General features: G+C 37.9%; 9 protein-coding genes and 5 long non-coding RNA genes across 42 annotated transcripts; 9 read left to right on the top strand and 5 right to left on the bottom strand.

Annotated features, from left to right (window-relative positions):
* Positions 1-1,416: 1,416 nt before the first annotated feature.
* plekha6 (pleckstrin homology domain containing, family A member 6) lies at positions 1,417-104,653 on the top strand. Of its 18 annotated transcripts, none has more exons than XM_073876032.1 (28): positions 1,417-1,436; positions 25,388-25,513; positions 60,617-60,700; positions 62,553-62,685; positions 62,884-62,994; positions 63,175-63,247; positions 70,831-70,931; positions 84,634-84,830; positions 84,975-85,421; positions 85,498-86,002; positions 86,168-86,254; positions 86,577-86,630; positions 88,769-88,849; positions 89,693-89,761; positions 89,860-89,944; positions 90,024-90,169; positions 90,297-90,392; positions 91,294-91,405; positions 91,612-91,751; positions 94,371-94,553; positions 95,580-95,655; positions 95,775-95,878; positions 97,388-97,543; positions 97,667-97,816; positions 99,141-99,274; positions 99,474-99,616; positions 100,358-100,454; positions 102,365-104,653. In XM_073876032.1, the coding sequence occupies exons 4-27, from the start codon at positions 62,569-62,571 to the stop codon at positions 100,450-100,452; spliced, it is 3,462 nt and encodes a 1,153-aa protein (XP_073732133.1). In that variant the 5' UTR covers positions 1,417-1,436; positions 25,388-25,513; positions 60,617-60,700; positions 62,553-62,568; the 3' UTR covers positions 100,453-100,454; positions 102,365-104,653. The 18 variants fall into 18 exon arrangements, 17 of the variants coding, with proteins under 17 accessions (XP_073732133.1, XP_073732134.1, XP_073732131.1 ...); XM_073876033.1 differs by lacking the exon at positions 1,417-1,436 and adding an exon at positions 1,749-1,938; XM_073876030.1 differs by lacking the exon at positions 1,417-1,436 and adding an exon at positions 1,749-1,941.
* A 2,218-nt stretch (positions 104,654-106,871) lies between these two features.
* On the top strand, positions 106,872-109,711 carry golt1a (golgi transport 1A). The gene is made up of 5 exons (XM_055184927.2): positions 106,872-107,014; positions 107,162-107,253; positions 107,947-108,125; positions 108,298-108,361; positions 108,569-109,711. Exons 1-5 carry the CDS (start codon positions 106,990-106,992, stop codon positions 108,608-108,610), a joined length of 402 nt encoding a protein of 133 aa, XP_055040902.1. The 5' UTR covers positions 106,872-106,989; the 3' UTR covers positions 108,611-109,711.
* A 127-nt stretch (positions 109,712-109,838) lies between these two features.
* On the bottom strand, positions 109,839-114,311 carry LOC129428054 (uncharacterized). The gene is made up of 7 exons (XM_055184926.2): positions 113,587-114,311; positions 112,925-112,969; positions 112,206-112,236; positions 111,494-111,591; positions 111,314-111,415; positions 110,359-110,405; positions 109,839-110,210 (listed from the first exon to the last, which is right to left on the bottom strand). Exons 1-7 carry the CDS (start codon positions 113,654-113,656, stop codon positions 109,929-109,931), a joined length of 675 nt encoding a protein of 224 aa, XP_055040901.2. The 5' UTR covers positions 113,657-114,311; the 3' UTR covers positions 109,839-109,928.
* Positions 114,312-120,003: 5,692 nt separating this feature from the next.
* Positions 120,004-194,316, bottom strand: csf1a (colony stimulating factor 1a (macrophage)). The gene is made up of 7 exons (XM_055184614.2): positions 194,157-194,316; positions 181,811-181,924; positions 181,575-181,637; positions 181,102-181,272; positions 180,839-181,019; positions 120,921-121,748; positions 120,004-120,828 (listed from the first exon to the last, which is right to left on the bottom strand). Exons 1-7 carry the CDS (start codon positions 194,187-194,189, stop codon positions 120,668-120,670), a joined length of 1,551 nt encoding a protein of 516 aa, XP_055040589.2. The 5' UTR covers positions 194,190-194,316; the 3' UTR covers positions 120,004-120,667.
* LOC129427844 (interleukin-10-like) lies at positions 191,166-193,259 on the top strand. Its single transcript, XM_073876460.1, has 5 exons — positions 191,166-191,615; positions 191,739-191,795; positions 191,959-192,111; positions 192,619-192,777; positions 193,242-193,259. The coding sequence occupies exons 1-5, from the start codon at positions 191,445-191,447 to the stop codon at positions 193,257-193,259; spliced, it is 558 nt and encodes a 185-aa protein (XP_073732561.1). The 5' UTR covers positions 191,166-191,444.
* Positions 194,317-205,795: 11,479 nt separating the features above from the next.
* Positions 205,796-214,171, top strand: optc (opticin). Its single transcript, XM_055184615.2, has 7 exons — positions 205,796-206,048; positions 207,263-207,433; positions 209,063-209,222; positions 209,325-209,483; positions 212,624-212,826; positions 213,112-213,207; positions 213,290-214,171. The coding sequence occupies exons 1-7, from the start codon at positions 206,022-206,024 to the stop codon at positions 213,458-213,460; spliced, it is 987 nt and encodes a 328-aa protein (XP_055040590.2). The 5' UTR covers positions 205,796-206,021; the 3' UTR covers positions 213,461-214,171.
* LOC129427846 (uncharacterized) lies at positions 212,164-220,608 on the bottom strand. Its single transcript, XR_008638757.2, has 2 exons — positions 220,476-220,608; positions 212,164-212,760 (listed from the first exon to the last, which is right to left on the bottom strand). It is a non-coding gene; the product is annotated as an uncharacterized lncRNA (long non-coding RNA).
* A 39,374-nt stretch (positions 220,609-259,982) lies between these two features.
* Positions 259,983-293,851, bottom strand: LOC141369473 (uncharacterized). Its single transcript, XR_012373209.1, has 3 exons — positions 293,669-293,851; positions 267,979-268,191; positions 259,983-260,350 (listed from the first exon to the last, which is right to left on the bottom strand). It is a non-coding gene; the product is annotated as an uncharacterized lncRNA (long non-coding RNA).
* Positions 292,622-396,535, top strand: atp2b4 (ATPase plasma membrane Ca2+ transporting 4). Of its 5 annotated transcripts, XM_073876020.1 has the most exons (22): positions 292,622-293,328; positions 331,469-331,734; positions 348,586-348,783; positions 349,366-349,623; positions 350,144-350,270; positions 355,322-355,446; positions 357,076-357,111; positions 360,313-360,492; positions 361,584-361,798; positions 362,201-362,443; positions 362,800-363,044; positions 364,262-364,490; positions 367,738-367,917; positions 368,001-368,088; positions 369,401-369,511; positions 370,412-370,599; positions 373,536-373,749; positions 374,499-374,710; positions 375,119-375,226; positions 378,699-378,881; positions 385,191-385,389; positions 391,400-391,540. In XM_073876020.1, exons 2-22 carry the CDS (start codon positions 331,539-331,541, stop codon positions 391,402-391,404), a joined length of 3,540 nt encoding a protein of 1,179 aa, XP_073732121.1. In that variant the 5' UTR covers positions 292,622-293,328; positions 331,469-331,538; the 3' UTR covers positions 391,405-391,540. The 5 variants fall into 5 exon arrangements, with proteins under 5 accessions (XP_073732121.1, XP_073732123.1, XP_073732119.1 ...); XM_073876022.1 differs by lacking the exon at positions 357,076-357,111; XM_073876018.1 differs by lacking the exon at positions 385,191-385,389 and having other exon boundaries at positions 292,623-293,328; positions 391,400-396,535.
* A 1,219-nt stretch (positions 396,536-397,754) lies between these two features.
* Positions 397,755-406,870, top strand: mdm4 (MDM4 regulator of p53). Of its 4 annotated transcripts, none has more exons than XM_055183870.2 (12): positions 397,757-397,914; positions 398,189-398,240; positions 398,602-398,693; positions 398,798-398,872; positions 399,081-399,214; positions 399,824-399,873; positions 400,930-400,994; positions 402,294-402,399; positions 403,899-404,059; positions 404,230-404,418; positions 404,512-404,580; positions 404,709-406,870. In XM_055183870.2, exons 3-12 carry the CDS (start codon positions 398,616-398,618, stop codon positions 405,270-405,272), a joined length of 1,491 nt encoding a protein of 496 aa, XP_055039845.2. In that variant the 5' UTR covers positions 397,757-397,914; positions 398,189-398,240; positions 398,602-398,615; the 3' UTR covers positions 405,273-406,870. The 4 variants fall into 4 exon arrangements, with proteins under 4 accessions (XP_055039846.2, XP_055039843.2, XP_055039845.2 ...); XM_055183869.2 differs by having other exon boundaries at positions 397,758-397,914; positions 398,101-398,240; XM_055183871.2 differs by lacking the exon at positions 398,189-398,240 and having other exon boundaries at positions 397,755-397,914; positions 404,245-404,418.
* A 2,720-nt stretch (positions 406,871-409,590) lies between these two features.
* LOC129415493 (uncharacterized) lies at positions 409,591-411,309 on the top strand. The gene is made up of 3 exons (XR_008634857.2): positions 409,591-409,749; positions 410,193-410,336; positions 410,656-411,309. It is a non-coding gene; the product is annotated as an uncharacterized lncRNA (long non-coding RNA).
* A 6,144-nt stretch (positions 411,310-417,453) lies between these two features.
* On the bottom strand, positions 417,454-487,225 carry lrrn2 (leucine rich repeat neuronal 2). 2 transcript variants are annotated; one of them, XM_055185171.2, is made up of 2 exons: positions 486,891-487,225; positions 417,454-421,527 (listed from the first exon to the last, which is right to left on the bottom strand). In XM_055185171.2, exon 2 carries the CDS (start codon positions 421,210-421,212, stop codon positions 419,047-419,049), a length of 2,166 nt encoding a protein of 721 aa, XP_055041146.1. In that variant the 5' UTR covers positions 421,213-421,527; positions 486,891-487,225; the 3' UTR covers positions 417,454-419,046. The 2 variants fall into 2 exon arrangements, with proteins under 2 accessions (XP_055041146.1, XP_055041147.1); XM_055185172.2 differs by lacking the exon at positions 486,891-487,225 and adding an exon at positions 444,916-445,050.
* On the top strand, positions 422,220-478,531 carry LOC129428216 (uncharacterized). Of its 4 annotated transcripts, none has more exons than XR_008638874.2 (8): positions 422,220-422,826; positions 425,174-425,350; positions 427,631-427,784; positions 431,857-431,941; positions 439,411-439,519; positions 460,563-460,711; positions 477,807-477,956; positions 478,037-478,531. It is a non-coding gene; the product is annotated as an uncharacterized lncRNA (long non-coding RNA). The 4 variants fall into 4 exon arrangements; XR_008638871.2 differs by having other exon boundaries at positions 425,167-425,350; XR_008638876.2 differs by lacking the exon at positions 460,563-460,711 and having other exon boundaries at positions 425,167-425,350.
* Positions 480,181-500,141, top strand: LOC141369472 (uncharacterized). Its single transcript, XR_012373208.1, has 2 exons — positions 480,181-481,278; positions 499,544-500,141. It is a non-coding gene; the product is annotated as an uncharacterized lncRNA (long non-coding RNA).
* The last annotated feature ends 3,069 nt before the right edge of the window (positions 500,142-503,210 follow it).

Here is a 503,210-nt window from a genome sequence, read left to right as displayed (position 1 = left end):
TTTATTAAACATGACGTTATGGCGCTACTGCAGACTTCCTGTAGTCAGACCATTACATTTTAATAGCCGGTCAGTGGTTTTGTCGAGGCCAGCGCTGTTGAAAGATGGAGACCAATTAGGTGTGGTAAGTCGTCGCTATTCATTTGCACCGATATCAGGTTTACAGTACAGCAGAGAAATGAACACTAAATATAACATCCAGCCTTTCAAACTTTAAGACCCGCGTTGTCCACAAAAATATTCGAAGACCCCCTATCTATTCACAATTTCTACTCAATAAAATATTGTAGAGCTTGATGTATTTTCATTATAAATATAACCAAACACATATCTTTATTTTGTTGGTTTTTTTTTACATAATTTTAAATTATCTTGACCCCTCTGAACAGCTTCTTGAAGCCCCACGTTGAGAAACATTGATGCTGTACATTCTTGTTCAGTCACTAGAGGTCGCTGTATACCATTTGATAATTTTGGATCCACGTGTCTTCCCAAATTTGGCTTGAACCTTTCTTGTTTAGTGTTGTAGACTCTGTAATTCAGATTAATTGGTAAGTTTATGAGACACAAAATGTTTAAACTTTCTTACTAACTTCCTAAAATCCTAACTCCCAGTCATTATACCATAGTCAATACAGCCTACTATTTAATAATATTCCTATGTTCTATGGTTTATTTTATTATTTTTATTTATTATTTTGAACAATGCTATATTGTAAAATGTAAAATTGTATTTATGTGCTATATAAATACATTGAAATTGAAAATGAAAATTATTTTAACCTGAATTCCAGTTGGAATTCCAGCCGCACAGTCGCTCTCTGTCTCATAATTTAGGAGCTGTTACGCGTCGTGGCTTGCTGGAAGTAGAATAGAATGTAATTGCTGTAAACGGTTAAATGACAAGCATGTCGACACTGTGAACATAAAGTGATGTGTGTTTATTTGTGCCTCGGCTCTGTCTGCAGTTGTGGAATGTGAGGTATTACAGTAGATGAAATCCAGCTGCTGAAATATGAGCATCATCACCTGCCATTGACTCCACGTTTACTGTACTGGAAACAATCGGTCCCTTTCTCTTAGTTAAATATTTTGGACTACATTACATATTCTCAAAATTAAATGTATTGCATTTTAATGTGATTGTGAGCACAGCACCTAAAACATCATATTTGTGTGCTTCTTAAATGTAATGTAATTTAATTTATTCACATTTTTAAATCTTTTTGTATTTCAACATTTATCATACATAATAAATATTGTTCTTCACATCAGAGCTGTAACACTGCTTATTTTGAAATGATTATAGTCTTTTTTATTACAATATTATCTCTCTCTTATCAGGTGATGTCCGGGGTTAATCCATGGATATAAACTGGAAAAATGAGCGCTATTGGTGGGCTGCTTGCCTGAGGGTGGGCTGTAAAAGATTGCAGGTTTGTTTCTCCCTCTTTCTTTAATTACTCGGAAAAAATAGCAGATGTGATGCCGCCACCCGCCGTTCCGCACTGTATACCCATCAACATAATGGTCCTCCATCCATCTCTGGATCTTTCTCTCTCCCTTCTTTTATTCTCTACGCAGTAATGATTGACAGCTCAGAGAGAGTCATGTGATATTTAAATGCCCAGGGATTTTCAGTGAGCATGCTCGGTAGTGTCCCTCCTCCCCTCATGTGTCTGTTTCTCTAGTACGTTGTCACTCCCTCCTTTATCCATCCTTTAGAGAAAGGAGGGTGTTGTTATTGTACAGCATCTTACTGTGGTTGCCTGCACCAGCTAGTCTTGTTGATGTTGTCAAGAGGGTCGTTTCCAAAAGGAAGACTATTGCTTATCTTTATTTGAAGCCATCGATTGATTCATTATATTGTATATGCAATATTATTATTTTATCATTGTTATTGTGGACATATCCGAGAAGAAAAAGGAGCTTGTAGTGGTGGTAAGTGTTATTTTTCTGTTTACGTTGGATTTGGTTAATTTTGTGCGATTTTTGTAACGCTTGTTTATCAAACAATGCTAATTTTTGAGCATGTTCACACAGTTATGTTTAATTCACAGCTGGCTAAGTTCTAAATTAATATTTTATAACGGAAACAGTGCTTTTGGCGGGCAACGAAATGGTACATCACGTCCGGATCACATCGAGCGTGCTGAATGTTTTGATCCGGTCTGTCCTCATTGGACATGCATCATTTCTTGGGTGTTGCCCGTGGTTACAGATGCTGGGGTTTCACCAGATGGGCTTCGGTCCTCTCTGTCCCCCCAGTGTGCCGCCACCTGTCTGTCTTTTATCCCTCTGTCTGTCTCTATTTCTCTCTGAATGCTGGGTTTGTTTGAATCAAGCAGAGCTGTGTTGTGCTCTCCGGCATGCAGAGTAACCCAAAGCGGCAAATCCAAGAGTGTGAGCTTTGCCAAACCAGAGTTATTTGGATGAACCACACTTAGATTTAAAGGATAAACTCAATTGACTGCAGTCGTCCTGGTTAGCATCAGGTTGCGTAATAGATTTATGTTGATGCGCGTGTGTGGTCTTGATTCCAGATGTTTCATAAAGCATCAAATATAAAGCTGTGAAGTTTTGTTATAGTACAAATCATTCTGGTTGAATTAGATTGCGTAGCTTTTAAATAGATTTAGATTTGTGTCACAAGCAAGTGTATGGGTTATGATGTGTGCAAAAGCCATTAATGCAGTCCTTCCCCCCAAAAAGACGCATTTGTTCTGGAAGCACACAAGCTCTCTGTGCTTGAAACCACATGCTGCAGAGATATCCGTTTGTATTGATACTCTCTCTCCTTCTTTTCTGTTTATCTGACACGTGATTGGTTCGCGTGGAGAAAATACACTTTCGATCTGTTTCTCATTGGTCGCAGCATAAAGAGTCCACACTACGCGATGGCTGTTATGTGATAACACTAGTTGTAGTTTGTGCAAAGCTTACACAGTAAAAAGAGGGACGTTGTGTGTGTATGCATGTTAAACAGGGAAAACCGTTTCTCTCGGTCTCTTAATCTTAATCTGATTCTCTTAAACGTCATCTTGAGTGCAACAGCCCGGTTATCTGACGCAGTGCTGATACTGTGAGTGTTCAAGGTGAATACTGAGTAGTGATGGGATGCAGTGTTTTTAAAGCAGTTCCACTACTGCATACGGTCTTATTAAAGGGATATTTTACCTAAAAAAATTTACATAATTTACTCACATGTCAATAATCCAAAATGATGTTCTTGGAATATTGAAAAAATGTTATGTCCCTGTAAGCAATTTTGTATTTTAAAGACGTCTAATGTCCATCTTAACACAGCCCAGATGTCTACGCAAAAAAAAAACAGGCAAAATTTGGGCTTTCAGTGTAAATTTATTAGTCGTCTGATGGAATATCACATATATCACAAGTTATTCAAGTGAAACCAATATTTATAGGGGTCATATTATGAGATTTCTTAAAAATGTCAAATAAGTCGCTGGTGTCCCCAGAGTGTGTATATGAAGTTTTAGCTCAAAATAGCCCACTGATAATTTATTATAACATGTTAAAATTGCCACTTTGTAGGTGCGACAAAAATGTGCCGTTTTTGGGTGTGTCCTTTACATGCAAATGAGCTGATGAAATGCAAACACTGATCGCCATGATGTGCTGTCAATTACTGCACTAAATGGCAGTGCCGTGGTTGGATAGTGCAGATTAAGGGGCGGTACTGTTGTAATAAGGCTACCTTTGTCACAAAACAGGCGAAATCTAAACGACCAAATTTTTTATCAGAACGACCTCATTTTTTATCAAAACAAAGTTACTGTGTTGTTCTTTTTCACGTTTTCTAGGTTGATAGAAGCAACGGGGACCCAATTATAGCACTTAAACAAGGAAAAAGTCACAATATGACCCCTTTGATGAAATGTAAGGTATTATTTTGGCTAAAGGTGGGTTACTCATAGCTGGACTATATCGGGTCTATAGTTAACCTAGACAGTGAAATTATGACTATGACGTAATGCATGTTTTCTAAGTAAGTACTGGCTGCACTATTCCATACAATGAAGCTAAATGTGGATTTGAGATTCAAGATGATAAAAAAAAATAATATTGTCAGCAAATACAATTTTTAGTCATGACTCATGAGTGTGTGTAAATATGACAGAATCTTCATTTTTGGGTTAAATAAACCCTTATAATACTCAGAAATGGAGATTTTTGTCAAATTAATTTAACTATGTTTTAAACAGAGCATGAGCACACTTACTATTATCAAATCAGCAAAAGAATTTAATATATATAAAAGAGGTTGTAAATGTGTAAAACTGTGAATGACTTTCAGTTGGCGCAGAAGTCTCTTGTGTTCTGCGGGCACAGAATTCATGTGGGCCGGTCCATGAGTCATTGTAATGATCAGAATCAATCTTATGAATTGCAAAAGCAAGACTGTTGGAGGAGTTTCCATGGCACATATTCATCCCGTTCTTTAAATATGTCCGCTGGTTACTACTTTTTCAACACAGTATAAACAATGGGTACATCAGATAGATCTTACAGAGAAGAGCTTGTCCGGATTTGTAACATAGTGGAAATTTCCCAAACATCAAAGCATTAAACTACTACGTACAAATATAGCATATTGTTAAAACATCAAGTATTACTGCAGGCTTGGATGCATTTATGTTGAATCAGTCTTTCAAGAAGTGTTACCTTTCAGCACACGCTTAAGAGAATGTAATTAGACATGGAAAAGTGCACAGCACTCAGCCTCCATCAGTGTCCTTCAGAGAGGATTAATGAGAGACAGACAGTGAAAGAGGGGGTGTATGGGGGTTAGCCAGTGTCCTGAAAACAGCCAGAGATTAAAGAGTTAATCTGCTCGCTCATCACCTTTATTCGGGGGTCATCCTCTCCCAAAGGGTTCGGTAGGTAAGCCATTAAATACACAGTGACTGCAAAAATATTTGTACATATAACCACACTTAAAAATATATGCATATTATTGCATTAGATAACCAAATTACAGCAAATTACAACTATGTTTATGTAAGGACCCACGACCCTGCTTAGTATTTTTTTTTAAAGCTTAGTAGTTTTGTATACTTTTCATTTTTAAATCTTTTTTATTAGTATTTAACAAGACTGTATTGTTATACATTCAATGAAAAATAAGAGATCGCAAATTGTCTCATTATAAACCCCTTTTAGAACCCTCCCACCCTGAATTATGCCTGCAATATGAAAGCAAAAAAGTAAATAAAATAAAATAAAATAGATAAAATAAATAATAATAAACAAATAGCTAGACATAAATGTTTTGTATACTTTTAAGGAAAAATTCCAAAGATTCTCAAAATTTACTGGAGAAGTGGGATAAAACCTAAACATTTCAAAGTGGAAACAATTTGATTTGTTTTTAACACACTGGAAAATATTATTTATTTCTGGTTTAAGCGTAAAACTATTTACAATATTAAAAAATATATATATTTTTAGATATCATCTTATCAAGAGTTAACATTTAAGTAATTTTTAGGGAGGCACCCAAAACTATTCAGGTGAAAATAGCAAAGAGATTATTTTTGTGTTTTGTCAAATAATTGAAAAGACTGAATCAATTTTATTCGAATGTTCAAATTCGATTTTTGAGGAACACTTTGGAAAAAGGAGTCGGGCCGAGTACCAAAACACACTTGTAGCCGATCAGCAGTAAGGAGCGTGTCTACTAACGACATCGCTGCCTGGGTTGCGTATGTGTGGGGCGGGTCTATCAAAAGAAGGTCCAGATTCTATTGGGGTAGGGGCGTGTTTGTTTAGGTGATTTCAAATATCAATATTGGCTTTCAGAGATCGTGCACCCCATCTTTAACGTTAAACATTGATCATCGTGAATTCACATGATCATCTGAATTCACATTTCGGTTGTCGAACATTCTGTACATCCCTTAACATTGCTTAACTGTTAACTGTTGGTTTATTGAAGTCTAAACAATTTTCAGGGAGTAATTTTGTTTCACAAGTAAATGTTTAAGCAAGACAAAAACATCTATAGGATGAAAATGATTAAATTAGTTTTGTAGTGCATGCAGATGCCAATTGGGTTTGATATTTTATTCTCTATGCACTGATATTATATGTTAAACTGTGCCATTTTTTGAGCCCATTGTGTGACACCCGTGGCCTTAGCCAGGGGAAGGAAAGACAAAGAGCAACAGAAAAGGAAGCAGAAGGAGAGGGTGCATGTTTAAACGAGTGGGTGCAGAAAGGAGGGATGAAGTGAAAGAGTGAGAGATGACAGATGGATAATGTTCAATTTCCGGTGCATTGTTTTCTTTGGCGCTCCGTGATGTTGCACCCAAGACCTTTAACTTGAAACCAACCCATTTACTTGTTTATGGGTTTCTTGCACAGAAATAGGTACTTATACATATTTTATAAATAAAGTGGATATCTAAGAATGGCTGCACACAGACAAGACAGATTGCCTCTCTCTTTGGCCCGTTTGGCAGGGGGGAGCAGGTGGCCTGTCAAAAGACGTGCTAAACCCGCGGCAGACCGCACTCAACTGGATCTACTCCACACCAAAAAGATGTGAATGCCCCCTTTGGTTTGGACTATGTTGAGGTTGTTTCCCCTGCCATGTGCTGTTTTAGTAGCAGTCAGTCTTGGTGTGGGTATAAAGCTTTGAAAGCATCTCTGGTTGACCTGCGATGGTAGCAGTGATGTTCACAGTGGTCACTGACAATGATAGCACATTGATACAAGAGCCCTGATGTTCACCTGCTGTGACAAGCTATTCAACTGGAATGATTGAATTGGTCAACTGGAACTAAGCTGTTCAGCTGAAATGGTTTGGGACAAGCAGATAAATATCTCTTATCTTAACCTGGTAGATTTTATTTGTGCCATTTGGATCCCAGTGTATGGACAGTTTAGAAATTGTTTCTTATTGACCTCGTAGTGATGTCTATAAACAAAAATTTTTATAGACATATTTTGCTCTTTTTTTAAATAATTGATGTGCCTTTACCAACACTACAGTAATAAATGCATATCTTCTGCATACTGTATAGTGCACTAAGTGGCATTAACTATGTTATAAATGAGTGAGCTATTTTAGACACAACATGAGCATTAAGAAAAGCATTAATGGACTTACAAGAGCTGGTAGTTTGATGGACAGTTATTGTATACACAATATTCAGATGCTTTATGGATCTGTTTGAACATGTGCTGTTTGATTTATTATACATATACACTTAAAGGTACAGTTCAGTATAATATATCGAAATCATATGAATTTAGCTGTTTGACTTCAACATATTTTCTTTGTATGTTCATTTATTAATTACTTGTTTGTTACTCAAACTATAAAACAATAGGGTGATTCTCACAAAATCCAGATTTAGAAGGTGTCCAGAATCCAGAATTTCTAAAAAGCCAATTTTTTTGCACATATAAGATTAAGGCCTGAACTTACTATAACCATTATTTTTTAGAGGATTTAAAAAAATATTTCATATAGAATTATTTACATTTTTTAGATTATCAATATTAAAAATTATCATTACCGCAACATGATATTAAATTAAAAAAATATATGCATTTACAAACTCATGTTTCGGTAGTGAGAACTAAAAGTTGTCTAGGTACTATGACAAACAAAACTTCAACTTTTATCTGGGGAGAAAAAATAAAAACTGCTTACCTGGTAGCCATCTTGAGTGTCAATTATGTCCCTTCCAACAATTTTTTTTTAATGTTAGTTCCTTGAGGGCTTAAATAATGATTGAAAATTGTTGCGGAGGATGAGAAAATTGGTCTTGGGCACATTTATATTCTTTATTATTGTCTCTAAATTTACCAATGATCACCAAATACCACATGTTTCTGTACTGTAAATGTTTATAGTATAACATGCACTGAAGCTTTTTATTTTTTTGATTTTTTAATTATAAATATTTCCATGTCAAAGAACCCAAATCCAGTCATGGACACGTTGCGGTAATGAAAATTTTCCCTTAAATGTGAAAAAAATGACAAAATTGGTTTGTATGATGTCATTTGGAATCATGTGCAAAAATATAGATACAGCTTACTATCTTGATATTTCGATCTCTGCTATCGATATTTTAAAACCCATCAAATCCCTCTGTGTGCGTATGCCATATACGGCCATTCGGCCAATGTCTCAGAAGTTAGAGGGAGTGAGAAAATTGCAGAAAATGTAAAAACACATTCAGCTCTATTCTTTACATTTTTTGATAAAAAAATAAGTATTGCAATGTATCGCAACATGCAACGCATTTTATTGTATCGTGATACGTATCGTATCGGGAGGCCCTTGCCAAAACCCAGCCCTATTTGTAACTGTATGCTTCTTATTTTGATAGCATTCATTTTTTTATTAAAATGTTTCATGACACCTCATAAGTCTAATTTCGCGAGAATCACCCAATAGAATAGATTAACATTGAATCAAATCAAAATCTAAACCATATAAATCAAAATCAAATTAAATTTAATCATCATGATTTGTTTAATTTGCTATCATGTACTTGTGACATCACATCAGGAATAGCTTTTAATAAAACTATAAACTTTATTATTTTTCACCAACCACACAACAGAGGCATGAATTTGTTTTTGACAAACATTAAGGTGAAAGCCATATCCTTTTATTTAACAGCAATGCTTGTGTTGAAATGCTCCGTTCTGGATCCGCCCCGGAGCCAATTGCTATCTTACATAAAATCAGAAGTTTTCATTAAATCTCAGCTTTAATATGATGAAATTAAAGTCAGAAATATTAAATTAACATGGATATAAATGTGTAAGAGTTATATAACAAAGAACATGGGACATCTCTAATATAATTAAGCCTGATATCTCAGCACTGAAATAATGCACATCTTTTGAGAAACCTTGGTTACTTTCTGTGAGTCACTGAGCTACATTATCTATTGGATGTGAATCCAAGCCCTGCAGACGGTTTTATCTGCCCCATTGTTCCACACAGGAAATTGACCCATTAGGATCTGAATGGCTTTACAAATCCTTCTTCCTATGGGCAGCGTGGGACTAAATCAGACTTTAAGACCCCCCCCCCCTTTTCCCTTTGGACCAATTAAAAAGCTTTTAAGTCTTGATTCCTTCCTAGGCGATGACACAGTACAGTATTTACCCACAATGCAGTTCACTGGCTATTGTGCAATAGTCCCAGCATAGCTACCATAGCTTTACATGTGTGGATGTGCGAGACTGTGTCTTCATAATCAGCTGAATGAAGGTATGCTGATGTATATCTCTGGAGCTCTAGGGGACGTCACAACTCACTATCTGTCATCACATGATTGGTGAGTCTCTGCTTTGGTGACGCCTCTGGAGCAGCATATTCTGTCCTGTGCTGTGACCCCAAAACATTAACACAAACTTAATGAGACAGACTGACATTTGCAAGTACAGCGATGTGAAAATCAGGTCACCTTTGAAGAGACTCAACAACCTCTGGAGCTTTCAGAAGATATAAAGATGAGATGTTTTCAATTGAGAAAAAAATAATAAAGTTTGTATGCTTCACTTAAAATGAAAATAATGTCATAAATGACTCACCCTCATGTCGTTCCAAACTCGTAAGACCTCCGTTCATCTTCGGAACACAGTTTAACATGTTTTAGATTTAGTCTAAGAGCTTGTTGACCCTTCATTGAAAATCTACGTATGGTATACGGTCCATGTCCAGAAAGGCAAGAAAAACATAATCAAAGTAGTGACATCAGTGGGTCAGTTAGAATGTGTTGAAGCATCAAAAATACATTTTGGTCCAAAAATAACATAAATGATGACTTAATTCAGCATTGTCTTCTCTCTCGGGTCTGTTGTGAAGCGCATGCGCAAGACTAAATTGACATGACTGCAGTGACGCGGCTGACGTGTTATCTGGTGCGCCCCAGCTGTTTTGTTTTGTGTGCCCGGGCTTCGTTTACAGTCTGAGGGCGACGCACGCATTAAGTTTAAAAAAAAAAAAACTTTGCAAACATGTCTGAGGATAACACGTCATCCGCGTCACTGCAGTCATGTGACTTTAGTCTCGCGCATGCGCTTCACAACAGACGCGGAAGAGAAGACAATGCTGAATAAAGTCTTAATTTTTGGTATTTTTGGACCAACATGTATTTTCGATGCTTCACACATTCTAACTGACCCACTGATGTCACATGGACTACTTTGATGATGTTTTTATTACCTTTCTGGACATGGACAGTATACCGTACGCAGATTTTCAATGACGGGTCAACAATCTCTCATACTAAATAGCTATAAATCTTAAACTGTGTTCTGAAGATGAACGGAGGTCTTACGAGTTTGGAACGACATGAGGGTGAGTTATGTTAATGACATTATTTTCATTTTTGGGTGAACTATCCCTTTAAACATCACTTTTTTAAAATACTTTATTTTCAATGTTTCAGTTTATAAACATCACATTTAAAGGTGACATTTCACAAGACTTTTTTAAAATGTAAAATAAATCTTTGGTGCCTCCAGAGTACGTATGTGAAGTTTTAGCTCAAAATACCCCATAATTTTTATAGCATGTTAAAATTGCCACTTTGTAGGTGTGAGCAAAAATGTGCCATTTTGGGTGTGTCCTTTAAAATGCAAATGAGCTGATCTCTGCACTAAATGGCAGTGCCGTGGTTGGATAGTGCAGATTATTCACATTTTCTAGGTAGATAGAAGCCCCACTTATAGCACTTAAACATGAAAAAGTCAGATTTTTATGATATGGCCTTTAATAGGGAATGCATAAGCATGGAAGTACATTTAGTAATGCCATAGGGTCTTGACATACTGCTTTGTTTGAACACACGACCGATTGCAGGTTTACACTTAAATAAATAAATCAGGTTCATTGACTGCACAACAGGACTACATATATTTTGCCAAACATACTTGTAGTGCATTTTCACCAATAGAGCACAAAGCCTCCCCAATCCTTTTCATATTTAATCCTAATCCCTGTGATCTACACAAACACAAATCAAGTCACGAAACAAGTCTGAGAGAATTAGGACACCAAGAAAAGACTTTAAATGGCCTCCACAGCGCCCCCCAATGTTCCCTGAGATGACTCTATGTTGTTTACAGCCATAAAACCTGATCAGCTGGTTTTACCGAGTGAACATTACACCTGTTGCTGTCAACACCCATCATGTCATTTTTGTGATCATCTAAATGTAGGCTGCAGTGAACCAAATTTTTCTCTGTCCTTTTTTGAGCAAGTGTTGTTTTTCATCCAACTGGTCAACCCACACTAATGGATAAAGGGATTTCCATCGAATAAGAGACAGATTCACATTATCTCTGAGTCATCGGGCTCTGCTAATACTCAGATGTCTAGTTAATTGAGAAATTCATGCAAATTGGTGCATTATGGGAAACTGAAAACCTGCATTAGATACTACTTAGTTGGAAAAATGTAACAATATTGTAATGTAATATATCGTAAAGTACCTTATCTGAATAATATGGCGCTATTATTTGCTTGTGTCTATTAAACTATATCGATTCACCAAAAGTCGTTCCTTAAATATGGCTTCAACTTGTTTGTTGAGTCCCAAAAAACAATATAAGTCAAAGGTTGTTATATGATCATGACATAACAGCACCCTTTTATTTGTAAAACAATTCAAGCATGTAAAGGCGTGGCCTCCTGTGCAATTACTCAAGCCATGCCTTAAGACACAATCCAAATCTTGCTCTCCAGATCTCTTCTATTCTTTCGCAAACATGCCTTATGGGTGTGTGAGTGTTCAGCACATTAAAGAGAAAAGACAGATTTCTAAAATCGCGTAATAAACCTTGAGATTCACCTTTGCGTTCATACGTTATCTTTAGTCTGCCAGGACATCCGTTAACTGATTAAGTATTGACTCGGCATACTGGCTAATGCTGATAACTAGAGCTGCATACAAGGTATGTAACGTCCTGTAACTACTGTAGAGTTGCATTTAATTGTTTAGTTTTTTGCCAACACTGTGTATTTATTAGTAAAAATAGTGTTCATTCTTAAAGCTGAAGTGCGTTTTTATGGTCAAAAAAATGATATTATAACTACATAGGTAGAACATACAGCTGTAAGTCATTGGTATGTTGATTTTGAGGGTAAACACTTTGACCCTAGAAATGTGAAGATACCTCTCCATTCAACCACTTACTGTAAAAAAACTGTAGAAATTACAGTATTAATGCTGGTTGTTTGCCAGTAACTTACTGTAGATTTAAAATTATGTTATATATTCAAAGTTAAATAAAAATAATACATTAAGAAGTCTATTCATGCAAAGCATTCTGGGAACCAAAATCTGAAGGAAACAACAGAAAAAGGTTGATGAGGATTTCTGGTTCCCAGAATGCTTTGCTTGAGGCTGTTATGTTATAGTTTTAATCTGTAAAGACAACGATTTGTTAATGTTTAATGTTCATTTAACTTTGAACAGTTGCCAGTAAATAACATAAATTTACATCTACAGTAAGTTACTGGCAAACAGCTGGATAACTACAGCTAATTTTTTACAGTGATATATGTACAATACACATGACCACCATTTTGGTTCGGTCCAGATGCAGACGTCACTCAGAGTTTTTTCAGGATACATTGCGCAGATATATTCCCTATATATGTGCTGTATGTATTAACTCAATATTACAGGGTTTTAAAATACAGTAACTTTTTAATATGTTAGATAACGCTTTAGTCTTGGTGAATTGTGTTAGCAGTTATAATTTTTGGGTCACAACAGCACATAATATTTGATAATTAAACATCCACTATGTTTTTGGGCACACATTCCAACCCTGTATCACATATGTACCATTAGTCACGTAAATTTTTGATTATTTTCCGTGATACTGTCACGTTTTTTCCGCGTTTTTCCGTGACCGTATCACGCATTTCTGTTTACGTGTCATTGTCACGTATTGATTACTCAACTGCTTTTTACTATTTTCAAACCATTGTCGCTTCGGTTTAGGGTTAGATTTGGTGTTTACGTTAGGATGTCAATTTAAGTTTTGGTTAATCCTTTTTTTATATATATTTTATGATTTTTAAACTTTTTATTGTTGCCTGGCGTTAGGATTAGAGTTGGGTTTGGGTAAGGATGTCATTTTATGTAAATCTAACCTTAAACTGAAGCAACAATGGTTTGAAAATAGGACAAAACAGTTGAGTAACCAATACATGACAATGACACGTAAACAGAAATGCTTGATACGGTCACGTAAAAACAAGGAAAAACGTGACCGTGTCACGGAAAAGAATCAAAAATTGACGTGACTATACGCAATTTCGTGATACTGGGTTGCACATTCAGCTTGCTCTCGAGAGTTAATGTGCCAATTTTGCAGGGTTGCCAGATTGGCGTGACAATAAGATCTATCCCAGTGACCCTTTCCCAAATACCAAAACCTTACTTTTATAAATAAACTAATTTGACTTAATATTAACAGTCCACGTCAACATTTGAAGTTATCCGATTTCACGGTAACACAGCAAACTTGGCAACACTAGTTTATTTACCACCTTTTAATATGGCGGACGATTTGCGTATAGCGGTCCACAGAAACATATGCTAATGAGGCATCTATGCCTCTAACATACTATGCTCGGTTTGTTTTACCATCCTGATATAGCACTATTAGCTCAACCTACATTTATTTAGTACTTCAGTTTTCATCATTAACATGGATTTTATAATCAAATGATTAACCGGAAAAACATCAGCAACATAGTTGATTCCAAAGCAATTTCAGTCTGAAAGCTGTAACATTGGTTTATCGTGCATGTGTCTCATTTACATCCCTTGCAAATTATTGGCATGTCTCAAAGCCGTCACATTTGAAAAGCAGTGCTGCTTTCCTAACAGACAGCCAGTGTAATATCCTCCTAGGGGTGTGATGCACTGTGAAAAATGAGTGGCAGAATGATGGGATCAGGGTTTATGGTATCCAGCTAGCTGAGTTGGATCCACCCTCCACAATAAATGATGACGACAGGCTTTGATGTGACTCGATGATCTTTCTTAATGTTGACTGAAAGGGAAGAGTTTATGAATTTTAGGATGTTGCAGCCTGTCAGGTGCACAAAGTGTACTGTGCAGTCTGGTAGCTGTAGTACAGGTTGAACAGCATCACTGATTGTGAGATCATATTTGATTTGTAGCTTGGGTCTTGGGATTGCAATAATGGCTTATTGATAGATAAAATATGGAATAGTCAGAAAGAAAAGGAGGGAATGTAAAAATGATTTGAGGCTTGACAACCACAGGTAATTGTGATGAAGCTTGCATCCCAACTGCTATAGGTGTCTGATCAAAATATTTGATTATATTTGTATTTAAACAAATCTTTATTTGTGAAATGAAGGCTTTTTGTAATTCACAGTTGCCTGAATTGACATTAATACAATTATTAGGTTGTTATACTGGAGTATTACAGAGTCATTGGAAACAAGGCACTCTTTTCTTTGTCCACCATGTTCATGTGCTCAAATGATGAAAATAGGCGGGTCAGAGGGACGGACCATTATTAGCCGGCACCAATAGCAGATACTTAATTGACTTGAATAGGAGCGCCCACCCTTCCTCCACCTCTACACAAAAGCCCCACGCCGTAATTGCCTCCTTTTGTTAAGCTTTCTTTTCTCGGGGACCACGTCCTTGCCACGTGCCAAGTGTTTTCATCACGGCAGATGTCTGACACAACCTGCTGTAATCTCTGCTGTGACTTGCATATAATGACTTTGTAATAGCCTGCATTGAGTTTAATGTGATCTGGATTAAAGTGCACCTATTTCATTGGTAAAAACCAATGTTATTTTGTGTTTGCGTGGTTAAAAAAAAACATTTTCCACATACCATACATTTTTGTAGCTCCAGATATCTTTGTCTTCCTCAAATCCATTGATTTTGTACAAAACTCATAGATTTGAAAAGCGTTGCGTCCCTGATTGGCTAATCTGTATGTTGTGATTGAATAGTTCAGCAGGAAATGTGACGCTCCTTACTATGTTTGAAAGATTTGCGCACAATGCAATGCTAACAGGAGTTAACTTACAGGCTGTGAGACCGAAGCGGGAGGAATTATGATAATGTCGGTCTTGTCTACATCACCAATCCTAGAAGGTAAACTGTTGCCTACAATCTGTGTGTTTGTTGTAGTCCAAGAAAAGAGATTTACATTGGAGACGATAACTTGCATCATCGTTTACTTTTGTTTGTACCTTTTGCATATCATGAACATGAACTAATACACACTTACACACCAAAGGAAATGTAAAAATGTAAATCGGATGATAGTTGCTCTTTAATAAAGCACACTCAGATTATGTATTTGCTTAATTTAATTTAAAACTAAAGACTATTGATTGAGCTAATAACTACTAATAATAAAGAAATAAAGAGTCCTTTCAATTTAAAGTGACAGGCAGAGGACAACTCTTCAACTTGATCTTTATGGAAAGTTAAAAACAGAGGGTCTTATTCACTAAGCATGCGTACTTTTGTACATAAAAATTTTGTATGATTTTTTTTTTGAAAGTTTTTGTTGAATCATGATTTAAGTTAAAACGTCCGTACGTACATAATACGAACAAATTTGTGCGTACACATCCTTAGTGAATGAGACCCAGTGCTTGCCGCAATGACGTATAGTCAATTTAGAGGGTGTACATTTGTTATGGTCTTGACTAACGAATTCAGATATACACTTTGATAGGGGTCAGTATGGAGTCTTATTTTCAAACCCCAAACATAAAGAAAGGAGATGAGATTAAATCCCCAATATATTTGTATAATATTTTTGCTTTCTTCATCCACTGTGCAAAATTTTCCTGTGAACACCAATGAAAAAAAGAAAAGGCAAGGGTTTCTTTTCCAAAGCCCCGTTTTGAAAACGAATACTTTCTGAATGTTTCTTTTCCACCTTGAGGGTTTAGGTTTGGTCTTGCATGCTGAGACACCTGCTGAGTTAATAGAGTAAGACGTACCATTTGTTGGTATCAGATTTGTGTGCTTAAAGGGATAGTTCACCCAAAAATAGAAATTCTGTCATCATTTACTCACTCTCATGTTGTTACAAACCTGTATACATTTCTTTGTTGTGATGAATACGACGGAAGATATTGTGTAACCAAATCGATCAGAGGCCCCGTTGACTTCCACAGGATTCTTTTTCCTACTATTGAAGTCAATGGTGCTTCTGGTCGGTTCACAATATCTTCCTTTCAGAACAAAGACATTTATACAAGTTTGTAACAACATGAAAGTAAATGATGACAGAATTTATATTTTTGGGTGAACTATTCCTTTAAGTTTGTGAAGCCATGTACTCTTGTTCCCAGCCTCCTATCTGTGCTGTTTGACACTGTTCTTCTTGGCTGTTCATCCTCACTGTGGGACTGTTATATAATAGCTGCCTGACTAATGTCTCTGTGTGGATGTGATCTGTAGTAATGAGCATATTTTGCAGATTGCCCATTGGTTATCTTTGCCAGAGGGCTTTTGCTAGTTTCTCTCTGTTGATATCTAGGGAATTGAGTCTGGCTTTGTTCTTAAAAGCATTATAACATATTCTTTGTATTGTGCTATTTTAATAGTATGTGTATATGGGCACAGTGTACAGAAGCAAGAATGGGGCGGCACAGCGGCTCAGTGGGCAGCTTTTGTATGGGTCCCCGTATCGAGCCCGGCTAGATCAGGTGGTCTTTCAGTGTGGAGTCTGCATGTTCTCCTTGTGTCAGCGTGGGTTTTCTCCGGTTACTGGTTTCCTCCCACAGGACAAAAACATGCAAGTTAGGTGAACTGGAGATACCAAATTGCCCCTCCCATAACCTTTGTGTGGATCAACTGGTTCTTGCCATGAATATAGCCATAGATGCCCTATGACCTCACACACCAGTATATACAATCACCTAAAGAATTATTGGGAACACCATACTAATATGTGTGTTTGACTCCCTTTCGCTTTCACAACAGCAATAATTCTACATGGCATTGATTCAACAAGGTGCTGAAAGCATTCTTTAGAAATGTTGGCCCATATTGATAGGATAGCATCTTGCAGTTGATGGAGATTTGTGGGATGCACATCCAGGGCACGAAGCTCCCGTTCCACCACATCCCAAAGATGCTCTATTAGGTTGAGATCTGGTGACTGTGGGGGCCATTTTAGTACAGTGAACTCGTTGTCATGTTCAAGAAACCAGTTTGAAATGATTTGAGCTTTGTGACATGGTGAATTATCTTGCTGGAGATAGCCATCAGAGGATGGTCATAAAGGGATGGACATGGACAGAAACAATGCTCAGGTAGGCCGTGGTATTTAAACGTTGCCCAATTGGGACTAAGGGGTCTAAAGTGTGCCAAGAAAACATCCCCCACACCATTACACCACCACCACCAGCCTGCACATTGGTAACAAGGCATGATGGATCCATGTTCTCATTCTGTTTACACCAAATTCTGATTCTACCATCTGAATGTTTCAACAGAAAACAAAACTCATCAGACCAGGCAACATTTTTCCAGTCTTCAACTGTCCAATTTTGGTGAGCTCGTGCAAATTGTAGCCTCTTTTTCCTATTTGTAGTGGAGATGAGTGGTACCCGGTGGGGTCTTCTGCTGTTGTAGCCCATCCCCCTCAAGGTTGTGCGTGTTGTGGCTTCACAAATGCTTTGCTGCATACCTCGGTTGTAACAAGTGGTTATTTCTGTCAAAGTTGCTCTTCTGTCAGCTTGAATCAGTCGGCCCATTTTCCTCTGACCTCTAGCATTTAAAAAGGCATTTTCGCCCACAGGATTGCCGCATACTGGATGTTTTTCCCTTTTCACACCATTTTTTGTAAACCCTAGAAATGGTTGTGCGTGAAAATCCCAGTAACTGAGCAGATTATGAAATACTCAGACCGGCCCGTCTGGCACCAACAAAACTGCCATGTGATTGGTTGATTAGATAATTGCATTAATGAGAAATTGAACAGGTGTTCCTAATAATCCTTTAGGTGAGTGTATGTATCTCATAATGCTCCTTAATGTGGCTTGAGCTCCTTATAGTGTGATAAATCTTTGTTTTTAAATTGCATTTTGAATTATCCAATACATTTTATCAGTATGTGTGTTTCCTGGGCCTCGAACCCATGACCTTTTAAGCTTTTTAAGATATATTCAGTGAAAAAGAGACTAATGATTTAATTTGCAGAATAGAATTGAAATCCTTATTGACAGTGCAGTAGAAAGTTATATGTTTGATAAAATGCATAGCTTGTTCAACTGTTTGGGTTAAAGCAAAATGCATCAAATGTAAATTAAATGATGACATAACTTTCTCTATCATGAGTCAGGCTTAGAGATTAAGTCATATTCAATCAACAGTTTGACTTTCAGCAGTCAGTGAAAGACTAAAGAGGATTTAAGATATTAGATTGACTTTAACTGATAAGAGGACAAGTGTATTTTATGCATTACTTATGCTGTACTTAGTGCATATGTTTAGCTGTTTATTGGAAAAAGGAAAATTTATCATCACGGTCCATTTTTATTTATTATATTTTTTCAGTGTTTTGCACACCTGATATATATATATTGAGAGGAAGATTCTGGGAAATTGAGTTAATTCTTGTAGGAGGAAAGACGGCACACAGTGTGGTAGAGGATGCTTAACAAGAGTCATCCTCTTGTTTTCCTCTCTTGGCTGCGAGGGAAACAGCAAGTCGTTACTAATTATAGAACTGGAAGCACATGAGCTTCATCCCAGTGGGTGCAAACATGATGCATGCAGGCCTTTGAGGGACAGAATGGGTCATGGCTTCAGTCAAACTTGTCTCTATAACTAGATCCAACCAAACTATTTTAATATCTGAGTTGGCTAAGAGCAGAAGAACTATTTCAAGAGCTAATTTGCTTAATGCATGAATCATTAGATGTACTTTGCTCTGCCCTCCAGATGCTACTGTCCCTATTTATACAAATGTTTACTTTTCCTTGGTATATATGACTCAGCTGAGATAGCTATTAGCATGACAATGAAAAATAAAAAATGAAAATCACATTAACAGTCCTAAATGTATTAATTATATGTAATAACAAATATATAAAGAAGATAATAAGTCTACTTGTTTATAAAAATAACTTGTTTTCAAGAGATATTTGTTTCAGAGATATCCATACTCTTATTTCCAGAAAAAAACAACACTTTATTGACCAACACAATCCTTTGTGACAATTTGTACGTACAATACCGGTCAATGTTGTTTTTTATTTATGTATTTTTCCACATTAGAATAATAAACTCATACAAACTATGGCATAACACAAATATAGCAGTGGGAATTATGTTGTGATTAAGAGCATCCAAAATAAATCAAAACACTATTATATTTTATCATTTGAAGTAGAGGCGTCAAGCGTTGACGCACGTCTGGAGGTCTCGGCTTCCACGGGAAACGCACGAGTTGAAAAATGAGAACTATTGAGGCGTCAAATTCGCGTCTACCACGTCTAGTTTGCCGCTTGAACATTTTGAGTTTACTCGCTTTTTCGCGCGTTTAAGCTGTGCGTGAAATTCTAGTCATCGAGACATTCATGTGAAAATTTGCGTCATGGGAAGGGCACCTGCGACTCTACTCGCTTTCTGTAATCAGGTCACTACTAGAGCAAGCTCCTGATTGGTTAACGTGGCGCGTTTTTCTGCCAAAGTGCAAATTTTACAACTCGTTTGTTTCCCGCGGAAGCTGCGAGACCTCCAGACGCGGCGTCAACGCGTCTTCACATTGACTTAACATTGAAATCACTCGCGCTTGATGCCTCTACCGTGGCTGGTGTGAAGACGCGTTGAGGCGCGTCTGAAGGTCTCACGGCGTGAAGGAGGCATTTAGCGCAGCGCGGTAGACGTGATTTTGCCTCAATCTCGCGTCTAGTTTGCGCCAATGGCGCGAATTGAGCGTTGCTGCAGCAAATACGCGAGTTCAATAATTTGAACTTTGGCGGAAAAACGTGCCGCATTAGCCAATCATGAGCTTGCTATAGTAGTGATGTGATTACAGGAAGCGAGCGGAGTCGCAGAAGCCCCTCCCATGATGCCAATTTCTGCGTGAATGTCTTGATGACTAAAATTGCACACGCGGCTTTCACGCGCAAATGAAGCGAGTAAACTCAAAATGATTAAGCGGCAAACTAAACGCGGTAGACGCAAATGTGACGCCTCAAACGGGCTTGTGTGAACCCACGGTTAGGAGGTTAAGATCATTGTTAACATTTCAGTCAATTGTTTCAAAATCTTTGATTAGTATTGTATGTTATGAGGTGGCTAATTCGCATAAATTTATATGATTAGATTCGTACGTTTGTATGATCTTTTACCCCATGTGACGTTGGGTTTTGGAGTTGGGTTTCATTGTTTTTGTTTTTGTTTTTTAATAATTGTAAGATTTTTTTGTACAGTTCACTTCATACAAATTAAACCAACTCATAAAATACGTACAACTCACCATAAGTGCTGACTCTGTTGCAGCCAAAATGTATTTTTTATTCTTTTAATATTCCTTTAATGTCTGTATTTGCTTTGTCCTTGTCCTGGACTTGGCCCTTGTTGCTGCTCGCAGAAGAAGGCATGTCACTGCGGTCTAGTAACAGTCGCTGGGATATTCAGTGGTCAACATTATTAGCATGCAATTAGCACACAACCCAGAGCCCATGTCCTTTTTCCTTATAAAATCATGTTTGTCAGACCCTGAATGGTTTCTGCTCATCTGTCCTTATATATCAGAGCTTTACTCTGAGGGCATGGGAAAAGAGCCTGATCTCATGTATTCAGAGCCATTAAAGTCAATGGATCACCTCCCTTGGACAGATTTCCATGGCATCACTTCCATATTTCCATTTCGACAAAACCACTGCCTATGACATTTAAATTTTGAAGATGATTAATGGTTTAATTTTTTTCTTTGTGTTAAGAGGGCAACCAAAAGTGCTGTGCACTAATACATTTTTTGTTTGATACTACATGCGTTGAGCATTTGAACAATAGCTAGTAGCACTTATTCACCATGGATCAGTTTGGTGTTACTTGTGTCTATGGTGTTGAATGTTACAGTGGAGCCCTGTTTTTTGATGATGCAATGTTATTGTTCTCATGGATATGTCACACAGGGACATTGTGTTGATATATTTTGAGTAGAGAAGATAATAGATCTCTGTGTTTTAGCAGATGTAGTGGAACTTTAGACTCTTCGAAGGAGAGAGAGCGAGAGAGATCTCAGTCTTCATTGTTCTCCGTGTGAGCTTTATGAGCTATGTGTCCTTCCTGGGTCTAGACTAAGAGAGACACAGAACATTGTTAAAGGGATAGTTCACCCAAAAATAAAAATAATGTCATTAATGACTCATTACTTATTAATGACCTCATGTCGTTCCAAACTCGTAAGACCTCCGTTCATCTTCAGAACACAGTTTACGATGTTTTATATTTAGTCAGAGAGCTTGAATGACCCTTCATTGGAAATGTACGTATGGGCGATCCTCACGAAAACTTGGTTTTAAAAATGTCAAGCATGAAAATGTAAAAATTGCTTAAATTGACTTTTTTCCCACCAGGCATTGAAAAACAAAGTCTGGAGTAAATGGGAACATTAGTTTAAAAACTTTTACTTATCATTTAACACTTTTTGTAACATAATAAAAAAAATTAGTCCTAAAAAATCTCATTACCACAACAGTCAGAAAACATCAACACTGACATATTTTCAAAATGACATGACAAACCTGAAAGAACATAATTTGGAGATTCTGCACATGCATTTAAGATCAAAGTATTATGCTTCTATTAATTAAATTAACATTTAATAAGCATCTGTTGCGGTAATGATAATCAAAATGTCGTGTAAGCATTCTGACAAGACAATATTTTAAATTAACTGTAAAAAAATTATCTTACCTGGTAGCCATCTTGAAGTTACTGGTCCATGTGCTTGGTCACTCAAAATCAAACTTTATTAAAATTCTGTATGTGTGCTTAAACTGTTCTCAAAAAGTGTTGCGGAGGATGAGAACATCAGGCATGGACACATCATTTTCCTAATTTTTCTTCATTATTATTATACATGAATATTCAGTAAATATTTTTTCTGTCATCTAAAGTAGTCTAGCAAAACATCCATTTATTTTTTTTCTTAATATTTTTGTGTTAATTTGATTAAATTACAACATAACGCATGTTCAAACACAGCCGGACACATTGCGGTAATGAGAATTACAGCAGAAAATGAGATAAAATTTACAATTATAAATTCTTATGTTGAAATCACACATTGTGCAAGGTAGAACACAGTATTGTGTTAATTCTGATGCTTTTTAATGTTACTATATTACACATTTTAAAGCTAAAATCATTAGTGCCGTGGTGTTTCAATGGTTTCGTGAGAATCACCCGTATGGTATACTGTCCATGTCCAGAAAGGTAATAAAAACATCATCAAAGTAGTCCATATGACATCAGTGGGTCAGTTAGAATGTCTTGAAGCATCAAAAACACATTTTGGTGCAAAAAATAACAAAAATTGCGACTTTGTTCAGCATTGTCTTCTCTTTCGCATCTGTTGTGAAGCGCATGCGCGAGACTAAAGTCACGTGACTGCAGTGATGCGGATGACGTATGATGCGGTCGACGTGTTATCTGGTGCACCCCAGCTGTTTTTTTGTTTTGTTTTGTTTTGTTTTTTGTTTACAGTCTGAGGGAGACGCAGGCTGTAAGTTTAAAAAAAAAAACTTCGCAAACATGTCTGAAGATAACATATCATCTGTGTCACTGCAGTCACGTGACTTTAGTATCGCACATGTGCCTCACAACAGACGCGGAAGAGAAGACAATGCTGAATAAAGTTGGTATTCTTGGACCAAAATGTATGTCTGATGCTTCAACACATTCTAACTGACCCACTAATGTCACATGGACTACTTTGTCATAGTGCTGTAAAACTCACTTGCTTTTTTTCTGTTTGAAGACATGTGGTTTTGCCTGTTATGTTCTACACCCTTGTAAGTGTGCTTTACGTCAACACTTGGTGGTGTGGTTGACCTGGTCACCTTTTGTTGGAGAAAATAGTATTTTTTTGTTCTGGTAAATCCAGGTAAGACCAGTTAAAAAGAGCGAAAGAATGAACTACAAAAGAAGGGAGTCGGGGAACGCACTGCCTCCGCAGAGCTGTTAAGATCCAGTAACAATAGACTTGTTTCACTTGAACAAAGATGTTGTCATGGTATTTTCCCCTCTTTCTCTCCGGAGCAGAACACAGTGATTTGGTTACAAAGCCGAGCGATACCATACACAGATGTGCTGCTGTGTAGGTGAAACTTGATTTGTTTCAAATAATAACCAATACATCTCAGCCATTTTTAGACTTTAACTGAAAAAAGTGCATTATATATTAAAAGTATAATCGTCCCAACAGCATAGCTATGGTTATGCATGGATGTTGGCCATCAGAGTTGCTGTCATCTGCATCCTCTTGCAAACACAGTGATTTTATGGTAGTGGGTCTGTCAACACTTAACCTCTGACCTCGACCAAAAAAATAACACAACTCTAAGCACGAGTAAATGTGGAAAGGAGCCTATAGGGCGATGTAGCCTACGGGTGTTTGTGATTAGAGGAATATAAAGCTACAAAGGTTTTATAAAGCTTCAATAATTACAAAAAAGGGTAAAAAAAACGCCCTAGGTGTCACTGTGGTAGTACCTTTCAAAAATACACCTAGAGAGTTCATATTAGTACCATTACATACCAAATGTTTGCATGTATGGTAAATATTAGGATATTTTAAAGGACAAGTTCGGTATTTTACACTTAAAGCCCTGTTTTCAGATTGTTTATGATGAAATAGAACGGTTTTGACTGAAATTTGGACATATGCGGCTGCCCCGAGAATTTTCGAGAGTTTGTTGTTTCACCTCCCACCTCTACAATGAGTGTATACAGCAGATGCACTGGAACAATTCTTCCTAAAATGCATTAAACTTTCGTTTACAAAGACGTGAAACTCACCGAGTGGTCAGGGGTGTTCACTGATATGCTCACACAAAAATCGCTGCAAAAGATGCTTTCCAACATGTGTTTTAGCATTCGTTTGAAACTTGTGGACCTATTTTTCCAAACGCCTCACACCCGTATATTCTTCCGCTGAGAGCTTAAATAATAGACACTCCAGCCCAGGTGGTGGCGATAATCCACCTTTGCCAATTGCAAGAATACAAACAAGGTTTCCGGCGCTGAGTAATACCGTACCTCACAGCACATCTAATACAAGTCAATGGAGTTGACAAAAACTACGATAAAACCTGTTGGAACCTGACCACTCGCTGAGTTTCACGTCTTTGTAAATGAAAGTTTAATGCATTTTAGGAAGGATTGTTCCTGTGCACCTATACAGCCATTATAGAGGTGGAAGGTGATACAAGAAACACCCGAAAATTCTCGGGCCAGCATCATATGTCCAAATTTCAGTCAAAACCGTTCTATTTCAACATAAACAATCCGAAAACAGGGCTTTAAGTGTAAAACACCGAACTTGTCCTTTAAATGGTACTGCCCCAGTGACAGATAGGGCCCTTATTTTCTAAAAGTGTACGTGCTGTTTTTTGGAGGATAACAAATATGAATGCTAATCTAATCTAAGAACCTTCAGTTGCCCATTGATTCAGAAAAGCCGACCACATAAAGGTTCTGTTGTGATATAGTAATCATGTGTATATTGCAAACAATGAGATCTGATTGGATGTTTATGTATGTATGTGTTTGTATAATGATGATCAAAGAAAGAAAGGAGAGCAGCGTAATCACCACTCATATCTCACAGCAATTCATGGCTCTCTGGAGGCCGCCGTCTTTACGGCTGTTAGCCCTCCCCGAATCCCCTCATGCACCTGACCTCAGTCCTTTCCCTTTATTAGAAATCTTTCCATGGCTTTCTCTCTCTAAAAGAGAAATGCTGCAGAAACCGAAGTGAGGGGAAAATGAACAACGCTGAGTTTGTGTGTACACGTGTTGGTATGTTTAAAAAAGCAAGATGATATTTTTACTTACTTGGCCCTTGTACAATTTTCCTATTTATTTTCTATATCGAATTTTGGATTGGAGTGGGAAAAATGCTTTTATTACATCCCACCCTCCTTCAAAACCAGGAAGGGATTTACTCGGAGGTTGATGAGTGGAGGAACGAGGGGGAAATGATTGTCTGAGGGCCACTGTTGGTCTCAGGTTTCACCTTCTTTTACCCTGAGGCTTTTGAATCTTTGCTTTCTCACTCACTCTCTCTCTTTCTTTCTTCCTCTCTCTCTCTCTCTCTCTCTCCCTCCCAGCCACCCCCCTTCAAACCACACCACTCTTCAGGAGCTCAGTTAGGAGAAGAGGAGAGGGAGGCAGAAAAGGGAACGCATCGCGACGACCGAACAGTGGAGATTCTCAGCCACCAAAACTCCCTGAAGGTAGGAGATCCTCTTTCTTGTCGGGGAACTCCGGTCGGATAAAAAAACAAAGAGAGGATGGAAAGTCTATTTTCTTGCTAATTTGAACACTCAATAGTTCCTCGTACATCTGATCCATTGATTTCTGTTCTGGTCTTTCTCCGTTGTTAGCTCCAGCACAGATGTGAGGTAATCAATGGTGCATGCGCGTTTGCTCTCATGCGTGTGTGTGTGTTCGATAGAGGAAATGCGATATGTAGTGCTGTCTTACGAGACAGAGGTTGTCTTTATGCATTGTTTGTAGATCAAAAGTTGTATTAAATATATTGTATCTATGGTAAATCTGAAAGGTATGGGCTTATTAGGCATCAATAGTATGCTCATCTTGCTGGTTAAGATATGTATAATATGGATGGACATCTTTTGGCAGTTATGCTTTTCTACCCATGATCTAAAGGAATGAAGAAACGTAGATTTACTGACTCATAAATAGTGATTCATATGCAGGTGAGCTTAAAGACTGCAACAACAGATCATGAATCGGAAAAATATACAGTAGGCTCATCTAAAAAACAGGCTGAGACAGATGTTGTGAGGTCATAGCATTGCCCAGGTGTACAATACTTGACAGGAATGTCTTCATCTCCTTAAACTGAGCAAAAACTATAATTAGAGACACATATATACTGCATGTCATTTTTTTAGTGGGTGCTTCAAAGTCCTCTACTATTGGATTTACACCTTTCCAATGATCACAGAGCACCTGGTTTGCAAGCCGAAATCTACAAAACGTACATTTTTAAAGACTAATGCTGCTGTAGGCTGTTGATGTACATCCTCTCCTGGCTTTAAACCTCTGATTAGCATAAGCCACTAGGCTGCTTAAAATTTTAAATGGGTGGCCATAAACTCCTGGGCTTAATTTTAGTGAGCTTAAACACAGGAGCTTAGTTGCAAGTGGTAGAGCTGCGGTCTTGGTGAGAGTTTGGTGCGATGGGCAAGAAGGTCATAGATTAAACTTTGCAAACACTTCGGAAACATCCCATTTAAAATACCCACAATGCATTAGGGTATAATGACCAATCAACAAAAGTATAATTTTAGCAAACATTGCAGATTAATATATGATTCTTTTGTCGTTGCTACTTTGGCATGAAAGGGTAAAGTCAGTTGGCGTTAAGTCGATTTGGCAGGCATCAGATTGGCTGATCTCTGGAGTGGGCTGCTGTCCCTTGACGTGACTAGCACAGGGTGAATAGTTGCCTTGGTGTCGGGATGGACAGACTTGGCACTGCCTGACGGATTCAGGGAGGTGAACAGAAAGCTGGAGGATGACAGACGGGAGAGGAGAAGAACACCCACAATGCCTCACTTGTGTCCCGTGTCTGAGGAGCTCTTTAGCGCCTCAAGCTTGATGTTTATCTGAGTTTTGTATAGATACAGGTTCAATTAGGCACATGTCACTCTACCCTTGCAAAAAGCAAAACCACAAGGACAGATTCCACTTGTAATGAAGGTCATTAAAGGAAAACACCACCGTTTTTCAATATTTTACTATGTTCTTATCTCAACTGACACGAATTAATACATCCCTATTATTTTTCAATGCGTGCACTTAATCTTTGTATAGCGCTTCGTGAATGTGTTAGCATTTAGCCTAGCCCCATTCATTCCTTAGGATCCAAACAGGGATGAATTAAGATGCCACCAAACACTTCCATGTTTTCCCTATTTAAAGACTATTACATGAGTAAGTATGGTGGCACAAAATAAAAACGAGATCTGTATTGTATGGCGGAAGAGCACTTAAGTTTGCAGCACTTCGACCTCTGCGCAGTAGTAGTCAGGAGTGATGATGCTACTGCGCACCGAGGTCGAAGTGCTGCAAAATAAGCGCTCTGTATGCACTGTATGTTTTTATAAAAAAAAGCTTTGCAAAATTTACTTAAAAGTAGAAGGTATTAGGTCTAAAAACTAAAAACTACCTTGTTAAAAATGTAAAGGCAGGTAGTACCCAGGTATATATCAAAGTACAATGGCATTACCATCACAAACCATGACTGTACCATGGTAGCGCTCCAGTTCTTGTTTTCCAAAGACTGTAGGAAAAAACTCTAAAATCATTAAGATTCTAGACAGAGATGCCCAAAATGAAGCCAGAGCTCAATAAAAAGCCAAAAGACTGTTGTTTAGAAGAGAATTCAGCCTCACATAAAGAGCTGACGCAGTGAGATGAAACTGCAACTTGTATTGTCTGCTCTCGATTTACTGTGCAGGGCCATCTGGGGTCCTAATTAGACCCAGCATTATTAGCTATAGTTGGTTTTCACAGGCGTGTCCCTCTACACACACACACACACACACACACACACACACACACACACACACACAGAGTGTAAATTAGAGTCTTCAGTTCGTCTGTAAGCTGTCTCCACAAGTCTCTGACTCCCACATCTCAGTCCCTGGAGCATCATTTGGATAGGTAATATATGAAAGAGCAAAGTAAATGAGGTGGGGCACAGGAAGTCATATCAGACAGGGATTCGGGAGAGCGTTTGACTTATGGCAGTTCAGTGATATGGTTTCTTTGTTCCATGAAGCGCTTTATCCGTTTTAATAGCTCTTTTTTAAAGGTTCTGCTGGGCTGCTTTCTTGGCATGGAGGGATCTTGGCAGATGTCCAGTCAGGGAAATGTTATGACTACACATAACTTTACTGCAAATGAGTGCTTCATACTATTTAAAATGTCAGCAATGTTGGGGAGTAGCTAAGTAGCGGCAATCCTAACATCATTTTGAGTAGTGTGACAGTGACTTTAGTAGTGTAACTAACTACATTAAAAATAAGTCCTCTTTCCGAGTATTTCCATGAGATGTGTTTTTTTTGGTCTTAGGCCACCATGCCAGAATTATATTTGTTGTTTTTGCAATTTTATTGTGATCATATATAATTGTTTCTCAGTCTCTTTACATCAAGAAAATACAGGAAATGTGTATATAGAATTAAAAACTGTATAAAAATGTAAACTGATGTGTCAAGGTTTTAGGGTAAACTCCCCTTCCTCTTTAGCCTGACTACGTCAGACTTCGTACTTCCGCTAAATTTCATTACGCTTCTGTACTCAGTCTGAGATACCTCCCATTCAAACCGTTTTCCTCCGGTCTCAAAACGACCGTCCAATCAACGAACAGAGGGCGGGCTGAGAGCCGTGACGTGGACGCTAAACGCCGAATCACGGTTGAAGTTTGTTGTGGACATGGAGACACAGAAAGCTATTTGCTCTGTTGTGGAGAACCGGCACTTGCCAACTTAAACCCGAACAAGAAAAGTGTTTGTTAAACATTTGAACGGAGATTATGCTGTTGCCCTACTCCCGACAAGTTTTTGGAAAAGTTTAATTTATCAACTTTACCGATCGTCAGCGAGAAACTGTGTGCAGCACAGCTTGACGTGCACAACGATCGAGAAATCATGGAAGGGAATTATATTGTTCACAGTTAATGGTGGAGGACGCGTGGGCAAGCATTATTTGGTGACATTCCTGATTAACCAGAAAATAAGGTAGGAAGATTTAATTTACATATGGTTATGGTTGTCTGGTGGAAGAGTTTGAGAGGAGAGAGGGGCGTTCCTCCCGTTAGACGTGAGTGGAAAGCCACCGTAAGGATAGTGTTCAACTAGCTCTGGCCCGATTTACTTTACATAATCGGCAAAAGTCGTTCATAGCCATGTTAACTCTGGTATTTCGCTCGATGGGTTTGTTTTCACATCATACGTGTATTTTACAGCAGAGATTCGATGGGCTGATCCGGCGCATAAAGCACATCATATCCAAATGTTATGTGTGATTGGCTTACGTTTAGACCAATGATTTTAAACTTCAGACAAGCCCCTCCCACGTGAAGGAAAACGATTGTCAATTATGCCCAGCCAGACTCTGTCTATGAAGCGAAGCAAAATAGCAGAGGATGGTATTACCAGGCTACTTCCTCTTGTGCAATAGCAGGAAACTTCAGGATCTCTTAAACCTAAATAAAATGTAATCCTAATTTCTAATTTTAAAGAAATTAGTCTTTTTACCTCATTCTGCTTCAAATCGCTTAAGATGTGTTTAGAGCCAAGAGAGGTCACACTTAACACCGACAATGCCTAAAGAAAGCAATTAAGTACTGAGAATGTAATTTTTTTGTGCAAATTTCCTGTATTTTCAAAATAGATTGAAAAATAAATATGGATGGACATTAAAACTTTTAAAACATCAAATCTGGTGGCGGTGGCCTAAGACTTTTGCACAGTACTGTACTTATTTATTGTAATTTTGTAACCTTAAAAGCAAAATACATAATTTTTCATTGCTAGAGATTGCTAAACAACAACAACAACAATGTAGCTAAGTTGGGGGATAATGGGATTTGTAGACTTCATCTTCACTGTTGATAGGGATCATTCTGATAGGACTTACAAATCATCTTAATGGATGATGTAATGAAATAAAGTTAATAACAGGATGTCTCTGCGCACACACACTGGCGACTCATTTTCTGATAGAAACCCATTTAAAAGTGCATTTTTAGGTTAGGGGGGCTTTAAATCACTCTTGCAATACTGTGATGTCACATGCCAAATGATCTGCGCAGTGCCACATGAAGTCAAACACACCTATGGTGTCTATGGCAGGGATAAGCGAACATAAGACCAATGATGATCCTATGAACGATGGTGTAACACTGTTTAAAACAGCAAATTCTCTATATTCAAATGTTGGATTAATGTAAGTGAACAATATATACTGTATAATGGCGCTTTTCCATTGCATAGTACCCCACGATTTAGTTTGGGTCAGCTTACTTTTGGGGGCTTTTCCACTGGGTGCAATACTTAGTCCCTGATACTTTTTTTCAAACCAGCTCGGCTGGGGTTTAAAGCGACTCAAGCTGATACCAAAACGTGATGCAAAAACACTGTAGATCACTGATTGGTCTGAGAGAATCGTCACTACCAGTGTCATCGCTATCATGTAAAAGATTAGCTTTACCTTCATGCTAGCTTGCGCTGTCTCGAGTAAACCTGTTGTCATCTGTGCTATGCTGTTAGTTTCCAAACTCCCTTTTAGCGATCAAAACATCCACAGGTTGAGAATCAGGAACACCGTAACAGTTTTTTTCCAGACTTGCAGTTTGTGGCGGCACATTCGCGACATGCACGTTCGCATATATGCTTAAATGCAACTTAAATGAGGCTCAACGTAGGGCGTCGATTGACGGCATGGGTGTTTGTACAGAAACTGTCAGGTAAGACAGAGGTAGTGATAAACGCGATGTGAAAACATCTATTTGTGGTGGTCAATTATAATTTTGTGGCGGACTGAGAAATAAATGAATGTATGGGAATGTAAAACGACGCTCTCACTTGTATGATGTCACAGCAGTAGGCAGCGCCAATATAACGGCACGCCTATAATCCCTCCCACTGCGAAGTGATACTAATCTCGATGGAAAAGCTAACCAAGCCAAAGTGAGGTGAGCTGACTCGACCTGACCCAAACCAAACCGCGGGGTACTATGCAATGGAAAAGCGCCATAACACTGTGCTAGTGGTTTCTAAATGTTTCAATGCAAATTCGTACAGATTGTGCATTTAAATGAGATTAGACTGAGTAGCCAGCTACAACTCTACTGTTTTCTTTTTCTGGAAGATATCGTGCCTAAACCCATGACTGGAAGTCAGGCTCTCTGGGTTCGCATGACAACCCTGTGATCCTGTGAGGCAATCATTTCCGCAGATCTGAAATCAGCTTGTTTATTAATCCTAAAGAGGGTACAGTATGGTTGAGTGTGGCAACCTGGTCCTAAATCAGAAAAATAAAACATCTTTCTGGAGGGATATACTTATATGCTTGTAGAAACCTGCTAATCACACCCCCAGAATATTGCCACAGGCAAAGGGGAGGAACAGGAGCAGAGTTAAATACCTGTCTGATGAGACATCAGTAAGATAGAATTCACCTTTGTCTGAACACGGCCGGATGTCATTGGATGGGGTGTTGACATCTTTTTAAATTGAGCACGGGACTCATGCATGCCACAGATATACACAGACATACAGTCCAAGACAAATCTACACCCAGCGATGCTCTTACAGGACCCAATCCATCTGGATGTTTCTGTTTGTAAATATTTTTTAGTCCAAGCTTTTAATCATTTTCTCTGAACTGCTACTAACCTGACCCGGTCACTGTAAGGAATTCTTGATAAAACAATCTAATGAGCTCTTGGTGTTTTTTTTATTGCTGTGCATGTTGATAGTGATTCTTGCCAAGAAATATCTGCTCCAATACAAACATAGTGTCATTATTGTGGTGTCTATTCTGTCAAGAGAGCTGGATTATATGTGCAATTTGGCCACATGGTGTCAATGTTACGCATATTCAGGTGTGTTTATCACACTGGTTTCTTAATTAAAAATATAGTTCTTTATACCTTGCCTAATTCTATTGTATAAATATTAACCGAGTTGGCTCACACAATTTTAATATTTCCTGTATATTTTTAAAATAATTTATGCCTTATTTTATGAATTGGTGCATAAGCAATTATAAGTATCTAAAAGTATGCAATATCACAGGCTACATTTATGCATTTTGAAAACACTTTCATCCAAAGCAATACATTGTATAGTGCATTAAATCTGTGCATTTATTTTATCAGTATGCGCTTTTCCTTGGAATCGAACCCAAGACTTTTGTGTTGCTAAAGCAATATTGGTAACACTTTACAATATAGTTCATTAGTTAAAGTGAACTAATAATGAACTGCACTTATACAGCATTTATTAATCTTTGTTAATGTTAATTTCAACAAATACTAATTATTAAAATCTTGTTAACGTTAGTTAATGCACTGTGAACTAACTACCTAGTCTCACGAAATTTCGTGATAGTCACGTAACTTTTTGATTATTTTTTCGTGATATTGTCACGTATTGGTTACTCAACTGCTTTTTCCTATTTTCAAACCATTGTCGATTCAGTTTAGGGTTAGATTTGGTGTTTGCATTAGGATATCATTTTAAGTATTGGTTTATGTAACACGGTCTCACACCCATGACGTCAATATTTGACGACACTTGACCATGCGTCAATATGTTGACGCGGAGGGTATACCTTTCGCGTCATTTTTTGACGAACTGGGGACTTCAATACTATTAGGTACGCGAAATTAAACAGTTGTCGCCTGGCATTGGGGTTAGGGTTAGGTTTGGGTAGGGATGTCATTATGTAAATCTAACCCTAAACCGACGCGAAAATGGTAGAAAATGGTAAGAAAATAGGAAAGAGAATGCAACGGACTTAGTAGTATTGAAGTCCCCGGTTCGTCAAAAAATGACGCGAAAGGTATACCCTCCGCGTCAGCATGTTGACGCATGGTCAGGTGTCGTCGAGTATTGACGCCATGGGGTGAGACTGGGTTGGTTTATACAATTTTTTCTGATTTATTTTTTTATATTTTTTGATTTTTAAACCATTGTCGCCTGCCGTTATTGTTTGAGTTGGGTTTGGGTAAGGATGTCATTTTATGTAAATCTAACCTTAAACCGAAGCGACAATGGTAAGAAAATAAGACAGTAACCAATATTTGACAATTACACGTAAACAGAAATTTGTGATACGATCACAAAAAACGCGGAAATTCGTGACAATATTACGTAAAAAGAATCAAAAAGTTACGTGACTATATCACGAAATTTAATGAGACTGGGATGGAACTAACATGAACAAACAATTAAAAGCTTTAACAACCATTAAAAAGTTTAATAAATACTGTAACAAATGTATTGCTCATGGTTTGTTTATGTTAGTTAATACAATAACTAATGTTAACTAATGAATCGTATTTTAAAGTGTTACCGCAATACCAGTTGAGCTACAGGATGGAACACAAACAATTGTGTAGTGACCAGTGTTGGGCGGTAAGTAATTACTAGTAATAATATTACCATAATAATATTACTTTCCCTGGTAACTAGTTTAACTAATTACTAAAATTTAAAAAAAAAATTATTACAGTTACGATCCCAAAAAATTCCAGTTACTAGTTACTTTGTCACAACGCAATAATGCTGTGTTTACACCAACCGCGTTTGAGGCGGCAAAATCGCATCTATCTGCATTTGGTGCACCACAGCAGCAAACAGGCTCCTGCTTGGTTAACGCGGCGCGAAAATCCAGTAAAGTTAAAAATTTTCAACTCGGGCGTCAGATACAAATTCGTGGCAAACACAAAATGCACAAAAAGCACCAGACGCTCAATTAGCGCCATTCGCGCGAACTAGACGAGTGAATGAGGCGGAATCACGTCTACCACGCCACGGTAAACGCCTCATTTGCTACGTGAGACCTCCAGACACACGTCAACGCGTCTTCACATTGACTTAACATTGAAATCACTTGCGCTTGACGCCCCTACAATGTTTTTGGGTGTAATGGAAAAATAATAACTGTTGGTTGGGAGTTATGATATTATTTAAATAATAATATTACTTTTGAAAGTAGTAACTAGTAATGAGTAATATATTACATAGCCACTCTTTGTCTACACTGGGGATTATCTTAGCATTAGGAGTCATGATGCTTTTTACACAGTATTAAGTTTCCACGTACTTGGACATTTGTAGGGTGCTATCTCTAGGGCAGTCGGGCCTAGTGTAACTCAAAAGTTGCTTGTTTGATTCCTAAGCAACAAATGAGACGCTCTTGAGCAAGGCATCCAGGGTGCTGCAGTAATATTTGCCCAATGCTCCAGGGTGTATATGTGTGTTCACTACTTTCTAGATGGGTTAAATGCAGAGGTTACATTTGAAGTATGGGTTACCATACAGTACATTAGCCATCACTTTCACCTCATTTATTAATAACAATCCTAATTTTAAATTTGGACAAAAGATGAGAAACACGAATTCTGTATGGCTTGTTAGAATATTTCTGAGATTAAATGTAATTTTGGTGTGGGTAGGAGCAATAGTTTGAACTCTGCTGCTGTTTTTGTAGTCACTTGCACCTCTCTATGGATTCCAGAATTAGCCGAAATGTGGATAAGGTTAAAGGTTAAGTGCTCTCTGCCCAGTGGGTTTGTCCACTCTGAGTAAGTGTCATACAGATACAAATAGCCTAAATTCTTTTTGTTCACAGAACCTGCCAGTACCTGTTCTGTTTTAGTCTTTTTTTGACCTATGGTGTGTCATACTGTTCAAAGTATCTACTTTTACAAATTTGGGGATATTTGTTGCATACAAAAAGCGTTCGACTGTTCTTGCTTGCTGTTTGTCTGGGAAAGCGCAGGTGCCCTTCATGCCTGATACTAGCATACGGTTTGAGAAGAGATGATTGTGGTCATGCTGGTTTCCAGATTAGTGGTAAATTACAAGTTAATGGCCTTGAATAAAAACAAAGGACCGCGGTGCAGGAATGTTTTAATTGGCCCAAACAGGGGGAGATGTTTGGGTCTACGAGACGTTGGACCTCAGGCAATGAATCAAGCGGCTGTGTGGTCAAACAAGTAGGGCTAAATAGCATTCCCCAGTGGATCTCGCCCGAGCATGCGCGTGCCTCGGATTATCTCGGTGTGTCGAAAGAAGTCATCGTATGTGTGTGATTGTTTGTGTGACGGTGAGTGGATCCAGAACAGCTGGCCATCTGTGTTGACTCATTCTTGATAAAGCCACTGAATTTTAAGGTTATGGCATGTCATGTGCTCACTGCAACATCAAAGGTAAAATCACTTGAGTTCGAAACAAATTCCTTATTTTGAGAGACATTACAGATATAACCGGAGCACATGAATTCAGAGAAAGCCCTCCTATCTCTAGTGTACTGCTGTACTCAAATATTTGCTTCTGGTTGTACTGTAGATATGATGTTCTTTGGGGTTGGATTGGTACACTACTGTAGATTACCAATGTTTCAGAATTACACACGTGCCATTCAGAAGCACACAGTGGCCATTCACAGCACTTTTTTTCTCTTATATGACAAAATAAGCAATTTTAGGGGTTTTGTTCTTTCTATTTGAAGATAAAATACAGGAATATGTGTGTATTAAATATTTATCCATATGTAAAACATTATTTGGGTGATTCTCACGAAAACTTGGTTTTAAAAATGTCAAGCATGAAAATGTAAAAATTGCTTAAATTTACTTTTTTCCCACCAGACATTGAAAAACAAAGTCTGGAGTAAATGGGAACATTAATTTAAAAACTTTAACTTATCATTTAACACTTTTTATAACATAATTTAAAAAATTAGTCCTAAAAAATCTCATTACCGCAACAGTCAGAAAACATCAACACTGACATATTTTAAAAATGACATGACAAACCTGAAAGAACATAATTTGGAGATTCTGCACATGCATTTAAAATCAAAGTATTATGCTTCTATTAATTAAATTAACATTTAATAAGCATCTGTTGCGGTAATGATAATCAAAATTTCGTGTAAGCATTCTGACAAGACAATATTTCAAATTAACTGTAAAAAAATGATCTTACCTGGTAGCCATCTTGAAGTAACTGGTCCATGTGCTTGGTCACTCAAAATCAAACTTTATTTAAATTCTGTATGTGTGCTTAAACTGTTTTTAAAAAGTGTTGCGGAGGATGAGAACATCAGGCATGACACATCATTTTCCTAATTTTTCTTCATTATTATTATACATGAATATTCACTAAATATTTTTTCTGTCATCTAAAGTAGTCTAGCAAAACATCCATTTTTTTTTCTTAATATTTTTGTGTTAATTTGATTAAATTACAACATAACGCATGTTCAAACACAGCCGGACACATTGCGGTCATGAGAATTTCAGCAGAAATGAGATAAAATTTACAATTATAAAATCTTATGTTGAAATCACACATTGTGCAAGGTAGAACACAGTATTGTGTTAATTCTGATGCTTTTTAATGTTACTATATTACACATTTTAAAGCTAAAATCATTAGTGCCGTGGTGTTTCAATGGTTTCGTGAGAATCACCCATTTATACATGTGTTCCTGTAGCTTTGTTGGTAGAGCATTGTTTTCTTAACAGGGCAAAGATTGTGGGTTTGATTCCCAGGAGCAGACAGTGATTATTATTATGATTTAATTTATGATTTAATGATTTAATGATTACTGCGCCCGAGGTCGAAGTGCAGCAAACTAAGTGCTCTTCCACCATACAATATAGTTATCGTTTTTTACCCGACACATTTTATTTTGTGCCACCACCATACTTACTCATGTAACAGTCTTTAAATAGGGAAAACTTGGAAGTGTTTGGTGGCTTCAAAATTCATTCCTGTTTGGATCCTAAGGAATGAATCGGGCTAGGATAAATGGACGTGCAGTACCTGTACAACGATTAAGTGTATGCATTGAGAAAAGAGAGGTATGTATTCATTCATATTAAAAGTTGAGGGAAGAACATAGTAAAATATAAAAAAATTGTGGTGTTTTCATTCAGGTAAAACGTAAATTAGACATTGTGTCACATATGTTTATTCTGCTCATGTGGCAGAAGGCCAACACAGTAGAAATACATTTTGCAAGAACAAAAATTATAAGCGACATTTCATGTCACGTCTTTTGTATTTGTTCCTGTTCAGCTTGTTTTATCCCTAATGAACAGATTGCGTGCTGACTTTGTGCGAGTGTGTGTTTGTTCTGGTTACATAAGTATAATAGCATGCAAATGACCACGCACGCAAGTGTGTCTTCACACAGTTTCTGTGTCTCTGCTAGTACACACACATACACCATCCCATTTCCCATATGTGTGTTTATGCGAGACTAGAGAGCTGGCACTAACACCATGGTGACCAGGGAAGCATAAATAAGCCACCTGTCTAAAAGCTGTGCAGGGCTGGTGACAGAGCACACGTTTTAAAGCCAGTCTGTACGGATAGATTTTCAACTACTGTTTTCATTAGGATTGTGTCACTGTGGTCCTGTTTGGACATCCATTGTTGCCATTGTGCACATTTAAACTATGTTGCATTATTAAAGCTACTAGGGGTGCTCAGATAAATGCCGATTTATCACCTAAAGGATTATTAGGAACACCATACTAATAATGTGTTTGACCCCCTTTCGGCTTCAGAACTGCCATAGAAATGTTGATAGGATAGCATCTTGCAGTTGATGGAGATTTGTGGGATGCACATCCAGGGCACGAAGCTCCCGTTCCACCACATCCCAAAGTTGCTCTATTGGGTTGAGATCTGGTGACTGTGGGGGACATTTTAGTACAGTGAACTCATTGTCATGTTCAAGAAACTAATTTAAAATGATTCGAGCTTTGTGACATGGTACATTATCTTGCTGGAAGTAGCCATCAGAGGAGGGGTACATGGTGGTCATAAAGGGATAGACATGGTCAGAAACAATGCTCAGGTAAGCCGTGGCATTTAAACGATGCCCAATTGGCACTTAAGGGCCTAAAGTGTGCCTAGAAAACATTCCCCACACACCATTACACCATTGCATTAATGAGAAATTGAACAGGTGTTCATAATAATCCTTTAGGTGAGTTTATACACTAATAATACGTGGGCGATAACTATTCTGAACCGCACAGCCGATATTATTCACAGCTATTTCATGTACTACAGCTTTTGATCAGTAAGTCCTTATCGATCTGAAATCACTGTTAGTTTGAGTCGTTTATAACATGCATTTTGAAAAAGCAACACTCATCAAACATAATCTTTATACATATTCTTTATTATCATGAAAATACCTGAAAAGGTTTGAAGAAGATCAATATTAATATGTGTAAGCCATTTCCTGGAATAGAGGGTATGCATTGACTTCACTTTTCCACGTGACCACGCCGGAACTCGTCCCGTCGAGTGGCAAACATTCAACAAAATGTCTGGTTTTCATAGCGGCTGCTGCGAAAATGCCATTAAAACTGACTATTAATCTCATACCATCCCATTCCTATGTGTGCTTATCGTCATACATTCTGCATGTTTGTGCCAGAACTCTGATGTGTTGTTTACCCATGAGGCCATTTGTATACAACAGTTCGAGGTGTGAATGAGGTGGTAATTGAACAGGAAATGGACACCTTGTTTGGTAATGGCATGTTACCACTTGACATAAACTGAGATTTCAAAGCAATTTGGATTGAATGATCTTACTAAGTCGCTTTCAGACTGACATCACAAATATTTGGTTAATAGTTTTTATACATATTGTTAGACTGCATAGGAATTGCATATAGATGCTGAAAACACAATGTATAGACATCATGATAAAGGATTTTCATTTAATATAATACATAAACTGTCAATAATCAATGCTCCTCCAAATAATGCATGTGTTTACATGTACAAAAAAAAATGCTGATTTATCAAATTAAATAAATTTGTATAGTTTTATAATTACTGTTTTATTTCAATGTTAAAAAATTAAAACTTACGTTAAGAAAAATGTCCATATAAAGGCAAATTCAGTAGTTATACTCATTCTGTTAACCCTGCCTGTTTTGGGATGTCCTGATTTGCTTTGCCTGACTCCCTTTGCCTTGACTTTCTAATGTTTGTAGAAAGCAGCCAGAGTGTCTGATAAGATGGACAGAGAGTCACTGAGGAATGTGCAGTGATACGGAGGCCCTATGAGGGCCCTTGTTCTGGTACCTAAATGAGTAAAAAAGGATTTTGGAAAACAAGACGCCACAATATCAGTCCTGATGGGACATGCAAGGCTTATGAGTACATTCTTTATTATGAGTTTTTTGGCAATGAAGAGCTGGGATGTTGTACTGTATGTACAATTTGTATCCATTTGTAAGAATTAGTGTGGTATAAAGAGGAATAAAGAGAAACATCTTAAGATGGTAACATCAAGTAATGTAGCAATCTCTTGTGGCAGTGAACAAACTAAACAAGTGATTTGACCTTGGAGCTGTACAAATTTTTTGGCAAGCGTCTGCAGACTCATTAACTTGTTTACGTCTCCAATAAGCTGTTTCTGGCAATGCGTTGTGTTGTTGTACAGTAGTTATGGGGCAATTCTCAAGAACATTATATCCTGTAACAAGTCACTCATATAATAAACAAACCCTGCGGTATCCGTTTATGAATCTGTGTTTTATGATTAAGATGCCTTCTACTGTATAATAAGCCAAATATGCGCTAATAACCAGTGGTGCTAATTCAAAATAAGTGTTCGGAGTGTCATGTGCGTGGTTCCTTTTGTCAAAATATGTGTTTTGCGCGTACGATGATATCCTGTGTGCATCAAGTGTTTTGTCAAAATAAGTGCCTGCTGCACACGCGTCAAAACCGTTTATGATAAAAAAGACGCTCACGTTCACAAAATACACGCAAGACACTCCCTTAAAAGTAAACTCTTTTTACACATGAGATTATGCGAGTATCTGGCAAACGCGAGCATCTCTTTTATCATAAACCCTATAGACGTGTCTGCAGCAGGCACTTATTTTGACAAGACACATGATGCACACAGGATCTCTCGACGTGCAGACACATATTTTGAAAAAAGGAACCACACACATCACGGGCTACATACATATTGTGACGAACTTCGCATCGAGCGCCCTCGAAAAAAGAAGTCACCGACTGCAACTGATAGTAACTAAGTATGTTTGTGCATATTTGACTGCAAAAGTAGCTCAACTATTCACTGAATCCCCCTCTTGATGTTTTAACTGTAACATCAAATCTGACAAAAACTACAAAACGCTACCATGTGTAATCATCACCAGATCCCACAATGGAAAATCAGGATATTTTTCAGCTCCCACAAATCCATGACAACAGATAGCTGGGATGCCATAGCTCAACGTACTTCATCCAAACCTCAGATGAATTGCTCTACTTTACCATGTTATGTAATGTTCTGCAGCCCATTAGCACTGAATCGGTGGTCCCCGTGTTCACGTCCGCCACCCTTGTTGATAGTACGATGTGCTCTTTGTTTTGTTAACCCATGAGAAATGAGTGGCAGAAGGCCACTGAAAGGTCTGAAAGGTATAAAGGATGGTCTGCCGACCCAAACCGAGTTAATGATTAGAGTAGAAACAGAGCTGGAGAAGTGAGGCAGCGGGTTGCGATGTGGGTGTGCGTGGGGGATTCGTAGAGAGAGAGAGAGAGAGAGCAAGAGAGAGAGAGAGAGAGAAAAGCCACTGTGCTTAAATCCAGCTGGCTGCCTCCCTGAGAATGTAATCCATATGTGTGCGCGGCTTTAACTGCAAGAGAAAGAAAACGATATTACCCGCAAAGAAGCGATTGTTTCTGCTTTTTTTGTTTGAATTCCACTCATACTGGCCTCTGGACCCTGGCCCCATTTCAACAACCGACACAGAAAGAGAGGTGAAGCAGAAAGTACGACAAAGTGAAAGTGTAGAGGAAGCTGAAGATCATAAAAGTGAATTCGAAAGAAACAAGAAACAGTAAGAATGGAGGAGACGGAAGACATAGCAAGGTGGGTCATCTTTGTTTTATAGTTAATGCCGGCTTGGATGCCGAGGTGGAACTTTTGTGCTGATCTGTTTGGATTATGTCTGGATAGGAAGCTAGAGGAGACTTTGTGTGTGTGTATAAGACGAATGGATGGGGGCGTGGGGCTTCTGCTGGATCTGGAATATAGTATAAAGATATTACAGCATTATTTGGTGAGGCACATGGCAATTCTTTAGTTAAATGCTTAGAGCATTGCCTTGTAATAAGTTTAAACTGTTTGGTGCTCTTGTAAACATTAAGCATGTGTGTGCTTTGCTGCAGAGACCTTTCATTGCATTGGTCTCTTTTGATGTTAATAGGTAACCATTTGAATTGCTAGGGTGGCCCTTATCATAATGCTTTGTTTGCATATATTGCCCTTCTATGCTTGCTCAAGCCATTTATTGCCTAAATAGCTTTCTATGCATGTAAAAGATGGTAAAATACACTGTCTTGAAATGAATTTCCCTATATGATTATTTTGGATGCATGAGGAGAAGTTCACACTCACAATGAGTTACTTGTATAGCAACGTGAGAAGAGTATCGGGTTTAAGATCCACCTTTCGATCCCTGGCCCTTCCCATGCTTGTAAAACCTTATCAACGATGGCTCAGACTCTTTGTTTACTAAAAATACAATGTTAATAAAAATCTGACACATTTGGAAAGATTAATGAACAAAGTGGGAATCGTATTTTATTTTCGTTTTCAGCTATGAGGAATAATGCTGTGAAGGGGGTATTTGCTTGAGGGGGCGAGGGAGCTCTTGAGAAATGAATAGCAGGATGGAGTATTTTGACTGGAGGAATTTTAACTTAACACATAAACACAGTCCACTTACAGTAAAGTTCATAGCTTGAAAACGCTGTCAGGCAAGAACAATAGTGTGCGGTGTAAAACAACAATGCTTGCAGTCCAAAAATTTTACCAAGTGGGAAACAATAGCATCTTTTTAAACCCAAAGGTAACCAGAAAATGCAGGGTTCCCACAGGTTCTTGAAATCCTTAAAAGTTTGTGAATCTGGGGGAAAAAATTCAAGGCCCTGGGAAGTTTTTTGAAAATACATACATAGATACAGGTCATTGAAAGTGCTTTAATCTATTTTATGCAAGAATTTTCTGGAAAAAAATCCATATTATTCCCTGTGTAGTGTAGGATAATATCATAAAAATTCTAGACTTATTAAGCACACGTGCTAAACTGTTCACTTAACAATGCTTATATCTTCTGTATGCGAATGTTGATTCATACCGAAATGCTTTTTTGCATAGTTGTGTTTGACAAATGAAAATGTCACGGGTTACGTATGTAACTGTTCTTCCCTGAGAAGGGAACGAGACGCTGGTCTCCCTTTGCCATACTTCCTGCGTCCCTGTAACGCCGTCTTTGTCAATATTTCAGATGGCGATATACTTCCTGGCTCCTGCTTCACCCTGTCTTTGTCATTAAGCCTCACCATTGGTTGAATTTGATATACACATTCAGACGCACTTACCCTTGGAAGCGTCCAAAAGTGTCACCGCAGTGACGCAGCGCAAGTTCCCTCGAAAGGGAACTGTAACAATATATCTTTAAAGGTAACACATTGTGCTCTCACTTGAAAAGTGTCCCTACATTTAATTCTTGAATTTGAGGGTATTGGACCTGGAAAGTCCTTGAAAGGTCCTTGAATGTGAAGTTAACTAAGGTGTGGGAACCCTGAAAATGTCTCCCAGCTCTTATCCAAGCTGGTGCCCAAAACTCTCCTAAACCCGTCAAACCAAGACTGGAAACTTGTCCTTTCTTTTGTTGTCTTGTCATGTCATAAAAGGAACCTGTCCATTACCACCTGTGCAGGTGTCCACAGTCATCTTACACCTATATAAGAGTGTGCTGACAATACGTTCAAGGGTTGAGATGCTGACAGAACCAACATTCCCTGAGGCTCAGTGCTCAGCGCCAACCACAACGATCTCTGTGTGGTGAAATCTGTTGTCGAGAATTTGCACCGATTCTCACATGTGAGTATTAAACGTCTCATTTGTTGAAGGCTGGCACCTTGCCCGGCAGTTTCCTGTCTTCAGCCCTCACCGAAGGATAAGCATGTGAGAAAGAAACGTGTGTTGCCTATTGGAGATGGTATTGTGCTCAGGAATGTTTTGGGAACGCCCTCTCCAGCTGGTGCGAGTGTGCCTGTGTGTTGTTGACCGCGACTCATCCTTCAATAAGGATTAGGTGCTCATACTATATGGACAGTTTCAAGTGCTGCTTGAAGTTTCAGGTGTGTGGAGGTTTAAAGGGATAGTTCACCCGAATATGTAAATGCTGTCATCGGTTACTCACCCTCATGTTGTTTATCCATCATCTGTGTGATTATCATCATTTATCACAGTATCTTCTTTTGTGTGCATCAGAATAAATAAACTCATACAGGTTCGGACCAACATGATGGTGAGTAAATGATGACAGAATTTTCATTTTCAAGGGTGAGTTATCCCTTTAATGAAAGTGTGCCGAAAGTGAGGCCACTTTTATAAATGCATCAGCATTTTCCTCTAATCTGGGCTTTGTAGCTCTTTTTAAGCACAAGAACGGCTCTTATCCAACCACACCTTATGAATACCAAATGAACAGATGATAATTACACTGAAACTTATTAGTTAACTATTTGCATCTCTTATGTTATGTGGAGATGCATGTTCTAACTCGGTCAACCACATGTGTTAAGGTCTCCAAAAGTCGTTTGCCATCATCTTTCATATTCCTTTGAGATCTGACCGATGTGGCATCTGTTGTCTCTGCCTCAGCTTGGCCTAGTTCTTCTCTGACCTCACACACAATGCACAAATAGGACTTCTGCTATATGGCCAATCTGATTGGCTCGTGAAAGATCTGGGCTGCTGTGCCACATAGCTGTGTCTTTTTCCAGCTTTTCTCATTTTGTTTATGGTCATTCTGCTGGTTGGTAAATGAAAGTACTGATCTCTGATCAACAAAAGCGATAAATCCCACATCAAGCTGATTGAGTTTTGATTGCCAGACAATTGTGTTCTCCTTAGAGAAGCATTTATAATTAGTCATCTCGCACTATAAGCACATCAGGCCTCTATTGATGGCCGATTTGTTGTGTGCGAATTGCTTAGCATAATACTGCCCAGAATGTGCTTGATTTCATTGCTGCAATTAATTGAATGAGAAAGGGATAGATCTTTATGTATTATTTATTCAGGCTCAGAGGATTGTAAACAAGCACTTGAATTAGATTTATTTAATACTTAATGGCCAGTCTGGGAGGCCAGCTAGACCAGCTTAAACCAGGCAAAACCAGCAAACCAGACTTAGGTGGGTGGTGGGTCATTCTACAAAAAAAGGTAGAAATGCTTGTCCCTTGCTTTTGCAGACCCCTTAATCATTGAATTTGAACCAATAATCCCATAATGATATATATTTAATAAATATAGACTGTTCTTAACATGATGAGAGAGTTTATTTATGTAATTTTCTTTTTTTCCTTTTTTAAACTTTTTTAAAAATGTCTGGTCCTGAAAATTGCCCTGTCCCTTTGATTATACATCGAAGTTGAACTGTGTACTTATTATTTAAAACCATGTTTTTTATAAAACAAATCTAATTTACCTTTAACCCTGTATGAATTTACTACAACACTGAAATGGTAAAAAAGACACTATTAATATGAATAATATCAAATAAATATTTGTCCCCCAAATTTATGTCATTGGTGTTAACCTACCCAAAGCACCTTTATTTTGAAACAGTGCATCAGCTCTTTGAAGTTTTTCTTGGGTCAAGAGGTCAGTGAAAGAAGTGCAGTGGAGGAAGGCAAAAGGTTTGTGAGATGTCTTACCTTATTTGTCTAAAATATCATAATATATCTAAGAATTTTGATATAAGATTTTTTGGATGTCATTAGTGTTACTCTTTTTTATAGCTGGGAGTGCTAAGATCTTTACATAAAAATACATTATACTGAATAAGAATGTGATTGTTACATCTGATGAAATAGCACATGGCTAATGGCAGCCATTTTGTTAAAATGTTTGTTTTTTCTGTAAATTGTCATTAGTGTTACCGTCATTGGTGTTACCGTCATTGGTGTTACCGTCTTCTGGTGTTACTTACTTCCTAACTACTATTCCTTTAACTGACCAACATAAAAGCATACAAACAAAACAAGATGGAAAAAATTTTAAGTTTACAAGTTTTATCATATTCATTATCTATTATTATATTCTCATTTTGTCAGGTATTGAAGATACAACATCATGGATTCTTTATTAAAATGTATTAAAAATTAAACATAGTTTAAGCTTCTCGTTTTGCGGATTCATAGATTTGACAAGTTAATTAATGCTATTATAGAAGTTTTGGGTGTTTTGAAAGAAGTTAATTTAAGCAGATTTCCATCACCCAAATTCCACCTTTTCTGTAGAATGACCCTGGTGGTGGAATATGATTTAGTATCTATGAGATTTTGGCAGAGATTATGAAATTATTAGTCTTAAATATTTCTAGGGGTGTCTAGTATGCTTGTTTTGAAATTATTTATTGAGTTTATTTGCCTAAAAAAAATAAAAAATAAAAATTCAATTAGATTTATTTTCCACGTTATCAGTAGATTCTACTTGGCCTTGACTTTACCGTGAGAATGGTTTGTGTTAAAGCAAGGAGGAAATTACATGAAATAATTATCGAGGCTGTGGGTGTATTTCAATCGCTTTTAGCTAAAGACCATGTCAGATTTCTTGCCCTTATCTGTGAGTTATTATAAATGTGTTTACATAAAACCCACTGTAGCTTAAAGAGCTCTTAAACCTGTATGAATGTGTGTGCATTTTCAAAACTGAATAGATGAAGCATAGCTTTTATTTCCTTAGTTCATTAGCAGTAAAGCTGATTTTATTGTTAAACGGTTATGTGCTGCTCAGACACACAACATGTATAATTTGATATTGCTAAATCTATATGAATTTTAATGAAATAATAAGAATAAACTCTCAAACATTTCATATAAACTATATATAAACAGATTCCTTTGGGCTTCTACATTCTCAAAGTCAGAGAAAGGGTACACAAGCTGTCACTGGGGCAGTACCCTTTAAAAGGTCATACTGTACCATTTAGGTACAGATATGTATACATTTAGTATGATTATTTACCTTTGATGTACCTGTACTAATATGCACTCTTTAGGTACAAAGGTGTACTTTGTGTAGGGTTGATTTCAAATTCATAGCATTTCTTAAATTAAATATACACAAATAATAAATAAGAAGTTTTTTTTGTTTGTGCCTTACAGTTTATAACAATCTATCAGTTGGTTTTGATTTAAGCCTTCATAACTAAAATAAATACAGCTAAGTAGCACAATAAAACAGAATAAAAAATAATAACATAATAATAAACATGTTTTGAAATAAAACTCTTCATATATTTTCACTCTCCATATTTTGACCATTTTAATGCTTGATTATAGATAATGTACAGATAAGCTGGACTTTTCTTCATCACGCCTCTTTCTAGGAGGTCCAGCGGATAGCAAGTTGCTATCAGAAAAGGTACCTTTTATAAACCCAATAAACTATTGCTTTACAGCATTCTCTCCCCAATAGTATTTTGCACTGACGTGTCACAGTGAGAAGCGTAAACCATGGAGCCACAAATATTGCTTTATCAATCTGAACTGTTTTTATTCATTTTTTGCCTTTTATGGCAAATTGTTCCAGGTTTACAAATCTTATATAAGCCCAAAACCAGCTTGTTGAGTTCATAAAATTGGGCACTTGTTTATAGACAGCCCATCCAGTGTCACTATTTGCAGCACCTAGACGTGTGATGAAATCAGGATTTCATTGTAGTGTTTGTCAAGCTGAAAGGCAGGTCATAGGTCACATTCTTCATATGATGTCCCAGTGATTGTGTGTACATTCTTTTGCTTTAACGCCAGACTCGGTCTTAGGCCATGTCTTCTTGCTGGGGATTTGTTAACTCCCTTGTGTTCCTAAAAGGATATTGCTTAATCTCTTGTCTTAAGCTTATTGGCGTACTTGATGGGCCCAGGTTAAGTTAAAGGATCCAGAAATTCAGCCACAAGTGGTTACAAGGAGACCTAGGAAAGCAAATCTGTTCCCTGTCTTTGCTTTCATGACCATAATTAATCATTTCTTTTAAACTTATACTGTTTTTGCAAAATCCCTTCAGTAGTGTATTTACAGTACTGTGCAAGTCTTAGGCCACCATCACCAGCTATGTTGTTTTAGCAAAGTTTTAATGTCCATCCATATTCATTTTTCACTCTTTTTTATTAAGATACAAACAGAAAATACAGAAAGTATGTACACAAAATTAAAATCAAAACAATTTTCAGAACTAAATGTCTTCTTCAGGCATCAGTCAGTATTTTGTTTGAGCTCTCTTGACACGAAACACATCTTGAGCTTTTTTGAGGAGACTGAAGTCCTGAAGTCATTCGATTAGAATTAGAAATTAGGATTTAATTTCATTTAGATTTAAGAGATCCTGCAGCTGCCTGTTATTGCTCAAGTGGAAGGGGAGTTTCCCCTTAATACTTGACACTTCAGCTTATACTTTTATACATTATTTTCCTGTATTTTCTGGTTGTATTCTAATAAAGAGACTGAGAAATAATGATATATGATCACTATACAATTGCAAAAACAACAAATCTAATGGTAACATGGTGGCCTAAGACCTAACACAGTACTGTATATAGATATATTGGACTATTTATCACAGTAGGTTCCAGTACAGCTCATGATGGCACTACAGGTACGTAGCAATGCCAAGATCATGATTCCCAGTGAAATCATAAATGCCTTAGATGCTCTTTAACTTGCTTTAAATAAAAGCACCTGCATTAATGTGTATGTAAAATAATTCATTTTATCCATACCTATGCCATTAAATGTTAAAAACTAAAGATTTGTGGAGTAGATGAACACACAAGTCTGGACAGTTATAAGGCATATTTAATATTACAACACTTTTGCTTGCCAAGGTAAAGTTGAATTTTAGCCAGCTATATGGATTAGATTACCCATATCTATCCTGATCTGATTTTACTGTAGCACCTGCACTTTCGTCATTTCTGTTTTAAGCTTTATTCATCATGATAATTGTAACTGTAATCATAGGCCTGTTTGATGTGTATGTGTCCATTGTCTGTGAGTCACTTTTTGTCCAGGCTGCATTTGTTTGTTTTGTTGAAGTGCCCAGTTATGATGTACTTATCTTGCTAAATCATAGATGATACAATGATGAGTGTTTTAATGCCATCAGATGTTTGATAAGAAGTGCACATTTATAAGCATGTGTAATCTGAAGAAATCTGGACAATTTACAAGTCTTTCCTTAGGTAAACATACACAGTTGCACCTTAAATTACTCAAATACTGTAAGGCAGGGCTGTCGAGCAATAGGAAAAAAGTATTGCTCAGCAATGTTCTGGAAAGTGTATTATTTGACTTGGGAAGGGAATGTGCAGAGGCCATCTGTGTAGACATCTTCAATAGAGAGAGAGAGAGAGAGAGAGAGAGAGAGAATTGAGAGAATGGGGTTTGGGGGAATTCAAGCTTCAGCAGCACAACTTGACAGTGGGCACTAATCATTCTGCATAGCTGTGATGTCATCAGGACGTGTCTGACAGATTTACCACCTGCGGGATGGCAGACATGTTCTTGTCCTACACTAATGCATTTTTCTTAATTATAAAGGCCCTGGGTCCATTTTGACCATTTTGCTATTTATTTTATGAATATGTGTATGTTTATTATTTCATTATTTACTGTACTGTACTGTACTGTTGCGGATTAGTTGTACTGTACTGTAAAAACAATGTTAAAAACAAATATACACAAAGGGGGCGTGTACACCAAGGTGTCTACGCCGGCAGCTGGCGTATGTTTTCAATTCTTTTAAATGGAAGTGCCACACTTGGCATTGTTTTTCTGCACTGAACGTCCTCGCTTGATGTTATTTACTCACTGAGTGCCCAGAGTGAGCCCACTTCTCACTCGGCCTTCCAATCACAGTGGTGGAGGGGTGGGACAAATATCACAACTAACTGGTGCAACTTTCAACAACTGATAAACAAAGCTGATGTATATTAGCTTATTTGAAAAAACCCTGGCAAGCGCCCACAGTCTGTGTCCGCCTGGCGCTTTCAGCTGCGTTTAAAGGGGCCATGGCATGAAAATCTTTTTAATGTTTAAGTGCTATGATTGGGTCCACAGTGCTTCTATCAACCTAGAAAATGGGAAAAAGAACAACCCAGTAACTTAGTTTTGGTAAACCATTCTCTACAAGCACATAAAAAAATAGGTTGTTGATGTCATAAGGAGCTCTTATTATAATAATACTGCCCCTTAGTCTGCACTATCCAATAATAGCACTGCCATTTAGTGCAGAGAAAAAGAGAGAGAAAATAATTCACAGCACAATTGAGTTTCAATTGCAACAAACCACCATCACTGTGATCAGTGTTTGCACTTCATCCGCTCATTTGCATGTTAAAGGACACACCCCAAAATGGCACATTTTTGCTCACACCTACAAAGTGGCAATTTTATAATAAATTATTTATATTGTATTTAGAGCTAAAACTTCACATATGTGCTCTGGGGACACCAAAGATTTATTTGATGTCTTAAAAAAGTCTTGTGTCATGGCCCCTTTAAATGCTTTGGTGTACACGCCCCTTAATAAACAAAACAGTCAGTGGTGAAGTATGTGACAAACTTATTTAGAGTTATATGGCTTTAGAATTGATTTTCTTTTTCAGTGCAACTGGACTATCTGAACTTTAAATCAAAAGTGAAAAAAATGAATGAAACAATAAAAATGAAACTAATTACTCACCCTCATGTCATTCTAAACCAGCATGCTGTTTTTCTATAGCACACAAAAGTAGAAAGTCTTCCTCACATAGACATGTGTCAACAAGTATGTACAAAGTATTCTACAGACTATTAAAAAAGCAAAAATGAACCAAAAATAAAATGAACCAAAAATTATTCTTCTATGGCATCACTTTGAACATCCCTTTAAGCATCTTTATTTTAGGAATGTAGTTGTGGTCATTATGCACTGCCATTGTATATAAATAGTTTGTTTTAAGACACTACTGCGTGTACTGCTTAGTAATGACTTGTGGATTAGTAAATGATCATAGTGTTTTAATTTGTGTGGGAACTGTTCCTTCAAAATCATGTAGTAAATGTTGTTTAGTTGTGTTGAGTGAAAGCAGTCAAATGTACTTCATGCCACACTGAGCACAATACTCAATGGGATAGTCCTGAGACAAGCCGTGTCAGCACTCCTCTTCCACCAGAGTGCATTGATCCATTTGGGTGAGCCTTAACAATCAATACACACCGCAGCTCCCCTCATTAATTAGACACAGGTGAAATCCCACCTCTGCTCTTTTATTTTATTGCTGCTGATTTTTACTCTCCATCCATCCATCCATCCATCTCTCTCTCTCTCACTCTCTCTCTCTCTCGCTCTCTCTCTGCTGTGAGATTATAGTATTTGAAGGCAGAGAGCCCTGGGCTGCTCTTGGCAGTTCATATTGTGACCGTAGCTTTGAAGACACTAGTGGAGGAAATGGTGGAAAATCCCTGTATCAGTTCCCATAAAGATGCCTTCCCCAGAGGACAGCCAACCAAAAGCAAAACTAAAAGTCACTCTAGCACTTTTTTACAGCATTGTCATATTTTTGTTTTGCTTTCTAGTAAAAATACAAATATGCAATGAAACCATGTGTAAAACCAAATAGAATTTAGAAAATGACTTGAGGTACCTTTTTTCCCACTTATATAGGCTTGTTTTCAGAAAGTACAGTATCTTGAATATATTTTTTAATCCATATGCAAATGCACTCCATCCCGATAGATTTATGCCTAAAAAATCTATTTGTTATGTATACCTAAAGAAAAATACTATCTCAATATTAATATTAATTCAAGCTATATTCTCTGAATATCTGCCCTTATTTCTTATTAAAAAAAAAAAAATATATATATATATAGTAAATATCGATTTTATTAAGATACAAACAGAAAATACAGGAAATATGTAAATTTTAAGGACTAAATGTCGTCTTTAGTCATCATCTGTGTTAAGTGTGGCCTCTCTTGGCACTAAACACATCTTGAGCGTTTTTGAGCAGTATGAAGTAAAAAAGGAATTTCTTTAAAATTAAAAATTAGGATTTAATTTTATTTAGGTTTAAGACATCCTGCTATTGCTCAAGTGGAAGGGGAGTTTACCCTTAAAAACTTGACACATCAGTTTACATTTTTATACAGTTTTTAACACTACATATACGTTTCCTGTATTTTCTGGATGTATTCTATTAAATAGACTGAGAAACAATTATATATGATCACTATAACATTGCAAAAACAACAAATCTAATTGTGGCATGGTGGCCTAAGACTTTTGCACAGTATGTGTGGATTCTCATGACTGCAGTTGTTGGAAAACATAAGACAAGTACAATAAAGTTTAAAAATGACCATTACTTGTTAAAAGCATGGGATGATTATAATATAATTATTTGTGAATTACCTTGTCTACAGTGTTTACGAAGCCATCTTGCATGCATTACATAAAAACTAATTTTTATTACATTAAACATATTTCATATGTTTGGACAAACATCAGCTAGGCACCTGCTCCTTCTTCCCAGACTCAGTGAAAAGATTTACAAAACGGTGAATGTTCACGTTTTAGCAGATCGCTTTGTGGTTTGCTGAGAGATGCTGGTTCTGCAAGCTCATTGGATGCAGTGCTTGAATCTAATTATTCATCCCCCACCCCCTTCCTCTTTTCATCATCCCTCCACCCGCTCTTTCCTCTCTCATCCCACTCATCGTTCGGCAGGCGGGTGGATGGCGGTGAGGATGTGGCCGTTGTGATGTGGCAACTGTGATGCTGCACGCCGCCACCATCTTGGTGATGCCAAGGTCAGGGGAGGGGCTTGTGATTTCATCATCTCAGCCACGAGAGGAATGAAAGCACTCACACACATTTATATGCTCAGGCACGTACACACACACACGTCCCATTCATCATGTCTTACTAGCATCATTTTAATAGAGTGGCGGAGAATGACATCACATCACATACATTTTTCAGTGTAATTGCTCCCCCTCTTGAATATTTATCTAGGATCTGTGGAGATTATAAAGGAGATTCCCTACATGTGAATATCTATTATGTGAGCTGCCTGATGCTATGACAGGGATCAGAAGCTTAGGACCGTCAAGCCAAACATCACATTCCTCTGTGTGTGACGTGCGTGCATGAGGCTGTCAGGTCTAATGTTGGATTTGCAATTGAAACCTGAGTGCTGAACACTCACAGCTACAACATGATGGTTCCTGCTGCAGAAGCACGTCATGGGTATCACCTGTGATATTCAGGGTTCACTTGACAAGTATGCTGTCGAGTGGGTGTTACGTGTCTGAAGAACATGCAGAAATATAAAAAATACTTAAGGGATTAGTCTATTTTCGTAAAAAAAAAATCCAGATAATTTACTCACCGCCATGTCATCAAAAATGTTGATGTCTTTCTTTGTTCAGTCGAGAAGAAATAATATTTTTTGAGGAAAACATTCCAGAATTTTTCTCATTTTAATGGACTTTAATGGACCCCAACACAGTTGCAAGGACTCTAAACAATCTCAAACGAGCCATAAGGGTCTTATATAGCGAAACAATTGTCATTTTTGACAAGAAAAATAAAAATATGCACTTTGAAACCACAACTTCTCTTCTTTCTCCAGCTGTGTGACGAGCCAGTGCGACCTCACGTAATTGCGTAATGACGTTGAAAGGTCACGTGTTACATATATGAAACGCACATTTGCGGATCATTTTAAACCATAAACTGACACAAAGACATTAATTGGTATCATTCCACATACAACAACATCTGAACGGTCCTCTTTCTACACATTTGTAAACACCGGGGCGTAGTTTTGATACGTCATCCGTTACCTCTTGACGTGATGACATATAACGTGAGGTCGAGTGGCGCGTCACAGGACCGGAGGAAGACGAGAAGTATGGGATTGTTTATGCCTTATGCCTCGTTTGGGATTGTTTGGAGTCCTTTGAAACTGCAGTTTTGAGCTGCATTGGAGCTGTTGAGTGTTGGGGTCCGTTGGGGTCCATTGAAATGAGAGAAATCCTGGAGCGTTTCCTCAAGAAACATAATTTCTTCTCGACTGAACAAAGAAAGACATCAACATTTTGGATGACATGGTGGTGAGTAAATTATCTGGATTTTTTAAAGAAAATGGACTAATCGTTTAAACCTGACCCACAGCTTCTGACGTAAAGTTGCATGCAGCTTCATTCTAATGCATTTAACATTATTATTTAATGTTTATGTTTATATAAATTCGGGGTTAAACCCTAAATTATTAATGTGATCATAAATCTTTTCAGTTTTGTAATTCGAAAACCGACACTCGGAGATTAAGGGCCCTATTTTAACGATCTAAGCGCATTGTCCAAAGCGCACAGCGCAACGTCTAAATGGGCATGTCCGAATCCACTTTTGCTAATTTAATGACGGGAAAAATGGTTTCTGCGCCGAGCGCATGGTCGAAAAGGGTTGGTACAATTTTTTTAATGAGAAATGGGAGTATTTCGGGCGTAACGTGCAATAAACCAACGAGAATCTCAGCTTTCATCCCCTTTAAAAGTCTGTTGCGCTGGCGCTATGTCTAATCCCTATTTAGATGACGGACTTTGTAAACTGAAAAACTAAGCGGAGGAAGAAGATCCCCAGTTTAAGATTAATGTTAAATAATTGTGTTGTTTTCACTTGTATTGAAATTTTTATTTTTTGGATTAAAACCTTTAAAACCCGTTTTCTTTTAGTCATGGAAGTAAAAAAGCTGGCTTTTAGTTGCTTTAAATGTATGGCTATCCAATATCATCAAAAAATAATTTACAAGTATGTAAGATAAGGTTTGTACTCTAAAAATACTTTATTTGTAACAAACAGGAGATAAAGAAATTACAAACGGCTCTCCTTTCAGGACTTGGACAGGATCAGTCACAAGATTTTTTAAGCATTACTTAAAAATGTTTATCATCTCACAATATCCACAGGTACAGAGTCATCATATACAATAAATCCGTGAGGTAGCATTTAAAAATAGATGCATGCATTTGTTTAAAGCAAAATATTTAATTACTTACCAGGCTGCAGGTGAAGCAGCTCTTTGTGCCTTCTAACGTCTCATAATTAGTCCTCATTTATGTCCAAGAGACTCAATAATAATCTTTTACATTCAATCCTTTAATCTTTCATATTTAAAAGCGTTTTTATGTATGTAATAAGCAAACCGGCGTTGTTGTCCCGTTTAGGCCCATATTACTAATGCGCTCTTTAAATAACATAAAAACATATTGCGCCATTGACTTTAGACTTTAGACCAGGTTTTTGTTGGTCAATGGCGTAGTCTATTTTAGTTGCCTCAAAATAGCAACGCGCCAACAATGCACCTGAACATACCTCGTTTTCAGACCAAAACACCCATGGGCGCAAAAGGGGGCTATTTAAACAACGCGGCGCTAAACGTGAAAATTATAATTGCGCAGGGTGGAAACTAGCAAATGACACTTGCTTCGCGCATTGCGCTGCATTGCGCCGGGTGTAAGATAGAGCCCTGTGTTGTGACTCGCTATTTACAAAAATAACCCACTGTTAGATTTCCACCTTTGCAGTCTATGAGTAGACATCATAATAAATAACCATAATTCCGCCTCCGCACAAACGCACACATTGCAAATTATTTGCAGCGTTCCCAGATGATCTTTGAGTGGGCGCAGTTGTTGGAAATGCTGCTGAAATGAATTGTTTTGGTCCTGTAAGCACATATGACAAAGTGACTCTCTGGCTGACCTCCGTTCTGTCAATGCAAGGACGATTTTAATTCAAGTGTGCTGCTCTCCATACTAAATGCTTTGCTGAAGGATGGTATTAACAGCACAAACACAGCAGGTAAATTGTTTGCAAATGGATATGCTTTTATGACTCGCCAGCTAACAGCATGCCACGTGCTGCCTTGTGTTGCAAAAACCAGACACATTATAGGCGGTACAGTACATTCCATACCAGCTCTGTAAATTAGCACTGAATGAATGCTTGCTCTTTATATCCAAGGTTTAAGGATCAGGGATAATAAATAAGTCGATGAGCCCTTGTAACACCATATGGATTAGCACAATCTGTACAAATGCAAACATTGACGTGTTTACCTTAACATTGATGAATTTGGCACATCGAAAGCATAGTTTTATTAGTTTATATATTCCGTTTTTGACATTGCTATTGCTGATCTGTACCACGCTGAGCTACATGACAGCAGGTCTATAGGGTTGGTTTAAATATTCAGAGGCTCATTTAAAATATTCATAACTTGTGATTGTGAGATGTATTTGTAGGATAAAATACAGTCACGCAAGGTGGTGGTGGAGGTAGGGTTGTAATCTCCTTAGATGGGCAGGCTGGTGTCTTGTGTTTGTATGTGTACCTGTCATTTCCGGCCACAGGAATGAGACCATCTGGTTGGATTGCTATTATAATGAAATCCCAGGAATAGCAGGATGACCGCTGTGTGTTTTCAGTGTTTTTAACAGCTCTGGCACATCTCAGAGAGGTGAAGCTTGAAGTGACCTCAGCAGATGCCACAGGAGTGTGTGTGTGAAAGCAATCTATTAGGGATTGAGAAGTGCTTTACGTTTCATCTACAATGTGGGGTGAGTTATTGCCAGTCAGCTTCGTTTAAAGGGGACATATCATAAAAATCGGACTTTTTCCATGTTTAAGTGCTATAAATAGCGTCCCCAGTGCTTCTATCAACAAGAAAATGTGAAAAAGATCAACCCAGTAACTTAGTTTTGGTACATCATTCTCTGCAAGCATGTGAAAAAATAGTTCATTGAAATTTGGCTCCCCTTGTGATGTCAGAAAGGGATTATACCACCCCTTTATCTGCACTATCCAACCACGGCACTGCCATTTAGTATTTAGTGCAGAGATCAGCTCATTTGCATTTAAAAGGCACATTTTTGCTCACACCTACAAAGTGGCAATTTTAACATATATATATGATGAAAATGATGAAAGTCAGCTTTATAGATGTGGTTTATACTTTATCATCTTGCTTTCCATCCATTACCCGAAGCTGCCTTTTCTATGCAGGGTCGCTGACCTTGCATCTTTGGTACACCTTGGATAGTTGGCCAGTCTTTCCTTTTTTATAAATGAAAAGCTTATTAACTATTTAAGCAAGTGATACAGACAGGTTTCATTGACTTGTAAATCATCTTTTATTGGCTACATCCTGCTGCACCCACTTTACAGTAGGATAGACACATCCAGATGTACGCTAAATAAATGATACATTTTGTATATCTGCAGACATGATTAAAGTCGATCTGACATAAATATACAGCATATGACATTTTAATATGCTTGTCCGTGGCATTCCCTGGCTTAGATGTTTTAATGCTAAGCTTGTCTCCAAATGAGATACAGATCCATATGCTAGCATATATAGCATATAACATTTGATATTGGGCGGGCACAGACGTGAAGCTGTCCACCTGAATGACTAACGTCTTTTGTTTTGGCCTTCAGTCGGCCACTCCCCTTCTGCTTTACCATAGCCTGGTCTGTCATGGCCATCCCGGGGGAGTTCTGGTCATGACTCCTCCTCGGTTAGGCGAATGGGTAGCATCTACATCTCAATCTGATCTCTGATAGGAGGCCTCACGTGTGCGAGCAAAAGAGAGAGAGACGGGCCAATCCAGTAGCCAAATAAGCTGAGCCGAGCAGATCTGGAAGGCAAGAGAGCCAGAATGAGATATAGAGGTTGAGCAAGGGACACTAAAACAGAGAGAGAGAGAGAGAGAGAGCGTGTGAAGCTGGCTGGCAACAGCACACATGCTCAAGGAGAAAAAGAAGGACAGCAATTATTGTATCCAACACCCTATAGCTTAAGTCACACAGGCTCTCCGGTCTCCGGCATCACATACCTGCTGTTATCTGCCTCTCGTCCACACCGTTTCTCTATCCGGCCTCATCTCACAGGCTTATATGATTGATCCAGGGGAAAATGCTGAAGTTTCGAGCGGACCGGCGAGTGAGGTAGGTGAGGCGGGACGTTGGGAGAGAGGGATAGGGCTAAGTTTAGTTTATAGCATCAGGCAGGGAGTGAACCTGCAGCGGTGTGAAAAGAAATTCAGTGCTGGAGGTCAGAAAGGACTGCAATGCAGTGCTACCATTGTGGACCAGATTTACGAGGAATTGTGTCTCTTAGGTACCTAAGCGAACCGTTTTGCTTCTTGCTGGCTGACTGTTACTCGGCGCCTGCTTTGAATGTCATTCCTGAGACATCTAGAGTGGCGGTCTAGTGAATCCCACATGCTCAGATCTGTTTGGGTTGTTAGAAATCATTTGCATGTTTGTTAATGACTCACTCATTGATTTAGTCATAGGTGGTGGTTATTAGAACACAGACATCTTCTTCCTCTATATAGGTTTATAGGTTACGCACGAGTGAGCGTGCTCAGCCGCAGGACTCTTTGGGCCATGTTAAAGCGTGCACATGTGGATACACGCATCTCAACCCAATTTCAGTGGTTTAACTTGTTCTAGATGTGTTGTTTTATAAAGCAGTGAGGTTTGGTGTGTGTACCTTTGGTGTCAAGAGATAGATGCCTTCAGCGTAAGTGTGTTCTTGGCCCAACGTTGTTTGTCCCCAGTTTATCAGACTCTGTGTGTGTTGTGTGTCTGTTTAGAAACTGCACAGACTCAAAGTTCTGCTCGTGTTAAGTGGGCGATGCCAAGAATTTGGCAAGTTGCTTGGTTGAACTTCTGTGCTCCTCTTGAAGAGCAAGGGAAAGGACAAAAAAGAGTAACGGTCCTTTGCTGTGAAACCCAAAATGTGTACTTTTTGCATTTGTAATGTGAAATGTATTTATGGTTAATCTTGTGTCACACAGTTGCTTTACGCAGTTAATAATTATAGGTCAACTTTCATGTTAAACATTAACTGAACATTAAATATTAATCATTTATTCTTCTTTATCATTCCAGTATGTGTTTATTTTTGCTGTTTGACATGTTTACCTCAGAGACTAAAGCTACAAAGTGAATGAAAGTTTTTGTGACTGTGCAGAGCATATGAATATTTAATATTGTTTGGTTATAGTTGCTAAGATATATTTTCAATAAGGTTTCTAAACACTCTCCTCATCTACCATTTCTGGACAAACATACACTGACTCACTGTAAAGAATGATATCAAATCTACATACTGAATATTTTTATGTTACCTTATCTTAAAGGTCCCGTTCTTTCTGTGTTTTTGAAAACTTTTATTGTGTTTACAGTGCGCAATATAACATGTGTTCATGTTTCACGTGTAAAAAACACCGTATTTTTCAAACAATATACTTATCTGTATAGCGCTGTCAGTGTCCTTAAAACAAGCTGATGTCTTCCTTGTTCTAAAAAGTTCCTCCTTCAGAAATACATATAGAGTTCTGATTGTGTAGCTTGTTTAGTGTGTTGTGATTCGATATCAGCTTAGCTTGCCGTTAGCTTAGCTGGCGACTGAAGTATTCCTGTGGGTGGAGTTTAGTCAAAAACTGTTCTATTGACGTCATTAAAGCAGGAAGTAGAGGGATGTAGTCCAAACCGGTCGTTCTTTGTAGGCTTTGAAATGCGAATTCTGTTAAAGAAAATATACCGCCTGGCAGTGAACTTTGAGCTTTATCATTTTACAGGTATTATTTATGCTATTATAGCAACATAACACACTAACTACGGTTTAAAAGTTAAAGTTAAAAGTTTTTAACTTTTGGGGCAAACTGTTGGGTTATATATAAACCTATGCTATGCTATTAATGGCTTAATTCTCAGAGAAAATTTACAGAGATTTTCATACAAACGCGTTTCAAAGGCATAAAGGGACACTCCACTTTAAAAAAAAATATGCTCATTTTCTAGCTCCCCTAGAGTTAAACATTTGATTTTTACAGTTTTGGAATCCATTCAGCCGATCTCCGGGTCTGGCAGTACCACATTTTTAGCATAGCTTAGCATAATCCATTGAATCTGATTAGACCGTTAGCATCGCGCTCAAAAATAACCAAAGAGTTTGGATATTTTTCCTATTTAAAACTTGACTCTTCTGTAGTTACATTGTGTACTAAGACTGACAGAAATGTAAAAGTTGTGATTTTCTAGGCCGATATGGTTATGAGCTATACTCTCATTCTGGCGTAATAATCAAGTACTTTGCTGCCGTAACATGACTGCAGGAGGTGCAACGATATTACGCAGTGCCCGAAAAATAGTCCCCTACTATTGAAAGTTACCAAGGGCCATGTTACAACAGCAAAGTCGGTCTTAGTACACTATGTAACTACATAAGAGTCAAGTTTTAAATAGGAAAAATATCTACACTATTTGGCTATTTTTGAGCGCAATGTTAATGGTCTAATCAGATTCAATGGATTATGGTAAGCTATGCTAAAAGACATTGCTAAGATATTGCTCTGGTGGTTATTTTAAACATTTGACAGGTAAGGTGTGCCTTTATCGAAAAATAATGCATACCCGTGGAACATTTCTCAAGCAATCAGAATAAAGCATTCAACAGCCCTGTGATATAAATATTATATAGACCAGTTCAAATGATGTAAACAACACTGGTCCAGAAACACCCCCTGCTACAGTTTGTGACAGTTATTTTTTTATTTTACATATATTATTATCTTTAAGATGTTTGTTTAACTTCAGTTAATTCAGGTTTATATGTTCGGTTGGTTTATTTTATCCCAACGTTTATCTAGTGTTAAAACAGGAAGTGCTTCTGGACCAGTGTTGTTTACATCTTTTGAACTGGTCTATATATATGACACATTTTGTGATGACCTCAAAGTTGCTATTTTCAAAACTTCCTCCCTCTTCAGCGGTTCTAAAACTGGTAGTCCGAAAAGTGTCACAAGTTTGCACAAAAACACTTGTAGGATTTTACACACAAGCCATCTACAGGGAATACACACGAGCTGAGAGCAGAGGGCGTGTGACAGAAAGTTCACCTCAGGCTGCTGTCATACGGTACACATTGCTTTTCATATGAACAAAAGATATGTCACCTCTCAACACAGACTGATCATAATGATGGTGTATAAACCCAGACACGATATTTATCTCAAAGCATTCTTCTTTAACTCAAATATTGTGATAGTGACGTCTTTCTCACTTAACACATCTCCCACAAATGCTGACAGCCATTCATCTCCACAGTACTTGTCTCACATGGGCTAACAAAGAAAGTGGCCATGTATTGATCAGAGGTGATATTGTAACATTGAATTATTAATAGAGGAGGGCTGTGGCTTATGTTGCTCTGCTTTGATGCCGCTCGAAAAAGTCGTATTAAACAAACGGAAAGTCTGTTTTACCACATATTGTTTTAAAGGATTCAAAGTTTTGAAACGTGTTTGTTAATAAGCCTGAAATCTTAATTAGTGGGTTTTTTTTGTCTTTTCAGTCAAAATGACGCAAATGGACCGGCTGGACACCAAGTGATCCAGAACCATCTGGAGGAGAACGGACATATCCAGAAAATTTTGTTGTAAGTGTTCTTTACTTTATTCATTTGTTTAAACCCATTTTAAAGCCTGTGCTGAATGTTGAATACAAGCTAATAAACTATTGCGACACGCATAACAGAAATTTTATGCGGCGTATAATCTAAATGGGTTTACATACTTATAAAATGTTATTTCTGAGTATGCGATTTTTGGGGTGGATGTGGGTGAATGTATCAGGTAAATTTTTTTTATTGTTTATTACACTAATAAGATAAGTAAGATCAGTGCTGCTTTAAAGCCTTAAAAACAAAGGTTTTTAAATTGGTTTAAAGCTGCAGTGTGTAACTTTTAGCGGCAGCCAGTGGTGAGGTTGCGAATTGCAACCAACAGCTCAGCCCACTGCGCACCCCTCGTTTTGAAATGCATAGAGACGCTATGGTAGACGCCACTGGAAAAACATGTCATTGACGGAGACAACTTAGTAAAAAAAGTTTGTCTATTAAGGGCTTCTGTAGAAACATGGCAGCACAAAATGACGACTTCTCGTTGCATGTAGATAAAAACGTCTCATTCTAAGGTAATAAAAACCTAACAGTTCATTATAAAAAGGTCTTTATACACCCCTGATAATATAGTTATGTATATTATTTTGCATTTTTGTCAAGAGATCCTTCTAAAAATTACACACTGCACCTTTAACTAATTTAAATGGGTGATGGGTTTGTGGGCAATGAAAATGCACAATTTAGCGTACTCTATACTATAAAGTAAACATAGTACACAATTTGCATACCCTGGGCTAAAAAAACACGGGCACAGAATAAACATACAGTATCTATTTCTCAGACGAGCCCTGATTTTTTGCACGGTAGATATTATTATTGCACACTTTAAAACATGAATAAACATCTGTCAGGTAAAATTACACTGAGAGTGTTTCATCAAATAGACTTGGATGGAATCAGATATCTTAGGTGGAAGATTTACATTTACTAAAGCCTTCCTTGTGGACAAAAAGAGTGCACTTACCTCTCCAACGATTCTGCTTTTCATCAGATCAATGCAGTATTGAGTAGCAGCCAATAGCACATTAAATAAAGGGCCGATGTCTGTATAGCAAAGAGCCTTGCGGTGGTTAACTTTATTAATTTGCTGCTACAATGCAGAAAGCCACTGGAACATAGCTGCTGCTATTAGACAATAAGTCCCAAAATTTTATTTGTGTATTAGTTCAAATAGTCTTTGAGTCTGTGTTTTTGTTGTATGGTGTCCTCGTCTGATCTGCGCATGCATACACCATTCCATATGTGTTTATGTGATTCATTTTGGGATTTTTTTGCTGATAATAACTTGCATATGGCTATAAACCAGGACCGCAGAGGGTAGCGTGCATCTTTCTTAGATGGAAGCGTTAGTCACTAAATGCTCCAGGGAGTTGGTTGTAAATTCGTTTGTCTTCCTAGTCACTGGATCGAAGGCTGTTGGAGAGGCCACTAAGAAGATCAATATGATTGGCCTACGTCTGCAGGCCTGCATCCACACAACTCTCTCTCTCTTTCTCTCTCTTTTTTTCTTATTCTCTCCTCGGCCTTCTACTCCGATCGCATTCTTTGTGAACCGTCGACTGTTTTTAAAGTGCAACCTCAGGGGTGCGGCCTTGCGCCTGTGCCAGTTGGAAATAAAAATAGCTGGTTCCTGTGTGTCTGTGTGCTTCCATCCCATAATTCCTTCAGTTTTTCCCCAGTGCAGTTGCTCGATTTATTTATTTGACTGTGATTTTTATGCATCGGTGCAGCGGGGAAGTTGATGATGAGAAGCGTGTGCTGCATTATTCTTCTGTACGGTGATGTCAGAAGCAGGGATGGCTCATTGGCTGTGTGCTTGTGCTTGCAGGAGCTCCAATTCGGAAATGAACGGCAAGGCGGGTGGTAGAGGGCCCTTGAACAAAGCCAACGAAACCAACAGCAACGGCAACAATCTCAGCATGGTTTCAGAAACCCCCTCGGATACCCCGAGCCATGCACGGGTTAGTACAGTAGCTGCATTGGACGAAAGAATAAAAGACATTATTGTAATATTAGTTTTATAGGTACAATTACTATTTGTTGCAATACAGACATCAGTAACATTGCCTTATCGTTTAGCTCTCTGTAAATCTTTTCCACCATCGTGCATGTGCATATGTGCATACTGTTGATGTTATCATAATCACTTCTCTAACCAGCAGGCCGGCACGCGTACGCCCAAACGTGCCGCCACATTCGGGAAGCGCTCCAACTCTATGCGCCGCAACCCTAACGCTCAGGTGACCCGGCAGGGCTGGCTGCACAAACAGGTACTGTTACTCACACTTAAACCGCAGACATCATCCTCACAAAAACAAATCGATACACTCACACAGCCCGAAGACATATCTCCGTAATATGCACTTAAGACATTTGTTTGACTGTTTTAATGATGTCTAGGCATATTAATGTAGCAACGTAACTTTTTTTGTGTGTTTACTCTGTTGTAGGCGAGCAGTGGAGTGAAACAGTGGAATAAGCGCTGGTTTGTGCTAACGGATCGATGTCTCTTCTACTATAAAGGTAAGATGAGACTGACGGTTATGTAAATGCTGATTTTATAGATAAATGCAGGGTTTGTGGTTTTTCTTAAACACTTTATTGAGTTACCCAAAAGTCAGAAGTTGTATGCATTTTTCAAAAGCCAGAAACAGCATTTGTATTTAACCCTTGGCATTGTTTCACCAAAAATACTGTGGTGGACAGACAGGCTGTGTGCTGCCAATAGCAAAGAAGAATAAACTAAGTTATAAACTAAGGACTGTTTATATGAAGTTATTTAGAAATGCACATGCCCTTTTGATTTTCTACTTATCATCCAACAACCAAAATGATATAACATTTTAAAGTTGACATAGAATGGTTGAACAGAGTATTTATCCTTGTTCTGTGATGTGACATGTAGACAAACATTTTTTTGTTTGGGTCTGTAATGCCTTAGAAGCTTCCTAAAAACGTCTCTCAGATAGCTCTATTAGGGTGGAGGATTTCAAACAAGTGGTTTTGCACCTATTTGGCTCCCCCTACTGGCTTAACTTGCAATCTCATTACTGATTGGCTGACTTTGCTGCCACTCAAAAAATGTAGCCAATTATTTTAAAGTGGATGTGCAGTTAGATGCCTGTGATGTCATAAGCATCAGATTTTCAGTTTGGGCTGTTTTCTGACTGACATTTCTAAAAGAGGAATTTCTATGATATGTTTAGCATGTTTAGCACTTTTTGTATGTTTGTGAATGTGGGTAGACTACCATTATTCAACAAAGACAAGGTAAAAATGTTTTTTTTATTCTCTGTCCCCTTTAAGTCTTGTCCGAAGAAAAAGGCTATTTGCCAATGGGTTCCCTATAAATTCCTTGGTACATGAATATGGTAATAATGCCAAAGCGACTTTTATCAATGAACTAACAATAAAATTAGTATACAAAGCCATGTTTACAAGTATGACTAAAGCTTAGAAAAGATGAACAATGTGAAAGACACCAAGTAGGCTACCACAGTACTTTGTTGTCTATCAGCAGTGTTATAAAAGACTGTCGTAGTTTATTAAGTGCCAGAAACAGAGGATGTCATGTTTAGACATGTATTTGTTATGTCTATTCTTCTATCTCTCTTGATCTCAATGGTGATGTCTTGACAGCCACACAAGCTCAAGTTGTCATGGTAGCGTTCAGAGTTTGACATGAACCTAAAGCATCCAACTTGCGGTCTGCCTTCCAACTGAGGCATACATGAGAGATTAGTAATTATGTTTGGTTTGGTTTGGGGAAATTATAGGTTATAACATGACATTTCAATATATGCATATATATTCAGCTGGTTGCCTACTGTTGCCTGGTTGTCTTTTTTGGTGCTGGTGTTGCGTTTGGTGCTGTAAGTGTGAAGTGAATTAGTAAGTGAATTGTTCACATTGTCCTCACACATCCATCACACTCTGTCAGAAAGTGACATCTTTGATTTTGATTGAACTGTGAAGGTCAGTCATTGCTCAAGCATGCAGAATCAACATCATTAATATGCATTGTAGGATTGAGACTGTGTGTGAATTATATAATGACTGTCGCAGGTTGGGGTAAGGATGCTCCAGGCACCACAAATATACAATATGTTCCATCGTTATTGTGAAATAACACTCCAGTAATGAAAGATGTTTTGCTTGACATGAATGTCAACCACGGGATGCAGAGATACTGAAAGACTTTGAACTTCTTTGAACACTAGCCCCTCCCACATTCTCTTACATGTAGTTTTCACATTATCAGATAGGCTGATTTCTGGGTGGGCAGATAAGAGGTTGGCCCGCAGGTGCTGTGGATGCGCATCAGCTGGCTGCATGTCCAGCATACTGTACGTCTGCAGCTGCAGTCAGCATTATGCCAACAGCAATACAGTTTTGATCATACGCAGGTTTTCCACATCTATTGCAGAATCTGTTTTAGGATTACATTTATGCATTTGGCAGACAGTTTCATCCAATGCGACTTATCAAAATGCGTGTTCCCTGGGTTCAAATCCATGATTTTTTGTGCTGCTAACGCAATGCTCTACCACTGAGCTATACAGGAGCACAGGATGTTCTGCAAAAAAATTAAATAAATCATAAACAAAAGTGGAACTTTTTGCTTTCATTAAGTATTGACATGATGAATAGCGGGTATTTAAAGGAAAACACCACAGTTTTTCAATATTTTACTATGTTCTTACCTCACCTTAGATTAATTAATACATCTTTTTTCAATGCGTGCACTTAATCTTTGTACAGCGCGTCGTGAATGTGTTAGCATTTAGCCTAGCCCCATTCATTCCTTAGGATCCAAACAGGGATGAATTTAGAATTTATACACTTATGGAGGAAGAGCACTTAATTTGCAGCACTTTGACCTTGGTGTGCAGTAACATCATTACTCCTGACTACTCCCCCTCTCACTCAAACTTCTTTCAATATTATTGCGCCCAGGTCGAAGTGCTGCAAACTAAGTGCTCTTCCGCCATATATAGTTCTAATTTTTTATCCACTTAGGAAAACGCCACTTTTTTGTTCCACCATACTTACTCGTGTAACTACTCATGTTACAGTCTTTAAATAGGGAAAACATGGAAGTGTTTGGTGGCTTCTAAATTCATCCTTGTTTGGATCCTAAGGAATGAATGGGGCTAGGCTAAATGCTAACACATTCACGACACGCTGTACAAAGATTAAGTGCACGCATTGAGAAAAGAGAGGTATGTATAAATTCGTCTTAGTTGAGGTAAGAACATAGTAAAATATTGAAAAACGGTGCTGTTTTCCTTTAAGTAAAAATCTATAGATAAGTTTCCTGGGTGAAATAGGCGGGCCGCCATTAGCCTTTCACTCTGCCAAGCACTTCCGGTTAGCGAGTTTGTTTTCGCCATGAGTTGTTGCAACCGCGAACAGCCCAATATGTCCCTGAGCCGCGTCGGTGTGTAACACCATCCATAGTTTACTTTTTCTGCACGCTAAAATAAACTTCAGACAGGATGACCAGGATCTCAATGATAATTTATTGCATAACTATACTTGCAATGTAAGTAAATAATTGGACACAAAATATTTATTTGAAATATTAGTTCATCAGTAATGAATTCAAAAGTGCCTGAGAAGTGAAAGCGGAGTGATACATTAAACATATAAGTAGTACCGGTTAAAGGGATAGTTCAACAGTTTCATTCCAAAAATGAAAATTCTGTCATCATTTATCCACCATCATGTTGTTACAAACCTATTCTGGTTAACACAAAGGAAGATATTTTGGGGAATGTTTGTAACCAAACTGATTAGAAGCCCCATTGACATCCGTCCAAAAGAAGAAAACTATGGAAGTCAATGGGGCTTCTGATCAGTTTGGTTACAAACATTCCTCAAAATCAGAACAATCAGAACATAGGAATGTGTTTAGGTTTGTATTAATACAGTATATGAGTGAGTAAATGATGACAGAATTTTCATTTTTGGGTAAACTGTCCCTTTAAGATGACTCGCAGTGCACAGATAAGCAGTGTGTTAACAATTTTAGTGATTGTTATTGAGATGTACCTATTGACCAATCAGAACCAAGTATTTCAGAAAGCAGTGTAATAATAACAGTGATAAAAAGTAGTCTGTTAAAGTGTAAACATCCTTTGTTCTTAAAATCATGTGTTACATAATGTTACATACGTTCTTTTGACCGCTTATAGTCTGTTACCGTGGGTTTACAGCAGCCCCGTTTGAGGTGTCAAAATCGCGTTTACCGCGCCTACGTTGCCGCTTGAACAGTTTGAGTTTACTCGCTTCATTCGCTTCATTCACCTCAAATTCTAGTCATTGAGACATTCACGCAGAAATTCATGTCATGGGAGGGGCTTCTGTGACTCTGCTCACTTCCTGTAATCACGTCACTACTAGAGCAAGCTCCTGATTGGTTAACGGCGCATTAAAATTTTTCAACTCGCGCATTTACCGCAACACTGCTCAATTCGCACCATTTGTGCGAACTAGATGCGCAAATGAGGCGGAATCGCGTCTTCATATTAACTTAACATTGAAATCACTCGCGCTTGACGCCTCTACCCCGGCTGGTGTGAACGCAGCATTATAGTTGTGTGTGACCAAATAATACTGGAGTAAAAGTATAACAACTAGCCATGGTCTCTCCTAGACCAAAAACTAAATAATATAATAACATTGCTTTCTTGTCAAAGTTCACTTCCTTTGTGCACTGCTTCAAAAATCAAACAACATGTATGATGTCACTATGTGTTCATAGTTGTGGTTTTGGTTTCATTGACTGTGTATTGATGTGTGTGTACACAGCCATAGATAAGATTGTTACTGTGTGATGTAATGTGAATATGAAAAACAGTTTTCTCCCAACGTCTCTAAACATGTCGGACTTACTGTGAGATTTACACTTCACTTACCCTTAAAGACATTTTTTGCATGTTTTTAAACATGCATGTTTTTTGTTTTTGTATTCTGGAATATCATATCAGAAACAAACGTGTTTTGTGAGGCTATGAAAAACCTCATGGCTGAGTTTAAGAAAAATCTGCAGTTGTAGAAAAGAGGAATAAAAATTCCCTAAAGTCCACTCCTGTCCCATAAAGATTTCTTTATCTTCTCGGGTTTCTATCTGAGGGAATAGTGTTTTGTCTACCTAGTCTGTGCTTGGAGCACCTGCTCTTTTGAACTTTTACCTTGCTACCGTGCTTGTCTTTATGAGTGCTTCTCCCTAGGGCAGGAATCCCATTTGATTTGATGCTAAAGGGAGAGGAGGTGACTTCCTAGGGCTTTTTAAAAAATGCATGCCGTGGGGTTTGTGTGAGATAGAATAATGAATTTAAGTACAAGTACTACTGTACAAGTCTACTTATTTGTGCCCAGAAAGTGAAATAGAGACCGTTGCTAAAAACAGGCCTGTAGACATAAGAGGGAACCCCCCACCCAATAATCTTAAACATTTGGTTACGCCATTTAATGTAAACACAACAGCTTGCAACAACCTAAGCTTTACACGTGGCTCACATGTGTATGAGTGACATGTGTTGTGCATCCCGTTTAGAAATACAGCATAAACTTTTGGCCTCATAAAGGTCTAATCGCACATCTTTTTTGGCCATTTAACGCTTACTTCTTGGCTTACACTCATAATTTAGAGTAGCCAGTAAATGTAAGACATATTTGAGCTCCATTATCACATTAGATCATAAAATCTTACCAACTAGGGCTGCAATTTAATAATAAACTCGAGGAACATCTGTGTTTACATCTACCCTGAGGAAGAGGGTAACAGTAATGGTTTTTGGCTTCTGCAGAAGCTTGCCACGTGCAGCAAAGCAGGTTTAATTATATTGGTGAGTACAGCAAAGCCTGTAGGGCCACATGATTCAACCCTGTTGACTTAGGCCACGTTTCTCCGGCTAATTACTTCACACTGCCTTCTCTTTTCACACCTATACAAAAAAGCAGCATATGCGCTCTTCATAAATCTGAGATCATAGGCATGATCTGAATGTGAGGGCTAGTTCTCCAAACGCAAGCGTGTTTATCTTTGGTGAAAACAAAGTCTAAAACATTTAGCAAACACACAGCCTAAAATCCCACTGTGGCGAAAGTCAGGTTTGTTGTTTATATGTCTTTTTGTGGTGTTTTTAATATGCTTTAAGACAAGCCATGTCAAAATTATCATTCAGCACCACTGCTGAGTATTTTCTCCATAAAATTAATTGGAGACAGTCTCACTCCCGTGGTTTAAAAACGCCTTGGTTTCATATCAGTCATATCAACCCAGTTGAACGCATGGATCAGTAGTTTGAGTCATAGATATTATGTATGGATGCCGCATAGACTTGGTGCTGAAACGATTGCAGCACTGCTGCTCACACATGCAGGGTGAGTGCTGTCACCTGTTAAAATCAGCGCTTAAAGATTCAGGTATGCATTGTGTGAAACCAAACTAAGCAGTTATATGTCTAATACTGCCGAATGTAACATCTATTTACATATACTGTATATTTATGGTCCGAGGTAGTGCGAAAGAGTGGAGAAGGGGAACAATTTGCATATCTATGGTCCGAGCTGTGCTATTGAGTAGAGGCGGGGACTAATCGCATATTCATCCACATATGCTAAATGAGGCAAGGGTGTATTCAAGCTGTTTTAAAGCATGAAGAGATTACTGTGACAGTTAAAACTTTTATATATGCTATTATGATGCTCAAAGATGCATGATAAAACCAACGCTATATTACGAGAATTCATGCATGTTTTACAAGTTGGCTAATTCGTATTAATTCATACAACCCCATTCGTAAGTTTTTGTACGATTTGCCTTGACCCCTGTGACTTTGGGGTTAAATGCGCGGTTAAGGTTTTGGTTTCGTTGTTGTGGGGGTTTTTTTCATGAGAATTGTATGTGTTTGCACGATTAACTTCGTATGAATTCATAAGAATTAGACGACTCGTAAAATATGTACAAATTCTTGCGCCGAACACATATTTTGAAATGACGAACCACAGACATGGCTACAGGGCTACATACACATTGTGACGAACTTCGAATTACGCGCCCTCGAAAAAGAAATCACCGGCCGCCACTGCTTCACCCTATGGTTTTATTCATCAAGAATAGCAAATTAAATAGTTGGGAGTTAAAAAATACTCGTAGGCATTACCTCTGTTTTATACTGGCATGTATTTTCCATCATAGATATGATGTGAGTGATTGTGTATGTCTGTCTATGTTTGTGTAATAGTAAATATTGCTTCACGAAGCAAAGGCGGAGCTCTCAAAACTGATATGATCTTTGACTGACGTAATACTTTTAGGGGTATTATAAAGTTGATTTTGTGTACACAGACAGCTGTAATTCAATGCAATGTTTATGTGTTAGTTTGCCTTTTTAAGTATCTGGTATTTTTGGTATGCTGTGGTAATAACAGAAATCTTTCTGTATCAATATGCGGTTTTTATTCAGGATCGTTTTTGTTGAACAGTGGTTTTGTTTACAAAATAACCGATTCTGATTGGCTCAGTGCAGGTACAGCTGGCGGAAAGCCAGAGTCTTTGCAGCACTGAGTCACTGCTGATAGATATCTCTCTCTCTCTCTCCCTCTCTCTCTCTCTCCCACTCTCTCTCCCTATCTGCCCACTTCTAACATAACCTGCTTTACCCCTCCCATTTCTCTCTCTCTCTCTCATTCACACGCACGCACACACACAGAGCTGTCAAAGCCCGAGTTCAGTGCATTTTCCGGCAGCAGGGATTCGATAGGAACACTGGATCACCGTTACCCTGCTTGCTTTGCGCTAAAAAAATTAAGGAGGTGCTTTATTATACAATCAGCCTTGAGCGCTTTCTCTCGATGAGAACGCATAAAATGGATATCTATTATAGGATTTACCTGCTGTTTGCTGTTTTACTTCTTCAGCCCATCATCACCAACGTAGAGGAGCTCAGGGAAACCATTTTTTGAGAACTGAAGAACAGATGATCACATTAAATAATCACATTTTATAATTTAGGTTGGACTGCTGTTTTTTACGTTGTTGCGACAATTAGCTTTTTTATACTTGTCAGTAATTTTAATGTGTTTGTTTTATCCAGACGAGAAAGAAGAAGGGGTCTTGGGCAGCCTTCCCCTACTCAGCTTCAAGATTGGACCAGTCCAGCTATCGGACAACATCAGTCGCAAGTTTGCCTTTAAGGTTGGTGATCTTAAACTTGTTCGGTACGGCGTGTTTTTTTGTGACAATAGAGGGAGGGGGTAACGGATAAACATGGTATTTAGTGTCAGGGATCTTGGCCAACTTGGATTCCTGTGAAGTGAAGACAGTTGTGTAAATTAAAGTGGATTAACGAATATCGTATCTGTCAAAACCGCAAAACTTAAGCATTGCATAAACACACGCAGTGGACTTTGCATCTTTGCATGAGTTCCTGAGTATGTTTGTTTATACACTATGTGCCAGAAAGGCAAACATAATGCCTGATTATATTTTAAATCATGATTCGTGGGTTTGAGCACACAGATCTTTAATCCGTGAATCTACAGGCTACAAAGGTCAAAAGTCACTAGTCTTGCATTATTGTCTAATGCATACTTCATACCAATTTCTACATTACAAATATATTGCCAGGATAACAATTTGAGGTTAATTCATATTTAATTGAAAAAGAGAGTTCCCTTGATCTGGCATGGGCTCTACAAACCTGATAATTCATATGCATTCTCATTTGAAATCATGGATATCTAACCCTTTGTTAAAAAAATTAAACCATGTGAAGAAACTAAATTACATCAGATGAGTCATCATGTAATATTGCAGAATTTTAAATGTGTCCTTTTCATTTAACATCATAACATTGGCTTTTGATTGATTCTAAACCTTTCAAAAATTGAATATTTTCAATGTGGCCCCAGGCTTTCAGACTCCACTAAATACATTATATACAGGTATAGTTTATTTTCACATCTTTGTCATGACTTTATAAAGACCCATAGTGCGCCACAATGCTGTTTCCCTCTGAAAGGCTGCTGTTTTGATGACTTCATTATGACTTTGAAAATAAGATTATGTTTTTGCTTGGCCCACATGTGAGGCTGTATTAGATTAGACAGGGTGCATTCTGGGATATATCAGAATTACACACCGTAGATGTGTTTTGAAGTGTGTTTATAACATAACAAACTGTAGGCGCGCTTTTTTCCATGTGTGGGAATGTGAGACCCGTTACATGTTTACATCTTTTGCCTCTGGCCCCGTGAAGCCCTTAAGGGCTGGGCTGGAGATACTCTGAAGAATCTGTGTCGTGTCTATGCAGGTCTTGTTAGGTTTCTAGTAAAACAGCTTTTTTAACACCTGGAATTTTAAAATACTAATAAGAAAGAAGCATGCGATGGATGAGGCAAAGATGAGACGTTGATGACCTTTGACCTAAGTTCAAAAGATAAGGCAGATGTTTTGCAGTTGTTAGAGCCATACTAATAATATTAATTTATGATCATTTAGATTTTTAATATATATTATGTTGCATGAGAAATATTTATTCATTTGTAATACATGTATTCATTTAATATTTTATTTTTAGTGTATGACTTTTTTACTTTGTAAGGGATAGTTCATCCAAAAATGAAGATTCTGTCATCATTTACTCATCCTCGTGTTGTTCTGGACTTGTGTGAATTTCTTTTTTCTGATTAACACAAACGAAGAAATTTAGAGAAATGATGGTAAACACACAGTTGACGGTACCCATTAAATTCCATATTTTTTATTCCTACTATTAAAGTCAATGGACACTATATGCTGTGTGTTTACCATCATTTCTCAAAAATGTTTTGTGTTCATCAGAAAAAAGACATTCATATAGGTTTAAAACAACATGAGGATGGGTGAATGATGACAGAATTTTCATTTAAAGTGAACTATCCCTTTAATGTATGATTTTTAATAGAGGTTGTATATATTGAATCTCGATTTTTGAATCAAACGATTGTTTGTTCCGCATCTAATGTTCATCCCCTGAGGAAATAGCAGAGTTAGGAGAAGAATTTTAGACCTCCAATACAGCTTCACTAAAACTCATGAATGCCCATCCACGTGTTTTTGAAAACATATCCGGAGCTGTTCAATGGTCTCTCCTACAATACTAAGGCTATCATATACTCTGATATACTTGCAGAACAAAAAAAGACTATCAGTCACAGTAAAACCTGTAGTCTCTTGGGATCTTTACCCAGAGGCAAAGGGTGTACAATGTGCTCTCCACATATCACAGACCCCTAGTTTCGGTGTGAAGCCACGTCAACCCGCTGAAGTTTTTATGACAAGCATGATAAAACTCATGAAACCGTCATGTGTGTCATAGTATATCTCTAAAAATAACTCATTTTGACACGTATTTATTACCTGACTCCGTGTTAATAATTGAGCGGGAAAGGCTGAGGTGTGTGTGTTGTGCATTAGAGCGAGTGAGTGAGCGAGCGAGAGAAACACAGAGAGAGAGAGAGAGAGTATCTACATTATAACTAGATACTTAAAGGGATAGTTCACCTTAAAATGGAAATTATGTCATCATTTGCTCATCCTCATGTTGTTTTAAACCTGTATGAATTTCTTTTTTCTGATGAACACAAAAGAAGATATTTTGAGAAATGTAAAGCAGATAGTGACCATTGACTTCCATAGTAGGAATAAAAAAATGATTGAATTTAATGGGTACCATCAACTGTGTGCTTTTCATCATTTATCAAAATATTTTCTTCATCATTTATCACAATACTTTCAAAATATTTTTTCCTACTATGGAAAGTCAATGAACACTATCTGCTGTGTGTTTACCATCATTTCTCCAAATAACTTATTTTGTGTTCGTCAGAGGGAGAAGTTCATACAGGTTTAAAACAGCATGAGTGAATGATGACAGAATTTTCATTTTAAGTTGAACTATGCCTTTAAAGTATATTATGTAACATTGTGTTTAGCTTTTTATTGCTTTTTGTTCTTATTTTATTTCTATAACTTACTATTCACTTTTAATTTTGCACTATATACTATTGTCCATTATTTATACGCAGCCCATCTGCAAATGTGTTGGCGATAAAGCACACTTGAATTGAAAATTCAATTGAAATTGAGAAAGAGATGGGGGGTGTTAGTCAGCCATTCTCTAAGCTGCTCTGTGACAGTGAACGGTTACATGTATCATGTTGCCTTCACAAAAGAAGCAGACACATCTCTGACGCAGTGCATCTTGCCCAGGGTGTCTATATTCAGGTGCTTCACCTTGATCTACTGCCACGTCTTTTATGAAATCTTTTTCAGGTGTGCCAACATCACAACTGATGTTTGGCTTCAGGGTGCGAGATGTTCTTCTGTTTCATGTACAGGAGTCTTATATTTTCTCGCTCTGTATTGTTGCAGGTTTTACATTGTGCCTGTATGTTACAGTAGCTAAATCTGTCAGTACCTGTGGTAGTTTTTAATTCTAAAATTGAGAAACATATTCTTTGTTTATTCGTACGTTCCTTTTTAGTGCCGCTGAAATATTAATGAACGCCGGTTGTGTAACGTTTCCCTCTTTTCTCTGAGGGCTGAATTGCAGAAACATGAAATACCACAGAGGTGAGTCTGCCGGCATCAAGCTCGCAGCAGAGAAATTGTCAGTTCTCAGCTGATCCAGAAACAAAACCAGGCCTGTTTTCAAAGCTTGTGGGATGTGCAGATAAGGCTACGCGGCTTTCAGATGTGTTCGTAATGAATTCACTGTAGAGTCATGTCCCTGTGGTAGGGTGGACCATAAAGCACGGCTTTGCAGCCTATCAGAAAGAGCTGTTGATGGATTCTTGGAGCAAACCTCTCTCTACAGACTCTACAGTCACTGCTGCCTGTCCCAAGTTCACCTTTTTTACCTAAATGCCGCTGGTGCTTAGCCATGAGCCTATTTTATTACCAGTTAGCATTTTATTATCTAAATAAAAGTATAGTTTTTCTCTTTAGGAGCTATTGTTGTGTTTAAATTCCACCCCGTTACTAAGACAAGACTCCCTATTAGTGTCCAAGTGTGAAGGAGTGAAGCATCTCTCTTATCAGACATATAGACCCTCAAATCAGACAGACGCCATACAGAAAGAGAGCATGTATGTGTTTGTGAAAAATACAGGGGTGGACGGAGTTGGTCTCTGTGATGCCTAGTCATTAAAAGTTACTGAAATCAGTCATTTTGTCCTTACTCCGTCATATTTTTACTGTTGTTTGGCTCGTGCTGTTAACTGCTTGTCAACATCAGATTACAGCTGCGGCTGCAACCGTACTGTTATGTTGTGTGTATGTTTTCCCAGCTGTTTGCTATTGGCCAGCTGGGCTGCAGACTTTAGTATATGTCTGTCAGCTGGAATAGGAATTTTGTGGAATTTGGGACATTTAACTGATAGGTGAAGTGAACATTGTGAGGCATCATACTTTTCCATGAGGTCAAGGATGGACTGGTTAGCATAGCATAAAAATGTCAAGGCCCTGGGAAGTTTTTGAAAATATACATACATAAATACAGGTCATTGAAAGAGCTTGAATCTATTTTATGCAAGAAGTTTTCTGGTGGAAAAAATCCATATAATTCCCTGTGTAGTGTAGAATAATATCATAAACTTCTACACTTTTAAGCACACATGCTAAACTGTTCGCTTTAAATGCTAATATCTTCTTTATGCGAATGTTGATTCATACAAAAATGCTTTTTTGCATAGTTGTGTTTGACACATTAAAAAACATTTCTAGGGTTACGTATGTAACTGTTGTTCCCTGAGACACCGCGTCTCCCTTGCCATACTTCCTGCATCCCTGTAACGCCGTTTTTGGCAATATTACAAATAGCGATATACTTATCTCGCGTCACCTCATGTTTGTCAAAAAGCCTCACCATTGGTTGAATTTGATATACACATTCAGACGCACTTACCCATGGAGGCGTCCCCAAAGTGTCACCGCAGTGACGCAGCTTGAGTTCCCTTGAAAGGGAACTGTAACAATGTGACTTAAAAGGTAACATAATGTAACCTTGCTCTCACTTGAAATGTGTCCCCACATTTAGTCCTTGAATTTGAGGGTATTGGACCTGGAAAGTCCTTGAAAGTCCTACCCCATCTGACACCCATTTGTCTGTATATTTCCTTGTAATAAAGTGTCAAATGGATTTGTTTTTCTCTGCCTGCTATCAGCTCAAGATAACTGCTACTGGGACTGTGTACATTCTTGCTGTGCCATCGGCCAATCACCGTTGTCATCTTCAGTAACCACACTATAAATAGTCACATGATATTTACAGCTCAGATAATTGGCTTAAAAACAAAAATGAACAAATATGGCAATATTCAGTGTGTATTTAGTGTACTCCAGGGCGACCTTGCGGCATCTGACAAACATCGTAAAAATCATTTATGCTCCTCCAGATATTATAGACCTCTTATGTACACAAGCACACCCTCCCTGCATAACTAATAAGGATAAAAACATAATTTAAGGATTAAAAAATTAGCTACACATGGCATATAGCTCACAGGTATACGTGTCGTATACTCCAAATGAGAAAGAGACAGAATGACAGAGACAGGATGACAGGAACGCAGAGGACTGTCATTTTCATACCTGCTGAAGCCTAAATGTCTGCTTCCTAGTTACGAAATAAAGGGAGGTAATCGCCCTGTTCCTCTCTGTTTACATTGAGCTGCTGTGGGCGGTGGCACCTGCTGTCCAGACTAACAATGCCTCTATCTCAGATGGGCTACTGTTTGATTTAACAGGTGTAGACAGCTGGACTGCTCACCCGCGGAGCTTTACAACCCAGATAAAATTCACTGTGATTATTTTTTCCTTAAACTGGAGCATTATAAGAGAAATAATACACAACTCAATCTGCTATAATGCACCTTTTTCCCTCAAACTGTGTGCTTTTGTACTGTGCCACACTTTGTATATTTTTGTCAGATTTATTACATTGGATTAAGTACCAGTACACCAAAACAAATGACTTGTAGTACATGTAAACTCATAGTACTTGGCAATGAAGGTAATTCTAATCCTGATATAATTATCTATTTAATTAAGTAGTATTTTTTTCTTGCCTTTAACATCCTTTAAAGGTGTAATGTGTAATTTTTAGAATGTTTTTTTTTATAGAAATGCAATATAATATATATACAACTATATTATTAGTGGTGTTGTATAAAGACCTTACATAATGAACTGTATTGTTTTTATTACTTTACAATGAGCCGTTTTTACAGTAGCCCTAAACGGAAAAGCGGTTCTTTAAAGCGCGTTTTGTCACTATGTTATCTCAGACAATGACTTGTTTGTCCTGTGGCGGACCAACTCTATACATTTCGAAAAAGGAGGAGTAAAGGGCTTGTTATAGTTGTGCGTAGGTCCACGTAAAACTGACGTGCTGTTAAAAATTTTGCGAGGTACACATCAGGCTACGCAGAGCTACGCACAGGCTACGAATAACCTACGCCATAGCTACAGCGTAGAGCTTACGCACAACTATAAATCGGGCTTAAGCTGTGGACTGAGCCGTTGGTTGCAATTCATAGTTTCACCTCCAGATGCCGCTAAAAATCTACACACTAAACAAGTGGTTTTAAATAACAGTCCTTCCAGAATAACAAGATTATGCGATCGCATGATTCAATGCATAATCAGCCAAAGTCTGCATATTTATGCGGGCGCTGCATTTTTTTTAAATAAGCCTTACTTTTGCCGCATAAATAGCAGATTTCTGCTCGCAAAATATGCAGGGCTTGCATGATTTTATAATCCCTGCATTTTTGTAGCAAAAAGTCATATATGTCTTAGCAGAAAGTTGAAAAATGTTGCATTTACTTCACACATGCGCAGCCATGTCCCCTGTTGTCATGGAAATGTTAGGAAGTGACGTAATTACGCAACGTGAACATCAATCAAAAGCTGCAAGTTCCCGCAGTTTTGGCAAGTTCCTGCAATTTCATCGCATAAAATTGCAAAAATTATCCCGCATATTCCATCGCATTTTTTAAGAAAATGCCCGCAAGATCAAGGATTTTTATGGAGCCTCTAAGCGGACATGGAGCAAAAATGAAATAACGTTTAGTTTCGCGTGCCCACATGAAAATATTGCGTGCGCACATGAAACTATCGCGTGAGCACGTGAAACTATCGCGTGCGCACGCGATAGTTTCACGTGTGTGCATGAAAGTTTCACGTGAGCACACAAAACTAAACTTTTGATTTTTTTTGCTCCAATGTCACCTTATGGGCTCAGTAGATTTTTTCCCGCAACAATAAAAAAACTTTATCTTGACTTGGGTTTACTTTTCTTTTACTTTGATTAAATGTTTTTACTGGATCCATCCATCCATCCAATTCCATCGCATTTTTTCATCGCGATAGCTTCACGTACGTGATAGTTTCACGTGTGCGCACGAAACTAAACTTGTGATTAAACCAAATTGTCACCTTAGGGGCTTGGTAGATTTTTGCCAGCAACAATAAAAAAACTTTATCTTAACTTGGGTTTACTTTTCTTAACCCACTGGAAAATTGAATTAGTTAGTTTAAAGCATACTGTATGTTTTTTTTTTTATTATAAAAGGTTTGTTTTCTGAAAACATATTTTCGTGGATGATTAAATGTTTTTTACTGGATCAAAGACAATGATTGGTTTTTGCCATGTGCAGTATCTCCACAATGCTGTCAATAAGGCCACTGGAGCTTTGCCAGAACCAGATACTATAAACGTAGCTGTAGATTGTGTTGTGCTGTGTAAATGGGTCAGTGTGGAGAGCGAGACAGTAAATGGATATTACACTCCAAGGAAATAACCAGCTGTAGTTTTCATTTTGACCTGTTGAAATATGCTACCCTAACTGAAACAGGACCCAACAAGCACATCGATAACAAATGGGACAATCTTACAGATTTGGTCCAGACTATATCATACACATGGCTATCTTCACCCATTATTTGACAAATGATTGTAGCTAATGGTGCCTGCCTGGGCCACACCTCAGTGCCAGTGTCATGGGAGACAGAGGGCTCTTGGCACCGCGAGAGACAACAATATCACATTTCACTGAGGCCTGTGCAGCTGACCCTGTTTCATGTGCAATAAAATTAAAAGGCCGATTGAACGTCACTTATCAAATCTTATCGACTGCTTGTCTGGTGCATTGCCATCACTTGTACCAAACCAGGACATCATCCTAGTATGCTTTTGTTTTCTTCTACTCTTAAGATTGTTCCCTTAGGCTAGTTTTATGCTTTGCTGTGAAGCACTTCATCTTCTGGAGGTTGATGGAGGTTGATGGTCGTTCTTCGCTTAGGAGAAAATTGAGCTCTGTGTGAAAAATTCTTTACAGTACGCGAAATTTCTCTTCACAGACCAATGATGACAATTAGGTCATAATTAAGCCTTGTATAAATATAGACCAGAACTGACATACAGTACTGCGTGATGGGAAGTCCCTATAGCTCTTGCTTCATTTGACATTCTGGTGAAGTACAGTATAGAAGGAGGTACCTGTGTTTGTTTGGATAGAGGAGGACATGGTAGTTAGAGGAGGTTGCGTAAAGACAGATCAGACAAGAGCTTGACATGTGAGGCCATTGTAAACACAAGTGTCTGATCTAGACCACAACGGTGTCTCCAAGATACACTTGAATTCAGGCTACTATTTTAACCCACCTTTGTGGAGGTGATTTACTGTACAACGCATTACTCGGTCGCAAAAACCTGTTTTGTTTACTAACACTACTGGCTGATTTAAGAGAAGCTTTCCTGGCACAAACTACTAGTGTAGTTTCCAGATCTAGACTGTGAATTTTGATCTTGTAGAAAGTAAAGTTTGCATAAGATTACTAGTGACAAATTGACAATTTAACAAATTGGCCCTGCTTCAGTTAAATAAATGCATCATTTGTCACACCTCGGTACAAAAAAATGTCAAATACTTCTCACGTACCTACGAACTTGCAAATGGAGGTGTTACAACTGATCATGATTTCCACACTGGTGGGGTTAGTTACACAATAATGCATCAGCTACTTTTAAGTAAAACAAACATTTAAAGTGCCAACCAAGATCCATTTAATAATCCCCAGAGAAACAAAGCCTTCTCTGTAAAATGCAGACAGAACCCTCAAATAAATCAATAGTAAGGGAGTGCTTGACAGTTTCCTAGGGGAGAGGTTTTATCAAAGCAAGAACGCTTTTCTATTGGCAGGTACAACGGTAAGGCTTGTGATAGCAGGGCATGTTTTTTATGCCAGACATCTGTAAGTTGAGAAACCTTCACGATGTGAACAGCAGAATGTTTTATTTGATTTCCTGTGACATCAAATGCCTGTTTGGTTTGCAGGGATTTTTAGGCGTGCACACAACATGCAGTATTTTTAGTGAAAGAACAGAAAACAGACACTTTTTGTCATTTCAACCACAGCAGTGCAGTACATAGTGAAATAAAACAATGTTTCCCCAGGACATTGGTGCTACATACACACACAGAACTATATAAACACAGAGGACTACAAAATATATTAAAGCAATGGGCCCCAAAAAGCGGTGGGTTACCAGTGCATTTTATAACGCATCGTGCCTAACAACGCCCCTTAGCTGTTATAAAATGCACTGTAACCCCACTGCTTTGCGGGGCTTATTGCTTTTATAAAATGGTTACTTCACATGCATAACGTTAGCAGGATTGCATAAAATAAAACACAAATAAGTTGTAATTATATTAGTACAAATATTACTCTTATGCCAAACAAAGTAGTTTCTCAGAATCAAGTGTGGCTGCAACAGAGCACAGTTCACAAACAACAGAGACGCAGCAAAGGCACAATGAAAATATGAGACTGCTGTGTTTATTTTATAAATCAAAATTCATCTAAAATATACATTAACATTTATATTGTGCAACTGTTGAAGTGATAATCAAATATGCGTGGAAGCATGCTTAACTTTAACTCTTTCCCCGTCAGTGTTTGTTTTTTAAGTTGCCACCCAGTTTTAGTTAAATGGATTCTAGAAAAATTATCTTCTTTAAAGAAACATAAAATATATCAAATGAAAGAACAGACGCTCCACTTAAAAAAAAAAAAGTTTCATCCTACCTTCATTAGTTCTCTTACCACCTGTCAAATTTTCTGCTAAAAGCGGAGATAATTCCATTTTTGTGAATAACTTTTGTAAGAGATCAGATTCAGAGCCGAACAGTACTACACTGTGTTTTTTTAGTGTTGAGTGAATGCGTCAGTGTTTAAGTTTGGTAAGATCGCCATCTAGTGGATAATAGCGGACCTATGAATTTAAGGTAGAAACTCCTCAGAGAACGTTTTCTCTTTATTGACGAGATGACTCAGCTATATTTATTGACATTTATCTGGATATCGCTATTAATTATGCAATTGTAGAAACATGTAAAAATATGATTAAAGACTGTGGTGTTTATTTTCATAAATAAGTACGTACAGTTGCGCAGTGATACTTATGTAATGCGGTCTGAACCGTGGGGTTACATGGGGTATTTTATCACGGCTTAGAATGCGTTTCAACCAATCAGAATGAAGAACCAGAATGGGCTGTTTTATAAATATATTTTTTTTTACTTAGCAACCTGGCAATTCAGTCTGTGAATAAAGACAAACAATGCTATGATCTAGAACGAGGTTATGTCAGTCTATGTGGTCTTGTTATTCTGGTACATTGGAGTCATGTTGATTCATTCTCATTAAATGTGTTTGCATGATGAAACTCAGAGGACAGGTCTTTGTTCTTCCTAGACACTTTACATAGCAAGCCTCTTTATCTGCATATGACTGTAAATTTGGTCTATTTAAAACCAATCCGGTTTATCGGGTTACCTTTTTGTTTCTATTCAAAAATATAATTTGTTTCTTATAATCTGTCTGTGAGGTCAATTAGCTAACAGATCTTTAGTCGGTTTATTATTTGGTTGTATGAAGCTAATGTTGGCACACCCAGGTGACCAAGTTGTTGCCTCATTCAAGGTCTTTTGAGAAGATTAGCAAAAGTAAAACTGCTGAATTGCAAACAGCATCATTTTTATAGTATTACTATAGGTTTCAGGGATTGTCAGATAATGGATAATGACACACCTTATCCATTCAGGAGAACTTGCTGTGCATGGGACGATGTGAAACTGTGTCTGTGTATTTGTTTGGGCTTTTTGCATTGTTGGACTGGTTTGGGGTCAACAGTCAAGTCAATTTTGGAAACATTAAACAGATAGTTCACTTAAAAACAAAATTCTGTCATTAAACTCACCCTCGTGTTGTTTTAAATCTGTATTAATGAGTTCCTTTATTCTGTTTATTCTGTTGAAGAGGATATTTTGATGGATGATGGTAAGCACACCGTTAACAGTATTGACTTCCATAGTATTTGTTTTTCCTACTATGGAAGTCAGTGGGTAGAGTCAACTGTGTTCTCACCATCATTTATCAAAATATCTTCTTTTAGGGGAACTATTCCTAGAGGTTCACATTAATGTAGAGACCTGCTGGATTAGCTAAGATTTTTCAGATGTCATTAAGCAGAAGAAGTATTTTCTAGTATTGCGTATATATAGCAATCCTGTGATTGTTTTTGATTGAGTTTGAGTTTAGGATTTTGTAATGTATTCAATTCTGTTTGCTTCTTTTGCACTTGGCAACCTACATCATTTAATACATTTTCATACAGTATTTCTTGTCTGTTGGGTGTTACACTATTATGCACAGTCCCCATGTAAAAAAATACTGTAGTATACTATAGTAATACTTTGCTAATGTTTACTCTGGTATTCCTTTGTATCATTTACATTAAATTGATAAACTGTAGAAAATACTGTAGTATACTTTAACATTTATTATGGTAAGGTTAAAAAACAAGTACTATAGTATCTTTGAATCTACAGTTTATTATAGTAAATACTACAGTAAACTATTTTTATATGGGTCTAAATCATTGATTCTCATCCTGGAGGTCCACTAGAGGGCCTCAACAAACTTCCAATGAGGCCTCAAGATTACTTAAATTATTTAAAGGGGACAGACATTTCACAAGACTTTTTAAAGATGTCAAATAAAACTTTGGTGTCCCCAGAGTACATATGTGAAATTTTAGCTCAAAATATCATATAGATAATTTATCATAGCATGCTAAAATTGCCACTTTGTAGGTGTGAGCAAAGTGTGCGTTTTGGGTGTGTCCTGTTAAATGCAAATGAGTTGAACTCTGCACTAAATCGCAGTGTCGTGATTGGATAGGGCAGATAAAAGGGATGTTTAATCCCCTTCTGACATCACAAGAGGAGCCAAATTTCAATGACATATTGTTTTACATGCTTGCAGAGAATGGTTTACCATAACTAAGTTACAGGTGTTTTTCTTTTAACATTTTCTAGGTTGATAGAAGCACTGGGGACCCAATTATAGCACTTGCCACTTAAACATGGAAAAAGTCAGATTTTCATAATATGTCCCCTTTAAAAAGACAAAACAAACATTAGAATAAGCTTAAAACAACTAAAACCAAGATATGTGTTGTAAGTTATACGAATTTTTCTATTTATGTCAAGCTCTTGTATTTTTTTTTTCAAAAATTGTGAGCGGGGTCTTCAAATATTGTTGTGGCAATAGGGAGTCTTGAAGTGAAAAAGGTTAAAAACCCCTTGTCTAAATAATTCTGTGTTGCCCCCATGTGGACATGTTTGGAAGCGCAGTGTTTTGGACAAGAGTTCTTTACTGTCCCACCGGTATATTTTGGGTGTCTGTGCATCACACAATAGCTGTTATGTATGTGAAATGTCTCATAACATAGCACAGTCACATTTCTACTCACTGCTATCTTTTCAGGATATTAATGCACAATATTGACCTCTCAGATAACTCATTAAATCTGATGTTAACCACATCACATCTAACCGATCAGATTGTCCAAAAATTCACCTTCACATCTGACCCAGTCATCTTCATGTAGTCTCTTCTCCTCTTTTTCCAAAACCTCCACCACCCCCCACCCTATCTCTGAGGGTTCTTGAGTATTCTTCAACCTCCAATGCAGACGATACTTTTTAGTAGGTAATTCATAGCACCTTTTTTTGCTTGTACTGTATAACTGCATGTTTCCAGTTAACTCCAGACTACTAGATACATTATACAGTAACTTTGTCTGGTTTTGCATGTTCTGTCCAACCCTTCCTTTTTACCAATTTTCTCCAGTTCAGGATGATAAGTCCTTTGACAATATACTGTATAAACGGTCTCTTATGCTATGTACACACCAAACGCGGTGCATCGCTACTCACTCTAGATTAGTCGCGGGATTTGACTTCATGTCAGGCGAATTTTTATAAATAGCTCAAGTTGAGTATTGTTAACTTGGGCGAAGACGCGTTTGAGACGAATAGCGCGTGTTTTCGCGCCAAACGCGCCGCCCATATTGCATCATTCGCTTCGCCCCACGTGAGGACACGTCTGATCGTGTCTTTGCGTTGACTTTGTATGTAATCTATGCAAAATCGTTGAACTCGCTTTTGGTGTGTATGCCCCATTAGACTGGAGACATCTAAAGTAAAGATTATGTCATTGCATGTTAAATCAGTTTGCTTGCACTTAACATGTCCCAGAAAAGCCTCAAGTGATAATACATTTGTATTCACGCTTGTATGCATGTCTGTCAAGCTTGTTTTTCATGCACAGGCTGAAATTCTCATTTTTTACTTTTACAACTTGAGTGTATTTTTGCATGTGCTGTATTTGGTCTGTTTTGCATGTTCTGGTTTTCCTGTGGTTTACAGTTACAGTGCATTCTGAAGTGAGACTGTAGGGCACATCACTAATATTCGTTTTCTCTGTTTTTCTGTTGCAGGTGTGGTCTGAAAAGGAAGAAGAGGAAGAGGAGGAAGAAGAGAGTGAGGATTTAAAAGGCGGTATTGCTTTCTGTTTGCAGGTAGAGCACGCAGGAACGCGAACGTATTACTTCAGTGCAGACAGCCAGATGGAGCAGGAAGAGTGGATCCAGGCCATGAATGAAGCTGCCAGTGTCCAATATCAGACTACGCCCAGGTACTGGATACTGTACAAACAAATTAAAGGGGTTGCATGCCCTCTAATAAACACCCATATTATTATTATACACGTTAGTCAATATGGTAACATTCTCTGAAGTAAATGGCCCCAAATCTCTTTATTTTTCTTGCTATCCTGCAGAAATCAATCTGAACCCATTTCTGCAGCCGACCAAAACGACACGGTAGCCAAAAGACTCGAACCCAATTCTCATTCTGAGAACAACGGTCAGAGGCCACACCCCCATGAGCCTGTCAACCATGAGCACAATGGGGTGGAGACCAGAAATTCCATGCCCACCACCCCGGTGATCCCAAATGTAGAAGGCAGGATAGGGGAGAAAGGACGCTTGGCACCACATCAACCCAACGGATGGGGTAACTACGGTCCTTCTAACGGTTCTAGATACCAGTCCCAAGAGAACATGAGGGATGTACGGGACCCGCACGAGGAAAACGTAGTGTTGCGGAGAGGCTTTGTGCCAAGGACGGCACCGGAGAGACTCGCCCAGAGAAAAAGCTCTATGACCCAGCTGCAACAGTGGGTCAACCAGCGCAGATCCGTGGTGCCACCAGATGATGGGCGCAGGTGAGAAAAACATTTTGAGGTTGATTTTACCGGTAAAATGATTGCCACCTAATGCTTTTACTTTTCGTCTGCTCAGTCCATCTAGGTATTACACAGTAAACCGTGGTATGTCACCGGATTACTACAGTACGTACGGCGGGCCTCCATTTGTGGAGGAATATCCCCTGTACCCACCAGGAGTACGCCCTGAAAGCATCTGTTCCATGTCAGCTGCGTACGATCGTCCGCCCCCTCGCTGGTCTGCAGAGGAGAGAAGGCGATCATTACGAGACGGACCCTTATATGGGCAACCTCGAGACCCTCAGTGGATAATGGGACCCCAGGGCCCTCATCCAGGCTATTACACCCAAGTAGATGCAGCACAGAACTCCATGCGACGACTTTCCATTCAGCCGCGATCACGGTCCGTTCCTCGTTCACCTTCTTCCTCTTCAGGAGGACCATACTCTCCGCACAACTTTGCTTCGCCTGCCCGGTCGCCCAGTACCAGGTTTGATCGAGTGCCTGGTCGCATAAGAGAAGATGGTATTTACGCTAACCCTGCGGTTTACGGCCTGCGCAGGTCCCTCAGTTCACCTAAGGTTAAACCCTTCTACCCTTTATAAAGATGCTAATATGTACCATTTAGGTACAGATATGTATATATTTGGACCAATATGGGCCTCTGAGGTACTCTTTTAGTGCAACTTTTGAAAGGGCCCTGCCCCATACTTTGCAATACTTACAATAATCAATTCTTCTTTCAGTATGATTTCCCTGGAGATCGCCGCTCTTACAGCCAAGGCATGTACCACTATAATTACCCAGCATCCCCCTCTCTCCATAGTAAAATGGTAGGTTACATTTTTTTTGCATTTGTGCATGTGTTAAGCTTAGCATAAACCAAAAACTGCCACTGCTAATTTGTGTTTAGCACAAATCAAGTGTAACATGCGTGTGAGCTCCTAATCTGCCTGTGCTTGTACACGTGTATGGGCATAACATAATATGCTTCACTATGTGATAATTAATGTGATGATCAGCGCGTGTGTGTCCTCACCTTGTTTTGGTCTCTGTCTCGCCGTCTGGTGCTTTGCGGGTGTTTCTGTCTGTGTGTGCTGTATGCTGCTGCGTTTGACACACTGGGCTTTGCTGACGCGTCACTGCATACATCAGGAGGACATTTTAGACCTGCAACTTCAGAGGAACCTGGAGTACCTAGATCAGCAGGTAGGAAGCTTCAACTAACTACTAATGGGTTTCTATGCCGACAGCTTATATAAACTACAAAACCGAGTTACTAATATGTGGAGCTCCATTTGCAGAGCATGGTATTAGTTCAAAGTAGGGGTGTGACGGATCACAAAACCCATGGTTCGGATCACATTACGGTGTTTGAGGCATGGATTGGATCATTTTTCATATCAGCAAAAAAAGGGGTGGAAAAAATCTAATAACAAATAAAGAAATTACAAACATTTATTAAAAAAGAACAAAGTTGCGCATTGTTTGATCAACATTAATGACACAGACTTAAGTAGGTTAATTGAGGTTACTGTCTCTTTAAGACCAAATACTGGTTTCTGACAATAATCTATACATACACTTAAGACATAAACAAATGTTTTTTATTAGAAAAAGAATATTGTGGAGATCATTTTGTTTGTATGTGCCCGGTCAAGAACAGAACGATTTTAAGTTCGCTTGCTTTTTGAAACGCGTCTCTCCGTGTGTGCACTACTGAGTGCACTTAACTCTTTCACCGCCAGCGTTTTTTAAAAAAGTTGCCAGCCAGCGCCAGCGTTTTTCATGATTTTCACAAAAGTTTAATGCCTTCCAGAAAATGTTCTTCTTCAAATATATAAACATACAATATACCAAATGGAAGAACAGACCCTCTGCTTTCAAACAAAAAAACCCTGTTTCATCCTACCTTCAGTAGTTCTTTTGTAATCAGCTTTTGAATATGGGTAGGTTTCTGCAAAAACACCACATTTTGAGCAAAAAGCTGAGATAATTCCATTTTTGTGACGGACTTTTCATAGAGATCCCATTCAGAGCGATCTTTAAAACAGACACGGACATGCAGCAGCTTGCCATAGGGCAATACTTCCAGTTTTAAAAAGTTGCGGAAGGGCACCTAGTGGGCACCTAGTGGATAATAGCGGTATTGCGGAAAGACGGAAATACTCATCATTGGCGGGGAAGCGTTTTCTCTTGATTGACGAGATATCTCGTCAATGGCGGGGAAAGGGTTAAACGTACGCACGCACACGGACAGAGGGCAAATTCCAAACGGCTCATAAATAGTCGCCCCACATGAAAACGTTACTTTGTTTTTCATTGCTTTATTCGCCAAATTGTATTTTAATCGACTACAGCATGAGACACAGTAGCGCAACTCTCTCTAAAGTTTACACATCAAGAGTTCTGATCTTTGAAGGGTGTAGGGATGATCACGTCTGACTGAAGCTAGACCAGACACATTCAACTGGATGTGCGTCTGTGCATACAGAAAGCTGCTTACTTTAGCACCTTTTTGTGATTAAATTGTTTAAAACTACTTTAATGTTAACATTTGCAAGCCTTTGAAACACGTGCAAATGATAAACATTCCCTATTTAAATTTGCATATTAATCTGTGAATAGCATGCGATCCGAACCATGGGTCGTGATCCGTACGGCACTATTTCAAAGGTTTAAACCCCACACACATTATGATAAAAATGTACCTTAAATGCACAGAATGTATGTCATTATAAATGCAGGGTAGCTCATTGGGTTTTCAAACGTCTGTATTGTTAAAATAACAGTAAGGATTGTGCCTAATGCAGAACAGACTGACTGGTGTTTGGATGGCCACATCAAGTAAACAGCCACATCCTAAATGTACTCATGGTCCTCTCACACATTTTTAAAAGCACCTCCTCTCACAATCACTGTCCTCTCGTCACTGTCTCTCCTCTATGTTCTTGTTTTTGTAGCAGGGTAAGTAAAGTAGATAAATTAAGGCTACTAAAATTATATTTACGTCAGTCACTCCCCAGCAAGCAATTTTTGGCTTAAACAAGGCTCTTAGTTGTGAAAGTCTAATAGATGTTTAACTATAGCCTAAAAATAGACTATTCGTATATACGCAAACACCTTAAACACCTGTTGACTTTGCTTACATAATTGATATACAGTACATTTCTAAGTTATTTAGTCAAAAACAGCATGTAACTAATTTTAAAGTTATTTAGGGTAGAATTGGGTTACTCATAGCCAGATTATATTGGGTTTATAGTTAGCCGTCTTGGTTTTTGCTTGCTGGGTCATATTTAGAGTCAGATGTATAGCCAGGTGAATGATGGTGTGTTTTGCCATAGATGACAGAGAGTGGTCACCTAATCGGCATGGTAACCAGAATGGTTGAACGTTCTTCTCCTCGTGCAAAGCTATTTTCACAAGTAAGAAAGGTGCAAGTCTTCTGGAGAGGCAGAATGCTGTCGCTTAACCACTGACCTCAGTTCAGCCTCACAGTTTGAGGCTTTCTGATGTTATAACAGTGCCTGTCTCTCTCCGTGCTTATTTAGTGAATGTGGCATGTTCAATGTTTCGATAGAACTTTAGTTATAGTTTTAGTTTGATCTATTAGATGCACAATCTTCAGTTTTGGTTTTTTTATTACATTTTGTGTATGAGAATCTCTTTATTTTCAAGTGCTTGTTTGCCCAGTATCCCATCTTTTGTATTTTGTTCATTGTATATTTTGTACAGTCTTGCTGTTGTTGTCTGTGTACTGTATTTGTCTTATTCATTCATTCACATACAATAAAGCAAAACGGCCATTTTTCTGTGTATAGCAGTGACACAGTGGGGCACAAAATTTGGCAATGTTTTTTTGTTGTTGTTGCTGAATAACGCAAACAGCACACTTTCATGCAATGACTAATGATTTCTATTATTGCTGTTTTAAGACTCAATTAAATCAAAATGTATGTTTTTTGTCTGTGTTTTATGTACTAGTGTGCAGTATTATATTCACATATAGACGATATGTGGTTATTTTACTCAGCTCCCCATCAAAAACGTACTTTTTGAATAGGAAGTGCATCAACACAAGAAAAAACTCTTTCAAGTGATTTCATTGGGTCTTTGAAAAAGTTTATTTATTTATTATTATTAATTATTATTTACTAACCAATGTTCATGAATTGGTTAATTCATATTCATGAACTGGTGACTTGTAAACCAAAATACTTCTTTTCACTAATATTTTAACTCTTATGTCTCTTTCACTGCGGTCGTAGGTGCCTCCATTCCATGAAGTGTATGGCGACTTACATCCCACGTTAAAACTTAACGAGATCGAAACAAGTGTAAGTCATTTTTCTGCTTAAAAGCAAATGCATAACTTGTGAAATACGCCTACATCCACAGATTGAAGATTTTGCTCTTTACTTTTGTCTCTGAACAGAAATTACTCAACCGTCTTTGTGAACAGAATCGACTAGTGAAAGAGCAGGAGACTGTAGTTCATCGTCTACGAATGGAAAAGGACATTCATTTCTTTTATTTACCGAAAGCCTAAAAGGCCTACAGTAATCTCACAGCACACTGTTTTCTGTCATTTCCAGGACAGCCTAGAGGGGGTGCTGGTGGCCACACATCAGGAGATGGAGCTGTACAGGAACCAGCCACTGGCCATGGAGAAACTTCAGCTGAAAAAGGAGAGTCTTCAAAACAAACTGATTAACATCAGAGGAGAACTATCTCAGGCTTCAAGCGTAAGACAACTTGGTTCATGAATGATAAATTCTGAAGATAAACCATATCCTGTTTTATATAAAATATGATGTAATTGCATGTGAATTGGTTATAGATCTAAATGTAGATGTTTCCACATCTTCACAGGCTTTGACCACCACTCGAGTGGAGTTTGAGGCTCTGGAGGACGAGGTGAACGCTATCCACGGTGACTTATGGGAGCAGCTGAATGCTGGAGGGCAGGTACATTAAGTTCTGCCTATTCGTGCAATCATCATCACGATGTTCATGTTGTCATCATCATAGTCATCATTAGTTACCAGAAAACTCTATCTTAATGGCTTCTGCTATTTCTTCATTTCCACCCATCATTTATTCATAAACATGCGGTTATGACCTCCAAAAAAATGATCTGCATTCAGCACTGACGTGTTAACGTTTACATGAGTGGCTATTAATCTAAGACAGCTACGTTTGGGAGTCTGGTGTGAGGGTTACTACCTATAGCCTACTAAAAGATTAACATTATAATGGAAATAAAATATTCAATCAGAAACATTATAGCAATTATGTATTCATTTGTTAGTAATGTAATGAGGATGCTGCATATTCATTTGAATGGAATATGCAATCAATTAAATCGGATCATACATATAGATTGACCAATATTCATTTTTCTAATGATTCTGACAGGATTCCTTAAAGGTGCAGTGTGTAAATTTTAGCGGCATCTAGTGGTGAGGTGCTGGTGAATTGCAAACAATGGCTCAGTCCACTGCTTACCCCTCGTTTTTTAATCACAGAGAGAAGCTACGGTAGCCGCCACCGAACAAACATGTCATCGGAGAAAAAGTTTGTCTATTAAGGGTTTCTGTAGAAACATGGCGGCACAAAATGGCGACTTGCATGTAAGGGACCCTCATTATATGTAGATAAAAACGTCTCATTTTTAGGTAATAAACACATAACGGTTCATTATGAAAGGTCTTTATACACCACTTATAATATAGTTTTGTATATTATTTTGGATTTCTGTCAAGAGATCCTTCTAAAAATTACACACTGCACCTTTAATAATGCATGACTTTCATGTTTCAATAAACTGCTTTCCTTACAAACTCCTCCCTTTTTCTCATCTCCTCAGAGTGAGCTGGTACACATGCACATTCAGAAAGAGTTTTGGAGGGTTCAGGATATCTTGGAGGGGCTGCACAAAAACAACCCATCCCGTGGCACAGACACGGCCAAGCACAGAGGTCAGATGAGTGACTTTACTCTCCCCCCATATAGTGCATTGCCCCAAACAACCCTCAAAGTATTAATAGTGATATGAAGCGAGAACATGCTTTACTGTATGTGTTATAAGGATTTGACTACTAGCAAATAGGGAAATATTACAGTAAAAAACATTTAGTTTTGAATATTAGTCCTAATATCTCTCTCACACTCTCTGTCTCTCCAGGAACCAGTGGAGCATCGGGCTCCTTCAGCACAAACAGTCCAGCGAGCCCCTTGAGTTCAGTGAGTCTAACAAGTCCTCTCAGTCCCTTCTCACCTGTACCTGGATCCCAGTCCTCACCCACTAAACAGCTGGCCACAGAGGTATTACACAAAGCACAATCATTTCCAATGTGATTTACATATAAAAGTGTGAATGCAATACAGTACACTCTCAGAAATAAAGATACCAGATGGTACATAAGTTGTAACGTGCAAAAAGTACACTTTGGTACCTAAAAGTTGCATATTGGTACCTATACCTTCTTAAAGAGCACCTATTGTCCGATTCACGTTTTTACATTTCTTTTGGTGTGTAAGTGTGTATTAGTACATGTTAACGATATGCAATGATGCAAACGATGACGCAAGTTATCGTCTCCAGTGTAAATCTCTTTTCTTGGACTACAACAAACCAACGGATTGTAGGCAAAAGTTTACTTCCTGGGATTGGTGACATAGACAAGACCGACATTATCATAATTCCTCCAGCTCTGCCTGTAAGTTAACTCCTGTTAGCATTGCATTGTGAGCGAATATTTCAAACATGGTAAGGAGCGTCACATTTTCGGCTGACGTCAGAGGTATTCAGGCCAATCACTACGTACAGATTAGCTGGCCAGTCAGGGACACAGAGCTTTTGAAATCTGTGCGTTTCATGAAGAGAGTGAAATTTGTACGTTATGTGGTAAATAATAAAGCAATAAGCCCCGCAAAGCAGTGGGTTACCAGTGCATTTTATAACAGCTAAGGGGCGTTGTTTGCGGAGTGCCTTAAACCCCCTTAGCTGTTATAAAATGCACTGCTTTGCGGGGTTTATTGCTTTTATAAAACGGTTACTTCATATGCATAGCAGGATTTCATAAATTAAAACACAAATAAGTTGTAATTATATTAGTACAAATATTACTCTTCCGCCAAACAAAGTAGTTCCTCAGAATCAAGTGTGGCTGAAACAGAGCATAGTTCTCAACCAACACAGACACAGCAAAGAAACAATGAAAATATGATTTAAGACTGTGGTGTTTATTTTTAAAAATCAACATTCATCTAATTTATACATTAACATTTATATTGTGCAACTGTTGAAGTGATGATCAAATATGCTTGGAAGCATGCTTAACTCTTTCCCCATCAGCGGTTTTTTTTTTTTTTTTAGTTGCCACTCAGTTTTAGCTTAATGCCTTTCTGAAAAAATGATCTTTTTTAAATAAACACAAAATATCAAATTAAAGAACCGACCTTCCGCTTTCAAACAACAACAACAAAACATTTTTTTCATCCTACCTTTGTTTGTTTTGTTATCATATCTCAAATTTTCAGCTAAAAGCAGAGATAATTTAATTTTTTTGAAAAACTTTTGTAAGAGATCAGATTCAGAGCCTGATCAAAACTTCTGTGTTTTTAGTGTTGAGTGAATGCGTCAGTGTTTACGCTGGATAAGATCGCCACCCAGTGGATAGCGGAAATATGAATTTAAGGTAGAAACTTCTCAGGGAACGTTTTCTCTTTATTGACAAGATGACTCAACAATATTTATTGACATTTATCGGGATATCGCCATTAATTGTGCAATTGTAGAAAAAATAAAAATATGATTAAAGACTGTGTGTTTATTTTCATAAATCTGTACGCAGCAACAGTGGCGCAGTGATACTTATGTAATGCGGCCTGAACCGTGGGTTTACTGGGGTATTTTATCATGGCTTAGAACGTGTTTCATCCAATCAGAATGAAGAACCAGAACTGCACGTTTTATAATGTGTTTTTTTAACCATAAACCACGCCAACACATTGTATTATACCAAATACACAAAATAACGTTTTTTAGCAATGAAATAGGTGCTCTTTAAAGGTACGTTCTCGGTGACAACTTGTGCACCTTTTTTTCTGTAATACTTCCTGGGCTATCAAACTGGGTTTTATTGTGTTCCAATTCAATGTGTTAATCCTAAGGCTTAGTATTTGGGTTTGGAGGACTTGCCAGGTGTAGCCCTAATTTACTATACTAAAGACGGCATCCTGTTTAATGAAACCTCATAAGTGACACATAAGCAGCAATTCTGCACAATACACAATTAGGTCTTGTATAAAATGCACAGGGTGGTCTGCTAAGCTAGGCAGTATGCCTATGTAGGGAGTTCACTAGATTTTGCAACAGAGGACTGCACTCTTTCTCTCTCTAATACCTTTTTCTCAATGGCTGTGTGATCCTGTTTTTTTACGTAGCTCTAGTCGCTCTTAAGCCTTGTGTGTAATTGGTAGTTGTCATAGGTGACCCATTCCTGCAGTGCTACACTACCAAAGTTACACTCTTGATAAAAGTGTGTACTGTGTGGTCAAAAGAAACTTGCACTGAACTGCACATTTTTAGATTTATAATTTTTTTAATTCTTTTTTTAAGATTACAAATATTGTTAAAGTGAATTGGTTAAAACATGGTCTTTTTGTCCTTTATTAGCAAATATGGTAAAAGTACATTTATAGTTCCATAGCCGTGTGCAGGTCAGAGTTTATTAGTCATTGTGATGAGGGTTTCATGCCTTTATGCTTCCCATGATATGCTTTCTATTCGCCCTCCACCTGGCTTAGTCACTCCTGATGCACAGCTCTCTCTCCACTTCTCCATCCCTTCCTTTCTCTCCCTCTTTTCCTTCTGTGTGATTCTATCCCTCTCTCTTCTTTCTCCCTGCTCCTCTGTTTCTTTAATTCTTCCTACCACAGGAGGTTGGCCCTCCGCGACCTCCACTTCCTAAATCTTACCAGCCCCTGGAGACCTCCCAGTCCTTTCCCCCCTCCATACCGCCCCTGCCTTTAGACAGCAATGCCTGGCTGCGCAGCATGGGCCCTCATGCAGGCATCCACCAGGAAAGCTACAAGGACGGTGAAGATTCCCACAGCAGAAAGGTACCTGAGAGAGGAGACAGCACAGAACGTGGAAAACCTTTCATTCCCATTATGATTTCACCATGTCCTGTGTCCATAATCATTACAGATAACAATCATAATGCACATCTTTCAAGAAATGCCCCACAATCTCTTTTTATTCTCACTTATTAACATGTCTTCATTTCCTAACCGCTTCACTTTTAATCTTAATCTATATCTTGCTCTGCTTGAAATTTTTTCCTGGATCTGTTCATTTTGTAATTTATTACTTATCGTCTTTATCTCAAACCAAACACCATTGAATTTTGGCACTGTTGTAAGATACTGAAATTTGATCATCATTGTAGGTCCTTTTCCATTAAAGCTATTATTTTTTCTACATTCTGTATGTGTGGTGGTTGGCAACTCAAATTCCCCCATAAACAGATTTGTCTACACTACTTTAGTAGTTGCATCATTTCCGTAGTCGTTTTGTTTATGTCTGCTGTGTTTGTGTTGTGTATATGCAGTTTAGTGTCGGTGCGTACATCGCTTTGACACATCCCCCCATTCGGCCTAGAAGCTTCATGCACTTGTAGGACATGTGACTGTTTATCATTCAGTATATAAACTACATGAAACTTCTGTCATGCCAGTTTTGTTTTCGTATGCTAAAAACAATTGTTGGACTGTTTAACTGTGGTAAATAAGTGTGTTTGGGCTTAGCCCCGAATATCCCCTGACACTAGAATTGTCCCTGAATATTTGTTGAAAGTAATTCCCTAGTGGAAAAATCATTGTACAGGATTATTAATAAAATTCCATTGGAGGAGGAAACCAAAATGGAATTGAATACTAAACTGCAAACATTTAATACAATTCTACTGGACAAATCTGACAAAAAATAACCTAGTGTTTATCCAATCAGATCTGACCTGATTTTATTCTTATTTGATCTCATTAGCATCCTTATGGACTGTTGTTCTTTTATTTTTATTATTAGTTTATTATGAAATTGTATTTGTTCAGGATATTAGGGTTTACATTTGTTATGCTCTGTTCCAGCACAACTACAACTTACAGGGAGAAAAATCTAGCGAGTTTGATTCAGAGCAAGAAAGGCTGTCTAACCAAAATAAAGGTACATTTCTCACAAGATAAAAATGTTTACTCCAAACTTTTTCTTACAATATTGGGAATAAGTCATCTAGCTTGTATTGCTTTACAATAATGCCAATGCTCAATTGCTTACACACACAGTTGGAGTTGTTCCACCGAGGACCAAGTCACCTTCAGATGATAAGAGTAATTCTGGTGGCATTCAGCGGAGAAATGGAAAGATTCCCAATGGTCACATTTCCAGGGTAGGTTTAAATTTTTGCTAGTAAACTGTTAATGTTCAGTAAAATATACTGCAGCAGGAGTACATCTTATAAGGAATAAATGAAGAGTTTGGTTCCAAAACACAATAAATTCATTTTGACTAATTTGGGTAAAAAAGTGACAACATGAAAACCACTATTTTCTGTTACAAACTTTCTTATAGCATCTTTAGGTTATAATAACATTAAAAATTTAAATCCATAATTTGATTTTCAAAGATTTATACTAAAAACGGATTATTTTTTCCGCAAAATGCAATAAATCTATGACAAGTTTTTTTTCAAAATGCTATAAATCTATTGAATCAATATATAATGTGCATTCATCTTTGCCATGATATATTTATTTAGTTGACTAGAGGTATACACTGATAAAAAACATTAATGGCATTAATCAAAACACTTACTTTGTCATATTAAGAACACTGTCATTGCTGCTGTCATCCTGAACATTTTTGACAGTGATGATCAGCTGTAAAATGTTTTGGTCCTGCTCGATTTTCGTTGACTTCGAGTAAGATAATGGAAAGTTTTTTATAAGATCCTTAAGGAGGACTGGCGTTTGTCGCGGTTTGGAAAAAAGGTAGAAAAGATGACACAATAGCATGGCGGATATCGGATTTCACGTAAAAAATTAAAAATTGAGTTTTTAATACTGACCAGATACAATACTGATTTTGGCAGTAACTAATTTTTTTTATTGCCGGTTATTGCGCTTTGGAACCAAACTCTTCAAGTGTTCATATTTAGCGTGACTGTAGCCCTTTTCAGACGGTAATTGTTTCTCATGAGGATATCGGTAAAAATATATTTGCATGCCTCCTCTGCGATAAAACTCATGCATTGGATGAAGATAAATTTGCAGTGGAAATACCGGGATATGCACTGTTTATTCATGTGGTATAACATGATCATTCAAATGACCCAGAAACTTGGTTTATATGTATATGGAATATGTATAGACATTTTAAACGTTCGTGATTTTCTTCTCTTTATTTATATCAGCCCGCACTTGCTGTAGTAGCGATGATGAAACTTTGTTCCCATATATACTTCATTTCAGTTATGAAGGAGTCAATGTTTAAAATGCACGCAAAGAAAGACGCTTCATTGATGCAGACTAAACACGAAGCGCGCAACCCTACAGTGTTTTTCAGTGAATGTGCAGAAGGACTTTTGCATTAGTGCCCTTTTATAAACTCTGAGATGTGGATTCGGATGACAATTAAATTACTTGTTGTTAAAAAACAGTAGGTAATTCCGCCAGGAATTTTTACACCGGTGGTCGGAGAAAAACACAGACATTTTGGATTTGGAAAGCAAAAAAAAAATCACTGACTACCCCCCGTAAATGATGAAAATACCATACGTTCCTACCAGAAACAGATAGCGTCCAAATAGGGCTTATGACTACAGTAAATAGTGTAGCAATGTGAGGATATTCTTGTATAAATGCAGGCTGTAATAGTGAAGTGTCCATGTGTGTCACAGGAAAGGCCAAAGAGTGCAGTGTTCCCTGCAGAGGTAAAGTCGAAAATGAGTGTGGAGGAACAGAATGAAAGAATACGAAGACACCAGAGCAGTTCTGTCAGAGACAAGAGACGAAGCCTCAACCTTTCCAACAACCTCTCCACAAACTACAGAGTGGTGAGCATCATACTCTTCATCCTCATTCAAATAGATATTTGTACCCCTATATATATATATATATATATATATATATATATATATATATATATATACTAAGCCTTCAGTCTTCCTGTCATCCAGGTGAGGAGGAAAGTGACACCCGATGAGGTGGATATTAAGGGTTTGGAGGCAGCTGTGAGGGGGGAAAATTTTGAGTCTCCCAGGCAGGAAATTGCTCGCCTGCGACGACAGGTGGAGCCTGAACACTACGACCTGGATATCAGCAGAGAGGTTAGAGTCACACTGTACATTTCACTATGAACAACAATGGCATTGTTAAAGGAATATTCCATTTTCTTAAAAGAAGAATCCAAATTATTTACTCACCGCCATGTCATCCAGGATGTTGGTGTCTTTCTTTGTTCAGTTGAGGGGAGGTTGTGTTTTTTGGGGAGAGCATTGCAGGATTTTTCTCGTTTTGATGGAGTTTGGTGGAGCCCAACATTTAATGCTTGGCTCAACACTTGACAGTTTTTTTCAAAGGAGTTTCAAAGGACTATAAACCTATATCCCAAATGAGGCATAAGGGTCTTGTCTAGCGAGGCGATTGTCATTTTTGACAAGAGAAAAAAGATCCTCTTTTGAAGCACAACTTCTCGTCTAGATCCGGTCCAGCGCGACCTAACGTAAATGCGTAGTGACGTAGGGAGGTCACGTGTTACATATATAAAACGCACATTTGCGGACCATTGTAAACAATAAACTGACACAAAGACATTAATTAGTATCATTCCACATACAACAACGTAGGAACTGTCCTCTTTCTCAACACTTGTAATCACTGGGGCGGAGTTTCGCGTTCGTCCTCTGTGACCTCTTGACATCATGACGTATTGCGTGGGGTCACGCTGGGGCATCACGACCAGATTTAGATGAGAAGTTGTGGTTTAAAAGTGGATATTTTTTATTTTTCTTGTCAAAAATGACAATCGTTTCGCTAGATAAGACCCTTATGCCTCGTTTGGGATCGTTTATAGTCCTTTGAAACTCCGTTGAAAAAAACTGTTAAGTGTTGAGCTAAGTATTAAATGTTGGGCTCTATTAAAGTCCATTAAAATGAGAAAAAAACATAATTTCTTCTCGACTGAACAAAGAAAGACATCAACATTTTGGATGGCATGGTGGTGATTAGGTTGTCTGGATTTTTCTTTTAAGAAAATGGAATATTCCTTTAACTGCTAGTATTCACATTCATCTTATGTGTCCCTGCCTCTGAAAACCCAGCTCGATGTCAATATTTGTTTTCTACAGTATATCAAATCATCCTACATAATATTACATTTTGTAAAAATATAACCTTGATAACTTTAATGTCGACTGAGTCAGTGTGAAACCAGTGCTGGAAATCAAGATTTAATGCTCCTAATCTCAAAATTTAAATTCTGAGACTTTAGCCTGGATTTTACAGACAGGGTCACATTTTTTTCTGGTTTGTGGAACTAAAATAACAATGAGTGGATGTTTGAAATATCAGGTTTTTCTTTATTAACAAACTTAAATAAGCACAGATTTACATACAGATTATAGAAAAAAAATAGTTTTTTCTTGTTTATAGTTGTCTGCTCCAGAAAAAGTCCTGATTCCCGAGCGATATGTAGACCTGGAGCCCAGTACACCACTTAGTCCTGAGGAGGTGCAGGAGAAGCAAAAGAAAGTGGAGAGAATCAAGTCGCTCATTGCCAAATCAAAGTATGACACCACATCACAACCTTTAACTGCGAATGAAGTTATTACTAAAACGTATTGCTTTCCCTGTAAAGCGCAGATATTAACATAAATGTATAGCTTGAATGTAAGTTGCTTTGGATTAAAGCGTCTGCCAAATACATATATGTAATTATAAATATTTTTTGTTAACGGCTCTCCGTGTCCTATTCTTCTGCTCCAGCATGCAGAACGTGGTGCCGGTGTTGGACGGGCCCGTGGAGGGACCCAGTAACTCAGAGCAACAGCTTCATGAACAAGAGAAGCGTATCGAGATCTCGTGTGCCCTGGCCGCAGAGGCTTCCCGTCGCAGCCGGCTGCTCTCCGGTGAGGAAGCCTGCCGCCCCGAAGAGCCTGGGCGTGCTGTGACCCCCACCGTCTGACCTTTGACCCCACTGTCACATGCCCCCACATGTTCCTCAATGTCCTAAACTTCAGAGCTGAGGTTGCACTATGATACAAAAGTTATTATTTAATGTATTTTTATATCTCAGATAATTACTGTAATTCGTTTGATCATTCAAAATATACTTTAAAAGCTAGTTGATAATCTCGAATGTGCAGCCTCTGCATTGAAGAACATTGTCTAGATCCATCTAGATTCACTGAGGAAAATGTATTTAGACACAGCAATGACTATGAATATATTACGTTTTTTTTTTCAGTATAGCATTACATTAATACACACAGCAATGGCATGTACAATACATTTGATAAAGATGATAAAGAGAGTAAAACAAGTGTTGAGAGACATCTTCATCATTTTGCCTTACTTTAAATTTTAATTTGACATGCCTTTGCTATACGTCCTTTATAAATAAAAGGTCCAGCCCTTATATTTTATAGAACAAATAAAAAAATAATATTTTTAGGGCTATAGTGTCTTCATGGTTTTTTTTCATGTCATTCCATAATTTTTATGTCAGAAATGCAATGAGCATAAATCCTACCTCTTCATTTTACCTTTTGGCTTGTGGCTCTGTGAGAAGTGTGTATATTCACCTCTCTGATCCACAACCCTTTTTCCTTTGCTTCATTTTTTTTTCTCATGATATCATTGCATTGCAGCCCAGTGCCCCTCCAGTCCCCCTGCTTCCCCAACCAGTCTGGTCCCTCCCCCTTCTGCTGACTACTCTGACTCCTCCCACATCATGAAGGTGTGAAGGTGAGTCCCACCCACCACACGACAATCCCCACCCCTTCCCTGAACTGTCCTGCTCATTACTGCCCTTGCTTTCTATTAATTAAGTAAAGCTATGTAAATATACGTAATCTAGATTAATCGCATGAGTTAACCGTGCCATTAATCGCACATTTTTATCTGTTCTAAATTTAGAAATTCAGGCAGTTTGCCCCTGCTGGTAGATGATGTAAATACTGTAAATCATTATGTGAGATAAAAATACACATTTCCGAGGTATACACTGCAAAAAATGATTTTTTTAAGAAAAAAATTCTTAGTATTTTTGTCTTGTTTTCAGTAAAATGGATTCTTGCAGCGGTTATGGAACATCAAAAGTCAGTTTTATGCTGTTAAAGGATTAGTGCATTTTCTTTTAAAAAAATCCAGATAATTTTCTCACCACCATGTCATCCAAAGTGTTGATGTCTTTCTTTGTTCAGTCGAGAAGAAATTATGTTTTTTGAGGAAAACATTCCAGGATTTTTCTCATTTTAATGTACTTTAATGGACACCAACACGTAACAGTTTTAATGCAGTTTAAAATTGCAGTTTCAAAGGACTCTAAATGATCTCAAATGAGGCATAAGGGTCTTATCTAGTGAAACGATTTTTGGCAAGAAAAATAAAAAATATTCACTTTTAAACCACAACTTCTCTTCTTTCTCCGGCTGTGTGACACGCCAGTGCGACCTCACGTAATACATCATCACGTCAAGAGGTCACGGATGACGTATGCGAAACTACGCCCCAGTGTTTACAAGTGTGGAGAAAGAGGACCGTTCCGATGTTGTTGTATGTCGAATGATACTAATTAACTCTTTCGCCGCCATTGACGAGATATCTCGTCAATCAAGAGAAAACGCTTCCCTGCCAATGACGAGTATTTTCCGGCTTTCCGCAATACTGCTATTCACCTTATCTGCCCTTCCGCAACTTTTTAAACCCGGAAGTATTGCCCTATGGCAAGCGGCTGCTTGTCTGTGTCTGTTTTAAAGATCGCTCTGAATGCGATCTCTATGAAAAGTCCGTCACAAAAATGGAATTATCTCCGCTTTTTGCTCAAAATGTGTCGTTTTTTTGTTTGAAAGCAGAGGGTCTGTTTTTTGATTTATATATTTGAAGAAGAACATTTTCTGGAAGGCATTAAACTTTTGTGAAAATCATGAAAAATGCTGGCGCTGGCTGGCAACTTTTTTTTAAAAACGGTGGTGGCAAAAGAGTTAATGTCTTTGTGTCAGTTTATTGTTTAAAATGGTCCGCAAATGTGCGTTTCATATATGTAAAACGTGACCGTTTCGCTAGATAAGACCTTTATGCCTCGTTTGGGATCGTTTGGAGTCCTTTGAAGATGCAATTTTGAACTGCATTAAAACTGTTGAGTGTTGGGGTCCATTGGGGTCCATTGAAATGAGAAAGGTCCTGAAATGTTTTCCTCAAAGAACATAATTTGAGCGGAGAGGGACATCAACATTTTGGATGACATGGTGGTGAGTAGATTATCTGGATTTTTTTTAGGGAAAGGCACTGGTCCTTTAACGGCATGGAAATGACACTTGGTTTTCCATAACCGCTGCAAGAATCCAATACAGAACAATTTATTACATTGCTGAGATAATTTGCTGAAAACAAATGTTTCCCGATAGCAAACAGCATCCAGGTCATGTACAGTACTGCCAGGTCAGAATGACCCAGATGAAGAACTGCCAGTGAGATAAAACGAAATGCTAATGAAAACCCTCTCATGTTATTAACATGGCGTTGATCTTGCGTAGATGTGTATGCATTTGCATACTTAAGTGCATTTCAAACTTTAGTGTGCAAAAGAAATACATCACTCCCTGACAATGTTTTTTTCCCTTCTCTTTGTTTTCCCTCTTCTCAAATGTTCCCAGCTCAAGCACTTGCAGCTGTCAAATTTGATGGTGAACCCTTCTGAGTGTCCAGCGGATGATGATTGAAAACCAACGAAATATGTTTCGTCGCATCTTTTGATTCCTTACATCATGCAGAGAAATATTTCAGTGTTTGGATGTTAGCGGAGGTCTGTTCATAGAACGAGGTTCATCTTCCTGCATGTCTTGTTTGTCAAACCCACGGCAGAACTACACAAATTAATTAATCAGATGTTTGACTTGATTCAGAGGATGGGGGTCATATTACAAAAGCTACAAAACTAGCCAGAAAGTGGAATATGTTTACAGGTTCATGTTTGCTCAAATGACATTGACTGAAGGATATACAGAAATTCATGCTGGGTACAGTAAAGCCGCTCAGGGTGGATTTTCTTCAGGCACGGGTACGTCGACAAGAAAGAGTGTCATGAGAAAGAGATGTAAAGTCTGAGATTCGACTGGAGGAAAATAGCCATGGTAAAGGAAGTTCCAGATCAAGGACTACGGCAAAGTTGTCAAGTCAGATATGTTAGAGACATGTGGACCTCCTGGAATGAATATGATCATTTCGAAACACTAGCAACAATATCCACTGTGGATACAGGTTGGAATGATGAAAGCTGACCAATGGGATTGTCTGGAACGATCCGTCGTCTGAGCAGCCAGAGTAGACATCAGTGAACGGACAGGCTTAGATGAAGGGCCACTTGTCATTGGACACTTTCTCTCCATCACCTTCATATAGAGGAGTTCAAGGCCAGATTCACTGTGACTTCTCCTGGCCTCCTTTCCGTTCTCCTCTTCCTTTCTAAACATAGGGCTCACAAACCCTCTTCCTCACCGAGTACAACCTATTGCAGTCTTTGAAACCATTGTCAGGCCTTTTATTACAGTGTATGTCTATAAAGAAAGCTTATATATATATATTGATATGACTTTTATTCTAATCTTTGCATCAAAGCCATGTGGACTCATCATAGTGCTTTAACTGCTAGGACAGTAGTTACCAAAAACCGGTACTTAAATACTTGTGTGTGACAGAATTTTGAATAGTAGAGTTGAATATTTGAAAGTGTCCTTAGAGGTGTAAGTCTGCTTGTTTAAACACAACGTGTGTTGACGTCGGGCCAGCAACTTGCATTATAGCCTGTATATAATATCAGTAAATTATATAACCTGTCACCCCAACAGAATATAAATAGCCCTTATTTGTGGATCATTGTGCCACTGGGTGATTCATTTGGCTGGGTGGCACATTTTTTTGTGTAAATATAGATGGTACTTTACATGCAATTAAATATTTTGGATTATTTTTCTATTACCTTTTACCTCTGTAATCAAGCTTCTTGATTATAATGTATTAAAAAGTTTGCCAAATAAATCTCCTGTTTTGTACTTTGGCTAAAGTCCCCATCGTTCCCCATACATGCCATGCAAGTTGTTCGCCCATACTGTGCTTGTTTTTTAAGGAACTTAAATCGTCTGACTTTGGTTTAACTTAACTAATAACTTGCCTCCGTTTATGTATAATATTCTGTTTTGTGAGAATTTGTTTAACAGAGCTGTGTATCTTTTACTTTCTTGCATTGACATCACGTCACACCATGACTGATAAATTGTGATTGTGTTGTTCGTATTTAAAAAAAACCTAAATCGAGCTAAAACACAGTACATTATGTGGAAGAAATAAGTGAGTTTATTCATCACTGAGCAAAAACAGCCCTGAAAGACAAGACAGATATCTATTTTTATTGTTTTTGAGAAAGATAAAAAGATTGTCAATACGGATCACATATTTTTCTATAAGCATGGACATTTGATGTATAAAATGAGATTTGATTGGATACATTTGTAAGATGATTAAGAGGTTTTGAATTTTCATGGTATGGGGTAATACAGATCGAGGCTGATATATTTATAATTTATTGATCCAAACTATAAAGCATCTTTGTGAAGGCCTTGTTTGGACATTATTTTAAGTGTTATTTTTTACGTACAGTGATTGGATAAAAGGGCAAAAGTTGCAGTTGGATAGCAAACATGTCTATTATTTGATCAAATATGTAGCATATAAAGTGAGATTAACAGATACACAAGCACATTGGTCTGTGTAAATATTTTTAAATCAAATACTGTATGTCTTCATATTGACAGTAACTAATGCTATTTTGAGGAAAAAGAAACACACTGCTTGAGCTATGCAAATCAATTGAAATAAACAATACTTAATGTGCTTGCTTTAGAAGTACCCTCATGCAATAAAGTGAATGTATAAAAAAATCTGTATTTTGCTTCGTATTCTTTTTCCAGCCATTAGATCACAATCCACACCCAAAGGACGGGAAAGGAAAATTTTCTTATCAACAATTAAAAAACTAATTTACATACAGATTTAATTTATAATACTGTAATTATGGTATTGATTAATGTATTGTAGCACAAAGAACCTACAGTAAAGGCTGAACAAATACAGTAGTTACTGTTAACCAGTTTATTGTTGTTGAAAGAGATTAAAGTCCTGTTTCATATGGTAAATTGGAATAAACCTGTAATGAAACCGATTGTGGGATTGACGTCAAGGTCCAACGCTTGATTGACATCAAAACCCGACGTTTCACTGACGTCAAGGTCTGAAGTTGGATAGATGTCAAAACCCAAGTGTGATTGACATCAAAACCCGACATCAGATTGACGTCAAGGTCCGACGTCACATTGACGTGAAGGTCCGACGTTGAATTTACATCAAAACCCGACATTGCACTGACGTCGGGTTTTGAAGTTGGATAGATGTTGAATTGACCTTAAAACTCAACGTTTAAATGACATTAAGGTCTGATGTTGGATTGACGTCAAAACTTAACATTAAATTGACGCCAAAAAATCTGGTGACATCAAAACCCGACGTCGGATTAACGTCAAGGTCTGACTTTGCATTGACTTCAAGATCCAACGTTGGATTTACGTCAAAACCCAAGTGAGATTGACATCAAAACCCGACGTCGGATTGACGTCAAGGTCCGACGTCAAATTGACATCAAGGTCCGACGTTGAATTTATGTCAAAACCCGACGTAGCACTGACGTCAAGGTCTGACGTTGGATAGATGTCAAAACCCAAGTGTGATTGACATCAAAACCCGACATCGGATTGACGTGAAGGTCCGACGTCAAAATGACGTGAAGGTCCGACGTTGAATTTACGTCAAAACCCGACGTTGCACTGACGTCGGGTTTTGACGTTGGATAGACGTCAAGACTCAATGTTGAATTGACCTTAAAACTCAACGTTTGAATGACATCAAGGTCTGATGTTGGATTGACGTCAAAGCTTAACATTAAATTGACGCCAAAAAATCTGGTGACATCAAAACTCGACGTCGGATTAACGTCAAGGTCCGACTTTGCATTGACTTAAAGATCCAACTTTGGATTTACATCAAAACCCGACGTCGGATTGACGTCAAGGTCTGACTTCGCATTGACGTAAAGATCCGACGTTGGATTTACGTCAAAACCCAAGTTAGATTGACATCAAAACCCGACATCGGATTGACGTCAAGGTCCGACGTTGCATTGAAGTCAAGGCCGGACGTTGAATTTACATCAAAACCCAACGGTTGATTGACGTCAAGGTCTGATGTTGGATAGACGTCGAGACTCAATGTTGAATCAACCTTAAAACTCAACATTTGAATGACAATGGTCTGACGTTGGATTGATGTCAAAACTTAACATTAAATTGACGCCAAAAAATCTGGTGACATCAAAAACCTGACGTTTGGTCAACTTCCAACTTTAGCCAAATGTCATATTTTTACTAGGTTTGGTTACTTAAGTCCACCACTTAAAGCCAACCACATATCATTATAATTTGATGTTGGTTTGACATCAGTCCTATGACGTTTAGAAATTATTGAGTTTGGGTTACATAACATGAAAAAGCAAATTAAATATCAACGTCTAATGATGTTAGAATTTGACATTTTGTGGATATTGGTCTTATGACGTTTAGAAAACGCTGGTTTGGCAGACATATTGGTTGCTTACAAATATTCTCAAACTGACATAAATATTAGACAGTGCCCTTACATAGAACATATTTTGAACCAAATTTAAAGTTTTGTGACATTGTGTGCCTGCTGGGTTAAGATGTTTTGTTTTGTTTATTTGTATGTTTTTTTAACACAGCTACTCTATGAAATTTTTGGTGCTATTAATGAACATTTATTAATTACAAAATAATTGGTTAATAAAAAATGAAGGTTAAAGGTCATGGATTTTGGATGTGCAATATCAGCTGTCAAACCTGTAGTAAGTAAGTTCAGGGATTGTGGGCCAAGAGAATGTGAGACACACTATGTTATTAGACCTCTCTCTCTCTCTCTCTCTCTCTCTCTCTCTCTCTCTCTCTCTCTCTCTCTCTCTCTCTCTCTCTCTCTCTCTCTCTCTCTCTCTCTCTCTCTCTCTCTCTCTTTCTCTCTCTCTCTCACTATTCTAATAAGCTTGGTTAATGTTCACCATACAGCTGAGTTCAAAAGTCAAGTATTTACATGACAGAGACAAAGTGGCATGAACAGATGAGCTACAACAGATGATCTGAGCCAAGAAAGGAACCAGAGGAGAAATATGATCACAATCACTGAGTTTCAAAGTGAGTGTCTTTATTCAGCTCATTATTTACTAATAACAGTGTCAGATTCAGTTTTTCATTTATTTAAGCAAAAATCAATAAATCAAGGGTATTATTTCAGTAATACATCTAAATTAGAGTATGATATTTGTCTGAACTGGGTTCTAGAAATTGGTGTGGGTCTGTCTGGATTTGGTGTGTTCTTTGTGCTGTTTGGAGTGCTTCTGTACTTTGACTCTGTCTTGCTGGCATTTGGTAATGTAAGTATCTAATGTTACCACTGAGTACTTGTCACTCCTTCAAATTGTCTAAACATGACACGAGAAAGTAACTTGACCTTTAGTCGTATTTAGCGGGAAACTGTTTTTAAAGAGACAGTGCACCCAAAATGTATTCAAAATTTATACATGTTCTATATCTCAGTCTCATAATATACATATACAGAACATAACATATATAAAAATACAGGATAGGGAACGGTTTAATAGTTTTAGCGTTCTTTCAGATCACATTTTCATGCATTTTTAGGGGTTTATAAAATTCAGGTTATGTTGTCTGTGTTGACAATCCCTCCATTGATTTGTTCCAAGTGTTTATCGTTTATTTATTAGTCTTATTCAAACTCTAAGTTGTCTGGTGCATGTAAATGCATCAGGTTAGAAAGTGCAGAAGTTATGCAAGCACAAATAAATCCTTTTAGTTTTTAAAAGAATAGATAGAGAGAAATCCATATTTTTATGTGGGAAATAAAGTTTGCTTTAAAATTAAACTTTAAATTAAAGTTTGGTTTAAACACTTCACCGACTTGTTTTAATGTCAGTGTTTGGGGTTCTATGGCTTTTATAAACATGCAACTCTTACAGAAAGTGACTGAAGGGTGTGAATGGGTTAAATCTGCATATCTCTAACAGGTACCCCTAATGATCTTTAATATTAATCTAACTCATTTTTAGATTTTGTTCCTGTCAGGCCTGGCCTTTATCATAGGCTTAAAGAGGACGACCCACTTCTTCTTCCAGAGACAGAAGCTCAGAGGCTCCACCTTTTTTCTAGGGGGTGTGGCTTTAGTGCTACTAAAATGGCCTCGAATTGGCATGCTGGTAGAGAGCTATGGCTTTGTGCTTCTTTTTAAGTAAGTTAAACAGTTAAATTGGATTGACACAGAAGTCTTTGTTTGCTAAATATTTAGCAATAGTTAATTTCTATTTTTGATTAAATGCATACATAATATTGCCATGCTTTGAATTTCTGTTGTGATGGAACTTCTCTTACAAATAAAAAATCACAATCAATTTGTATTACAGGTCATTCTTCCCAATGGCCTGTGGGTTTTTTGGATCCGTCTTGAACATACCCTTTTTAACAACGGTATGGAACACAAACTGTTTAACAATGCTCAGATTTAATAATTTTTAAAGGAATTTTCTCTAATCAAATACAACCAAAATCAAATAAGTTATATTTACAATTATATAATAAAACACTTAGAAGCAGACATATCACTTCACAAACAAATGACAAACTCCATCTTCTAATTTCTGCTTAGTTTAAACATTTCCTGATGTTTCCCTTCAGATGTTTAACAAGTTATCTGGAAGCAGTTCTTCAATGGTGTAAACTCGGCCATCAAGAAATGCTAGAGATGTGTGAGGAAAACAAAAAGGTTTACTAAAGGACTGCTTATGTCACTGTAATGCACTGTTAAACATATCGTTTTCTTTTTTATTGTTTGGAGTTTTTTTTATAAGGTGTATTTTATTTTAAATGTCTCTACAGTGTGTTGTTTTAGTTGTCGTTGTCTTAAAGTACACTAAATATAAATGTTTATTCATAGTATACCGTTTACTGCATCACCAACTCAAATGCATTTGCATGGCGTGACATTTCGGTAAACGTGATTTCAGATGTGATCCTGGATCAGCACCATTGTTGGTCCTGGATCAACATTTTCATTAACCAATTAGATTGCAGGATTAAGATTAGTGTGCGTGTTAGATTTAGGTTTAGCATTGGTTAGGGGCTTTTAAGAAATACTCCTCAAACTATTATTTCACACTAATTTGAGGGTTTAAAATGGTTACGGTTTGAGTTAAGGGTAGGTTGGGGTATCTTTGATTAAAACGTTGATCCAGGATAAACAAAAAATGTGAAATCATTTCCTAATCTGAAATGCCACTCACTCCAACACATGGAGATATACTGACGCCACCCTGTGGCAGGTCATTGCCAGCGCAAGATAATTTGATCCATTTTAATATTTATTTTAGTGTGCGCAAAATAAACATTACATTTAATTTAAAGTGGTGCTAAAACATAGGTAAGGGAAAATAGCAATAATCATACTTTTAGTAAATTGTCATTTATCTGGAGAAACACAGTCCTTGTTTCGCACGATTTGTATGATCGGACTGTCATCCTACATTTCTAAATAACAAATGATGCTTGGTAGCATAAACATAGCCTGCACACGTTAAGAGATTAAGGGGAATGGATGTTTTTATACTACAGTAATTGAACCCTGCACATGTACTATATTAAAGCTGTTATTTATTACTTTTAGCCTCAGAGATGCATGGTACTTCCTGACAGGATGTGGTGTTTTATGATCGAAATATTTTTGAAACGTGCACCTGAAAATGCACTGGAATAGAGGTCTCCCATGCATCTGATTAGCATAACAAGGTTTTGGCCAAAAGAAAAAATAAACTTTCAAATTAATTTAGTCGTCTTAATTTTTTTCTCAAGCAAAAAACATGTACATTTAATTTTAAACAAAATATTTTTAATGGGAATTCTTCTGAATTTTATGTTTGAAAACAAAACAAAAATAGATTGAGTAGGCCAATACTTTTAAAAATGTGTAGCCATGCACAGATTTATAAATGTGACACAGAAAGAAACTATGACACGTTTTTCAGAAACATTACATTCTCTATTAATTAACTTTAGTAAATACAACCGTTGAGTAGTTAACCGCTGATTCAACGCTTGTTTCGCTGCTTACACTTGCATTAATGTCATCATCACACTTCTCTTTTTTGGTAGTCTTCCTCGGTTCATTAACGTTGACATAATCAATATGCTGGCGTGTTTTTGCATTCTTCTTAAAGTCCACTTGTCCGGAGGACACACCCTCTGAAATATTTATGTAATCGGAATCCTTACGACGTTCCTGGGCACTTGCATTCCGTTGACAGCCACTGGAAATGTCTGACAGCTGACATCCAAACAAAAACAAAACCCAAACATAAATCCAACATGCAGAAGGCTTAGGCTAAAACAAAACACGTGAAAAACACAAACACTTTGTCCTTGCCATGTAATGGGTTGCTTTGAGAAGCATGAGGGTTAAGTGTAGGACTTACCGAGCCATCAGGACTTTCAGAACTGGTTGAGGAGGAATCATCTGCACCTAATTTTTGACAAGGCCAAAGTTAGTACCAGAAATATCGATGCATGTAAGTGTTGCGATTTCTCCGTGGCAATTCTGTTGCAAATTTTTATCCAATATCATTTTTTTATACACGATTCTTGGCAGATGCTTCGTTTGGAGTTTACATCCCACTAGATTTCTTCTTATCTCTGAACTTAAACAGTGAAGAACTAAGTAGTAACTTGCTAAGGTTTGCATATATGGTGGTGGTGTGTTCTCAATGGCAGCTTTCCTAAAATTATATCCAATTATATTCCCAAAACAGGAAATATTCCAATATAGCTCACTTTTCAGCACCGCAATGTATCACAGCTTATTGCATCTCAACACACGTAGTGTGATATGTATCGTATAACAAGATTTGGCTACTGCCGATAAACAAGCCTAGTTAGTACACTGTAAAAAATACTTTGCTGCCTTAAAATTTTTTGTTGAATCGGCTCAGATTTACAAGTCATTTCAACAGAGATAAGTTGTCTAACTTTTAAAATATAGCTTAGAAAGGAAAAAACTCCCGCACACTATCATATACTTGCAATTAAAAAAAAAAAAATTATTCATAACAACGTTTCGGTCTCACGACCTTCATCAGGTGCGGGAGTTTTTTCCTATCTGATACGACCTAATTGTTGGTCTTTTTTCCTATGCACCTATTCACTACAGGTGTGCGATGGAGTTTGTTCATTAAAATATCGTTTAGAAAAGTCAACTTAATTTTGTAAGTTATAGCAACTCATCTCTAGTCAAGATAAATAATAGTAGTTGAAATGACTTGTAGATCCGAGTTGATTCGGCGGGAATTTTTGGGGCAGCAAAGTATTTTTTACAGTGTACAAAAGCCCCAATAGGTAGACGACCGGTGTATTGTTGTAAAACATGTATTTTACCGTTGACTGGAGGAGTGTGAATGTTTATAATCGCATCATTCTGACACACTGGGGTTGGTTCTCTCTTCTCGTGGGTATCGACTCTCATACCTGAATTAAAAACTGTAGAGATATAACAATTTATATTCTAGTCTTATGTTTAAGAACAAATGGACAATTAAACATAAAATATGCACTTACAATGCCTTAAAGTCACTGTAAACAGAATTATCAGAAGTATGAAAACAACTGCAGCCAGGAAACAAATGAATCCATACACCAAAGGATTAAGAACAGTACTGCAAACAATACAGAACAAAGATAGATTACGTAAGGATTAGTTGACGACGGGCCATTGAGTTGTAAGAAAATGGTGCACACCCAAGGTGCAATGATGCACGATGCAAAGCGGAGTGCCGTTGCACCGCGGGTGTGCATTGTTTTCAAATAGTTCAGGGGACCGGAGTCAATTATTTCTCTTATACCACGGTTACCACAAACATTGCTCTGGTGCCTATTTTTAAGACATTTGACAAGTTAGGTGTGCGGTTATCAGAAATTAATGCATACCCACGGAACATTTCTCAGCCAATCAGAATACAGCATTCAACAGACCCATGGTATAATAAAATGATAACAGAAATAAATTATGTAGTGGAGACAAACAGTTTGCTACTTATTTATTTTACAAAGGTAGAGATTCAATGATAGAAATATTCATTATGGAAACTTTTTTAAATATTGACATAATTGCTCTTTCTTCTGCATATTGAAACTTTTCAAGTATCTTCACTTAGTGTAGTTCATTTCTCATGCACATTATTTCATGAATATAGACATGAATATAATTAACAGTAATTGCAATGTTAATGCATTTCTCTGTTTTGTAAAGCATTGGCAGAATTATTAGTACCAAATTTCCTTGTGTGAAGTCTTTGTTGAATCTGCAAAAAGTCAAAAAGTCGATTTGCATTAAAACAAATTGATGCAGTTTAATCGTCTATTTAATATACACTCTAAAAAACAAACGGTGCTATATAGCACCAAAACAGTTGCTTTGGATCGTAACGATAGAAGAACCATTTTAGTGCCATATAGCACCGGTGAAGAACCAGTGAAGCACCAGTGAAGCACCAGTGAAGCACCTGTGTAGAACCATATAGTGCTATGTAGAACCATATGTGGTGCTATATGGCCCCTGTATGGTTCTACACTGGTGCTTCGCTGGTGCTTCACTGGTGCTTCACTGGTTCTTCACCGGTGCTGTGTGGCACTAAAATGGTTCTTCTATCGTTACGATCCAAAGCGGCTGTTTTGGTGCTGTATAGCACCGTTTGTTTTTTTAGAGTGTATTATTTTTCAAACAATGTATTAAAAGGATTTAAATTTGCATGTAAGCTCCTTATAACAAAGCAGACTGTACAGTATATCAACACTCAAAATCCTTTTTCATTTAAAGCATCAATATTGTGATATATCTCATAACATCTGTTGATTTTGACATCATACAAAAACATCTGAGTTATTATTTTCTGTTCCACTTACTGATGTTATATTACCAGACCTGTCGATGATGACATTAACACTGGCTTTCTAAAGTTAGATAGGCACTTTGATCTGCCCATGTCTCACCGTTTTTATTGGAGCTCCTTGCCGTGCAGTTATTTTCGGATGTTACTAGAAAAATAATATAACAGTTTTACAGCAGTTTTCCTTTTCTTTAAATTACATTTGTAAACAAATTGATATTTATTTGAACATATTTATTTTTTGTACAACTGTACTAAGATCATGCACTGTAAAAAATATGTTTCATGTGCAAACATTAAATTTACTTGTTGAGTAGGGTTTAAGAAATATCATTTAATATGTTTGAGTAGATGTGACCACATTACCAGATTAGTAATATTTTTTTATAAAATACTCTTCAAAAATAAAGCTTTCTAATAGGTTTGTCTGCATGAAAAATCTTCAAAATCCACAGAAACTGTCGTTTCTCTTGGTTCTTTGTGGTAGATAAAGGTTCAACAAAATGAAAAGTTTGTAAAGAAATGGTTCTTTTGAGAATCTTTGATTTAAAGGTACTTTATGTAGCCAAAAATTATTATTTTCGGCATCGTTTTATAGCACTTTCATTTTGAGGAGTTTAGAAATATACCTTTCAAGTAACAATTTGTATAGAAATAGTACTTTATACATTTAATAAATTATCTTAACAATATGATATTATATTACTCATAAATATATACATTGTGAATATTTGTTAACAAAAAAAGGTGTGTAATGTGTCTTACCTTCCAGCATGTGTAAAACGATAATAATGAGGACAGGTTGTATAATCCACATGATTTTGCAAGCACACATATTTTTTTGACACTTTTTAAATCTCTTGTTACACTGATCTTAAATATATTTTTCTTATCAAGTGCAAATCAAACCTCCCTTAAAGCACGACCACGGAAGTGCTCAGTGATTACCATCAGTTGAAAGTTGTGGGGTTTCGTCACTTTTCAAAGATGCAAAAACATCTAAAGCACCATCTATAGCAATGCAAACCTGCTGATTGGCAAGAATATTTTCAGTGTTTTCTTTTATAAAATATTTAAGCTATATCATATATATTCTCCCTCGCTAACAGTATAAGATATTGAACATATTATAAGTTATCATCTGTAGTGATGACTTGCTTAATTTATCTGCGGTTGTGCAACATTTGACAAAACATATGTAAAACCGAAACGAATCAGAAAGCACGTGCTATGGCATAAAAGTCTTAAACAAAACAAGTCCTAAATGCTTCCAAATTTTATACATGAAATATTACAATAGGTCAGCTTGTTTATTTTTTTTATAATCTGCAAGACGTGTCCATTACATTTTTATTATTATAATTACAGTTTACAAAAAATGTAAAATCCTACTGTATACAATATGTCAATTAAATAAATGGTACCTAAAGTACAATACATAAAAGAAATGTCTATATTATGTAAATCCTTAAAGAATCAACACTATACATTGCTAAACAGACACATGTATCACTTTACAGGCATCTTCTGATTAAATTCTGCAAGCATGTTCTGTTCCCTCTTTCCATAGCGAAGGCCGAATGAGTTGAGATTGTAGTAGGCCAGATTTTGCCTCCTCTTAGTGTAAGGTCTTTCTGGAGACCACCACCATTTGCTCTGGTGAGGACCTGTGCCTAACACTGGATTGGTTACACCCATGTACATGTGTGCTGAGAGTTTGGGAGGCCGATGTCCGGCAGTGGATCGAACATCGGTTTCCCTGAGACCTCGCAATGCTGCAGTAGGTTCATCTGGAGATAAAAAACAAGCTGTATGAGACTTGATTTGAAAGCGACATTAATCCATTATAGTTATATAATACACTATAATTCATTTTATAATACAAAAAATGATTATTATAAATCAATACCAACATATCTTATACACTGTAAAACCTAAAAGTTAACTCAACTTAAACCATTTAAATAAACCGGTTGCTTAGTTTTAAAAGGCATACATTTAAGTACTGTGAACTCAAACAAATTGAGTAATATGCAGCTATGCACTTATATTTAAGTTCACACTACTTACATATAAGTGCATAATTGCACATGACTCAAGTTCACAGTATTCAAATTTATATGTTTTAAAACTTAAATGGCCTAATGCAACCGGTTTACTTAAATGGTTTGATTTAAGTTAACTGTTAGGTTTTACAGTACTGTACTGTATGTCTTATCATTTCAAATAACAACACAAATAACCTTAAAAAATACCTTTCAAGTAGTACTGAAAAGGGCCTGATAGGTATGTTTCTCCAATCCCGACTGACAACATTAAAATGATGAACAGCTTCATTTCTGATATGTTTTAAACCTAAATCAGTTTCTGCGGAAATTAAAAATAACACGTATAATCAGAAGACAGTAACTGGTGCAATGTGATTATTTTCATACAGGATCCATGATGAGATAACACATTTCTGTATCTAGCGTTTCCTGTTCACAAGCTCAGGCACACACACACATACGCAAATCCTAACAAATAAAATATTTACACACAGACACACACACACTAGACTTCAAAGAGACCATCAAAAGAATCACATGTAAGCTTTTCACCCAACACCTACTGTACGTGTGCTGTAGTCTGTTCATCAGTAACCAACTTATAAAATAATGCATTTTCTAACTGAAAATAAGGCCGTTTTAGGCCAACCAGCACACAATGTACAGTTATCAATTCATTACAAAATAAGACAAACTATAATGTATTCCTTTCTTGGATTACCCGATTTTCCACCATGCAAAAAAAAAAAAGGAAAAAATATGCACTCTTAAAATAAATGTGCACCAATAACACAAAAGAAATAAATTCCAGAGAGGAAACCTAAGAGTCATTTTACTTCCACTAGAACATTTATAAAGAATCTTGAAAAGACAGAGTTGTTACCTGACATCTTTGTAGAAGTTATAATCAGGATACAAAGAGCATGCCATGGTAAGAGTACAAAACTAAATCCTTACCTTTATTAACAAACACAGGTATGGATGCAGAAGAGGAAACTGTGGTTCATCCAACCTTCAGGCACAGTTCACGTTACTTATACAATAACATTATCTGCGTCATAGGTCCCTCAGCGGGCCGTAGACCTCCATCACCCTCCCTTCATTCCCTCTGATCTTGTCTTTATGCCCCTTTGTGGATCAAGCACACAAGAACATTCCACAACCACAAAGCCTTTATTTGTTTGAACTCAATACAATTTATTCATTTACTATTTTCGGACAGGCCATTGAGGTTTTAAGGGAGCAGACTGATGAGAAAGAAATTAGATGATTTTAAATCGTAAATGTCTATTTATAAATGGGCTAAGAGCAGGTCAACAGGGTGCACACGATCACAGGACTTTAACTTGCATTGATCTTGAGAAGAAAATATTCTCAAAAGAACCAGGCAGGAAGTACAGATTTGCGCATGCCTCACACATACAGTACACAGACGTGTGAAAACAATATCCTGATACAGTACTGAGGAACATATTTATTATTTAAATAGACAAGAATGTTTTGTGTTATTTGTAATGTAAAATATTGAATATGATAAATAAAAATGTGCAGTATTGAACATGATGTTGTTTATTCAACATAAGATATTAGCAAAAATATATAATCTACAAAGGATGCACACTATAAAGGATGCATACTTCATATAATGCAAAATTGAAAGATTTTAATGTTGCATAAACAAACTATGAGGTTATTTTTGGAGGACAGTCTCACTGCCACATACAACAATGCAAGTCAGAATTTCTCTGATTTAACATCTATATTCTCTTTTGAAAGGCCATCACTTGAACTCGATTACCATGTGTCAAGCATGTCAAGTCAGTTATGGATGTCCAAGGGTTAGATTTAGAGTGATTGTTAGTGAAGAAGTCCTCCTTAAAAGAATAACGATAACTGATCCAACAGATTTACTGATCTGGAGAGTCTACCCCTGGGTGAGAACATTTTTTGATTTATTTCCCCATGGGTCCTCACAATTGACATCAAACAGGTCCATAAAAGAGGAAAAATTATGTATACTAAAAACGCTTAGGATGCACACTACAAATGATGCATACTTTATAGGATGCATATTTCAAAGGGTGCACACTATAAAGGATACACACTACATAGGCTGCACACTACAAAGGATTTTGAGGCTTCATAAAGCAGTGTTTTGAAATCGCCCATCACAAGCCATTGCGGAGAAAGTATGGGAAAATGAAGCCTTGAATGAAGCACAGAGCTTCCCCTGACTGTTTTGAACTAAAACCCCATTCACACAGACCTTTGGCCCCAGAAAATACCCTTAAAATTGCCAGACAAGCTTCTATGTGAACGCAAACACGTCCCGTAAATTTTCTGGGATCATTGCTGGAAAGATGATCTGAGATAAATGGAAAACCCTCTGTGTGAACAAGAAGCCAAAACAATGCCGTAATGGGCCTGTCGTAGTAACAAAAGTTATGGTTCAGCTCCTTAAAATGAGAGATTTGCATGAATATCAACATTCGCGATGAATAAATGGCGCAAACTAGGCTGAAGCAGTTATCAGGAAATGATAAATGAGACACATAAACAATGACGCGCGTGCCGTAAAGAGAAATAATGAATGATATGCAAACTTTAGACGCTGCATGCATAGGAGATAGTGCAGGACTTTAAACAGGTCACGTGTCTTTCCGGGACCTTGCAGATGCCGGCAAATCATTGGCAGTGTAAATGAACCAAAAATCAAACAATCCCGAAAAAATACAGGATGCATTTTCCGTGTATTTTCTGGAATGTCTGTGTGAAAAGGGCTTAGGATTTAAAGCTTTGAGATAGTAGAAAGCAGCGCCATCTGTTGATTAATAAAACATGTAGCAGTTGTTTCTGGAAGACGCACCATCGACTCGAACGAAGCAATCAAATGAAATTCAGATTAATTTTAAGGTTGTGTCTACAAATAAAGCTTAAACAGCGTGTGAATGGTTAATATAAGACATTAATTTACCCATTCAAGTGTGGCAATAAGTTCCAGTATGAGTTAATATTCATACGATTTGATACTGTATTGTACACAATCATGTTCACACGCACATAATAACACATGGCACACAAGTAAAAAATATTCAATACTATATATACATTATTATGTGCCACTAATTTTTTTTTAGGCAAAGAACTCATAAGGTTTGAACATGACACGCAAACTGTGAAGCTTCGTTTGTCATTGTCATGTAATTTTAACGTTAACAACACAAGCTTTGAATCGAGGAGTCATGACATGCCCATTTCTGCTCGAAAACAAGCTCCGAAGCCTCGGTTCAAATGTAACCTCACTAGGAAGAGGCTTATATGTCACGCTATACCACTTCTTGCTTAATAGAGTATTTAACTGTTAATGCTTCACTGTTTTAAAATTAACTGATTCACACTGGTTGTGAATACAAAGGTTACACACTACAAAGTGTGCATGTTTGTAGTATTCATCCTTTGTAGTATGCATCCTTTATTGTGTGCATCCATTGTAGTGTGCATTTTGGCTTAATACGTCAAAAACCTTCAATTCTGCATCCTTTATAGTGTGCATCCTTTGTAGTATTCATCCTCTTAAGTATGCATCCTCCAAAGTACGCATCCATTTTAAGCAGTTTGTCCACTTCCATTGATAATAATCAGTAAATCAGTAATAAACTGTTATCAAATAAGAATTTTTCTTTGTACAGTAGTTCACATGAATATAAATAGGATTTTTTATAACAATGTTTTTCTTTTAACTTTTTGAATGAAATAATTGTAGTGGAATGTAATAAATCCACGTGCGGTAAACATTCATTGACATAAAAGCTTTTCACAAGCTATTTATTGTCATGCTTGATTTATACACACACTGCTAGCATGTGGTTTGATTTAGAAGTTGAAATGCCTTTTTTTCCTAACAGACGCTAAAGTTAATTTTCACACGGGTAAGTCTTATTTAGTGGCACAGCAACAGAAGATTATTTTTGTATTGCTCACATTCAGCTTATAATTGATTTTTACCTTTGATGTTTCTCTGCTTTGTGGAGCACAGGACATGACAGTGCAAGAAAGATTGTTTTTAATCAATTGTAACTTTTTCATTATTAAAAAATATTTTCATTATATAATCAAATATTCAAGTATTCTGTCACAGCCTTGTTAAGTCAATACTTATGGTTTTCAGGAATAGCTTTTTTGGCACACTTAAAGAGGTTTGGTGTGTGAAATGTGGTGGTCTGGTTAAAGACCAGCGCTCTCGTAATCTCAACAGATGCAAGATCACATTCTCTGTGACAGTCAAAACAACAAAAATCCTTTTTGAATTGGTGTGGCCAGTACATTACAGTTCTTTTTACACTATAAAGCTCATTTGTTTTAAGCATAATTGCTGTTATTATTGACGTTATTGCAGCCATGTAATGCTAATAAGCCAATACCATCTAATTAAGTAAGACAACTGTATGCAATGTTAACAATGCAGTGTGATATACTGTTGTTGGAAATGTTGTGAACCGTTTTACTGTCATCAGTAACATTTCATCATTTCAAATAATTTATCGATGAATATTTTCAGTGAAACTTTACAGGTTGTTTATAATCCATTAGTTAATATGAACTAACAATGGACAATACTTCTACAGCATTGAATATACTTTTACTAATAATGCATTTTTTTAAGTTATCACTGTTAACATTATAATGCACAATGAACTAAGAAGAACAATTGTACTGGCACTAACACTGACATTAACAAAGATAAATCAACACTGAAAAGCTATTGGTCATTGTTAGTTCATGTAATGCATTTACTAATGTTAACAAATATATTGTTGTAATGAGTATGTTTTCTTTAACAACATGAACAATGAATGTGAAAAGGGTTAGTCGAACATTTGGTTTCATAAAAACTTCTAAATAACTTGATAACTTCAGTGTGTCATTCCTTTGCCATTTCCTTTCCCAGCACAAACAGATGACACATCTTTGAAATGTCATTCTTGATGCCAAAAGGTTTTGTAAGGTACAACCGCTTCTCATGCTTCTAGTCTATAAATATTATTTTTATTATAATCATATGTTAGCGTGGAGAAGCAATATGACTCCAAGGAACTTGAGACAGGAATGACATTAAAACAAGCAAACAAACAGATATTGGATGATTTTTATTGTAAATGTGTAATGGCAAACATATTGTTTATGTCGATTCTTGTTAAGCACAGACCATTTTACCATTCAGATTGTTTGGACTGCACAAAATGCATTTATACTTAAGACTTATTTTATTCATATTTGCCGAGCAAAATATTTTATATTATTCATTTGCCAGATTCTTTTATCCAAAGCAATTTACAAATGAGACATATTCATACATATTTGTATTCAACATATTGTCTTATTTCTTTTAAGCTTTTTTTACAAAATAAACTTTCACTCTTGTCTGTCTTTTTTTTAAAGGTTATTAATATTTCCAATATTTTCATTTTAGCTGTGCAAAGGAAACAAGAATAAGACAAGGGTTTGTGCAAGGATGCATAAAAATATGTTCATATTACAAATATGACAAGGCCTGCTTACCAAATCCTGATTTTTGGAAATATTTTAAGCAATGAAAGGTTTCTCCAATACAACTTCATGCAAACTGAAACTTTGCATGTCAATGTATGTCTTGAATAAATAGTCAAATCCATAGCTTCTGGTTTTATGTTTCTAGTCCTTTTCCGTCTGAGCTGTTTAAATGACAACACCTTGTTTTGATTTATTTCAAAGAGCCATCTTGGGACATTTACTTTCAGTTGTCTGTTAAACAGCACAGTTCAAAGCAGAAGTCCACCACACACCAATGTAATTATGAGTACACAGCTGAAAGAGATGAATGTACCGCTGCTTTTTGTCATGGCAGAGTTCATCTGTGCTCCTCTATCTTGATCATCTTTAGCAGTGTGGATCTCCTGGTAGTCTTCCTGGGATCTGCTGTCTGTGAAAAGCAAAACTGGGCTTTGAAATAATGTGCGCCATGCAAATAGCCAATAATAATTGTATATTTTGATTAGAGACTTATAAAATTACCTTGGCTGAGTTTTGTCTCACGGATGGTTTTTATGATGTTTTTGTGCTCTTTTATTGGTGTTTGGGTTTGTATTTGAACATTTTCATGAGGACTGTTTGGATGACCAAGTTGTTCAACCAGCTCGGTCAAATGTTCTGACAAATGCACGTCTGTTTTCAAAGAAGGCAGACCTGTGCTTGTTACTGGTACCATGTGTTTGCTCATTCGAAGCATTTGAAAGGGTTTATCTTTTGCAACAGGAGGGATTCCTGTCTCCACGGTCTTTAAAACATCTGTGGGGTCAGATGTTGTAGAGAGCCATGTCTGGAGCAATTTGTTATGGGAATTAGATGATCCTTCTTGGCTTTTGGAATGTAAAGACCTCTTGGCAAGTAAAAGAGCAGTACTTCTCTGAATGCTGTCTCCTGTGTCTTGTTGATATGGGCCATGTGGGGTTGATTGCATTATAAAATCAGTTGTACCAGGAAGGAAATCAGGTAATTCCTTTATAGTTAATAAAGAAGGGGAAACACTTGGTGACGGCGTATACTCCATCTCTGAATCTGAGCTTTTATCCATTAAAACTGAAGAGCTACCGATGGGGAAGTTGTTTAAAGCTTCTTTTATTGGTGTCATTGTAGTAGATATCCATTGAGATGGGTTTGATTTTGATCCTTGTTGTTTAATATCAGACTTCGGTTGTTCAGATCTCCCGTCCACATGTGAAAAGGACAGTCTTTGTGGAATTGGAGTAGATTTTAGGTAAATATTCCACTGGTTTGTGGGCAGTGATGTCTTAGTTGTTCCAGTACTTGATGCTGGGCAAGTGCATGGACATTGTGAGACACCTGTAGGAATAACAGATAAAATTCAAATATATTCTGATAAAACACAGGGAAAGATTAGCTTAGGGGGAAATAGTCTATTGCTATTTATTACACGGCTCGTAGGAATGCTTGATGATTGGCCAGTTGTGACCTTTGCTGGTTGGTTATTCCCAGATAACAACCACTCAAAACTAATAACACACCGTAACCCAGATGCTGCAGTTACAGTTTAATATTACACAATATTTAAATGTAAATGTGTTTTTTTAAATAACATATAAGACAATATATTTACAAAAGATTAAAGCAAATAGTGTGTTTGTGACATTTAATCATCTTGTCTTATCTTAAAACTGAAAATGAATGGGTTTTCCCAACCCAATCTCAAAGTAATTCATGTTATAGTCACGATATATTTGATTTATGTATTCGTGCTATTGACACAATCAACTGGAGCACGAATGTCTTTTTTGTGTCACCCAGCACGAATTTCTATAAACAGTTTTTCATGTCTGTGGGACGACTTTCCTTATCGTGTCATTTTATCAGTGGCAGCTCTTGACTGCGCTAATTCAAAATAAGTGTTCGGAGTGTCATGTGTGTTGCTTGCGTTTTCAAAATATGTGTTTGTTGCGTAATGTAAACCATGTGCATCCAGCCCAGTCTCACGAAATTTCGTTATATAGTCACGTAACTTTTTGATTATTTTTTCGTGATATTATCACGAATTTCCGTGTTTTTCCGTGATCGTATAACGAATTCCTGTTTTCGTGTGATTATCACGTATTGGTTACTCAACTGTTTTGTCCTATTTTCTTAACATTGTCACTTCGGTTTAGGATTAGATTTGGTGCTTGCATTAGAATGTCACTTTATATATTGGTTTATACAATTTGTCCTATTTTCTTAACATTGTCGCTTCGGTTTAGGGTTAGATTTACATAAAATGACATACCCAAACCCAACTCTAACCCTAACGGCAGGCGACATATAAAAAAATAAATCAGAAAAATAGTATAAACCAATATATAAAGTGACATTCTAATGCAAGCACCAAATCTAACCCTAAACCGAAGTGACAAAGCAGTTGAGTAACCAATACGTGATAATCACACGAAAACAGTCACACGAAAACAGGAATTCGTTATACAATCACAAAAAAACAAGGAGATTTGTAATAATATCACGAAAAAAAAATCAAAAATTTACGAAAACTCGTGAGACTGGGTAGGTGCATCACATGTTTTGTCCAGGTGGGTGCCTACTGCACACGCGTCAAAACCGTTTATGATAAAAGAGACGCTCACGTTCACAAAATACAGGCAAAACACTCCCTTAACAGTAAACACTAATTGTGCATGAGATTATGCGAGTATCTGGCAAACACGAGTGTTTCTTTTGTCATAAACCCATAGACGCGTCTGCGGCGGGCACTTGTTTTGACAAGACACGAGATGCACATAGGATCACGAGATGCACATAGGATCACGAGATGCGCAGAACACATATTTTGAAAAATGGAACCACACACATGACGGTCTACATACATGTTGTGACGAACTTCGCATCGAGCGCCCTCGAAAAAAGAAGTCACCGGCCCTCACTGCATTTTCTATTTTTAGGGTTTCGAGCACGAAGTGCTGAAAACCTATTGTATTTGTCTGTTTTATTAGGGGTTCAAGCCCGAAGGGCTGAAACCCTATTGTATTTGTATGGATTTTTATTCTTCTATTTATTATTTTTCTTCTGCCGTAAAACGGATCGTGCAGACCAAACCGTAAGGCCTAGAGACTTGAGACTTGGCCAAATGGTAGGTCTCATTCGTGCGCGAAGTTGACAGAGTGTCACCCCAATCGGCCTATGGGGGGCGCTATAGCGATGGCAAACGCGTTGATGCTCATAACTTCCACAATTCTTGTCCTAATGTCAAGTGTCTTATATCCCTGGATTCCTTGCGTCAAGACGAACAAAATGTATATCTCCGATTTCATTTCCGTCATTAAAAATTTTCCGCTATTTTCGATTTTGTCGAAAAAAATAAAAACAAACTAGTCCTAGGTTTTTTGTCCGATCGGAACCGTTCCAGTGCTGTAATATTCCTTGGAGTGTGAATATAAAAAGTTATCAAAAAAAGTTGAACTTTATACTTGTCGTCGTCAAGCCACGCCCAAACGCCCCCAATGGGCGGAGCTTCTTGGACTTAAATGACTATAACTTGGGACTGGAAAGAGGTATCGAAACCAAATTTGGTACACATATACAGCGGACTATTCTGGGGTCACGTGAAAAAAATTGCATCGCTTGACCACTAGTTGGCGCTATAACACCACCTCAACTTTGAAGGGCTGTAACCAGAGAAATATGGAACCGATCAACTTAAGATTTGGCACCGGTGCTCCTGGTCTAGGGTACTATCTATGTCTAAAAGGAATTTCGCGTAGCTAAAAGAACATGGCCGCCATCGGCCAATCAAGAAAAATCAGCTATTAGACAGGGTTAACAGAGGCCGATCAAAACGAAACGCGTTGGGCCTGTTTGTCTCTTGGCCATGAAGGTCTGTGCAGAGTATGAAAAAATTCGGCCTCCGGCAGGCGCTATCGCGTTTTTTCAGTGTTTAAGTGATTGTGTATTATGCAGTGTTTCAGATATCAACAAGATCTTCATATCATTTAATAGAGGTACTTATAATGAACAACTTTCCCTCAAGAAGCATTTGTCTCAGTTGAATCGTTTGTTAGATATTCATCATTTTCTTTTAAACCTACTTTTGCGAACTAGTCCTAGGTTTTTTGACCAATCTGAACCAATCCAGTGCTGGAATATTCCTTAGACACTGAATATCAATAATTTTAAAAAAAAAGTTGAACTTTGCACTTTTCGTCGCAACACCACGGTTAAAAGTACGAACAGGCGGTGCAACAAATACTTAAATGGCTATCATTTATGATAAGAATCAGATATCAACACGAAACTTGGTACACATATGTATAGACCTAGGCCGAGGTCACATGCAAAAAATTGCAGAGATTGTCCACTAGGTGGCGCTATAACCTAAGAACAAAAACGATGACTATAGCATATGTATACCACACATAAATATTTGTCTGACCTACTTGTTATTTTGCACTTAACATCTGCTTTCAGATTCTTATAAAGGTCTATTAGGATAATTACATATCTTAGAAAACATGAGACTAACAGCCAGCCAGCATTAACCATGTACGAGTCCAGTGTAATGGTGTGTGATTACAACTAAACTGATGGGCCTGTTTGTCTTATGTTCTCAAGTGTCTGTGAGGATTTTGGCTCATCATTCCGGAAATATTTACATCTAGAACAACGGGTGTTACGTTAACTGTCCCCTAGATCAGTGGTTCTCAATGTTATTCCTTTGTATATTGTTGTATGTGAGTATTAAGTCTTATTGTCCAACATTGCGATTTCTGCTTGCTTTTATAAATGTGTGTGTGTGTGTGTGTGTGTGTGTGTGTGTGTGTGTGTGTGTGTGTGTGTGTGTGTGTGTGTGTGTGTGTGTGTGTGTGTGTGTGTGTGTGTGTTTTAGGCCATATACACATGCTGGTTGTATCAGGGCTACAACAACTTAGGATGCCCAAAAAGAGGGCTAAACAATTAGCAACGTACTGTGCCTTGTCTGCCACCATATATGGTAAAGTCGATGCCATTTATATTCATAGCAACTGCAAAAAATGGCAGAGATTGTCCACTAGGTGGTGCTATAACATGAGAACAATGAACAATGTCTATAGCATATGTATATGATATATAAGTATTGGTCTGACGTAATTGTTATTTGCATATAAAATCTACTTTCAGGTTCATCTTTCTGACAAATGTGTGTGAAGTAAAAGTTCTCTAGATCAGTGGTTCTCAACACACCTGCTTCAAATAATTAGCACAATAGTAAAGATCTCTATGAACTAAACTGATTATGTCAGATGAGAGAAACATTCAAAATGTGCAGAGCAGTGGTCCACTAGAAATGGAGTAGAGAAACACTGCTCTAGATGTTTATGTTTATATGAAAAAAACTATTTTGTTAACTAATACTTGGTTTTTCACTCAACAACAGTAAAGACAATGCAGTACAATTTCCTGTAGTCTGTGAGACAATATAAATGCCAAATTGTGATCACCAATTGTAAGTCTTATTCCTTTAGTTGTTTAAGTTTGAATTACAAAAACAACTTTTCAAAATTACTCCTAGGGTTTTCAGTCAACAACAATAAAATCAGTATAGTACATTTTTTCTGTCCTTTGTGTGTAAAGATATATCAAATACAAAATGTAATGAATTTTAATACCTGCTGTTGTATGCAAAGATTTCATGTGATGTCACACAGTGGTGTAGGTGTCATTTGTACGACTGAATTGCAGCACGCATGTTTATAGGAAATCATAAAGATATGGATTAAAGTTTTCCATTTTACCCAAAACTCTGAGCATCATCAGAAATGAATTGCTGCTATCAAGAGGATATATGTCAGTAGCATTAGTATTCTATTCTACCTTCCATGACATAAACGTGTCCTGACATGATGTATAATATAGTTACATTTTTATACGTTCTTTTTAAAATATTGCACCCAAAACTTCATGTAATAATGCAATTGGTTATTATTCACATACATGACCTGCTAGAACCCAACTAAATAGTTGCACTTTATGAAAGTGAACACAGTCAAATGCTCACCAGCAAATATGCTGCAAATCTTCTAAATGACATGACATTTGTTATTGACACAATTTGATATTGAAAACATATCTGGATAAGTTATTTATTGGCCCACCCTAAAATCACATGCCAATGATTGCAGAGCTATACCACTATTTGACAATTTAACATGACAGCCTAAAAATGTTTCTATTAAAATATGTAACATTGCTTTATTGTTTCCAAATCCAAAAATCAGTATTCTCTTATATACTCTCTGTGTGAAACACAGACCCTCATTAATATACTTAAGAGCATGCTTATTAGGATTTGAATTAAAAATGTGTCTATCTTTTTTCCTTTACAATATTCACTACTAATTTTATGTTAAATTAATTGTAAAATTATTATTTATTATTCAAAAATGTATACCCAATAAAATTGTGTTCACGTTTCATCAATGGATACATGATTTAACTTTATGAAGTCATTTATTATTATGTTAAATAAACATTTCATCAATCATTCTTACGGTATCTGTTTTTACAGTCAAGCGACATTCTGACAAAGGCGAAACATTTAAATAGGTTGATGAACTCTTGAAGGACATCAAGTATATGGAGATTGTTCATTTATTTCAAAGTCTTATTTCCTAACTCTGCCATTTCTGCTTCTGTGTGTAAATGCATGTATGTGTGTTAGCTTATTCTAAATCATTGCTGTGTTATAGGTTAGCCCTGTGAGACTTATATCTCTATATTAGAACATCATAGAGAAATTGTGGTGGGCTGTTTTGTCTCATGTTAACAATTTTTGAAACATTTTGTGTGGCAAATCTTGCAACGGCATGCACCACATCATTTTCTCTTTTACCTAATTTACCTAATTGGTAACATGTTAGTATTTCATATTCTAAGTATATTTGATAACAATGCAGCAAATCTAAACAGGCATTCCCTTAAAGGTCTTAAAGGGTCATATTATGAGTTTTTTAAAGATGTAAAATGAATCGTTGGTGTCCCCAGAGTGTGTATGTGAAGTGTTAGCTGAAAATACTCCACAGCTAATTTATTATAGCATGTTAAAATTGACACTTTGTAGGCCTGAGCAAAAGTGTGCCGTTTTTGGGTGTTTCATTTAAAATGCAAATGAGCGGATGAAATGCAAACACTGATCACAATGATGGTGGTTTGTTGTAATTGAAACTCAATTGTGCTCTCGATTATTTTATTTTTTATCTTTTTCATGTTTTCTAGGTTGATATAAGCACTGGGGATGCAATTATAGCACTTACACATGGAAAAAGTCAGATTTTCACGCTATGACCCCTTTAAGGTCCCAGATCGCTTGAACCCCGCTAATCGCTGCTTGCAGCTATATTTAGGGTTTCGAGCACGAAGTGCTTAAAACCTATTGTATTTGTCTGTTTTATTAGGGTTTCGAGCACGAAGTGCTGAAAACCTATTGTTTTTGTCTGTTTTATTATTATTATTTTTCCGCCTTAAAACTCATCGCCCAGCCCAAACCGTAAGTCGTAGAAACTTGCCACTTGGTCAACTGGTTGTATATTAGCAGGCTACTCAGATACAGTGAATCAGCCAAATCGGCCCATAGGTGGCGCTATAGCAATGCCCGACGCGTTGGGCATCATAACTCCTAAACCGGACATCAGACACTCAAGTGTTTGGTATCATTGTAATCCCTGGCTCAAAACTTAAAAAATGTATATCTCCGATTTCATTTCTGGTATGCAAATTTTTTCGCTAATTTGCATAATATGCATTTCAAGCCAAAATGAACTAGTCCTAGGTTTTTCGCCCGATCGGAATCGTTCCAATGCAGGAGAAATCTGTGGAGTGAGTAGGTAAATAATTATCGAACAGAATTTGAAATTCCGCTTCAGGGTCACTAGGGGGCGCCAAAACCTAATACAGGAAGTAGCCTATCGTCACTGAAATGGCTATAACTCGTGAACGGTTTGAGATATCTTAACGAGGTTTGGTACACATATGTACCAGCTCACTCCGTGATCACAGTAAAAAAGATGCGGATTTTGGCCACTATGTGGCGCTGTAACAGGCTTGAGACCAGGAATGGCTATAACTACACAACCGTTAGCCCGATACACCTAATATTTTGTATGGTATGTCTTTGTGCAATGTACCATGAGGGTCTAGAAGGACATTGGTGTATCTTCAAAAACATGGCCGTCGTCGGCTACTGAAGGTTGAGGACTGATTTGACAGGGTTAACAAAGGTCGATCGGAACGAAACGAACTGTGCTTCTTCGTGTACTGCTCCTGAAGGCCTGTAAGAATTTTGGTGTCATTTGGCCACTAGGGGGCGTAATACCGTATTTCGGTGCCTGTATAACATGACGTTTGACGTACACAAACAAACATGACATCATATGATAGATCGGCTCATGACGAAAAACTTTTCCTCTGGAAGCGTTGCTGTCTATCAAATGGTTTGTGAGTTATTGGCGATAACGTTCAAACCTACTTTTGCGAACTAGTCCCTGGTTTTTCGCCCGATCTTAACCTAACCAAGGTTGATTGATTCTGTGGAGTGTGACTATAAATAATTATCAAAAAAAAATTGAAATTTACATTCAATCACGCAAGGAGTGGCCAAAAACCGAACTGGGCGGAGCTTAAAACATTTAAACGGCCATAACTCGAGAGTCGTTTGAGATATCATCACGGGGCTTGAATCATATTTGTAGGCCATCGGTCTTAGGCCGTGATATAAAAAGCTCGCCGATCGGACACTAGATGGCGCTATAACGGGGAAAATGGCACTAAATACTGTGCTTACGCAATGGTTACAACTTTCACGCCTATAATTTTATCTGTGGTCAAGAGATTTTCATGGGAGTTGTTTTTTTTATCATCCTGAATTGTTTCCAAGTCCTACGATACCAAACATACCAGGTTTTGCCTTACGGTTAGTTCTGCACTGCAAAAACTGTGCTTACAAAACATGCGTGAATAACTCCGCGAGGGTTATTCCGATCGACTCGAAAACACCATAGGAAGAAATTTACTTTACCTTCTGAACAAAAAACTCTATTGGCGTTATGTTAAAATTTCCATCAGAAATGGCCGAAAATTGCAAAAAACGAAAAATTACATTCATTTTTTGTGTTTTCTAAACATAAATGGTTATAACTCCGCTATGAAATGACATTTTTTTTACCAGATTTGTTATGCTGATGTCTGAGCAGAGTCTGAGGCAATACAAAAAATTTTTTTTGCCTACACCACTAGTTGGCCTCATAATTGAACAAAACCTTTGACATTGAGTAAGCCAAATGGTCATACAATTGTTTCTTCACTAAACTAAAGTGAATAGCCGTGATACTAGCTACATGTAACACAGTCATGACCCGAGGTTGCATGCACGAGTTTGACATAGCGCCACCTAGTGGTTATTTGTTATTTTTACTTAAAAATACTGCAACCTTACATCTAAAATCATGAGTCATCATAGATTGTGCCTTTCATGGCTTTGAGTATAATCATTGGTGGATTGCAGTTCACTCCCTAGCAACCAATGAGAATACCCTAGCAACCATTTAGCAAGAGCTGTATCTCTGTATCAGAACATCTTAGAGACATGGGGTTCGGCTATTTTGACTCATTAACACTATTTTAACATTTTGTGACCCAAGTTTTGCCATTGCAAGCACCACAAACATTTCCTTCAGTGTTCTGTTTGTCAATGTTCCGTGAGAAGAGAGGGAGACATTTCACTGAATGATAGCACTTTTTTTGCTGACAACTATGAACAAGTGTGTCTGGTAGCTTACTTTTCATCATTTATTTTGAACAATGCAGCAAATCTACTCAGGCATGCCCTTAAAGGTCATAAGGTCCCAAATCGCTTGACCCCAAGCAAATGACTTCACATTAAGCAAGTGACATGTTTGTCCTATAGGTGCACGGGTGTTTAAGCATACATAGTCTGTATGAACTGTTTCAGACCATCTCTTTCGTTTTTGTGGATGCTGGATCAGCCTTGTCAACGACGTCTGACATCTTTAATGTGCTGTCCACTGTAGGTCTTTGCGGTCTCCTGCGCTGCTGTTTGTGTCGTATATGCACGCCCACAGCCTGTTTGAACCATTGATAACCATACTACGACTCAATGGCCTTTTAGTTAGCCATTTCTGAATTGTATGTTTCCGTATAAATCTGAATAACTAATTCTCGTTAACAAATTATCCTAATAACGTCACATTAAGGACATTACGTGTTTGTCTTATATGTGCACATGTGTGTAAGCATAAATAGTCTGTATGATCCGTTTTTGACCATCTCGTTCGTTTTTCTGGAGCGAGGTGGTCTATCATTCATTGTGTCTGTATTCGGGTGCAACTCCTCAGCCTGGTAATCGACGTCTGACGTTTTTGACGTGCTTTAATGCTCGAAACCCGGCAATTGCTGCTTGCAGCTATATTTATTATTATTATTATTATTTTTCCGCCATAAAACACGTCGCCCAGCACAAACCGTAAGTCGTAGAAACTTGCCACTTGGTCAACTGGTTGTATATCAGCTCGCTACTCAGATACAGTGAATCAGCCAAATCGGCCCATAGGTGGCGCTATAGCAATGCCCGACGCGTTGGGGCTCATTACTCTTAAACCGGACATCAGACACTCAAGTGTTTGGTATCATTGTAATCCCTGGCTCCAAACTTAAAAAATGTATATCTCCGATTTCATTTCTGGTATGCAAATTTTTCGCTAATTTGCATATTATACATTTCAAGCCAAAATGAACTAGTCCTAGGTTTTTCACCCGATCGGAACCATTCTAATGCAGGAGCAATCTGTGGAGTGAGTAGGTAAATAATTATCGAACAGATTTTGAAATTTCGCTTCAGGGTCACTAAGGGGCGCAAAAACTCCATACAGGAAGTAGCCTATCGTCAGTGAAATGGCTATAACTCGTGAACGGTTTGAGATATCTAAACGAGGTTCGGTACACATATGAACTAGCTCACTCCGGGGTCACAGTAAAAAAGATGCGGATTTTGGCCACTAGGTGGCGCTAAAACAGGCTTGAGCTCGGGAATGGCTATTACTACACAACCGTTAGCCTGATACACTTAATATTTGGTATGGTGTGTCTTTGTGCAATGTACCATGAGGTTCTGGAAGGACATTGGCGTATCTCCAAAAACATGGGCGTCATCGGCCAATGAAGGTTGAGGACCGATTTGACAGGGTTAACAAAGGTCGATCGGAACGAAACGCACTGTGCTTCTTTGTGTATTGCTCCTAAAGGTCTGTAAGAATTACGGTGTCATTTGGCCACTAGGGGGCGTAATACCATATTTCGGTGCGTGTATCACGTGACGTTTGAAATACACACACAAACATGACATCATATGATAGATCTGCCCCTGGTGAACAACTTTGCCTATTGAAGCGTTGCTGTCAATCAAACGGTTCGTGAGTTATTGGCGATAACCTTCAAAACCTACTTTTCCGAACTAGTCCTAGGTTTTTCGCCCGATCCGAACCTAACCAAGGCTGATTGATTCTGTGGAGTGTGAATATGAATAATTATCAAAAAAAAGTTGACATTTGTATTCAAACACGCAAGGAGTGGCCAAGAACCGAACTGGGCGGAGCTTAAAACATTTAAACGGCCATAACTCGAGAGGCGTTTGAAATATCATCACGGGGCTTGAATCATATGTGTAGGCCATCGGTCAAAGGTCGTGATATAAAAAGCTCGCCGATCAGACACTAGATGGCGCTATAACTGGGAAAATGGCACTAAATACTGTGATTATGCAATGGTTACAACTTTCATGCCTATAACTTTATCTGTGGTGAAGAGATTTTCATGGGAGTTGTTTTTTTAGCATCCTGAATTGTTTCCGAGTCCTACGATACCAATCATGCCAGATTTTGCCTTACCGTTAGTTCTGCACAGCAAATATAGCGCTTACAAAACACGCGCGAATAACTCTGCGAGGGTTATTCCGATCGACTCGAAACGACCATAGGAAGAAATTAACTTTACCTTCTGAACAAAAAACTCTATTGGTGTTATGTTAAAATTTCCATCAGAAATGGCCAAAAATTGCAAAAAACGAAAAATTATCTCCAAATTATATGTTTTTTACACATAAATGGTTATAACTCCGCAACGAAATGACATTTTTTACCAGATTTGATACGCTGATGTCTGAGCAGAGTCTGAGGCAATACAAAAAAAATGGTATGCCTGCACCACTAGTTGGCCTCATAATTGAACAAAACCTTTGACATTGAGTAAGCTCAATGGTCATACAACTGTTTCTTTACTAAACTAAAGTGAATAGCCGTGATACTAGCTAGATGTAACACATTCATGACCTGAGGTTGCATGCACAAGTCTGTCATAGCGCCACCTAGTGGTTATTTGTTTTTTCACTTAAAAATTCTGCAACCGTACATCTAAAATCATGAGTCATCATGGATTATGTCTTTCATGGCTTTGAGTATAATCATTGGTGGATTGCAATTCACTCCCTAGCAACCAATGAGAATACCCTAGCAACCATTTAACAAGAGCTGTATCTCTGTATCAGAACATTGTAGAGACATGGGGTTCGGCTCTTTTGACTTATTAACACTATTTTAACATTTTGTGACCCAAGTTTTGCCACTGCAAGCATCACAAACATTTCCTTCAGTGTTCTGTTTGTCAATGTTCCGTGAGAAGAGAGGGAGACATTTCACTGAATGATAACACCTTTTTTGCTGACAACTTTGAACACGTGTGTCTGGTAGCTGCGAATGACTTCACATTAAGGACGTGACATGTTTGTCTTATAGGCGCACGTGTGTTTAAGCATACATAGTCTGTGTGAACCGTTTCTGACCACCTCTTTTGTTTTTGTGGATGCTGGATCAGCCTGGTCGGCGATGTCTGACGTCTTTGACGTGCTTTAATGCTCGAAACCCGGTAAATGCTGCTTGCAGCTTTAATTAGGGTTTCGAGCACGAAGTGCTGAAAACCTATTGTATTTGTCTGTTTTATTATTATTATTTTTCCGCCTTAAAACGCATCGCCCAGCCCAAACCGTAAGTCGTAGAAACTTGCCACTTGGTCAACTGGTTGTATATTAGCAGGCTACTCAGATACAGTGAATCAGCCAAATCGGCCCATAGGTGGCGCTATAGCAATGCCCGACGCGTTGGGCATCATAACTCCTAAACCGGACATCAGACACTCAAGTGTTTGGTATCATTGTAATCCCTGGCTCAAAACTTAAAAAATGTATATCTCCGATTTCATTTCCGGTATGCAAATTTTTTCGCTAATTTGCATAATATGCATTTCAAGCCAAAATGAACTAGTCCTAGGTTTTTCGCCCGATCGGAATCGTTCCAATGCAGGAGAAATCTGTGGAGTGAGTAGGTAAATAATTATCGAACAGAATTTGAAATTCCGCTTCAGGGTCACTAGGGGGCACCAAAACTCCATACAGGAAGTAGCCTATCGTCACTGAAATGGCTATAACTCGTGAACGGTTTGAGATATCTTAACGAGGTTTGGTACACATATGTACCAGCTCACTCCGGGATCACAGTAAAAAAGATGCGGATTTTGGCCACTAGGTGGCGCTGTAACAGGCTTGAGATCGAGAATGGCTATTACTACACAACCGTTAGCCCGATACACTTAATATTTTGTATTGTATGTCTTTGTGCAATGTACCATGAGGGTCTAGAAGGACATTGGCGTATCTTCAACAACATGGCCGTCGTCGGCCAATGAAGGTTGAAGACTGATTTGACAGGGTTAACAAAGGTCGATCGGAACGAAACGCACTGTGCTTCTTCGTGTACTGCTCCTGAAGGCCTGTAAGAATTTTGGTGTCATTTGGCCACTAGGGGGCGTAATACCGTATTTCGGTGCCTGTATCACGTGACGTTTGACGTACACAAACAAACATGACATCATATGATAGATCGGCTCATGACAAAAAACTTTGCCTCTGGAAGCGTTGCTGTCAATCAAACGGTTTGTGAGTTATTGGCGATAACGTTCAAACATACTTTTGCGAACTAGTCCTTGGTTTTTCGCCCGATCTGAACCTAACCTAGGCTGATTGATTCTGTGGAGTGTGACTATAAATAATTATCGAAAAAAATTTGAAATTTACATTCAATCACGCAAGGAGTGGCCAAAAACCAAACTGGGCGGAGCTTAAAACATTAAAACGGCCATAACTCGAGAGTCGTTTGAGATATCATCACGGGGCTTGAATCATATTTGTAGGCCATCGGTCTAAGGCCGTGATATAAAAAGCTCGCCGATCGGACACTAGATGGCGCTATAACGGGGAAAATGGCACTAAATACTGTGATTATGCAATGGTTACAACTTTCACGCCTATAATTTTATCTGTGGTCAAGAGATTTTCATGGGAGTTGTTTTTTTATCATCCTGAATTGTTTCCAAGTCCTACCATACCAAACATACCAGGTTTTGCCTTACGGTTAGTTCTGCACTGCAAAAACTGTGCTTACAAAACATGCGTGAATAACTCCGCGAGGGTTATTCCGATCGACTCGAAAACACCATAGGAAGAAATTAACTTTACCTTCTGAACAAAAAACTCTATTGGCGTTATGTTAAAATTTCCATCAGAAATGGCCGAAAATTGCAAAAAACGAAAAAATTACATTCATTTTTTGTGTTTTCTACACATAAATGGTTATAACTCCGCTATGAAATGACATTTTTCTACCAGATTTGATATGCTGATGTCTGAGCAGAGTCTGAGGCAATACAAAGAAAATTGTTTGCCTACACCAGTAGTTGGCCTCATAATTGAACAAAACCTTTGACATTGAGTAAGCCTAATGGTCATACAATTGTCTCTTCACTAAACTAAAGTGAATAGCCGTGATACTAGCTACATGTAACACAGTCATGACCCGAGGTTACATGCACGAGTTGGACATAGCGCCACCTAGTGGTTATTTGTTATTTTCACTTAAAAATACTGCAACCTTACATCTAAAATCATGAGTCATCATAGATTGTGCCTTTCATGGCTTTGAGTATAATCATTGTTGGATTGCAGTTCACTCCCTAGCAACCAATGAGAATACCCTAGCGACCATTTAGCAAGAGCTGTATCTCAGTATCAGAACATCTTAGAGACATGGGGTTCGGCTATGACGACAACTATGAACAAGTGTGTCTGGTAGCTTACTTTTCATCATTTATTTTGTACAATGCAGCAAATCTACTCAGGCATGCCCTTAAAGGTCATAAGATCCCAAATCGCTTGAACCCAAGCGAATGACTTCACATTAAGCTTGTGACATGTTTGTCCTATAGGTGCACGTGTGTTTAAGCATACATAGTCTGTATGAACTGTTTCTGACCATCTCTTTCGTTTTTGTGGATGCTGGATCAGCCTGGTCGACGACGTCTGACATCTTTGATGTGCTGTCCACTGTAAGTCTTTGCGGTCTGCTGCGCTGCTGTTTGTGTCGTATATGCACGTCCGCAGTCTGTTTGAACCATTGATGACCATACCACGACTCAATGGCCTTTTAGTTAAATAAACACAGCAATTTCTGAATTGTATGTTTCCGTATAAATCTAAATAACTTATTCTCGTTAACAAATTATCCTTATAACTTCACATTAAGGACATTACATGTTTGTCTTATAGGTGCACATGTGTGTAAGCATAAATAGTCTGTATGATCCGTTTTTGACCATCTCTTTCGTTTTTCTGGAGCGAGGTGGTCTATCATTCATTGTGTCTGTATTCGGGTGCAACTCCTCAGCCTGGTAATCGACGTCTGACGTTTTTGACGTGCTTTAATGCTCGAAACCCGGCAATTGCTGCTTGCAGCTATATTTAGGGTTTCGAGCACGAAGTGCTGAAAACCTATTGTATTTGTCTGTTTTATTATTATTATTTTTCCGCCTTAAAACGCATCGCCCAGCCCAAACCGTAAGTCGTAGAAACTTGCCACTTGGTCAACTGGTTGTATATTAGCAGGCTACTCAGATACAGTGAATCAGCCAAATCGGCCCATAGGTGGCGCTATAGCAATGCCCGACGCGTTGGGCATCATAACTCCTAAACCGGACATCAGACACTCAAGTGTCTGGTATCATTGTAATCCCTGGCTCAAAACTTAAAAAATGTATATCTCCGATTTCATTTCCGGTATGCAAATTTTTTCGCTAATTTGCATAATATGCATTTCAAGCCAAAATGAACTAGTCCTAGGTTTTTCGCCCGATCGGAATCGTTCCAATGCAGGAGAAATCTGTGGAGTGAGTAGGTAAATAATTATCGAACAGAATTTGAAATTCCGCTTCAGGGTCACTAGGGGGCGCCAAAACCTAATACAGGAAGTAGCCTATCGTCACTGAAATGGCTATAACTCGTGAACGGTTTGAGATATCTTAACGAGGTTTGGTACACATATGTACCAGCTCACTCCGTGATCACAGTAAAAAAGATGCGGATTTTGGCCACTAGGTGGCGCTGTAACAGGCTTGAGACCAGGAATGGCTATAACTACACAACCGTTAACCCGATACACCTAATATTTTGTATGGTATGTCTTTGTGCAATGTACCATGAGGGTCTAGAAGGACATTGGTGTATCTTCAAAAACATGGCCGTCGTCGGCTACTGAAGGTTGAGGACTGATTTGACAGGGTTAACAAAGGTCGATCGGAACGAAACGAACTGTGCTTCTTCGTGTACTGCTCCTGAAGGCCTGTAAGAATTTTGGTGTCATTTGGCCACTAGGGGGCGTAATACCGTATTTCGGTGCCTGTATAACATGACGTTTGACGTACACAAACAAACATGACATCATATGATAGATCGGCTCATGACGAAAAACTTTTCCTCTGGAAGCGTTGCTGTCTATCAAATGGTTTGTGAGTTATTGGCGATAACGTTCAAACCTACTTTTGCGAACTAGTCCCTGGTTTTTCGCCCGATCTTAACCTAACCAAGGTTGATTGATTCTGTGGAGTGTGACTTTAAATAATTATCAAAAAAAAATTGAAATTTACATTCATTCACGCAAGGAGTGGCCAAAAACCAAACTGGGTGGAGCTTAAAACATTAAAACGGCCATAACTCGAGAGTCGTTTAAGATATCATCACGGGGCATGAATCATATTTGTAGGCCATCGGTCTAAGGCCGTGATATAAAAAGCTCGCCGATCGGACACTAGATGGCGCTATAACGGGGAAAATGGCACTAAATACTGTGCTTACGCAATGGTTACAACTTTCACGCCTATAATTTTATCTGTGGTCAAGAGATTTTCATGGGAGTTGTTTTTTTATCATCCTGAATTGTTTCCAAGTCCTACGATACCAAACATACCAGGTTTTGCCTTACGGTTAGTTCTGCACTGCAAAAACTGTGCTTACAAAACATGCGTGAATAACTCCGCGAGGGTTATTCCGATCGACTCGAAAACACCATAGGAAGAAATTTACTTTACCTTCTGAACAAAAAACTCTATTGGCGTTATGTTAAAATTTCCATCAGAAATGGCCGAAAATTGCAAAAAACGAAAAATTACATTCATTTTTTGTGTTTTCTAAACATAAATGGTTATAACTCCGCTATGAAATGACATTTTTTTACCAGATTTGTTATGCTGATGTCTGAGCAGAGTCTGAGGCAATACAAAAAAAATTTTTTGCCTACACCACTAGTTGGCCTCATAATTGAACAAAACCTTTGACATTGAGTAAGCCAAATGGTCATACAATTGTTTCTTCACTAAACTAAAGTGAATAGCCGTGATACTAGCTACATGTAACACAGTCATGACCTGAGGTTGCATGCACGAGTTTGACATAGCGCCACCTAGTGGTTATTTGTTATTTTTACTTAAAAATACTGCAACCTTACATCTAAAATCATGAGTCATCATAGATTGTGCCTTTCATGGCTTTGAGTATAATCATTGGTGGATTGCAGTTCACTCCCTAGCAACCAATGAGAATACCCTAGCAACCATTTAGCAAGAGCTGTATCTCTGTATCAGAACATCTTAGAGACATGGGGTTCGGCTATTTTGACTCATTAACACTATTTTAACATTTTGTGACCCAAGTTTTGCCATTGCAAGCACCACAAACATTTCCTTCAGTGTTCTGTTTGTCAATGTTCCGTGAGAAGAGAGGGAGACATTTCACTGAATGATAGCACTTTTTTTGCTGACAACTATGAACAAGTGTGTCTGGTAGCTTACTTTTCATCATTTATTTTGAACAATGCAGCAAATCTACTCAGGCATGCCCTTAAAGGTCATAAGGTCCCAAATCGCTTGACCCCAAGCAAATGACTTCACATTAAGCAAGTGACATGTTTGTCCTATAGGTGCACGGGTGTTTAAGCATACATAGTCTGTATGAACTGTTTCAGACCATCTCTTTCGTTTTTGTGGATGCTGGATCAGCCTTGTCAACGACATCTGACATCTTTAATGTGCTGTCCACTGTAGGTCTTTGCGGTCTCCTGCGCTGCTGTTTGTGTCGTATATGCACGCCCACAGCCTGTTTGAACCATTGATAACCATACTACGACTCAATGGCCTTTTAGTTAGCCATTTCTGAATTGTATGTTTCCGTATAAATCTGAATAACTAATTCTCGTTAACAAATTATCCTAATAACGTCACATTAAGGACATTACGTGTTTGTCTTATATGTGCACATGTGTGTAAGCATAAATAGTCTGTATGATCCGTTTTTGACCATCTCGTTCGTTTTTCTGGAGCGAGGTGGTCTATCATTCATTGTGTCTGTATTCGGGTGCAACTCCTCAGCCTGGTAATCGACGTCTGACTTTTTGACGTGCTTTAATGCTCGAAACCCGGCAATTGCTGCTTGCAGCTATATTTATTATTATTATTATTTATTATTTTTCCGCCATAAAACGCGTCGCCCAGCACAAACCGTAAGCCGTAGAAACTTGCCACTTGGTCAACTGGTTGTATATCAGCTCGCTACTCAGATACAGTGAATCAGCCAAATCGGCCCATAGGTGGCGCTATAGCAATGCCCGACGCGTTTGGGCTCATAACTCCTAAACCGGACATCATACACTCAAGTGTTTGGTATCATTGTAATCTCTGGCTCCAAACTTAAAAAATGTATATCTCCGATTTCATTTCCGGTATGCAAATTTTTTCGCTAAATTGCATAATATGCATTTCAAGCCAAAATGAACTAGTCCTAGGTTTTTCGCCCGATCGGAATCGTTCCAACGCAGGAGAAATCTGTGGAGTGAGTAGGTAAATAATTATCGAACAGAATTTGAAATTCCGCTTCAGGGTCACTAAGGGGCGCCAAAACTCCATATAGGAAGTAGCCTATCGTCACTGAAATGGCTATAACTCGTGAACGGTTTGAGATATCTTAACGAGGTTTGGTACACATATGTACCAGCTCAGTCCGGAGTCACAGTAAAAAAGATGCGGATTTTGGGAACTAGGTGGCGCTATAACAGGCTTGAGCTCGGGAATGGCTATTACTACACAACCGTTAGCCCGATACACTTAATATTTGGTATGGTGTGTCTTTGTGCAATGTACCATGAGGGTCTAGAAGGACATTGGCGTATCTTCAAAAACATGGCCGTCGTCGGCCAATGAAGGTTGAGGACTGATTTGACAGGGTTAACAGAGGTCGATCGGAACGAAACGCATTGTGCTTCTTCGTGTACTGCTCCTGAAGGCCTGTAAGAATTATGGTGTCATTTGGCCACTAGGGGGCGTAATACCGTATTTCGGTGCCTGTATCACGTGACGTTTGACGTACACAAACAAACATGACATCATATGATAGATCGGCTCATGACGAAAAACTTTGCCTCTGGAAGCGTTGCTGTCAATCAAACGGTTCGTGAGTTATTGGGGATAACGTTCAAACCTACTTTTGCGAACTAGTCCTTGGTTTTTCGCCCGATCTGAACCTAACCAAGGCTGATAGATTCTGTGGAGTGTGACTATAAATAATTATCAAATAAAAATTGAAATTTACATTCAATCACGCAAGGAGTGGCCAAAAACCGAACTGGGCGGAGCTTAAAACATTAAAACGGCCATAACTCGAGAGTCGTTTGAGATATCATCACGGGGCTTGAATCATATTTGTAGGCCATCGGTCTAAGGCCGTGATATAAAAAGCTCGCCGATCGGACACTAGATGGCGCTATAACGGGGAAAATGGCACTAAATACTGTGATTATGCAATGGTTACAAATTTCACGCCTATAATTTTATCTGTGGTCAAGAGATTTTCATGGGAGTTGTTTTTTTTATCATCCTGAATTGTTTCCAAGACCTACGATACCAAACATACCAGGTTTTGCCTTATGGTTAGTCCTGCACTGCAAAAACTGTGCTTACAAAACATGCGTGAATAACTCCGCGAGGGTTATTCCGATCGACTCGAAAACACCATAGGAAGAAATTAACTTTACCTTCTGAACAAAAAACTCTATTGGCGTTATGTTAAAATTTCCGTCAGAAATGGCCGAAAATTGCAAAAAACTAAAAATTACATTCATTTTTTGTGTTTTCTACACATAAATGGTTATAACTCCGCTATGAAATGACATTTTTCTACCAGATTTGATATGCTGATGTCTGAGCAGAGTCTGAGGCAATACAAAAAAATTGTTTGCCTACACCAGTAGTTGGCCTCATAATTGAACAAAACCTTTGACATTGAGTAAGCCCAATGGTCATACAACTGTTGACTGGTGACAACTGTACTAAACTAAAGTGAATAGCTGTGATTCTAGCTACAAGTAACACAGTCATGACCTGAGGTTGCATGCACGAGTCTGTCATAGCGCCACCTAGTGGTTATTTGTTTTTTTCACTTAAAAATACTGCAAAATTAAAGCTGCAAGCAGCATTTACCGGGTTTCGAGCATTAAAGCACGTCAAAGACGTCAGACATCATCGACCAGGCTGATCCAGCATCCACAAAAACAAAAGAGGTGGTCAGAAACGGTTCATACAGACTATGTATGCTTAAACACGCGTGCACCTATAGGACAAACATGTCACGTCCTTAATGTGAAGTCATTCGCAGCTACCAGACACACGTGTTCAAAGTTGTCAGCAAAAAAGGTGTTATCATTCAGTGAAATGTCTCCCTCTCTTCTCACGAAACATTGACAAACAGAACACTGAAGGAAATGTTTGTGGTGCTTGCAGTGGTAAAACTTGGGTCACAAAATGTTAAAATAGTGTTAATGAGTCAAAAGAGCCGAACCCCATGTCTCTACGATGTTCTGATACAGAGATACAGCTCTTGTTAAATGGTTGCTAGGGTATTCTCATTGGTTGCTAGTGACTGAATTGCAATCCACCAATGATTATACTCAAAGCCATGAAAGACATTATCCATGATGACTCATGATTTTAGATGTAAGGTTGCAGTATTTTTAAGTGAAAAAAACAAATAACCACTAGGTGGCGCTAAGACAGACTCGTGCATGCAACCTCAGGTCATGACTGTGTTACTTGTAGCTAGAATCACGGCTATTCACTTTAGTTTAGTAAAGAAACAGTTGTATGACCATTGGGCTTACTCAATGTCAAAGGTTTTGTTCAATTATGAGGCCAACTAGTGGTGCAGGCATACCATTTTTTTTTGTATTGCCTCAGACTCTGCTCAGACATCAGCGTATCAAATTTGGTGAAAAAATGTCATTTCGTTGCAGAGTTATAAGCATTTATATCTAAAAAACACAAAAAATGAATGTAATTTTTCGTTTTTTGCAATTTTCGGCCATTTCTGATGGAAATTTTAACATAACACTAATAGAACTTTTTGTTCAGAAGTTCAAGTTAATTTCTTCCTATGGTTATTTCGAGTCGATCGGAATAACCCTCGCGGAGTTATTCACGCATGTTTTTTAAGCGCTATTTTGCTGTGCAGGGCTAACCGTAAGGCGAAACCTGGCATGTTTGGTATCGTTGGACTCGGCAACAATTCAAAACTCTTAGTAAAAAAGTCCCATGAAAATACGTCAAACTCAGCCTAAGTTATAAGCATTTACATGATTTGTCTGGCCACTAGGTGGCGCTGTGACGAAACGAGGCACGCAACCTCAAGCCATGACTGTCATCACAAATACCAAGTGTCGTGTTGATACTTCATTTCTGTCCCCAGTTATAGCCAAAAAAGTCCAATTGGCTGCGCACACTTCAGACGTTTGGGCTTGGCATATCGACCGTGAGTCGAAAGTTCAACTTTTTTTTAATAATTATTGATATTCGAACTCCAAGGAACATTTTAGCACTGGAACGATTCTGATCGAGCGAAAAACCTAGGACTAGTTCGTTTTTATTTTTTTCGACAAAATCGAAAATACAGAAAAATTTTTATGACGGAAATAAAATCGGAGATATACATTTTTTAAGTTTGGAACCAGGGATTACAATGATACCAAACACTTGACTGTCTGATGTCCGGTTTAGGAGTTATGAGCACCAACGCGTCGGGCATTGCTATAGCGCCACCTATGGGCCGATTTGGCTGATTCACTGTATCTGAGTAGCCTGCTAATATACAACCAGTTGACCAAGTGGCAAGTTTCTACGACTTACGGTTTGGGCTGGGCAACGCGTTTTACCGTGGAAAAATAATAATAATAAAACAGACAAATACAATAGGTTTTCAGCACTTCGTGCTCGAAACCCTAATTACATCTAAAATCATGAGTCATCATGGATTATGTCTTTCATGGCTTTGAGTATAATCATTGGTGGATTACAATTCACTCCCTAGCAACCGATGAGAATACCCTAGCAACCATTTACAAGAGCTGTATCTCTGTATCAGAACATCGTAGAGACATGGGGTTCGGCTCTTTTGACTCATTAACACTATTTTAACATTTTGTGACCCAAGTTTTGCCACTGCAAGCACCACTTTCACTGAATGATAACACCTTTCTTGCTGACAACTTAGAACACGTGTGTCTGGTAGCTGCGAATGACTTCACATTAAGGACGTGACAGGTTTTTCCTATAGGTGCACGTGTGTTTAAGCATACATAGTCTGTATGAACCGTTTCTGACCACCTCTTTTGTTTTTGTGGATGCTGGATCAGCCTGGTCGACGACGTGTGACGTATTTGACGTGCTTTAATGCTCGAAACCCGGCAAATGCTGCTTGCAGCTTTAATTATTAGGGGTTCAAGCCCGTAGGGCTGAAACCCTATTGTATTTGTATGGATTTTTATTATTATTAACTATTTTTATTATTTTTCTTCTGCCGTAAAACGGATCGTGCAGACCAAACTGTAAGGCCTAGAGACTTGAGACTTGGCCAAATGGTAGGTCTCATTCGTGCGCGAAGTTGACAGAGTGTCATCCCAATCGGCCTATGGGGGGCGCTACAGCAAAGGCAAACGCGTTGATGCTCATAACTTCCACAATTCTTGTCTAAATGTCAAGTGTCTTATATCACTGGAATCCTTGCGTCAAGACGAACAAAATGTATATCTCCGATTTCATTTCCGTCATGAAAAATTTTCCGCTATTTTCAATTTTGTCGAAAAAAATAAAAACGAACTAGTCCTAGGTTTTTTGTCCGATCGGAACCGTTCCAGTGCTGTAATATTCCTTGGAGTGTGAATATCAAAAGTTATCAAAAAAAAATTGAACTTTCGACTCACCATCGTAAAGCCACGCCCAAACGCCCCCAATGGGCGGAGCCTCTTGGACTTAAATGGCTATAACTTGGGATTGGAAAGAGGTATTGACACCAAATTTGGTACACATATACAGGGGACTATTCTGGGGTCACGTGTAAAAAATTGCGCCGCTTGACCACTAGTTGGCGCTATAACACCACCTCAACTTTAAAGGTCTGTAACTTCAGAAATATGGGACCGATCAATTTTACATTTGGCATCGGTGCTCCTGGTCGAGGGTACTATCAGTGTCTAAAATGAATTTCGCGTACATGGCCGCCATCGGCCAATCCAGAAAAAGCAGCTATTAGACAGGGTTAACGAAGCCCGATCGAAACAAAACGCGGTGGGCCTGTTTGTCTCTTGGCCATGAAGGTCTGTGCAGAGTAAGAAAAAATTCGGCCTCCGGGAGGCGCTATAACGTTTTTGCGGTGTTTAAGTGATTGTGTATTATGCAGTGTTTCAGATATCAACAAGATCTTTATATCATTTAATAGAGGTACTTACAATGAATAACTTTTCCTCAAGAAGCATTTGTCTCAGTCGAATCGTTTATTAGATATTCATCATTTTCTTTGAAACCTACTTTTGCGAACTAGTCCTAGGTTTTTTGAGCAATCTGAACCAATCAAGTGCTAGAACATTCCTTAGACACTGAATATCAATAATTATCAAAAAAAAGTTGAACTTTGCACTCGTGGTCGCAACACCACGGTCAAAAGTACGAAGAGGCGGGGCCACAAATACTTAAATGGCTATCATTTATGATAGGAATGAGATATCAACACGAAACTTGGTACACCTATGTATAGACCTAGGCCGAGGTCACATGCAAAAAATTGCAGAGATTGTCCACTAGGTGGCGCTATAACCTAAGAACAAAGAACAATGACTATGGCATATGTATACGACACATAAATATTTGTCTGACCTACTTGTTTTTTAAGCACATAACATCTGATTTCAGATTCTTATAAGGGTCTATTATGATAATTACATATCTTAGAAAACATGCCGACCAACAGTCAGCTAGCATTAACCATGTACGAGTCCAGCGTAATGGTGTGCGATTACAACTAAACTGAGGGGCCTGTTTGTCTTATGTTCTCAAGTGTCTGTGAGGATTTTTGGCTCATTATTCCGGAAATATTTGTATCTAGAACAACGGGTGTTACGTTAACTGTCCCCTAGATCAGTGATTCTCAAAATTATTCCTGGAGGCCCACTGCTCTGCACATATACAAAAGTCTCCTATTTTAAACAAATCTACTTTAATCATTAGTAGAGATTTGTATGAACTGAACTGATTGTGTCAGATGAGATAATCATACAAAATGTGCCGAGCATTGGGTCTCGAGAAACCACTGCGGTTCGCTGAGTTGAAAGTACTGCTCTAGATGTTTATGTTTATATGAAAAACAATTTTGTGAATTTGCTGTACTATCTGGGCAAATATCAATATGAAACATAAAATAAACTTTTGCCGTTGTATTCCTAGATTTGATGTGATGTCACATAGTGATGTGGGCACCATTTGTAACCTGTATTCGTTATTTCATTTGTAGCTGCTGTTATGTTCCTTTTGTCCATGGGTTTGCATCTGCATGAAATTTATTATAAGATTCAATGATTTGCAGTCATTTACCTCAAAGACTTGAGGTAATAAATTCAAGCATTTTGAAATTTGACATTTTCAAAATGGACCAGACTAAGTATATCTAACTAATTAACTAGTAATGTGAAGCTTATGACAAAATATTAATAGTTTTATTAAGATCAGACAATATATGTCTTTCCAAGACTAGGGCTGGTTGAATAAACATAAAGTAGCCATTCAGTTAAGACTGTGTTTTAAGGACTAGTCTGAATCTCCACTTCTGTTATCAAATTAAAATATGAATAATTTTAATATGAATAATATTAAAATGAAATAGTTTAAATTAAAACTTGTTTAAAGGTTGAACTGTAGATTAGAGTTAGACCAACATTAAAATCCAAACTTTGACATTTTATCCACTAGATAGCAGTAGAGGATTAATAATTGGGTAGTTGTTAAAAGCTTTTTTTATTATTCATTTCGAGATCAAAAACATTGCATACATACAAGAGGTTTACAATGTGCTTATTTAACATTCAACATAACAATGGATCAAATAAAATAAAACAAATAATAAATAAATTAACAACAACATGGGGATATTCTACAATAATTCAATAAAAGAAAAGGTTTAAAAAATGTTATATATTTGCTTTGCTTTTTTATTTTTTAGACTTTTAATAGTTTCAAAATAATTTCTTAATTCCGTTCTAAATAAAATGCTATTGGGTTTATTATTTGCCCATTTTTGTTTATGGATGTGAAATTTTCCATATATAATCATTAAGTTGATTAACAAGTCTTTCTCCACACAGTTACTTTTATAATACAAAAATATATCCTTACCAGATAACTGAATTTATATTTTGTGAGTTTAAATATCAAGTATTCCACATCAATCCAAAAAGATTAAGTAATTATACATGGATAAAATAAATATTTTATGGATTCTACTTCCAAATTGCAAAAAATACAAGTAAATTCTTTATCTCTTTAGAATCTGAAGACTACTTGTTTCACTGGATAAATTAAATGAATCAATTTATAAGTTATTTCTTTAACCTTATTCATGAGACAGTATTTATGTGATAAACTACAAACCTCTTTCCATACACGTTGACTATATAAGGAGTTCCAGTATGGTTTACATCTAGGCAAATATTAATTTCTACATAGTGTTCTTATAAAAAAGTTATACTTTTTTTCTAGAATATTTACTCCATTGATACATAACTGAGTATTATGTAAGGAGTTACAATCATAAGATGTATAACCTTGAAATAGTTGAATAAGTCCACTAGGTATGGCATCAAATACAACTGCAAATTCCTTAGCAGTTACTGGAATCTTATAGTGATTGAGGAATTCACAATAATTAAAGAGGTTACCATCATCTTTAAATAACTGCCTCACTAATATTATTTTATTATTATACCAATTTCTATAAAATAAGGATTTGTTTTTGTATATAATATTCTTGTTATTCCAAATAACAGATCTATGTGGAGAAAAGTTTATATCAAAATTGTATTGTATAAAAATTCCAAACCACCCAATTTCTGAAAAATAATTTCTGGTTTGATGTTCCATATACTACCTTTGCAACTTCATTAACTTTTTATCCACTTATTTAAAAAAAAACACAGTTAGCAGTATTAAAATCTAGTACATTTTAAACTCCTTCCTCAACTGGATTGCATAGAATTGACTTTTTAATGTAGTGCGGTCTGTTCTTCCATATGAAATTAAACAAAATAATATCCACCTCTTTTATAACTGATTGTGGGACTTCTAAAGCAAGAGCTGTATACACTATAGTTGTTAAAAGCTTTCACTGCTGGGTCCGTTGTTCATACGTAGATTACTCGGTTAGCTGGATTTCATTGTTGACAATTTAGCTTCATGTTGAATTATTTGGTTCTTCGAAGGTCATCCTAGAGTTGTTGTTATAGTAACATGTCCGTAAGGTTAAAACTGCTCAGGATTCAAATTCAACTCGTAATAAAAAATGATACATAATATATTTTAGTAATGTTATTTAAAAAACGATATAATATAAAAAATATAACTAAGACTTTAAGGACTAGTCTGAATAACTAGTAGTTAGTTAGGGCTAATCAGTCTTACTATTTGGATTTAAATATAATTTAAATAATTTAAATATTTTTTCACATGATAATTAAAACAGTGATTTTCAATCAAAAAGGTAAAAATGTATTACTAACTTTGAATACTAGTCTTAGAGATTAATGTTAAGGACCATTGGTTTAAGTGTAGTTCCAGACTAAAATTTAGTCTTCAGTTTTAGTTGTCTTACTTGAAAATAGCTTACACTGGCCTACCTTTAAATATATCAGGGCCATAGTTTTGTCTTAAGATGTACACCAGTAATGTTTTTATAAGGTTTGTTTGTAAAAAGTACCTAAATGTTTTTACATAACTAATGGCTAGTCATGCATCAATTTAAACCTGTGGGAAACAACCCAATAAAGTTATAAAGCTTCAAATGTTGTCTTAGAATTCTTAAAATCCTGACGGTATGAAAAAGATTGCTGTAAATATGTGGATCCTTAAAGAACAATAATAGGCCAACATTAGAAATAATAACTAATAATCATACATAAAGAGAATATATATTTGGTTATCAGTAGCTTTAGTATTCTGATACAATTGGTTGTTTTAAATGTAAATGATTGACTGAAAACTTACTCTAGCACAGCACATGTGTGAACACAAATAAGTGCTTAATAGCCAATCTTACTGACATTTCCTTAATGACACCATATTTGTTATTAACTCAATTTGATATAAACAACACATTTTGATCAGTTATGTATGGGAATAGCCAGTTGTTAAATATTAAAAAAAATGTAGAGCTTTAGTACTACTTTTAGGCCTACTATAATATGACAGAGGCTGTCATATGAAATACTTATATGTTTGCACATAATATGTATGTCAAAGAATATATATGTTCTATAAGAACATATACTTTTGTTAAAAAAAATAGTCTAAAAGATTTTAACAAGCAACCATTTAGTAAGACCTACAGAATAGATCTTTATGAACTAAAATGACTGTTTCAGATGAGAGAAACATACAAAATGTGTAGAGCATGTTTGTGTATATGCTCCTTTTGTCCATAAAAATATATACGGTTTAATTACCTGCATACCTTACTTTATTTACCTAATTAAAACAGAAAGCCTTCATGGTACTCGATTAAAGGACATGAACATGACTATACTCAAATTCCTTATTGTGGTTTTTAGGTGCAATTTTCCGTTATGTCCACTAGATGGCAGAAGAGGATCAATCACTGGCTGACATTTGCACTCACAGAAAACACAGAAGATGATTACTCTTTAACTAAGTCTACTATTAATAGAACTCTGTTTACATTTAAATCTGTTCAAATTTTAGAAGGATCTCTTGACAGAAATGCAAAATGATATACAAAACTATATATTTCAGGGGTGTATAAAGACCTTTCATAATGAACCGGTATGTGTTTATTACCTTAGAACGAGACCTTTTTATCTACATACACCTAGGGTCCCCTTACATGGAAGTCACCATTTTGTTCTGCCATTTTTCTACAGAAGCCCTTAACGGACATTTTTTTTACTAAGTTGTCTCCGAAGATGAAATGTTTGTCTGGTGGCGGCTCCGTAGCTTCTCTATGTGTTTCAAAAGCGAGGGGTGAGCAGTGTAATAAGGCATTGGTTGCATTTCGTGACATCACCACTAGATGCCGCTAAAATTTACACACTGCACCTTTAACTTCATGATTTTACTGTTATAATATTAAAATCACATTTAGTGAAAGACTACCACTTCAATTGTTCTGAGTTATCAGTTTTAACACTCATGTCACTTTATGATAGCTGTGAAACGTGAACATAATTTTGGAGGCACTTACACGACATTTGCAGTAAGACTTTTTTTATTTTAAAAAACTACATACCAAATGAGTGTGTAACCATGTCAATTTTAAGTCTTGTTCTTTAACAGTCTTGTTTCTCCTTTCTTAGGTAAATGTGTGTGTGTACAATATACAATGCAGAATATCTATATGGCCATGTCCTTAAACGTCTTGTGATCCCAAATAGCTTGAACCCCGGTAATCGCTGCTTGCAGCTATATTTATTATTATTTTTCCACGGTAAAACGCGTTGCCCAGCCCAAACCGTAAGTCGTAGAAACTTGCCACTTGGTCAACTGGTTGTATATTAGCAGGCTACTCAGATACAGTGAATCAGCCAAATCGGCCCATAGGTGGCGCTATAGCAATGCCCGACGCGTTGGTGCTCATAACTCCTAAACCGGACATCAGACAGTCAAGTGTTTGGTATCATTGTAATCCCTGGTTCCAAACTTAAAAAATGTATATCTCCGATTTTATTTCCGTCATAAAAAAATTCTGTATTTTCGATTTTGTTGAAAAAAATAAAAACGAACTAGTCCTAGGTTTTTCGCTCGATCAGAATCGTTCCAGTGCTAAAATGTTCCTTGGAGTTCGAATATCAATAATTATTAAAAAAAAAGTTGAACTTTCGACTCACGGTTGATATGCCAAGCCCAAACGTCTGAAGTGTGCGCAGCCAATTGGACTTTTTTGGCTATAACTGGGGACAGAAATGAAGTATCAACACGACACTTGGTATTTGTGATGACAGTCATGGCTTGAGGTTGCGTGCCTCGTTTCGTCACAGCGCCACCTAGTGGTCAGACGAATCATGTAAATGCTTATAACTTAGGCTGAGTTTGACGTATTTTCATGGGACTTTTTTACTAAGAGTTTTGAATTGTTGCTGAGTCCAACGATACCAAACATGCCAGGTTTTGCCTTACGGTTAGCCCTGCACAGCAAAATAGCGCTTAAAAAACATGCGCGAATAACTCCGCGAGGGATATTCCGATCGACTCGAAATAACCATAGGAAGAAATTAACTTGAACTTCTGAACAAAAAGTTCTATTGGTGTTATGTTAAAATTTCCATCAGAAATGGCCGAAAATTGCAAAAAACGAAAAATTACATTCATTTTTTGTGTTTTTTTTATATAAATGCTTATAACTCTGCAACGAAATGACATTTTTTCAGCAAATTTGATACGCTGATGTCTGAGCAGAGTCTGAGGCAATACAAAAAAAAAATGGTATGCCTGCACCACTAGTTGGCCTCATAATTGAACAAAACCTTTGACATTGAGTAAGCCCAATGGTCATACAACTGTTTCTTTACTAAACTAAAGTGAATAGCCGTGATTCTAGCTACAAGTAACACAGTCATGACCTGAGGTTGCATGCACGAGTCTGTCATAGCGCCACCTAGTGGTTTTTTTCACTTAAAAATACTGCAACCTTACATCTAAAACCATGAGTCATCATGGATAATGTCTTTCATGGCTTTGAGTATAATCATTGGTGGATTGCAATTCAGTCACTAGCAACCAATGAGAATACCCTAGCAACCATTTAACAAGAGCTGTATCTCTGTATCAGAACATCGTAGAGACATGGGGTTCGGCTTTTTTGACTCATTAACACTATTTTAACATTTTGTGACCCAAGTTTTGCCATTGCAAGCACCACAAACATTTCCTTCAGTGTTCTGTTTGTCAATGTTCCGTGAGAAGAGAGGGAGACATTTCACTGAATGATAGCACCTTTTTTGCTGACAACTTTGAACACGTGTGTCTGGTAGCTGCGAATGACTTCACATTAAGGACGTGACATGTTTGTCTTATAGGTGCAGGCGTGTTTAAGCATACATAGTCTGTATGAACCGTTTCTGACCACCTCTTTTGTTTTTGTGGATGCTGGATCAGCCTGGTCGGCGATGTCTGACGTCTTTGACGTGCTTTAATGCTCGAAACCCGGTAAATGCTGCTTGCAGCTTTAATTATTATTATTTTTCCACGCTAAAACGCGTTGCCCAGCCCAAACCGTAAGTCGTAGAAACTTGCCACTTGGTCAACTGGTTGTATATTAGCAGGCTACTCAGATACAGTGATCCAGCCCAATCGGCCCATAGGTGGCGCTATAGCAATGCCCGACGCGTTGAGGCTCATAACTCCTAAACCGGACATCATACACTCAAGTGTTTGGTATCATTGTAATCCCTTGCTCCAAACTTAAAAAATGTATCTCTCCGATTTCATTTCCGGTATGCAAATTTTTTCGCTAATTTGCATAATATACATTTCAAGCCAAAATGAACTAGTCCTAGGTTTTTCGCCCGATCGGAACCGTTCCAATGCAGGAGAAATCTGTGGAGTGAGTAGGTAAATAATTATCGAACAGAAGTTGAAATTTCGCTTTAGGGTCACCAAGGGGCGCCAAAACTCCATACAGGAAGTAGCCTACCATCACTGAAATGGCTATAACTGGTGAACGGTTTGAGATATCTTAACAAGGTTTGGTACACATGTGTACCAGCTCACTGTGGTGTCACAGTACAAAAGATGCCGATTTTGGCCACTAGGTGGCGCTATAATAGGCTTGAGTTCGGAAATGGCTATTATTACACAACCGTTAGCCCGATACACTTAATATTTGGTATGGTGTGTCTTTGTGCAATGTACCATGAGGGTCTAGAAGGACATTGGCATATCTCCAAAAACATGGTCGTCATCAGCCAAGGAAGGTTGAGGACTGATTTGACAGGGTTAACGGAGGTCGATCGGAATAAAACGCACTGTGCTTTTTTGTGTACTGCTCCTGAAGGCTTGTGAGAATTATGTTTTCATTTGGCCACTAGGGGGGCATTATATCATATTTTGGTGCCTGTATCACGTGACGTTTGACATACACACACAAACATGACATCATATGATAGATCGTCTCATGACGAAAAACTTTGCCTCTTGAAGCATTGCTGTCAATCAAACGGTTCGTTAGTTATTGACGATAACATTCAAACATACTTTTGCGAACTAGTCCTAGGTTTTGCGCCCGATCCGAACCTAACCAAGGCTGATTGATTCTGTGGAGTGTGAATATGAATAATTATCAAAAAAAGTTGACATTTGTATTTAAACACGCAAGGAGTGGCCAAAAACCGGACTGGGCGGAGCTTAAAACATTTAAACGGCCATAACTCGAGAGGCGTTTGAGATATCATCATGGGGCTTGAATCATATGTGTAGGCCATCGGTCTAAGGTCGTGATATAAACAGCTCGCCGATCGGACACTAGATGGCGCTATAACTGGGAAAATGGCACTAAATACTGTGATTATGCAATGGTTACAACTTTCATGCCTATAACTTTATCTGTGGTCAAGAGATTTTCATGGAAGTTGTTTTTTTAGTAACCTGAATTGTTTCCGAGTCCTACGATACCAAACATACCAGGTTTTGCCTTACGGTTAGTTCTGCACTGAAAAAACAGTGCTTACAAAACATGCGTGAATAACTCCGCGAGGGTTATTCCGATCGACTCGAAAACGCCATAGGAAGAACATTACATTACCTTCTGAACAAAAAACTCCATTGGTGTTATGTTAAAATTTCCATCAGAAATGGCCGAAAATTGCAAAAAAACGAAAAATTACATTCAATTTTTGTGTTTTCTACACATAAATGGTTTTAACTCCGTAATGAAATGACATTTTTTCACCAGATTTGATACGCTGATGTCTGATCAGAGTCTGAGGCAATACCCAAAAAATAATATGCCTGCACCACTAGATGGCCTCATAATTGAACAAAACCTGTGACATTGACTATTTTTTCAATAAACTAAAGTGTTTAGCCATGATACTAGCTAAATGTAACAAAGTCATGACCTGACGTTGCATGCACAATTTTTTCGTAGCGCCACGCTGTGGTTATTTGTTATTTTCACTTAACAGTGAGTAGAAACGGAGAGATTTCAGTGAATGAGTGCCGCTTTTTTGTTGATAACTAATGTATTTAAGGTTGTATCTTCGCCAAATGTATGCGTAATGACATGGTACTTGACAATTTTGATGGCAGTCAGGACCTGAGGGAGCCTGCAGTTTCGTCGCAGTGCCACCTAGTGGTTGGACACATATTTTACACGCCTACAACTTTGGCTGCAGTCACCATATTTTCATGGGACTTTTTCACAGGAGTCCTGAATTGTTGCAGAGTCCAAAGATACAAAACATGCCAGGTTTTGCCTTATGCTTAGTCCTGGGGTTATCAGAACACAATTCAGAAGGACATTAAATAAGTCAAGCATAATCTTTCCAGCTGTGTTTGCTGTCCACTATAGGTCCTTGCGGTCTGCTGTGCTGCTGTGTGTGTGTGTTATGTGCACGTGTGCAGTCTGTTTGCACCATTGCACCATACCACGACTCCATGGCCTTGTAGTTCAACTAAACACGGCCATTTCTGAATTGTATGTTACGGTATAAATCTGAACATGTTTGTCCTATAGGTGCACCTGTGTGTAAGCATACATAGTCTGTATGATCCGTTTTTGACCATCTCTTTTGTTTTTCTGGAGCGAGGTGGTCTCTCATTCATTGTGGCTGTGTTTGGGTGTAACTCCTCAGCCTGGTCAGCGACGTCTGACGTTTTTGATGTGCTGTTCTGCTCGAAACCCGGCAATTGCTGCTTGCAGCTATATTTAGGGGTTCAAGCCCGTAGGGCTGAAACCCTATTGTATTTGTATGGATTTTTATTGTTAGGGGTTCAAGCCCGAAGGGCTGAAACCCTATTGTATTTGTATGGATTTTTATTATTAGGGTTTCGAGCACGAAGTGCTGAAAACCTATTGTATTTGTCTGTTTTATTATTATTATTAGGGTTTCGAGCACGAAGTGCTGAAAACCTATTGTATTTGTCTGTTTTATTATTATTATTATTTATTATTTTTCCACGCTAAAACGCATTGCCCAGCCCAAACCGTAAGTCGTAGAAACTTGCCACTTGGTCATCTGGTTGTATATTAGCAGGCTACTCAGATACAGTGAATCAGCCAAATCGGCCCATAGGTGGCGCTACAGCAATGCCCGACGCGTTGGGCTTCATAACTCCTAAACCGGATATCTGACACTCAAGTGTTTGGTATCATTGTAATCCCTGGCTCCAAACTTAAAAAATGTATATCTCCGATTTCATTTCCGTTATGCAAAATTTTCCGCTAATTTGCATAATATGCATTTCAAGCCAAAACGAACTAGTCCTAGGTTTTTCGCCCGATCGGAATCGTTCCAACGCAGGAGAAATCTGTGGAGTGAGTAGGTAAATAATTATCGAACAGAATTTGAAATTCCGCTTCAGGGTCACTAGGGGGCGCCAAAACTCCATACAGGAAGTAGCCTATCGTCACTGAAATGGCTATAACTCGTGAACGGTTTGAGATATCTTAACGAGGTTTGGTACACATATGTACCAGCTCACTCCGGGATCACAGTAAAAAAGATGCGGATTTTGGCCACTAGGTGGCGCTGTAACAGGCTTGAGATCGGGAATGGCTATTACTACACAACCGTTAGCCCGATACACTTAATATTTTGTATTGTATGTCTTTGTGCAATGTACCATGAGGGTCTAGAAGGACATTGGCGTATCTTCAAAAACATGGCCGTCGTCGGCCAATGAAGGTTGAGGACTGATTTGACAGGGTTAACAAAGGTCGATCGGAACGAAACGCACTGTGCTTCTTTGTGTACTGCTCCTGAAGGCCTGTAAGAATTTTGGTGTCATTTGGCCACTAGGGGGCGTAATACCGTATTTCGGTGCCTGTATCACGTGACGTTTGACGTACACAAACAAACATGACATCATATGATAGATCGGCTCATGACGAAAAACTTTGCCTCTGGAAGCGTTGCTGTCAATCAAACGGTTTGTGAGTTATTGGCGATAACGTTCAAACATACTTTTGCGAACTAGTCCTTGGTTTTTCGCCCGATCTGAACCTAACCAAGGCTGATTGATTCTGTGGAGTGTGACTATAAATAATTATCAAAAAAAATTTGAAATTTACATTCAATCACGCAAGGAGTGGCCAAAAACCAAACTGGGCGGAGCTTAAAACATTAAAACAGCCATAACTCGAGAGTCGTTTGAGATATCATCACGGGGCTTGAATCATATTTGTAGGCCATCGGTCTAAGGCCGTGATATAAAAAGCTCGCCGATCGGACACTAGATGGCGCTATAACGGGGAAAATGGCACTAAATACTGTGATTATGCAATGGTTACAACTTTCACGCCTATAATTTTATATGTGGTCAAGAGATTTTCATGGGAGTTGTTTTTTTATCATCCTGAATTGTTTCCAAGTCCTACGATACCAAACATACCAGGTTTTGCCTTACGGTTAGTTCTGCACTGCAAAAACTGTGCTTACAAAACATGCGTGAATAACTCCGCGAGGGTTATTCCGATCGACTCGAAAACACCATAGGAAGAAATTAACTTTACCTTCTAAACAAAAAACTCTATTGGCGTTATGTTAAAATTTCCATCAGAAATGGCCGAAAATTGCAAAAAACGAAAAATTACATTCATTTTTTGTGTTTTCTACACATAAATGGTTATAACTCCGCTATGAAATGACATTTTTCTACCAGATTTGATATGCTGATGTCTGAGCAGAGTCTGAGGCAATACAAAGAAAATTGTTTGCCTACACCACTAGTTGGCCTCATAATTGAACAAAACCTTTGACATTGAGTAAGACTAATGGTCATACAATTGTTTCTTCACTAAACTAAAGTGAATAGCCATGATACTAGCTACATGTAACACAGTCATGACCCGAGGTTACATGCACAAGTTTGACATAGCGCCACCTAGTGGTTATTTGTTATTTTCACTTAAAAATACTGCAACCTTACATCTAAAATCATGAGTCATCATTGATTGTGCCTTTCATGGCTTTGAGTATAATCATTGGTGGATTGCAGTTCACTCCCTAGCAACCAATGAGAATACCCTAGCAACCATTTAGCAAGAGCTGTATCTCAGTATCAGAACATCTTAGAGACATGGGGTTCGGCTATGACGACAACTATGAACAAGTGTGTCTGGTAGCTTACTTTTCATCATTTATTTTGTACAATGCAGCAAATCTACTCAGGCATGCCCTTAAAGGTCATAAGATCCCAAATCGCTTGAACCCAGGCGAATGACTTCACATTAAGCACGTGACATGTTTGTCCTATAGGTGCACGTGTGTTTAAGCATACATAGTCTGTATGAACTGTTTCTGACCATCTCTTTCGTTTTTGTGGATGCTGGATCAGCCTGGTCGACGACGTCTGACATCTTTGATGTGCTGTCCACTGTAAGTCTTTGCGGTCTGCTGCGCTGCTGTTTGTGTCGTATATGCACGTCCGCAGTCTGTTTGAACCATTGATGACCATACCACGACTCAATGGCCTTTTAGTTAAACTAAACACAGCCATTTCTGAATTGTATGTTTCCGTATAAATCTGAATAACTTATTCTCGTTAACAAATTATCCTTATAACTTAACATTAAGGACATTAAATGTTTGTCTTATAGGTGCACATGTGTGTAAGCATAAATAGTCTGTATGATCCGTTTTTGACCATCTCTTTCGTTTTTCTGGAGCGAGGTGGTCTATCATTCATTGTGTCTGTATTCGGGTGCAACTCCTCAGCCTGGTAATCGACGTCTGACGTTTTTGACGTGCTTTAATGCTCGAAACCCGGCAATTGCTGCTTGCAGCTATATTTATTATTATTATTTATTATTTTTCCACGCTAAAACGCATTGCCCAGCCCAAACCGTAAGTCGTAGAAACTTGCCACTTGGTCATCTGGTTGTATATTAGCAGGCTACTCAGATACAGTGAATCAGCCAAATCGGCCCATAGGTGGCGCTACAGCAATGCCCGACGCGTTGGGCCTCATAACTCCTAAACCGGATATCTGACACTCAAGTGTTTGGTATCATTGTAATCCCTGGATACAAACTTAAAAAATGTATATCTCCGATTTCATTTCCGGTATGCAAAATTTTCCGCTAATTTGCATAATATGCATTTTTAGCCAAAATGAACTAGTCCTAGGTTTTTCGCCCGATCGGAATCATTCCAACGCAGGAGAAATCTGTGGAGTGAGTAGGTAAATAATTATCGAACAGAATTTAAAATTCCGCTTCAGGGTCACTAGGGGGCGCCAAAACTCCATACAGGAAGTAGCCTATCGTCACTGAAAAGGCTATTACTCGTGAACGGTTTGAGATATCTTAACGAGGTTCGGTACACATATGTACCAGCTCACTCCGGGATCACAGTAAAAAAGATGCGAATTTTGGTCACTAGGTGGTGCTATAACAGGCTTGAGCTCGGGAATGGCTATTACTACACAACCGTTAGCCCGATACACTTAAAATTTGGTATGGTGTGTCTTTGTTCAATGTACCATGAGGGTCTAGAAGGAAATTGGCGTATCTCCAAAAAGATGGCCGTCATCGGCCAATGAATGTTGAGGACTGATTTGACAGGGTTAACGAAGGTCGATCGAAACAAAACACACTGTGCTTCTTCGTGTACTGCTTCTGAAGGCCTGTAGGAATTACGGTGTCATTTGGCCACTAGGGGGCATAATACCGTATTTCGGTGCCTGTATCACGTGACGTTTGACATACACACACAAACATGACATCATATGATAGATCTGCTCATGGTGAACAACTTTGTCTCTTGAAGCGTTGCTGTCAATCAAATGGTTTGTGAGTTATTGGCGATAACGTTCAAACCTACTTTTGCAAACTAGTCCTAGGTTTTTCGCCCGATCTGAACCTAACAAAGGCAGATTGATTCTGTGGAGTGTGACTATAAATAATTATCAAAAAAAATTTGAAATTTACATTCAATCACGCAAGGAGTGGCCAAAAACCGAACTGGGCGGAGCTTAAAACATTTAAACGGCCATAACTCGAGAGTCGTTTGAGATATCATCACGGGGCTTGAATCATATTTGTAGGCCATCGGTCTAAGGCCGTGATATAAAAAGCTCGCCGATCGGACACTAGATGGCGCTATAACGGGGAAAATGGCACTAAATACTGTGATTATGCAATGGTTACAACTTTCACCGCTATAATTTTATCTGTGGTCAAGAGATTTTCATGGGAGTTGTTTTTTTTATCATCCTGAATTGTTTCCAAGTCCTACGATACCAAACATACCAGGTTTTGCCTTATGGTTAGTTCTGCACTGCAAAAACTGTGCTTACAAAACATGCGTGAATAACTCCGCGAGGGTTATTCCGATCGACTCGAAAACACCATAGGAAGAAATTAACTTTACCTTCTGAACAAAAAACTCTATTGGCATTATGTTAAAATTTCCATCAGAAATGGCCGAAAATTGCAAAAAACGAAAAATTACATTCTTTTTTTGTGTTTTCTACACATAAATGGTCATAACTCCGCAATGAAATGACATTTTTTTACCAGATTTGATATGCTGATGTCTGAGCAGAGTCTGAGGCAATACAAAAAAAATTGTTTGCCTACACCACTAGTTGGCCTCATAATTGAACAAAACCTTTGACTCTAAGTAAGCCCAATGGTCATACAACTGTTTCTTCACTAAACTAAAGTGAATAGCCGTGATTCTAGCTACATGTAACACAGTCATGACCCGAGGTTGCATGCACGAGTTTGACATAGCGCCACCTAGTGGTTATTTGTTATTTTCACTTAAAAATACTGCAACCTTACATCTAAAATCATGAGTCATCATAGATTGTGCCTTTCATGGCTTTGAGTATAATCATTGGTGGATTGCAGTTCACTCCCTAGCAACCAATGAGAATACCCTAGCAACCATTTAGCAAGAGCTGTATCTCTGTATCAGAACATCTTAGAGACATGGGGTTCGGCTATTTTAACTCATTAACACTATTTTAACATTTTGTGACCCAAGTTTTGCCATTGCAAGCACCACAACATTTCCTTCAGTGTTCTGTTTGTCAATGTTCCGTGAGAAGAGAGGGAGACATTTCACTGAATGATAGCACCTTTTTTGCTGACAACTATGAACAAGTGTGTCTGGTAGCTTACTTTTCATCATTTATTTTGTACAATGCAGCAAAACTACACAGGCATGCCTTTAAAGGTCATAAGGTCCCAAATCGCTTGAACCCAAGCGAATGACTTTACATTAAGCACGTGACATGTTCGTCCTATAGGTGCACGTGTGTTTAAGCATACATATTCTGTATGAACTGTTTCTGACCATCTCTTTTATTTTTGTGGATGCTGGATCAGCCTGGTTGACGACGTCTGACATCTTTGATGTGCTGTCCACTGTAGGTCTTTGCGGTCTCCTGCGCTGCTGTTTGTGTCGTATATGCACGTCCGCAGCCTGTTTGAACCATTGATGACCATACCACGACTCAATGGCCTTTTAGTTAAACTAAACACAGCCATTTCTGAATTGTATGTTTTCGTATAAATCTGAATAACTATTTCTCATTAACAAATTATCCTTATAACTTCACATTAAGGACATTACGTGTTTGTCTTATATGTGCACATGTGTGTAAGCATAAATAGTCTGTATGATCCGTTTTTGACCATCTCTTTCATTTTTCTGGAGCGAGGTGGTCTATCATTCATTGTGTCTGTATTCGGGTGCAACTTCTCAGCCTGGTAATCGACGTCTGACGTCTTTGACGTGTTTTAATGCTCGAAACCCGGTAATTGCTGCTTGCAGCTATATTTAGGGTTTCGAGCACGAAGTGCTGAAAACCTATTGTATTTGTCTGTTTTATTATGTTGGCTTGACAAAGCCAACATACTGTTCTTCGATCTAAGCTTATTATTATTATTATTATTATTATTATTATTAGTGGTGCTTGCATTTATGCAAGGCATCACTATTACTATTCGTCATACTTATTATTTATAATTATTATTCTTCTTTTTCTGGACACTTTTTCGGCGCGTAACTCGTCCCGCACGGTTTAACGTAGTCCCACAAAAGAGGGCTCAAATCGACCGGATTATTGAGGAGAGGTGTGCTATGACTTTTATAAGGGATCGGGTGCAGGATTTCTGAAAGGGGGGCGAAAAACCACCCGAAAAATCCCATTGACTTAACATTGCGCCCAACTTTGACGGGTCATAGCTCCGCTCGAGGATTTTGTAGAAACATGTGGGTTACAACATTTGAAGAGGGTGGTAGGCTCTGTAAGAACATAGATCACAATGGGGTGTAAGTTGTACCCCTGGGGTGTAAGAGGCACCCGAAAATTCCCATTGACTTATAATGGGGCAGGAAACATGCCCATATAAGGGAATAAAACAGTTCCAGATGGGATATCTTTGCTTTACAGTGTCGTACAGATAAGTGGGTGGGCTCATTTTACTCGGGCATCCAATCAGTCTCTCAGGATCATCCCAGAGCTATTAAGCCACGCCCCTAGCAACAATTTTGGGCACCCTAGCAACATCTCCCATAGACTGCCATTATAAAATGCCCAGATGGATATCTTTGCAGCACAGTGTCATAGAGACATGGGGGTGGGCTCATTTTACTCAGACATCCAATCAGTCTCTCAGGATAGTATCAGAGCTATTAAGCCACGCCCCTAGCAACCACTTTTGAGCACCCTAGCAACATAAAATTCAAACAGTTATATCTCGGCATCAGAACATCGTAGAGACACGGGGGTTGGACCGTTTTTCTTGTGACTCAGAGTGTAATCAGTGGCCACATCATTGGTCACTCCCAAGCCACGCCCCTAGCAACCAAAATGAGCACCCTAGCAACATAATAAACAAAGCCTTATATCTCCGCATCAGAACATCGTAGAGACACGGAGGTTGGACCGTTTTACTTGTGACTCAGAGTGTAATCAGTAGCCACATCATTGGTCACTCCCAAGCCACGCCCCTAGCAACCAAAATGAGCACCCTAGCAACATAATAAACAAAGCCTTATATCTCCGCATCAGAACATCGTAGAGACACGGGGGTTGGACCGTTTTACTTGTGACTCGGAGTGTAATCAGTGGCCACATCATTGGTCACTCCCAAGCCACGCCCCTAGCAACCAAAATGAGCACCCTAGCAACATAATAAACAAAGCCTTATATCTCAGCATCAGAACATCGTAGAGACACGGGGGTTGGACCGTTTTACTCGTGACTCGGAGTGTAATCAGTGGCCACATCATTGGTCACTCCCAAGCCACGCCCCTAGCAACCAAATATGAGCACCCTAGCAACATACAATTCAAACAGTTATATCTCTGCATCAGAACATCGTAGAGACACGGGGGTTGGACTGTTTGACTTGTGACTTGGAGTGTAATCACCAGTGGATGCCAATTTTTTCCCTAGCAACCAAATACAGTACCCTAGCAACAGAGGAAACAAAGCCTTATATCTCCGCATCAGAACATCATAGAGACACAGGGGTTGGACCGTTTGACTTGTGACTTGGCGTGTAACAATTGGGCACACCATTAGCCACTCCCAAGCCACGCCCCTAGCAACCACTTTTGATTACCCTAGCAACATAAAATTCAAACAGTTATATCTCGGCATCAGAACATCGTAGAGACACGGGGGTTGGACCGTTTTACTTGTGACTAGACGTGTAACAATTGGGCACACCATTGGCCACTCCCAAGCCACGCCCCTAGCAACCAAATTTGAGCACCCTAGCAACAGAATAAACAAAGCTTTATATCTCCGCATCAGAACATCGTAGAGACACAGGGGTTGGACCGTTTGATTCGTGACTCGGAGGGTAATCACTAGTGGATGCAAATTTTTTCCCTAGCAACCAAATACAGTACCCTAGCAACAGAGTAAACAAAGCCTTATATCTCCGCATCAGAACATCGTAGAGACACGGGGGTTGGACCGTTTTACTTTTGGCTTGGAGTATAATCATATATGGTCCCCAGAATATTGCCACGGCAAGCACCACTCACATTTTCTTCAGGAAATGTACCTATCTAGTTATTATTATTCTTCTTTTTCTGGACACTTTTTTCGGCGCGTAACTCGTCCCGCACGCTTTGACGTAGACCCATGAAAGAGGGCTCAAATCGACCGGCTTATTGAGGAGAGGTGTGCTATGACTTTTATAAGCGATGGGGTGCAGGATTTCCGAAAGGGGGGCGAAAAACCACCCGAAAAATCCCATTGACTTAACATTGCGCCCAACTTTGACGAGTCATAGCTCCGCTCAAGGATTTTGTAGAAACATGTGGGTTACAACATTTGAAGAGGGTGGTAGGCTCTGTAAGAACATGGATCACAATGGGGTGTAAGTTGTACCCCTGGGGTGTAAGAGGCACCCGAAATTTCCCATTGACTTATAATGGGGCAGGAAACATGCCCATATAAGGGAATAAAAAAGTTCCAGATAGGATATCTTCGCTTTACAGTGTCGTAGAGATACGTGGGTGGGCTCATTTTACTTGGGCATCCAATCAGTCTCTCAGGATCCTCCCAGAGGTATTAAGCCACGCCCCTAGCAACAATTTTGGGCACCCTAGCAACATCTCCCATAGACTGCCATTGTAAAATGCCAGGATGGATATCTTTGCAGCACAGTGTCATAGAGACTTGGGGGTGGGCTCATTTTACCCAGACATCCAATCAGTCTCTCAGGATCCTTATTGAGGTATTAAGCCACGCCCCTAGCAACCACTTTTGAGCACCCTAGCAACATAACATTTAAACAGTTATATCTCGGCATCAGAACATCGTAGAGACATGGGGGGTTGGACCATTTTATTTGTGACTCGGAGTGTAATCACTGGCCACATCATTGGCCACTCCCAAGCCACGCCCCTAGCAACCAAATATGAGCACCCTAGCAACCCAATAAACAAAGCCTTATATCTCCGCATCAGAACATCGTAGAGACACGGGGGTTGGACCATTTTACTTGTGACTCAGAGTGTAATAGCTGGCCACATTATTGGCCACTCCCAAGCCACGCCCCTAACAACCAAATATGAGCACCCTAGCAACATAATAAACAAAGCCTTATATCTCTGGATCCGAACATCATGGAGACATTGGGGTTGGGTCTTTGGGTCATATTAGCTTCATGCTAGCTTAATGCTAAGTCATACTAGCTTCATGCTAGTTTCATGCTAGCTTAATGCTAATTTCATAATAAATCTTGATAACTTCACGTTAAATCATGCTAGCTTCATGCTATCTTCATGCTAACTTCATGTTAACCTCTTGCTAATCATGCTAACATCATGCTAGCTTCATGCTAATCATGCTAACATCATGTTATCTTTATGCTAGTCATTCTAACAACATGCTAACTTCATGCTAATCATTATAACATCATGCTAACTTCATGCTAATCATGCTAGCATCATGCTAATCATGCTAACATCATGTTAACATCATGCTAACATCATGCTAACAGCATGCTAGCTTCATGCTAATCATAGTATCATCATGCTAATCATGGTAACATCATGCTAACTTCATGCTAATCATGCTAGCTTCATGCTAACTTCATGCTAATCATGCTATCATCATGCTAATCATGCTAACATCATGTTAGCTTCATGCTAATCATGCTAGCTTCATGCTAACTTCATGCTAATCATGTTAGCTTCATGCTAAGTTTGTGCTAATCATGCTAACATCATGTTAATCATGCTAACATCATGCTAACATCATGCTAGCTTCATTCTAATCATGTTAGCATCATGCTAATTATGCTAACATCATGCATAATTCATGCTAATCATGCTAGCTTCATGCTAACTTCATGTCAACATCATGCTAGCTTCATGCTAATCATGTTAGCTTCATGCTAGCTTCATGCTAATCATGCTAGCTTCATGCTAATCATGGTAGCTTCATGCTAATCATGCTAACATCATGCTAGCTTCATGCTAGCTTCATGCTAACATCATGCTAATCATGTTAACATCATGCTAGCTTCATGCTAATCATGGTAGCTTCATGCTAATCATGCTAACATCATGCTAGCTTCATGCTAACTTCATGCTAATCATGTTAGCTTCATGCTAGCTTCAGGCTAATCATGCTTACTTCATGCTAGCTTCATGTTAACTTCATGTTAATCATGCTAACATCATGCTAATCATGCTAACATCATGCTAGCTTCATGCTAATCATATTACCATCATGTTAGCTTCATGCTAATTATGTTAGCTTTGTGCTAGCTTCATGCTAATGATGTTAGCTTTATGCTACCTTCATGCTAATCATGCTAACTTCATGTTAATCATGTTAACATCATACTACCTTCACGTTAATTATGGTAACATCATGCTAGCTTCATGCTAATCATGCTACCTTCAATATACAAAGCCTTATATCTCCACATCAGAACATCGTAGAGACACGGGGGTTGGACCGTTTGACTCGTGACTCGGATTGTAATCATAAGTGGATGCCAATTTTCTCCCTAGCAACCAAATACAGTACCCTAGCAACCGAATAAACAAAGCCTTATATCTCTGCATAAGAACATCGTAGAGACACAGGGGTTGGATTGTTTTACTTTTGGTTCGGGGTATAATCATACATTGCCCCCAGAATTTTGCCACGGCAAGCACCACTTCACATTTTCTTCAGGAAATGTACCTATCTAGTTATTATTATTCTTCTGGTACAAACTTTTTCTCACAGTAACTCCTCCTAGAGCTTTCAAGCTACACCCACAAAACTTTACAAAACTTTTAAGACTGGTACGTAGATTGTTGCTATGACTTTTCTAACTGATGGGACCTACCGATTTCCTAAACGGGGCGCTCAAAGACCCCAAATTTTCCATTGACTTAACATTGCGACAAACTTTGACGGGTCATAGCTGCAAGCGAGAAATTTGTAGAAACTTGTGGGTTATCACAGTTGAAGAGGCTGGCAGGCTCTGTAAGAACATACATCACATTGGGGTGTAAGTTTCACCCCTGGGGTGTAAGAGGCACCCAAATTTCCCCATTGACTTATAATGGGGCAGGAAACATGCCCATATAAGGGAATAAAAGCGTCCCAGATTGAATATCTTCACTTTAGAGTGTCATAGAGATATGGGGGTGGGCTCATTTTACTCAGGCATCCAATCAGTCTCTGAGGATTCTTATTGAGGTATTAAGCCACGCCCCTAGCAACCAAATACGAGCACCCTAGCAACATAATAAACAAAGCCTTATATCTCTGGATCCGAAAATCATAGAGACATGGTCGTTGGGTCTTTTGGTCATGTTAGCCTTATGCTAGCTTCATGCTAAGTCATACTAGCTTCATGCTAGTTTCTTGCTAGCTTTATGCTAATTTCATAATAAATCTTGCTAACTTCATGCTAAATCATGTTAGCATCATGCTAGCTTCATGCTAATTCATATTAGCATCATGCTAGCTTCGTGCTAATTCATGTTAGCATCATTCTAGCTTCATGCTAATACATTTTAGCATCATGCTAGCTTCATGCTAATTCATGTTAGCATCATGCTAGCTTCATGCTAATTCATGTTAACATCATGCTAGCTTCATGCTAATTCATGTTAGCATCATGCTAGCTTCATGCTAATTCATTTTAGCATCATGCTAGCTTCATGCTAATTCATGTTAGCATCATGCTAGCTTCATGCTAATTCATGTTAGCATCATGCTAGCTTCATGCTAATTCATGTTAGCATCATGCTAATTCATGTTAGCATCATGCTAGCTTCATGCTAATTCATGTTAGCATCATGTTAGCTTCATGCTAATTCATGTAAGCATCATTCTAGCTTCATGCTAATACATTTTAACATCATGCTAGCTTCATGCTAATTCATGTTAGCATCATGCTAGCTTCATGCTAATTCATGTTAACATCATGCTAGCTTCATGCTAATTCATGTTAGCATCATGCTAGCTTCATGCTAATTCATGTTAGCATCATGCTAGCTTCATGCTAATTCATGTTAGCATCATGCTATCTTCATGCTAATTCATGTTAGCATCATGCTAGCTTCATGCTAATTCATGTTAGCATCATGCTAGCTTCATGCTAATTCATGTTAGCATCATGCTAGCTTCATGCTAATTCATGTTAGCATCATGCTAGCTTCATGCTAATTCATGTTAGCATCATGCTAATTCATGTTAGCATCATGCTAGCTTCATGCTAATTCATGTTAGCATCATGCTAGCTTCATGCTAATTCATGTTAGCATCATGCTAGCTTCATGCTAATTCATGTTAGCATCACGCTAGCTTCATGCTAATTCATGTTAGCATCACGCTAGCTTCATGCTAATTCATGTTAGCATCATGCTAGCTTCATGCTAATTCATGTTAGCATCATGCTAGCTTCATGCTAATTCATGTTAGCATCATGCTAGCTTCATGCTAATTCATGTTAGCATCATGCTTATTCATGCTAATTCATGTTAGCATCATGTTTACTTATGCTTATTCATGTTAACATCATGCTAACTTAGTGCTAAATCATGTTAACATGCTAAGTTTTTGTTAAATCATGTTTACGGAAAGTTAGACTACTAAACTAAACTTGTTTTAAGTTTCTCCAAAACTTTTTTAAACGTTCAGGCCAGGTTTTGTCAAGCCAACATAAAGTTTGTCTTCAAACTTTTCTATCTAGTTATTATTATTTTTCCGCCTTAAAACGCATCGCCCACCCCAAACCGTAAGTCGTAGAAACTTGCCACTTGGTCAACTGGTTGTATATTAGCAGGCTACTCAGATACAGTGAATCAGCCAAATCGGCCCATAGGTGGCGCTATAGCAATGCCCGACGCGTTGGGCATCATAACTCCTAAACCGGACATCAGACACTCAAGTGTTTGGTATCATTGTAATCCCTGGCTCAAAACTTAAAAAATGTATATCTCCGATTTCATTTCCGGTATGCAAATTTTTTCGCTAATTTGCATAATATGCATTTCAAGCAAAAATGAACTAGTCCTAGGTTTTTCGCCCGATCGGAATCGTTCTAATGCAGGAGAAATCTGTGGAGTGAGTAGGTAAATAATTATCGAACAGAATTTGAAATTCCGCTTCAGGGTCACTAGGGGGCGCCAAAACTTAATACAGGAAGTAGCCTATCGTCAGTGAAATGGCTATAACTCGTGAACGGTTTGAGATATCTTAACGAGGTTTGGTACACATATGTACCAGCTCACTCCGGGATCACAGTAAAAAAGATGCGGATTTTGGCCACTAGGTGGCGCTGTAACAGGCTTGAGATCGGGAATGGCTATATCTACACAACCGTTAGCCCGATACACCTAATATTTTGTATGGTATGTCTTTGTGCAATGTACCATGAGGGTCTAGAAGGACATTGGTGTATCTTCAAAAACATGGCCGTCGTCGGCTACTGAAGGTTGAGGACTGATTTGACAGGGTTAACAAAGGTCGATCGGAACGAAACGCACTGTGCTTCTTCGTGTACTGCTCCTGAAGGCCTGTAAGAATTTTGGTGTCATTTGGCCCCTAGGGGGCGTAATACCGTATTTCGGTGCCTGTATAACGTGACGTTTGACTTACACAAACAAACATGACATCATATGATAGATCGGCTCATGACGAAAAACTTTGCCTCTGGAACCGTTGCTGTCAATCAAATGGTTTGTGAGTTATTGGCGATAACGTTCAAACCTACTTTTGCGAACTAGTCCCTGGTTTTTCGCCCGATCTGAACCTAACCAAGGTTGATTGATTCTGTGGAGTGTGACTATAAATAATTATCAAAAAAAAATTGAAATTTACATTCAATCACGCAAGGAGTGGCCAAAAACCGAACTGGGCGGAGCTTAAAACATTTAAACGGCCATAACTCGAGAGTCGTTTGAGATATCATCTCGGGGCTTGAATCATATTTGTAGGCCATCGGTCTTAGGCCATGATATAAAAAGCTCGCCGACCGGACACTAGATGGCGCTATAACGGGGAAAATGGCACTAAATACTGTGCTTATGCAATGGTTACAACTTTCACGCCTATAATTTTATCTGTGGTCAAGAGATTTTCATGGGAGTTGTTTTTTTATCATCCTGAATTGTTTCCAAGTCCTACGATACCAAACATACCAGGTTTTGCCTTACGGTTAGTTCTGCACTGCAAAAACTGTGCATACAAAACATGCGTGAATAACTCCGCGAGGGTTATTCCAATCAACTCGAAAACACCATAGGAAGAAACTTACTTTACCTTCTGAACAAAAAACTCTATTGGCGTTATGTTAAAATTTCCATCAGAAATGGCCGAAAATTGCAAAAAACGAAAAATTACATTCATTTTTTGTGTTTTCTACACATAAATGGTTATAACTCCGCTATGAAATGACATTTTTTTACCAGATTTGTTATGCTGATGTCTGAGCAGAGTCTGAGGCAATACAAAAAAATTGTTTGCCTACACCACTAGTTGGCCTCATAATTGAACAAAACCTTTGACATTGAGTAAGCCCAATGGTCATACAATTGTTTCTTCACTAAACTAAAGTGAATAGCCGTGATACTAGCTACATGTAACACAGTCATGACCCGAGGTTGCATGCACGAGTTTGACATAGCGCCACCTAGTGGTTATTTGTTATTTTCACTTAAATGTACTGCAACCTTACATCTAAAATCATGAGTCATCATAGATTGTGCCTTTCATGGCTTTGAGTATAATCATTGGTGGATTGCAGTTCACTCCCTAGCAACCAATGAGAATACCCTAGCAACCATTTAGCAAGAGCTGTATCTCTGTATCAGAACATCTTAGAGACATGGGGTTCGGCTATTTTGACTCATTAACACTATTTTAACATTTTGTGACCCAAGTTTTGCCATTGCAAGCACCACAAACATTTACTTCAGTGTTCTGTTTGTCAATGTTCCGTGAGAAGAGAGGGAGACATTTCACTGAATGATAGCACCTTTTTTGCTGACAACTATGAACAAGTGTGTCTGGTAGCTTACTTTTCATCATTTATTTTGTACAATGCAGCAAATCTACTCAGGCATGCCCTTAAAGGTCATAAGGTCCCAAATCGCTTGAACCCAAGCGAATGACTTCACATTAAGGTCGTGACATGTTTGTCCTATAGGTGCACGTGTGTTTAAGCATACATAGTCTGTATGAACTGTTTCTGACCATCTCTTTCGTTTTTGTGGATGCTGGATCAGCCTGGTTGACGACGTCTGACATCTTTAATGTGCTGTCCACTGTAGGTCTTTGCGGTCTCCTGCGCTGCTGTTTGTGACGTATATGCACGCCCGCAGCCTGTTTGAACCATTGATGACCATACTACGACTCAATGGCCTTTTAGTTAGCCATTTCTGAATTGTATGTTTTCGTATAAATCTGAATAACTAATTCTCGTTAACAAATTATCCTCATAATGTCACATTAAGGACATTACGTGTTTGTCTCATATGTGCACATGTGTGTAAGCATAAATAGTCTGTATTATCAGTTTTTGACCATCTCTTTCGTTTTTCTAGAGCGAGGTGGTCTATCATTCATTGTGTCTGTATTCGGGGGCAACTCCTCAGCCTGGTAATCGACGTCTGACGTTTTTGACGTGCTTTAATGCTCGAAACCCGGCAATTGCTGCTTGCAGCTATATTTAGGGTTTCGAGCACGAAGTGCTGAAAACCTATTGTATTTGTCTGTTTTATTATTATTATTAGGGTTTCGAGCACGAAGTGCTGAAAACCTATTGTATTTGTCTGTTTTATTATTATTATTATTATTATTATTATTATTATTATTATTTTTCCGCCATAAAACGCGTCGCCCAGCACAAACCGTAAGTCGTAGAAACTTGCCACTTGGTCAACTGGTTGTATATCAGCTCGCTACTCAGATACAGCGAATCAGCCAAATCGGCCCATAGGTGGCGCTATAGCAATGCCCGACGCGTTGGGGCTCATAACTCCTACAACCGGACATCAGACACTCAAGTATTTGGTACCATTGTAATCCCTGGCTCCAAACTTAAAAAATGTATATCTCCAATTTCATTTCCGGTATGCAAAATTTTCGCTAATTTGCATAATATGCATTTCTAGCCAAAATGAACTAGTCCTAGGTTTTTCGCCCGATTGGAATCGTTCCAACGCAGGAGAAATCTGTGGAGTGAGTAGGTAAATAATTATCGAACAGAATTTGAAATTTCGCTTCAGGGTCACTAAGGGGCGCCAAAACTCCATACAGGAAGTAGTCTATCGTCACTGAAATGGCTATAACTCGTGAACGGTTTGAGATATCTTAACGAGGTTTGGTACACATGTGTACCAGCTCACTCCGGTGTGACAGTAAAAAAGATGCAGATTTTGGCCACTAGGTGGCGCTATAACAGGCTTTAGCTCGGGAATGGCTATTACTACACAACCGTTAGCCCGATACACTTAATATTTGCTATGGTGTGTCTTTGTGCAATGTACCATGAGGGTCTGGAAGGACATTGGCGTATCTCCAAAAACATGGCCGTCATCGGCCAATGAAGGTTGAGGACCGATTTGACAGGGTTAACGAAGGTCGATTGGAACGAAACGCACTGTGCTTCTTTGTGTACTGCTCCTGAAGGTCTGTAAGAATTACGGTGTCATTTGGCCACTAGGGGGCGTAATACCATATTTCGGTGCGTGTATCACGTGACGTTTGAAATACACACACAAACATGACATCATATGATAGATCTGCCCCTGGTGAACAACTTTGCCTATTGAAGCATTGCTGTCAATCAAACGGTTCGTGAGTTATTGGCGATAACCTTCAAAACCTACTTTTGCGAACTAGTCATAGGTTTTTCGCCCGATCCGAACCTAACCAAGGCTGATTGATTCTGTGGAGTGTGAATATGAATAATTATCAAAAAAAAGTTGACATTTGTATTCAAACACGCAAGGAGTGGCCAAGAACCGAACTGGGCGGAGCTTAAAACATTTAAACGGCCATAACTCGAGAGGCGTTTGAGATATCATCATGGGGCTTGAATCATATGTGTAGGCCATCGGTCTAAGGTCGTGATATAAAAAGCTCGCCGATCAGACACTAGATGGCGCTATAACTGGGAAAATGGCACTAAATACTGTGATTATGCAATGTTTACAACTTTCTTGCCTATAACTTTATCTGTGGTGAAGAGATTTTAATGGGAGTTGGTTTTTTAGCATCCTGAATTGTTTCCGAGTCCTACGATACCAATCATGCCAGATTTCGCCTTACCGTTAGTTCTGCACAGCAAAAATAGCGCTTACAAAACACGCGTGAATAACTCCACGAGGGTTATTCCGATCGACTCGAAACGACCATAGGAAGAAATTAACTTTACCTTCTGAACAAAAAACTCTATTGGCGTTATGTTAAAATTTCCATCAGAAATGGCCAAAAATTGCAAAAAACGAAAAATTATCTCCAAATTATATGTTTTTTACACATAAATGGTTATAACTCCGCAACGAAATGACATTTTTTTACCAGATTTGATACGCTGATGTCTGAACAGAGTCTGAGGCAATAAAAAAAAATTGTTTGCCTACACCAGTAGTTGGCCTCATAATTGAACAAAACCTTTGACATTGAGTGAGCCCAATGGTCATACAATTGTTTCTTTACTAAAATAAAGTGAATAGACATGATTCTAGCTACATGTAACACAGTCATGACCCGAGGTTGCATGCACGAGTTTGTCATAGCGCCACCTAGTGGTTATTTGTTATTTTCACTTAAAAATAGTGCAACCTTACATCTAAAATCATGAGTCATCATAGATTGTGCCTTTCATGGCTTTTGAGTATAATCATTGGTGGATTGCAGTTCACTCCCTAGCAACCAAAGAGAATACCCTAGCAACCATTTAGCAAGAGCTGTATCCCTGTATCAGAACATCTTAGAGACATGGGGTTCGGCTATTTTGACTCATTAACACTATTTTAACATTTTGTGACCCGAGTTTTGCCACTGCAAGCACCACAAACATTTCCTTCAGTGTTCTGTTTGTCAATGTTCCGTGAGAAGAGAGGGAGACATTTCACTGAATGATAGCACCTTTTTTGCTGACAACTATGAACACGTGTGTCTGGTAGCTTACTTTTCATCATTTATTTTGTACAATGCAGCAAATCTACACAAGCATGCCCTTAAAGCTCTTAAGGTCCCAAATCGCTTGAACCCAAGCGAATGACTTCACATTACGCAAGTGACATGTTTGTCCTATAGGTGCACGTGTGTTTAAGCATACATAGTCTGTATGAATTGTTTCTGACCATCTCTTTCGTTTTTGTGGATGCTGGATCAGCCTGGTCGACGACGTGTGACGTCTTTGACGTGCCTTAATGCTCGAAACCCGGCAAATGCTGCTTGCAGCTTTAATTATTATTATTATTATTATTATTATTATTATTATTTTTCCGCCATAAAACGCGTCGCCCAGCACAAACCGTAAGTCGTAGAAACTTGCCACTCGGTCAACTGGTTGTATATCAGCTCGCTACTCAGATACAGTGAATCAGCCAAATCGGCCCATAGGTGGCGCTATAGCAATGCCCGACGCGTTGGGGCTCATAACTCCTAAACCGGACATCAGACACTCAAGTATTTGGTACCATTGTAATCCCTGGCTCCAAACTTAAAAAATGTATATCTCCGATTTCATTTCCGGTATGCAAATTTTTCGCTAATTTGCATAATATGCATTTCTAGCCAAAATGAACTAGTCCTAGGTTTTTCGCCCGATCGGAATCGTTCCAACGCAGGAGAAATCTGTGGAGTGAGTAGGTAAATAATTATCGAACAGAATTAGAAATTTCGCTTCAGGGTCACTAAGGGGCGCCAAAACTCCATACAGGAAGTAGCCTATCATCACTGAAATGGCTATAACTCGTGAACGGTTTAAGATATATTAACGAGGTTTGGTACACATGTGTACCAGCTCACTCCGGTGTGACAGTAAAAAAGATGCAGATTTTGGCCACTAGGTGGCGCTATAACAGGCTTTAGCTCGGGAATGGCTATTACTACACAACCGTTAGCCCAATACACTTAATATTTGCTATGGTGTGTCTTTGTGCAATGTACCATGAGGGTCTGGAAGGACATTGGCGTATCTCCAAAAACATGGCCGTCATTGGCCAATGAAGGTTGAGGACTGATTTGACAGGGTTAACGAAGGTCGATCGGAACGAAACGCACTGTGCTTCTTCGTGTACTGCTCATGAAGGTCTGTAAGAATTACGGTGTCATTTGGCCACTAGGGGGCGTAATACCATATTTCGGTGCCTGTATCACGTGACGTTTGACATACACACACAAACATGACATCATATGATAGATCTGCCCATGGTGAACAACTTTACTTCTTGAAGCGTTGCTGTCAATCAAACGGTTCGTGAGTTATTGGTGATAACCTTCAAATCCTACTTTTGCGAACTACTCCTAGGTTTTTTACCCGATCGGAATCGTTCCAATGCAGGAGAAATCTGTGGAGTGAGTAGGTAAATAATTATCGAACAGATTTTGAAATTTCGCTTCAGGGTCACTAAGGGGCGCCAAAGCTCCATACAGGAAGTAGCCTATCGTCACTAAAATGGATATAACTCGTGAACCGTTTGAGATATCTTAACGAGGTTTTGTACACATATGTACCAGCTCACTCCGGGGACACAGTAAAAAAGATGCGGATTTTGGCCACTAGGTGGCGCTATAACAGGCTTGAGCTCGGAAATGGCTATTACTACACAATCGTTTTCCCGATACTCTCAATATTTGGTATGGTGTGTCTTTGTGCAATGTACCATGAGGATCTGGAAGGACATTGGCGTATCTCCAAAAACATGGCCGTCATCGGCCAATTAAGGTTGAGGACTGATTTGACAGGGTTAACGAAGGTCGATCGGAACGAAACGCACTGTGCTGCTTTGTGTACTGCTCATGAAGGTCTGTAAGAATTACGGTGTCATTTGGCCACTAGGGGGCATATTTCGGTGCCCTGTATCACGTGACGTTTGACATACACACACAAACATGACATCATATGATAGATCTGCCCATGGTGAACAACTTTTCCTCTTGAAGCGTTGCTGTCAATTAAATGGTTCTCGCGTTATTTGTGATAACCTTCAAAACCTACTTTTGCTAACTAGTCCTAGGTTTTTCACCCGATCGGAACCTAACCAAGGCTGATTGATTCTGTGGAGTGTGACTATAAATAGTTATCAAAAAAAAGTTGAAATTTGTATTCATCCACGAAAGGAGTGGCCAAAAATATAAATGGGCGGAGCTTAGTAAATTTAAATGGCCATAACTCGAGAGGGGTTTGAGATATTCACGGGGCTTGAATAGTATGTGAAGGCCATCGACCTGAGGTTGTGAAATAAAATGCTTGCCGATCGGACAAAAGGTGGCACTATAACGGGAAAGATGGCATTAAATACTGTGATTATCCAATGGTTACACTTTATAAGCCTATAACTTCATCTGTGATCAACGAATTTCCATGGGAGTTGTTTTTATATGATCCTGAATTGTTTTTGAATCCTACGATACCAAGCATGCCAGGTTTCGAATTACGGTTCGACCAGAACTACGTTTTACCACATAAAAAACAATCACTAATAGCTTCGTAACTGTAACTCCTATCGATTCGAAAACACCATAGGAAGAAAAATGCAATAGCTTCTGAACAAAATCTTTATTGGCGTTATATTAAAATCTCCATCAGAAATGGCTGAAAATTGTGAAAAACCAAAATAGTCCTATAGGTGCACATGTGTTTAAGCATACATAGTCTGTATGAACCGTTTCTGACCATCTCTTTCGTTTTTGTGGATGCTGGATCAGCCTGGTTGACGACGTGTGACGTCTTTGACGTGCCTTAATGCTCGAAACCCGGCAAATGCTGCTTGCAGCTTTAATTAGGGTTTCGAGCACGAAGTGCTGAAAACCTATTGTATTTGTCTGTTTTATTATTATTATTATTATTATTATTATTATTATTATTATTTTTCCGCCATAAAACACATCGCCCAGCACAAACCGTAAGTCGTAGAAACTTGCCACTTGGTCAACTGGTTGTATATCAGCTCGCTACTCAGATACAGTGAATCAGCCAAATCGGCCCATAGGTGGCGCTATAGCAATGCCCGACGCGTTGGGGCTCATTACTCTTAAACCGGACATCAGACACTCAAGTGTTTGGTGTCATTGTAATCCTTAGCTCCAAACTTAAAAAATGTATATCTCCGATTTCATTTCTGGTATGCAAATTTTTCGCTAATTTGCATACTATACATTTCAAGCCAAAATGAACTAGTCCTAGGTTTTTCACCCGATCGGAACCGTTCCAATGCAGGAGCAATCTGTGGAGTGAGTAGGTAAATAATTATCGAACAGAATTTGAAATTTCGCTTCAGGGTCACTAAGGGGACCCAAAGCTCCATACAGGAAGTAGCTTATCGTCAGTGAAATGGCTATAACTCGTGAACGGTTTGCGATATCTAAACGAGGTTCGGTACACATATGTACCAGCTCACTCCGGGGTCACAGTAAAAAAGATGCGGATTTTGGCCACTAGGTGGCGCTAAAACAGGCTTGAGCTCGGGAATGGCTATTACTACACAACCGTTAGCCTGATACACTTAATATTTGGTATGGTGTGTCTTTGTGCAATGTACCATGAGGGTCTGGAAGGACATTGGCGTATCTCCAAAAACATGGCCGTCATCGGCCAATGAAAGTTGAGGACTGATTTGACAGGGTTAACGAAGGTCGATCGGAATGAAACGCACTGTGCTTCTTCGTGTACTGCTCATGAAGGTCTGTAAGAATTATGGTGTCATTTGGCCACTAGGGGGCGTAATACCATATTTCGGTGCTTGTATCACGTGACGTTTGAAATACACACACAAACATGACATCATATGATAGATCTGCCCCTGGTGAACAACTTTGCCTATTGAAGCGTTGCTGTCAATCAAACAGTTCGTGAGTTATTGGCGATAACCTTCAAAACCTACTTTTGCGAACTAGTCCTAGGTTTTTCGCCCGATCCGAACCCAACCAAGGCTGATTGATTCTGTGGAGTGTGAATATGAATAATTATCAAAAAAAGTTGACATTTGTATTCAAACACGCAAGGAGTGGCCAAGAACCGAACTGGGCGGAGCTTAAAACATTTAAACGGCCATAACTCAAGAGGCGTTTGAGATATCATCATGGGGCTTGAATCATATGTGTAGGCCATCGGTCTAAGGTCGTGATATAAAAAGCTCGCCGATCAGACACTAGATGGCGCTATAACTGGGAAAATGGCACTAAATACTGTGATTATGCAATTGTTACAACTTTCATGCCTATAACTTTATCTGTGGTGAAGGGATTTTCATGGGAGTTGTTTTTTTAGCATCCTGAATTGTTTCCGAGTCCTACGATACCAATCATGCCAGATTTCGCCTTACCGTTAGTTCTGCACAGCAAAAATAGCGCTTACAAAACACGCGCGAATAACTCCGCGAGGGTTTTTCCGATTGACTCGAAACGACCATAGGAAGAAATTAACTTTACCTTCTGAACAAAAAACTCTATTGGCGTTATGTTAAAATTTCCATCAGAAATGGCCGAAAATTGCAAAAAACTAAAAATTATCTCCAAATTATATGTTTTTTACACATAAATGGTTATAACTCCGCAACGAAATGACATTTTTTTACCAGATTTGATACGCTGATGTCTGAGCAGAGTCTGAGGCAATAAAAAAAAATTGTTTGCCTACACCACTAGTTGGCCTCATAATTGAACAAAACCTTTGACATTGAGTGAGCCCAATGGTCATACAATTGTTTCTTTACTAAAATAAAGTGAATAGCCATGATTCTAGCTACATGTAACACAGTCATGACCCGAGGTTGCATGCACGAGTTTGTCATAGCGCCACCTAGTGGTTATTTGTTTTTTTCACTTAAAAATAGTGCAACCTTACATCTAAAATCATGAGTCATCATAGATTGTGCCTTTCATGGCTTTTGAGTATAATCATTGGTGGATTGCAGTTCACTCCCTAGCAACCAAAGAGAATACCCTAGCAACCATTTAGCAAGAGCTGTATCCCTGTATCAGAACATCTTAGAGACATGGGGTTCGGCTCTTTTGACTCATTAACCCTATTTTAACATTTTGTGACCCGAGTTTTGCCACTGCAAGCACCACAAACATTTCCTTCAGTGTTCTGTTTGTCAATGTTCCGTGAGAAGAGAGGGAGACATTTCACTGAATGATAGCACCTTTTTTGCTGACAACTATGAACACGTGTGTCTGGTAGCTTACTTTTCATCATTTATTTTGTACAATGCAGCAAATCTACACACGCATGCCCTTAAAGCTCTTAAGGTCCCAAATCGCTTGAACCCAAGTGAATGACTTCACATTACGCAAGTGACATGTTTGTCCTATAGGTGCACGTGTGTTTAAGCATACATAGTCTGTATGAACTGTTTCTGACCATCTCTTTCGTTTTTGTGGATGCTGGATCAGCCTGGTCGACGACGTGTGACGTCTTTGACGTGCCTTAATGCTCGAAACCCGGCAAATGCTGCTTGCAGCTTTAATTATTATTATTTTTCCACGGTAAAACGCGTTGCCCAGCCCAAACCGTAAGTCGTAGAAACTTGCCACTTGGTCAACTGGTTGTATATTAGCAGGCTACTCAGATACAGTGAATCAGCCAAATCGGCCCATAGGTGGCGCTATAGCAATGCCCGACGCGTTGGTGCTCATAACTCCTAAACCGGACATCAGACAGTCAAGTGTTTGGTATCATTGTAATCCCTGGTTCCAAACTTAAAAAATGTATATCTCCGATTTTATTTCCGTCATAAAATTTTTTCTGTATTTTCGATTTTGTCGAAAAAAATAAAAACGAACTAGTCCTAGGTTTTTCGCTTGATCAGAATCGTTCCAGTGCTAAAATGTTCCTTGGAGTTCGAATATCAATAATTATTAAAAAAAAAGTTGAACTTTCGACTCACGGTTGATATGCCAAGCCCAAACGTCTGAAGTGTGCGCAGCCAATTGGACTTTTTTGGCTATAACTGGTGACAGAAATGAAGTATCAACACGACACTTGGTATTTGTGATGACAGTCATGGCCTGAGGTTGCGTGCCTCGTTTCGTCACAGCGCCACCTAGTGGTCAGACGAATCATGTAAATGCTTATAACTTAGGCTGAGTTTGACGTATTTTCATGGGACTTTTTTACTAAGAGTTTTGAGTTGTTGCCGAGTCCAACGATACCAAACATGCCAGGTTTCGCCTTACGGTTAGCCCTGCACAGCAAAATAGCGTTTAAAAAACATGCGCAAATAACTCCGCGAGGGTTATTCCGATCGACTCGAAATAACCATAGGAAGAAATTAACTTGAACTTCTGAACAAAAAGTTCTATTGGTGTTATGTTAAAATTTCCATCAGAAATGGCCGAAAATTGCAAAAAACGAAAAATTACATTCATTTTTTGTGTTTTTTAGATATAAATGCTTATAACTCTGCAACGAAATGACATTTTTTCACCAAATTTGATACGCTGATATCTGAGCAGAGTCTGAGGCAATACAAAAAAAAATGGTATGCCTGCACCACTAGTTGGCCTCATAATTGAACAAAACCTTTGACATTGAGTAAGCCCAATGGTCATACAACTGTTTCTTTACTAAACTAAAGTGAATAGCCGTGATTCTAGCTACAAGTAACACAGTCATGACTTGAGGTTGCATGCACGAGTCTGTCATAGCGCCAGCTAGTGGTTATTTGTTTTTTTCACTTAAAAATACTGCAAAATTACATCTAAAATCATGAGTCATCATGGATTATGCCTTTCATGGCTTTGAGTATAATCATTGGTGGATTGCAATTCACTCCCTAGCAACCGATGAGAATACCCTAGCAACCATTTAACAAGAGCTGTATCTCTGTATCAGAACATTGTAGAGACATGGGGTTCGGCTCTTTTGACTCATTAACACTATTTTAACATTTTGTGACCCAAGTTTTGCCACTGCAAGCATCACAAACATTTCCTTCAGTGTTCTGTTTGTCAATGTTCCGTGAGAAGAGAGGGAGACATTTCACTGAATGATAACACCTTTTTTGCTGACAACTTTGAACACGTGTGTCTGGTAGCTGCGAATGACTTCACATTAAGGACGTGACATGTTTGTCTTATAGGCGCACGTGTGTTTAAGCATACATAGTCTGTGTGAACCGTTTCTGACCACCTCTTTTGTTTTTGTGGATGCTGGATCAGCCTGGTCGGCGATGTCTGACGTCTTTGACGTGCTTTAATGCTCGAAACCCGGTAAATGCTGCTTGCAGCTTTAATTTTCTCATTGTTTTTTCTATTTTTTTTACCATTGGGGTTGCTTGGGGTTGGGGTAGAATCACTTTCTGCGACATCCTAACCCAAACTCCAACTCTCACCCCAACTCCAGGTGAGAATAGTTTTGAAAATGAAAGAAAAACATGTAGAAACCAATGCATAAAATTACATCCCAACGCAAAACCAGAATCTAACCCCAACCCCAGGCGACAATTATTTAAAAATAGAAAAAACAATGAGAAAAAATATAAAATGACACAAAAAAACTGTTTATAGAAATTTCTGCTGCGCGAATAAATTAATAAAAAAAATTTGTGACTATAACACGACTTGCCGTGAGATAGGGTTTTCCTCACAATATTGAAATATTGAAATCAATATTTAAGGTTCCTTGTGTTACTTATGAGGTAAAAAGCCATGAAATAATAAGTGGAATAATGTACAGGCAGCCGGTTGTTATCATGAAATAATCCCTGACAGTCTGATACAACCCTGATCACACTATACATTATCCCTTACCTATGCTCCAACTCAGTTTCTTGTAATTTAAAGCTACACATTCCTAAAATAATCGATCCTAAAAGGGTTTACATAAAGAACCTTTATCATCTACAGAACCTTTATGTTGCATCAAAGCTTTTTATAGTGGAGAAAGGGGCCAAAGATTACTAAAGACAAAAAGGAAATGTTTCCTTCAAGAACCTTTTATTAAACGTTGTATGAAAAACCAACAGCATCACTTCAAAGAAGAAAAATCAACAATGTAAAAAAGGACCTAAAGTATGTGATTTTACAGTCACCTGGTGATTGGCTGAATGGTTCAGTAGAGGATTCTGGGTAATCCTCTGTGTACTCCTCCTCACAGTTCCAGTCTACAGGCTTGTCACTCTTGGTCATCAGATCCACGTACATGTGAATCACCTCCTCTGCTTTCTCCAAAGCTGCCTTGGCCGAGGTCATTTGAGTTTTCACTGGGCTGTTCTGTGAATGTTTGCAGATTAGTTTGGAAAATCTCATACAGTATGTACAATAGCAGATAGAAAGCAAAGACTGACTTTGTTACCTCAAGCTCTTCATTGATTAAAGGGATGCATCCCTGGGAATATATGTTGTAGATCACGTTTTTCAGTGAATTCGTGTAACGATAATTGTCCGAGTCTTTGGCATATCTGAACTGGGTGTTGAGTAGCTCAAGTATGTGTGGGAAGGCTGCTTTGACATAACACACAACACTCTGGAACAGACAAAAATATGACAATAAACAAGCACAAAACGCATTATATATGATCATTATTTAACACACAAAGATTTGTACCCATAATGTTAATCTAATGTTCATACTAATTACAGTAATAAGAGTGGTATGTTTATAAGATTTTGTGGCATGGTTTGAAGATCTGTGACACCAGAATGTCACTGAGATGTCCTGGACTTCATGTACAGTTCATTACAATTTAAATTATGTAAAACAAGAAATAATAATTTAAATCTGTTGTTACGTAAAGCTCAGTAATCCATCAAGAGCTGAAAACATACCAGGTTCTGACGTTCAGTGAATGAGTATGTGATTGAACAACCATTTTGCAGCTGGTTTTTAATCTGCAAAGAAAAACATTTTGTGTGAAAGTCATTTGACAGCACACATGTACAGTAGCTTCTCCCCCATCTTGCAGCTAGTATAATAATTCAATTTACAGTAATTTTTATTTTAATAGTGTATGTATTCTGCTTTAGGGGGTATGATGAAAATGCAAAACGATGCAAAATCTTACCAGACGTCTTAAATTCAGGAGATGGCCCTGGGTGACAGAGTGCTTACATGGGCCTGGCACACCAGCATAGACCAAATAAAAGCACAGGATAAGGACGAACCACTGATGCCTTACCTGCAATCAGACAATGCATATGATTCACTCAAAATAATTATTCCAAAAATAATCTCTGTACCCTTTTCAAAGACATTTGCACCTATTGATAGCATTTTTGGCAATGTTTATGTCTGACAGTGTAACCTAAATTCTATCTGAAACTGCAAATGATCTTCATGTTAATAAAAATGGGCATACATTTTGCCAACTTTCATCTACAATAAAACAACAAGGATATACAGTATGCATTATTATCCGTATAATACAAAAACAAAGTAATTAAAACGCATTTATAAGGCTATAGAAACACAGCCTGTTAGATCACAATAACAAAACCCACAATTCTCTGGAGGGCAAACAAAAACCAGTTGGCTGTTTGCATAGGATTTAGTTGTTCATGATGTTGGCCAGCCCGGTACACCAGTAAAACAAGCAAAGTGTTGCTTACCATCCTCCAGCTTTAATCAAACAAGAGCCAAGCATTGCCTACTTAGAGATGTTAAAAGGTCTTTTAATATACAATAAATAAAATGAGAAATTAGGTAGTTGTTACTTAATGTTAATTTTAACTGCGGTGACATGAAGTAACTGCAATTAGTCAATTTTATTATTTTTTATTTTAATTTGAAAACACTTTATTATGTTTTCATATATTATTTTAAATCATATTTATGGATGTGAATATATGGTTACATGCCAATTAATCATTCAAAAGTCATTGTTACAACCTGGTTCTGTGTTTCCCCTGTCTGAGTTTCTTATTTTAAAGTTTTGTTCTGTCTGCCATGTTTTGTAGTTGTAACCCTACAGACACAACAGGTCTGAACTATGGACCAGCTCTTTCAGAAGATTAGATTCGACTACGGAACCCAGGAGCTTCCTCAACAATGAATCACTCATACACTTAAGTTCAACTGAGATGCAAAGACATATTGTATTGTCAGATTTTAGTATAGCATTGCATCCAAGTTACATGGCATAAAAAGGAAAATAAGAAAAATAACAAACAAAAATAATCAAAATAATCTATATTGTAGACAGTATAACAAATTTTCCCTTCTCTCTCTTTTTTTAGATGATCACTTCAGTTACAGGACAACTTAAAAGTAAGTGTTTTCTCTTTGGTGTTGTCACTATATGCACTTTTGTTCTTCTTACTCTTATGTTAACCTCAATTTACTCTGTAAAAGTAAATTACCCGAATCACAGTAATAAAGGTAAAAAAATATAAATAAAATGATTAATGCAATATTAAGTCAATTCACATTAACACTTCTCAATGTGCATATAATGATTAATTTCCTTTCCAGTTGTATTCGAAAATGTTAGACTTTGAAATTGAACATATAACTCAAAACAAAACAACAAATTCACTGTAAACTCCCATGCACATTTAAGATGTACATTATACACAAGCTCAATTAAATCAGAAAAATCAGTCTTTATAATCCTTTCCACATAAAATGATTGTATTGTATATCAGTCTTTCCTTTAAAGGCGGAGTCCATGATGTTTGAAAGCCAATGTTGATATTTGAAATCACCTAAACAAACACGCCCCTACCCCAATAGATTCACAAGTTCACACTTACAAATAATTCAGAACAGAGTTATTAATATGCGTATTTGGCGTGCTGTCCGAGGAGAGGGCTCCTAACTCGTTAATGGACTGAGCCCGGAGCGCTTCCTGGCGGGGAGAGGGTTCCGGGCTCAGCCTTAGGCCCGTACCCAGAACAATCCCCCCTGTTCTGGTTAGTAAGGTGACTTAGGCAATCGTGCGGAGAAGGGGAGGTGGAGGGATGCTGAAAATATCGAGGAATGAGGGTGAGTTGGTTTCCAGTCTATATAGGTTTCTGTTGATGCCAATCAGGTGGATACCTGATTACTGATTGTCAACAGCTGGTCGTAGTTGAGGTGATTAGGTTGATTATTTGAACGTGTTCCTCCCGAACTTTGTTAATAAAAACATCATTTCACGAGTTCACACTTACAAATAATTCAGAACAGAGTTATTAATATGCGTATTTGGCGTGCTGTCCGAGGAGAGGGCTCCGAGCTCGTTAATGGACTGAGCCCGGAGCGCTTCCTGGCGGGAGAGGGTTCCGGGCTCAGCCTTAGGCCCGAACCCAGAACAATCCCCCAAAAGATCGCAAACTAGCATCGGACAGCAGCCAGGAACTGTGTGTGTCCCCCCAAAAATTGCTGAATGTAAAGTGGGAGGTAACGGGGCTCCTGTGGGATCGTAGAAAACATTACTGCTGTGACAGTTGGAAATTGTGAAAAGCAGGGCTCCTGCGGGAGCAGAGAAAACAGCACCGCTGCGGCGGTGGAGAGACAGGGCTCCTGCGGGAGCAGAGGAGACATCACTGCTGCGGCAGTGGGGAAATTGTAAGAACAGGGCTCCTGCGGGAGCAGTGGAAAACTGTGGGAGCAGAGGAGACAGCACCGCTGTGGCGGTGGAGAAAGAGAGCTCCTGCGGGAGCAGAGATAGTGAAAAGCAGGGCTCCTGCGGGAGCAGGGAAAGTGACACTGCTGTGGCAGTGGAGATTGGGAGAAGGCATGGCTCCTGCGGGAGCAGAGGGAATAGTACCGCTGCGGCGGTTGGGAAAAACAGGGTTCCTACGGGAGCAGAGATTGTGAAAAGCAGGGCTCCTGCGGGAGCAGGGAAAGTGACACTGCTGTGGCAGTGGAGATTGTGAAAGGTGGGGCTCCTGCGGGAGCAGAGGAAACATCACTGCTGCGGCAGTTGAGAAATTGTGAAAGGTGGGGCTCCTGCGGGAGCAGAGGAAACATCACTGCTGTGGCAGTGGAGAATTGTGAAATGTAGGGCTCCTGCGGGAGCAGAGGAGACAGTACTGCGATGGTAGTAGAGATTAGTGGAAAGCAGGGCTCCTGCGGGAGCAGAGGAAATGGCACCACTGTGAAAATAGGTTCCTGCGAGGGCAGGGGAAACATCACTGCTGCGGCAGTGGAGGAAAATTGTGGAAAGCAGGGCTCCTGCAGGAGCAGAGGAAACATCACTGCTGTGGCAGTGGAGGTTAGTGAAAGCGGTGCTCCTGCGGAGCAGAGGAAACAACATTGCTGCGGGGGTGGAGAGACAAGCATCTGCAGGAGGCAGGGGAAACATCACTGCTGCAGCAGGGGAAACGGGCTCCTGCGGGAGCAGAGGAAAATATCACTGCGATGGCAGTGGAGGTTAGTGAAAGCAGGGCTCCTGCGGGAGCAGAGGAAGCAACACCGCTGCGGCGGTGGAAACAGGGCTCCTGCGGGAGCAGAGGAAAGTCACTGCTGCAGCAGTAGAGAGTAGGGCTTCTGCGGAAGCAGGGGAAACATCACTGCTATTGCAGTGGAGATTAGTAAAAGCAGGGCTCCTGCGGGAGCAGAGAAAATGGCACCGCTGCAGCAATGGAGAACAGATCTCCTGCGGGAGATGGTAAAAACACCACTACTGCGGCAGTGGATTTTAGTAAAAAGCTGGCTCCTGCGGGAGCAGAGGGAAAATCAATGCTGTGGCAGTGGAGAGAGTCTTATAGTTTGTGTTGTCCTGGAGCTGGTGGGATCCGCTGATGAGGGTTGATTGGGTTTCTCTGATGTGGGAGCGGTTTGATGTGAGAGTAGAGGAAACATCACTGCTGTACTGGTGGAGAAATTGTGGAAGGGAGGGCTCCTGCGGGAGCAGAGGGAAACCACTTCCATGGCAGTGGGGGTTAGTAGAGTTCATGGAAAAAAGGGGGGGCTCCTGCGGGAGCAGAGAAATGACACTGCTGAGGCAGTGGATAAAGTCTAAAAGTTTATACAGTCTTGGAGCTGGTGGGATCCGCTGATGAAGGTTTGTTGGGTTTCTCTGATGTCGGAGCGGTTTGATGTTAGAGCAGAGGAAAACATCACTGCTGTGGTGGTGGAGAAATTGTGGAAGGGAGGGCTCCTGCGGGAGCAGAGGGAAACCACTTCCATGGCAGTGGAGGTTAGTAGAGTGCAGAGAAAAAGGGGGGGGCTCCTGCGGGAGCAGAGGAAACATCACTGCTGCGGCAGTGGATAAAGTCTGATAGTTTATGTGGTCTTGGAGCTGGTGGGATGGAGCTGGTGGGATCCGCTGATGAAGGTTCATTGAGCTTCTCTGATGTTGGAGCGATTCAATCGAATGTAGGTTTTGGAGAAGAGGTCTGCTAGGAAGCCAGATATGAGTAGGACAGATTTAAGGTGTTTTGGAACCGGAAGCGTGTAACCCGGTGATTTGAGTCAGGGTTTGATGTGGATCTAGCCTGGGAGTCGCTGGAATGTAGATATGCTAGGAGAGTGTGGTATGGTTGAATTGGTGTTTGGAAGTTGAAGATGTAAATGGAATGGCCTTTTCTCACTTGGTCTGTCTTGCTTTGTTTGATGGAATAAGAAATGGTATCGTTGTCCGGAAGTGATAGATCTGAAAACTGTTGGGTGATTATTTGGATTGAAGTTGCAAGTGATGGCCAGAATGAACATTGCGTAGAGTATGAGGGTAGTGTTGGTGGACTGGAAATCTCGACAGAGGGTGGAGATCCATATGGTGAGTATTTCTAAGGTTACTGGCTGTCTTGCATCAGGACGGGTGGGTTCTTTGGATTCCTAACGAGCGTGGATGTCTGGGTGCTAGCTATTACTGGAGAGGGTGAGCGAAAAAGAAGTTTGTGGAAAATTTTGAATTCCACTTAGGTATCCTTTAATGGAGCTGGCTTTGAGGTTCTTGTGGTGATTGAGGTAGGATATGAATGAGATGGTGAGTAGGGACAAAATCAGGAAAAACAGGTTGTAAGAAGAGTAGAAGGTCTTGAAGCTCTTTCAAGGGGTTGGGTAGGTTTGTAGGATTCTGGGGGATACAGCTTGGAGGATGGTATCTAAAGAGGCATTTGAGGTGGGGGTTTCAAGTGAAAATGCACTGGTTCCAATTTCCTTGGCTAATTCAGAATTTCAATTTTTACTTTAATTGTGACATGCTGATACATGCTTTGGCCGATTTCAATTTTATTTCTAAGAACTATGATTGATGGCAATAGGCTACAAACAAAATGTTCTTCTTTAAAAGAACATTATTTATCAATAAATAATATATTTAAAATTGCTCTTTCATCCATGTTGAATTAAATGACATGATCTTTTATTTGAAAAGATCTCAAATAAAGTGCTCGTAAGTTTAGTCAGGTTCAGTGACGTTATTTATCAGCCGCATTAAATGTCCAAATATCAGTTGGACGGCTGTGGTTAGAAGTATAGTTCTATCGTTAGTATAACATGTAGACTTGGGTAGATCATGCTTTTAAACAAATAAGAAAGCAGCATGCAGTGATTTCTATAACCGTAATCTAAATATAAACAAAGTCTGTTTCATGTCTTTTAGGTTGTAAACAGAATTGAAGCGCTGTTTTTGGAAAACTGCGCATAACAACGAGCTTTAAGACCCTGGGGAATCCCTGGAATGAGTGACGTAGAAGGAAACTTGCGAATGAAAGACGAATCTTGTATTTAAACAACAGAGAACTAAAACGTGAAAAAAAAAAAAAAAACTTTAGATGTGATGCAAGTAGTTTACAGCAATAATAGGAAATTAAATCGATCTGAACAGATTAATTTTTCTTGACATCATTTACTTTATTGTTGAGCCAACATAGTTCAGTGACGGATGTGCGACAAAGTTGCTATGTTTTCGGGAAATAGTCATGACAAGCCAGCTGGCCTCTCCAACTATCCACGGTATGGTGGTTTAGCAGCGCGTTATGCCGTTGCTCGGGAAAAGCACCCCAGAGCAGGGTACGCACACGAGCCAGCGGAACAACATCAATGTGTCAACTGCAGCGCGGGGCAGGAATCAATATGGGCTCGGGTTGTGTTCCTTATGTAAAACGATCGCGTTTCCCAGTATGGAATTAAATTAATGTAGCTGTTGGATAACAGGAGCTGCTTCCACTGCCAGTGTGCATGTGGCTTTGAAGTTATTTCTTGCGCAACCGGCAATATGCTGCTAGCGGAGGTAGCCTCGTGCTCGAGCCCGATAGTGGAGACACAGGCAGGGGAAAGGGTTAGAAATTAGACGGAAAGGTTTGTGAAAGCAGGGCTATAACACCACTGGCGGAAACTTGCTTGAGCTGGATGGGAAACCTGTATCGTTGGGACGTGTTGCATCGTGCAGTGCATGGCAGGCTGCTTTGCGGCAATCTTCGGAGCGAAAAAATGATTGAGGCTTGGCGGCAGAATCTTGATCACAACCTGGACAGGCTGAAGGCCTGCTGGTGCTGTCTGACGAAACCGCTCTTGCGAGGATGGAAAACCTTTTGGTGAGTAGAGATGTAGCTTTGTGATCTTTCCTTGTTTAGTTTGTGGCTTTGCGGCGGGGTGTGGATTTGTAGATGGAAGAGTTGGTTGAAGAGAGATATGAAGATTGTGGAACTTCTTAGAGAAGATGTTGGCGTTGGTTGATGTTTGTCTTAAGTTTAAGCAATGTTCAATTCCTGCTGAAACTATCGAGGAATGAGGGTGAGTTGGTTTCCAGTCTATATAGGTTTCTGTTGATGCCAATCAGGTGGATACCTGATTACTGATTGTCAACAGCTGGTCGTAGTTGAGGTGATTAGGTTGATTATTTGAACGTGTTCCTCCCGAACTTTGTTAATAAAAACATCATATCTGGACCTTCTGTTGATAGACCCGCCCCACACATATGCAACCCGGCATTTGATTTGATTTGATTGGCTATAAGTGTGTTTTGGTAGTCGGCCCGTCTAATTTTCCAAAGCGTTTTTCAAACATTGTGGACTCCGCCTTTAAAGTGAATTTCCTCCACAACAGAAGTTCACTTGCCTACTGTCCGTTTGGCAATAAAAGGGTTAATCTCGCGCATTTATGAAACTCCTCGTGGCTCGGCAGTCCCAACTCCATCCACTAAGGGAAGAATTGAAAACGATTCCAGAAAGTGCGATCGTTACCGTACAGTAGCAACGTTAGCCTTGTGTGTAAGCCAACTACCCACACGCAGCATTCACAGCACAGTAGGCAACAATCATATAAACTTCAAAACAAACAAACAAACAAACAAACACAACAACAACCAAAAAACCTGACCTTAAATACACAAGGCCACAAGCATTATTAGTTTCCAAAGTCCTCATAAAATGCATTAATGTTTACATAGAGTTCAACTTTATATCAAAATAACAATCTTACATTACATATAAAGCATATAGCTTCACATTTCACTTTTAAATCGTAAAGAAAATTAAACAAACTTCTTCACATTGCATATTTAACTTAAACACATTCAATGTAATGAATTTACAAACTTTAACTCACCAAAACCAATGATAAAGTCTGTTTCAAATTTTTCAACCGTTACTCTGAAGAGGTTTATATCTCTATCTCTCTCAATATTGAGTAAAAGCACAGTAATTTATTCCCCAAATTTCTCTGGAGTTCTCTATCTACATCTGAAGAGTTTCGTTGCAAAACGAGATTAATCTGTTTTTAATATTTTTGTCAAAACATGTTTATTATTATGTTATCATGTTATTATTTTGTTTTATGGTGCTACTTAGCTGTATTTTTAAGTTATGAAGGTTTAAATCAAAACAAACCAACTGCAGTTGAATTGATATAGTAATTGGAAAGGACAACCAAAAAACGAGATTTCTGAAAAATTTAAAAACGGAGTTATCTCGAAACTCTTCATCTGCTCTCTATCTGCCGCAGGTGCAGACTACCCAGGGCTCTCACGTGGGTGAGAGAAACCCGGAAGTAAGCTAAGCAATACGCCAAACAGCATTCAGACACATCAATGGTCGAACACAACATTAAACTCTCTTCTCATTGGCTGAATTATTGACCATAAAATAACTATATTTAGGGCTTCAGCATGAAAAATAATTATATTTTAATAACTTTTGGGGTTACATCTTTTGTAGTTCTTTTGTTTCATTGGTCTCTGTGTGATTGTTTCCTAGGTGTTTCTTGTTACGTCATATCCTTTGTGTAGCCTAATTAGCCCAATGTTTCAGTTACTGTGGAAGTCAATGGACACTATGCTGTGTGCAGGGGCGTCATGCAGCAATTTATTTTAAGGGGGCACAGTGTCAACCGCTCACAGAAATTTGTGCATACACAGACATCAAACGAAATATTATAGAGCTTTCAGTCTTTTCCATGGCACTTACATTTCTAACAATCTGAAAACCCCTGCTTTCATGCAAAAACCTCCAAAACAAGAGTGATGACTAACTTTAATATCAAATACTATTCAATCGGAATAATGACACATTTGCATCATATTTACATCTGAAACGGCATGTTTTATTTAAGTCTTAATGGCTTGTTTAATTAATGCATTTTGCACAACAACTACATTATCATATAAAATGAATGTAATTTTAAATCCATAAAGTATATAAACAACGAAAATGACATAAGCCACGTGATTGATTTTAATGTTCAATAATGATTTTAAAAAATATGTTTAGATAAAATTATTAGAGGAACGGATTTTTGCATTAAATTTTACCTCATGTGAGCATGTGAGATTCCGCGCCCGCGTGAACTTTGGTGAACTTTGGCGTTGTGCCAAGAAGATGAATCTCTACTAATATAACGTTGAGACGGTCACATTTAAAACCATACATTTTCTACACAGAGGAGGTTAACTGCACATTACCGTACTGGGGTTTGGAAATGTTGTGAGCGTTTCTAACACGTTTTAATTCCTCAGATAGGCAAATGCAGCAGCAAGTCAGCAACAGCAGAGAGCTCGTGAGCGCGACCAGACGCTGATGACGTCTGCGACTGTGCTGACTGCAGCACCAGCTGCCGCCAGAATAAAAGTAATGTAACATGATCAAAACACGATCAAAACGGCGAAAATCTCCGAAAAGTGACAAGGATGCAGCACAGAATGTATAATATTGTGCATATTAAACAGATTAAAAGTCAATTAACAGTTTAATGTTACAGTACAGGTGATATGTTTTGCATATTTTGTTGTTTAATAATAAGACAATGGTTATTCTATCCGCTGAAGGACCTGTTGATAAAGTATTAGTGTACAGTGTGACTGTGATTAAAAGAAAGGCAGAGGATCCAAATAAATGAAAATTCTGTCATCATTTACTCATCCTTATGTTGTTCTAAACCTGTATGAATCATGTATGCATCCATTAACATTTTCATTTCCATCAATACAAATTCCCCTGCATTTTAGTTTATTAACCTGATCACATAAGTAGAAAACAGGTTTTTGGAAAACAAACATGCTGAAGTAATTGATCCATCAATGAAAATTTCCTAAACCACTTCTGCATTCCAAAGACAGCAGTATATGAACGAACAAGGTGATGATGACACAGGCTGAAAAATAAGATTGACGGGAAGTGTCAACCCCCATGCACCACAGGAAGGACGTTAGGGATTTCTTAAAATGGGGTATAAAATAACGGCACCCCAGGGTGTCATCTGTACAACTCCCCAGGGGCTCAACTCAATATCAAGAAAAGAGTTAACCTCAAAGAAGAAGAAGAAAAAGAAGAAGAATGAATTTCTCTGGAGTCATTCTTTCTGCTGTGCTCGTGCTTCTGCTTTCTTTGACTGCTCAGTACAGGAAAACCAACTGCAAGTGTGATTGCTGCACATTTGTGGAGGGCTTTCCTGCCAGGCTGAAGGAGCTCCGTTCATCATGTAATACTGAAATACTGAAATTTTATGTAAGTATATTTTGACCTCATCTTCACCCACATACCATACAGCATGAACAAGTTTGTGCCATGCAAATGCCAGTTGCTTTCATAAGGTCTCTAATGGATTTGTTTAATATTGGTTATATCCAGGAGTCCAATGACGATCACGAGGCTTTGATAGACGACACTGTGCAACATAACATCAATGTAAGTCATGCACTGTATCTATGCACTTTATCAATATTAAATGAGTAACAGCAGAAGCAACCATATGAAACTGGAGGTTGCAACAATGTGCAAACCAAACTTAACATTCTGCGCTGCAATGCGTGATAAGTGAATATAAAGAGCGTGTATTTGTGATTCACAGGGTCCTTATGGATGTCATGTCCTGGACGAGATCCTGCGTTTTTATTTGAACACGGTTCTGACGACAGCTGTGAAGAACCACGCGCACATCAAAACGCATATTGACTCCATCGGAAATATTTTCCAGAGTCTCCAGAGGTTCATGCGAAAATGCGTAAGTGTACACATAAAAACATATAGAGGTGGTTTAGGGATGATAGATTTGGTCAATTTAGAGTAAATCCGTTATCTTTAGTAAAATGTTAAGTAGATAAACCCTACTGAATAACCATATATGGGTTTTAATGGTACTCTACTGGTAATGTTTTGGCTATTCTATTAATCCAATAATAAAGACGACTGGAATAAACTCTACTATGTAGGAATTTTGTAATGGTTTTATTGATAAACAGCTGATTATTCAAATTGGCATTTGTATGGAAATCATTACAATTTGTATTGTTTGAATGTTAGCTTTAAGTATTAAAAAAACTGCAATGCACTGATAATTTGTCTTGCGAATGCAATTCCTATATGTACCATGATTTTTTTTACATAGTTGGCATCTTGAATATGTCGTAATAGTGCATTGTTGCGTAATGTTATGATGAGGCAAAGTACCTTTAACGACAACCGTTAACATTGCAAATTATTAAATAACATACATATCTTTGTGTTTCAGAGGAATTACCTTTTTTGCCATAAGCTCTTTGAGATCATCAGCTTGAAAAGTTTGGGTTTTGACGTCAGACCGACGTTGGATTTTGCCGTCAGGCCGGCGTTGTGTTTTGGCGTCAATTTGACGTTGGGTTTTGACGTTAGTTTGGCGTTGGGTTTTGACGTGAGTTTGACGTTGGGTTTTGATGTCAGTTTGACGTTGAATTTTGACGTCAGACCAGCGTTGGGTTTTGACGTCAGACCGACGTTGGATTTTGACGTCAGGCCAACGTTGTGTTTTGACGTCAGTTTGACGTTGGATTTTGATGTCAGACCGACGTGGGGTTTTGACGTCAGACCGACGTTGGATTTTGACGTCAGGCCAATGTTGTGTTTTGACGTCAGTTTGAGGTTGGGTTTTGACATCAGATCGACGTTGGGTTTTGACGTCAGACCGACATTGGTCTTTGACGTCAGTTTGACATTGAGTTTTGACATCATTCTGATGTTGGTTTATGACGTCAACCTGACTGTTTTGACATCAACTCGACGTTGAGTTTTGGCGTCAATCCAACATCAAATGGACTACTGCATTATGAAATTTAAGCAGGTACATTTTTTTACTTCTGTTTTATTTTTTACCTACAGAGTTTCAGAGAAGCTTAAGAAAGTTACTTTTCTTTGTGTATTGAAAAAACAATAGACAACTTGTTTTTTTTATTTTTTTTTATTTGCCAGTCTCTTAGACGGCTGTACAGCACTGACTTTGTGTTTGCTGTAAAATTGTTTGGTGTCACACACAACTTTTGGAGACTTTTCAACTTTTCCTTTGATGCATGCGTTAGCCATGGACTAAAGATTGTAAACAGTTTTGACCTTGATTTATTATGTTGATTAACACTTAACCAGTCCATCATTGACTCACATGATGATAACACATAAGCAGTCTTTATATGAAGAGTTTCGTTGCAAAACGAGATAAATCCATTTTTTTAACATTTTTGTCAAAACATGTTTATTATTATGTTATCGTGTTATTCTTTTGTTTTATGGTGCTACTTAGCTGTATTTTGTAAGATATGAAGGTTTAAATCAAAACAAACCAACTGCAGTTGCATTGAAATTAATTGGAATGCACAACCAAAAAACGAGATTTCTGAACAATAAAAAAACGGTGGTTATCTCGTTTTGCAACGAAACTCTTCATATGCTCTCAGTAACAAAGATGCATACTGTATGCATTTATGAGTGTGGTGGTGGTGGTATCGCTTTGGGACGAGTGAGTATATGAGAGGGAAAATCATACTCACTACAAAACTAGACTACACCACGATTCACATGCACAGCGACAGCTCCAAACTTATTTTAAACAACCAATATTGACTTAATTTATACGATATTTCCCTAAACTCATATTCCCCCTAAAACTAAATTTAAATTAGTCCTAGCGACGCTCCTGCTCCAAGGTTGGTTTGCAGAGAATTATAAAACAAATATTTAATTAATAGGCCTTCCAAAAATAACAAACGTAAAGCAAAATGCACATGAGAGTAAGACTCTTACCTTGGCTTTGTGGGCTGTTATGTGTGTGTTCATCTGGCTGACCTGAGCACGTAGAAAAAAATAAAGTCCTCATGTAGATTCATTGGAAACCTTTTTGTTTTCCGTTTTGATCCCAATAAAGATCCCGTAAGCCCTTCTAAAGATCTCCTGGCTTTGAACGTATTGGTATCTGTATCAGCGTGTTAAAATATGTGACTTGCTGGGCACTTTGAAGAGTGAAAGCATGTGAGGACGAATCTTTCGTGAGCTGTAATAAAGACCTCCTTCCCTTCCTCCTATTGGTTTTAAATAAGAAGACTCCTCTCCCTCCTTTCTTCTAACTTAAACCTACTAGATTTCTTTGATAGATCATTTATCAGTTTATTGATGAATAACTAATAAAATGTATACTTATAAAGTTACATTTGGGACATTGATTCCTTTTAAAAGTTGTGAGTTATGTTGTATGAGATATAGAAACCTCAGAACTGTGTTAAGTAATAGCTTCTTGAAAGACATAATGAAAATAATATTGTACCCAATTCTGTCATTATTAACTTTTATGCTAATTTATTATGTTTTATTGAGATTCACGTTGATCTTCTCCACACAAAAGGGAATGTATATAGACTACCTAAAAGTAATGAATACAGCTTTTTGTCCACACGTTCAGTAAATGTGTTTTTCAAGAGACAATGTATTTGTGTAAGGCACAGACCACAACATAAAGCACAGAAATTCTCCCAAATTTCAGTTGCCCCTTTCCACTTTTCTATCTCATTAAAACGATTGTGGCAGATTTTAACTATGTCAAGTCAATTATGAATATACAGTAAAGTTTCTCACATAGTCAAAAGGCGTGAGAAGACTTAGACTACACTGTACAGTGACACACAACTTCCACTGACCACTTTTGTGTAATTTTTTCTCTTTTTTGAACTCAATAACTCTCACCCCCCTTCCATTGTTTAGAAAAGGGCAATAAAACACATAAATGAACTCACCATTACTGTATATAAATGCTTATATAAATACTATACATGAATAATGCATACATACATATTTGCATAAATATATTTTTTATATCATTTTAAAGTCACTTTAAACCTACAGATTTACAATAAGTTTTGTGCACACTTTCTGGACATCTTTATATGTCTGTTGGGACACATAAGGAACTGTGTATGAAATTTGTAATTGGATTTAAGAACTCATGTTACTACAGCTATTCATTCAAGTAACTATATAAATATGACAACACAAAATGTTCAGCCATTGGAACACACATGATTTTTATTTCTAACCGCCTACTTTCCTTTCCTTTGATACACAAACCCTTTCCTTTGTTTCAACCCATGACTGAGTAAAATACGAACAAGCCCAACAGTTGGTTTAAATTAACCTAGGAAAGGTTAATTTCTGACCCAAAAACAACCCAGCATTTTTTTGAGAGTGTTTTCAAGGGTATTTGATGTATTTCAAACAGCATATAAAACATTCACAGCAAAGTGATGAATCGCATTCTGTGAGGGAATCAAATTTGTCGCACATATTCCACATGTACATCTTTACACTCGTAACCATAAGCACATGGTTTACACATGGACCACCTTTTCAAAGAAAACATGTGAATCTGGACCAAAATATGTGTGGTTACAGTAGATCACTGTTCTTCACATTGAGTAGCTGAGTGTGAATATTCATCTACCATTTTAATTGTTTAGCAGAAGTAAATTTTTTCAAATGTTAAAGACGTGCTTTTAAATTTACTACTGGAGTGACTTAGAATGTAATTAATAAAAAGAAGGACAATGTTACGACCTTAAAGGATTAATACATTTTAAAAAAAAATCCAGATAATTTACTCACCACCATGTCATTCTTATTTTAATGGACTTTAATAGAGCCCAACACTTAATACTTAACTCAAAACTTAACAGTTTTTTCAATGGAGTTTCAAAGGACTCTAAACGATCCCAAACGAGGCATAAGGGTCTTATCTAGCGAAACGATTGTCATTTTTGACAAGAAAAATAAAAAATGTGCAATTTTAAACCACAACTTCTCGTCTATCTCTGGTCCTGAAAAGCGTCAGCGCGACCTCACGTAAATGCGTAATGACGTAGAGAGGTCACGTGTTACATATATTAAACGCACGTTTGGGGACCATTTTAAACAATAAACTGACACAAAGACATTAATTAGTATCATTTGACCGAACGGTTCTCTTTCTCCACACTTGTAAACACTGGGGCGTAGTTTCGCGTTCGTCCTCTGTGACCTCTTGACGTCATGACGAATTGCATGAGGTAGCGCTGGCGCATCACAGGACCGAACCTAGACGAGAACTTGTGGTTTAAAGGTGCATATTTTTTATTTTTCTTGTCAAAAATGATAATCGTTTCGCTAGATAAGAACCTTATGCCTCGTTCGGGATTGTTTAGAGTCCTTTGAAACTCCGTTGAAAAAGTGTTGAGTTAAGTATTGTGTTGGGCTCTATTAAAGTCCATTAAAATAAGAAAAATCCTGCAATGTTTTCCTCAAAAACATAATTTCTTCTGGACTAAACAAAGACAGACATCAACATTTTGGATGACATGGTGGTGAGAATATTATCTGGATTTTTTTGTAGAAGATGGACTAATCCTTTAACATCTTATTGATTGTTGGTTCTTCTAGAGTTGTGAGATACGAAACTGGTTTAAGGGATCACAAAAAGTTTTGGCTTAATGTGATGAAGATTATGATAAAGAACTGCAATCTTATTTTGTCTTCCATGTTGAATGACGCTAAAAAACCTTTGATCCACACAAATAGCTTGTGAATGATTTAAATGTGTTATTTCTGTTCAGGTATTGGAGTCTAAAACATGAAAACATGTACAGTACTCAATCTCTTCTGTTCTTTGAACATGGCTATGAAATGTATTTGGCAAGACATCCACCACTATCCACTTTTATTAACTTTATACAGAGTTGTTTCTCTCTGTGCTGGCTTAAAATCTCTGTAAAGTCAATCTTGAAAATTGTTTCTAAACACATCATAAGTGTTAAAAGTGTAAAAAAAATGGTGGACGACTGCTTTCCCGCGAGTGGAAGTGGTTTCAGCGCAGAAATCTGACACCCCTACCGCTTGAGAGCAGATAATCCTGCCTGTTTTCCAAGACTTTGACAACTTATTTTATTTATTTGGCATTTTTTCCATCATTCAAATTTGGTTGGGTGGTTATTAACTATTTTTTTTCTGTGGTGTGACAAACACATTTAATATGTGACTTTACAGGGATTTTAAACAGTTACTTTATTTTACTGTGGTGAAAAATAAGAGTGAAAAATGCTTTGGGGTTTTTTATTTTCTTTCTCTCACACACACTTTGCCCCTCTAATCTCAAATGCCATCTGATATTCTTTTGGCTTATTAAATTTCTGAAGCAGAGGCACATTGTGTCACATGACTTCCCAATATAGTTGAACCACATGGATCCAGATCCTATGGCAAAAATGCCCCCTTTGGGATACAATACGTTCGGTTTTAGTTTTATATTTTTTTTTAACAAGTGCTTCATTACTCTTAGACATTCCTCCAAACTTATTAAGCCGTTGACCAATCTGCACTCAATGAGGTGGTTGTGGTAATAGAGTGTTAAAAATTTGGGCTGGTTTTTACGTTCCTGCACAGCAGCATGGGCTTTTGGGACAACCCCCAAACCCATTTTCCCCACAAAGTATTCAACACAGACCGCATGTTAGTGATACAGTCTGGCATGGATATCATGGCATGGAGTCACATCAACAATATACATTTACAGCATTGTTTTCATGTAGGAAATGCAAACCAAAGGAATTCACTAATAAATAGGATTAACCAATAGTTCAATTCTTTATGCCTTGGGCAGTCCCAGTCTAAAGGTTCATGTTCATCATGCCAAAAAAGAAGGGAATTGGGTTGCCACATTACCTTACAGCTGGTTAGAGACCTGGCTAACCAGTGACTTAGTGACTTTTCTACCCAAAGTCCAACGCATGCAGGTTAGAGGTTACTTGAGTTGGGTCCCATCTTACACCCGCTGTAATGGGATTCCAGGCACGACACACCTGTTTTTTGTTAGTTTCTGCCAGATGCAGTTACCATTTTGCTTTAACCAAAGCACTTGCGCCCATCTGTTTGATCCTGGGCATGCTGGTAAATGAAACTGAGGTGTGTTTAGGCGCACTGTTGTCACGCTGCTATTTTTAGGCAACTGAAAATGATTGTACCATTGACCAATTAAACCTGGTCGCTGTTTTTTTTATTTATTTAAAGGACACGTTAGTAATATGTGCCTATAGTTGGGTGCACAAGGCACGTACACTCTGCTTATTATTAGACACACAGCAGCACACAAACATGCCAAATATTGAATTACAATGTAAAAGGTTATTATTATGTACACAAAGACAAAAAATGTCTATGTCATAATGGATAGTCATTGCATGTATCTGCTGTAAAGACGAACGAAACTGGTTTCCTCTGTGGAAAAGCATTCAGCATTTAGCCATGTAAATAGCAAATCCCCCACGGTGCAAGTGCAAATGACTTTTAAAGGGAATGGGAGATGAGACTCTGTCTGGTTAATTGCATGTTACGACCGAGGGGCAACCTTCCGATCTCTCTGATGAAGCCAATACGGAAGTGATTTAATCTGCAATTCATCGACTGGACACTAGAGACTGGCTCCAAAAGGGAATGCCCTTGTTAAAATGCTCATCTTTAGGGCAGAAAATAATACCTTTACAGCCTGGTTCAAAGATTGTTTTTGGTCTGTATAGCTGATTTTGCCCTTCATGAGGGGGGTGAATTATTTTATTACTCATCCATTTAAATTATATTAAGCCTTAACCTCTTATGGAACGGCTGAAATTCCACAAGGGGCGTATTTGTTCCTTGGACGTTGCACAATAAAGTGACATCCGAATATATTCATTATAAATCGTGAATGAAAAGTGAGATTCGAACGAATGTCCGTTAGTGAACTAATTGTATACACTATTTATATCGAAGTTCGGTCAGAAACGTCAAGATTGTGAGACGAACAAATCGTTTTGGATTAAAAGGCTTGGATATTCCATTTCCTTGGACTTTTGGGGATTTATGAACAATTTGTTTTGGACAATTTCACCGAAGAGGATAAAGGGAAGATTTTGAAGGTAAGTAAATATCCTAAAGCGGCGGCGCCCGGTTCAGGTAACTAACAACTAGATTACAGTTTTATGACCGCTATAAATCATATGATGCTTTGTGTGTGTGCTTAATGGAATCCCGAAAGTCTAAGCTTTCAAACAATGTGCTGCATGACCGTATATATTTTGAAGAATTATTGCTTTAAAGTTACAATGACGTTTATGCAGCCTTACGTGCAAGGGAGGGGATGTGCCGTGTACGGCACAGTGTTTCTTATCAGCTTAAAGTTATGCATTATTAAGGGCGTGGCCACTTAAGTGACGATTGAACTGCCACTGCTGTCACTAGAGTCGAACTGGGTGGGCGTGGTTTCAGCAACCAGCCACCTCAGCTTCACCCACGTCCCGCCTCCTTACCCATTTTCGGATTATCCGTGAGTGATGCGCGGTGAGGATTGGCTTAAAAACGATCTTCAGAAACCTATGGGTGACACCACGGACACTACGTCCATCTTTTTTACAATCTATGATTACGTCCAAAGCACACCTATGACTCATTAAGAGAATAGGTACAACCCTTTTTGACCAATCGTCTGGCACGGTGATGGTTTTTTTTATCGTTAAACTAGCAAAAGTGGATTTTGACATTTAGATCGTTAAAAAAAGGCCCTCTGTGTTTTTGTGATTTAAAGTGTCTTTGGTGGTCACATCCTTTGTCGGTGTCATGCAAAGGGGTGCCCCTATTGTCCCAGAATATAAAAGTGTCCCTCTCAATTAAATATAAATAAATAAAATACACTGACTGAAAATTATTAATTTGTTATATGGTATAATTTTTTTACAGTAATAAAACAATTGTAAGGCAACTTTGTGCAATTGGAACAGTAACCAAAACAATTATATTTCTTTTGATTCCAGTCTTGGGCCCTGTGAATTTAAAGCCTGAGTGCACGATTTTTGAAAAACGCTTAGGAAAAGGGAGTCGGGCCGTGTACCAAAACAAACGTGCAGCCAATCAGCAGTAAGGGGCGTGTCTACTAACCAACATCGTTGCCTGGGTTGCATATGTGTGGGGCGGGTCTATCAAAAGAAGGTCCAGATTCTATTGGGTTAGGGGCGTGTTTGTTTAGGTGAATTCAAATATCAACATTGGCTTTCAGAGATCATGCACCCCGCCTTTAAGGGGGACAGCCTGATTACACATCCTGGCAGTCATTTGTTATCCCTGTCTCAGGGTCAGACAGTACCTGTCTACATTGTTTGCAGAGATACTTTTCTTAAGAATACATTTCTTATGTTTCTGTTCTCATGGCTGGCATGATACATAAATACTTATTTTAATTTGCACTGATGTAATGAAAAAATGTGTGCTATAAAATGGATTGAAAATGCCACTAAAAATGTAATTTGGAAATGATTAAATAAGCAGAGGACTGTCCTTGCATTATGTACTGACTGCAGTGCATCAGTAGGAGTGAATAGAATATCATTGACACAATATTAAGTTTCAGATGATCCAAGTTTCCTTCCAACTGTGCGAGAAACAAGCGTTGAAACAGAATCGTCTGAGAATAGTCTGTTTTATTACATACCTCAGTGTGAGACTACAGGATTGGAATTTTGATGGTTGATTTACCTGAACATAGGGAGATAAATAAAAATGATGTTTTTCACCCAAAAAATTTATGGGTGAAATAGTTTCACCATATTTTGAAAGGATCTAATCCCCTAAACACTATAACTATTATTAAAATGAACATCATTTAGTCAATCAGTGCTTATACTACATTGACACAGTGTTTTTTCAATTTTGCTTAAATGGTTAGACTGTGGACGGTCAGTGGGTATACTGCCTGAGACAAATGCCATTAATGTGGAAAAGATGATGTGATACGCAAATGGAATGATGACAACAAACACCAGAATCCTTCATAACAACACACTGATACAAATTTAAAGTAATTATTGATTTTCTAAATTAAATTATATATGTCTATTGACAACATCTGTAACTGTTTGAAACATCAAAAATTGATTCTTCCCTTAATTTATAAAAATGAAGAAAACATTCTACACTAATATAAGTTTAGCACATACCAAAGTGTATTGGATAGGCAAAGAAATCTTGATTTTGTTTTTTAAAACTAAATTAACAAATTCATAGAATATGAAAAAAAAATTCTTATAGAAACAATAGGTTTAATACACTGAGGTAACTGTATCCATCATAGCGCCGTGTCTCAGGAGCAGTATGTTTTGGAGTTCATTCAAAACAAGCACAGTCTGCATGCTTGCTGTGACTCTCAGCAGTCTCAGAACATCTTAAAACAGTGACACGCACACACGCACAGTCATGTTTCTTTTTCATTTGGTTACTGTACCTGCAACCCAAACAGATTCAACTCTGTCTAGACCTACATGATCTCACGGAAAGTCATGTTATAGTCACAAAAAATGTGATTTTTTTCATGCCTTGAACACAAATGTCTTTTTTTGTGTCACTCGCAAAAATAGTTTTTCATGTCCGTGACATTTTATGTATTGTTTTCTATTTTTTTCCCCCATTTTTAAAGGTCCCGTTCTTTCTGTGTTTTTGAAGCTTTGAATGTGTTTACAGTGCGCAATATAACATGTGTTCATGTTTCACGTGTAAAAAAACGCGGTATTTTTCACACAATTTACTTATCTGTACACCGCACTTATTCACTGTCCTCAAAACGTTCTGATGTCTTCCTTGTCCTGTAAGTCCCTCCTTTAGAAATACGTATCGAGTTCTGATTGTGTAGTTAGTGTGTTGTGATTCGACAGCAGCTTAGCTTGCCGTTAGCTTAGCTTGCGCCTGACATATTCCTGTGGCCAGAGTTTAGTCAAAAAACCTGTTCTAGTGACATCATTAAAGCAGGAAGTAGAGGGCTGTAGTCCAAACCCATCGTTTGCTGTAGCCTGGCAGTGAACTTTGAGCTTTATCATTTTACAGGTATTATTTATGCTATTATAGCAACATTACACACTAACTCGGGTTTAAAAAATGGGATCAGAAAGAACGTGACCTTTAAATCATTGTCGCTTGGGGTTGGATTTTAGAGTAGCACATCATAAAGACACCATATTGTGTGTCCAGACCATTCTTTGACCATAATAAATTCCCAAACTGATCCGGTTTGTTGCATGGTGGGTATATGAGACTAGTGCTTGTCTAATTAGCTGGTTAAGCAAGTTAAAATAGGGCATCCTTATTTGGGACACCAGCAAACAAAACACAACATACAATATGTTAGTAACTGGCTGTTTACCATGGAGTAGGCTACATGAACAAGTGTTTCCATTCAGCAGTAAATTAGAAACATTTGTGCAGGGTCTTTCTATAGGGGTCCCGGAGTATTTTTTAACTCAGAAATGTATAGTAGCCCATGCCCTTCTGAGCGGGACCGATCCTCTCCATAGCCCCTTTTAAGTAAATTGTAAATTGTGCTTTTAATGCTTATGTGAACAAAGCATAAAGTTACTAGTATGAGAATTAAATGGTAATGTGCTGACATAAGAAGTCTGTTTTAAGCCAATCATTAAATGTCCATTCATATAAAACGATTTTGTGCATTATTGTGTACATTTTGTGGTTTTTGTTTTAGTCAACTTAATGTGTTTTATTTTGAATGTAGTTTCCTGGTTTCTCATTAGTCTCAGTCAGTATAAATAGCCCTGTTTAATGGTTATGCTTATTTACTTTAATCTAATGATGGTCAAGTACATAAAATAAAAGCTTGTTACAGCAGTATTTTAAATGCTTCTGGGAATGAAACGCTAATATTTCTTATTATGTTGTCTCAGGCATTTGGAAGAATCTTACTGAGCTTTCTGAAATGTGGTCTGCTTCAGAGGCTTGACTAATGTTATTCAGGTGACTTATGGAAACCTTTTTTAAAATCCTTGACAGTTCAGTGCTGTTGCTCCCCCAACAGGTGGATATGGTAATGTATAAAACCACATTCGGATACAGTACAATATGTATTAGTGGCTATGTTAAATAAAACAACTGAGATTCAGCTTGGACAAGAACAGTATTTGGTGTGTGATTTTTTTATGTTGAAATGCTTAATTTAGATCATATTTAATCACAGATCACGTTTTTGTTTTTCCTTTAACATTTTCACAGTATTCAACAATACATATTTGGACACTTTCATATTTTTAATTCAGTTCAAGTTTATAGTTCTTTTTTCAAATTTTTGCATTGTATGAATAGGAAATATACAGAATATATGAAGAGTTCAGATGCAAAACCCACTAAGTGTGTCTGACATGTTTCCTTGTGAATTAAAAAAAATGATCAGGCTCTTATGATTAGGTTCAGTAATTTAGTCAGTAACTGAAATGCCTTTCACCAATGTCACTTTAGTCATTTGATTAGTATTTTGACAAATTTGACTTTCTTTTGCTGCAAAACCCTCTAAGTGCACCCAAAAACCTTTATCTCCAAAATGCACTTCTTTGGACAGACATAGTAAACAATTTCAAAATAACTAAAGATACAACTAGAAACATTGCAAATGATAAAATAAATGTAATAATGAAGAAACTGAACCACACATTTAGGGGGCGCTGTCATCCATATGACCACCCTACCCGTTCTCACCAAGATGCGTACAAATGACACGCAGTGTGATTATCGTGCAATAGATACGCCAAATTCCGATTTTGCGTGCATATGATACGCCAGTCCTTCCCATTCACTTGTGTGGCGAGTTGTTTCGTGACGTTTTATTTGTTGTTTTCTCATTTGTTTTCTGTTTTTTTAAACCATTTTCGCTTGGGTTTAGGGTTAGATTTCACATTTGTTTAAGCAGGTTATTTAATATACAGGTTTCTCTATGTTTTTATCTATATTTAAGCCATGGTCGCTTGGAGTTTGGGTTAGAGTTGGGGTTTGGGTTAGGATGCCATTTTTATATTACAAAAAGTTGTTCTAACCCTAAACCCAAGCGAAAATGGTAAAAAATAGCAAAAAAATTGAGAAACCAATAAATTAAACGACAAAAAAAGATGCCCCGTTTAAGTGAATGGGAAGGACTGGCGTATCATATGCACGCAAAATCGGAATTTGGCGTATCTATTGCATGATGGTCACACTGCATGTCATTTGTACGCTTTTTGGTGAGAATGGGTTGGACCACCACATTTAGTTAATCAGTTCCAAGTACTCACAAGGGACCCAAGTTTAAATGTGATTCAAAGTTTGTTTTTTGCTCACAGTCAACTTCTTTGCTGAAAAATCAACGTGTCATTTAACGGATTCAGTACAAAGCTGAATTTCTGAATGGCCTGAGGCTAGCATTAACTCTTTCCCTGCCATTGACGAGTTAACTCAAATAACAAATAAAGGTAGGATGAAATGTTTTTTTTAAGCAGAGGGTCTGTTCTTTCATTTGATATATTGTATGTTTATATATTTAAAGGAAAACATTTTCTGGAAGGCATTAAACTTTTGTGAAAATCATAAAAAATGCTAGCGCTGGCAAGCAACTTTTTTTTTAGAAATGCTGGCAAGGAAAGAGTCAAAGGCAGGGTCTCTGATTTGATCCAGAAACCTTTTTAGTTATGCTGGTTGAAAGTCTCCTCACATCCTGATAGCAATCACTATGTCAAAGTGTCTAAATGTATTTGTATAAATAAATGTCATCTGTGAAAGGCGTAGGACCAAAAATGTCCTACAATTCTGTGTTTTCCCCTACATCTATTCATGTAAAGCTGCTTTGAAACAATTAACAATTGTGAAAAGCGCTATATAAATAAAAATTGAATTGAAAATTTAATTGAATGTTCAATTTTTGAATAAATGGTTTGAAATAATGGTCAGGCCCATTTATCGCAACAGTTCCAGCACATCAATACACTATTCAGCTGACTGTCACTCAGTTAAATCTCAGTCATTTTTAGGGGATTTTTCATTAATTTCCTTTTATTAGGAAAAGTCCCTAGATAACAAAGTTGCAAACAAGTTCCTCTACAAAGTTAATAGGTGTTTTTTATCCCCAGTTAGTGGTCATCTGTAGAAAGCATTTAACAATGGAATGCTTGATAACCGAAACATGAGGACTAATTAAGGACTGACGCAAAACCTATGAAAGAAAAGAATGAGGCGAGACTGTGTCTGTTTGTGTCCCGTCAGGCAGACGCCAATAAAAAACTCAGAGGATGTCAAAGGTCATCCGCTAGGTTTGCTGTTGGTTGTCAGTCTGACTAAAATCACAGCTGAGTTTACTGCCTTGCTAAATATACCATGAAATAACATTTAGCTTGTTTTAAGTCAGACAGTACCTTCTATAGTTTCAGCAAATTAATTCAAACATGTACAAAGTACTCACTATTACATTATGGGATCAAAGCATTATGGAGCTTGGATGAGACTTTAAGCGGCTGAATGCCTCTCATTTGATCTAACATTCTGGCACAAAATCAGGAGAATGAAAATGGAACAAAATAAAGCGTTTAAAAGAAAAATAGGTTGATTTTTGAAAAAACATATGACGATAACAACCTACTGATTGGGTGCAGCAAATTACCACAACAGGGGTGTGCAATTAGTGACAGCTGAGCAAACTGTCCTTGCCGTTCCCCCAACTGAGTTCCCACCTCTCCCCCTCATCCAGCTAGTGTTCTCGATCCTGGGTCAGTTATTCATTGCCTCAACACAACGTTTCACCTTCAAACCACTGTTCCCGCTCACTCCATGGTCGTTCACACCCAAACATCAAAGGTACGTCTTGGTTTTGTTTTTCATCTTCCTGCTGCGTGAAGACTTCCTGGTAATTAGTCTTATTCGGAATGCTTTGGATCTGGGTTGCATGAATAGGCCCAAGAGAGCTCTGAATATATTGACATGTCAGGATGAAGGTGTCACGAATGTGCAGATATGCTTGATGTGAAAAGTCATGTTGTCTGACTGCTATGATGGATTTACATTTGTGTAATGTTTGCATATGTATGTTGTATTTATGATTTAGATTTAGTTCCATTTTTGTGTCAAATGCAAAAAATTATAATATATGTGGTATGTTATTCAGATATTTTGGGGAATATTTTGTTCTCCAGAGTGACTCCAGATGTATGAAAAACAGGCATTCATTCAAAACATGTTTATCTGGATTTGTTATGAGTATTTGCTAGACTTCTCTAAACATCCACTTGAAGCAGATGACAGATTACTGTTGCTACACATAACAACTTTATTTGTCTAGTCTTTGTCTAAAGTCTATATACTTTCCAAGTGTCAATTTGTGTCCCAATTTTACAGGTATACTTGTCTGAGAAGCCGGAAAGCAATGCCCTTAAAGGTTAAATATATACTCTTTTAGACAAAAGACCCCTGCAGACAGTTCAAATAAATACAATCCTTGAGGGGCACATTGCCACCATCACAAAAATAAAACCGTTATAAAAAGTTACTGAGGCTGAAAACTAGTTTTTGAAACTAGCAGTCCTCTGTTAAATCTATCCCTGCTGAAAAACCCCCCCAATAAAAACCATCACAGAAATTCTAATGGTTTCCATTAAAATACCAATAGTATTATTACCAATTCCTTTTTGTATTGTGTTTTGGGACATATTTCAGTAGGATTTAATGCCCCCACCAATAAAACCCAACAAATAAAGGCCAACAGAGACCAACAGCAACCATTATATACTAGTCAACATTTGAAGTGGATCAAAAAAGTTTATAAAATATGTCCTAAGACAAGAACAGGTATTAAGTATTGGTTTTAAGACGACTTTTATAAAAGGTTTTGATCCACTTCAATTGTTGACTAGTGCAGTTTTCATTTACAACCAATAAAATTCCCATTAAATCCAAAAGAATTTCTGTGATGGTTTCTATTGTTGTCTTTTAGCAGGGATGTCATTGTTGCATAATATATTTAAATTCACAAAATCTATAGTAAAATGACTCACAATACATCTGGTCTCCTATAGATGCCGCTGTACCGTACCTGTCTAGTTTTGACCCTAATGATGGGCTTCAGTCAAAGTGCCCCTCCAGTAGAGTCGGACCCGTATGGCCTGGAGAACTACGATGTGGACGCAGACACGTGGGACCTAAATACATACGGAGAGACCTATATTTATGATGACCTGGATGAGGAGGTGAGGGGATTCCCTTTATACCAGAAGAGAAGGGCTGATAAATACATTTAGGAATATACTAGAGCTAACAAAGCCAAAACATTCACAAATGGGTCATTCTACAGAAAAGGTGAAATTCGGGTGATGGAAATTTGCTTAAATAAACTTCTTTCAACATACCCAAAACGTCTTTAATAGCATAAATTAACTTGTCAAATCTATGAATCCGCAAAACGGGGAGCTTAACCTATTTTTACGTTTTTAATACATTTTAATAAAGAATCCATGAGTCCTTTATTTGTCATTGGTGTTACCTGTGATATAAACAAAATTAATGTTGATACTAAATATTTTTTTTAATTACAGTTTAGTTAAAGGTTGAGTAGAAGAATGATAACAGCAAGGAAAATAATTGATTATTAATATTTGTTTAATTAAATTCTTCATCTTTACCCAGCATTGTATGAAATTATTTGATTCTCAGTTTGACTTTTTTCTTTAAAAACAACAAAAACAAAAATATTCAACGAAAAAGGCTTTGATGCAAAGACTGAAATATCAACAATGTCTAACATCCCATATCAACAACAAAATATTACTAGAAAGTACAAGAAAATACATTCATAACACCAAAACTTGGTTTAACACCAATGACACAATGTAACACCAATGACAAAATTAGAATATAATAATAGATAATGAATATGATAAAACTTATAAACTTTCATAAAAATTTCCATCTTGTTTTGTTTTTATGCTTTTATGTTGGTCAGTTAAAGGAATAATGCTTAGAAAGTACTCATTAGAGAAGTAACACTAATGACGATAACACCAATGATGGTAACACTAATGACAATTTACAGAAAAAACAAACATTTTAACAAAATGGCTGCCATTAGCCATGTGCTATTTCATCAGATGTAACAATCACATACTTATTCAGTATAATGTATTTTTATGTAAAGATCTTAACACTCCCAGCTATAAAAAAGAGTAACACTAATGACATCCAAAAAATCTTATCTCAAAATTCTTAGATATATTATGATATTTTAGACAAATAAGGTAAGACATCTCTCAAACCTTTTGCCTTCCTCCACTGCACTTCTTTCACTGACCTCTTGACCCATGAAAAACTTTAAAGAGCTGATGCATTGTTTCAAAATAAAAGTGCTTTGGGTAGGGTAACACCAATGACATAAATTTGGGGGACAAATATTTATTTGATATTATTCATATTAATAGTGTATTTTTACCATTTCAGTGTTGTAGTTAGTTCATATACAGGGTTAAAGGTAAATGTAAATTTGATTTGTTTTACAAAAAACATGGTTTTAAATAATAAGTACACAGTTCAACTTCCATGTATGATCAAAGGGACAGGGCAATTTTCAGGACTAGACATTTAAAAAAAGAAAGGAAAAAAAGAAAATTAAATAAATAAACCATCTCATCATTTTAAGGACAGTCTATATTTATTAAACATTTATCATTATGGGATTATTGGGTCAAATTAAATGATTAAGGGGTCTGCAAAAGCAAGGGACAAGCATTTCCACCTTTTTTGTAGAATGACCCAAATACCCTATTTTTATGCTATAACATCTGTAATTATATTCATCAAATTTTGTTTTACCTCTCATGTTACAGATTGACGTTGTGACGGTGGCCCCTCCCCCTGCTGTCACTCAAACACCTGCTGTAGTTTATCTGGAGAAGGTTACATTGCCACCCCGAACAACAAAATCACCTGCCCCTTCCACCCTAGACTTTCGTGCACCGGGACTATTTGGACCTGACACGGGCTTGGGTACACACACTACTTGTTGACTGAAAATATTTTTTGGGGTTTGGCGCCCTCTAAAGGTTAAAAGGTTCGTGACAGAGTCATAACTGTGCCTCTTTGCTGCAGGACTGCCTTCCTGTCTGTTGTGTGTGTGTATCAGTGGCAGTGTGTACTGCGATGACTCAGAGCTCACTCAGATTCCTCCTCTCCCCAAAGACACCACACACTTCTACGCTCGCTTCAACAAGATCACTGAAGTCAAGGCCAACGATTTCATCAATCTCAGTAAGACTCATAGACTTCCCTCCTCTTTGCAGATATGGAGGTGTTTTTCAAGCAAAGATTTATACCAGGTTTAAATTGCATTGGTAGTTAGCTGTTAAAACTCCTGGTAATGTTGAATTTGGAATAAAAACATTTATCTGTTATCAGTTTGTAAAAGTTTATATATATAATTTATTATTAGACCATCTGTTTATTTCTTTATCCAGCATTATAAAGTGCTTTAAAGGGGACATTTCACAAGACTTTTTAAAGATGTAAAATAATATAAATAGGCTATATGTGTATGTGAAGTTCTAGCTAAAAATATAGATCATTTATTATAACATGTTAAAATTGCCACTTTGTAGGTGTGAGCAAAAATGGTGTGAGGTGGTGTGAGGTGTGAGTTTTTGGGTTTGTCCTTTTAAATGCAAATGAGTTGATCTCTCTGCACTAGAGGTCTTCTCAGGTCCAAAGAAATGTACCCGACCTGAAATGACCCGAATCACTTTATAGCCGAACATGACGTGCATAAATAAAAGACCCGACCCGAGACAAACCAGAGAAAATTAGACCTGAGTCCGACCCGGACCAGTGGCAATTTTATTTTAACCCGACTGGACCTGAATGTAAACGGCAGTGATGTGTGTGCATTCTGCAGCCCCGCACGTACGCAGCAGCCAGCCAGAATGAAACTCCGGTGGCCTTGCAATCAATTTGGCGAGCTGCTCCATTTGTTTTACTTATCTGACGACGACACCAAGGTAACCACTAAAATGTACATTTAAAATGGACTGACATGTCTGTCTCAACGAAAATTAACCTACCGCCAGCAACACAATGTGGCAAGCGCTCTTGACAAACAGATGAGAGGTTTGAAAAGGACATTAGCCTCTTTCACACAGTAATTCTGGTAAATTACCATGAATTTACCAGAATGAATTTACCAGTAAATACAAAAATGTGCTGTTCACACACGCAGTGGCGTTCCGTTATTTTACCAGTAAGACATCATTCACACATCAGTATCAAAATACCGGTAGATTCGTTGAGAAAGCGGAAGTACCTGTAGCTCGCGGCGAGCTCAGTGTTGTATTTGTAAACAATCCACGTCGTTCATAACCACGGTCTGTATTTTGTTGTTTTCACGTCTGTGGTAAACAGTCGCGAAGTTGCTCATGACCAAACAACATTGAATGAGACGACGTCAAACCGAAAATGCATTTTTAACAACAGTACTGTGTGCACTTTAGGCTTCACAGAGGGCATGCTAAGGACGTCGGCAATTCGGCGGGAAGCTGTTTTAAACAACTTTGGTTAAGAAATGTGGACGTAAACTTCAGGTGTGCTCAACTTTCAAGCAGCATGTGTGTGGAAACGTCAGTAAACACTGCGGGGGTAAACGCGTCATCTGTATTAAAACGCTATGATTGGCCCGAAGCTGTCAGCACGGTCTGACGCCGTCCGTTCTAAATGCCGGTAATCCTATAATTTTCGTTCACACACAGCGCTTACCGGTAAATTACTGGTAATCTTACAACCTGTCTTACTGGTAAATTGGGAGCACTGATTTACCGGAAAGGTTATGTTCACACATGACATGTTAACGGCAATTTACCAGTAAATTACCAGTAAAGACTGTATGTGTGAAAGGGACTAATGACGCACACATGCGAGAGAGTTCGGGTCTTCTCGGATCTGTTCAGTGAAACACATTCATTTTAAATTACCAGAGACCCGATGCCGCTATTATTGTACCCGACCTGTGTCCGAGGCACATGTGAAACTTTTAGACCCGAACCCGATCGGGTCTCGGGTTGGACCACGGGTTTTCAGATCTAAGTGGAAATGTGAAGACCTCTACTCTGCACTAAATGGCGGTGCTGCGGTTGGACAGTGCAGATTAAGGGGCGGTATTATCCCCTTCTGACATCACAAGGGGAGAAAAGTTTTTTCACATGCTTGCAGAGAATGGTTGACCAAAATTAAGTTACTGGGTTGTTATTTTTTACATTTTCTAGGTTGATAGAAGCACTGGGGACCCAATTATAGCACTTAAACATGGAAAAAGTCAGATTTTCATGATATGTCCCCTTTAATGTGGAGTTCTATTTTGAACAGGAGCGAGGAATGAATTTAGCTAATGTAAAAAATGTTAAATCAGATGATATAAATGAATCAAGCATAACATTCAACTATTTAAACCTATCTTTCTAATAAGGGCTGCAAGTAAATTTACAGTAAACTGTAATTGGGCATTTTTATTGTTTCCACTTTTCTTGTAAAATAGTAAATTTGAAAATTAATGGATAACAGCAATGATTATATTTTAGTGTTATAAATACTACTGTGACTAAAGAACTTGGATTAACCATTACCGAAAATAGAAAAAAATTATTTTGATAATCACCAGTACTGTTAGGTTAGTGCAATTACTTTCAACCCAGCAATGGTTCAAAACAGGACAAACCTAAACCACTGAATTGTAATTTAACCTATGCTGGTTTTTTTCAAACCAAAATTGTTCGATCAAATCTAAACATTTTCTGGGATAAAATTTTGTCCAACAGCTGGGTTTGTCAATTTCTGATCTAATGTTTTGGATTGAAAATAACCCAGCATTTTTTGGCTTGTAAAATGCTAATAAAATGGTTAGATGTTAGATGCTTTGGATAAAAGTATCTATAACCTACTAAAAGAATACATATAAATGTAATTTATTAATCAAGTTGCTACATAAACCACAAATCAGATGTAAACCAGATTCTTCGAGCATGCTGAGGCCATCACATCTCTGTTTTTAACTTTGTCCTGGTTGTAGCAATGTGTCTTCAACTTATAGAATACATATAAATTCATGCTTGAAGTGAAAGCTTTCACTTGTGCAGATGAGAAAGCGAACATCTCTTGAAATAATGCTAACTGCAGGCTTTAATTAACTCATAAACCCCAAACAGCTTTTCTAAAACTGAATTCCTGTGGAAACCCAAGGGGATTAGCCTCCCAAGACGTCCCATTAAGTGACATCATGGCTAAATAAGAGATCTATTATGTATATGACAGGACGAAAAAATGCACAAATAAAGACATTGAGTGAAAGCAACCTTGAAGCATGACCTCCAAATAACTGCGTAATGAGTATTTCTGCCCACTGTTTTCAGATCAGCTGAGGAGAATTGACCTAAGTGGAAACCTGATTAGTAAAGTGGATGAGGATGCTTTCCGTTCACTGTCTCATCTCCAGGATCTTCTTTTGGCTGACAACAACATCCAGGTCCTGCCAGAACTCCCGGTCAGCCTGAAACACATCGATGTCCAAAATAACCAGCTGAGAAGTGCAGGCATGCATGCTGAGGCCTTTAAGGTATATTTACAGTATGCATTAAAAAAAAAGTTAAAGCAGTGTTCCTGTAGCTCAGGAAGAGCATTGCATTAGCAATTCAAGTCATGGGTTTGATCTCCAGGGAACACACATACAGTACTAATAGCTTGTAGTGCACTGTACAGTCACTTTATTTAGCGTTTTAATTTTGTCTTTCTTGTCATTTATATGCTTGCACATCACATCACTTCTCTGCTGCTAAATTGTAAGCGTGCCATATAACAGGCATTATCGTGTAATCTTGTCTTAATTTCCTCTGTTGAACAGGAAATGAAGGAACTGCAGTTTTTGTATCTGTCTAATAATAAGTTAGACTACATTCCTGTACCGTTACCCGAAAGCTTAAGAGTGCTTCACCTGCAGGTAGACAACAACTCTACTTTCCTTAAATTAATATTAATAAATATATATAATCTTGAGATCTAATGGTTCTTATTTCCTCCAGAACAACAATATTCAGAGCATAAGCCAAGACACTTTCTGTAACAGCCACGACATGAGCTACACACGAAAAGCCTTGGAAGACATCAGGATTGACGGCAACCCTGTAGACATCAATCTCTATGCCCAAGCTTACGTCTGCTTACCACGTCTACCTGTTGGCACTCCGGTTTAGCAGAAAATGTCCTAGTTTTCTAGTTTGTGTGTGTGTGTGTTTTACTGTCAAAATTAGTAAATACTTTAGTTAGTATTTTTATGCCTACATTGAAATGTTTAGACATAAAGGGTCATGACAAATTTGCACAGGAAGTACAGTGCACATCATTTCTACACTTATTTTGATGCTGTGTCCGTTGTCACCACAAAGTGGCGCCCTTTACCACTTCGTACAGTCTGTGTCAACAACTGCATTTCTATAGAAATGCTTCGTTTTAAAGGTGCAAGTGTCATTTAATCTCAGATTGATGCTAATTCAGACTGATAATGGCCTGTTTTTATTAATGATAGTGCATGTGTGCTTGTTGATTCTCTTTCATTCTCATTCATCAGTTTTGAGATGCAGTGACAATTTAGCTACATCTATATTTAAATCAATTCTTTCATGTAGCACACGTTACTTAGCAACTGTCAAATATTTATAGTTTGACATTTACCCGTGTGCACAATGTAAAGAAATTTCTAGATTATATGCACTGGATGTAAAGCACCTGTAAAGACAAGTTTAATCCTAAACAGGTTTTCAGACACCGAAACATTGCATGATCAGGGTTCTTGGTGTATCGCTTTAAACTGCATTTATTTTGAGTGTTTATTTACCAGTTTGATTTAATTATTATTATGCTTATTACACAGCCACATGAATAAATAAAAAGTACATAAAAATTCATTTGTAATAATTTAATACTTTAACTATAACTATAAAACAGCGGAGTGATACATTAAACACAAAGTATCTGTGATAACTCACAGCAGTGTGTTATCAGTTTCAGGCAGTTGTTTCGGTATAACAGACCTTGAAATAATGCAACTGACCAATCAGAATCAAGTATTCCAGAGAGCCGTGTAATTCGCACCACTAATCTCTCCCTCTCATTTTTTTCGGCCCCATTCTCCTCACCGAATAATCCTGCCATTGTTATTCGCTTAATGTTTATTTGCACATGGGCTCATATCAACCTCCACCCTTTTTCTGTCGCATCTGACTGTCTGCAAATGTAAAAAAATGTCTACATTTCATGCATGCGGTGACTCACTCGATGAATTAAGATGACAGAAAACTCGAGTGATTTGATGTTTGAAGGCAGAACACCACCAGTGACTAATTGGTACATAAAAGGTTGCATGTTTGAGATGAGGATGCAACAAAATAAAATGCTTTGTAAACAATCATTTTTATAATATGCATGCTTCGATGCACTGGAATTTAGGTCTCTCTCTCTCTTTCTCTCTGTGCGGGGTCCATGAAGGTGACCTTGCATTCTGGCTGAGCTCATCCATTGATCTCATCGCTGAAAAACCAACGGGCTTCCCTCCCACATGATTCAGGAAAGGGAGGGGCTGTAGATAGGTGCATAGGCTGTGGGGGTGTTTTTCAGCAGTGTGTGTGTGTACAGTATCTAAGGAGGTAGCAGGTGATAAGAGGGGCTAAGGGAAGACAAATGTTTAAAACATGCATCCATCGTCTTTTTATCAAGCCCTGTCACCCAGAGCCATCAAAAAACAAATAGCACACACATACTCAAAGATTAAAAAAGCTTTCCTCCCGCATGCAAACTAACTGACTCTATTCTTGTGATATCAAATTACTAGGTGACTGGTTAGTGTACTGTCAAGCTTGGACTTGCTGACACTATAGTAAAATTAGACAATTACTAAGTGAATAGAGATGGCTGTCAAGCGAGATGTTTAGTGAATAATGACTTTTTCGGCCTAAAAATAACACTATTGTCATATGCACTGTGTGGTGTTTTTTTAAACAGCAAATTTTGAACATCAAAAGAGTTCAGTTTTAGGTTAACTACCACTTGAAATTCAATCGCTCGCGATCAAATCATGGACAAGTCCTCCCTCATATTTAAAATGTCTGAATAATAACTGCCTGTGACTGTTATGGCTCTAATCAGCATAAAGACAAAAGTCACAGAGACTTCAAAGCAGAATGGCTTTTACTGCAGGGTAGGGTGACATTTGTGCCTTAGCAGGGAGAGGAGGGAGAAAGAAAGATTAAAAGTTAAAGTAAGAAATATGAACAGAGAGGAAAGAGAGAAAGAGAGAGAGAGTGTAGTGAGCGATGGCTGTACTGCAGGCAAAAACACTGGGGGTTGGTGTGGGTGTGTGATCAATAAATGAGCGTTGTGTGGACAAAGTGAGAGAGAGAGATAGAATTTAGTGAATTAAATCACTATACCAGTAGTTTACTGAAATGTGCCGGAGAAACGGAGAAGGAAATAAATTTGGGGGCCATTTTCTTTACACCAAACTGTGTTTTATGGGAGTGCTGCAGTAGATGAAAGCACTCATTGTTTGTACCTTTGATACGCTGTACATCCATTATGACTGAATCTGAACCCAATGGCGACCCACGTCTGATCAGATTTGCATAAATTTAAACCGTCTGTTTACATGACATGGTTTTCAACTAAACATGGAAAACGTATTATTTACTTTGGCTATTTATTCGCACGACAATTGCGTTTTGGGGTCCTTAAAATGCTAACTTTTGTAAACAAGTTTTAAAATGCAACTATAATAAATTTATAAATAAATTTGCAAAATTATAGTGGTTATTTTCTCTGTGTAAAGTACAAGAATAAGAGTTTGTAAAAACAGTGATATCAGCCGTGCATATTCATGAATATCAGCTGACGTCACTCACATCTCAAACTTGTCTTCCGCCATTTTGAGTACATGAAGTGAACTAGAAGCTATGCCTTCAATATGTTGTGAGGATCAAAATCGCTATTTTTACAACACTAAGAAGGCTCGACACAACATGATACTTTGCTCGAAGTATCACCTGTGTCTCTACACGTGAACTCGAGCATTGAGAACATTGTTTGTGTACACAGAGTTTACTAAAAAGAAGGTTTTTGGTTGTTTTGGTGTCTGCTCGCCGCCATCTTGCCAGTCAAGATGTATCGATCTCTAAATGCGACGTAAGGAGGGAGGAGAGTAAAGATGAATAGCTCCTAAAGCATAGACATAAATGCGCGGATAATTCGTTGTTTAGTCGTACGTGAAAAACAATATTGACCTTCTAGTTAAAAAGGAGCCTCATATAAGATATATTCACTCACATTCGGAAATCGATTATATGTCTGGCAAAGATGGCGAGCACACACCATGACAGCCAAAGTCAGTTGTTCAAAACCTTTCTTTTTCGTAAACTCTGTGTACACAAACAATGTTCTCAATGCTTGTGGTCATGTGTATAGATCCAAGTGATACTTCGGGCAAAGTTTCATGTTGTGTCGTGCCTTCTTAGTGTTGTAAAAATAGTAGTAGTTCGGTAGCAGCGGACAGCGGCTGGAAGAACGCATCAGGGATCGAGTAGGCATCACACCCTAACCAAGATATTTTTTTAAAGTAGTGTTTCTTTTCATGACGGTCGAGGTGCGAATGTTGTCTTTCATAGAAATTTCCTGTATCCGGAAGAATCAGTAAAAGATAAGAAATCCATAAATCGGAGCAAGCTAGCCAATGCTTGTTAGTAGCCTACTGGTACTCGGTAGGTACTCAAGATGGCGGCAGGCAACTGGAATGACGTAAAAGGTCACATGACTGATATTCATGAATAGACGGTTTCATCCGACACATTGTGCGTTGCCATGCATGGTTACACGCCTGGCCAGAAGCTTCTGGTAGCTTAGCTTTTTAGCTTTTTTCAGCCAGGCTAGTGACAAAACTGAGCTCTGGAACAAATACCTTGTGGAAAATAAAAATGTTTCGGTCACTTGAGCGAGCTTGGATCATTGCTGTGTGGATTTGGCAGCCAGGCAAGAATTTAAGGATGTAACAGTAAAGCTAGCTTAGTGTAATGGTTGATATGCTTTAGCTGATTTGAACTAAGGTAATTTACTGATTATTTATTTTGCTGGCTTCTAAAAAGTAATTTATTTTAGAAGGACTCTGTTGTTATTGATTCATTGCGGAAGTCTACTGGAAGTTTGGGCCACAAAAGCCGTTTATGTATGTTGTTGCGACTGAAACCGACTATATGTGTTCAGACCAGAGGTGCCAAACAAGTTGTGAAAAGTGAAGCCAACACATTTCGATCACCCCCTGGTGGCTGGCTCCAGTAAACCACCTTAAACCAGCTAAAACCAGCTACCAGCTTATGCTGGTTTTAGCTGGATTTTTCAGTAGGGTTCTCCATGTAAATGAATGGGATGTAAGCCAAACTTATTTTTTTTTAAAAGGGTTAGACTTTGATTTGTGTGTCTGTGATTGAGTCAAATGGAGAAATGGGCGTAGCCTTGATACCACAGACTCTGGCTTCAAATGACATCAATGGCGCAAGATGTCAGCAACCATTTTTTAGATATTTTGGCTTTACTTTTTTACAGTGGAAGTCTATGGAAGTGCTGTCTATCTTTTTTTACAGTCTATGCTTGTGACATTATCGACTGCTGGCCTGGCAATGGCATGCATAATTTTGTTATTTTTGGATCCATGTAAACGTGGATTAGTTTAACATTAGCATCTGTGCCCAAAAAATGCAAAGAAAAACCATTTTGGTTCTCAATACGTTGTTTTCGTTAATTTTAAAACGAATTTCTCTGACAAAACCCAAAAAAACTAAAGTCTAAAACAGCACATCGATCCATGTTTAGGTTAAATTTTACATTTAACTAGAATTTTCAAGGTTCATTTAACCCAAAGGTTGAGTTTGTCCATATCTGACCCAACTAAGGGTTGAAACCCAGCATTCTTTCGAGTGCACAGTGAACTCCTGATACCACAATCATAAAGGGACACAATGCAGATCTCAGAACCATGGAAACATAGGAACAAATGCTGGAATCTACAACTCGCTCTTCCTTTTGTGGTGGAGGTATGCAGTGACAGTAGATCAACCTTGGAGAAGATATTTACTCCCCCATACTGCTCAGGATGAGAAGAGTAGAGAGCAATGGAGGGGGAAACAGTGAGGTGAATCCAAAAACATGCTGCCCCCTCAATCCATCATAGCCAAGTATGGCAGCAATCCATTTCCCTCCCTCTCAAAGGAGACATCTACTTTCAAAGCCACACAGTGATAGTTTTGTGGAGTAAGCATGTTGCTTTGCCATTTAAGGGAAGGTTACAGCAAACTGCTGCACCTTATCGTATGACTTTTCCTAGACAGATGATTAATCACTTTTGTCAGTCATAATTTTGTAGGAATATGTGGGCTGTTAGTAATTCTACATATATGTGAGTGGTAGAGGAAAAAATAATAAAAATCTGGTGCACTGGTTATAGTCTGAAATGTATAGCCTATCCACAGCCTTTAAGAGTGTAAAAAAGTTTAATATACTGGATACTGTAGAATAGATGACTCTATTAATTCAACTACTTCATGCTAATTTGGACTTCTTTACACTTAAAGTGAAATTATGGGGACTGAGTTAAGACCCACATCTTAATTATTTTCAGTAGCCTTTAAAGGTTGTCTTGATACTAAAATACCTTTTCCCATTCCAGCTTAATAGGCAATTAAAGATAGACCATTTGTAGATTCATTCCCTTAAGAATAATACCGTGGCATTAACAAAACATTTAACATGTCATGCATTCATAGATCTTTAGAAACACTAAAAACCATACAGTACTTGAAGAGATGCAAACCCCTTTAAGCACATCTGGCATGTTTTCTTGTAAATTATCAGTAATTTCACTTTAGTCATTTTATTTGTATGTAACAAATGTATTTTGCTGCAAAACCCTCTAAGTACAATGCAAGCTATTCTGGCAAAAACTTTCACTTCTAAAAAAAATGCACTACTTTGGACATAGTAGACATAGTAACATAGTAAACAGTTGCAAAATCACTAAAGATGCAACTAGAAACATTGCAAATGATAAAAGTCAGACGGTGAAAATGAAGAAACTGAAACACACATTAAGGGGTGCTGTGCTGTGTGTATGGGATGTACTCAGGTCCAAGTACGTCTTAGGGACACACGTTTAAATGTGAATAACTGTCATTTTGCATGCCATTATTCATCCCATTTATCCTTAGAGGACTCGAAAATCGTTGTGCCATTTAGCGGATTCTGCGAACAAAGCAATATTTCTGAATGGCTTGAGGCCAGGATTAAGCAGATTTGAAGGTATTCAGTGTTGGGGGTAACGCATTACAAGTAACGTGCATTAGGTAATAATATTACTTTTCTGAAGTAACGAGTAAAGTAACGCATTACTTTTTAAATGTACACATTAATATTTGAGTTACTTTTTCAAAAAAGTAATGCAAGTTACTTTTTTAGTTAAATTAATTTGATTTTAAACAATTATGTACTGAATTAACTAAACATAGTCGCATTATGCACTCTATGCGTACACGCCTGTGGGAACAGTTTTAGTCAGAAACTGAGATGGCAGGCCAGAGCTCGACATTTTTGTGATTAAATATGCAATTTCTGAATGCAGAACTTTTCAGTCATAAAAACACCTGCAAGGCCTGAAAGAGATCAAGCCTCAGCCAAGAAAAAGTAACGCAAAAGTAGCGCAAAAGTAACGCAATTAGTTACTTTTTTGGGAGAAACTTAATATTGTTATGCATTACTTTTAAAAGTAACTTTCCTCAACACTGAAGGTATTTGATAAACATATAATACGTGCCGAGAGCATGCAGTCAAGATCATTTAATTTTTGATAGAGGTGCATTTAGCGGCTTTGGCATCTGAGCTTCTCAATTGTGTTCAGAGGTACAAAACAAATCTACCCATGGGCCAATATATAGATCTGCAGTATTTATTGTATATTGGCTCTATGTTTCATATGATTTTGCAATAGATGTGGAAGAAGTTCTTTGAAAGCGTGATGTTTTATTACACTGTTGCTACTGTGAGCAAATCATTGTCATCCGACATCTAAGATGAGAGAAACTTTCACTGCAAGCTGCTTAAAGTATCCCCCTTTCCCCCTTCTCCTCCTTTAATGTGAGCTTCACAGGGAATGACATGATCCTCTTTAAACAGTCTTACCTTCAGATAGAAAAGGGTTTATCGTTTCATCAACTCCAGCTGGAGATTGTATCCAGTCCATGGCTGAAACCAGAAAGATCAATGTGACATCAATGTGGAAACCGCCTCTTTCTCCTTCCTCCTCTTTCTCTGCTTAATGGGTTCAAAAGAACAACAAAAGGAATTTTAGTAAGTGTACATTATTAATGTTTGCTAATCAAAAAACAATAGACATGTTGTGCTTTGTTTACACTCATCTGTAAAATGAATCTCAGAGCTGTGTGATTCATCAATCACTCAGCTCTGGGTGATCATTTATTCAAACTGTTGAAACTGTTGCAATTTCAGACCTACACATACGCTTAAAGGGGACATACCATGAAAATTTGACTTTTTTTCAAGTTTAATTGGGTCCCCAGTGCTTCTATCAACCTAGGAAATGTGAACAAGATCAACCTAGTAACTTAGTTTTTTTAAACCATTTTCCACAAGCATGTGAAAAATTTGGCTCCCCTGGTGATGTCAGAAGGGGATAATACTGCCCCTTAATCTGCACTATCCAACCACGACACTGCCATTTAGTACAGAGATCAGCTCTTTTGCATGTTAAAGGAATAGTCTACTCATTTTCAATATTAAACTATTATTACCTTAACTAAGAATTGTTGATACATCCCTCTATCATCTGTGTGCGTGCACATAAGCACTGGAGCGCACTGCGACACTTCGATAGCATTTAGCTTAGCCCCATTCATTCAATGGTACCAATCAGAAATAAAGTTAGAAGTGACCAAACACATCAACGTTTTTCTTATTTAAGACGAGTAGTTATACGAGCAAGTTTGGTGGTACAAAATAAAACTTAGCGCTTTTCTAAGCGGATTTAAAAGAGGAACTATATTTTATGGCGTAATAGCACTTTTGGGAGTACTTCGACTCGCCTGAAAAGTCCGCTGCCCTTCTCCCTCTCATAATGGGAGAGGGAGGGTGTTACTGCGCCGAGTCGAAGTACTTCCAAAAGTGCAATTACGCCATGAAATATAGTTCCTCTTTTAAGATTTTTTATAATTCTTATAGTTTTACCCTTGAAGCCGGTGTGTGTGTACAAAAAGGCACATTCACTGTCTTTTGTCAGGATTCTTGAACCAGCAGGTGAATGACTGGGCACTAGAGAACTGATTTCTTTAGCATCTATTATCTTCGCTCTTTATGAACTTTTGCTCAACAGAGAACAAGAAGATGTGTGTTGAGCTAATGATCCTTATAGAGATAGTCATGGTAACTAATTATATAATTAAATTGGCTATTTTATCAAGTAATAAAAGCAAAATAGTTATCTTCTTTTTGTAGTGCAAACCTGAAGTGCACAGCCTCATAAGACTTAAAGTCTCCCTGTAGTCAAGAATTTTATGATTTATTATGCATATTTGAGCATCGTAATAGCATATATAAAAGTTTTACCTCAGAGTCTTTATGCTTTAAAACAACTTGAACGTAACTCTACACCCTTGACTCATATAGTTTATGCAGATCTATGAATATGCAAATTAGTCTCCGCCTCTACTCAATCGCACAGCTCGAACCATAAATATGAATATGCAAATTATTCTCGTCTCCACTGTTTCGCACCACTTCGGACCATAGATAGGCTATATATGTAAAGAGATGCTATATTCGGCCGTTTCAGACACATACCTGCTAAGTTTGGTTTAACACAATGCATATTGTGAAACTAATCTTAAATCGCTGATGTTAACAGGTGTGAGCAGCACAGAAACAAAGCTGAAGCAGCTGTGCTGCAATCGTTTCATTTATAGTCTATGAGGCATCCAAACATAATATCTGTAACTCGAATTACTGATTCACACGTTCAACTGTGTTGATATGATTGGTAACATGCTTATGACGATGGAAACCAATGCGATTTTAAACCGCCGGAATGAGAGTGTCTTTAAATTTATGGAGAAAATACTCAGCAGTGATGATAAATTATGAATTTGCCCATGGCTTGTCTTAAAACATATTAAAAAACGCCACATAGACATTTAAACAACAATAAAAACCTGATTTTCCCCACAGTGGGACTTTGAATGACTGTCTTCATCCGGAGTAGTCAAATCACACACATCACAATTCAATCTATTCAAAATATTATAGCATTCATTATGAGTTCTCCCCGTGCTAAAGGCATTGAATACTTTTTAGTACAGAGATTATCAGACAGATGCTTCCCCACTGCGAGATGCATTTAATTGAATTCATCTATCTTTCCGCATGGCCACTGAAGAGATGAGGGGCTGGTCACAATAAAACACTACAGATGGAGGGTTGCAAACTGCTAGCGGTGGCTTGCTATTGTGCGTCGCCAGAACAGTCAATTCTTCTGGATTGCTGCCTAGAAAGAGTCCAGTGGACAGAGAGGATCAAGCCAAATACAGAGTAAAACCATCAACGGTTGCCCATCAACAAAGTGAACTGGGTGAAAAGTAGGAAATTGCTATGGGTTTTATTAACAAGTGCGCACGCCTTAGGGAACTGCTACAGTTGCAGAAGTTAAAATGGGCGGCAGTAAATGATGTGATAGAATGGTCAAGCAATTAATCCAAGCACGCAGTAAATGTCTAAAGGAAAGCACTGTGCTATCTTTGCCAATTCCAGTGTAAACTGGTTTAAAAAGCTGTCGCTGGGGCAGGACTCTTTAAAATGGTCTTAGTTTGTACCATTTAGGTATAGATATGTAAACATTTGGTACCAATATGTACCTATGAGGTACTAATATGCACTCTTTGGTTCCACTGTGTGGCTTTGAGGTATTATTATGAACTCTTAAGGTGCAAATGTGTACTTTTTTGAAAGGGCACCACCCTTTCAGATGAAGCAATTTCCTCCGTATGAAGCAGATAAATCCAAAACAAAAGAAATCTCCATGACTCCTGACGCAATGACATTTTGTGAAGCCAATCAATCATCATGGGCGCTATCTTTATTTCAACATGATCTCACAAAAAGTCGTATTATAGTCACGAAAATGTAAAATGTATTCTTGTCCATGGCACGAAATTCAGCTTTTTTCGTGCCTTGGGCACGAATGTCTTTTTCGCGTCACTCGCACAAATTTCTTTTTTTCGTGTCATTTTATGTTTGTTTTCTCCTTTTTTTCTATTTTTAACTCATTGTCGCTTGGGGTTGTGGTTAGATTTGGGGTGTATTTATTGGTTTCTACATGTTTTTCTTCCGCTTTTAAACTATTCTCGCCTGGAGTTGGGGCTAGAGTTGGGGTTTGGGTTAGGAAAATGTAACAAATAGTGATTCTAACCCCAACCCCAAGTGACAATAGTGAGAAAACAATACATACACTGCAAAAAACGACTTTCTTATTTTTTGTCTTGTTTTCAATAAATATAACTAAAAATTCTTAAATTAAGATGTATTTTCTTGATTAGCAAAATGAGCTAAGAAAAAAGTCTAGTTTTAGACAAAAAATATAAAATGTAGGGAATTTGTGCTTAAAACCAGCCAAACAAATCTGCCAATGGAACAAGAAACATTTTCTTGAATTAAGTGTTTATGAAAAAAGTAAACTTATATTTAAGAGATTTTTTCTTATTGCATTTGCAGATTTTATTTTTGCTTGTTTAAGCACTCATTTACTTATTTTTACACTGCAAAAAAAGATTTTCAAGAAAAAAATTCTTAGTATTTTTGTTTTGTTTTCAGTAAAAATATCTAAAAATTCTTAAATTAAGATGCTTTTTCTTGATGAGAAAAACGACCCAAGAAAATAAGTCTAGTTTTTTGACCAAAAATTTAAGTGATTTTGTGCATAAAACAAGCAAAAAAATCTGCCAATGGGGTAAGCAAAGTTTTCTTGAATTTAGTGTTTAAGAAAAAATTTTGCTTACCACATTGGCAGATTTTTTTTGCTTGTTTTATGCACAAAATCACTTACATTTGTTATTTTTGGTCTAAAAACTAGACTTACATTCTTGGGTTGTTTTTCTTATCAAGAAAAAGCATCTTAATTTAAGAATTTTTAGATATTTTTACTGAAAACAAGACAAAAATACTAAGTGATTAAGTCATTTATTGCAGTGATGAAATAACACAAAAAAGAAAGTTGTGCCACGGACACAAAAAACTATTTATAGAAATTATAATAGTAATTTCTGACACGAAAATAATAATAATATAGAGTGACATAAAAAAGTATGGAGCCCCTAAGGGGACATGGAGCAAAAATTAGTACATGAGCACATGAAAGTTTCACGTGAGCACATGAAACTAAACTTTAGATTTTTTTTACTCCAATGTCACCTTAGGGGCTCGGTAAAAAAGACATTCGCGCTCAAGGCCAAAAAAGGGTGACTTTCGTGCCATGGACACAAATAAATTAATCTAATTTTTAGGGACTATAACATGACTTTCCGTAAGATTAGTCTGCTCCTTCTTGTGGTTTTTGTTGGCAAACCAGCCTCTTGGTGCGATCTACAAAGCGGGAAGGTAAAGTGCACTTCCTGATTCACGACACACCCGTCGCTATGGGCGGGCCTTAGGGGGCCGGGCCCGCCCTCAAGGACGCTTGTGCCCCCCCAGTATTTAAAACAATACTGTCATTTTAAATTATTAATGTTGCTAATTTTGTGTTGCATTAATGTTGTATTCTTTATAATTAAAACATTAAAAATATAAAAAACAATGGTGTGATTTTGTTTGATTGATGGGAATCTAGCTACACTGCAACAGCCTATCACGAGGCTACGTACGACACGTACGTGACGTAGCCTACGTCAGTGTAGCCGCTCAACAGTTACCGCACTTTTTTAAACTGGATGAGTTTTCGCTTAGCTATACTGCTTTAAGATGGATATTATCCGCAAATGGTTAAAAGCCCAACAACAGTCTCCAAAAGACGCGCAGCAGTCAGACAGAAAGAACTCCGGTGGCCTTGCAACCAATTTGGCGAGCTGCTCCATTGGTTTTACTTTGTTATCTGACGACGACACCAACGTAACCGCTAAAATGTACATTTATAATTGACTGACATGTTTGTCTCAACGAAAAATGAACCTTCCGACAACCACACAATGTCGCAAGCGCTCTTGGCAAACAGATGAGAGGTTTGAAAAGGACATTGACGCACACAGGCGAGAGAGTTCGGGTCCGTTCAGAAAAAACACATTCATTTTTAAATTACCCGAGACCCGATGCCGCTATTATTGGACTCGACCCGTGTCCGAGGCACATGTGAAACTTTTAGACCCGAACCCGATCGGGTCTCGGGTCGGACCTCGGGTTTTCGGATCTAAGTGGACCCGTGAAGACCTCTAACGTGGAGCCCGACCCCGGGCCTAACAGACTAAGCTACATTCAGAAGATATGGACTTGTTCACTGCGGTGATTCAGCTTGCTTCTGAAAAGGACCTCACTCACAAGTTTAATTCCGAGTGGACACTTTATTAATGAGGAGCTTCTGCTCGGAGAAACGCCGCCTGCCGCTGTACTGACAGGAGGGAAGGGAGAGACGACAGCGCTGCCTCGCCTCCACAGTACCGTAGGTTCAAAGTCTGCGTGCGTGTGTGTGAATGTGTGTGTGTGTGTGTGTGTGTGTGTGTGTGTGTGTGTGTGTGTGTGTGTGTGTGTGTGTGTGTGCGCACGTCTCATGGCAATGCATATCCCTCTGTTGACTGCTTTAAAATGCAATGTTTGAGAGATGTCTGGTGTCACATGTATTATGTTGTATAGATTTATGGATATTCATAAAATGTTTCTATGTAATGTGGTGTGTAGGCTATAGGCTATCTGGTCATATTGCTGATAGTTGTTTAACGTGATGATTACGTGCTGCGCGAATAGAGTATATATTATTATAAGTATACGTACTGTAGGCTAATATAAGTGTGCCCTCCCATGCATTTCATATGCCCCCCTTAAGACTGAGGTCTGGCGACGGGTCTGATTCACGAGAATGACGTATATATGCACATGTGAACGGACGCTCTGTGTATTTACAATGGGGAAGGAGGATGCCTATCCTGGCTGTCCACTATTTGCTAAATATCTTCTTTATTGTTCTACTGAAGATAAAATGTCACCAAAATTGTCAACATATTAAAGGGTGAGTAAATAAACAGCATTTTTTTTTATTTTTGGGTGAAGTACCTCTTTAAGCTTTGGGTTTGCTGGTGTTTTTGTGTGAGGGTGCATATGGAAATAAAGCTCCAATGAGTGTCTCTTATACAGTTGTCAGAGTACACAAGATTAAGAGATTGTACTGCCCTGTTAACCACAATCATTAAAGGGACGGTGCCATTGGTTTATTAGCAAGGCTGTGGATGGACTGTAATTCAATAATTACAATCACGGCACCTGACAAGACCATCACTCAGCTGCTCAACACATCTGACCTCAACTTTCTACTCTGTTTCTCAGTATTTGGTCCCCTGGGCTTAGCCACACGAGAGGATGGGATTCTCCACCCAATCATCATCACCCTTGGGGCTTCTAAGATGAGAGGAAATGCCTTAATGGTCAGACACGGTAAAGGAGTCTGAGGTCTATTGAGCTACTGGTCAGTAAAAACACCTATGACAATGGATATTGCAAAAATAATGACCTATATGTTTTCAAATAGGTTTCTTAAACACTTTCTACATCTTCAATTGATCTCGAAGTGGCATGACTGTGTAGAAACAACAAAACATAGAGCGCTAAAGGCTAATTTATTATTCTGCGTCAGATCTAAGCCGTAGGCTATGCATCAGTTTTCATTAATACTTATGCGTCGTTGTTCGCATTAACATCCAAGTTTTGTTGCAGCTTGCGTTGTTAACCTCTTGAAAAGCACCCCCACTCTAGCCCAAACCATGAAAAGACCTACTTTCACTAAAAGAGTTGTTTTTACTAAACCATTTAGAGTATAAGCATAACTATGGTATCATTAGAAAGACACTTTGGTATCATTAGAAAGGTATCATTATGGTATCATTAGAAAGACACAAAGGACACTTTATGGTGCTACTTAGCTGTATTTTTTAAGTTATGAAGATTTAAATCAAAACAAACCAACTGCAGTTGAATTGAAATTAATTGGAATGCACAACCAAAAAACGAGATTTCTGAACAATTAAAAAACGGTGGTTCTAGTTTTGCAACGAAACTCTTCATATATTTTTCTTTTAAACATATCCTACAAATTTAAACTAAATAAAAGCAAACGACCCACAGAAATGTGCAACTGTGCACGGCAATAATTAAAGACAGTGCCAGGCCTATGTAGTCTTAAACTGAATTAAATAATAATTTAAAAAACTAAAACAAAAGCATAAACACAAACAGTAACACTGCCGCAATAGGGCAATTTCGCGCAAAACTGTCACTTACAAGTTAAGCAACAATTTCTTTATTAGGGCAGGTATATTTTTCTTTTAAACATAAAACAATTTTAACTGAATAAAAGCAAACAACCCTCAGAAATGTGTAAATGTGCACGGAAAGATTAAAGACAGGGCCATGCCTAGGGCAAAACAGAATTGAAATAATAATTTAAAAACTAAAACAAACGCATAAACAGTAACACTGCCGCAATAGGGCAATTACAAGCGAAAGTGTCACTCACATTATCAGCATTGCATTTCAAACCATTTTTATTTCTCACCTTGCCCTTCATTTATTTATTTATTTTGGAAATGTGCTTTTAAAAAGCAGAGAGCGTCGATGGACTCAGGCGGTTTCGTATTTGTGTAACAAATTGGCCGCAAATAGAGAACGCTCTCTCCGCCTCCACAGATGTAGCCTGAATAGTGCTAAGAGCATCAAACAGCTGTGAATGCTCATGAAGTCACTGTCTTTCATTTCCTCTGAGGCTGGCTTAGTGGTCATTGAAAAAGCCAGCTGCAAATCTAATCTAGCGCACGTTTGTATAAAAAATATATATATATAAATTTCCCGTTTCCCGTCATAACTTTTCCCGGGAATCGGGAAATAGTCTTGATAAGATTTCCCGGGAATCCCGTTTCTCGGGATTAAACCCTAGTTTCCACACCAGAAAATCAAACGTCACACAAAAATCGTTAGATTCTTTATGTAATTGGCTACACGTCTATCAATATTTTCCATGAAGTCATTGGAGGAACGAGAGAGTCACGATTTTTGACACCACTGTTTGGATATTATGTATTATACTCCCGCCTACTTTAAAAAACAAAGTTTGAACGCGGGTTTATGTGTTTAGCGGAACCTAAAGCGTAATCTCATATACAGTGTTATGACGTAAATAGTAAAAAAATATTGTATATTATATTCTATTACAAGGCGTTCATGCGAAATCTGATGTAAACAATAGACTATATATCTATATTTCATGGATTATACGCATTTGTGGACAAAAATGGTCATTGGATGTATTCTACTAGACGGTTTTCATGGGTTATTCACAGACTGGATTTGACTCGCAATCGTTATATCAACACAAAGGTAAGAAGTCCCGTTTATATTTTGCATGTTGTCATCTGGACTTCTGTCACAAAATACTACGTATATGATGCAAGAGAATCTCAAAACAGTGACCATACACTGATGCTAAACCCATAGACCTTTTAAACGATGTATAGTAATGTTAATATTACACTGAAAAAATGTGTAATTCAATTTACTCAATTTTTTAAGGTAAGTGGTCGCAATCAATTTATTTAAGCTACATTTAAACAAAAAAAATTTGAAAAACAAAACAAAACAAAAAACGTTTGTTTATATGTAGCTTAAATAAATTGATTGCAACCACTTACCTTAAAAAATTGAGTAAATTGAATTACACATTTTTTTCAGTGTATTTATGTTTGTAGACATTACGCTATATAGATATTGTTAGCAGCGTTAAAAAAAACTGACGTCATCTCGCCCACGAATTAGTGTGCGTCGAGAGTTTAAATATCGCTCCTAAACTGGGTCCATGGAAATGCAGCACTTTTTTACCTGAGAGAAATTATCTAGCAGACCAATCAAACTGTTTGCAGTCCATGTAGAATTGATACGTTGATCCATTTTTGGAAAAGTGCAGGTCAGGGACAGTCTATGCCGTAGGTCTGGCGCAGAAGTATAAATCAGCCTTGAGATGACACAAGTGGTATAAGTTTTAGGGATGCAGGGGAAACGCAGGCTCTGCTGTACCAAATTTAGTCATTTCTCTCTCCTGTTCTGTGAGGTCGCGAAAGATAAAGATTGTCCTGACTCTACACAACCTCCATTTAGGGAGTCCAGACATCTCTCTCAGACTTGCAGTGTCTGGGATCCATCTATAAGCAGTCACACAATGGTGTTATTGCTGTGCATGATTCAAAAGGAAGACAGTAGGCTTTATATTAGAATGCATTTCAAGCACCTAAATATGCCCTGCAAAGCTGTTCATTTGGATCATTGTTCATGCCACTTCAAAGCTTTAAGAATCATTTTGTATGACGTATTATATTAGTGATCAGAATATTATGAGATGATTTTGATAATGATGGTATCTTCCAAAGTTTTCAAAGTCACTCTCAAAATTTAGAAGATACATTTTTATATATATATATATATATATATATATATATATATATATATATATATATATATATATATATATATATATATATATATATATATATATATATATACATATACATATATATATATATATACATATACATATATATATATATATACATATACATATATATATATATATATATATACATATATATATATATATATATATACATTTATTAAATATAAAATATCAGACAAATCAAATAAGTTATCATTCCCCACCTCAAGCCAATCATCATCAAAATTGTATTAAAGAGCATCTACTGCATTGCTTAAAAACTACGTTATTTTGTGTATTTGTTATAATACAATGTGTTTGCGTGGTTTATGGTTAAAAAACACATTATTTTCCACATACCGTACATTTTTGTAGCTCCAGATTTTTACTCTTTTTCCTGAAACGCACGGATTTGAAAAGATCTGTGTTCCTGATTGGCCTGCTAATCTATACGTTGTGATTGGCCTGAATACCTCTGACGTCAGCAGGAAATGAGAAGCTCCTTACTATGTTTGAAAGATTTGTGCACAATGCAATGCTAAAAGGAGCTAACTTACATGCTGGGAGTCCGAAGTGGGAGGAATTATGATAATGACGGTCTTTACTACATCACCAATCCCAGGAAGTAAACTGTTGCCTACAATCCGTGTGTTTGTTGTAGTCCAAGAAAAGAGATTTACGTTGGAGACGATAGCTCGTGTCATCGTTTACTTTGGGGTTTGTACCTTTTGCATATCGTTAACATGTACTAATACACACTTACACACCAATAGAAATGTAAAAATTTGAATCGGACAATAGGTGCTCTTTAAATGTATTAGTCCTAAACTCAAGCACTGATCAACAGGGGGCTGGAGAAAGCAAACAGCAAATACACAGTGTGAGAAGATTATTAATAAACATTCTCCTTGGTTGATTCATAAATCAGCAATCCGCTAAAAGAAGAGGAATAGCTGTCAGGGCCGTCTGGCCCTCTCCCCCTGGAGTTAGGGTAACATGGTGTCTGGAAAGCTGTCACACATGAGGCCATCCCACAGATGTGACTCCTGACTGCTGAGTGAGACAATAAGATACAAAGTGACAAGCTAGCCTGGCAGGTACTGCAGTCATACACCACAGCAGTAACATCTAATGAATACATTAGCATGACATACACTGCACCAGAGCAAAGCATATATCATTAATAAACACTCATTTACAGATACAGTAATGGATGCCGGGGCAAATCAGTAGTTAGTTTGCTGCTATATTCTTGCAGTTTGGGTGAAACATTTAAAGGGGGGGTTCAATGGTATTTCAAGCATTCTGACTTATTAACACACTTATAGAGTTGTTTCCACATGCTTAGGCAAAGTGTCAAAAAAGCATTTGGCCGTGTTACAGAGTATTTTTGTGCCGAATGCACTTCACCAGGGTTCGTACAAGTTTCGGAAAGTTTTTTTTCGATTACAGGCCCAACTGACGTTTCAGGGGTTTTCTATACGTATCACTTCTTTATATGGGCACTTCCCCCGGAAATCCCCGCCCACCAGTCAATCAGCAGGAGACGCTACAACTTGCAAACATCTTATCACGCCACACATCTTTGTTTAATTTATATTAAAAATAAAAAGATACAGTTTAAAAGAAATCAATAATGCATACATCTCGGGTGTGCCTCATAAGTCTTGAAAAGTGAAGCCGCTGGGTCTTTGATCACCCCTAGTGTCTGGCTACAGTACAGGTCATAAACCCCGCCCTCTCCATTCAAACGAATGGGACTCTGCTTTAAATAAAAAAATATTTTTACACTTCCAATAAAAGTTTCCAAAAGATGGTTTACTTTAAGTCCTTTCTGGTAGTTGATATCACGCTGATATATGTTCAAGGTATGTGTTCATTTTTGTGATGTTTAATTTTAGCTAGTAATTTGATGCTATAGAAACCGGGCGTGTCGTTATGATTGGCGTGGTTGAATTGGGCGGCTGAGCGCTTGGGCGGAAGTTTGATACCGCGGCTCCGCCTCTGGCTCCGTGACAGACGATGTCTTCTACGCATGACTTGGTTCCAAACTGACGTTTTTACGTAACATGGCGGCGACCATGATCGGACATTTTTGGCTTCAATTCATTACAATGGAGGGAGGCGACGTCGCGTCGTCCATCTTTTTTTACAGTCTATGGTACATCTACAGTACTGTACCTTTTTTGCGACACCCAGATAATAAAACTGAAAACAGACAATCTCACCTTTGTGATAAAGAGAAATCTTTGTCCCACCGAATCATTACTCAAAATCACAGACATTTGGAGGTAAACTTTGTAACTCGGATGTCATTTGGAAAACTAGTGCCATCCGAAAAGGGCTGTCTATACTAAACAGTTCCATGCCCTTCTGATTCTGGATCAGTTTGAGTGTCAGTAAATGGTTGAGTGGTTGGAGATCCGATCAACATCTATTTACTATTGACAGACCCTTGCACCAAACAGATTAGTCTAGTAATCATCTGGGAAAGCAGAGTATAAAGTCTGTTGTGTGAGTTCAGGTGAGTTAGGCTGCATTTTCAAGTCTTAATGCACAGATCCGATCTTTTGACCATATCCGACTTTTTGTCCTGCCTGTTTACACATACTTTAGACATGCCTCATATCCGATGTGACGTCCGTGTTTACATTAAACTCCCGGCCAGACAGAAAGCTAGCGTAACTGGGTATAGTGTTAGCTATCTAACATTAATATCATCACTTATTCGGCATCATCATCCACATTGTCTTTCTCAGTCTTCACGTCTTCCTCTGAAAAACTGTCGAGAACTTTGGGGGGTCGGCAGCTAGGTTTATCACCCAAAGTTCACTCCAGTTGTTCATAAAATGGGCAAGTCGTTCTGTCCTGATTGAATATTGCGGTTGTTGTGTTCCTTAAAGGAATAGTCTACTCATTTTCAATATTACAATATGTTATTACCTTAACTAAGAATTGTTGATACATCCCTCTATCATCTGTGTGCGTGCACGTAAGCGCTGGAGCGCGCTGCGACACTTCGATAGCATTTAGCTTAGCCCCATTCATTCAATTGTACCATTTAGAGATAAAGTTAGAAGTGACCAAACACATCAACGTTTTTCCTATTTAAGACGAGTAGTTATACGAGCAAGTTTGGTGGTACAAAATAAAACGTAGCGCTTTTCTAAGCGGATTTAAAAGAGGAACTATATTTTATGGCGTAATAGCACTTTTGGGAGTACTTCGACTTGCCTGAAAAGTCCGCTCCCCTTCTCCCTCTCATAATGGGAGAGGGAGGGTGTTACTGCGCCAAGGTTATAATCGTTAACGAAAACGAACGAAAAAACGAAAACTAGGTGGGAAAAAACATTGTCGTTAACTGAAATAAAAATAAACACGAGTCATTATAAAAAAACGATAACTAACTAAAACTGTAATGTGTGTCTGGTAAAACTAACTAAAATAAAATAAAAATATAGATTAAATGTCCTTAGTTTTCGTCTTTGTCTTTTATAGAGCAAATAACGCTTCAAATTCCTTTCCATGCGTCTCTCACTCACGCGGTATCACATACACACATTCGCGAATTAATGACTCGTTTAAGTTGATTCCTTACAAGGTGTTGCAAATAAATGAGTCTTTTGAGTCGATTCTTTACAAAGCAAACGGGCCAAACGTTTTGAATTGGTTCGCGAATCAGTTTAAATGAATTGTTTAGATCGCTGCAACGACTGAATCGTTTGATGCGGTTTTGCTTGTGTCTAGAAACACGCAGAACATAAAGAGTGTTGTATTACGTGAATATGAATTTACCAATCTTTTAACTAAAAGCTAAACTTCACACGTGTACCCGCCATTATATACGCGCGACCTGTTCGTCGGCAGAAACATTTAAACGCGTGCAACCTCCAGAAGCACTGTGAACACGGTGACCATCTTGGGAGATCTTCTGAGTGAACTTTAATATGCATAACTGAATGCAAAACACTGTCGGTTTACTTGTCTGATATTTCAGCTATAAGCTGTATACATCAACATTAAGTTTACAGACAAACAGGCAAAAATCCTCAGTTTGCTGTGGAGTCAAGAAATGTCTAAACATTAAAAGATAAATAGACAAAAGTACAGAAATGTCACCTGTTTTAACATGCACACTATTCCAAGTCAATAACACAACACGTTTGTATTTTAATACTATCTAATGTGGCCACGTTGACACAATTAACTCAGAAGTGTTCAAGTGAACTGTGTCCTAATGCATTAATTGTTCACACGTGTAGTATCAGTTTGATCCATTTCTTTTGAGTTTTGCGTTTGGGTACAACATACAAGTCAGCATTAAAGGCTGTTTTTCTTTGTTGTTAAAGCATGTATGTGTTGAAACATAGTCAAAAGTTGATCAAATGTGACTTCTGTACTTCTGACACACTGATATTCATCTTACCAATTTCTGGTCTCCACAGCAAACTTTTGTCTTTACTGTCCTGATACTTATGGTGTGCACTGTATACTGTGTGTGCATGCATGTATGTGTGTATTTTTTTTCTCAAGAGTAACTACTAACTCGCTACTTGAGTATTTATTTCTTTAGATTACTTCTTTTCACCTCTGGTTATTTGTCATGGTCTTGTCTCAGACTGCGCTCTCTGACAATCTGACAGAGATGTCTTGTTGTGGCTCAAAAATGGGTTGAGTACATGCTGTCTTCTTTAGTCTGTTGGCTCTTTAACTTTTTTTCTGGCACACATCACATTTTGCACTTACTGTGGAGTGTTGAACTTGAGACTGTTTACATATTTGTGCCCATATGTACATTTTATGTACTGGTTTTATTTTTGAATTAATATTTTCTAAAATTGTATGATGTTTTTGTTGAGTTAATATTACACAATTCTTTTTCTGACCTTCTTGAATCTTGCCCCTGACAAATAACCCAAATTATGAAAAAGACTAAAACTAACACTAAAACTAATAAAAACTAAACTAAAACTAAGCATTTTCAAAAAATAAAAACTAAACTAAACTAGCAAACCCACTTCAAAAACTAATTAAAACTAAACTGAATTTGAAAACAAAAAGTCAAAACGAAATAAAAATAAAAACTAATGAAAAATGCAAAACTATAATAACCTTGTACTGCGCCGAGTCAAAGTACTCCCAAAAGTGCTATTACACCATAAAATGTAGCTCCTCTTTTAAATCCGCTTAGAAAAGCGCTACGTTTTATTTTGTACCACCAAACTTGCTCGTATAACTACTCGTCTTAAATAGGAAAAACGTTGATGTGTTTGGTCACTTCTAACTTTATCTCTAAATGGTACCATTGAATGAATGGGGCTAAGCTAAATGCTATCGAAGCGTCGCAGCGCGCTCCAGCGCTAACGTGCACGCACACAGATGATAGAGGGATGTATCAACAATTCTTAGTTAAGGTAATAACACATTTTAATATTGAAAATGAGTAGACTATTCCTTTAACATCCTAATACTTTGCTTCAATTATCTTTATTTTGTGCTGGCATTGCAGCCGTGTGTAACTTCTTACTTCAGGTGCGAAATGATGACGGTCAGCGCAATCCATTGTAGAATCGGATGTGTGTTTAGAGGCAGTTCGGATGTCTGGATATCGGATATGTATTCGATAAAAATCCACATTTGGAAGTGGCTCAGAATGGATAGAAAAAATTTGGATCTGTGTTTATACACCTGCAGCAATATCTGATTTGTGTCAGATGTGCGCACTAAATCCGATTTTTTTGTGCCAGTGTAAATGCAGCCTAAATGTTGGTGCTGTTCCTGGTAGCAATCTGCACTGCATCTGTTTTACTCATAATTCTCCTACAGATATGCATTTTTTCTAATAATAAATTACACTACCCTGTCACTTTTTCTTTATTTTGGAGTTTTACTCTTCAACGGGTGTTGTTGGGCCTGGGCCTTGACATAATTTTTGATCTATGTTTGAGTTTGATTAATATTTACCTCTGTGTCCCATTTGAGTTACCACACGTTGTCGAGACACACATTAACCTAACCTTTACATAAAAAACAAATCCCACCCAAAGAGATATCAGTTTATTTATATTACTACAGTCACACCTTACAATGCCCAAAAATGGATTTCCTCTCGCTTTCATACTCTTCATCATGCACACCATGAGAAATCATTGACGGCACTTCAGTTGCTCCCTCATTCCTGTCTGACCAAGGAAACACTAGAAGTGAATGGAGGCTAATGGAATAGACTCTTTATAGCACAAAATGAACAATATCTTCCCATGCTTTGAGTAGTGTGCCTATCAGACACACCATGGTGCTAATAATGTTGTGGTGTGTGCGTGTTTGTGGCGCTGTGCCCATACCCAACAAAAGTGTGAAATATGGCAGTGCTGATGCACTCCGGGTGTGTTGATTAAAACCACTCAATACTCACCTTCATTTTTCACTCCTCCTCCTGTTTTATTTCATCTTCTCCACAAGGACCTCTTCTCTGGCACTTTGGCTCTTTCTTAATCTCACTGTATACTATGTTCACACTGCAATCAAAATCCGATATTTCGTTTTGATTTGACTGACTGTCCACACTGTGTATCAAAACTGTTTAGGTTTCGATTTGTGTGTCCTGTAGCGCTTTTTCGTTTTCCGGAATAGCTGCATTTGTTTTTATAGCAATGACATTGCGTATTTGAAATACAGTAGGTGGCCTCAAGTTGTGCAGACTCGCCGTTACATCAAAATACAGTAAGAGCGAATCGCTTTCCAATCTCTCTCACATTACTTTAATGTCATACGACTCCCTATCTGCGCAGTGCTACATGAATTCAAGCACGTAATGTTGTCTTACAGCAATGTGTAGCCACGGTTTTGGACTGCTGCATCTAATTAAGCAGCGACAGAAACGGATGCTGACATACGCGTTTTTTCTTTTCTTGTCTGGCATCTGTACTCGCACATCAATAACACAACGACCTTGCTTCTGAAGTAACAACGTCTGACGTGCTTACGTGGTGCAAGAACGTGAAATAAGTCAAAAGCTATGCCAAATCTGATCAAAGTGTTTAGATTTGAATAGGATCCGACTAAAATCCAATCTTATTTAGTGTGAATGGCAAGAAAACTCATAAAATTCGTTTTCCAATTACATTTCTGGGAATCTGTTTTAGTAATGTAGTTCCTTTAGTAATCCGTTGTAATGTAGTGAATATAAATGTATACAGCATGTGACCCTGCCTGTCAAATCCAGGCTAAAGTCTAAAGTAAAGACATTAAAAGTAGGGCTGTCAAAAGATTAATTGCGATTAATCACATACAAAATATTTTTTTTGCATAATATATGTGAGTGCACTGTGTGTAATTTAGTTTGTATATGTAAATACACACACATGCATGCATGTGTTTAAGAAACATTTATATTCATATATTTATTTATTTAGATTTTGATATTTTTATATTATATATACATTTAAAAAAATTATACATAAATAAACTTTTCTTAAACTAAAGGCGGAGTCCACGATGTTTGAAAAACGCGTTGGAAAAGGAGACGGGCCGACTACCAAAACACACTTATAGCCAATCAAATCAAATCAAATGCCGGGTTGCGTATGTGTGGGGCGGGTCTATCAACAGAAGGTCCAGATTCTATTGGGGTAGGGGCGTGTTTGTTTAGGTGATTTCAAATATCAACATTGGCTTTCAAACATCATGGACTCCGCCTTTAATACATGTATGTGTGTATTTATATATACACAATAATTACACACAATACACACACAAAATAATATGCAAACCCAAACTTTTATTTTGTATGCGATTAATCGCGATTAATCTTTTGACGGCCCTAATTAAAAGCATAACATTTTAATTTCACTTTAATTTTAATCTTTAACTTAAAGAGCCAGTAAGATGCAAGTCCCTGACAACAGGTTTAAATGCATGCAAGGTCAAAAAACACTGTAATTTTCTCAAAATATAAATTTAAAATTACCCAATTTCTCAGAGGTCCACAAACGATTTGTGTGAAGCCGTTCAACGACTCAGTCTGCCTAAACCCCACCTTTCAGTAGCCTACTCTGCTCTGATTGGTCAATTGACACAGTCTCCGCACTGACCATAGATTAGTGGCACAGACCAACAATAGTGCAACATGTATTGACCTAGTGCTAACATGTTTTACTGAGAAGACATTATTGACATCAATACACATCATTCATCATTAATCCAAGCATTAAAAACGACGATAGAAACTAACATTTTACACTCATTTAAGCATTTATGTAAGCTAATCGGACCATAGCAAAAATGTAAACACAAGTGCACATGCTTTAGCCGCTTGCTAATGTGACTCCCTGACAGTATATTAATTGTTTAAATACACATCATTCATCATTAGTCCAAGTTATAAAAACGTTATTAAAATTTTTACACTCATTTAAGCAAGTGTAACTTAAGCTAACCGGGCCACAGTTTAACTGCAACGTGTTGCTAGCGCAGCTTACTGATAAGACATTACAGTAAGCTAGACATTTTAGAACACTCTGGGAGAAAAAAACTAAATGTAATAATCATACTTACAGGTTGTGGTTAGGAGACGCATGTTGTTTCAAATAATGTGGGTACTGAACCATCTTTCATTGCCAAACGTTTATCTCTCCTAGAAAAAGTAATTTTAACCACTCATTCTTCATATTTTCATCCTTTGGTAGTGAAAACAACACAAACTGAAAACAGTTTGACGCTGATGTTTACACACTTACTAGCTGAAGCGGGCAGGTCAGAGTTTTTCTCCCGGGCTAGGCTGTAGGCGGATATTATTATGCAAAGTGTTCGTTTGACGTGGATGGCCCTGTCCCAAATGGCGCACTTCATGTGGACTTTCGGTCTTGTGGCCTTAAATTGCGCGTGCTCGCTTAGTCCACGAGTCCGTAGGGTGTCCCATCTGTCATTTTTACGCTTTGAAGTGTGCTCATCAGCGCCTCCTTTGCCCCCTTCAACTACTTTGCACATTGTTTGGGACTGTGTAAGATATATAAGTGAGTTTGAGAACTATGTGCACTCCCCTGCTGAAAAAACAGCATCAAACCAGCATGGACCAGCATGGGAATAATGCTGGTTTAGCTGGTGGTCACCAGCATACCAGCACCAAAACGCAACATATGCTGGTATGACCAGCAGCATGGGATGCTGGTGCTAATGCTGGTTTAGCTGGTACTAATGCTGGTTTGGTGCTGGTTTAGCTGGTGCTAATGCTGGTGCTGATGCTGGTTTGATGCTGGTTTAGCTGGTGTTCACTAGCAAACCAGCACCAAAACACAACATATGCTGGTATGCTGTTTTTTTTCAGCAGGGTCTTGCGATGCCATCAGTCCGTCAGTGTTATCAGGAGGTTATTTTCCTGCACACCCTTACGAAAAAGAAGGATACTTCAAGTTCATTTTATTAAGTATACTTAAGTAATGTTGGAGTAAAGTTTTAAGTATACTTTATGTAGTAAGTGTACTAACATTTATGTTCTAGTAGTATACTTGTAAGTGTACTGCTTGAATACCGCTTGGGACTAAATTGGCCCACTTTTAGTATATAAAAGTATACTTCTAAGTGTACTATAAGTGTAAGAGTAGTCAACTTTAAGTATACAACTAGTGCACAATTAGTTCTTCATTTGTACTGCAAGTCAACTCATTAGTATACTAGTAGTTTTCTAGACTTATACTTCAAGTGTACATGCGAATGTTCTGTTAGTGTACTCTTAGTAAACTAGTAGGTTACTAATTTTGTGCTGCAGGTATACTTCCAAGTGTTCTTTTAATTTATTTTTAGTTAACTAGTAGTTTACTAGTCATATACTGAAAGTGTACATGCAAGTTGTCTGTTAGTGTACTCTTAGTAAACTAGTAGGTTACTTATTGTATGCTGCTTGTGTAACAAAGCACTTTGACACTGAGGATACATCTGCAGGTTTTTATTAAACACTCATATTCCAACAGGCAAGGTCAAACAACAGCAATGTCAGGCAGGCAAACCGCTCAGCAATGACAGCCAGTACAAATCAAGACTTTGCGCTAACTAAATGTTTCCAGAGAGTTTATATAGGCTGTCCAATGAGCTTCAGGTGGCAGAATAATCAGTCCAGGTATGAGGGATTGTGGGAAATGGAGTCCAGAACGAAAGTTAATTTTCAGGGGATTCAGCCATATATATAGATACATATACAACCTCAAATCAGAAAAAGTTGGGACACTGTAGACATTTTGAATAAAAAAGGAATGGAATAATTTATAAATCTCATAAACTTATATTTTATTCACAATAAAATATAGATAACATATCAAATGTTGAAAGTGAGACATTTTGAAATGTCATGCCAAACATTGGCTCAATTTGGATTTTATGAGAGCTACACATTCCAAAAAAGTTGGGACAGGTAGCAATAAGAGGCCGGAAAAGTTAAATGTACATATAAGGAACAGCTGGAGGAGGACCAATGTTTAGGAATAGGAATGGTGTCCCATTCTTGTCTAATACAGGCTTCTAGTTGCTCCACTGTCTTAGGTCTTCTTTGTCGCATCTTCCTCTTTATGATGCACCAAATGTTTTCTGTGGGTGACAGATCTGGACTGCAGGCTGGCCATTTCAGTACTCAGATACTTCTTCTACGCAGTCTTGATGTTGTAATTAATGCAGTATGTGGTCTGGCATTGTCATGTTGGAAAATGCAAGGTCTTCCCTGAAAGAGACAACGTCTGAATGGGAGCATATGTGGTTATAGAACTTGGATAAACCTTTCAGCATTGATGGTGCCTTTCCAGATGTGTAAGCTGCCCATGCCACACGCACTCATACAGCCCCAAACCATCAGAGATGCAGGCTTCTGAACTGAGCGCTAATAACAACTTGGGTTGTCATTGTCCTCTTTAGTCCGGATGAAATGGCGTCCCAGTTTTCCAAAAAGAACTTCAAATTTTGATACGTCTGACCACAGAACAGTTTTCCACTTTGCCAAAGTCCATTTTAAATGAGTCTTGTCCAGGGAAAACACCTGTGCTTCTGGATCATGTTTAGATATGGCTTCTTTTTTGACCTATAGCGTTTTAGCTGTCAACGGCGAATGGCACAGTGGATTGTGTCCACTGACAATGTTTTCTGGAGCACATGTTATGATTTCCATTACAGTAGCATTCCTGTATGTGATGCAGTGCCGTCCCGAAGATCCAAAATGATCCAATATTTGGCATTTTTTTATTTATTATTTTTGTTTGATTAGCTCACTGATAGCATACGAAAGATTTAGCTTCAAATTGAAAGTACAATTAAAAGGTATATGTCAAGTATAAAAATTAATACACAGGAACATATTGTACTTTAAGTGCAATGTATATATATTTATAGTATGATGTTAAGTTCACTTAAAGTAGTAAAGTAGTATAGTAAAAGAATACTTGCAAGTATACCTGCAGCACACAATTGGTGGCTTACTAGTTTGCTAAGAGTACACTAACAGAACACTTGCATGTACACTTTCAGTATGACTAGTACACTACTATTTAACTAAAAGTATAGTAAAAGAATACTTGCAAGTATACCTGCAGCACACAATTAGTAACTTACTAGTTTAATAAGAGTACACTAACAGAACAATTGCATGTTCACTTTCAGTATGAGTACTAGTTAACTAAAAGTATAGTAAAAGAATACTTGCAAGTATACCTGCAGCAGTAAATTAATAACCTAGTTTACTAACACTAAAGATTCTCCATAAAGATAATATACATTTGTACACTACATATACTTTCAAAATGTACTTAAAATATACTGTTTCTAAAGGATGCTAAATAATGTATTTTATAAATATGCTGTTAGTGCATTATTATAATGATAACTTTAACAGATAAAGTATACCTAAAGTAAACTTTAAAATAAGTTCAAATTATTATACTTTAAAAATTGCACAGAACTTTATCTCCAAGTATATTTTTTTAAAGTATAATTTTAGAAAATATACTAAATTATAATTATTTTGAAATATGTTAAAAGTTTAATTGTAAGCAAATATGTTGTAAGCATACTTTCAATATATTCAAAGTAGTACATTTCTTTCTAAGTATATTTGTAATGTATATTGCAAAGTTAAATATACTTGAAATACAATAAAGTATATTTATTTTTCACCAGGGCTATTCATTCATTCATTACTTTATACTATATAAGTATATGTCAGTAAACAAGTATAGGCCAAATATACTTAGACATTTCTGTCAGTATAGGTCAAGTATACTTTATTACAATTTAAGTATATTTCTGAGAAAGACCTAAAGTACATTTTAGAAAAGTACATAAAAAGTAAACTGAAAGTATACTTTCTTATTTTAAGTTTAAAAGAAGTATACTTTAAGCACACTTGAATAAACTTCTTTTTCGTAAGGGCATTGTCATATGACATTTAAAGCTTAGGTATCGTAGCTCAAAATGTGATCCCAAAAGCAAAAACAGCACATTTCAAATCACGTACTTCCCTGGCTTCATTCATCAGCCGAAAGACTGCCTTTTAGATAGATGGTAATGCTAATAGATAACTTTCTTTGTGTATAATTGACCTCCTTGGCAGCAACAAAGATAGGCAAAGAGTTACAGCTTGTTATGGTAACTGTATATCAGTTTCAAGATTGTCAGTAGTGTAAATTTAGAGTGTCTGTTTGGACTATTGACATTGAGCAGGATTTTTATGTTGTAACTGAACTATAAAACTTGACCGATTGATTTTGCAGTTTGAAGCATCTTAGCTTACAATTTAGTATGTATATATTTTCCCTTGCATTAAAATTATATCTAGAGCTATCAAATTATGGCTATAGACAAAAACATTTGTGGAAGTAATAATGGGATTTTCTGAATCAACCCTTATATAAAGAACAAACTTATCCCCATATGTTTCTTCTTCATATGCACTATACATGCATATACACTATTATAATTTTTTGCAAGTACGTACTGTACCAGCACAGACCTCCAGCATGTAAATGGTATCATTAGGGCAAAAAGATCTACTGGACGAAACATAAAGCTGCAGGACGTTTTGGTTCCCATGGAGACCATGTTCTCTACCTTGACATTGCCGTAAATTGAAACGAGCCCTTTCGTGCTCTTTCATTTCTTTATGAGCTACAGCCATCAAGTGCACATTTACTGGCTGTCTGTGGCTCGCTAAAGCAGCCCAACAATACATTACATGCAACACCATTACTGCAGTGGGGTCTCTGTTTTGTATAATGTGTTTGCTTAGGTGTGTGTACATTTTTATCAGTGGAAAGGTCACTCTTGTAAGGTGTAAATGGCAAATATCCTTAGTAAATCACAGCTGTGTGTAAAAGACCAAAGAGATGCCTAACAGGCTGTAGATCAGATGATTTGTGACCGCTGTCTGTCAGTGTTACAGTCTTGTATTTCTATTCTAGTCACTTGCTTGCTTGGCTCTGTTGTGCATTTACATAGAAATTGCATTGGCTGATTTTTTTTAATGCGGTTGCTGCAGGAGTCTTGAGTCATCTGGGCTGATAATGGTTGGGGTGGGAGTCTCTTAGGCCTATTGCTTTAACTCCAGATTCTCAATATTTATGGGTGGTGACAGCAACATGCCATACAATGCATTCATATTACATTCCTTCTGCATTTTGTAAGGATGAATCACTCCTTCTATTACAATAATAGTACATTGATCAACATATCTTAATGGGGTAGTTCATGTTAATTACCCAGTTTAGAATGTAATTATGCAAAGCATTAGTCCACAACAGGGCTGCTCAGTGGAGACATAACTTCCTGAATGTCTGGTTCTAACCTAATACACTTTCCTGTTAATAGGGCACAGTCTGTGAAAACCCTAGCCTGGGATTCCCCATGATGCCTTGCGCGCAAATTTATTTACACTGCAAGTCTAGCATGGAAACCATGGACCAATTTTTCCCCTGAAATAGGGAACCAATCACAGAACGGGGAGGGGGCAGCAAGACGATGACGACGTCTATGCGACACACCGAAGCATTTTTGTTTATCCAACACGGCAGGAAACGCAAAGTTACTTTTTGATGCAGCCTTAAATGGTGTAAGTAGAGCAACTTTTGCCGTTAAACAATTTGGATGTTTACATATGGCAAGACATGATAGCCACTGAGTTTTACAGTATAGGACCAACATGCTAGGCATCGTCGTCGATGAAGTCCATTTAAGTGGTATTTATTAATATCATATTGTCATTATGACTGTAGCCTACCTACTGTGGTTGTCACAGTGCCACTAGGTTGTGTTGCTTTTCAATATCAATATACAGCTACTGGTTAAAGGTGCAGTGTGTAATTTTTAGAAGGATGTCTTGACAGAAATGCAATATAATATACAAAACTACATTAGTATGGGTGTATAAAGACCTTTTTATAATGAATCGTTATGTTTTTATTACCTTAGAATGAGATGTTTTATCTACATGCACGAGGGTCCCCTTACGTGGAAGTTGCGATTTTGTGCCACCACGTTTCTACAGAAGCCCTTAACGGACAAACATTTTTGTCTCCGACAATGGCATGTTTTTCTGGTGGCGGCTACTGTAGCTTCTCTATGCATTTCGAAAGCAAGGGGTGAGCAGTGGGCTGAGGCGTTGGTTTCTATTCGTAACCTCATCACTAGATGCCACTAAAATGTACACAGTGCACCTTTAAGTTGCATAGCTTTCATCTGTGTGCACACGTAACTTTAACCAATAAAAGTTGTTGTTGACGCTTGAATTTATGTCGCTCTACATACGTCATCTGGTATAATTGAATCGATTGTCTATGAGCTACGTACAGACGCATTTGATAGACATTCATAGCGCCCAATAAACGGCTCTGGGCATTCGTAAACCACGCCTCAAATACGAGAAAATAAGCATGGTTCCCGGACCACGTCTCATTCCCTATGAGACTGGTCTGGTGTTAGCCAGGCTATGAAAACCCAGCTATAGTTGTAATTTTTTTCTGATTTGCTAACATAAAATCATCCAATATTGTGAAAATATATTATTGATATCTTTAATATTGACTGAGTAAGGTCATGTCAAAAATTGAAGTCAATGTAAAATGAATGACTAAAATCAAACTTCTGATCTCATTAATACGTTATGAGGCCGGGATTTCACAAGACAAGGTCACACATTTTAAAAACGGTTGGTAAATGGTTCTGCAGAAAAGGCACTGTGATATTATAGAAAATGCTATGCATTTATTTTCATAAAAACAAAAGAGAAAACATACTGTTTAACCATAGCACTCTTTTATACTTTTAAACAGATTTTTTATATAAATGCTAAATAAATACAGGCAGTTTTTCCAATTTTTGTAATAAAAAACACACATTTTTTGTGTTAAAGTCTTTTTGCCTTTGGGAAATAAGATTAAGACAAATATGTGAAGCACTCTGTTAGATCATAAAGTTACATTTTCATCCCCACGGACATTCCACCTGTTACAAAGTGCAAAAAGCTGCATATCGATTGGAGCGACTCCCTCTTTGCCTGGTGTGCTCACTAGCACAAAATAATCACAGGGCGGGACCAAAGTGTCCTCGCCAGCTCTGCTGTCCTTCTGGAAGCACAAACACACATATGAACGCATGCACACACACGTTTGTACTCTCTCAGGGCTGGACGGAGTCTCTCAGGATAGACGCACAGTGCCGGGGGAGTTGCTGAAAGGTCATAGTGGATAATTGTGTTAGTTCCTACTGTGCACCTCAGTGCCACTGAGAACTGATGAACAGGGCACACACACTTACACATGCACTAGTGTAACCGGTCCTTATTAGCCATGCGAGCAGAAAGAAGACTTAAAAGAATAGTTCACCCAGAAAAATAAAAAAGGATCTGTCGTCATTTACTCTCTCTTGTGTCGCTTCAAATCTTTTTGACATTCTTTCTGGTTGTTCTTTTGGATATGATGAAAGTGAATTACAAGACAGCATAGTCAAAACCACTTATATAAGTAATTAAGCAACTTCTTGTCAACCACCAGTCATGGGTTTTTTAGTAGACTGTCTGCTTAACATCTGCTAACACTTTTTGTGATAATCTACAGACATCCAACTGACTATTATCTTTATAACTACATGTCATGTCATTATCCTAACCCCTTTTCTAACCCTACCCTTACAGTTTACCAATACTATAATGAGAGTTAGAGCACATCCACACAGAGACCCGTTTAGCCGAATACGTTCAAATTTTGTATCGTATCTTTGTTAGGCGAATCTGACGCCTGGGACCCTGAAATCATTATTATTTGAAACCGAGACCCAGAGTAGATAACAGTAGATGAGACATGCGTCCTTACTACGACACGCCCCATACGCCATTGTTTCTGCCTTTTGTTCACACAGGACACTTTTTTGGAAAAAGATTGGATTAAAGGTATAGTAAATTAAAAATTTAAAATGTAAAATTACCCCATGATTTACTCACCCTGAAGCAACCAGATTTACATATGTCCATCCTTTTTCATACGAACACATATTCAGATATTTTTGAATGTCCTAGCTCTTTTCATGTGGACTTTCGATCTCGTGGACTTAAAGGAAAAGTCTACTCATTTTCAATATTAAAATATGTTATTACCCCAACCAAGAATTGCCGATACATCCCCCTACCATCCGTGCGCGTGCACGCAAGCGCCGGAGCGCGCCGCGACGCTTCAATAGCATTTAGCTTAGCCCCACTCATTCAATTGTACCATTTAGAGATAGGGCCCTATCTTGCACCCAGCGCAATTGACTTTGTCAGTGACGCATGTATCATTTCGTATTTTGCACCGGCGCACAGCGGGTTTTCCCCTCCACAGATGCACGTCGGCAAACTAGGGAATGAACTTGCGCTCCCTGGGCGGTTCAGCGCAAAAAAGGAGCCGTGTTCCGGCGCAAAACATCCCTGATGCTATTTTGCAGTTTCAAAAAACAATTGCGCTACTAACCAGAAAAAACTAGTCTAAAGTCAGTGGCGCGTTGCTCGTAGTTCATTATGCTATTTTAAGAGCGCATGCTTGACCATAATGTATAGCGTGCACAACGCGCATTGCTTATCTAATCTACACAGATGCAACAGTTATTTTTGCAAATCATTAATTGTTACAATAAAAAATATTAACACATGAGATAAGGGAAATCATAGTGGTGAGCATTGTGGTGATAGTTTTTATGTATTGTGTGTCTGCGTTAAAAAATTCTCATGCAAATAACGATTAAAATATTTTCATAAGTTTGTTGTGTGGCTGTATTACGTTTATTTTATGTAAATTATAATTAAAATGTTTTCATAAGAAACCTTAATGTATATGAACTTGATTTGTAAGTGTACTTTGGGGTTGGACCTTGCTTGCGTTTCCGATTTCAAAGCCCCCAAACCCTTTCAGCGGTGAGGGTGGACGCAGCGATGTCCAGACCAGGAACTATATTTTATGGCGCAATAGCACCCCTGGGAGTACTTCGACTCGCCTGAAAAGTCCGCTCCCCTTCTCACTCTCATAATGGAAGAGAGAGGGTGTTACTGCGCCGAGTACTCCCAAAAGTGCTATTACGCCATAAAATATAGTTCCTCTTTTAAATCCGCTTAGAAAAGCGCTAGGTTTTATTTTGTACCACCAAACTTGCTCGTATAACTACTCGTCTTAAATAGGAAAAACGTTGATGTGTTTGGTCACTTCTAACTTTATCTCTAAATGGTACCATTGAATGAATGGGGCTAAGCTAAATGCTATCGAAGCGTCGCAGCGCGCTCCAGCGCTTACGTGTACGCACACAGATGATAGAGGGATGTATCAACAATTCTTAGTTAAAGGGACACAAGGCAGCATTTTTATGTTAATAAATCATCTTCGTAAGTCGGTATATGGTTAAATGACTCATTACCGGACGAATTAAGTCTCTCTCGCCCGCCCCTACCGTCTGTAGGAAGAATACCCCACTTGCAACTTGGCTGTATCCGACCCGGTGTCCTTCAGTCTCGCAAAGTCTCAGATATCGCGAGAACCAGTATCACTTTACAGCAAACAACACAGAGGCAGGCGAGCTAAACGCAGCTAGCGATTGTTGCAAATGGCAGAGCCGGGGAAGAAGCATCGAAAACCCTTGACGGAAGGGAAACCTAACTGGATTGGAAATAAGCTGATAAACTTGGTTCCGAGGGGGGAGGGACAACAGTTCGTTTTTACGACAGTGTGTTTGAAAGCATTTACTTTCAGACACTAGGGGGAGCTCGTAGAGAAATATTACGCAGACTTGCCTGGTTTCCCTTTAAGGTAATAACATATTTTAATATTGAAAATGAGTAGACTATTCCTTTAAATTGTGCGTGCTCGCTTAGTCTACGAGTCCGTAGGGTGTCCCATCTGTCATTTTTACGCTTTGAAGTTTGCTCATCAGCGTTCCCTTTGCCCCCTTGATGCGGTCTCCAGCAAAGCCTGCACTGCAGCAGGCTTTGTGCATGCACTTTACCAACCCAGAAGTCTTTGCGAAAGAGCAATCAGACCAATCCGACGAAGGAAGGGAGTTCACACTTACGGGCAACTTCTCTTTCTATTTCCGGCGTGACGCTCGAGTCTGTCCCAAAACACGACTCCGGTGCACCCACGTGGACTTGCATCAAGGGTCCCTAAAGTCTGCAAAGTTTGGTTTCTGAGGTGGACCACAAGTCCGGAGTGTGCCATTTTGGACAGGGCCGTACTCTCTCCTGAATGCTGAGAAGTCTAAGATGGCGGCAAAATCCCTTACAAAATCCCATCGTTTCCCCCTAAAAGGCCTTTATTTATCCCCAGGACCATGTGGAATGCACAATCTTTGGAAGGAGCGGACCCCATATTCATCTATTGTAAAGATTGGAAGAGCTAGGACATTTTCAAAAATATCTGAATATGTGTTCGTATGAAAAAGGATGGACATATGAAGAGTTTTGTTGCAAAACGAGATAACTCCGTTCTTTTATTTGTTCAGAAATCAAATTTTTTGGTTGTGCATTCCAATTAATATCTATTCAACTGCCGTTGGTTTGTTTTTATTTAAACCTTCATAACTTAAAAAAATACAGCTAAGTAGCACCATTAAACAAAATAATGACATGATAACATAATATTAAACATGTTTTGGCAAAAAAAAAATGGATTTATCTCGTTTTGCAACAAAACTCTTCATATGTAACTCGGGTGAGCAGAGCCTGTCCTCCCTATACGCAGAGTACGCAATGCGTAGGGCCCCGAACCACTAGGGGGCCCCCTCGCTCTTAAAGGAATAGTCCATTTTCTTAAAAGAAAAATCCAGATAATTTACTCACCACCATGTCATCCAAAATGTTGATGTCTTTCTTTGTTCAGTCCAGAAGAAATTATGTTTTTTGATGAAAACATTCCAGGAATTTTCTCATTTTAATAGACTTTAATGGACACCAACACTTAACACTTAACTCAACACGTAACAGGTTTTTTCAACGGAGTTTCAAAGGACTATAAACGATCCCAAACGAGGCATAAGGGTCTTATCAAGCGAAACGATTGTCATTTTTGACAATAAAAATAACAAATATACACTTTTAATATATGCTAGATAAGACCCTATATGCCTCGTTTGGGATCGTTTATAGTCCTTTGAAAATCCGTTGAAAAAACCTGTATTAAACATGTATGTACCTGAATATTCCTTTAATGTCATCCGGCGCTGCACAAACCAGATGGCGAGTGCAATTGTGCTGCAAGAGCCATTCAAAAGCATAACAAGCAGTAACATCTCAGGATACTTTAATTCAAGTTTTCAGTCGGTCTGTCCGCATGCAGTTGACACGCCTATCCATAAAGATATCCATCAGGAGCAGAAAACTAAAAGCGCCATGAAGGTAAAGTAAAAAGATTAAGAACACATTAATGTGTTAAATTTCTATTTAGTCTTGAGTAACCATTCAATGGATTTACAGTATTACACTCAGTCCAAATCCCCAGATTCAACATTAGTCCTGTGTGTTTAGTACGCATGAATAACCAAAATCTTACATAATTAACGCGTTAAAGAAATTCACCAAGCTGTTTTACTACAGTAATGGTTTTACTGCAGTCGTTATTTTGTGGTAACCATGGTTATACTACAGTAACCATGTTTTTTTTGTTTTAACATGTTTTTAGTTAACATTTTGTTTATATCTACATTTAAGCAGAGACCGTAAATGGGTTTTATAAAGGCGCTGACAGGGCCCCCTCACAAAGTTGCTTATGGCCCCCCAGCATCTAGGACTGGCACTGAGGGCAAGCAAATCATGGGGTAATTTTCATGGGGTAAAAAGACTGGATAGGAAATGCTCTGGCTTCATGTGGATGACATGCATTGGCATATTAAAGAGAGCTAGTTGACATTAGTTGCAAAGTTATTTATAGTTAGTAAAATGTAATGTGGTGTATCGAAATAAAACGTAACCAAAATCAATCAAGATCACTTTTATTGACCATCCGTGACCCTACATATGAAAACCAAGCTGAAGCATTTTTTTGTGATTTACTGTTTACTACATAAAATCATCATATTGTAAATAACATTCTATGAAAATATAACCTTGATATCTTTAATATTGATGGAGTAAGGTTATGTCAGAGATTGAAATTAAAGTAAAATCAACGAGTGAAATCAAACTTTAATGCTCCTAATCTCATTATGCAATGCAGGGTCACATATTATTCAATATTCATGTTTGAGTGAACACATTTTCCCCTAAGCTTTTGCACATGTTTAAAAGAGAACCTATATCTCACATCCTTCTCACTCTCCTTTATCTCACCTTCCTCTCTCCCTTCTGTCTTTCTCTCTTTCTTTCTTTCTCTCTCTTTCAGCTGCAGTCACTGTTAGCACATACCGTATCTCAGTCATAAACAGTGTTCTCTCACCCCACCCCTTCACATTGACATGTTCTATTTATGCGATTTGCATGCAAGCTTGCGTCTGTGTGTGTGAAATGCGATATAATTTTAATCATACCAATTACAAACTACACAAACAAAACCCATTTTATTTCGTTCTTTCAACAACAAAAACAACAACATGGGTGGTGATGATGTATGGGGATGGATAAAGTGGAGAAGGGGAGAGGTGCGATCCACCCCGCATTGAAAACACGCTGAGCAAATATGTAACAAAGTGCTTAATTTTAGGCACATTGTGGGAACGCACTGCAGGTTTGTGCTGGTGCCTAATGTCTAACGGCAAACAAAAACAGAAGCCAGGGGAAATCCAAGAGAAAATACACAGAATGCTAGCCTGGGCACTTTTATTGTTTTGGTCCTATCGGTTTGTACTGAGGATTGAATCAGGTGTCAGACCAATGACCGTGTGAACTCTGAAGAGGACTGCAGACGTCATCTTCGAACTTTTGTTGACACTGCAGTGTTTTAAATGTGCTAAATGTTGTTAAACCAAGGGTTTGGGTTATCACAGTTTAACTAACCCTCGCTGGTTGATGCAATAACTGGTAGATACCATTTTGGAGAGGATGATTTTATTATAATGAACACTTTACAATTTACACTTTAAAAAGCAAGCCCAACCCCTGGGTATAAAACCTATGCTGGCTTGGTTCAATCCAAAATGATATGTTGTTTCAATCAATGGTTGGGTCAAATATGGACATTTTCTAGGTTAATTTAAATCCAAAAGTTGGATTTTATCCAACATTTTGGTTTGGTTGGAACGACCCATCATTTTGTAGTGTGTCGATATCTTTGTCTCATCGAAATATGAATCCCATAGACTGTAAAAAAAAATGCGACGTCGCCTCCTTCCATTGTATTGAATTGAAGCTAAAAATGTCCGACCGCCATGTTACGTAAAAACGTAAGTTTGGAGCCAAGGCATCGCATAAGGAATCATCCGTGGAGCAAGGCGCGGAGCCTCGGTATCAAACTTCTGCCCAAACGCTCGGGCGCCTAATTCAACCACGCCAATCATAACGACAAGGCATGTTTCTATAGCATCAAATTACTAGCTAAAATGAAACTTATCACAACAATGAACATTTGAACATATATCAGCGTGATATCAACTTCCTTAAAGGACCAAAAACATCTTTTGGAAATTTTTATTGGAAGTGTAAATAATTTTTTTATTTAGAGCAGAGTCCCATTCGTTTGAATGGAGAGGGCGGAGTTTATGACTTGTACTGCAGCCAGCTACCAGGGGGCGATCAAAGAGCCAGAGGCTTCACTTTTCAAGACATAACGAGGCACACCCGATGAATCCGTACATATTTTATAAGATGGCCAATTTAGGGTCATACCGTGCCATTTTCCTGGATGCATCCTGGCCATGATTTTGGGTGTGTCCTCCGGAAGTCGTATTTGTCGACAGCATTCATTATCAAGGTTTCTTACATTTCAGTTAAAAACATATACACTCATTGTAGTACCTGCAGTACCCGTACCTGAAATAATAAACCTTGATGGCGTATGCGGTCGACAAATACAACTTCAGGAAAACGCACCCGAAATCCTGGCCAGGACGCACCCCGTAAAAATGGCACGTATGTTCACCCCAGGCTAATTTGTATGAAGTCATATGAAGTGAATTGAACAAAAACATACAAGTGAATTGTACGATTATAAAAAAACAAAAAAGATACCCCACCCCTAACCACGCCCTAAACCCAAAGTCACAGGGGTCACAGAGGCGTTTTCATTCATATGAATTCGTATCCACTTTGTAAAATATGTCTGAATTGCCATGAGAATGTTGAGATGAGTTTATTACACCCTGCAATATGAAAATGTGTATGAAGACTTGCATATAATAAGAAATTAACTCTTGCATGCAAACATCCATTATTTAAAAGCTGGGCTTATTGTTAAGGTATTATAAGGTTAGGGTTAAAGTCAGGACATCCTGGGTTTATTCAGATTATCGCAGGTCTGATGAAACGATAGAAGGCTTAAGATCAGCAATGTAAATGTTGTGGTTTGTGAGGGGAAAACATTTTCATGTGCGGGTGTGTTCGTTGACAGGATGATACATTAAGTGATCCTATTGCCTGAAGTAATGGCAGCACACGGGCCATTAATCTGGGTATGTCATCAATGAGAACAGGCTTAGATGTCTATCAGATTTAACCCCTCCCCGGCGCAAGCATCTCGTACCGAGAGGATTTATATCTGCTGTGGTTTTGAAAGAGCTTATGGAGAGACTTCCAATTTCACATCTTTCATCTTTAGCTGACGCCTCTATCAAGAATAAACAGAAATTCCCCCATTTTATATATTTGCAGTTTGATGATGCAAACAAAGGCCAGAATGGGGGCAAAAGGAAAGGCGAATGGATTTCACTCTTTTTTTATTTTCCTTCTTTATGTGAGTGTAATTTCTTCAGGTCCCCACTGTGTACTAAAACAGACATATTGCTCTATTTAAAGATGATAGCTTCCGCTACTGTAATGTATAGGGTAACTTCTCGTTTCCCTTAAAAGGATTAAAACAGTTCACAGTGTGCATTGAACTGAGCTGTTTGTTTCTTTAGGTCTAAACACAAGCTTAAGTGTCTATATGTTGAGTATGTATGCAAGCAAACTACTGTATCAAAAGTGTTAGACATATAGTGGCCCCAGAAAGCATTTGAACATTAAACCACACTTAAAAATAATATTCAAATTTATTTTTATAGTACTCTTTACATTTTGTATTGACTTTACAACAGACAGTAGTGATATATGGAAAAACATGGGTATAAAACAATCCCTTGCTGTCACTAGAGAGTTAAAAGAGGTTCCAAAGAGTGCATATTAGTACAACCACAGTACCTATTAGTACCTTAAAGGTACATATTTAGAGTACAGCCCCAATGAGAGCTTAGGGCCATTTTCCTGACAGTGTAGAAATGTAAAAATAAAATTATAAAGTATGCAGAATGCATGCAATTATAGCAAATATGAAAATAAATATCTGTAGTATTGTAGTCGGAGAACTTTTGTATAACAATTTTTAAAGCAAGTGATACAAGCATGCTTTTTTCTCATGCATGTACAAGATTAATGATTGTATGTTTTATAAATTAGCTTGTTAAAGGCAATTAAAACCTATACATTTTAAGAATTGAATATCTATAGATTTAAAGTACTCAAAAACATTCAGATTCTTTTCGGGGGCCACTGTACTCCTGCCAACTATTTGTTTAGTTTGTAAATGCCTGTAGAGTTATTCATAGGATAGTTATTGGAGGTTGCGAAGCACAGAGACTCTGTCATTAAACACAGAACCTCTCATCAAACAGAACCTCGCTGTTCCTCACCACAGTAAACAAACTCCCCATGAGCGAGCAGAATGACAGAGAGAGAGAGAGAGAATAACTTACCAAGCGACAATGAAAGCAATATCTCAGTATGGTCATGAGAGGATCATGTATATGTGCTACTGAGTCGAAATCAAATTTATCTGCTGGGATATTTACAGTTGTATTATCTGTCAACAGATGTGTCCTCCACAGTGTTTGTGCTTTCCTAAAAGACACACTGTGTTGCCTTTTAGGGATGGGAGAGGCATAGATCCAATTTAGATAGAAATGGAAGGTTGATCACCTCATTGCTTGCTGTTTCTATTCTGGCCTTATCAGCTCCCTCTGCTTTAATTTGGTGTCCAGCACTGTTGTTTATTTTGACATTGTACTGTCTGCTTTAATGCGGCCTTCTGCGTTCGAATCCTGGAGCTTTGCTGGTAAAACATTTTCTCAAAAAAATAATAATAATAATAATAATATAATGGTGGAAATCCTGGAGGAATTTCTAATTGATTTAACATGTAATTTCAACCACTTTGGAGCCGTTTACTTCTCTGTTATTAAGATGCATTTCTGTTGATCAGATCACAAGTGGAAAACGCTAAATAAATGGTAACGACTATCGGTCTTGTGCCTATATTTAGCCTTAGATGGAGTTACCTGCTTTGGGCTGCATTTCCAAACAACCAGACTTCGAGAAGTCCACGGGGTCGTCACTGGCCTCACACCGTCCATGGGCTAAGCCTCCATCAGATTGAGCTTCTTTCAACTTTCTGATTGACGCTCAAAACACGACGCGGATGGATTTAATGCTCCTTGCAGCTGAGAGAAGCCAGCTTCCATTGTAAATTAATGACTTTAAGTAACTTTGGAAGCTCAAGTCTGCGGCGGTGTGTAAGTACAGTAAGGTGGAGCGGACTTCCATACGCCACATTTCCTGTGCCCGCTGCACAGGGATTCGGCACTGGGCTCCTCCCTCTTCACTCGCCGCTACTGAGGGAGTCCTTGTTAGTTTCTTTTCCTCTGCTTAGTAATATGTTTACTTTTGATATAAAGATGCGTTTTTGTTGATCAGATCACAAGTGGACAACGCTAAATAAATGGGACCGACTATTGGTCTCGTGCCTGTATTTAGCCTTACATGGAGTTTACCACTCCCTTTGGGCTGCATTCCCAAATATCCCGACTCCGAGAAGTCCGCGGGGCCATTACTTGCATCACACTGTCGACGGGCTAAGCCTCCATCAGAAGGACTTAGGCCCCTGGCCCACACTAAGGTGGGGCGGACTTCCGTATGCCACATTTCATGCGCCTGCTGCAGACAGGGATAAGGCGCTGGACTCCTCCCTCTTCACTCGCTGCTACTGAGGGAATCCTTGTTAGTTTCTTTTCCTCTGCTTAGTAATAGGCTTACATCTGGTATAAAGATGCATTTTTGTTGATCAGATCAAAAGTGGACAACGCTAAATAAATGAGACTGACTATCAGTCTCGTTCCTGTATTTAGCCTTAGATGGAGTTTACCGCCCGCTGTGGACTGCATTCCCAAACAACCTGACTCTGAGAAGTCCGCGGGTCCATCACTGGCCTTACACTGTCCACGAGCTAAGCCTCCATCAGAAGGACTTAGGCCCCTGGCCTGCACCAACGTGGAGCGGACTTCCCCCTTGGTCAACCCTAACTGTACATACATACTGCCGCAAACCGGTCAAGGATGCTTGTCAAAAAGTATAGGGAAGCTTGTTGATGCTTTAGCTGCTCTGAAGTCTGTGTTTGCGGAATTAATGTTTTGGTAGGAACGAGTTTACATTGTATGTTTCTCCGGAATCAGTCAGCGAAGAACGTCTAGGCTATATTCGGATTGGTTGCTGGTGTTTTGCCACTGATTGCTGCTGAACCGCGTCATAGCTCATTACCGTAAAGGTGAGCTTCTTTCAACTTTCTGATTGACGCTCAAAATGCGATGCCGATGGATTTGATGTTACTTGCAGCTGAGAGAAGGCAGCTTCCATTGTAAATGAATGACTTCCGGTAACTTTGGAAGCTCAAGTCTGCGCTGGTTTGTACATGCAGTAAGGTGGAGCGGATTCTGCGCTGGGCTCCTCCCTCTTTCCTCGCCGCTACTGAGGGAATCCTTGTTAGTTTCTTTTTCTCTGCTTAGTAATATGTTTACTTTTGGTATAAAGATGCATTTTTCTTGATCAGATCACAAGTGGACAACGCTAAATAAATGGGACTGACTATCGGTCTCGTGCCTGTATTTAGCCTTAGATGGAATTTACCACACCCTTTGGGCTGCATTCCCATACAACCCGACTCCGAGAAGTCCGCGGGGCTGTCACTGGCCTCACAACGAGCTGAGCCTCCATCAGCAGGACTTAGGCCCCTGGCCCACGCTAAGGTGGAGCGGACTTCTGTATGCCACATTTCCTGCGCCTGCTGCAGACAGGGGTAAGGCGCTGGGCTCCTCCCTCTTCACTCGCCGTAACTGAGGGAATCCTTGTTAGTTTCTTTTCCTCTGCTTAGTAATAGGTTTACATCTGGTATAAAGATGCATTTTTGTTGATCAGATCAAGGGTGGACAACGCTAAATAAATGGGACGACTATCGGTCTCGTGTCTGTATTTAGCCTTAGATGGAATTTACCACACCCTTTGGGCTGCATTCCCATACAACCCGACTCCGAGAAGTCCGCGGGGCTGTCACTGGCCTCACAACGAGCTGAGCCTCCATCAGCAGGACTTAGGCCCCTGGCCCACGCTCAGGTGGAGCGGACTTCTGTATGCCACATTTCCTGCGCCTGCTGCAGACAGGGGTAAGGCGCTGGGCTCCTCCCTCTTCACTCGCCGTAACTGAGGGAATCCTTGTTAGTTTCTTTTCCTCTGGTTAGTAATAGGTTTACATCTGGTATAAAGATGCATTTTTGTTGATCAGATCAAGAGTGGACAACGCTAAATAAATGGGACCGACTATCGGTCTCGTGTCTGTATTTAGCCTTAGATGGAGTTTATCGCTCGCTGTGGGCTGCATTCCCAAACAACCTGACTCTGAGAAGTCTGCGGGTCCGTCACTGGCCTCACACTGTCCACTGGCTAAGCCTCCATCAGAAGGACTTAGGCCCCTGGCCTACGCCGAGGTGGAGCAGGGATTTGGCACTGGGCTCCTCCCTCTTCACTCGCCGCTACGGAGAGAATGCTTGTAAGTTTCTTTTCCTCCGCTTAGTAATATGCTTAAATTCAGTGGGTTGTAAACGTTTTGAACTTGTGCACTTTCAACCATATTCAGTGGTAGTCGAAAACACATTTGATTTGTCAGAAATAAAGATTGAATTTGAAGTAGCTCCTCAAAATGAACTTCCCTCTGCACTTTGGGTTTGACCTTGGTCTGGAAATCCCAATATACTGTAAAGTAATGATTTTGAAGATCTACATACCTGGGACACAGAAACTCCCGCATTAATCCTTACAGATGAGGTTAAACTGCATAAAAATGAATTAAGGATTAGATGAAAAAATTATTAAAGGAAAGAGGCCTGTTAAGCAATCAAGCAGAAAATTGGGGAAATACTAATGATGGAGCGGCATTATGGTCTCTTCTCTTTTCACATACCATTGAATCTCATCAAGAAAGACCTTGTTCATCAGTTCAGCAAAATGTTATGTGCTATTATGTTTAAAACACATTTTGTTCAGTGTCGTGAGAGGAGATTGTATTGTAATATTACAAGAAATGGAATGAGTTAAATTGGTATTTTTACAGCCTGCTTCAATTACATTCTCTCTGTGTGAGATCCACCATTTTGTCCAGCTCACTGTATATTTGTCTGGCAAAGTTTCAGCAGTATGTAGCAGTTAAAAATTTATCAAAGTGCATTTATTATTAATATGTAGTGAGTTAATTATGGATAAACAGTCCTACGGAAGGCCTAATGATATGCAGTTGTGCCGATAATTAACGGGGTTGCCGATTCTCTTTGACTGTGTCGATTTGGTGTTGCTTTGCACCTGCAGTGTTAAATCTTCTCGCCTGCCGGTGAGAACCTCCATCCATCAGCTACACTGGCATTTCCATAAATGTCATTAGTTTCGTTCAACGTCTTTTCTTGCCTGTCTTTTCTGCAGTTCTCTTTTTCTATTCCTTTTATCGCCTTTTTAAAGCCACACTTCAACAGAGTGATATTTTCTTCTCAGTTACAAAGGTTAATGTTGCTTTGCTCTCGCTTTGGTAGAGTAAATCACACTTATACCAGCATTACACGTGATTTACTGAATGACCTTCGGATGCATTATACAGTTAAATGCAAATGAACAAAACATTTATTGAAAATCTTTACTTTTTAAGATCTTCTGAGTGTCAGATAAACAAAATTAAAACAGGTATTGATTTTGTACTGTAATTGCGGATGTGGATAGTAGCACTACTGGTAACATTTTGGAATTACTTACTTATTCTTAATTTATATTTTTACCACATTAATAAAAGTAAACTATGACTTAAAGTGCAAACCAATGTGTTTGGACTATATGTGTGTTGGCAGTGTGTGAACACAACAACTTTACAATACTGAAAAATCCACCTACTCCTGTTTAGTCCCCATCAGAACATGCTGGTCAGAACAGGTGATTTAAGCAATTTTGAGCGTGGCATGGTTGTTGGTGCCAGACGGGCCGGCTGAGTATTTCACAATATGTTCAGTTACTCGGATTTTCACGCACAACCATTTTTAGGGTTTAGCAAGAATGGTGTGAAAAGGGAAAAACATCCAGTATGCGGCAGTCCTGTGAGCGAAAATGCCTTGTTGATGCTAGAGGTCAGAGGAGAATGGGCCAACTGATTCAAGCTGATAGAAGAGCAACTTTGACTGAAATAACCACTCTTTACAACTGAGGTATGCAGCAAAGCATTTGTGAAGCCACAACACGCACAACCTTGAGGCGGATGGGCCACAACAGCAGAAGACGCCACCGGGTACCACTCATCTCCACTACAAATAGGAAAAAAGCCACAATTTGCACAAGCTCACCAAAACTGGAAAGTTGAAGACTGGAAAAATGTTGCCTGGTCTGATGAGTCTCGATTTCTGTTGAGACATTCAGATTGTAGAGTCAGAATTGGGCATATGAGAATGAGAACATGGATCCATCATGCCTTTTTACCACTGTGCAGGCTGCTGTTGGTGGTGTAATTGTGTGGGAGGTGTTTTCTTGGCACACTTTAGGCCCAGTAGTGCCAATTGGGCATCAATTAAATGCTACGGCCTACCTGAGCATTGTTTCTGACCATGTCTATCCCTTTATGACCACCATGTATCCAGCAGGATAATGCACCATGTCACAAAGCTCGAATCATTTCAAATTGGTTTCTTGAACATGACAATCAGTTCACTGTACTAAAATGGCCCCCACAGTCACCAGATCTCAACCCAATAGAGCATATTTGGGATGTGGTGGAACGGGAGCTTTGTGCCCTGGATGTGCATCCCCCAAATCTCCATCAACTGCAAGATGCTATCCTATCAATATGGGCCAACATTTCTAAAGAATGCTTTTAGCACCTTGTTGAATCAATGCCACATAGAATTAAGGCAGTTCTGAAGGCGAAAGGGGGTCAAACACAGTATTAGTATGGTGTTCCTAATAATCCTTTAGGTGAGTGTATATAAATACATCCCTACTGTATACTGCAGCGGTGAACCCCACTTAGCACTAAAACTGGAAATTCTCTGAACACAGTTTCTCAAGGTAAGAAGATTACATGATGAGTTCACACATGTGCAAAGCAGCAGTCGATAACTTGAAAGTCATTTTGTAAAATATAGCCAGCACATTTAGGATTCAGTCCTTCCCTCCTTGTTTCTCCGGTCACAGCTTCTTTCTCTTCCTTCCATCTCTCTCTGCTCATCCCTTCTCATTCTTATTCTTCTCTCCTCCCGATCTTCCTGCATCACTTCACACAGACCCGCACGCTAGCTGTCCAGACACATAATCAATAGAGCGAATGCCAGGGAGAGAACTTCTACATGGATTTCCAATGGGCTGCCACTGGTGTATAGGAAAAAAATTGATAGAGAAAGATAAATGAGTGACATAGCAGCACAAACCACATGCTTACCTTTGACCTTTTACTGTAAAAGGGTCAAACGGTAAACTGTTGTGCTCATTGCTCTTTAGCTGGCAATAGTTTGGAGGAAATGTTGTGAATACTAAAGCAAAAAGTGAAACTGGTATCACCGTCTTGGCACCTAATTTCTTGTTGCTTCGATCTTACATGATTTAGATTTATCGAAGCTGCTTTCCATATAGTGATTGCAAACAGTATTTTAAATTATATATATATATATATATATATATATAATAAAATGTTCTAAAAACAAGTCATTGTCTTGTTTTGTCTGGTGCACCCACAAAAGTAGGTGTTAAGCAGTGCTCCAAAATAATTTCCTCGTGTTAAATTGTAGATGAAGTAGCTTTCTTCTGTCATAGAGGTTTATATATTGTGTTGTTTGGAGCGATTGTTGCCAAACCTCTCCTGTGAGTGTCTTATCTCTCACAGGCTAATGTGGAATAAATGACTCATTAAGGGAGTTTTAATGGTTTTTAATGTAGGTTGTAAGCTGTTGATGAGTTGTATTCCCACCACAAGGCATTTTCTGGGTTGGTGTATGGTTTTGTGAAATTGTGAGTAACATTAGTATCCAAACCGTGCGATCAGATCTTGGTGGGCAAATTATTGTGTGAATTCTTCACAATAACCCTGCAGACATCATATCTGAAATATCACTGAGGCAAGCTGTACTTTCTGTGAATGGGTTTTTATCTACTACTTTTGATATAAGAGAACAGTCACAGAGGAAGGAAAAATAAGGGCAAGCAGATATGATCTACTGTATTAAACCTCTTGATGGGACAATGTGTGACCTCTAAATCCTGCTGCCATATCTGTTTTTACCGCTTTTATACAGTAAAGAAACACAATGACAATATACAATGTTGTACAAAATAATTTTACACTGTCTGAAAAAAAATCCATCTATAGCTGTCACAGAGGCAATACCCTTTTAAAGGCACAATGTGTAGTTTTTTATTAGTCAAAATCAATGTCTTTTTTTCAAAAATATGTCCTCATTGGTGTCAAATGACCTCTGAAAATGATCTGACTTTTCTTGGTAAGCTTATAATTCTCTTTACTTACATTGAACGGGTAAGTCCATGTCGTTCCGCCATATTAAAAAACTATAATAGCAGAGAGGGACAAAAAGCACTAGCCTACTGTAATGCATTTCCACAACGCGTTTTCGTTCAGAACACATAAACTAGCTGAAACGGACAAGGAGTGAGTACATAACGGCTAGTGTAGTTGCAACACGCATTTGGAAAAGCGAGGCGCTAGAGAGCACTATTCCTTTGAATGCAAAATACAATTTCACCACTAGATAGGGGAAAATCCTACTTACTGTCCCTTTAAAAAGTAAACCTTTACACCTACAGAGTTCATATTAGTATCTCAGAGTTAGCCTATACTGTAAAAAAAATCTGTAGAAATTGCAGCTGGGTTGCCGGTAATTTACCGTGGATTTGGATTTGTGTTATTTGCTGGCGACATTTTGTTCAGGGTTAAATAAACATTTAACATTTACGGGTCATTGTCTTTACAGAGTGAAACTGAAAGGGCGGCATCGGGCAAAGCATTCTGGGAAACAAAATCTGAAGCAGAAAACAGAAAAAGGTTTATGATGATTTCTGGTTCCCAGAATGCTTTGCATGAGGCTGTTATTGTATAGTTGTATTCTGTAAAGATAAAGACTTGTTAATATTAAAAATTTATTTAACTTTGAACAAACTCTTGCCAGTAAATAACATAAATTTAAATCTACGGTAAATTACCGGCAACCCAGCTGCAACAAAATTGTAATTTCTACTGATTTTTTTTACAGACATATTGGTACCAGATGTACACTGTAAAAAATTTCTGTAGAAATTACCGTATTACTGGGTATTATTGGCAACTAGCTGCCAACTTACTGTAGATTTTACATTTATGTTATTTACCGGCAACAGTTTGTTCAAAGTTAAATGAACATTAAACATTTTCAGTCTTTATCTTCTACAGTAAGTTACTGGCAACCAGCTGCATAATTACAGCAATTTTTACAGTGAATTGCCCGAATGTGAGATAATTTCTGAGTTTTAGATTTGTGCTAAAAATAAATTTGATGATTGATCCACTCTCATACATGACTGGACATTTGAGAGGTCACATTATTTTTTGTGATGTCAGTTTCAATGGCATTTATGTATTTTTGGTGTACATACAAACATGTTAGGTGTCCCACATTAGGAAGTGTCCCACTTTAGGGCAAATTTACCTTGTAACTAAATGGTGCATTTTAAAATGGTGCATTATAACCTTTTTAAAGGTGACTGGGACTATTTTCTAACCCTTTTTCTGACAGTGTACTGTATTAAAATGGTAGAGTTTAAAACTACAGGTTAGATTTGTTATATTTTAACTTTTATCCATTTCATGTCAGCATTTATACCCAAATTTCACTGTGTTTCAATTAATACAATTGCATATTAATTATTTGATGATTGATTGATTAAACAAGATTGATATTTATATACATGACTGTGATTTTATACAATCCTTGTGTCTGGTGAATATAAGGTGTGATGGCATCCTCATTATAAATTTACAACAGTCTGTGAAATCCAGCATATGTCGGGCTCCCACAGGCTTAACCGGTGCCTTGAAGTGGAACTGCTGAACAAACTGAGCAGGTCTTTTAATCTTAGTAAAAAATGTGCTTTTGCAGTCTTAGCTGGTCTCTGTAATTGTAAAGGGATCTTTATTATTTTCTATCTGACTATATAAGTTCAAATGCTTGGAACACTCTATGCTATATACAGTAACTGCATTGAGCGACGCAGTAACTTTTTTGAGGTCATATTAAAATGCAGAATGTGTTTCAAAGCCTTTCAGATTATTTAATCAATCATTGATGCTTGATGCATTAAGCAGAGTATTCATACTGTTTGAGTGGAAAAAAGTATTGATTGTTTCCTGATTGACCAGTTGCTAATCGGGCTTAAATAACAAATCAATAGAAAATGCAAAAGTAAAAAAAGACTAAAATGAATTATTCAGGCAACCCAGCATGCAATAATGTCAAACTAAGAAAAACAAGGAATTGTATGATGATAAATTCACACTACTGTATGGTATGAAAACCTTTTCAACACAGACTTTAAACGATAATTTTTTTGTTCCAATACTTAGAATGTTCCAAATTTCTCCAGAATAAAAGAGGCATAAGTGCGGCGTGCATTTTTATTTTTATGCAAATCAATTTCTGCCATATTTCTATAGCACAGTATTTGAATTTTAAAGGGAGGTGTTCACAGTAGCACAAGGTCTCAATCTTCTTTCTAGGTCGTTGAGGTTTAAAATATTCATTTTTGATGATGCAGAGGGAAACCCTGCAAAACCGCTAAATAGGTTTTGCATGCTAATGATGGTTAATGTTAGGATCAGTATTGGTTATGCCTCATCACGGTTACCTAAGATTAGTGTGCACTGATGCTAATCACACATTTTAAATAATAATGATCAGTAATTTTTGAGGTGTTATACTTTACCTGAAGGGATGGTTCACCCAAAAATTTAAATTCTAGCATCATTTACTCAGTCTCATGTTGTTCTACCTGTATGAGTTTCTTTATTCTGTTGAACACAAAAGAAGATATTTTGATAAATGATTGTACCCACACAGCTGACAGTACCCATTGACTTCCATAGAAAAACAAATACAGACAGTTTCAGCAGTAACAACATAAACAAGAAGCTTTCGTGAAAAACACAACTTCTGATAAACTCCGCATAAATAACAACAAAGTCATTTTAAAGTAGTTTATTTATATAACAAGCAGAATAAACAACATCGATTACAGAGGAAACCAAAACATGTGTTATTTTCAACGAGGTATTTGTTTAAAAGTTCAGTTAACAACTATAGTCAGACCATTTAACAAGAAACCGGAAATAAAGTTCTGACCAGATGCGTATCACGTCCGATGAAACCGTCTATAGTCAATGGGTACCGTAAACTGTGTGCTTACTTTCATTAAGCATATCAATATATATATTTTTTATGTTCAACAGAATAAAGAAACTTATACATGTTTAGAACAACATGAAGGTGAGTAATTTTTTTTGGGTTGAACTATGTTTTTAGATATATTTTCCTGAATGGGTATATTCTGTAAAATCACTTTGAAATGCATATGTGTAAATGTATGTTTAATTGCCTCCTACAACTCTACATTATTAATGGCATGGTGCTGTGAAGAGACTGACAAGTCTACTATTACTGTGCCTCAAACACCGACACTAAAAAATCACTTTGCTTTGTTGTCCCTCTCACATAATTTAAACCAAAATCCATTATTTACATTTCCATTTATGCATTTGGCAGAAGCTTTTATCCAAAGCAACTTGCATTACATTTTTATCAGTTTTCCCTGGGTTTAAACTCAGCATTTGCTAGTGCAATGCTCTACCACTGAGCTATACAGAAACATTATTATTTATTTGATAAACAACAAATAATTATTTTTTCTTAAACTGGTGAGTAATGCTAACACACATTGTTTGTGTTTTTGTAGCATTGTCCTGTGATATTTGTCAATGTATTTATATCACTCAAATGGTGCCAGTGTTACATTTAACTGAAGCTAATCTTGTATGGCACAAATGTGTTTGTTTTACACTGTTAGAGAGAGAAGAATGGGAATCAGAAAGACAAAGACTGCAACAATGTATTAAATAAATGTAATTAATCTGAAAGGGTAGGTTTGTTTTTGTCATTTATGGGCAAGGAAATAAAGTTTTATTCACCTATAAAAATATATCAATAGTTAGCAGTGAAAAAAATGGCAAGAGACAAATTTTGCATTGATTTTTCCATTGGGTATAATTCCCACATAGTTGATATGGTATGTGTTCTGTCTGGCAAAACACAAGCTGCTCTTTACAGGACAGTCTGCGGGATAAAGATGCATAAAATGTTCCACTTATAATTTTATTAAAACATATTTTAACAAGTCATATGATTATAATGCCAAGATAACGTAGTTAAAATATTGTCTTGTGTAAAATAATTACTTCAATTTTGCTCACTCCATCTTAACATGCTTGACAACGAAACAGTAAAATCAAACTGGGGGGCTTAGATTGTCCTACACTGTATGTACTTAGGGTGCTCCCCAAGGATAAAGGTTGTAAACCCCGCTCTAGAAGTTCAGATGGGTGCATGCACATTTGGTGTCCAAAGTAATTATTTTATAATCATATTTAGTCATTATTAAATGATGATTTTTTATTATTTTAATAATTTGGTACCCGGGTGTGCCTCATACATCTTCAAAAGTGAAGCTGCTGGCTCTGTGATCGCCCCCTGGTGGCTGGCTGCAGTACAAGTCATAAACCCCGCCCTCTCCATGCAAACCAAGCATGCCGCACAAGCCCCGAAAAGCGAAGCCAAAACGTCTCGAACGCCCCCCAATGACTGGTCCCAGCACAGGTCACAAACCCAGCCTCCCCCATGTTATTCAATGGGACTTGAGACCAACTAAACAATTTATTTACACTTCAATTATCTTTTTTCCAAAGCTGGTTTCTGTCATTTACTTTAGTTTTATCATGCTGATGTAAATTCAAGTGTTTGTTTTTAGAATAAGTTTGTTTTTAGTTATTTAATGCTATAAAACGGTGGTGTCACGTCATGATTGACAGCTTTGATATGCGCATTCTGCGAGAGCGAGGGCGGGGCCTTGATTTCGCTGCTTTACTTCCTGCTCACTACTGCGCAGGACTGGTCCCGAAATCGCTACTGCGCAGACTCAAAACCCAAAATGTAAGCGCCGTATCGGGACACTGATGGCTTCACTTTTCACCAATGGGAAAGAGCGAAGAGGCGCCGTCCATCTTTATTTACAGTCTATGATGCAAACGAAGTGGACTTGGGTCAAAATAAAAAAATTACACTTCGAATAACATTTTTCAAAAGATGGTTTTGGTCCTTTAAGGTAGTTGTTATCATGCTGATAAATGTTCAATTGTTCATTTTTGTAATAAGTTTTGATTATAGCTAGTAATTTGATGCTATAGAAATGAGGCGTGTCATTACGATTGACATTTGTGATTGACAGCTTCTCTGAGCTGACTCTCTGAGCTTCGAGGGAAGAGTGAAGATATAACTAACTATTAATTTTCGATTTTTGTGTTATTTCACACCGACAAAATGAGTTGTATTCAACTTACCTTATTTTAGGAAGCCAGACAAATGAGACATTTAAGGGGTGTGGTTGAATTGGGTGCACGTCTCCACGGAAGATTTCTTCTGTGCATGCCCTGGCTACCAACTGATGTTTTTGCGTAACATGTCAGCGCCCATCATAGATATGTACACTAGATGTCGCCTTGGCTATGCCAGTTCATTGGATCAAATGCGTCAAACAGAGCCGCCATCTTGAAACAGGGGAACCCCACATCAGCGTCATTGTAGGCAATGGTAAATGGACTGCATTTATATAGCGCTTTTAACAGACCTATGGCCATCCAAAGTGCTGTACATGTTGCCTCACATTCACCCATTCACTCACACATTCATACACCGTTGGCGGTGTCAGCCATGAAAGGCGCCATCCAGCTTGTCGGGAGCAGCTGGGGTTAGGTGTCTTGCTCAAGGACACCTCGACACTTGGTCCGGTGGAGCCGGGGATTGAACCACCAACCTTCCGGTTTGTAGACAACCTACATGAACCACTGACCCACTGCCGCAATGGTGTAATGGAAGTAAAATCATCAATCGTCATGAATGCGATTTTCTTGGAGTCCAGAAAATTAAAGTTTTGATATTTTGAAAATCTACTTTTTCTAACTACAATGCATAGTGCTAGTAGGTATAACATCAATACACAGCACAAAAGTCTGGCATCGTCCATGAATTCGAAATACAGGTGGAGATAGCAGCGTTACCTAACTACTTCCTATGACAAGACCCCTGTTCCAAGATGGCGGCGGTTTTGACGCATGCTTAGAACCCCAAGGCGACATCTAGTGTATATATCTATGAGCGCCCATCATAGGAAATTTTACGTTCAGTTCAGTACATTACGTCTATGTTGTCATTGATCACAAAATGCTAAAGGTCATAACAATATCAAAATCATGATTTCTTGTTGTCTGAATTAGTCAGTGTCAACTCTGTTACCAAGGTAGAATAACACTGTTGACATTATGTAACTGGCAGTCATACACAGAGAAACACGCACACTCTTTCCCTCTCTATCTCACACACATACATGATTGTCAACATGGTTACACTTCCTTAGTAACAGAGATAGTTTTACACCCACATATATATTTCCCAAAACCAGCCCTACATTACTCAGACATTTTATAAATATACAAATAAGCATGTGACGTGTGTAATAAAAATGTTCACCAATAGATGTTTTTAAACATTACCCTCATCTTCCATTGGTCAGTCCCATCCCAAATTCATACCACTAACATTACTAAACCATACAAGGTCATTGTTGCTATTTAAGTAAATATACACTTTACATTTAACAAATGTTAATGTGTTTTTAACCTGTCTTTCTACCTGAATATCTAGCAGGGATTCCCAGCAGCTCTCCTCTCTCTCTTGTTATCGTCATAACTCAGCGAGCGCTGGCCGCGCTCCAGGCTCAAGGGACGATGACTCCCTTCCCCATGCTGACTCAGTCTGTTTCCTGGCAGGCTCTTCTCTCTCTGGCACCAAGCATCAACAGTTGGACATTTGGAAGCAAAACAGCTTCAGGGCAACAGTAGGGAGCTGAGGACAATGTGACAAATACAGAACTCATATTGAGACACAGATTGTAATTTTACTGAAATGCACATATGTGGAACTCAAATCATGAGGACGAAAGGCACCAAATGATCCTCTAAAGCTGATGGGCAATAGTTTGCAAGAAAATTAAGAATGAAGGGGCAAAGATGAAGACGACGCCAGAGGGTTCAGATCCTTAAGGGCACCCATATATGGGTTTATTTAGTCAGAGACAGCTAAGGTTGAATGAAACAGCGACTAAATGTGTGTTTTCACAGCCAAAAGCACTGCTGTAATTCAATAAGTCCTCCACTGTCTGTTGTATACGCTGCATTCTGATATCATCTACCATATTATTAACAGTTTATTCTGCCAATGTTATCTAATAATATAAGACTTCAACTGAGAACTTATGTAATGTATACACACAGAACTGAATATGTTCTTATGACGTGTACCTTCTGGTGACAATTACTCAAAAAGCAATGTTTATTTTATATGTGGTATACAAAAGACATTTATTTACATTTGTCTCCTTTGCTTTCAATCTTTTTTCTTCACGAGACACATTTTTTTTCTATTCGAGCCTATAAGAGCTTTATGTTTTTTATATGACACAGACATCAAATGAACAAAGCCATCCGTCGAAACCCGTTCTCCAGTTTATGCCCCCTGTTTACCCCCATTCAATCAAAGAAATTGAAGGAGTAATTAGAAAATCTCATTTGCAGCTCGCACATGAGCCTTGAGAGTCGCTCGCTCCTGTGATGAATGGCCACGGCCCTCTCAGGCCAGCGATCGTAATGAACTCCGCAGGCGTGCAATGTGTCAAAGCAATTGATAGCCTTGCTAACTGTCACTCCGCCTGTTCTCTGAGATGTCCCTGGGATGTAATTTTTTCACAGGACTGTGGTGTAACAACTCCTCACATCTTCTCGTCTCCTGCAAGGCATGACTAGACTTGAACTGAACTTCCGTAAACTATTGGAGCAGCGGGCAACCATTTTACTGGAGGCACAAACACCAAGCCAACGCTTTATCATGCATTATTTTTGTGTTCGGTATTAAGATTTATGCTGTTTACATGGTCTGCTAGACTTTTCAAAACCAGATGACATTTAAGTTCTTTCTCAACTTTCCTTGTGATGCATGTCAGATCAAAGCTCATTAATAGTAAAACAACAGCAAGCAGTCTGCTTTCTCTATGTTATAAAAGCAGTGAAAGGATACAGAGAAGAAACACTTGAACATTTACTTTTTTGTGATATGGTAGTGCAACGGTGCAAGTAAATACTATGAAATATAGTGTATCACTTACAGATGCACAGTTTTTTTTTTTCTCAATATTTTAAAGGGAATGAGCTGTGACTGAAGCACAAGAAATGCAAATTTTTGGGGATTTAAAGGGACATTCCCCTTTTTTTGAAAACATGCTCATTTTCCAGCTCCCCTAGTGAAACATTTGATTCATAACGTTTTGGAATCCAATCAGCTGATCTCCAGGTCTGTCGCTAGCACTTTTAGCACAGCACAATCCATTGAATCTGATTAGACCATTAGCATTGCGCTAAAAATAACCAAAGAGTTTCAATATTTTTCATATTTAAAACTTGACTCTGTAGCTACATCGTGTACTAAGACCGACAGAAAATTAAAAGTTGTGATTTTCTAGGCAGATATGGCTAGGAACTATACTTTCAAACTGGCGTAATAATCGGTGACTTTGCTGATGTAACATGGCTGCTGCAGGCGTAGTGATATTACACACTGCTCAAAAATAGTCCACTGCCATTGAAAGTAACCAAGGGTGTGTTAAATCAGCAAAGTCCTTGGCTGTTTCTCAATATGCGTTCTTTAGCGATCTTGCGTCCTTGTGTCCTCGCTCTACGTCATCATAAACCATCGAAATTCAATTCCAATTCTCAAGAACGCAAGTACAGAGGACGCATGAAAATACCCGGATGTGTTCTTGATATCGAGTGCAGACTTACGTGCTGAAATTGCTTTACGCCCCAGAAGTCATTGCGGCAAAACGATGGCGGAGGTCAGGTGACCAACAGGAAGACCGCACACAACTCAATTCTCACAAGTGCGTTCTGTGTTCTCATGACCTTCTGAGTTCGTTCTTCCAAGGTCGCCTGGCAAGATAAATCTCCACGAGAATGCAAGTCCGTTCTTTGCGCTCTTGGAATTGAGAAACAGCCCTTGATTATTATGCCAGAATGAGAGTATAGTCCGTATCTGCCTAGAAAATCGCAACTTTTAATTTTCTGTCGGTCTTAGTACATGATGTTGCAACAGAAGAGTCAAGTTTTAAATAGGAAAAATACTAAAACTCTTTGGTTATGTTTTTGTGCAATGCTAATGGTCTAATCAGAATCAATGGATTGTGCTAAGCTATGTTAAAAGTGCTAGCACCAGACCCGGAGATCAGCTGAATGGATTCCAAAACAGTAAAAATCAAATGTTTAACTCTAGGGGAGCTGGAAAATTAGCATATTTTCAAAAAAGTGGAGTGTCCCTTTAAGACAATGAAAATGCTGGGTTATTTTTTACTCATAATAGGTAAATATTGGCCAGAACACATGCTGGGTCAAAAATGACCCAATGTTGGGTTGTTGTTAAGCAACCACGGGGTAACGCAGCGGTTGGGTTAAAACAACCGAGCATTGGGTTAATTTTAACCCAGCTGTGTGTTCCTTTCAATATTTACCCATTATGTGACAAAAATAACCCAGACATTTTTAGAGTGTAGTTATAATTTATTCCCAAATACTATTGAATGAGCCATTAACTGTTTTTATGTAAATACATATATTTTCACATATTTGTTTACTATATACAGCTGTATATGCAAATCTGTCCATAAGTCTTTTGTCCCAGATTTATATTATTTAAAGATGTACACTTTGACCCTTGACCAAACCAGTCATAAGTAGAATGGGTATATTTGTAGCAATAGCCAAAAATACCAGCCTGATCTCACGAGAAAACTTGCATATTTTACGAGTTGGCTAATTCGTATCAATTCATACAAAGTTAATTGTGCAAAATCGTACGATTCTCATGAAACAACAATAAAAACCGACATCACAGGGGTCATGGCAAATCATAACTTACGAATGTGGTCATATGAATTAATGCGGATTAGCCAACTCGCAAAATATGTACAAATTCTCGTGAGATAGCATTGAAAATACATGTATGGGTCTAAATTAACGATGCCAAAAAGTAAAGATCATGTTCCGTGTAGATAAATTGTACATTTCTAAATATATACAAAAATGTATTAAAGGGGGGTGCATGATCTCTGAAAGACAATTTTGATATTTGAAATCACCTAAACAAACATGCCTACCTCAATAGAATCTGGACCTTCTTTTGATAGACCCACCCCACACATACGCAACCCAGGCAACGATGTCGTTTAGTAGACACGCCCCTTACTGCTGATTGCCTACAAGTGTTTTGGTACTCGGCCCGAAGTGTTTTTCAAAAATCATGCACAACGCCTTTAATCATAGTAATATATGAACAAATTTAAAAGTGATTTTCTCAATAATAAAATTTTTTGCACCCTCAGATTCCTGATTTTCAAATAGTATCTGGGCCCAATATTGTTCTATCATATGAACAAACCATACATCAAAGGAAAGCTTATAAATCTATATTTTAAAAAATTTACCCTTATGACTGGTTTTGTGGTTCAAGGTCTCATACAGTGGTGGCTCACGTTCACAAAATGCACGCAAGACACTCACTTAACAGTAAACTCTGATTATGCATGAGATTATGCGAGTATCTGGCAAACGTGAGCGTCTCTTTTATCATAAACCCTTTAGATGCATCTGCAGCAGGCACTTATTTTGACAAGACACGTGATGCACATAGGATCACTCGACGTGCCAACACATTTTTTGACATTACAAACCACATGACGGGCTACATACAGTATTGTTCAAAATAATAGCAGTACAATGTGACTAACCAGAATAATCAAGGTTTTTAGTATATTTTTTTATTGCTACGTGGCAAACAAGTTACCAGTAGGTTCAGTAGATTCTCAGAAAACAAATGAGACCCAGCATTCATGATATGCACGCTCTTAAGGCTGTGCAATTGGGCAATTAGTTGAATTAGTTGAAAGGGGTGTGTTCAAAAAAATAGCAGTGTGGCATTCAATCACTGAGGTCATCAATTTTGTGAAGAAACAGGTGTGAATCAGGTGGCCCCTATTTAAGGATATAGCCAACACTTGTTGAACATGCATTTGAAAGCTGAGGAAAATGGGTCGTTCAAGACATTGTTCAGAAGAACAGCGTACTTTGATTAAAAAGTTGATTGCAGAGGGGAAAACCTATAAAGAGGTGCAAAAAATGATAGGCTGTTCAGCTAAAATGATCTCCAATGCCTTAAAATGGAGAGCAAAACCAGAGAGACGTGGAAGAAAATGGAAGACAACCATCAAAATGGATAGAAGAATAACTAGAATGGCAAAGGCTCAGCCAATGATCACCTCCAGGATGATCAAAGACAGTCTGGAGTTACCTGTAAGTACTGTGACATGTAGAAGACGTCTGTGTGAAGCTAATCTATTTTCAAGAATCCCCCGCAAAGTCCCTCTGTTAAAAAAAGGCATGTGCAGAAGAGGTTACAATTTGCCAAAGAACACATCAACTGGCCTAAAGAGAAATGGAGGAACATTTTGTGGAGAGTAAAATTGTTCTTTTTGGGTCCAAGGGCCAAAGCAGTTTGTTAGACGGCCCCCCAAACTCTGAATTCAAGCCACAGTACACAGTGAAGACAGTGAAGCATGGAGGTGCAAGCATCATGATATGGGCATGTTTCTCCTACTATGGTGTTGGGCCTATTTATCGCATACCAGGGATCATGGATCAGTTTGCATATGTTAAAATACTTGAAGAGGTCATGTTGCCCTATGCTGAAGAGGACATGCCCTTGAAATGGTTGTTTCAACAAGAAAATGACCCAAAACACACTAGTAAACGGGCAAAGTCTTGGTTCCAAACCAACAAAATTAATGTTATGGAGTGGCCAGCCCAATCTCCAGACCTTAATCCAATTGAGAACTTGTGGGGTGATATCAAAAATGCTGTTTCTGAAGCAAAACCAAGAAATGTGAATGAATTGTGGAATGTTGTTAAAGAATCATGGAGTGGAATAACAGCTGAGAGGTGCCACAAGTTGGTTGACTCCATGCCACACAGATGTCAAGCAGTTTTAAAAAACTGTGGTCATACAACTAAATATTAGTTTAGTGATTCACAGGATTGCTAAATCCCAGAAAAAAAAATGTTTGTACAAAATAGTTTTGAGTTTGTACAGTCAAAGGTAGACACTGCTATTTTTTTGAACACACCCCTTTCAACTAATTGCCCAATTGCACAGCCTTAAGAGCGTGCATATCATGAATGCTGGGTCTTGTTTGTTTTCTGAGAATCTACTGAACCTACTGGTAACTTGTTTGCCACGTAGCAATAAAAAATATACTAAAAACCTTGATTATTCTGGTTAGTCACATTGTACTGCTATTATTTTGAACAATACTGTACATGTTGTGACGGACTTCGCATAGAGCACCCTTGAAAAAACGTCACTGGCCGCCACTGGTCACATATATGCATGTACGAAAAACTGTGAAAAAAACAAGTTTGCAATGCCCCATCTAGGTATTTATTATGTCTATTGGTAAATCACTGTTTTGCAGGCTATAACATAAACTATATTCTGTTAACTGTTTATAGAGAAAAGCTCTTTACTATGTCCTCCCCAATGTCGTATCGTTTCAATAGGAAATGTGTCAACACAAGAAAGAAATTGCATTTGTCAGAGAATAGCTTTTGGAGACATCTGAAGGAGAAATATAGATTGCACAAAGGCAGGTCCTTTTAAAGGTCATCATATATCCTTTGTATCTTGAGGGCTTATAAAGGTCTAGGAATTATTGCTACCGAACTGAAATAGAAAGAGTGGACGCATATCAGCATGTTTGGACTTGTGGGTTTCTTTGTTAGACTGAAACAACTTTACACAATACAGAGACTTACTCCTTATCAAAGACCTTCACCGAAGTTAAATTTCTGCTAAGCACATTCATCCATGGAGACTGATTCTCTCGCTGCTTTCCGCTTTCAGTGTAAACGTAAGACAGATGGAGCCTTCGAAGAAACGCTTCGTTCACATCCTTTTCTGTCTCTCTCTTTCATCATTTGCATCCACAACATGAAGCTCTCTTTGTGAAGCAGCACTCCACCTCTCTCTTACACCCAGAAGGCATCATACTTCAGTCTCACACCGGTTCTCATGACTACTGAATCAGCCACGGGGTGATGTGGCATCCAAATAATGTATCAATATCAATGTGTCACCTACCTGCAATTAACTGCGGTCGCTATTCTGTGCCACAGTTACATGTTTCACTAACAAACGCAACAACTAGAGCGAAACAGGATAGCATCGCAGCGGGCTTCCTGAAAGAATCTGGGCCTGACATGCGATTTAGAGCGTTGTGTTATTTTGTTAGTCATCCGTGCTGGGTCGCATGGATTACAGCTGTTGACAAGTGCTTGCTGAAACCTCCATAATCTCCATTAATCAAACCTGAGCAGCACCTTAATCGTTTGATTTATATTACTGATGCAGCCAATACAAGACAAAATGTGAATGGTGTCCATTTCACTGGAAGGGAGCTAAACGACAAAGGCTAATGGTCATGTCAGATACCTTTTACATAATGTTCAGAAAAATTCAAATTAAAGATACAAATCATTCAAATTAAAGATAATCAAATGTGTCATGGGAAATGAGTCAGGGAATGCCCTCTTAGCTAGTTTTCAACATAAATGAGTAATAGATTTTGGTTACCTAAAAACAAAAACTAAAACATTTTAACAGTATTGGAGAGAATTCTAAATTCAAGGCATACATTTTTTTTGTATTAATACACAATTAGATAAAAATGGTCACTGGGCAGTACCCTTTTAAAAAGTACACTTTGCACCAAATTAGTTCATATTATTACCTCAAAGGTACACGTACCTAAACAGTATTAGAACCTTTTTAACTGCCCCAGTGACAGCTATGAACCAATTTTTGACCTTTTGTTTTAAAACAGCGTACCATACTTTCCGGACTATAAGCCGCACGGGACTGTAAGCCAGTCCCTCCAGAAACACATGACTATGCGATCGCGTGATTTAACACATAATCAGTCAAAGTCCGCATATTTATGCGGGAGGCGCATTTTTTCAAATACACTGCACTTTTTGCAGCATAAATTGCAGATTCCGTGCGCAAAATATGCGGGGCTTACGTGATTTCATAATCCTCGCATTTTCGTAGCAAAAATAACATATATCTTAGCAGAAACTTGAAAAATGTTTCATTTACCTCACACCAGGCCCGGTACTAGGCCTGCTGGACTGGGGGGGCAGTCAGGATTTTTGGGTGGGCAGCCATTTCTCGACTAAAATGATTCATACACTTAAATTATGGATGTTTCAATCCAATATTATTTTGCATATGTCTTATAATAAAGGGCCATTTATATGTCATTTTGCACATTCAAATTTTAAAAGTAGATGCAATTGGATTTATAATGATTTATAATGTTATAATCAGGGAGCTACACTGCGACCAAAATGGTCGCATATGCGACCTTTTGAACTGCCGTTGCGACCCTAATTTTTAATGGGTCGCAAATGTGCTACCTAATGTTTTAGACAATATGCTATGATTTACTATGAGCATTTATTAAAACATAAATGTGGATTTTAAGAATACGTTTTATAACGTGCTCTGAGCCATCAACACGTTGGCTTCATTTTGCGTGAAAGCACGTCGTGTCTCTCCCCATCAGTGTGCGTTTGCGTGCTCAGCTGTTTCTCAATGAATTGGGTGCGACGCGACGCAAGCGCAGTGTCTTCCATGTTTCTGAACTTGAGCAGAGGTCTTTCTTCACTGAGGACGCGGGACCCGTATGGTTCCGGGTTTATATTTTAAATGGTCTGTCGGGTCCGGTTAGGTCCTAGTTTAATTACTTTGGGTCCCAAGTCTGATTAATATTGAGTTTATAACCCGAGTCGATCGGAAAACGGCCATGAGCGCTACCGCGCTAAAGCTCGAGTGAAGTTTAGCGTGCCTTCGGTTTCTATGGCGATGGTTCTTGTTACGACCACGCGCTGTGTTTTCTTTCTCACATGTTTTTAATAATCTTATTATTAATAAACCATATCTTTTCTAAAACCATATCCATATTAAGTTTGCACAGATTGTAGCAAAAAACAGTGCTAATGTCAAGCCCATTGCACTAAACGAGCAAAGCAATGTATAAAGTTTGTCACCGGGACAGCAAGTAGATTTGAAAATAAAATAAGTGGAATAATATTATTGAAATAATGAGTGGATTAAGCTTTTTAAATCGGCAAGAGAGAAATAGAAAGATAGAGCAGAAGCAGTAAAAGTGCCTATTTAATAGAAATTATTACCATTATAACATCAGTCATAACATCAGTCACATTTATAATCTATAGACCTGCACTGTCTATTAATATACTATACATAGTATTGTATTATATTGAGTTTGATAAAAGGGGTCTAATTGCTTCATAGGCCTATATCAGTGCAAAAACAGTAAGTGTTTTCGTGGTGCTTTGACAAACAGTGTCAGCTTTGTTAATGGCAAAGAAAGTTTGGAGTGTTTAGATTAATGAAATATAATGTGAAATTAATATTAATTTTCAATAAATCAAAGTATTGTGTTGTGTCACACATTATTAGTTCTTCGTCATATGTATAGTAGACCATTATTTGTCAGTGGGTAATGATTGCCCTTTTTACCGGTTACCACCACCAGGTAAATTTCAGATCTGTGGGAAACACTGACTGCAACGTTTAAGAAAACAAGGCGGCATGTGGTTTAAAAGATGGCAAGTAAAATAAAAAGCATATCTGTATGCAATACAGTTTCATTATTGTTCATTATTAACAAGAGAGCCTTAATATAACTTGAAAAAAATATGTGCGACCAAATCATATTTTGCGCCAGTAACTGAAAAAGTTGGTAGCGCAAGTGCCACCAGTGGAAAAGGTTAGTGTAGTTCCCTGGTTATAATGATTACACTTAATGTAGTTTTACACATTAAATCAGGTTAATGAAATCAGGCAAGCAGGTGATATAAATGCAAAGCTGTACATATTAGCTATATTTTATTAATGTGTACACTGTATTTAATCTATTATTTCACTTATAGATAAATTAAAGCCATTCTTATACCTACCCTACCCAACATATTCCTTTATTCTAAATAAACACTTGTTAGGGACTTTATTTCCACTTCTCAAACATTTTCTTCATTTAAAATAACGCATTTTCAATGTGATATATTTGATAAGCTATATTTTCATTAATTCCTGATCATGCTGCTGCAGCAACCTCAAATATCACAACAAAGCACAACGATTTAAATAATCTATTTTGAAACATCATGAAAGCAATAGACCCCTTCACGGTTCACGTCACAGGCGGTTCCCACTGCGCATGTCAGGGTCAGAAAAGTCATTACAGCAGATTGAGTTGCGTATTATTCGGTATCGTAAAAAATACCTACTTACGTCGTGGGCTGTGAAAATCGCACCAGGTATTCCGCTAAGTTTTCGCGATCCATGCAGAATCTCAAAAACAAAAAAACTAGGGCTGTCAAAAGATTAATCGCGATTAATCGCATCCAAAATAAAAGTTTGTGTTTACGTAACATATGTGTGTGTAGTGTGTATAATTATTATTAATATATAAAAACACACCCAATCATGTATATATTAAAGAAAAAATTGTTATATTTATATATAAAATATTTATATTTATATATAATATAAATTATATAAATGTATATACAGTATTTAAATGCAAATATTTCTTAAATATATACATGAATGTGTGTGTATTTATATATACATAATATTTATACACAGTACACACACATATGTTATGTAAACACAAACTTTTATGTTGGATGCGATTAATCGCGATTAATCTTTTGACAGCCCTAAAAAAAACACAACTGCGGCTGCAAGCACGTGCAGACTGGGACAACGCAAATATCAAAGAGGCTTGTGGTGTTTATAGTGCTCACTTCATTTCAGGTAAGTCATCATTTTTCAGCCCTGTTAGATTAAAGTATAAAGCCTCAATTGTATGAACAGTTTGACCCCATGCTGCGCGCGCACCCGATAGTCATTCAATGTTTACAAACCTTGAAGGGGTCTATTTGACATGCATGACAAATTCGTCAAAGCTTAACCTGTAACAGCACCAGACAAAAGCACAAGCCTTAAAATACTGTAAGTGTGATTTGGGACGAGACCAAAGATAAATCACACTTCTTTGTTCATATCACAGCAAATTACATATTATAACAACGCAAAATGATGAAATACAATGTTTTACCTTACGATGACATTGCAGAGTGAAAGCTCCTCCTGAACTTAAAAGTCTGTAGATTTTTGCGTGTTAAGTTTTCCTCAAACGCGAGCTGAATGAGCTGATGAATGACGATGACAAAACCGCTAAAATGTTATTTTAAAACTACACGCGATGCTCAGCTGTTACAATACTGTATATTTACTGTATAACCATCTTATATAATTTATATCAACTATATAGTATGCCACAACCAAACTGCATATTCTAATTTTAATAAACAGAACTACGTCTAAAACAAACACACTAAATGCTGCTGGAGACTTGCCATTGTACGGAGCCCGTAAGGGGACACTTTGGTGAATATTTTTAGACCACACTATTGCGTTCCCACGCAATACTTTTGCGTTCCCACGCAATACTTTTGCGTTCCCTCGCAATACTTTTGCGTTCCCTCGCAATACTTTTTGCGTTCCCTCGCAAAACTTTTGCGTTCCCCCGAGAAACCTTTTGCGTTCGCTCGCAAAAAGAGACTACTGTTTTCGCGAGAAAGCACCGCGCTTCACAGCGTCACCTGAGGCAGTTCATTAGGCATTGGCATCATTGATGCCCACTGTTTGAAGATATGATATATAACTACTGTTATTAAAGAATTATACAGTATTTCTTTGTATTTAAGTCCAAGTTCAAATGAACAGTGGCATGTAAGACTAGTCTTGCATATTTAATTCACTCCAAAATGGTCTAGTATTGTCACTTAACTTATGCTGCTTAAGCGAAGCCATCCCCTGTTGCCATGTGAACGTTATGAAGTGACCAGAGTCGTATAATAATAGAGTTACGACACTCACATAGACGTCCGTTGTAAGAATGGAATGCGGAAGTAACAGCGTGTCATGTAGTGACGCATAGTTCCAAACGCAGCACTGAAGCCCATTCATTTCAATGACACCTGCTGGTAAATCGATGAAATTACCGTTTCTCTTTACATTTTCAGACATTTTATGAATATAGTCAACAGTGATATTTTATGAACTCTGCTGTAGGTAATGATTATCGTTAATAATAACTAGAATTTTTTTTATATTTTAATGAGTTGTGTATAATGTGTTTTTAATGGTTTAATATTTTATTACTGGTGGCCATCTACTTTATACTTATCTTTTTTTATATATTACAAGTAACACTAGGGGGCAACAGCGACAAGCTAAATGCCTTATAAGAAAGTCACACTGCTTCACAATGCTGCTGTGTTTCATTGTGTTTGGTAAGTAATACGAGTGATGTATCCTCGAAAATCGTGTATAATTATATTAACATTTAATGTGTACTATAAATACAATTAAATATGAATTTAGTGTGTTTCTGTTATGCTTCACTGTTACAAATAACCGCGTTGGCGATCTTTTTTGTGATTTTTAATATAGTAAAAGTGTAGGAATTATGTTTTTAACAGATTGATAGCCATTTATATAGCCATATTTTTGCTATAAAAATAAAAGATAAACTGTGTTGCTGTAGTTGGTATAGATAACCACAGTTATCTTTGGGTCATCATTAACTGTTTATCTTTATTAACTGATTTACTGTATTTCCATCACTCCCTAGTAAAAAAAAAACGTTATAAACATAGTAAGTATAGTGATCAATTCACATTACAAGCTAATATTTACCTAAAATAGCTGAAAACCTATACAAACAGATTGACAGCCCTGCTTGGTTAGGAACTGTAGAACGTTACATGAATCACGTGACCGCGCGGCGGCGAGATCAAAGCGTTTCGTAACTCTCTCTTTATATGACTCTGGAAGTGACGTGATTATGTGACGTGAACATCATTGAAAAGCTGCACAAGCTGAAAACAGTTGTGCAAGTTCCCGCAATTTCATCGCATAAAATTGCAATAAATATCCAGCGTATTCGCATTTTTTATGAAAACGTGCCGCAAGATAAAATATTTTTTCCCAGCAACAATCTAAAAAAAACCCTATTTTTTTCTGAAAGGACTGATAAGCCCCATCATTCAAAAATGGGTCATTGAGACGAAATAACATTCACAGTGGACTATAGACGGTTTCATCGGACGCACGTGCGATGACGCGATTATGTAGTCGGAACTTTACTTCCGGTTTCAGTTTTTTTAATGGTCTGACTAGTGGCTAAACTGAATTTTTGAACAAATACCTCGTTAAAAATAATAAATGTTTTGGTTTCCTATGTAATCTACGTGTTGTTTATTTTGCTTGTTATATAAATAAACTACTTTAAAAGGACTTTGTTGTTATTTATTCTTAGCGGATTTTACCGGAAGTTACATGACCATGAAAGCCTTGTTTATGTTGTTACTGCTGAAACCGTCTACGTCGCATTTATTTAGAAAATTATTTCACAAAATCCAAGCCGAAGAACAGGCATTTAATCTGGAAAGAGAAGTTATTCAACTAAACAATAGCAGACAGAACAGCAGGCTGAATAGATGTCTGTACGTTAAAGTAATATTATCAGTTATTTAAAAGATAAACCATAGCATACAGAACTTACCTGGAAGGTTGAATAGGCCAAATTAACCGAACAAGCCAACTAGCGTAAAGTTTGCATACTCGTCATTCCACATTACTGAATCCATTGAATTACATAAATACAGAAGCAGCATATGGCGGACTCTCGCGGCTGTAGACGGTAATGTTGTCTCTCATAAATGTCAAAATTAATTCATACTGACCTACAAGGCGCACCTGATCATAAGATGCAGCACCAGCCAAGTTATGAAGAAAAACGCGACTTATAGACCGAAAAATACGTGGGAATCGGATCCACAACTTTTCCGTTGCTAAAATAAACACATTATAGTTTTCACTTCCATAAAAGCAGTATTTTTGTAGTATTTTTAGTAATCAAAATGAAAGTAATCCTGTACTGTAAAAAAATCTGTAAAAAACAGTAACATTCCGGCAGCTGCGGTGCTGGAAAAATACTGTAAAATAACGGGTACAATATATAGTATATTAACGTACAGTTATATAATAAGTTTGTTCACTTTTTATTCAAACTATTAAATAATTGCGGGTTATCTCTGTAACCTTTTGGAAAAGGAAGCTTTGCTAAGGTAATGGGCCATGCAGTGTTATACAGTACATGAACATATAGTTGCATGATGGAACAGCAGAATTTAAGCACAACATAGGTGTGGTTTCCCGGACAGGGATTAGCTTAAACCAGGACTAGGCCTCAGTTTAATTAGAAAATATAAGTCGTTTTAACGAACATGCCTTACTAAAATGATTACTTGTGTGTGCATTTTGAGGCAAAACAAAGGGCACTGTTATATTTTAAGATATGTCAGTGCAAGTTGTTTTTTAGTTTGGACAGATCTTACGTTTATTTTAGTCTAGAACTAGCCTAATCCCTGTCCAGGAAACCACCCCATAGAGTCTTATTAGCATATAAAGAGCTGGTGCTCTACGTCCCTCTGGCTGATATTAAATGAGCAGAGTTTTCATTCGCTCCCGCCAAGCTGTGAACTTATTACATTTAAAAGTAATTCCAGAATCCTCTTAAAGCAGCTCCGTGTGAAATAGGCCAGTGGTAAACTCAAGCATGTAAATGTTGGGAGGAGCATTATGTTTGAAAAAAAGAAAGGCACGATTCATGAAAATTATTGATACCCTGCATCTTTGTATAGTCAAATTCTGCTATTGCGGATAAACCACTGTGGGTTTTGCTACATGCGTGTGTTCATGTAAACGTGTATGTCTTCTTCACACAGATTTGGCTTTATTTGGATAATTGAGCTTGTTTATGCCCGAGTACACGACGTCCTATATTTGTGTATACTTTCTTAATACATGGCTCTCGCATATGATCTAAACTGCAGTGCTGTGATGCTGCCGACTGCATGCGGACTGAAACTGCGACGGTGTTTAAAGTGAATGCTTGGGCACAGGATTGTGTGCTTGTGTGTGTGTGTGTGTGTGTGTGTGTTTGTGGCTTGCATGCTAATGATGAGGCAGTGGTACCAAGCGTGGGAGAAAGGAGAAAGGTCTAACATAGCCCACGCTGGTGACGTTACTCAAGAGAGGCTTTGCAGCAGTAGAAACTCAATTTCACACTTTTCTTTTAGGATTACAGATTTGTTAAAAACATCATAATTAGAACCAAATTTGTGGCGCTGCAAAATCATTTTAGTTTAGCTGGAGGATTGACAAATACAATGATTGTTATTCAACCATTAAACTTGACTTAAAACAGCTTTGGGACCTTTTTGATTGCAATGGAGAACAATCATGAGAAATAAATAAATGTATTCTCGTGGGTCCCATTTCAAAGTGGAAATCTATAGATGGATTCTCTTGTGTGCTCTCACATTTCATTGTCTCAGCCACTTCAGGTTTAAGGAAAAAATTGACTATAAGATCATCCATAGGGCAGAGATATTGCCCCACCAGGTTGTGCATGGGAAATGGAAAGGTTACTGTTTCTGGTTGGTTCACTAACACACAGCCACTTGTGTATTGGAGCAAGCTCATAAAAAAAGGTATACTTGTCATGAATCACATAAAATGTCCGCCTTTTTCTTAATAGAACTGATGACAGAAATAGTCCTGCACTTTCCGTAGCTATAGTAACACTAAAGTATCCGAATGCTTTGTTCTCTGGCTTCCAAGTAACATTCCTTTGAAAATGACAGTCATTATCAAAACGCCTAACAATTTTGTGCTTTGGTTTTAAAAATGCAGGGTAACTTGTATCAGAAGGTTTTTTAATGCCAGATTCCTAAGTACCTAATGCAAAACTGTTCATCCACAATGCAGTCTGTTCATCTGAAAAGTGGATAAAATACAAGTTAAAACAGTGGCGGCTCGTGACTGCTCATCTGAGGGGCGCCAATTCAAAATATGTGTTCGGAGTGTCATGTGTGTTGCCTGCGTTTTCAAAATATGTGTTTGTTGCGTCATGTGAACAATGTGCATCACGTGTTTTGTCAAAATAAGTGCCTGCTGCACACGGGTCAAAACCATTAATGATAAAAGAGACACTCACGTTCACAAAATACACACAAGACACTCCCGTAACAGTAAACTCTGATTACGCATGAGATTATGCGAGTATCTGGCAAACGCGAGCGTCTCTTTTATCATAAACCCTTTAGATGCGTCTGCAGCAGGCACTTAATTTGACAAGACACGTTATGCACACAGAATCTCTCAATGCACAGAGCACATATTTTGAAAAAAGGAACCACACACATGATGGGCTACATACATGTTGTGACGAACTTCGCATCAAGCGCCCTCGAAAAAGAAGTCACCGGCCGCCACTGAGTTCTAATGTAGATTTGGGAGGAGCCTAAACATTCAGTCCTGTCAATTATCATTACAATATAAGCAGCAGTCATGTGCTTTCCTGGTGACAATTCTTCCGGCCTCCCAACGTCCTACCTATCAGTTCTTATTCTTATATGCAATTCCATTATTGGGCGTGGGGGAATGGTGGTTGGCAAGTTTAGTTTTTTTACCATTGATTGTTAAAGACTGTTTACACCTGATATTGGGGTGTGTTTTGGTCAACCGGATCACAGGTGGACAACGCTAAATACAGGTGTAAATATGTTGTAAAACGTTTCAAGCTTGTCCACTGTCAGCCACATTTAGAGGTCACCAGTTTTATCAATAAAAGCCTAAAGATTGCACTGAACACCGTTGGTTTGCACTAAAAGTCATGTCCAATGTAACAGATTAGATCAAGACGTGAAGAGTAGGGTCTTTTGTCATTCGGGCAGTCATTCGACCACATGAGCATCTACACCACAACAGCAAAATGTTAATATAGACTGCAGCCAGAAATTCTGCCAATCCAAAGTAATACATGAAAAATATTTAGTTGCTTAGTCTAAACTCACTAGTTTAAATCACTTACAAAAGTACATACTGTATAGTGGGTTATTAAATGGTTAAAGTGCACATATTTCATTGTTAAAACAATGTTATTTTGTGTATTTGGTATAATACAATGTGTTCGCGTGGTTTATAGTTAAAAAACACATTCTTTTCCACATACCGTACATATTTGTAGCTTCAGATATACTGTCTTCCTGAAACACATGGATTTTGTACAAAACTCATCAATCTAAAAAGCACTGTGTCCCTGATTGGCCAGCTAATCTGTACGTTGTCATTGGCATAGATGTGTATAAAGGCTAGATGGCTTACTGGAGCTGAGAGCCAATGGGACCCGACGACGTCACACGGCGGCCATCTTAGGACAGGACCGCTCGTCCAGTTATAACATTAAAGTCTATTGTGCATGTAGTGCTGAAATAACTATATTTTGTTCAATTTTCAACCGATTTTCAAACGGCTTGGTGTGTCATAAACGTCAGGGATGCGGCTATGTAACTGCATACTTGTGAAAAATTATACATCGAAACATCGGCATCAGCACGAATCATAGCCACGTTAATAAGGTTTGTAATACACCAAACCGTTTGTAATTCCGTCAAGAATTCAGCAAGTTACGAGCATTTTAGTTGGCGTATGTCACTCACCTTCCGTCCACAGCAGCAGGGAGCAGCGCTATGGCAGCACTGACCTAAGATGGCCGCCTAGTGACGACACAGCTGACTTCGCCTTGAGCCATCTAGCCTTTATACATATCTATGGTCATTGGCCTGAATAACTCTGATGTCAGTCGGAAATGTGACGCTCCTTACCATGTTTGAAAGATTCGTTCACAAGTCAATGTTAACAGGAGTTAAGTTAGAGGCTGTGAGTCCGAAGCGGGAGGAATTATGATAATTTCGGTCTTGTCTACATCACCAATACCAGGAAGTAAACAGTTGCCTACAGTCCACGTGTTTGTTTGATGTCAAACACTGCAAAAAATTATTTATTCAATTTACTAAATTTTTTTAAGGTGAGTGGTTGCAATCAATTTATTTAAGCTGCATTTAATCAAACGTGTTTTGTTTTGTTTTGCTTTTTTAATGATCTTTGTTTAAATGCAGCTTAAATAAATTGATTGCAACCACTTACCTTAAAAAAAAATGAGTAAATTGAATGAATAATTTTTTTCAGTGAAGAAAAGAAATTTACGTCGGAAACAATAACTCGCGTCATCGTTTACTGTGTACTGTGCGGAGACGTATGTGTGTCCTTTTAGTAGAAGCTTTGTCACAGTAATACAGTAGAGCTCATGAATTTCTGAGCCTTAAAATCTGCCTGGCACCAGATATAATTGTATTGCCAGGAGTGAAAGGCCAGAGCAACAATTCTAGCTACAGGCTGGAAAAATATTCCTTTGAGGATATCCCACTGTCTGGAGTCAGGTCAATACTGTAGAAACCAGGAAAGATTTACTGTGAAGAGTAAAACCTTACAGAAAAAAGTGCATTGTATGCTACTAGTATACAATAGTAGGAAATTGGTATTTTAGCAGAAATAAGTAGTTCTGAATTTTTTGGCTTGTCAAGCTTTTTTTTGACTACTGACACAATTTCTATATAATTTTATATCAGTTATCACTTTATCGATTTAATTTCTTTAGACAATGCTCAGCAGTAATCCCTGAAGGCAATCATTAAGAGGTCAAGGCATGCATAGCAAGTTGCATGAGAAATATAGATTGCCTATCAGAGTAGCCATGGAGACCAGTTGTCGCTGTTCATGGGTGCACACACTCCCACCCACACCCACCCACTTGTACACAGACAATTATAGACACTGTACACAAGGTATCATCACAACCATTAGATCAAACTGTCCTGAATATGTTTATATGATTTTTAAGGAAATATTAATAGTAAAATCTGATTTTCACAAACTTTAAGATACTGTATTGAAATTTTACCTGCAAATTTGTGTATAATACAAATAATGAAGACATCACCATTGGTGTGATATCCCTTAGGTTATAGATTTAATTTAAAGTGACTTACATTATTAATGTAAGTACATTAATTGCAAAGACTCCTAGTGTGAAGTGTTCAGCACGAGACCATGATCCTGAACCTTAATATTATTGAGTAACCCCGACTCAAATCTTCAGCACTATTCACCTATTATGCATAATAATATTTTTTTCATTTGTCTCATGTATTCTATTCTACAAATAAACTATAAAAAGACCTCACATTCAAGACAGTGTATAACCTATGTGTACTTTCATAGACATATTGGATATGAGAAAGGGTGTTAATATGGGGAATTTTTAACTTTGGAGCTAACACACTTTGAGGTGAGGTGTTAATCTGAGCTGAAACTCGTGCGTGCGTCTATGTGCCTCTCGCTGTGATGAGTTAGTGTTGAGAGGCAAAAATTTCTTAAGCAAATGTTGCCATTAACTGTATGAATGCATTGTGTTTACAGATTTACAATGTTTTTATATTTATAATATATATATACAAGTAGATTTCTACCTCTGCACCTAAATATCTTTTTGTTGAGAGTGTAATCTTAAGATCAAAAGGCTGATGTATCTCGCACAATAGATCTACTATCATCACAGGAGTCAATACAGCAAATATTGCACTGCTATTTAGATGAAGCTTTTGAGGCATTTTACATAAAAGGAAGAGATCTTAGAAACATTTCAGAGAGGTTTAAGAGGCAAGGCTTTGCAGCATTTCTTGGCAGATTTCTTAGCAAAGGTGAGAGAAATTAGCCTACAAGAGCAAAACCTTGACACCAAAGGCACTGTTTTTTGAAGGTTCCTCTATAGAGAACATTATGAATAATAAAAGAAAGCACAGTGCGTTGGCATTGATAGATAAACAGTGATCTGGTTTCTCCAGTCATTCTTGTATTGGTTATCTGACACTGCATGTTTAATAACAAACTGACAATGTGTGCAATATTATATTTCTTTCTACAATCTTAATAGCAATGCATGAAATAATTATGTCAAGCAGAGCCCCACTTCATTTAAAAAAACATTCATTTAAAATTAAATTAGCCCCTAAAGAACATCATAGTAATATATGATGTTCATTTCAGCTGACTTGGATATTATGGTCTTCTGTAGCTTGCTTTGTTACAGTCCATTTTCTTCCTCTAGTGTTTGAGGATGTAAAACTAACATTTTGCATAGTAAGAAAAATTAAAAAAGCGAGAAGTAGTAAATGCTTTAGGCATTATGTCTGACTCCGGAAGGAAACTCCTTTTCTTTTTGCCAGCTCCTCACCACATTAAAATTTAAAAAGCAACTCAGGCTATTTTTTTTCTAAACATTTCCCCCTTGTCTCTGGAGAGGCTGTCTGCTTTCTTTGCCCCTGGACTTTCCTTCTGTTCGGGGATTCCTGTTGCTTCCCCTGATCACAACAAACAAACGCAAACAAGAGAGTTTAAATCTACCACATATCTACAAAGTTGTCTTTAAACAGCCTTCTCCCCCACATTTGTCCTAGGGTGCATCTTTGAACGGAGTCATTTGGGTGTTTTAATAGTGTAAGAAAATGCAAAAGCAAGCTGTTTGTTTGGGAGATCTGTTTAAACTCCATTATAGAGATGAATATCATTACCATAACAGTGTGAGGACTGTCTGTCTTAATTGTTTACTTAATTGACCTTGAAAAACTGGTTCATAACACCTAAAACAGGCAAGTGGCTTAGCTGAGATGGACCATAAAATTTGGATGAATCATATTTAGGCCATTAGCCATGACAGTCCATACATCAAAAGAAAGCATTTCACTTGCCACTTTTAAACAACGTCTTTGGCCATCTGTGCAATGTGTCGGTACACATACAACATCATCCATTATGTGTGTGTGTGTGTTTGGTGAAGATTCATTTATTTCTGGCTGCTGGCTTCATTTTCAACCTTCTGCCATCTACTGCTGCCACAACAGCATTTGTATCAGTTGTAAATATGCCGCTCCAAAATGAGATCCCTGAGTTATAAGAGCAACAGGAGTCAGAAATAAGGCACACTGCGTCCTTTGGGATATCTTCCCATGCTTCAAACAATAAACAACAGGTTCTGTTCTCTAAGGGGATGATTTGTTTTTTTAGACGTCTACACTTCTAGTGCTGCACATCCGTTTACACTCTGCATGTGTAAATACTGGTATTTACAGTAGATCAGCTTTGAGAAAGGACACGAAGTGAAAACAAACAATGGAAAACCAAATATACCCCTAGATGATGATGAAATTGTGCCATTGAAGGAACATTAACAATTGTTATCTGCCTTGACAACGTTTACTATAGGCAGTGCCTTAGGAGGTAACAAGAAGGAAAGATTATTGGCCTTTACAAGATGACTTTGCACTGTGTTGCAGACCTTATCTTGCAAAACCATCAGTTTGGGGTTTCTAATTTAATAACATGATAAGCATGCCATCAACAACGTTGTTGTCCATTTGCTAAAGACCATCCATTTCTCGTGTAAAGCTTTACGCGGTCTTCATTTGTGTGTCTGTACTAGCTTATTATAGAAAGATGAATGCAGTGTTTTAACCTTTTCGAAATCAAGTCCTTAGTACATCCTTAATGAATTTAATTGGATTACAGAATTACGTAAAACAAACAAGGCACAGTCTTGTCATTTAGATGCTAGCGTCTCTGAAACATCCAAGGAATAAAAACATCTATGAAATCGCAAAAGACAGTGTGCAGTCATCCTTTTAAGAGAATGCAATAATGACAGAATTATAGGTAACCATGGCTACTGAGCAGTAATGGGCCACCTGTGGGCTACTGGTTAAGTAAGGAAGCCAGAATAACTGGGTTTAAACTTAGTTACAAACGCTGATCAGTGCTTATCGCATGTCTGGATAAACCAGTAAGGAAAACAAATTGCTGTTTGACTATGTGATATTTCACTATATAGTAGCTTCCCAGTATTGTGTTACAATTCTCATTTGTTATACCCTACAAATAAATCACAAAAACACCACATACAAACCTTATTGGCATAAAATTGTGTATTTAAAGGGGACATTTCACAAGACTTTTTTTAGATGTAAAATAAATCTTTGTTTTCCCCAGAAAATTAAATTGCCGCTTTTGGGTGTATTTTTTATAATGCAAATGAGCTGGTGATGATGGTTTGTTGTTCCTTCCGAACAGAAACAGTATTTTAACGTTTCCGGTTTTCGGTTCAACTTTAAAGTTGACGTTCCTGAACCGGTTAGAACAAAACAATTAAGTTCCCGAACAGGTTAATAACGTTCCATGTCAGCTGTCGGACATACAAATAAGTAGGCTGATCATTAGGACGTTAAACTTAAATTATTAGTCGATGTAATTTTCCTTAAGTCTCTATCTTGTCATCAAACATTAAAAAGGCTACATTATGTAAGCGGCATAACTGTAATTCTGACATGCCTACATTTGTTGAGTGCACTTAAACATGCAAACACACACAGATGGAGGACAAATTTCAAACGCTTCGGGAGGAAGATGCAGCATAGATGGTATCTCCACATTAAGTAAAATTTACGTTGTTTTTCAGTGCTTTTTTCGTCAAATGTATTTTATACATCCAGAGTTCTGATCTTTGAAGGGCATTGGGATAATCACGTTTGATTGGAGATGGACCGGACATATTCAACCACATATGTGTCTGCACGTACAGAAAATTGTTTACTTTATCCCCTTTTTGTCATTAAATTGTTTATAATCAATTCAGTGTTAACATTTGCAAGCCTTTGAAACACGTGCAAATGATCAACTTTCACCAAATTTAAATTTGCGTATTAATCCGCGAATCGCATGCGAGCCGAACCGTGAGCCGTGATCTGTACGGATTACGGATCAACTGCGATCCGTTACACCACTAATTAGTATTTTTTTTTAAAAACATACTTGAGATACTTCGTAAACTACAATATTTACCTCTTATGATTGAGCATTAGAGACTTGAGTAGACTACTTGCTGGTGGCAAGCTTCCCATTTCTCCGATGGGTCAACGACGACCGGAAGTGAACTTCACCGAGTCATACTGCACAGAAATCTTGTCAAAGAACGGAAAAAAAACCCCAGTATTAACCGGTTCCCATTATTTTCAATAAACGGTTCTGTTCCGGAACATCTATTTTTGGAAAGTTTCTGGTTTCGTTTCTGTTCCTTGCAAAACATCAAAAGTTTCTGGTTTTCGTTTTTGTTCCGTGAACCGGTTCAAAGCATTGGTTTGTTATAATTGAAACTCAATTGTGCTGTAAATTATTTCCTCTTTCTCTGCACTAAATGCCAGTGCCATGGTTGGACAGTGCAGATTAAGGGGTGGTATTATAATAATAATAAGATCCCCTTCTGACATCACAAGGGGGGCCAAATTTTAAAGGGACACTTTGTTGAAAATATTTTTTTCATTTTCCAGCTTCCCTAGAGTTAAACATTTGATTTTTACCATTTTGGAATCCATTCAGCTGATCTCCGGGTCTGGCGGTACCACTTTTAGCATAGCTTAGCACAATCCATTGAATCCGATTAGACCATTAGCATTGCGCTCAAAAATGACTAAGGAGTTTCGATATTTTTTCTATTTAAAACTTGACTCTTCTAGTTACATTGTGTACTAAGAGCCACGGAAAATTAAAAGTTGCGATTTTCTAGGCTGATATGGATAGGAACTATAATCTCATTCTGGCGTAATAATCAAGGACGTTGCTGCCGTAAAACGACTGCAGGAGGCGCAATGATATTACACAGTGTCTGAAAATAGTCCCCTATAGACGGTTTCATCGGACGCACGTGCGCTGACGCGATACACGCAGGGGGGCAGGGTTTCATATTTTATTGAAGCTTCCCCGGGCACCGCCATTGCTTAGCGAACCCCCACCTGCTGTTAGCATCCCATTGGCGTCACTTTGACAGCAAATAACTTTACATCTGAGGAGTTTAAAGACTCCATTTGTCCATTCATTATTTCTAAATCTACACGAAAATATATAATAGGCTCCATTACTTCCGGTTTTGTTTTTATAATGGTCTGACTAGTTGCTAAACTGATCTCTTGAACAAATGCCTCGTCGAAAACAAAAATATGTTTTGGTTTCCTAGGTAATCTATGTGTGTTTTTTTGCTTGTTATATAAATAAACTATGTTTAAAGAACTTTGTTGTTATTTATTCTTAGCAGCGTTTACCAGAAGTTACGTGTGGACCACGACAGCCGCTTGTTTATGTTGTTACTGCTGAAACCGTCTATTGAAAGGTACCAAGGCGGACTACTTTCAGATTCAATGGATTGTGCTAAACTATGCTAAAAATGGTACCGCCAGACCCGGTGATCAGCTGAATGGATTCCAAAACGGTAAAAATCAAATGTTTAACTCTAGGGGAGCTGGAAAATGAGCATATTTTCAAAAAAGTGGAGTGTTCCTTTAATTACCTGTTTTTTCACATGCTTGCATTGAATGGTTTACCAAAACTAAGTTACTGGGTTGTTCTTTTTCACATTTTCTAGGTTGATAGAAGCACTGGAGACCCAATTATTCAAGTTTCAAGTTTCAAACACTTTATTTATCCCCAAAGGGGCAATTCACAGAGCCACACAGAGTCACGCAAACAATACAAACTACATAAAAAACATCATACATTAATAAATAACACAATATACAAGGAATACCTATAAATCATAGTCCACTAAGAGTGGAAGCCTAAAAAACAACAACAACGACAAGTCCATACCATAGATAAGAATAAGCTATAGATAAGCTATATAATTATAGCACTTAAACATGGAAAAGTCAGATTTTCATGAAATGTCCCCTTTAAATCAGCAACACATTTATGCTTTTGGAGATGATTTTATCCAAAGAGACTTACATTGCCTTTAAACTAGTTCCCTTGGGCAACTTAGAACCATGGAATTTGCGTTATTAACGAAATACTATACTGAGCTACCGGAACAGAAAAATAATTAATTTGTGCATTTATCAAAGAAGTACATCTACTAACAACAAAACCAATGAATCAGTGATTCATTTGATTCAATCTTCCTGATGATCCACCTTAAATGACTGATCCACAAGTCCCTCCCTCTCCGCAGCAGCTCTCCCAACCCTCACACTGAATCTCGTCTTCCCTCTTTCGATTTCCAGCCACGGCAACCAGTGAGTGAAACCGTGTCTTTGTTGTTGCGCGTGAAAGGTTGCGTTTATCCGCACTTTTCTCGGCGGTTAAACGGGAGCACGAGCAGGCGGATCACCCGCAGCGAACCCGAGCAGTTAAGACGCGGCAAACAAGAGCGAAAACTAAGCAAAACTTGGATCTGTTGAGTTCCGTAGTCAAAGCGGAACATACCTCGATCCCTCTTGCGATTATTTCCTCTTTTTCTCTGGACGGGGAAAGGCTGTTGGATTGGGTTCGAGCAGACTGGATCGTTACGGGTTCGTTCACGCTGGCGTGATATAACAAGTTTCCATCTATTTATATGCGTCTATAGTCAACTCGCGGAGGTCAGATTTTCATGTAGGAAAAACAACGAATTCCGTCCGGCTGGTTGACTGGCACCAAATCTGAAGTTAGTTCCCAGATGCAGAGTAAACAAACGCGCTTTACGAGCAGACATCCAAAGAAAGACTTTATTTGTCCGCGCACGCTTTTACTTAGAGACATTTTTCGTATTTATCAGGAGTTTTAAGGAGAGGGCTTGTTTCGAAGCCAACAGGGGTCGTTTCTTCTGGATGCACTGAATAAGGGAACGTCCCATGTGCGGCTGCCACTCTTCCTGACAGAAACAGCCATCAAAGCTCTAAGGTTTGTTTTTCCTTTTCCACATTTTTTTTTAACTTTGTTGTTTTGCTACCCACAGGTGTGTTGTGTTTTATACGTGTGTGTGCATGTTTAATGTGATATGTTTTAGTGTTGCTCAAAGCTGCGCGGTGTTTGCTTACCATAACTATAATTTGACCATGCCTGCTGCAAAGATTCTTTTCACAGCTTTTTTGTAAGCAATTTGAATGCGGAAGAAGTACAGTTGTCGAGGATTCACCTTTACAATTGTGGCATTATGATTTTGTTTTCGCACGATTTTCCAATAACACACGTTTAGCGTCTATTGCATGTCAATATTATGCTTGTCATTTGTCATACTCACGATTTCACAATCATTTTCGTCAAGTCAAACGTGTCGACGAGAATTTGTGCTGCACGCGGGAGGTGATTACTTCTGTTTTCCAACACGGGCAAATTCACAAGGGTCTTTTGAATGGGGCAAAATGAACGGGTGCGTTTCACGCGAGGAGTAAAGTGGCTCTCTTGCTGATTGATGAAGAGGTAATCAGTCGATCCCACTGACGTCACCCACATCCACCGCGCCTCATTGGGTGTGTCCTCGCGCTATTGCGTCGAAGGGGAAACCCTGCAATTTGTTGCCTGTGATGAGACTCATTTCTCTGCTCATCGAAGACGATAACGCCGCCTCTGTTACCCCAGATAGCGAAAAGAACGGAAAACAAGGATTGTTGTTAGTCATGTACAAAATCTAAAAGTTATCCGATGATGTGTGTGTTATTTAATGCTATGAAGTAGTTCGTCACCTTCACGTGTCTTGTGAGGCGATAACAAACTGTACATGAGTCGTGACAGGATGTGAAAGGTAAATAAACAAGATTATATAAAATGTTTTATTACCCCCTTCATTCCTTCAGAATTTTCATATTGAAGTTGTGTGAAATGTTGTGTCATTGTGTGTAAACAACAGTCCGTTTTTTAAGGACATTTGACGGTTCGTGCTTATGTTGTGTTAGTTTTATTTTGGAGGTTGAAACGCGTTTTATTTTAGTGCACATTATATAATCTCGTTTTTTGATGGGTTTTGTGTCTAGTAAGTAAACCTATGAGATGTTGAAAAAAAACTGGAAATTCCAGGTTTGGTTTGTTTATAACCAAACCTACATTTACAAAGTCGTCTTGTGTTAAAGCCACCCGTATTATTTTATAGCCCACAGGGGATGTTCACGAGCTCATCTTGTGCTGTCGCGAGGATAACTTATTTTGTGGAAATTTATAAGAGATGTTTTGTATGTCCACAAAATAATGAATGTGGAAAGGCCAGTCATTTTATATGCACAAATATGCTAGGTCATTTTAGTTCATCAATAGTTCCAACCTATTGCTAAAAGCCAAATTGACAGTGATTGTGATGAAATCGGATAGATTGCAAACAATAGACCATTGATTGTTTAAACAGAGGCATCAGGCCTTGTGTGCACAAATAATGTTTAATGAATTCATATTTCAGAACCAAATGGAGGATATCCGTGTGTTGAGGGTAAGCTGATATCATTGTTCAACAAAACCTTGTGTGAGAGAGAGAGACAGATGTTAGTGTGTGAGGTTGTTTATGCTTTTCATTTACATAACCTGTGGGGTGGGGGAGGCAGTGTTTGTGGCTATCAAGAACTTTTATTTTCTAGTACAGTGGTCTCAATATTATATTAGCTTGGTTTATTTTATGCATTTTAAACAATGATAAAATAAATTAAAATCAAGTAAAACACAAAAAAGTAGCCCTCCAGATTAGGTTATATCCATTGTGGTAGTCCTTGCTCACAAAAAGGTTGGAGACCCCTGCTGACTGATGCAATTTATTGTTCAGTTGTGTTTACCCTGCAGAGCATTTGTTGCCTCTAATTAGGGGAGAGTTGTTCGGTTCAGCTCAGCTCCCTCGTCTGACATGATCATGGGTGTGGGGACGATCAGCCTGTGACCCTTGTTTGCGTTTTATGACTACTAGCTATAAATGATATACGTTGTAGCTGTATCTACTCAGATTGCTGTGTTGAAAACATAACTGGGAGCATTTAATGAGTTTTGGTGGATTGTTCTGTGTTACACAAGATGGGGGATGAACCTGTTAATTGGTCCGAACATTGTGCTGATATAGCAGTTAAAGGCGTAGTTCACCCAAAAATGAAAATTCTGTCATTTTTTTATCCTCATGTTGTTCTAAACCTGTACAAATTTCTTTTTTATAAACGCAAAAGAAGATATTTTTAGGGCTGTCAAAAGATTAATCGCGATTAATCGCATCCAAAATAAAAGTTTGTGTTAACATAACCAATGTGTGTGTACGGTGTATAATTATTATTTATATATAAAAACACACCCAATTATGTATATATTTAAGAAAAATGTATTATATTTATATATAAAATATTTATATTCATATATAATATAAATTATATAAATGTATATACAGTATTTAAATGCAAATATTTCTTAAATATATACCTGAATGTGTCTGTATTTATATATACATAATATTTAGACACAGTACACACACATATGTTATGTAAACACAAACTTTTATTTTGGATGCGATTAATCGCGATTAATCTTTTGACAGCCCTAATTTTGATAAATGATGGTAAGCACACATCTGATTGTAACCATTGACTTCCATAGTAGGAAAACAAATATGGGAGTATTGTGATAAATGATGAAGAAGATATTGATAAATGATGGTAAGCACACAGTTCAAGTCAACCAGTTGGCGATAGCTACTGAATTCCATCATGTTTGTTTTTCCAAGAATGGAAGTCAATGGTTACAAAATATCTTCCGCTGTGTTTATGAAGATAAGAAAATGATTACGTAACAGGGTTTCCAGCAGAAAATTTGTTAGTTAAGTTGGTAGGGTTATGCGGTGGTTGGGGCCGGTGAGGGGGGATGGTTGATTGAAATTTCGACATATGCGCCTGGCCCGGGAATTTTCAGGTGTTGTTGTTTCACCTCCCACCTCTACAATGGCTGAATAGGTGCACTGGAACAATCCTTCCTAAAATTCATTAAACTTTCGTTTACAAAGACAAGAAACTCACCGAGTGGTCAGGGGTGTTCATTGATATGCTCACACAAAAATCGCTGCAAAAGATGCTTTCCAACAGGTGTTTTCCCATTCGTTGTAAACTTGTGTATTTTTCCAAACGCCTTACACCCTTACATTCTTCAGTTGAAAGCTTAAATAATAGACTAGGGATGCACCGATCCGATATTCTGGATCGGTATCGGGGCCGATCCGGCCTTTTTTGCTGGATCGGATATCGGACTAACAGGACCGATCCAATTCCGATACTGCACGTTACCCATGGTTGTCACTGACAAGCGATTAAAACGACAAAGTATTATAAAAGCACCATAAACGTTTAATGCACTATAATCAAAGTCATCTTACACTCAATAGCTTTATGTGAAGGAACAAATGCACATTTAAAGATATTAATGTTCACAGAAACACTGTAACTTACTTGCAAACTGAGTTAATCCACTGATGAGAAGCGGATGGATGAAAACGCGTCATTCAACACTAGGGCTGTCACTTTTGTGAAAAAATTTTCGATTTTTAATATATAAGTGTTCATTGAATCGATTGTAAAATCGATTTTCCATGTCTAAAAAAGACGTTTCCATTTAACGCCAAATAACAGACAAATGCAAAGAGAGCGCCTGAAAGTCAGCAATATTTCTTATTCATTGTCATTAAGTTTCGTGCAGAATAAAAAACAGCAACAGTAGTGCAACATTCTCTAAAAAAATATGCAGATTGGACTGCTGCCATAAATGAAAAACATTACTGCAGGTTCAACCGGCTGCTTTTATGATTTAGGCAATTCAAAAATTATTTTAAATAATGATTCGATCCATTTCAAACAACTGTTAAAAAATGAAACTTTAAATAGACTTACTTGAAGTTGAGAACATGCTGTGTATTTTTTTATTAAACGTAACCGACACTTAGGCGGCACTAGGCAGGCATAATGAAATGCGCAAAAAGACTAGGGCCATTACAAATTATTGGTCAGGAAAACAAGTCGATCAACATTTTAGGGGTCAAGAGCAGAGCGCTTTTCATTCACTATATGTCCATCTGTTGAGAAGACGCACTCCAACCGCACTGATGTCCCAGGGAAACTCGGGTACTTCGTTGCCAGCTGCGTATTTCGTACTGCCAATCTTCCATCTCAAAAGCGGGTCGCTGTCAGCTCGCAAGGGTGGCTCCTTGTCATAACTCATCATCTCCTGTAAGGTCACAATTTCGACGCTGTCTCGTGTTGCACAGGTTTATTGATGTTGTCCTCCATTTTCTTTGCAAAACACTAGATGCAGCTATTGAAAGCGTGAAACTATAGGTGCGTAAAATTGTTGGGTATTTTCTGTCTAGCTTTCGCACACCTACTGCACTTTCGGGATTCTTTATTTTCTTTTTCTGCTTGTTTGTGAGTTTTGTTACATCTATATTTTAACTGTTTAATTCTTTTAAAATTTATAATGTACATATTTGGTTAAATCGATTGCCTATTTTCGTTTTCGAAGCGTTTTTTGGTTGGTCCGATCGATTGTGCAATCGATTTTCGAACGAAAAGTGACAGCCCTATTCAACACAAGCACACACACAATAATTGTAAAGTTAGGCTTTATTAAAGATCTGATTTTATAAAGTCTCAGTAAGCTGTTGGATGGATGCAATTCACTATGTGCTGAGTTAATTCACAGGTTAAGAGGACGGATGAAACGCGTCATTCAACACATGAACACTCAATAACTGTAGGCGGTTTAAAATATCTTATTTATAAAGTCTCAGTAAGCTGTTGGATTGTTGCAATTCAGTATGTGCTGAGCACACGATGCATCAAATCTCTTTGTGTTTTAATAGTAATGAACGTTACTTTCCATTGCGGAGCGAGGATTCCCATGTGAGTGTGAGGACGCTTCTAGAGCATCAATGCTGCACAGTATTGCGCAGAATGCGCACTCAATATTATTTAGGCGCATCAATTCTGCACCCGAAATGTGCATAAAAGGTCCGGTGAAGTGCATAATTCCCAAAATAACCATATGCACACTAAAGCTTTTTTACTGTGACTTTTTGCGCAATTAAGGTAAATATAGTTAGCATACTTATTTGATCAAACGTGCCTATTTTATTTTCTCCTAAACACTGCCATGGTTAATAATTACTAATGTTCTTGTAACTTGTAAATCATTTTAAATGATTGGTTTTTACTTTAAAATTATAATTATATATTATATAATGCTAGATTCAGCAGAAAGCACTATACACATTTATATATAGTGTGCGTGTGTCTGTGTGTGTGTCTGGGTGTAATTTAAATTGCTAAAGAAAAAAACAGTAGTATCGGATCGGCAGGTATCGGAATCGGCCGATACTCAGAATTCAGGTATCAGAATCGGATCGGAGATGGAAAAAGTGGTATCGGTGCATCCCTATCAGGGCTCAAAATTAACTTTTTTATTTGGTAGCACTGGTGCTCCCAACTTTAAAGAGTTAGGAGCACCAGCAAAAATTTAGGCGCATCCATCCAAAAATTAAAAAGCACCACAACTACAATGTAAATGTTAATAGATTTATTTTATTAAAAAATAAAACACCACCACCAGGCTTTACACGTCCTATGGCCAGCATTTAAAAGTTGGTCTTCTATTTTATTTTTTTTTATTTTTTTTTGCTGCATAAATTCCTAAATTAATACCCAAATGCCGTTGAAATAGTATAGCAGCAATAATAATTTAACAATTACAGGTAACATGATTAAGATTATATAGAAAATCTAGCAAACAAGTAAAACACTGATTAATTGTGACATTACAAAATTGGTATTGATAACTGCATTACCAAGATGCTTTTACTACTAAATAGGCAATGTTTTAAAAAATACAACAAAAACATACCATCAGCATTGTCGTATTCCACAGCAACATGGACCACAAGGATGTTTGTCAAATGTCCATTCACCAGCGCATGCGCACATACACCATCAAACACACTTTGACAGACAGGTCGGTGTCTCCATCAATAATAAACACATTTGTCATGACACGTCTTGTGTTTTTGGCACTTTCGCCATGTTTACGCAAGGTACGTCTGGCGCTTAAAATGTTTTGATTCCGCCATTAACGCCGTTTTACAGGATTTACAGTAAACACAGTAAGTTTCATTTTCATAGCGGAAACACTCGAAATCTTTAAGCCACTCTCTCTGAAAGGTTTAACGTCAACTCGTATTTTCCGGTGGTGGAGTTACATTTGAATCCGGATCGTCGTCAAAAAATACAGTAATAACCTTGGCTGTAATCGGCTCCCTCTCGTCATGCTCGCGACGCGTTCGTCTTTTCACATTTCCGTGCTTCACGGCAACAAGGAATGACTGACCCTCATATTAGCCAATCTGCGGTCTTCATTAAACGCAAGAACTTAATGGTGAAATTTGATTGGTTATGTATCGTTGGAGAGAACACTGAACCTGGGGCAGCGCCAGCACGCAGGATCACAATCAACTCGCGTCACAACAAAATGGGCAGTCGCACAAATGCTCCCAAATATATTCCAAGGTCACACAGATTAAATTTCGGTCGCATATGCGACCAAAATGGTCGCAATTTCGAGCCCTGCCTATAATAGACACTCCAGCCCAGTTGGTGTCGATAATCCACCTTTGCCAATTGCAAGAATACAAACAAGTCTTTGTAAATGAAATAAAAGTGTAATGCATTTTAGGAAGGATTGTTCCTGTGCACCTATACAGCCATTGTAGAGGTGGGAGGTGATACAAGAAACACCCGAAAATTATTTTTGATGATCTAGTTAAGGCGGTAGGGTTTTCCAGCTTAGGCGGGCCGCCCGAACTGCAAAGTGCTGCGGGAAACCCTGCATAATTTAAATTTTTTGGTGAACTGTAAATATTGTGATTTTTGTTATTCCACCTTGACAGGTTTCCATGATTCACCAGCAAACTTCCATATGCAAAAAAAACAACAACACTAGGGACAACTGAGAAATAATGCCTTAAATGCAATACCTACACCTTGAAATACAATACATTGTGTGTTTAGGTTTGAATGTAAGGAAAAACCTATGCACTGTTACTATGGTATTATTTTTAAATCTTTTGAGACAGAATTATATCTTTTTGTATTTTCTTTTTAAGATGCATTAATATTGTCTTTTAAAATAATAAAATTAACATTTTCCTGCATGGTGCTTGTTTTGATGCAATATATTAAACTGGAGTAGGCTGTTATTTGGTACATTAGCACCACTAAAGAGTTGAACGTTTGTACCAGGGTTAAATTTGGCGGTGTGATGATGACAGGTGATTTTTAGCATCTGCGTGCGAGTTGTTTTCTCCACCTTTTTGGTTTGATGGAAGAGTGCAGTTGGCGAACCTTGCAGGGATGCCACATGTCACATTGGCTCAGCTGGGGTGAAAGAGTGAGCATGTAAATAAATGCATAAATTAGTCATTTTGTGTTAGTGATGGGTTCTGCGGGGGGTAGATGCATAGGCAGAAGAAAGATCACTGCTGTCTGCCGAAATAGAGGTGCCACCCTGTAACAGATGCTCACACTCGTTCAGCTGGAAAAACAAACATGTCTTTTTATTTGTATGTTCCAATCATGGCGAGCTTCAACACTTGCCTTTTCACTGGGAGCTAGTGGAGGATGGTTTTCCACCTCGTAACTAGCTGTAGTGTGAAGATGCACGCTCTTGCTTTCATGTCCTTCTGCCTCAGTTTCTCAGTCCTCTGTTTCTCATTCACTCACTCCATTGCTCGCTTTCCCTGCCTCTATTTATCTTTCACCCTCCCACTTCTATGTGATTTTTAATGAGACGCTGAGGGTGTGTTTGTGTACGGTCATGTTTGAGTTTGTGTGATTGTTGATTATCCATGTTAGTAGTTCTCTATAGCTGTATTTGCAATTGCAGTGACATTAGCTAACTAGTTAGAATAGAGAGCATGCCTTTGTGCTATAACATTGTACGTATGTGTCTTTCCATAGTTGGTGTGTTACTAACCCTCGTCTTCTGAATGCAAGCACATTGCTCAAATTGGGAGTATGAGAGTGAGGAATGCTGTGTGACATAGCACAATGGTTGTCATTCTTTTCAAACAATGTATGTCTCATAAAATTGGGCCTTCAAAGTACCACACATTTATCATTGTAAAAATCTATCCCGTCAAACCACTCCTAAGATGGATAATGAAAAACAGCATAGGCCTATTCCTTTGTGAATTCAAAGGATTTATTGGACTTATTGGAAAAACACTAGATATTTCAATAAAAGCAGAATATATAGAATATAATTGTGTTAATTGGACTATATATGCACTTTTAAATGAATAATTATTAAATTCCTGAGTGACCACAAAAGTTTAATTACAGGTTGGTCTAGGTAGTTTTATAAAATAAAGTCAAATAAATGGCACAAGCTGAAGAGAATGGCTAGTGTTCATTAAAGTGGTAACTATAGCAACATCAGGGTTATCGAGTGTTTTACAGGTGGTTTGCTGGTGAAGCTTATTGCTTCATTTAATTCTTTTTATGGTAACTCTGTACAGTTACATTATGCCACATATGGTATAGCACACAAACCGTTTGCAGGACCTGGTTTATGCTCCAAACAAGTGGTGACCTTTATGACAGAATACACTTTTCCATTATTAGATTAAAATGCATTTCAATTTGTAATATTTTAGGACCAGTGCTTTTTTCAAAATTCTGTGTGAAAACCTGGTCTTGCCCCAATGAGACAAAGCAGCCTTCCTAGCTTTATCAGAATGATAGCACTGCTCCTGCAGCCCACGCAGCAATGGCAGTTACATAATGATTACTGATGTCTCCCAGCGCAACTGCTAGAGTCAATCGACATCCACTGCTGGCCTTGTACTGTGGGCCATGGTGGGCGGCATAGTCAATAACCCAAGCCTGGTTGGAAGATTGTATGAAAAAAATTAAAGGACATAACAGTGACAAAGCTTTGTAGAAAAAAATTCCCAACGAGGGCAACTCACAAAAATTGTTTATGTCATGTAGATCAAATAAATAAATAGTCAAATAAATAGTGTTTTGGCCCATTTTTCAATTTGGAGTGGCGGATATATCGTCCGATACTTTGATTTATTTTTATTATCAGCATTTACCGATAAATCTTTTCAATTGGGCAGTACATTTTTCTAGTACTTAAAGGCGGAGTCCACGATGTTTGAAAGCCAATGTTGATATTTGAAATCACCTAAACAAACACGCCCCTACCCCAATAGAATCTGGACCTTCTGTTGATAGACCCGCCCCACACATACGCAACCCGGCAAGGATGTCGGTTAGTAGACATGCTCCTTACTGCTGATTGGCTATAAGTGTGTTTTGGTAGTCGGCTCGTCTCCTTTTCCAAAGCGTTTTTCAAACATCGTGGACTCTGCCTTTAAATTTGTTATTTTTGACATAAAAAGACTGATAAGGGCTTGCAAAATTTAAAAATCCCTGTAAGCCCTTCGTGCAGCCACTCTTCAGTTTTTGGTAGCCCGAAATGAATGCAAGTAGCTCGAATAAAAAAGACGTTACTTTTAATGTAGAATATTGTGACAAAACATCTATCAAACACAAATAACACACATAAAATAATAAATTACAATCATCAATACAAATGTTTGCATCTTACTGAATTGAAATATCTATAAACTTCAGATTCTGAATCTGAAATATTAACTGAAGTTATATATAAGAAAATTCCACTTGATGTTGAGGGCATAGCATAGGGTTCCTAAATAGTTTTTGCCATGGGCCAAATTTTGCCAATACAAAGCCTATAGGGCCACTGACCCCAATGCTTACTCTGCTATTGTTTTTTTAACAAACAAAAAATCTCTATTTCTATACAAACCAACTGTTCCTGCTTATCTCTATACTAACTTTTATAGTGGTTCAATGGGTCATAAAACTTACAGTTTGGATCATACAGTTATAGATTGGACCATTTTTTCAATCAGAAAATAGGGGCTACTGTCACTTTTAAGAGCGAGTTCTGCACTGATCCACATACTATACTGCAGCCTTTTTCGCAATTCTCTTTTCTGCGCATGCAATCTATATCGCTTGTAAGCTTGCTGCTGGAGATTTAATATTCTTTACGCAAGGATAGTAATCACTTAACACGGCGACGTTGGTGGAAATTTTGTGCAACAGATCCAGATGGATGATGACAAATCAGTACTGCTTGCTTCCTGTACAGTTTGTTGCTTCACGTGATCGCGAATAGAAAATGAAAGTAAACGAGAGTGCATGTTCAAGCACGATTTAAATACGATTCCTGAACTTCATACAACATAATAATTACCCAATCAAATCTGTGAGAGAATGTAAAAGCATTTAAATATATTTTTTTCTCCTTATAAGTCAAGATAGCTGGACGGGCAGGGCGGAGATGCATTTTGATGGTAACCCGACTGCAAGGCACAATAGCCCCGGAACGTCTTGCTAGCGATTTTGCGAGCCCAGCGAGATATAAAGCCAAAGTCTGACGGACAGTAAATGGATAAATATTAATAAATGTGTATTAGGAAATAAATATAAGCATAACATATATTTATTTTGTTTCACCAATTTTCTGCTCTTCTCTCATTTACTGTAATTACCTTGTGTTATATTGGCCTCATATCGACCAATTGGCCATACTGCCATTAGAAACCCATATCGGTTGACCACTAGTCCTACTTGAACAAGGTGGTTAGAGATAGTGATTTGCCATCAGACAGCCATCTATATTCACACAATTTAAGAGCTTTAAAGGTGATGTTCTGCAACATCAAATGAAACAGCCAGAGGCAATTTGTATTTTTATAGACCTGATTTCACAAACTAATATGACTAATATGTGTATACTTAATATAGTTATCCTTCTAGATATCATCATAGTGTGAACGCCCTATAAAGCCTAGTCCCAGACTGAAATGCACGTGTGGGCTTAACTTAAAATAACTTGCACTGACTTAAAATATATCATTGCCATTGTTTTGTCTCAATCCACACCAGTAATGTTTTTCCAAGTGACATTTATAAAAGCTACTTAAATGTTGATATTTAATTAAAGCTTACTCATGTCTGTTAAACAGGGCTATACCGTAATTTAAACTCAAACTTATTCATGTTGTAAATACATGTTTTATTACACTTTTATTAAGATTCAAAAAGTTATTATCAAGCTGCTGCACTAAAGAAGCACTAAAATGATAAACCTGGAATTATCTACTGTAATCAACATTCCTCAAAAATTAACTACTTCATCAGCCATTTGATCTCACTAAGGAATGTGTCTTTGGCCCTTACTGGCCAACAGTTTTTTTCCCTCCAGCTGAAAGATGAAAGCTGTCAGATACCCTTGCAAAGGAGAGAAAATGAGATGCGGATGAGGAGAGAAGTGAAAGAGGGATTAATGTCTTAGACAGTATGACAGACCCATTAAACAGATACTGTCAATTTTCTAATTAAATGTTTTAAGAGACAAGAGTGAGGGAGCTCTCCATTACCAAACTCATGGAGTGTTTTTAGAATAAACATTTCACCGTTTGACTATAGACGGTTTCATCGGACGCACGTGCGGTCACGCGATTACGCATCTGTTCAGAACTTTACTTCCGGTTTCTGTTTGTTTATTGGTCTGAAGCTAAACTTAACTCTTAAACAAATACCTCGTTGAAAATAACACGTTTTGGTCTCCTAGGTAATCTACATGTTGTTTATTTTGCTTGTTATATAAATAAACTACTTTAAAAGTTACGTGATGACCACGAAAGCTGCTTGTTTGTCTTGTTATCGCTGAAACTATAGGACACAATTAGTGGTGTTTCGAAAATAGCCTTTTGTCTCGATTTACATCAGGAAATATTTGCGCTCTTCATCAAAGTATTGATATAGATTTACTACAGCAGGGTAGTAAGAAAATCCCTGGTTGCTGGATAATTTGATTTTAGAACTACATTGTGTACTTTTTTTTAGAAATGCCAATGAAGAAAATGAATAGTGAGAGTAAAATACCTCCAGAATCAAGGCTGCTTTTAATAACTTTGGCATTCACTGATGTGCTCTATTGATTTGGTTTGCGGCGAATTTAAAGACGCTGTAAATGCACAATTTTCTATCGTGTGTCAACTTTTAGAAGATGTAAGACGTATTAAGAAAACTCGATGTTTTTTATTAGCCTGCAGGCTCCTGTTAAGTCACAGCCATGAACCATAATTTACTTCATGTCAGTCAGAGGAATTGGACATATTGTAGTGCAGGATAAGTCATTATTTTGGTCACTTTTAGCAGTCCCCTAGCATACGGATGGCTTCCACATGGACTAAAAGCGTCAAAAACTAACTCAACTTTTAATTAATGTTTTTTATAAGTATTGCCACACAGCAAAAAGGTCCCTGGTTAAAGCTTCGGCTGGGTCTGGAGGTCTTTCTGTGTGGTGTTCGCTGTGTGGCTAGATGAATTAGAGATGCCAAATTGTTCATCCTCAACTTGTGTAAATTACTTGTGTATGTGTGTATATTTACCTGTTCTCGTCATGAATATAGCCATATCTTGTAGAAATGGATACAGGTTCTCCTTTTTTTTTTTTTTTTAAATCTCAGATAGAATCCTCAAGTTTTTATAAAACTGCATCACCTTCTAGCCCTAGTCGGTTTCCCTTCTCAATAATAAGGATCATGTACATTTATCCTTAAGAGTCAAAATTTAAAATTTCTTTGCATTGTCCACTTCATGTTCCACCACATAGTTTCCAAGTAAGAACCATGAAGCTGGAAGACCAGTGTTCATAAATGGCTTTTGTAGCTCATCTTAAGTGCTTTAAATATGCTACACTTCTAATATATCTTTGCGGTGCAGTGTCTTCTTTTCAAGACGACGACAACAACACTTTGTTGTTTACAAAATTTGAAGCTGAATTATAAATGATGAAATATTTTGCTGTTATTTTTTGCCCTGCTTTAGCTGGTTGTTGTTGTTTGTGTCTCAGAGGTAGTAGACGGAGACACAGTCCTAATTTAGCTGCTGGGCGATGTGCCAGATGGGTAACTCTTGGGCATGACTGCTCCTCTCAAGGCCTCTCTAAACTGTCTTGTGGGGCTACAGTGTTGATGTGTAAATGAAAGCTGGCTGCTGACCATTGCATTTCAGCTGGCGATTGCCGAAGAAGCTTATCTCCCACTAACAACATGCAGTTGTGCTTCAAAGCATTTTTTAAGAGGTCATAATTAGTGGTCAGCTGTGCAAATAAGAGTACACTTAACATTTAAAAACGCCATTTGTTTCCCATCGATTAGAAATGCTATTGTTAGATTATTTTTGTTTGATTAAACCGATGCAGTTATTGGAAATTTATATTTTATATATAGAAACAGTATAAAAGTATAAGCTGAAATGTCAAGTATTTAGGGGTAAACTCTACTTGAGCAATAGCAGGCAGCTGCAGGATCTCTTAAACCTAAATCAAATTAAATCCTAATTTCTAATTCTAATCAAATGACTTCAGGACTTCAGTCTCCTCAAAAAAGCTCAAGATGTGTTTCGTGCCAAGAGAGGTCAAACTAAATACTGGCCGATGCCTGAAGAACCAGTTCTAAAAATTGTTTTGTTTTTAATTTTGTGTACATATTTCATGTATTTTCTGTTTGTATCTTAAAAATGAGTGAAAAATAAATATGGATGGAAATTAAAACGTTGCTAAAACAGCAAAGCTGGTGATGGTGGCCTAAGACTTTTGCACAGTACTGTGTATTTTTTCCCTGAGGTCTATTTATCGGCGTTATTTTTTCATCACAACAGTCATTTAGTTTTCCGTAATTATTTTTAATTCTTGCTCTGATCCTTAAAGTTAGACCAGTTCTATTGCTGCTGTGCTTTTGAGACTTTGTTCTCCTTATTACCTTATCATTACCAGATGGGCCAAGCTTTTGATCAATTGAAGGTTTCAGCTGCAACAACATAAACAAATGGCTTTTGTGGACTAAACGCAACTTCAGGTAGACTTTCATATAGAATTAAACCCACCGAGTCCCTTTACAGTAGTTTATTTCTGACAAATAGGGAAGTAAATAACCTTTGTTCATATATCCTATCTAACGCATATCAGCTACTAAACTGAGCTATTGTTACAGTGTAAAATTAAAGTATACAATGTTAGCATGTCCTTGACTTCTTGCCTGGCTGCCAAACCTCTCTGCACAGTTGTGATTTATGCTCGTCGTCTCTCCTTGTCTTTATAGAAAACCAAAACATTTTATTTTCGACAAGGTATTTGTTTTTCAAGATCAGGCCAATAGCCAGACCGATAAATAAATACAAACTGGAAGTTCACTTTGGTTCAGCTGCGTAACCACGACAACGGCATGCATTCGATGAAACCATCTATAGGTGTCATTGTCACTGTTGTGGCCAGTCATAAACTGGGGTTTGGGGTTTCTTAAAGTTTTCGCACTGAGTTTGTCAAGCGTCACACCAACATTTAATAAAATATCAAGCCAAGTTTGTTTACAAAACGCATTTTAAGTAAATTTTTTGTAGCATGTAAAATGACTGGGAATCTCAATGTGATGTATGAATATTTTTATTTCCATATTTTTTATTTTCCATGTGATTCGTTTCCACTTTCCATTAGTGGTGTTTGGGGAAGTTTTGAAAATATCTGGGTGGAAACTGTTGTGATCTTTATCCACGCCATGTAATAATTCCATAGTATGGCAATGAATGTAGAGTTAAGGGGTTGTGGCCTCCACAAGGAGGGTAAAATAGGTCAGAAATTCAAGAGTCTCCACAACCCACATGCCTGCCCTGCACAAGAACTCTCAGTTTTGAAAACAGGCTGTAGTAGTAAGGAATGAATTGCAAGCATGTGAGTCGAAGTCAGAGGGGAGTGAAAGAAGGAGTCTTTGTGGATAGTCCTCTTTCCCAACTTTTTCCACTGCTGCGTAAGGCCGACTGTTAATGCGGTTTGTGTGTGACAACTAGCATAGCAGAATGTGGTAAGATACGCCTAGCGCTGGACAAGAATTTCTGTGTGTTTTCAGTCCGCATCACAACTGAGTCTTTACAAGAAATTCCATTACCCCATTTAAAAAAGTCCCATTATGGTTCCCAAATGTTCTGTGTTTGTGAAGAAGTTGCTTAAGTGGTCAAACTTGTTCTCAATGCATATGAGCAATTCCAGCATTATGGATTTGACATTTGCAGTTGTAACTTGTATACCGAATCATTTGTTTATGTTTTTCTAAACCCCTGATGATAGAGTCCAGACATCAGAAAATTCTAGTCTACAGACGTGGCGACAAAAAGAAGCATGCTGTTTATAGACAACATGATTTGTAGGAGTTCTGTGAATTCAAATGCACAAACCAGAACCAATAATACCCAATGAATGAAAAAAGGTTGTTTCTTTATGAAACTAAAAATATGTGTTTATTTAGATTTTTGCAAATGCATTTATTAAGGAAATAATAAAAATTTCCAGTTCATTGTAGTGCAAATTTTTTATGTTACTCGAGTTGAATCTTAAGCAGCATAACTGCAAAACTGCTTTGAATTGGATTTGTTACAGGGTCATTGGGTGGGGCTCTGTGGTCAAGCTCCCATCAGCTAATTTCCTTGCCGATGTCAGGGATAACCCAGAGATGGATAGATGAGCTCATGGGCCGCAGCTGGCCTTCAACTGAGCAGGCTTAAGGTCTTTTGGTCACTCCCTGCGGCTCAATCCAAAGTCATGAGGGAATGAGAGAGGCGACAGAGATCAGATGTGTCATCTGTTGAAGCCCTCTCTGTCTAAGACGCCACTTGATTCGGTCTCTTTATGACTAAGCAAAAAGCCTTTACTAGATCAAAACAAGCTATACTGTTGTTGACAGCTTCACAGTTGGTAAGCCATAATGTTATATCTTATGTTGTGCTTTTCTTAAATAAAAACAATTAAAACGGCAAATATTAAGTTTTAAACCAAAATGGCCATTTGACCTGGGCCAACAAGCAACCAGCCGAAACACATTGGCAACTGTATAGCCACTCTGAACATTTTATTTTAACAAAATAAAAAATCTTGTATATTATTTATTGTGTACTGCTGCATTTGCGTTGGGTTTACTCACAGGGGTTTTATTGTCGAAGCTCTAAACAACAATTTCCATTCTTGACAGTTTGATCCTCAGAGAGGATGAGATTTTGTTATGATCCTGTCATGGTGTTAAACTTATCAAAACTTTTAACAGAGTTGCAGACACATTTTTGTGTGCGTGTCTACAGAGAGCATGACTAAAGCGTTCCAATGCAGATAGGCCAGCTGAATGGAAAGAAATCACAAGGGTGTGTCTGTCTGAGAGCCACTCAGCCATTCGTTGACTGTTGGCATTTGGTGTTAAAGCCTCTGTTGTCGTCTAATAATTTGTAGCATAAAAGAAGCCTCAGCTGTAGCTGCCTAGTGCATGACGATAACCAGACACGGATTCCCATTTTTTTCATCCTTTTCTTCCAGAGCAAGGCGGCCTTACAAGCAGAGTCTGACATCTGTAGACGCTGTCAAGACTCAGACCCCAGGGAACACTTTTAGGCTGAGAAGGTTCAGTGAAAGTATAGGAGGTATGAGGACATGAAATTCATTGCGTTTAGAGAGGAATGAACTGGCAAAACTAACAGCGGGCAGAACTGTTGATGTAAATTGAGCCAACCAGACAAATGTGATTGCGCTGACAAATCCCAGAGCACATTTACACCTGGTATTAAGATGCATTTTGGTCGATCGGATCAATGCGGACGAGAGTGACACGTGTCGATTCACACCTGGTGTTTTAATCCGTCTCTTTTGTCCACTCTGAATGCTTCTGTCCTGATTACTTTGGGCTGATGGTCTTTTGACGAGTAATTTAAACACTGATGTTATGTCAGAATACCGCTCCTTGTGTTGTTAGTAAACATGCTGCACAGTGTTTTGTACATGTTCAGGTATATGTAAGGTAGGGCTGAGTATCGATTCAAATGTTCCAGATCGATTCGATTTCGATTCACAAGCTATAAAACCGCTTCGATTTCAATTCTTGGTTCGGTTTTCAGTTACAATTTTTGGGGAGTGGTTTTTATACACGATTCAACTCAATGAATATAGATTGTATAGAATATTATATTATATTATATTAGAATATAGACTGAATGAATAAATGACAGGTTCGCCTCTTGCTCCTTGGTAACATCGCGCAAGGCAACAAAGACGGTGACATCTAGTAGAGAAGACTAGTAATTAGATTAACGTTAATCTTACATTCATTGTTCGCGAAAATAAATATGGGGAAAAAGTCGATGAGTGGCAAATGTAAATCGATTTTGAATCGACCATGTAAAAAACACGATTAATCGCAAAATCTGTTTTTTTGCCCAGCCCTAATGTAAGGTAAGGCTGCACGATTATGACAAAACTCACAATTGTCGATTATTCACTTTGATGTTGTAATTGCGATTATTCTTGCCGATTAATATATTTTTCAGTGAGGTCGTTGAAACGTTTTATAACTTTCTGTGAAGCAGCTGAATGGTAAAATCTAAACATCCAAAACTAAATAATATAATGTAAATAACAAATAATTATGGGAGTTATGTTGATAGTAAAAAATAAGAAACTAATAGCTAAAGGACACGTCAACTTTTCAATTTTAAAATCTCTGATTTAACACTGTATATGGTGCCCAAACATACTGGCGAAACGCACAGAAATAAGCACACAATGGCGATTATGTAATTGTTTCACCCGTAATTATAATCCCGATTATTTTTTCGATCAATTGTGCAGCCCTAATGTAAGGGCATCTCCGATATTTCAGAGCAATTGATGAAATAAGTTCATGCAATTTTTACACGCAAAATGAAAGAGGCAGAGAGCTTCTGATTGCATTTTATTAATGATAGCTTAAAGACCATGCCAAACAAAGTGGGCGTGTAACCTCGATAGAGATAATAGTCCAAAATCTCTACCGGTTGACAACTTTCTACCGGTTTATTGCCCACCCCTAGGTTTATGATAGAAGTCAGGACCCTTTGAAAAACATTGTGCTCGGTACATCACACATTAGATCAATAAGTATAGAGTCAGCAGTCTTTTGTGGCTGTTCGAACACGTTACCACATGGGCGTCTCTACACCACAAAAGCAATCCGGACGAATGCGTTTTTGACTTTTTCTAATTGTGATAGAAAGTAGACGAGCTCAAAACCTTTTACACCTCGTTTACACCTGTATTTAGCGCCGTCCACTTGTGATCAAAATGCATCTTAAAATCAGGTGTAAACAGGGCCCAAGTTAGCATTTTAATTGGTTCAGACATTCTTATGCGGTTTTATAATTGCTGCTTTGGGTTTAAACTTGCACTGTGTTGGGAAAGTGCTTATTTAGAGAAGAATATTGAGCAAGGGTGGTTGGTTAGATGGCCTTTAGGCTTGCTTGTCACATGGTTGAATCAAAACAGCAGTGTTTCTTCACTTCCATTAAAGAGAGAGGAAACTGCTGAGGTGTCACAAATGGAATATTTTAGTTTTTGAAAACCCATTGCAACCTCACGATTGGGACATTGTGACTCTGTCACATCTTTTTCCACTGTTTCATAAAATTTTCTCCTGATTACTACCTTTTTTCTGTGGTAGCTGCATTTTGTCAAGTGATCATTTTTCCAGACAATTGTAGTCGTTATTAGCCGTGCCATTTGCCTGTATAAAAATGTTTTCGCTTGTTACTAGTGCTCAGTGTCTTCATTAAAAACACGATTGGACTACATTAAGTGTTTATAATGACTTGAGACTTGTTCTGCAGTGTTTCTTTGATAACCAGCAAGTTTCACTGGGGTGCAATTAGCAGAAAATGTCTGTTTCCTGGTCGGTTTTATGTACCCTACCATTTATTTTTAGTGCTAAATGGTAGTAATTTGTGTTAGCTTGTTTATTGTAAGGCTAGATGAAAATGTATACTTCTGTAATATGGGGATAAATACAATTATACTATAAATATATTATGTGGAATAAATGTTTTCATGCAATTCAAAGCCTCATGTGACATGTCACAATAATCTTTTTGAAACAGCGTATAATGAAAAAAATCAAAGCAGCGTTTCCTCCCAGTTTGAAAATTAACATCTGCAAAACATGCGAGGTGGTTGGAAAGCTTACGTCTGACCTCGGTGTACATTTCTGGCAGAGTTTCTGTTGGAAAGAAGAAGGGTCATATCAGGCTATACCAATATAGATGGTATTCTCTCATCCTGTCGGGAAAACATACTGATATAACTCAATATACCACCCATTCTTAGTTTATTGTACGATTAGTTACTATGATGTAAGATCGATCAGTTTGGAATCTTTAAAATAAGGGACCTTCGTATTCACAGCGATTTAAACCTACAAAAGCAACCAAATTGAATACGAATTGGTGAGTGACAGAGACTGATGTCAGTGTGATGAAGTTGAGCTTTTGGCAAATGTTTAGCCATGGTTATGTTTTCCTTCTCAGTATACAGTTAAGTCAAGTAGAAACACCTACGGGCCACCAACAACTATACAGTTCCTTGGTGACCTCCAGCATTTTAATTGCTGTCAGTGTGAACACCCATTTAAAGTGAAGCAAATGTTTAAAATCTTGTTTGACAGTGCAGCGTTCGTATTTTGTTTCCTGTTCTGGTTCTTGCATTAGTCAAAGTGTAAAAAAATGCAATCTCTTTTATGCAAGTTGTGATCTACAGGTGCATTTTGTCTGTCCATCTGTTCGTTACTTTACAATTCCCCAATGTATAATTATCCTTTTTGTTCCTTTTTCACATGAAACTTTTTGAAACCACATAATGCACGAATCTCTCCAATGCAAAATCACCCTTATAATGACTTTCAAATGCCGGAGCATTGACTGCACTCTGGTAACATGGCTTCACATGCTGATGTCACCACCCATGACCTTCCTCCCACTGTCTAATAAAAGAGCACAGACCACCTAGTGAACACTTCTGCTCATTAACACAACACGCTAATTAGAAACCTGAAATCTTTCATCTGATGTTACATTTCAAAGCCCTTCACTTCTTCAAAGCGCTCAGAGTCATTGCTCAGGTGACATGGTGCTATGTCAAGCAGTTAGGAAAGTGACACACAGCGAAATGGGTCATCTTATTTGGTAAAACGTGTGTTTGCCAGCTGACATCTGCCAGTGCTATTACCCAATGCTTCAGAATACCTCGGTCTTTAACTTGAAGGCTATTTTGTATTCAAATACTTCCCCAAGTGTTGCATCTGTCACCTGATGTTTAAGATCATTTTAGCTCTAGGTTTTACTGTTACTAAATATTTTCATTTATTAAAAGGGAACTTAAAGGGACATTCTACTTTTTTTTTTGAAAATATGCTCATTTTCCATCTCCCCTAGAGTTAAACATTTGATTCTTACCGTTTTGGAATCCATTCAGCTGATCTCGGGTCTGGTGCCTGCACTTTAAGCATAGCTTAGCACAATCCATTGAATCTGATTAAACCATTAGCATCGCGCTAAAAAATAACCAAAGTTTCAATATTAAAATAGTCCCTTGGTTACTTTCAATGTCTGCAGTGGGGGACTATTTTCGGTTGGAGAGTATAGTTGCAGGCCATATCAGCCTAAAAAATCGCAGCTTAGAAAATCATATCCGCCTAGAAAATCGCAGCTTTTATTTTCCCGTCGGTCTTATAACATGATGTAACTACCGAAGAGTCAAGTTTTAAATAGGAAACTTATATCGAAACTCTTTGGTTATTTTTTAGCACAATGCTAATGGTCTAATCAGATTCAATGGATTATGCTAAGCTATGCTAAAAGTGGTAGCGCCAGACCCGGAGATCAGCTGAATGGATTTCAAAACGGTAAAAATCAAATGTTTAACTCTAGGGGATCTCTGCTAATTTGCTGTGGATTGTTGCTTATGTGTGTTTGATTGGCGCGGGGTGCCGGAAAGGTTATACGAAATGTTCATTTCATTTTAAAGCTGATTGTTTTGCAGCACTTGCACAACGTGAATGTCAGCATGTGTTGATCTGTTTTATGTTTAATGAATCTGAAGTTCATCTAGTCCATCTGGCAGTCAATTTTCTGTAACAAGTACACACCAAGAAGGCTCAGTCCCAACGCAAAGGTCATGAGAGTGACAAGATGTTAATTCAATAAAAGCGAGCAGGACCGATCAGAATTGCTTCCTTTTCTTCTTGGAGCAAAGCGTCAGCCTGGGTTGAGCTTGTCATTAGCGTGGAGGTGGTTGACAAATATGGCTGCAGAACAAGAAATATTACACAAGCACTCTGCTGCCTACACCAGCGCAGGGTGGTGTTTTTTCCTAATGTAGCTAAGATTCCCTAAAGCCGTGTGGAATTTTTCCTTTTCCTGTCTCGCTGGTTTCGTTTTGTGGGTCTGTAGGTATTATTTTCCCACCTTCCACCCCATATGACTTTCTTTCTCCACTGGTCTTTTTCCTCTTTCCTGAACACACCCTCCTTCTCGATGGCTGACAGCATGGAATAATTTCTAAATGGAGGCCGGGCCCACACATTCTTTTGGGAGTGGCTCAGAATGACAGGCGTAAGAACTAACAATCGTTTCTCTTTGACCGGTACAAAGGCTATGGAGAAAAGGTGAACAAGGAAGATAAGAGGAAGAGAAAGATACACATTTCGACAGGGTCGGTTTTCCACTTTTTCCAGATAGCTTAGTTATACACTGGAGCTACAGGAATGTTTATTGTGTCTCATGCTGTCGAGTTTTGTATAATTCTTTTTTTTTGTTTTAGAATGGTGTATTTCTGATATTTTTGCATTCAGTAGAATGCAAGACAAAATTGGAATGCCTGGAATCAGATTCCTTTCACATTTTGTGAGGGTCTGCGTAGCTGAACGGTTAAAACAAAACATGAACTTGCATGCATACTTGTACCTATAAATTCCTTTGCAGTTCTGGACTTGCCGAGTAGCATTCCAGCCAACTTTGAGAACATCCTCTGACAAAGCATGCCTGACCTGTTTTAAAACTCCTTAAATGCCACAGACAATTAGCTTATGCTAATTATAATATTTTACACACAAAAAATGCAATATTGTTAAAAAAGAGAGCAGTTATCTCAAGGCGGTGCAGTCTCAGCTGATTAAAATCAGTTGTAACATCTGCTGTGACTGAAGTTAGGAGAGATTCAGATTTCGAGGAGTGTGCTATATTTATACCAAGTATTAATCCTCTTTACCCAGTTCTTCAGCATCTGTACTGGCTACCAGTTTGCCAGAGACCTCGACAAACACGGTGATTAAAAGCCACTGCACATCACTCTTCTGTTTATATATATATATATATATATATATATATATATATATATATATATATATATATATATATATATATATATATATATACACAGAGGCAACAATCATTATGAACCCCTCCGTAATAATAAGTGGTTGACTGATGTGGGTTTTTTAAATGCTGATTCAATGTCTAGAGAACAGTCAAGCTAATGGATGATATAAAAGCCAAAGTGCTGCTTTACTAAATATCAGAGATATAGTGTTGATAGAAGCACAATTCCAGAGTGTTATTAACATTTCTATTTACAAGAAATGATGCAAACATTAAAACGTATGTTCATAATGTATGTTGTCTTTTGACAAAACTTCTTTTTTTTCTCATACATGACAAAAAAATCATTTCTGCCAATTGGCCAGGAGGGTGTATGTGTTTGTTTGTGTTGCACAAATAAATCTAGAGGGCCAGATGCAATGTTTGCGCACACAAACACACAACCCATTTAATCCCACACATTGTCTGAATCGCATGTTGAACAAACATGTCCCCCTCATTTAGATTTAGGCTTCCTGAGACTGAGGGGACACCAGTAGGGCAGTGAGTCATACTATAATTAACCCAGCACAGTCAGTCATCCAGGGATCCCCAAAATTATCACTTTATTAATAGCTCACCTCCAACCCTGCATATACTCCACCTCCTCTGACTCCAGAATAGGTGATAAGCATTACTGTGCCCTTCATTCCCTTTGACTTCTGACTCAAGCGGAGGTGGAGGTGGTGCTGTCCCGATGCACATATACAGTACATGTGTACCGTGACTCAACCACACGCTTTATGGGCGTTTCACACGGTACACGGCGACCGCCAGTGTTTAGTTCTTTTCAATAGGATACGTGCAGAAGGCGACAAAATGGGGCCTTGCTCGTGCACCCAAAATTCTATTCTTTTTGCGGACATGGCTCTTTATGGCAGGCGCCATTGAAGATAAACAGAATGGCACTAAATGCTGCACAAAACGCTTCCACCTAAAGTTAAACTAAAGTGAAATTTAAATAAGCTTAGAGTTTTTGGGTTGTTACCAAATCCAACGTTTCACTTTTTACAATGTATAATGTACATATTTTTAAAATGTAATAAATAAATAGAGAAGTATTTCTATATATCGGCATTTATCGGTGCACCCCTGTCTGCTCTACAGCATGTTCATCTCTCTCTACACCACAGAGCTTTGCTTTCTCACTTCTCTTTGGCTTTGGTGACTGAAGTATTTATCAAATTGACAAGGGCAGAGGGTGGTGGTTTGGGACGGCTGCCTGATACTATCTCTGCAGTGTTCACACTGAGCAACTGGCTTTGATTTATTTGATGCTGATGGTAACGGAGGTATGGGCTAGGAAGTTTGCTGGTGGGCTGATGACTGACCAGCGTGTTTTAGGACACTAGCTGAGCCCATAAGAGGTTTGGTTTGTTCCCATGAATATATTGTAAAGCAGGAATGTCAACTTTTTGATGTCATGGAATTTGCATGGAAATTTGCATGGGTTTTCCATAACAATCTAATGCATATCCCACCGATTGCTTTTTAAAAATATCAGAACCAAGAAATTGGGAAATTTGAAGAGTGCCTGATTTGAATGATATTGTTGAAATATAGAGTTGTTTCAATAGAAACAATTGCAGTTCGCGCAATGTTCTATTGTGCTTATATAAGCTTTAATGTGCCCATTATTATCACATTTTCTTCTTGCTATTTTATCTGATACAAAGTGAATTGAGATTAAAATAGTTCTGATTAAGATTTCAAAATTCCTGACAATTTGCATGACAATTACTGACAATGTGCCAACATCATCTGAAAGATGAGATGCCTCTTTAGTCCAGGTCATCTAATTGCAAATAGTCAGGGGAGATACCCGGTTGTGTTTGGGTGTGGGTTAAAAAATAACCACATTTACACACATCTAGGGGAAATCGTGACCCATTTCCTTTAGATCTGTGGAAATTTAATGTTTTCAGCTGTCTCCGAATGTAGTTTATATTATCCTTTTAAAAATGTTGAATCCCTTTAGTTGTTAACAGGTCTTTTATGACTGCATGAGAAGTGGATGCCTTTTGAAAATGAATGCTGCTTCTTTTATTCTCAGTCTGAAATGTTGTTTAATGTAGATTTGAGCTGCCCCCCCCCCAAAAAAAACCTCTCAAAAAAGCAATTGCTGCACACTTGCTACTTGATGAAGATATAGTATCTTTTTATCTAAAGCAACTTACAAAGATTTGGAAACAATAAAGCAATTTGTTATAGGGAGGCAATAATACAAGAATTTCTTATACCAAGTTACAAGTGTTCACTATTCTTAAGAAGAGAAATAGAATATTTTTTATTTAAGATAGAGGTGAGAGATGCACTCTATCAATTTGTCAAATATTTCAGGAAGAGATGAGTTTTAAGTTGTTTTTTGAATGTTGCAAGAGATGTGGCTGACCTGGCTCCTATAGGAGGATCTTTCCACCAGCAGGGAGTAGTGAAGGAAAATGAGCAGAAACTGGGTTTAGTGCCATTTTGTGAAGGTATGACAAGGCTCATTTGCTAAACGTAACGTTCTGGATGGGGTGTAGGAATGCAGGGAAGTGTGAAGGTATGCCGGTGCAGTGCTAGTGAAAGCGCTGTAGGTGAGCATTAGTGACTTATACCTGACATGGGCTTCAATCGGTAACCAGTGGAGAGAGATGAAGAAAGCCCTTTTGGGCTACTGAAAGATGAGCATTGCTGCTGCATTCTAAACCAGTTGGAGTAGTTTGATAGATTGTGCAGGAAGGTCAGCATTGCAGTAGTCCAGCCTAGAGATTACTAGGGCTTGGATCATCAGGAGTTGTGTGGCTGGGCTCCGTAAGGAATGGCTGTATCTTTCTGATATTGGGTAGTGCAATAATGTCTTTACAATGTAATAAGTGAAGGACAGTTTGTTATCAAAGACTACACTGAGGTTTCTGGCAGTTTTAGGAGGAGAAAGGGTTGTATTGCCAAGTTGAATAGATAGGGCGTGCTGTATCTTGGGTTGTGCCGGAAATTCAAAAATCAAGCTATCACAGAGTTGATTTCAGTGAATAGGATTATAGTCAGATGTGGATGTTTAGCCTCAGAGCATTCTTGCCCCAAGAAGTACCCTGTCCTATCCTCATAACTAATGAGCTTTGGCTTCTGCTGAAACAAAGCACACTCCCACATCCAAGCCTGATGCAGGTCACAAGCCTCATGGTTTTCGCAAGATACCATCCTTTTTCCAAAGCACGGATTGTCTTTCCTTTTTTGTGTGGTTTATTTGCAAGGGGGTCATATTGAACGGATCTACCAACAACTACACATTTCTGATGTGTAGAGGTCTCCATCTCTTATATCAAGATGCGGCCAAACCATTTCTCCTGTTCTCGGCTTGTTTTCCTTAGCTTTGTTCTCTTGCCATTCAGCATTGCTTATTCTGCCATCAGCCAGGGATCCCAGAGGGACCTGTGGCTTAGGTATGATGTCTGTTCTTCTGGGAGAAAAACAAGAATGGACCTATGTGTTTTCCAGATTCTGAGAGCCTATTAGTCTGGCCTCTGTGCTGTTGTTGTGTTTGAGTGAAAGTTAATGCATTTGCTTTTGAGAGGTCAGTGAATTCAGGGTAGAATTCCCCTCAAGGCCTGAGGGAAAAGGGCCTGTTACTCCAGGAACAGTCGAACATATTTCAGACTCTAATTGCCGTTTTAATAGAGTTCATTACCACTAATGCATCTAATGATCTTGCATGATTTTGTTTCTTTTCACAGTTCCAATACCCTTTTCAAGTGTCCCTTACTTGTGAACTTACACTTTGGTTACATAATACATAGACATTTAGTTACCATGTAAATATAGGCTGGTCCATAGTATCTTGAGCTAGTGTTGGGAGATATGCCCCAGTTTGAGATTGTCCTATCCTCAGCCTGTGAGATTGCCGATACACGATAGTATCTGGGGGCATGGCAGTAGTTTACTTATTTATTTGTTCATTCTTTTACTCATTAATGACAAGTCACTTGACAAAACATAAGCAAGGGCAACACTGTCATGACCGCAACCTTCTTAAAACTGATGCCATTAATCCAAGCGCGTCATTAAATCCCAGGCGCTCTTAACAACAAAAAGGAAATGTCAGAGCGACACGTATTACAAGCTCATCCAAAATCATGAGCATTACATGCTGGCAGGCGCCCACAGTTGGCATCCCCATGGCGTTTTTAGACGTGTTTAAACGCTTTGGCGTACATGACCCCTAAGTGCATGCAAGCTTTTTTGGCAAAAACTTCCACTTTTCAAAAAATCCACTTCTTTGAACAAGACCGTAAACAGTTGCAGAATCACTAAATGTGTAACTAGAAACACTGCAAATGATGAAAGTCAGAATGTAAAAATAAAGAAACTGAACCACTCATTAGGGGGCGCTGTGAACTATGTGACTGCCACGTAGACATGGGCCGGTATAAGATTCTGGCGGTATGATAGCCTTTAGCAAAAATACCCCGGTTTCACGGTGTTGCCATGCTGAGAGCATGGGGTAATATCATTATCTTATTTTTGACATAATTGGAGTTTAGAGGCTTTTGCATCTGAGCTCCTCATTTGATGTTAAAAAGTTTGTATATGATCGTGTTAAACCACAGTTTGGCATTCACTGTAGACAGAAAAAACTGTTTGTATCTGTAACCTTTCATGGCACTTATTTAAGATGCAGTGTTTGGCATTGAAGAAACAGTTGGTGTGTTTCTCTTGTTTGCACCTGTTTGCAATCCATCTAGCCCCCCACCTACATCTTTGCTCCTAGAGCTTTGGCTGGTTTTAGTTAGCATTTTCTCCACGTTAGATTTTTTTGTCTTTCTTTTGGTCCTTTTCGCATGATATCTCGTAATACCCACGCTCCGTTAATGGTGGGTTTAATTGCATTCTACCAGCCTGGTTGTTTACACACAGATTTGGTACGTCGCTCGCTATCTGTGCGAACGCATGGGGTTTGGCAGTTGAATGAGTTCAGCATGTTGTTCATGACACGACAAGAAGGCAAAATCCCAGACGCACTCTCTGAATTCTAAATCTTTTATTGTAACCATGCTTGTTTTTTTTTTCTTCAGCTCCTCTTCTTATCACCCTCCCCACACACGCACAGTTTTCCCTTGCTTCCGTGTCTTTATGATGGGCTATAAGAGATTCAGAGATTGTGTAAGGGATTTTCTACTTCCTTTGAGTCACGTGACTGCAGACTGGGTGTGGCCTTTTCCAGGCAGGCAAGCTGTGTGCTTTTGTGTCAGAGGCATGAGCCTGTCAGTAAATTATTTTGTGCAGTTGGGTGGGGGTTTGGCATAAACACGAATACACAAACAACCATAGTATGCACACAGAGATATGGGTGTGGCATGTCCTCCAACTTGGTACAGTGCATAATCACGTATTATTGCAGAAAATGTAAGTGCCAATGCAAAACCGTCTGATTGCTAAGGTCTTCTGACCCAGGGTGCACTGGGTGGTTGTTGTGGCATTTGTAGGTTGTTGCTAGGATGTTTTGTGTGTTTGGTAGATATGGTTTTGGTCTGCACTTTAGTGTAAGTCTGTGAGAGATTTCCACAAGTAATATATGATTTGATTGTATCATTCATGTCCATAGCAATAGTGTTTGAATTTCTGACCCAATGTGACCTTGTCTGTGAAATCCAGGCTAAAGCATCAAGGTTTGTTTTCAGTCATAGATTCACGTTATTTCAATCTTTGACTTGTCTCCGTTAATTTTAAATATATGAAGGCTATATTTTCACAGAATGTTATTTACATTATATAGGATAATTTTCTCTGTAAAAAAAACAGTAAAGCACACAAAAAATGATAGGGACACGGATAGGCATGGGCCAATTACCGGTTTAAGGTATAGTCAAGATTTTCAAGGTATAGAGTCAAGGTTTCAAAACCACTAACTTTTTCTGTGATACCGTTTCCAAGGTATGAGCTGTGTTTCCACAAAATTAATTAAATAATTTATGTAATTAACATTTTAATATATATTACAAAAATATTTCTTAAAGAAAATGATCATTTAGGCTATTATTTTTAAAGCTTTATTTTTACCCGGCATACATATTGTATGTTGCTTAAAAATAAAATGTATTGCGTCCAGTTAAAAAGTTTTTGTTTGTATATGTAGGCTAGTGTTGGGCGATATGCCCCATTTTTAAATTGTCATATTGTCAGCCTGTGCGATCGCTGATACACGATAGTATCAGGGGGCGGGGCAGTAGTTTACTCATTTATTAAATTACTGCCCCACTACTTTACTTATGACAAGTCACTTAATTGGTGGACAAAAAAGAAGCAATGGCAACACTGTCATGACCGCAACCTAGACGCGCGCATTCAGGTCCGAGCAAGAGTCCAAGACGCGCGCATTCAGGTCCGAGCAAGAGTCCAAGACGTGCCCATTCAGGTCCGAGCAAGAGTCCAAGACGCGCGCATTCAGGTCGGAGCAAGAGTCCAAGACGCGCACATTCAGGTCGGAGCAAGAGTCCAAGACGCACACATTCAGGTCCGAGCAAGAGTCCAAGACGCGCACATTCAGGTCCGAGCAAGAGTCCAAGGCGCACGCATTCAGGTCAGAGTAAGAGTCCAAGAAGCGCGCATTCAGGTCCGAGCAAGAGTCCAAGACGCGCACATTCAGGTCCGAGCAAGAGTCCAAGACGCGCGCTTTGAGTCCACGTGCATCTCATACCGGCCCATGCCTAGACACGGATAAAGTGATACTTTAATAAGCACTACTATGTGAGGTGGATTTTTTTAAACAAAGTGATTCATACAATAACACAAACAGATGTTTTTGCTCTTTTGTTGAGGCTTCACAAAGAGAGCCCTCAGTTTTTTTCACTGTGCAGCTTTGTTTAGTTAAAAGAGATTCATTCCAGTTTCACAGGGAATGTGGTTATACTAATTTACCAATAGTGCTTTTGCCAACCTTTTTTTTTGAGTCAGCTGCGATTTGTTGTTAAGGAATAACTTGGATCAGTTTCTGCTCACTTACACTCTTGTGCCAGACTTCACAGTTGTGCTACGAGGCCTGTTTGGTATGCTGCACACTTGTATTTTGGTATACATAACTCGTTCAATACCATACAATGCCCCACAGACTGTGGCATGTCGCAACTTGGAGGAGGGGGCGCTTCCTTTTGGCTGTGTGGGCGCAGCAAGTGTGTGCGAGTCGACTGGATTGGTGCAGAGCGTGCAACTGCGTCCAAGGCTCCGCATTCTCCCGCTTTAGTATGCAAGGCAGGTGTGGCTGCAGTCAGATGGAGGCTGGGCTCAGGCCGCCGCCTTTACACACAGACAGAGTGTTTCTCCCTTGGCTGCCTCCAATTACACGCCCCTCCGTTACACAAAAACACAGCCACGTCGCCCATATACCATTCTTCCTCATCTTTGTATCCGAAACACTGCTGTCATTTTCTTTTTCTATCCGCTTTGTCTGTCAGTTTTAAACGCATTATCTTGCGTCATGTGTCTCTTTTGCAGTAAAAAATATCTTGGCATTCGTCTCTTGCAGTCATGTCCCCAGACGTCCTCTTTTAAAAAAGACAATTCTTGTCTGCTTTGATGCACGTCCACATCAGCCTTTTTCCGACCGATCCGCTCTTTCCTTGCTGGCCTGTCATCTGTTTCAGCCAGAAGTTATTTAGTTCCCGTTCTCTTGTCAGGAACCCAGGGCAGCTGATGAATGAAAAGCTGAAATGTAGGGGGGATGGAAATACATGGAGGTGCAGCAAAGATGAATGGGCTGTCTGTCCTGCAGCGTGGAGCTGTAGTTGGGGTCAGGGGAAAGGGGAGAAATCCGCAGATTAGGTGCCATGACTGGTCAGCACTTAGTAAGACTCTCAATGATAGTTTAAAAATTACAGTACTAAATACGCACTCAGTATTTGGGCATCTGTTATTTTCCTAACTTGAGTTCACAAGTTGCCGGTGTGTCGGTGGAGTTTGTTTGTTGGCACACTATTTGTCTCACTCTCCCCAGGGAGCAGGTGGTTGTCTGTGAGCACAGCAAGGCAGTAAATCCCAGTAGATGGTTTTTATATTTCTAGAGAAAAATATGTCATTTAGCCTTGCTTTGTGTAAACTGCTCCTATCTTCGTGGATTCCCCACTGCCTCACCTGACCTGAACATCATTGGACAAAGACTTTTCAGGGGTAATTTAATAGCATTCTCTATCCGGTGCTCCACCATTAATTATTGGGAGTGCTTTAGGCTGTTTGGTTCTCCCTCCGGCTTTGATACGTTTGACTGGCTTACATCGGTTTATCATATCTCTCTGCAGAGGGGTAAGCCATGTTAAAAAAATCTCCCCACATCTCTGCCACATGCTTTTTGCTCATTGCATACCTGCATAATTTCATTCACCTCCTGATGCAGATAAAAACTACCGCACTAAAAAGGATAAAAACGGCTTTATTGCGTTTTTTCCGTATTTTCTGACAGACAGCCATGAACTGAAGTCAGTAGACATTTCAACACAAAGGACGGGTATATAAAAGGAGTGTTGTCATTTTTAGACGTTGACAGCATGAGGCTGCCTTGTCTGCAGGGAGCTGAGATATTTTGCCCTTTTTAGATGTGCATTAACTTAAACTGAAACTGTTAAGATGCAGTGTAGACTGATGAGTCACCCTAATAAAAAAGCAAAAGAGAAAGAGAGGGTGGAGCGCAACAAGAAAAAAACACAAAGAAGGAAGAGGCAGCAAAAGGCTTTTTGGTGCCGCAGAGCCCCAGTAGAGTAGAGGCGGATGTGGGGCCTTAAGGCCTGTGCTGGCACGACTGCTTTAGGACAGTGGAGGGAAACAGATGTAGCCATGATTTACATCTGCTGTGTACCAGCGACTGCTCATACGCTTTAATCGTACAGCAATGCCTCTCGTATTTCCTCCCTGCCTTACATTGGTCTTCTACTTTCCACCCACTTTTTTCACTTCCCTGGTGTTTGGTCTCCCCCACTTCCATCCTGTGCTCAAACCACAGCCTTCGTGATACAGATTGAGCTCAGAGGCTTTAATCCTCTCAGTGTCTTAGCATCCTCCTCACACTCACAAAGGGATACAGAGTGTGAACTGCTTAGTGCACCCTCTCCTCCCCTTGCACTGCCTACGCTGGGAGGGGTTTGCAAGCGGTTGGATTTGTGAAATATAATGTGATCTCAATATAAATGTGTTTCACAAGTAAAAGTATTGTGTTATGCCACACAGTATTGGTTGTTAGTCATGCGTAGTAGGGACTCTACATAATATAAAGCCTTTTATGGTTTGTGGGTTTGTGTTGCCCCTGGTTCTTTTTTTGTCCACCCCGATACTATTGTGTATCGACGATCTCACAGGCTGACGATAGGACGATCTCCCTTTGGGAATATCGCCCAACACTAATACAACATTCATATATCTGCACACAATGCAAGACTTGGGGCCGTCCCATTTCTACCCCCTTAAAACTTTCACTTGGTTTTGAGTGCCCTTGACAGTAAAGTCCCCTCAACGAGGGAAGTAGGGTTTAAAATCTTTCCCTATGAAATGGGACAGCACTATATGGAAAGTAGCGTAGCGAACATAGCAAACGTGCTCACCTACGTCACGCGCAGTTTTGACGCGTCTACAGGTAGTAGCCTCCTACTATTTTTTTATTCAAGAAAATTCTGGGCTCGCAAGGTATCCTGGATAATTTCATCTACCACTTAGTTTAAGCCTGCATCGGTCCTGACTACATTATGAAGGTTGATTCTAAGAGGAAAACAGCACTCCGTGTTGCTCCCTAAAGTAATGGGACGCCCTACACGTGTTCGTGAAAAAAAGCAAGGCAAAATGTAGGGGAAGGGGAGGTATTGGGATGGACCCTATAACTAAGTTATGTACTGGACAGACAATTTAACTCTCGATGTGTATGTGCACCATAACTGCGCACTTTCAAACACATCCAGTCAAAGCACAAGCTTTATAACATTAAGCCTTTATAACATTAAGTCTTTTGCTATCATTTTAGCGATTAGCTGTGTCGTGTCTTCCTCGCACCTGTTCTCATTTAAGATGTAATGCTCTCATATATTTTTGGTATTTTTTATATTTGATGTTCAAATATGAGATGATATGAGGTAACTTGTGATGGCGCTGTACATTTTTGCACCTGACTGACTGTATTATCTTCTTACTGAAGTGAATCTGAAAATTACTGCATCCTTTTAAAACCATAGTGCCTCAGTGATGTGTGTTCGGCTTCACAGCATTGTACGGATCAGCGAAGTTGCCGCGGTGCGAGTGCGCATAGGAAGCTTTTGAATCATGCATGGTACTCATGTCATACGCCGGTCTGCGCAGCTTACGTCGACGTCAAACTTGCGCCCAGTCTTTACTACCACAGTCGCTTTTAATGCTAACCAGATATCCAAATGCCACCATAAGCACAAAAAATCAACGTTTTCGTGATCAATCGTCTATGCCACATTTGAGTACTTGAACAATCGATTCTTCAACACATAGTAGACAATTTTTTGGTCGGTGGGCAGTGACTGCCTTTTCCATCAGCTGTTACCGCAAGTATTTTGCAGATCTGTGGGAAGCACTGTTATCTCTGTCTGTGCTGTAGTTTACAGACAAACTTTTTATAGGCTTGAACTTTTTATATTAAATGTGGTGGAAAATGTCAGGTCACGGCATGGTGTCCTCCAGGGCATAATTTTATCCTACCCAGGACAAACTTTAATTTTGCAGCTTGATGTTTGTAACTTCATTTGAGGTCATAGAGGTTGCTCTCATGGTAAATACGTTAATATGAGAGTATGTAATTTTTATACTATAAAGTCTCATTTTCAGGAAGTAAGGTCGCTCCTCCTTTGATGTTCTGTCAATATGTCTGAGATCTGTTTTTGAGGTTTGAGCTTTTTCTGTATGCACTTCAGCATCTTAATGTGACATTTACGCCAAAGGCACATTGACAAAAGGAAGTGTGTATGATAATAGCATTCTAAGCACTTGTGTAATCAACTACACTGAAATATCTAAAAGATATGCCAAAAAGTTAATAGAAATAGGCATTCTAGTTGTCGAAGGATAGTCCCTTAACCTTTTTTCACATTTATTATGCTATCAACTGTGTTGTGACAGCTAACAACCTTTGGACCTAATAAAAGTGCATTTTAGTTTAAATAGCCTTTTTGGTTGCACATTCACTGCACGTGCACCCTGAGCATTAATGGTGGTTTATGGTGCCGTGGCTGTTGTGCTTGTTACACCAACCTACAAGCATTTGTGATTCATTTTGATAAATGCAAATGGCTCTTTGGGCTGAGCTCATTCCCTAAATGCATTGTAGGAAAGCTCATAGCATTTAAAATGATTTGTTAAATGCCCTGCTGAGACTGCATGATAAATTGCTCCACTTTTAAGCGTCAGTCACTATGACTGTCAGGCCGTTGCACAAAAGGTCTGCTTTGATTATGCTTTTGGCAAATGAGTAATCATCTTGTGGTATTTCTGTGAACTCATGGATCTTTTGACCACCCTCATGTGTAGTAAAATAATAGGCAAACGCTCACATTTTATTAGTGGTCTCTGTCTTTCACTTTGAAAACGTGACATGGAGAGATTTTTGAATCCAAGTGTGGTTACAGAGAGCGTGAAGGGTGGATCAATTTGCATTGAAGTGCGGTTCTTGCACTACCATACCGGTCTGCTCTGATTGCTTGAGTTACAGCTGACTAAAGTTGAAATTTGACTGTTTTATTCTCCACTAAGACTACTACTACTACATACTGAATGAATGGAAGTGTGCTTTCCAACGGAGTATAAAAAATAAATATCCTGCATCCATTGGTGTCTTATTAAAACAGACAATGTTTGCTTTGGATGCTGACGTAAGGTTTTTTTTAAGTCTGGGACTTACATCATGGCACCTAATTGTAGTCTGGGTGTGTTAAGCCCATGTTATAGTCGTGCGTAAGGTCAACATCGTAGGTTATCCGTTGCCTGAGCGTAGCTCTGCATAGCCTGATGTACACCTCACAAAAATTTTTAAAAGCGCGTCAGTTCTACGTGGACTGCAAGCACTGTGATCTTCTCAAAACACACAAAACAAGTTGCAGTTTCTTCTTCGTTTGTGAGTTAAACTGGCCAAGCTGCTTCTTCATTTACAGTCACGCTGCTACTGTGGTTACATGCGTAGAAACTGCCTTCAAGCGGTCAGCATGTGTGTTTGCACGTCGACGCGGACGACACTGCAGAAGTATATATGAAAACCGACGCATAACCTACGCACAACTATAATGAGTTCTTAACTATGCAGCTACATAGAAGTAGGGTTGGGAATCGAAATCAATTTCAATTCTGGAATCAGATCCTTACAATAAAAATTTTCAATTCCTATTTATAATTCCTGCATGCACATTTTAAGTCTTTTATTCATGTTATTTGTGAATACTTGACCCGTGACATTTTATGAGTTCTTATATTTCACATAGACTGAATCAATTGAACATGTACAGAACTTGTCATGTGAAAAAGAGGTAATGAAAAACGTTATGTGCAAAAATGTATTCGTGGCAGTCAGTATAGATTTTGTGGTGGACATTTTCACGTTACTTGTTACTTTTTCAAGTCAAATTCTCTCCTACTTCTCTCTTACAATAATGTCATGCCCTGTGTAAAACAAATATTCTTGTATTAACTATATTATTTTGCGTAACCACATGGTTTTTTATCTAAATATTTCCTTTTTTCCCCACATTGGAATCAAAACTATTTATCGGAAAGAATCTGAATCGCTTGGCATAATCAAAATTAAGGGTATCACGATTTCGATTTTAAATAAAAATCAATCGAAATTAAGTCACAACCTCAAACTTCGAATTAAAAAATGGGATCGTCGATGCTGCCACGCCCCATGTCACATTCAGTCAGCTTGCCAAGCGGGGGAAAAAAACACTCCGAGGTGCCTTTAAAAACATCTGTCCAGCGGGACGCAATTTATATTTTAAACACGAGGGATGTATTGCTATGACTCCTTGAAATGCATATCATAAACGGGTTTATTTACTACCAGTTGATCTGACTTTGGACAGAGCGCAGCTCTCTGCACGCAAGTTACGCGAGAGTGAGAGAGGATTTTTGTGCAGCGGGTTATATTTTAACTCTTTCACCGCCAGCGTTTTTTAACTCTTTCACCGACATTGACGAGATATCTTGTCAATTAAGAGAAAACGCTTCCCCGCCAATGACGAGATTTTCCGTCTTTCCGCAATACCGCTATTATCCACCAGGTGGCGCCCTTCCGCAACTTTTTAAACCCGGAAGTATTGCCCTATGGCAAGCGGCTGCATGTCCGTGTCTGTTTTAAAGATCGGCCTGAATGGGATCTCTATGAAAAGTCCGTCACAAAAATAGAATTATTTCAGCTTTTTGCTCAAAATGTGGTGTTTTTGCAGAAACCTACCCATATTCAAAAGTTGATTACAAAAGAACCGCTAAAGGTAGGATGAAACGTTTTTTTTTTTTTGTTTGAAAGCAGAGGGTGTGTTCTTTCATTTGGTATATTGTATGTTTATATATTTAAAGAAGAACATTTTCTGGAAGGCATTAAACTTTGGTGAAAATCATGATGTCAGATCACATTTTGAGCAAAAAGCAGAGATAATTCTATTTTTGTGACGGACTTTTCATAGAGATCCCATTCAGAGCGGTCTTTAAAACAGACACGGACATGCAGCAGCTTGCCATAGGGCAATACTTCCGGGTTTAAAAAGTTGCGGAAGGACGCCACCTAGTGGATAATAGCGGTACTGCGGAAAGACGGAAATACTCGTCATTGGCGGGGAAGCGTTTTCTCTTGATTGACGAGATATCTCGAGATATCTCGTCAATGGCGGGGAAAGAGTTAAACAAAAGGGATAGTTTGCCTCAGCTTGCATGAAACGCATAAAACTGAACATATACGTAAGGATTACTACTTTAGTTTACGTTTAGACTTCGAACATGACACGTGAGACAAAGAGAGGCGCAGCTGCTTATGACGCGCTGGATTTATTTAAAATGCTAGGAGTCAAAGAAGGAATCCTCTCTCTGCAAGCTCTCTCGCGTAAAGTGAAGCCCACAAACCCCCATGCGAGGAAAAGGATGCAATGTGAATGATAATGTGAAACTATAATAATAAATAATAATGGCATAGCATTTTTTGTCTTTCAAAGAGAAAAGTAAAAATCGCGAATCGACCTTAGAATCGAAGATGTAATCGAATAGAGGATTTTGAGAATCATGACACCCCTAATCAAAATTGGAATTGATCAAATTGAATCGATAACCAACCCTACATAGCAGCATGCTAATAAATACTAAAAACAGATGCATAGCCACACCCTGGGAACCACTTAGCATCATGCCGGCATTGGCCACTCACATATTGCAGAGGAAATTTAAGATCAGAACTTTTCAAAGATATTCTTGGACATTTTCTCTTCGGCGTGGCATGTGATTAATAGATTTAGTTTTTATCCCTCCACAGAAGCACTCAAAGATTTTGTGCTCTGCTAATCTGAAGGCTTGGTAATGGCCTCTTTCAATGCCTTGGGCAATGGATGACATTTGTTTGGAAACAGTGTAGAGCTTGTTCTTGTGGCATTTACACATTTCAGAATTTACAGACATCTGTTACATTAGTACTGATGTTTAAACCAAACTCAATAAGATGGACTCTGACCCAGGTTATGTGGTATACTCGCATCCATACACATGAAACTGAACAATCCTCACTGTAACAGTCTGCTAGGCTATTATAATTTTAGACGCAAGTAGTCATTGACAGCAACAGATTAGTAATTCATTCCTGTAGAGTAGTTAAAATACAAGGCGTGATTATGGAATCAGGTCACATTGCTGTGAATGAATCTACCCTGGGTCGATCTGTGTTCAAAAGGATAAGTCAATGCATTGCACAGTGTGGCTGAAGCTTGACCCAAGCTACAGCTGAGAACACTAGAGAAGTGGACAGTAATCCCATATGGGTTAAAATCCACCTCAGGGCTTTTCAAGTCTGCTATCAATGAATACATTTGGGATAGAGAGAAATTTGCCGTAGTGCGTATAGAGGAATCCTTGTCCAAAATTTCAGCTTGGATAACTGTGAGCACCCATCAATGTGTGGCCTGTATTCGTCGTATTTTGTGTGCATAAGTATACCCGGTGGAGTTGGAAGCTTTCCTATCTCACAATACCACAGACCCCTCATCTCTTTATATGGGTTGGTTTTCGGGTATTCTGAAAGTAGTGTCCTCTTTCTGTTTCTGTGTCCACATCTTCTTTGGGGTTAGAGACGAATACTAAATACTTTCATATGCTACCAAATTATGGATTGTTTATGTATGTATGTATGTATGTATGTATGTATGTACGACTTGGATGGACAGAATCTTCTAGATATTAATGTTTATAGCAAACTCTTATTCAAGTGCACAAGGAAGTTCTTTTGCAGATCTGCTGTGTGAACATTTGTAAAACATTCATGAAAACGACAGCTCTATTTTGTAATGTTTGATTTATTCCCACCCCAGTGTGAATACTTCATCTAAATAGTTAAGAACACTTGTTGCTCTAAATGGTGTCAACATTTTCATATCCTTCTATGTTCTGTTCTGTCACAAAATGTTCAAGCTTAGAAATTAGGTCACTTTCTGTTTATTTGCGAAATAATTTGTCTGTTTCTTGCTTTATTCCAGTTTCTCCGTGGTGCATCTTCAAGCTGACAGATCTGACGTCCTACAGCGTGACTAAAATTTAACCGGTATAATGGCCAACAACACCACAGACCACCCGCAGGGGAACTCGGTCGTCGAGGTTGACCATGAGGGGGATTTTGGATGCACAACGATGCAGCTTCGTGATCTGATGGAGCTTCGCAGCTCTGAGGCGGTCAGCAAGATCTCAGAATGTCACGGAGATGTGCATGGGATCTGCCTCAAACTAAAGACCTCTCCCGTCGAAGGTAAGACTATGTCCACATGTTACATGAACCACTGACACAGTTAGTATTGGGCAATGTGTGAAACCTGTTCCCTCATGCCAAATTAAAAATAAGAGAAAAAATATTGTAAAGCACAGACACTCAAAATAAATCTGCGTTTTAGCCAATATTGTCAAATTTTTGCATTTTGACAATACGTTTAAGCTGAGCCGAGCTTTGTGGTTGTCCTATCTAGTTGCTTGAGTAGAGAGTCTTGAAGAGGTGAACTTTCCTAGTTGTGGTGTTTGGATTTAGGTTACACTTCTTTGACTGAAATTTCTCATGATCTTGAAAATCTTAAAATGTCTCTTGATTCTGAAAAATTACTTTTGTGGACAAAAATGTCATTGTGGCAACATATGAATCAGGGCTCTACGCTAACCTTTTTCTCAAGGAGTACATGTGCTCCTAAATAAAAAAATGTAGGAGCACACAAAGAAATATAGGAGCACAGTGAAAAAAGTTGATTAAACTGCTCAATTCATACAGATATTCTATTCCTGCGCTATGAAACAGATGCATGCGCATTAACTCAATTGCGACCCCGTCCTCTTGCATGCTTTCCATGTGAAATCAATGGTATGCTTCGCTGTTGTTTAGTGTATTGAGAACAGCCCGTCACTCGCGCACTGTGCTCCTAAATTATTTTACAAGTTCGCACATAACTATTTTTAAGTGAAATACTCGCACTGTAGAGCCCTGTGAATGGCTTGAATTAGAAATCATGGACAAAATAATGAAGAAAAGCAGCCAATATATTTATATTTGAAGAGTTTTGTTGCAAAATTTTTCAGAAATCTCGTTTTTTGATTGTGCATTCCAATTATTTCAATTCAACTGCAGTTTGTTTTGATTTAAACCTTCATAACTTAAAAAATACAGCTAAAGTAGCACCATAAAACAAAATAATAACATAATAATATAATAATAAACATGTTTTGACAAAAATGTTAAAAACGGAGTTATCTCGTTTTGCAACGAAACTCTTTATTTATGTATATGGCAGATGCTTTTATCTAAAGCGACTAACAGTGCATTACAAGGTATACATTTTACCAATGTGTGTTTCCTGGGTTCGAACCTATGACCTTTTGCGCTGCTAACGCAATGCTCTATCACTGAGCTATACAGGAGCAATAAGAGCCCATATTAGATCTTTAAGTGTTGTTTTAAAAAAAATCCCTGGGAGAAATACCTCAAGAAGCGGCTTGATAAAATGGCAAGAGGATTTAGCACATTTCAGGCAAAGTGTGGCAATTGTTTATTTTGAATGCTTTCCATCGCTACATTTGTCTTATTTCATTGTTAGGAATGAATTTACTATTAGAAGTATACATGTGTAGATTTTAGGGCATTTAACTGCATATTGTGTACTGCACCTGAAGGTGACACCTCTTATCTACAGGATAGTCAAACTCTCATGCTGATCTTTAAAGATATTTACAGGCCTCTGTTGAATAAGCCACCCGATTTAAAAATTGACTCATAAAAACCCAGTCCATCTCTCTTCAGCGACCTTCAACAATATTTTATTATAAGTATGTCACTGCATCAAGATTATTTCACCTTCGTCAATTCAAGGTGAAATTGGTCTTTGCTCCTATTAGTATGAACAGCATGAGCAAGCAAAGCAAACATCAGCAGTCTCCTCATCTTTCCCTTTGGCATATGGACTCGGTTGGATCACTCTTGCATTAAAATTTGCTCCACACCATGTCCTTAATTACATTTTAGATCATCGCTCTGTTCCATTTAGTAATGAAGGGACAGCTGTACAGACTTCCCCACACAAGAAATGTCTCGTTTTATTGAAGGGAGCATAAATATGTTTTCTCTTTCACCCTTTAATGAAGGAGTAGGAGAAAAAGCCAAAAGCAAAGTAATATTTTTTTGCATTTCTCTGCTATCTGATTTTGAAATGTTAAACCTTTTGACATTGTAAAACAATCTTATTACACATCATAAAAAGTTTGTCTAGAGCACAAGAAATACGCCATCTACTCTGCTGCATTCATCCATTTTTGAAGGGATAAAGTTAAACTATTGATATTGACAGTAGAGGCTTGGTATTGGCTTGGCACTGGACTCACTGTTAGCTCTTGTTGCATACTTGGCTAGTGTGGCAAAATGAATCATCACTGCTCTGCTGTAATATTTTTGAAATTCAAGCCTCTCGTGTTTGCATTACAGCATGACACAGACCACTGAAAGCAATGCTGTTACAGTTCATTCCAGTTATAGGCTCAATAGACATTTATTGGTCCTATTGATGGTTAATTTATGCTATGACCCCCTTATGCTCTAAGTTAAAGATAAAGACAAAAGAAAATGATATCATCTTATCTTGGTTTTTAGACTTTGCAATTTGTACCCAAACACTCCTCAAATTCTTTAGTAAATCAATAAAAGCTGTGTTCACACCCTTTATCGTGGACATGCAATTTTTTCTAAGAAAACCAGCTGTCTTGTTTTGGGAGGTGGTCGGGTCGAGCCTTGGCGATAGTCCTTGTTTATTTGGCTGTATGGCTAAAATTCATTTTTCAGAACATAAACTAAACAAAGCTTATTTCTGTTAAAGGTACCGTTTTTCCTGATCCCATTATTCAAACTTTAGTTAGTGTGTAATGTTGCTGTTGGAGCATAAATAATACCTGCAAAATGATAAAGCTCACAGTTCAATGCCAAGCGATATATTTTCTATAATAAATTTCCACTTTCAAAGCATACAGCGAACGGCCGGTTTGGACTACAGCCCTTTATTTTCATGTTGAATGACATAAAAAGAATAGTTTCTGACTAAGCTCCGCCCACAGGAATACGGCAGTCGTCGGCTAAACTCAAGCGGCTCTGCTAAGCTAAGCTGTTGTCGAATCACAACACACCAAACAAACTACACAATCAGAACTCGTTACCTATTTCTGAAGGAGGGACTTCATAGAACAAGGAAGTGAAAACAGCGCTGTAGAGATAAGGAAACTGTGTGAAAAATAATTGTTTTTAACCCACGAAACATGAACACATGTTATATTGCGCACCATAAACACAAGCATAGCTTCAAAAACACAGGAAAAATGAGACCTTTAACTCAGTCAAGCTTCTGACAGACGCTCATATTATGCAGAAATAAAAAAGTCCTACTGATTTTAAAGGTGCAATGTGTAAATTTCAGTGGCATCTACTGGTGAGGTTGTGAATTGCACCCCTCTCTTTCGAAGCACATAGAGAAGCTACGGTAGCCGTCACAGGACAAACATGTCATCGTCTGAGACATCGTAGTGACAAACGCGCTCTGTATAACATACATACATACATACATACATACATACATACATACATACATACATACATACATACATACATACATACATACATACATACATACATACATATATACATATATATATATATATATATATATATATATATATATATATATATATATATAAGTTTGTCAATTTAGGACTACTGTAGAAACATGATGGCGCAAAATGGCTTGTCACAGTATGATTTTAGCCCGTCATGTGTGTGGCTCGTCATTTCAAAAGATGTGTTATTTCATATTTGTTTAAAGCGTCACTGCAGGTTTATGGCATACTGCTGTTTTTTCTTTCTTTTTAAGATGAAGCCAAGCCACCACATTTAAACAGCCATTAATGAGCACTATTTATTCATAGCACACACTTAAGCGAAAATTTTATAGACTTGCGTGTAAACTGCAGTCTCAGGCTCCCAGAATCAAAGACAGCAATATATTAATAATTCATAAAATATCCACCTGCATAAATATTGTAGTTTTTAATCATGGTACGAGTGTATTATAGCCGTGATTATTTTGTTATTTCTTTACGACATCTGTGAGCGGTTGGACCCAGAAGTGGCGCATGACATCAGACTTAACAAGTCTTTTGTGAAATTGTGACAAAATTAAAAATACATGGTAAAAAAAATTGTCTTAATAGATACAATAAAAAGAAATAATCAAATATTTGTTTTTATGAGCTCAAATATTTCAATATTATTTTACTGAAAAATGCCCATCCAGCCACTAACAGTATTATCAGGAGGACATTTACAGTAAGACTTTCTGTGTGCATATTTTCTCTTTCAAATGACCTATAAATTAATGTTCATTCACATTTTAAATGTATCCGGCTTGTAAAGGTGTCATTTTAAAGTGCAGATATTATTCCTTGGGCATGTGATTTTGTGGATAATGGTAAAAATGCCATTTGAATGCCCTCTATTGCAAGTTGCCATGGCAGCAAAAGCACATCACAGCCCACTGTTATGTCCAAATGCGGGATTATATCTGCACTGATTTACTGATGATTAATTAATGCAGATATTTCTTTCTCATCTGAATGGCCTGATAAAGAAGTGCATAAATGCCTTACACAGATACAATTTCTATCACTTGACTTTTCAAATCTGAGCAGATTTTGAAACAAAGCATAACACAGTTGTTGACTTTGTAAAGAGCTAAAAATACACTGTGCTTCACACACTACTCGGTTGTCAAGTTGTACTGAACAAAACAAACTCACGCCTTCAGCTTTGCTAAGCTTGTTCGCCATTTCCATTTCTTCTTTCACATCATGACCTTGCACGCACTCTTTCCTGTGATTGGTTGACCACTGACCATCATGCACTTTGTGTTTTCCTAAAAGTCGTTTCATAATACAGGTGTCAATCATGTCATATGCTGGCTACAATATATAAATATTGCGTGTGTTAGTGATGTGTGCCTGTGGAGTTTACTTGTCAAGAACCTCCCAAGAGTTCATGGTTACCACAGGGGAGTTTGGTGGTCTTTTTTTAAAGGGCACCTCATGCAGTGGATGAAGATTTTCCAAAACACCCACATGCACGGCTCTTGCTTTAGATCTCATTCACCTCTCTTTTTATTAGTGTTCATTACACTCATGAAATGAACACTTGGTAGGCCTGCAAAGAATTTGCAAGTGCAGCTCTGAAATTTTCTAAAGATTTGGAACGTCGTCCTTCACGTTTGTCGCCTTCACCAGCTGCATGTTTGTTAAATGTTTTTACAAATTTGATGATACATTTAACTTCCAATAAAAGCTCAATTAAAGGTGCTATAGAATGTAAAACTGTAGTTACCAAGGCATAGATATGAGCTCTGTACATGGTAATGACGATATGGATTGAAAAATTGACATGTTTTAAGGCAGTGGTTCTCAAACTTTTTCAGCGTGCGGCCCCTCTTGTGTACGGTGCATTCCTCCGCGGCCCCCCAAAAAAATTTGTGACAAAAAACTGTTCTAAAACTCAACATTTGAATAAAAAATCATTAAATTATACAAAAAAGTAGTGCTTTTGGTAAGTAGCCTAATTTTTTTAGGTTTAATTACACAGAATTCATAAAACTGGGCCCCCCTCGGCACCATCTCGCGGCCCCCAGTTTGAAAACCACTTTTTAAGGGACTCTCCACTTTTTTTGAAAATATGCTCATTTCCCAGATCCCCTAGAGTTAAACTTTTACATTTTTACAGTTTTGGGAATCCGTTCAGTTGATCTCCGGGCCTGGCGCTTCCACTTTTAGCATAGCTTAACACTGCACTGTAAAAAATACTTTGCTGCCTTAAAATTTTTTGTTAAATCAACTCAGATTTACAAGTCATGTCAACAGAGATGAGTTGTCACAACTTATAAAATATAGTTGAAAAAAGTCAACTTAATTTTATAAGTTATAACAACTCACCTGTAGTTGTAGCAACTCATCTCTAGTCAAGATAAATAATAGTAAGTTGAAATGACTTGTAAATTCGAGTTGATTCAACAAAAAAATTTAAGGCAGCAAAGTATTTTTTACAGTGTGTAGTGTGCCATGTATTAATGGGTGTAAAGTGTGTAACAAAATGGCTTTTCTCCCCTCAGTGTTATAAAATGTAAAGCTAATTGAAGACCAGTCTTGCATGACATACTAAGACCTTTATTAAGACTACACTTCCCTAAATTCTAGAAATGTTTTCCACAGTAAAAGCATTGTGTCTTGGTTCCCTGGCTTATTAAATCAAATCAGCATGGGCACCCAAAGTGGGATTTTATGGATTATAAGAGATATATTTTTATATATTTATACAATATTTCTGTTTCTATTTTATACAAGGCTGTCAGACTAGCTTCCGTAGTTAAAAAATACGGCTGTAACTTGCCGTATGAAAATCGTACTAGGAAGTAAAATTGCATGTTTTGTGGTGCCATGGGAAAGCATTGCAGTATCAAATTGGTCACAATGAAACACTTCATTGACAAAGTGAAATAACCACCAGCAACAGCTAAACTACCAATAAAACACATTTAACATGTTTTACCAGGTTTAAATCAATGTTGTTTTTAATATCGGTGCAGTAAATTAGTAAGATGCCTGAAGATTCTGTCTAAAATGCAATAAGAGTATGAAAAAAATGTAATGGATGGAGAAAGTGGTTTTAAAATAAAGTAAATTATTTTTTTAGCTTTTTATTTTTGTAATAGTTTGTTTAACATATGCAATAAACTGTTGTGCTCCACGTTTCAATCGTTGCATAGGGTTGGCAAGTTTTGCATACGTTTATCAATACAGTGTTTAATTTAGAGACGCCATGGTTTCCCAAAAACACACATTTGGTGTAAAAAACGCAGATCAAGAACTAGAAAAGATATGACATGCTGTCCTAGTGCATTTAATGCAAGACTGTGTGTCTGGTGCAGTGATGTTGTGAGAGAATGATGGACGTGCTGTTCAGAGAGAAAGAGAGATTTTGTCTAGCTGTCGGGGGTGTGTCTGGCTGTTCTCCAGCAAGCCACGGCCCTTATGCTGTCCATGTGTTCTGAATTCCTCCCTCACCTCCCTTCCTAGCCAAGAGGAGAAAACAAAATGCAGGAGTCTTAAGGTGGAATCAATTGTTAGAAAGAAACGGTTAATCAAAAATGTAAACAACTGCTTTAGCGTAAAATTCAAAGAATACGAAAATGTATGTTTTTCTTTTATTTCTACAATGACAATTTCTACAATGACAGTACTGATCATAGAGGTCAAGCTACATAAACACCATTAAGCACCTGTGTGTCATATTTTAAGCTTTTTAAATCTGAAACCATATGGTAGCTTTGTGCAAGGAGGCAGAAATCCAAGTTTTTACAAACTTTTCCCTTTTGTATGTGAAAACATGATCACCTGGCTTGCCACATCAGCTTGGACAAAGCTGTTGTTTGGTTTTAGACTTGACAATGCACTGTAGTAAGTTTGTCACGATAGTATAAACATATCTTAAGGGGGCTGCACACCGCGTCGAGTCGCATCTAGGACAACTCAGAGGTAGCGTAAACCGGAAGTGCACATTAAATAGAGCAAGCTTAGTCAGATAGCGTCTACTTCAAAATGCAAAATATACATTACCAGCCAATGTTAATCGGTAACATCATATTTGTCCCAAATCATTATTTAATGTTAAACTATGTGAGTGGCGGTGTGTGGCGCGACAGGGATTTGAGCAATTTCCTGAGTCAAAGCTGGGCGCCGAGGACAGGCGACACCTGTCGGCGCCGCTGTGCGTATACTCGTAGAAAACAATGTGTTTAATTTTTATTTTTTGGAACGGCACGGCTCTGAGCTGCGCATCCGGTGTGTGACCCCCTTTACGGTACTATACCAGCTGAAGATTTACAATACCAAGTATTTGCCATGCAATATTGTGTTCATTCATTTTTCAAATTTACAATTTTTAAAAATATATAAATATAGACAAAACAGGCAACATTTTCCATTGAATACTTAAACAATGAGAATACTAAAAGGCTATGTATAAAAACTCAAAAACAATCATACAATTGGCAGAAGCAATTAGGGGCTGTTCACATGTTGCGCCTAAACGTGTGGAAAACACTAGGTGCGTAGGTTCTTGTCACATGACCTGCGGTGCACTTGCAGCATTCTGAAAAGTTGAAATGTGTTCAACTCGATTTGGTGCAGACGCGCCTGGAAAAAAAGAGCGTGTCGCTTTCATAATGAGCATGCATATCGCGCGCCTACATTTGAAATAACAAACTTGAGTGGCGAAAGACGCGATATGTGAATCACCTATTAGGATGTATTTACAAAGACAGTTTAAGGGTGTTTTCACACCTAGTTTGTTTGAGCCCTCTAAACGCTCTCAGAGCAGTTCAGGGTGTATATGTGAACAAACCAAGTGATCTTAGACCCCCCTAAAAGGACCCAAAAGCGAACCGAACTCAGACCACTTCTGGAGGTGGTCTGAGTACGGTTCGCTTTTGGGTTCTTTGGTGGTTCGATTTCTTTTTGATATGTGAAATCAATGAGGTCCCGGTCCATATCGCGTGTGGTTTTGACATTGTATCAAAATAAACTGCTGCACAGAAAGCTGGGATCTGAGTTCTTATGAAGTTGTGATGTGAACAAGAAAGGGTCTGAGATCACTTCAGTTCTGAAGAGGACCAGAAAAAGAACTGGGTCCTCTTTTGAGTCCACTATATTGTGAACACCAAAAGGACTGAGGTCACATTCGGCTAGTCCCTTCTCTGGTTCACCCTAAGTGAACTGGGTTTGGTTCTTTTAAAATGAACTATATGTAAAAACACCCTAAAGCTGTTCAGAGGTGGTGTGAATGTATTTACACTGCTATTACAATTGCATAAATTATTATTAAATTAAACAGGAAATATTTAAAGATTAAGATAACGAAATTAATGTAAAGTAATTTTCAGTAACAGTGGTGACCAGTGACTTCTTTTTCGGCATGTCATGTGAACATTGTGCATCATGCGTCTTTTCAAAATAAGTGCCTGCTGCACATGCGTCTAAAGGGTTTCAATGACACTTGCGTTTGACAGATACTAGGGATGCACCGATACCACTTTTTTGGAATACGAGTACTTGCATTTCAGTACTTGCTGATACCGATACCGAGTACTTAATAAAAAACATGATATAAATTTACAGGTAACAGCTTTCGTCATATAATTTAACAAAAAAACAAGGGACTAGTTTGGAATTAAGACCATTTATTTAAAATGAAAAGCATGTTGTATGCACCACATTACAGATAAATAATTATAAAAAAATGAAACAGTGACAGTGCAACTCAAGTATTTTTTTCAGTTTGTTGTAAACTCTGCCTCTTTGGACAACACAAGACATTAACCCCTTACACGCGGCTTAAACATAGACATTTCTCAGACCGTGGTATCGATTTCTGGTATCGGGGGACTTTTAACGAGTACGAGTACTTTAGAAAATGTGGTATCGAGGCCGATACCAGTATTGGTATCAGTCCAGAGCGTGGCTAATAAAGCCCTTGCAGTAGCTAAGATATCTGCGCTTTCATGCTGATCTCATTGACTTTAATGCGCGCGAGAGAGAGAGAGCGCGAGTACGCGGCTCACTATGCAGACATGTGCATCAGTGAGACAGACACGCAAAGTGAAAGTATACCCCGCTACCTTTAACTCTACGTACTCCACGGGACAGATGCGTCCTTTCCATATGGGTCACGGATCAACAGCAATTCATCACGTTACTTTCAAAAGTGCATCCGAATCGATACGGAAGGTGCTGTATCGATGCGCGCATCGTCAGGCGTCCATGACGATGTATCGTCGTATCGATATTTTGAACACAGCACTAGCCAGCACTGTTCAGTAACATGTTGACTTGTACATAGGCGAATACTCGGTTTTCGAGCTCCCTTCAAGGGCAGCAAGTCAATTTGTTTATTGATTTATTACAATGTTGTACTAATTGCAAGACCATTCAGGATATAGCAGGTCAAGATGTATAAAAGTAAATCTATTTTACACAAAAGTCTGCCCTGTATTTTCTTCAGTCTGTGTCTTTTGTTTCTGTTTTGTGAAGTTACTTGCGTGTCAAGCTGAAATGCAGCCTGTTGTGCTTGGTTGTCAGTCTGGCCCTGCTGAGCTCTGCGGCCCTATTAATGATCTGCTCCATTGCCATCACAACCGTCACCTCTCTGCATCCTATTTCAAAGCCCTAGCTTCCATCACCTTGACACCAGCCCCCCGGCAACAGTCTCCCAGCCATAGATGTGACTGCAGTTGTCTGGAGGCAGTCAGCTCCTCTTAGCATCTCGCAAATAAACGAATGAATAATATTTGGGTGCCTCTATGTGATGATCTTCTGAACGGAGGCCTTCTTGTTATTAAGATGGACATTCACATTGTTTTATCCATTCCACTGTTGTCTAAGACCTGAGCTTTCCTCAGGCCAGACAGAACGGTTGTTTACCTGATTTGCATGACCGGCTCCTCGTTTCCAACTTGAAAGCATTGTTTTCGACAGGGCCGGATGCCGTTCTTGTTAAAAGTGGTGCTTTTGTGAGTCAGATGATTTGTGGGAATACACCTGCCGTACTGTTTTGTTACTGAACAAGAGGACATTTATGTATTCAGTTGATATAGAGCTATTGCTGAGAAAGTGGGTATGAAAAACAACATTTAGCCAAAATGAGGAACTCAGGATGATTTCAAATGCCTTTGAAATGCTTAGTAACGGCATTTCCATTTGATATTCCACAGGGAGGGCCAGAATGCTTTTGCCCTAATTTTCAATCTCGTAAATGTCGACACATATACAAATCACTCACCGGCCAGCCTGGAATGGACCGTTAGTGCACCGAGAGATAAATAGATGAGGAGAAATAAAGAGAGGTACAATCTCTGGAAAATCAATTTTGACCTTCAGCTTGTTTATAGTGGAGGGCAAACAAAGGGGTTTCTTGATTACCGAATGCTGCCCCAGTAATAAAGAATTGTTTGGTGTTTATGAGACGTCTCAGACAGAATCAATGCAAAGAGTTTTGCATTTTCTGTGTTGCTTTTTGGGAGAAATGGTAAATCCTACTTTTTTTCAGTAAATAAAGGCATATTTCAAAATGAAAACACATAGGGGTATAAAGTAATTTATGAATGATGGGATGATGAGCTCCAATTTGGTGGAATTCTGCAAGCACGTGTTTTATGTCAGCCAGATTATGAGCCAAATGACTAAGCATTAAACATGAGTGGCTAAACCTGATTCATAACAGACATATGTAGCCCTAAATTCACAAACTGCAGACAGATCAGATATGAATGAGCGGTTTCAACAGCAGGCTGTCGCAAAAGACACACTTTCAAAGCAGCCACATCCTGTCTGTATTGCTAAATATATTATAAAACAGAGGAATCCGTATTGGCGAGAACTGTGTGTGTGCATTGCTTTTCAAAAGATCCAGACTGTTGTTTCAACTGACTAGCCTGTTCATGATTGACCCCGCAACAATCCAGAGCAGGGGTGGGCATTCCTGGTCCTGGAGGGCCACTATCCTGCAAAGTTTAGCTCCAACCCTAATCAAAACACCTGAATGCCATTTTCAAGTCATCTAGGAACCTTTGATAAGAGTTTTTCACGAGTGTTTGATTAGGGTTGGAGCTAAACTTTGCAGGATAGTGGTCCTTCAGGACCAGGAATGCCAACCCCTGATCCAAAGTGAACAACAAAAAAAGACAAAGTGAGACAGCGAGAGATGAAAGACATTATAAAGCCCAAATGTACGCCACATTCGAACGTACAGCTTTGCAAAGTATAGTTTATTGGACTTAGATGTGTACATAGACATTTGATGCATGCGCATTGTGACAAAATGCAGTGGATCTGCTAAGCTACATATTACATTCTCCTGTAGGCGCATGTGCCGCCTATGCATACAATGTACGCGGGGTTTCAAAAAATTTGCCGGTGAGCGTTGAATACGCGTGTACTCTTCTGATGACGGAAATTGCATCACACGCACTGTACGCGGACCCTCGCATACATGTAAAAAATTTACTCTACTTCGGCTTAATATGATTCCTAACTATTTTTCTGATTTACTCTCAGAAAATCTAGAAAGCTAGACTTTGACTTTGTCTTACAGGGCTCAACATAAAGGACTGCCCGGTTGCCCGGGGCAAGCGTGAAAGACGTTTGGGCCAGTAAAAAGTATTTTCACTTGCCCGATCGAGCCAGTGCTTCACCCTCAGTCACTAAAATATGTTTGCATCAATGCATATTATTTAACATCTTGGAAGCAGACATTTACTTGGGTAAACACGGCGAAAGAAACAATGCAGTTTGCTGTCAGTTTACAGGTAAAGCAGAAAAGTTGGGAGGCTTTTTTCGTTGGAACATGTCTGTTGTATATGTATACAATTATATTTGACTTTTGAATTATTATTTTTAATTATGTCACACTGACATTTTTTTATTGGGGCCAGTGAAAATTTTGGCAGGGCAAGTGAAAACCAGAACCACTGGCCTGACCGGGCCAGTATAAAAAATTATTTGTGTTGAGGCCTGTCTTATAAACGCAGCATTTATTGAAGTTGCTACGTGGATTATTTTTTAATATAATGATGTGAGCTAGAAGTCAACTTTTCTGGAAAAATCCATTTTTAAGTTTCTTAAACACTGTTGCACTGTCAAAACATTGCTCTGTTCATCTGATGATAAATGTCAGTTTCTCTTTCATTGTTAATCCTGTGGAGGGGTTTTGCACCAGTGATGCAAATTGTAGAAACAGCAGCTGTAATGAATAAGTCAATATGCTTTGTCCTCCACAAAGTCAGACTCTTATTGTATCTATATTCTGGCTCTTATCTAAAATCTCAGCTGCAACCTTTTTCATCTCTTTCCCCCTTGAGATCTTGCTGCAGTGTTGATCATGAACAGGCTGGTCAGTTGACACAGCCTGGATCTTTTGAGGAGGATTGCGCACACACTGTTCTTGCCTCTACCGATTCCTCGCTTTCATAATATATTAAGCAATACAGACGGGATGTTTCTGCTTTGAAAATGTGTCTTTTTTTAAAGCCTGCTGTTGAGATCACCTTATCATATCTGATCTGTCTGTAGTTTGTTACTTGGCAAGACACTTTTTTTTACTTAGAGGGTCCGGAAAGCAGAAAACCTTTGCACTACGCAGATATGTGCAAACCTGTGCAGATCTATGCACATACAGTACTGTGCAAAAGTCTTAGGCCGCCATGCCAAAATTAGATTGTTTTTGCAATGTTATAATGATCATATATAATTATTTCTCAGTCTCTTTAATAGAATACATCCAGAAAACACAGGAAATGTGTATATACTATTAAAAACTGTATAAAAATGTAAACTGATGTGAAGTTTTTAGGGTAAACTCCGCTTCCACTTGAGCTGTAGCAGGAAACTGCAGGATCTCTTTAACCTAAATAAAATTAAATCCTAATTTCTAATTTTAAAGAATTTTTTTACTTCATTCTGCTAAAAACGCTCAAGATGTGTTTAGTGCTAAGAGAGGTCACACTAAACACGACAATGCCTAAACAAGACATTTAGTCCTAAAAATTTATTTCTTTTTTTGTACATATTTCCTGTATTTTTGGTTTGTATCTTAATAAAATAGGCTGAAAAATAAATATGGGTGGACATTAAAACTTCTCAAACAACAAGTATGGTGGTGGCCTAAGACTATTGCACAAAACTGTACATGCATACATGTACCGTACTTTCCAGACTATAAGCCGCACCGGAGTATAAGTCGTATCATTCAAAAATGCGTCATTAAAACGAAATAACATTAATAAGTCACAGTGGACTATACGTCACGTTTATTTAGAAAATTATTTGACAAAATCCAAGCCGAAGAACAGACATTTTATCTGGAAAGGCAAATTATTCAACTAAACAATAGCAGACAGAACAGTAGGTTGAATAGATGTCTGTACGTTAAAGTGATATTATCAGTTATTTAAACGATAAACTATAGCATACAGAACTTACCTGGAAGGTTGAATAGGCTAAATTAACCAAACAAGCCAACTAGCGTGAAGTTCGCATACTCTTCATTCCACATTACAGATCCATTGAATTACATAAATAAATAGCAGCATATGGCGGACTTTCGCGGCTGTAGGCGGTAATGTTGTCTCTTGCCTCATAAATGTCTAAATTAATTCATTCTGACTTACAAGGCGCACCTGACTACAAGACGCAGCACCAGCCAAGTTATGAAAAAAAACGCAGCTTATAGACCGAAAAATACGGTATGCACAATCTGTGAACCAAGATTTTTTTTTCATTACAGAGGGCGCTACAGAGCCCCCCTGCCACACCCGTGTGCCAGCCTTTGCAGGTCCTAATGCCCGACGACTCTGACGTTTGTGCCAAGTTTCAAGACTTTTTGACCATGTTAAAGCCCCCAAAACTCCCTGAAAACATAAAAAAAATCTTAAAGAAAACAATAGGTGCAGGCCTCTGGGCCTATTAACTCTTTCCCTGCCATTGACGAATTATTTTGTCAATTAACAGAAAACGTTTCCCTGCCAATGACATTTACCTGCCGAGTTTTTACCGTAATCTATAATTCCGCTATTATCCACTAGGTGGCGCTCTTACCCAACTTATAAAAAACTAAAGCATCAGCTAATCCCACAACATTATAAACTCTGTGTATGTTTTGATTATCGTTCTGAATCTGATTTCTAACAAGTCCTTTAAAAAAATGCAATTTTTTTTTCAACTTTTTACTTTAAATTTTTTATTTTTGAAGAAATTTAGCCATAGTTAAAGGCGGAGTCCACGATGTTTGAAAGCCAATGTTGATATTTGAAATCACCTAAACAAACACGCCCCTACCCCAATAGAATCTGGACCTTCGGTTAGACCCGCCCCACACATACGCAAACCCGGCAAGGATGTCGGTTAGTAGACACGCTCCTTACTGCTGATTGGCTATAAGTGTGTTTTGGTAGTCGGCCCGTCTCCTTTTCCAAAGCGTTTTTCAAACATCGTGGACTCCACCTTTAAGAGGTTATAAAAATAACAAATGAAGATAGGATGAAACCTTTTCCAAGTTTTGTTTGTTTGTTTGTTTGTTTGTTTGTTTGATTGTTTAAAAGCAGAGGGTCTGTTTTTTCATTTTTAATATATTGTATGTTTATATATTTATAGATTTTCTTTCCTGCAAGGCAATATGTGAAACTTTTGTGATGATCACAAAAAAATGCTGGCGGGCAACTGTTTTGATAAAGGCTGGCGAGGAATGAGTTAATAACGGCCAGATACTAAAAGTGAAAAATGACTAACTTGTTTCAAAATGGTTTCCGTGCGAAATCCAGTTAAAGACATTTCCTATTTTGCCTAAACCCTCCCAATCCCCCTCGTACTAGTTTCTGGTTGATTACATCAAAGTCTAAAACTCATTCAATATTCTGGGCTTATCGGCTACAAGCACTCCTGCTCTCAACACTGATGAATTGTTTCGACGCTCATATAAAGCTTGACACACATCCATGATAATCCACCTGAAATGCAGGAATATCTGACTGCTTTTATTGTGCGTGTACTTAAAATAATAACCTTCTGAAGGTGTCTGATTACTGTTCCAACAACGCCCATCGCAAAAGCAAACTCATGCCTAAATGAAGGTTGACATAGCATGTTGGTTTTAAGATTCGTTGGTTCCATGCAGGCAGGCTCAATTGTTCTCGTATTAAATGAAGCAGGGTGTGCTATCAGTCTGGCTGGCTTTTTTGTAATGGTTGTTTTGAATTGTGCATGCAGAAAAGCAAATGACAATGTCCCTTTTATCGATACAACTTATTTGTCTGCAACCACTTTGATCTAGAATGCAAATGAGCCACAAATAAGGTGGTACATGTAGTGTCAGGCATCTTGTCAGGCAGGTGTATACACGGCAGTCAGCGATTTTGCTAACGTGTGTGTGCGCGTGTGTGTTATATATACAGTACTGTGCAAAAGTCTTAGGCCACCATTACCAGCTTTGTTGTCTTAGCGAAGTTTTAATGTCCATCCATATTTATTTATTTTTAAGATAGAAACCGAAAATACAGGAATATGTACACAAAATTAAAATCAAAACAATTTTCAGAACTAAATGTCTTCTTCAGACATCAGTCAGTATTTAGTGTGACCTCTCTTGGCACGAAATGCATCTTGAGCTTTTTTGAGGAGACTGAAGTCCTGAAGTCATTCAAATAGAATTAAAAATTAGGATTTAATTTAATTTAGGTTTAAGAGATCCTGCAGCTGCCTGCTATTGCTCAAGTGGAAGGGGAGTTTACCCTAAAACTTGACACTTCAGCTTATAATTTTATTCTGTTTTTAATACTACATACACATTTCCTGTACTTTCTGGTTGTATTCTAATAAATAGACTGAGAAACAATTATATATGATCACTATAACTTTGCAAAAACAACACATCTAATGGTAGCATGATGGTCTATATATATATATATATATATATTTTTTTTTTTTTTGGACAACCTGTGAGTTAGCGGGACACTGTTACATGTTTTATCCAAGTTAATCTTCACAGATCAATACAACTCTTATTTAAGTGTAAATGTGTTTACTAGAAATATAAAAAGCAGAATTTGGCCTTCAAAATTAATAAAAGTTGTGTCATAAACATTAAACACAGCTTATTTTTTGCAATAATCCAAAGTCTGTGGAAAAGATTTATGGGCTTTTTTGCAAGGGAACCAGTATCCCACTATCTTCCGGGTTAGCTTACAAAAATACATCATCCCTGCGGCACTCTATAATGCATTATCACTCGAGTAGGAGTGTGAATTGGCTGCAGGCGTTTATACAACAGATCAACTGAACAATAAATCAAAAATAAATTTAAATACATACATAAAAAGGTGTAATATATCACTACAGAATTTCATTGATTTGCATTCAGAGATGTCTGTACAATGGCAATATCAGCTGTTATGCATATTTCCGATTCTGACCTTTAATGTCTTTTTTGTACCTTTTGCAGGACTCTCTGGTAACCCTACTGATTTGGAAAAACGCCATGCAGCGTTTGGTCAGAACTTCATCCCCCCAAAGAAGTCCAAGACCTTTCTTCAGCTAGTGTGGGAAGCCCTCCAGGACGTCACCCTTATTATTCTGGAGGTGGCAGCTCTTATTTCCCTCTGCCTGTCTTTCTACCACCCGTCAGGGGAAGGCCACGACAGTGAGTGCTGCCTTTAACAAATTTTTCAATCTGTTTGAACATTATTATTGTTAGACTTCCATATCTCGAAACCAAAGAAACAATCATTAAAGCTTTTAAAGAGCTCCAGGCTTTTATTGTTCAGGGACCAGTGTGATGTTGTTTTGTTTTGATCCAGATTTTTGTAAGTTGCTCAACATTTTTGGCGTCTTAAGTTTTAATTACAGCCCCATTTGGGATTGTTGTTCAAAAGATCCAATTTGAGTGCCGGAAAATCAGAATTTGGCTTCTTCCTATTCTCCATATGGCTGAAACCACAAGGCTGACCTTAGACTGTCATCCAATTCTCCAGAAGGAAATTAGGTCAATGAAGTGTAAATTTGTGATCTGGCAAGAGAAAGTCTTTCTGAAGAAGAGACGCCATCAAAACATAAGCGTGCAGCTGCTGTTGATATTGCCCCATTTCCTAATGGTCTCTAAAGTTTAAATGAACATCTTTAATGGTTTCTATTTAGCTTGGATTGTTGAGATGCAGATTTTGGATATTTTGGGCATGTAAAGGGTGTTTAGATTGATTTCCTCTCTGTGTTTATGTGATTCCAGGCTGTGGAGAAGCAGCTGGTGGTGCTGAGGATGAGGGTGAAGCTCAAGCAGGCTGGATCGAAGGTGCTGCCATCTTGTTTTCTGTAATCATTGTGGTGCTGGTGACCGCGTTCAACGACTGGAGCAAGGAGAAACAATTTCGTGGGCTGCAGAGCCGCATTGAGCAGGAACAGAAGTTCACGGTCATTCGCAAAGGACAGGTCATCCAGATACCTGTGGCTGAAATTGTTGTAGGTGACATCGCACAAATCAAATATGGTAAGAGTCCACATCAACAATAAACTTAATGTACCCGTTGATTTCTCTTCTTGGGGCAGATTTACACCAAAGCATATTCTGTGCATGTGCAACATTGAAGTCATTTCCTGTATTGCGGTCACTGTATTCAGTGATCTTTAGGTATTTATAAAACATTGGTTTCCCCCCGAACCTTTTGCCTTTTCTTTAATCCTGAGAGGCGTGTTGCTAGGTGAGTTCTCCAGCGGTTGTGACAGATCATATGTGACTGTTGGTCTTCTTTAGACACAAAACATGGCTCATGACTCACGCTTACCGGCTTGCGTGAGTCATTGTACTGATGCTCATGATGCCTGCAACGTGGGCGATGCGTGGGGGTCCAACAGCCACATGAGAGATCTGTCATCATGATCGCCAAAGCAGCCTCTGCTCCTTTTCTCTTGCTGAATTGCTAAAAGTCTTTCTCTGTAGCTCTTCTTCTCTTGTTAAACCCATCCATGTGCACTAAGCAATCACTCACCACCCTGTTCGGTTTCATCAGGTGACCTTCTCCCAGCTGATGGTATCTTGATCCAGGGTAATGACCTGAAAATTGATGAAAGCGCTCTGACTGGGGAGTCTGATCATGTCCGCAAATCTCTGGAGAAGGACCCCATGCTACTTTCTGGTAAGACGGCGTGTTTGTTTTGCTTGTTTTTACCCTTCAAACTGCACTAAGTCTCCTATTATACATGTGTTATACAAAGATTTCTTGAAGCCTAGAGGTGAGCAAATAAAGTTGTACTCCTAGAGATCCCTGAACAGATTTTCTCTTGTTTTTAGTGACTCAATAACACAAGCAGTAGTAAATAGGGATGTCACAGTAGCAACATTGTATCGATACCAGTAAAATTTCATGGTTTTCTGTACCAATTTTGGTACCAAAGCAAAACACAAAAACATGCTAATTAAACAACACTATTAAGTGCCAATTAAACACTATTTTATAATAAAGTTAAATGTCAATGTAAAATAATCAGGGTTACCACGTGTCCTTAAAATTCTTGAAAGTTTGTGAATCTGAAAAAAATTCAAGGCCCTGGGAAGTTTTTGAAAATATACATGCATAGATACTGTTCATTGAAAGTGCTTGAATCTATTTTATGCAAGACGTTTTCTGGGAAAAATCCATATTATTCCCTGTCTAGTGTAGGATAATATCATAAAAATTCTAGACTTTTTAAGCACACATGCTAAATTGTTCGCTTTAAATGCTTATATCTTCTGTATGTGAATGTTGATTCATACATGTTTGACACACGAAAACGTCTCTGGTTACGTATGTAACTGTTGTTCCCTGAGAAGGGAATGAGACGCTGCGTCTTCCTTGCCATACTTTCTGCGTCCCTGTAACGCCGTCTTTGGCAATATTTCAGATAGCGATATACTTTCTGGCTCTCGCGTCACCCTGTCTTTGTCGTTAAGCCTCATTATTGGTTGAATTTGATATACACATTCAGACGCACTTACCCCTGGAGGCGTCCCCAAAGTGTCACCGCAGTGACGTAGCGCGAGTTCCCTCTAAAAGGAACTGTAACAATGTATCTTAAAAGGTAACACGATGTAACTCGAAATGTGTCCCCACATGTAGTCCTTGAATTTAGGGCTTTTCACACCTGAAATTGTTAACCCTGGGTTATTCTAAACCCAGGGTTAACGGAATCCTGGGTTATTTTTTTCATGTTTCACATTGTTCAAACTTAACCAGGGGTTAAGAGATAACCCTGGGTATTCATAATTTGACGTTTCACACTGTGCATTCCTAAACCCTGGGTCAGGAGTCTCCAACCCAGTTTCAACACACCTGTCTGTAATTATCAAGCCTTGATTAGCTACTTCAACTGTGTTTAATTCGAATCATAACATTCTAACCCTGCTTCGTTTCACACTGCATGCGTTTGGCACCACAATGCAGGGTTAACACCACAAATGCGGTGCTAACCCTGCTCCAGAGCAGGGTTTCATAACCCTGGGTGAAAAGCGGTGCTGGCACCGCTTTCGGGTTGCAGGTGTGAAGCGCTCCTTGACCCAGGGTTAAAAGCAGGGTTTAGAATGAAGATAACCCAGGGTTAAGCGCAGTGTGAAAACCCCTTTTGAGGGGGATTTGCACCTGGAAAGTCCTTGAAATGTCCTTGAATTTGAAGTTAACTAAGGTGTGGGAACCCTGTATAATAATAATAATAATATAATTCTGTATCTTTTATTTACTTTTATTTATTTGTTGCTGAAATATTTCAGCAGCTGTTGTCTGTTTGTGTTTGGGGTCCTTCATGCTGATAAACAGTGTCCTCAGTCTGCTGCTTTAAAAGACAAATACAATAAATTTAGGAAGTCAACTGGTTGAACAGATGCATATTGTTTTATCCCCAGACACTTTGCTTGTTCTCTCGGTAATCTGCCTTAATCTGAAGTATGCCTTTTTTTTTAAAAACACACCTTGAAAATCTGCTAGTTAAATAATTTGCTCAATCCTCCTCTACTCTTCTAAAAATGTTACATTGTAACTAATAATGATGGCTTGTGTTGTGATTGAGATGTTAATGGAGTAACAGGCTGTGATAGAGAATGACTTGGCACGTGGTTACTTATGTGTGACATGTCGGCTGAGGAAAAATGTCATAGTGTTGTTTCAGCGGTTACTGTGGCGAAGTAATGCATAACAATCAAGTGTCTCAGTGTTCTCATCTTTAGTGTGTCAGCAGTCATGTAACACCATTTGTCCAATCCGATTTAAGAACCAGATCTGCATACCATTTGCTTTTAAGGGGTCAGCAGGTTGTCTGGTATGCGTATCTCCATTTAATGATTTCATGACTTCGTTAAGTATAGTTTTTTTCAGCATGCAATGGACCCATTATATATGTTTGCTTAATTGCTTATAATTGTTTTTGTTAGAAAATAATCAAAAATCAGTGTTTAAGGTAGTTTTAATACAATACCCTGATTCACTACAGTAGGCTTATAATGATATATAAGTTTAAACTGCCATGTACACATACGTTTCAACACTCCTGTTTTTCCCGGGAGTGTCACGTATTTGACACCTATCTCCCACCCCCTCTGTTTTGTTATTTCTCCCGGAAAACTCCCGTAATTTAAATGACCCTACCTCATTATATGAAGAATCACATAAATATATTATATTATTCCAAGGTTGTCCAGTTGCCAGATCTTGTATGAAACGCATCCAACTCACACAATAAACACATCATTCAAATTTAAACCCATTTTTGACCGCAACCTGGCAACCTACAACTAAGTTGCGCTGTTGATTAAACGGGGCATTAGAAAGCTCAGGTGGTGCTACTGTGAAAAAAAAAATATATATATATATATATAGCTGCAAATTTAACAACAGCTGGACCGAGAAATGTAATTTCTTACAGCGAATCAACATCGGCAATTCCCACGCTTTTTGCAAAGTATGTTACACTGATTTTTAGTATCGGACACAGTGGGGAAAAAAACGGGACAATCGCACTGTGAAAGCAAAGAGCATAGACATTAAAGAAATAACTAGACTTGATCGTGGGTCAACATCGCCGCCATATTAGTGGTGGCAACTATTTCATTAATCTCATAGCAACTGGAGGTAAAAGGGGTGTACAAACCGTCACACCCCTTAAAACGAATCTCTGGGAATTACTTTTCACAAGTAAGACTCTGAACCGTTGTTTCTGGTTTTGTTAAATCATTAGATCACAATCCTTATAAAATTATTTTGATAGAGAGTTGTCAACTCGAGGCAGACTAATACCTAGAGATGTCGCTATTTAGCTATGAATGTTGATACTTAACAAGAATTAACAATGTTTACATTTTTTGTTTTTATAAAATTGTAAAAGTTAAGCTATATTAAATTGTTAGGGACGTCATTTATGACCCTGAACCACAAAACCAGTTGTAAGTCACACAGGTATATTTGTAGAAAAAGCCAAAAAATACATTGCATGGGTCAAAATTTTCGATTTTTGTCAAAAAATCATTCGTATATTATGTAAAGATCATGTTCCATGAAATATTTAGTCAATTTCTTACTGTAAATATATCAAAACTTTATTTTTGTGAGTGAATGCAGCAAAATCACAAACACAATTGGCCAGAAACTCGCCTACAAACTTGATCTTGTTGCTACCTGCTCCTACCCGCTCATTGGGGATTTCCCATTCAAGTTTGGTTTATATGTATAGCGGTAAGCCAATAGAGAGCGATAAAACAAACCTTTTCAATAACCCGGGGTAAAGAAATTGTCACTTTATTGCAGGACAGGTTGGGGCGGGTTTTTAAAAACAAATTAAAAAAACATGTATGTTGCGTGCAATTCCCTGTAGCCTATATTAAATATTTGGGAACATATATTTTCATATTTGATTAGGTTCTTTAATAAGGTTAAATTATGTAGGCCTACGTAGCAACGTAACATGCGCAACGTAACATGATATCTCCAAACCTTTGGCCTCACGTAACGCGAACACGCCAAGCAGCTCGCACTGCCAGCCACAACAACAAAACAAACTGAGAAGTAAAAGTGAAGATGAAAGACGAGTTGCGGGAGAAATTAAGGTCAGGAATATATGAATAGATAATACAAACGCTGCTTTGTAAATGTTGAAAATGTTTATCATTATTATCCTGTCTCTAAATTTATATGACCATGCTGGTTTCTATGTTTCGTAAGCGTATATTGTTCCCAGTTTACAGGGCGATGTAATTTTTTTTATATATAATTTTTTTGGGCCATTTTTGCCTTTATTGATAGACAGTAGATTTGAGAGACGACAGGAAAGTAGAGGGTGGAGAGAGGGGTATAGGATCGGCAAAGGACCTCAAGCCGGGATTCAAACTTGGGTCGCCGAAAGTGCGTTTGCACCATATGTCAGAGCGCGGTCCACTACACCATCGGCTCAGACAGGGCGATGTAATCTAATGGCTGTTTCCAAGCACTTTTAGGCTGAAATAAATTTTCATTCACAAATGTTTTTTTAAACATTTCAGTTGTTTTACAATTTTACAGTTGTGAAGGGGTGAGCCAAATATTTCATAAAAGTGGGACCCGCAGGTTGGAAAAAACCTTGACCCGCGCATCACTAATGTGCGATGCCATAAGAGCTTCTTTTGAACTTCGAAATTTAAATGCGATTTTCTCAATATTAAATTTTTTTTACAAACCATACATCAATGGAAAGTTTATTTATTTAGCTTTTGGATGATGTTTAAATCTCAATTTCAAGAAATTGACCCTTACGACTGGTTTTGTGGTCCAGGGTCACATTTGATTTCAGCTCACGTAAAGATCTTCCTCCCACAGTTCAAAGGCAGGTTAGATGAATTGAAAATGCCTCAAATTGTCATTCCCCAGCTTGCATAGAGATTAACCGGTTCTTGCCATGAATATAGCCATAGATATAATAGATAGTTTTGAATAATTAATAAATAAATAAATATAAATATGTAAATGTAAAGCATGCTAAATGCTGTAATGTAAATGTAAAGCAACCTGCAACTTTACCCTTTAAACAAATGACATTATAAAGGGGAAAAGTTACAAATTGTAGCTTTAAATTATCAAGTTTTTGTTGTATCGCAACAAAAATGCACCATTAGTAATAGCACAGGTTAAATATTGCTAACAACTACTGATGTCCAATTGTATGGTTGTGTTTCTTTTGCTTTGTTCTGGGACTCACGTGATGGAGGGATCTGGCAGAATGGTGGTCACTGCTGTCGGCCTGAATTCTCAAACTGGAATCATTTTCACCCTCTTGGGCGCTAGCAGTGAGGATGAGGAGAAGAAGGTGAAGAAAGGTGAGAGTCTTGCATGCTCCATTCGATAATATCCTCTCTGAGTAAACCAGCCTAACTCATTAGTTGCAAGGTTCACCAACCATCAGCCGGAGGTAAGAGCCATTTAAGAGATTTGCTGGACAGTTTCTCTCTTGCCATAAGTGTCTGCTACTCTGAATTCCTCTGGCAAGGTTTAAATTCAAAAACTGTTTAAGGGAATAGTCACAGTGCATCAGTTGAGACAAATTCACAACAGTAGGAAATTGACTCCGAAGGGCAATTACAGTCAATCTTCAAAGTTTTTGTTTTTAAAATTGATAATCTTGTTTTTCTTTTGGCTCAAGCTCCTCGTTCCTAATTGGCAATTATTAAGAAAAAACAATATCAGGCTGATTTTGTATTCAGAAATACAAACAGTTTGTGAACTCCACGCACCACACACAATAATAAAGGATGATTGATGATGAGCAGTCAGGATAACGCAATCATTGCCGTCCCGTTGTTTTCTTCATCAGTTACAAAGTCAATATGTCCCTTCTGTATGCACAATCTGTGACTGGCTTTCCTATTACACAAAGGGTGTCAAATATTTACCTGACAACAACTGGGGCCAGTTGCAAAAAAATCTGAAAAATCTTAATGAGATCAGTCTACATTATGATCAGTTTTGAAGAACAAAATTTTAAGACTAGTCTAAACCATTTATGCAACCAGCCACTGCTGTCACCGGTACCTCTCTGATTGGTCTAAATCAGCAGTCGGTCAAGCCTAACTGTTTGACGCTCTGTTCTGTCATGGCCTAAAGTCATAGGCAATGTCACACCTCAAAAGCTTTTGTGAATTGTTTAAATATTTTGACTCATCTTTGTGACTTTTCAGACAATTTTTATTAGACTTAAAGGTGCAGTGTGTAAATTTTAGCGGCATCTAGTGGTGAATTTGCTTCCTTTTGAAGCACATAGAGAAGCTTCAGTAGCTGTCACAGGACAAACATGTCATCGTCTGAAACAACGTAGTGGCAAACGTGCTCTGTATAACAGTTTGTCTGTTTAAGGCTACTGTAGAAACATAATGGCGTAAAAATGGCGGCTTCCATGTAAGGGGACCCACAGTGTATGTAGATAACAGCAGCTTATTCTAAGGTAATAAAAACAATACAGTTCATTATATAAGGTCTTTTACACCACTGAAAACATAGTTATTTATATTACATTGCATTGCTGTCAAAATAAAACTTTTCAAATTTACACACTGCACCTTTAATTGCTTCATTTTTCATTTCTCCTTTTAAGGATTAATCTTTCTGTTGACAGACCGATTTGTTGATGAAAATGAACATAAAAGGGCAAAACAAAACTAATCGTAGGCATTGACATTAACATGTCATATAAGTTCCTATTTTAAAAGGTTTGTCAGCTGTATGCCACAGTCAAAAACAATGACCGAGCCGTTAGTGTGCCGTGCATAAAGATCCCCTATGTGTTTCTCTATAAATGACATCTCAGATCGCACATGTGCTCGTGGGATGTAATGTTACTTAAATAGTTCTTAATCTTTGGTTGTTTTTTGTTTTATTTTCTTGTCTTTGGTTTGGTTTAATTTGAGCCATGCTATATCAGCCCTCCGCCCTCTCTCTCTCGTTCTAAACAGGTAAAAAACAAGGACCCCCCGAAAATCGCAACAAAGGTAACCTTACCCACTCCCTCTCCCTTCTCCCCCCTCCCCATTCAGCGGCAAGTCTCGGAGTCTCGTGTCAGTCCCACTAAATCGCTCGCTCACTTTCTCTCTCTGTCTTTCACGCTGTCGCTTACCCCTTACTGCTGAGCCCGGGGAAGCTTTTCGCCTCGCTTTACCTATGAAAGGGTGCAACTCTCACCTGCTAAAAACGGCACTAAGCAGCCAGAAGACTTTACATGTCCACAACTCCTCTTTGTTATCAAGTCTGTCAATAGATTTAAATGATTATCAGTGGTTAACGGTTCATTTCGTTTTTTAATTTTCAATTGAATTGCATTGTTTTGTTTTTTTGCCATTTTCAGCAAAATCTATGTTGTTGTTTAAAATGGATTCAGACAAAATATGAACCGATGCATAAAGTTCTCCAGTGATCTTATTAGCACTGTTATTGGCTATGGTGCTCTGTCTAAAACCAAACAGGAAAGAATGAAACTGTTGCAATGTCAAATTGACTATTTGATAGACTCAAATTAACAATTTAGTTAATGGAATGAGACTTATCTTTCCACTAACATGATATTTAAAGGGCTCTTTTTTTCAAAAATGCTTGGCTGGGTCATTTGTACCGTGTTTCAGAGTGTGACCCTTCACAACCTCACCCCCATAGCGCTCAGGGTCTGAGCATCTGCTCCACACAGAAATCGCTCTTTTATCGTCTGCACAGATCTCCTTCCCTTTGCCCTTGATCACAGGCACACATACACTTACATAAGCTGTTATCAGTACTTGAATACGAAGTCGTCCCCGTGTCTTAATACTGTAGCTTTTGTAAAGAGAGCCATTTCTCCAAACAATCCATATGTGTGTTTGTAGTGTCATAGAAGAGGCGTGTCTAGAAAGAGGTTTGTGATATTAATGTAATGCTTAGGGGCGTGGCTTTTGTGGGAGTTGCACCCTTGCAGAATGGACCGGCTGTGGATTGTCGTTGTTGTCCGTTTGTTGTTTCTTTAGCTCTTTGTTTTCTTCACTGTTGCTTCTTTCTAGGGTGTGGCTCAGGATCTCATGCTGTCTTGTACACTCTTCTCGTTGTCAAAATTGACCTTTTCTTTCACCTTTACCCTGTTTCTCTGGTGCCGCACTCTCATTCGGGAGCAGAAAAATAAACCAATATCTCTCTGATCCCTTCTGATCGTCTTCCTCTTGGTCCTTGTTTTCTTCATGGTGCCTGTTTGGATTGCTTTTTTGTTGTCGAGTTGTCTGTAAATCACTTGCCTCTACTGTTTGTCGTGCGTGCCTCTGTTTGTGTTGTCAGTCAGATGGTCAGTCCGTCCATCGATCTCTAATACATGTGTGGTTGTTTTATCTGGTCAGTTGTTTATTGTGACTGGTGGTGGTCAGGTAGGCTTTTGGACTGTGTCTATTGACATTTAGAGAATACAGTATATATATTCACCCAAACGTCACACATCACCTCAGTGTTCTCCAGTGCAAGTTTGAGCCGTCATGAGTGCATGTTTGAGATGATTCATAGGCTTACTGTAAAATGAAAACATCTTGGCCTCTCAGTATCTTTTAAAATGGAGACTTAATGGGAACTGGGGTAAGGGATCAATGTGGCAAAGTGGCTGAATTGGATCCTTGACTCCATTAAGGTTCTATTTCAGTTGGATATTGGGTAACGTAATATGTTGTTTTATCCCTGCCTGTTGCGTAATTGAATTAAAACGATCAAAGTTACTGATGTTAAAATAAGATTTTTTTTTATTAACTAGCTGCTGTTTTTCCTGATGATGTCATTTTTATTTATTTTCCAGTTTAATTTGTTTACATTTGATTAGTACCATATCAATATTGTGCCAGAGAAAGTGAATTGATTTAGGTAAGAATACCACACTTGGACAGCAATGAAAACTTGGAGAAATTAATCGCCAATTTGAAGTTAATTTGAATTGATAAAACAATGGCCAAGCCCTGAAGTTAAAGAACAAGTTCGGTATTTTACACTTAAAGCCCTGTTTTCAGATTGTTAATGGTAAAATAGAACGGTTTTGACTGAAATTTCGACATATGCGGCTGCCCCGAGAATTTTCGAGTGTTTGTCGTTTCACCTCCCACCTCTATAATGGCTGTATAGGTGCACTGGAACAATCCTTCCTAAAATGCATTAAACTTTCGTTTACAAAGAAGTGAAACTCACCAAGTGGTCAGGGGTGTTCACTGATGTGCTCACACAAAAATTGCTGCAAAAGATGCTTTCCAACAGCTGTTTTAGCATTCGTTGTAAACTTGTGGACCTATTTTTCCAAACGCCTCACACCTGTATATTCTTCCGCTGAGAGCTTGAATAATAGACACTCCAGCCCAGTTGGTGGCGATAATCCGCCGATGCCAATTGCAAGAATATAAAGTTCCCGGCGCGGATTAATACCGTACCTCACAGCACATCTAATACAAATCAATGGAGTTGGACAAAACCTGTTGTAGTGCGTCTTTTGCGGCGATTTTTGTGTGAGCGTGTCGGTGGGCGCCCCTGACCGCTCGGTGGGTTTCGCGTCTTTGTGGGCGAGGGTTTGGTGCATTTTGGGAGGGATTGTTCCTGTGCACCTATAGAGCCATTATAGAGGTGGGATGTGATAAAGGAAACACATGAAAATTCTCGGGCCAGCATCATATGTCAAAATTTCAGTCAAAACCGTTCTATTTCATCATGGAGGGTCTTAAAACGGGGCTTTGGGTGTGAAATACCGAACTTGTCCTTTAAAGTGTAAACATGTTTTGGTGTTAAACTTGCACAACATAATTTGTCTTTTTTTTTCATAATGGTACCCGAGTACCTTTCTGCTCCCTGACAAAAGTACACGATCTATAAATGTACAGTCACGTTGAAATGTCTTTTGTGCTGCTTGGAACCTACTTAAAATTTAGCGTGCATACTTTAACACTGCTGGGAAATGGCTTAGTGAATTTAACATTTTTTCCTCACCAGCCCAAATTAACTCAAGCAAAGTCTACTAACAATACTGAGTTTTTGCTTTGCTATGGGTAACCTGTATAATTTTCTAGAAACCCATATTGTATGACTTGCCCTCTAGCTTTTAATCAACTGCCCATTCTCTCCTTCCCCTTTCCCCACCCTCTCATCTCCCTCCATCCTTTCTTGGCATGCTCCTCCCTTGTCCCCATAACCACTCCTGAAATCAACCTCCACAGCTAAGACCCAAGATGGCATTGCCCTTGAGATCCAACCGCTGAAGAGCGAGGAAGGAGCAGAGTGTGAAGAAAAGGAGGAGAAGGAAGAGAAGCAGAAAAAGAAGGTCAATGTCCCCAAGAGGGAGAAGTCGGTCCTGCAGGGCAAGCTGACCAGGCTGGCAGTTCAGATTGGAAAAGCAGGTTAGGATACCTTACGTAACTGTATCTAATAAGCTACAATTGGTCTAACGTGTTGCATTCCAATGTTTCCAAATGATTTATGCACAATTTGAAATGAGAATATTTTACATAGTACACACATCACAAACATTATTATTGAGAGTAACGCTGGCCAATATGCATATATTTAAAATGTACTGTATTTTGCTGGTGATGATACATTTGGCACAAAAATGTATTTAGCACATTATTATACCATTTGGGTTATGTACGGCAGCACAGTTGTTGCATAAAGACCTCTTCCCTGTAAACTAGTTTAGTTTGTTTACTGATTTAAAGGGACACTCCACTTTTTTTGAAAATATGCTCATTTTTCAGCACCCCCAGAGTTAAACATTTGATTTTTATCGTTTTGGAATCAATTCAGCTGATCTTCAGGTCTGGCGGTACCACTTTTAGCATAGCTTAGCATAATCCATTGAATCTTATTAGACCATTAGCGTCGCGCTCAAAAATACCAAATAGCCAAAGAGTTTCAACATTTTTCCTATTTAAAACTTGACTCCTCTGTAGTTACATCGTGCACGAAGACTGACGGAAAATTAAAGTTGCGGTTTTCTAGGCCGACATGGCTAGGAACTATACTCTTATTCCGGCGTAATAATCAATGACTTTGCTGCTGTAACATGGCTGCAGCAGGCGTAGTAATATTACGCACGGCACGAAAATAGTCCCCTTGGTTACTTTCAATACCAGGGGACTATTTTCAGGTGCTGCGAAGCGAAATATCATTGCGTTTAAAATATCAAAACTTTTCTAATGAGATTTAATGAATTATTCTAAGCTATGCTAAAAGTGGTACCGCCAGACCCGGAGATTAGCTGAATGGATTCCAAAACAGTAAACATCAAATGTTTAACTCTAGGGAAGCTGGAAAATGAGCATATTTAAAAAAAAACAAACAAATTATTGTATTTCCTACAGCTACCCTCACAATCAAATCACAATCAGGTGAAGCGTACAAGCCCACGGCTGTTATGACTAGCAAGAAGTCGGTATGCTTTACATCCCCTGTCCATACTGGTTTTAAAACGGTTTCTGTTCTCTGGCAGGTCTCATTATGTCCGCTGTGACCGTCATCATTCTCATCCTTTATTTCGTCATCGATACCTTCGGCGTGCAGGGACGCGAGTGGACGGCCGAGTGCACGCCCATCTACATTCAGTACTTTGTGAAGTTTTTCATCATTGGTGTGACTGTGCTGGTTGTGGCAGTACCAGAAGGATTACCTCTTGCTGTCACTATCTCCCTGGCATATTCTGTAAAAGTAAGAGCACTGTCAACCTATCTTTTACTGCTTATGATGTCTTGAAGTGGGTCTCTGGGGGTTTAGGTGGTAATATGACAGTCCAAGTTGTTTCGTGATTTAGGAAGTGTCATGATTATCATTGTTTTTTTAAACATAATCCGCATGTCAGAAACTTACTTGTAATGCATCTGCAACCCTTATTGTGGATGCAAACATTTCAGCTGTACTATAAACTGAATATGTAAAAGAATAAGAAATAAAATAAAAACAAAAATATGTTTCTGCCTATATAAATATACATAAAATGGTAAAATCTTGAAATTGTTGTACGTCCAAATACTGTATGTCATAGCAATGTTTTTTTTTGCCTGATGTTTAGTTTTTACAGTTAAACTAGATCAATTGCTGTTTCCCCAACAGAAAATGATGAAGGACAACAACCTAGTGAGACATCTGGATGCTTGTGAAACAATGGGTAACGCCACGGCCATCTGTTCGGATAAAACTGGAACGCTGACTATGAATCGCATGACGGTGGTGCAGGCTTATATAGGTGACACACACTATAAGAGTGTTCCTGAACCAGATGTCATTAATCCCAATACTCTTGAACTACTGGTGAACAGCATTTCTATAAACTCGGCATACACTAGCAAGATCCTGGTAAGAATAAACCTCAAATGAATAAGTTTGGTGTTTCTTGTGCTGCAATCCCAAATTTTTGTAAAATAAAAATCAGTTAAGCTAGTACAAAACTTGTAACCTTAACCCAATTTACAACTGTAAGCTTATATTAATGATTTATAAGTTGAGCTATCTGGATTTTGTGGGTAATGTCAGTTTGACATCTTTTAACCCACGTAAAGATACAGTAAGTGCATGAAACAACCTGCAGTTTAATTTAACAAAAATGGCGATGTAGAGGCAAAAGTTTCGGATTGCAGCTTTACTTGCCTTATTTTCTAAAATATTGAATAATTTCAATCTAATTGTGTCTTTCTCTTCCTAATATATTTTAGCCTCCTGAAAAGGAGGGTGGTTTGCCGAGGCATGTGGGTAATAAGACGGAGTGTGGACTTCTGGGTTTGGTTCTGGCACTGAAGAGAGACTATCAGCCTGTTAGGGATGAGGTTCCCGAGGAGAAATTTTACAAAGTTTACACGTTCAACTCAAGTAGAAAGAGCATGAGCACCGTGGTGAAGAACGCAACCGGTTCCGGGTTCCGCATGTACAGCAAGGGCGCTTCCGAGATCCTTCTGCGCAAGTATGCTGGCTATATCGCAAATACTAACTTTTTAAAGCATTATGTTATTATGCGATCCAGGACTAGATTAACCCTCTGGGGTTTAAGGGGTTTTTAGGGCCCTGGAGAATTTTTGACATTTGTGCTTTTTTCAGTTGCTTAAAAACATAATAATGGCAAAAGTCTCATAACACTGCGTTCAGCAAAAACTGGGCTACAATATTATATTTTTGTATTTTTGAGAGAAAAATGTTTATGCATGGTTTTTAAAAAAGCAAAATTTTTATGTCACCGATATTAAGTCCACAAAACTCATTCTAAACATGTTTTCCTAAGACTTTTCAAAACAGGATGTAGTAGCCTAGAGTTTTATCTTCAAATGATGTGAAAACCATTCTGCCTACTCATTCACATAAAACAATATGTTGATTTACAATTTCTAAGACACTTTTGCCTGGGAAAGTCTGTATGCGAAGAAGCGTGAAAAGCTCCTGAATAATCTGTGATTGACAGCTGAGGAAACAAAAGAATTGCATAATGAGCCACCTAATAAGCCTTGTAGGAATATGTAACAGAAATGTAACTTTATCTGTAAAATGACATCTGTATTTTTTCTGTTGAAATAGTTTGTATTAATTTCACAAGTTTACCTTTAAAAACCATGGTTTTACTACAGAAAAAGTGCAACCATGTTTTGTGGCTACAAATACTTAGTAATCATGGTAAATTTAGTAAGGGATTTAGTGTATTGAGTTGTTATTGCACTCTGGTAAAGCTACGGTTTGGTCAACGTAAAAATTAACTCCCAGGATTAGTGTTTGGTTGGCCAGTGAGAGTTTAACTTTTGCGCAGTAAAAACCTCAAAAGAAGAACTGCCCATCGTTGTCTCGACTCTTATTTGTGTTTTTTATCATTATAGTAGAAACACAACAAGGACAAGGGATGAGCGAGCATAATCAACTTATTGTAAAGATACTTTATCTTTCAAAACTCATGACTTTTCAGATCCATTTACATTATTTGTTACGTAAACAGGATATAAACTAGACAAAAAAACAGAGGGTTAAATGTGGCTAAGCAAAACATTCAGCTTCACATGTGTGTCTAAAGTATCCCAACAAAAACATTCTTCAACACCCTTTTAAAAATGCTGACGTCATTACCCCTACAGCACAATGTGTTATTTAACGAATTGAATATAATGTTAAAGCAATATTAAACATCTTCTTTTCTGTCAGGTGCTCTCAAATCCTCGATGCTTCAGGCCAGCCACGTGCCTTTAAACCCAAGGATCGGGATGAAATGGTGCGCAAAGTGATCGAGCCGATGGCCTGCGAAGGGTTAAGAACCATTTGCGTTGCCATGAGAGATTTCTCGTCGGAACCAGACTGGGAAAATGAGGCAGATATTTTGAACGATTTGACCTGCATCTGCGTGGTGGGCATTGAAGACCCTGTCCGCCCCGAGGTGATGAAAATTATAATATTGTTGTTTTTTTCATCTTAGTACCAAATCAGTGTACAACTTCAGCAGTATCTGTCTAAGCTAATTAATTTTTATGAGCTCACCCTTCTCTATGCATGTTGTGACATCACAACCTTTCTATTTTAGCCCCTTTACAGCTTATTTTGCACCACTAATTTAAGTCTTTGATTCATAAAATTATGTGACAGGCATTAGATGGCAGCTTGATAGGGCTGGGCAGCCCATCACATTTCATGTAATGAAAATGTACTGATGTTTATTATCATGTGATGATGATGGATTATTTGTAGAATGTCAAGCCCTTTGAAACGCTATGAAACTGTGGCTTTGTCAGTGGAGGGACAATCTGACCTAATTCCCTTGAAGGTGATAAAATGGGTACATGGCAGGCCATTATGTTATTTTGATTATGGATATTGGATCATTGCAGATTTGTTTGTTGGGCTCTTTCAAATGAGGTGCAATTTATAAATGTGTTATGGAAGATGCAACTGATATATAGGTTTCAATTATAAGTCTTTTTATATTCGTATGATCTATTTTGTCTCCGCTACCTGTTACATTGTAAATACAATTCACTTACTCCACAAAGTACACGGTCATTTTTTATCCATTACTCAAGTGGTTTAGGATCATTACGATATAAAAAGTTGTTTCATCTTAGTGGTTATCATCTATCCATTCACAATACAGTGACTTTGACAGTAACTGGTTTCATTTCATTATAAACATCATAGTTACCAGCAGTCATATCATCCTATAGCCCCACTGAAGCTAAGCAGGGTTGAGCCTGGTCAGTACCTGGATGGGAGACCTCCTGAGTCCTAACACCCCGCTATATTGATGAGGACGAGACGTTAAACCCCGACTCTCTGTGGTCATTAAAAATCCAAGGATGTCCTGAGTAGGGATGAACCTCGGCATCCTGGTCAAATTCGCCCATTTGCCTACAAATCATCCCCTTATATACTGATATCCTCCACAAATAATGCGCTGGTGTGTGTTGGTCGTTGTGGCACAATATGGCTGCCAGTGCATCATCTATCATCCGCATCATAAGTTTGTTTCGTTACAAAACACAAATTTTATAGCCGAGGAGCTCCATAACAAAACATTTCTCTATAAACAAATGTATTCTGTGCTGATGAGAAGCTTGTGATTAGTTGCGGCAGAAGAGGATATTATGCCAGGAGATCAATCCAACAGTTAAGCCCATTTACAGCTTGTAATGGAATTTTCGAGCAATGCGGTGATGACAAAATGGGCTTTGCTTTACAGCAATATGTGTTGTAGAGCCATTAATAGCTTATTTAGTTGCTATTCAAAAAGCAGCCCAGTCTAGAGGTAAAAAACGCACATGCTACTATCCCTGCATCGTGCCGAAATAACATGTTCTTCACTTGACGTGGTGTTGTGTGACATCAACGTGCAACATCTCTGTCCATGGAAACACTGGGAGGTTTTTAATTATCTATAAATAAATGAGCTTATTGGTTCTAATTACGGGTGTGGTGTGATTCATCGCAAGACCGAGTGGAGATAATTGCATAGGACTCCTGCATATACACACACATAGACATACTGAACGTCTGGATCCAACCCATTTGTGTGTTTAGCAGTCTTGGTACCCATTATGGCTAAACAAACCAGTCTAATAGAGGCTACAGCATCTTCATCTTTCACTGATCTGAGGGCAGTAGTGATTCTGAAAAAGCCACTTAAAGTGGAAAAAAAAATGAAATTGAAGCAGCCATTTTCTTACATTCCCGTGGTGACGTATATCCGAGTGAAACCGGCTTCTGAAATGAAATAAGGCAGGGCTGGATTTGAATTCATCCATCGAGAACTGATTGGATCGTTTGAAGTTGGGTCGTGTTGCTAATTGATAATCGCTGCGATCTTTTCCCGGACGAGGGGACATTTTTTTTTTTAAATAATAAAGCTCACAGATAAGTACAGGGTTCCCACGGGCCCTTGAAATCCTTAAGTTTGTGAATCTGGGGAAAAAATTAATGGCCCTGTGAAGTTTTTGAAAATATACATGCAAAAATACAGGTCATTGAAAGTGCTTGAATCTATTTTATGCAAGAAGTTTTCTAAAAAAAAGTCCATATTATTTCCTAGTGTAGGATAATATCATAAAAATTCTAGACTTTTTAAGCACACGTGCTAAACTGTTCAGTTTAAATGCTTATATCTTCTGTATAAGAATGTTGATTCATACATAAATCCTTTTTTGCATAGTTGTGTTTGACACATGAAAACGTCTCGGGTTACGCATGTAACTGGTGTTCCCTGAGAAGGGAACGAGACGCTGTCTCCCTTTGGCATACTTCCTGCGTCCCTGTAACGCCGTCTTTGGCAATATTTCAGATAGTGATATACTTCCTCTGCTCCCGCATCACCCTGTCTTTGTCATTAAGCCTCACCATTGGATGATTTTGATATACACATTCAGACGCACTTACCCCTGGAGGTGTCCCCAAAGTGTCACCGCAGTGATGCAGCGCAAGTTCCTTTGAAAGGGAACTGTAACAATGTATCTTAAAAGGTAACACGATGTAACCTTGCTCTCACTTGAAATGTGTCCCCACATTTAGTCTTTGCTTTTGAGGGTATTGGACTTGGAAAGTCCTTGAAATGTCCTTGGTTTTGAAGTTAACTAAAGTGTGGGAAATCTGTAAGTAATTTGTAAAAAAAATACCACAATATTCCAAAAAATGACAGTTTTTCATTTCAATTTCATGGCGACAAAAAGATTTGTGTCCATTCAAGTCATGAGTTCTGTAATAAACCTAAATTCAGCCTAAACCTTCTTCCATGCCATAGTGAAATCTGATTGGTTGCAACTGAGTATATTACAAATACAACGTTCATGCCAACCACTGCAAGACAAAACAGATTTTATTGCATTTTAACTAAAATTTGTAGGATTGTTTGTGGATTTTTCTGATATAGCGGTGTTATATTAAATTTACCCAAAGATAGCAAGCAACATAGAGACAATATATTTATTTTCTAACATGCCTATCGATATTTCATTTGCGAGTATGTTTGTGCATAGTTATTTATTTATTTGCAAGGAAAATTTGTTTATTGCAAAAAAAACAATAGGGCTATAGGAGTGGGTGTCTGGCTGAATGGATAAGGTTTTGGCAGCAGATGTTAGACTGCCTAGTGTCTCCTTGGGTGTTTTGCACGGTACCAATTCTGTTATTTTACACTGCAGGTTCCTGAGGCTATTTCTAAATGCCAGAGAGCTGGCATCACTGTCCGCATGGTCACCGGAGACAACATTAACACAGCTCGTGCTATTGCCACAAAATGTGGAATCCTGCTGCCCGGAGAAGACTTCCTGTGCATGGAGGGCAAAGACTTCAATCAACAGATCCGCAATGATAAAGGAGATGTGAGGAGCTAGAAAACGTTATAATTAGGGCATCTAACGGGACTTACAAAAACTCCCTATATTAACACTGTCTCCATCTCTAGGTAGAGCAAGAGCGTCTTGACAAGGTCTGGCCCAAATTGCGTGTTCTGGCCCGTTCCTCCCCAACTGACAAACACACACTGGTGAAAGGTTAGTACCTACCTTCTGAACTTGTAGTGGTAGTAAACTGTGTATATACTAACAGTGGATATTTTATTTAAAGGGGACATAGTGTGAAAATCTGACTTTTTCCATGTTTAAAGGGACACTCCACTTTTTTAGAAAATATTCAAATTTTCCAGCTTCCCTAGAGTTAAACATTTGACTTTTAACATTTTGGAATCCATTCAGCTGATCTCCGGGTCTGCGGCTACCACTTTTAGCATAGCTTAGCATAATCAATTGAATCTGATTGGACCATTTAGCATCGCGCTCAAAAATAACCAAAGAGTTTCAATATTTTTCCTATTTAATACTCTTCTGTAGTTACATTGTGTACTAAGGTCGACAGAAAATTAAAAGTTGGGATTTTCTTGGCAGATATGACTTGGAGCTATACTCTCATTCTGCCGTAATAATCAAGGACTTTGCTGCCATACCATGGCTGCAGGAGGCGCAATAATATTACGCAGTGCCCGAAAATAGTCCCCTTGGTAACTTTCAATAGCAGGGTACTACTTTCGGGCACTGCGTAATATCAGCTTTTAATTTTCAGTCAGTGTTAGTAAACGATGTAACTACAGAAGAGTCAAGTTTTAAATAGGAAAAATATCAAAACTCTTTGGATATTTTTTACCGCGATGCTAATGGTCTAGTTAGATTAAATGAAATATGCTAAGCTATGCTAAAAGTGGTGGCGCCAGACCCAGTTAAACGCCAGAAATGTTTAACTCTGGAGAGCTGGAAAATGAATATATTTTCAAAAAAGTGGAGTGTCACTTTAAGTGCTATAAATGGGTCCCTAATGCTTCTATAAACCTAGAAAACGTGAAAAATAAGTCACTTTGTTTTGGTAAACCATTCTTTGCAAGCACATAAAAAATTAGATAATTCAGATTTCACCTCTGTTGTGACGTAGAAATCGAGTCTTATTACAATAATACCGCCCATTAAACCACAGCCCTGCCATTTAGTGCAGAGAGAGAGAAAAAGAAAATAATTGACAGCACAATTGAGTTTCAATTTCATTAAACCACCATTATGGCGATCAGTGTTTGCATTTCATTAGCTCATATGCTTTTAAAAGGACACATCCAAAAACGGCACATTTTTCCTCACACCTACAAAGTAGCAATTTTAACATGTAATAATAAATTATCTGTGTGGTATTTTGAGCTAAAACGTCCCATATGTACCCTGGGGACACCAAAGATTTATTTGACTAAACTAAGTTCTAACCTAAATAAGTCTTCTAACCTACTTTGATTGATCCTGAGGCAGTGCTTATATTGTTGTTTTTCAGGCATCATTGACAGCACAGTTGGAGAGACCAGACAGGTGGTGGCTGTGACTGGAGATGGAACCAACGACGGCCCTGCTCTCAAAAAAGCCGATGTTGGGTTTGCTATGGGAAATTTGATTGGTTTTTCATACACACGTTAAGCCTTTTTTAGCTCAGCTGCTGGATTTGGTGCTAGCAATGCCAAGGTCATTGGTTTGATTTGTAGGGATACAGTATAAATGCACGGTGCACGGACTCAAAATTGTCAGCTATATATTCCTGTCTAGTCACACCCTCCAAATCTATATCCATATCTGTTTAAGTCGCTTGGTCTTGTTATTAAACTAGCTGCGCTGCTGCTAAATTGTCGATTTATTGTAAAAGTTGATTTAAATGTTGTGGCGAGTTTCTAGCTTATTTGATGAGGGTTTGCTAGTGGGCGTCAGCTTGTATCAGAGATCGACTTAATAACCGGAGAGGTTTTTTCATAATCCCTGCTCAATTATGCTTGCTCTGCGGCAGGCCAGAATGCCTCAGGCTGTCATTGCAGCATGTGGGTTCATTTGCAGATCAGTGGGTGACCCACGCTTAGGGTCTCCTGTTGTTACTTAGATGACACCACAAAAACCAATGACATTATAAATAAATGAGTGAGAAATTCACATGTGATGAAGCGAATTATAGACAAATAATTCATAGTTTTCACTCATACATATTTTTTATTATCTAGGTTTAATTTGGGTTTTCAATTTGCTATCCTGTTTGCACCCACATAACTACCTTAATGTTTTTTCCACCAAAACTTCATTCAGCAGAAATGTCTTAATATAAAACACCTTCCAAGCCAAGAAAAGGCCTTATTAAAACTCATTCTAGTGTACTACTTTTCTTTTTCCTTTCTTTTAACATTTTTGTAAATAAGAACCATCTCATTTCTAAGAATGAACTGGCAAGTAACTTTTTCCAATATTTACACAGACACTCTGCTGTACAATTTTGGAAAACCAGATGCTTGCTTTGTCTAACAGGGAATTGCAGGCACAGATGTTGCTAAGGAGGCCTCTGACATCATTCTTACCGATGACAACTTCACAAGTATCGTCAAAGCCGTGATGTGGGGACGTAACGTGTACGATAGCATCTCCAAGTTTTTGCAGTTTCAGCTGACGGTCAATGTGGTGGCTGTGATTGTTGCGTTTACTGGGGCCTGCATCACACAGGTATGTTAATTAAATGTATTTTTTATTGATCATATATTTCACACGATTGTTTTATGTTCTCTGTAGAGAGGACCTCAAGACTTTAAGGGGTGATTTCCTGAACAGGGCTCAAGTCTAGTCCAAGACTAAAATGCTTGTTTGAGCTGTCTTAAAGGCGGGGTGCATGATTTTTGAAAAACACTTCTGAAAAGGGAGTCGGGCTGCGTACCAAAACACACTTGTAGCCTATCAGCAGTAAGGGGCTTGTCTACTAACCAACATCGTTGCCTGGGTTGTGTATGTGTGGGGCGGGTCTATCAAAAGAAGGTCCAGATTCTATTGGGGTAGGGGCATGCTTGTTTAGGTGATTTCAAATATCAACATTGGCTTTCAGAGATCATGCACCCTGCCTTTAATACATTTTTGTATATATTTAGAAATGTACAATATTTCTACATGGAACATGATCTTTAATTTTTGGCATTAAAAAATCTTTAATTTAGACCCATGCATGTATTTTCAACGATATCTCACGAGAATTCGTACATATTTTACAAGTTGGCTAATCCGTATTAATTCATACAACCACATTTGTAAGTTTTGGTACGATTTGTCTTGACCCCTGTTTGTTTAGATGATTTCAAATATCAACATTGGCTTTCGGAGGTCATGCACCCCGCCTTTATTTGAAAACATTTTAAAATATATCAGTGCTATGGCTTTGTCTTAAGATGCACACCAGTAATGTTTTTGTAAGATATGTTTGTGAAAACTACATAAATGTCTTATATAACTAAGGCCTAGTCCTGGCTTAATCTAAACCCTGTCCAGGAGACTAGGAAAATAGGGACAGTATTGGCAAAAATATGTTTTTCATTCAACAATCAGATGTTTTATTACACTGACATAAAAATGGTGAATAATTATGTCTATATAAGTTGCTCATATTTTGTAGTTGTGTTGCCACATAAGTATACATATAAATTTAATAGGCATTTGATTTAAAAATTGGTGTTTTCATTTGGTACTTAAAAATAAATAAATGATAAAACAAAGAAGTCCAGGGGTGCACATAACTGGTGCGCATGCGCGATTCAAATTGGCCAAATAGGCTTTATGCCCAGCTGCACTACTTCCTGAACTTCAGCCAGCTCCTTGTTTCCTGTCTGCCATTATTGGACAAACTGATTAATCCAGGTGTGCCTGACCTCAGTAGTCACAAACAAACTGATTAATCCAGGTGTGCCTGACCTCAGTAGTCGCAACAACAATAATCAGACACACCTGGATGAATCAGTTTGTTTGTGACTACTGAGGTCAGGCACACCTGGATTAATCAGTTTGTCCAATAATGTCAGACAGGAAACAAGGGGCTGGCTGATGTTCAGGAAGTAGTGCAGCTGGGCATAAAGCCTATTGGCCAATTTAAATATTAAATCACAACCAAACGCGAAACAGATCTCATGCGATGTCCTTACTCACGTGTTGTTTGATAAGTTTTGTTTGCGCACACCTCAAGCGCGAACACGATCTGCATTGTATGGCTTTAAACAGCTTGCTAGTAACTTGAGTAACTTATAAGCAAATGGTAAGACAGCACGCAGAGTTTGTTTTCTTGCACTTGAGCGGACATTTTAACACACTTATCTCAAAATGCCTTTATTATAGTAATAAAAGTATTTACACATTAAATAAATATAAGCAGTTGAGAAATAAAATGTGTGTGTAGCAATATATTGGATCAATGCATTTAAAGTGATAGTACACCGACTTTTTAGAGTATAAATACTGTTTTTAATGTTAAATTAAATAACAAAGAAAATAATAATTTCCTTGTCTTGACTAAATAACATTTGTAACTTTAGTAAGAATTAATCCAATTTATACAGTAAAAACTAGGCAGTATTTTCTGATTACTTTTAGTGTCTGTACTGTACCTGAAACTACAGACCAACCTCAAAACATAAACAGCACTGTTTATTTAATTTTTATGTTTGTTCTATTGTATTTTTTGTGTTATTGTTCATAATTAGATATTTTTATTCCTGACCATTTACTTAAAGGAACAGTATATAGGATTGTGGCCAAAACTGGTACTGCAATCACAAAACTTGTGGCTAAAACTGGTACTGCAATCACACAACTGGTGGCCAATACACAACACGACAACATAAACATCAGTTGAGGGCTGCAACTCCACTTTTTAAATGACAATATCCTGGCCAGACCACTGTTGTCAGCGATATAAGTATTTGAAATGAAAATAATTTCTTAATGTCTAGTGACATATCAGGGCCATTTTATGATTAATTGATATACATTTCTTACATACTGTTCCTTTAACAATTGTCTTTAACAATATTTGAAATTTATATGAGTTAGTAGTCATTTATAAAGGTTACATGGGTTAAAAACAATAACCAGGCATATTTAATTTTAAGTACATCATCATCTACCATGTTTAAACCAAAGAGATATGGCGAAAAGAGTAGTCTGGAGATTAGTAATGTTGACAGCATGTAGGATGTCGGTGCTATGAACAGTGTGAGCACCGAGCAACATCTCCAGGTGCTCCTTTGAGAACCAGGCCAAAAAAGTTATGTGCATCCCTCTTTAAATCTCACTTGTTTATCTTATGCATCTTATGATCTCGAGAGAAAACGACAAAAAGACAAATATTATTGCTGAGAGCCAGGGTGATAAACACAAGGGTACATGGTGGTTAAGCATGGTGGGCAATTGTAGTAGATGGTTCATCATAATGTGCCATAGATTAAAGTAGGCTACACAGTACTAATAAAGACAAAGTAAATGTGCAAGCCACGTTTACTTCTTTCATATTCATTGAATGTTGTGGACATTTATTGCTTGTGTACCATTGTTGTGTCTCTGCTTAATTTCATTACATATAACAATACTAACCTGTCTTTTATCGCTCTTGCTTGTTGTGTCTGCAGGACTCTCCTCTTAAAGCTGTTCAGATGTTGTGGGTAAATCTGATTATGGATACGCTGGCATCGTTGGCTCTGGCCACAGAACCCCCGACAGAATCACTACTACTACGAAGACCTTACGGACGGGACAAGCCACTCATTTCCAGGACTATGATGAAGAACATCCTAGGACATGCCGTCTATCAGCTAACAATCACATTTACTCTTCTATTTGCTGGTGAGAAGTTCTTTTATATTCACAAAAAAGCGTGTTCCCAATATCTCAAATGTTTGTCGTAATCTAGCAAAAGCATGCATCAAGGGGTTTGTGGCTAATTGCATTTACGTTATTATGGGATGGATGGATGGTTGCCTAGCGACTGTTGGTTAAATTTGCAATATTCAAAATCGCAACCTCATTTGAGCTTAGAGATTGACACGTTAAAGTTTATCCACAGTTAATAAGTAATGCATATCAATGCTGAACTGCAATGTTATAGACAAAAGTCAGCAATGTGAATTGATACTCATGGCCAGTCAAGTATAGAAGAGTCAATTTAATCTGTGCTAGACAAAGCACTGTGAACATACATTGCTCTGTGGTAGGATTTTTCAAGTTAATTGCCTATATCCCATCTTCCTAGTTTCACATTGATAACCTGCCATAAATAGGCAGTGTATTTTTGGGAAGTCAGCCTGTGTTCCCCACAGAGCAATAGATTGCATCACAAAGTGCCTAGAGCCTGTCACAGTACTTGAGGAGAGCTCATTGTAAATTTTACCACATTGATATACTTAAATACCTGCTAGTTTAAGCAAACTCTATTCTTTCCAGTTTGTATAGACGTTTGTATAGGTGTCTCAGTGGACATTACACTAGACTGCTATTATCTTTGGAAAATTAATGGTTCCATGTATTTATGATATTCCCTGCCAGTGCATTCAGACATACAACAACTAACTGAAATGACCTTGCTGTCTCCATAGGTGAGAAGTTCTTCAACATTGACAGCGGCCGTAATGCTCCCCTCCACTCCCCGCCATCTGAGCACTACACGATCATATTTAACGTCTTCGTCATGATGCAGCTTTTCAATGAGATCAATGCCCGAAAGATTCATGGAGAACGAAACGTGTTCGAGGCAATCTATCGGAACCCCATATTTTGCAGCGTTGTGCTGGGTACCTTTGCTCTGCAGGTAGGCATAGAAGGCATTACTAACCAACAACAAGTACATTGATAACCAACTGTAAACAGGCTATAATAGGCTGAGCTGTATTACAAGGGGATGATGAAAAATTCACATTCAAATACTTATCATCAAAACATTTTTTTATTTTTATTAAAATGGTTCTGATCTGCTGTGTTTTGTGATTAATTGCCCTGCACCACACTCCTTTCTGCGATCAGTATGGACAGACAAGTTGAACTGCTGGAATCATATCGCATCGCGTCTGGTTAGGACATAGTGTTAGCTACACTAACAACTAGACTAACATATAGAGTACATTTAGATAACCATAAGACTCCAACTTTAATTTCACATTTTTTTTATGTCGATATTGTTTAACATATATAAATATGAATGTAATATACCTTGTTACAGATCATTATTGTGCAGTTTGGTGGGAAGCCATTCTCCTGCACGGCCCTCACTATTGATCAGTGGCTCTGGTGTGTCTTCATAGGGGTTGGTGAGCTGCTCTGGGGACAGGTAAGGCAAACTCTTACATTATGTCCTTGTTTGACACTAATCTATACTACAAGTTGTGCTCATAGGTTTTCCCATGAGTAAACTTACTTCATGCAAAGTATGTAAGGTGTTTAGCATTTCAATAAATGTAAATTTATCATGTTTTTTTATATATGACCTGCAGCTTTTTGTGATGCAATGGTGGTGCAATTTTCTAAGTGCATGTAAATCTTTGAGCAGAATGATTTGTGTAAATTCATTTTTTGTGTGTTGTTGTAGATTGTATGTAAATGTCTATTTTGTCAAACAGCTCCATCGAGGTAGTTAAAAATAAAGAAATTAAATTTGTACATATCCTTTAAAAAATATTTATCTTGCAGTTTATATTAAGAGCATGTAAACCTATGGGCACAAATGTAACCGTCTCCCTAGCCCAAATTCAGTGAAGCCCACTAGTGATGTTACGTTCGTGAACGAATCATTCTTTTTGAACAAATCTTTTAGGTGAACGAATCGTTCTTTTTGAACAGATCTTTTAGGTGAACGAATCGTTCTTTTTGAACAAATCTTTTAGGTGAACGAATCGTTCTCGTTCACACAATCAACTCATATTTCACATTCACTGAAATTCCTCCCCCCATACCAGCGAGCCGCTATTAGCAGCACATGCGCAGAACAGTGAACCGGTTAGCTCTGTGAACTGTTTTACCCTATGAAAGAATGATTTAACCTGTAGCCTATAGCCTTCAAGTTTGAGATGTTACGTAGCATGTGATTTGTTGAATGTATTGAACGGATACGCCCATCACTGAGTGAGTTGCTGTTTTGAGTCTGAGCGAGAGTGAGAATCTCGTTCATGAACGAATTGAACGAACTACATGTCGTTCATAAATGAACGTGTACCGCGTAGGTTGGTCATTTAGCATGTGAGTCAGTCTCGTTCAGCAGGTAGTACTGTGGTAGGCTACTGTGCACATAGGCTTGTTTGTATATATTCATATTTAACATACAGAACATAACTCTACGATTTATAAATGTGTAAATGTCTGACCAAACAATTAAAATGTTTATTATGCATGAAAACCTTTTGTTTTGGTCATCGGAACCTTATTTTATTTATTTAATGAGTCAGGTTTTTGTAAATAGTAATACAGTACAATTGTTGACTTTAGACCAAAAGGGCAACCTTAAGATCTCTCTGATGAAGCCAATACGGAAATGACTAAAGGTACGTTAACACGGGGCGAAAGCATTAACGCTTTACGGAAGGCTTGTCTGAAGCATGGCCAACAGCCAATCACAGTGGCCGCAATACATGCTTCCGGTCTTTCATAAACGTAATTGGCTGGCTCTACTTAGGTTATTTGCATAAGGCGATCTGATTGGCTGACGCACACGTTGCCGCTTGAAAAGTTGAGAAATTTTCAACTTCTGCTGCAAGCAATGGCAGTGACGCGGCGGCGACGGATCCACAATTAAGTTCGGCAACACATGACGTCACCTTTTGAAAGTGAATGGGAAGCGTTAACGCTTACGCCCCGCATGAACATACCGTTAAAATGCAATTCATCGACTGGCCGCTAGAGGCAGGCTCCAAAAGGGAGTCAATTCCCATAGACCTCCATGTTAAAATGCCCAACTCACAGCAGGAAATAATATGTTTACAGCCTGGTAAAAAAGTGTTTTTGGTCTATATAGCTAAGTTTGCCCAACTCATTCGTTTAAATTATATTAAGCCTTAAAGTTCTGCATAATTAAGGGCGTGGCCACTTGAGTGACGGGTGAACTAGAATTGAAGCAACCAGCCTCCTCAGCTTTACCCATGTCCCGCCTTTTACCCATTTTCGTTTTCCGCGAGTGATGCGTTGTGATGTGCGGCCAAGATGGCGACGGCAGGCACCGCCTACTTTAAACTTCAAAAAAGATCTTCACAAACCTATGGGTGACGTCACAGACAATACCTCCATATTTTTTACAGTATATGCTTTAGACGTTACACATTACTCTTTTTCGCCCCCTGCTGGCTAATATATGTAATTTAAAGAAATGGTTACTGAACGAATCATTATGATGATGAACTGAAAACGAACAAATCTCTTGAAACAATCAAAATTTCCATCACTAAAGCCCACTAATATTTTGGACAAAAGGAAAGCCACAAAAACACATTTACAGATGACAACGTGTGAGAGAGAGAGAGAGAGAGAGATGCACAGGCTTCTCAGTGGTGAAATAATACAAACATCATGGCAGAATGCACACGCGTGGGTGATGTAGAACATCTTTAGTTCCCTCTTTAATCCCACCAGGAGGGCAGAGGAGGGGGAGGTGAAGCAATGTGTGATTTCAAACCTGTGGGAGGGAGAGAGAGAGGGAGGCAGAGACAGCAAGTTGCCGCACAGTGCCAGAAAACGGCTGCCATCACCTCAAAGTTCAGTTTATAAAGAACTGGATGGAGAGCTCAGCACAAACAGGTCCTCAACCCACATGTATCTAAATACTTGCAGTAATTATAAAAACTGTGTAGGTAACGCACCACCACAGTCTCACAAACATGCATACATGCAAGACTGATGCATCATGGTAGGTCATCGAGAGAGCTGCAAGTTACCAAGTGTGGGTAAAGCTGTCTTCCGGCAGTTGCGTCACGCATAAGCCACTTCCTACCGGCTTATCATCTGGTGTTTGTGTGTGCCTTATTTGCTTGTGTGTACACATGTGGCCAGCTGTTTGGATCTTAAATATGAGGATGAACAGCAGTCTATCGTTTAAGTATGGAATCGTTTTGTTGCAATCTTGTTTTTATTTTAGGATCAATCATATTTTTTTGTCCGGGGGCATTATTTACCTTAAAAAATAACTTTATTTTATAAAACGTATGTAGTTTAAAGGTGCAGTGTGTAATTTTTAGAAGGATCTTTTGACAGAAATGCAAAATAATATACAAAACTATATTATCAGGGGCGTATAAAGACCTTTTTATAATGAACCGTTATGTGTTTATTGCATTAGAATGAGACGTTGATCTACATACACAGAGGGTCCCTTTACATGGAAGCCGCCATGTTTTTACAGAAGCCCTTAACAGACAACCTTTTTTACTAAGTTGTCTCCAACAATGACATGTTTGTCCGGTGGCGGCTACCGTAGCTTTTCTATGTGTTTCAAAAGCAAGAGGTGAGCAGTGGTTGCAATTCAAAACCTCACCACTAGATGCCGCTAAAATTTACACACTGCACCTTTAAATACAACATAGAAAAACGTCTGTCCTACAATTTGAATGTTCTGAAATGTCAAGGTCAAAGTAGTATAACCACAATCATATGCATTTTATTAACAAGTATAAACAGTAAACATATCACATCATTCAATGAACCCCAGGTGGTCTTTATGGTTGAAAAGTTTGTTTTCCCTCTATAATCCCAACCATCAAGCTAATAACTGTTTGATGACCTTTGACTGCTTTCTTTAAACTAAATTTTTTCTCTTTTAGTTCATCTCTGCCATCCCCACGCATCGCCTCAAGTTCTTGAAAGAGGCCGGTCATGGCATACCGAAAGAGGATATCCGAGAGGAGGTGATGACTGAGGGTGATGATGTTGTCGACCATGCCGAGATGGAGATGCGTAGAGGACAGATTTTGTGGTTCAGAGGCCTCAACCGCATCCAGACTCAGGTAAACTGTTCTTTGCTTTCTAATTTATTATTTCTCATGCGTGATTTTTCCGCCAAACGTCCCAGGAGAATACAGGAGTGATGATCGGCACAAAACCCTGCCACTGTAAGTCCTTTCTGGAGAAGTTAAGTCTCAGCAGATCATTGTTAACATATGTTGGGTTAATTATATGATTTATATTCTTGCATATGGTTCTATTACCATGTTCCTTTTTATTTTTTCACATATGTGTATTTGATAGTTATAAGGGGAAAGGGTGGAGTCACTGATGCATCATGGTTAATTTTCAGTTCAGATGATTCTACATTGATTTGTGAAATTTGGTAATCATCGTTTTAATGAATAATAAGTCGTCTCATTTAAAAAGCAAAGTCGGCGTGAAGGGCACATCTGCAGTGGGGTCATGACATATTATATTATCAGCTTAACACTTTGAGCGAAGAGAGAAATAAATACATTAATCATAAATATTTAGGGGTGTGCTACATTGCTACGACTGCATTTAAATGTGTATTTTCTATTATAAGCCAAAGCTTCGAAAAAGTCAAAGATTTGTGCCCCTAGGTTGTGGCCTAAAGATGTATATGGTAGTAGTATCTAACACCCAAAGTATAAATTAAAAGATTCCCACCCCTATGATTACATTTATTTATTTATTTATGTTTATTTAAAATAATAAAGTATTTTTCAAGCTTCAAACAGCACATATACCTGGCTGTGAATGTCAATATTACTGAACTCTGTGGATACCTGGTGAGTGTTTTGGAGTCCCAGTGGCACCCAAACTTTCCCATGTGTTCATTCATAGAAAACCTTTAAAGGAAAATGTTTCTAGATACTATGTTCTCAACTCAACTTAGATGAATTTATTCATATCTGTCTTTTTTTAATGCGTGCACTTTTAATCTTTGTGCAGCGCTTCTTGATTGTGTTATGCTGAGTTTACACCAACCACGGTAGAGGCGTGAAGTGCGAGTGATTTCAGTGTTAAGTCAATGTGAAGACGCGGTGACCCACGTCAGGAGGTCCCGCGGCGTGGAAGAGGCGTTCGGCGCGGTGCGGAAGACGCGTTTCCGCCTCATTCGCGCGTGAAGCTCGTGCAAAAGGTGCAAATTGATCGCTGTGCGCGGTACGCGCGAATGTGCTTTTTGTGCATTTTGCGTTTCATGCGAATTTGCAGCTAACGCCCGAGTTGAAAAATTTGAACTTTGGCGGAATTTCGCCTCGCGTTAACCAATCAGGGGCCTGCTTGCTGCTGTGGTGGCAGCCCCGCCGGAAGACACTCATTCAACCAACGCTTGTTATTGTCCGTAAGCAGTCACCCGGAGCTATACGACACAAGTTCTTATTTCTATGAGACAGGAATAAAAAAGACCTCGCTTTGAAGAGTGTCAGTGAGGACATTGGGCAACCTGGTAAGTTGTAATACACACTTCACTTTTGAGTCATGTGACGTTTATCGTCCATCATTGTTTATTTTCCCCCTATAGTAAGGTTACCAAATACAAACTGGTAACTCTGGTTGATAAATGCACAATCAACATCAGTCATCTTGCGAACAGACAACCGCATAGCACTTGCCCCTCCCACAAGAAGCGGAGTTTGCCTCTGACGCGCGTGAAATGCTTGCTTTTTCCGCGCGTGAAATGCTTGCTTTTTCCGCGCGTCAAATGCTTGCTTTTTCCGCGCGTCAAATGCTTGCTTTTTCCGCGCGTCAAATGCTTGCTTTTTCCGCGCGTCAAATGCTTGCTTTTTCCGCGCGTCAAATGCTTGCTTTTTCCGCGCGTCAAATGCTTGCTTTTTCCGCGCGTCAAATGCTTGCTTTTTCCGCGCGTCAAATGCTTGCTTTTTGCGCTCTACACGCGCAAATGCATCCAAATTGTTCAAGCGGCAGACCACGCGCGGTAGACGCGATTTTGATGCCTGAAACATGGTTGGTGTAAACTCAGCATTTGCATTTAGCCTAGCCCCATTCATTCCTATAGCTCCACACAAAAGTTTTATTTTGTGCCACCATACTTACTCGTGTAACTACTCATGTAACAGTCTTTAAATAGGGAAAACATGGAAGTGTTTCTTGGCTTCTAAATTCATTTCTGTTTGGATCCTAAGGAATGAATGGGGCTAGGCTAAATGCTAACACATTCACGACACGCTGTACAAAGATTAAGTGCACGCATTGAAAAAGGATAGATATGTATTAGTTTGTCTAAGTTGAGGTAAGAACATAGTAAAATATTGAAAAACTGTGGTGTTTTACTTTAATAATAGTGAACAGGGTTTGTGTTGGCTTTGGTGGCCAGGTTGAAAGCAACACATGCTCTGGAGATAACACACCTGTAATGCCATTGGGAAACCTTGTTTTCTTGCTGACAAAATGCAAAATCTTAATATATACAGGGATTTTTATTCACTGCATCTCATTGAATCAAACATTTACTGTTTTTATTGCAAAATGTGGGGGAAAGTCATGGAAAAGACCTGATGGATGGCATGTGGGAGGGAGAATCTTCTTTTAGTCACCATTGCCTCCATACATACTGTAAATGATACAATGTTGATTACAATTTTACAAACAATGTGCGGGTTCACTGCTGAATTGTATTGAATACTCTAGTAGCATGTGTACTTGTGGGTGAGAATTCTGAGAAGGCGTTTTGTGCCTATTAAGAATATTCTTTAGTACCAAAACCATGTGGAAAGGGCGGTAAACCACCCACCGAAGACTGTGAATGTATTCCACAGGCACAGATCTGTCCCTCTGGATTTAATTTGTTTTCCTCTGCTTCTGAATAACAACGGCATCCACTGTACCATGATCTAGTTAGTTAGATGGGTTAGTGTTTGTTCTGTATCATGTAATATCACTTTTGGCAGTGCACAGGGTCATGGGGAATTCATGCTGCGCTGTAGCAATTTAAAGGCCGTTTTACACCCACTTTTCTCTCAGTCTTCTTCATTTTTTGTTACAGAACTCATCATGTAATTTGGCTGTTACGATTCAATATAATGTAGCAGAGTTACGATTTTTCTCAACAGTGCTGTGAAACAGCAAATTACAGCCTATAAAAAGTCCCTGACAAAATGATTGTTAAATAAATATTTCAACTTGTATGAAAACACCTTTAAATCAATTCGGCTATCTGTTTGTCTTATAACACCTCAAATGCGTACACAAGATAACAATAAAAAGAGCAGTGAAGTCTTAAAGGGATAGTTTACCGAAAAATGACAATTCTGTCAAGTTGTTACAAATGTGTATACATTTCTTTGTTCTGTTGAACACAAAGGAAGATGTTTTGAGCAATGTTTGTAACCAAACCGTTTTGAGCAATTCCATGCAAATTTCAACCATGAAAAATAACGTTTTTACCATACTGATATCTCAAAATGTTCATAAAAAATTCTAAATAAATACCAGTGCGAGGTGTTTTAAATCTTTTTTATTAGTTTCAACAGGTGGATAAATACAGCTTCACATTATTTATGTCACATCCATAACAAAAAAAGTCACAACCATGGGTCTCATTCACTGATAATTGCGTATGTTTTTCGTATTTATATGCACACTTAAACTTCTCACAAAAACGTTCCCCATAATTCACATGTGCGTACGTATGTTTTCACGAACAAATCGTGATTCAACAAAAACTTTTGTATTAAAATTTTTTCTTAATGTATGCAAAAATTCAAGAAAACCTAAAACCATTAGTACGCAATAATCATGTATGCTATAATCAAATACTAGGCTTTAATTATAATGTGTATAATAATGTTGATATATAAAATTTACATGATTATATTTTATATTATAATATTTTCTGTATTATATATTATTATACATGATCGCTATTATTATTATTATATACATTATATTATACATTATTATAGCCTACTTTTTTCTACACATTTAAAGAAGATGCACATAATGACAAATCTTCACGCTTTCCTTCCTCACTTTTTAAATCTTTATATAAAAGCGTCAGCTTAATGCGTAATGTAAACGTCATGTAAATGTAATGAAAAGTCCAAACGTCAATCACTTAAGGGGATCACACACCGGCCGCGCAGCTCAGTGCCGCACAGCGCCGCATCGAGTCACGTCTAGGACAACTCGGAGGTATTGTAAACCGGAAGTGCACATTAAATAGCGCGAGCTTCGTCAGATAGCTTCTACTTCAAAATGCAAAATATACGTTAGCAGCCAATGTTAATCGTTTATGATTTGGGACAAATATGATGTTATTTAATGTTAAACTATGTGAGTGCCGCTGTGTGGTGCAACAGGGATTTAAACAAATTCCTGAGTCAAAGCTGGGCGGCGCGGACAGGCGCCACCTGGCGCCGTCGGTGTGCGTATACTCATAGAAAACAATGTGTTCAATTTTTTTAGAACGGCGCGGTGCTGAGCGGCGCGGTGCTGCGCGGCCGGTGTGCGATCCCCTTTAATCTCCTTTCTGTTTTAATTTAGATACAGATGCGCGTCTCTGTCATATTAATTAAATGTCATAGTTTTAATGCTTCCAAAACCTCCTAAATAAAAACTGCAAAACAAAACAGAACTTTACCGATAATAAATATGATCATGGATTTCTTTTCGGGCTCTTTTGCTTCTATTACAAACTGCTCTAAAGTTTTCTGTGGACCAGCGCTGTGCTGCGGAAAGCCTTTATATAGAGCTGGTTTGGGCGTGTTTTATGCAAATTACCAACCTTGTGCACGTGGCAACTCATGTAGAACACTCCAAATTCACTAAAGTAAGAACAAGTATAAGAACAAACTAATGTGCTTACGCACGTGTTGTGAATTAAGGGGACCGCACACCGGCCACGCAGCACAGCGACACGTCAAGTCACGTCTAGGACAACTCGGAGGTATCCTAAACCGGAAGGGCACATTAAATAGCGCGAGCTTCGTCAGATAGCATCTACTTCAAAATACAAAATATACGTTAGCAGCTAATGTTAATCGTTAATGATTTGGGACAAATATGATGTTATTTAATGTTAAACTATGTGAGTGCCGCTGTGTGGCGCGACAGGGATTTGAGCAAATTCCTGAGTCAAAGCTGGGCATCGCGGACAGGCGGGGAATGAGACCCATTGTTTCTTTCTTATAAATGCTCTTAGGAAATGCGTACATTCTCCAGTTATTTGATGTTGTTGCTTCTGGTCCTAACAAAGTATGTTATGCAGTGGCGGCTCGTGACTGCTCATCCGAGGGGCACTAATTCAGAATATGTGTTCGGAGTGTCATGTGAACCATGTGCATCACATGTTATGTCATAATAAGTGCCTGTTGCACATGCGTCAAAAACCGTTTACTATAAAAGAGACGCTCACATTCACAAAATACACGCAAGACACTCCCTTAACAGTAAACTCTGATTATGCATGAGATTATGTGAGTATCTGGCAAACGCAAGCGTCTATTTTATCATAAACCCTTTAGACGCATCCGCAGCAGGCACTTATTTTGACAAAACACGTGATGCACACAGGTTCACTCGATGCGCAAAACACATATTTTGAAAAAAGGAACCCCACATGACAGGCTACATACATGTTGTGACGAACTTTGCATCGAGCGCCCTCAAAAAAAAGAAGTCACCGGACGCCACTGATGTTATCAAAGAAATGTATACATAAGGTTTAAAATAACATGAGTAGAAGAAGAAAGAATGTTAATTTTTGGATGAACTACCCCTTTAAGTCAATCCGACAGTAATGTTTAAAGAGAAGAGTGAGTTTTAATATGCATCTTCCCCATCCCTGCTAATTCTCCCCGACTTTCGTCAGCCTGAGATGAAAAAGAGGCTAAACCTTTCCTCCTCCCATCCTCTCGCTCTTATTCCTGATTAAGAGTCAGCCCGCTGACCGCAAAAACACTACTCTACTAATTAGCTCCTTATCTTTCACTCTCTCCAAAGTCCCACCACCCCACTTTTAAAATCCCTGTGGATTTCTTTTTTTTTATCTGTCATGCCTGGTTAGTGGAACACAATGAAAGAAATAATTGGCACAAGTATGATTCAAACTCATCACTACTTCATAGAACTAGTTTCCTTCATGCTCGCTTCCCTTTTCACCGACACCTTTCTTCCGGCTCAAATACTTCCTATGTAAAACTTAATTTTTTTTATCTTCCTGTGACAGCCCCTCTGACTCAATACTAACAAAACCCTTTTTGTCAGTGATGTTCTGTGACTTTTTCCAGTAACAAATGTATCTGCTCTAACCACTTCTATTGGCTCTTGGTCTTTGTCTTTCTCTCTCTGTCTTTCTCTTTTCCTCCTCATGTCCTTTGCAGATGGATGTGGTTTATACATTCCAGACAGGCCAAACGGCAGTGCCCGGGGCCCTGCGTCGCCAGCCCTCCGTGGTCAGCCAACAAAACGACGCAAAAACTGTTTCTAGCCCCACCCATGTAGGGATTTCCTCTTCCTCCCTGTCTGCCAACTCTGCAGCGGCCGCTGGGCCGCCCGCCCCTGCTTCCTCTTCTACAGGCAGTGAGTGCCACATAACTGCATGTTGGCCATGTTCAATGCTGTAGTGCTGAATGCTTTCATAACATGAATGCTTTCATAATCTGGCAGTTACCCTACAGTAACCCAATAACCACCCTGCCCTGCCTTGTGCTTTCATTGTTTTTTTCCCATTCATTCTTGTAGTCTATCTAGCCCTCTCTCTTTACAATCTCTGCATTTAAGTCAAACTACTCCTCCCCCACATTCAATTTGCATTTATGCCATTGTCTGAACCAGCGCATTGCGTGTGATTTGAATATGGACGGCCTTGCTAATGTCTGCATGCGTCAAACTATGAGAGATGCCACAGGCAAAGATGGTCACCAAAAATCAAGTTTATTTATTTATAATGTTGCAAAATATGTTCACGGCTCAATGAGAAATATAAATGAACGAGGTTTGCACTTTTATTAAGTCATTAATTGCCAATAATCAATAAAAGTTTATTTAGATATTAATTCAAATACACTTGCTGAAAAGCAGTAAAAATTGCTTTGTAATTTTAAACAAATTAGTGCTTGCATATATTCTAGGACTGTCAGCAAGACATATCTGTTACATATTTACATGTTTTATTTGTTTTTAACTCTTTTATCTCGTCAATTAAGAGAAACATCTGCATAAAAAACTAGGGCTGTCAAAAGATTAATCGTGATTAATCACATACAAAATAAAAGTGTGTGTGTGTACTCTGTGTATATATTATGTATATATAAATATACACATACATGTATGAATTTAAGAAAAAAAATATTTAGGTGTTTTTTTATTTATATTTATAATATAAAATATATATAAATATACATGTAAATGTTTCTTAAATACAACCATTAATGTGTGTGTTTTATATATTTAAATAATTACACAGTGCACACACATAAATTAAAAACTTTTATTTGTATGCGATTAATCACGATTGATCTTTTGACAGTCCTATAAAAAGTGTTCCTAATGAATTTTTTTATGTTAATCTGCAATACTTTGATTATCCACTAGATGGCACTTACCCAATTTATGAAAACTGAAGCCAAAACGTTATTTACTCATTTTAAACTCTGTGTATGTTTTGATAATCATTCTGAATCTGATCTCTAACATAATTCCTTCACAAAAATGCAATTATTTCAGCTTTTTGCCAAAAAATATTTTTAAAGAAAAACACCAATATTTAAGAGCGGAGAAAAAAAATAAAGATAGGATGAAACTTTTTTTCACGTTTTGTTCTTTGGTTTGTTTATTGTTTGTTTGAAAGCAGAGGGTCTGTTCTTTTTATTTGATATATTTGTATGTTTATATCTTTTTAGAAGATAATTTTCCTGGAAAGCATTTTGTGAAACTTTTGTGAAAATCACAAAAAATGCTGGCGGGGAATGGGTTAAAGGCCAAACTGAGAGACAATTCAGAATATGTTTTATAAAGGCATGAATGGGCAAAACAGTATTATGTACAACTTTAAATACAAGGCTTTGAATGCAAGGTAACCTTTATAATTATAACAAAAAGGGAGACATTTATAAATCTGTTTAGGGTGTATAATAATGTCCTGCACCCTTTATAGTGCTATTCACTTCTTCATTAATACAGTAGGTCATAGTGATGCAAACGTTGTTGCCTTTCCCAGCTCGCTAAACTTTTTCAAAACAATCTTTCCTTGTGTCTTTGTGTTTCAGTCTCATTGGCAGCCACACATCTTCTGTCTTTCACCTCATACTTTGCACTCTTTCATTGTCTTGTCTGACACATTTTATTCTCTGCCTCTTTCTCTTCATTGAAATTCAAACAGGAACTGTGTCAGGCTGTTTTTGTACCATCTTTATTTAGCTTACCGTACATCAATAGCATCACGCATTTCTTTGTTTGTTTGTTTGTGTCTGTCTGTTGTGAGTGCAACCGTAGGGTCAGATGGTTCATAGAGATACATGCAGGAAAATCCTATAAATTAGCTATTTTAAGATGGGCAGAGTTAGTCCAACTGTCTTGTCATATAGTGAATTACAAATGACTGGGTGTTGGTGTACAAATGACTTCAGATGACTGTTCCTGTAGTTTTACTGGAATTTAGTCATCAAGCAGACATTATTTTTACACATAGCTTTATTCTTCTCTCTCTGATCTGCTATATATTAGTTCATCTGTGCTATTTTAAACTAAAGCAAATATATTTAGAAAAGAGCAAAATGGCACTTTCTTTGATCTCTGTGATCACAAACATAGTCAAGCGCTCCAACATTATTTGACATGCAGTTTTATTGTATACACTGCAAGAAAAGATTTTCAAGAAAAAAAATCTTAGTATTTTTGTCTTGTTTTCAGTAAAAATATCTAAAAATTCTTAAATTAAGATGCTTTTTCTTAATGAGAAAAACAACCCAAGAAAATAAGTCTATTTTTTAGACCAAAAATATCAAATTTAAGTGATTTTGTGTATAAAAAAGCAAAAAAATCTGCAAATGGGGTAAGCACATTTTTCTTGATTTTTTTCTTGAATTTAGTGTTTAAGAAAAATGTTAAGAAAAAGATTTTTTGCTTACCCCATTGGCAGATTTTTTTTTGCTTGTTTAGATATTTTTACTGAAAACAAGACAAAAATGCTAAGATTTTTTTTTTCTTGAAAATTATTTTTTTGCAGTGTACGTGAGCATGGCAATGCAAAAAATGACTTTCTTACTAAGTATTTTTGTCTTGTTTTCAGTAAAAAATATCAAAAAATTCTTAAATTAAGATGCTTTTTCTTGATGAGCAAAACGACCCAAGAAAATAACTCTCTTTTTTTAGACCAAAAATATCAAATTTAAGTGATTTTGTGCATAAAACAAGCAAAAAAATCTGCCAATGGGGTAAGCAAGTTTTTCTTGATTTTTTTCTTGAATTTAGTGTATAAGAAAAATGTTTAAGATTTATTTTCTTAAATAATTTTTGCAGTGTACGTGAACATCGCAATGCAAAAAATGACTTTCTTACTAAGTATTTTTGTCTTGTTTTCAGTAAAAAATATCTAAAAATTCTTAAATTAAGAAGTCTAGTTTTTAGACAAAAAATGTAAACTTTAAGTAAATAAGTGCTTAAAACTAGCATAAAAAATCTGCCAATAGAATAAGAAAAAGAATAAGTTTACTTTTTTCATAAACACTTATTTAAAGAAAAAAGATTCTTATTCCATTGGCAGATTTATTAATTTTTTTGCTTGTTTTAAGCACAAATTCGCTTGAATTATATGTTTTTTGTCTAAAAACTAGACTTATTTTCCTAGGTCATTTTGCTCTTAAAATCTTGGTTTAAGAATTTTTAGGTATTTACTGAAAACAAGACAAAGGTACTGAGTAGGAAAGTCATTTTTTGCAGTGCGTATGTGTTTCAAGAAGGAAATTTGCAATAAAATCGTGAAAGACAGTTGCATGGTACAAGAATGGAAACCTGAAAAGTAAACAGGAACTAAACACAGCGGATATGTTTTGATGCACATGATATGCATTTAACACTCTGCTTGTATTCCTGGGAGTTTGTTGCTCCCAGAAATACTTTCACTTTATTGTTTGGATTCCTCCTAGTGAAAGTCAAAAACCGAGCATGTGCTTTTCACAAAATTTAGGTCGACTTTAAACTAAATGACACCCTCTTGCAGATAGAACGGTAACTTGACTGCTTGGTGCTGGACGGGGATCTGTCCTCTCCATGTACTGAAGCCTGTCAGAAATCATTCTGGTGTATTTACCCACAAGACTATCTGACAAATTCTCCTGTTGGCATTCTTGTCTCTGATGCGGCATGCCTTCACAGCATCTCCAGAGTTTGTTTTCCTCCTCCTGTCTGCTTAATAAAACAGAGATGCTATCTGTTTGGTACAAAGTTTGAGTCTTGCATACTAAGTGTTTGGATTTTAAACTATCATGCCTGTTTTTACAGCAGTTTTACTTAATCACAACAGCAACAGCCTTTTTCTTTCTTGCTCTCTATCTTGCTTGCTCGCCCTCTCTACTTTCTGAAAGTATTCTTCAAAACCTTTAATTGCACAATATGGCTAAAACTAGGGCTTGACATTAACTTTTTTACTCACCAGCCAAAGTGGCTAGTGTTTTCCAAAGTTACTAGCCACTTAGCATTTTCACTGGCCATAATTTTTAGATGTGACTATGAGCTATACATTTTTCTCCATTTTCGCCCAAAAAGTGTGCGCACACTTAAAATGTCTCAATGCAATTGCCTATCTTTCCCCTTGCCCGAAGTGTGCATGTGTGCGCTCGGACTGCGTCCCGTATGATCACAAATCCGTCAGTGTCCGAGCTCTCTACATTGCGCTGGGTGAAGGGAGTCGTAGTTATTCAGTGTTGCATTGAGCATGACTTTTTAAGAAAACTACAACAAAACAATTACATTCAACTGTTTTTTTTTTGTGTGATTGTTGCGGGCAAAATTCCTTGCTCTTGCTGCACATTTTCTTAAAAAATGCGATTGAATATGCAAGATATTTATGCAATTTTATGCAATGAAATTGCGAGAACTTGCAAAAACTGCGGGAACTTGCAAAAACTGTTTTTCAATGATGTTCACGTCACATAATCACGTAACTTCATAACGTTCCCATGGCAACAGGGGACATTGCTGCACTTGTGTGAAGTAAATGCAAAATTTTTCAACTTTCTGCGAAGAGATAGGTGATTTTTTGAAAAATGCAGGGATTATGAAATCATGCAAGCCCCGCATATTTTGGGCACGGAAATCTGCAATTTATGCTGCGAAAGTGCGGCATATTTGAAAAAATGCGGTCCTCCCATAAATATGCAGAATTTGGCTGATTATGCGTTTAATCATGCGATCGCATAATCACGTTTTTCTGGAGGGACTGACATTTGGCGGGTGTGAGAGGCCGTGTACACCAAGGCGTTTACGCCTGCGGCCGGCATATGTTTTCACTTCTTTCCATTGCAGGTGCCACACTCTTCCGCAACCAAAGCACTTAGCTAAAAAACGTTGGAAAGCGCCCACAGCCTGCATCGGCCTGTCGCATTTAAACGCCTTTGTGGTCACTCCCCCTTTATGTCAAGCCCTGATCAGAACCCTAATCCCAGTAGGAATTAGTGATATTCGCAAAAACTTATTTTGTAATATTTAAACAAAAAATAATCTACTTTTTAGTATTGTAAAGGACTTTAAACCTCTGTAAACATCTTGTTTAAAGGTGCATTGTGTAAATTTAGTGGTGAGGTTGTGAATTGCAACCAACGGCTCAGTCCACAGCTCACCACTTTTGAAACACATAGAGAGCTACTGTAGTCGCCACCAGAAAAAAAACATGTCATCGTCGAAAACAACTTATAAAAAAAAAGTTTGTCCATTTAAGGGCTTTTGTAGAAACATGGCGGCACAAAATGGTGACTTCCACGTAAGGGGACCCTCGTTTGTAGATATGTAGATAAAAACATCTCATTCTAATGTAATAAAAACAATGGTTCATAAAGAAAGGTCTTTATACACCCCTGATGATATAGTTTTGTATATTATTTTGCATTTCTTTCAAGAGATCCTTCTAAAAATTACACACTGCACCTTTAAATTAAAGATCATATCTAGAAATTAAAATCATATCTCTGTCGGGTCCTAAATGGCTTTAAGAACAAGCATGGCCTGCATGTCCCTCTTGTGATTGATTTTGTGGTCTCTTTTAACCATGTGAAGCTTGTGAATTGATATTGATATGCTTGTGTGTTTTTTTTTCACATTTTTTCCTGTGCGTGATCATGTTCCTCATTCACTTGTTCCAAATAGGTTTAAGAAAATGAATCATGGTGTTTTCATACCGTTTCATAGCATCGTATCCTTTTTCCTCCGTTGAGCTGCTTGTACTGTGTTGGTTTTATTTGTTTGGTTATGTTTTGTGGTTATGGAATGATTCCGTTTCCATTTCCTCCAGATGCAATGCATCCGTTCCTACTGCCCGCCTGAGGTGGAAGCCATCCCATTACGATCCCACTAACTCCTTTCTCTTTTTGTGCAGATTAAGGTGGTGAATGCATTCCGTAGCTCCCTGTACGAGGGCCTAGAGAAGCCAGAATCCAGAAGCTCCATCCATAACTTTATGTCCCATCCTGAGTTTGTACCCCTGTCTGAGGAGGAAGCCCGCGTCCCAACGATAGAGGAGGGCTGTGTAGAGATCGAGTTCCCCTCCTCTTCCCGAAACGGAGGCGGCGGCGAGCCCCCAGATCGCTCTCTCCACAGCCGGGAATGTTCCGTCTGACCCTCACACTACCCTCCGTTGTCCAGTGTCAATGCCCCGAAATGTTTGTTTTTTACCTGCGTACCGGACGCCACCACTCATCCGATGAACCTGCGGGTGCGCATCTGAGAGACAGCACCTAGAGCAGCCAACGGGGCGACCATGATCCTCCTCAAACATCCTCCATACCCCCACCCCTCTGCCCCCTCGACTTGCACTGTGTCGCCAGCAGCAGCAGCAGCGCTCTGTAAGTACATGCGGCTGTGCTGCAGCCCATGTGACGCATGGCCTAACTCACACACTAGAGGGAGACGCTGCGGCAGACGCCCTCTCTCAGCCTGTCACTGGCATTTTTATCTCTTCTACAGTTGTGATTTTTCTCATTTTTTTTATATCGTCTCTGATCTCGTGTATTGCTGTAATCATGTTCGTTTTTGGCCCAGGACTCTCATTTACATTTTGGTTTTCACCGATCCAGCCGATTGTGTTCATGCACTCATGGATGCATGATTTTCGATTTCTCGTTTTTGTTTTAAGGTGGATTCAGAGTCGTGGTGAAGCTATCATGTTACACAAAATGTTTTTATGTTTTTAAGTAGTTCAGACACACTACGTTCTTATCTCAGTGCCGATAGGCTAATTTTGGGTTTTCTGTCACTTTATATGTACAGATGTAAGGCTGCTATAGTGAACATTAGCAGAATTAAGACTCTAAAGCTTATTCAATGAGTTAAGAATACCTGATTGGCTCTTAAAGGGGCAGGGAGGGTAATCCTACATCATCTCATCAAATCACACCCAACGGGCATCTCTAGTCTCTTGTTAGATATTTTAATGCTTATCTGCCTCAAAAACAAATGCCCTAGCTAATTGACCAAGTACTTTATCAAAGGTACAGCACATCACCGTAGTGTGCATGTATCTATCTGTAGGTTCATCTGTGTCTGATTGTATGGGAATGGGAATTGTTATGCTTATCTACTAATAAATAAAATGTTCCTTTCTATCTCTTTTAGAGTAAAAAATAGAAGTGATTCTAATGTATGTGCGTACTTTCAAACTAAACCTATCCAGTCTTTTCACCTCTTGATTGGCTCTGCAGTTAGGTGTCCTGTTTGTTGACATCACACACAGCTTGAAAGGGTTGATCAGTTTTTTAGGACTGCAAATCCCATCATTCTGCACGTGTACATTTAAGGCCCGTAGTAAGCATGCTTTTGCTATTAAGGCCACACACAATAACCTCTGTTGGACCCTGACAGCTCTCTGTTCGGCCCGGATGACAAACTAGACCGGGCGGTTCTGTAAGAGCGTAGCGTCAATGACCATGTGCTTTTCATTACTACTGCCATAGTCCGACCTTTCGCTCGTACCAGTCTGGGTTAAATAGATTCAAGTTCCACCTTTTCTACTTGCTCAGAGCCATATTTTATAGATTGTTCTTTTATATCCCATTGTTTTTGCAGTTTATTTTGTATTTCCAGCTAAATTCAAAAGAAACAGAGAGTCACTGCCTAAAGAAAAAAGAAAAACAACTTAGACGGACCACTTTAATGTTTACGGAATGGCTCCACAGCAGTCCGCTGATGCTGCGCTTCCCCCTACTGGCAGTTTTTGTTATTTTTCGGTATATTATTGTGGGGAAGCATGCATGGATTTCATATAAAATTCAATGTTTTGTTCCTTTTTTACAATTGTTCTGTATTTTTATATTAAGTACTTTTTAATATTTTGGAAAAATATAAATATAGGTGTATAGGCCAGAGAGTTTGGTGATTTGATTGACAAATTAACAAAACATCAGTTGAGTATATATTGCAGTTATATATATATATAAATATTTATGCCACATTTGTAACCACATGGGGTGTCAGATTTGATGTCCGAGCTGAGAAGTTGTGTTTACTGTAAGTGTGAGGACCGATCAAGTTCTCATTAGGAAAGTGAGCATTTATTGGCCTTATTCCTGTGGCTTTTCACGCCGTCCTTAACTTTGGGTTATCTTCATTATAACATGGGATTAAAATGAAAATGATCCAGGGTTAAGCACAGTTTAAAAAGCCTTAAACCGAAATGTTATGTGCTGGCTACGGTGAAGTCTTTAAAATAATAGTTTTGCCACTTTTAATTGGATTCCTATAAAGTTTGACTAAATCGCAAGACTTCAAGTAAAAGTTTTCAAACTCGACTGTCTTGTATATTGTTTAGGCGGATACATCATTGTAAATTATTTTTTGTGTGAGATTTTTATGTAAAACCATCAGACATGGCAAAGAGCAGGTTATCCAAAATAACTTCATGTGTTTGTCCCCACATAAAAGCATGTCTGTGTGTTGTTGAACTACGATTTATCTTTGTGCAAACTTTAAATGCTTCATTGTATGCAGCTCTGAATACAAATTAAATATGCTTGTTTTCCATGAAAGTACAAGGGATGCATTTGATCTTGTGGAAGCAGTCGGTGGTTTCCAATTAGAGCTTTATAAAATTTCTGCCAAAGTGTTGGTTTGTACAATCAGTTTTTTCTTTTCTGTTTTCCCTGTCATTGGATCAACTGTTTAACTGGACTGCATCCTACTGTTTTTTTTCCATGAGGATATGAAATATGGTATATTCCCTCATCGCTTGGACATATAATAATTACCCAGAAAAAAAAGAGAAACGATCCATCGTCTTAATTTCATGTTTGTCTCTTTTAACTTTAATAGCTCTTGCGAACAGTTTTTGTTATTGCACATGTTACTCTCTCGCATTGTGTAAAGAGAGAGACTCTTGCTTCAAGGTGTTGTGCAATAACTTTGAATTTTAATGCATTACTACTCTACTGAAGTTGTCTGACAGTTCTCGTTTGTTTGGGTGGGGACAAATGATACACCACAGCTGTAAATAAAAGATTGTGTTTTAAAACTGGAATGTAACAGATTAAGTTATAACCATTTATTTTGCATATACTAAGTCAGATTTCATCTGGTGTCGAGTGAATTCAAAGTTGTATGTGATTGCGAGGGGAAAGCAGTCGGAAGAACATCCGTACGTTTGTGTAATTCATATAAAACGCAGTAATATGCACTGGTGTTATTTTTGTATAAACATAATATCATCTATGTGGCATGCATTACTTATAAACAAATTGGTGGTTCAAAGCAATATGTACAACCTGGTGCGATTGGTATTTATATTGTCCTGTGTAGCTTAAACCATGCTGGGGAAAAAACTGCATTTGGAAAAAATAGTAAATGTTCAATATATGTGTTCAATGTGCTGCATGATTACATATGGAATGAGGCGTCCCCAAAAATGTTTACTTGTTTCTAGAATGAATGTGACGAGCGTGCACACACCCTTACTTTATAAATAGACTCTGCAGACGAAACACACACTGACTTGATGCCGTTTCAGAATGTTGTATCTATACTGAATCTAATTTCATGTCTAGACATCATGATAAAAAGCTCTGCTCCATTAAATTTCCTAATCAGTGGGAGTGGGAATTGGGGAATGACTGCCAGAAGAGTACGTGCTTGAAAATATTCTGCTCTTATTACGCCAGTTATGCTACATTTTGTTATTACACGGCCATACGTCGTGGCTGTTGAATGAACTGCCTAACTGCAGAGTGCTATAAGCTTTGATGTTCCTTCACCTTGTGTCTGGGTACCAACTTCATCCAAACAGCTCCCTCTCATCCATGCATGATCCATCAAAGACGAAAGAGGATAGTGGAAAAACAACTAGCACTTAATGCTAGTAAAGCCGAAGGAATTGCATTTTCAAGGTAGGGAACGAGCCCATTTTCCTGAAATGCACTGATTCCCTTTATTTCTGTTTATTCTGTCCTCCTCATCCTCTAACTGAGGGCTTTAAATGAGAGAGAGAGCATTGTTATACTTTAAGCTCATGTGCAAAGTCCACTTTTAACACACCTTGTAGTCTGTTGCCTGGCATTGATTTAGTCTCATGTTAAGAGAAGCAAATTGTAAGGTGGTTCCATTATCAAATTCCAGTCATGTATCAATCGTTCAGTTATGTGTAATACTTTAACTAAACAAGATCTCGTTGAGGGACAAGGGCTTTGGATTGTCTGCATTGGGCACAAAACAGTGGTTATCTGTTTATAGTAACTGCCATAAGAGAATTGTTTAGAGACAGACAGGCTTTTTACTCTAAACGTCATCTCGTATGATCACAAAAGTGCCAATGGACAAGATACACACTGTGTTTGTTAACTAACAGATTGGGTTTCACCTCCATTTGATGTTTAGGCCTAAATCATCAATTGAAATGAAAAGGTGTACTTGATAATTTTTTTAGTGATTCCACAAAAAAAAACTGATTTGAAAATTGTATAGTTGTGAAAAAGCCACATACAAATGCTTTGTGTTCTAGTGATGTCTCTGTTTACAGTCTTTTCGAAATTACTAAATGTGCTAATCTAATGTAGTTTTAAGGGCTATAAGGTGACAGTAGGGGAAAATAATACTGTTACTAAATCTGTTCTGTCTAATGATGAGAAACTGATAGCAGACTCACAAGTTGTGATCAATGTTCTTGTTGGAGAGTAGTGTACACGCATTCACTTTACATTTTTCAACCCACGCATTTACATTCATGTGTATCAATCTTTCTGCAGTAATTGGAAGAAGCATCACATCACAAAATTATTTCATTCATTATTTTTCATTGTGCACTTCTACATAAGTCTGTGTTTTAGATTCAGACAACAAAATGTGTTTGAAGAGAAAAAAATAGGATCTTGTTCTAAAAGTAATAAATGGTGTCTACAGTCAGTGTGTGTTTTAATGGGAAAAAATGCTAATTTTTCCTCAACTCCCTTGTTTTCATTTGTAACAATCATTATCATGCTGAAATGTCAGTCCTGCTTGCTTGGAACTATGCAACAGATTCATTAACTTAAAATATCGTAATTATTTATTATTCTCTTAGCTGTCATAACAATGCTCTCTCTCTTTCTCTGTATGCTTGCTTTCTTTTGTCTGAGAAATTTCAGTCATGCCCATTAATCATTACTTTATATTAACAAAGTGTATTATCTATGTAATGTATGTGTGTGATGTGCACACATTCAAGTTTTCTTTACTTTTTGTAATATATGATCATGTGGAATGCCTTGTTCTTTATGTCCTGTCGTTTAAAATTAACAGAACAAAAATGAAAAAAAGGATAATCAAGCAATTGAAGTCAAAGTTATTATACAAACTATATACATATATACAAATCTATATATATAAATAAAGCCATTAGAATTTGAAATACAATGAGGCTGAAATCCTTGTTTCTTGTGAACTCTTTTCTCTTTTCTTATCTATTTTGTTGTATCTATATCTATCTATCTATCTATCTATCTATCTATCTATCTATCTATCTATCTATCTATCTATCTATCTATCTATCTATCTATCTATCTATCTATTAAAACTATATGTATATATCTAAATTCCTGTAATTTCTCTTCTAAAAAAGCAAAACATGAAAACCGTATATCTTTAAAAATGTATTTTTGTTTTTTCCCTGGCAAATAATTTATAAAAATTAATCTGAGTAAATAGAGTGTTATAAGGCACTGAAACATTAAAGTGTAAATGATGCACATAATTATAAAAATGGATTTTCCAGCATTTTCTCTCTATCTATCTATCTATCTATCTATCTATCTATCTATCTATCTATCTATCTATCTATCTATCTATCTATCTATCTATCTATCTATCTATCTATCTATCTATCTATCTATCTATCTATAAAAATGGATTTTCCAGCATTTTCCCTTATCTGCGCTTCACACTAAATCCGACAGGTGGCGCATATGTGCTTTTTTGTGTGTGTACAAGTGCGTTCGACTTATGTCAATGTAGGTTTTTTAATTTTTATTTTTTTATTGAACGTAGTTTTACCATTACAACCAAAACAAAACATCAACACGTAACAACAATTAGGAATAACATAAGCGGAAAAGAACTAAAAAAACCATGTCTCAAAACAGACAAAAGTATACATTTAAAAGAAGGTGAGGACATTAAACAAATTAAGAGAGATCCAGATTAAAAACATGGAAAAGATTATAAATTGTGCATGTTCAACTTCTGAGTGCTTTCTTGTGCGCATATGCGCCTTGCACATTTGACTGACCGGCGTAATGACGTCACACGCAACGTCAACTGACAACAACTGATTTCCCAAAAAAGAAAGGACAATGAAACTATTCAACTCTTACTTTATTTAGCAAAACTTAGATTTTATAAACACCGGACACCATGTAATCGTTCATAGATAACACGGTGAGTGTACGTTGGTTATGTGATGTCTAGTTTCTGGCTTTATTGTGTAACGTTATGTCGCGCCTTAACAGCTCGCCCACGTTAGCCTAGCACATTAGCTTTTGTCACTTCAGGCAATAAATGTATCAAATAAACTCTCTTATTATTCACCTGTCCGTCATATTATAACAATAATTTTAGTCACAGAATAATATGCGTAAAAAGGCACAAAATGTGTTCGTTTCACATTTCCTTATTTCTGGACGGCTGCAATGCGGTGTTTGCCAAACTCAAGTGCTAATACCTTACTATGGATTTCACATTTAAACCCGGTTAGCAGATGTAAGGTAAGAACATACATGGTTTTTGTGCCCTTTAGTGATATTTGTGATGTGTTTAACTTACCTTGCTAGCCATGATGATAGGGAGCTTTACTCGTTGAGTATTAATACTGTAATAAGAAAATATAGGCCTTGTTTTATATACAAGACTAAATCCCAGACTAAAATAAAATGCATGTTTGCATTAACTTAAAACAGCTTGTACTGACGTGTCTTAAAAAAGATAAGTCCAATTGTTTAGTCTCAATATGTACACCAGAAATGTTTCTTCTAAGGAACATTAAAAGCTAACTAAATGAGCTAAGGCTTACTCCTGTCTTAATCTCTTAAACTAGGACATAAACTGCAACCTTTGTGGCTTTTACAGTTCTTGACTCCATCATGACCTCACTGCCGTCTTCCTCTGATTTAACGGGGTCAAGCTCAACATGCAGGACTCTTCCTGGGGAGGGGAGTCAGGTGAGCAGTGTGCATCTATTAGCATTTGTCTATTGTCTATATTAATTTATATCTATGTCATATGATAACTAATGTAAACTCTTGTTCCCTGTTTGTTCATACAGGTCCACCCCAGGGCTCCTCTCCTGCAGATCCTGAGAGTAGCAGGTGCACGGGAGGAGGTGTTTACCTTGAAGGAGGTGAGGAAAACTAACCTACAGAGTGTGAACAGTATAATACATTAAACACATGTTGAATACAATGTCCTCAGTGTGTAGATCAATTGGTAGATTATTGCACTAGCAGCACACAAAGCTGTGGGTTTGTTTTCCATGGAACACACATGCTTTAAATCGTTCTTTATAAAAGTGTCTGCCAAATGCATAAATGTAATGAATTTCACATTAGGTCATGCACTACCTGGGTCAGTACATCATGATAAAACAGCTGTATGATAAACAAAGGCAACACATCGTCCACTGTCAAGACGACCCACTTGGAGAGTTGCTGGAAGTGGGAAGCTTTTCAGTTAAAAACCCAAGGTGAGCTTCAGTAGAATGTTTAAAGGGGACATATCATGAAAATCTGATTTTTTTTTCATGTTTAAGGGCTACAATTGGGTCCCCAGTGCTTCCATCAACCTAGAAAATGTGAAAAAGATCAACCCAGGAACCCAGTTTTGGTAAACCATTCTCTGCAAGCATGTGAAAAAATAGGTCATTGACATTTGGCTCCCCTTGTGATGTCAGAAGGGGATACCGCCCCTTAATCTGCACTATCCAACCACAGCACTGACATTTAGTGCAGAGATCAACTTATTTGCATTTAAAAGGACACACCCAAAAACGACACACCTACAGAGTGTAAATATTAACATGCTATAATAAATTATCTATATGATATTTTGAGCTAAAAACTTCACATGTGTACTCTGGGGACACCAATGATTTATTTGATATCTTAAAGAAGTCTTGTGAAATGTCCCCTTTAAGATGCTTCTTATTTTTTTCTGCTAGGTGACTGATGTGCTTTCGTTAGTTCATGTGTCTTCCTGTATTTTAATATTAATGTCTATTTGTCATAGTTTATGATAAAGATGCATTTTTGTGCAAAGTTCTTATTTAATGTTTTATTTCTTCTTTGTTTTGTAGTCCTGTGTACGAGATGCTGAAGAAAAATCTATTTATATTAAATAATTCGGGTAAGTCCATGCCGCTCGTTGTTGAGTATGATCCTTGAGATGCATATTTTGAGTGTTCATTGGTGTTTAAAGATCTCACAGATTGTCATGCTGTCATATTGCGCTTTTATTTTTATTTTTCTCATTTTCATTAGCTTGATTTTTCATTTTGAGGTGTGTCTGTACGCATGTTTGAATGTGATGAGTGTGCTTAAGTGGGTATGTAAAATTTTTTGTATTTTTTTTCCGCATTAATTCTGTAATTGAATTTAGGTGTCATGTACTGTTAAAATGCAGAATTCTAAGAAACCTGAAATTATTTTAATAACATTAAACTACACACATTTATTAAGTTTTCTACCAACGACTGAGGTTTGTCATTAAAGGGATAGTTCACCAAAAAAAATTAAAATTCTGTCATCGTTTGCTCACCCTCATGTTGTTGCAGGCCTGTATACATTTCTTTGTTTTGATGAACACGGAGGAGGATATTTTGATGAGTGTTTGTGGCCAAAACCGATCCCATTCACTTCCACAGTATTCTTTTTTCCTCCTGTGGAAGTGAATGGGGCTCATGATGGGTTTGGTTGCAGGCATTCCTCGGGGTCTCTTCCTTTGTGTTTATCGGAAATAGAGTTGTGTGCAGGTTTGTAGCAGCATGAGAGTGAGAAAATGATAACACAAATTTCACTTTTGGATAAACTATCCCTTTAAAGCCCGGAGTATAGTCTGTTTTTTACGTGTATGCGAAGGTATGCACACGGTTTAATGCAAGCCTTGTGAAGTATAGTTTTTTACTCGTACGAACTCAGACGCTCAATGCAACAAAATGCAATGCATCTCCTGTGCTACATACTACATTTCCCCGTAGGCCCATTCGCGACCTACGTGTATAATGTACATTGGTGTTTTTCAAAAATCCGGCGGTGCGCTTGCACTGTACGCGGATCCCTCGCGTATACGTAAATCATGGACCATACTTCGGCCTTAAGTGTGACTGATGTGTGCCTGGTCAATAAAGGACAGGGTTTTTTTTCTTTTGTTTTGTTTTGTTACTGTGTCTCATTTGAAATGCAGATGCTGCAAAGAATCTTTCAGTCGACAAGGATTCTAATGAGTCTCCAAGTGAAGATCCTGGTCAGGTAAAACCACAGCATGGTGCACCGGAGAAACAGTGTCAATAACTTTTCTTTGTGGCAAACAGTTGACTATGAATCCGGTCAAAACATGATCAATTGATTCATATTTTATTTTTAATAGAATGGCTGACAAAAATGTAAAGAGAGAAATAGAGCAATTTGCATCCCATTGCTAGAATCAATGTTATCCAGTTGCTTGATAATTTCAGTAATACGGCAGCTTTGTTTCACTCAGCTGTACTCACATCAACTTGTTAGCTTTTTTGTCTTTGCAGTCTATTTTTTTATTTAATATCTGATTCACCTGTTACCTCAGCATCTTTAAATATCCTTCCAATCTTTTAGGTGTTTTCCTTTTGTAACTCTGCAGTGCATTTTCCCCATAGCATCTCAATGCGATTTATAGCTTGTTTGCCATGAAGAGAAGTGCAGCAGCTGTCTCCATCAGCCGCATTTGTACAGAGTGGCACCGTCTCTGTACTTCCCCCACGGCCGGCTTGGCCTGGTGGTCCTTCCGGTGAAGCCACCAGCATGGGCCTGGCTGATGGGGGACAGAGTACCTGTCTCTGTTTGTCCCTCAGAGTTTCCTTCTCTGCATCATCGCCTCTTTCGGAAGGACTGCAGGTTCCTTCTCAGTTCACTGGCCCTCTTTACACAACCTATTCCCCACCCATCCATATGTAACACCTTTGTCTTGGACACATACTGTGTGGTTGTGAGATGATAGAATGATGTTAGGTGGGGTTTAGAGAAGCAATCTGGGATGAGGTGCTTGTTGGTAAAGTCATGCATTTGTGATTTAAGAGAGTGGCTGCAAAGGCATGAGACACTAATTTAGACTCTTTTTTTCCTGATTTATACACAAACTTTAAAAGTGATATACATAAGATGTCATTTAAGATAGACACGTCTCATATCGATGGTAACACCAGCACTTTTAATACTTTTGAAAGTACCTTATTAGTTTAGGGGTGCTCAGTCCTGCCCTTTTAGAGCTACATTCCAGAAGAGTTTGGTTCCAACCACATTTTTACTGGCATGCATGTAATATTCAGGGCTAGGTTGAATTTGTATTGTTGGGGCTGGATCTGTACTCTAGGGGAAAGTAGATCACCAGGGACAGGACTGAACACTTGTAGGCTAATCATGTGTGCAAATTTCCCATTAGTTTTCCCCTCACTCAATTGTTGAGGGTGTGGTCTCTTGTTGCCACACCTCAGGGCACCTGCTGTGAAGGAACTGCTTTCCTGCCGAGTGTCTTTTCATTACTTTGTACTGATCTGGCTTTTTCTTACCGCATAGGTGTCTGGTGTGTCGATAAGCTCTGGACAGGTGCTCAATCCTGGTAGTACAAGCACCAGTGCTATGCAGAGCTCCTCACAACGAAGACCACGTGATCCTGATGAAGGTCAGCATGAGCTAGGGGGCATATATACATACACAGTCTTTGGGCAATACATTCACTTAAAGGATTATTAGGAACACCTGTTCAATTTCTCATTAATGCAATTATCTAATCAACCAATCACATGGCAGTTGCTTCAATGCATTTATGGGTGTGGTCCTGGTCAAGACAATCTCCTGAACTCCAAACTGAATGTCAGAATGGGAAAGAAAGGTGATTTTGAGCGTGGCATGGTTGTTGGTGCCAGAAGGGCCGTTCTGAGTATTACACAATCTGCTCACTTACTGGGATTTTCACGCACAACCATTTCTAGGGTTTATGGTGTGAAAAGGGAAAAACATCCAGTATGCAGCAGTCCTGTGGGCGAAAATGCCTTGTTGATGCTAGAGGTCAGAGGAGAATGGGCCGACTGATTCAAGCTGATAGAAGAGCAACTTTGACTGAAATAACCACTTGTTACAACGTTTGTGAAGCCACAACACGCACAACCTTGAGGCGGATGGGCTACAACAGCAGAAGACCCCACCGTGTACCACTCATCTCCACTCCAAATAGGAAAAAGATGCTACAATTTGCAAGAGCTCACCAAAATTGGACAGTTGAAGACTGGAAAAATGTTGCCTGGTCTGATGAGTCTCAATTTCTGTTGAGACATTCAAATGATAGAGTCAGAATTTGGCGTAAACAGAATGAGAACATGGATCCATCATGCCTGTGCAGGCTGGTGGTGGTGGTGTAATGGTGTGGCCGATGTTTTCTTTGCACACTTTACGCCCCTTAGTGCCAATTGGGCATCGTTTAAATGCCACGGCCTACCTTGTTTCTGACCATGTCCCTCCCTTTATGACCACCATGTACCCATCCTCTGATGGCTACTTTCAGCAGGATAATATACCATGTCAAAGCTCAAATTGGTTTCTTGAACATGACAATGAGTTCACTGTACTAAAATGGCCCTCACAGTCACCAGATCTCAACCCAATAGAGCGTCTTTGGGATGTGGTGGAACTGGAGCTTCGTGTCCTGGATGTGCATCCCACAAATCTCCATCAACTGCAAGATGCTATCCTATCAATATAGGCCAACATTTCTAAAGAATGCTTTCAGCACCTTGTTGAATCAATGCCACATAGAATTAAGGCAGTTCTGAAGGCGAAAGCGGGTAGAACACAGTATTAGTATGGTGTTCCTAATAATCCTTTAGGTGAGTGTGTGTGTATATGTGTGAGTATATATATATATGTATATATATATATATATATATATATATATATATATATATATATATATATATATATATATATATGTATTTATACTGTATATGTGACCCAGTCTGTGAAAACTCAGTTAGTCAATTTTGTAATTCACTTTTTCTACACGAAATCCTAATCTCATAATTGGATTGAGACCTGGATTTTACAGACAGGGTCACGTATGCATATATTATATGTATACATTTAATACATATACATTATATTTATACATTTAATACAATGTTACAGATTCTTCAGATGGCTTACCCAGGTCTGCTTGCAAGCGGCCAAAGCTGGATGTGACTCTGGAAGAGTGGGACCTTTCTGGGTTGCCCTGGTGGTTTCTGGGTAACCTCCGAAGTAATTACACTCGCCGGAGCAATGGTTCAACTGATATCCATACTAATCAAGTAAGAGGCCAAAGAGTAAATCATTGGCTTAATATAACTAACTTTAAACATATATTAACCTTAGAAGACAAAAGTGTGTGTTTATTACAGGTAACCCATTCAAATCTAGCTTTATTATAGATTTAATTTAAGTGTAGCGAGACTTGTCACACGCTAGACTGATAGGACAGCTCTCTCCCGGACAGGACGAAGACACGGCGATTGTTTCTGACACCACAGATGATCTGTGGTTCCTCAATGAAGCGGAGAGTGAGCAGGTGAGCGTGGAAATGAAGGAAACCGTGCTGGAGCAGGGCAGTGACGCGGACTCTCCACATGAAGAGGAGGAGACTGGGAGAGACAGTAAAGATGACAGAAAGGTCAATTTACTTGTATTTACTTTGTGTATGATTTTAATATAATAAAATTCTAGTAGAAACCCAGTACTAATAGATATTGCTTCGGACTCCTAGATGCAGGAAGACCAGGATGAGGACTCTCAGTGTTTAAGTGACGACACTGATACTGAGATCTCCACACAGGTAGAAATATCACCACTGTCTTTTTTACCAATATTGTTTTTAAACAGCCAATGCTGTTTGTTTGGAAAATATATATATATATTTTTTTTTTCGATTTTTAAAATGTCCATTGTTTCCTCCTCTTGCAGGATGCTTGGCAATGCTCCGAGTGCCGTAAATTTAACACCCCTCTGCAGCGGTACTGCATGCGCTGCTGGGCTCTGCGAAAAGACTGGTACAAGGACTGTCCTCGTCTCGTGCACTCCATCTCAGTGCCAGACATCCCCGCCTGCAGTTCACATCCTCAGAGGGATGAAGATGAGGACGAGGATGATGGAATCGACATGCCTGACTGCCTCAGGACTGTGTCTGACCCGGTTGTCCTCCCCTCACACCGTGTCTCTAGAAACATCGCTCCTTCGTCCCCTTCCTCGTCTAAGGGAAAAGGTCCTTTACGGCTTCGCCACTCTCAGGAGAGCTCCGAGGGTGAGAGCCAGGACATCCTGGACATGGAGACGGAGTGCCAACCAGAAGCTTTACTGGAGCCCTGCAAGCTGTGTCGGGTGCGCCCACGTAACGGCAACATCATCCACGGTCGTACCGGTCACATGATCACCTGCTTTCCGTGTGCTCGCAAGCTGCATAGGTTTCACGCGCCTTGCCCGGGCTGTGGCCAGGTTATACAGAAGGTCATCAAAACATTTATAGCGTGACAGAAATCGGGAACGATTTATAGGCACGCATGTATTATACAGAGACACATTACAGTATCTTTTTTTTTTTTTTTTTTTGAAGGAGGAAATTAATGGACCATTGCCAGGCTAAATTGAATAGTGTATTTAGATTTTTTTGGTGTATAGTACAAAGTAAATATAAAGACAATATAATTTAACCTCTGTCCATGTGACATACTGAAAATGCCTCATATTGATAGTTTTGCATCGTTTTTATTAGCATAAATTGCTTAAAGAAAAAGTTGTTTTGTCTGTCAGGTGAAGAGGAGTGCTACTGCCTGTGAAGAAGGTATAGAAATGAGTCAGAAAGTGATAAAGGACTTAAATAAAATGCATGGCTTCAGTAGTAGTGCCAGCATAATCTTGAGTTATAACTCTTACCTTGTACAGTCCAGATAAGATTTTATAGCGTTTCTTTGGCAGGCATTTAAGAGCCCATCCAACATACTTGACCAATGTTAGTTTTATTTGAAAGAAAAATCTATTTAATTTAGGCTTCTTCCCCTTCAGATTTCAGACACTTAAAGACTAAAGCCCTAGACAGCACTTCAGTGTGAATTGTGTTGACCTGGTAAGGGGATTTATATAAAAAAAAGGTGCTTTAAACCGATTAAACTGGAATATTTATTTATTTATGAACTTTTTGCAGATAATGTTGTGAGGGTGTCACCACTCCACAGTTGTACTACACATTACAGTGTTAAATCATTTTCTGGGAGTTTCTTGCTTATACATTGGTGATGCATTATGTGTTAAAGGGACCATGCTTTTTAACTCTTGGTTAGAAGCACAGTTTCTCTGTTTGTTTGATCCCAAACCTGATCTTTTTGTGCTTTTTCTGTTCAATCCTCTTCTAAGTCTTTATTTGTTTTTTCCCTTCAGATTCAATTCTGCCACACCCATTCACTTGTGCCTGTTAGAGAAATATATATATATGCGTATATTATATATGAGAGCTGTTATTGGAAGGGTTCCTATGGGCTAATTCTCCAGATGTCCCACATTGAGCTGACATTTATGAGAAACGAAATTGCTTTGGGCACTCTAGAAAAGAGGATTTTTCTAATGAAACTTTTGAGCACTTGAGTGTTTGAAATATATTTTATGTGAATGTTTGTTAATCTTAATGCTGCTGTATTATACTGTACCAAAGTGGAATGTTAAGTCTCTATTGTCTTAAGTACATCTACAAAAGACTAATACAATGATTTGTGCAGTATTGTAGTCGTATTATAGTCGTCAGCCACCAGAGGGCGATGGAGCCTTTTAAAATACCAAATTGCAGTCAATACATGGTACAAGTTTTGTGTTTTGCTACAATATTCCTAGTTAATATGGGAGCTGTGAAGGCTTTACTAAATATGACATTACCAGAAGTTTCCTGTATGGTACAACATTGCTGTTTCACTGCCACCATGCCACATAGTATGGAATCTGAAACGTATTTATCTTAAGTCACTGCAACTATATAATGAAGTTTGCTCAACTGTTTTACTTGATTTATGCTCAGATTCGATCTGAAGATTGTTTTGTTTTAAATTTAAAAAAAATACTTTAATAAACGAGGGAATAAAAAGCTTGCTGTTTTTTTTATTACCTTGAATAATCCTGATTGGGACTGTACAAAGCATGCATTGAAAAAAGATAGGGGTGTATTAATTTGTTGAGGTAAGAACATAGTAAAATATTGAAAAATTGTGTTTTCCTTTAAAAAAAAATTAAATTAACTTCATTTCTTAAGAAAAAGTGAAACATATGTTGTTATCATTTTTTTTTATAGTGTAGAGCAGTGGTTCTCAAACTGGGGGCCGCGAGATGGTGCCAGGGGGGCCCCAGTTTTATGACATTTTATCAAATAAATTAATTTATCATGAATTCTGTGCAATTAATCCTATAGAAATTATGCTACTAACCAACAGCACTACTTTCTATCATTTAATATGTTTTGTTTAATTAAAAGTTGAGTTTTAGAATAGTTTTTTGTCATAAATTTTCTTTGGGGGGGCCACGAAGGTATGCGCCGTACACAAGGGGGGCCGCACGCTAAAAAAGTTTGAGAACCACTGGTGTAGAGTAAGTCATGTAGAAAATGACAGATCTAAGTGCTGTACCTTTCCACCACAAGAACAGCAGTGGTGTTCATTTTCATTTCTAAAGATTCATTGAGGTGAAAACATTATTGGAGCATCTGAGAGATCAGCCTTTATATTAGGTCCGTTACATTTTAAATATGCATAAATGCAACACTTCATTTCCTGTGGCCTTTTGATGTTCACAAAGTTTCCATGTCTGTGAAAGATGTCTAAATGAATACATGGCATTCTGCTTGTTTCTGTCCATCAGATGTGTCCAATGGAAGATGCAGTGATGTAATTGGAAATCAATAATGAAAGTGTCTCAAGGGTCAGAATCCTTGCTGAAGGATAATTGGGTTCTTCCTTTAATCGCACCTCTAATCTCTCACCATCTCAGGTCTTTACCTTAATGGGCCTACCCCATCAGGTTACATCTGTTAAACTGACAGAAACTGGCTGGTAAATGCTAAAAGGGTCCGTGCTCACACATTAACACCACATAACACACATGTCCCCTGCTATGTTAGTTAAAGAATGGGCTGTTTAGATGCGCTCTGTGTTTTAAGTGCCAGTAAAGATTTTCTTTGTTTTTCTCTCAAGTTTGTGAAAAACATCATGCCAGTTTTTCTTGAAACTCATTCTGGTTCTTCTTGCACTATGGCTCTCTTCTTTTCATTTTAGCTTTGCATGCACAAAACGCTGTGTATTCACTTGCAGTTTTAGTATTTGCAGGCATGAGGCAGATTTTTTTCGAGTCGTCTCGTCTTTGTTTACAATATGTGATTAAGGAATATGTAGCAATTGAAACATTGGTATTGACAATGCATAAAGAAATTATTTGACCTCAGACCAGAGGCGTCATGCCCATTCAAGTTTTTTTTTAAGCCAAATGGATTTTGCATGCAACCCTCAAAATCAAAGAAGCGTCCATTAATCTGTTACTTCACTTGTCTTTTAATAATTGCTAACTGTTAAATATGCAAAATATTATTAATTTTGTGCTGCATCATTGTCACTTTTCAGAAATTTTTGTCATTTTGATAGTTTTTTGATCGTGTAACATTATTTTATTCTGGCGGCAGGCGCTGCACACAGCGCAGTCGCAGACGTCAGCGTCTGAGCGCACTCACGAGCTTTCATGTTGCCGCTGCTGCATTTGGCTATCAGAGGAATTAAAACGTGCAAGAAATGCTCACAACATTTTCAAACCCCAGTACGGTGTGCAGTTAACCTTCTCTTTGTAGAAAATGTATTTAAAATGTATTAGTCTCAACGTTATTAGAGATTTCTAGATTCATCTTGGTACAACGCCAAAGTTCGCCAGAGTTCTCAGGGGCGCGGAATCACATCATATATGAGGTAAAATTGAATGCAAAAATCCATTCCTCTACAATTTTATCTAAACATATTTTTTAATCATTGTTGAACATTAAACTCAATCACGTGGCTATAGCTTATGTAATTGTCGTTGTTTATATACTTTATGGATTTAAAATTACATAAATTTTATAGGATAATGCTGTTGTCTGAGGCTCAGACACCAATTGTATTCGTTGCAAATATTCATGCTATGGTGTATGCAAGGACATATGAAAATACAATGAGCTACTACTGATGGAAAACTGACTTTCAGTTAATGAGATTCATACCCTAATGATAAATACTTATTAGAAATCCTGAAATAGCTTGATGCATTGGCTACTAATGGCACAGCTTAGTTCTGCATGGATAATGAATCATATACCAAAATGAAGCACACTCGACGCAGTATGAGTGATATCTCTTTGTTTTCACGGAGTTATTAGAGCCAGACAATTTAAATAATTGCAAATGAATTGAATTCATTTCCTTGCATTCTCTTTCCTGGGAAAATGGCGACAGGCACGAGTTGTGTGTAGTGTTGCGTAGCTTTTTATCGTTTAGTCAATATTGTTAGACCTGCACTGATTTTTGGGTTTCTTCCAAACCAACTTTACTATATACGGCATTGACAGAAACTGGGAACTGAAAGAAGTATTTAAGCTTTAGGTACAATGAGTTTTATACACCCCTGCCAAATACAAGGCTTTTCCTCTGATCTCGTACAGACACACTATTTGCTTCTTTGCCTTTTCTGCGCTATACAGACTTATAAGATTATGACAGATCACACCATGTGGATCTAATAAACTGAGACACCCCTCGCTGCAGCCTGCAGCGCGATGACGTAGTGGATTAATCCAATACGTAGTGGATGTTCAAACACGCATGCGCAGTTAATATAATGTTACGCGCATGCGCGGTGCTGTGTTGTTGTTGATGAACAATCGCACGTGCTTTGGTATTTCAAGAAGAATCTGCCGAAAAACGAAGGATTATTTAACAACAGTGATTGTATAAAGGTAGGTAATTAATCTTTATTTACTGATTTGTTGTTTCAACATGTATAGTCTTGTGTAACGTTAGTGTTATGTGTCCGAAGCGGTATAAAGGTGATTTAATATGCTAACAGCGATTCTCATTTTAATCATAACGTTACTTCAGAACATAATGCCACGCGTGGACAGACTGCAGGTCTAATGTAAAACTAACCTGATTTTGCTAGGCTAACTAATGCTTTTTTTTTTAGGCTAACTAATGCTATTGCATTGTTCTAGATGAATGTTTTTTAAAGGACAGTTGCCCAGTAATAGGTGCACATACTGTAACCAGTGTCACTTAATCTTAAATTAATATATCTGGATTGGATTTTTTTATAAAAGAGACTTAGTACTTGTATGTTAACAATCCTTTGCATTTTTATTTGAAAAGTTCAACTTAATGAGATTTGACTGTTTTTTTGTAGATTTGACTGGATTTGGCAAGATGCCCTTGCTCATTAAAGAAGATGGAGATGTGGCTTTTATCAGACTGTTGACATGCCAGCTTTTTCACTATGTTGTTAGTAAAGCATCTTTCAGAGAAAAGGCTCATGTAGTCTGGCTTGACAGTAAGTTATTTAATTTAAAAAAATTTCCATAGCTCAATTAGAGCATTACATTATTAGCAAATATCATCAGGTAACACACATACTAATTAAAGCATGTCACTGTAAGTCACTTTGGATAAAAGCATCTGCCAAACGTGTGTGTGTGTGTGTGTGTGTGTGTGTGTGTGTGTGTGTGTGTGTGTGTGTGTGTGTGTGTGTGTGTGTGTGTGTGTGTGCTTATAGTAACAGTGTTTTTATTCTAAATTCATATAAAGTATCCCTAGATTTAGACTATACATTTAAGTTAATTTTTAATATTTACTTCTCTTTCTTAAAATAGGTGTTGTCAACTGGAACACATTCTCCGGGGTGTAGAGATTTATTTACAGACTGTCCACCAGGTCGAGTTGGAGGAAGGGTGTCCCAGGGATGAATTGTTCATCTATTCTGCATCAGTAAAGCAGTGGTGGCGTGGCACTGACTTTAAACTATTTAAGATCAAACTGTGACAAAAGCTTTACCTGTGCTGACTGCAGTCAGTTATATGTGACCCTGCCTGTGAAAAAACAGGATAAGTCTTGAAATGTAATTATGATATAATGAGCATCAAAGTGTTATTTTCATTACTTTCACATTGATTTTGACATTTGACATGATTTTACTCAGTCAACCCCACACACCCAGCCAACTTTTTCTTTGAACTTTTGCCCTTTGGCCGGCGCTACAAAGCACTGAACACTATAAACAACAGTTTGTTCCTCAGGTTATATACCTAAACAATTAAAGCACCCATAACTTCCACACCTGTCATAACTGTATATTGTTTATAATCACCACATACTGTACATCTGAAACTACCATTCTAAACTATGCTACTGTAAATATCACCTATTATCTATCTGTACAACAACAGCATCTGAACATCCATACAGGCATCACTACACACAATTGTAAAAAAGGAGAATATATATATATATATATATATATATATATATATATATATATATATATATATACACATATATATATACATATACTTATATATACTTACTGTACCATGCTGCTTATTTAAATTATTTTTGTTTTTATATAGTGTGTTATTGTCTTTAATTTAACTCATTCTATTTATGTCCGTAACATGTCACCAAGACAAATTCCTTGTATGTGACAAAAACATACTTGGCAATAAAGCTGATTCTGATTCAATATTAAAGATATCAATGTTTTTTTACAGAATGTTGTTTACATTATGTAGAATGAGTTAATGTAGAAAACAGTAAATCACAGAAAGATGACTAGCTGAGTTTTCACTAAGTTCATGTTTAGGCCTAATGTTTATTGTTAAAATGTTTTAATATTTGCAGTCACTGATCATCAGTGAATTGAATAAGCTGTGGGGTAAAAGTTAAATAAACAAACAACTTAAATAAATGACAAGTTATTTTTGTTTCCATTTAACAGTAACTTGAATAGATATATATATATAATAGAATATTTTTTAAATAACTCCAATACAACACTCAAATAAATGATTGATTAAAACGTTACATGTATCATTGCTAATATACCTTATCTTGTTGTTTAAAGATGATTGTTTAATACATCTTAACATTACCACATGTTAAGATAATACATTACACAATGCTAAAAATGTAAAATGAGTTTACAGTCCCTTACGAAAATTAACCATGGTTTTATTGTGGTAAAAGTGTAGTAACCATAGTTTTTGGTGTGATTATCAGCAAAACCATGGTTTTACTACACTAACCATTGTTTAACTATTGTTTTTTAAAAACCATGGTTATCAAAATTGTTATTTTGTGGTTACCATGGTTTTACTACAGTAGCCTACCATGTTTTTTTGGTTTTAACTGTAGTAAAACCATGGTTAATTTTCGTAAGGGGTAACGTTAGCCTACTCATTCAATACGATCAGCTTTTATGGATAAATTATGTGAAAATAACTGCACTGAACACGCGAAAACATGGTTTTATTTTGCACGTGGGTATCCACGTAAACGTATTAACTAATCTAGGACAACAGCACGTTTATCGGCATTTGACGGCAAATGTGTTAATGTTTGTGTTCAAATACACAACCGAGCACTGGATTTGGATTTCTGTTCACTGCGCAGGCGTGTTGGGGCATCCACGGCGTGCTGGATTGGTCCACCGCGTCATCGCGCTGCAGGCTGCAGCGAGGACTTCTTGAATAAACTTGGCTAGTACATCTAGACTGTATGATGATGACATCTATTGTTCATAGGCCATAACGCAAGTTAGTACCCCTACATATCATCGTAAACAAACACAGCAAGGTGAATTTGAGTGGCTGAAGACGTTCTAGTGCCAAAGGGTTGCTGCTGAGGGCTGTTTTAAGAATTTGCCCCAAAATGAAAGGTATTACTTATTTTTTACACAGGTTGTTGCTTGATTCTGATTGGCCAGTCGCGTCATTTGCAGGTTTTTATAACCAATAATATTTTCTCTAATTTAACGGATATGTCTGTTCACTTGTCAGAACGTCATCAGTCAAATCTATTCCACTATAAATGCACTAATAAATTAAACTCTGTTCCGTGTTTTAGCTACAGCCTTTACTTTCACGCTGCTGCTTCCTCAACTCCATTCCATTCGAGTTCATGAAATTTAAACTCCATTTCGTGTTTTCGCTACTGCGTTTCGTCTGCCGCAATCCCGCGGCCCGCCAGCGCGACGCAACAAGGTAAACTATTAAAGCAATTGTTTAATTAAAATGTACCAAAATACAAGAAGTTTGCGTATCTGTTTTACTTGATTTATGCTCAGATTCAATCTGAAAATTTTTTGTTTTAAATTTAATATAAATGTTTAAAAAAAAACAAGGGAATTAAAAGACTAGCTGTCATCTGTTACTCCACCTCATGTTTTGGACCCACACAGATTTTTTTGCTTCCGACGCCCATGTAGCCTATGTTCGTAACAGGTTTTCCTCGTGGAGGAAACTAACTTAACAGAAATATAACAGCATATGGATGGTATGAGCATGGGTAAATAATACATTTTTGGGTGAACAATTTCATTCATATCGTCGAATGGAAATATGGAGTGTAGGTGTGTACATGAGAGGTGTTGAGATTTCTCACGTGCCCCACCTAAAACAGCCCGGTTCTACTCCATTAACCAGTGTCACTTCCCATTTCTGGGCTCTTGCTCCCCTGTTCCATATTCCATTATCTTACTCACACGGGCTGGCTTCCTTTCCCTTATGGGGAAATCGATAGCCACACTAAATAGATTTCACAATCAATTTTTCTATCATCGTTCCACAAAGCTGCTTCCTGGCTTTGAAAACGGGAGCACTTTCATGAAAAAGGAAAAAGAGAGCCACCGAATGTTTCAAGTGCATATGGTCTGATCTCTAAAGGTTCAGTATTATGCTCAGGATATGGAATATTTTCCTGTCTGTTTAAAGATACCCAAGTATCCTAACCATTTGTGGAGAATGAGTCCTTTGGGCAGTGATGTGCGCTGGATTGAAGGAAGTTTGGCATTTTGCAGTAGTTTTTTTTATCAAAACCCCCAGCTTTTAAAACTTATCTTTAAATCATTCATTCTTAATTTGATCACATATTTGTCACCTTAATTTTCCTACTAAAAAGAATGATCATACTCTGTATATAAGTGACATGTTCCCTTTAAAGTTATATAACTATCATTAATCTTAATGATTAAGCAAGTAATAGACCAAATGTCACATTGTATCAGTCAGCCAGTGTACCATTTAATAGTGAATTATGTTTTGGGCTAAGCTTAAAGCATTTAGCTTAAATTTTCTCTATCTCCTATTAATCAGGAACATTCAGTCAATAATGTCATTAATTCGGTTATTTGACAATCCAACCATTTATGCACTATAGAGCTATATATGCAGCTGTAATGTTGTAGGAATTGCTATGCATTGGTTGTAATGTTTCTTTGATCTTGCACTGTAAAAATGTTTTCGTTTTCCCTCCATTAAGCGTCAAGGTTACGGTTCAGTGGTGCATTGAGCCTTATGCTTTGGCATTTCCAGCTTTAATAGGTTGGAATGGGTCCACTTGAGTGGAAAGGTTGCCATTAAAAGTTCCAGCCAACCCATTTACCATATATATATATTTTTAAATAAATGCAATGTGCAATTACCACCATCCACAATTATGAATGAGTTGTGCAAAGAAACATTGCACTATTGTTACCTTCAAACCACCGACCCCTGTCCAACACATGCCATTTTATTTCTTCAGGCATCAGTCAAGTTCTCTCACTGCAGTTTTGCAGTAATTGTGAAGTATATTAGGCTGTAGGTGAAGGGATAGTGTATGGATGAACCCATCTGCTGTTAAAAGAAAGAGTGTCAAAAGCCTGAGGCTCTTCTCTCAACAAATTTAGGATGCCGAGGGCTGTTTTGCAACTCCACAGGAATTCCTTGCCGTAAAAATTTTGTTTCAAAGGAAGGAATGAATATTTATTTTACCTCCAAGGCAGTATTTTAAAAGTCTGCATGCGTCCGATGGTACTGTATATAGAATTCATGAAATAACAATTGTTTTAGACTGTATGCCTTTAGACAAAATTAACATGTGCATCACACATAGTTTACACAGAGACGACAAGTTTGATTAAAAACTTGCATTTTGAAACCCTTCGTTACAAATTTTGCATTTTCAGGACCCGGAAACACTGTCATTGTAAAAAGAAACTAGCATGGGTGCCAGGCCAGCTGAACTTAGCCCCGCCCACAACATTTTAGGGCGAGAAGATTGGTCTGGTGTCACTCCATTGCCCAAAGCTGGGCGACCATATCGGCAGCGCATTGATTTTTAACTCTTTCGCCGCCATTGACGAGATAACTCATCAATTAAGAGAAAACGCTTCCCTGCCAATGACGAGAATTTCTGGCTTTTCGCAATACCGCTATTATCCACCAGGTGGCACACTTTCGCAACTTATACAACTCGAAAGTAGCGCCTCACGTGAAAGAGAAAGAACTCCGTGTATGTTTCAAAGATCGCTCTGCATCTGATCTCTATCAAAAGTTCTTCACAAAAATGGAATTATCTCAGCTTTTTGCTAAAAATTTGGTGTTTTTGAAGAAACCTACCCATATTTGAGAGGTCTTGCAAGCAGAGGGTCTGTTCTTTCGTGAGATATATTGTTTGTTTATATATTTAAAGGAGAACATTTTCCGGAATGCATTCAACTTTTGTGGAAATCATAAAAAATGCTGGCGCTGGCTGGCAACTTTTTTTAAAAAGCTGGCGGGGAAAGAGTTAAAGAGGAACAGAGAAACGCGATCAAGGCATTTGTTGATTGGAAAGATGTTCAATTGATCAGCTGTCGCGGCGTGCATGTGCAACTCGGCGTGCCTGACAACGTGGATATAACTAGCGGTCATTGCCAGCTCCTTTTTGGAAGCCGTGGATGAAGTTCATCTAACTTACAAATTTAAGAGATAGTCTGACTGTATGACTTAGTAAATAACTCACAATGTCGTGACATGAATGAAATGTTGTAAACATAATATGTGTTGATGTACGTTCACTAACTTAGACTTAGTACAATCATAATGTTAGTCTCATTGTAGCGAAATAACTAGCAGTTCAGTTCAGTCTGCAAAAGAGGACAGACGTCATTTCAACATACATCACACAATTGGTTGCTCTGATTGTAGGTCTATCCAATTGAGTGCAGAGGCATTTTTTGTGCTGGTTCGGTTGAAACAAGCCACATAATCACAACAATGGAGCGGTATCAATCTCAAATTCTGACTAGAATTGAGTATGACAACGTCAGGCTATAAAGGAACAGCTAACCACATAAAACTTTAACGTTTACGATTGAAATTGCTGTTGTGTAAACGATCTCTTCACTGTAAAATTTCCTTGTTGCGCTTACATTTTTAAGTTTAATCAATTTTAAATTATAATTAATTTCAACTTTCTTGACTACGGAGGAGTTGCTATAAATTATAAAAATAAGGTTGAAATAACTTAAGCTAATTTAATTTTAAATGCATAATTTATAGCAATTCAAACCTCACTAGTTAAGGAAGTTTAAATAATTTGTGAATTCAAGTTGGTTAAACTTAAGAAAACTAAGTGCAACAAGGATTTTTTTACAGTGTAAGATTAAGCTTGAATTATATATTGGTGAAATACAGTATAGAAGGGCCCAATATTAACTTTTGCTGAGGAAACACCATTGCTAAGGAAAATGAAACATTTACCTGCCTTAACCAAAGCCTTGGTCATGTGGTTATATTGCATTATTTTTATAATTTTTATTTTTAATTTTGCAGTTTCTTTTGAAGTGAGTATCTCCAACTTCTTAGCCAAAATCAACTTTTACTCACATTTGGCACATTGTGAGTGTTCATTTTCTGACAGTGATGTATGATGCCCCCAGTATAAAGGGTATGCATTGACATCACTTTTCCACGTGACCACGCCGGAGCTCGCCCTGTTGAGTGGCAAAACATTTAGCAAAATGGCTAGCTGTTCTAGCGGCGACCGCGGAAATGTCAGTATAATTGATAATTAATTTAAATTTAGTTGGACTTGATAGTGACCCTAGCAACTTGTCAACCCAGCTGTGGTCAGTGAGCGTTGGCATGGACGATCCATTTACTTCTCCTTTCGGTGTTTTTTGGCAGTCTGTAAAACAATAGCTCCAAATTCTTGTTATTTGTTAGTACAGTCTGTCGCACAACATCTTTTTCCCATTTAGACTTTCCCCATGTTTTCGCTGATTTTACAGATTTTAAAGCCTTTAACCCCTCTTGAAACCTGTTTTAGTGCTGTTATCTTTTACACTTTATGTTTAACATTCCATTAAGTTTAAATTATGCATTTATTTTTTACTTATATTTGTTATTGCTTCCTTTTTTATGTATTTATGATGTAATTCTTAAAACTGCTATGTACAGCACCTTGGACAGCGCCACGCTGTAGTTGTGTGCTTTATAAATGAATAAACTAAACTAAACTAAACTTTACACCGTACACAAATTCTGGCGCTCTGTCTTTTGCCACTTGGTGAACGTAACCGCAGTCACTTTCGCTGAAGGTGATGTCACATGCATACCCTCTATGGTATCTTGCAATTGACCAAACCTTGATATCAGTCCAAAAGTTTTAATAATAGATCAAAATAGAATTTAACACACAATCATCTAAATTATTTCAGAAAGTGGTATGTTGAATAGGAAATTCAGATTGATTTATGTACAGCTCTGGGGTGGGAAAAGACCAATGATCAACAAATGAAATTAAACCAAAAGGAAATCAGTTTGAGCGGACAAGACGGTCAAGTTAATCAGAGATAGAGAGAGTGAGAGAGAGAGAAAGAGAGAGTCACTGAAACAAGAGGGCACGTCAATCACAAACTGACAAGAAATGAAAATTAAAGCAAACAAAGTTACTATAACATGACTTTAAAAATGGATTTCCCCACATTTGAAAATGTAGGCAAACAGTTTACAATCCCCAATGCTGCGCTCTGTCCTCTCCTGGATAAAAGAAGTGTTTGTCTTTGACCTTTGAGTCCTCTCTTTCACTGGCTATGTCTCTCATTAATGTAGCTATTCAGCAGTCAAAGATGTGCAACCTGACAAACAGTTAAAGAAAAAGCCCATTTTGAATTCAGTTTTCTCTTTTTACACAAGAAGAGTTGACACTGTCTTTCCTTGAAGCATCTCCCATTAGCAGTCTGACAGGTGTCCAACTTCCTTGCACAAAACATTGTGTGGATATAGAATCAAATGTCTTTGCTTGTCTTTCCTCTCCTCAAATGTTCGTCTCCACACAAGTCTGAATTTTGTGCCGTGATGAGGGCTTTTCCACATGCTTTCTCTGTGAATCTTCTTCTGTGGTTTGTTCAGCAAGAGGCAGAGGTGTCTAAGCTGTATGTCCATCAGCATTAAAACATTGGGGTTGTTTTTAAGCAAAGGTCTGAATTTCAGAAGTGGGCTGACTGAAATAGATAAAGTTTATGGACTCTATGGATTTGTGTACTTTTGCTTGCTCTGCGATGGTTACTTTCGAATGGTCTCTGGGGCTTTTCTACAGAGTACAATTCAACACACTGTTAAAGAGAAAGTATGACATTAGTTAGACAATTAAGTAACCTTGATTCATTTTAGCACTTGCCTGAAGATTGCCTGCCTAGTTTTCCACCAACAAAAACATAACTTTGAATCTGTCTTCCTTAGTTCAACATTAAAAGTCTTGAATAATGCTTTGCTGAGTTTCGTTGCTGTTTACGTCCTACATGAAATCAAGTCTCTTCTTCAGTATTAAAAATATATAAGTGCTTCCTTCTACAACCTTTTGGTCTGTTGTACCCAACAAAATATGAGAGGTTGCATATTAACAGACTCTATGAACTGTTATTTATGATTGGCAGCACAGCTTTCATGTCCTTGGTTGATATATTGTATGTGAATACATGAACAAATGCTTTTAATATACATATATGTATCATATCTTTTTCCATATAAAATAAATACAAATCTTTTCCCACTTTTTTATGTTTTACACTATACTTTGAAACAGTGTCACTTTTTATGTTAAGCAGATCTGCCACGTAATGTCTAGTTGTTTAGTTTCAGATGATCAGTAGATTTGACTGTCACAAGCGGTAAAGTGAGTAGCTTTGTGAAACTTGCACTCTGGGAATATTTTGTCCATCATTCTTGAACACTTTACCCTGCTCAGCATGCCTCTTTCGCTGGCCCCTGAACGTCTTGTCCCAGCAAATTATTTCTGAGGTCTTTGCCTCTGCCATCTGATAGGGCTTTATCTGGTTTCTGCTGATTCATATCCTTTGCCAGTATTTGAGGAACCATAAAGGCTTTTGCCTCTGTCGTTAGAATAGTAGTGTGGGGTTTCTCAAACTCAGATATGTGGTCTCTCCAAATAAAAGAAGCTCCACCGTGACATGCCCTAGCTGCCAATAAAAGGAGCAGGACTGATACAGCTAGCAGGACTGCTGGGGTCAGGTCTGGTACAGGATCTGTCACGGACACCTCTTTGGTCTTTAAATAAACACAGGAGGTGTCGTTCGGCCCCATGTGAATGCAAACTTTGTATTGGGTCCCTGGTCTGAGACGGGTAAGGTTGAATCTTCTGGTACCAGTTAGAATTCGAGTACTGTGCTTGTGATGGTCTTCCAGACTATCATTGGCCACCCAAGAGAGATGGGCAGCAGGGACGTTACGACTTGCTTGCCAGGTCAATAAAGCATACCTTTCCTTGACATCCTGCACTTCAAAATTCTCTTTTGTTTTTTGAGAGCTTTTGTGAACCGTTTTACCTTCCAACTGTAGAGTCAAGCTTCTAGTATCAGCTCCAACTAGATTCTGCGCAACACAAGTGTAGAAACCAGCCTGTTCATTGGTGACTCCGAAAATCTCTAAGGTGCCCTCTGTTAGGACCCGATACCGCCCATAGCTGCTGGATGGAGTCAGTTTCACGCCCTGGGGAATGACCCAGTAGATGCTTGGCTCTGGCTCCGCTAGTGCCCGGCAATGCAAGACTACGTTGTCTCCGTGTTTAACTTCAATGTAAGAGGGAAATGTGCTTGGGGCAATCAAGGGTAGGCAGCTGTCTGCCATCTCTCTAAATGATACTTCTTTAACTCTTCTGGCTTTCAGCTCAGGAGGCTCAGAGCAGAATGTGGATTGAGGTTCAATGAAACGGACTGGCTTGTCATTGTCGGCTCCCACCCAGCGGATCAGGCAGTCACAGCGAATGGGATTGCTGTGCAGGCTTATTTCTTGTAGGCTGGGCAACGACCTTACTGTCTGGCGATGCAGGGCACTCAGGGCATTACTGTTTAGCATTAGGCTTTCCATGCTTAACAATTTTTGGAAGGCCTGGGGGTGGATATATGAAAGCCGAGGATTGTTCGTGATCTCCAGTTTGGTCAGTTCAGGCAGGTTTTCCATTGCCGAGTGCTCAATAGAAATCAGCTCTTCCATGTTATTTAAACCAAGTTCCTTCAGGTGAAGCATGTTTCTGAAATCTCCTTTCTGCACAGTCTGAATGGGGTTTTTGTTTAAGTCAAGAAACTTAAGACCTGGCAGTTTTTGCAATGCTTCTTTTGGAACTTTTATCAGGTGGTTATCGTAAAAGCTGATGCTCTCCAGATTTTGAAGGCCCTCAAGTGCCCGCTCTGAGATCTCACGTAACCCCATTCCTGCCAGAACCAGGCTGCGCAAAGAGCCCAGTGGTTTAAAATTTAGGTCCTGGATTGTGTCTACGGGATTTCCACCAATCATGAGCACTTCTAGTTGTGGCAAAGCATGGAACCAACGTCTGTCAATTAAAACCAGGCGGTTTGAGTTAAGATGAAGCCTCAGAAGTTTATCCAGACCTTTGAAGGCCCCAGGGGAAATGCTTCTTAGCCTGTTGTGATTGAGGTACAACTCTTGCAGGTTAGGCACACCAAAGAATGCAGCTTCTGGGAGGTGTCTCAGCTGGTTTTCTTCCATATGTAGGCTAAGAAGAGCTGGCAGGTCAGTTATCCTCAGGTTTCGGCTACTGGTAAAGCTGTTATGGGAAAGATCCAACTCTGTCAGATTGACAAGGCCTTGGAGTTCACTCTGGTCCACAGAACTGATGAGGTTACTCTGCAGCCGGAGGGTTTGTGTCTCTGGAGGGAGAGAAGTGGGCAGCTGGATAAGTAGCAGGTCATTGCAGTCTACTGTAGGAGCCTCTCTATACACAGACTGGGGAGAGTACCAGGGCTTGATTTGGCAAACGCATTGAAGGGGACAGGGCACTCTCCAGGGCATGGATTGAATAACCAAGGAGCTAGCAACTCCAAACATCAGATGAGTGTGCAGAAGAAGCATTGTAATCTGTCCCATTTTCATAATTAAACCGATGTAATTTGATGTCAATTCACTGTGAGCTTGAATCCTTCAGTCTGTTTTTTAAACCAGTTTCTCACCAGTTCATGTGCTATGAGTGCTAAGATTTTGCTAGATTTTTGCTAAATAAGATTAAGCGAGCTCAGTTTCTTCATCGCCAACCTTGTGAAGTAGTCAGACAAGTGTCTTGAAATCCTACTTTGGTTTTCTATGCAGTGTGGCAGTCTTTCAGATTGCTTTAATTTGGTCCAGTCTTACTCCATTGATCTTACATCCTAGCACGGTGGAGTGGGTTTTAGGATCGGTTCAGCGGCACACCTGGAAAAGACAAAAATAGGATACTTGGTTACAGGCTCTGTAAACCGTGTAATTATATCATGAGCTTATATGTCATAATGTATATCAGACTGTTGCTGTTTCCTTCTTATTATTCCATTGTTAATGAAAAATTTTGTCAAACAAGTTTTGTGCATCAGTTTATATTAGATGCAAGTGTCTTTTGTTGGTAACAAAACACTTTGCATGCCTCTCAGCATCTATATTTCTTTGTAAAGAGCTCCTCTCAATTAGTTCAGGGACATTGCAGCTAAATTTCACTGCACATCTTATAGCTTTTAGAAGTTGACTACTGTGAAAATACGAGAGAAATGCAGGCTGAAGTTTAGTGAGCCTAATTCATGGTTTAGGATTAGCTGCCCAAATAATCAAGGCCCTGGTATTACTCAAACATTGGAGGCTTGTAAACAGCAGAGAAAATATGACATGTTTTTGGCAAAATTCACATGGCACAGACTCAGAAGGGACATAAAAATGCATTAGTGGAGAAAAGTCTGACAGTGGTCTAACTTTGTTTAAACTTTGTGACATGGTAAGTAGTGGTAATGTTTCACGTGTCTACTTAGGATTTACTTTTTAAAAGCTTTTTTATACTTAACTTAAATCATCCAAATATTATACCACTTATTATTCACACTCATTCACATCCTTTAATTTAATGCAATGTACAATAACTCATTTGAGCTTATATGTAATAATAGTTCAAATGAAGCTACATTAGAAAATTCTTATTTGTGGCTACACAGATTGCAAATGTTTTTTTTTTTTTTTTAGAAAAGTCAAATAGTTTTGCAAATTCTTCACAGCATTGCAACAAAGGAATGATGCAATACAGTACAATACCATTTCCAGTCTTTATTTAGACACGTTAGCAGCATGGCAGTATTGCAGAGGTACCTTGCTTATTTTGATTATACTATCCACACTTCTTCTTCCTTTCATAAAGCTCTGCCACAGTGATCCATCCTTTTCCTGAATGCCCAATTAGTCCTAATGTTCTCCCTGTCTCTCTTCTCTCATCCCCCAGGGATCAACCTGCCGGTTCTAAGACTATTTGTGCTTCCTTTTGCCTTTCTCAGATATGCACACTAGCGCGGAGGGATAGACGAACGATCTGCATCTATCACCAAGCCCAGGAGTACAGCCCCAAGCTTTCCCCCGCCAGCAATCAGCATGCACGCTTCACCTTCGACTCATTTACAAACTGTCAGCTTCTCAAGCAGGAACCTGGCCCTCATGATCCACCGTTACCCTGGGCCAGCTAGTCCTGGGATGTGTTACGTACGTCTTCTAGTTCACTGTTTGTGTTCTAATGAGTTGTGAAGAGGGCTTGAATGCCCTTAATGTGAGGTGAATGGAAACTTGGATGTGGGTTTCTTGTATATGCATCATAAACGTGCATTGTATAATTTTTAGTAGGATCTCATCAGAAATGCAATATGATATCCATAACTATATTATCAGTGGTGTGTACGGACCCTACAAAATTATCTGGATTGTTTTTATTACCTTAGAATGAGTTGTTTTTATCTACATACATCACGGGTCCCCTTACCATTTCGTGCCACCATGTTTTTTACAGTAGTCATTAACGGACAAACTGTTCTATAGAGCATGTTTGTCCTGTGGCAGCTACCGTATATTCTCTATGTGATTTTTTTTGTGATTTTCACAAAAGTTTCACAAAATGCCTTCCAGGAAAAATTGCTTCTAAAAATATATAAGCATACAAATATATCAAATGAAAGAACAGACCCTTGACATTCAAATAAACAATTAAAGGTGCAGTGTGTAAATTTTAGCTGCATATAATTGTGAGGTTGTGAATTAAAACCAACTACTCGGTCCACTGCAGCACCCCTCGCTTTTGAAATGCTTAGAGAAGCTACGGTAGCCGCCACAGGACAAACATGCTTCTGTAGAAACATGGCGGCACAAAATGGCGACTTCCATGTAAGGGGACCCTTGGGGTATGTAGATAAAACGTCTCATTCTAAGATAATAAGAACATAACGGTTCGTTATGAAAGGTCTTTGTATACCACTGATAATATATTTTTGTATATTATATTGCATTTCTGTCAACAAATCCTTCTAAAAGTTACACACTGCACCTTTAAAAAAAGGGAAAAACGTTTCATCTTATCTATGTTTTTTCTCTGCTTATAAACTCATAAACAAAATTATTTTTTTGTGAAAATAATAGGAATTTTGTTAGAGATCAGATTCAGAACGATTATCAAAACATATACAGAGTTTAAAATTAGTAAATAACATTTTGGCTTCAGTTTTTTTTTCATAAAAATTGGATATAGCCATCTAGTGGATAATCGTGGTATTGCAGATAATCATTCAAATTCATCAGGAACACGTTTTCTATGCAAATGTTTTCTCATAATTGATGAAATACACATGGCAATGGCGGGGAAAGAGTTAAATATATATTTTGCACTTTAACTAACTAGTCCAGCATAAATTTGGCAGATGCTTTATTCTAAAGGGACTTGCATTGCATTCAGTCTATCAGTTTTTTTATCACTGTGTGTGTTCCCTGGGGTGCGAACCCATGACCTTTGCATTGCTAATGAAGTGCTCTAACAACTGAGCTACAAATTCAACCATTTATCTTTCCCCCTTTGTCATTGCTCACTTGACAGATATTTCTTTTCTAGATCATTAGGCATGATGTTATGGTAAAAAAACACTTTCTACACTTGGCTTTGTATAAAAATGCTGCCTGTGAAGTCAATAACTGACTGGGCAATGAGACAGCAAGACGGCATCCTTTGACTTCGGACTAGAGCAAAGTGCAGAAGGGTTGTGGCTAGAAGGGATACAGCTATGGCCAAAATCTCATAAAATCGCACTGGATGAGTGCTGTTTTATCCTAATCATACCCCCAAACCTAACCCCAACATTCACAGGGTTTAGGCCATAGCTGTATCCTATCTGGCCAGAACTGCTGTTTATCATCCTAATCCTACCCCTAAACTAAACATCTCGCGAGATTTGGCTGTAGCTGTATCCCCTTGAGCCAGAACTCTGCAGGAGGCCAGTGAGGAGCGCCTCCATTTATCCTCCTGAAGGAAACAGCTGTCGCCAACAATGGTGCCATGCCGCAGGTGGTCCCATCTTGCAGTTTGCATTTTTTTATGTTTAATCAAATGTGCATTCACCGATTACCAGCCATAATGCCATTGAGTAACATCAAATCTTTACATAACTGACTGAATATGTTTCCACCATTATAAACAATAATTTCACTGTTCTTCTATCTTTACCAGTTAGATACTGTGATGTTCGATTCGACTCTGCACAAATCAGATAGGATCTGACAGATGCTTAGTGCGGCTCTGAAAGCTTTCAGTTCATAATAATCTTCTTTTGTTGACCTTAACAATGGACTGTGCAAGCTACATTTATCTCCCTTTGTCAACAACGAATGTAAAAGCAAGACATGTTTAAAGACTGTGTCGTGACTGTGATTTGACACATGAAACATGCAATTCCTCCACTATCCTGACAAACACAATTGCATCCTTATATAAGCCATTTTCTGTCATTTTCAAGCAAAATCACTGTTGTGTTTAATCACAACTTATGCTCGTGGTTTTCTTTGTAGATTGCAGGGATTAACGGAATTTGTCACCATACAGCCTGATGTTCATTCACGGCACGACTTCTGCTCAGCGAGTATACAAGCAACCTCTGGCTGCATGCTGATGCCTCGATCTCAATGCAAAAGCTTCTTCTGTCCTCAACAACAACTCATTTTAGAGCTTAACAGCGAGTGAAGAAGAAAACAGGTCTGTTTGCTCTGACAGTAATGCAGATTTGCAAAGCTCTGTAGGAATAATTCTTTGGGGTTGCAGGCACCTGAAAGTGATTGCCCGGTGCTCAAGGGTGGGTTTCCACATAACATTAAAGGGTGCTTTGGGTCGGACTATATTTCGTGTTGTTTTCTACCCAGTCTCATGTAGATGCATATAAATAACACAAAGTGTAAAAATCGTGCAATACATATGCCACATTCCACTTTGGCGTGCATATGATACGCCAGTCCTTCCCATTCACTTAAACGGTGTATCTTTTTTTGTCGTTTATTTATTGGTTTCTCAATTTTTTTCTGTTTTTTAAACCATTTTTGCTTGGGTTTAGGCTTAGATGTTAGATTTGCTTAATGAGGTTATTTAATATACAGGTTTCATGTTTTGTCCATATTTAAGCCATGGTCGCATGGAGTTGAGGTTAGAGTTGGGGTTTGGGTTAGGATGTAATTTTTATATAAAAAAAAGTTGTTTCCACTTCAGCTAATACCATTATAAACAATAATTTCACTGTTCTTCTATCTTTACCAGTCAGATACTGTGATGTTCGATTCAACTCTGTTTTTTTATATTTTCTTCATTAACATTACTTGATGCAATGAAATAACAATGGTTTAAAGGCGGGGTGCATGATCTATGAAAGCCAATGTTAACAATTAAAATCACCTAAGCAAACACGCCCCTACCCCAATAGAATCTGGACCTTCTTTTGATAGACCCACCCCACACATATGAGGCAACGATATCGGTTTGTAGACACGCCCCTTACTGCTGATTGGCTAAAAGTGTTTTTTGGTACTCCCTTTTCCGAAGTGTTTTTCAAAAATCATGCACCCCGCCTTTAACAGCATTTATCATTCTTGGTTAACATTAAAGGGGACATTTCACAAGACGTTTTCAAGATAAAATAAATCTTTGGTGTCCCCAGATTACGTATGTGAAGTTTTGGCTTAAAAAATACCATATAGATAATTTATTTTAGCATGTTAAAATTGCCACTTTGTAGGTGTGAGCAAAAATGTGCCATTTTTGGGTGTGTCCTTTTAAATGCAAATGAGCTGATCTTTGCACTAAATGGCAGTGCCGTGGTTGCATAGCGCATATTAAGGGGCGGTATTATCCCCTTCTGACATAATAAGGGGAGGCAGATTTCAATTACTTATTTTCTAAGTGACTGGGTTGATCTTTTTCACATTTTCTAGGTTGATAGAAGCACTGGGGACCCAATTTTAGCACTTAAACATGGAAAAATTCAAAATTTCATGATATGTCCCCTTTAATATGCATTTTTCACATGTTTGCGTTACATAGTAATGTATTATGAAGAACAATTGTATACATATAAATTAACATTAATCTAGATGAATAAATGCTGTAAAATGTTTCCCATTGTTAGTTGCCCATTGTTAGTAAATTTTGTCATCTTTCCATTACTAGACAAAATGTAAATAACAAACAAAGGCAACGAAAACTGCCTGAGAATTAGCAGCACTTTCATTTAATAGATTTCTTAGTGTGTCTTTAATGCCTCTACTGGCAGGAGGTGAAACTTTCGCCTGCGGTTATCATTCAAAATATCAAGGTCAAATTAGATATTGAGGTATAATTTTGCAATGATGACTTGTATTGGGATATGATTTTCAACTGCCAGGATTCATTTATTGTCTTATATTTAAATGCAATTTGAGCAAATCATGCATTTATTCATTATATAATATAAAGCGCAGCATACAAAACAGTCATATTTTTCTGAAAGTGTATATGTGCCTCTAACATTAGCATTCAATAAAAGAACTACTCCCTTCGTATCCCTCCTGTATTCACCTGAACATTGACCTTGCCAGGCTATTTATACAAACCCAAATATCAATCTCTTAGCACAAACTGACATAACCTGTCATTCTAATTTCAATCTTTAGTCTGATCCTCTTACTTCAAGCAGCTTTCCACTTTACATGCAGTCATTATAGTACGTAGCTCTATATTATCAGAAGCAACTGCTTTTTCTGAATCTGTTTGTGTTCATTTGGATGCGAGTAATCCTTATTTGTGCCTGTGTTTGCAAGCTCTGTTTGTTTCTGAGGTATGTGGCTGAGCACACACATAACTTATGCATACGTAAGCTTGGTTTATGGCAAAAGTGAGATTCACACCTGGCTTCACTAACCCTCGAGACAAAGACGAAAGCTTTCGAATAATAATGAGGAAAACAACACAACCTCACAAGTTAATTGAATATTCTGCTTTCTTTTTTTATAGAAGAGCTTGATATGAAACACAAAGAGGAACCCATGAGCTTGCCAGCGTAACAGATTCACCCATGGCCCTGCGGCGGTGGCCGATGACTAGTAAACACTGACTTGACATCATGGTGACTTAAAATCTACCTATGCTACAGATGAAACCTGTCTGGGTATGTTCATCTAAAAAAAACATATCTTAACTGTTTCATGTAAACTGTAATGGCATTTATTAGAGAAAACTGGGAATTTTCACTTAGAATTGGAAAAGATATTACGGTCTGCTCACATTTGCCAACACACATCAAAGTTTGCAATCAAAATCTGAGATTTCAGTATTTTTACTACGCATCCACATTACTTTTCAGATTTTATTCTCACTTTATTCTCAACTATTTTATTACTGTATGTTTAAAGGTACAGTGTGTAAATTTTAGCGGCATCTAGTGTTGAGGTTGTGAATTGCAACCAACGGCTCAGTCCACTGCTCACCTCTTGCTTTTGAAACACATAGAGAAGCTACGGTAGCCGCCACCGGACAAACATGTCATCGTTGGAGACAAGTTTGTCCGTTAACGGCTTTTGTAGAAACATGGTTGCACAAAATGGTGGCTTCCATGTAAGGGGACCCTCTGTGTATGTAGATAAAACAACTCATTCTAAGGCAATAAACACATAACGGTTCATTATGAAATGTCTTTATACACCCCTGATAATTTAGTTTTGTATATTATTTTGCATTTCTGTCAAGAAACCCTTCTAAAAATTACACACTGCACCTTTAACAATTTTATAACTTTATTTTTTAAGACAGAATTAGCAGTGCAAATCCATCAATGTTCATTTTTTAGTTTATATTGTACATTGTCCAAAAAAAGTACAAAACTTTTCAAAAAGGTCAATGACAACTTTTGTACCTTCTTGTACCCTTTTTTTTTCTGAGAGTGTACTGTACGTCAACAGTTGTTGCCTGTTTTGTCTATTTCTAGTTCGCAAGAATAATTTCTTTGGATAAACATCTGAAACTAAGGAAACAGAGCTGAGAACTATTAAATCTATATTAAAATCTATGAAACGGCGACCTCTAAGCAATGTAATTTTCTTCTACACGTAAGTTTGCCCGTATCCGAGAAGGTCTGCCTTACCAGGGCTTTGAGTAATTCCTCCAGGGTATGGGGGGGGTGAGCGCCCTCCTATTATCATGACTTCAAAGGCTGCTGGCTCAACTTCACAGCCTGAAAGGGTCTCCTCACTGCCTCCATTTTAAACCCCTCTGATTAGTCACATCGCTTAGGATCAGTCCTCTATTCTGAAGAGCTCACCTGCATTTTAAAAAGGACTGAGTGCAAGCTGGAAACGCACGTAATAGTGTTTCATAAGCCTCTTTGTGTAATTATAATGCACTTGATGAAACATGATGGAGTCACTTAGAGTGTGAATTCAAATTTCATCCTTTAAAGCCATGAAGAATTTCACAGATTATAGAGATCAACAGGATTTGCTCATCAATCCATCTGATGTAAACGAAGGCAAAGATCAGATTTGAAAAGCCCAAACATCCTTATGGTAACATAGTTGGTGAGTTTTAATAATCATTCATTATGACCAAAGATGTTTTATGGTTACAAAAGGGACATAAAACATACAAAAACCAAACATAAATGTTACCATGGACCTCAAACCAGTGTTAAGTCGCACGGGTATATTTGAAGCTATAGCCAACAATACATTGTATACTGTAGGTCAAAATTATCGATTTTGTATGCCAAAAATCATTAGGATATTATGTAAAGATTTTATGTTCCATAAATAGATTTTTTTATTTCTTACTGACGTATTCTTGTGTGCGAACTTTTGTCAAAAACTCTTACATTGACGTCATTCAATCGGGAAGTAGAGGGCTGCAGTCCAAACCGGATGTTCGCTGTAGGCTTTGAAAGGGGACTTCTGTTAGAGGAAATATATCACCTGGCAGTGAACTTTGAGCTTTATCATTTTACAGGTATTATTTATGCTCTAACAGCAACATTACACACCAACTAAAGTTTGAAAAATGGGATCAGGAAGAAAAAACTTATAACTGGTTTTATGGTCCAGGGTCACAAAAATATAAGCAATAAAGTCTCAGTTACAGTTAAAATAATTAAAGGAATATTCCATTTTCTTAAAAGAAAAATCCAGATAATTTACTCACCACAATGTCATCCAAAATGTTAATGTCTTTCTTTGTTTAGTCGAGAAAAAATTATGTTTTTTGAGGAAAACATTGCAGGATTTTTCTCATTTTAAGTAAGGAATAATTGACGACGGGCCATTGAATTATAAGAAAATAATGCACACCAAGGTGGTAATGCGGCACGACGCGAAGCGGAGTGCCGTTACACCGCAGGTGTGCATTATTTTCAAATAATTCAAAGGACCGGAGTCAATTATTCCGCTTATACCACGGTTACCACAAACATTGCTCTGGTGCCTATTTTTAAGACCTTTGAAAAGTTAGGTGTGCGGTTTACAGAAAAATAATCAACACCCATAGAACATTTCTCAGCCAATCAGAATGCAGCATTCAACAGACCCGTGGTATAATGGACTTTAATAGACACCAACAATTAATACTTAACTCAACACTTAACAGTTTTTTTTAATGGCGTTTCAAAGGACTATAAACAATCCCAAACGAGGCATAAGTGTCTTATCTAGCAAAACGATTGTCATTTTTGACAAGAAAAATAACAAATATACACTTTTAAAGCACAACTTCTCGTTTAGATCCGGTCGTCATGCGCTAGCGTGACCCGATGCAATACGTCATCACGTCAAGAGGTCACAGAGGACGAACGCGAAACTCCGCCCCAGTGTTTACAAGTGTGGTGAAAGAGGACCGTTCCTACTTTGTTGTATGTCAACTGATACTAATTAATGTCTTTGTGTCAGTTTATTGTTTACAATGGTCCGCAAATGTGCGTTTTATATATGTAACATGTGACCTCCCTACGTCACTCATTTGCGTTAGGTCGCGCTGGACCGGATCTGGACGAAAAGTTGTGCTTTAAAAGTGTATATTTGTTGTTTTTCTTGTCAAAGATGACAATCGTTTTGCTAGATAAGACCCTTATGCCTCGTTTGAGATCGTTTATAGTCCTTTTTAAACTCCGTTTAAAAAAACTGTTAAGTGTTGAGTTAAGTATTAAATGTTGGTGTCTATTAAAGTCCATTAAAATGAGAAAAATCCTGCAATGTTTTCCTCAAAAAACATAATTTCTTCTCGACTGAACAAAGAAAGACATCAACATTTTGGATGACATTGTGGTGAGTAAATTATCTAGATTTTTCTTTTAAGAAAATTGAATATTCCTTTAACTTTATAGAAAATAAAATGTACTACAACAAATCTTTAATGTCAAGGGACTATTAGTGCTATAGGATAGTGCCAGAAAAAGGTTGTTTTTCCACACCATAGCTATAGTCACTGTCACATACTGAAGTGTGTTTTGTTTGTCTCTACACTTAAACAGATATGCACTTTTAAGGTACTAATATGTACCCTTTAGGTACAAAGGTGCACTTTTTAAAGGGGGTCCACCCCAGGGACAGCTTTTGCTTCTGAGAATGTATACATTTTACATCTTCAGTGGCTTGTTTCCAAGTGTCGAGGCACCAGAGGCCTTTCAGCTGGTGCCTGACAATCAATGGCCCGTGATGGTCCATGATTCATCCTTGACCCTCTAAGCTAAATCTTCATAGAAGAAGTTTTGTTTCAAAGCGACAGGTAGAATAGTTACTTACGGTATCCAGTACTTAGTGTTAAGCAATGTTATTAACATAAAACATTACCAAATGCCCATCACTTTGCTCTTTATTTGTTTTGTAAAGCCTCTGTAGTGTTATTGTACAGGCAGATTCAGAAGATACTAAGATATGATGAAGAATTCTTACTGCAGCATCACCCATCCACTTACACATCAGCAGTGTCATTCTCATTCACCTTCCTGAAGACTATATTGACCTTTGTAATAATTAGATGAGTGCTGCGGCAGAAGTACACAGCAAGTTAAATAGCAGTCTTTTTCGGAGAGGGGAAAGAAGCTGTTGATTACTTCTCTTTATTAAAGCAAATGACCGTATCATTTAGACCACTAACAGTTTGGCTTTTGTGTATGTTTAAATGCATATGTTCTTTTACAAAATTTGATGATCTCTCTCTCTTTCTCTCTCTCTCTCTCTCTCTGTTGTTATCCTCTGCAGAGCCACCGTCATTTATTTCTTGGAAGGAGCTATTGCAGTGCTCGCTGCAGAGTTGCCATGGAGATCTGCCTCCATGTTTCACAAGGTCAGTGTGAAAGTTGACGGAGCTCTGCATAACAGGTCTGCTCCTTCGTCACACAGGCAGCTAACATAAAAAGCAAAGAACTTAAATTAATGCTTAATGCCATTTAAGGGAAAATTCCAATAGAAAAATGTGTTTTGTAGCAAAACTTGTATAACACATTTGTAGCACTTTTCTTTATTTATCTGATATATTTAACTCATTCGCCACCAGCCATTTTTTGAAAAGTTGTCCGCCAGCATTTTTTTTGTGATTTTTACAAAAATTTCACAAAATGCCTTCCAGGAAAATTTTCTTCTAAAAATATATAAACATATAAATATATCAAATGAAAGAACAGACCCTCTGCTTTCAAACAAACAAAACAAAACAAAAAATGTTTAATCTTATCTATATTTTTTCTCTGCTTATAAACACTTAACTATGGTCAAAACGCTGAAATAATTGCATTTTTCTGAAGGAATTTTTTAAGAGATCAGATTCAGAATGATTAAAGAGTTTAGATTAATAAATAGTAGTGGACAGTGCTCCGACATATGGTGCAGACGCACTTCCGGCGACCCTAGTTTGAATCCCGGCTCAAGGTCCTTTGCCGATCCCTTACCCCTTTCTCCACCCTGTACTTTCCTGTCACCTCGTAATTACTGTCTATCAAATAAAGGCAAAATGGGCCAAAAAATAATATTAAATAAATAAATAAATATCGTCTTGGCTTCAGTTTTTTTGCATAAATTGGGCCATCTAGTGGATAATCGCGGTATTGCAGATTAACATAAAAATTAATCACACTGCAAACAATGACTTTCTGGCTTGGTATTTTTGTCTTGTTTTCAGTAGAGGTGTCTGAAGGTTCTTAGATCGGGATGTATTTTCTTGATGAGCAAAATGACCTAGGAAAAAAATACTAGTTTTTAGACAAAAAATATACAAATTAAGGGAATCTGTGCTTAAAACAAACAAAAAAATGTGTTTAAGAAAAAAGAAATCTTATTTCACAATTTTTTTTCTCACCCCATTGACAGATAATTTTGCCTGTTTTAAGGACAATTTCACTTAAATTGTATATTATTTGTCTTAAAACTAGACTTATTTACTTAGGTCATTTTGCTCATCAAGAAAAAGCATCTTAATTTAAGAATTTTTAGATATTTCTACTGAAAACAAGACAAAAATATAGCTGCAAGCAGCGATACCGGGGTCAAGCCAAACATGGCAAAAAATGATTCATACGTGATGACTGTCATGATTTAAGATCTAAGTTTGCATTAGTTTTATGAAAAAAATAGCAATTTTTTGTATCTTGAGACCACTAGGTGGCGCGGTGCAGAAACAATAGATGGTGACTCAGGTCATGACTGTGATGACACATACCAAATTTAGTGTAAATACGATAAAGCAATACAGAGATATAGCCTTAAATGACTTGACCACTAGGGGGCACTAACCAAACAATAAATTGTGACTCAGGTCTTGATTGTGATGACACCCACCAAATTTGGTGTAAATACAATAAAGAGATGCAGAGATATAGCCTTAAATGACTTGACCACTAGGGGGCACTAACCAAACAATAAATTGTGACTCAGGTCTTGATTGTGATGACACCCACAAAATTTGGTGTAAATACAATAAAGAGATGCAGAGATTTAGCCTTAAATGACTTGACCACTAGGGGGCACTGACCAAAAAATAAATTGTGACTCAGGTCTTGATTGTGATGACACCCACCAAATTTGGTGTTAATATGATAAAGAGATGAAGAGATATAGCTTCAAATCTCTTGACCACTAGGGGGCACCGAAAAGTTTACAAGTCCTCCCAGAACATGTTGCTGATAAACCATACCAAGTATCCTAACAATATGCAATTGCGTTTCTGAAATACTTGAACTTAAAGAAAAAATTCAAAATGGCCGACACACAAAATGGCCGACCAAAAACAATTTGGTATCGTTTGACTCGGCATGCCTCAAGAAATCTAACAAGACCAGTCTCATAATTTTTCATTCAAGTTTGCAGTAGTTATAAGCAAAAATAGACATTTTTTATATCTCGTGACCAGTAGGGGGCAGTGTGACGAAATGGTGCATGCACCCTCAGGTCATCACTGTTATGACATATACCAAGTCTCATATTAATACGCAAAAGTTTTGCGAAGATACAGGCTCAAACACATTTTGGCGTGCTCGCCCTCGCATTCTTTGATGCGTTATACGACAACGGATAGGTCTACCGAAAAGCTTTTGATAACTTTTTGTCTAGAGTGTCTCTAGACGATGCGTACCAAAAATCAAGCCAATCACACGAGTGCTCTAGGAGGAGTTCGAAAAAGTAGGTCTTCAATATAATTCAAAATGGCCGACAGGAAGTAGGTTTGACTCAGACATATTTGGTACAGTCAGACTCAGCATGAGCCAAGGAATCAATAGAGTGAAGTCTTATGTCACTGTGGCAATTTAATCAAATGATATAAAGATTTTAAACAATTTATTTACATATCCTGACCACTAGGTGGCGCTGTCTTAAAGATTTATAGGTGCGCTCAGAACATGTCACTGATGAACCATGCCAAATTTCGTAGCGATACGCCATTCTGTTTGTGAAATACTGAACTTAATGAGAAAATTCAAAATGGCCGAAATCCAAAATGGCCGACCGAAAAACTTTTGGTATCGTTTGACTCGGCATGCCTCAAGGAATCTAACAAGACCACCTTCATGATTTTAGACTCAAGTTTGAAGTAGTTATAAGCAAAAATAGGCATTTTTTGAATTTCGTGACCACTAGGTGGCGCTGTGACAAAACGTTGCAGGCACCCTCAGGTCATGACTGTAATGACATATACCAAGTTTCGTGTCGATACAATAAAGTTTTGCGAAGATACGGCCTCACGTCCGTTTTGGCGTGCTCGCCGCCGTATATGTTGTCACGGTATACGAGAACGCATTGGTCTATCAAAAAGCTTTTGATAACTTTTTGTCTGGGGTGTCTCTAGATGCTACATACCAAAGGACATGCAAATCGGACGAACGGTCTAGGAGGAGTTCGAAAAAGTAGGTTTTACGGAAAATTCAAAATGGCGGAAAGATGTGCATGACACAAATTACATCAATGTGTGCAATTGAATCATCATGAGCAAAGGATTCAGAGGAAACAAAAATGTAGTTTCTAGGACTCACGGGTCAGAAGTTATGAGCATGAACATAAGTGGATTTTTGGTCTGTTGGTGGCGCTAGAGGGTTTGAGTCAGACACACCAATGTTGCTATAGTAACTTCTGAGACTGTCCTCTACATGTGTACCAAATTTCATAACTTTCCTACGTACGGTTCTATGGGCTGCCATTGACTTCAATGGCGGAAGAACAAGAAACTGAATAATAATAATAAGAAAACTAACAGAAACAATAGGTGTCTACGCCACTTCGTGGCTTGACCCCTAAATACTAAGTGAGAAAGTCATTTTTTGCAGTGCAGGAACACAGTTTTTTTATGCAAATGTTTCTCTTAATTGACGAGATAACTCGTCAATGGCGGGGAAAGAGTTAATATATAAATGTAGAAGTGCAGACAAATATTATATGATGTTTTTACAATACAGCTAAATTTACTGCAATAAAATCTCATTGCTGTCAACAAACAACTATTCAAAGTCCAAATGAAGCACTGTTTCAACCAATTTTATTTTTTGCTTGATATCAGGAATTGGTTGAATTGTGAAAAGAAAAAACGTAGTAAAGTATGTTGAAGTGTTCATGTAGTACTTATGCCAACTCTGACCCTAGTTCAGTCCATCAGTACCTTTACCTTACTTAAACATTTAGGTCTGTTTTGGAGCCCAATGTGAAAACTTTGGATAAATACTTAGCTATATATTTGGAGGGAAAGAAAGCAAAACCCGGCCAATTTTCCATCTTTTTTGCACCAAAAATATATAATCAAAATTAAGACAAACTACCCTTTTTGTGCACTTCCGATCTACACTAGTCAACATTTGAAGTGGATCAAAACTGTTCATAAAAGTTGTTTTAAAACCGATACCCAATACTTGTTCCTGTTTTAGGAAAAATTTGATGAACTTTTTTGATCCACTTCAAATGTTGACTAGTATATATACATCATCAGATGTCATGTTTTAGTCACACAAAAAATGACAGATTCCTGTCAGACCTCCACTTTTGCTTTGTTTATATCTATTTCATTGGTTATTCCTCACCCTATACAGCCGCCAGGATTATATTAATATTATATTGTATTATTTTAATATATTAAATATTAATGAGATACAAAGTTCAATCTGAACACAAGTTTAATATTGTTAGTACAACAAATAGTCTAATAAAGATGCAAAAGGATTTGCAAACATTGCAGTTTCCCCTTTTCACTTTTGCATTTTCACATGACAACTCTTTAGCTAACTTTAGCAGTTATGCTGCATACACACCAAATGCGAAGCATCACGTTCCTCGCTCTAAATTACTCGCGGGACTTAACTTCGTGTCATGCTGATTTTACACTTGAGTTGAATATTTTTAACTTGCGCCAAGGCGCGTTTGGTTGAATAGCACGTGTTTTCACGCAATACCCCACCTGATGCAGCTTTCACATAGGATGCTGCGTGTGCTGCGCTCGTTACTGGATTCAGTGCAGCCAAGCGATTCGCGATGTGCTGGCCAGGCCAAAGTAGGCGGAGTTTCAAAACTTTCAGCGGGAGTTTTAAACGTCCATTTCACGCAACAACAAACCGTCCTCGCGCAGCGCAAGCCATTGAAACGAATGGGTTTCATAGTGCAGCGCACACCGCAATCTGCGTGAAAGGGCCAAGTGATTGGATTGTATGTGACACTCAGTATTTTTGTTTCGTAGCTGAAAGGGGCATGATTCGTATCATTCGCACTGCCTGCGCGAGTTCGCATCTATTTGCGTCTTTGCATTGACTTTGTATGTAATCTACTTGCGCAAATCGTTAAAGTTGCGTTTGGTGTGTACGCCCCATATGTGTAACTAATCACTGTAGTTGGTTGCTTCAGTATGCGACAATTTCATGGGTAATTCCTCACCTTATACAGCCGCCAGGATTATATTAATATTATATTGTATTATTATAATATATTAAATATTAATGAGATACGAAGTTCAATCTGAACACAAGTTTAATACTCTTAGTACAACAAATGATCTAATAAAGGGGCAAAAGAATTTGCAAACATTGCAGTTTCCTTCTTCACTTTTGCATTTTCACATGACAACTCTTTAGCTAACTTTAGCAGTTATGCTGCATACACACCAAATGCGAAGAATCACGTACCTCGCTCTAGATTACTCACGGGACTTAACTTCGTGTCATGCTAATGTTACACTTGATTTGAATATTTTTAACTTGCGCGAAGACGCGTTTGAGTCGAATAGCGCAGTTTTGCGGCTTTCACATAGGACACACTGTGTGCTCCGCTCACCCCTGGGTTCAGCGCAGCCAAGCGATACGCTGGCCAGGCCAAGGTAGGCGGAGTTTCAAAACTTTCAGCGGGAGTTTTAAATGTCCATTTCACGCAACAACAAACCGTCCTTGCGCGGTGCAAGCCATTGAAATGAATGGGTTACGCGCAGCGTACACCGCGTCCTGCGTGAAAGGGCCAAGTGATTGGATTGTATGTGACACTCAGTATTTTTGTTTCGTAGCGGAAAGGGCCATGATTCGTATCATTCGCAATGCCTGCACGAATTTGCGTCTATTTGCGTCTTTGAATTGACTTTGTATGTAATCTACTGCCGCAAATCGTTAAATTTGCGTTTGGTATGTACTCCCCATACGTGTAACTAATCACTGTAGTTGGTTGCTTCACTATGCGACAACAATCCAGGTAAGAACATTACACAAAGATATGATTTATGGTTAAAAATATAATGATGACTATATCCAGTGCATATTGATGGCTGCAATTGTCTTATATTTTCTGGGTTTTCTTCTCCGAAGGCATTCATACCCCAGGATTGTCTCTTTGTTGGTTAGTGCATTTTATTGCACAACAACCATTCAGTTTTTAGACTAAACAAAAGAAATCACTTACTTCTTAACCTGCGGAAAGTCAAAATCTCTCTCTTTGATTCCAATCTTTAACTTCTTAACAATTTGTCTTTTGATTTTTGTTCTCTTCAAGATGAACACAGAACAGTGAGGAATGGTTATCATTAGCAGGGGCAAATGAAACAAAACCAAATGTGGCAGCTCCTTCCGCTACAAAACAAAAATACTGAGTGTCACATACGATCTAATGTGCAGCACAATTAGACAGTCTTGCTAAATGGCGCATTACCAAACCTCACCGATTGCTGACACTGTTATTGCTTCGGGTGGTAGAAGGAGGGGTCAACATTTCTTGCTTGCAAGACCATTCAGGGAGAACGAGCCAGAGAGAGTTTGTGACCAGCTACCCGTTCAGCTCAAATTAGCTCAAGTGCCCTCAGAAGTAAACTATGTTGGTTAAGTCATCCATGCTGGTGCCCTGGTGGTGCGGAGGGTGACTCATGGTTAGAGTGACCTTCTGTCATAGCGCCCTCAATAATATTGACAGAGGCCTGCCTGTGGTCCTTACATTCATCTTCATTAGCAATTGGCTTTAAGCATCAATTTCAATGTCCGCTCCTGGGAGGGCTCACTGCTATCTGTGCTTCTGTCCACCCCGGTCACCTCCATTTTTCATCCTCCTCCTATCATTCCTTACCTTACAGGCATCTTAATCATGCTATCATCTGTGGATGCAATTTGGATGTCCTTTTCACAAACTAGGACAAAGAGTTGGAAAACCGGTGATTGCTTATAGAAGTAGTTCACCAAGATTAAAATTGTAGGTAATTTTGATGCCCACATGCTGTGTGTACAGAAATGTCATATGATTAACACAAAGGGATATGTTTTAGAAAATGTTTATTTGTGACCCAACAATGGGTTAAATTACAACCCAATAGGTTTGTCCATTTTTCTTTCAACGCTGGGTTGAAACACATGTGCTGTTTTTTAAGGGTACTTTGTGTATAGTGCAAGTGAATCGGGACTGGGGCTATAAGGTCAAACATACCAAAATAATTTCAAATGTTATTCAGACAGCTTGTGTGTTATACTCCAAGTATTTTGATGTCATGATAGCCTTTTGTAAGTTATCAAATACGCTGTCATTGGACAGATTGTGTCATGAGACTTGCAAGAACAAATGATGGATAGGAAAGGTCGTATGTGAACCTATGGTTAAAAGACAGTTGTAAGACTTAGGACCAACATAAGCATGAGTAAATAATGACAGAATTTTACTATACTATACAATAATATCGTAGAAATTTGTACAATATTGTGCCAATGTCATGTTAGATTATGGCTTTGTGTGTGTGTGGTAGTATATGTGTACTTGCATGGTCAATAGCAGTTGATGTATCTGTATTAACATGTCAAACTTCATGTGTATGTGATTTTTTCCATACAGAAAGAATCTCCCACACTCGGTGTGCAACTAGGTGACCATAATGGTTAGCTGAGCCCTAAACACATCTCTGTATCTCTATCAACTTCAGCAAGGTCAGAACTGTAAGGAGGTGAGCAGATTATCTTCGCTTCACACTGGTAGGCTACTGTTTCTCTTTACCAACAATCTTTTCCCCACTGCTGCTGTCAGGCCCTGGAGAACGAGACTGAACTGCTCTCTTCCAGGGTTTTAAGTGTTCACATACTGCTTGCTGTTGTTACATCGCCCTGCTGTGGGTTTAAACATTGCTTTCTAATAGCTAATGGTCTTCAAGTGGAGGTGCTTTTTATTAATTAGCACTACAGCACTGTTAAAATGTTTTTTCTATGACATAATTTTCATCTTCTTTAAAGGGAAACACCATAGTTTTTTAATATTTTACTATGTTCTTACCTCAACTTATACAAATGAATACACACCTATCTTTTTTCAATGCGTGCACTTAATCTTTTTACAGTGCGTCGTGAATGTGTTAGCATTTAGCCTAGCCCCATTCATTCATTAGGATCCAAACAGGGATGAATTTAGAAGCCACCAAACACTTCCATGTTTTCCCTATTTAAAGACTGTTACATGAGGAAGAGCACTTAGTTTGCAGCACTTTGACCTCGGGCGCCGTAATATTGATGGAAGTTTAAGCAAGAGGGGGAGGAGTCAGGAGTGATAATGTGTAAGTGCTGCAAACTAAGTGCTCTTCCGCAATACAATATAGTTGTATATAGTTGCTAATTTTTTATCTGTTTAAAAATCACCACTTTTTTGTGCCACCATACTTACTCGTGTAACTACTCATGTAACAGTCTTTAAATATGGAAAACATGGAAGTGTTTGGTGAATTTATCCCTGTTTGGATGCTAAGGAATGAATGGGTCACGACTCGCTGTACAAAAATTAAGTGCAATCATTGATAAAATCTAGGTATGTATTAATTTGTCTAAGGTGAGGTAAGAACATAGTAAAAACTGTGTGTTTTTCCTTTAATGGATTGGTACTAGATTTGGCATCACTAAAATGTTTTTGTCATGATCACTGTCAAGCTTTGTTTATACTCGCGCTTTGGTCCGCAACGCGAGACTCCGCTGATCGTGCACGAGTCTCAACAAACGATGAGGCGTTTATAGTTGACATGCTCGCTGTTGCACTATTCTTTGAACCGCCAGGGGGCGACGCGAGCAATCGAGTGCAAAAACAAACACAAAGAAGAGGATAGAAGTCGTCGTTCGCTGGAACAACCCTGGTGCATCAGAGCTTGATGTTTAAAGGAACAGTATGTAGGATTGTGGCCAAAACTGGTATTGCAATCACAAAACTTGTGGCTAAAACTGGTACTGCAGTCACACAACTGGTGGCCAATACACAAAATGACAACATAAACATCAGTTGAGGGCTGCAACTCTACTTTTTAAATGACAATATCTTGGCCTGACCAATGTTGTCAATGATATAAGTATTTGAAATGAAAATGATTTCTTAATGTCTAGTGACATATCAGGGCCATTTTATGATTAATTGATATAAATTTCTTACATACTGTTCCTTTAAATATGAGAACATGAATACAACAAAAATCTCTTAAATATGTCTTTATTAAACATTATCATTTCATTAACATTTTTTCCAAACAAACAATACAGGCATCTTAAGGTTTGTATTTTATTCCTCGTTTAGTGGTTCATTCAATACAAATATAAGCCAAACATTCTGAATCATATGTAAAAGAATTTGTGTTTTACACGGCAAAGTTTCCATACTTTACAAGTAAATAGTTAAATATACTTAAATAGTTGCCCGCTCGGACAGAATCGCCTCGAGTTTGGTCATTTTCGGATGCGGAGCCCTGCGTGTGGTTACAAAAATTGTCGTGCACACCTCCACGCAAAATGTGGTCTCATGCACCAAATGCGCACGGCTGCCCACTCCGCGTTGACCAACACGCCAGTGCGGACGCGTCGAGTATAAACAATACTTTAGTGTTTACAAAGAACATAAAATAAGTTTTTGAAATATACATTGTATTTTGTTTTCTTAGTTGTACATTTTTAAAGGTTTTTAAATTGCTGCTCTGCAACATACTTTGCAACATAATGCAGTCAGAATGCAACGCTTTGAAATATGAGAAATCCTGAAAGAGTATCAAAGTTTGATTTCAGTCACTAAATTCACTTTCATTTCAACCTTCGGCCTTACTCAGTCAATATTAAAGATATCAAGATTATATTTTCACAGTATGTTCTTTACATTATGTAAAATGATTTAATGTAGAAAACAGTAAATCACAACAAATGACTTTAGCTGGGTTTTCACAGATCTCTCTCTTGAGCAAACACAATCACACCAAGCCTCCTTTCTTTTCTAAAGCAACCATTTCAATCAAGAGAGTTTGTAAAATTCTCCTGTTTTCTTATTTTCTGCTTTTGCTGTATTACATTGTCAGAGAGTGCATCTGCCTTCCTGTCTGATGTTATGTATAATATGGGTACAAAATGCCATTGTACTGGAATCAAAACATCGATCAAATATCCAGAACAATATTAGGCTTCCAAAGTTTTCTTCTTTCAAACAGAGCATCATTCTTTCTTTATTTTACCTCCATGTTCGTTTTTTGACAGCCATTTAAGACTTGACAGATTCTTTGCTGCAAGGTGTTCCCTTCATCACCACCATTTTTGTAGAGCCGATTTGAAAACTGGCATAACTTCCATATAGACAGTGATACAGTACCCCCCTTCCAGCCTTCCTGCCATCACAATTCAGAGGTGTTACCACAAGCCCACTTTACACTCTTTGTTTCCGTATTTATTTTCATTTTTGTAATAGAATCAAATGGTGCTTCCAGAAGCCAGCGCCATCGATCGGGGCTGGCACTGATGGATGACCTGGTTTTTCCATTGTGCTGATGGATACACTAAAGCTCCTTACAGAGTTCAGTCTCAGCCTAGCAAAACCATTGGTCTGGGTGCAGGGGTTTAAGTTTGATTAACTAAAACTTCCTGTGGGCCACAGAGAGCCAGCCACCCTCGCTGCTGAGCTATGAATCTCAGTCAACCATTTACAGACCTAAACAATCTTTTATAGTTCACCCAAAAACATTCTGTCATTGCTCACAATGATTTTTCCGAAACTTTATGCTTACCTATACCACTGATTCTTGGGTTAACAATTCACTTGACATATGAAAAAAACATTTTAGATTTGAAACCAACATGATGAACCAAGTGCTCTTCCGCCATACAATATATAGTTCTCATTTTTTATCCGCTTAAAAAATCGCCACGTTTTATTTTGTGCCGCCATACTTACTCGTGTAACTACTCATGTAACAGTCTTTAAATTGGGAAAACATGGAAGTGTTTGGAGGCTTCTAAATTCATCCCTGTTTGGATCCTAAGGAATGACTAGGGCTAGGCTAAATACTAACACATTCATGATGAGAAAAGTGGCACAAAAGCTGTCACAGGGGGAACGTATGCTTTAAAAAGGGACTAATGTGTACCATTTGATATAGATATGTATATATTTGGTATCTATGTAATATGTATTCTAATATGCACTCTTTAGGAACAAATGTGTACTTTTTTTAAAAAGGGTACGGCTCCAGTGACAGCCTTTAAAATTTTAATACTTTTTTCTGAGTGTACGGAAAGAAAGACCAATTTCGGATAAGAACATACAGTACACTATGAGATGCTTAAATATCATTGGTTATGACGTTAAGCTATACGAGTCCACAATACCTCCCGATGTTTGCGCAGAATGTCTCTGCTAATTGTAATGAAAATAATATTTGCTTAATGAGAAACTTATGTGAGACCCATTAAAAAAATATACTGTATATTAAAGCACCTTATGTTGGCCTGCGGACCACCCCATGTCCATATGATGTGTTTCTATTGCTTAGAGGCTGATGACCCTCTCCTCACCCTACTCTCTCTACTCTTTCCACTGCATTGGATAATGCTACCGAGTGCTGTGGCAATAATCCCAGCATGCAATATGCTCTCTCTCTCACCGCCGGGCACTGAAGCACAGCAGACAACCGATATCACTAATAAACTTTTAATTTGCTTTAGAGTAGACAGCTTTCGTTAAAGGGACACTCCACTTTTATTTTGAAAATATGCTCATTTTACAGTTCCCCTAGAGTTAAACATTTGATTTTTACCATTTTGGAATCCATTCAGCTGGTCTCCGAGTCTGCCTGTCCCACTTTTAGCATAGCTTAGCATAATCTATTGAATCTGATTAGACCATTAGCATCGCACCTAAAAAAATAACCAAAAAGTTTCAATATTTTTCCTATTTAAAACTTGACTCTTCTGTAGTTACATCGTGTACTAAGATCAACAGAAATTTAAAAGTTGTGATTTTCTAGGCAGTATATGGCTAGGAACTATACTCTCATTCTGGTGTAATAATCAAGGACTTTGCTGCTGTAACATGACTGCAGGAGGCGCAATGATACTGATGATACTGATCATTGCGCCTCCTACAGTCATGTTACAGCAGCAAAGTCCTTGACCACTACGCCAGAATGAGAGTATAGTTCCTAGCCATATACTGTATGCCTAGAAAATTGCAACTTTTAATTTTCCGTCAGTCTTTGTACACGATGTAACTACAGAAGAGTCAAGTTTTAAATAGGAAAAATATTGAAACTCTTTAGTTATGTTTTAGGCGCGATGCCAATGGTCCAATCAAATTCAACGGACCATGCCAAGCCACGCCAAAAGTGGTACCGCCAGACCCTGGAGATCGGCTGAATGGATTCCAAAACGGTAAAAATAAAATATTTAGGGGACCTGGAAAATGACCATATTTTCAAAAAAAGTTGAGTGTCGCTTTAAAACAGTGCGCTGGATCTCAGAGAATTTACATAGTGTCAAAAAAAGACTATTGTAAGGTTGACGTCGTTATTTTGCAGCTCCCTTGGTTGAGCATTGCATTAGCAGTGCATAGTTTGTAGGTTCAAGTCAAGGTAATATGCACACTGATAAAATGTATTGCTTGAATGCACTGTAAGTTGTTTTGGATTAAAGCTTCTGCCAAAATTTTAAATAAATTGTGACCTCTTAGCATGCATTAATAGATATTTAACTTTATCTTGTATAATTCTGGTGCCGAAAAATGTTCCCAAGCTGTCACTGGGGTAGTACTCTTTTTAATAGTTCTAATATATGGACCATTTTGGTACAGATATGTATAAACTTGGTACCAATATGTACCTCTGTGGCACTAAAATGAAATCTTTAGGTGCAGTGTTTACTTTTTGAACAGATACTGCTTCAGTGACAGCTATAGGGTCATTTTTTGATGCTGTAGAGTGCTTTAGATTTTGCTTTCTGTGTTTTTTCTGCATATTTAACACTTGTTCCACTGGAGGTGACAGCAAAGCACACCTTCCCTTTTATTTAGCACACTTTCCTAACATTAGAATGACAGCGTGTACCCCATCAGTCTATTTCTCACCTTATGTTGTCTTCTGTTATTGATTCGTTCGCTCTTTGTTTCTGTTGGCCAGAGCTGAGTTTTTCTCTCACATGAATCTAAAATCACTGTGAACTGAAAGCGAATCTTCCCTGTGACCTGAGAAAATCTCTTCATCAGACTGTTTTCCATCCCCAGCCTGTATTGGCTTGCAGCCCTTCTGCCTTTCTGTGTTTCTTTGCCTCCTTCGAGACTAAGGTTGTGTGTTATCCCATCACCTAAGATAATTGAAACAAAGCCATCTATCAGCTACCTTCGGTAATGCTTAAAGGCTCAATTCTCTCTGGGCCGCCCTGAGGGGAAGACAGGCAGGATGCTAGAATGAAGACTCTACTCACATTTGAGACAAGAAACCGTATTGACAATTGTAAAGCAGGTGTTTTACGATCGTTGCCCATAATTACAAAATGCTGATCCGTCAAGTGTGGTTTCATTTGCTGTGCGCTTTCAGCTACAATTCACACACCAAAACTTGGTTACATTAGTTACATTTTCCAAGCATGTGTGCTTTATTAGGGTGTTTGTATTGGGAATAATTTTACTTCACTACATTCTAAAGCATAGAATCATACTGTGTATTCTTTAATTTTGCATATTAAAATGTATTTAATACCTAATTACATTTAAATTGTGTACTTTTACTTGAGTGAAAGTACGTTAATGTACTTAAATATTAAATGTAAAACAAAAACTTGTATGTAAAACGATAGCTCAGAATTCTTGTTAAATCTGTTGGTACAGTCTATCCCACAACAGCTTTTTCCCATTTAGACACGTTTTCCCCATGTTTTCGCTGATCTCGCCTTGTACACAAATGCTTCCGCTCTGTCTTTTGCCACTCAGTGTGCGTAACCGCAGTCACTTTCGCTGAAGGCGACGTCACGTGCATACCCTCTATTGCATATTATAAAACGGCCCGTTCTGGTCTTTCATTCTGATTGGATGAAACGCGTTCTAAGCCGTGATAAAATACCCCGGTAACTCCACGGTTCAGACCGCATTACATAGTATCACTGCCACTGTTGCTATGTACTGATTTATGAAAATAAACACCACAATCTTTAATCATATTTTTACATTTTTCTACAATTGCATAATTAATGGCGATATCCAGATAAATGTCAATAAATATTGTTGAGTCATCTCATCAATAAAGAGAAAATGTTCCCTGAGGAGTTTCTACCACAAATCCATATTTCCGCTATAATCCACTAGGTGGCGATCTTACCAAACTTAAAAACATCGTTTAAGTTTGATCAGGCTCTGAATCTGATCTCTTACAAAAGCTCTTTACAAAAATAAAATTATCTCCGCTTTTAGCTGAAAATTTGAGAGGTGATAAGAGAACAAATGAAGGTAGGATGAAACGTTTTTGTTGTTGTTTGAAAGCAGAAGGTCTGTTCTTTCATTTGATGATAATTTGAAGATAATTTTTCTGGAAGGCATTAAACTAAAACTGGGTGTCAACAATTTTTTTTTTAAACACTGACGGGGAAAAAGTTAAGCATGCCTCCACGCAGATTTGATCATCACTTCAACAGTTGCATGATATAAATGTTAATGTATAAATTAGATGAATGTTGAACAGTCTTTAATCATATTTTCATTGTTTCTTTGCTGCGTCTGTGTTGCTTGGGAACTGCGCTCTGTTTCAGCCACACGTAATTATAAGGAACTACTTTGGCGGAAGAGTAATATTTGTACTAATATAATTACAACTTCTTTGTGTTTTATTTTATGAAATCCTGCTATGCATATGAAGTAACTGTTTTATAAAAGCAATAAGCCCCGCGAAGCAGTGGGGTTACAGTGCATTTTATAACAGCTTCGCGTTGTGCCTAACAACGCCCCTAGCTGTTATAGGCGGTTTCATTGGATGCACATGCACTGACGTGATACACGTCTGGATCCAAACTTTACTTCCGGTTTTGTTTTTTTAATGGTCTGACTAGTTGCTAAACTGATCTCTTTAACAAATGTCTCGTCGAAAATAACAAATGTTTTGGTGTCCTAGGTAATCTATGTGTTGTTTTTTTGCTTGTTATATAAATAAACTACATTTACAGAACTTTGTTGTTACTTATTATTAGAGTTTACTGAAAGTTACGTGCGGACCACGACATCCGCTTGTTTATGTTGTTACTGCTTCTTGGGGCTTATTGCTTTAGTACCCCATGGGTTTTTGTGGTGCTTTTCCACTGGGTACAGTACTAGTACCCAATACTTTTTTAGTACCACCTCAGGTGGGGTTCCAAGCGAGCTGAACGCAAAACTATCAGCGTCATTGCAAAACGCAAGATTAGATTTACCTTCGTGCTTGCGTTGTCTCAAGCAAACCTGGCAAACCAATTTTGATTTTGTGGCGGACTGACAAATAAATGAATGTATGGGAAACACTGCATTCCAACGATGCTCGCTCACACTTTTTGTATGATGTCAGCAGTAGACAGCGCAAATAACTACACGCCTATAATCCCTCCCACTATGAAGTGGAACTAAACTCAATGGAAATGCTAACCAAGCCAAAGTAAGGTGAGCTGACACAACCTGACCCGTGAGGTACTATGCAATGGAAAAGCACCATTTGATATCACATGGATACATGCTTAAATAACACATTATGGATAAAGATTATGGATAAAAAAGTCATATTATCTTATACCGTTTTGCTTAAATAATTGCCTAGTGTTGTTAGCCAATTGAGCTATGGCAACTTGCATTAAGAAATATTTTGTATTGTTTATTTCTCTTGCATACACTGTCAGAAAAAATGCACTCATTGGGGCAGTACCCTTCAAAAAGGTCCTAATATGTACACTTTTGGTAAAGATTTGTATACATCTGGTAAAAACATGTACAGTACCTCTGAGGTACTAGTATGAACACTTAACAATGTGCTTTTTTTGAAAGGGTATCATCTCAGGGACAGCTAGGAGGGACCATTTTTTGATAATTTTTTCTGACAGTGTAGCAAATTTTTCCAAATGTTCAATGCTAGATGTTTTGTCCGGTAAAAAAACATTCATTTAGCTCACACTGCAGAGTGATCTGCAAATGGGTCATGGATTAAGCAGTCTGACAGATAGCAGACCAATCCCCCTGACAGAGACCGGGGTCAGAGACAGAGCAGAACATCTGACAACCCTCTGCCCCAGCCAGGGAAGAATTGAGTTAGCGTGCTGAGGCTGCTCTTTTAGTCCAGGGGTCCCAGGATAGCGGCCTATGTGCTATAATGTTAATTAGAGTTAGCACATAAAAGCAATGTCAACCCAGCGGGGTCGATCTGCTCACGGATTGTTTGGAAAATCAATAGTAATACTAGCATTCCATTTACTTGTCTCTGCCATGTGTTTGTGTGCTGGATGGCAATTGTGCACCTTGGCCAATGGGACGGTAAACATTACAGAATGTGGCAAATTATAAGGGGGATACAATGAAATATAAATTGCAATTGTTTTCTGCAGTGATTGTGCATTAGCAGACTCTGGTAACAAGAATTGTCACTGCTGTGATTGTAAGTGTGCAGTTTATTTCCACTTATACTTACTAGATTTTACTCCCTTGGTTGACTTTCATTATGCATTATGTGCGAATGTGGTATTTTCTTTGTGGTATTTGATGATGTTTCTGCTGAGTAACTTGGTTTCAGGGGCTTGTGGAAAAGGTGAGGAAAGTTTGAGCTGTAGCCTGGAGTGGCTAACGTCTAATACCAAACACATTAATTACGCATGTCACTATATTGCATTCGGAGGTGTGCATGACTTAATCTTACTTTTTCCATGTTTAAAGGATTAGTCCATTTTCCTAAAGAAAAAATCCAGATAATTTACTCACCACCATGTCATCCAAAATGTATTTCTTTGTTCAGTCGAGAAGAAATTGTTTTTTGAGGGAAAACATTCCAGGATTTTATTAATTTTAATGGACTGTAATGGACTCCAATACTTAACAGTTTTAATGCAGTTTAAAATTGCTGTTTCAATGGAGTTTCAAAGGACTCTAAACAATCCCAAACGAGGCTTAAGGGTCTTATCTAGCGAAACGATTGTCATTTTTGATAAGAAAAATAACTTCTCGTCTATCTCTGGTCCTGTGACGTACCAGCGTAATTGCGTAATGCCGTGGAAAGGTCACGTGTTACATATATGAAACGCACATTTGCGGACCATTTTAAACAATAAACTGACACAAAGACATTAATTAGTATCATTCCACATACAACAATGTCGGAACGATCCTCTTGCTCCACACTTGTAAACACTGGGGCGTAGTTTTGCATACGTCATCCGTGATCTCTTGACGTGATGACGTATTGTGTGAGGTTGCGCTGGCGCGTAACAGGATCGGAGATGGACAAGAAGTTGTGGATTGAAAGTGCATATTTTTTATTTTTCTTATCAAAAATGACAATCGTTTTGCTAGATAAAACCTTATGCCTTGTTTGGGATCGTTTAGAGTCCTTTGAAACTGCAATTTTAAACTGCATTAAAACGTTGGGGCACAACGTGTTGGGGTCCACTGTCACTGTCCCACAGGTGGGACGTTTGGCATTAAATATTTAAAACAATAATTACATAGTCTAAACCTACACCAATCTTGACAAACTATATACCGTTGGAAAGCTCTAAGAATGTAGTTTTAATATATCCACACCATTTTGAAAAAAAAAGTATGTAGTAAGAGTAATTTTCTAAAATGTCGCAGACCAACAGGTGGGCCCAAAATGTTTTTACATATTTATTTGTAAATATACCATTAAACTGAAATAACCTTGACAAACTATATATTGTTGGAAAGCTCAGGGAATGTAGTTTTCATATTTCAAGGCCATTTGATGATAGAATTTGTATAGGGACAGTTATTTTGTTAAATGTCACTCACCCCACAGGAATACATATAAATGATTATATATTTATAACACTAATACCCTATAAACTTGAAATAATCTTGACAAACTATATGAAGAGTTTGGTTCCAAAACGCGATAAATGCCATTTTTGAAAAAAATGAGTTACTGCCAAAATCAGTATTATATCAGGTCAGTAGTTAAAAGTAAATTCTTAATTATACGCAAAATCCAATATCCGCCGTGTTATTCTGTCATCTTTTCTCCCTTTTTTCCCAAAATGCGATAAACGCCACTGCTCCTTTTTTACAGAACGCAATAAATCCATTTCTGATATTACAGCCCACCAGTCACGCAATGTAAACAAACAATGGCGGACGCGCTGAGTCCACGGAGTCCTAGTTTTCCTCATCTACTTTGTACTTCGTGATCAACAAACAAAACAAAATAATATTTTAATTTCATCGCTAAACCTGTGATGGTTTTCTGTGATGGGAAAGAAACGTAAGCCATCAGCATCTAATAATTTCCCTGTGAGGCACTCGGGAGACGGCCGCTTGTTCTCCCGACAGCAAGCTTCTCATGCTAACACATTGACCCCAGAGGATCTTATGAAAAACTTTCCATTATTTTACTCAAAGTCAACGAAAATCGAGCAGGACCAAAAACATTTTACAGCTGATCTCTGTGAAAGACGTTAAGCCAGGACGTCAAGTAAACGCAATGACAGTGATCTCATGACAAAGTAAGTGTTTTGATTAATGACATTAATGTTTATATTTTTAATTAGTGTGTACAACTAGTCAACTAAATGAATATAACATGGCAAAGATGAATGCACATTTATATAGGCTATTGATTCAATAGATTTATAGCATTTTGAATAAAAACTTGTCATGGATTTATTGCATTTTGTGGAAAAAATTATCCGTTTTTATAATAAATCTTTGAAAATCAACTTATGGATTTGAATTTTTTATGTTTTTATAACCTAAATATGCTATGTGAAAGTTTGTAACAGAAAATAGTTGTTTTCATCTTGTCACTTTCTTGGTATAGAAAACACGTTTTTACCAAAATTTGTCAAAATGGATTTATTGCGTTTTGGAACCAAACTCTTCATATATTGTTGGAAAGCTCTAGGAATGTAGTTTTCATATTTCAAGGCCATTTGATGATGGAAATTTAGTAGCGACAGTCATTTTGTTACTTGTCACTGACCCTGTAATAGTCCATATGAATTCGTATATATTCATAATTCTAATATTCTTCAAAATGAATATATGAATCTTCAAAAATCTTGACAAACTATATATCGTTGGAAAGCTCTAAGAATGTAGTTTTCATATTTCAAAACCTTTTTGCATTAAACACAATGCAGAGACAGTAATTTATTAACTTGTGACAAGATATTGCAACTAACCGTTGACACCTAGTGGCCTTAGTTGGTAAAACCACTAAAAGTGTGACAGAAACTTCATTTTTTGTTATTTTCACCTAAAATTTGGTTCAGAACTAGTTGAGACTTTTGTCTTTATTGGTGTGGTGTTTTGAGAGTAAAACATTTTAATTTTTATATACATTTGATTAGAGAGTATATACTTTATTGCATTATTTTCATTATTTAAAATAAATTTAAACGGGTATAACTTTTTTGTCATTTAATATTTACAACTTCAAACACCTCAGTGTAAAACTATAAATTGTCTTCTTAAAAAAGAGACCAAGATTTTGCTTCTAAACCAAAGAATGCTAGAGTTATAGTAATTTTAACATGCGGATCACCTTTTCACCCCCCCCCCACTCAAAAGGGGCGGTGACAGTTATAGGGTTAAAGTCCATTAAAATAAAAAATTTCCTGGAATGTTTTCCTTAAAAAACATAATTTTTTCTCGACTGAACAAAGAAAGACATCAACATTTTGGATGACATGCAGGGCCCCAGACTGCTACCAAATGGTCGCATTTTGCCACCAAAATTTGAGAGTGTGCCATTGAATTTTACATCCAGTCGCACATGTGCGACCAGTACATTTGACCTTTTTTGTAATGTGACACTGAATTTGAAACAGCACATTGTACTTTCTGCATCTATCTATCATCAAAGTATTTATTAGTAATACAGTGGAAGTTAGTAGAAATGTGAATAATTGGTTAGCATGTTGATTTACAGTGTGTGCCCCTAAATTTTCTGGTTGTGCCCCTAAAATTTCCAGTTGGGGGCCAATGTGCTCCTAGTGAAAAAAGTTAGTCTGGAACCTGACATGGTGGTAAGTAAATTATCTGGAATTTTTTTTAAGAAAATTGACTAATCCTTTAAGTGCTATAATTGGGTCCCCAGTGCTTCTATAAACCTAGAAAATGTGAAAAAGATCAACCCAGTAACTTAGTTTTGGTAAACCATTGTCTGCAAGCATGTGAAAAAATAGGTAATTAAAATTTGACTCCCTTTATGATGTCAGAAGGGGATAATACCGCCCCTTAATCTGCACTATCCAATCTTGGCACTGACATTTAGTGCAGAGATCAGCTCATTTGCATTTAAATGCACACAAAAACGGCATATTTTTGCTGACACCTACAAAGTGGCACATTTTAACATGTTATAATACATTTTCTGTGGGGCTTTTTAAGTATGTCTTTTAAGAGTCTGATTAAAAAAATACCAATTTACAAATAAACATGACAGATGCACTTAGAGGGTTTTGCATCTGAGCTTTTCATATGTTTGAGATCTTAAGCTAACGGTTTTCATGTAGTTCAGTTTTATGCCTCCAAAAATCTGCTGAGACCAGCAAAGTTGCAACCTCTCTCTGTTGTTTCTGTTGCGTTTTTGTCGCTATTGACTGACTGTAGATTTTGAGGACATTTATAAATTCATGTTTTTTCTCTACACAGTATATTCTTTTTTGCTGTGCTGTGAAGTGATGCATGGTATCCTCTCTCAAATAGTGATGACTTGGCCTAAAGACTCTCGCTGGCAGGTACATTGTGGGCCAAAATTGCTTTGCAATAAATCACAACATCAAAAGCATTCATCTTCAGCAATGCGCTGAACATGGATTCCAGAGTCTCGGCTTGTCAAAACCACAAGAAATCATGCGTTTACTTCTATCTGATGCTGAGTTCTAGGTAATTGTATTTCATCAATGAAGCCGCCATTAGCTATGGAATAAACACACACTCTTTCTGTCTGAAACTAAAGCAGAAGAATATCAAACTAAGCAGATATGATGGAATAGTTTCCTCTAAAATATGAATGTATAGATAACAGATCACAGACATGAAAACACACGGACACATTGCTGCTATATCATTTGCATCTGCAATGATTTTGCTTGAACATTATCTCTGTATGTGACATATTGCCAAATGAATGACGATATTTAATATCATACAGTACAATCACAGAACAAAGGTACAAAAGCCAGTACACTTTTAAAAGTAACACCTTTGTACCCAAAGACTCAACTTCATTTCATTGATGTTTAACAAATTTGACTCTCTTTCGTTCTAACATTTTGATGCAAGCTTTCTTTTGGCAAAAACCTGCACTTCTAAAAATATCCACTTCTTTGGGCGATAGGTGGCACTTTGATGCATGTGGCTGCCTCATTCGGTTTTTATTCAGGTCCAAGCACTCATAATGAACCCAAGTTTGAATGTGATCCAATGATCATTTTACATTCGTCTTTTGTGCACTTTGAGGACAAAAATTGACATGGCATTTAACAGATTCTGACAACAAGTAAGAATGTAAACAGTATTTGTACCTAAATAAGTAGGGGTGAGCGGGGCACAAACTAATGCTGGGTTAATTGTAACGCAGCTACTTTAAATTTCTACAGGGCCGAGCAATCTGTGCTTTTGGTCATTTTCTCTTACTTCAGAAAATGATCTCCTGTGAATTCGTGAAAAGTTTTGATGTGTTTTTGTTAAGATATTGAACAAAGAGTGTTTTGGAGGCATAAAAATAATTTTTTTTGTCTTATGTTTTTTCCATTTTTGAGTTGAGTGTGTAAGTCACCAAATCCAACCTTTTATTATTTGAATCACTGTCTTGTTACCCAAACATTAAACCATTTTGAAACATGTCAGCAACTCCTAGTAACTGATTGAAATCATTTTTTACACAGTGGGGTTAGTTGTAACACAGTGTTCCAACTAAGCAGCCAGTATACAATGATAATAAAAAGAAAATGTAAATACTATTAATCAAAATGATAACTGTTAATACAATACTGTATCTGGAGAAATAACTGACAATTGTGATTTTTTTGTCTTAAAAAAATCTATTTATATGCATTGATGCATAATACAAGGATGGTTAGAAGAAGGATCATGGATGGATGAATGTGTGGATATCTATCTATTATAGGCAGATATATAAACAATATCCAAATATAGTATATAGACAGAATTGTATTGAATTATTTGTGTTTAAACCAAATTGTCTAACAGGTGTTACAACAAACCCTCTGTTTGTTACATTTAACCCCACCTATGGGGTAAGTTGTAACGTTTGCACTCCTGTCACTTTCGGTGTAATTGAATGATAACCGTATGTCCCAGAAACAAACTTTAAGTGTTCATTTGTAGCAGAGATGTGTGTGTTGATTGTGTAAAAAATGATTAATCTAACTTGATTTTTTTTTTTATGATAGAGCCAAAGTCAAAAAGTGTTAGTTTGTGCCCCGCTCTCCCCTACAAACTGAGATTTTTAGTGACAGCTTTTGTATTGTTTTTTTTTTTGTTTTTTTTGAGAATGTATTGTAGCTTTTAATTTCATGTAGATTTTAAACCTTTGATGAAGATGAAAATTGAATAGTTTATTGTATATAATTCTTCAGTAATTCTCCGTGTGCAGATGCTCAATGACAGAAGATTTTAAAAGTCCTACTAACAGCAGAGAAGATGAATTAGGGAACATGTAATTTCCTCTCTGTTCTGTTGCCAAGTCCTCAAGATCGCTCTAGCTGTTAAGAGAAGTACTGTTGGCTAGATGTGCTGCTCTGTTGGCCTAACTGGGCCTAAATTCAATTTGCATCAACCAGAAAATCCAATGCTGGGCTTAGAAAGATTTCATTGCTCAAGGTGAAAGAGAGGTGAAGTGGAGTGAAAGGCAAGGGAGAGAGATGGCACCAAGCCACCACTGTCACCCTGTGGGACTTTCAGAGCTGTGTTTACAGTTATTTGTAGACATGGATTCTGTGTGTGTGTGTGTGTGTGTGTGTGTGTGTGTACCTACTTAACTATATTTTGGAAACAAATTTGTACCCAAAATTGAGCTGACAAACCTAGGCACAATCTCCCTTAGGCAATGTCCTCATTTGTAGAAACACCATAAAATATAGTAAATAAAGCTTTTATAATTGTAAAAAAGAACTTGCATCCTTTGTCAAAGTCAACTCCAATTGACTCCAATTGGCACCTTTCTGTTCTCCCACACACACAAAAATGCAAACTAAGGCAGTCGTTAACATATATTAAAATTAAAAAGTATTCCGTTTAATATTGAAAGCATAGAAGTTTAGAAACATGTGACTGAAATGTTTTCCATGATCTCAAAAATCGTTTAATCTAAATGTGTATGCTTAAAGGTCCACTGTGTAGATTTTTAGTGGCATCTCGCAGTGAGATTGTGAATTGCAACCAACAGCTTATTCTACAGTTCCCCTCTTCAGCATAGAGAAACTACTGTGCGGTAGCTGCCACAGGACAAACACGTCATTGTCTGAGACAAAGTAATGACAAAATGCGCTCTATAGAACAGTTTGTCCGTTTAGGGCTACTGTACAATCATTCTGGCGACTTCTATGTAAGGGCACTCGCGGTGTATGGAGATAAAGATGGCTCATTCTAAAGTAATAAAAACAAAACTATTCATTTTGTAAGTTCTTTATACTCAACTGATAATATAGTTGTATGTTATATTGCATTTCAGTCAAGAGATCCTTCTAAAAGTTACACAATGCACATTTTAACTTTTTCCCCACCATTGATGAGTTATCTTGTCAATTAAGAGAAAACATTTGCATAAAAACATGTTTCTGAAGAATTTTTATGTTAAAGGACAAGTTCGGTATTTTACACTTAAAGCCCTCTTTTCAGATTATTTATGATGAAATAGAATGGTTTTGACTGAAATTTGGACATATGATGCTGGCCTGAGAATTTTCGGTTTCTGTTGTATCACCCCACCACCTCTGCAATGGGTGTATAGGTGCACTGGAACAATCCTTCCTAAAATGCATTAAACTTTCGTTTACGAAGACGTGAAACTCACAGAGTGGTCAGGGGTGTTCACTGATATGATCACACAAAAATCGCTGCAAAAGATGCAACAGTAGATTGGATCCGGTCTTAAAGGGGAAGTTACCTAATTTTGGTCCTGTCTGTCACTCATGTTTATCCAACAGCATTAAGAGAAAATCTGAGTTGGGTGTGTAAGTCACCAAATCCAACCATATATTATTTTAATCACTGTCTTGTAACCTAAAACATAATACCATTTTGAAACATGTCAGCAACTACTAGTAACTGCTCTTGACTAAATCACTTTTCTTCCTTAAATAAAATATATACATACATATACATAATTATTTATTATCATTCCTTTATCATTGACTGTTTATCTTCAGAGAGCTTGAGTTTTGTTTTTTCTTTTTATGCTTGTATAAGGTTTTTGTGAGAATTATGGACATTTCTATGGTATTAAAGTTAAAAAACGTATTAAAACATAAAAAAAACTTTACTGTGATACATATCGTTATCATGATATAAAATGAATCCTATAGTGATAGAAGATTTTGGTCATATCGCCCACCCCTAACCGTGACAATGTGTGTACGTCCGATGAAACAATAGTTTTGATTGCAGACACGTCTGCGCAAATCTGAGCGCAGTATGGGACATTTTCTGAAACTTTGGGGTAGACACAAGAGATTAAAACAGTCTTTCTCTCAGATAAGAGGAACAAATTCTCAAATTGCTCTCCATCTAATCTTATTTTGTTTAAGAGAAACATTTGAGAAATTGTTTAATTTTATTTGTGTTTATTCTTTCCTCGTCCGTATACAGAATGACACGCTATTCATAAGGCTCAAAACAGACAAATGAGAAAAGTGAATGCCCTCAAGTTGAGAAGAGATTGAAAAGATGAGATAGAGGGCTGTAAATCACCCCCCCCACACACACACACACAACTCAGACAATGAGAAAAGGGAAGAGACGAAAGCAGCAGTAAAAGCCAATGCTCAGCTGCAGTCATCTATCTACACAAGGCTGAGGCTATTAGTGTGATGACAGAGCCGTAGACTTGGGTGTAACTACACACTCACTCTCTCTATCTGAGGAAGTCTTTTCTATATGCTTTATCTTAACAGTAAACACCGCTGTATGGGCCTGATATATTGATTTACTGTAAGATATTCAATAAGAACAGATGGCACCTCGGTAATGCCAGCAGCCTATTAATTACCACATTCTCATCAAAATGCATCTGCTTCACCAGAAATGAGATGTATTTGCTTATCATGTAGCTTCTGTTAATCAGAGCTGAAACAGTAAATGAGATGACTTGTTACCCGCTTTGCAAGTATGACCTCAGCATGCAGAACCAACAACGCAGCAGCGCCTCATCATTCGGATCTCCTCTGACAAGCGTGTGATAATGTTACATGCAGGCCAGTTATGACCGTATGACACTACTTAACTAAAAGTGACAGAGGACAAGGACCCAATTGTCTTGCTCCAGTATTCGTAAAACACATCTATTGGATTTTAGTACAGTAAAATGCAATAGATATGTTACAAATACCTAGCTGATTAGATGTGACGTGCATATATTACTTGCGTATAGACCCACGGTAGGGTCATATAAGCATTTACATAAAACTATAGTTTTATATGTGGACCTGTATGTTCTTTACTTTACTTAATATATGATATGATCCCATGCGATACAATACGATATGGTGTGATACGATCACAAGTTTGAAATTCATGCATGAACATACATACTAAATATTTATGTATTTCCATAAATCAGATTTCTAAAGGGAACATGTATGATATATTGTATAACCCATCATGTGCTGTAATTGCATGTAATGAGGTCTGAATTAGTCTGTGACATTTTTAAATGAGTTTATCCCATTAGTAACCAATGGCTTTTTCGAAAATGGATTTGGCCTCTGAAGCAAACCTTTGGAGAGTTTTTCATTTCTTGGAGCTTGTAATATTGATAAGTCTCAAAGGAATGCTGCATAAGAAGACTACAGGCGGCAATTCATTAAATATATTTGAATTAATGACGACGATTCAATTAATCTTTAAATAAAGTGCAGTAATTCACTTTATTTGCAACGTTCAGCAGTGTTATGATTGGGTAATGGAGCTGATGGACTGCACAGGCATTGGTGCCTGACTGTATGGTGTTGTCAGCTATGCTGTTGGCCAACTGTGGAGATAAAGGAGCGTAGGTGCTAATTAAAAGTCTTAATCCAGACTCAGCAGGAACGGGAATGAATATTAATGTTACCTTCAATTCACAATGCTAATAAACTTGATATAATAATAAGCAGAACCAAAATACATTTCATTCTAGTTAGCAAAATTGTATTAAATGATCAACGCAATTTCTGGTAGCATTATAACGAATAAACAAACAAATTACCAATTATTATTTCTAACATGTATATATAGATATAGCTGTGAAATGCTTTCAAATCCCTTTTGCCTGATGGATATCACTGAAAGCAACTGTTCGATAACCACTGGTTCTGTAAATGGCGAAGAATCTGAGCAAATTATTTTGTTTGTTATATTTGGGGCTTTATTTTTTAGCGGCATCTAGTGGTGTGATTGCAAATTGTGACTAACCTCAATTACAAAACACAACGAGAAGCTACGGTCACTTCCACAGGACAAACATGACGTCGTCTGAGCCTCTTTAGTATGGTTTTTGTGGACTTATATTCAGTGTTGGGGTAACGCATTACAAGTAACGCGCATTACGTAATTATATTACTTTTCTGAAGTAATGAGTAAAGTAACGCATTACTTTATAAATGTACACATTAATATTTGAATTAATTTTTTTTAAGTAATGCGAATTTCTTTTCAGTTTAATTAATTCAATTTAAAATAAAATAATGTACTAAATTAAACGGAACATATTAAAGCAACACCAAAGAGTTTTTTTTACCTTAAAATGATGTTTCCAAAAAAGTTTCAGTCGTTCATCCACTCGAAACAGGGTGAACGGCACTTCACATTCGCTTTGCAGTCCTCTATCGGCCAAAACCGCACAAAAGAAGTTTCCAACCGTCGGGTCGCGGTCCTGTAGTTTGAGTGAAACTACAAAAACTTGCTTTACGACAGACCTACAATCCAATCAGAGCCAGCTATGCTGCATATTTACGACAGTGGTAATGGACAATTACGCTTCTAACCTGTAGGGGGAGCAAAGAGCAAAAAGTCTTTAATGTTGCTTTAATGTAGAATGCCAGTTTGAGTCAGAAACGGAGATGGCAGGCCAGAGCTTGACATTTTTGTGATCATAAAAAACACCTGCAAGGCCTGAAAGAAATCAAGCCTTAGCCAAGTAAGAGAAAGTAACACAAAAGTAACTTAAAAGTAACGTAATTGCGCTATTCTAATTAGTGATGCACCGATGTATCGGCCACCGATATTTATCAGCCGATTTTTGATGAATTTGAAACCATCGGCATATCGGCAATAGCACGAGACAGGCCGATACCGATTGTTTATTAATTAACTGCATAAAGAAATCCATAATATGTAAAAAATGAGTTAATGTTGTTAATAAAATAAATGCTGAATAGCAAAAACCACCTTTGAAGGTTGTCATGCTGTCTTATTATATTTGTTTTAATTTGTGCCTCTCTTATTATGTTGGTCAGTTGGATGTTAATTAGATCCAATCCATGTTCTGTAAAAATAATTTGATGCAGAAATAAACTAGCTAATAGACCAACTGTATAGTATTGTATACAAGTGTTTGATATCGGTATCGGCATCGGTATCGGCCAGAAGTTGTCTGTTTAAATCGGAATCGGTATCGGCCCCCCAAAATCCTATCGGTGCATCCCTAATTCTAATGCATTACTTTTAAAAGTAACTTTCCCCAACACTGCTTATATTTGTGACAAAAATGTTGCTTTTTCAACAAACATGCTTAAAAAAATAAAAAATAAAAACATGTACATATATGTTGCTCACATATTATTGTAGCTCAGTTTGTGCTAAACACAGTGTTTTGAGACTTTTGTCATTATTATGTTTTTAGGCAACTAAAAACACAATATGTCAGTGCAGGTAAAAAATTTCCAAGGGGGGCAATAAAGTTTAGACCCCAGATTAGGGGTGAGCGATAAATCGCCTGCGATTCTCATGCGTATCTCATCAGTAAAGCCAGTTTTGTGATTAGTAGTAAATCGCCATCACCTGCTTTCAAATGGAGCGGCATTTACTACACAGAGACGCATTTCACTGAGAAGCTCAGAGGCGATTTGTCCACGATTATGAACGCGATTTTGCCTAGCTTGTCTGTGAAATACGGCTCTTACTGATGAGATACGCATGAGAATCGCAGGCGATATATCGCCCACACCTACCCCAGAGAGTTAATTGATGGCAGGAATGACACCAAAATGTGATTGATTAGTTCTTTGTCTCTAAAAAAAATATGGAGGCAACACCAAGACCATATAGGATGTAGGTTTTGAAAATGTCATCTTGTGATTTGTGGTTCATTTCAGGCAGAGAGGCTGGCTGAGGTGAGTGAAGTAGGTCTGCAGGAGCCTGTGACTGCTTTGTTGTAAAGATCAAACAGTCCTGAGATGGAGAAGCTCCAGCGAGCATGGTTTTACCTCAGTGTGACATACTTTCGAGGTTGTCAACGCAGCAGGTAAAACCCATGCACACATGCGCTGCATTTTGCAGACACACCAGCTTTTGCCTGGCTGCCTTGCACAACTTGTTCAGTAAAAGATTAATAAGCGAATGTGTCAGGGCAAGCGTGTTTATCAATGCACCAATATATGTGGGCTAACCGGCGAAGACTAATTAAACACAATTATTAATCATTAGTGCGCGTCGTTCATCCCGGCAAGGATTTTAACCAGGATTTCTCTGGACAAGATGAATCAAATCCTTTACATCAATGGTTCTCAAACTTTTTCAGCGTGCGGCCCCCTTTCTATACGGTGCATTCTTTCACTGCCCCCCCGAAGAAAATGTATAACAATTTTTTTCTAAAAAGTAACATTTTAATTAGACAAAACATATTAAAGTATACAGTATAAAGTAGTGCTGTTGGTTAGTAGCCTAATTTTTGTTTTGATTTAATTACACGGAATTCATGATAAAAATGTATTTTATCATAAAACTGAAGCCCCCGGCACCATCTCGCGTCCCCCAGTTTAAGAACCACTGCTCTACATGTTACGATCCTTTGCTCAATTGGTTTTGCATTAGCATGCGAAAAGGTCACAGGGCTTGAATGCACCATGAGACGCTTTCAATAAAAGCACTGCCGGATGCATAAATGAAATGGAGTCGCGTGGAAGGCTGTCAGACTGCCGCACACGGTGCTGGTGTAACCCTGCCCCTGTCTGGAGTTTGACAACACTACATTTTACTCTGACTGCCCGGTAATGAGCTGACATTCTCTTGCAAAAAGGAGATTAGTTTAAATTGGCCTAACACACAAAGGTTTAGAGGTAAAACGTTTTAAGCTATGACTTTTTGTATTTGAGTGGCAGCATGTTTAATATGTACATGTTTTAGAAGCACAGAACTTGATATTTACATGCCATTGTCCAATTTCATGCACAGATTTATGATTTTGAGGAACACCTTCATCACAAAAATAAATCGTAATACAGAATGTTGATATTGTAAATGTTGTGTTTGGGATATTGGTGTGCTCGTGTCCCCACTAGAATCTGATGATCCTATAAACTTCCACAGTATTAAAAACGAAATAGCTCAGACATGATTTCTTTTGTCCTCAGAAGAATAATTATCACTTTTGGAAGAACATTTAGAACAAGTTTATGTATAATCTGATTGAAAAATGGTGTCCCAAAAGTACCCAGAAATAATTGTTGTTGTTTCTCTTGGAACAGAATCAAGGTTTAAGGGGGCAAGCTTGGACTAAGATCCGTGCAAATGTTAGCTATCCACAGTTCCTTAAATTGTGCTATGGATAATGACACGAGGGTTGTAATTGCAATCAGGCTAGTACACTCACCCATGAGGCATGCTGGGAATTTTTTCCCAGTTCTGTCAAATCTGTGCGGATCTGTGTTTCCAGACACGCACATAGGCGCCTTCTGTTCTACAATATTACTCTTAGTGGCTGCATTGATCAGACCGTGTAACAAGACGACCTATAGTGAGTCAGCTTCCCTGTCCTCTCTCATTGACTTCAATCCTTTCTTTAAGAGTAGAAAAGGAAAACCATACCCATTCAGAAAGGCCATCCCCACGACTTCTGCCTCAGAAAGCCACAGGATCAATGGCTAGACTCCTCACACTGTAATTTCAGCTGTCTATTGTTTTTATCTTGCTCCAATTGATCACAGGATGAGAATTTTCCAAACCAGGATGACGTCAAAGGTGACACTTTGCTTCATTGAGTTTCAGTTGTGTGACACCTTAACTCCACGCAGAGATTGCAGTGTAGTATTTTTGGAAACAGGACTTAGAAAACACTATGATTTTCACTCGGCTCTACATACTGTATACTCGCATCGATTAGAGCATGATTGTGGGCTCTCTGTAAAAATGACACGTTTCGACCAGGGACGTGTTTAACGGCAGCAACAAATTGGTTACGATGACAATAGTTTATAGATTGCATTTTATGAACCACTAGATGATACAGTAGTTGCACAAAAAACAGATTTGGCACATTTTTATGAGCTACAGTTTACGGCTGTAGCACATGGTTTCATAGTGTATAGAAAAAGGGTAGAATAGTTAAAGCCGTGGCATAGTGGTTAGTGCACATGCTCTGATACATCGAGTCGGTAAGCTTTGACAAGCAAGCCCACCCCCTTTGTCCTCATATAAAAAAGCATTTAATATTTTTAGTGTTGAGCTAAGGCATAGCTAAAGGCCGTTGATTGGCACAATGAAATGCCTGCGACCCCTTCAGCTGTGACTTATTCACGATATAGCACTAGCTTTGAGTACCTTATTGCTTTTATAAAATGGTTTTATAAATGGTGCTGCGCAAGTGATGCAAAGAATCGTTGGGTGTAGCGTTCATGTTTTATCGTAAATAAAGCACAACTATCGACCAATCAAAATCAAGGAGTGGAACTAATTTTTATTTTATAAAGTATTTTCAGATTCTGCCATGTAAGGATTTTTCTTAAAACTTTAAATGTATTCAGGGTTTGAAATTAAAGAGCACCTATTTCATTGCTAAAAACAACGTTATGTTGTGTATTCGATATAATACAATGTGTTCGTGTGGTTTATGGTTAAAAAACACATTATTTGCCACATACCGTACATTTTTGTAGCTCCAGATTTCACTCTCTTCCTGAAATGCATGGATTTGAAAAGCTCTGTGTCCCTGATTGGCCAGCTAATCTGTATGGTGCGATTGGCCTAAATACCTCTGACGTCAGCAGGAAATGTGACGCTCCTTACCATGTTTGAAAGATTTGAGCGCAATGCAATGCTAACAGGAGTTAACTTACACGCTGTGAGTCCGAAGTGGGAGAAATTATGATAATGTCGGTCTTTACTACATCACCAATCCCAGGAAGTAAACTCTTCCCTACAATCCATGTGTTTGTTGTAGTCCAAGAAAAGAGATTTACGTTGGAGACGATATCTCGCGTCATCGTTTACTTTGAGATTTGCACCTTTTGCATATTGTTAACATGTACTACATAATACACACTTACACACCAAAGGAAATGTAAAATTGTGAATCTGACAATAGGTGCTCTTTAACTTTTTTACTCACCAGCCAATTTGGCTACTAAGTTTTTACGTTACCGGCCATTCAGAACCTCTACTAGCCAAAAGAAGTAATAAAATAACCAGATTAGCTTATTATTATTTATTTTAAAATCTGAATTTCATATGATTCAAACAAAATTCTGTCATCCCGCCATCTATCTCCTCCCTTCCTCTTTTATCCCTGTCCTTTTCACAAAAAATGTCTTTTAGGTAAGAAAATCAACACAGTACACATTTGGCTAGTGATTTTACAAACGATACCAACCAAAGCTGATTTTTATTTCAAACCCTGAATGTATTGTTCATTGTTGCCTTAACTACAATAATATATACAACGTGTATGTACAAAATGTATGTAGCCTATAAGTATAATTGGAAATTGCTTTAAAATTACTTTGTTGTTATTAACGTGAACTATTCTGTTAACCAATGTTAATGTGTACACGTACAACATTTCAAATTTTTCAAGCAGTCTAAATAACCTAAGTGAACCCAAGCTGACCCATTGAAACCAGATTTGTTATGTTCCTAACCAAGCAAAATCAGCTTCTGGGTAATTGAAATTTCTATTGCAGCAATTTTGATTGCTGTCATTTGGCAGCAGTGCACACGGCAATGATAGCCAAAGCCCAGGTCCCGCATTCGCCTTCAGTCAAAATGATCATCTGGTGTGCTAAGCAGCTTTCATACAATAGGAAAAAAGCCAAGCCACAGTTTTATCTGACACTAGTGCCTATAGCTCTCTATGCCACCTGCCTGCATTAACCAATAAAGATTTATGCAGTGCGATTTGAGTGGGACTTCACATAGAAATGGAGATGGGAGGTGAATGGGGGGTGAGGCCGCTGCATGTCCATAGCATTCAATTAAATGCAAATGTTCCTCTCCAGTGCTCGCTGAGAGGGGGCACCTGAGGGCTCTCTCACTCATCTGCATTTCTCTCTCTGTGCTCTGCTGAAATGTCAGAGCTGTCACTCAAATGCTACTCCGTCCTCTGATCAGCTATTATGCGAAGGGACATTTGACTACTTCTATTGGCCATAGTACAAAACATGCCATAGGGAAGGTTTATAGGAATGTTAACTCGCAGAGGGGCTTCATGCTGATGGGCGGCTGAACATTCAGAAGATCTCTCTCTTTTTTTTTTAAGAAATCTTATGGGTAATCCGATGTTCACTGTATATATTTGAGCATTTTGATTCCCCTGCACTTGTTTTGTATGTTTTTACTATATTTTTTTGTAAGTATGTGAACCATTTGGATTTAATGATTTTCTGAATAAATTTGTCATAAAATGTGATCTGATCTACATCTAAGTCAAGGGTATTGACAAACATCATGTGTTTAAAAATTATACAACATTTTTTGATCTTTTATGTTTTTATTGTACACACTCTTTCAACATTCAAAATGGCAGTGGAAAAGTAAGTGAACCCTTAGAATTACTAATTGGTTGTCCCCCCTTAGCAGCAATAATTCAACCAGGCACTTCCTGTAGCTTTGGATCAGACCTACACATCATCAAGGAGGAATTTCAGCCCATTCTTCCTGGCAGAACTGCTTGTCATAGTCTTTGGACGTTTCATGTGTATGGCTCTCTTCAAGTCAATCCATAGCATCTCTATTGGGTTGAGGTCTGGGCTATAGGTGTGTTCGACTTCATGCGGCGCTGCGCAGACCGATCGGTCTGACTTGAAGCAGTGCATTTTGGTTAGTACTTTTGTCCGACTTCAGCTGGCGCTGCAGGCACGTGACTGTGTCATATGGTTTTTAAGTACCGCGAGAGCGTTTCGAGAGTAGCCGGCTGGTTCAGCCGGTGCAGCTTCTCCAGAGCGGCTGCCCGGAGTTGTGATGACGTAACAGCTTTACTTGATTGGTCGCCTCATTGATGACAACGATCACGTGCGTTTCAAGTTTAATCCAACCTTTAGTTCCACTAATAAACATTATAAATTCATGTTTTAAAACAGGAAGAAACACTTTAATATACTGAAATATGTTATATTGTGTTGTGTAATAAAATAAAAATTAAAATAACAAACTCTATTGGTATTTTAATAATATAGGCTTGTTTCCGTTATTTTCGGGTATACAGTTTAAGCAGCAATTAAAATATTCGATATAAAATGTTTCTGGTTGCAATTTTTTATTAAAAGGTTTGTTTTGATCAAATTCAGCATCTAATTCACTTCATTTGCGATTATAAACAAGGAAACACGGCGCACACGTCACTACGGCAAGCAGCAGGTGTCCGGCTTGACGGCTCCGTCTTCAGTTCCTCCCTCGACTGCAAGCGGCAAACCTCGCCGATCGGTCTGCGCAGCGCCAGATGATCTCGAACACACCTTATGACTTTGCCACTTCAAAAGGCGGAGTTTGTTTTTCTGAAGCCATTCTGTTGTGGACTTGCTCCTGTGTTTTGGGTTGTTGTCCTGTTGCATCACTCACCTTCTACACCGTTTCAGCTGACATACAGATATTCTCACATTATCCTGAAGAATTGGGACTTCATCTTCCCCTCAATGATTGCAAGCTGGGCAGGCCCTGATGCAGCAAAGCAGGCCCAAATCATGATGTTTCCTCCACCATACATTACCGTTGGGATGATGTTTTTATGATGATATGTCGTGCACTTTCACATTTTGCCCCAAACTTTGTGCTCTTTTGCAAACTTCAGGCATGCAGCAATGTTCTTTCTAGTGAGTAGTGGCTTTCTTCATGGTGTCCTGCCGTGGATACCCTTCTTGTTCAGTGTTTTACATATTGTAGACTCATGAACAGAGATGTTAGCAAGTTCCAATGATGCCTTCAAATCTTTGGCTTTCATTCGAGGTTGTTTCTTTACCTCATTGATGAGTCTTTGTGGTGCTTTTGGTGTCATGTTGACTGGGCGCCACTTCTTGGTAAAGTAGCAACAGTCCCAAAGCGTCTCCATTTGTAGATTAATTGCTGTAGAACTGTAGAATGGTGAATTTCTAAAGTCTTTGAGATAACTTTGTAACCCTTTCCAGCTTTATGTAAAGCAACAATTGTTAATCGTAGCTCCTCTGAAAGCTCTTTTTGGCAAGTCATGGCTCAAATAAGCGCGTTCTTCTTGTGCAGAGCAAACTCCAAAAGTTTAAGGGTTTTTTATCAGTCAAAGTAGCTGTAGTTCACACCTCCAGATGTATTTTCTTTTATCCAGACTCCAGGTGTGTTAAAACCTGACTCCAATTAGCTTTTTTGAGGTCCTCAACTCAAGGGTTCACATACTTTTTCCACAAGCGCTATGAGTTTTTTTGGTTGTTGGTAATAAAGACATGAAGAATCAGAATTTTTTGCGTTATTTTTTCAGACACATTATGTTTGTCAATATCCTTGACTTAGATGAAGATCAGATCACATTTTTTGACAAATTAAAACTATGAAGTTTCAAAAGGTTCACTTTTTCGTGCCACTGTATTTGTGTGGCACATAGACTAACCCGCATGTATTATAGCATTCAATTACTTTTATTGTCATTCCGTAACGTAAGTGCATGGAAGGAACAAAACTAAGTGCTAAGGTTCTGATCAAACAACAAAACGAAACATTAAAATCTAAATAAGTGTCAAGCAGCATCGGCAAACAAATAGCATAATAAACATTACAACCTCCGTTATGACTAAGTATTGATAAATAAAAATCTAAATACTCAAATGTCATTGCACATAAAAATCTAAATTGTAAACATTAGTACTGTAATGTACAGTATTTCATCTCGAAATATTTGCTGCTGGAAATGACAGTCAAAAAAATAAGCTATAGACCTATTTCTCCCCACATGTTATGTAAACCAATTCCATCAGCTCCTAAAAAATGTAAACTTTACCTTAAAAAAGCTGTTTTCTGTGACTAGTGCTTCCTCATTTATTATGTACTCAATGTCGGCTTTTAAAGGAGAACACCAGCTACATGTTATTTTGGTTGCAGATTATTTCTGGCAAAGAGCACTTGATGCAGACCGACCCAGCGTTGACTCCCATTGCTTATAAATGTGATGTAAGCGAGGTTCATTTTACAGAGTCATTAAAAAAAGGAAGGACTGATGTGATACGAATAATAGCTTTTCTGTAGAAGTTTCCCTGCCTCCTGTCATTTTAGTGAAATAACCACAAGGATCAGAGGAAGATCCTTCTAAAAGAAATGCATTAGATTTGTGAGAGGTGTTTTTTGACATCATGATGTGTCTCCCTTTAGACTGATGGTAATGCATAACTCAGGGAGAAATTTTGACCAATTCTTTTCACCATATTTCAACATACAACCTGTGAATGTCTTCTTTTATTTTACTCAACAGTTGCTTGCCTTTACACGACAGGATATTAAAGTGCCCAGCTTCGCACTCCTTTTACAAGTCCAACCATAAAGAGGGCAGTAAAATGCTCCAGCCCAGACCCGGACAGTATTTGTGTACACATCAATAAGTGCTGGATAGATCTAAGCTGACCGGCACATGGTAAGATTTGTGGGCCCTGCGCATAACACGTAGACCCGTATTGCATCGGATTGCGCAAAAAACGGACTGTTTTGCCTTTACGCTCTAATTGCGTAAAGGTGTTCAGGAAATTATCTTGGCACAATCCCCAAATGACAAATTAGTTTACATTAGTGTGTGGATCCATCCAGATCCTACCAATTACTTCCTGTGTGTAATCCGACTTATTGCAGAACCCTGCTGCTACCGTTCGAGGGGTTTCTCTATCATCGAAACCTTCAAGGAGAAAATAAAGGTTTTGTGAACGGTGGGCATATTTTTGGCTTTTATCAGCAATAGGTCTTTGTAAAGCCGAGGTTTAAGATGGAAACTGTCTGGTTTTAATAAATTGTCTGGCCATAACTTTATTCATTGTGAAACAAGCGTATTGAAGAATATAATTTCATTTCTCGTTTAAATGGCTCAATGAATCAGATAAGGATAGCGTGCTCTAAGGCAAAGGATAGCACATTAAATTAAATCGAAGCAAAGGAAGGTAGGAGTGTAAAATGGGGAGACGTAAGCATCAGGCGTGTCTTTTAAATCAATGCGTTACCTATCAGCACCGCCATGCTTAGTAATAACGGATGTATGACGTTATCTCCCATTATAAAACTGCTCTTTTTTTCTTCTATGGAGAACTGAAAAATGAAAGCCTACTTTTTTAATTAAAAGTTTTGCCAATCACCTACATGGGTTACTTTGGCTTTTTGGCATCTCATAGGCTTTGTAGACACCATTTTTTGGATCGTTAACAACTTAATTTCCATTCCTATCACTTTGAAATTTGACATTTGGTACTCTGTTAATAATAAGAGTTTCCTTGTGTTTGCTGGTCTGTGAGTAGTGGTTCTTTCTCTTCTATAGGCTTTATGCCCAGCTGCACTACTTCCTGAACTTCAGCCATCTCCTTGTTTCCTGTCTGCCATTATTGGACAAACTGATTAATCCAGGTGTGTCTGATTATTGTTGTTGTGACTACTGAGGTCAGGCACACCTGGATTAATCAGTTTGTTTGTGACTACTGAGGTCAGGCACACCTGGATTAACCAGTTTGTCCAATAATGGCAGACAGGAAACAAGGAGCTGACTGAAGTTCAGGAAGTACTGTAGTGCAGCTGGGCATAAAGCCTATTGTGGTAAGGTTGTAGGTGATGGAGCAGACTGGTCTCATTGTTAATACGTAGTATTTACACGTAACATTAGAAACATTTTGTACATTTAAATAGATGCTGAAACGTAAAATGTAGACGTATTTACAACATTTAAACGTAGCATTATTACGTTTTTACAGCTAAAAAACTTAAAACATTTACTTATCTTTCTTTCCATAAAATTGCTGTATAATTTCCCTTTAACCATTTTAGCGATAATGTTACCACACTGTAAAAAATACTTTGCTGCCTTAAATTTTTTTGTTAAAGGACAAGTTCGGTATTTTACACTTAAAGCCCTGTTTTCGGATTGTTGGTGGTGAGGTGGAGCGGTTTTGGCTGAAGTTTCGACGTGTGCGGCTGCCCCGAGAATTTACGGGTGTTTGTGTTTCACCTCCCATCTCTACAGTGGGTTGATAGGTGCACAGGAACAATCCTTCCTAAAATGCATTAAACTTTCGTTTACAAAGACGTGAAACTCACCGAGTGGTCAGGGGTGTTCACTGATATGATCACACAAAAATCGCTGCAAAAGATGCTTTCCAACAGGTGTTTTAGCATTCGTTGTTAACTTGTGGACCTATTTTTCCAAACGCCTCACACCCGTACATTCTACCGCTGAGAGCTTGAATAATAGACACTCCAGTCCAGGTGGTGGCGCTAATCCACCTTTGCCAATTGCAAGAATAGAAACAAAGATCCCGGCGTGGAGTAATACCGTACCTCACAGCACATCTAATACAAGTCAATGGAGTTGGGCAAAAACTACGATAAAACCTGTTGGAATGCGTATTTTGCAGCGATTTTTGTGTGAGCATATCAGTGAACACCCCTGACCACTCAACAACTTGACTGGAAATTATATGCAAAAAAAATCTTTGCATGATTTTTTCATGATGTTATGTCTTCTCTTTCTATTTTCTTTCTTTTCTCTGTACTTGCCAAGATGTTGTAAATGGACAAATTAATAAAAAAAACTGAGAATGTTTTGAACAAGAGTAACAAAATAATGTCCACAGTTGAGGACACATTCTTGTCCTTCAGCAACTTGTAGCACAAAACTTTATTTTTATTATAAATGGCCTATCTGTACAGACATCTCCTAAATGAAACACATCTCCGGACGCTTATTTATTCAGCACACATAATGTTTACAGTATTCTTACACGGCATCCTGAGACGTGCATGATTTTCTAAACTGCTAAGTCTGTGTCTTACTCAAGCAGAACATTCATATCTCCTCCCATTTAAGGAGGAAAACATGCATGTTTATTACCTCATTCAGATGTGCCCTTGCCCAACCATAGCAATGCAATTATTCCCACAAGCCAAGACCATTTAAGTAATAATGGTCACACTGATATCCATAAATTGGATGGCCAGTCTCACTTTAGCACGCTGAGATTCCCATTACAGTGTTAGTCACGTTTCAAGGTTGGCATCCGTATTATGATATCAGAATTTATCCCCCCACCCCTTGTGAACCATTGCTTCTCTTAATTTCCTGATAAGCAACATAATGGTCACGCTTAATAGAAATTTCTCCTTAATAAAAGCTTTTTGGGCAACATTTAGCAGGAGAATGATTGTGTCCCTAGGAAATATAATTGCAAAACACCATGCAAGTAAATATTTCAGAAGTAAAACTACAAGCTGAAATATGAGGGTGTGACATTTACATAAACTCTGAATGAAAACAACTTCTTAATGCATATCATATGATCTTTAAAATCCCCCCTTTCCATAGTGCCAGAGATGTTATTATACAAAACATCAGCCCTATGTACCCAGTAAGACCCTAACTGCATACTAACTATAAAACTGCTTGAGGATATTCCGACACACGGTTACAGTGTTAGACAGAGATTTTAGCTCCATAGTCTGCCCAAAGCTAGCCAGTCAGCTACATTTATCTGCTGCACAAATATTCACACTAGTATAACCAAGTGGACACTGGCAGGTTTGCTAAATGCCTCCCTAGACAGCAGACAGCTACACATAGGTCTCTCTGAATAAATAAATGTTAATAACTTTAGGGCATGCACTCAAATGTTCACGCACACACACACACACAGTTTTATCTTGGCACACATTCATGCCCATGCAGACCCCTCGCTTTGGCTAGAGGGTGGTGTTCCTTTCTGGGAACAATAGAGATCTTTCTTATAAAGATGAGTAATTCCCATTATTCCGAGCGAGAGAGCCGTGTGCCCCTCTGTTGAGTGTCAGTGGGAATAAAGAGCTTAATGAGTGACACAAATTGAATGTTGTTCCACTCGGTCCGGGAAGGTGGAGGAAATTGAGGCAAACCTAATGAGCAGTCCGATCTCTTGCAGCGACACCTGACATCAATGGCTGGTGACAGGTCACACGGCGAGTGGAGAAGAGCAGGGAGGGGACAACTTGCCCCTGTTTTGCCCAGCGCCAATGTGACATGATCTATCCTGCCACAGGCCATCTGTGCCCAGTGAGAGACTAAGTGCCACCCCTCCCTCCTCCTTCCTGCATCTCCCAAAGGATTGGATGCCTTTAATCACCTCCATCAACATCATTGCAGGCACACGCTCGTGCGCTCACACAACCCCTCGGCCCCGTGAGGCCAAAGGCTATGGATAAAATTGAAAAGATGGGTCATTGCACACTCACAGACTTTGTGCTGTCTGGAAGAGCAACAGCACTTGTTTGTTATCTGAATGCATGTTCACATCCCCACGGACCTTCAAATATTCGTCCATACTGGGCCAAGTGTGTAAACAAACTTACGTAACCATGTTTGTGCATGATTGAACAAATGCAGATATGTGCTTTAGAAAGGAAGGGAAATATAAACATCTGCAAGTCATTTATCATCCAATATTTAGGTGAATGAACAATTTGTATCATCTTTATATATCCTATAAGATTGCTTCTAAGAAAGTTAGACTGCTTTGGACCATTTCTCCATCCAACGTGATCTCATGAGAACACTTTTATTATTATTTTATTTTTACATTTCAGTGTGATTGTACCATACGCACTTACGTTTAAAACACACTGAAACGTATAATATCGACATTTTGACAGGACCAATACGCACATTATTCACGTATTTACAGCTTTACAGACGTACAAATTTGTGCGCAAGTTATTCCTATTCATAAATATTAAAATCGCGGGCATTGGCGTTTCTCACTCATATTAATGACGTGTTTTTAGTCATATTTTCTGACTTATTTATTTAAGAAAGTTTACCCATTTACCTAATGAAAATGATTATGATATTCAGAGAATTACACAATATTAAACAAGACTAACTGTTACATTTTAAAACTATAAAATGAACAACATTTATGTATTTATTTAACTATTTTTTACATTTAGTTTGTTTGCCATGACACACAAAAACGCGTTTTCTCCTATGCTGTCTTCTATGCAATACGTTACTATTACTACTAAGCAATAACTACAAAATACAAAAAAAATAAATTCACAAAATGTGTTACTTTTATTCATTTGCTGTAATTCACATCTTTAAAATTCATACGACTGCGAGGAATAGATCCAAATTCAGCCATTTTTCCAGCAATCTTGATCGGAGTTCTCATCAGCAATCGTAAAGTAAGACCGCGCATTCGTTATGAATTTGAATTTTAAATATCGCACCTCAAGAAGCTTTGGAACACATTGCTTTTTTCGGCAGTGATATCAAATGCTCATTGGCTCTTTGCGTGCTACGTGACATATTTGCGTCATTTCTGTTAATGTACGTTTGAAATGCAGAGGGAAGCCGGATTATCGTTTTCTTGGATTAATAACTTTAATACTTCTCTTTACTTTACTTCATATACTCCAGAGAGGACCGCGGCTGCAGCACATCGTCATTTTTAGTACTTTTCGTACTGATTTTAATATTCGCAATAAATAAGTTGTTGTGGTTACACTCTGTCTGTTATGTTTTTTGTAACAGTAACATTAAATGCATTTTAATTAACTGTTTTGCATACTTTAGTGGCTTAAAATATTTTGTTATGATGATTTGCATATCAAAAATAAATAAAAGAGAGTTTTAAATTGAACTTTAACGAAAAGAAAAATATCAAATTTGTTAGTTTCAATAAAAATCTGCCCTATGGCATTAAAACACCCATATATGTCTGTTCTCTGATAAAAATGATGAAATATTCTCTCCCTTCACTGCTTTTTTAAACCTTGATCTGCTACAGAATCGCTGTGCATTCTGTTTATGAGTCACTTCCTTTTAATTGAATGTACTGGGGTACCTTATAAATTATTCAGCTGCGTACCTTCTGATATTACTTGAATGCCCTGAGCCGCTTGAGGAGACAGCAGCCAGTCTGTCTCTCTCATCCATGTTAGGCCAATCTACAAGGAAAAAGTCCCATCCGTTTAAGACCTGATTTTTTGGAGCTGACCCCCTAATGCATTTTAATAATTAATTATTTATCCATTCCTGTAGCTCAACTAGTAGAGCCTTGCATTATTAGCAGTGCAACAAGTCATGGGTTCGATCCCAAGGAACATGCATGAAAATCTATATCTTGTAATGCACTGTACAGTAAGAGTCACTTCTAAAAGCTGATGAATAAAAACTAAAACATTATGGCAGTGTTCTGAAACATGTTGTTATGTCCCAACAGAGTCCCACGTTTACTTTTCATTGTTATTAGATTTCCAAGATGATCAGCTGCAATGACAGTGCAATTTTCTTACTCAGCCAGTCTGATGTTGTGATTAGTATTAATTGGACTGACTTGAAAACGCAGAGATGACCCTTGCTGAGCCGCCTGTGAGAGCAATTAATAAGAAGAGATGGCTTAGTATTCATAACTATGCTCGACTAAGAAGACAAGAATGAGAGTTCACGAGGCAAAGCAGATTTTCTTGTCATTGAGACTTTATGTTTTAATGACCTGTTCCTAATTTCTGTTACCAAGGCTACATTTAGGATTATAAGGGATATATATAGAGAATCCCCCAAATCCCTCAAAGTATTACCATGTAACACTCACAAATGACAGAGTGAAACAGATGGTAAGCATTGTGAATAGAAAAAGTAGTTATAAATCTCAAAAAAGCATCATCCAACTTGCAAACAAAACACAAAGGGGTGGTTTCCCGGACAGGGTTGATAGTTTCAAACTGAAATACGTGTTTGAGCTGCCTTCATTTAAAAACATCTTGCACTGACATATTTTACCATATATTAGTGCCAATGTTTTGTCCCAAGATGCACACATGTATTGATTTAACATATTGAAGGTATGTTTGTAAAAGATACGTAAATGTCCGGTAACACTTTACTTGAAGGGGTGTGCATAAAACTGACATGGCACCTTCATAATCATGACATGACAGTGTCATAAACATGAAGAAGATTTTATGCACATTTATGACAATTGTCATTAAGTGTTATTTGTTCAATTATGTATTTTTAATGCAAAGATAACATTGTTTGAGATGTCTTTGTTATGACAACTTGACATACACCAATACATGATAAATTGTCATAAATCTGTTCTAAACATGACATAGCTAAATAATTATCAAACTTCAAATTGAACATGTCAAAAAGTGCAAATACTATGTCAAATAATTTGAAATACCTTAACAAAATGCAACAGACACGTCAAAAGATTATACTGAACTTTATGTATGTCCACAATACACACAGATGGTTCAGATATTTTCTGACATAGATAAAAAAACTAACAAAACCATTTAATTAAATTAATTTAATGTAATTTACCGTGTTCCAGTGATATGGACCCAACACTGCATGACTTACTGTATTTTTCGGTCTATAAGCCACATTTTTTTCATAACTCGGCTGGTGCTGCGTCTTATAGTCAGGTGCGCCTTGTAAGTCAGTATGAATTAATTTTGACAAGATGAGGCAAGAGACAACATTACCGTCTACAGCTGCGAGAGTCTGCCATATGCTGCTTCTGTATTTATGTAATTCAATGGATTCAGTGATGTGAAATGGTGAGTATGCGAACTTCATGCTAGTTGGCTTGTTCGGTTAATTTAGACTATTCAACCATCCAGGTAAGTCCTGTATGCTATGGTTTATCGTTTAAATAACTGATAATATTACTTTAACGTACAGACATCTATTCAGCCTGCTGTTCTGTCTGCTATTGTTTAGTTGAATAACTTGCCTTTCCAGATTAAATGTCTGTTCTCCGGCTTTGATTTTGTGAAATAATTTTCTAAATAAACGCGACGTACTGTCCACTGTGACTTATATATGTTATTTTGTCTTAATGACGCATTTTTGAATGATGCAGCTTATACTCCGGTGTGGCTTTTAGTCCGGGAAGTACGGTAACCCATTATTGTACTGTTTTCATTAAATTTTAGGTGAATTGGTCTCCAAATGCAATAAAATATAATTTTATCAATTTTTATTATTATTATTATTATTATTATTATTATTATTATTATTATTATTATTATTATTATTATTATTATTATTATTGGATGATTGATTTTTTTCTTAAAACCCTAGGGAAAAAACTTAAAGCAACACCAAAGAGTTTTTTTTACCTTAAAATAACGTTTCCAAAAAAGTTTCAGTGGTTCATCCACTCAAAACAGGGTGAATGGCACTTTCACATTTGCTTTGCAGCCCTCTATCGGCCAAAACCGTACTAAAGAAGTTTCCAACCTTCGTGTAGTGGTCCTGTAGTTCGAGTGAAAACTACAAAAACTTGCTTTACGGCAGACCTACAATCCAATCAGAGCCAGCTATGCTGCAGTATTTACGACAGTGGTGATAAACAATTACGCTTCTAACCTGTAGGGGGAGCAAAGAGCAATAAGTCTTTAGTGTTGCTTTAAAAAAATATTATGAACTGAACAATATTCATTATGCCGTTATAAAACTATTTGACAGAGTATTAACACTTAATGACATTTTATTGACAAATTATATTTGCATCACTGTAGTTGAGGTCAAGAAAAATATTAATGATGCTGTTATAAAACTATATGACACAGTATTAACACTTAATGACATTTTAATGACAAATTCAATTTGATCACTGGTAAAAAGTGGTCAGTTATGTTGTCGTGGTAATGTCAAGTTGTCATGACAAGTTATGATGTATTGGTTAATGTCAAGTTGTCATTACAAAGACATCTCAAACTATGTCATCTTTGCATTAAAAATGACATATTTGAACGAATGACACTTAATGACAGTTGTCATAAACGTGCATGAAATCTCCTTCATGTTCATGGCACGTGTCATATCATGATTATGAAGGTGTCATGTCAGTCTTATGAACACCCATTGAAGTAAAGTGTTAAGAAATGTCCTACAATATCTAAGACCTAGTCCTGAATTAATCTAAATTCTGTTCAAGAAACTACCCAAATACATTAACAATTTGAAGCTTGATTCACTCTTAAAAAAGTTGTTTAGTCTTTTTGTTGTAAAAAAGCTTTTTTGTGGTAAGAAAGGCTGTTCAGATTATAAAAAGGAACGAAAGAAATGTTTTTAAAGAACCTTTGAATGAAAACTAAAAATGGTTCTTCTATGGTATTGCTATGAAGAAGCTTTTAGGCACCTTTATTTATTATTATAGAGTATAAGCTTAATAGCCAATCTGATCTACCATACAGTATTATCAAAATGCAAAAACATAAAAAAAACATAATATAAAAATAACAAGTAGAAGGGTTACCATCGAACAGCCAGTTTTAAATCTCCAAAGCAACTTTTAAGTAATTTATAGTCAGTCAGGTTTTGTGGATGTTTAAGGTTCTTTATGGAACCATACAGCCAGACAAAGACCCTTTTAGGAGCCATTTTATTTAAGAGTATAGTGTTATTGTCAGTGGCAACAACTTAAAACGATTCAGATGAAGGAGCAACTAAACGGTCCATAAGTATTGCTCACTGCCAATAAGTCTGTAAGGTATGACAACATTGTTCTGCTGAGCCTTTAAAGCATCGAAATGAAATGTTAATGGCTGCCCGCCTGATGAATCTGTTCGGGTCGTTTTGCTGTCACTGTTTGCGATCATAATCAGCCTGCAAAATGGCAGACTGACGTGTTTGCTCATTCACAGATATGCCCTTGAGGCTCGTGAGTAGCACACTGTTCATCTCTTTCTTCAGACCTATCCGTATTACTCACAGCACAAAATCGTTCCCTTTTTGACAGTGTTGGATACAATGCCTTTGCAGATATAATGTTCAACCTACTCCTGCTTCGTCACAGTATAATTGTATATAATGCCTCAAAGGCAACTGGGCCATTGAACAGTATGTACTACTACACAAAGACGACGTCGCATCTCGATCCTGTCATTCACCGTGATTCACTTTGATTGATTCGTTTGTGTATGTGTTCCCTCAGAAATTATAGCCATACAAAGGACCATGCATCTGAATGCGTGCACAGTGATGGGTTGTGTTGTGACAGTGCATTTTTATCGTTCACCATGAGACAGATGTCTGGGATTTGTCCTGCCCTGAGATAATCCACCCTCTTCAATGAGAACATGAGGTGATGTCCACAAGCCCTTATGACCTCACACACACATGTGCACATACACACACATATGCTGTACTGCTGTTTCTTTGCAGCCAGGAGTCAGACCTTGCCTGTGGATGTGTGAGACAAGCCTGACGAGAGAGAGAGAGAGAGAGAGAGAGAGAGGTGTGCAAAAGGTCAACCCGCCCAGCCTGCTGTCCATAACTGCATGTGTATAATCCCATATGGCTCATCACAATAAGCCGGCAAGTATTACTCTTACTCTCAAAGCCTCTTGTGCCCTTCTTTAGTGTAAATGTGAACAGACATTCTGTGTTTGTTGTCATTAGGGTTGAAAATTTTGTAGAATTTAACTGGGTCCAATTCCGATGCCGGCTAATGATTCAGAGTCCTTGAAGATTCCATTAGCGATGCTTTTAGTACTTTTGAGGGAGCTCACTAATCTAAACTAAACTAAAATAATAAACAAAACAATATTGTTTTAATGCTTATTTTTACGCACACCACGATTTAGTGCAACAAAACCGTGAACATGTACGTCAGGAGTCTTCAATTACTCTTCTTCGAGGGCCAGATTTTAAAATAATAAATATGATGTTGACCAAACTTTTACTCCTATTTTGACCTTTTATATTTTTTTCTTTTACCTATTATTATTATTATTATTTTTATGATTTGTTATAACTTAAGTTGTTTTTGTTACTTTTTGTTATAGGTCATTTATTAAAAACATGCATTTTCAAACATGCACACATCTTGTATCCAGTACTTTGCCTCTTAGTTACTCAGAACTATATATATATATATATATATATATATATTTTTTTTTTTTTTTTAAACAATTGCAGTTTAACATTGCAAGAGCCAAATTTTAAAGGTCACGTTCTTTCTGTTTTTAAACCCTAGTTACTGTGTAATATTGCTATAATAGCATAAATAATACCTTTAAAATTAGTTCACTGCCAGGTGATATATTTTCTTTAACAGAATTAGCCTTTCAAAGCCTACAGCGAACGGCCGGTTTGGACTACAGCCCTATACTTCCTGCCTTGATGATGTCAGTAGAACAGTTTGTTGATTAAACTCCGCCCACAGGATTACGGCAGTCGCCAGCTAAGCTAACGGCACGCTAAGCTGCTATCGAATCACAACACACTAAACAAACTACACAATCAGAACTCAATACGTTTTTCTGAAGGAGGGACTTCACAGAACAAGGAAGACATCAGCCTGTTTTGAGGACAGTGAAAACAGCGCTATACAGATAAGTAAATTGTGTGAAAAAATATCACTTTTTTTTACACGTGAAACATGAACACATGTTATATTGCGCAGTGTAAACAATCAAAGCTTCAAAAATGCAGGAAGAACGGGACCTTTAATAGTTTACCTATGAACATTGCACAAATAAAGTGCAAGTGTAAATAATCAACACACATATTTTTCAGTAGCACTAACTGTAATGCAGAGTTCTAAATGTCTTTTCTTTATAATTGTTTAACTTTTCTAAATTGTTATATTTCAAGTATTCACAACATATAGTCAGTCTTTTTCTAATGACTAAAATTGCACTTTTTGTTTTTTAATATTTTAAAGATATATAGGCCAAACCGCTTTTCCATTGTACACTACATTCAGACACGACTGTCGGAGTCGTCCCCTAGTGACAGTTGTCATGAAATTTCAATTTAATTTTAAATCTGTGTCAACATAGGATAGGAGAGAAGCTCATTCAAGTGCAAGAGCCTTCAATCTATGAATATATTCATACTTAATAATTTACTGATCAGTAATCATCAGATGTTTTTAAAAGATTCAAGTGTTACTGATAAAGTTAAACAACAAAGAATAATCATTCATAATTTTCACCTCGCACACAGTGTTTTGATTGGAACACACTGAAATACATCACTTCGGGTCTGCGTTTGGCATGTGGTGTAGTCGCACAAGTATTTTTTTATGCACCCAAAGCTCAAATAGGGTAAAAAATGTATGCACCTGCAGATTGGCAACCCACGCAGTCCCTCCTTCCAGTTTTTTGTCATTTGTCATGTACAGTGGAAAGGTGGCTTTTAAGTAACCATGCTGATAAGACAAACGTGACTGGCTGACCAGTTGACTAGCCCTGATGTACAGTATCTTTAACTACATTCGTCTTATGTGACTCTATCTGTGAACTCCAGGCTAAAGTCTCATAACCTAACTATGGGATTAGGAGCATCAAAGTTTTGATTTCACTTTCATTTCAATTTTTGACATGGCTTTACTCAGTCAATATTAAAAATATCAAGGTTATATTTTAACAGAATGTTCTTTACATTATGTAGGATGATATTATGTAGAAAAAACTAATTTACAAAAATGACTTTAGTTCTCATAAGTTTATTTTGAGTTGTTTAGTTAGTCAGGAACCATTTTGTCCATTTCAGTAAAATAGTTAATTAAATAATAAAAAACAAATATTTAAGAATGGTTGTTAAAGATTATAGACTGATTCATTGACTAAAACATAGCTTATTAAAGCAATTCATTTTTTTATTGTGTGCACCATGTAAGGACAAATGCAATAGAAACTATGTTCTGTATTTATTGTCTTTGTATTCCACAGTCTGAGAGACATGACATGCAATTCAGACTGCAAGCTCACATCTCAGCTAAAATATATTTATGTGCAGTAGATGCAGTAATGGTGCTGGAAACACTGTCAGGTTATTTAAGCATGGCTAATGAATACAGATGTTAACAGAGGGGAAATCAATCAGTTTCTGTATTTTTATTTTTAAAAAGGAACAAGAGCAGGTTCTCTATTCTCCCTAAACTGTATCTCATTATATGACTGCTCCATTGGACCACAGATGACCTTTGTATCTTTCCCCCAAAGTCTTTTTACATCAAATTCATGCTTCTGTTGCTATACCTTTGCACCTGTATGAAGCCTAGTTTTAAAGGGAATTATCTAGAACTGTTTAAAGCCCAACACAAGATAAAAAAGGTGGATTATGTAAGCTTCACGACAAGGACTGGAATGATGATAAGTTAAACAAGATATAAGCCATATGTTTTAATTCAGTTTAAGGCTACATATTTCATTGTCAACCATACAAAGAGATAAGGAGAGAGAGAGAGAGAGAGAGAAACATGTTTGCATGTGGTAAATAACACAAGATTGTATTTCCTTTGTTGCAGATCAATAAACACAATCGACCGTGCTGTTATAGTCAAATGGGCATGTCTTTACAACAACAGATATATCTGCTAAGCCACTTCTAACCTGTCTCGACGTCTTAATCATGGAAACATCTGGCAACACCGAAGATTCATCAGTGATGGAACGGTGGGGTGATTTGCATATATTTTTATCTTCACATTCTCTTCCTTAAATTCACCGTATCACCTTTCATTTTTTCTTCTTTTGCACTTTGAGGCATCTGCTCAGTCACACCCTTTGAATCATTAGCGATGCTAACATGAGAACAATTTAACAGATGTTTCTGTGATGAACTAACTCTCATCCACACACACACACACACACACACACACACACACACACACACACACACACACACATACTCCAGCACTTACCTGCGGGATGACAACATAGTTAAAGTCCTACAAAAATCTCCATCTTACTATTGCTGAAACACTGCATAATCAGGAAGGAACAGTGGCACAGAGGTCAGGCTATAGCTTGCGCATTTGTGTTTGAAAGATAACTCTTAATAATTGTTTGGAGCTTTAAAGCCCCTGCTGTTTTATTTTTAGAAGGCAGTGTTTTGTTCTTCAGTTGTGGTTCTTGTCTTAGAGCTGAACATGAAGCAGCTGTTGACTGTGGACCATGGGTCTGGTCTCGTCTATAAAATGCATTTCTAGGCATTTAGATTACATTTAGATGTACATTTGTAGAACCATCACCTGGGGGATTTTTTTAATACAATTGGGTCAAAAAGGGACAAACCTCACCGTTGGAGTAAATTAACCCACAAAAAGTTTATATTTGACCCAACAGTTGGTTAAAATAACCAGGCATTATGGTTTGAAGCAACCCAGCATATGTTAAATTCTACCCAGTCTCACAAAGTTTCGTGATATAGTCACTTTTTTTGATTCTTTTTTCATGCTATTATCACGAAATTTAGTGTTTTTTCGTGATCGTATAACAAATTCCTGTCTTCGTGTGACCATCACGCACTGGCCACTCAACTGCCTTTTCCTATTTTTAACCATTGTTGCTTCGGTTTAGGGTTAGATTTGGTGCTTGCATTAGAATGTCACTATATATAATGGTTTATAATATTTTTTCGGATTTATTTTTCTATATGTCGCTTGGCGTTAGGGTTAGAGTTGGGTTTGGGTAGGGATGTCATTTTATGTAAATCTTACACTAAACCGAAGCAACAATGGTAAGAAAATAGGACAAAACAGTTGAGTAACCAATACGTGATAATCACACGATAACAGGAATTCGTTATACGATCACGAAAAAACACAACATTTCGTGATAATAGCATGAAAAAAGAATAAAAAAAATGCGTGACAATATAGCGAAATTTCGTGAGACTGGGCTGGTTAAATTATAATCAAGCAGGTTGGGTTCATTGATTTTTGACCCAATGCTGGGCTGACGTTTTTTAGGGTGCAGGTATCGGAAACATGTGACCCTGGACCACAAAACCAGTCATAATAAATAAGCTTTCCATTGATGTATGGTTTGTTAGGGTATGACGATATTCAGCCAAGATGCAACTATTTGAAAATCTGGAATATGAGGGTGCAAAAAATCTAAATATTGAGAAACTGCATTTTTTGTGATTTGCACAAAAGTTTCACAAAATGCCTTCCAGGAAAATTTTCTTCAAAAAATATATAAACATACAAATATATCAAATGAAAGAACTGACCTTCTGCTTTCAAAAAAAAAAAAAAAAAAACAGGGAAAAAACATTTCATCCTATCTATATTTTTTTCTGTGCTTATAAACTCTTAAATATGGGTATTGTTCTTTAAAAATATTTTTTAGCTAAAAGCTGAAATAATTGCATTTTTGTAAAGGAATTTTGTTAGAGATCAGATATAAAAAGATTATCAAAACATACACAGAGTTTAAAATGAGTAAATAATGTTTTTGCTTCAGTTTGTGCACCAACTGGATAATCACGGTATTGCAGATTACCATAAAAATTTGTCAGGAACACTTTTTTATGCAAATGTTTTCTTTTAATGGCAGGGAAAGAGTTAAAGTTATCCAAATAAAGGTCTTAGCAACACATATTACTAATTATAAATACATTTGTGATATATTTTTATGAAATTTACAAAATATCTTTATGGAACATGATCTTTACTGAATATCCTAATAATTTCTGGCATAAAAATCATGTATTTGTGGCTGTTGCTACAGATATAGCCGTGCGAGTTATGGTTTTGTGGTCCAGGGTCACATTTAGTGTTTTTGCATGATAACAGCTTTTGGTACTAGATATTGGTAAATATAAACCCTGTTTTTTTATTTTTGTTGGTACCTCTGATGTAGGGGTCTAGATGCTTCAGTGTTTTATTCAAATTTTAAAAACTATCAGTCCATTCATTGGAAGTCTACAAAAGCTTATTACTTGCATAACTTTAACATTTTCTTTTGTCTTTAGACATTATTAAGAGCCCATTATTCATTAGGTTTTTTTTATAAACTCTTAAAATTTTTATTTCTTCGCCCTGGATCCCCTAAAATCCTTTTAGTCAAGAGTTCTTAAAAGAACCCTTTCTTACATTTTATAGTCTTTGAGAAAACTTTTATGCAACAGAAAGGTTTTGTGGACGTCCAAGGTTGTTTAGGGAACCATAAAACCCTACAAAAATCTCTTTAGGAACCTTTATGTTCAATAGTGTAAGGAGACATTTGAATTAACTCTGCAATGCACTTGGCACAACTAATTTGCCTCTTATCTGAATGAGATGTGAATCATAATAAAGGTTGATTTAGAGCTATGAGGATTATGAAACACATCTGCGATACCAAATGTGATTTGATTTCAGTTTCTGTAACTGCCAAAATGTCTTGAATATCTTGCTGAATGTTTGTGTTAAATAATTATTTTATCCCTGATTACGAACACAGTAAAAAAAAGTAAAAATTGGTAGATTAAAAAAACGCATTAACTAAAATTTTTCTCATAAAAGAGACATTTAGATTGCTTAGCAACTATTATAAACCACTAAATAGGAACCCTAAAGATAATAACGTTCACTGTGGTGCAGTGTGAAAGATCATAGAGCTCCCTAATGCAAGCAGAAGTGCATTTTTGCATTCAGTAACCGTGCCCATACAGAATCTAATCAACATTGCGATAAACAAACTATGCAATTATCTTTCCAGTCTAGTCATCAGGACAAGTCATGTGTTTAATTTCATGGTACGACTTATTAAGAATTTATTCATTGATGTCTGCGTGCAGTTTATGAGCCGTCAGAATACTTTCACCACAAATTGGAACGTTTGATTTAATGTCACCAATTCCCTGTTCAAAACTCAATATCCGAATTAAATAGCTTTTCATCAAACTTGTTCATTGGGGGGGGGAGGGAATTACTGTAAATGGGCCAGATTTTTAATGTTAAAATTAGGGCCGTCAAACAATTAATCGCGACAAACACATACAAAATGAGTATGTTTTATATTATATATAAATAAAAATGTTCTTAAATGTTTACATGTATATGTATATATATATATATATATATATATATATATATATAAGAAGAGTTTCGTTGCAAAACGAGATAAATCCATTTTTTTACATTTTTATCAAAACATGTTTATTATTATGTTATCATGTTATTATTTAGTTTTATGGTGCTACTTAGTTGTATTTTTTAAGTTATAAAGGTTTAAATCAAAACAAACCAACTGCAGTTGCATTGAAATTAATTGGAATGCACAACCAAAAAACAAGATTTCTGAACAATTAAAAAATGGTGGTTATCTCGTTTTGCAACGAAACTCTTCATATACACATACATGTAAACATTTAAGAATTTTTTTTATACATAATATAATGTAAATATACACGCACAGTGCGCACACATATCATGCAAACACAACTTTTATTCTGTATGTGATTAATCGTATGTGATTAATCGCAATTAATCGTTTTACAACCTTAGTTAAAATAAAATGTTATATTCCTATTTACCCAAGCATTTAAAAGACAGAATAAAAATGCAATTTGAAGGTTGGGTTTTCTAAAAAAAAAAAAAAAGAGTAAATATACCCTGCGTTTGACCACAGTAGGCGAAAACCAGTAGTCAAGGCGAGTAGTATGTCCAAATTCATAGTAGCTTATTCGATAAACAGTATGAAAAGTACCCGGATGACCTAATACTTTTGGCAAGATTTTGAAGTGTGTATTCGATGGACATTTACTATCCCGTGAGCCCCGGGGGAGGAGTCACCCAATGAAGAAGAAGAAATATCAAAAATGTCAGAATGCGATAACGCAACTCAAATGTAAATGCATAAGGAAAAGAGCTGTTCCTTGTGATTAAATAAAGCTTGTTTAACATCATCCAAGTTAATTTCTCACTTGTTGTTATGACGATGTATGTCATAGTCACGTGATGTATCAACATGGTGGATGTAGTACATCCGAATTTCATTCACACTAGCCATATTCATACTAAAGTATATAAAACGTACTGTTTTAATGGTCGATGAGTACTTAATCTAACGCAGTACGTACTTTCAAAGTATGCGATATCCAACGTCTTTAAAGCACAGATTAATGTTTTATTAAGCATCTTGACACAGCCTAACGCAAGGTTTGAGTTTGTGGCGCGAGTTAGTAAGTTTATTTGTCCCATGACAGACATAGCAGAGATAGTTTGGAAACCTGTGTGAAAATAATCATTATTTTCCAGCTTGTTAACGCTAGTGGCCCAAACATGACGAATGTTAGCTCTCGAAACATTCGATTGCATTTGCTTAATATAGCAGAATTCAATTCCTCTAAGGCTCAATTAGGCTCTGTTTACTAAATAAACATACATAAGAATCTCGCAGGCGTACTTTGGAAATATACAGGAACATTCCATCATGCATTTAACACACACAATCTGTCTTCATTGTCTCCGTATAAAGCACCAGACACCTGCCAGCACTCTCACGTGCGTCGGTTCGATCTTCCATCATGACACCCACACGCGCACGCTTCCTCCCCACACATGAAGAGGCAGAGAAGGATTATCGCTGAGTTCCCTCAGAGGAGAGTGTGGAGGAGGACAATAACAATAGGCTTGCTGTGGCGACCGGTAGATAGAGGCAGAGAGCGCACGCTGGCTTTTGCAAATTCAACTGCGACAGCCGAACAACCGGGCGACGCGGCCAGATAGCAACAGCGGGGAGGAGGAAGAGGAGGGGAGAGGAAGAGAGAGAGTTTCTGGATGCTGATCACTTCGATGAAATGACAGATGCGCACCCCCCACACACACGTCCACAAATGCACACACGCAGATTTGTTCGCTCGCACACTGCGTTATCCTTATTTTCGCAAAGCTCTGGCTGTGGACTTTCAATGCGACACGAAGCTCCTCCTCGGCCGAGCTAATGTGTGAGTCAGTGCAACTCTATCTCTATGTGCTCTGCATGCTGACCATAACTGCCATGCAGCGGGGTAAAGTCTCAACCTGTCAGGGCACAGCACAACTTGAGCTCTGTTTCAAACTAAAGACACTACAATGAACCAGATTTTGTGACACCAAGCCAACCAGTGACCAGATGAATCCTTTAATGTCAAAAGATTTATGTGAGTCGATTGATTTCTGACAGGTTGCTAGGTAACTTTGCATCTCAAATGATTTCCTTGTACTTGGGCGTAAACACACATAGACGTGGATTTGCAATGTCAGTACAAATGCGAGACACAAATGCAGATAGAAGGTGATAAACTTTCCTACCGTGACAAGAGAGGTCATTTCAGCATACATCACAGTCTCTTCTTCGGCTTTTCTTCTTGTCTTGTTGTCGTCATACGCTATTTGTCTTGTTTTCCTCTTTGACGTTAGTCAATCAACCTGTATCCTTGCTCACGTACATTCGCACACCTCCCGGGATTTTGTATGCACCTGCCTTAAAACTCAGCTCTATTTCTGACTCTGTGTAGGCGATCTACAGAGGATGAATCTGTGTGTTGCCTCTGCTCTCTCTCTCTCTCTCCCTCACTCTCTCTCTCTCTCTCTCTCTCTCTCTGTCTGTGTGTGGTTGTTGCTGTCAGAGGCTTGCGTACTTGAGTGAGAGAGACAAAGTGGAGGCAGATCTCTCTCTTTCTCTTTTTCTCGCTCTCCTCTTAGACTCCACTCTGTGTAGCCCCACCTCCTCCTTTTATAAGTCTCCCTTTTTGCCCCCAACCCCTTTTGCAGTCTGCTCTATTTTTCGTTTTCCCCCTTCATTTATTTTTTCCCAGTCAGACGGCAGTATGAAACCTGTTATTTCACTGTCACTTGCCTCCTATGCCATGGCTGCAATAGTCGCTTGCTTGCTTACCAAGATGGTCTCCTGTCATCTTTGCGCCTTTTGCTTATGAAAGGTGTGCATAGACTTTAATTATGTTTGGTTACTGATGTGCTTTCATAAGCTTTGTAGATAAATCTAATAATATTTATGGTCAGAGATATCCTGGACAATGTACATCATTCGTTGAATTCATTAAACTGTTGAGTCACTTTTGTGCAAACAGAGTTGAAGCAGGTGCAAAATGAGTATTTACATTACGCCACCGTGATTCTTTTTAGAAGTTTTTTTATTCGATTAAAAAAAAAATGAAACTATTATAGATTGCGCCCTGTTTACAAGCTACAACATTTTTTATCTTCAATTGATAATTTTAGCAGTTTATCAACAAATGATGAGCAAATGATGTAGAACTGTATTTATACCTGGCTTGCTGTGAAGTCAAGTGCACTTGAGGCATTTTAAGAGCCAATTCAGGTGCCTGGATCATGGTAGTGGAGTGAAGCTGTGTAGGTCCAGTAAAATATGCCAGAAAACAGTAGTCTACTGCATCGTCCAGTATTGCAAATTTACTAAGTTACCATATAACAGTCCTTCCAGAAAAACGCTGAACTTTTTTGGTGATTGTTGCGGGCAAAAATCCTTGATCTTGCGACACGTTTCCTTAAAAAATAAGATGGAATTTGCAGGATATTTATGCAATTTTATGCGATGAAATTGCGGGAACTTGCAAAAATTGGGGAAACTAGCAAAAACTGTTTGCAGCTTTTGCAGCTTTTTAATGATGTTCACGTCACTTCATAACATTCCCATGGCAACAGGGGATATGGCTGCGCTAGTGTGAAGTAAATGCAACATTTTTCAACTTTCTGCTAAGATATATGTGACTTTTTGCAACGAAAATGCGAGGATTATGAAATCATGCAAGCCCCTCATATTTTGCACGCGGAAATCTGTAATTTATGCGGCGAAAGTAATCCCCGCTTTTTCGTTGCAAAAAGTGATTCTTGCGAAATTAGAGTCATGAGGTGTCATGAAACATTTTGATAAAAAAAGTAAATGCAAAGTAAGAATATAAAAACAAGAAGCATACAGTTACAAACATCTCTTCACGTACTATGTTGCACATGATTTCAAATGACATCATACAAACCAATTTTGTTGTTTTTTTCCACGTTTAAGGGGAAATTTTTAATTTCCGCAATGTGTCCATGACTGGATTTGGGTTCTTTGACATGGAAATATTTATAATTAAAAAATCTAAAAAATGAAAAGCTTTAGTGCATGTTATACTATAAACATTTACAGTAAAGAAACATGTGGTATTTGGTGATCATTAGTAAATGTACAGACAATAATAAGGAATATAAATGTGTCCAAGAAAAATTTTCTCATCCTCCGCAACAATTTTCAATCATTGTTTAAGCCCTCAATAAACTAACATTTAAAAAAATAGTTGGAAGGGATATAATTGACTGTGACACTCAAGATGGCTACCAGGTAAGCATTTTTTTCTCTCCAGATAAAAGTCGAAATTTAGTTTGTCATAGTACCTAGACAACTTTTAAGTTCTCATTACCGAAACACGAGTTGTAAATGCATATATTTAATGTAATATCATGTTCCGGTAATTATAATTCTTGATAATGATAATCTAAAAAGTTTTAATAATTTTATAGGAAATATTTTTTAAATCCTCTAAAAATAATGGTTATAATAAGTTCAGACCTTAATCTTATATGTGCAAAAAAATGGCTTCAATCTGATGCTGGACACCTTCTAAGTCTGGATTTCGTGAGAATCACCCAATCGCGTTTTTCTGGAGGGGCTGATAAACACAAAGCACCCAAGCTGATGTTGTCTGTCATATATACTGTAAAACATCTCATAATTGATTTGAAGGAAGTTATTGTAATAAACTGATATATGATGTACAGTACAGACCAGCAGTGTGACCAAGTAATCAAATCCAAATGCATGCGTTAAAGTTTCTGTGAGCGTTTATGTGATGTTTTAGTGCAATATTTTATACCTGGTGGTGTTTATTACATATGATGGGGAATGTGATAAACCTGAGCTTTTTTCAATTTAGCCGCATTTCCCAAGTTTGCCTGTAATAATGATTTTTTTATTACCATCTCTGAATGATTTTATGGCATGTCTGCTGGAGGATCCATTATACGCTGCCATGACATGATTCTTGGATCTGCGCTGTAGAAAATGCTCACACGACCAGCTTTGACATCAATTAAATAGCCTTACAGCTCAGGGGCGTGTGGAGCAGCCAAAATGCTCCTTTCTACGAGGACACATCGCACGGGGGTGGAGGGGGCCGAATCGGAGCGCACGAGGGATTACAGTTCACTAAGCCCATTTCTGCGGCCAAACTGGCATGATGATTTGTCCTGCGCCAGTTTGAGCGCGAGTGTTTGATCGATTACCCGTGCCGCGCCATCATTATTCTGATGTCTATTTGAATAGATGAGATGGGGCAGGCGAAGAAAAAAGCGAGGGAGAGTAATGTGAAGCGTTATAGTAAGTTTGAAGACAAGGGAGCGTGGAAATTGAATGGCAATGGCGCTAGTGCCAGGCTCTCGAAATGGTTGAGGTTTAACCCGGGGCTTTCCAACAATCATATTTTTGCTTCTTGCTTGTTCAAGGCCTGGTCAAACTTGTTATTATTTGACAAGTACTACTGGCCGAAATTGACTGCGCTGGCCTTTTTGCCATTATTTGTAAGTCTGGTCAAGCGGCTGATTATGACTGGATCCAGGGAAAATGATTTCTTGGAGCCAATGAGGAGTAAAGCTGAGGCTAGTGTTGACTGCGATCCTCATGGCCTCCCTTTTCCATCGCCATCATCTCAAGCATGTAATTTCAAAACTTGTAACAACACAGCAGGCTTAGTAATCAAAGCTGGTCCGAACATAACATGAACGACAAATGAGGGTCCAATTTCAGCACTCTGATATACATCATATTAAAACCATCACCAGTGTCTTATATCACAAGCTGAGATGACAATGACAGGCTGAAAAGCTATAGCAGATATTAAATGTAAGAGAAATGGTGCCACAAGGAAACAAATCAGGCTGTTTTTCCGACAGGCAATTAAAAAAAGGGAATGAGCAAGCCTTTAAAGTGCTGTTTGTCTTAATAGTCAAGTTGACCTTTGGCTCGCATGGACATGTTTCGAAATAGCTGACATGACAGAGAAAACCATGTGGGTCATTTGGACCACAATGACTGTCTCTCTCAGAAAAAAAAAACTGCAAAAAAAAATAACTACACAAGCTATTTTTTCTTTCTGCTGAGACGATTTTTTCAAATATGCAAAAATCATATTTTTTACAAGTGCTTATACTACATAAAAGCGAGTTTATTTTATGCCTCAGATTTAAAATCAATGTGCTTTGTCACAGTTCAATTTTATGTGCTATTGTGAATCTCTACTATTTACTATTTTATAGCTTTGTTGCAAAACCTTAGTGAGCTGGCACTTAAAGATGCTGTAGATAGGCCTTACATGAGACTCCGTTTTAGGGGTGTAGCTTCTGAGGAATGTGGGGCAGTGGTCACTCCCTCAATAATTAGTTATAGCAATTGCACAGCCCCCCCCCCCATTTTTATTTGTATTATAAATAAAAATTATGAACAGTTAAAGGGATAATTCACCCACAAATAAAATTCTGTCAATATTTATTCAAGTTGTTTCAAGCCCGCATACATTTCTTTGTTCTGCTGAACTCAAAGGAAGACATTTTGAGCAATGTTTGTAACCAAACAGTTTTTCAGCCCCATTGACTTCCATAGTATTTTTTCCTACTATATAAGTTAAAGGAATAGTCAATTTTCTTAAAAGAAAAATCCAGATAATTTACCACCATGTCATTCAAAAAAATGTTGATGTCTTTCTTTGTTCAGTCGAGAATAAATTATGTTTTTTAATTAAAACATTGCAGGATTTTTCTCATTTTAATAGAGCCCAACATTTAATACTTAACTCAACACTTAACAGTTTTTTTCAACGGAGTTTCAAAGGACTATAAATGATCCCAAACGAGGCATAAGGGTCTTATCTAGCGAAACGATTGTCATTTTTGACAACAAAAAAAATATGCACTTAAACCACAACTTCTCGTCTAGATCCGGTCGTGATGCGCCAGCGTGACCCCACGCAATACGTCATGAGGTTGAGAGGTCACAGACGACGAACGCAAAACTCTGCCCCAGTGTTTACAAGTATTGAGAAAGAGGACCGTTCCGACGTTGTTGTATGTCGAATGATACTAATTAATGTATTTGTGTCAGTTAATTGTTGACAATGGTCCGCAAATGTGCGTTTCATATATGTAACACGTGACCTCTCTACGTCACTACGCATTTACGTTAGGTCACGCAGGACAGGACCTAGACAAGAAGTTGTGGTTTTAAAGTGCATATTTTTTATTTTTCTTGTCAAAAATGACAATCGTTTTGCTAGATAAGACCCTTATGCCTCGTTTGGGATCGTTTATAGTCCTTTGAAACTCCGTTGAAAAAAACTGTTACGTGTTGAGTTAAGTATTAAATGTTGTGCTCTATTAAAGTCCATTAAAATGAGAAAAATCCTGCAATGTTTTCCTCAAAAAACATAATTTCTTCTCGACTAAACAAAGAAAGACATCAATATTTTGGATGACATGGTGGTGAGTAAATTATCTGGATTTTTTTTAAGAAAATGGACTATTCCTTTAATGGTGCTCCTGCTTCAGCAAAACAAAGAAATATATACAGCCCTTGGCAGGCTCTCATTTGATTTCAGTAGTTTGACATTACAATCTTAGAATCTGGAATCTGATAACGCTAACACGCATACAGGGATGATTATCTTCAATCCAGTCTCCAAACTCAGGGGTGTCGGACTGGGGGTAAAACCAGTACTGATTACCAGGGCCCCAAGGGGAGAGAGGGCCCATGAAAAGTTTTACCTGAATATTTTCATTTCCTAATTAAATTTCATAATGAATGTCAGATGAAATGTAAAGTTAGTGTATTGGCTGAATAACTGTTTGACTGACTACATTTTGTATAAGTAAAAACTATCTAACGTCTCAAGGTCCCACCCCTTGCTAATGCCCCAAATGGTTTAGTCCATCTGCACACGCATTTTGTTTATGTTAGTTGAGCGTCTGGTGGCGCGCAAACTTCTGCGGTGCGGTTGAAATATCTTTCTCAAAGAAAGCTAAATCAGGCCACCTATAGTGCTAAACTGTTTGAATATCTTCGTGATTGTTAATGCTAAAAATGAAATGACACAACCCATTGAAAAAGCAGAACATACACTTTCAGATGATAATTTGGTTATAGACTACATGCAATTTGAGATGAAAGGCTAAATAAATAAACTGTATACTAATTCTGTTTGCATACAAACACCGTTATAATAGCCTAATTTGAAACATGTTTAATTTGAAATGAATAGGCTATAATATCTAAAATTAGCAAAAAAGGCTTGTTTGGTTATCATACAGTTTTTTCATGTAGTGATTAGAAAACTAAAATGGAAATATCGGGGGGGCATCAGGACTGCCTATGCATAAGGCCCGGGACCTTGTGCTATGCCCCTGTGCAAACTAGACTGTCCTCTGCATGAGCCTATCGAACCCAGTCTCACGGAGATGCGTATAAATCGCACGAAATGTGAAAACTCGTGCAATACATACGCCAAATTCCAACTTGGCGTGCATATGATATGCCAATCCTTCCCGCTCATCCAAAACGGCGCATCTTTTTTGTCGTTTTATGTATTAGTTTCTTAATTTTTTTAATTTTTTACCATTGTCGCTTGGGTTTAGAGTTAGAACAACTTTTTTGGTACATAAAAATGACATCTTAACCTAAACCCCAATTCTAACTCCAAGCGACCATGGCTTAAAAATAGACAAAAACATGGAGAAACCTATATATTAAATAACCTCCTAAAGCAAATCTCAAATCTAACCTTAAGCCTAAGCGAAAATGGTTTAAAAAACAGAAAAAAATGAAAAATCAATATATAAAACGACAAAAAAGATGCGCCGGGAAGGACTGGCATATCATATTGTCTGTCTTATAACAGGGTATCTTATAAGATGGCTGCCTTAAAATGCATTCTCTATAGGCAGGAACTCCTTTCTGGCACTTCATCCATCTAGACTATTTTTCCCTACCTTTGTCAACCATATCACTGACTTTCTTTCCTGTGTTGACATTTGATTTTAAATTTCTTGTGGGTTGGAAGGACAAGCGTGTCAGTAGCAGTAACTCATGCATCAGATGCTTGAGTGGTCGGAGAGCTGGAAACTTCTCTATGATGGATAAAGCTGCTTTTTTGTTCCCATCATCCTCTCTGTCTGCGCGCTGGGTTGAGTGATATTGGGTTGGGGTATCTATGACTAAGATAAAAGAGCTGTTGCATTTCATTTTTGGCCTAGTTGAGATTGCGTTTCCTGCTCTGGGTGGAGGTACATCGTGGGTTATGGTTGCTGACACTGATGCTACAGCGAGAAAGAAGCTTTCTGTTCTTTAAACAGATTTCTTTTACAGAACCGTATGCTGCAACATTCATTTAACATTGCAGAGGTTTTAGTTTGATCCTGGCAAAGCAGAACTAATACACTTTTCAGTGCCTAGTTTTGTTTTTTTATAAGCACTGGCATTGAAATACAAACATTCAAAGTATTTCAGCATTGCAGCTTCTTTGCTGTTTTATTCCATCTGCGGGATTCGTATTTAAACAGGTGAACATAAATATCAGATGGATCTGTTTCTTTGATGTTTACTTTAATAAGGAATTTCCATGGCTTAAATAGAAATCAGTCATATATAAGTATTGTACAGAACTTGTGTCATGTGAATAATGCTGACAAGACCAAGACTTTGAGGGGTTGAGACCAAGACAAAGTCCAGAGTTTATCGAGACCAAGTCAAGACCAGACCAGCACTTTTCAAACTCATCTGAAAATTCCACATAAACAGAAATTATACGATTATTTATTATTAGATTATTCAATTAATATTGCGCTTATATAAGATATTGAATTCAAATGTTGTCTGATAGGCCCACACAAAAGCATTTTTTTGTGGCATTTTAACATCCTTCAGAAACTCTATGAAGTCTGACCTTTGTAAAATAGCATTAAGTGGAATAATCACTGTTACAGAAGACTAACAGCAGAGAGGGACATTTTGACTTTTGGGTCAATTGTTTAGTTAATGTGGAAATAATTCATGTTCATTTCATTCTGCTTCCATCTGCCTTTACAAAAAAGTATTGGTGGTAGTGAAATTCATGTACAGTACCATGATACAAAAAACCTTTGAGTACCACATTAACATGGTATTTCCATAAAAAAACATTGTTTTGTAAATTCTATCATTTAGTTTAATAGCCATCAGTGCCACTGATGAATGTGATTCATTTTCTGCCCATCCCAGTACGACACAAGGCCCAGACATTTTTTTTTTATTTCACAGTAGTCAAACTTTGATCTCTGTGCTAGAGCTGCACGATTAATTGTTAAAAGATCGATTCAACCCCCCAAACGATCTTAATCCAGCATTTCGACGATTCAGGTAATTATATATTCAAGTAGGAAAGCAAAGTCTACGCCCGATATTGACATTGTTTCTTATTCCCGATCTTATCCCTTCCTAAAGGGTGTTTAGCGGTTTAGAGGTTTCCGCATTCCGATTGGTTCCGCGGAAGTTTCCGCCTTTGCGATTGGTTGCTGCCGAACTGCGTCATAGCTCATTACCATAAAGTAATGTCAATCCATGTAGGTCTTTAAAATTAACAAAGTTTTTGAGAATCGTGAGAGAATCGTGATCTTTATTTTAAGCAAAAGAATCGTGCAGCTCTACTCTGTGCAGGTCATATATTTAATACATTTTCAACAAAGACGTTTTCACCTACACATTCAGATGCACACATTTAGCTTATGTACCTCAGTATTTTTAGTCATCTCAGGCTCTCACACATTGTACTTCCTGTGCTGTGCTTAGGGAGCCCAAGGGTTAGTTTTGTCAGCCGTGCATAAAAATGTGACTAAATTTGTTCATATGAACCCACTGAGGGGTTTTCTGTGTAAGTCTGTATTAGGCCAACCAAAGTGCTGAGCTTGATCACTAGCTGACTGTTGATCTTTTCATCTTATTTCACCTGCATGGTAATGCAGGCATATGCATAAAAATTGCATTGCAAAAATTGTCATGCAACAGAAATATCAGAATTTATTAAGATATTGTTGTGTGCACTGTAAAAAAAATGTCTGTAGAAATTACAGTATTACTGGGTATTACAGGCAGCTGCCAGTAACTTACTGTAGATTTTACATTTATGTTATTTACTGGCAATAGTTTGTTCAACGTTAAATGAACATGAAAGATTTTCAGTCTTTATCTTCTACAGTAAGTTAATGGCAACCAGCTGCATAATTACAGCAAAGTTTTTACAGTGTGGTTTATCAAATAGATCAGCAGTGATGCAATATACAGACGGATCCAAAAACGATATAAATTTGTGTCCCTACCTGTGAAATGCATATATTTACCATTTTTCTAATTAAATAGTTTGATTCTTTATTAATTATATTAGAAGCAAAACTTGTCGAATTGATAATTTTGCATAAATGTCACTATTTCATTTTAAAATTTAGATTTGGATTAAAGCTCTTACAATATGATTGTATCAGTGCCATTTGTGCGCCTCAACAGAGAGAAATTAAAATCTGACCTTGTTTAATAATAAAAATTGTAATGGTCAGGCTATATTAAAGGGAAATATGTTGTTAAAAACCTGATAAATGAAATAAAATAAATAAATTCAAGAAAATACATTTAAACCAAAGATATTTTGATAAATGATAGTTAGCACTCAGTTGATGGTATTGTCTTAAACACGATTTTAAAGAGTTTGGTTCCAAAACGCGATAAACGCCAAAAATTAGTTATCACCAAAATCAGTAGGCCTATTGTATCTGGTCTGTATTAAAATGTAAATTCTTAATTTTACGCAAAATCCAATATGCAGAGTGTTATTCTGTCATCTTTTCTCCCTTTTTTCCCAAAACACGATAAACGCCAGTCCTTCATCTCTGCAGAATGTAATAAATCCACTCAACAAATCACAGCGCACCATTCCACGCATTGTAAACAATAATGGGGGCGCTTTGAAAACACACAGAATACTAGTTTCCTCATCTACTTTGTACTTCATGATCAACAAACAAACAAAAACAAAATAATAATTTTGATGGCATTGAAAACCTGTGGTGGTTTTCTGAGACGCGGAAGAAACTTAATTAAGCCATCAAAATCAAATAATTTACGGGAGAGGCACTCGAGAGACGGAAAAATGCCAGCTGTTGCTTGTTTCCCCGACAGCATGAAGCTTCTGTCATGCTAACACATTGACCCCAAAGGATCTTTTGCCATTATTTTACTTGAAGTCAACGAAAATCGCGCAGGACCAAAACATTTTACAGCTGATCGCTGTCAAAAAAATTCAGTAATGACGTCCCAAGTATAACAGCAGTAATGACAGTGTTATTTATAGGACAAAGTTAGTGTTTTGATTAATGCCAATAATGTGAATGAATATAATGAATATAACATGGCAAAGATGAATGCACATTTATATATTGATTCAATAGATTTATAGCATTTTTAAAAAAAATACTTGTCAATTTATTGCATTTTGTGGAAAAAATAATCCGTTTTATAATAAATCTTTGAAAATCAAATTATGGATTAAAATGTTATTATAACCTAAAGATGCTATGTAAAAGTTTGTAACAGAAAATAGTGGTTTTCATCTTGTCACTTTCTATAGAAAACACATTTTTACAGAAATAGTCAAAATGGATTTATTGCGTTTTGGAACCAAACTCTTCATTTGTTTTTCCTAAATGACATTGCATACATATGTAAATACTGTATAAATGATCTTTGTTTTTAATATGAGAAAGTCAGTAGTTTCTAGTGCATGCTTTTATTTGGATTTAAGGATTAGGTTGGATTTACGCAGAATCAAAGCGCTTTCCTGTGATTAATGTAACAGATTTTGTAGGCTTGTTAAACCTGATTGTGAAGTCAACTGTGTGGTTTCTGTTTTTCTTGTTCAGTTTTGGCCTTTTCGAAGACAACACTAGAATTAGAAATATAATTAAACATTTATTTTCACAAAAAGAGCTTCACAGTTGAATTTCCATACCTGGTTCTTTCTTGTCACTATTAGCACACTAAATACATAAATACCTCACATTATGCTTTCTAGCCCTAGTGTTTTGTTGTTTATTATTGTATTGCCAGGATCTTTAATTCTGATGATGTAAAGACCAGTGGCATTTACTGTAAATATGCTGTTTTGTTTGTATTGTGCATAATGTTTTTACTATGCTAAGTATATTCTGGACGGTGGAGATTCATCAGTGTTTATATAAACGAATAAAGTTGCCTGTGGCATTTTATGAATCCCAGTGGCACATAGTGTGATTGTCTGTACATCAATATTCGTAAATGAGAGTCATTACCCATAAATTATTTACATGTTTACAGTTGCTTGAGTGCTGAGGCCACATAAAGACCGATCTATTAAACAAACTGTGAAAGTGAAGAGGCACAGAGGTGCTGTTTGCGTCCCCTGAGACTGCCGCTGTCTTGATGTCCAGCTAATGTCTGCTTTAAATGCTGTGGTTTAGTTAAGGTCAACAGGTATCAAGAGGACTCTTAAGTACATGGTCAAGTCAGGAGATAATCTTCACAGAAGGCCAACAGCAACCTTCCAGCAGTATGTCATGACCTTAATGCATTATTAATAGCAAGTTTAGCTAAGGTTTTTGGACCATAGTAAGACACAGAGCAAGGTATTGTCATGGTTAAGTACTATATACTACAACTTTGCTTTGTCTCAGGATTATACTGCATAATTTCTATAGTTTATACAGACACTGATTTTAGCGTACACACGAACATATGATAGATATTTCCCTTGTCCATCCTCTAGATCAAACACTACATTAAAGGGACATTCCAAAAATATGCTAATTTTCCAGCTCACCTAGATTTAAAAATTTAATTTTTAACACTTTAAAATCCATTCAGCTGATCTCCGGGTCTGGCATTATGACTTTTAGCATAGCTTAGCATAATTCATTGAATCTGATTAGACCATTAGCATCATGCTAAAAAATAATAATAAGAGTTTCGATATTTTTTCCATTTAAAACTTGACTCTTCTGTAGTTACATTGTGTACTAAGACCGACAGGAAATTAAAAGTTGCGATTTTCTAAGCAGATATGGCTAGGAACTATACTCTCATTTTGGCGTAATAATCAAGGACTTTGATGCTGTAACATGCCTACACCAGGCGCAGTGATATTACGCACTGCCCGAAAATAGTCCCCTTGGTTACTTTCAATAGCAGGGGACTATTTTCGGGCAGTGCGTAATAGGAAGATTTAAATAGGAAAAATATCCAAACTCTTTGGTTATTTTTTTAGCACAATGCTAATGGTCTAATCAGATTTAATGGATTGTGCTAAGCTATGCTAAAAGTGCTAGCACCAGACCCCGGAGATCAGCTGAATAGATTCCAAAAAGGTAAAAATCAAATGTTTAACTCTAGGGGAGCTGGAAAATGAGCATATTTTCAAAAAAAGTGGAATGTCCCTTTAAACATTTTGAAATTTCCTACACTGCGATATAAAGTTTCCACGGCCTTCAGTGAACAACTTTGTAACACAGAGTCCACTTATTTCAAGATTATATTGCCAAATAAGAAACAGATCCTGGTCTCTTGACCTTTTGGACATTTTGGGAGGCCTTGTCAAGTAAATTAATTGCCCAGTGACACAGGCTGCAGCTGAATCAGTCCCGTACCAGCCTAGCCCACCAAGCTTCATTAATTACATTAGGCCTTTCCAAACTGTAGGTCTACTTTTCACCCACTCTTCAGTCTCCTTCATCCAAAAAATTTGTATATGTGTAGAAGAGAGAGAGAGAGAGAGAGAGAGAGAGAGAGAGAGAGCAATAAAAGGTGAAAGCTCCCAGTTAAGCCATTTATTTGTGTATTTCAGAATCTGGAGGGGACTCTGAGGATCCTCAACACACACCATCAGACACAACAGTTCGATATCAAATGCACAAAGAAGCGAAATACAGTCTTGGGACTCAAATGAAGGTAACTTTCACTAAAAAATATTACCATCAAAACACATGATGAGTTTAGCTGCAATTAGCCAGGGCATTGGATGTGAGAACTGAATTTATGAGACGTCCTTCAGTTCCTCTCCGCTGTTGAAAATCCCTTTGAAGAAGACCTTTCCTGTTGACCTGCTTACTAGACTAATGAGAGTAATTTTGTAGCCTTGATATCCACCATTCCCATCATCCTCTCCCCTCCAGCTGTTTAAATGGCTAAGATCTCATGATGCTTTCATGAAATGTGCATGCGAGTTATAATACTTTATACAGTATGCAAAGAACTCATTTTAAATGTCATGCATATCTGGGAATCTGGGACTTGGTAATCTTGTGTTACTGATTTTAAAATTGTTAATGTTTACAACATAATGTTACTTTTCATGATGTCATGATGCTTTTAAAAAAGGGGCCATAGCCCAAAAGCATTTCTTGCTACTGAGGGGTATAATAAATTGTGTATTTGTTGCTTTATTAAGGAGAGCCAGAGGGCTTTTGCAATGAAGTAAATTTTCTACCTTCTACTTATATAAGCAGTACACCTTGTTCTCAAAATATGGCTCATGGTGCAACCTCAAGAATCAATACAAAACAACCAAAAGAAGAGAAATCGTCAAGGTCATCTCTGTTATTTTTCCAAATACTTTAGTTTTCACCTTTTTCTAAAGACAAGAATGTTATAAATGTCTAAAATATAAAGTAATAGTTTTAGATGATGTGTTACAGCCACGTGAAAAGCAGCTATTGTTGTTTAAAGGGACACTCCAGTTTTTTTTTAATATGTTTATTTTCCAGCTCCCCTAGAGTTAAACATTTGCTTTTTACCGTTTTGGAATCCATTTAGCTGATCTCTGGGTCTGGCGCTAGCACTTTTAGCATAGCTTAGCACAGTCCATTGAATCTGATTAGACCATTAGCATTGCGCTAAAAAATAATCAAAGAGTTTAGATATTTTTCCTATTTAAAACTTGACTCTTCTGTAGTTACATCATGTACTAGAATATTAAAAGTTGTGATTTTTTTTAGGCAGATATGGTTAGGACTATACTCTCAAGCTGGTGTAATAATCAAGTACTTTGCTGATGTAACATGACTGCAGCAGGCGTAGTGATATTACGCACTGCCCAAAAATAGTCCTCTGCCATTGAATGTAACCAGAGGACTATTTTCGGGCAGTGCGTAATATCACTACGCCTGCTGCAGCCATGTTACGGCAGCAAAGTCCTTGATTATTATGCCAGTTTGAGAGTATAGTCCTTAGAAAATCGCAACTTTTAATTTACTGTCAGTCTTAGTACACAATGTAACTACAGAAGAGTCAAGTTTTAAATAGGAAAAGTATCGAAACTGGAGATCAGCTGAATGGATTTCAAAATGGTAAAAATCAATTGTTTAACTCTAGACGAGCTGGAAAATGAGCATATTTTCAAAAAAAGTGGAGTGTCCCTTTAACATAGTAGTTACTTATATTTATTGTGTGTTTAGTGGTAAGGGTCTTTGCCTTTTGTTACATGGCCTCAAGAAAGGCTGATGTGGTTAGAAGAGGGACGAATTAACATTTTGGGAAAAACTTCAGATTTTAAATGAGCGTGTATATTACATGACATGGCATGTTGGCGAGGAGTCACATTATGAGTTTATGGCAAAATCTATGATATGGCAAAGCCAACGAATCTCAGATGTCAGAGACTCAGATGTAAAGACTCAACAGCTGAATCTGCCATGATTTGGCGCTCATCACGGTCCTTCCTAAAAATAGAAACCAAATCAGAATTTCAAATGAATCTCCGAGTGTTTGAAGATCAGCTATGTCCACAGGATACATTCTTCTGTTAATTCTCTCTTTTACACTCCCATCCACATCCTCATTTACATCAAGCAAGTGACAAATGATTATACTGCTTTTCTTTTGATTTGTAGTGCCACTTTTAATTTAGATAAAATGCATCATCTTTAAAAATATGCAACACAATAAATAGTAAGGGAAACTTCGTTCAGGCAAGAAAACGCAAGTGGGTCATGCGAAAGTTTCCACTCATAGCAAACTTTCCACTTAAAAGATATAGATTTACAGTATATGATACAAACGTAGGCACTGTTGGCAGGTGTTATGCATAGTTATTCTTAGGTAAATTGCTATCAGCATGGCAGTTATGTTGTCACAGCGTGAAATATACATTATTACAGAATATTATACAATAACTGCTGTAGGTGCTTACAGGCAAATCCATACTGTATGGAATCTGGAGACTTTGTCAGCATTTTTCGCTCTGATTCTGTCATAGCATGAATTTCTTAGGTTATTACTGTCATCAACAACACTTACTGTACAAAATGTAAAAAAGACCCTCTATACACTGCTATACACATTATACATTAAAACATGGTTCTTGGGGATATTTTTTGTATAACACAATACTGCTTAGATATTTTCTATAGCTCAACTGGTGCATTGCATTAATAAAACACACTTTAAACTGTACAGTGCTTTGGATGAAGGTATTTGGGTCAATGACGTGACGTTAATTATTTTGTATCAATATGGATAAATTAAATGTAAAAAGGTTAAAATTTCAAAATAAATTTGCAGATTACTTGCATACATTCTCTTTTTTGAGAACCAAGTCTAAAATTTCTGGTTTTATTTCATTTTGAAAGAATATTTGGGGGATAATTGCAAAAATGTCAATGTGGTGTAACCGGTCTGTGTCAATTGGTGTAACTAGTATTTTTTCTTATTAAAATAATTTATAATAAAATAATAAAATAATTATTATGAATAAATATATTCATAAAAATGTGGAATAAAATATAATAATCTAGTTTAGTGTAATAAATTATTTTTTTACATACATTTTTACATAATTTGTCAAAGAATATTTAAAAAACAGCTGTTTTCAACACACATGACACATATGACAAAAATGCAATAAAATTTACATTTAGAAATAACAAATAAAATTAAATTTTAAAATTTTCGTTATTATTATTTTTTTTCTTCTAATTTTAATGGACTTTAATGGACACCAACACGTTTTAATGCAGTTTAAAATTGCAGTTTCAACGCCGTTTCAAAGGACTCTAAACGATCCCAAACGAGGCATAAGGGTCTTATCTAGCGAAACAATTGTCATTTTTGACAAGAAAAAAAATGCACTTTTAAACCACAATTTCTCGTCTATCTCTGGTCCTGTGACGCACCAGCACGACCTCAAGTAATTGCGTAATGCAGTGAAAGTTCACGTGTTACATATGAAACGCAAATTAGCGGACCATTTTAAACAATAAACTGACACAAAAACATTAATTAGTATCATTCGACAAACAACAACGTTGGAACGGTCCTCTTTCTCCACACTTGTAAACACTGGGGCGTAGTTTCACATACGTCATCCGTGACCTCTTGACGTGATGACGTATTGCGTGAGGTCGCGCTGGCGTGTCACACGCACGGAGGAAGACAATAAGTTGTGGCTTAAAAGTGCATATTTTTATTTTTCTTGTCAAAGATGATAATCGTTTCGCTAGATAAGACCCTTATGC

The sequence above is a fragment of the Misgurnus anguillicaudatus genome, chromosome 14, assembly GCF_027580225.2.
Source record: "Misgurnus anguillicaudatus chromosome 14, ASM2758022v2, whole genome shotgun sequence".
NCBI lineage: Eukaryota > Metazoa > Chordata > Actinopteri > Cypriniformes > Cobitidae > Misgurnus > Misgurnus anguillicaudatus.
Note: the sequence above shows the minus strand (reverse complement) of the source record. Positions and strands in the feature narration are given on the sequence as shown.

What these genes read in the sequence shown, in the direction of transcription:
- LOC129427844 (XM_073876460.1), top strand. Translation starts at nt 191,445, where the DNA reads ATGAATTTCTCTGGAGTCATTCTTTCTGCTGTGCTCGTGCTTCTGCTT. An exon ending in CTGAAATACTGAAATTTTAT is followed by an intron (nt 191,616 to 191,738) that starts GTAAGTATATTT and finishes GGTTATATCCAG; the next exon opens with GAGTCCAATGACGATCACGA. An exon ending in AGAGGTTCATGCGAAAATGC is followed by an intron (nt 192,112 to 192,618) that starts GTAAGTGTACAC and finishes TTTGTGTTTCAG; the next exon opens with AGGAATTACCTTTTTTGCCA.
- golt1a (XM_055184927.2), top strand. Translation starts at nt 106,990, where the DNA reads ATGATCACAATCACTGAGTTTCAAA. An exon ending in CACAATCACTGAGTTTCAAA is followed by an intron (nt 107,015 to 107,161) that starts GTGAGTGTCTTT and finishes ACTGGGTTCTAG; the next exon opens with AAATTGGTGTGGGTCTGTCT. An exon ending in TCTTGCTGGCATTTGGTAAT is followed by an intron (nt 107,254 to 107,946) that starts GTAAGTATCTAA and finishes ACTCATTTTTAG; the next exon opens with ATTTTGTTCCTGTCAGGCCT.
- atp2b4 (XM_073876018.1), top strand. Translation starts at nt 331,539, where the DNA reads ATGGCCAACAACACCACAGACCACCCGCAGGGGAACTCGGTCGTCGAG. An exon ending in GACCCCATGCTACTTTCTGG is followed by an intron (nt 350,271 to 355,321) that starts TAAGACGGCGTG and finishes GCTTTGTTCTGG; the next exon opens with GACTCACGTGATGGAGGGAT. An exon ending in CATACACTAGCAAGATCCTG is followed by an intron (nt 362,444 to 362,799) that starts GTAAGAATAAAC and finishes AATATATTTTAG; the next exon opens with CCTCCTGAAAAGGAGGGTGG.
- LOC129428054 (XM_055184926.2), bottom strand. Translation starts at nt 113,656, where the DNA reads ATGTGTGCTTGCAAAATCATGTGGATTATACAACCTGTCCTCATTATT. An exon ending in CGTTTTACACATGCTGGAAG is followed by an intron (nt 112,970 to 113,586) that starts GTAAGACACATT and finishes TTATTTTTCTAG; the next exon opens with TAACATCCGAAAATAACTGC. An exon ending in ACTTCACACAAGGAAATTTG is followed by an intron (nt 111,592 to 112,205) that starts GTACTAATAATT and finishes TATTGTTTGCAG; the next exon opens with TACTGTTCTTAATCCTTTGG.
- optc (XM_055184615.2), top strand. Translation starts at nt 206,022, where the DNA reads ATGGTCGTTCACACCCAAACATCAAAG. An exon ending in TTCACACCCAAACATCAAAG is followed by an intron (nt 206,049 to 207,262) that starts GTACGTCTTGGT and finishes GGTCTCCTATAG; the next exon opens with ATGCCGCTGTACCGTACCTG. An exon ending in ATGATGACCTGGATGAGGAG is followed by an intron (nt 207,434 to 209,062) that starts GTGAGGGGATTC and finishes CTCATGTTACAG; the next exon opens with ATTGACGTTGTGACGGTGGC.
- plekha6 (XM_073876023.1), top strand. Translation starts at nt 57,167, where the DNA reads ATGCTGAAGTTTCGAGCGGACCGGCGAGTGAG. An exon ending in GGTCCCTCAGTTCACCTAAG is followed by an intron (nt 86,003 to 86,167) that starts GTTAAACCCTTC and finishes TTCTTCTTTCAG; the next exon opens with TATGATTTCCCTGGAGATCG. An exon ending in AACTATCTCAGGCTTCAAGC is followed by an intron (nt 90,170 to 90,296) that starts GTAAGACAACTT and finishes ACATCTTCACAG; the next exon opens with GCTTTGACCACCACTCGAGT.
- lrrn2 (XM_055185171.2), bottom strand. Translation starts at nt 421,212, where the DNA reads ATGAAAATGGGACAGATTACAATGCTTCTTCTGCACACTCATCTGATG.
- mdm4 (XM_055183868.2), top strand. Translation starts at nt 398,616, where the DNA reads ATGACCTCACTGCCGTCTTCCTCTGATTTAACGGGGTCAAGCTCAACA. An exon ending in ACCACGTGATCCTGATGAAG is followed by an intron (nt 402,400 to 403,898) that starts GTCAGCATGAGC and finishes ACAATGTTACAG; the next exon opens with ATTCTTCAGATGGCTTACCC. An exon ending in ACAGTAAAGATGACAGAAAG is followed by an intron (nt 404,419 to 404,511) that starts GTCAATTTACTT and finishes TCGGACTCCTAG; the next exon opens with ATGCAGGAAGACCAGGATGA.
- csf1a (XM_055184614.2), bottom strand. Translation starts at nt 194,189, where the DNA reads ATGAACACACACATAACAGCCCACAAAGCCAAG. An exon ending in TAACAGCCCACAAAGCCAAG is followed by an intron (nt 181,925 to 194,156) that starts GTAAGAGTCTTA and finishes GTCTGATTGCAG; the next exon opens with GTAAGGCATCAGTGGTTCGT. An exon ending in TGAGACAAAACTCAGCCAAG is followed by an intron (nt 120,829 to 120,920) that starts GTAATTTTATAA and finishes TGCTTTTCACAG; the next exon opens with ACAGCAGATCCCAGGAAGAC.